Source organism: Struthio camelus, chromosome 3 (genome assembly GCF_040807025.1).
Source record: "Struthio camelus isolate bStrCam1 chromosome 3, bStrCam1.hap1, whole genome shotgun sequence".
Classification (NCBI taxonomy): Eukaryota; Metazoa; Chordata; class Aves; order Struthioniformes; family Struthionidae; genus Struthio; species Struthio camelus.
In genome coordinates, this window is record NC_090944.1 from 15,922,840 (window position 1) to 16,499,555 (window position 576,716).

Here is a 576,716-nt window from a genome sequence, read left to right on the forward strand (position 1 = left end):
CCACTGTGTTGTATTGCCTGTGGTCCTAGGCATGACATTAAGCAGACTACAGCTTAGCTGCAGTTGTCGTGATTGCTAGTTCTGTATTAATTTCATTGCTTGCAAGCTAGGTGCTGAAGTTGTCTGTCAAGCTATTAAAAAAGCTGAGTTACCAGCGCTGTTCTCTGGACAGGTTGTGAAAGAGCCTGATACCACTGCCAGTGTGAAACTTGCTGTAGGAGATCTGGGATGTGAACTCTGAAGGAAAAGAGAAGGCTGGTCAAAAGTAACAGCTGATGAAATTAAAAACAGCAGGCAGCCTTTCAAACCCTTATTTTATAGACTGCCACTAATAAAAAATTCAGAGCTTGATTTGACTTGATGACTACACTGGAGCTTCCTTCTCCTAGGTACTAACTAAGCCAAAACATTTAATTCTGTGTGTAAAGCTGGTACTGACTGAAATAGAATTTGCTTAGCTACAGAAAACTGGAATTTGTTACTCTTTAAGAAATCCACTAGGCAGGCATTACTAAAAGTAGCGTGTTATCAAAAGAAAAACAGCCGTGACTAGCTCAGTGCAAAGGGACAGTCATTTTCCAAGGTAGCCTACCACTTTCCATTTGTTTCGTATCTCAAGGAGTTGGTGGCTGTGTTGGTCTGCTTTTCATACTGGCAGAGAGACTGACTTTCCGTTGTTCAGCACAGCTCAGCAAAGAAATCTAGTTGAATGTTTCTTCTGGCCAGGATGGCAGCTCTTGCTTGCTTGAATTCTGACCTCAGCGAGTGTTTAATCATGCCTCAAGCAGATTGACTTTTCAGAGGAGAAATGGTGTTTCTGCTCTGGTATCGCTGTCCAGCTTAATGTAATGAGTGATGGAAACGCTGTGCCTGAGACACATCCATCTGCTTCCCTCAAGACCATTTTCTTTCTGGCTTTTCCTGCAGTCTGAAGTTTATCAACCCAAAACACTCACCGATGATCAAGACTTACTACCGCTTTTCCACGCATGCTGGCATCTCTGTACCAGCTGAAAGCGTGTTTTGGCTCATGTTTTTGAGCAAACTTTTGAAAGGGGAGGAAGGCATTAAGGTTAGCTTAAGGGTCTCATCCAATTTAAGAAGCCTGTAATAGCTGGAAAAGTTGTAAAAATGTTGAAGGGAATACAGAGTCGGTGTCTTTTTAGGGATTTGGCACAGGCTGCAATCTGCTGGCGCGTGACTGCATATGCTGTTTGTAAGTTTGTCCTAGAGTCTTAGGACAAATAGGTTTGTCCTATTTGTTACTAGAGTATTAAATCACCTTTTTCAGATTTTGGTGGGGAAGCGATGTGGTTCCATGAGAACTTTTTCCTTGCATTAGAGAAAGCTGAATAAAGCTTTGGGATCAGTTCCAATTTTGGGGGAAATTCTTCACTAGGGTCAGGGTGGGTAAGTACTTGAAGTAGTTAGAGCATTTGCTGCCATTACTGATTAGACGTACCGGTACCCGCGAAAGCAGGCAGAAGCTGCAGGCTCCAGCTCCTCTCCTAGCTAATCCTTCCAATTGCTGAGAGTGCGTGCTCCTGCTAGTGTTCGCTACATGAACAGCGTTTAATGAACGCTGCAGTTAGGTTGCTCCGATTGCATGGTGCTAAACTCAGCCTTAGCACCTAGATGCAATTAATTAAAAGACTGAGTTGCTGAAGTGTTTTTGGGACAGTCTGTGTGCCGACAGATGAAGCAAGGGGAGAAAGGGCAGGTGACTGTCATGTAAATTGGCCGGGGTAGGGGATTTCCTGAAAGCAGTGAACAGCCCCCTTTTAAAGATCACTCTCCTGGCCGAGTGAGCGAGGCTAAAGTCATGCTAGCGAATGCAAGAGTTATCAGTCTGTTGAGCCAGGCTATCCCTTGAAATTCTTAAAAGCTTTTAAGAAGAAAAATCTGAGCAGGTATGTGCACATGATTCATTTGGCCAAAGCTCTCAGCCAGCTTCCCAGAGGGGAGCTAAAATAATTTTCACATACAAGTAAAGCAAATAGCCTGTGTCTTGCTCATCCTACCAAGTATTTCTGACTAGTGCTGACTAAGAGATCCTTTGCATGCTGTTGATGAAAAGGCTGACAGCTCCCCGCCCTTGGTCAGGATTATTGCAGCATAGCTGTATAATACTGAATTGCAAGGCATTCAGTAATCTTCGCAGGCTGTTCAGTCTAAGCCACTCAGCTTAAACTAAAATGTTTAAAAAATGCAGTCAGCCTCTTAAATACTTGCACTCTGCAAGAAGCTGAGACAATTTCAATATGTCAGATTATTTCTGTTAATGCATATAACAGATATTGGCTCCGAAGATACTGATGAAATGTTCCACTGCAGTGGTATTTGAGACGAGTTATATTTGGCTCCTCTTTGTTCCACATCCAGTGTTACAGCTGCCAGATGACGTCCTAATGAAACATCAAAGAAACTGTGAACTGCTGTACTTAAGGGCTCTCTGAAAGAAGTGTCCTCTGAATTACGGAGCTCCCACTCTGAGATATGAAGGAATTTTGACCAGAGGACAAAAGTGACTTTCATCTTTTAGACATCACAGCAGAGGTGCAGTACAAATCCTAACTTTCATTAAAAACAACCCCCTCCTCCCCAAGCACTGTTGAGCAAGGTTTTAAGATAAAACTTCAAGATAGTTTTATGAATGTTAGCCCTTTGGCTCTTTACTTAGTAGTAAGTTTGGGAAAATGGAGAAATGAAGAAGAAAGTCCTGATAAGCAGAATCCAAAATCACTTCCAAGAAATTTTCTGAAATGAGAACGTGCAGGGTTTTTGGAAGCTACTAAGCATTTAAATATTGGCAATACATTTTTGGATTGGCAGGAAAAACTAATTGGAATGAAAACATTTTCCTCCGTGGCCAGGATGAAAACTGAAGTGATGTGGCATTGTCTCTTGTTCGTTCACTCGTGACAAAAGTAATCCAATCCGGATGCTGGATCTAGATCTATAAATATATTTATTATAATATAACAAGAACTTAACAGTAAACATAAACTATATACAATACCATTACAGATAACCCTGTTTTTAATATTATTCACAGAAATAGCCAGTTTTGTTCCAGTGTGAGAAATGAAGAAGTAAGCTAAATTGGAAATGTTGAATGTGTTTAGGTCTTGTTGACAGGTAGCACCTCCTTTGGAGGTAGACACACACCAACACTAAAATTAGTCCTGCCCCAGGCAGTTAGAAACTTGTGCTCCAATCTTTAGGTTCACACTTGCACCCTGTTTGACATAAATACTTTAAATGACATACTAGTATATAATTTTGTTGTGCTTATTTTTTTTTTCTTTAAAGAATAAATAAAACAACTGCGTAACAAAGGCTGGAACCTCACTGTCAAAATGAGAGACTTGAGTCAACCTATAGCTTGACTCAGCTGACTTGAGCACATTGTTTTAAATACTGCAAGATACAAATTTCATTTTTTCTTTTATTTTATAAATGATTTTTAATAAAATAAGATGATTAGCTAACCATCTGCATTGATTTCCCCAAAGCTGTAGGCAGACCTCCCTCAGTATAAAAAGGTTAACATATTTGGTATGAAATTCAACTAGATATTGACTGTAAGATCTCACCCACACCTTGCAAAAGACCTCCCTCTTGAATACCATCATGGCATTTGGAATTTGAGTCTGCAAAGGCAAGTATGGTTGGTAACTTTTTTCCTTCTACTTGGAAAGAAATCAGATGATCCTTAGCTTGGGGTTATTTTCTCTTCGATTTTAAGAATCTTTTCCCTGCCCCTCTATATTACCCAGACCATCTCCCATTTGATCTTTTGATGTATAAATTTATAAAGAATTTCCACATCACAATGCTTCTCTGGATAGACAATATTTTTAATATATATAAAAATATAACCCCTGTGCTGTGCATATACTTACAACTCTACATAGTAATCATTTTAAGTCTCTTATACTGGGCTTAATCTATGCATTTTTCTGTTACGGGATTTAAACTTGTGTGTTTAAAAATCTGTAAATAAGAGAAGTATAAGGTAAGATCCCCACACCTATAGGGAAATTTAAAAAAAAAAAAAAGGGGGGGGGGAGGGAGAAAAAAAAGAAAAAAAACCCCTCAAACTTACATAAGAGGAAAAGATAGTGGCATATATCCCAACAAAAGGAATTTTGGTTGAGAGCCAAAAGTGAGTGCGTAGCCGCAACGGGAGGCCTCTTCTCAACTTGTTGAAAACTTGGAAATCCCACGTTACAACGTATTTTTTTTTAATGCGAGTCCAATCAGAAGAACTAAAATGCAGTTTAATCAGAGAAGGCCTCTGGAGTCGAAACCAATTTCACTTTGCATTACGGGATTCAAGCACTGTCAAGTTTGCTCATCAGCAGAAAACGGGAGTAAAACGTAAGAACCCCCACTGCCAGCAAATGTGCGCGTGCCTGTGCATGCACACACCAGTACCACCGGGAGCAGGAATTCATACAACCAACAGACCTTTTTTCATCGTATTACATGAAACTGTTTTCCCAATGGCTATTCCTCTCCCTAGCCCCCACCTCACCCCCCTTTGGGCTCTGCTCTAGAGAGCTGAAATATCCATTTGATCCGATGGAAGACTGACATCAACGTAAGCCATCTGTCACACATCTCAGTCATTGGTATTGAAAAGCATGTATTTGTTAAAAACAAATGTAGGAATCAAAGTGGTAAGGACACTTTGACCTCTCAAGTAGCCTTGATGCCTAAAGTGTAGCAGTAAAACTAATCTGCATGGTTATTTTAAGAATCAAGCTTGAGCTCTAGAAGTAAAATGCAGATTTTTCTTCCTCTCTTCCCCAGCTTAAAAAATATGTGAAATTCTATTGCACCTGGGTTGACCAAAAGCCGACGTCCAGAACAAGTGCCACTATAACATCTAGTGACACACTTGTATTATTAAGTTACACTATCATACATAGCACGGAGCTCTTTGCTCCTTGTTCACCAAAAGGTGAGGATGATTTTTCTACATTCAATGTAGACACTATTCAAGAGTTTAGAGCAATAGGTTCACTGGTTGTCTCTTTGCTGCTGTTGTTTGTTTAGTAGTAGTATTCTTTTCGCCTGCTCACGACAGGTACAAGCAGTTCTCCACCCAACTTCTTGGTAACATCAGCCGCTCTGAATGTACTTCTTGATTACTACGCAGCCATGTCGAAAAACGGGACATGGCATGTTTGGGAGAAGTGTCCAAGTATTTGTCTTAGGGTCGTAGGCTTCCATGTTTCCCAGCGCAGGTCCTTCACTGCTAACAATCCCACCAGTGGCATAAATTTTTCCATCAAGGACCACAGCACTATATTAAAAAGAAAGTTTTAGTTAGTTGTCTTATCAAGCGCTTTCTACTTTATGCTTAAAAAGAACAAATCTCTAATAATAAGTGGGTAAACTGTGAAAATGCTTTTTGTTCTTATCTTTAGAAAGCTGTGTGGGCATTGCTCTTCCCTCTCCCTTTCTCTCTCCCCCAAATTAATCCTTTTCATGTTCCTGCCAGGTAGGTAAATGTTGCCTGGAATTTAAACAACAGAAATGAATCTGAAAAAGATGTAGTTTGTCCAACCCACATGTGGAATCTGCAGCAAAAGTACCAGTACACATGCCCATGGCACCACGAATATTTTTAAAAACAGATTTAAAAAAAAAAAAAAAAGCAATCAGAGCTCCTCTTCTGGGTCCCTCCCTCCCTGTGCAGTGTAAAATTAATCCCTCTCTTAAATTTACTTCTCCAGCAAACAATGAATGCTGTTGCGAGTTGAGGGGAGGGGGGTCAAAATGGCCAAGGCTTTCCCATTTTCAATTTTTCCTCCTACATTTCCCCAACTAAGCTAGGAAGTGAGGGGCAGAAGGAGCGTTGTCAAGTGGAAAACAAACATGGTGTCTGCAGAACTGATGGACGGCTGCGGATACGGAACTGAGGGATCGACAGTGGAGGTATCGGCTACTGCATAAAGAACATAAAAACCCTACTGCTTTCTTAAAAATGAGAATATTTGAATTCTGAAATCTCTCGCAAATCAAGGATAATGAGGTTGGGCTAATTCAGTGGTTCTTAAACTGCTGGTATTGGGGAAGGTGTGTAGATGTGAAATGTATTTGAGAGCATGGGCATTCAGCCTGATCTCTTCCTCCTCTCTCCTTCCTCCTAACCCATGAGCCTCTCCAGCAATCATGTGAAGAGCAAAACATATGCTTTAGGCTAATGAAGACAGACCATGAAGTAAATAGGGCTGGTACTGCGGATGTATGTATGTTTTTGGAAAGGGTAAAAGCATGACAGAGGCAGCAGACAGCTAGGCAGGAAAAAGAGTGTTAAGGAGCGTCTCATTCCCTCCCACTCCTGCCTTCCCGCCATGGAGTGGTGAACTGAAGCCGCGAGCACCTCTGCTTTGCATTTTCCAAGGAGCTGGAATTTGCTGGGCAACAGGAGAGAAGGGGAATTCCCATTTGGCCGGAGACACAGGGACTGGCATTCCCGAGAAAATGATCTTGGGCAGAACGGGGACGTAAAGAGCTTCTATGGGAAACTGCCTGTAAAATTTAAGGAAGTTGTTGAGCTGGATGGGGCTTATGCTGTTTTTGCTGGTGTTTGTGAGGCAAGTCTGTTGTCAAGAACAGGCAGTGTGGATGGTTGCATCTGGAAGGAAAAGAGTTTGATAGTATGTGTACATGAGAGGACAGCAGGACAGAAAGGGCGAGGGGAAGCTAGCAAAATTAATTGCAGAAAAGACAATGGCCTAGATCTAAGAAGTCAGAGAATGGTGTATTACCCCATTAGCTTGGTAGAAGCAAATTTATTTCTTCAAGCTAATTTTGGAGCAGTGGGAAGAACAACAACAGAAAGTGACAAATGTAAAAGACAGCCCTGGGTGACCCCCAATGAAGGGGGACTAAAATGGCATGCGGAAAAAAAGACGTGGTTTGGAAGAACGCAAAACTCTGATGTCCTTGTGAAGTCTTAGATTAAAAATAAACCTACAATAACAGCAGTGAGGACTTGAACAAGCCTAGTCCCAGGATACCACCAGGAAATAGGAAATAATGAGAATCTTGTCAAAATAACTGTTAATCTGAAAGGAGGAGGAGGGAGTGAGAGACTTGAAACACTTGATTAGAGCCTATCCACAAATCAGCAAGGCTGGATGATACATAGCCCAGGGTCTTAAGGGAGTTTGCTAATGAACTTACTGAACCGCTGGTAATTATTTTTGAAACGTCAGGGAGAAATTGGGGAGAAGGAGGATTTGAGTAAAGCAAGTGCCATCCTAAAAGACGGCTCTGAAAAGGGAACAAATCCACCTCCAAAGCAGCCGGAGCTGGAGCCAGAGCAGCAGTGGCCCGGCAGGGACTAGTGCCAGGGCTTGTACGGCGCAGAGGGAGGTGGAGGGGGAGGTCAGTGAGAGTCGCTGACCCAGTAAATCCGACAAACGAGTTCATTTAGCAGCACGCGCCTCCCTTGCCCTGCCAGCGTTGCCTACACACGCTTGCCACCGCTTTGCTTATGGGTAGAGCCTCGCACGTAGGTATAACTCACCGTGCTGCTAAGCCCACATCCTGCGGGGCACATAGTTTGCTCGCTGCCCGTGGCTGTGCAGCAAGCTCAATGCAGCCTTCAGTGTGTAAGGGCGTCTCTGCGTGCTGCTTATAAATAAAAATTGCACCAATAATAAAAATTGGAAACGGCACTCCTGGGTGGTAGCTGCTGGTTGTATTTCGCTTTGTTTTCTTAATAGCGAAGCTGAGTGACAGTGAAGGTTATTTTAACTGGGACGTGGTTTGGGAAGTGCCCAATGGAGCAGGGTCTGGTGTCAGAGATTGGGCTACGGTACAGAGCAGCCTTGCTGCCTTGGTTCACTAATGAAAGGCTGATTGGTCATTACAAAAATACCCTCATGACAAAACTTGAAAAAAAAAAATCAATCCACAAGGATTAAGTTGGCAATACAATATTGCTTTGTGCAATGGGGAAAACCAAACAGAAACTCCCAAACAAGAAAAGATCCTTAGGAAAGATCTGGCTGCAAAATTACAAATCAGGGGTAATTACAAGACGTGTTAGCTTGGCGCATGGGCCCAGGGCCTGCCCTGCTAGTGCTGATAACCAAACCCCAGCGCCCATTAATGGTCCCAGCTAAGTTTTACTTTACTGTCACGCTGGTATAGGCAACAGCACCTCACACTAACACAGAAAGGGACGTTTATGGCTGTACCAGTTTCCAACGCTATCCCTTACCCAAGGAGATTACTCTGGAAGGAGTGTTTGACCTGGAGGGAAGCAAGGGGATGGGCAGAGGGAGGATCCCGCATAGAGGCGCTTGCAGCTAGACTGTAAATGACCCTGGGAACAAGAGCCGAGCAACCACCAGCCCTTCATAGCTGGTAGCTAAGTCTGGCCTTCAGTGCCAGTGCTACCCTTATTCTCCAACAGCTAGGCTGTAGTACGGAAATAAACTCATGACCAACAGCTGAGAAATTCAATATTGTGGCCTATATGGTACTAATGCATTGGATGGAGGCTTGAATTCCACCTTCTGTTTCAAAGACCACGTACGAATTTTAAATGGTGATTAGAGTAGTTTCTGCCCTCTCCACATGCAATTTCCATGGATATGACTGGCGTTGCACTTTTAGCTTGCCTGAGGTTAAGAAAAACAGTGAGTTGCTCCTGCTATCAAGAAACTGGCAGTTCTAAATATGCAGCAGTGCCTGTGCAGGGGACTTTGGAGATATTCAGGCATCTCCAGGGCTGAAGTGGCAGGTACATACTTAAGATCCATTAGGAATATAATCCTAGACTGCTATTTCTTTACAATATTAGGATAATCGCTGTTAATTTCTGTGACCTTAGGGAAGAGGAAGCTCAAGTGGGCTCTAAAACCCTAAGGAAAGTGAGTGGAAAGTAATACGTTCATTGCTGTCTCTTCATTACTGTGACAATATTTCTTTTCTCTCCTCCCTGCCATCCCATCAGCTGTAAAAACATCATTACCATGGCTGACGTACAAACGAAGAAATAATTACAATAATTAGAATGCAAGTTTATTGCTCGGTGCCATTAATAGTGGGAGATAAAATGATTACAGCCTGCCAGAACCTGACAAGGAAAGAGCTGCGCACTGCATAACCTCGCTATGGAAGACAACCCAACGGCAGCTTTGAGGGCAGCAGCTAAAGAACAGCTGAACTTACACGTATCAAACAACATGCCCAGGGTGAAGATAATCTTCATCAAATGGAGGTCGTTTTCTCCACTCCTTACAGGAAAGCACGTTCCAGCATTTTGCAAATTCATTAGCCAACAGGCTAATGACTGTGCTTTCTGTTCCCCAGGCAATTGCTTCCTTTTATTAGAGAGGCTTGATCTACAGCCCTAGAGACAATTCACCTGATTTGTCTGGCTGTCCTTGATTGCCCAAACGATGAGCAATAATATCAGACTATCACACACTGTGACAATTCCCCTGCAACACTGCCCCATCCAGTCCACCTGCTGCCCCCCACAAAGCTTTGCATCACGCTCCAAAAGACAATCCCAATGAGACTGAGCATATTAGGGGTCGGTGCGCGTCTGTCTGTCTCTATTTTGGAGTGCTTGTATCATCTGAATACCCCTTCAACCCCTTCTTCTGCCTCCCCACCGTTAACTTCCTCCTTCCCCACCTTGAGCAAGTTGGGGACGGTGGAGATGATCCTCTTTGGCAGCTGGCCATTAAATGAGTTGACAGACAGAGTGGATTCATTGACTTTGCATTGCTTTCTAATTAGCAAAATCACACATGAATAGCAGCCTTGCAATCTGCTCAACAGCTTGGCATCTGCAAACCCTGCCAAACCACTCTCCACATCCAGCGCAGAGGTCTAGGGCTCCGCATGTGTGAGCCTGTGGGGCTTTCCAGCTGGGGGCCTGCTCAAGCAGCTCCACTTGGTGGTTGCCTTCCTGTGAAGAGCATCATGGACCTTCCACTCAGAATCATCTTGTAGCAGAAGTCTCCCAACGTGCAGAAATTTGGAAGCAACCCAAGGGGGGAATGCCAGCATCTCTTTTCTGCAGCATTTGAGAGCCATGTCCCTGGCAGCCCGTACTCAAGCACCCATCTCTCCCAGTCACAACAGCTAGGCATAGCACCAAGCAGTGCGAGTGCCAACCAAAACTTTCTTACTTTTGCTTATTGTTATTATTATTACTGATATTTTAAAATTTCCTGCTTAGGCCTAAAGATCTCATCTGTCTTATTAGAGAATGTTAAAAAAGAAAAAGAGAAAAAAGAAATCCTGTCTTGTAAAGTCTGAGGTTGTAAAAGAGATTTGAAACGGCTGAATTAGCGCGTTGTTTTGATTCACTGAAACTTAATATCTTTGGAGACTACAAACAAAGCTCCTCTACCTCCTCACTTGTGTCTTCTGTGCGTGCACACATACAGTAATTTTTTTGGAGCCACTCCAAAGCATGTTATTAAACATTATCAGTTAGATTTACAGCGAATCTGCTCAGAAGAAAATTCCCCATGTTTATTAGTGGATGAGTTTCTGTCTTGTCATAAGATTTCAGAAGGGTTTGATCAGAACACAAGTGTAAGTGGAAGATGCTCATAAACTGGGTGTAGCAAGTACGAAGATAAGCAAAGCCTTCAGGGCATGCCAGCCACTCTATGAAGTGGCTCCATGACAGCGCTAGTCCGAGTTGCGAGCATCCCATGAGCTTTCGCTTAAAACAGGGGGTCTTCTTGTGAAACCTGCATGGTGATTTGCAACGTGGATGTGAAATGCATTGCCGCCATCCCCGTGGGTAGTGGTGGTCTGGACGCCAGCGCGTCTTTCCGAGGTCAGTGGTGCTGACAGCCTCCGTGGTGCCTGCAGCCGGGCTGGCAGCCGGGCAGTTATGTGTTAGAGGGCTCGAGCTGGAGCGGCCGGGTTGTGCTGCCAGAGGTGTCATCTTTACAATGAGATGGATAAATGAGGGTCCAGATTAGTCATGGTCAATTACGAGGATATCATGGCACTTCTTGGAGCGGGGTTATTAGTGTGGGTGTTTTGGCCACCTTCCAGTTATATTCTCCTGTATTCTGTGAGCGCTTTCCCTTGCTAATGACCCAAAACCATCATGTAGCATTGTTACTTGTTGCTGAAAAACAGCGACGTTTTATTCCCGAGTCGGCTGCACATCAGTAATGGCCCAAGTGCTCTGTATGTATCAGTTACACTTTAATGCACACAGAAATCCTTCATGTCATAAACTGCTACAGAAATTATTGCTATTAGTCTGCTGCTGCCATTCTCATCAGCTGTCTGCTGAGCACAGTCCCAGCCCCACGTCTCCTTCCAGATATGCTGGAAGATTTAGGCTTTCCCCTCTGGACCGCAGGCACTTCTAGCTGCGAACACTGCATGCCGAAAGACCAGCCTTCCCATCTGCGGGCTTGAGGAGTGCGCAGCCATTAAGGAACCGTGCTCCATAATAGCTCCACTTGGGAATATCTGTCCAAACAAGCTGTGCTCTAACCCCTTCCAATGCCTGGAGTTACCGCTAACTTTGCAATGAGGAAACGAATCAGCCGGGAGAATCTGCGGCTGGTGCCGTACATTAGCAATGCCTAGTAGTTAAGTACAGAAGCCACCATGCTTCGCTGTTTGAGAACAAGGGCTTATTTAAAAAGGAGAGGGGGAAAAAAAAAAACCACAGACTGTCCTTGTTTTTGTTGTGCTGTTCAGCCCGCATCTAAGTTTTATTAAAGATTTCCATTTGGCAGCACCATCTAATAAATCTTACTGGTTAACAGTGAGAGGAGGAGGAAGAAAATGCTTTTCTGGTGCCTACTGGGAATTGCTGGTACTAAATTAGCTTCCCTGGAATTATTGCTGGCACCACCGTGCTGCTGCCGTTACCCTGTGGAGGATCTCTGTAGCACACTTGCATTTGCATGCTGCCTGTATCCTAAGCAAGCAGGATATGGAATTTTTAATCATACACAGAAACCCATTTTGTATTCTTTTTGCTCGTGCAAAAATAAACTCTTGAAGGGCATCGCGGGAAGGGAGAGTGCCTATCTGCAAAGAGAGGCCTTTCCAGCGGCGGAGGGGAGGGCTGTCTTTGCAAAAACCATCGCGCAGGCTGGAGGGAGGTGGCCAGCTGGGCAAAGTGAGGAGCACCCATCACGGCTCCTGGTCGCTGTCCGCTGCCGTTAGCCACCACCGCGCTCAGGGCCTCCAACCATCCTGCAGCGCGAACACAAGCTGCCAAACCAGGACTGTTTGTCTGACATTCAGGAAATGCAAAATGTTTGCTTGCCCTTGGACATTGCGTGGAAGATTTTCAACACCTACGTGTGAAGTCCCGAAATCTCAAAATACATCAGATGTATGACTGCTCTTTGCATGTTTGGCACTGTCCCTCAAAGGGTTAACTCTAGGTGAATGCAGATTTCTCATCGACGTCCATGAGACCAGATTAAATCTGAAAATGTGTGCTCAAATTTGCTCTTGTTGGGTTGTGAGCTGGAGACCTGAACCATTAATTTTTGTTTTTTTTTCATTAAACATAGTCTAACTTGATATTAAAACTATTTTAATGGGCCTTTAATTTTTCACGTATGCTACGCAGGGACTATCATCACATGCACCTCTTTCCCCCATACTCTAAGCGGTCACACCGACTAGGTACTAGCATGGTAAAAACAGTGCAAATAAAAACCAAAAGCCATGCGGCAAGATTTTCCCTGCAAATTTGGTATTGAATGACTCCTGTTGAGGGGAGATCAATAGCATACCGTTAATTTTTCAGTTGTTCATGTTGCTGCTTTTGAACCACGTTTTTTGTGATTCATGCTAATGAGCAGAACCAAGAATTTATAGATTAACGATGAAGGTCAGTAGGGATCTCTGTGCTTAGTTAATCTGAGTTTGTGTATATGCAGGTGGCAGACTTTTCCCCAGACAGCATCTCTCTTAGAAATGTATTTAATCTTATCTTAAAAACACCAAGTGTTCATGAGTTCACCCACTCCCGTGACAGCTGACTGTTTAATTATTCCTGCCGTTAGGAACCGGCCTCGTTTCAAGGCTGAGATGCGTTAACTTCGCTTTGTCGCCCCTGTAATCTGCTACGCCGTTGCCTGCAAGCCACAGAACTTTCCTGCCTGGCCCCAGTGATCGAGTCACCTCTCAACCTTTCTTTGATCAACTCCTTAAATTTCATGTCAACGATTTGATTTGCAACCCCAGGTCATTCAAGCAGCTCTCCTTTGAACCTCAGCCAGTACTTCCACATGTGGACGTGTGGATCCGAGACCTGTATTTGCCTTAGCACTGCTCTATGCAGCAACACTCTCTTCCCACTGTGTTTTCATCTCCCTGTTATTGCTCATAAGATACGTCCAATATTGCGTTGACCTTTCATGCACTGCATTGCAAGGCGAGCTTGTGTAGTGCCGTTGTGAATGGCATCCTTCGTGTCCTCGTCCTCAGAAAAGGGAACGGGGCTGCTGTGCAGGTGTAATTTGCAACTGCACTTCCTAAACATATGACTTTGCATTTAAAAATACCGGCTTGAGACCATCTAACCAGGACAAGCAGATAACTGGCTAGAATAACTTGTAACTCATAATATTTTTACTCCACCAAGTGCTGTGTCACCTGCAATCCTTACTAGGGCAGATTTGCTATTATTGAGATTGTTGGTAAAAATATTAAAAAGCGCTGAAGAAAGAATCAATGCCTGCTAGTGATGGCCTTGCTCAGTCATATCTTCTCATTAACAGCTACATTTTGAGATCTGTCAGCGAAACAGATTTAATCTCTCTAATGTGTGCTTTGTTAATTCCATATAATACCAGCCAATTGCCTTGGAGAAATCACAATATATTATAGCAACACAGTTGTCTTTAGCAGCCATACATGTCTTACTAAAAAAACAAAAAAACCCAAAAAAACAAAAACTTGCAAAACAAAACAAAAAAATCCCCCAACTCTTCCCCCCCCCAAAAAAAAACCAAAAAAAACAAAAAAAACCTAGAAGACAACAGGTTTGTTTGACAAGACTCGTTTTCCAGGAAACAACACTGATTCTCTTCATTATATGATCAGTATCTAGTTGGGTGTTGATGGAATACCAAATTAACTATTCTGATATTTTTGCAAAGGACCATCATGATGCCTAATGAGACCACTTAGCCTGATGTTGATCCTTTGCAAAATTAATTACCACTGTACTAAAATCCTGCCTTTCACCCTTTCAAAATACAGGAAACACCTTGGCAGTGCCCTGAGCTATCTGAATCCCCCTGAATTGTAAGAGTTATTAAAAATCAGCAACAGTGGATCAAACAGCTTCTCAGCTGGGTCTCTAAAGACTCCTGTTTCTAAGATAGCCAGTTTGCCTGATTTGAGAATTCAATTTCTAATCCTTTTTCACATCTTCCTTTGCTACAAAAGGTGACTGGTTTTGGTCCATGGTTTAATATGGAATCAAAACTCATTGCTTCCTTCCAAACACAGAAGAGAAATATCCATGAAATAGTTCTATATTGCACTTAACTACTTCATCAGCCCCAGCTAGCAATGGATTTATCACTGATTAAGGTTGCAAATTTGAACCTAACAGGTTTTAAATGACCTTTTTTTACTCCTATTGGCTATTAATACTTCACTGGTTCTCTCAGCTTCGTTTAGCAGCAGCCAGTTTTTAACCTATACTTCGTATTCATTACTGTTAACCTCCCCTTTTTCCTGTTTCCATACTTATTGATTTACTTAGTTTTTCCCTCTGCTTACATAGTTCCTTTTGGATGAAATATTTTTCCTTGAACATTTCCCAGCACATTTAAGGTTTTTTGAAATTGTGCCTTTTTTTTTTGGAATCCAACTGGGATGCACCAAACTACGTCTTTTTTTGGTTCCTCTTCCACTGTAAATGTAGGTTTCCAGTCCATTGGGTTGATCTTTGTTTTAAACTTTGAAAAAATATTTCCTTTAAAAGTTTGAAGGTTCCCTTTTATTGACTCATGTTGTATCCTATTTAAGCAAAGCAAATTTATTGGGAACATCATCACCAGTGCCTAAGCAACAGCTACTTTTTAGGTCACCAGTTAACTCTCCTTGTTCAGTCCAGGGTCTTCCTCCGGACCAGCTTTGGGGGGGGGGGGGGGGGGGGGGCTGAACAAAGCAGCTCTTCACATTAAAAGCCTCGGGAAGGTTTGCCATCAGCTGTGTGAGATACCTGGCTCATATCCCAGGTTGAAATCAGGCACAGCTACACACGTTCTCTTGTAGTACATTGCAAATAGATGCTTAATTGACAGATATGTGCTATATTGCAAAAGAAAAATATTTAAAGAGCAGTTCATCCTTCTCGCTGGTAAGATTTGGGAACTGTTACAAACGTGCAACAGTCCCTTATTTTTCATTTTGCTAGGTAGGACTACGATTCTGAAATATTCACGACATGACTGTGAATTGCCCGTGACAATTACATCAGCTGCATCAGACCCTTTGTTTCTGTTTTTCAGTCTTTGGAGAAAAATATCATTAACAGCTGCCTGAACGCTGCAATGTTCCCCTCTCTCCAATTTCCCTCTCATTAAAGCAGAGGGACAGTGATGGCTCATAATTAGCACGGGGCGAATATGGGCGCAGGGGCCCTGATGGAGCCAGACCCTCCCGAGCCCTTCACTTAAAAGAAAATTTGCTTCAGCAGCCAAGAGAGGGCGCTCCTTAAGTTAAAAAAGGAAAAAAAAAGCAGAAAATGGGAAAAAGAAAAAAACCAAGCAAAAGATGTCAACAACTAAACATGCTGTCTTAAGAAGGCATTTTCTATTCTCCACCAAAGTGTAAGATTAAATAAAAGAAAGCAAAGCAAGGAGGCGTTTTTCCGGCTGGGGACAGGTGTTAGAGACTTCCTGGGAAGGCTGCAACACCAGGTCTAGTTTCGGCACCCGACCGCCGCTGCTCCGGCATTGACCCTCTGTGGGGGCAACCACCAGACACTGCCATACCAGGAGGAAATCATAAGCCCTTTCGATGCACGTCGGGGCTGCCTAGCCAGCAAGGGAAAAAGGATCCGCTTGCCCCTACTCCGGGGGCTGCAGGCAGCCGTCGCGGGCCAGCGATGACTTTTTGGTGTAAAGCGGATAGGGGTAACTGCTGTCTCTGGGAGCTGGCACTAACCACTGCCTACAACAAGGCAGTCTTTTTACTCTCTGTAACACTAACGTAATCCTGTTTTGAAAGGCTTTTAAGTTCTGCCAGTACCTGCAACGGGTGCCAAGCTGTATTTCTGTTGTCCAGTTTGGGAAGTTTGTTAAACCTGCGCCCAGGATCAGGGAAGCGAGCCCAAAAAGCAATCAAAGACACAGCAGTAATAATTAACGTTAGTGCGTGGTGCTTATTCGGCACTTTTCTTTCAAGGCTCTTTTAACTAGTTAGCAAAAAACAATTCCATATTATGGCAGGCTCTCATGCAGCACGTACTTATCATCCTCCGGTTATGCATGACAAACTGAGGAAAACAGCATTAATGTAATTTGCTGGAAGCAGAAGCCCAATATATGTCCCTCCCTACAGTCCACAGTGCCTGAATATGAAGAGACAAGTGAACCACAGTAGGATCCTGGAAGTGCATTTTGGAAAATGCTGCATCCCTGAACATGTGCAAAAAGCGATGAGGAAGATGCCCATATGGTACATACCTCCCTTCCCCTGCCCCTCTCACTATTAGGTAGTATGATTTTATTTTTCAGCAGAAAAATATTAAGGCACTGGTAATTCAATCTGAATGGTTTTTCTCACCTGCAGAACTGCCTGGAGTGGTTCATGTTGGGACCTGCTTTAATATTGCCTTTCTCTGGGTCATAGATGGTGGTTGCTCTTGCATAAGCTCCTCCAAGAATAAAGATGAACCCATTGAGAGTGACTGCAGGAGCATATTTGTTATCTGTCAATGGAAAGCAACATTGAGATCAGGTTTAGGCTCAGGTTTGGAGACTGTTTTTTATTTATACATTCCCCTTATTTATAGATAAGTCACGTTTCTCCACACCTCCAAGGCTAGGGAAAGAAAAATGAGGAAATCTTCCTTGTTTCTGTTCTTCCCTCCCAAAGTTCTCAAAGGCACTTCTAAAGTTCGTCAGTCCTTCACTTCCCCAGTTCTCCCCCAGCATCTCCCTTTAAACTGGGAAAGTGCAATTATCCCCTCGCAAAGCCTAACAGAGTCATCCTGAAAGCTCTGCTCTCACATACCAAATTAACATGTCAAGTTGTTACAGAATTTTGAATTGCTGCAAATTTTCACGTGGAGCATGAGAACAGGCAAAACGTGCTATGGGTTAAAGCTGGGCTCCTATTATGCTGAGTATCTACAGGCATATGTCAAAAAACATGGATGTATTAGGAAAATGTCATTGATCCTTGGGAACAGATGGGAAGAAACTAATTCATCCAGAAAATAGAACAAGGAGTATTCAGTTTCTTCTTCGGTGCCACTAAGCCACTATAATTCATCAGAAAGCCTTATCTGTCCTAACAAACCGTCTCACATCCCTTTCCAAATCAGACTTGCATATGTGACATTTTTTTCCAGTTAAAGAACACACTAGAAGTTTTCCATATTTAATTATCACTCTTTCCTGGTTTTTTTCCTTTGACTAACGCTGTTTTACAAGAGAATGAAACTCTCCCATTAAAAAAAGAGCTCAGAATTCAACTCCCAAATCTCACAGGGAAATTATTTGGGGCCCCCTCAAGGCAGAAACAGCAACTTCTCAGGAGACTGATTCACTGACTTCACGTTCCTTTTTGTCAAAGACAGAGAGGGAAACCCCTTGGTTATTTTTACAGTGACTTTTTTTTTTCTTCTTTTCAGATAAGCAGACAGTCTGATTTTCTTTTTCTTTCTTTTTCTTTTCTAAAAGGCAATCATGTTTGAGTCTCATCAATTTTTCAATACATCACCTATCTGTTGTCTTTTGACTGCTTTTGGCTTTAGCTACAATTTCATAAATTGATACAAAGTAAGTCTGAGATAGGGAAACAGGGAAATCTCTGCTGCTTCTTTCAGGAAGGCAGAAGTTCACAGCAAACAGTCTCCTGATCCTGATGAAGATACAGCAGAAAGACACGAGGGAGACCCCTCCAGAGACAGGTAGGGAGAAAACCAGCATATTTTATTTTTGTTTGGTACAGTGGAGGCAGAAATTGTTCACAGATACCAGTGAGCATGGAAAACTCAAGCTAGCATTCCTGCTGCCTAAGCATGGACAGCCACAGTCAACCTTCAACCTTACTTTTTCCCTGGTACTACCCATACCTTTCCCTGGCTGTTGTCCTCTCTAAGGCTTAGCAGCCTCATATGCAAACACTCCATAGACTCCAACTTCTGAAGTTCTTCTGAACTTCTGAAGACCTTCACCACCGAAGGTCTTTAACATGCTAGTAGGGCAAGATGGTTGAGGAGCCTAATTTTGAAAAAGCATATTCTGGCTGGGTATTTTGGTCAATGCTATTGGTTGTGCATGTGAGCTCCTGCGGATCAGAGGATTACCACAGGATATAGCCAGGACACTGGTTATTTGAAATGCCTGCTGGAGGGGAGGGGAGCAAGACAGGTGAGAGGAAATACAGAAACTGAGAGAGGTCACAGTGAAGCATCCTTCTTCCCCAAAAAGAAATCCAAGTGTTGGGGCTGTCACATACTGAAATCCATTTCAGGTTGGAAAATCTTAGGTGGGATTTGTCCAGGACTGCAAGCACATATGAGATTAAAAGCAAGAGTAAAAGTAAAGGAAATAATAGATAAAAAGCTCTCTTATCTCCATGTGGATAGCATCATAACATCACTATCCTTTACTGTTGGCATAGGAAAATATACAAGTATTTCTATTCTTCCAGTGACAAGTCATTCCAGGAAGGGGTACGCACCTGAACACAATCCTTTAGCTGGAGGGGTACTTCATATGAGGTTGATAATTCAGCCGACCAGTGCACTCCTAACTTAGTAACAACAGCATGTTGCCTGTGTTGTGTTTTATGACTCTTATAAAACTCCATACATTATATAGCCACGTATCACAGTTCTGATTTCCCTCCCATGATTACTTAAAAATCTTATGTTGCCTTCCAGTACAGCACTTGGTCGACGCCTAAAGAGGCATTAAAATGAACAGCGGCAGCACTTCATGTTGGAGAAGGGTTATTAAAGCCAAACTAGTCAGAGCATTTTCATCAGGGGCATGCCACCAGGCATTGGCCCTTGAACCACTCTTCAGAGTCCCACAAATCTATTGTCTTCAGTTGCAAACGCTGCATTGTGTGTGTGTGGTGGGGGGGGGGGGGTGGGCTGGGGGGGACTCCCCTTTCCAATGGAGTGGGCTCCGCCTGCAGACATGGTTCAATTCTCAGCACCACATTTACCAGGGAAATGGGGATGAAACGAATGAGAGTTCAGCAGAGCGCGGTGACAGATAAAAGAGAGGCAGGAAGTGAAGGGGAGGATATCCGATAAGAAGCAAATACGAAAATACTGATTTTGCTAAGTAGAGGGCAGACTAAATATCTGCAGGGGGAACACATCAAGAACTGGGAAAAATCATTTTGAATGGAGAATATGGCGTATATGGAGGCGAAATGGAGACAAAGGAAAGAAAAATCCAAGCTTAACACTGGGAAAAACCCCGAGAACTAGTTATGGGAAGAAAAACATGTTGAAGGAAGAGATGCGCACTCACTGCTTTAACACCTCTAAGTGACAGCTGGCCAAATCCATGGCACAGGCGTGGAACTATCCGTCTTGCGGAGATGGACAAGCCAAGGCATACATCTGTCTTCTCTTGTACAGTCAAAAACTAAATTCATGGGAACCATTATGCTTTTTAACTAAAATAATCCACATAACAGAGAGCAATAGAAGCACAAAGACGCTGATAACACTGTTTTCCAGATACTTCTTTCATTCTCAGATCTTTGCTTCTCCAGCTGAGGTCGGACACGTTTCAGACATTTATATGAAATGACAAAAGCCTCGGAGACAGTCCTGAGATCTTTTGTTACAGACCTTGAGACTGAAGTCCGGCTCATCCTGCACTGTCTTATCATGTTCCTAAAAACACTGAAAACCATCCTGGAGGGCAAAGGTGCCAAACATGTCTTCAGCCAACATGCAGATGCCTCTCTTGGGCAGCTTGTCTGCTCTTTTTGAGGCCCAAATTTGAATGGCAACACCTTGTTTAACATCTGAATTCCTCTTGAGAAATGGAAAGAGAGGAAGGAGCAAACTTACGCTACGCTTGTGCTCTTTCAGGGCCCTCAGCACCCTCCCTTGCCAGTCCTAAACAGAATAAGGTTATCTTCATGGAAAGAAAGTTCTCCATATTGTCAAATTGGGCATCTTGGGGGTTTGCAAAGTCTTGGTATAGGCATTGCACTTGGGTATGGGCATTGAACTTTTATCCTCTAAAACAGAGTTTTATCTTCCAATAGAGTCAAAATGCACTCATCTCACTTCTTACAGCAAAAATAAGGTTCAATGGGGTATGTTCACTCCATCCATTGGAGGTGGGTGAGGGCTTACTGCATGCAGTCATCTCAGCACTGTGCTAATGAAGCCACACAACTCACTCTCTTGGCACAGCGCAGGGACAGCATGAGCTCATATCTGCACACCACAGATGTCCCCAGAGAGGCCCGTCGCTGGGAGGAAGGGCCAACGGTTGCAGAGAAAGAAAGGGGACACGTGCATGTAGGTGCATACATACAATGCCTCTCTGTGTGCAGAACTCCCTCCAAACACATATTAAGAAAAGAAAAGATGGATGGATGTAGGCAATGAATGATCTTATGGTGCTTCCCTAAAATCTTTGGGTCAAACCTGTACATGCAATGCAGCGCCAAGCCCATTACAGGAAGGGGAAGGGAGAAGAATATTTTTGGGCAGGCTCACCTGGAAACTTGAAGGCTGGCTCTACCTGTTAGCAGTGCCAGAGCGTCAGTTTTCTCCAAGGCAGGCCTGAGCTGGCTGTTGCAGGCACACAGCTGGGTCTCTGCACAGTGCTTTCAGGAGCACAGAAGAGGCAAGACTCTGAATATTTAGGTCCAAAGGCCCAGCTTGCCATTGCTCCCCATCCATTTCTCACTGCTGTCTGCCTGTCTCTTTCTCCTTCCTTTGTGGGAAGGGTGCAGTTCATCTGGTGGGGAAGGACTGGACTGCAGTTAAATGGACAGTGGACACGTGCTAGAAGGGAAGTCTTACTTGTCTGTCCTGGTGATCTTGCAAGGACTGAGTTGATATCTAGAGCAAACTCCACAGTTCCCTCCAGGGGTAAATGGCATGTTAAGGAACTAAATTTTTGGATTAGAAAACCAGAAATGCTCATAGATCTTTGACCTCTCTATTTCAATAGATCTCATTAGATTTTAAAATTTAATAATAGTGTTGAATAAACATTATTTATTTTTCTTACAAACCGGAAACACTAGATCAAAGCTTGTAATAATTCCACCAGTGCAAACACGGACTGTTCTGGGTAGCGGAAAAAGTATATTTTAGTGGCCTGGCATGAAGGCACAAAGTGAACTAAAACACAGTGACAAGATAATTAGGCTTACAGTCACTGACTTCAGCATGTCTATGGCTATCTTGTTAAATAAGACAAATCTTAGGAATCTGGGCATGGAATACATTTTTAGCAGAGCTATGTAGGACAACTCAACAAGAAATGGAAAGGCAGGCGCTGCAAGTATGTAGGCTAGGTTCATTTACTGAAGTCATAGGACTTCAACTCAAGCAACAAACTTCCTACAGCTAGGAACATGAGAAGGGGACATGCAAGATGGTTTGCCAACCACGAGCAATATGAAGGCCCTGGGAAGCTTCATTACCTCCTTAATATCAAGCTGTGGGCTGCACTGCTGCAGGAGTGTCTGCCAGCTCCCAAGACAGGGAATGCAGAAGTGGCAAAGGTTGGGAAAGTCAGAAAAAAAACCCCATCTCCTCTCCAAACGTGTGTAATCAAAACCTGCTCCTACCCAGAGGCTACTACAGCAACAACAGGCAATGTGCTGGGGACTCTAGTTTCAGGCCTACTGCACAGGAATCCACGTCCAAACACCTCATAGCAGGTTACGGCCAAGAATAAAGAAGAATATTAAATAGAGACTGAGGATGAGTTTGCTCTGTATTCTTAGAAGAAATCCAAGCAGAGCAGAGGCTGAGCTCCATGGAAGTGCCGTCAGTCCCCACCTCATCTCTGTTCTTCATGGACAGGATTTCAGCATCCAGCCGGTTTCACCTGTGTTCAGGTTGACCCAAAAATGCCCCTTCCCTTTCCCATGGTTGGTGCCAGTGCTGCCTGGGGTTAGGCTGGCACACAGTGCTTTGGAAGAGATGGATCTTCTGGGTTCAAACGCGTGTCATGCCACAGCCAACTCACCAACTACTTACTGTAAAATACCTCAGTGACTTGAAACAGGTACTACTGGTCTAAAAACCTCTAGGGGGCTTGGACACTTTCAATACCTGCATCAACGGCTGAGTATTTGAGCATGCTTGAGGTGTTTCTAACTAATCCACTATCTTTTTTGAGGTCAAACAGGTTTCACTGATCTCTGGAGTGACCTTAAACAACAGAACTAGCTGTCAAATGTCTCAGTTTGCTTAGCTCAGAGGGATAGCTGAAGAATTCACAAATACTCACAAAAAGGCCTTAAGGCTGTCAAAGCACCCCAGGAATGATCATATCACAGCTCATCTCATCTCCATTTTATAAAAAGCACTCCAAGACTGCCTTCTACTACCCTCTTTGTTTTAAATGAAGGTTGACTGTACTGCACTCAGAATATCATTCAGTTCTTGGAGGATATCTTACAAATACAGATGGTACTACGGTTCTTGTAAAGTTGCAGAAATACAAGTACGTTTCCAATATTCCCACAGCCTGTTAGTGAGGATCAAGGATCGCATCAGTTCAGTTTCCCAGACATTCTCCGCCGGGGTGCAGTTTTTCAGGCTTTGTGTAATTTTACTTTATTTGCAAACAAATTGGCATTATTTATTTCCCAGCAAATATACTTGGCAACTCAGCATTTCACCATATATTTTATGCCTTCTGCTTAACTAGTTAACTTTGTTTACACCAAAACCCCCACAAATACCATCTTTTAACTTCATCACTGTCTTTCATGTATTTTTGTTAGGAAATACTACAAGTCTATTTGAACAACAGATGATGAACCCATCTCTGGATGATTTGGATGATTTTTCCAAGCACGCATGATGTTGATGCCTGCTAGACAGTGTAATAAGCCCAGGGAATGAATTCTTAGCTCCTGTGGCACTTGCACTAGTTTGGTAAGGGAAAGGAATACCTCTTTGCATAATGCATTCATTTTTTGCAATATGCTCTGAGTGCAGGAAAACCTCATACTGTCAGTCAGCGGATTAAATGAACAGCAGCAGCTGGAGCCATGTGATGGAAAAAGCCAGGAAATAGGTTTGTTTGCCCTGCTGTATTACATAAACATGACTTTTGCTGGTTAACGCCCTCCCGCTGGGCACTTCATGCTGCATCATATGCATGTCATGTTATGTTAGGCTGGACAGAAACAGCAGCAAAGGACTAGGAAAGCAGCAACGCCGGCTTCGCATGGGAAGCTATAGCCACGCAGGCACCAGCTCCTCAGGACTGTTTCTACTAGGAAACCCTAAGAAGAGATTCATAATAATTGTAACAAGCTGGAACAAAAAGGGGCAGCTTATTTTAGTCCTTAAGATATGCTCAGGCCTCACCTGGAAACCTCGTAACTGTAGTTTTGTAATTTATATATTGCCCCTCATACTTGCCCTACCAGGATGAATACTGAGACCATATGTTTTTTAAACAAGCGACCTCGTGCTCCTTCTCCAGCCACTCGCACTGAGCATGGGGCCAGATCAGCCCTTCCCCGGCAGCAGCAACTCTGTGAGGCTGAACTCTTTGCCCGGTTTCCCAAACAGCCTGAACACCCTGGGAGCAAGAAAGCAGATATGCTGCAACCTGCTAAGCTCTACTGTAATTTTTGAAGGGACTCTGCACCTAAGTTGCTGCTACCTTGGAAAACTTGCACTCTTGTCTTGCTCTTTATTCTGTAAAACATAAAGAGAGCCCTGGGGTGTCATAAACGTGACTAATAAATACAGTTTTAATAATCCACCTGTCTCAGGGATTGCAGACTGTGAATGACACTGATAAATTCCAGTTACAAATGACCTCCACTTCCTACAGGACATAAGGCCTTTTAACAAAAATATGCATAACTATTCATTAACTGAACGGTGTTGTTTTAAGCATGAAGCAACACATGGTGTTAGAACGAAGTTTCACTGCATTTTGTGATTTTTTGGATCTAAAATTACTAGTTGTCCATATCTAATAACTGCTTTCCTTTCTCCTCTACTTTGAGCTCATCACTTCTGGCTGATAACTAGCTTTATTAATGAGTGACAATTGCCTTCAGTAAAAAATCCAGATAATTGCCTCTCTATGGTATATTATACCATGCATTCCTGCCAATCTGTTATGAACATCTCCCCCTCCCCAACTCCTTTGCTTTCCACAAAGGCATTAAAATACCTGTAGCGCAGAGATTTCTGTCACAATATGGGTTTTCTTTGACAACATGAATGCCTTACCGATCATTGGCGACTCTATAAAACTCCAAGAGTTAGTTTGAGGGATGTAGGACTGCAAGACCCCCGCAGCTCGGCCGGCTTCGTTCACCCCACCGAAGACGTAGATCTTGCCCCCGCAGACGGTAGCGGCGGCCGAGTGCACGGCCTTTGGCAGAGGAGCGATGGTCTCCCACTGGTTTGTTATTGTATCGTACCTGAGACGACAGCAATCAGAGTAAGCTGAGATGACACAGCCACAGGTAAACAGCAGATGCAGGACAGACAGGCAGAGAAAGCAGGCTGTGATATAACAGAGAGGTAGCTTGACAAGTGGGAAAAAGCAGAGGTGGAAATGTATCTTCTAACACCGTACAAATCCAACCACTTGGTAAACAGTGTAATTAATGCCTTTTCTGAGCCTTTAAAGCATTGATAAAAGCCCAGAGGAAGCTGGTTCTATTTTCTGTATATGCCTCTCAAATCCCATTATAGTCCGAGCTACAGAAACTCAGGACATCTTTGTTGAGATGTCTTCCACTAATTAATTTCTAGTAATGAGTATACAACGAGATTATTCTTGCAAATCAGTGCAGCGATATCCAATAGCAACCGCAGGCAGGCAACCGTTAACATACTTCAGTTGTTCAGCTTGCGGAACGCATCTCACCTGCCACATAATGCAACACGATAGCTCTTTTTGCTCTCGTTAACTGACCAGCGATGCACGCGTTGTGCTAGAATGAGTTGCTTCCATTTAATTTCCATTGTACAAACCAAACTACTGTACTCCACTGCAAGATGCTGCAAATGTTAATGCTGGCATAGGATTTCACCATTGCATCCATATTTGACATGAAACAAATAGAAAGGAGCATGCATTAAACTGCTAAATTAGTTTTAAGGTCATCAGTATCTGATTCAATTAAGCCATTGACCATAAGGGATGTGCAGTTAATAATCCATGGATGAAGATTCATTTTAGACAATGTCACAAGTACAGACGTCAATTTTTTTTTTTTAAAGATAATGTGGCAGGGATCCAAATAGCTGCTGTAAAATGAGTCTTGGAGACAGTGGAAGAGGATATGAGTTTTAGGCTTCAATATTTCCACGTAATGGCATAGTCAGTCAAATTGGAGTTTCCCAAGTAGCAATTATTCAGAATTGTTGACTGCAAGAACAGAAGCTCTCATCATCCATTCAGGGCTTTTGCTCTTGATATTAGTGATATGCAATATGCAAACATTAAATGAATCCATGGCCAAGAATCCATCCGTAAAAAATGATTTAGTGACTGGGGGAATTCTCCTTTTGTAGCCTCTCAAATTCTCACTGCCCAGACTTGGGGGAAATAAAAGGGATAAAAGATGTAAATGGTGGAGATAGAACAAAATAACATTTCATTAATGAAAATGCATTAATAACTGAAAATAATTAATATACCCATTAAACAAATGAAGAAAAAGCAAGAGGGAGGTAAATTTTAACTAACAAAATGAGGAAAAGTCCCTTATAATGAGCACAGAGAACAGCATTTTACAGTGCTCTAAATTAGCTACGGAGAAATTAAATTCATCCAGAACAAAGCGATCAAAGAGGTGAACTATAACAAGATTAAACAATGTGGTGCTGGGAACATACAAAGGTGCACACCTACACTGGGCTAATTTTTAAAGTTTGATACTAAAACGAAGACTGCAGATGCATGTTTGACTACATAAAGAGCTCTTAAATGTAAGGCACCATATGCTGGATCTCTTGTATTTGCCCACAACACTCAAGCAGTACTCACTCCCATCCCAGCAGCTATGCAAAAATGTCACATGGTATAAACAGTTTTAAATATTACTTTCGGGTTACACTTTGCTAACACACCTACTTCAGCTATTTTGGGCTTGGTAACTTATTTGGTAATGCCTGTTATTATTCAATGAGAAATGGTTAAGAAATTGGTTATAATTGGTTCAAAATCCACCAAAGAAATAGAGATTTTTGAAAAACACTAATCTAGTGTGCCTTTCTAATTCCTCAGCTTCTGGGATATAAATTGTATCTGTCACTGATACCTGTTTTCTCACACCATCCCCTGCGACTTAGCACCATGATTAGTCTGGAGTCCAGAGCTGTCTGTGGCCAGGTAAGGTGCTCTGCAATGGGAAGGTGAGTAGATGTGCTGCCTTCACCTCTGGCTGGCAGAAGTACCTGGTAGATCACAGTTTCTGAGACAGATATATTACTGCTAATGACTTTCTGATCCTTCTAATGTGTTTTCAGGAGAAGGAGGGGTTATAACCTCCAGATCTGTTGTGGGTTGGGTGCAGGTGAGGACAAGGTCTGCAGGAACGTCAGAGAAAGATTCAAATTATAAATAGTTCCTTTTCTGGGTGAATTTTACTGTTGGGATCCCAGGCCCCCTATACACACTTTCTTCACCCACTTTCACTGCTCTGTGTTTATGTTCTGCAATGACAGAATTAACCTTCCTATCTCCTGCTCTCCTGTGCCTGCCATGGGGAACCAAAAATGACCAAACAGGTTCACCTCATCCACTAAAAGACAAAGGCTGCAAATCTACTGGATATGGGTGCAAACGGGACAGCTTAAAGCAAAGCCTCTTGTTTTGAAAGCATCCTTTAGCTTCAAAAGTCTTCTCAGAACCACTAAGCAGATGGAAACGAGTTCTTGTCCACCTAACGCAGGCATCTAGCTTGGATTTCATGCAGGCCCAGTAAAGCAATCCTCTTAACCAAGTGTCTAAATTCCCCCTGGGGTTGAAGATAAGACATAGGTACCTTTAAGGCTGGATGTGATCCTGGGCAATATGCTCTAGGTGACCCTGCCTGAGCAGGGAGGTTGGACTAGATGATCTCCAGAGGTCCCTTCCAACCTAAACGATTCTGTGATTCTGTGATTCTGTGAAGGCCTCCTGATACCTAATTTCACTGCATCCATCAAGTCCTCCACTCCCCTGGGAATTTGTTCCTCTGGTTCATTACCTCCTTGTAAAACTGTAGACCTGACTTCTAGTCTCGGTTTGTTTTGCTTCATCTCCCACCCACTGGATAGCAAGTTTTTCTTCTGTTAGATGGTAAAGCTGTCTGCTATCAAATATCTCTCCTCCACGTATGGACTTGCAGAAAATAATAAAGTCGCCTCTTAACCTTCTACGGGATAAACTAAGTAGTCTAAGCTACTTAAGTCTCTCACTGCAAGGCAGGTTTCCATCATTTTGGTTTATCTCAAGTCAGCTCTTTATGTGTTCACGCAGGGATTTGCACCAGATTAACTAAATTGGTTCAAAAATGAATGAAGTTGAATCTTTGTAACCTTCCGGGGTAGGAAATAATGACAACTGCTTTACCTCTCCACACTCTGGCCTTTCCATTTTTTGTGTCATCGCTGGCATTGTCATCGCCACTAGTGCTAGGAGGATCTTCTGCCACCTTTAACACCCAGCTCTACCCTAGGGCCAGCAGGGAGGGAACTGATTTGAAAACTAATCATTTTGATCTCTTTCCATTAGTCAAGCTTTACATTTGATTCCCCTGTTTGAAGCCGCAGATGAAGACTTAATGGGAGCTGGCATCCATCCAAGCAAAGGTTTTTCTTCCCTCTCCTCCACTGCTCCTTCCAGCCCCGCTGTGTCCACCACAAGGGCTTTCATTTACTGAGCTTGTGACCTCGAGGACATCTCCCTTGGGCGTGACGGGCTAGTTCTGCAGGCCTTGCGTGCTAGGGACTCAAACCTACTTTCACGCAAGGCCCTCGCATAACTGCCTTTGCTCTGAGCTCAGTCCTCACAGCCCCTGGCCGTGGCCGGGCAAGGCCCCTGCTTTCACCATGTGCAAGACCCAGGCGTCCTGGCCTCTCCCGTCACATGTACCGAGCTGCGCCATCTCACCTGACCCTGTGCAGTCACTGTACTCTGGTTCATGTGTTATATATACACCCAAGGGCCAGCAAATGTTCTGAACAGAACGTTTTCTGGGCAGAAAACATAGCCTGGGGTTGAGGAGAGGACACTCAAAAGTAACCTTGCTAGTTCTCCAGATGCGCTACGATTTCATCTGTGGGCACGATCCTCCCCTTACTTCACTCATTTTGTTTAGTGCCTGCTTTCTTGTTCTTTCCATATGACCTCAAGATCTACAGCAGAAAAACCTTTCACTTCACGCTGCTTCATTTGCTTGTCTGCCTTGTTGACTTTTGATCTCTTTAAGTACCTGAAAACACTACTTCTTCCCCCAAAGCAGCCTCTTAATTTCTCTCCATGTTAAACAGCCTTACGAGTATCTTCGTTTATTCACATTTATAAAATCCTTACATCGTGGTCAGTACCTTAGAGACAAACACTCCTCAGTTTCTTATAGATTATTTAATTGTTTGTAGGAAAGCTACTATTTAAAATACAGCTGTACAGAGTCATATTGATCTGCTCTGCAGATGATTCACATGACGTTTAAAATCATATTATGGTTTCCTATCTTTTGCCTTTTTTATTTTCTTCTGACTCTTCTGAGGAGCTTAATAAACTACTCCTGGAGAAGGCTATACATTTAATTTTCTTAAGCCATCAATAAAACAGCGGGTTCTGAAGCAGTTTATAATGCCTATAAAGCTTACTTTTACATTTCATTTTTTCAGAACGTCTTCCAAGTACACACTGCCAGCTCAAGTAATCTCCCAATTTTAGACAACCCTATTGTAGAAGTGCTGTCAGGTCAAGGGGATTCATCTCCTTCTGTCCTTCAGACAGATAATAACCACAAAGCACCCACATTTCCACACTTTCAGTCACATACATTCTCTTGTCAGCATACGCAGTCTTTTAGGCTCTCAAATTGCATATATTACAAGGCCCATCCATTATCTAAAACCCTAGTTCGTTGATCCACTTCATTTCTCCGCCTCCTAACTCCTCTCATATCTCAGAAGGAGACAGAAAGTGTAATACGCTCTCGCCTGATACCTAATGACTCGCTTCTTGTCACACAGCAACTTGCCAGAGGGGCTTGATTGAGAGCTGCAGCCGCTCTGTTATTTCCCTAAATATTCATTCCAAAAACATAACTCTCCTCAAATGTATATCCATGTATATTCACAAGAATGGACTTATAATTCAGCCAGTCTGGCACTATATATTGTTTTAACGTGAGTAATGAATTACTCCTACCTGTCTGTTTATTATAGGCCCGTAATATTCTCTGCCAAAATAGAATTTTACTGTCTCTTTACCGACAAATGGCAGATAAAGGGTCAAAATCTCAGTTCCACTGAAGTTGATGGGAAAACACCCACTGATTCAAGTGGCACCAGAATTTCTTCTGGAGGCTGCACCCTTCAGCTGCAATGACACAACTGAAAGCACAGATGAAGGAGCACGGGAGCTAATCCCATAAATCATTAGGAATCCAAAGGTCCCTATCTGCTTTAATGCTTTGCAATAGTGCAGTAGATGTAGCAGGTGCAGTCAGGTAATGGCAGGTAGTTAAGATGGCCTGACGTTATCTGTTTAACGAAAGACAGAAACAAAAACATCTTTGTCAAATTTTAGGATTCCATTTAGGATGGAATATTCCAAAAATTCCAGCCAAAACAGGTGGAGAACAAGAATGAAACTGGGAGAAAAATGTTATTTCCTCTGTCTTCAGAGACCTGTTTTGGTGAGAGACTGCAGCCTCCGCACTCTGGGCCTGCACACTGGTGGGAAGTGGGTTTTTCCTCCCTCCTGTCGGACAGTATCTCAGTGTCCCATCCAAAACTATAGCACAGTATTCAAAGAGAAATGTGCACCCCAAATTAACTGGCTGCTCCAACTGGGAAATGCTTTGGCCTGAAAAAGCGTGAGTTTGCTCAGGTTATCTTTCTCTCACCTGCATTTCTAACAACAGACTCCTGAAACATCCTTTCCAAAAACATGCACAGCTTAAGCAATGACAAGTTTTGCTTCTGCAATTCCCCACTGTCATTTTAATACAAAGAACAGAAGAGAAAACATTTAAAAAAAACCTCTCACATTTCTTGGCATAACCCAAAAGAGGTCATGGTGCACTTTTTCCATTGCCGCTTCGCACAAGTCGCTTCATAGACAATAGCGGATTAATTATAACCATGGGTTTAACAAATCCCCACGACGAGACATCCTTATTGTGGTAGAGACAGCGTGCGCTGAAGCGATAGGGAGGATATCTACCACTCGCCCTCAAAAAAGTCTCTTGACGGGCTTGTTGAAACGAAAACTAGCACAGCTGCTCTCACCGAGATGGGCAGCGTATGCCCAGGGCCCGGCTGCCGCAGCGCCACTTGTGAGAAGGGCTTGATCTTGGGTGACAGACGATGGGGAAAGAGAGGGGGCAACTTTGCTTGACCTGGGACTTGTGCAGCTGGCCAACGCTTTGGATGCTTTGCTGAAGAGAGAACGCAAGAATCAGAGTGGAGAAAGAAATAGGGGCTCTGGGAAAAACAAAAAGAAATAATAAGAAATAGAAATACATAGAAATAATAAGAAATAATTTTGAAAGGAAAACACCGTCTATCAAGTCACCTATCTGGGATAGCATTAGCCATTCCTCCTCATCAAGGGGCAGGATGAAAGACTGCATCTCTTTTACGGGCCCCCTCTTTCCCACGTTCACAGAAAAAAAAGGCCTGACTTAAATTACAGGACAAACATCTTCGGAAATCAGAAAAAAAAAAAAATGCAAATCCACTAAACGGTGCAACTTTCTCCAAAGCAAAGTCCCGGGGTGGTGCCCACAGTCACCGCAGGGTAGAAAGGGGAACAACGCTCCCATGTTGCGTTCCCTGCTATTCCCTCTTGGCTGCCGGCATTCCCCGGCCTCGCTGAGAGCGCCACCAGAGCCAGGTCGGCATTTGGGCGGTGGGGAGGCTGCCTGCCGGCCTTGTCCCACAGCACGCATCCTTTCCAGGGTTCGTTTGTTATTAGGTGCCCATCTCCAAAGCAGATCAGTGCCAAATTTGAGGAGACAGAGGAACACACAACTAGGGATACGTGGCAAGGGTGAGCACCCAGCCCCGGGCGGGATCTTCCTGGCCCACTAAGGTACGAGCCGCTCTGCATCCTCCGCGCGCTTTCCAAATCTGCAACAAATGCAAAGCTCTGCAGACGTGCTTCCTTCCTCGTACAACCGTGACTAATTCCCACAACAGGAATATCCTACCCTATCCAAGATTGCACCAAAAAGTAAATATACAGAAGGACACTTCATTTTTTGGCATTTCCTAATTTCCCCAAGTGTTTAGCTTGGGCACATTAATGAAGTTCTTTTAATTTAGTTATTGCTCCTCTGTATTTGTGTGCATATACTTGAAAAATACTGCAGAAATGGAACATAAATGCTGCGAAGCCAAAATCCAGGAATAAAGAATGGAGGCATCTTTAATCCCACCTTTTTTACAAATACTCCTTTTTTTCTTTTTTTTTTTTTGCGGGCCTTTCATTCATAATTCTATGTCCCTTTTTGGATTCCCTGTTTAAGGTAACTTTTACTGGGAACTGCCTGCTTCACAATCTTGCTGAGGAAGCCAGCACTTAAAACTGACGAAAAGGGAAAAACCTCACATTTTTGGCTGCCGGATTCACTAAAAGGAAAAAATGTCACAAAAATGTATCACTAATCTATTGTCACAATACTTCTGTACGTGTTTGGATGAGGTTAGGGTTGTATTTATCTTTTTGGAATGGAATATTTTTATATTCCACTTCAAAGTGGTTTCTATTTTTTAACGAAAACATTGATAAGCACATAAAATATTACGGCCTTTACTAAATGTTATGGTTGACAGGAAATGAGTTGGTTTTGGAGTTCTCTTTTGCAAAAATGTTTCTTTTGTGTTTGCGTTCCTTCCTTTTCTTAAGTTCCATTTGAGAACAGGTTTGCTTTTTTTTTTTTTTTTTTTTTTAATATTGAGCTTCTTTTTTAAATGAAAAGTTTCCATTCTCTCCCGTCTCTATTCAGCCCCTCTCAGCCAGGAATTCAAAACTGTCTCCATGCCTTGGTTGCTTTACTGGGAGCTGGGCAGGTCCCAGCTCCAGGGCGAGAGCGCCGTGAGGAAGGACCGTCCAGCCAGCCACGGCAGGGCTGAGGCACTTTACCAGGAGAGTGCATGGGAGAAAAAATAAACAAGATTGTAGTCTGTAAAGACTTTCATCAGTCCTAAATTCAAAGGAAGTTTATTAGTTCAGTGTGTAATCTGTGTAACGGGTCCAAAGAAGCTTAATTTCGCTCTTCCCTCCCCCGAGCAAGCCACCGAACAAACTGACAGCTTTTTGCTTCGGTTTTGAAACAATGGTTTTCACTGAAGCTTTAAAAAAAAAAAAAAAACAACCAAAAAACCAAAAAACATCCCCCACCCCCACTGCATATTTTCCTCCTTTCTTAGCTGTTATAAAAGCTTATTTTAGCACATGCAGTACATTTGACCTGACATTTAAAAGCAAAAGTGTCCTTTAACGTGGCATAGCTTCAAAGCCACAGCAAACTGCACGATTTTTCCCCCTTTTACCTTTCCACGTGGTCAACGTTGCCAGCCACGCCAACCCCTCCAATGGTATAAATTTTCCCATCGTACACCAGGCTGTTGTGTCGACACCTGGGGACTGTCATCCGGGACACGAGGTTCCAGTTATCGAGCAAGGACATGTAACACCAGACATCGGCGAGCGTGACGCCCGACTCCATGCCACCTGGCGCCGGCCGCGGGGAGGAGGAAAGAGAAGGGGAGAATTACGTGAGATCTTGGAACGAGAGCAGCTTTGCGTGCAGCAATCAAAGCCAGTTACAAAGTAAAAACTCTTCAAATGACATTCGACTAATTAAAATAAATCACCCTCAATACCGAGCATCTGTTCCGATGATGCATAGCTGTGTCATTTATTCATGCGTCCCAAAGGCTTTTTTTTTTTTTTTTTTAAATGAGATGACATGAGGAAATCAAGATGTCACACTAAGAGGGACATGTACACAAGGGGATGTTTCCGATGTTCATAAATAACCTCCAGGCTATTAAATTACTGCAGCACGTGCTAGAAGGTGTCAGGAGGCAGAGCCCATCTTGGCTCGCGAGACATAGGCCAGTCTGAAATCTAGGAGGCTCAATGCAGGGATGGACTGAGGCAACACATACATGTTTAGAATAAAGCAAGCGCTTGCACTGCAGGTTCAACTCTTAATTTGCAGGTATGAATTTCTTATTTCTTTTGGTTTGCTGGTAAAGGGAAGAAGCAGCTGTACAGCTCCTGTAGAAGCATTTAAGATGCTCAAGTAAAACATTTATACTGGCCATTTTTATACTTCTGACTGAAGCTTCCAGTGTAGCTACTAAGTGGGTGTCTTACAACCCTCATTTTGAAGCCCAAAGAGATGAAATGATTTATCTGAGACCACACTAGGAGTCAGTGGTCGAGCCAGGAAAAGAAACTAGATTCTCGGTTCTGTGCTTTAATGACAAAACCAGGCTCCCTCCTCAGTATTTTGCAATGCAAGCCTCTGCCCTGCAGCGTGGGGTGCAGTAGCTTCAGTTCATTCCCATTTTCATTCACTCTCCCCCTTTTTTCCCTGTGTCTTGTAAGTCTGAGCAAAGCAAAACATCCACAGATACTCCGCTAGGTTTCTGGTGAAACCAGGCAGCACTTCCAACACCCATATTCTAGCATCCAGCACCAAAGCTTGCTCATCCAGAACCAGGGCAGAAAGCTAGAATAAGCCTTGGATTTGTGGTCTCCTTGGCTTTTGTTAGCAGGCAAGGCACAGTCCAAAATGGCTTTACATATTGGGAAGTGCCTCAGCTAAGAGTAACTAAAAGTCAGCATCTCACCAAAGCCTCCACAGAAGGCCTTTCCTCCAGGAGCAAAACAATCGTGGGCAAAAACGTCACAAAATATTTTCTAAGCAATCTGTAGGGCCTCTATGCTGTGTTAGTGGAATTTAACACCATGGGCAGCAATTCACCGCAGCAAACAGAGAGGGGGAACCAGGTAAGGGAAAAGCAAGAGCTGCGACCCCTTCCCAGCACTGCCGGGCGTCCCGTGGCCGTGCCAGCCTGTGTGTCCCCCGGCTACGTCCTCGGCCCAGATGTGTCCGTACGCCCCACGCTCACTCCTCTTCCATCACCAGTCCTGTCCTCAGCTGCCATGAGAGCATCTTTATGCTGCCTGCTGAAGACTTGCTTCTTCCCCTCCAGCCAAGAGGAGGGGTACCACAAGACTGCAAATGCACAGACACACTTTTATCCCACAGGCACAAGTCGTAGGCAGCTACTTTGGGAGTTAAAGCCTTTTTTAAGGACTGTGGTCTCAGTTTCATTGCAACTAAGAAGATTATAGGGCTAGCGACTACTGTCAAAAGAGATGCTTCAACAACAAGCACAAAACGTGAACGCTCTTGTAAGCAAATACTGTAAGTGTAGGTCACATATTCAACAGTTCAGCCTTTCTGTCTCAAATACCATAACCCACCATTTAGACTCAACTACAGCCAATATTTTAAATTGTGTTACTATGGCAGTGAAGCCTCTTTATAGGCCTGATGGTTGTCAGACCTATTTTCTCCACGTTGCGACTGCAAAACATTGCTGCTGGCTGCTTTTGCGAGAGCACTATGGCTGCAGAAAGATGGAGAAGGGTAAAAGCAGGGAAATCTCTCTGCCCTTCTCCAGCCCCTTCCTGCTCCTGTATTTTTTTGCTGTTTGTTACATGCTTTATCTTTTTTTTCCCCCAACAGCAACTGGGTAAAACTGCCCCGTGTCCTGCCTGCCTTGTGGTGTCTCCCTGGCAAGGTGGAAACCTTTCTCCCACCTGTGCGGTTTGCTACGTACCTGAGAGATAGATGTTGTCTCCCGCGCTAACCACACTGAAAAACTCCCGATCGTAGAAGGGCAGGCTGGCCAACGGGTACCACTTGTTGTTTTGAGGGTTTAAGCAGGTGACCGCTGTTAAGGCCCGCTGATTCATGCCGATCATCTGACGGCCCCCAACTAAGACGATCACCTCAGCCACACCTAGGATTCAATCAGGCAAAATAACAGCCAAAATAAGTGACACCGCTCAATCACAAAAAAAACACTCTGCAGGCAAAACACTTCTAATAAAAGGCATAAAAATCTGGTTTAGACTCTGCAATCCAACCAGGAAGGGTGGGAAAAAGGCAGAACGTGGGTAGAGGGTAAGCGGGGGTGAGGAGCTGCACTATGAACGTCCTGGGGATAACTCGGGAGGGAGGATGCCATCTGGGCAAAACTGAGCTGAGGGGAAACAAAATGAAAAGCTCTTTTCATGTAAAAATGTCTCTTGTCTTCAAGAGTCTTTGGGCGAGACCTCACTTGCCAAATTCTCGTTCCACTGAAGAAAACGGGAATTTTACTATGGACTGGGATAGCACTGGGGTTTGATAATTATCCAGGTAAAGCATGCCTGGACTTTAACCGGAAGAAGGTATTTTCACGTTAACAACTCACGTCTGGAGCAGATTTGGGCTACAGTTACATTTCTTCAGCCTTGTTTTTCCTCTCCCCTCCACTAAGAGATTGTTTTTCAGGGATTTTTCATGCTTTTTCCGAGAGGAACGAGGTTTCCCAGATGCAGATTACCCGTGTCCAAGGCATGGACCAGGCTTGTACTGTGCTAGGAGTCCCTGCCCTGGCTACCAACCGAGATGTCTCTGGGCACGAGCAAACCCACAGCATGCTGGGGTGCAGCGCTGGAGATATGTCACATTCAGCACTTAGCAGAAATGTTAAAATCTTTCTGCAGCAATTGTGAGGCCCGCTGCAATTTCTTGCCGGGGAGAGGTAGGGTGACAAGCCGGAGCGGGAGGCCACCAGCTTGAGCGAATCTCCGCAGTGGAAGTGATCCCAACGTAGAGATAAGTTTGCGATAGATGAGCGTGTCAGAGGGGTCCCAAGCCCGGTCACGAGATCGCTGGGCCAAGAAACTGGGAACTGCAGCACCGGGAAAGGCCTCTTCAAAACTATTCATTATTGTCATTCCTCATTTTTTTGTTTTAGTATTTCAGTGTCATTCAAACAAGGTTATTCTCTTACGAGTTATTAAAGGTCTGCGCAGTTTTACATAAATATTTTGCAGTAGCAAGAGATCATTATTTTTGCGACACACTGGAAAATCTAATCACCTGTGCAGGACATAACTTGATTATAATCAACGACCTCCAGAGGGCACGTGACAGGCAGCAGCGGGCCCACGAAGGGTGTTTTGTGCCCCGCTGATATGCAAAATAGCACGCTGCTACATAATTAGACTCTGACCTAAAAAACTATAATCACCCTCTCTTACCCTGAGAGAATCACTCTGCCCCCATCAACAAGCTTCGGCAAACGGTTTGTATCACACCTACAATTTTATACACATAAAATAAGCACTTTTCAAAAATCCCTTCAAACATCACACCATTAGCCACCTTCAATGAAAAGACTTTTTTAGGGTAGATTGCTATGGAAAGTCCTCGACACTTCATCGTCTGAAAGGTGCCTTGATGAGACTCCAGCAGCGGCGAACGCCGGAATTTGCTACGCCGTCTCCGTACCGCGTCCGCGTTACTGGCAGCCGAGGGCAGCAAGTATTTCATCCGACTCTTTCTTGGGCATTTGCTTTTTTTTTTGTTGTTTTTAATGTATTTTTTCCAAAAAGGAAAACGCGTACGTTCCTCTGACGCGCAACTCCTTGAAGTGATACTGTCCCCCCTAGCTGCTGGGGTTTTGAAAAGGGAATAGATACGCGCGAGCCGTTCGCTTGGGAGGCAGCACGCAGCCTGAACTGGTGCTCTAAGACTCACGGTATAAAAATAATACATTTACACAGGGCTGTGAAAGCGAAGATGTTTTATGAATATTCATCAGCTGCTGCCTGCAAGAGCCCGAGCGGCAAAAAAGCAAATATTGTTTATTCACCTACTTTGCAGCTGGAGAAACTGAGGCAAAGAGGGGATGTCCTCAGGCTCACGGGAGGATGTCTCAGCGACCCGCCAAAGCGAAATTCCTAAATTCCGCCACACTGGGCTCCTTCTAAATCTAGTTTCAGGAGCCTGTGCATGACCACCCCGGGCCGGGCAGGCCCCAGCGGCCACCGGCCGGGGCGTTTCAGCTTTACCTGCCGAGAGCCGGGGCCGGGTGCGCGGCGTCTGCATCTCCTGGCGGGCGTGCGGCAGCATGTGATAACGCTTGGCTTCGTTCACGAGGTCCCGGCAGGCCTCCGACGACTTTATCAACTCCTCGTTGTCGACGACGTTGAGCAGGTAGCTGGGATGGATGAAGGGCAGGCGCACCACCGCCAGCAGCTCTGCGGCGTACTGCGGCGGGGGGGAAAAAATAGTAACGCGTGAACTCTCGGCCGCTCGGCATCCCCGCCTCCGGCACTGCACCCCGTCCTCCCACCCGGCGGCTGCCCGCGGCGCCGAAATTTGGCAGCACGCAGGCTGGATTGGCACCGCCAGGCTCGATGGGCAGGACCGAGGCGCTGCGGCCCTTGCCACCCTCGCTTTGGCCCCGCGGGGAAATAAAATAATATTCAGGAGATGGCAGCTCTTGTTCGGGGGTTTTTGAAATAAGAGCTCATCCTGGACTCGTGCGTGAATAAGACGCCTTATGCACCGGAGACGTGCAGTAAGCTTTCCGGTTCCCTGAATTAACCTGGGAACGTGAGACTGGCTGTTCTACTGTAACAAAAAGAAAGAAAAAAAGAAACAAAAAAAGGGAATAAGAAAAAAGAAAAAAGTATTTTCTGGCATTTTAAATGTGAAACAAAAGCTGACAAGGAGAGCGGATTTCAACAACTGCTATGGCAGAGACTGAATAATACCAGCCGGTTTGCTAAAATCTTTTAATTAATAGGGTTTATTTGTTGCTGAAACAAATCATGCGCTTCTGGATTTGGGAGCAGTCGGACTCCAGAGGGTGCTATACAAATACTGACAGTAAAGTTTCATCTTCTAAATAAATACATTAAACCTTGGAGGGCAAAGGACATCTGAGCAAATGAAGCTGTCTGTCACTGAGCGTGGCTTAAAGGAGAACAAAACCCCCAGAGAGAAAGCGGCAATCGAGAAACCAAGAGTCCGTCCGCACGTTATTCGTTTTACATGTAATTGCTTAGCCCACAACCCAGCGCAGAACGCAGCGGAAAGCGGAGAGACGGGAAATTCACAGGGGCCTCGGGAAGAAACGCAAGAAGCGCCCGCAAACGGCCCGCGAGCGAAGGGCGCGCAGCAAGCAGAGCGCGTTTGGTGTTAACACATTTTTCAGAGAACGGTAGCGTTTCCCCCCCCCCCAAACTGGAAAACCGGCTCGTTCGGGAGGACAAGCCAGGGTTTCGCCCTCCGGCAGGAATGTGCGGGGCCTCCCCTGGCGGCGGGACGAGCTCGGTGACAGCCCGTGGGCTGGCCCCGCACCCCGGCGCCCCGTCCACCTCGGCTGCAGCTCTCCCAGCGCCGCTAAACGGCAGCGGCGGACGTACATACGGCAGTGGGTGGCAAAGCTCCGGCTGCAGGAAGCGCCTTTTTTCAGCAGGTCGGAGGCGTTCACCCCGAGGAGGGAGCCAAGACGAAATGGGCAACTGGGAGGTGGGAGCAAGGTCGCGGGGGATATCGGAGAGGAGCCGGACAACCCCCCGCCGGGGAGGTTAATCCCCGCGAAGGGCTGCTGGTGAAGCAGAAAGAGCGGCCAAAGGGCGGTTTAAACCAAGTTGTAAAATACACCCAGGCTGCCTTAATACGGCAAACTCCCTCTCTCGCCCACCTTTTTTGTAATTAGATACGTGCGAAAAGGCGATTCTGTCTCGCCCCCAGCCCCATCTCACCTCCTTTGTCTGAGCTCAGGGCTTGTTTTGAAGGGGAATAATAATTAGACCGCTTTCCTCCCCTCCAGCAGCTCAGGAGGTAATGTCACATCTCAAAACCGGTGTCACGTCTCGCTGCCGCTCTTCCCCCCGCGCAACCAGCGCGGAGCAGCGCGCTCGGCGTCGGGCTGATCGCTGCCGACGCTTAGGGTACGTGTAACCGCCCTGGGTTTTTTACCCAGGGACTTGAAGAGTATGTGTCACCCCGGTGGCTCCACAAGTCAGGAGGGGCGTTTGTAAACCAGCGGCTCCTGGCACCCGGGCTGGAGTCGAGGGCGAATTTCATTTAGCCTTACTGAGCTAAGACCATTCAAGTGATTTAGGCAATCAGCCGCCTTTTCCTTTGCGATTCTCCCGTATGATGGCTTCCTGGCTCTGTTAGCTACGATTGTATTAAATATCCTGTTACTATTATCCTTTTCGCTTAAGACCGGAATAAGTACTGCAAAGCATTTCAACCTTCTCACCATCTGTTATTTGTGCGCCCTTCTCCTTCCCTCGTTCCTCACGCGTCTAGCAAATGTCTACTGCAGCTATTCCTGCTTTTCGTTAAGACAGCCGAATACCTGCGCAGGGCGTTTTGCAAAAATTGTGCGGACAAAACCCTCCCGTTCTTGGAGTCGCAGTGTGCGCCTGCAACTCGGGGTGCGTTTTCTTCTCACTGCTCGGCTGCGTGCGCTGACCGGAGCAGGAGCAACACGTGGCGCATCTTTGCTGGGAATCACTTTCTGCCGTTCGGCAACCTGCACCACGCGCCCGGGTGATGCAGGGAATATTAATGTCCCTTTCAGGCCTCGGACCAGCAGCTACCTACTCACAGGAAAGGGAGGCCATGCCTCAGCTCCTCGAAGACATACGCCATTATGCAAAAATCTAACGGACTGATCGCTTAAAATGCTCGAGAAGTTTCTCGAACGCCTTCAGGAGCGACTCTGCAGCTGATTCAAACCTCAGCACAGCTGCTGGAGCTGCTCGGTTTTGCTCCAGCTGAGGATCCACAAACTCATGGCAGGCTGGTAACGCAGCCCGACGCCGCTGTGGTGCCTTGCACAGCTGGGGTGGCCTTACCCGTGCCAGCAACTGCTGGGAACAACTGCACGGGGACGGGATTTCTGGCAAGTCATGGGGGATAGCGGGGAGCAGTGATTTCTGAGAGCTGCTGCACGGCCTGGCTTCAAGGCACCTATTCCACTAGCACGGACGTTAGTGGCTGCGCTGGCCGGCGGTGTCTTCAGGGAGCCTGCATTCACAGGTGGGCTTCCTAAAAGCAGGGGGAAAACGTCTGACTTACCTTACCTTAACTGCCCAAACATTTGGGGTGAGATTCAGCTGTAGATTCAACTGCCTAAGTCGGTATATATATATATACACGCAAGTATCTACTTGCCAGGCAGCCATGTGTAAACTCACATTATACTTAACTGAGACCCAGTCGATGCACTTGACAGAGCCGCCTGAGCGATTCGGCTGCCCAAATTGCAGGTGTCCGCATTAAGATGTCCGCAACCCAAACTGGATGGGGATTATTTCTCCCACCTGGTGGAAATTTTTGCAAGCGTTTGCCCTGGGCGCTGTGCCTGGGAGGCCGCGCTCGCCGAAGCTGCTCGCCGCGAGGAAGGCTGAACGGTATCGTTGCGCCGCTATTGACTCGGAGAAATATGTGACCAACGCAATCTGCTATAGCTTGAAGTCGACCCATTTAGCCTTTCTCTGATAATCTCGTCACCTTCACACATAAATTATTCCCATCTTAGCAGGGAGGCCTGACCTTGAGCAAACTAGATCACAAAACCCTTGAACGCTGAGTTTGGTGGTTTGCGCGAGGACGTTTACTTTGCTACACTTTTTGTGACATTTCTTCTCCTACTAACTACACGGGCGTTAGGATCACTTGCTTCCAAGTGGGCTTTATTCTGAGACCTTGTAATTCTCAGTTACAAAAACCTCTTCAATATCACATTAAAAATGATCTTTCCTACTCTCAAATCTCTTCTCCAGTAAAATCCTCGCAGGTATTCTCTAAAAGGGCTCTCAGTGTGCTCCCGCACAGGCTTGCGCTACGCCAGTTAGTTTTAAAAGGAAATATGTTTACTGCTACGGAGTCAAACTTCCTGCTCCTTAAATATTATACTGGAAAGCTCTCAAGATTTTTAACATTTTTGAAGCAACGCCTGGAGAGGTTAAAAAAATGTTTCCCTTCTGCCTTATAACTCATCTGTCTCTCTAGTTCCCAGTTCTTTCCTACAAAAGACCCTTTGTGCTACGGGCCTAAAGACATATCTGAGCTCGAAATGCAAACACAGGAGCTACAAGCTCCACATGAAGGCAGGGTTTCGCTCCAACAAGCTGCCGCTTCGGCTCTTTGTGCCTAATTCCACGAGATTTTTTAAAGCAGTTTTAAGGGGGGATATACTGGCTCCATCGGGAGCGGCGAAGGAGCTTTGCGCCGTCTCCCGGAAGAGGGGCCGCAGCCCAGCCAAGGGTCCAGCGCGGCCGCGCCAGGTCCTCCTCGGCCCGCCGGTGCCGCTGGTGACGGGGCTGAAGCAGCAGCCGGCCCCGCTCCGTAAAACTCCTTCAGCTGAGAAAAAGGCACTCTAATCAGGAAAAAAAAAAAAAAAAAAAAGCAGATACCAGCCTTTGACACCCTTTGATTCCCGCCCTGCCTCGTCTTCCCCGGCACATCGCCCTGCCGGATGGGAAAAACGTTGCAAACTCCCAGTTTCCAAGCGTAACGCCAGTGGGGAACGGGCTGATTTGGGAAAACCGAAGCTGCTTGTCAGCAGTTTCTCCTCCCGGGGACGGAGCTGCCTCTTCTGAACCCCGCTTGATCAGTGCACTGCTTTGCTCCTCTCGGAAATATGCCCTTTTAGGCTATATTTTCACGGCGCTGCTGGGTAATTAGGGTACTTGCTGTGATGCATCCAAGCCCCGGGTATTACAAAGACTTGCTGCGTTCCCAGTCGCCTCTTGCACCTTCCTGCATCCAAGGTCACATCCAATCCCAACCTATTTCTTAATCACCCACATCGATTCCTTGCCCTTAGAGGAAACCAAAAGGTGTGGGGGGGGGAGCCTGTCAACTGAAAGCCTTATAATATCACGGGATAAACATGGGGAATAAAAGTGGGTTCCCCGGCGTGGGGCTCACATGGCGACTCCGCGGGAGGACGCTCCTTGCATAAATCTCATGCCTAGCACGACGAAAAGAGCAGTCCCTCCGTCTCCCTGAAATTAGGTTTCAACAAGACGTATTTACGGCAGCACAGCTGACTAAACACCGTAATGTCATCAGCGCCGCGCTGGGGGAACCGCTGCCCTGGTCACCAAACTGTTTGCGAGGCCGCACACGAGTAGGTATTTCCAGCAGTAATATGATGAGGGCTTTTTAAATAGACAGGAAGATAAATCATTAATACTTGGGGTTTATCTGATACTAAGGCTTAAGAAAGCCCTCGTTCTTGCCACGCACTTTATCTTGCTGGCTAGACGCTATCAAATAGACACCCTGAATTCCCCCAAAGGATGCTACAACGGTGACTGGCATTTCATTTCTGCTGATTACAGGCAGTCGCCTCCTCAAGCACCTGCAGACACACACAGATGCGCCGCAAAAGCACGCTGCCAGCAATTAAACGGCTGACGCTCGTACGGCGCTTCTTAAAACAAAGTGAACTCCTGATACCTGCATCCTTGCAACACCGAGACGCACAAATACCCCACAACAATCCTCTGTAATATTTCTTGCCTAGGGCACTAAATGAGTTTGCTCCTGGAGGGCTGTTTTGATCGCCGGCACTTGTGAGGAGCGGCTTGCATACCCGTGCCTTTGCGAGATCACGGCTTCACTCAGAAAAACATTTCGAAAAATTAGGGAAGCGTGTCAGAAAAGCCATAAAAACGGAGAGACCGCAAGGTCTAGGGCGAGGTAGCTCCCCAAACCAATTTAAACTTCTTAGAAACAACTCAGCAGATTGCCAGTCAAAGGAACCCCTAAGAAAGAAAGTTAATTGTTGAGTACAGGGGCGATACAAGGCTCTTCAGGCTTCACCTGTGCCTTCTCCGCCAGTCTCCTTTCTCTTCCTATTGTCTCCTTTCTCTTTTCTCCAGCGTATTCCTAAGGCCATGTTCCCGCACTGATTTTGCTCCCGCTGCTCCCTTTTTTTCTTCCTAAGCCCGTATGGGCTCTGAGCATGTTGGACGGCTTCTAGGAAAGGCGGCATTGAAATGCGAGCTCTTCGAGCAGGCTGTTCCTGCGCAATCAGAGCAGCTACTGCTCAGCCCTTGCATTTTTCATTTTTACAGAAATTGGAGCTTGTTGCACTTCCATTACAGCATCTTTTTGAATTTGTCTCTTCCCACAAATGGGTTTCAAAGCTTTAGAGCAGTCTGCGTTTTTTGAAAAAAGCCTAATTGAACATTAATAGAGTGTTTGTGCCTAATTCGCTTAGGCTCCATGGGAAGCCGTATGTTGCTTTTCATACTTCTTCCAGTATTGCTTTCCTGAAGCTTAATCCCCTCGTCTACATTAACTGAGCAATGAATTTCTTATTATGATGAACTTAAGTAACCTGTAAACGCTGGTATTAGGTATCAGCATTTGAATTTATCGTTGCATCCCTGTTGCCACAGAGCAGGACTAGGATGGTGTCTCGTTGCTATCAGAGTCTTCATTTTCGCAGAGCGAGTTGGTCTTCTGCATAACTTTGGAGACTCTTTAAGATCTGGCATGAGAAATACTGCTGCTATCATAACACCTTCACAGCAGTCCAGGGATTTTCTATTTTCTTTCTTACAGTTACCAACCTGCTTCTTCACTGTAGTTTCTTGCCTCCTCACCCAAAGAATATCACTGTGTTTCTTTTTAACTATTAAAATGCAGCTTGCTGGCAGTTTTAACACTTTTTGACCTAAATCCATTCACCCATCTCTCCATCACCTTTCCTTATCCTCACTACCAGATACAATACTTTGCAGTGGGCTTTGTGTTTCCTTGGATTTGCCTAGTCTCAAAGTCATCCTGGTGGTCGCACCATCAAGATAATGTTCAGATAAGTTCACCTCCGAGGACACAAGTTCATAAGAAGCTTGTTAATACACCTATGGTGGAGCTGTTTCCGTTTCCTGCTGGACTCTGTGATTTTAAGCAGAGTTTTAGAAAGGGCCTCCAGTGCTCTCTGTGGAGAACGCAACGGAAGGGGCCACTGCGCGGCTGAGCCTCTCATGCATAGTCCATCGCTGCAGTCCGGCCTCTCTCCAGGGCTATGCAGGGCAATGTGTCTGCACATCTCCTCACTCCTTCGTGCAACTGGGAGTCTAGTTTTCATGGGCTTCCTGGTATCGACAAGCATGTTGCTATGTTTTTATGTCAGAGAAAACAGACACAACTTTGGAGCCGGAGCAGAAGGTAGGAGTTTCCCATGAGGAACATCTAGCAGCTTCACATCTAGCAGCTTCCTGTCATCACATCCTGCACCAGTGTCGGGCTGGATTTCCGCTCTGTGCCGCTCCTTTAGTCATTAGTGGAGTAATATTGCTCATTATCCAGCAGATCCTCCCAACAGCCCATGCGGCAGGTATCATTTTCTTACAGCTCACGGCAGATGAAACTGAGGCGGAAAGGTGAAATAACCTCTGCAAGGCCACTCAAGAGAGCAGGAGACGAGTTCCGGTTAAGACTGTATGGGGCCTGGCTGTAATCTCTGCTTGTGTTTGGACCTATCAGATCATGCTGGTTTTCACACAGGAAAGCCTCCATTACACAATAAATTTTTTTGCATGAGTTCACCAGAGTCATAATAAGCTTATCAAGGCGATAGCTGTTAGGATAAGCCCTACAATCTTGTCCCTCAGTCAGGGAGGAGACAAATAGAAAAAAACCCCGGCTTTTCCAGATGTGTCAGTCAGCTGCTGGCCTTCCCTCTCATGACAAGTGATCAAGAGGATTTCCTACAACCAGCACTCCGTGTTTGTTGGTATGGGAAATTACCAAAGTGTTCAAGATCCTCACATCACAGGCTGTTTCTTTCGGTCAGACTGATCTCATGCGACTTTGCTACTGGCAGCACTAAAATTGTTCCAGAAGCATTGCCATATGCAGCTGGCATGCTGCTCCAATGGGCTAGATACAGATATTCACCAAATCTTAGCTTAACACATATGTCCTTATCCAAACTGCCTATTTGTCTTACGTAGGTGGATTAGTAACCTTTAAAGCACTGTTATTCTGTCTTTGTAACAAGTCTTGGGTGCCGTTTTTTGTAATGCAACTGAGTGCTTTTACAAGCACTGTGAGACTTCATGGGAGCACAATTTGCAGAATTTGCTGCCTTTCCACTTGCCTTGCAAGCAAATCCTGAGTCCTTTCTTGTCACTGCACCCCAGTCTGCTGGTGAAACACTGGATAGCAGACCATCAGCTACCCCAACAGAGCTTTCTGAAAGGCACAAAAAGCGTAGCGAGATACCTAACTCTAATGTCTTTCCATGAGAAGGGGAGACTCAGTTGAGGCTGCGCCCTGGCTTGCCCTGACTTCCAAAAGTGAAGCCGCTGCAGGGTATAACCCACACGGGGTGCTCACAGGGACAAGAAGTCACTGCGCCTAAGGGATGGCCCCATCCCAGCAGTCATTGGGGGAACCTCTTACCAAGCCATGGGCATCTCCTGCACATTTTGGCTTCCCTAGGTGAGATTATTCTGCTTTAGCAAAACCAGAGCTTTTTAGATGGGCTTGAAGGGAACCACTGATAGAAAAGGGAACTATGGCTTGGGCCATGGCCCTGCCTGGCTCCAGACCAGCAATGAGATTTACTCTCCGCAGGCATAAGCTTTCAAGCAAATGCACTCCAAAGCCACGAAAGCAGGCAGAACTTCGAAGGGCTGCCAAAGCTGCCTGCAGCTGCTCTGGAGGCAGAAGATGCTGATTTAGAGAGACGGCGGCTTCTCTGAGCCCCGCTGCAGGGATGTCTCTGCTGAGCAAGCCTCACTCAGCCTTTGCCAGGAGAGATGAACGTGAAGGTAAGACGAAGGGCATGCACCATTCACTGTCTGTGCTGGGTTGTACCTTTGGGAGAAGGACTAATGCTTTGCTTGGAAGAAGCTGCCACGGAGTCACTTTAATCACCTGAGATCTAGAGCAAAAACCCTCTAATGTGACAGCAGTGTTCGACCTCCTCAGGCAAAGGGAGAGGGGAGATACGAAACAATGGTCCTGGGAAATCCAGGCCCAGATTTATCTGCCTGGGATGCCTTTGGGAGAGCAACGTATTAGCCAGGTGGGTTTGCGGCCGTCGTAATTCACGGCTTTAAGTCTCTAGCCCCCCTGGCAGATGCCCTTAGCCAGGTGCAGAAGCAACAATCCTGTTGCTGCTTTGGTGTCCCTCATGTGCTGGCTCCCAACCAAAGAGTCGAAGGAGAAAGAGCTGAGTGAATCCATCTACTGAACTGTGAATAAAGTCAAAATATCCATGCACAACTCTTGGAAGAGCATGCATTCGCTGTTGCCATGGTCATCCAGCTCTGTAAAGCTCTGAGTAACCTGAGTGCCCCAGGCATTTTGCGGGAATCTGGGCAGTTCCTGGCATAGCGGGTCTTCTTTCACCCCAGGTACAAAATTTTTCACTCATCATCTTTATCAGACGTAAGATTATTTAGGCCTCCCTTTTCCTATCCACCATCAGACCTATTTGTTCCCAGGTTCTGAAAAATGCAGAAAGTCATTATCGTAAAGACGGTATTTTTCATGGTAACTATGAGTTCCTACTTTTAGAAAATAAGTAGCTATTTAACTAAGAGCTTTGTAATAGGTCAAGCAGTGAATAGAGAAAAGGAAAAGTGGGAGCTACCTGCTTTACTGGTAGGATTGGACATGAAAATAGTTCGCTGGTATCTTCAATGTTAATTTATTCAGGACCCTCATCGCTGGATAAATACAAATTAAAAATTAAACGCCCCTGTAAAGTAATGCATGAAACTAAAGCACCACAGAGAAACTTGGAGAAGCAAATAAAGCTGCCACCACAAACTACGTAGCACTTCAAAGGCAGGACAGAAGGGAAGGCTGCTTGGAAAAAAAGAAAAGAAAACCAAGCAGTAGGAAATGGAGAGAGGAGGAGATGGTGGTGGTGGCAGCAGCAAGGAGGAGGGAAGAAAAACCAATACCTAAACAGTGAATCACTGCAGTGGATTTTGGCCCTTCCAGGAATGATCAGCCAGCACCTCTGGCCTCTCTCCAGCACCTCAGGGAAGAGGGCGAAAATAACCTTCCCCTTCTGGGGGCTGTGGAGAAAATCGGCCCTCCAACAAGAAAAGTTTGGGGTCCCCATCACCACAATTCCCTAGCCATGTAAGCTGACTCCAGAAGCTGCCGCAAAGGCAAGCAGCAGGTTTTTAAATATCACTAGGGTAGCCTAGTGGTCCCAAGGACAACATTTTGTCATCATCGTCCTCAAAACAGTCGCTGCTCCTAGCAGTTATCTGCAGACAGTTCTCCCTAATCCAGCTCCGACCAAGTATACATTAAGTTTCCTGAGCTGAGGGCAGATGGTTGAGAAAAGCCTAATTCTATTCAATATACATACCCAAAGGGTTATCTAAGCAGCCAATTAAAAATACAGAATCTTTTTTTTATGTACTGAACTTACACTCTTTCAGTGAGCGGCCCCAAAAGAAATACTGATTTTCTGATAGATTTTTTTTTTCCTAGTGTTACTAAAAGGCATCCTCTTCCTAAAGTAACTACTCATGCCGCTCTAATCCTTCCCAGTTGATCTGTGACCAAGCCCGCAGCCAACAGTTCGAGGCTCCGGCTTTGTACAATCCATGTCGCAAACAAGATTTTGATTCTAAATGACGAAATACGAGGATAAGATTTTGAAAATACAAACATTTTACACACAGCCTGCATTCTCATTCTCCTCTTTATCTCAGCTGTCCATCCCATCTCCTACTCATCCTCTTGTTGAAAACTGCATGGGGATGGTTTCTGTTTTAAAGCAGCCTTTATGGGAATGGAGCAGAGTGAGGCCGCTGAGATTATTTTTACCTGAGCTCTGATGGCAGCATCCTTCTTAATCCACTTTATCACTGTTTCATACACCAGCTCCTCTGCTTTGGTGTTCAGGCTGTCATTGGACATGTAGGAAATGAAGTCGTCTTTCGAGATATTAAGGATCTCTTCTTGATTTGCCACCTCTGGGAAAATCTGCAGGGCGTACGCTTTGGCCATGTTGTATAGCTCAGTGCACTGCATGGCTTCAGCCATGGCTAATATTCCTAAGCAGTTGCTAGCAGTCAGCTGTTTTTCTAAAAGGAGCAAATAGAAAGCAAGTGAGAATTATTAAAAGCGAGATGCAATGTTTTTATTGCCCCCATGAAAAAAACAAGCGCCACGGATGAAACTCTAGCCCCAGTGAATTTCAAGTCGTTAATTAGACACAGCACCCTGGATTACTTTAGGACTGGGGCTTGAAATAGAAAATCCATGTTTGTCTAACGGCTGAGCTGGAGACAGGGAGAGAAATACACTTGCCACGTTTGCTTTGGGTGTAAGCCTTCCTAATGCACTGGGGAGAGCCAGAATAGCACCAGGGGCTTCCCGAGGGAGGGAACCCAGCCAAGAGACTGCCACCGCTTCCACCGCCCACAACGCTGCTTTAGGAAACAGCAGGGATGTAAACACCAGTGCAGACACTCAAGATTAAATGCAAACAGCACTAAGGACATTTTGGAGGATGCTGCAGTTGCTTTATGATAATTTTTGTCCTGTTCAGCGATTAAGACACTTGAAAAAAAAAAAATCCCCCGCCCTCCCTTTTTTTTTCAAAGGAACTTTGTTACCGCTGAATGTGATGACATCCCATATGCAAAACACAGATTATACTAACGGCTTCTGTTAAATGTTGTGTAGTGGGTTTCAAAGCAAATCATGCGCAGAGGAGACAGCATTATCTCCTCCCTGGCAAACAGAAGTAACAGCACAGTGTGTGGCTCTGCGTTAAGAGTGTGTGCTACACCACACGTTTGACGTTACTTTTCCCTTTTCAGCTACTCCGAAGAAAAACCCACCAATTTCAGACATTCCTAAGAGGAACTCTCAGATGCTTCTCAGCTTTTGTAAACCAAGCTGCTACTAATAGGCAGAAGGTATTTTTTAAGAAATAAGAGCAAGGAAAAAAGAGAGAAAGAACGAGACTGCAACAGATCACAGAGGTGGTGCTACCAGAGGAAAAATATATCCCATTTGGGCAGTGCTATACCCCACTGCATTGTTTCAGAGCACAGAAAAGAGAGAGAATCCAAAATGTCTTCAAGCCCAGCTCCCACCAGATTGTCTCTGCTGAAAACGCTCAGTGATTTTTCCCCGCACCCTGCTTCTGCCTTCATCAGATTCAAAACGCCACTGTGCAATATCTATATGTGTTTTTTTATTAAAATGGGATTATGACCTACTTTTTTTCACTTGGCAGTAGCTTAGGGGTTTTGCGGTTTTTTTGTTTTCTTTTTCTTTTCCTATTTCTTTATTTTTTTACAGATTCACCAGTCTAGAAACTTGGATATCTCATTTGGCTTCAGTTGATTGTAGTGACTCCAAGGAGCCCTGTCTCCTCGAGCAGACTGGAACAGCAGCACTGTTTTCTGTCACTACCTTTCACCACTCAAAGGCTGCCCAGAGACAGGCTGCAAACTGAAAGCTCTGAAGCACAAAGCTCCCCAAATTTCTGCTTCCCCCCCCCCCCCCCCAAAAAAAAAAAAAACCTAAAAAAGTCTTCCAGATTCCTTGGGTCTGTCAGTCTGCAGTGCAGCTTTTGAAAAGCACGGTTTCACGTATACATACAGCTGTGGATAAAATTATCACATAGCAGGGAACAAAATTCTCATCACTTGGCAAACTCTCAAGTCAAAGAAAATCTGACACTGTCCCACCATATCCACGTAAGGTTTATAATAAAGGTACTAAGCGTGTTTTACTCCATATGCAGGCCTTTACTAGTATATAAGGGAAAAAAACTTGGAAAATGAGGCTTCACCCCTGAGGGACTTGATTTGCTTTTATGAGGAGAGATTCCCGCATGTCCCCAGCCGACTGACAGGCTCCAGCGTGGGGCAGAAGAAGGACTGGTTCTGGCTGATTTCCTTGGGTTTGGACAGGCTTTTCTCACCCTAAAACTGCAACACCAACCCCTGCTACACCTGCAACCCTGGCACACAGGCTTGCCAGGCAGCTCTGGATGTGGATTTTCCTGTTGAGAATCACCAGTAGTTAGCGTCAGGCACTTGTTCCTCTTCCCGAGAAACCGCTCGGTGGCAGACCAGAATGTGGCTTTTCTGAGGGGCCTCAGATGCAGCCTGCGGTACGTTTGGAGGCTGGTGACCCACTTTTTTACACTTCAGCACTTTTGATGCAATGGGTACAATGGCGAGGTGGACTTTGTGATATCTTTTTAAGACGAGGGCTGGGATATGAACTAGCTGGATTTGTTCTAGCGGAGCAAGATGGCGGTTGGGGCAACAGCTATTGCAGAGAAAATCTCCATCCTGTGAACAGAAGAACCACCTGAGTGGTTCTCACCTGAGTGGTGACTATTTGTCTCCTCTGACTCCAAATTCAAGGGGCAGAGACTGGTCTCTCCTGACTCCAGCTGTCCATGGTGCAACTGGGCAATCATGTTAGAGTCCCCTTACACTCAGCAACAGATAATTCTAAGATGCAATTCATCTGATAATATTTTCGATATCTACTGCAGGACGAGCAGAATTGTGCCCTACCAATGCCTGTTATTTTTTACTGACTATAAAAGGAGTCCCAATGACTACTTAGATATAGACCTCCCTTATATGATATAGCCCACCTCAAGTTTGCAATCCTGTGGCCCTTCTGGAGGCCGATGTGGCAGAGGCAGCTAAGGACCAGTTCGGCTCCATCTGCTCCAGTGCCATTTTCCTTTGGATGCTGATGCGGTTACGATAATTGCTGTTTTTGTCACACTGATACTGGACTTGAAACAATACATGTTGGCGGTATTTCATCTCGAGCCCATTCAGAACACGGCTGCTGACTGCTAAGCTATTCACTACATTCAAGGACAGTTAATAACTGACTTAGGAGCAGGCTTTAAGGATATCAGATCTAATCTAGCAGATTCTCACTGGCTGGGAATACTGTTGGATATCGTATTGTTTCTATGCATGTCATAAAACTGTAGGCATTCTCCACTTGTGTTACATGATTTTAGAGTGGGATCCTGCATGGAGTCAGTGTGTGTTAATCAGCCAGACAAATTGCTAAGACTGCACTTCTGGGAGTGGGATGAGTGGAAGAGCTGAGATAAAGTCAGAGCTATACGATTTGTAGGAAGGATTACTTAGTGAGATTGCAGTAACAGTATCATGGAAGATCTGGGGCTGACATAAGCCCTCTCTGTGTGCATTAAATAATGTGTAAGATGGTTTGTAGATGATGACTTGGATATCACTAAAATTAGCATGAAACCTGCACTTCCCCACACGCTTTTTATCTGTTTAGATATAGCTCTTATTCCTTGGTTATTCACGCTACTGCCAAAAGCATGTGAAGACAGGCAGTAGGTGTAGGACTTCTGGATGCATTCACCTTCCAGAAGATGTCAGTTCCCCTGTGCGAGTGCTCTTCATTTCTCCTATCTCCAGATTTGGCTGGTCCTTTAATTTCTCTATTGCTGGGAAACGTGGTTCTCCAGCTGATTCAAAATTCTCCACCTTGGATGAACAAAAATGGTCTAAAACACTTTCTCAAGTTCTTAAGAATGTTACAAGTCTCTTCTTCTTCTCTCAAGGGCTCATGCCTACTCACGCAGATCTCACTGACGGTCCTTGGTTCAGCTTCTCCCATAGCTCCCTCTCATTCTCTTTGAAAACGTCCTTGTGCCCTTTCCCCAGGGGGCTAGAAAAAAAAAATCAGAGCTCCTGCTCTTTCCTGTTCTTCTCTATGAATCTACCAGGTTCCGTCAAATCCTTTACACTGGAGGAAGCATACTTTTATTATTTCAGCAGCAGGCTGAAGTATGAGCTCATGCTTTGTTAATTCCTGTGATAGCCCAAACCATGACACTGATGAATCTCCTCAATTCTCATTTGAGGCATGTCTGTGATTGTACTGCAGCTTCTTTGGAAAGCAAATATGAAAAAAAGGAAAAAAAAAAACAAAACCCCAGTGCTTAAGCCATAGGGATGGAGGAAATACCTATGAAAACCTGACCCTGTTGCAAACATTTGCCTGGTTATCATATGGCACCTACACTAACTTGTCAGCATCGCTGCATAAGCCAGCACAAAACTGTCGTCATTTGTCAGGCTCTAGACGAAAGCAGCACACAGACAGCATGTTGGGAAGAGAGACAACATGGCTACAGTTAGGCTAGTGAAGTTGGTTAGGAAATCTCCCATTGAAATGGAACAATTTTCCTAACACGTTTGCAGCAAGTCCCCACCAGAAAAAGTAGGCAGGATCTGGTGCCTCTGCCCGTAACAACCCCACTGGAGAGACCCCAGATAGAGATGCCCAAGCTGGCTAGACACCAGCCAGGTAGGACCCTGCTGCAGCTTCATGGCTAAAAAGGATGACTCGAATTATACCTGAGATGATCCTATACTGTGCTCAACAGACTTATTATTTTGGTCTTCCACTTGTTTGGGCCTCTCTTTGCTTCTCTCCACTTCTCTTATCGTTTGGACACGTCCATTGATGGGAGAGAACCACTGCTTATACTGGCGAATCCTCCAGAAACCCCAGGAAAAAGTATTTTTACCACATCCTTGGCTTTTGCTTTGCGGGGAGTGAAGGGGGCTGGGATGAAAAGGAAAAAACACAGCCAGAAAGAAGACAAAATGCCTTTCCCTGAACCTTTTAGACTGCAAAAGCTCTGCTATCTCTGTAGAGCAATCCAGTCACAGCTATAAATAAAAATAAGCAATTACACTCCATGAATTCTCCAAATGAGAATACAAAATTCCAGTGGCTCCCCATATATCACTGAAGTTATACAGCCAACTCTACTATTTCATACCATAGCATGGTTCACTGAATTCAAATATTAAATATCGGAAAAGGGAAATCTCACATTGATTTAGCGAAATAAATGTATTTTGTTTTTGTGGCTGACTTTTTAGAGATAGTGCAACTTAAATACATCTTCTGTTCCTGGAAAGGCCATAAGACCTAATCATTTTTAAAAGGTGGTGAAGGGAAGTCGGGGAAAAGCAATGCCAGAGCAAAAGCCCTCATTCAAGTTCCACAGCCAACATAGTGGGACCGCAAGGCATAGTTTTCGTTTTGCCGCTGCCCACACATTCGAGGAAAGATTTGTAAACAAGTGACACACAAAAAATTGGAAAGAAGTGGTGAATACAATACCACAGATTCTTTACTGAATTACTGCAGTTGTACAAGCCTAGTTACACTGCTAATCTTGCCAAAAGGCCAGCTTAGTAGTGGGAATTAACACAGTAGTAAACTGGACTCATTTGAGAGCAACATTTTCTAATCTCTCATCTTCCACTCTGCAATTTTAGATGTCATCTTAAAATAAGAAGTGACCAGGAGAAACCTACCATGTAGGCTGAACATAAATTTGGGTTCCAGAGGGGATGACATCTCCAACAACAAGCTAGGAGTTGAGGGAGACATTTTAAAGCCTGAGTAGAAATCTGGTGTCCAAAAGTATTTCAAACTTGACCATGGGAAGTAAAGTCATATAAGATCAAGACTGCACTTTCTGTATTGATAAGATTATGTTAATCAATAATTTACAGATGTTTACTATCTCATTAATAGACATCATAGCCATGCCAATGAAGGAGTGGCATGTGATACAGGCAGGAATTTGAACCAACACGTTTTCCAGTTGAGTTCCAGTTCTGGCTCCTGTTCTCCCATGACAAGAATGGGGCTGGTTGGTTCCAGTTCAGACCAGTAAAGCTTATTTAACTGAGCTGGTATCCATGGACTGTTTTGAAATAGTTCGTGCTGAAAACTGAATGCAAAATGCATGGAGCAGGACCACACAGTGCTCTGGGCTTCTCACGTGGCCATGAGGAGAAGGGCAGGGGCACCAGTGAGGCGTTCTACGCACCCTTGCTGGGGCAAATGCTGCCCGTGCACGCAGGGCACACCAGTTGCCATGAGCATCCTTTTGACCTCATGGGTTTGCCAACAAACCGTGTGTATTGATACCATATGTAGCAATCAGATCTTAGTTCTGTGTGAAGGAGCAAATCCCATGACCACTCAACCTGCAGTAGGTAAAACAGAGATTTTGTCTATGAGAACACGGTGAGTGGAAGGAATTTCTCAGGGATGGCAGAAAATGGCAGATCATGACTTCTCTGAGGGAGTCCAGCTCTACCTCCTTCAGTGCATGGCCAGCCTAGTCCGCCACAGTACCCAGCATTTGCTGTCACGTCAGAAGCTGCCTGTACCTTTCAGCCTGATCTGTGGCAAGACCAACCTCTGTGACATAAAATGTCACATTGATACCAAGTATAAAAATACAAAACAACAGAAATCTAGCGAAGATGTGAATGCAGTTGCTCTTAAACAGGCTTCACTTCTTTATATCATTTTCCACCAGCCACTGTGTCAGCATTTTAAATGCGACTCTCAACTCAAAGAAACCATGCTTTGCATTATATTTAATCTTCAGTTTCCTAATCCCCTTGTAAGAGCCATTAAAATAAAGTCTTAGAAACCTTGAAACGTGACCTTAAACTCTCACTAGATGGAATGGTTCTTACCTAGAAACGAAACGCACACTTTACAGAAAGTATGAAACTGGAACTTGCTGGCAGCTTCCAGTAGAGTTTTTGCATTGGCTGAATCGATGATCAAGGAACCTGTATAAACAAACTCCAGGAGTAACTCCAGGACATCTGCGGTGAGGTTTGACATGGCCAGTTCCAGCTTCTCCCCGCTTCGGCTACCATCTCGCGGTGACCTGGCAACAGCAGACAATGAAATTACGGACATTACGCCATCCCCATTTTGTTGGCGCTTATTGATTAGTGAGGACTAGGGAATCGTTTTGCACCTCATTACATTTCTCCTTTTTTTTTGTTTACGGAACTGAAGATATGAATTTTAAAATAACTGAACTTAAAGACTTTAACTGGATCTGAAAGAGAAGAGTCTTAAAGCAAGTCTTACGAAAAATCTGTTTATTGCTACTCTGCATTTTCATGCAAAAACAGTTGCAAAAGAAAAGGAAAGGAAAGAAAGAAAAAGAAAAAAGAATGAGCCAACATTAATGAAAATGAGGAACAGGATTAGCTTTCAAAGGGAAACAATACATTTTAACATCTCGGTTAACATCTCATCTTCTGTGCATAATATAACTGCTAAGGAAAAAAACCTCTTCAATTTCAAGAGAAAAGGTCATCTAGTTTTTCAGGAATCCAGTACTAGAATAATTTTAAATGTCATGTGCATTTAAGGATACATTTTAAGACCTTTTCATCAGAAATAACAATAATAAATATTAATTTCTGTTTGGCTTGGACTTCTCAGTGCATTAAAGTATATATATGATATATATGATACATACAGCCATATAAAAATATATATACTCATTCTAAAAATCTATTGTTCCCTTTTAGGCACTAAAAAAAGGAAGCCCCTCATGGCAATTGCTTTGAAAACTGAATACAAGACAAGATAGACAGACAAAATGGTTAGAGCAAAGAAGGGAAAGGGGGAAAACAACAATCAGCTCTGCCACAGGAAGCCAGCAGCCATCCTCTAGGAGTTTCATGACTGTGGCCTACGGTTTTTCCTGCATGAAGTGCTGAACAATTTGGGGATCAAAGTATCTCCTGCATTTGAAGTGTGGATTAGTGCTTGTGAAATTATTGGACAAAAAAAAAAATATCATACTGAATTAAAATAAGGGCCCAGTTCCTAATGCATGGTTGGCTGATGTGTCTGCAACACTAAAGGCAGGTTACACCTGAAAGACAAAAACGATAATAAATTTGGTAACATCAAGGAGGGGAGGGGAAATCTGTTGGAGTAAGAAAATAAACTCTTTTAACGGTTAGGACCACCCAGCACCTTCTCAAAGAAACATGAGCTTCTCCTACGCACTGGACAGTCAACGCCTGCTCGCTCCAGTTCTGCTTGAGCACGTGTAAAAGCCATAGAACGATTGACATGAAACCACCAGAGCATTCTGCAAGACTGCTATGGACTGGCCAACGTATCATTGTTCATTGGCTATGCCAGCTTTAAACATGAGCAAGAGCACTCCCAACCTCTTGGATTCACGGAGCTGCCTAGAAAGGTCAGACCTCTATTGCCGTAACGGAGCAAGAGAAAACAACATACAAGGCTCAATGTTGTTCCCTTATGAAAAAACATGAATGAATCACCCACCTCTCTAATAACCCCTAGAATAGTTTGGGGAAATACTTGAATTTTCCAGTGGATGCTTTGTCACTGATCTTCCATCTACTAGCCCTGTTCAAGTCAAGGGCTCTGTTTTCAGTTAACAGGAGTCTTTGGAGAATCAAGGCCTTAAAGACGTTTCATTCAGCTATTTAAAGTATTTATGTGTTCTCCATTACCATAATGAAGGAGCAGCTAGCAGGCCTTAATTTCATGTGTTTCTCTAAGGCACTGAACAACTGTTACGCCCATTCCCAAAAGCGAAACTGCAGCATACGGAGACCAAGAGACTTGCCCATGATCACAGAGGAAGTCAGTAGCAAAGCAAGGAACCGAACCCCATTTTTTTATTCTAAATATTGGCCTGTCCCCTTTACATGGGCGTGCCATTGGGTTAGACGCTGTTCCACAAGCAGAAAAAAGAGTAGGTATTGATTATGACACTAGTGGTGTCCCAACAGGCACATGTGTGTACACTGCCCCTGAATCCTTGTGCTTTATTGCACCCAATAGTCTTTCTGAACTTTCTTTTCTTGCATATGGATTTGATTTTGCACTTGAGGCAGAAAACCTCAGGTGTGGAAACAGAGGAGTCACCATTTCCTAAAGCCTCAAGAGGATGTCATAAAATGTTGTTTTCTCTCCCTCACCCTCACATACCAATAACATCCCCCATAGCTGATTTATCTGCAGTCGCGTGCACATCTGGTGCTGCACCCAGGGCTATCGAAAAGCCCGCCTGCTATGGATGCCATTATTGCTGGGTTGTCTCCAGTAAGCAGTTAGTACCTGACAGCGAGTTCACGTTCACAGAGGCCTGAGTGATAAGGGCTTTGCCTAATAATTTAAGTGAAATTTGGAGGTACCCAGCAAGTGACAGAATCAGGCTCTTCGCATGGTGTGAAGCCCCACCGTAAGCATTTATTTATGGCACTAATTCCTCTGTGCTGGCGATGGCCGTGGGAACAACTGCGTGTGATGGGGCAGCAGCGACCGCGGGAATTGCTCGCTTTTCCGTGGGGGGCTCTGGGCCCTGAGGAGCTGGCACAGAGCAGAAAATGATGTGACACCAGCAGCCCAGCAGACACATACCGATGTTAGCAACAACTTCAAGTTATTATTTTTTCAGAATAATTAAGCAATAATCTCTTTTACTTTGTAATACACCAAGCAATAAACTGCTGCTGCAATTGATTAAACGCCAAAGAAAAGCTAAGGTGTTTAATCAATCGCTAGAGCCACTTACGGTAAGTATAATACAAAGCTACTGAGATTATTGATATTACACAATGAGCCAGAAATGGGAGAGCAAATTGTGCCTGTTCCTTCCTCTGTGATGGTTTGAGAGGGCTGCGCTGTTTCGCTTGGGCTTTCTAAGCAGCAAATGCTTAGGGGCTGGAGACCTGGCTGCAGCAGGTCCTAACGGCTCAAAAGTGAATTTTTGACAGAATGGAGAAAAAAAAACTTTATGGAATGAGATTTATGTAACTGAAGTTGAAAATGTCAAAATTCCATGAATTTCTTCTCTTTAATGGTTTCAGTAAATCAGGTTGTGGAATTCCTTTCTCAGCCTGACTAAAACACAGATAGCACTCCTTATTTTAACATGCATTACAAAATCAATACCCTCTGCGCAGTTATACTTCATATATTTAGAACATATCTGTCTCTTAGTTACTCTAGAGCAACCACAGAGAATTAGCTAAAGCTGCGTTACAATAATGGAATTTATTTTATTTATAATTTTTTCTAAATTCCATATTGTTCTGTTTAGAATAGAATATTCTACAGTATTTAGAAAGGCATATGCAGTCGATTAGGAGAAAATATGTACGAATGCATACAACCGGGCCCCAGATGTCTGACCCTGTATAATTTACATCAGTAGGGGTTTCGTCTGCGGCGCTGGTAGGTGCAAACATTTAGAAAAGTCTGCTCTCAGAAATGCCAAACCCAAAATTTCTATCAACTTCTTATCAGCTGTGAAGGGATACAGCTCTACCTGGTCTATGCTCCCAGTCCCACACCCCTGGCAAAACACAGGGGAATTTTAGGGAGCCGACAGCCTGTCTGCTTGGTGTTTCAGTCTCACTTGAAACCAGGCAATGTATACTTATTGTCCACGGACATCATTAAATGTGGCACATTTTGTTATTTGCTGTGCGAGCTCTGAGGTTTAAACAGAATGATGTCATTTTATTGGCCTTCTAATCATTGCTCATATTATAAAGGTCACACGTTTCACTTGGTGGCAGAAAATCAATAACTCTCCCAACAGCCTCTGGGGGGGAAAGTTTGCTTCTGAAGAATAATATGTAATAAACAATTTTAGTCCTTACTTTATCATTGCTGTAATCTTTGAGAATTGCTAAAGTAAAAATCTGGCAAAGGCTGATATATAAACTCATTAAAATTAGGAAGTGATTTAGAGCAGGAGTTTTAAAAGATTTATCTTGGGCTAAACAGCAAAGAGGTTTGTTTAGGTCTACATTTGAACAAGCTACAAGAGCTCTTTAACAGCTTAATTTTATGGTAGCTGTTGGGGAATTCTTTCAGATTTACAAATCATGTCTTTCCCCAGCAAGGTGATAGACCTGGGCAATGTGCATGCAGAACTGAACTAACAGATAAGCCGGAAGCACATGTCCAATCTGAATGGATACGCCGGAGCTACTGAAAAAAAATTTTGCATTTTCTGGCATAATTAGGTCTAACAAAATAAAGGCAAGGCCTCTGCGCCTATTCTGGTTACGTATCCTTCAACTTAATTACCTAAACTGGAGAAGACAAAGGCACAGGGAGCCTTTCAAAGCAAAAGATAGCTCGAGTGACAAAACAAAATTAGCGTCTCTTTCTTTTAGTTAATATATACAAAACAGTTAAAATGTTTAAATCCTGACAGAAGACAAGAAAATCTCCCAAGCCTCGTCTGCAAGATTTTAGGAGCTGTATCTCACAAAAAAGAGTCGAGACCTTTATATTTGCGGTATTCATTTGTCCTTGAAAATCATTTCCATACATGCAACACGCAGAGACAAGAATCACCGCTCGTGGCTTCGTGCTTAAGCGAGATGCAACCGAGTTTTCTGCGCCTTGCGTTATAAATATAGATATGTATATCTATGCATTTGCACTGCATTATTCTTATCAACACGTTCACTGAACAGAACTTCTGTGTGATTCAGTTCCCAGCAGTTACTAGTGAGATGCTTAGAGCTGCAAAACAGCATTTAGAGCTGGACTAAAATAGCTGCGTAAGTGAAACACTGCTAGCATTTCAATTTGTCAATTTATGGACAAAGCTACCACCTCTAATTCAGACTTTCCCCTCGATTTGGATAGGCTGCCTTCATCTGGCTAGCCACATTATTTTGATTGACTAATGGTTTGGCTAAAGCCCCGTTCACTTCTAGCTCAAACGCAAGGAGCTACCTACACGCGGCCCAGATGCCAGGCCACCCTCTGTTTACAAGCTATAGTCTCCGAGTCAAAACAAATTCTGGATGTTCAAAATGGAGCCATCTGCATGGAATAAACATGAAAAATGTGAAACATTTGATGTAAATGTACATTAGTGACGGGGAACAGTTGGTTCAGCTTCCTCCCAGACTGCTTCGTTGGGAACAGGAGGACTAGCAGAGTTTGTGACACCTATTTACAGCCGAAGCCGTATGACTCACTGCGCCATAGGCTCAAAGGTATGATGAGCATTTCAGATTTGCACTACTTTGACTGTCTATTCCTCAGGCCCTGAGCCAAATCATGGCATTTTGTGACAATCTGAATATCCTCTGCTGAAACTACAGGCTTGAACTGCCGGGAGGCTATGGGGCTGCTGGCACCGCGCCGGGCTGTCCCTTTCAGTGCATCCTGACCCAGCATCCGAGACCTCTGTTTCGGGGCTGCTCCCTCCCTGCACGGAGCGAAGCCCCTTCAGAGGCTTCCGGTCAAATTAAATTGCTTTGTTTCCCGAATAGCGCGTTGGTCTACGGAAAATAGGAAAGCCAAGATTTTTATGTAAGATGAAGCACTTACTTAAATGAGGGGGAAGCTACTTCTTTTTATCTATGTCAAATTATTTTGATTACCAATGAAAGGACTTGACTGGAACAGGCAGCTTCTCATGAGGCTTAAGAGTTTGTTCGTTCCGTACTCACTAAAAACTCCTATTCAAGTCTACACAATTTAAACCAAATATCTTATTTACTGTGGGACATAATCCTCAAGGCACTAAAAATCCAGGCAAAGAACAGAGCGTATTAAATGGTTCAAAAACCACATGGATATTTATCTTGGGAGAAGCAAAAGAGAAACTTAGTTGCATTATAGCCAGCCTCCAGTTGAGATCAGAGCAGATACTGCACTCTACATGGAAAGTGCTTTTTCCTACCTAAGAGCTTGATTTATCGTCCTATATAATTACAGGCTCATGGTATAAATGCATAGATACACAAACATACCAACATGCGCTTCCACAACACACGCGCCAAGATGCATACCCAGATCGTGGTAACAGGTTATTTACTGAGTTATTCAAGTTTATGCAGCTGCAAGGTGATCAATCATGTAAACGATGACAGCAAGGGACATTTATAGAGCACCATCACTGTAATATGCATGTCATAAGGCACTGAATGTTCTATTAAATAGGATTTAAAAAAAAATAAATTATACTCTAGCATTGCTTCTCCTTTGAAATTATTTTATCAGCCCCGAACGTATTAACTTGCAAATCTCTGCCTTCGTTTTACTATCTTGTAGATAAATATTATCTTTGAGCCTCAGCCACTATCCATCTGTCTCATGAGAGAAGAAAACATGTAGTGTAATGATGCTATTGTATGACTATGGTAAAGGACTAGTAAAATCACAAGATTAAATAAATTACATTGTTTGAACACAGGCTTGCAAATTTGTCCTGAAAATTTACCTGACCAACAAATCCATTTGCTCACTTTTTTACCAGAATGCCGACGCAAATAACATTCCCTGTTCCAGGCAAAGCAAATTTGGCAAGACCAGTTTAACTTACTGGGGTCAAATGCTGTCAGCTGGCACCTGCTCTGTCAGAACAGAATCAGGAAAGTTAAGGGACGCGAACTTACGCCTGTCCCAGCAGTTTCGGCTAATTCGCCATCACCTAAGTGATCGTTACCAACCAAGGCAAACATGGGGATTAACAGCAAATGCTTTGGTTAACAAACAACGCGCCCAGAATAAAGCCAAACAAACAAAAGATATCTACTCTTTTATCTACTCTACAAAACATATCTACTCCTAATGCTCTTCAAAGCCAGAACATAATCTAATTGCCCTGCAAGGGTTGCGTCGACAGGAGCGGGATGGGCGGCAGGCTGTAGCGCTACGGGGGCCGAGATCGCGGCCGGAGGCACAAATCTGCCTCCCTGCTGGGAGTGAAGAAAGAAGATGCCAAGCTTCGAGACGCTGGCTTTAACAAGGAGTGAGTGAAGGAACGAGCTGAAGAGCAAGCGCCCTTGGAAGAATGGTGTTGCATGACCTAGGCTTTGCTTGGGACCGAGGATAAACCGAAGCTCACAAGATATGGGTGGAGAAATAAAAAACTGGGCCATCTTATTAACAGTGTAAGAGCTCACTTGGTTGCAAGTGTCGCTGGCAGCCTGTTTTAGCAAAAAAGTGGCAACATAGTCTGAGGTGAGAAGTGCGGTTTGTTAAAGGTAAATAAAAGATGCAAGCAGGCTTTGGTGGATTAGATGGGATGGAAGATTTAAACTAAAATGACAGAATAAAGCAAATTTTTCTCTTGTCAAACTTAAAGCGCATCCCCTTAGCCAACCGATACCTGATTCGTTTAATGATATTACTATATCCTCAAAAAATAGCGTAGCAGAGAGTCGGTATCATGCAGATAATAAATCTGTTTATTAGGAACGTGGTGAAATTTATACAAGTAATTATCTAGGTAAGTCTATCCAAGGCTGCTTCTCATCACTGCAATGTCTAGAGGGGAAACAATAACAAAATAATGATAACCACAATTATTATTTATTACTACTACTACTACAATTATGGTACTGCCCGAAGATGCCAATCAGCATTTCGGTAACTAGAATTAATTTTGTTAGGCACTGGTCCTTTGACGCTCTGCTACAGGGTGTTGCTAGACTATTTCTCTAATATATGTAGAACCAGCCTGGGCTTGGGACAGGAATAAAAAGTATTCTGCCACATAACCTACGGCCCCGGCGTATACGGGAAAGGGCAGGCAACTCTTCTCTTGACAGCGCTGCCTGGCTCAGCCCATCAATCCTGGACCACGCCAACCCGCAGGACTGCGCTGAGTGTTTAAAACACCAAAGCTCAGCTCTACCCAAGCAAAAAGACAGGATGGTGATCTGATATGATCCTAACCTGGCTGCATTAATTCAAATCCATGATCCCAATCCACCAGTGGCTAATCCTTGATGATTTAAATAAAAGGAAATGTACTGCTGATCCCTGGAGCTACCTGCTGGCATTTGGCAGCCTGAGATTTGATTACCCTCATTTTAGGGCAAGACTGGCTTTCGGAAGCAGCCCAAAATGACAGCTTTCAAGAACGCAGTGACGCTGAGCAAGTTATTTTGTTCCCCTCTCTTTGATCCACTTAGTTTTAACTGGACCTCGTTAGATAACCGTTCCCTTTTGCCCCAAAATTTCAACACAGTCAAACCCCGACAGGGCCGGGAGATATAAGTATAGGTAGGTCCCGCGAATCAGCACCTTATAAGCGGCTGCATGACAGCAGCGCGGCTCGCAGATAGCTCTAGCCAGAGCGAGTGCAGGCGAGCTGATTAGTCCGTCAGTCCTCAGGTAAGATTTGCGAGATCTGTAGTTCTGTCTAGAAATTACGCGCGGCAGAAGCCCCAACTACAGCAAACAGGGACGCTGCCAGCGCGGGAGAGGTTAAGGGATTCTGCATGGCCCCTCCGCAAGCTGCTGCCCTTACGAGGCTTGAGAAGGAGCCCTTTCAGTCCCCTGCGCCGGGCCAGGGAGCATTTATCCGTCCGTCAAGTCAGAGGTGACATCCAGCGCAAGCCCCGCTCGTCCCCCGCCGCCACCAGCCGGGCTGGGACGCCTGCTGCTGCTGCCGCTCTCGTCCTCAGCCTGGCAGCTCAGCGCGTGGCTAAAGAGTTGTAACCTGCAGCTTGTTTACGTAGAAGCCTGGACATTTTTGCTTGATGAAAACATGTTTTCCAGGGCCTGGCAGCTGCAAAATTTGAAAGTGAGTAGCCAGCGCTGCAACGCGGGGTGGGAGCGCTGCGCCCTCGCAGGCAAGGGGCCCCGGAAAGCTGTGAGCTGTTTCCCGTGCCAGAATTTTATGCCCGACCCACGGCAATTTGGAGTTCCTCGTTTAAGAGAAAATGTCACCCCTAGCATAATCTACACCTCCGCCCCGGCACTGAAGGGAAAAGAATATTTTATGCCCTCGTGCAGCCTCCTGTTCTCCTAGACTCCTTTAAATGGTTTAGCAGAAACCGCTGATGCTGCCTGTGTACAATACACCTCTACCGGCACCTGGAGCAAACATCATATTTTTAACTCCCAACTTCTCTGTTTTCAAAGAAATACAATAATTTGTTTCCAGATTTATTCTGTGTTACAACGGCGCTAAAGAATGCAGATGTAGAAATGCTGCCTACTTCTCCACTGGAGTTAAAAGCACGGTTCTTAATAAGCAGGAAAACACGAAGGGGTCACCAAGAGTAGATTTTTCTTTCATCTGCTATTTCTCATTTTGGGCTTTTTACAACGTAAACACAAACCAGACAGTCTGTTTTCCAGACACCTAAATGCTTTTGCAGTTTTGTCAGGCTGTTTCAGATGCATAGAGGCAGGTTTCTCTGTCTTGCATCCACACGCTCCCTTTCTTCACAGCGGTGTAAAATGCTGAATGACATCTCTGTCTTCGGTGCGGGTGTAAAGCAAAAGAAATTTGACCCTCTCACCCTAACTGCTTTACTTCTGCCTTCCTGCCCTGACTTCAAGTCCTAAAAGAGGATTGCATCGTCTTTTATATTTTACAGAAAAAAAACCCAAACCCTAAACACTTGCAAAAAGAGGCAAGGCATCCTGGAAAAGCAATTTGGCCAGGAACTCGCTGGCTCTGCTCCTTAGGAAAAGAAGGCTGAACATTGCATTGCCAGATTACACTGCATTAAAATTGCTTGCTTTGCGATTGAATCTCTGTGTGTGTGTGTGTCTCACGGTTAGGTGCTACTGGAATTAGCCAGCCATTGTGGCTTCAAAGTTAGAAAGCATCATTAAAAGCCAGTCTTGAAAAGATAAAGGTTACAGGATGGGATTTGAATGACTTTAGGAACTGGCCATGGAGGAAAAAAACTGAGGTCTGCTCACAAAAATCAGCACTTGAGCCAAGAAGAGACTCTTACGTCAAACATTTCCTATTATTAATGGCATATTTGGTACAGATTCCAGCGCTTTGGGTTGGAATAAGAAGGAGAACGCACCAAATTAAAATGTTCCGGTGAAACTCACTTTGTTACAGAAATATCTGACATTCCCTCTACCCAGCAGCTGTGCTCGTCTATCCCAAACGCAGTCTGGAAAAAATGATACCTCCTCACGGGATTTTCCATTGCTTCCTTCCTTACCGAACGCACACATGTTCCACCTAGCTCTTCTAGGGCAGATACGATCCCACCTAGCTCATTCCTCCCCTTCCCCAAACCAAGGAGCTTTAGCTGGACTGGCCTAAACAGGAAAATCTGAGTTCTCAGAGAGGGGCGCTTGGGACATGGGGTTTTAGACAGATCTTGACCTACTTCTAATCTCCATGGACACATTATCAGCATACGTACGTGCCATTCAGACAAACATTTGTTTTAGGAAGGAATACTTCCTGTACTTTTAGCCAGCCAGGACTGGCTCCAGTCCAGTGGAAGCCAGGTGACTAGCCTTTTGCTGCAGGCAAGGAAGGGTGAGCACTTCCAGAAGGCAATTCATACTCCTTATCCTAAGGTGGGATGTGCTACCCTCTAGACATTCCCATCGTCCTCCAAGCCTACAGCGGAAGCCTGGACAGCCAGCTGAGGCTGGACACCTGCAGTAAGCAACGCAACACCTGTCCTAAGCGAATAGCCTAGGAAAGGCACCTTGGCTTTCTCTGTATTCATAGAATGAATCCCACCTTCATCTCCTATCTTAAACACTTATTTTATGGTGAGCTGACTTGCCTCCTGGAGGGTGCCTGTCTCTCTGCTGACCATAGCAGGTGTCGAGATGACTAGTTCAGATTTAAACTGCCTTACACGGCAAACTTGGGCCCAAATGTTAGTTGACTAACAGAGTCAACAAGCACATGTGATCACTCCAGGGGGAATCTCCTGCCTGCCTGCACTTCAGTACCTGAATTAAGGATAACATCTCCTTCTGGAAGCCTTCAAGGTGTTCCTCATTTTTGCTTGTACCAGAAGCTAGGTCCTTGCTTTGGGAAGGCTGATTTATTAAGTACCTAAAACATAGGTGCAAATCAGAGGCCCAAGTCAGGCAGAACGGAAACAAGTCTGGTCGGCGGTAGCCAAAGCTGGGTGCAGTGTGCCCATTTTTGGTGTTGCTACACCCAGAAGGGGTAAAACTCCACAGCCTCCGATAGCCTGCCTAGCGCAGAGTTCAGCTGCACTTTCAAAGCTGGGAAGAGTTCAGGCCTGGGCTTCCAGCTAAAGCATGCACGCAAAATACACAGACAGTATTTAGGCGACAGATCCCCATCACTGCTGCTATTTTGCGTCCATTTTCTCCGACAGTCCCATACTGCAGCAACCTTGTATGGGTCGCGGTTCGAAGAAGCTGACTAACCATATGCTTTTTCCAAGCCCAGACTAAGTATATTAACTTCTCCACAGGCTCTGTGCCTGAAGAAATAAGCAGCAAGAGCAAGCGTTCAACCCCAGATCTGTCATAAAGCAGGCTTAAACATTCACCAGAAGAAGAATATACTTTCAAGAGAGGACTTAAGGAAACCTAGCACTCCTCAAATATGTTTGATGCTTCATATTGCATAAAATTGTTTCTGAGGTTGTTAGTAACATAATCCCTGGGGTTACTGCAATATGTCCAGCAATCTTTGGGCATCCTCCCCCATCCCTCCTCTCCACTCGTCTCCTCTCTTTTCATGAACACAGGGCACAGCAAAGTGGATCAGACTTCAGGAACATTTCCCAGTACACCTCATCCTTTCCAGATGACTTTGCACTGAAAAGGACTGGGAGTGTTTCACATGACCAGCTGCTGCTGGGAGGGCAATGACCACGGGGCTCAGCTCCCAATGGCGCCTGGTGAACCTGTCTCCGACATCTTCTCAGCATGGGAAGGTGATAGCTCAGGCTCGGGACTGAGCTAGCCCAACCTCAGAAGGGCCGTGCCCATGTATTTTAAGATAAAGCACATGGAACAAGAACTTTTCTGGATACGGACCGGCATACTGCAGCATTAACCTTTCTCTGAGAAACCAAGAGGTCTCAGAATGTGTTCTCCTCGCCTTTCCTAAATAATACATAATTTTAAAATTGTCTTGGTCAGTCAAACCCAATTATCTTTTCATTATGGTGCAATATAAACAACACATTTTTCCTACTAATCCAATGACTAGTTGTCTTCAAATAGCCTTACTCAGGATGGGCAACAACTCTATTTCTCTTATCCTTTTTGTCTATATTTTCTTCTTGGAGGAGGGGATATCTCACTTGTTTTTGAATATTTCGTTTTCATCCTTTTGAGACACCACTTGCTATTCTACCGTCAGGTACCAAGTGCAACACGCAAAGGAATGAATGGCAAAACATGAGGCTAACAATAATTAGCCTACGACAAAGAACCGATGAGGTAAATACACGGAAAATATATAATTCTTTTTCTGCATGTTTATATGGATGTGTATAGCATCGTTATAACTAGATCATCTTCCCACTGATGTCTCTGGCAAACAATTTCTGCCTTCAATTGGAATGGCATCAGAATTTAACCCTAGCATACACTGGTTAAAATGTCCTTTATATTACATTTAACATAGACAGATCTCCTTTCTTCTTCAGCTAAAAAAATGCCATTTCTTGTTTTGATTTCTATGCTAATACAAAGAGTGCAATGTAAATCACATTTAACTTTAAGTACCATCTCAAAAGGATCTGTTAACAAATACCAGGAGAGGATTCTAGACATGTTATATTTATAAACATACTTACTTTGCAAACTATAATGATTTCGTATTACTGCGGGCATGACCCTACAAAATACTGAGTGCCTTTTGCAAGTTAAGTGCCTTGACTTTCATTGGCTTGATGGGGTTTCTAAAAGGGCCAGGCTTTACAGTCTCAGTATCCTCTAAAAAGCAAGTCTTTAGAAATTCCACCCCATAGTCCCAGGTTTATCATCCTGCAAAGAGACTAGAACACATTTGCTTAGTTTATAAGAGAATATTTATTTTTCCCACCTGACAGCTTTGCAAACTCAACTAGACGTCAAGCTGGATTCTCCCCTATTCAAGCACCATCAGCAGCAATAAAGGTATTTTTGCCTTGGCTACACCTGTGCAACTCCATTAGCCTTCATCAAGGTTATATGCGTGCCACTGAGGCTATATATGGAAGACGAGTGGGATGACAAGTCCTGACTGCGGACATAAATTGACCTCTGGAATATTTATTGCTGCTAATGATGTGAGAGAAGGCAAAAAGTGGTGGAGTTGGCAAATGTGATAAACCTCTCCCTATTTTTTTCTTGCACTGTAGGTGAGTCTCATGTGAGCCACTGAAAGACAATAAATGCTGAAATAAAGGGTTTTGCTTTCACAGAGTCCCTTCACAGAGCATTTTAAAAGTTTTTATCTTTTGTTTTAAAACGGATGCGTACTAAGCAATGTTCAATCTAAAGCATATCTCCATTCGATAATCAAATAATAAAGCAGCAATAATCCTCTCAGTGTGCATCTAGAAATAGATGCTGCCTGGTGACTTCTGCACACCCAGACATCTCTGCAGCCAAATCCCAATGACGTTCTTTGGCCAGTCAGTTATCGGATTTCTATAAATTGACTCTTAAGAGTTCCTTTCCCTACAGACTCTTTACCTTATCATTCTAAAAAGCCTATACTGTAGCCTTAACTATTAAATAATAATGAGCAGATGGAAGAGAAGGGACAGGAGAGATCTGGCATAGCTACAGCTAGCAATCATTAGATTTACAGAGGGGAAAAGACATGCTTCCTAGGCCAACGTATTTTTTATGAATAATTGATAAGGCAGTCAGTACAGTTATATCATAGAAATGTAATATATATCCATAATTATAAAAACAGCTTTGTGCAAAAGGACATAATACACTGAAAGGAGATACCAGCCAATATGCCATCCTGAAATAAAATACAGTCACTATTGTGTTAGTTGGCAAAATTTAAATACAGGATTTGAAGCAAGCAAAATGTTCTTTAATCCCATTTTTTAGCACAGTCCAGGCTCAGTCTGCTCAGGAAAATACTGCAAGGCAAAATCAGCAGCTGCATTAATTTGCTGATGATTGAGAGAAAAATGAAAGTTATCCTCATGTTTTTTTTTCTCCCTACTTGCTACTCTAACTTACTAATAATACGAGAGTACCAATTTATTCCTATGCGAGTACATGAAGCATACAAATTGAAAAATCAATGTAATGGAAAAAAAAAAGATTATCATGCACTGTTTAGAATCAATCAGCTAGAAACAGAGGGGGCAAAATGTGAAGGCGGAGACATGACGTTTAGAAAATGTACATATTACAGCTACCCTAAGCTAAGGCAAAGTGTTTGTAGGAGAAAACTACTCTTAGTCTAGCACGCAGACTGAGCTATATATTTCCCCAAAATGGTCTTATTTCCAATTTTTCCTAGACAAATTCAACCATTGGCTTTTCTTGGTTTAGAAGTCCCCAAATAATAAAAATATCAATCCCTTTGCCCGTAAAAGCCACACATAGCATGTAACAAAGATTTCAGGGTGAAGGGATTAACATACTCAAAATATTTCATCAGCATGACGCCCCAGCATCATTCACCAGCATGCTGATGGCTTATTGTAGCCCAAAGGACAAAACTTTTGTAGTATGTGACAAGTCCCTTGAAAACACGGACAGCCATAATTCTCAGCTGTGGCCTGAATCACTTTTAGCAGTTTTGTTTTAATCTTGTAAATCTCTCAGTGGCGGAACACTTTCTTCGGCCAAAACAGGCCGCTACTGGTCAGAAATAATTACGTTGTACGAGTCAGATGTGTAACGAATGGATCTGAGGCTCGGTTTGGAAATACATTCAGAGGAGGTGGAAAGAATGGCTACTGGCTCTGTGACAGGAGATTCAATCTTCATAAACCTGCAAGAGAGGGGAGGAAAAAAAAGCGACACAAATGCGCCCTACAAAAGAACAGAGCAGATCACAGCTGGAAGGAAGGCAAACCTTTTAATCAGGTCCTTGAAATACAAGCTGCAGGAAGCTAGAACATTTTGGTGGACTTCAAACTCTTTGCCTTCAACAATAATTTTCAGGTCTGTAAACTCTTTCGCTCTGCGTTGCTGGTTCAACTCCTTCAACATTTCTGCAGAACAGAGAAGACAGACAGTGCCAGGGTTCCCATTAAGAGTTTTTTTCTTTTTACTTTTTACTTTTTTTTTGTAAAGAAGTAGAGAAACAGGAAACAACTGATATTTTTGTTGGTAAGATTGGCTCAACACAGACAGTCAGAAGTTACAAACATAACACTAAAAAAAAAAAAAAAGCGGGAACCAGTAGGTCTAAACAACTGAAATACATATACAGAAAAAAAGCAAAAAACAATCCTAAATTTGGAAGGTTATAAACAAAACCAAAATATTTCAGCATCAGCAAATCAGAAACACAGAAATGCATTATCACAGAAAAGTTGAAAATAATTTGTTATAAGAAAAATCAAGAGCTAATGAATTTCTATACAAATGCAAATAAGTTTTGAACATACTGGAATAATATTAGTGAAAATATGGCACTATGATGTAATATGAACTGGATATGGGTCAAAATAATAAAACCACAAGACCTGCAAAAATTACATATCCTTAACTTATACATAGTAAAAATGTGTTAAGCCTCTCCGTTAAAAGAATGCAAAAGTACTCTATACATAGCATATTAAATCATAGTGAATAAAAAAATTAACCAAATTATCAATGCATCTTGCGATACACCTCAGCTGTATAGACTACAATTGCATATGTTTCGGAATTAGCTTAAAAGCATCCTCATGATAAAAAATAATCTCATACAGAGAATAAATTACTGCCTTTTATAGCAGCTCCCATTTTTTGCCCTCTGAGGATTTTCACTATCACAGCATTTTTATTTTTCAGCCTTCAATGGCTTCATTTGCAGCAACAATCAAGTTTCACACATCATGAGAGAATCACAATGATTAAAATAACCTATGAAAGTGTTTCCATCCTGCATTAAAGCACCTACCTTGCGTGACGCCTCCTGTTATACAGCCTATTGGTACTAACCGAATGAAATAAGAGCGTGCCACGTCGTCATGTCTGGATGTGTACTGCTAAGCAACCTACATGTTTTATAACCTGACTGGACTTTTAAGGGTAAGACTTCTCTCTAAGTTTGCAGACCAAAGTGGCTATCAAGATGAATAATATACTTTTCACCTGGGCAATAGTCTGGCGGTTCAAAAGCCAGTAATCAAGATGATAAAAGAGCTGATTTTAAATACTAAAGGATGTTGGTGCTATTTTATGTTTGCAATAGGTCAAGGTTCTCATTTTCTTCGTGCAACACCCTGAACACATTCCTCTTCAGACAGATCTGTAAATCAACAGTATTTCTTTACATGGAGGCCCTCTTTACACAAAGTAAAAAAAGACTTGGAGAGTGTGTAACTATAGCTGCAGTTAAAGGCACTGTCGGGCTCCAGCACTGTATTGCCAAAGCAGTGCCAAAAGGCCTTCTGTAAAATCGAGTTAGACCCAAACAATCTCTTTTTACTCCCCATGCTCGCCCAATGAAACTCAGCAAGAACCATTTCTGCGAAGCATCAGTGTTTAAGTAACAAGAAAGCATGCAAATATACTACGCTGCATTAAAAGAAATTGAAGTTCACCCAAACCCCAACATCTGCGGTACACATTTTTCAGGCCTAAGTAAATAAACGTCACCTTGCACATTTATGTCTATTTAATGGAAACACAGTAGAGTCTGAAAGGCTAATTATTCTGTGCTGAAATGGGTCAGTGCTCTCCAGAGAGCAAGCTGATCATTAGAGAGGGCACGGAAATAACAGCGGGCTCGTGTCGGATCTATAATAGAGGAAAATAAACCACTCTGTCCTGTGGGTGCTGTAGCATGGACTATTTTTCAAGAATTTATCTGAGCCAAAATACAATGGTATACTTCAAGCAAATGCGAAACTTAACATGGGATCCTAATGTTCACTCCTCCTCAGAAAAGTGTCAGGTCTGTGCTAGAGTCTGGCTTTGCCATGAACATTTCAGGCCTCAGCTGAAACTTTGGACACAGCGGGTGTTTCATCTGGTTTAGCGTCAGAGTGCCCAGCATCTTTGGTTTCACAGGAGTAGCACTAGATCTATCTTCGTCGCATTTTTTTGGAGGGGACTGAGGAGGAAATATTTTTCTCTCCCTCTTCACATAAGCTCTGTTTTTTTTTTTTTTTTTTTCTGTCTTGGCCCATTTTTCCACTTTCACTTAGAATAACTACATTTTCCTCCAGACCAATTTTCTGTTTTTCATGTCTTAAAGACAGTTACTTTTTCCCTCTAAACTTTCGGATATTCTGTGTTATCCCCTATTTAAATTCACTTTTTTCATTGTTTTCTGTCATTCCTGAGTTGAAATTTGCCCATCTACTTTCCTCCATCCACTATACTTGCACTTTTCCTATGCTGCTATTCAATCTTCTTCCTCTTTTGTAGTCTCAGTGGCAGCCCTACACAATCTTCCTTTCATGACAAGGGCTCCAATCAAGACTAAGCCATACAAGTTCAAGATTACACTTATGCAAGAGGTCAGTCTCCATTTCACTCCATTCCATTTCCTCCTTTTAAAGCCCATGATCAATTATTCTTAATGGTCAAAGATAGCAAGTGCACGAACAGCAGCCACACAGAGGGTCTCCCGCCTGGCAGGAGAGCAGTGGAAAGAGAGTTAAATTGGGCTCTGAACAGGCTGCGGGACTTGGGAGCTGGGCTTGGGCTGAGCAGGATAGTAAAGACCATCCTTGAAACCATGACAGCGGCTGAGATTGCCAAATATTGAGGCACAAAATGCAGGCACTGCACTGATGGGCGCTGGGCTCTCTGCGTCCATCAGGAGAGCTGGTTAGAGCGCCCATGTTCCCAGACAGCTCCCCCTGTAATGGACTGATTATTTGGACTTTACGGAGCAACCTTTAATTGCATCCAGTCCTGCAGCTCCTGGGCACAATTTCTACCTCTGCTCTTTACACACCTCAGTGTGCTTTATGCTACATGCATTCATTAAGGGAGGCACACCACAAAATGCAAGTCTGGAGCACCAGTGCAATTTGGCTCATAAAAAGCAGAAGCCAGAACAAGCCCTAATGAGACACCGAAGCTTCTCCTTTTCCTACAGCCATCTGGAGGAGGCAATTTCCTCTTCATCCCCCAACTTGCCATACTGCCCTCCACAGAAACAGGACCATGAACAGTCCTGTTTTTTTTTTTTTTTTTAGCTCAGTTTCTGCATTATAAAGAGAAGAGGCAGGTGGAGAAGAGAAGGAAGTCAGGAAACCGCATTGATTCATCGATCTTCCTAGCTGAAGCCCCTCTGTATTACTAAATAACTAGCGGGCATTAGTATTGGACACAAGGTTATATCAGAATGGGCCCTCATTCTCTAAGTATTTGTAATGCTCACAATGTGCTTAGCCAGCCATTAATGATTTATGAGGATTCAGGATCAGTTGCAAAACAAATTTTTTTACCAGGTAATAATGCCTGCCGATGAGTTGTAAAAGGAGAGACAACACTGTGCGGTCCTGGCAGTGAAAAATGATCTCAGCTGTCTCCCACTAGTCCCTTTTTTGGCGTACTCCTAATTTTCAGCTTTTCCTCCAACAAATGGAGTTCCCCGAAAGACTCAGACAGGCATGTACTGAGTATTTCCTATTGTTTATTTATTCCCTTATTTTCTTTGCTCTTACAGAGGGTTTGTTTGATTTCTTTTTTAAAGAAGTCCAGTTAAAATGATGTGCAGAGTCAATTAAAGGTTTCAGGAGGGTGGGAGGGCACTCATGTTCCCTCTTCTTGGTAACTCAAAGGAAATGTACTCACCTCCACAGAGCAAAGCATTTTCCTTGCCCCTCCTAGATGTCCAGCTGCACTGGGATCTCAGAAACCAAGCCAGTCCTTTCTGCCTTTTCCATCATTATTTATGCTAAATCATTCTCAGTCAAAACCTGGTTGAATACTTTCTTCAAAAAGATGTAAATAATAGACACCAGCGTGTTCTTCCATAGTTACATGAGCTGCACAGCAGCAGACCCTAAAGGGGACTTGACCTGAAACCCACAACCGAATATCTCTACGGAGTTTGAGAAAGCAAGCTCTTTCCATTTCACCATTATCAGCCTTCCCACTATTGCTTGGGGGCATTTACGCATAATTATATTGACAGTCCCAGAGACAATGTGGGACAGAAGATGTAAGTGGCTTTCCTCGGTCGGTAACAGAGTCTGGAAGAACTCAGAAGCTTTGATTCCTGGCCCCCAGCTCTACCCACTACATGACATTTTTTTCCTCTTAATTAATGGACAAATTACAAATTAAATCAAAGAGCCTATAAGCCTCGGAACAAATATTGGACCAAGAGCAACTGTGCAATATTGTAGATCAAGTAAAGGCAACAGAAATGATGCAGTAAGTCTTTTTTTTTTTAAATTATTCATGATCTGGCTATAAAAATGAACAAGGAACTTACTCCCCAACGTCATTTATTTTGTATTTCAGTCACAGTGGAGATTGGATACCCAGTCAAAGATCCTTGCTAATGCAAGTTTCGGTGGCACAACAGAAATTCTCAAGTTTCCTTCCATTTTTAACAACAAACTCATTACTTCAGCTTAAATTCTGCCAGATGTGACTTTGAAAGGTGGCAGTAACTGCTAAAACATGAAAAGTCTTGAAATATGGAAAAATGGTTTCACAAAAAGTGTTTTCAAAAGTTTGTTTGGAATAACTACCCTGTTATAAAACTGCAAAGGGTAATTGGTGAAACATCACTAATTATTCCCGTGAAGAACATGCAAGAGACCAATGCTTGCCCCGATAGCCTCATTCTTTCATGATTGGGTCAGAAAATACGGGAAAGCCAAGAAAAGCGATGAGAAGGAAAACCTAATTACTTTTTTGCCTTAATAAGTAAGAAGATTAATTCCCAAGGTTATGTTCCGGTTACGCAAAACAATCATTTTAACCATTCAGTGACAGCATGCACATTTGCACGTTTTGATAGAGAGCAGGAGATTGTATGTAGCCACAAGAAGTTAAATTACAAAGCCAAAGACCTAGTCATCCACTAGGAAGTTAAAAGTGTCAGGAAAGTCTGTGCTATGGTGAACCTGTACGTCGTTTATGTGGTTCCAAAGAGAAGAAGAGTGCTTTCCTCTTACGTGCTCTAGTAGTTCCTAAGGACGCTGCCAGAACTACACAAAGCTATGTGACCTGGCAAGAAATTGCACAAGACCTCAGGATTTTTCTGGCAATTTTGACAAGCCTTTCTTTCTCTTCAGTGTAACACTCACAGACACACGAAGAACCCAAAAGTCTAGAGAATGCCATAATAAATCACCCTCTCTACCCTCGTGCTGTCAATACGTAGTTCGATGTAGCTGCCTAGAGAAGTAGCAACTCACCGCCTAGTCACATTACTTGGCCAGTCTACCTAGACACATTTGGCTTTGCAGCTGCTGAAACTGTTCTCTGTTCCACAGGGGCAATTTGACACTGCAGACCCAACTATCACTGAGCAATATCCCTCAGGGCCTCCCATGATTATCGGACAGGGGGTTAGTTATTTCCCAGTTAACAAATACACCACTGGCTATAGCAGCTTCCATGTGGTGTGAAGAAAGTTCATGTCTCTGGAGAACAGCTTCCTATTCATGATGGAGGAAAATAAACAGATCCCTTATTCTCTTGTCCTGAAATGAAATAGTAAAGACAGAGGGGAACGAGGGAGATTTGGTGGTAACCATTAACACTTGCAGCTGTCTCAGATACTGTCCTGTGACCTTGAGTTTCCCTCCTGGACTCTAAAAATTATATGTCCAGTTGTTTAGGCTGCCACTATAGTCAAAAGAGAGACACAAGACAGTCTCATGCACAACCTATGCATTTCTGCGTGATAAGCCAGGCAGGCTGAAGTGTCCTCTCGCACGGGTATCTCCCTTCATGGATTACCAAGGGAGGTTAGACAAATACTTGAGACCAGGTACATTTTTTGGGCAGTAGGTCTGACTAAATCTATTGCACGTAAATATTTATTTATTTATTTATTTATTTTGCTGTTGGAACTGACCCCAAGAAGTGTTTGACTTCCGGTGACAGAGTGTTACTCCAGAAGTTGGCAAAGTCTTGTCAAGTGCTGGAGGAGGAGGTGAAGGTGACATGACAGAACAGGGGCTCAGCTATATGTGATCCTTGATCAGTGAGACGGGAAAGGCAGAAGAAAGGGGAAGCCCTCTCCCCCAACTACTGTGATGAAGCGTAAAGATGGCTAACACCTTGCGAAAGAGGTGCAAGAGTTCCTGTATTATACGAGGGTGTACACCGCATCTCCCAGTCTGTATTATTAAGGGTATTGACTAAGGACTCTACACAGGAGGCCACCTGGCTCCAAAGGCACCTGAAAACACTTGACTGCTTATGGCTAGTTTCCTGAATGTTTTGCTCTCATAAGCCCTTAAGCCAAATAAAATGAACAACTGACAAAAGCTCAGTGATGGCTGCTGGAGCACTGCAGGCTCAACGAGGCTGCGCACTGCAGAGCCTCTGCTACTACAGCTACGCCCCACAGTGAAGACGGAGCATATGTTGGTGGAGAGGTATCACTGCTGGGGTAGCTGCACCAAGCTCTCTGAACAAAAGCCAATGGGAGTCATCTTCTGCTGGCATAGATATATGTTGGATTTTGTCAGCACAGCAATGTGAAACGCGAGGCGGTGTGAATTTTTCATACTCTGAGCTGATACAACCATGGCAGCAGGACTTTGTGGTGTAGACCAACCTGTCTAGATCTGCTTAGTCTTGCTGACACTGTTATACACCTGTGCCGCTAAAGAAAACAGTAACAGATGCTGAAGAGTGGGAAAATATTTTTACATCCCATACTAAACAACACAAATGTGACAGTATATGATAAATCTGCTCAAAGGATTGTTGGCAATGAGATGCACCATTGCGCTAAATAATTTTCATTGTTCACATAGACAAATCCTTCTCACCTTATGGTGAGAAAGGGTCAACAGAGTCAGCTGCACTGATTATTCACTTGAGGAAGACAAGTACAACTGTACGTGTAAATGGAGCCTTTCTCAGCATATAAAAACTTAGGGAAGCCACAGTAGCAGGTTTTGAAAACAGTTTTCAGGTTATTGCCATCACTAGAACTGACATTAGGAGGGACCCGAAGGACTTCTTCACACCTTACAGAGTTGATATTTCCCCATGTTATGCCACGGAACTAGTTCAACATCTTTCCTGTTTACATTCAGAGATGAGCTACACACCGAATTTCTAGAAAATCTACTTAAAATGTAACTTCGGAGGGATTTCAGTGCCACAATTTATGCACGAAAAGTTTTTTAAAAAGGGAGTTCAGGGAGTTCAGGGGCTAGAATGACTCGTGCTTTAAAAATGAACTGCAATTACATTATATATGAAGGACAGGAAGAATGAGAAAAAACTTGGAGACAATCTGATCTCTTCAGTTTTCCAACACAAACTGTGATCCATGGCCCAATGGATCAGCAAAACCAAATGCCTGCTGAGGTGTTCAGGTGAAGATGGATCTTCCCATGTAGGGGCGTGCCATTTTTTTTAGGATTCACCGCAGATCAAGCATAAAGTTGGCTGCGTTCTGTTCTATATTGGACAAGGCAAACAAACCCCAGGAGAGCCTGGAAAATTGCTAGTATGGCCCCCTGTTCCATACATAACATGCCACTATTTCAGTTAGCACTGTAACTTGGCTTCCAGACAGACAATGATTTTCTCTGGAGACACAGAGAGAGAGAGACAGAGACACAGAGAGAGAGAGAGAGAAAGAGAGAGAGAGAGAGAGAGAGAAGGGAGAAGAAGAAAAAAATCTCTTCTCATTGGAGACTGAGAACAGCCTAGATTCAAACAGAAATTTAGTTCTGATTGTTTTATTTACCAGCAGACAGCCCTGAATATCAATACATGCTTAAGGGATAGCTAAAATATTTATTACTATGTGATTTGGGATGGATTCAGTACTATCCTAATTGCTCGTAGTAGAAGACTCGCAGATAGCTTTTAGACCTTTTTGATCTCTTTATGTAGCGCAAGGCATTAGCTAAACGTTTTCTAGTTTTGAAAGCTTCGAACAAGAAGCACCCATCTGTGAAACAGATAGCATAATCAACAGGCTCCCTGACATGTCAGCAATACTCAGACGCTGACCAGTTTTGGTGGGATAAGAACAAAAGCTGTGAATCGTGTGTTAACGGCAATCAGTCACACAAACGTGCACGCATACAGCAGGCAAGTAAAATGCTTGTTTTCTCGAAATATGAAAATAATAAAAGACAGGTTTCTTTAGATAAATCAGTGATGCATCCAACACAAATTGCAGATATTAGTGGTGAGAAAAAAAAAGGTAATGTGTAACTGTATGGCATAACACCTGCCAATCAAGGATTTCAAAGTGCTTCACCTACATTAATGGGTGCGTGTGGGGGTGGCCTCTGCCCATTTTAAACAAAAGCACTCTCCCAGAAACATCCACCTTCAACAGGGACAGGCCTTAGTTTTTTTCTTAATCTGTAGATAAGTGTAAGTAAAGTAATTCTCTGAGATAAGCCCATCTTTACTGATCAATGGTAACACAACCATCTCCTAACATTTCACGCTACTGCAATCTGTGATGCTGATGAAGGCAAATAAAAACAATTTAAAGCTCTGGCCTTGAAATCTCACACTTTCAGAAGGTATTGTCCACCATCTAAAGCTATTAAAGTGGTAAATCTAAATATTTAGGCCTAATCCACTCAGTGGCTGGCTTACTACCCTGCATATGTTATGCACTGGCCTGAATGTATGCGACAGCATCTTTTGCTCCAGTGGGCATCTCATACGACAGCGACCTGGTCTTCTAGTACATGTTGTGCACCCACTAGGAGTCTCAGTGATTCATCACACTATCAGAACAGACAGGTGCAATCAAATAATGCAAAAGCAAAAAATGAAAGCACTGCCAAGCAACTCCAGGATCTCCCTCAGGGCATTCGGCAACTCAACAGCTCTTCCTCAACAGCTGGTTTGCTGCTGTACAACTTCAGCATGTGACAGTGACAGTACTCATATCCACCTATGGTTACGGAAGTAATAATAACAATTGCTAAACGCAAGGCTATTATCTTACTTTGTAATCATAAATGGCAATAGGTTTGGAAGAAATGATAAATAAATTGTTATTTTTTTGTGCCTCGGGAGTTGAGGCATAATTGCACAGACACCTGAAGGCAGAAAACTTGGGAATGGTAGCAGGAGAAAGTGGCAGGAGAGAGCAGGAACGAGCGGTTGGGGAGGGGAGCTTTCTCTCAAAGAAACACTCTTCCTTTATGTGTTTTTTTTTAACTTCAGGAACACAGTATCCCATGCTAAAAAAGCCACAGTTTGTGTTAGATTTTCTTTGAACACCTCCTTACTTACAACATTTTCTAACACTTAGGTTTGATCTATCTTAGAGATGTGAAGGACTTCATAATTGAAAAAAGTTATTTTACAAGCACTGTAAGGTTTTCAAGGTTTAGCAGTGTTGTAGCGGCTTAGAAATATTTTGTAAAATGTGTTCCTCTCTGTTGCATAACTCATGCTTCCCCTTAATAGGGTAAACTTCATTTTTTTAAACCTCGTTCTTTTAAAAAACTCTTTTGGAAGGCATTCTTGTACGTATTAAATGTTTTTATATAAAGCTTAGCAAAGTCACTTCCTGGTATCTGTTTAGCATGAATTGTAGTTTGTACTGTACGCTAAGATAATATGAGCTGTGACTGGCTGATAAAGTAAGAAACCATTTAACTGCAAATGTTGTTTATATTCGGGGAGGAACAAGTTATCAGGAGGTGTTTGAGTAACCACCTTACCCAATTCAGGATAAAAAAGGACACATTTAAGAAGTTCCTTAAGATTAACGGACAATGAGGTATTTAATGACTATTTAAATGTATAGACTCTCTAAGAATTAAGCAAGCTTATACAGACTACTTTGAGAGCTGAACGACTTTCACATAATGAAGAAGGTTGGTAAGACCTGTCTAAAACGTTTCAAGTACAAACAAAAATAAAAGGACATCTCAGAAAACAGGGTGAATAACAGAAAGCTACAATTTCAGTGGTGAAGGCAATATACAAGTTCCACTGCAATTTCATAATCTGAAAAATGTTCCTAAGACCAACCTACAGAGGTGCTGAACCCGTGAAAGGATGACAACAGGCAATTTTGAATCTAGACAAGCATGAAAGAAGCATGTTTTCCTCCTTCTGTGTAGTTATGGAAACAGAGAGCTATAAGCCCCCTCCTAGCAGAATGAGGGCTTTTTTCTTCTCTCTGCTCCCATCCTCAACTTTACAGCTGTCACCACAAGTCATCCCATTCACTCCTGCAAGCCAGCAGGCAGCAACCAGACATCTAAGGAGAGGAGAGAACAAAAGAAGCCGCAATACAGCTTCAGTTCAAATGGCAACATCACCAGGGCTCCAACTTGCACTGAGAAGACAAAGTTGTAAAGTTTTACAGAAGAATTGAAGTAAATTCCTCTACTAGCGGTCTTTGCAGGAAATCAAAGACCTATTTTAATCTAAGATACTAACAGCTTCTCTTGCTAATAACCAGAACATCTAGACCAGCGGCTCCTCAACTGCAGTTTGCAGAACGATGGTAGCCCACAAAGCCACTTGCAGTGCTCTGAAAAGACTTATTAAAAGAAAAATACTAACGGTTTCCAGCCGAAACTGAGCATTAAAGACCTGGCAAAACGTAAGAAACGTTGAGGGCTGACAGACCTCTTTGGAAGAACACTGTTGAACCCACACAGTTCAGGAGAGGAGACATGCTACAGCTTTAGGTCAACTGAAATAACGGGAATTTAATTTAGACTGAAGAGCCTTGCTGTGCATTGATTTGCCTATCTCACAACGAAAATCATATATGCCCTTATGTAGCTGGCATAAATACTTTTCCTTGGTACACTAGACCTAGGATGAATCATGTTAGCATTCCCACTGGTTAGTTTTTGCTGATTAAAGTAGGATATAATCTAGGATGCCAAACTTAAAGCAGAAATCAGTGTCCCTCTATAAGCTATTCTACTGACCTGAGACACACTACGACAGACTTTACTACTAATTTGGAGAATAAAGCTCCTTTGAGGTCCTCTCCAAGGGCAGATTCTTTCTCGCACTCTTAATCTCAGTGATGAGATATCCAAAGGGGAACGCACTGAACTTAAAATAAAATAAGCACTATTTATTTTCTATATATGTTTTTTTAATTTGTCTTTTATGTTTTTGGGGAATAAAATACTTGGTAATTATCTTCTTTGCCTTCAATGATATTTTGCCCTATGACATAGAGTAGAACCTGGTGTCGCTGAACAGTGGGAGTCCTACCTCTGAGCTGGTTTCAAGAGAGATAATTATTATAATTTAGTTTATTATTTCTTACTTCTCTAGACCATTAATTTTCACATTTTATATACATATTTATAAAAATTATTGTACCTTTAATCAACTATATGGTATTAGCAGTTTATATGTACAAATGAGCAACCCTGGGAACAGATGCATTAAAAATCCATGGCTAAACTTCAAAGGCTTCAGGATTTCACCTCTCACATCCTTCCCTCGCCCCTTTCTGGCAGTAGCAAACTAACATGTATTTAAAAGGAACAAATATGTACCTGAGCAAAAGCTGCTTCTCACATTTCACAAGAAATGTCCTTATTTCAAAATTTGGTTTTGTTTCCCTAAATATATGTGAACCTTCTTGTGGACTGAATATTCAATTTACAACGTTTTAACAATGAAAATTGTTCTTAATTTTATTTTTTCGTTTGTATGTATATTTTTACCATATTTAACAAAGTGCCAGTAAGAGCAACAATGTAGCACAATTGTCATGTCTCACTACACTGATGTCTTTAGGTTAGTTTGGAAACATTTTTCTAGGTCATTATTCTTAATTAATACAATGAATTACTTTATTTTTATTCAAAATCTCAAACTGTTTTAATCACAACACAAATATGAAATGCTGACCTAGAAAATAAGGTGTTACTCCGGTACTAAATAGGAAAAACACAATTAAAAGCCTGACATTGTAAAATGAAAATAGAGTATTTGTCCATTTTACATCTCAGCGATCTATCAGACCTATTGCTATTGAAATTTTATCACACAAGGATAATAAATATAAAATACATTTTGGAACAAAAACATCTCTTGTAACATAATTCTGAAAATAGGTTCCTCTTCATTTAAGTGATTAAATGTTTTTAAAACTAAAATCAGAGATTATATGTGTGCAGTAACAAGTACAATGAAACTGATGCAATGGCCTTTTAGTTAATCTGAAGTATTTATATGTTCAAACCAACCAGTTTAACTGAGAACAGAATTTGGCTCCCGCTACTGTATTGCAAAATAAATAGTTACATAGATATGCACTTACAATACTATCAAAGAAGCACTGTTTCTTGATTTCCTGACACTTTTTAAATGTTAATTTTCTAGTCAGCTTAACTTACGTCTTGGGTTTTGTTTAGCTTTCCTTTTTTCCCTTAAGTTTTACATCTTTATTCTTCAGCTCCCTCTGGTATACTTGGGAATTTTTCCTGGCAGTATTTTTTAAAGGTAGTAATATATCGTTGCAGAATGTGATTAAGATAATTTGGTGCATTCCTAAGGACATACAATTGCTAGACTGAAGTGCAATTTGGGCAGGCTGCAACTTTTTTAAAAAAAATACATCATGCTGCAAGTGCAAAATAAAACTGAGGATGAAGCAGCAGCTCTGGGGTCTTTATTTGCATGAACTCCAATGAACGAAAAACACAGAATTTTGCAAAATGCCCAAGTAACTTTTGAGCCTAGGATTTAGGAGCTCTTGAAAATGTAACCTACCTATACTTTGTCATTAAGAAAAAATAGTGGCTTCTCTAGAAATAAAAGGGTCAAACTGCATGTGACCAATTCCTTGCAATGTCAAAGGTTAAAAAGATAAAGATGGAAGGAAAGTTTCTGCTCCATAAAATAGCCACTCAGTATCTGACTGGAGCTTTAAATCCCTACTTGTACTTCAGAGAATAGCTTGCAACGACAACTCCATGTAAAAATGGGATGTCCCCTTTTGTAAGGGACTGCAGGATCCTTGTCTTCATCACACAAATTTTACATCCTTTTAACACCACGCTTTAATACTCATTTAAGTAAAAGAAGAATCAGAGTTCAGAACTGGAACTGTGAAGTCTTACTGTTCTTATGTTTTTTTCCCCTCTGCGGTCTGTGAACCCCAAAAGCAGGCAAATAAAGTTCTCCCATGGTCATTGGTATTTAATCTACAAATGGAAAAAAATTACAACCCCTTAGAAACAACAGAGGAGTACAAAGTACAGCTTCTGGAAAAGGGAAAGGAGATGCAATAATAGAGAAAATACTGGTGAGCACTGTGCGCAAAGAACGTGATGTTGTCACTAATGACTAGGCTGGACTTTACTTGAAAAACAACTCTTTTCAAGTTCTTTTTGAAACTGCAAAGAGAATATGATTGCTGTACACTCACACATCTGGTGAAGCACCAAAAAAAATGCCTTCCCTATGCCAAAGCTACAAAGCCACAAAGATTTCTGGTGGGTTGAATATGACAAAATAAACGTAACAACTGACAAGGAGCTAGGCTGAAGTAATAAGCCTGCTGACATTCAAGGGGTGTAGATTTGTATGGGGCCAGTGAAGAAACAAGGCTGTTGATTGCGTTCTTGAGTTATTTTCTTTTTTTTTTGCCTGGAAGGAGGGGGCCAAGAAGGCTTACATGCCAAATATAGAGGAGAGAGGCTAGGAGTGAACCTTGTGAAGAGACATCTTGCAGCAGGACAGTCACAAATAAGGTAAGATTGTAAAGCTGGAAAACCAAAGGAGGAAGGACCTTGAGTTGCAAGGGGTTGTGCCAAGCCATGGGAAACGGAAGGTGTGCTCTTACGTGTCAAACGTAGAAGTCAATCACATAAGGAAATGCTGACACTATTCACTGTGCAAAGGAGGATTGCTTCTGGACTGGGTCAATGGCAGAAAGTAGACTGCAAATGATCAAAGAGGCTGTTTTACAGTGAAAAAAATACTACCTGACATGCACGTACTAAAAGTGACAAAGGAACATTACTAGCAGTTATATTGGAGATGAATGCTCACACACTAGGCTAACTCTAAAATAATGGGAGTATATATATATATGTATGTATACATATATAAAAGCTACACAACTTCCTAAGTGACAGGTGTGAAGAGAGAAACCCTCTGTTACATTGGACCTTCCTCAAAGAGAGATTTTCTTCCCGTGAAATAAGAATTACAACTCTGCAACTGTGGCAGATGTTAGTATATGAATATTTATACATCCAGAGGATATTTTGGTCCATCTCACCAGGCATGTTAATATTTGAATAGATTAATCAAAGCACTGAGTTCCTGAAGCAGTGACAAACTGCCCCCTCGCCTCCTCGTAGGTGGATGAGGTTCATAGTCTGAATAATCTGCTTCTCTTGCTGCGTCCACTGCCAAAGCACATGCCTGCACCGTCTTGTCCCCACCACGAAATGGAGTGAGGAGTGGCGGTGCAGCAGTTGAAGGGACACTCAGACACAAGGGCACAAGAGGTGCGGTCGTAGGTAGGCATTCCTAGTGGAGGGCCAAAGGCAGCCCAGTTGGCTGAGCCTCACGGTGTTGTGCTTAAGCTTATAGACCTGCCCTCCGTGAAGCATTTCTTGTTGTCCCAGGGGGCCACTCGTGCATCCCGACCATGCTCAGATCGGTTGGCCAGTGAGTCCTCCTGGCATGGTGCCCCATGCGTTGCACCCATCATCTCATGCATTTAAAGCAAAGGACCAAACATGTCCCGAACCATGAGCCGTTACAGGTTGGTGGAAACTGCAGCAGTAAATCTTCAGAGTATTCTTTCATGGAGCTAGAGAAAATATAGAGTTTGCATGAATAGTAATACTACAAAACTTTTTTGTCGGAAATTAACTAAGTTTCTTTTTAGAAACGCAGACTTACATAGGCACTCGGACGGGCACATGTGCACAGGTGCTAACATTCCTGGGAAAGGATCTGACATTAAAGCAAGGCTACACTTCAAATTGATTTCATGGCTTAAAAGCTAGCAAAGGAGAGCAATGCACTGTGCATTTCTATTTATTTTTACTACACTGGAGAGTAACACAGCTCTTCCCCTTGTTACTAATTTCAACTAAAAGTATTTATTTTGTATGCATATTTTCAAGTTTATACCTTTACGTATGTAATACTGAAACAAACACATGCACATACTGAAAATATATATTGTTAATTCAGTCTTATTTTCCAGCGTTAATGGTATCACATGTGGATCAACTTTTTAATAAGTGGAATCACAGCTGTCCTTGACTGAATGAAAAAGAACCAAACTATCTTAATTAGGATCTTTATATTTTCAAACCAGAAGTGGGGCACTCTTGGAAAATCTGCAAAATATTTAAGGAAAACAACTGAGCAGGTTGACTTTTTTTCCCTAAAGCTGGGAAACGCCTGTGAAGATCTTTGATGTGTCAGTTTTGACAGTTGTTTCAGTCCACTTCTGTTAGCATTACAGTAGACAGCCGAGGCTGGGATTGTTTTTCTCGCACTCGCTGGTCCCTCAGAGAGGACAGCGGAAGACTGCTCAGAATACTGCTTATCAAAATAACATTGCAATAAGCACATGTGCATATTTTCATACAAGATACATATTTTTGGATGAGATTAATCAATTCAACGTTTAGCTGCGTAAAAAGGCATCAGGCCTGAACTTAGCTATCTAGGCTCTTTCCACGGTCTGTCAGGCACCTCCCGAGGGTCATTCTTCTCACTTCCTTAGACATCTGTTTCAACGTGGCTGGATTATCACCTGCTTTACCTGGGCTGGATTGCCCATTTCTCTCCATTAAGTACCAAGAAAGGCTAGCTGATTAGCTTTGATTAATCCCCTCATTTTTAGACTCCTTTGAGCCAAGTGGGTGGAATCTCACCCACTGGAAGGCAGAGATTGCTCAGGGCTGCTGGTTTCACTCTGTGTGCAGGGGGAGCACTTGGCAAACAGAGGTCTCCTGGCCTGGGGAAAATCAGCATGAGACTCTTGTCGCTAGGTGGGAAGTCACAGGGAGGAAGGAAGAGGCTTCTGAAGTTTTAAAAGCTCTGAAGGCTATGAGAAAAGGTGTGTGAACTGACTATAAAGAGGAAAAGTGAATGTGAATAGAAAGAGAAGGAAGTTTAGGGTTTAATTTTGACAATGGGGCTGTTGGTTTGGGCAAAACCGTGGTGCAAAACTTCCACAACTCAAATGCTGGAGCACTGCTTCTGAATAGTGGCTACATAAAAGCAAACCTCAGTTGGCACTGTTGCTATTCATACTTTTAAAATTGCACATAGACAGAACAGGCCTATTCTAGCACAACTTTCATTACAGCCTCATCATTCAGAGCCTGGGAATATTTGCTATCCAGAATCACACTGATGAAACACTGTAACAATTCATGTATCCCTAGGGACCACAGTAGCGGCACCAAAGAGAGGAGACGGAGAGTTAGATCTGCATAGGAGGTAATTTATTAATTTGAAAGTGTTCAGGAAAGTTTGTCTTTAACCTTCTTCTGCAAAAAATAGTAAAAGAAAGATGACTTAAAACTTTGATCGCTTTATGTGTTTGTGCCACCCTATTGCTTGTGGACTTCAGCGTCCCCTGCCACACACTGCTGGCTGATTTTTCCTAGGAGCGGTGGCTCACGCCCTGCAGTCTGCGTCCTAGGCTGCAGCTGGGCTGTGGTCCTCGACACGCTATTATAACAGCTCCCTGAAGCTGTGGGTGCAACGGCCCCTTCTGCAGTATTTCGGGGGCAGGCACATGGTAATCTCTGCTGCCCCATCTGATGGCAACGCTCCTGAAGCTGACGAGTGATGGTCTCGCTCTGCTGCTGGCACTCCAAACGTGCTCTGTCATTTTTATCATAGAGGCCTCGCATGTATCATTTTAAGCATTAACAGCCTCAGCCAGCCTGGGACTCAACACTGCAGCTTTGCCCTGAAACTTGAGTCTCCCGGCTGACAATGAAATGCTTTGGCGCTGCTCTGCCATGCCGTGATCTTCTTTCCACCCAGCAACAGGCACGAAGGCATTTGAAATCACGCTGTAACCCTGACAGGCGCTCCCAAGCTTTTCAAGGCCAGCAGAAAGGGAAGACAGGGAGAAGCGAATGAACGACAGAAAGACTGCGCAACTATGGGGAAGCTACGCTGAATTAGAGTTAATTAAACCGAAGCTTTGACAATGTTGAAATAAGAGGATTCTACACCTAGCCCCGGCCCGCGTGTAGGAGCTGTCATTTAAATTAAAAGAGCACAAAAGCGAAATGCCAGTCTCCAAGATTTTTTGCATCATACTGATATTGTATTAGAAAGTTATTATAAAGCAGAAGTTCAGAATTCTGTTGCGGTCTGATAATAGCTTGCTCCAACCTCTCCTTGGAAACGCTCGGTATGGCACTTGTTCTTGTGAAATCCGGAGCACAGATATGCCAGACAGCTCTGGAAAACCAAAATCAAAATCTTGAAGTTAAGCTCCTGAGTTAAGGTGTCAGTGTTCCAGTGGAAACACCAGCCTGATCTGAAAATGAACAAAGAGGAGCATTTTCCTAGCACAATAAATCATTTAACAGTAAAATGCCACAATAATAAAATCTGGTCATAAAAAAAAAGGGGAAAAAAAAAGAAAACAAAGCCACATTTGTAAAACACATGATCAAAATTTAGTTAGTGACTAATGAATTGCAATGTTTTAGAGAGCAGTGCTAATACTTGGCACTGCTAGGTACAGCTTTTCTTTTTCAACATGCTTTCCAATGGATCACGTTTATTCTCCTGTCTCCTATTAAGAGACAGCTGCAGATCTCTTTTCAATCGCAAGTTTTCAAAATGTTTTCTGAGCTTGAATTTACTTGAGCAGGTATTTCTAATAGAAATTAAAACAATCAGAAACGAAATAGCTTATTTTATGAAATATTTCTTTATCAGCATTTGTATTAAATTAACCTATTTGTTTGCATATTATGTCTTGAATGAAATCTGGCCAATAATATATTTTTTCACTTGTCCAATGTTTACAATTTTGCCATATTCAAATTTGTTTAAGGTATTTAATCTCCTGCTACTCAGAGGGCACTCAAAAGCAGGAACAAGCAAAAAGACCAAATCAGTGCACAACAGTCATAAGGAAGAAAAATAAAGCAAGCTAATATTCAACCTCTGAGTCATTATCTTGATTCTCGACAGTGCAATTAGGAATGCAAGTTGTCAGGGCTCCTGATGACGAACTTTGACACAAGCATTTGGGTATATTTTTGACAAAATCAACGACAATGATGTAAGGTCACCGAAGTAATCTGTCCTGGAGGTAGGATGGTGATTCAGAAGCTCCCCACTCTCAAACAGTCAGAAACAGTGCTTACTTTGCGCTAGTCAGCTAGAAATACCACACTAATGGGCGCTCCTCCACATATGAAAGTAGAGTAAGACCACAGAGCTTTAAGAGCTCTTGGTATAGTTAATGAGTTAAGCTAAATGAGCTATGAGTTTAGCCAAAAAGTAATCACCGAGGACAAGATTCAAGTCCCATGAAGGAAGACTCAGAGGACACAAGCTATAGGGTAACCTAGGAAGCCCCTGCATCATCACTGTCTGGCAGTGGAGCATCCACAGTCTCAGCAGGCATCTTCCCAGTGAGGCTGAAGCTCCCCAGTGCCAGCCCCCCAACTCCAGCTACCCCATCCCAGCCCGTGTCGAACTCCTCGGAGACCGGAGCGAGGGACCAACAGCGTCCAGGGGTCAGAGGAGCCTGACGCAGAGGATAGCTTCTCTAAGGACCGCAAATAATCCATTTCTGTCTGATAGCTGCAGCCCAAAAGCTACCTTCCAAAGACAGGGCAGCCTGAAATGAGTGCTTCTAGAGGGGTTGTTTTTGAAACAGTTTTAAAGTACGAGCAGAAATCAGCCAAATGAGATGTATGTTTAGATTGCCTGACAGTAATAAAGGCTGAATCTGACATGGATAACCCACCCTTCCTTTCCGAGGCTGTCAAATGTTAAATAAACGGTCGGCTGAAATACACAGCGCTCTTGGTGGAGGAACGCGCTGTCGGTCTCTTTTAGCAGTTCTCCCTCTGACGCGTACCTGCAAGAATTTCAGTGTCACGCTACAATATGATGGGGTCGCTGAGACACAACATTATCCACACTGTGAACTGTGGTGCAGAGCAAGAGGTGCCAGGAAATCAAATACCGTGATATAGGACAAATGACATTTCTAAAGAAAACAAATAACTCTTTATTTCAGTCCGGCAGAAGCAAAGGCAGAGAGGGACAACACACTGTGAAAAATACAGGAAATGAGAAAATGCTGGGCTATTAATAGTTTCAGCACAAATTAAAGAAGCATAGAGATATATATTCCTTCCTTTGTACCTCTGTTGGACTCTCTTGCCCTACTAAAAACATTCTCTCTTTAAGCAGTAACCTTCACAGACCCTAACATGGGTCTAGATTTGCTTGCGTGTCTCTCTCTTGCTGGGAGACCTGTCCTTCCTAATTACTTCTAGAGCAGTGACAAAAACCTTGTTGATCTGACCAGACAAATTCTGGCAAGTAAAACGTTCAGAACTGTTAACCATGAACATGACGACCGCTGAGAGACGCGGATGATAATAGTACTGTTGATAATAATAAAAGGGACAAAGGAAGGATGAGAACTTAATTTTTGGCCATGTTCCATTTAAAGCAGCTACAAAAGACATCTAAAAGAGATGTCAGAAGCAAAGACTCTGACAAGACATCTAAGAGATGTCAAAGAGGCAAAGGGCTGCTTACAGAGATTTTGATAGCTGGCTGAAGTGATACAATCTTCCTTCTGGATTGTCTCCCAAGAGACTGAATATAGGTATAATGATACCTTTTTTTTTTTTTTTTTTAATTGAGAAGGCAAGATGCTTAAAGGATTTTGATACAGAATATATTTTTGTTGCAGAAATCCATTTTTAGGAAGTACGTTGCCATTAGAAGCAACCACTTCTCTCTCTTTGCGGCATTTTTCTGATTTACAGTGGGAAGATACATTGGTAGAAATTTTTAGCTGCTTTATGATTAATGCTTTAAATCAAAAAGGTCAGTTTCTATCTTCTTCACATCTTTATATACTGTGGCCAGGCATGCTTGGTCTCTTCTCTGGGTGCACACGCAGTCTATTCAATCGCTGTATGATATATGGCCAAATACATGCAGGTCTTCAATAGCCCTGAGGAGTGAGTGAGTTCCTTTCTTATTCTTTCCTATTCAGAGACATCAGGGCCTTGAATATTGACAGCACTTTAGATGACTGACTCATCATTCTAATTAATCAATATCATGTCTCTTCTATTTGAAATCATATGCTTGATACCACCACGTCTGAGCGGGCTTGCTGTTCTTCCAGGCCACCGTATGCTGAGGATCTTGTTATCTGTTTCTGAATTTCTCTCCTGCCCTCTCTCTGTCTTGATCAGTTTGGGATAATTTTGAAAGAATTGTCATTTTTATTGATCAAGATAGGGAGGCCAGGGCATGGACATGTGGGAAAAGTGCTAGAGAGATCTTTTGTGAACCTCTCTGCGTTGCAAGAAGCCGTCATTATCATGAGACTCAGGAAGGGCTTGCCTGCGAAGGAGACCGAGTCACAGGACTATCAGTGATTTCTGGTTTTGCGCCTTACAGTTAAATACTTTACAATAACTTCTTCCTTTCTGCATATTTGACTAGTACTCATCTGAAAGATTTGGAATATTTCTTTCATCTGTTTTTTGAGGGGTTGGGTTTCCTCACTTTATCTGTTCCCTGGATGATGCCGATGCATTTAGCAGGCCTTTGAAAAGCCCCCATGAAGCACTTTGTGCACAAGAAGTGCTCGTATAACTGTGAAGACCTCGCATCAGCATTTGTGTGAAGCCTGAGGTGATAAGCATCAGTATCAGAAACAGTGCCAATGACAAGGGAAGCAAATGTACCTTCTGTAGGACGAGCAGTTAGTGATATAGAGCTACATCTTCCGTAAGGCTATATTTAATGGGGCTTCCTTTGAAATACAGCTCCGCTGTATGTCCTTGACACACCTAATGCAGGAATCCTCTATTCTTTCCCTATCTCTACAAGGGCCTTTTTGTATAATTTTTAATTTCAACTTGTCCTACGGAGTTTGTGCTGTCATGGTCCTTCATCAGGGTCCTTCCAGACAAAATGCTGATGTCTGTCGGACTCTTCCGCAACGACAGGTTTACCAAGAACGAGTTTCTTAGAACAAACAAGGACAATGCTCCTACTCTTCATTCTCTGCTGATAGAGGTCTGCCAGACAGGAAAATCTAGTTTCTGATTCCTACTCAACTTACCCTAACAGAGTTTTCCCTGTAGTATGCATATACTATGCACCACACCTGTTTTTTTCATCACAAAATTGCCTTTATTTTTAAATGCCTTCTATGACTTAGAGAGAGAATACCTGCTCACAGAGCAGAGATTCTGTTAATCTCCATACATATGTGCAGTAAATAGGTGACCACCACATGACAAAAAACATTTGTTTGTTTGCTTTCTTCTAAGTAGCTCTTCCGTTGCAACAAAGCAGTCTGTATTTCAGCAAATACAAATGCTCCTGAATTATGCTTGTGTGGTACTCAAATCCCTCTGAGCAGCGTAACTGTAAGAATCCCCCCCAGCATTCTCAGTAACAATGTGTTACAGTAAATGAGTGATAAAAGATGCACTGCTTGGATTCTTGTCTTTGCTAATAATTTCCAATATATATGAAGAGAATGAAACGTTTAAACTCAGGGATGGGGGATTAAAGGATATCCATGATGAATGAGCTGTAAAGCTGAAGAGAATTTGTTGTACATCCTAACCAATATAGCAGTGAAAGTAATCAATCCATTACCTCTCTACTGAGAGAAATGGCAGAGAGATAAGAGGATAATGAATGCCAGGCACAATACTGATAAGAAAGACATTTAAAATGACCAGCCAGAATATATTCCATAGTTAATAGTGCTGACAAAAACAGTGACAAAGTAATAATTTATTCATGGAATAAGGGCCATTCCTGTGAAAATCAAGGTAGCCTTTCAAATTAAGGCAACTATTGAAATCAGAATAGCCTTCTTAACCAGTAACCATTAATGAAGTATTGTAGAAAAGAATACTTTTAAGTGCTCATTTTGCCATTAACATATGGGCTAAATTACAAAATCCTGTTCCTTAAAAATGTGGATATGTTTTTTTTCTCTCCAAACCCTTCTGGCTTTTTCCTTAACCCTTTTCTTTCAATGCAACAAAAATCCATGTGAAGTTCTGCACATTCACATGCAGCCTGAACTGATAATGGTTTTGCCCAGTGATGACATGTCCTCTATCCTGCAGTTTTTTAAGAGGCTGACCTAGATTTTGACTCCAATAATAACATTAAGTACTGTTAAGACTGAAATTTAAATATAACAGAGGATTCAAAGTGCAACACTTAATTTGTATAACAAACCACACCTATCTAAAAGCTCTGCAGGTTATCAGAAAATGGTAGGCTTTTCTTCTCCATATCTGGAAGATTTAATGGACATACTGTGCAACCTGAAGTGCTGCAGATCTTTAACAAACAGCAGCTACTGTGTTGAGTGGGATAAAAGCTGCCTTTGCTCCAAATTGCTAAGGTTACGATTAAAAAACAGGCTGCTCCATCCTGATGTCCTTTTCAGATTTCATTATACTATTTCCTAAATGTTTATACTGCTTCTAAGAATGTTTGGGATTGTTAGCCCGTTGGAAACTGAACCTGTGGTCAAGCATACTAGTTTTCCTGGTACACAAACAAGCTAACTAACCACATAACCTTCTGACCCAATAGTCTATTATTAAAAACTGAAAACTTTTATTTTCAACAAACCTATCTTCCAATTATTCAAAGACTCTCACATTTCATAGCTGATGCTAGACAGAGATGGGTTTAGAGGTTTTATCACTTCCCCCATACAATAATTTTCTCCTTGTATGTCCACGACAGATATTGAGGTTTACTGTCAGATTTGTTGCTTCATCTTAAAACACAGACATTTTAGGGACTTAATGATATTTTGAAAATTCTTTTTCTTATACGAAAGTAATTTTATGCATCCACTATATTTAGGAAATTATCTATGCTAACAAATGTGCCTACCACAGTTTATTGGCAACGGGTAATTGCATCTTTCATCCCTTCTTCTAATAAGGATAGTGAACGATTTTCATTAAGTTTCAAAATGCTAGTTGCTTAGGTCCTTGACTAGAGTGTTTCTGAGGGAGAAAACGGTTACTATATTTGGTAAAGGTTTTTTTGGGGGTGGCAGGGGAGCACAGAAGTGCTTAGGGGACAGGAAAAAAAAAGTCTCTAATATACATATACAACGTCTTCTGTTGCAACTCAGCTTACGCAGCAGACGGCGGCAAGACGGAGGAAACTGGCTGCTGATCCCCCAGCTGCCTGTATTAACCCACAGTCACCGAAAGCAAAAAGAGGGCTTGCTCCGTACTTCTGAGCATGGAACGGACTTTTATTCAATTCCATCTGAACTCACGCAGAGATAGTGACAGTTTTCTCAAAAGAGAACACAACCTGCCTCCTCAGCTCAGGAGCTTCTGTAATGAGCCGTTCTAATCGCCTTAGAGTGACTCAAAATAACCGGGCAAAGGAAATGCTCCGCAAAAAGATTGCCGAAGTGACCCCTGTGTTTTACACTGAAACTCTGCTGTTTTGTCATTTGCCGTTCTGGGCTCTCCAGGTGCAATCCTGCAACACTCCCAAGGCGGGATGGAGCATTTGGAGATCTAATAATTTTCTTAAGCTCCCAATACCCTGACCAATTGCTGGTTGTTACGGCTACAGAGCTTTCAAAAACCTGAGTATTTGGTTCATGCACACCCTCAATATTTCGAAATCAGAAAGCAATAGAAAATCCCAGACGATATGTCCTTTCTTCCTTCCTCCTTTCCTCTCCCCCGTCTTTCCTTGCCCCCTGGCTGGCCTTCCTTGCCTTTTACTATTTTTTCAAGAAATCCTATTATCCTTTTTGGAGGTCCTACTCATTATTTCAATGACTGGAGCTGTCAATAGTGGATTCTGTGGATGCCTATGAGGAATTCTGTGAAGTTTTTGGAAGTTTTTGGAGTATTTCCTATAAATCATAAAGAAGGTGCAACCCAAGACCATGATGACCTCTGTAAGGAGGTTCTGTAAGGAGACAAAGGTGACTGGCCTCCTAATTTAGACACTTGGACTAAATTCTCTCAATAAGGACCTTTCCAATTCATGAGAAGTAGAATCAGTTGCCTAAGTGAATCTAGTCTTCGGAGGGGATAAAAGCTTACTTTGAACTTAAGGTTTGGGATGAAGGGGAGGAATGGTACGTAAAACACGCTCTGCCCGTCAACATCATTCCAACTGATAACAGTTTCTGGCTTACAAAGAAAGACAAGGAATTTAAGGAATAAATTAAATGGATAAAATTAAAACGTCACCAGAGAAAGTAACTAATCTCCATCAAGTGTCTTAGGTAATCCAGACCTTTTTGCCACGGTTATTATTCAAAACCTTTAGAGAACTAAGGATCTAGGTCATCTACAGGCTAAAGACTATACTATCCAGGAATCAATATTCACAGCAGTAAATTAAGTTATAGTCCTCTCCGCATAAAGACTTCTATTATTACAAAGAGTGTTGACAGCTTAGACTCCACAAGAAAAAATAAATCTAAGCTATCAGATAACTCTTTCTCCACGGCACCTCCTTTTATACCATGCTGTCACTTAAGCCATCAACAATTCTACAACTTTCTGGGAAATAAGATACTGCACTTTCCCAGTGAGCACATGACAACTGTATGACAGGCTTAGATAAGCCACTTAATCTGTTGGAAGGCCCATTTCAATTAATACTGGCAAGGTTATATTATCATTAAAACTAAAGAAACATCAGCACCACCGATAAGGCATTTCAGACATTGTACAACATGCAATTGCCATTTGCAGCATCATTTTGAACTAGAGCCGGGTGATAACAGAATTTCTAAAGCCTGCAATATATTGCAGAAGTGGGTTTACAGGAATGCTGGTAAACCAACCGTGCAGCTTAGGAGCGTTGCCACTAGCTGCAATGTCTGTAGAGTCTTCTACTGTTTTTTCCGTATGTTTTCACTGGTCAGATTGTATTTAGCTGTGACCAACACCCCAAATGAAGAGGCTGCCCAGATGCAGAAGTCACATCTTATGATAGTTTTCAACTTAATTAAAGTTGATAGCATATGATCAGAAACTGAAAGCCGTTTGTGACATTTATGTAAGCAGTCAAATTTCTGTTTTTAAACCTTTACAGAAAAGCTTCTCATTTCATGGTACATTATGATTCTCATCCATTGCATTAACTGATGAGGAAGGCAGATTGGTTTGATTGACTGCTTAAACGGGCAGAGCTTAACTCCTCTTAACTACTCTCCCTAGGGCATTAACATGCTTCGCTCTGTTATGTGCTGGGTGCTGGCACAACTGCTGCAGCCTACCTTGATCCAAAGCAAAGGGACGTGGCCAAAACAGAAGATACAGAGCGCTCACTTTCCATCTCTAACAATATACTGTTTCAATGCATAGCACTGGCCACATCTTTTTTGACTCAATTTCTCTTTGTAATCTGGGGAGAAAAATGATGAAACATGAAGGAGAAGTTCTGAAGAAATGCAGCACTATTCATGTACGAGAATCAGCTGACTCCTTTTTGCAGACACACATAATCCCCCACAAAAGAGGTATAAAATCACATAACAGTACTACTTTTCGAAAACTGTCCAGGAATCTGAAATTCAGAAAACTATACAAGTAATGCAATCAGATCCAAAGTAAGGAACGAGAAAAGGCATAACTCCATTTTTAGCTCAACAGTATTTCAAGGTTCAAACACATCCGAGCACTGAAGTCACAGTTTGCTGGTTTATTACAGAACACCCGAGGCTCAGCTTGCACAGAAAATTAGGAAAGTTTTCCCTAATTGTTTCCCGAGTGTACAGATGACAACACATACTGTACAATTAATATATTCTCCTGCTTAACTTGGGAGGTAGAAGGCAGTACTAAGAACCAGGGCTTCTCTTGCCAAATGAACTAGCAGATGCAGCGGGCCCAAGAGATGCTGAACCTCTGATCCCAAAGACAGGCAAGTTGTCATGATGCTTCAGCAGCATCAGATGCCTTTGAGGAACACGAAAGCACCAGACACGGCACACTACCACGCAAAACGGGTTTCAATGCTCCACTCCAGAATACTCCAGCTGAGAGCGTTTGGGAAGAAAAACACGCCTGTCCTTCCAAGTGCGAGTGTGTCATCTAAGGGAGGGAAAAGGACCTCCAGAGATTATAACCTCTCTGTTTCTGCAGTGCTCCTCCGCTGTTCACAGCAGGAGGAGTGCCGAAATCGAAGCATGAATTCCAAATCGAGGGACCCACCACGCCTGTCAGAACAAAGAGCTTCTGTCAGGTGCCTCTGCTTATCATAATTAAAATGACACACTAAAAAAAAAAAAAAAAGGGAAAACTGGGGAAAGAGGGGAGCAGATGGATGGAAGTAGAAGCTGGTGGCTCATTTCTGGCTGCTTCTCCTCTGTAGTCGGACTGCAGTAATAACAATGTGCTTTCTTTTCTGATCCTGCTGTAGCCAGATGATTAAATATCCCTTTTTGTCACTGCAGTCTCCCAGTGACGGAGATCTGCTCTGGTTATAGATGAACTATTCCTTAACCACAGTGAAAAAAAACACCAAAGCTGCTGTGTTCTATAGCACTCTGCATTCATCTATTTTCTGACAGCAACGCAAAAAATAGTGAAAAAAAAAAAAAAAAAGCTACTGCACATTAACCTACCTGGCCCAGAAAACACAAATTTAAATGACCGTTATAAAGGATTGCTATCCTGTTTTAGTAGGTAGCACAACATGTTGCCAGAAGACAACTGATGGACAAAGTAGAAGAGCATCCAGATCTGACCAGAATCCAAATCCTATGCCTGCTTTGTCCTTCTCTCCTTATCAAGCCCAAATCACACTCCCTCTAGTTCTTCTCCCTCCCTATCTCTGCACACACTAAGTTAACAAAAAATTTCTTGTAGCTGTTAATGAAAGCTTATAGCCCGCAATATACCGTTGAGCTGCCCTGATTCTATCTAATGCACATTTTATTATTTCAGGATTAATAACAAGAACAACGGACAACAGTATAATATGCTTACATGGCACCTTAATTTGAAGATTGCAAAGGATATTACAAAAGACTGAATAAATATTAATATATCTTTGTCCCTGTCTAGCAGAAAACACTGATGCACACAAACACAAAATTCATTTGGGACTGGAACAAAGAATCCTCAGCTCTGAGCAAGCGAGCAGGGTGTCCATAAGCCTACTTTATGCATAACTTTTTAATTTGCCATTTAAATACACTGCAGTACTACAACCTGTGTCAGTATGCCATGCAGAAGCTTAGGAAGCTAAAGTCAACCTTAGTTAGCTACAGTGGATTAACTGTCACACCGTAGCATGTCCAGCACATTCCTGTGCTGTACAGTACCATATGAACGGCAGTCAAGCACACTTGCTGCAGTCAGACTGGTTTACACTTCTTTTTGTATATTTTATGGATTATGCAGTCGAAAGCTATATTATGGCTTCACAGTTAAGAGTTAACTGCACGGCGTTCATTTATTCTTCTGTTCTTTAGATTTTATCACAAAGGCCTGATTACTTATCAGTGCTGATGACATATGAATTACATCAAGAGGAAGAATTTACATGAAAATAAGTCATCAGCACTATGTGCTAAGTTCCATAGGACTTCAGAGAAAATTATAACCTTTCTATATATTTTTAAATTCCTTTATATAATTCTTCTTTCTTTCTTTAAAATCCCTTTGCCGAATTCTATAGGAGCGATTAAAACCTTCTCCCTTTCTCTCCCCACTTCCCCACCCCAAAAATCAACAAAAGGATCCTATTAGATATTAGATATCTAGATTAGTTCACAAAATCACACATACTTTGAGAATAAGCTTTGAGAATTCTTTTAATCCAATAGCTCTAAAATCTTTTATAATTTTATAGGTTTTATCTATAACAGGTTATGCATAATTTTAAATGCACAAAAACTTGGTAGTTAAAATAACCATTTGGATCATACAGATTACAATATATTTGTATATGATCAGCTCATCAAACGGCTGAATTGCAGTTTCTTTTGGTGTGTATATAACACACCTACATCAAGATTAAAAGATTTACGTATCTTATGTTCAAATGCGAGTGCAATGTTGAAATGATCCAATACCAAATATGCACACATGCGTACCAATATATACAGCTTCACTATTTTTAGTTTTAATTTCCTCAGATCTAAAACCATCTATATGTTTCTGAGGTTTAAGTCCAGGTAATATCTAAATATTTGGAAACAGTGTCTTCCTATGTGTCCTAATAGGACGAGACTCAAACACAATATTTAACTTTGTGGACTGCAGCCCCACTTCAAGTGAGCCTTTTAGGTAAATAACAATAATTGTGGCTACACTTGCTAGGGAGATCAGTAGATCTCCCTTCAATTTCCAAAGGAAGTCAGTACTTTAAAAACCAGATTCCAGGCCCATTGGCTGCTCTTCAGGACACATTAAATATGTGCATAAATCATTGCAGGATTAAAGTCCAAGTCAGTTTGGAGTTATTGACTGAAACAGAATGCTTTACTTTATCCAATAAACCAAAATCAAATCAAAGTAAATGAACCCGAAAACAGACCAAAGCACATTTCAAAAAAAATTCAGCTGCTGAAAAGGTCGTACCACGGTATGGTAACACCAAAATGGCCATACAGCACACTGCCAGTTTTAAAATGCACCACCGTAAAGAGAGCAGGCACCCACTTTTCCAGTCCAAAGCCCTAAAGGGATGTGTTTTTTTTTTTTTTTTTCCTGAAACAATTAGAAATATCTAAGAAAAAAGGATTTGGTATGAAAATGCCTCCCACACAGCCATCTCCACAACACTGTTAATGTGTTGCTGTAATGCTTTCTGCAACCGATCACACATTTCAGCTCTTGCATACCCACTGAGTTTAGTCATTTACTTTGATTAATTTAAACTTACTTACAAATAACCATTTGAAAAATACAGGTAGAACGTGGTTTTTTTACTTCTTACATTTGTGCTTTAAGTTTTCATTTTTTTCTCTTCTTCCCCCTCTTTCCCCAGAGAGACACATCTTCGTCTCCTCAATTTTTAAAGACGAGACGTGTCGTTCTATTACTCTTACTCTGAACCTGAGAGATAATAGGGCAAATTTGACAAAACCTGTGCAGGAAATGAACACTCATTCATTTATTAGTGAGTCTCACTGGGCACTATTAAACTTGTAATAAAAAAGTTACCGAAAGGAAGAGAACAAACCTACTGAATTAGAAAACCAGACAGTGGTGATGTCTTCAGCCTTTTCAGTCGTTCCCAACAGATGGTTAATGGGCAGCATTGCTCCTGGCTCCGAGGAATTAAGGAGCTAACACTTAAGGCTGACAGGGAGAACAAATTATGATCCCACTGTACAACATTAGTCCCTCAGTTTTGCTGCCAAGGGGCAGCAAAGGTCAGGGACCAGTGCACTAGTCCTATTGCATAATTATAACATTACCTTTCAACGTATTTCTGGGAAATCTCGAAGCTCTGCACAAAGTGGAGGGGACTACCGCTATCCAGAGATATGCAATATCGACTTTGGGAGTCAGTCCCGAAGCCTAGAAGTGACTACACAGGATAATTGGAGATGTTTAGTGGAGGTATATTTATCTCTGGGAAAGTCTGGACATGGTACTTTGCATCCTGCATTTTCAATTTATGGGATAAGTACGTGAAGTATTGAGACTGGGTATCTTGGGAGGCTTTATGAATTTAAATAAACAAAATATACTTTGCAAACCCAGTTTGATAACAGTTTTCACATTCAATAATAAATTACTTTCCAAATGCTCACGCATGTTATGATTAATGCTATTAGTTGTTAATTAGCTAAATAAATATGATTAAAACTGTGTGAATTTTTCAACCTTCCTAACTGTTGTTTAGATAAACACAGTTGTATAGTGAATGCTTTATTACATACATAAAAATGTCTCACGTTATAATGCCTAAGTACATATTGATGTTACATTTCCTTGCTGTGATATACGCATTAAGTCCCAGGCCACTCTGAAAAGAAACTACAGATCTTAATAATTTATGTCCCAACTTTTACCCAGGATTATCAATGGTAGCTTTTGAGCTTTTTCTTTTAGTAACATAATATATCATAGTAAAAATGCACAGACAAGCGATGTGTCAGTTTGATTTTTTCCACCTGATTCAGCAACCCAAAATTCAGACACAGCAGTTTAAGCAGAGCTGCACACTGAAGAATTTAAGTCTAAGCATTTAATCTGTTCTTTCCATAAATTTCTGCTGCTTGTGCTATTATAATGATGTTACCAGAGGAAGTTTATTTATATCACAGATTTTCAGCATCAGCACATTCAGAATACAACAGCAATCATTCATTCAATAGCTATCAGCAATGTAATAATATCATCACTAACACTCTAAATATCAAAAGAACATTTAGATAAAGGACAACGTAGAATAAAGTCACTTTCAACAATCAGGAACTCAGTATTTACTAAAACCAAAATGTATCTTTTAAATAAGTTTACACACCAGCCACTACACAAATAAATACCAATTATGCACAGCTATTTTGCAGCAACAGGTTGCATATAATTAAGCAATAATAAATAAGGGGATCTTTATGGGCCCATTAATGGGAGCATGCACTCTAGAGAGCAGCATTTTAAGATCGTCAGCCTTCTGCATCCCAAAACACATAAAGAGATTTTTGTTCATAAGTGAACTACCGCGAGCGTGACTGTAAAGCAGTGGGGGCAAACCTGACGCTGCTCTGTCTAGACGATGCACCATAGGAACGCCACATGTAAACACAAAATGCCAGAACTGATTGCAACAGGTATGAATCCACTAGTTTTTTTTTTTTTTTACACAATGCACCATGATTTTTTTTTTTACAGGCTCCGCTCTTACCATGAAAGCTGTTCTCCCTGCTGCTACTAATGTATATTGTGGAGAGCTACTGAGAATAGCACTTTAAGGGCTCACTTGTCATTCTCTCTTGCCTCTCCTGCCTGCTTCCCCCGTATTTAGGTAATAATGGATCTGGTTAAAATCGTAAAGTCCAGGAACATACTGCAGAAGGTGAAAAAGGCTAGCCCTATAAAAGCACAGGTAAAGATTTCTATTGAAAATGATGTTAACAAAGCAATACTCCCTAAAGGCACGAAACTGTGAAGAAGTCATCAATCCTATGTTTTAAAAGAACAATTGATTTTTTTCCTTATTTTTCCTTGGTTTTGCAGTGTATGTATGAGGAATGACAGTCAGGAGGGAAGTGCAGCTTCTGAAAGGGAATGGGTGAGCACGGGGAATGGAAAAGCCAACACAACCTAGACAGCTCATCTGGGCAAGAGGAAACATGAACACCGAGACTGTCGTAGGTTCCTGAAATTGATTTTGTTTTATCCTATATCAGCCAAAATGGAAATGTAGACTATTGCCTATGACCAAAATGCAAGGCAGCACATGCAGGGAGATCACCACGGCATTCCTCTTGCACTGGGACAAGCAGCACAAGGGTGCCAAATTCTGCATTAGCCACGGCCACAGAGGTGTCTTAACGTTGAGGCAGCTTGCGGCCAAGTACTGGTCTCCTAGAGCTACTTGTGAGCCCTAGGAGAGAAAAGCAGTCCAGAGAGCAGAGGGCAGCTCACTTTTGAATCACAGCTTCCAGGCAGGTTATTTATGAGCGTCAGTGTCAGCGGACAGTCTGGCACTTGGTTGCCTCGCCACAGCTCATTACGTTAATGTTGGAGATACCCAAGCCAGACCCCTTCTGGTTTAAACCAGCACTGGGAACCAGCACTGGAGACCCATTTATGGAGCAGGACATTGGCATGTGAGCTGCTCTGTGGGCTGAGGAGACAGCCTCTGCCACAAAGCACTAATAATATAAAGGCAAGAAACAGAAGAAATAGGACGGTATCAGAAGACTATTAGTCAGTGCTGGTCAGCATGCTAAACAGGACGGAGAAGTTTTCCAGAGAGACTGGAAGAACTAGGAAATGATCTTGGAGACACTTACGGGCATTTCTTCCCCAGAATCAAGAGAAGCACTGGAGAAGAAAGCACTGGGCTGAAAAGGAAAGAGATGGACTACTTAGCAGATAAAATGTCTCAGGTATGATGTTTGAGCACAGAAGCTTCTTTAGTAGCAACAGTAATGTCTGAAAACTGGTAGACAGAAAGGGCAAGGGCTTTAAAGGACCTTTAATATGAATAAAGTTAACATAAGTTTGATGAAGCAGAAAAACTCAGGGCGGTAGACCGATTCACAAAGCTGAGCAACATGGAGATGGTTCCAGTAGCTTCTTCAAGGGCTTTGTGAAGAACAGGACTGCTTATGTCAACGCCAAAGAAAACAAAGCTGCAGTGATCAAGAGATGAGATGAGGAGAGACGGGAAAAGAGTTTTGGCTGTGAGAATGGCCTGGAAAATCTGTACCTTGGCAAGGCAGAAAAAACCTGCATACAACCTGGCTGTTAGGAGAGAGACGTCCATGTTGAACATGATACCTGGTCAGGGCAGGTCAGATGATAGTGCTACTCACAGCAAGTGAGTAAAGAAAGTAGTGAATCATCAGTTTTGAGTAAGAGGAGCTTGAGCTGATGGTAAGACATCTGTGAAAAGCAGTTAAAGGCTGTAATTTTAGTAGGAAATAAGGGCTGGGATTTGTCCGACTTTGTGTAGATATCTACAGCTAAGCCAGTTCAGGACTGTCTTTATAGACAGTGGATATCTTGTCAACAGAGTCAATGGAGTCAATGCACACAATTCATATTCTGAGGACCAGATAAACTCCCCCAGACTCCCTTGACTGTACTGTCTAGACCTCCACTGACTGGAAAGAGACCCCATGACAACTACCTGTGATGTTGACATCTATGCTGTTGACTGCCTACAGTAAGGTGAGGAGAATTTTAGCCCGGAAAACAGGTCTGGAGTCCAGGAGAGATCCAAGAGTCATAAGAATAGACATATCTCTCAACACAGTTTTTCAATCTTGGTGTAAAGAGCAATTCTCTTCTTGGGAATCCGGGGAGCAAGTGCATGATTACACATGGGTTCATTACTGTAGAGGGCAAAGATGATAATACAGTGTCAGACGTGATTCAATACATTACATGTTGTGCCTACTTAAATAATATGAATAAATCAGCCTTGCCTAGCGCACGTATTTAAAACTATAAAACAAAATAAATAAATATAACTGTGGACATAGAAAGCTAACTGCCTGGAAGGTACAGGCACAGTCACATTGAAAAATGCCACCTCATAAAGGCAGTAATCTCTCTCAGACAGATCTTCATTATAGCTAATCACTATTTTGCCAAAGGCACTTGTGGCAACATATTTCTAGGGGAAGGAACAGGAAGGCAGCACGGAAAAGGAAAAAATTTCTCAAGTCCTTGCCCTCTCACCCCAAAATTGCAGCCCAAAGTGAAAGTCAAATATTTCACTTCAGCTGGAAAATTCTAAGAAAGAGTTCAAATGGAATATTGTAGCAGGTGAAATTGAAAACGGGACAGATAAGTGGTTGCAAAGCATGTACTCCCCTCTGGCACTTTTTAATCAGGAATACAGGACTCTTAGGTGGATGCAATATCACATACTTACACCGGATTATATGGTCCAAGTAATAACCTTGCATTGGTAATAAATTAATTTTTTCCCTATAAAATTTGGTTTCATTTTAACACAGATATCTCCGCTGAGGGGTATGGTTAGATATTTCCACATCAGCACACATGCTTAATGCAAAAAGAACAGCTATGCTCCCCCCTCCTTCCTGATGCAGCAAAGATAGTCCAAGACAAAGCCTGGTTAATAAACCAATTGTAAACAATCAGAGAAGACAGTCAACGCACTGAGCTGTGAATTGTCTTTATACAAACCAGGGGATTGCAAGGTAGATACCGGTGTGAAAGCCATTTTAGAACCACGATAAAAGAGACAATAAAAAGATAGAAGACAGCAGACAGACAGAAGGAAGCAGGAATATAATTTCCGTTAGAAATAATTGCATTCACTTTATGCTCTTACCTTACACTCCAAGCACTAAGTAATCTAATCTGATGCATATGGTTTTACTCTCCAAAGTACACACGAAATATGCAATAAACACCCCCCCCCCCCAAAAAAAACATGACCTGTGGTGACTCATTGCTGATTTAAAAGAATATATCTGTTTTTGTTCTCCAATTGCTTCACTAAGCAAAGGTCTTCTGTAACCTCATGGTCTCCTTTTCCCCCCACCTCCCCCACGTAAATCTCCTGTGTTTTTAAAATGTATTTCTGCTCACTTGCTCCTGTCACCCTCTCTCTGGTTTAGGGGCACTGGAGGCCATTCTCTCTTTTCTAAGGCAAGAAGGTATATCTGGAGGACCTCTGCTCACTGCTCTGCAGCCCTCCTGAATCTTAATTATGCAAAGCTGCCTATGACTATTCATTGATGACACTGAAAATTCCCTTTGAATCTACTTTGATTCAGTCTTATTTCATGACCTGAGGACACACAAACATTCAGAACGGTCTAGCAATCTCTGTATAACTTTTTTTCCCCTGGCTTTGCCAATCTGAGCAGAAGAGCTTCTCAATAGCAACGATACAATTTAAAGTTAATGTTTCCCAGCACAAAAGCTAAACAGGTATTTGGTGCATACAGTTTAGAAACAGAGCTTAAAAGAAGCGAGGTGAGGACCAACAATTTGTGGAATAAAGAGAACAATACTGTGGATTTACTCATTTATTTAGACCGCATATTATTTGTCATTAACATATCCCGAGCCTTAAAAAAAGATTAAAACTACAAAAGAAGACTTCTGGTTATTTAACAGACAGTACGCAGGTCAGACTGTATTTCCCTAACTGATTTATATGTGTTCTCTGACTGCTGTGCAGTTGTCCGACAAGCGCTGTACCCCACCCACTTCAGCATCTAGGACGTGGGCTCAGCCCATGTCCCACCAGCCCATGACAGAGAGCATGTGATGTTTGCATCTCATGTCCCGCCGATATGTTCCAGAAGGCACTGGCTGAGGCAATCTCCAATTTGCTACCTCCTAAATCTTTGCCTAGAAGCGTTGCAGCTAATTTCAGTTGTTATGTCCACACATAAAAGAAAAGCCTTCTTTAGACACGCCGAACTCAAACCAGGCAGGGCGTTACAGAGCAATAGGAATGTGTTAACTTGCCCCCAGCAGCAAATGGAAAGCCAGGGCATTTTTCAGAGAACTAATAAAATCCAATTCTTCTAACTGCTAGTGCAGACAACTGCACCCTCCTCCTTGTGTTGCTTCTCAGTTCTCTTTATGAGTAGCCCCATGTGTTTGTTTTATCCATTAATTTGGGTTATTTATTAACTTATGCAAGACTCCAGGCATCCTAACATTATTAATTATATACACATATCTCACATTATATTAATTATACAATATATACAATTAAAGTAAATCTTGGCAGCCTCAAAACTGTCAGTCCTCCAGGATCTCAGCCAGTCACCCAGGAGCCAGTTTCATCTTCAAGATAGCCACAGACTTTACATCAAATCCTCCTTAAACATATGCTGAGAACATCACCGATCTAAGAAATTCAGCTACAAGAATTGGAGAGTGATTTCCAGACTCCTCATGGAGACTGCCAGTCACCTCTGTTTTCTGGCAAGGGCACCCAGGGAGACACGCACCCATGTGGCAGCCCAGCCGTGAAATGCCACCAAAGCCAAAGCAATGCACAGCAAATTACGATCCCTGGAAGTACACGCTTGCCATTACCTTTGCAAGCTTTCCCATTGCTTCTCCCATGAGGGATGTCCTAGTGTTCCGGCTTCCTTATAACACCTGCTTGCTATAAAACAGGTATTTATTGTCCAACAGCTCCAAAGCAGCATGGAAATTCAGACCCCCCCCTTCCATCCTCTCAGATGATTTACTAGGAGAGAACCGATCCTCTTGCTTGGTCTTCTACCTCCATGAATGCCATATTGAACAGTCTAGCTGGACGGTGTCCATAGCAAGGTTACTGGGGTTGGGTGCTCTCCTGAGAGTTGGGAGATATGAGTCTGAGCCCTTAACATGGAGGGAGGAACTGAATCTGGATTTCCTATTTGTTGGGCAAGATCTCTACCTAGGAGGCTCTTCTTCCTTGTCAACCCCTCCTCTGAAGAGCCATACACGAATAGAAGGCTTAAATGATGGAGTTTGAGGGTGTGAATTCAAGTTTCCAAAAGGAACCTTAGTCTCAAAGAAAGGTGGGATTTTAGACATATCAATTTCTTTGCTCTTTCCTATTATCTGTCTTACCGGGAGATGCCCCGCTGGGTTGGCTGCTCCTCTTGAGCCCCGTTCTGAAATGCTCAACTCCAGCCCTGGAGGTCAGCACCCGAGCTGGTGCTCTGCCATGCTGAGCACCACTCTGCCTACGTGCCTCTGGGGTCAGGCTGACAGAATATGGCCAGGGAAGGAGAAAATAAAAGCAAGCAACATGTGTTGCAGTGCCAGAGCTGGAGGGCAGCAAGGAGGCTGAGACAGACTGGGGTTGGTAGGGAGTTGGAGCAGCTCAGGGAGATGGCGGAAATGTCACGGTGAAAGAGGTGGGACTGCTTAAGGGCTCAGAAGAACAAAGGGATGGGCAGAGGGGGCTGCTTCAACATCTAGACCCCGCAGAGGAATTACAATCTGTTTCTTGCTGCTGCATATTCAGTGGCTTTGTCAGATTAGGTACTTCCATTGCAGGCTGCCTGATGAAGACCCTTTCAAAGGTGAGTATTTCTTTTTCTGTAGAAAAAAATGCAATTTTTTTAGAAAATTCGCATGCCCCTGTAGGAATTTGAATCCTTGTCTCTAATAGGAAACTGTGGAGGAAATACAGTGCAATATTATTACTGTTTTGTTATTATTTTCATTCGTAGTATTTTTAATTCAATACCAAGTGAACTATGTTTTAAAAATACAGAATTTTCAAGCTTTTCCTTCTGTGTTATTTTGCCCATACACATTACTGAACCCGATGCTTTCTAAACAACAGCAGCAGCAGAAGTGAGAGGAAGCAGAGAAAAGGGTTTTCACAATGAAAGTCTGGATACAACTTTGACTGTAGATTTGCTAGTGTGGCCATCATGATATTCAATTCCTGTGCTGTAAAATACAGCATGGCAAACCTCTCACTTCAAGTTCTACTCCGCCGGGTAAAAGAAAGGCGAATGCTGAAAAACGAACAGAGAGCTCTCTGCAAAGCACACTCTGGTAATGGGTCTGGAATTTCTGAGCAGTTCATAATTCAGTTCTTACGTTAAACAAAAGGAGACAGCCCGAGAGATAATGAAAGGGAAACCCCACAGGGACAGCAGACATGCCATGGACATGAGTGGCCACTTTGTACTGTCCTTGCCCTCCAGTAAGAGAAGGCTCAATGCATTGTTTTAAATTTCTGAGTAAATATTGGTACTTGTAGAGGTTAAACAACATACTGTACTGGAACCTGCCAAGCCTTTATTTATACTTAGCCAGGGGACAGGGTAGGCAGTTACAGGATGAGCATGCACTGACAACCTCTTTTAATCCAATCACAGAGAAACCACCACAGGAATGGAAAGTAATTTAGCAGGCAGGCTTGTTAGGCTTTTCCTTGTTCTCTACACTGCAGATATATATTTTTTTTTAATGTGGTTTTGGGATAAGAATATAAACACATGATAACCGCATAATACACTAGCGTCACATGCCAACAGAAATTGCTGTACCAAACCTTGGAAAAACAATCCAGAGTCAGGATAACAAGAACTCATTCCATATTCAAGACCACTCAAGCTAGTGCAACCTCCAGACAAATGCAGTAGGAGTCCCCATAGATAACTTGCAAGGTGACTTGCATCATTTGGCCAAGGAAAGAGCATTATACATGAAACGCCACCCACTTCAAGTCTCTAATCCTACACAAAAATATATCATCTGCAGAGCTCACATATCAAGCTGGCCGCATGTACAGCTACTCCGGGTGAGGTGTGGGGCTGTGCTGGCATGCCACTATCTTATAATCTAGAATACGGAGGGAAAAAAAAGGGCGTGTGTTGGTGGAATAATAGGCAGGAGAGACTGAAACCCTGTTAGTGCCATCTCCTTGGTAAATCAACATTTGGGAGTGGGATTTAAAAGAAGTCTAAATGAATACGCGTGTTAGCATGTGCTACTCATTTCAAAAGAGAGAAGCAGATTGCTGAAGCCAAGTGCTGGGATTCAAAGCTGTGTGACAGATATGCTCTGTGAATCTCAGCAAGTCACAGCAACTCTGTCTCTTGGCCTCCTCCTCTAAAGGGTGAGGGAATGAGTAGAAAGGGATCTGTTCCAGCCAGTGAGCATGTTGGGGCCATGCACAGTGTCAGCCATGTCAAACCATATGCCACCTAAGAACCTGACGGCCCACGCAAGGATAAAACATTTCCTCCACAGATACTTAGCTTTAAGTAACTGCATTGCTCTAAGCAGCTTCCTTAGCTGACATTTCTCTAAACTTTTTGATTAATTGTATTTTACACTTATTAAGCAATGAGCCAAACACCTCACTCAGTTATACCAGTAAAATCGACGGGGCAGCAACATTTGGCTAGTGGACGCTTGTCCCAAGAAAAACAAGTAAGTCTGCGAGCAGTCAAGGATGGTTTCTGAGGGAGAGAGTCTTGCATTTGCCGGTGTTCAGCAAGGGTGAGCTCTGGTAGGAATGGTGTGGCATGCCTAACGCTTTTGAGATGCTCCACATTTCTCCAGTGGAAGCAATGTAGGAGTCTGTCTCCTGTACTCACACAGACTACTGTCTCTGAGACCAGGAGTACTTTGCGAAATTTCGTTCACATGGGCCCATCAAATAAAAAATTAATGGAATGCTGGTGAGCCAAATTGATATTTGGAAAATATCAAAATATTATGATCATATAAGCTTTAGTTCCTTAGAGAAGTTTTGGAAATCTCTTTCAGTCTGCTAATGCTAGCTGAACGAGTTTTGGATGAAAGTGAATTCAGTGAAATGACAGTAACACAGAAAACCTTTGAAAAAAGCAATCAGACCCTCCCTACTCTCAAAGAAACCCTACTTACCTTTCCAGCTACCTTTTCAGCATAAAATCGAAAGAAACAAAGGGAAAATCCCGTTATTCCGATCTTCCTACTATGTGGATAGTATCCACTTTCTTCCTACACTGAAATTATGAAATATGAATAGCAGATTTCAGATGAAAATTTTGAGCTGCAGAAGCTCAGGACAGGTCCTGCAGAATTGCCTCTGTTTTCTTCTAAAAATCAGATTTAGCCACTGTGCAAGACATGATGGCAAGCCTGACAGCTCAGAGGACTGCTCCAGTATTGCTATATTGCTTTCCTTTACATTTTTATGTGTAAAACAGGTTGATATGACAGAATGCTTGCTTGAAGAGATGGGAGAAAAACCCTATAGTTTCCTGTAAGCATCTCAATTCCACGGGGGGTGGGGGGGGGGAGTTAATCAGGTCACATAATAGTATGAGAACCGGGTCGAAAGAATCCGTGGATAATTTTGCATATGCAAGCGACCCCTTAGGTCTTTAGTCTCTGCCACATGTATTACTATCAAGTTTATGTACATAATTGCTCTAAATCATGCATACATTTTTATGCACATCTGTTTCAGAAACTCATACCCATATACACCTTGCTTCCTTCAGCTAAAACCATAAATAAAATGGTTTTGTGGCTGTAGTTTCTCTCTCCCTCTCACAGTCATAAATGTGTTCACTTGCACAATTAGATAGGACTATAATAATACTAAGCCATTTAAAGTAATTTATCCATAGCAACTGATCCCTTTGTTTCAATAACCATAAATAATTTGGCAGAAAGACAGTATCTTTATTCACTTAGCTAAATGTCTAGTGTTACATGGCAAGTTTCTATCATTTCTTTGTGACCTGCTTATATCCTACCGGCATTCCTGAGTCTCTGGATGGTGAACCTAGGTCCCTCCAGAAACCTTTTCCCATTAATCCACTGTCACTGATTTTTCTTGCAACCTTTGATAAACAATAACATGGAAACCCTAGTCTGAGAGCTCTGGGCCTCTTCCAAATCTCTTTGTATGAAGTTGCATGATTGGTTTACTGAAGTAAGAGTGAGGGGAAAGAAAAGGAATGGTAAGGAAAGGAAGGAAACAGAAGGGAAGGGAAGGGAAGGGAAGGGAAGGGAAGGGAAGGAAAGGGAAGGGAAAGGGAGATCCATTGTCAGAACCCACCAGATTGATTCAGGGAAAATCTTGGTGCTCCTCTGCTCCTGTTCTTCAGGAACCTTCATCAGCTTAGGGGAAATTTTCTTTTCCCAAGCCCTCCATCAGTTATCGTGGACTGTATAATGATCGAGAAGTCTGTCTACAGTAGCAATAGGAACAGTGTATTCGGATTTCTAAGAATCAGATGGGCAAATATGTCTGGCAAATATACCACATTTCACCATTTACCTGTACTTTTTTACTCATGAAATTACTATAATGAACCTTAACGGATACCATTGCTGATGACCATTCATTTTCTCTTAAGATTCTAGCATGCTGCCCATCAGAGTAAATCTTTTGGTCTTTTAAATGCTTCTAGGTTTGCCTTCTCCTACTGGAGCCTCCTCAGATGGCTCAGCCCTCTCAAAAACTCTTTGCAATTTCTCCAGTCGGAAATGGCTGTTTATTTTAGACTAATGGCTCTGTTGAAAGCTTATTGGATGGAGCAAGCAAGCTGGCAGGACAGATGCACGGATTACAATTAGTTATTCACAGAGTATGCTTTGACTGTAGAATATATTATTTGAATGTACATTAAAGTAGAAGCTTTGCATACATTTTTCCCATGGACAAATGAGTAAGAAATAAAGTTATTCTGTAATAATCTCTAATTGCTATAGAAGTATCAAGGAATTGGCCTCTAAAACAGTAGTCCTCATTCACAGCCTCAAAATGTTCTTAACATTAACAGGGAAAAATTGTTCTTATGAAACCTTTCATTTGTTTGATATGAAGTAGAAGACTATCACACTGACACTAAAGAAAATTGAAGTTGTTCTTCAGGGAAATTTTTAGAATTAAGATAAGGCGATGGTAAGAATTATTTTTTTGGTTCAAGTGATGAAAAGTCAAGTTAACCATATGAAGGAGAATAGCGGGAGCTGTCAGAAACCGCTAATATTCTGAAGTTTAGGGATAATCCTCTAATGACCCTTGTAAGTACAAAAGTAGTAAAAAAAGAAACTTTAATACAAAACAAAAATGAGATTTAACCCCGAGATTCAAAGGAATATTCACTAAAGGGGTTCTCAATTTATACTGAAGAATTTCAAGAGATCCTGGATCGTCCTTTCAGATGTAGAAAGATCTGAAGGTCTTTAAGGCTGCGTGATAAAACCTCTTTGTGAAGATGAAAGAAGTATTCTTTATATTACTTTTTGGTTTGTACCTGTGTCGTCATGGGCCATGCTGTGAAGCTGAGAGCCCTCTGAAACCCCACCACACTTTCAAATGACTGTTTCGAGTTTTAATGAACTGGGTGGACTTTCAAAATTTGTTTATTATCCATTTGCCTCAAATAACTTGGGACTAACAAATCACAGCCCAAGCTTGCAGACTTTTTATCTATCACCAGCACTAGCCCAGGGGAAGCAAGAGAATGTCTTTGAACAAGGATTGATAAGATGTCTATTGACTGAGGATAAAGCCGAGCCATGCTGAGAAAGCAAAGCAGTTCATGGTGATTTCTTTCCGCTAATGCCTGATTGGCAAAAAAGACGCTTCTTAAACATTCTAAAATTAAATCTGCTCAGTGGCCTAGACAGATGCGAAGTGCCATTCAGCACCAGATCCAGGCATAGCAATGTACCCCTATAATGTTTTCTATAGAAGAAAGCAGAGAGTAAATGCATCAATGCTTGGCCTTAGGTCAAAAGTTTTCTGCCTCCAAGCACTGGATTTTGATGATAAGTAATGTAACAAGATTGGACTGGGATCATCAAGTCGTTTTCACGTAACGTTCTTTGCTCTTGACTACTAATGTACTCCCCTGCTACAAAGGTCTGGCAACTAGAGCGTTTACTTTATTGAACGTACAAGTTTCCAAACACATAGTGCTGCCATCTACATACTGTAAACAAACAATTTTATTTTCACTAGCGCTGGCAGACAGAAAGAGGCCAGGGTGTCTCTTTTGCTTTTCGAATACGACCAACAGCAGAAGACAGAAGACACACTGAAAGAACGCTGCATTCGGGAGATGCTCTATAGCAAGAATATATATGATTTCCTGACTTCAGGCTGTCAGTCACCCCTTAACTAAGAGAAAACTGAATCTGACACACACGTAAGACAGACTGCACTTCAGGGACTGTCACATTCAAAATTGTAACTGTAGCTTATTTAATTCCTGGAAACAAAGAAAGCCCAAAGGAACAAAGCCCTCAGTGTGGTCACCAACGTATTCATGCTGAAAATAGGTGTTGAAGACTCAAAGAGACACTTCAACATCTTTTCAAAGACAAAAAAACATATCAAAGACTTTTTAAAAAGTCTTGACAAAGCATGCCTTAAAAAAAAATGACTTCCTACGACGGTTCCAAACTTTCTTGTAAAAAATCCCCCCAACCTATTTTCTGTAATGACGTTGTCCCACTTTCCCCAAGGACGATGCCGCAGCGCCGTGAGCAGCCCCAACGCTGCTGAAGGAGGGGAAGGCTGAGCGCAGGCTGTGCCTGCTCCCCTCCTGATGTGGGCACGGGAGATCATGCTGGGAAACCGGCTCCCTCAGTCCCTGCGGTAAATATCCTGTGCACAAGACACCTCCTCACAGGTCTTGCTTGGGGTGCGGTGAAGGCGTGGGGAGAAAGAGAGTGAGAAACAGCCTCGGCCATTTGCCAATTTGAAAAATAAAAGAAATGAGAGAAATAAGGCAGGTAGCAAGCCAAGCAAGTCCACATTCTGGCCTTTTATAGCCGGGATTATTGCCTCGGTATTTCATGAAATGCTTTTGCAAGTAGTGTTCTTTAAAGTATAGCAAAATAAAAATGCTAATCAATAGGCTGTCTATAGCAGCAACTACCTTATGCCAATTAAATCGCCTTAGAGAAAAAAAGAGACTTCTAAAAACCAATTTTACATCTTGCAGCGGGTTTCGGGGTGGGAGAGGGACCAAAATCCAATTTCCCCTGAGGGCAGATTAGCCAAACACGATTTAACAGCAAGGTCTGCATGTAAAAGGATGCGGCTAATATGCCTGTCTAGCTGCCATGTTGTAAGCCAAGCTAACTGCATTATAGGATCTATTAGGGCGTCACACACCGATGTTACGGTTTGATCAATTCCCACTGCTGGCACTGGCTTTTCGATTTTGAAAGCAGAAAAAAAAAATCCTTACATGAAATAACATGCCATTGCAATGTTTAACTACCTGCTTCTGTTGCACTTAAAACTGCCACACAGAAACATTTGGAGAATGCTGGATACTAAAATGAACAACCAAATCCACTATTTTTAGACTATAAGAATAGTGCAATGTATTTTGCAAGCTCACTGACAGTTCACTAGATACCTCATAAAAAAAAGCAGTGAGACAGTGCTAGTGTTGAAGAGCCTGTAACCAATCCCTAAATAAGAATGCAACAAGTGAGAGTTGCATAAAAACTGGCTTGACTTTATGGAAAAGGGAAGGACTAGAAAAACTGCATGCACAAAGTATAGAAAATCGCGTAAAGTACAAAGGCTGTAAAAATAAGATGAGCCTGAGTCTGCCATGTCTCCCTCTAGCGGTTAATTCACTGAGACAATGGCAGTCAGTCCATTTATTTAAATTGGGAAAAAAGCCAGGACTTGAAGTTAAAGGTTCAACTTCTCCACTGGCAGATGATACTACAGAGGAAGTTGTCCATCTGATGTTGTCCGTATGCGGGCTGAAGAGACAGCATGCTGTTGTTGCTAGTGCTAATGAATCAGAAAGATTTGATGGGAGGCGTCATAGAGAGCTTATGAAGTGAGGGTAATAATCAGACTTTGCACTGAAACAAAAAATAAATCATTTGAAGAACATAGGAGAAAAAAACAAAAAAATATGCATTAAGATAAGACATTAAGATAAATAAATGCACACGACTGCGCATTTATTTGAAATTCATAAACAGGACTTCTGAGTGCCTGGGTTCCCTGAGGATATATCTGTACTAGTAATTTAACCACTGCCAGGAAACACTCTTGTGCACTGGGACTCAACTCTCTCTGCTATTAAACTGTCACCCATACAGTTTTGGCCTAGGCCAAAACTCAGCATCCTCCTGACAGGACAGAGACTGTTCCCCATACACTATTTAGACACAGCTATCTTCTCTTGGTGACTAGGTGGGTTTAACAAGAAGGATGCAGGTTGTTGCGTGCCAGCTGGACTCTCTACCTGGGAGCAGTCTCATCCACACTCAATTTATTAGCATAGACGTGGCCTGAGAGGCTTAATTCACCTACCATATACCCACCACAAGAGAGTCTCTATTAGATTTGTGTTCTGGACATAAGAGTCAAGAAAAATTATTTCCAACGTTTTTTTCCATCTCTCTATGAACCTGATTTGCCAATCGAGAGCAAATAGGTCCTGGAGGCTGAGCTGCACACAATTCAGATAGCAGCCAAAGGGAAATTTTCAAAGAAGAGATTTTAAGTAGCTCTGCTACTAGTTGAAAGCTATGCCTTTCCCCACCTAATTTTAATTTTAAGGAACTGTTCAAAAATTTAGAATCCTAAGATCACAAAATAATTTAGATTGGAAGAGAGCTCTAGACTGTTCAAATAACTTCTAACAGAAATATAGAAGCCCGGGCCTTGCATTTTAGAAGAAGAACTTGAAATCAGAAATAACCATAAACCACCTCTTCCCTTTAATTATGAATAAGATGTATGAGGAAACAGAGAGTCACAAGGCAATCTGCAAGAAGCACCAGGGTAATAACTCAGCATCCAAAAGTCAGACACGTATCCTAAGCCAGTTGCTAAAGTTTGAACGATAATCAACAGAAAAGACGGCCAACCCTCTAGAAATGCCTCTTTCTCCATTGATTATAGATGAAGACTGGGTGCCGAGCTCTTTAAGGGCTAACAGCATACGTGGCAAAGCTAGGACCAGCACTCAAAAAGATTCAAGAACCTAATCATGATTTTCCCTGTTGCAGCTGAAGTAGCTGAAGTCTCACATAACGGTGTGGGGCCTTGCTCTGCAAAAACTTTTGATCAGGCACGGCACTTTAGGAAAGATCTAGTCCCACTGATTTTAGTGAAAAGTGCTGTTCCTGGCTGCAAGAGCAGGAATGTACTCATAAATCACTGACTGCTCAGTGCAAGGGCCTTTTACGTTTCAGTTCGTTGTAACTGTCATTTGCAAAGTACCTGTATGTAAATAAAAACAATGCAACAGCAGTACGATGCAGCAATTGTACAAAATAAACCTATATAACGTGCAGGCGAAGTGTGAGAGTTGGTAGAGGCTGCAATTCTGATGGTCCTTCTAGGGATTATTATACTGAAGCTTGTCTGAGTGGCTTTACAAACAAGCTGCTAAAATACTAAGGTTCTCTGAAGTCCTCATGTTCCTTTCCTCATGCCTAGCTTGATAAGTAAAGCTACAATTTAACTCTTTCTGACGTCGTGCATGGGTTCTCTGAGTTGATTACGCTGGAGAAAATGGAAAACGTTACAAATATCAGAGTTAAAAGCCAGCTGTTTCACAGTCATACAGGCCTGCATCCAATATAGCGAAAGATTTAAAATACATATTTTTAAGAAGTCCTCCCTAGAGCAAACTTGGTATGAGATAACAAAAAGCCATTTTGACCGGCTAGCATGTATTTTACATACTCTGGAAATCAAGCTGATTAATCAAGCTTGCAAAAGCAAACAAGCCTGAGCTGGGTTTATTTAAACTTCCAAGCAGATACATGCAGACATATCCGACTTTGGAGAAACAGCAAACCAGAGATTACTACTATTTGCATAGGGCAGTGCCTTGAGTTTCAGTCAAGGATCAGATGCCCACTGCGGGAACTGCTGTCAGGACATGCATTAGGAAGGTGGGCCTTTCCTCCCAACATTTGTGATTTATTGGCCCACACTTGCAGCAGATGCTGAGGTTGTCAACTGAGAGCAAGACACCTGCTCAGCGCTGCCTGTTCCAGGGCCTAGGTTATGCACAACAGCAAGGTCAAGACACAGAGAATAAGGTAAAGTGAGATGGCTGCTGCTTATTAACCCAAGGTGTACACCACATCTGCCAGAGAGCACTATCCTTGAAATGGAAAGGAACAGCTGCATTTTGAGCAGGGGATGCTATCCTGACTGCCCGGTCAAGAGGCAGTTCGTGTCACCTGCCTAGACAGCCTGGAGACAGAAGGAACTGGCATGGCATTGAGCTGCTCTTGCCATCTGCCGCTCCCCTGTAGACTCGAATCCTAAGCCACCTTTAGGACCATCCCTGCTATTCCCTCTCCTCACATGCTGTTTTGCACCTTGTCTGTTTTTCTCTCTTTCCCCGCTTCCTTTTTTTGTCTCCTGTCTAATTGATTCCAAGCTTGACCAGCTTTGGAATTAATTTAACTGCATGATATCATCCCCATAACCAGCATGACAGGCTCAGACAGCATGAGCTACTGTGGCCCCGCGTGAAAGGGAAGGGGTGGGATGAGCTCTGAGCTCACTGGCCAGATGTCCTCCCCGAACAGGGAGGCAAGCCGAGCTCCCGAGGCTGTGGCACACCTACGTGGGACGAGCCCGGCTCCGGTCTGGACGCGTGCAGCATGCGAATGAAGAGACCAGCAGTGAAATAGGAGTTTCTTTCTTCCTCCCTACTCTTTCTCCTTGCCTTCTTTTGTTGTGTTTGTCTAACGAACAGGAATAATCTTAACATCTGTAGCTGAGCCTCCTTTGCATTATTCTCCTTCCCTACAAGGATGTCTGGCACCACCTGAAAGGTGGTTAAGCAGAGGTTTTTACTCTTTTGTTCCTTTTTAAGAGCCCTCCAGCTAAAGCAAAAGGAAGGCTCAGATCCTTCAATAAAGGGGCCGTGTAAATGCCTGGGTGAAATTAAAATACTGCAGATTATCAGAATGAAAAATACTATCTTTTAGCTTGTCCTTCCTTTTGCTTTACTTGCTGATCTCAATAGAAGACTAGAGAAGGTCGAATGTCCTTTTCAACTGAATCTGTGCTTCATTTTTAAACACCTCACAGCATTTTCATTATTAAAATGCTACAAAAATATCAAGCCAAACGAAGGGCCATACATCTCCAATTACACGTGACCTGCAGCGAGAGGCAGGGCCCTCAAAGAAGCAGACGCTCATTAATGCTGCCAGTACCAACCAAGTGGCCAGCAACAGCCAGGGCTGAGGCGTGTGACTGAAGGAGCAGTCATGGATAAGAGGGAAAACAAAGGGTGTAAAAGCCCTTTTCATCAAGAAGAATTTTCATTCCAGCTGAATTCCTATCCCCCGCTTACCATTTCCAGTTGCATGTGGCATTCTCAGTTTCCTAAATTTAGCCACTACTGCCCAACAGCTGCTGGGTTTTGCCCCAGCAGTTGGTCAGCTGAGCGAACGCTAAGAAAAGTATTTATGGCCCAACAGGTGCTGGATCTCTGACTTTCAGGCTTTCCCTAAAGCTCATAAATTTTAGAGAGCACTAGTAAGTATTCTGTGGCCCTGGTATGCAGTAGCATGTCAGGCAAGCAATCCTCGGATTCTTCTAAACTAGACATCTGGCACCCGGTTGCCTGCGATTGCAGAAGATTGGACACCATGACCCAGGAGGCCCTCCTAGTCCTGCCTTTCTGAAAACCACTGCAATCCAAACAAATAAGAACAGTAACTTGGTAATCTTACAGCTTCCTCCAAAAAAAAAAAATTTGGTTCTTGCACCCTCCCTCTCCCACTCCCCCTCTGTTTTAGTGTATCCTATTTACATACAGAAATATTTTAATATACATTAAGTCTTTTGACTTTGGAGACCTCTGTCCTTCAGCTGAACTCCAGTATTTGCAAGATATTTCTGACAGTGTCATCAGCTGCTTCCCCAACTGCTTTAAAGCACACATATTCAGGGCTACCATGGCTATGGTCTTTATGGCCATTTTCAGGATCCACCACAGGAAGGCAGTGTCTCTGAGTTCTTCTGGGTTCCTCAGACGCTACATCCCTGGAGGGGATGTAAAGAAGCCATGTTTGTACATATATATATAAGGGTCATTTGTATGAAGGTAAGTGAATCAGCATACGTGGATCAGAAGACAGTGAGGTCAGAAGAAGAGGTTGCACAAGGGATTCCTGGAAGCTAACCTGGGGAAAAAGAATTTCAAGTAAAACTAAATATTTGGTTGCTACTAAACAAGTTTATAATAAAGCATAGCCTTAGGAAAGCGTATGTTTGAACAATTTGGAGCAGGCAAGATTCTCAGTGCAAATCAGTGAAGGTTCATTGCTTTCATTACATCGCTGATGGTTTGCACCAACTGAAGAGCTGCCCACTGTGCATAATTCCTCTGGACCAGGGTGAAAAAGCCATTAGATTACATGCTCTTTTAATTGCTAATGAAACAGCAATCAAGACTACTTTCAACTAAATTTTAAAATGATCTAGTTCCTGTTTAACATCAGCAAGGAACTAGAATCTCTTATAACACCACTGAGGAAAGTTTTTATAGCACCAGTAAATGAGTCGCAAAGAGATACTACAATGCCAGCCACAGAGAAGATTTAATGTAGGAGGGATGCTAATAAGTCCATATTATTTTGAGGTAAAAGAATATCACTGTTTAATAGGAAGGCCATCGATGTTACTACACAAACTGACTGTGGCTCCTTCCACATTGCTATAGATAGCCACCGTACTTAAGGTGGACTTTAATGCTAATTCACAATGAAATGCTGGCTGAATTACATATCATATCCCCATGAGATTATAATGAACTACCCGTAATTAATGCTATTAATCATGGGCCTAGGGCAGGGGGCACATATCATGCATTTCATGTCAAAGGTTCTTATTAATAAACATTTCCATTTCCCCAGCTGATGGGAGCTAACAGCCTGCCAGAATCCTTTCCATCATTCAGACCTGTCCCAGCTTTATAACCCATAACAGAGCTTAGCTCTCTCTTCTCAGACTTGGGGTGGTCAGCACTTTGCAAGAGTCACTAAGCAACCTGCACGACACATCAAAGCTGTGTTTTCACTGATACAATTCTATAATAAATCTGCATGGGGTCAGTGGGGCCTGAGAAGCGACCCCTACAACCCCACATGGTGAAACATGAAAAAAAGAAGATCTGACTCAGACACTAAAAGAAGGAACTTCAAAACTGAGGCTCTACTTTGATTTTAACTCTTGCTGATGCTCGGGTATGTGCAGTAAGTCAGCAGCCCAAAACTATCACATGAACATGGCTTGAATCAAGAAGTTCTGGGAACCAGCGTTGCTCTGGCCAACAGATAACTTCACCGCTATTATCAAAGTCTTTCAACATCAAGGATTCAACAAACTCCTGATCCTTTTCTCCCAGTTGCCAATAGTTTCATTCAGGTGGGAACATCATTTTTAATGTAAATTTTTTTGCCCTTTATCTTCACTGACTTCTTCTTTTTACTTTTTAATGGTGGTGTGATATTAAATAATAAAGATGTCACCGAAATTCTGTGTTCTGCTATGGAAAATCATAGTAGTATCTGCCAAAGATAGCTCTAAACTGCATATTGTTGACAAGATAATGATTTCATTGCTGCGTGCTTTGGGACCCTTAACCAACGCGTCCGTGGCACAGCTGCTTCAGCGCTGTTATAGTCTGATGTGCTAATGCCTGCTTGGGGAGCCTGGAGTTTGCTGAATCCAGAATGACTCTGTGCATCAAGATCTTTCCTTATAGAAATATTTCAGTTCCAAGATTGATTTTTTTAAAAATCAAATTAATTATTCCAATACAATTCCTACTTTGGACATGATAATACAAACTTACAGGTGTAATTGTATTATCACACTTTATTTTACTTCTTTACTCCTTCCAGAGTAAGTTATTTGGCTATAAGCACCTTTATAAGTGTAATTATATCTGCACCGAGGAGCTGTACTCTTCTCACTACACAAACACAATTAATGCAACCGCTTCTGTGTGACAAGTCCTAACAGCCCTTCTAAGAACTAGAAAGCTGGTGATGGTGGGAGCGTGTTTTTGAGCGCAGATGATGGGAAAGATCGTCCAAGCTCCTGAGCTGCAGAAAAAAAATCACTAGATTTCAGTTCTGAGTCCGACGTCTTCCTTTTTTGTGTGTCTGCTACCCATCTTTAAGAGGCTACTTTTTCAGCAGCTGACCAAAGCTGTCTGGCTCTGCTTCCCAATCTTCAGTTTTAAGTGGAGAGAGGCTCGTAGCCCTGAAACAGGAGCCCTCTGATCTCATGCCTGCTCTGTCCAAGGAATCTGCCTGCTTCTCAGCTATGGCTGTTAACTACTGGGACTCCTGCGCTGGCACTGAAAATGATCTGGCAGGATAAAAAAAGCAGGGCTACAGCGCGGTCAGGAGCAAGGAAGTAGAGTCATTTAGGCTGAGACTTCATCTTAGCCATGCGTTCTCTCATGGTGTTCGACATGCCAGCAACCCAATGCGAGTTGGGCGAGTTGAATCGTCTCTGTAAAGACCTTTTGCTGACAACTGCTGTCACCCTCTTACAGTGCACACTTCACTGCCAGCGCTTGCTTGCCTGGTGTTGCTGACCAACACAGATTTCTTCGGAGTTTTTTGAGTCTTTGCAGCGTTTCAGAGGTTGTGGATGGCCAGGGATGGTCCTGGCCTTTCTGAGTCCCAGATAAGACAGGGGCAGCTCCTGTCTTACTCAAAACTTTGAGGAAAGAGCACTACCAAAGCTGAACACAGGCAAAAAGAGAGCTGGAAGGAGAAGGTGATGATGAAAGGAGAGTTTTTCATATTGCTTATGGGTCTAGAATCCCCGCCACGGTCACCCAAGCGTTTTAGAAAAACTACTCATTTCCTCTACTCTCTGCCACCCTTCCAAAAAAGCCAAAGTGGAAAACAACCCCAAATCTGCCAAAAATATACACAGAGGACTCTTATCTGTCCCACATCTCCCAAAACGCCTCACTGAACTGAAAATCTGTTTATAAGAAGAAGAAAAAAATCCAAATGTTGGCAAAGGAAAGTGTGAGAAAAGGGAGGGAGGAGAGGGAACTGCGTGAAGACAACTCGTCTTCTAAAAAGTACAACTGTTATTCCCTTTTCTTTCTGTACTTATCCTATCCTCTGGGCATGTGGGCTAATTAGCATGACTCATACATGCCTGCCATACTATTATACAGGATTTATTACACACAACTCTTTGTTGAAAATTCTGTCTGTGAGGGAAGGAACTGAATAAAAAAATTATGAAAGTTTCAAACTTCAAAGTTTAACTTTTCCTGCTTTATTAGGAGCTAACATCAGCTGTACAAGTCAATGAAAATTAACCTTTCCCCCCACCCCTTGGATATCCAGTAAACTCAGATTCGATCCGGATGTTCTGATTTCCACGCAGCTAAAATGCAATCAAATGCTTGATTTTGGGGATAGATTTGCTTAAATTGTATTAATTCACAAGGATAAACACAATTAGTAGAGCTCATTAGCTTGCAAAATGTAATTTATTTTCTTGAATATACCCATTTCCTTGGATGAAGAGCTCCATTAGCTTTATTATATTTGCAAAGCTTATATAAAAATCCAAACCATGGCAACAAAGAAAATTGTTACTACACAGTCACAGCAGTCACTTTTCCATGTTAAATAAGTTTGGCATTTATTTATATTTAAATGAGAATATCTACCACTATCGAGACCAGGATATGGGGCAAATACTTATACAGAATATAATTAAAACTAATTCAAGCAACAAATGTGGCCTGAAATTAAAATCCCCCTCAACTTCTTTAGCTGCAAAATGATTCTGTGTTCCCCCTCAAAAACCCTGTTTATAATCGCTTAATTATCATAACCAGCAATTGTAGAGGGACTCTAGCCATTTACAGCCTCAAAAGATGGGTCTGCATTCAGGCACGTTTGGTTGGCTTAGTGCTGTGCTTTAATTTCACTGTAACATAAAGGCTAGAGAGTGGAGAAAATGAATACATGGCAAAGTACCTGTCATTACTTGTATCATATCACTGAGGTATTCTATATTCACAATATGAAAGCGGCCGGTGCAATTTTCATACTGTTATCATTTTTGATATTATACTGTCTAAAAGCAGTGACATACAAAAGAAATGCTTTTATCATTTTCAATGTGAGGATGATACTAATTACATCATCTGTCATCATTATACAGCTAAACAAAACTTTTCTTTCATAGCAAACTGCCATTTAGCAAATTAACGGGTAATGACCCATAATATATAGAAGATTGAAATTTGGGAATGACATTCACATTAGTTTGTTTTCTGCTTTCTTCTCAATTTTATTCGCTGGTGCGTCAAGAAAAGGAAGCGAGTCAGAGAATGTCTCCAACTATCTAATTTGCCAATAGCCCCACTGTCCTTTTGGAAATTGGTGCAGGATCATCTCCATCCATATCAGTGCGATTTGGTTCTACTTAATGATAGAGACTGTCTGCCAAGCCAGCTGCAGCCAGATGTTAGCATACTGATGCCCCAAAAAACTGCCACTGGGACCAGACTTTCAAAATTAGACACAAAACTGAGCTAACATTTGCTTGCAAATAATGGACAGATGCTTGGAAATCAGGTACTAGATAGCGTGTGGTCTCCTAAAGCCTGTCCAGGTCACGTAAGGTTGTGTTCTGTTGTCTGGATGCTAATCTTTGCTCGGTATAACACTGCAATGAGCTATATCGCCGGAAATGTGCAAGTGCTGCTATCTGAATGAGAGGCTCAAATCATTGTGGGTCAGGGATTAACAGGATGAGCTCTTAGTTTGAAAACCACTCCTTCGGGCAAGAAGCATAAAAATACGCCTTTTTTTTTTTTTGGAAATGAACATGTTCTGCTTCCATGTTCCTGAACATGGAAGCAGAAATAAAATGTAGGATAGCATGCAGATTAAAGATTTCAGATGTGACGCACTGACTTCCAGGGCAATGCAGCAAACGTGTTTAAATCCAGACAGGTACATTTCAGTCAGACCTTTGCCCACTCTGAATCTTTGTGGCCCAGGTCAGCTAATTTTCCTTTCCTCTTACACGCATGACGATATACAGAAAATAAAGAATAAAAATAAGGGCAAAGACCAGGATAAATTAAGAATAACAATAACGGCAAAGACCAGTGAATTTGCTATTAACTACTCATGTCAGCAAATGTTTCAGTCACCAGTAGGTGCTTCAGTCACCCAGTCAGAGCCGCTGAACGTTTGGCCTTTAATTCCCGTTGTCTACATCGAGGTGCCAGGACTTTTTCTATTGCCAGTAAAATGATCTCCTGGCTTAGGTGAAATTCTGAACTGAATTTATCTGTAAAGTAAGGAAGAGTTCTCAGCTCCAATTTATCATTGCTAAAGTAGATTAAAGGATTTTTTATTAGTAACACTTACAGCTCACTTGTTCACGTACCTGGAGACGTCTACCAGAGGAAACCTTCCCCAGCAGACAGCCCGGACAAATCAAAAGCTGAAAATGAGCTTGTGATGAGCACATTACACAGGCTGATGAGGACCATGATGAGATGGGAATTAGTGAGGAAACCTCTGAGAAAAGACCAAGCACTGGTGGAAACAGTGCTTCAGTACGTGGCGCTCTTCTTTCTGAGTCACTGTTGAACCAAAGCTCAAGTATCCTGTGGGACAACATACTACCGCAAGTGATTTCTCTTGAACGAGGTATAGAAACCTCTCCCTTAATCTTAACCCTCTCAGTAGGCTTTAATATATTAAATAGTATAACGTAGCATTGGAAATTATATGAGATAACATATTAGTAGCAGTTTAACAAACCATGAGTCAAAACTGTCAAGCCAACTGTTGACTGCACCTTGTGATGTCGTATTTTTGACAGAGAATCTGTGTTCACCCGCAGGTGTCCATCTGATGAGTCTCTTGACCCTGCTTCTGAAACTTAAGATGGGATTCAGTTTGTGCTTAAGATATCTAAATTTAAATGTATTCAAGTGTGTTAGGTGTCTAAACTCCTGCAATGTCAATGGAAATCTAATTAATAGAGCCAATGGAGCCAAGTGTGATTCAACTTGGCAGTCATGGCAGCTTGATTCAGTCACCCACACACTGGTACTTCATGCCATTTGAGATTTTTGTGGGATATCTAAGACATCTGCATTTAGCCAGCACTTACAGGAGACCTATGCCCTGCCAGTAGCTGGGGGCCATAAAGGACAGATTATGATTCCAGGGTGAAAATGGCCCTAGCTGCCCATGTTTAGGTAGCTGAATGCCTCCCTCACTTTCTAAATTTAGCTAAATGGGTAAAAAAAATCTTACCTAACAGACTTGACCACCGGTTGGGGTTCTTTAAAATAAGTTTTCAGCTTTGAATATAAATGATTCTTTCTCATTTACAACCCACATAATAACATTCAAAGATATCATCATGTCTCTTCTTTATCATTATGTTCTTTCTTAATTATTCTATTGTGCATTTAAGATTTTAAATAAAACTCTTTTTATAGGTTTTTGGGAGGTAAGTTCCTTCAACTGTCTTGATTCTGAGTTCATGTCTGATAGACATCTATCAACCCAGCCGAACACTATCTCATTTTTCTTCCCTCCAAACTTAGAATATTAATCTTGGTATCTTGCCTAGTTCCAGACTACATAATTATAATCTATATCCAGACTGGGTAATTATAATTTATATCCTTAAAATTGCCTCTCTTATTTCATTTGGATGCAATATGGCTATACCTTTTCTATCATGAACACACCGTGTGCTCCTACTCTACTCCAGGGATGGTTACCTTCTACTGCAGCGTGAAGCAATCTTGAAAACTGAATATTACTCTCAGTGAGAAAAAGAGAAAAAACATCCCAGGTTATTAGGTCTTAATAAATGTAAAAAGACTTTGTATTTGTGAAATAGGCTCCCTCTCTTAAGAGTCCATCAAAATACAGTTTGATATTTATAATGCACCTTCTAAATATGTTCACACATTATTTCCAGCCATTTATGTATGTCTATAAGGCAACCTTGCGAGAAAGAAAAATAGTTAAATAATGATTGCTTATACAAAGGCCTAAATAGCGCTTCCAGGGAAGGACTGTGGAACTCATTTAAATTCTTACAGAAGGAAGTCTTGTTGGTGTAGGGCTTTAACACGGAGACTGTTCTCGTAATGTACTCCGTTTCTGCTCATGAGTAGATTTGACTGTCCTTGAATAGCTGATCCTTGGACAGGATGTCAAACTTGCTTTTACCCTACGCTAGCAAATAAGATCCATGTAGAACCCTGTTATTCTGGAGCTGAAGGAACATGAGCTCCTGTTCCTGCTACATTTACACATGAAATATTTCTGTACTTGTGATCACATACATAGCACGCGGAGTCTCCACCCACCGATGGCTCAAAATCTCAGTCTGTCTGAAACGGAAATCATTTGACTGATTCCTACTCAAGGTACCTGCTACCTACCTATCTAAAGTTTTTCTGAAATGCTCCTGCAAAGTGCTTTTGTATTTGGATGCTCCATGTGGCTTCCAAATCAGAGCTCTAACTATTCTACAGAAATATTAAAAAAAAAAAAAAAAGTTGACTGTTCCTAAAACAGCACAGTTTGGCTATGATAAGAGTATATCTAGCAGAAAAGCATCTAACTCCCAGCAAATTCAGTCATCTAGAAAATTCGCATCTGTAACAAAGTCCACATAGCATGTAGGAAAAGGCAAAGAGCAGAATCTCCTATTTCCTAGGTTACACGCAATAGGAGGCTTCTGGCACTGCTCCTCAGTTTGTTTGCCACAGGATGGTAGTGTTTTGTGCAAAATGCTCCTGGTTTTAAAGAGCATCTACAGCTTGGGAATACAAGGAACGTTTCCCTCTTCACTCACAAGGAAATGAACATGCAGAGGAGCTGAGCTTGAAATTGCATTTGGATCTTCTATGAATCAGTTGAACTGAATGAGAGTATCAGTCCACTATTCTTCTAAGATCCTATTTAGCCAATTCTATGGTTTTCATACCATCTTCCTCACCCTCACCCAAACATTCTAGTGTGCACGCTGATGGACAAAATACATTTTGTTTTCATCTAAAAAATCAGAGGAACCACAGATTAAAGCAAAATATTCTCTACATTCTTGTGTTTTAACGTTGCAATGCCAATAAGTGTATCTGTCTAAAATCTTTAGCTAAGCCCACAAATCTCACTTTTAGCTCCTTTGAAAGTATTATCCTGTCATACTGTGCAAACGTCACTAGGTATTTTGCACCTTGGGTAGTCAAATGCGTCACACTTAATTGTGTGTACACATGCATGTTACTGTCTCTACTCCTGGACAAATCTTGAATCTCCTGATTTTGTTGGCATTCCAAGGATTTTTCCAGTGCAGGAGGAGTAAAGATCTTGAAGAGTAAATACTCTTCATATGAAGCAATTTTATGAGCTATTTTGACAAAACGTTATGTTGCATTTGATTGCATATGTGAATCACAGAATTTTGTCTATGAGTAATCGTTCCTGCAAGCTTAGGTACTTCCTTGTTAGTGATGACTACATCTGATGATACTTTCCAGGATATCTAGTCTGGAAATCAAATGTCACGATTTGTAAATATTCAGATGGAGTTATATACAAGCACCTTGTTACCCTCACTTGGTACAACTAGAAAACTCAATATACATGTAACAGAAAACAGACAGAATACAAGAAGCTTCAACATCCTACTGTGTGGAGAGAACTTAGTAGCAAATCTTTGTGACTGTGTACAGAAATACATAAGTATGTCCACTGCTGGAAAAACTCTCTTGTGTTTGCCATTCAAATTGCTTTCCAAATCATTTCCTACTTAAAAAAAGGAAAGCAAAAAGAGAGAAAAGAAAGCATTATAACAAGTGCTTGTGAAAATACAAATATTTAATTTCCTCTTACTGTTTATCCTATGAACAAATAAGAAGAGAGCTGAAATAGCAGATTCGGTGGACGTTAACACCAAACCTAATTTTATGGTAGCCACTCTAGCTTTTGCTACAGCCAAAGTCCTTGTGTCTTCTGTCTTACAAATTATTTTTAAGATTTCAAGATAAACAGTTACTTTTTTTTTTTAATTTAGATCTGTAAAGCACTTTGAAGAGGTAAAGTATAATGTAAGTTCCATGTTGTCATTATTATTATTGACTGCGGCTCAGAGCCCAGCCTCGCTGTGGGACAACAGAGCTCATCATCTGCAATCTCAAAGCCCAGCAGGGTAAGAAAAGTTACTCTTTGGAAATGCTTATATTTCACAGATCTTTTTAGACTTTTTTTAACCTAACATGGGACAGAATCTTCTTGTTCTGAATTTAACAAGACAGAAATGATTCTTCTTCATTCATGGCTCAGCCACTGCTCGGTTTAGGACTGCTGACTACAGAAACCCCACATTTCCACTTGCTTGTCGGGAGACCAAAAAACATTTGCAATTTAATTAATCTACTTCTCCGGAGAGCTGGAATGCACAGAATAACCCACCTTCAGTACCTGTAAGTGTACACACAAATGCACAAGTCTGGCTCCTTATGGAGCTAGCACATCCAGTGTGGACCCAGCATAAAGCCCCCAACCTCTGCCTACTTTCTGCAGTAGCCATAGCTCAACTCTCCACTTTTTAAGTAATGATAGTAAAAGAAATTGAAGTATCCCACTGCAAGGAGGAGGAAGTGGGAAATTCAAGGGAAGGTCAAACTTGTGGAGAAAACTGAACCTTCAGGAAAGGTGGCCTGGGGCACATGAGGACAGCATGAAAGGAAACAGATATGTGAGCCTAGGAGAACAGACAAGGGTTGCATCCAAGTATGTGTCAGGAGATGAACAAGACAGAGGACCAAGGGAAGACAAGGTCAGAGAAAGCAGAAATCAAACATAAGGGACTGAAAGGAGAACAGAGACTCTGGAAGTGTTTTGGAAGGATATACAATGAACAATGTTCAGAACAGCCACATGCAGTTCCAGCTCTCCGCAAGTGATTTTTGGAACATGCTTTGCATGGATGGATAGGTAGCCCAATATGAAGCTGTCAGGAAAATGAGAGCGAAAGAAATTGCTTTAATTATATCACAGGTTATACCGGTTCAGCGACTGTTTGGTTCGTATTTATAAAGATTTCCTGCTTACGTATTCTGAGCCAAAGGGGAGCCTAGATTTAGGGCATCATCTGGCCCCTGAAAAATTTTGCTGTCTGTGAGTACAGTGCTGTGGGGAAGGGAGAGAAAATGGTAATTTAGCAGAACTCAGATATGCCTCCTCTGAGATTTATTTTGAATGTATTTAGCAGCCACTATCATGGACAAAACTAAATTTAAGAAACCACATTCTAAGCAAACTACGCCTTAGAGTTTGGGTGGGAAGAAACTGTATGTGATGTTTTAAGACATTTTAATTGTATCATTGTCTAACTACCTAAGAGGATCTGAGAATGATGACACCGTATCACCAGAATAAAACCAGAATTCTTTAGCTCTGTACTTTCAGGAATAGAAGAACTAAAGTTGCAAATCTGATGCTTATTTAAAAAACAGGTAACAAAATAAATAGCAGGGAGCAGATGAGTTTTAAGAGCAGGTTCAGAGAGTCTTAATGCATTTTAGTAAGGCCATAATTTTTCTACAATATCCCTCATAAAATACTGGTAGTGGTGAAAGGCTCCTGTTTCAGCTAAAACTAAGAAATCGTAAGTCATGGACATACTGAGAGCTGTCAATCAAAGGAGAATTCAGTGACCTTTTTGATGCTATACGTTCAGCGAGGTAATGTTCTAGGGCTATTACAAGTTCTCTTTGACTCTTCAATGCACTAAAACTCTTTTTGTCATGACCTGACCAACAGTGGCATTAAAAGACAGGGCGGGAATTCCTGAAAACATTCCAGCTGGAACAGAAAGACGAAATGTATTTCCATCTCACTCAACTGATGTCTTGGATAACCTCATCAACTTCGCAGGTCCCTTGAGTTTATTCTGATGAACAGAAAGCTGTAATTAATTTTGAAAAAGATTTGATTTTAGAAGACCTGTTCAGGCAGTTCATTTTAAGTTCAATATTGTGGGTGAGCATGCTAGAACCCTGAAATGTTATTACCACACCTGAGCCTACAAACGACCACTGGTTATTGGTATCTCAGTACCATTCAGCTTACCCAGAAGACCATCTTAAGGAAACATAGTAAGAAACATGTACTACGTTGACAGGTTTACATGCTAACTTAACTCTTCTACAAGAAATAAGAGCTGGCACGTATTATTATTTCTATTGTAGACCTCCTATCCCACAATCATATGCGAGTTCTATATACATATATACGTGCATACATACACACACACACACACACACACACACACACACACACAAATATATATTTAAAAATACACACATGAGGATACAAAAATAAGAGAGATTTTCCCAGGGTTACACAGGCACTTTGGTGCAAGGTAAAGAGCTGAACATGGGCCTCCTAAAGTCTTTATCACACAACATCCTTTCATTAATGTTATTAGAATTCCAAATGCCAGTTTGCACTTTGAATTTATCCCCTTCTCCTCCGAATTAATGTCTAATATTCTGTGCACACGCACAGAATTCAGGTCAAGTTGAAGTCCCTTTGAAAATTCAGCCTTAAATAAATAAGCATCATTTTGTGAAGAAAAAGTTGATGGTTATTGACAAAATGTTGTAGTCTACCTTGTTACTATTCATGATTAAGGAAAGTAAATATTGTCTGAGGTCTAATGAGAATTCCAATGCAATAAAGTCAAGTGTGAAAGGTACAATCAATAAATGATGATGCAACAGTACTCATTTGTAGTTTTCTTACTGTTTAGTTCATGGTATTTGGTGATGCTTGAAAATGGAGTGTTAAGAAATTAGTGTTACAAGGATTAACGTTCAGATTTTATTTCTGATACTGTTATGATGCCACAGTCATTACATTCTGAACACTAATTAGCATCTGATTTCTTTTCCCACTAGTTAAAGATTGCAAACCGAAAAATTATGGAACAAAAATACTAGGGAAACAAACATCAGTGTTACCCGTCAACATTCACAAATTAAAACCCTTAGCTTCCACAGCTAATATTATGTTCCAGGAGAAAGTACTGCAAAAAAGAACTGTATTTTCCTCATTCTTTCTTTAGGTTAGCATTCGTGCTTGAAGGTATACTGAATTTATGAAGAAAGTGTCTTTCTAAATGTGTAACAGACTTCAAAGTTCAAGATGGAATTTTTGTATCCTATCTATGGCAGGCCTATCCACTAACAGTTTGGTTCTGGATTTACTACAAGCCTTGGATATAGAGAAGCATATTGCCCTATGAAATAATCAAGGACTAAATCTCAGTTACTCAGTTATTTCTGCAAAGGAACCAATCTCTTCTAGTCCTTCATCACACAGACTAATTTTTCTCCATGTTGGCTCCACTGAATTGGCAGGTACATAGAGGTTGCTCTCTGCCCCTGTGCCATGACGTGGGATAGCGATACCCTGTGCAAGGAAAGGAAGGGACAATTTATGTCCCCTCTCTCCTCTCTGCCAGTGTGTTCTGCAAGTGGCAACTTGTGCAGGCACATCGTGCGGTCTGAAGATACTGAAGAGATGTTTGAGCATTCTTTGCAGCTCTCTGTATTTTCTACAGAAACCACATATTGGCTATGTGAGCTTCAGCAATCTTCAGTACATTGCTCTGAATATGCAGCTTTGTTGACTCCCATGGCGTTTATCCTTACACTGCAGAGCAAGGCTTAGGACATGGATAGAAAACAACAAGTGACTCTGTTCTAAAATATTAGTATGGCATTTTTGTGTTAAGGTGACGTGGCTTTTGATGAAAACTAGGAATATTTACTGTAAAACCTATCCAAAGGGCAATTACAGTTCAAACCAGAAGTACCTCAAAACTACTGCTGATCGTGTATGGTAAGAGATCCCATCCATTTCATAATGCAGCGGTACAGTTCTTCACACATTGCTAAAAGCAATAATTACTTTCAAATGTTATTTATGTCTCCCATAACGTGACTGCTTTATAAATTCACTAAGTAAATGGATCGTGAAGCTAAACTTAACACTCATATTTAATATATTATAGATACAATAAAAAATCCCTTCACAGAATATTACCCATCCAGACAAAGTAGACCTCTAATCCATGCAACAAATTATTTTCTTGCAAGAGGTTTCAATGGAATGAGGTGGGAATATTTATTGAGAACACTGAGGGAATGGGCTGTAACACTGTAAAGAGAATGGCAGATCTGTTTTCCATCAAGAGTCTTGTTATCAAAACGCAGTATTTGCAGAGCCACACAAATGACTTGACTCCCTCAGTCAAGTAGAGTGAGATCTCTTGACCTATTGCAAGTGAACCTGCATACCAGCAGCGTCTTTAACTTTTGGCAACTTACTTGTTTATTTTTGTTTGGAAGCAGCCAGGTAAGAAACCTAGTGCTGAATGAATACATTATAATATTGCCCCAGCGTATACACAGCCAAATGAAACATAATTATGGGAAATAAAACATGACATTTCAAATCAGCTCACTAATAAAGTCTAAAAATATATGAAAACCTATCATATTAACCAGCAAGAACTGCTCTTTCACTTAAGGGATAGCTGGGCAATTATTCAAACCTGTACAAGACTGGATTGTCAAGTGAAATAATAATACAGAGAATCTCAGGATAATGAGATAGATCTTAAGGCCATTAGCAGTGGCTCTTATTATAATACTGGCCAAGGTTCCCTGAGAGAGAGAAAGAGAGAGAGAGAGAGATTGAGAGAGAGAGAGAGAGAGAGAGAGAGAGAGAGAGAGAGAATATTTAAATAAAACTAGTAGGGAACTAGTTTCAAGTTGTATATTTGAAGAGCTCAGTACTTTCCTGCAGAGAAAGCTGTCTATCAGGTAGGACTGTGAAAGCAGTTGGGCTTTAGAGACTTAAATCCCTGAGGGCAGAAATTAAAACAAAAAATAATTTGAAAATTGAGCCACACTGAAATCCATACGGTTTATATTAAGAATTTTATCCTAGAAAGGTTTTAAGGCCTGGTTTCAAAACCCACTTGTTTTCTCATTCCTGATTCTTCCTCTCTCCTTCCGAAAGCAAATCAAACATAAGCAAACCCACCTGTTAATAATGCATATCTTGTCTGACATTAGCTTTTACAAGAAGACTTATAGCTTTGGAAGTAAGGGCTTTTAAGAGTGGAAATGGAGGAAGAGATGACTTTTTCCCTGTAAAACAAGTCCTGCTGATGAGACACTTGCATACACATGCTTCATTATCTCATATTTGTTTGCTTTTTAACCCTTACAGGAACAGGAAAAAATCAATAGCTGATGATCGTAGAGAAGCTAGCTAATCCCTGGCAAAACAGCGGTCGAGCTGTAATATATAAGGTACAGTACGGTTAATGTGTCAGCAGTTGTCGTGGATTAGAAATACTGCTCGTTTCAATATTCTCCTGATGAGTCTGTCCTAGATACAAAGGCCTCCAAGTGCCAAACTGGAGCCAGCTCTGACGTGCCTGGCATATTCAAGGAACTCTCTTCCTCACCTTAATGAATAACTCGCCACCGACCGCTGCCTCTTAAGCTTTCAAGCAAACCCGGATCTCCTGAATGCTCAGCAGAGCTCAGGCAATTAGACTAGGGTTCACAGCGGTTTAAGCCAGAACGCTGATTAAAACCTTGCAAATCAAACATTAAAAGGCTGATTTTACGCTGGTTTTGCTTAGGCTCCGATTTGAAGTTTACTTCACCCGGTAGCCAAAGATACGCTGAAGGTTAATTGACGGAGGAAGAGTAAATAACAGCTGATGCTACTGGCCCTAAGTGTGCGAGGCGTTGAGGAGTACTCCTAACCGCCAGTGTGCCGACGCTGACACGCTCATTTGTCTCACTAGCTTAGCGTCATTCGGGCTCAGATATGTGATCAAATTACCACAGCGAAAGTGGTTTAGGCTTATGTGTTTTTCCTTGTATTGTATACTTGCACATGGCTCCGATGGCACCAAGTAAGCCTTTAAATTGTGTTAACTTGATCATACATCTGAGTACCCAGCGCGGTAAATTGGGATAGGTGGCTACAAAGAACGGAGATGATGGCTTTAGAAGAGCAATAGCTTCCACGGAGAACAGAGACATCCAGCAGAACTGCTGCAACTCAGTCGACCAGGTTTAGAGCATAAATCTCTCCCCTTTCCCTTTCTACAGACTCGAGGGTTTGCAACCTGCACAGCCAGCCTGACAAAAGGCTTTCGGGGGTTCTGATTTTTTTTTTTTAACGGGAAAGAATAAACAAAAATCTTATAGAGCAGCTGTTTGTGATTTTTCAGCTACCTGCTGGGGTTCGTTTCACTTAAAGTCCACCTAGATTTTAAAGAAAAGAGACATTCAGAGGGTCACTATCCTGCAAGGGTTCGAAATCTGTATGGGGTTTGGACGTTAACATTTAAAAGCAGTCCAAATACCCAGCTTCAGAAAAGTGCTGCCGAGCTTGTGCCTTAACTCCTTTTCAAGAGAGATGTGGTGAGGGCTTGCACATACCAAGGTACAATTGATGTAAAAAGCAGGAAGAGTTATTGGACTAAACATTTTTAATAGAGATTCCTTGTCTTTATACAGAGCTACACAACAGAACTTAATGGCTTGTGGCAAGTAAATAATTTACACATGGACTGTGTCTGAATACAAACGTATACATAAAATATCCAGACTTAATGAAGCCTTCAGGGTGTTTTTTTTTAAATCGATGTAATTGATTTTGCTGATAGGCCGGCATTTATACTTTTGCAAGCTAGACTTTTATTTCACCCTCACACGTGGCACATTCGCGACGTTCGGGGGAGGTATGGCAAAGGCTGCAAACGAAATCGGAAACTAAGTAAACAGATCGTAGATATTTTTAAAGCGCCTAGGGCAGGACGCTCAAACGTGAGCGAACAACGTGAGCGAACAGCGTGGCTCGTTTAGAAGCTACTTATGAGACGAGGTCGGCCTTTAAGGAGCGCTAACTACGATTCACCGCGTCTTGTAGCGCTGGAGCCCGGTGACGGCGGTGGCAACGCCTCCGCCACTGAGCTTCTCGGCCTGTTCGACTTCAGCTGCTTGAGCTTGGTTTTGGCTCGAAGTAGCGGGGCAGGGGGGGAAAAAAATGTCAGGTGTTGTGACTAGCGGTGGAGGAGGCTGGGCCGACGCGAACAAAACCACGCGTTTCAGCAGGAGTCGCGCTGGGAGGCGCAGGGCGATCGCTGCCTAGTGCCCTCCGAGATGGGGGAGCGCGAGCTCGTCTGATGGACCCTGCAAGCCGCGGCGGGCTGCAAAGGACGTCCGTGGCTCACCTCCCCACCTCTGCAGCTGTGCTTTTTGCCACCATCAACTCGTAATTCACGCAGAGCAGAGCCGGATCCGCCGTCGCCGGTGGCCGGCGGCTTCTCGGGCCGCGGCGGCCCAAACCCCTTCCCGCGAGGGCCGCGAGGCAGCGCGGGCCCCACTTACCTTTGGGGTGCCAGGGGTCGGTGAACTCGTACTTCCCCACGCCGATCGTCCGCAGCATCTGCAGGCCGTTGGCGGCGTCCTGGCCGGCGGCGGCGGCGGGGGCGGGCGGCAGCGGCGGGGCGGCCTGGCCGTTGGTGGCGGGCCCGGCGCTGGGCAGCGCGGCCGAGGGCAGGGCCGGCGGCGGCGGCGGCGGCAGCAGCGGGCAGGCCATGTGGCCGTTACCGACGGCCCCGTGGCCCGGGTGGGTGCCGGGGCCGACGCCGGTCAGGGAGGACATGCTGAGCGGCTGGCTGTTGGTGTACAAGGGCTGGCTCTGGAGGTTGACCACCATGTTGCTGAGGGGCTGCGAGGGCTGCTGCGGGAGCTGGTAGTGCGCGGGCAGGAGCGGGAGCTGGGGGGCCGGCACGTGCGGAGGCAGCGAGGGCGTCACGCCGATGACGGGCGCCGGCACGCTGGCGGCCGGGCTGAAGGTGGGCGGCTGGGTCATGCCGTACGAGTGCGTGATCAGGGCCGGCTGGCTCCCCGCCGCCACCGTCGTCACCCACGGCGCCGCACCTGGGGCACGGAGGGAGGCTCCTAGTGACCAAACCGCCACGAAGCGAAAACCCCAAACGCCCCACGCCTCCCCTTCCCGTAGCCTCCACGGTTTCTTTTTCCGCACAACCTCTAAAAACGGTGCAGGCTCTGGGGCTATTCCCACCCGCTAAGCGCATAAAATTGCTACGGCGACGCAAGCGCAACTGTTAAAACCCTCATCAGGTGACATGTTTGCAATTTTATCTGGTTTTCTTCCCCCCCCCCTTTTTTTTTTTTTTTGGCCGCTTTATGTAGCTTAAGCGCGCGCGCTTCCAAGGAAAATTAACCTCTCTCCCCGCCGTGCTTTCGCGGCTCCTTGACAAACACTCTGTGTGTATAATGACGGTGCTCCCGCCACTACAAAGGGACTGTAATTAGGCGTCTGGCATAGCGGCACAATGTATGATATGTGTCTGGGAGCTGGCAATCATTTCAGGTGGTTCTGGACATAAAAGAGGTCTTAAAGTATTACCGAGCGCCTTTTTCCTTTAGTGAAGGTAGAGAAGGTGGGGAGAACAAAAAAAAAAAAAAAAAAAAAGAAAACCCTTTAATGAACTTGCAGGCATCTTAATACATTTATATTAGCCCCGGCACAGAAGCAACTTCAGGGGTCTTTACAATGTGAGGGGAAAAAAAAAAACTGCTAAAGAATAAGAACGGGCTCACAATGAAGTCTAATTTAGAGAGGTAAATGGAGATGGTGCATTGAATTTGCTCTGAACGGTTTTCCCCTGTAGAATTACGGATAGGATTAAAAACATACCTGGGGTTTCATTCTCCCTCATCTGTTTAGACGGAGGCTCATCAGTGTCCCAGGGCGTAGACTGATTGATGGGTGTCTGTCCCCACCTAACGCTAGTGGCAAGTCCTTGAGGCTGATTTTCAGTCTTGGAAATGCAAGGTGTCTACCAGAGAGAGAGGAAAAACACAGAATAAAAATGTTAAGAATGGGTGGAATAATTAACTCTTCCTCATAGCTAGTAACCTTTCTGTTTGATTGACTGTTTGTTTCGATCCAACAGGCTATCTTAAGATCTTTAAATATCATTTTCTTCCAGGCTTGCGTGAAATGTCTGCATGGAGAATACACTATATCTGGGAGAAAAAAAAAAAAAAGAAAACTCCTAGGAATTTAATAAAGCCACCATTAAAAAAACTCTAGCCTTTTCAGAAATAAGTTGCTTCTTTTGCCTTGAAAATAACAAACAACTGCAGTAATATCTGTTCAGACAGTCACAGCTTATATAAAAATGGGACAATCTTGTTTGCTCAGGCTCTTCCAAAAAGGGTGAGTTTTGTTTAGCATACGGCAGGAAGAGACAGACTTATTTACAACCATAGAACAAATTACTGTAGAACAGTAAAGAGAAGTCCAACTATTTACTGTCTGTCAGCCCTTAAAATTGAATGCCAATAAAAAGAGGCAGCATAACAGTCATTGGCTGCTAAAGTGGATATGTTGGCAGTTCTTCAGACACGTTAAAATAACTGCAAAGTAGGGGAAGGATCAGGGCTGCCTAATCACCAAGGGGCCATGCGAGCTGAAGGAGATTTCCAGAGAAATAAAGGGCTTCACTGTTAAGCCCTGCAGTTTCAGGGGTTCTTCCCAAACAGCCATGCCTTTGCTCAGAAAAGGCCCATCGGAAACGGGGGTGCTCTAGCTGGTCTCGTTTAGTTAACTCCGCGGCATACTTCATCTATTTCATCACTGGCAGATTAAAAGGGTTTTTTTTTTCTTTTTCTTTTCACTGCTGTCAGAACCTCTGCAACGAGAAAACGGAACCAGCTGCCTGTTACCGAGTGAGTATTACGGATTAAAGCCATAAAGAAGAGGAGGCCGGCCTCAGCGATCACTTGTTTGCCTTAATCTGGGGAGTAAGTTAGCTCTGAGGTGGAGGCACAGAGCCTAACTCCATAAATGCGTGGGGACACACTGTACCAATGACGTTTCTGTCAACATCACTGACTTTTTTCCCCATCTCGGGTACCACAATCCCCCACGAACTGTTCCCATCAAGACCTTGGTGAGCTCCTCTGTCCTGCCACGGATCTCACCACACCCGACTTCTCAAGTTCCTCCTTCATTTTCTCTCGCTTTCCTTCATCCAAGGGCCTCTCACATCTCTAAATGCTAATTCCCTTTTCCTCTTGAGATTTTTCCCTTGCAGGCTGCGGGAGTCAGCAGTCCTGAGTCCAAACCCTGGTGGAGGACAGGGTTTTCTCTGTGCTGCTCTCTTTGCCGGCCAGCTGTCAGAAACAGCACAGCAAGTATCTTCTCCGCTAGAAACGGCATACTTTGTTAAATACAGATGTGTGCCGTGAAAGCTAGTTCTTAATGACTTTCTTCTAGGGAATCTTGAAGTGCAAATTTTCAGTTTGTGTCCAAATGGATTTACCTTTCTTTTCCAAAATGCAGCTATTAACCCCTTCCATGTCATTTTTTGTTTTTTACTTTTACTTCTCTTTTCATTTTTTTTTTCCTACTGGTACCAAGGACACGGATATCCAGGTTTTAGATTCACCTTTCCTTCTCTCCTCACCTTTTCAATTCCACTTTTAGCTTTTCAAACCTGCTACAGCTTTTTCAACAAAAGCGAAAATGACACTCGGGAAAGGAAAGACGAGAGCACATGCTGACAAGCGATAGCTTTAAGATTCGTTCTGTTGCACCCAGTGGCAAAGAAAGGGCAGGAGCAGAAGAAATAAATCTCAATTTTCAAATGCTTTCTGTTTATAACTTGTCCTGTGAAAAGGCTCAATCTGAACACTTTTTGCTTTAACACTGCACAAAGTCTTTGACAGAGGAGGAAATAATGCTGCTGTAGGTTTACCAGTCTATGGTAGCAATATGACTTTGTATGTAGTTAAATTGTTCAACAGTGGCCAAAGCACCCTACATCCTCTTGGGCACGTTCACCCTTTTACATGGTCAAAAGTCAAGACAGAGAAGAAAGGAAAAAAAGCACCACCAGCACTCTCTGCCTATAAATCAACTGTGATACTTTCCTCAGAAAGCCTAGTATTTATCCCAGTGCAATACAGTGAATCCGGCATTTTTTTCAATCACCAAAGGACAAGACGATGCATAACTCAAATCATACCACGTGCCACACGTGTCATCTGCATGTTGCATTTCTTTGTTGTATGAATTGAACCTTATAAGCGGGTTTCGAATAGGAAAGAGGTTTGATGGTTTGCTATCAGTAAACAGATACTTCTAGCCTGCTTCCACAAACGCTAGTCTTTCCATGAGAACAAATACACTCACAAATCCTGTTTCTTAAAGGCTCACTGGAAGTAAATGCACAAGTCCAGCACCTTGCTTTCAAACTGCACTCCTATGCTCACATTTATTTGATCAGAAAGAGCTACACATATTAATAAAGTAGGGTTTAGACAATAATGATGGAAGAAACAGAAAATCAGCTTACTAAACTCCTTTTTAATATAATAGATATTTCTGGACTCTGATCTAATGTCTGCTTTATTTTTTCTTAACGTATAAAGGGTTACATTACAAGTGCTACATGCCTCTGATCTGATTGCAGCAATTACTGATTTGCATATTTGGAAAGCAAAATTATTTCCAATATTATCAAACAAACAGAGGAACTTTATGACCATGTGCCCTGGCACATGATAGCACTCTATTTGATGCTTTTAACGTACAACACAAATGACCAAAAAATGGCCTGTATTATGCTAGTTGTGTAAGGCAAAGAGATGTGCTCCATTAGTGATCGGCAGACTTCACAGAAACTAATTGTACTATGTTACACTTTTATCTTTAGCTTTCATGTCAGATGCTTGTTTGAATTAAACAAGAAACACATGAAAAAAGGAAATGCATTAAAAAATCTACTGGGTATACATTTTAAAATACTGCCAAATGTCTATTTACGTAAAAGACAAGAAGGTTTCCAAAAGGTCTTTTGAAGCCTACCTAGTCAATAGTAGCACTGGCTACTTCATTGCCTGAAATTCATAACAGACTCCAAAGATTACTGAATCAAACATCAGCATACTTTTAGCAACCCTAAAAGGTTTAATCTGTATTCTTAGTTACAGATAAAGTGCACAAAATCCTAATTTGAGGATATGATTTTTTCCTCTTGTATTTCAAATAACCATTAAGAGCAAATCTGAATTGCTGTCTAATAAGTTGAAGCTTAAATTTTACGGCATGCCTGTAACTTTGAATTGCAGCAATGAACGGTGACACGTTCTACAGAAGAGAGTTTCAGAGATTGTGCTAGCTTATGCTTTGAATTTCCTAATAATTTATCTGTTTGATATTCAACTAAAATAGCAACTAAAATTAGAATTTCTTAGAGTAGTGCTCGGTTCTCCCATTTCTAGTCCAAATGGCTTAAGAAAAGCAAAATCCCTTCGTTTTATTTTTGAAAATCGATAATTCACATTTTGACCTCACTCCTTCTTCTCACCCTCCCTAAAGCCAGTTCTCCCTCTCCACCATATCGCTCTCTCCAGCAAAGACCCTCTGACAAGTGGACAGTGAAGGTGACTAACAAAGGGGAGACCCAAACAGACATGATGCAACTAATTGGAGAATGAATATAAATAAAAATTACATTGTCTTACAAAAGTAGGTTTTTTCCTATCCACTTGAGAACGTAATTAATTTACCTGAGGTTAACACCTTGAAGTTACTAAGCAGCCACTAAACATTACGATAGCGATTCAAAATAATTCAAGAGCTCCTTCACTATTGGAGACAACATCTTGAATTAAAACAGTAATCAGTGCGATGCCATTTGGCATGGGGCAAAACACCCCATATTTAAAAATGACGACTGACACAGAAAAATAAATGGGGGCACAGATTTTATAAGTGTACCGAAACGGTCATCAGAGGGATTTTATCTGCATATTTATTGTTTTCCACAAATCAGCCAATTTAGGCTTCTGTGGTCAACACAGATACAAAAGGTGATGAGTAGCTTAGCGCTAAAACCAGCACATAAACCACACTTAAGAGCTCTTGCCCCAACTACATCTTACACCTTCCACTGTCAAAATAACTTGCAGAGTTGGAGAGCTTGTAAATGAACACCGGCGAGGCATATCTGCAGCACATGAAGGCTCTACGTCACTGGCGGTGAACCTCAGAAGAAGAAGGGGTTTGGTGGAGAGCCCCTTTCTCCTCACAGATTGTTTGCCCTAATGTTGAGCTAGTTGGCAACCTGTTCAGCCTTGGAGGACACAGACCATCTTTCTGCTTGGACCTCTCCACACCCTCAGCTCAGACACGACTGTTCTTCCTTTCCACCTTTCACAGGCACTAATGTTACTTCCCTAAAAGACATACAAAAAGCATATAAAGCTGAGATTAGCCCAATTCTCTAAAACAAAACCGGAAATTCTTTCCTCAAGCTTTTTTAAACAGCAGAAAGGAGACACTGGCAAAGGCAGTTTCCCAGTCCTAAGGAAATTAGCTGCAATACGGATGTATGGGCTGAACAGAGCAAGGTGGAATAATTTCAGAGTTATGCGAGGCTACCAGGGACAAGTTGCCTGGTTGCCAATCTTTTTTTCCTTCAGAGAGTCATGAATCATGGCCCATAAGCAACAGTAATTGCTGTACAGCTACTTGACTGAACCTTATTAAATCAAAACATTAAAAACTTTCAGGTTGATGGGCCTATGCAGAATATACTGAAGAAAGTTTGCGAGTTCAGAGCACTTAGCTGGTGCTAAAGACGGAATTAGTGATTCAGACTATCCTACAGAAGTTTATATGGCTACTACTGTTGTTCAAGAGGTATATTTGCAACTAGGTTTGTCTTTAAGTCCCAGCCTTTCTGAATCTTAGATGAAGTAAGACCTAATCTTTCAGTAAGACCTTTTACATGAATGGAAACATATAACCTGCCGTGCTACTACAAGCTATTACACAGTAATGTCAATGGAATTAAAAGAATGCCCCCCAACAACCACAATACAACAACAAAAATTCCAATAAAATTTTCTTCAGACTCAACAACACAAAACATTTCCTGGGAGGTCCTTATAAACACATTAAAGCAATTTCCCAAGAGGCTTGTAAAACTGCTGACATACATCCTCATACAGCTCAGAGTGCTAAAATCTCTTCAAACAGTTTCATGAGCAAAAAAGAACTAATCTGGATAGAGGGATCTTATTTGTGGTTCCCGGCAACCAAAATTATTTTACTAAGGCCTTCATTTAAAGTGATGGATGAGAAGTAGCGATTCTCTGTTCCAATTATCCGAAAAAGATTGGGAATGGCAGCTTAATACTAAGATAATGTATCCAATATGCAGCCCACTCTATTTTCTCTCCCCATTGAAAATAAAAGGACTAAGGCATATGCATGCACAGAGAAAAATGCGCCCTCCCACAGCTTCAGGTTTTACAGCCTGTCATGGGTAAAAGCAACTCCAATTTAATGAGGGAATTCCTTTAAAAGCTGTTAGGTATGTCTCGCTCTGACAGGTAATGGCTGATGGCTTTGGTGAGGATTTCAGCCTGAATGTGGCCAGTGCTCTAAAAAGCCCCGTGGTCTCTGCCCCAAAGCGTTCCCACTGCTAAAAATTATATGAGGCAGGCATTATGTGTGTGCATGAGACATGCAGATGAAATCTAAAGCGCACAGGGCTGGGTCCTCAAAACTAGAGTAAATTCCCACATTATATTAGATAGGATCCCAGGATCATTTCTGAATGTAGGTCAGCGGCCAAACAAGCTAGTGAGGATAGATGAACTGCTTTTTAAGATACAATGATGACAGCAATATATCCCTAGCACCGGCTGCTGGGCTGAGTACGGAAAGGAAATAAGTGTTGTTTTAAGGGACGAATGGAATATAATATATCAAAAACCTAACAGATATGTAGAGGACTATATGCAAGAGAAACAGAATGAGCTGTCCCACAGTAAAACCTCATTCAAGAACTTGCTCATGGGTGGAGAGAAGAACTCATCTACCTTACAGTTTCCATTACCAGGCAATTCTGCTTTAACACAGCATTGTTTTTCTCCGTCCAAAGCTAATGTAGGAGCAGCGAGAAAGAAATAATACGGTTAACTCATAGGAAAAATGCTGATACCCAGCACAGAAGACAAAAGAAGTCTTAGTTCCCTTTCAAGTTGAGAGAATAATTCAATACTGGCATCTTAAACTCCATCCAGCAATGAGCCAACCAGGCACCGCAGGCTCTGGAGCACCGAGGTATAGCCTCCAGGCGAGACACATCACTTAGCGATGGGGTGCTGTCTGCATCAATTCCAGTTTTCCAGACGATTTAAAGACACCCCTCACCTTGAATTTAATAGTGTAGCCTTGAAGGAACCGATAAGTGCAGCCAGGCCCACCTGCTCGAGAGGCACAACTGTCTGTACGCTGCCCTGGTCCCTGCCACTAGGCATAGTGGTGATTCTCGCCAGCTGGCCTGTGAACTGGCTGCCAGTGTCCTTCCCCCACCAGTGTCAACGCAGCCTTTCCTGGAGCAAGCCTCTGCCATCTCGTTCTCATGTATTAACCTCCTAACAAAATCAGTCGGCCAAATCCCCAAGCTCTGACAACGTAAGGGAAGATAACTTCCTATCGAGACCGCGTCAACTGCTACTGTCTCATTAACCTTTTGAAAGCTCCCTGTTTATACTGGGTTCAGCTTTTGGGAGTCAAGGGGAGACAGGAGAAATTATAGAATAGAAAAGAGAAAGACGGGATAGAGGAAGGCCATGAATTGACCTCAGGTGGCACCTCCTTCTGTCCACCGACTGCACAGTGGTCAGGACAATCACCGCTCTCCTCCGGCACACCATGAACATCAGTGCACAACACTGAGTTCGGAGCTCAGAAGCCCTGCTTTGGCCTGAGCAGAACCTGTTCTGCTAACACGGTCTCCACGTAGATCAACTTAATATCTGCAGAACTACCAGTGCAAAATCATCTCGCAACAGAAAAGAACAGGCAACCTTGTCAACCATTAGGCAACAGAGAACAGGTACTGCTCGGCGCATCAGGGCTGTTTGAGGTTCTGTGGGGATCCTACCGCAGAGGCACCTAAACGCAGTTCATCAAAAATCCTTTTTGCCCTATGGCAAAAGGAAAAATGGGTAATAATGGCGTAAGTGCTTGTCAGATCAGAATCTCAAGGGCAGGCAAAAGACGTAATCCTACTCTGTCAGCAAAGCTACTCAGGAATGACCCAGCAGCGGACGGTTCGAAAACAAAATAAAATTGTCCTGAATGCAAATGGTGATCACTGATGGGATATGGTTTAGAAGCCATATCCCATATGGAGACTTTGTCCCAAATTTCCCTGGATTTCATTTAGATATTTAAAGAGGACTTTACATTTCTTTCTGGATCAAGTGTTAGAAATAAAAAGAGGAATAATATAAAAACTAAAAGCTATGTCACTTTAAATTCCAATCCCTGCTTTAAATTACTTCTATAGAGTTCCCTTTTGTTGTACTGGATGCCGACATTTTACATTCAAACCCTCTGAATTCAGTGTTTCAATTGTAGTACACACTCCTTGGCAGGAGAGTGCATGTCCTCTGCCTACACAGCAGGCACATAAAAAAAATTAAAAAAAAGAAGAAAAGAGTGTCACTGTTGAATAGTGCTGCATGATATTGCTGATTTATTAACTTGGCTTGATCAATATGGCTATCATCAAGGGCACATTTAGTTTGCACATAAATTTCACTTCCTAACAAGCACTTTTGTGTGTTCACTTTAGTTTCCATAATCTGATCCAGGTCTCAGGAAGCTTTCTTTACGAGAGAACAGAGAAATCTTTTTTCTAAAAAAAGGATCAAAGTATACTCAGTCAACTCTCAAACAAAAGGACAGCCAGTACTGTAGAAACAGCATGCTTACCTTTCACAGTAGAAAGAAAAATAAGCTTACAGGTCCAAATTTATCACTGCCCTAAGTTCATCAACATCAATTGAGATATTAAATTGTGGCTGAATTTGGCTCATAGCAATTTAAAAGTTTCAACTTTCTTTGAGAGTCTTCCATCAGTAAGATACTAATTTAAGGCATAACTTAAATTCTACTGTCCTTTAACTCAGCATTTGTAAATAATTAAAAAAGAACTAAAAAACCTTTCACATTTATAAAGCTGCCCCCCTTTTCTACTGTAACACAACAAAGACTTTCCAATCAAGATTTTATTTATTCTTTAAAACTGAAAGTAAAAGCTGTATGAAAGATGAGGAGAAACTGATATACAAGATAAAATAATTAGCCTTGGGATATGTACATTAAGACTAATAAATTCCACATCATATTTTGAGGGAGTGGAGAAGGAATCCCAAATATATTAGACTTTATTCAAATTTTATTCAAGTGTTCAATTAAAAGCATCTTTTGAAGGTAAGCTATGCAGTCACTAAAATTAAGATGTGCAAAACAGGATTAGAGCGCTGCATCTCTCAAAGAGAATATACACTTTAACAATCCATCCCTTTTCTTACATGCAAGATAACATCTAAAATCTGCCTCTTCCTGCAATTGCTCCGGCCATGTTAAAAATTTGGACTATGCAGGAGAAACACCGGCAAGTATCACAGTAAAAACACTAGAACAGTATTACCCATTTCTTTTTAATCTGAAATCACATATCTCAATGGTTCTTATTAAAAATCTTTTTTTTTTCTGCACAGACAGATGAAAATGCATTTTAAGATTCAAACAAGTCTGTGCAAAAACAGCTCGAACCCGTCAGCTTCCCAGTCGGTTCTTAAAAGAAGCTGAGGCTTCGACAAGCTGTTCCGACCAGACGTGACTGGCAGGTCCTTTCTGAGAACAGGAGGTCTCCAGGCACAACCTTGCTTCCATTCAGATTCATGGCTTTAATAACACAAGAAGTCCAGTGCAGGATCAGGCAGTTGGATGGCCATTTAATTTGATTTACAATAGGGCGTTAATATATGCTTTTTGCTGAAAACACAATCATTGTTTTCTCCAGTTTTTCCGGTCTGTAGTTTTACATCCAAGCACTCCTGCTCATTTTTGCTTCTGTATCTCCAAGCAGCCCGGTTCTTCTGTTTTCCTTTGGCAGGCCTGATCCGTAGACTAGCACGAATGCTTCAGCTGCCTCAGTCATCGTCCTTCTAAGAGATTTATTGCAAACACACCACATACCAAGCTATAAACGTAGCAAAAGGCTATGAGACATACTTTGCTGTCCACAGCCACACAATTTAAACTAAAACAGATAATGGTCCAGCTGCGGCTAGCGTTACTGGTTGGACTGCCAAGACTGTGTTATACTGCCACCCACTTTTTCCTGGCACCTCACTCCTCTCACTTTTGGGGTGTAATTCAGATGAACCTTCAATACCACTCCGTTCATTATGGTAGCTTGGGATGCTGTATAGTCCTTGGTCGTGCAAAGATAAATCGGTAGCTTTAAGAACTGGCTCTACTTACAGTTCCTCCAACTACAAATGGTTTTATATTCCTTTATTTTTTATTCCTTTAGGATGACATTTTTTCTAGTGTCCGGTTTTGGCCATTGCACTCAGTAATAACAGGACAATCACTGAAGACGGGGAGTTTGCCCAAAGGCTTAGCACTTCTGAAAATCCTCTATCATGTATCTTTTTAATAAAATTTACCACACAAGTCAAAACATAAAGGCTTCTACTCTCTGCTCCAAGGAAGTTTACATAAAGAAAAAACACCTCTAAAAATACCTCCCGTTTGCTCAAGAAAACTCAGGATGACGGAGAGGAAGAGAGGGGTTATTGTGAGCCTGAAATAACAATGCTTGGTTCCATAAGCCACGGAGCGAAGGATAAGTTATAATTAAATGACCTTCAGTAGGGATACATCACCTCTAACAGCTAGTCATGATCTGATCTTCCTAATTCTCCTCCTCCGCTTCTGCAGGAGGTCTAGCAGGAGCTGCTACCTCTGCAGTGATGGGTGAGTAATCTCCAGTCGAGGTGCAGGGCAGGCAGTGCCCTCGCGACGTCCCCAGGATAAACTCGGAGAGCGTCAACCCGTGGTCAGGGCAGATAATACCACTTAAGAGGCAACGTGTCCCCCCCTGAACTCGTTGTGGCTTCCAGGAGATCTAAAGGTAGTTTTAGCTGTGCTTTGTTCAATCATCACCTCCAGAAGTCAAATAAAACCTTGATTTATTGTAATAAAGCCTTGATTAGAATACAGAACTGTAAATATCTAACACTGCATGTCAAAATGGCCATCTGTGGTCACAAGTACTGATCAGAATGAGAGAAGAGTCAAAACAGGAACAAATACCTACTTTTTTTTAATTAAAAGTCAAATAATTTCCTTTCCACACACCAGAGAGAGATCAAAATCATTTTTTATTGCAATCTGAAAGCTCCTGTCCCACCCACAGACACCAACACAGTTTATGGAGTAACTGCTAGCTTCAGACAAGTACTAACTGTACACCAGAATATCCAGATCTGATTAGAACAGAGCACAGAGTCTTATCTTGTTTTTATATTTATTGATGATTCTGTACCAAATCCAAATGGGGATCACATGCCGAACCCCTTAAAATCATTGAGTCATTAAGGCCAGCAAAAGAAAGCTTGGGTCTTTTCAGTTTACCCTACCAGCTCCAACACCCCTGCCTTAGAAGAGATCACAGAGTTTGTAAGACGAAGACACTTTAAACGGATAGATATATAAATATAAATACATACACATCTGCCTTCCATGCACACACAACTAAAGTGTGGATGCTATTAAAATGTTCATCTCTGCTTCTTTCCAAAGGAAGTCCAAACAGCACGTACTGAGGAAGAAAAAAGGGAGTAAAAGCTAACAGACTAGCTGAGGATCTGTTTTTCTAATGCTGCATTTGATTAATTATGATGTGATTTATTTTCAATGACTTATTCAATCGATCCTGATCAAATTAACAACGACAATGATCAGAAATACCAGGGAAAACACAATACAAATGATTTGGTTCCAGGGGATCCAATCAAATGAAACAGGATTAAATTAACCAGTGATCAGATTAAGCAGAAGTTGCTGTATAAAGTAAGAAACGTATCAGTACTTCGGGCGATTTGCCGTATCTGTAAGGTTACCATTTTCAGCTCTTCCTAGAGCGCTAAACAAACTTTAAACAAAATTGCTTTTCTTCTTTGAAAAATTCATAATAGAGGCTTCCTAGATATCATAAGGGTAACATGGAAATTAGTATTCTCAGTCACCTGTATTCCACAATACCACCATATCCAGGACTCTGCCACAGTAGGCACCCTGTAAAGACAAAATACACATACACACACACACGAGAGTCTGCCCTTAAGGAGTTTAGAGTATATGTACAGGACAGAGAGATCAAAGGTGACAGAGTAGCAGGATACAATTGAAAGGACTGAAAAATCCCATTTAATTCTACAATGTTAGCAAGGCTCAAAGATGAAAAAGCTCCTGTTCAACAAGAAGCATTAATGAAAGTTGCCAACGACACAGCTGCGAATGTAGTTCTTACCTATAAATCAAAGTAAATGCAAGTATCACATTGAAAGTACTTCCCTGTGCTGTGTACTGACCTACACCTTGACAAGTCAACGAAGTCCTAGAGCACTGAAGAAGAGAGGTGCCTTAAAACATCTGGAAGTTAGCTGTGATGCAGCTGAACCCATGAATGGACAGCTGCAAAGGGACTTCTTGTCCAAAACTCTAGGCAAAAGAAGAGCTGGGGACAACAGAAGCTAGCTCGTTTAGAACAAAATAGGAAAATGTAAATGCTAAGAGTTAGAAAGCAAAACCAAATAAACTAAATTCCTGCCCTTTTTTTCCCCACTAAGAGAATCCTTCAAAAGATAACCTTGAAGGATGCAGAGAGGCGTTTCATATGGCATTTGAAGAAAGCCACTTCAGAAGGATATTAACAGGTAGCCCGCCTTGCGAACCTTGGCACCACGTGCTACGGGCTGGGCGAGAACAGACACTGAGCTTATGGACTTGCCACCAGCACAGCCTCACTCTACAGTAACACAACACGGAGGAAAAGGCACAGCTGCCAACCACGCTACGCGCATTGTGGGGCTAAAGCGGAGGATTTCTCCCAGCTCTCTAAATCAAGCAGAGTGCATGTTATCTGAAAAAGGGCCTAAGCACATGTAAACAGGTTAGATCCAAATCAACACTCTCCAGCCTACCTGTGCGTCTTCTAGAAGCATTCACAAGTCACAACAGAAAACTCCTTCCCTGTGATCTGGCATGCTGTCACCTGAACGTACAGGTAACCCTGTTCAGCAACCATAACCAGACATGCATGTCTGTCCTGTGACTGGGTATCTGTCATCTGGCAGGGTCGAGTCCCTTGTGGTCACCCCGGGACTCGTCAGGCATGCAGGCCAAACTAAGTATTTTGGCAAGCGATACCTGTTCTACGGCTTGTAGATCTGTCCCAAATGAAACCACTGGACACAGATAGACTAACTTCACAGGGTTCAGCCTTGGGATCCGGTGCGTAGACCATGCCCGTGTGTCCTAACCTCGCAGCTCGCAGTTCGCCCTGCAGACATTAATAGCGAAGGACTACCCTTGTGGGATTTAACTTCTGACAAGCTCTTTTACTTACTGAGCTGGAAAAACTATTTTGAGAAATATTTCTCTCTCTCTTCTCCCACAACCGACGCCTAAATATTTTATCTTTGTTTTCTCCTACCACAGTGAGTACGTTTTAAAGCATCAGGTCTTTCTAGCCAAAAGAAAGACATTTGGCATTAAGAATAGGAACACATTATTTTTTTCTTTCTTCTGTCCTCTCCCCGCTTTCTGTCTCCAGGAGCATTCTTTCTGAATGTGCAGTAATTTTCTCATGCTCTCCCTTGCTATTTTTTTCAGTCTCACTGTATTTTTTTTGCATGAGTATTCTCACTTCCATTTCCTTACCTTATTTCCCCATGTCTCTATCTTTCTCTTCACCCTTTCTATCACACTTTCTCCTAAGAGGAATGAGAACCCAATTATACTCCTGTTAGAACTGAACTTTCAAATCCATCATGTGCTAGTGGGCTCAAAATTAGACAAATAAATTCCTTCAACCCTACAAATTAAATTGAGTCTTTGCATATGTTCCTTTAAGAGTACAAAGATGTCAAGTATTCACCCAGCTGTCACAAAATATGATGAGCAGGCACTTTGCATTCATGTAGATTCTCTAAATCATTTGTTAGGTTTAGCAGAAACGCTAATGGATCCCAAAGTAAATTCTAATCTAGCCTAAATATCCAGTTATTATTTGTATTAGAGTAGGACTTAGAATTGTCAGCTGAGGATCAGGTCACAATTTCAGTGCATCACACACTTTGCACACAAAAGACAAAGATCATTTGGATGATACGCAGGCATTATTTTGCTCTTTCTCAAATTTTATCTCATTATTTCAACCAACACCCTCCACATCAGCATACTCAATTACATTTTAAAATAAAAGCACCATCAGTTTGTGAGCATGATTTCCTGATGTATCTGCCATTGAAACCCTGGGTCTTGAATGTGGTAAGCCAGCACCTCTCTCCCAGCTCTAGATTTTAAATGAAAAGCCATCACGAAGGTTAGATTTTGCTCATGCTTTGTTTTAGTCAAACCTCATGATCTAAGGCCTGAGCAAGACTAGACTCAGCGTGAGGATGGGAAACTCCCATGAAAGACCTGGGAGAGCGCTGGTCACTCAGGACGTGGCCCTTGCACTTTGGACCAGTGAAGAGAGAACGGCTCATCAGGGTGCTAGCAGAAGCACTGCTCCTCCTTACAGCAAAACAGAGCAATCAAACTCACGGCACTTTCACAGAGCTGCCGACATTGGCAGGTTGGACGCTGGAGAGCTGCAGGCGCAACCAGTCTGCTCAAGTCTGGTGTGTCCCAAGCATTCCAGACTCGCTGCCCCGCTACTAATCATCTGCAAGGTCCTGCAAGCTCAGCGAGTTCGATACATTCAGGGGACCTCTGATGTGCTCAGCACACCCCAGAGAGTTGCTCTGTACCTACGTCGTGGCTGTTTGTCTAGACACCTAGCAGGTCACCGCTTAAAGCAGGAGGGCAGCAGATCCAGGCTGCCAGTGATAATCCACTGCCAAAATCAATAATGTTGGCACGGTTGCTTTATGGATATTTACGATCAAAGGACACATTTTGCGAGAATATATTGTCAGTCCCGTTTGCTTGGCCCGGTTTCAATTGCAGTAATTACATTTTTGCCTGCCGAATATTCCCCTGCTGCTTGGCGGAGACGCTGTAGCCCTCACGTCCAGTCCCACGCTGTTCAACAGCATTGCTATCCACCACGGGACAACTGCCACGCTTCAGCACAAATCCAGCTGCACTTCAGTAGGGGATACAACTTTCCCTGTATATATTTTACTTGGCAGTTAATACCTACAAAGCTTTGTGGTTCTTAGAGCTGAAAAGTGCAAGATATTGTTTTTAAAATATGATTTATCTGCCTCTGGAACTAGTCTTCTTGAGCCATCTTTTAATATCCTTTGCTTTCATGAGTAGGTGTGTCCATTTAAATTATTTACCAAAGGTTGATCTAGGTCAGGCTCAATTTATATTTTTCTATTTCATTAATAAAAGTAAAATATCTATAAAATAAGACCGACTATAGCCTTTCAACACACAGCTTCAGGGAGCTCAAGCAGCAATCCTGGCTGATGTCATTTTGGGAGAAATCTCTGAATGTACACACAGTGAGACAAAGCACCATTTTTTTTTTTTTGGTAGTCTGATGCTTTAATTTTATTTTTAAAGATGAAGCAACAGCTGGAAGCTGCTTGGAGATAGGATGTGTTAGATGGCTTGTGGGCAAAGAAAGATGTGCTAAATACAAGTCATTGTGGGACACCTTTGGTCGTACTCCCTGAATTCTTCTTAATTTCCAAAGGGACCGTTTTGCATGTTTAAACAACCCTGCCTTTTTAAACAGACACCATTAAGCACATCTTAAATCACAGTGCAAAAAGACTAACAAACAGAACAAGCCCGGCAAGAAACAGAGGCAGAAAAACATGCATGTAAGACAGACTTAATAAAATGCGAGTGCAGGGATGTACTCCAAAGCATTTGCATATGTCAGAGGGAGTGGAAGGGAGGTGAGAGTAAAATGAGAAAATAAGAGACGAGACAGAAAATGACAGCAAAAAGTACCAGTTCAGGAAGAAAGAAGCAGGCAGGGAAAAGACTGCCTTGCAGATAAGCAAAGAATCTGTGTGTAACATGGTGGGGGTGGGGGGAGATTTTTAAATGCTCAGCTTTTGCTTACTAACATCAATACATGGAAAGTAACCAGGTAAGATGTAGGGGCAGCAGTTAAATGGTGTAATGCAGATACCTAATTTAGGTGTCATGCCTACTTCTCTCCATCGACTGTGTTAGAAGCTGGAGTCTGGCAGCCCCGAATAACAAGTGGCCTAAATTACTCTTCGCTCTCCAAGAAGGTAGGAGCCACTGTCAACTCTCCGACTATGCCCCCGTGTACACTGCAGCAGAAGCAGAGTGAAAAAGGGGGGAAAAATGATGAAGAACATCATCCAGCTATATTAGCAGCAGAAGAAAGAAATTCAGTAACTCTGTGCACAGAATGATGACCAAAACCCAAGAAGACTGAATACCGGCAGTTAAATTATCTGTGCAGAAAACGTAATGTAAAAAGAGTTAAAAGAAAATAAAGTCTATGTAGCTGCACCCTCATGCATCTTATAGGACAAAAGCAAAAAATCCAAAACCCTTAAAAAAAAGAGAGGGCATAGGAAGGAGAGAGACTTTTTTGTTTTGTTTTGGAGTATGTAGTTCCTAATGTAATCTTAATCTGCTCTGACATTTATCCTCATGGATAATTCAGTATAAACATTTCATGCAGACAAAGAATCCATAAAAATAATAAAATAAGAGCTGCTCGCAAGGGCAGTATCAGTAAAAATTGCCCGCGGATAAAAGTAGTTCGTGCCATTTTGCATCCTGCTCAGCTTCAGGCGATGTATCAGGATCCCGGGAACTACTTTTTTTCCCCTTGTGCAATTCTTTGCTGCTCTCATCCAGTGGGCCCCGATTATGCTAATTGTATTTGATGGAACTGGTATGTACTCTCCTTCTCTCATCTCCTCTGAACATATGCAAAATGCATTTTTAATTTTTAACTCTTCAAAAATAAATAAATAAAGTGCCCTTCTCCCCAAGGTTGTGTAAAAGTCAGCCTTATTACTAGTTCTAAACAGCAAATATACAGCCTGTATGATTAGCTTTCTAGATTAATATGTCGCAACACAGCTTTCTGTTAGTGCGAGAGGAATGCCATTATATACGAGTTTCCATAACACAGTCAGATCGTATCACTTAGAGACAATTTCGTTTGCATTAAATTAAATCTACCATCACAGAAAGTGTGACTTTAATAAAAAGATATAGCCAAGTGAGCTACATCAAGAGCCTCCGTTATTTTGAGACAGATCCTCAAAATGAGGGAGACAATGAGCTGTTGTAAAAACATTCCCAAGGGGTAGTAATAAAAGCCAGGACTTAAACTCCTAAATAAATGAGGACAGTCTTCTCCTTTTGTTCCTTTAAAAAAAGATTTTGACCAAGTAACTTGACATCAATGACCACTTGATTTTGGTGAGACAAAAACTGATGACCTTAACAGGCCTCAATCCCGCTTCTCCAACTATCTTTCAGGTCCCCAAACTGCTGCGGTGACTGCCTTATTTCATATTTCACGGAGATCCCCCCCCCCCACCCCCCTCCGGAAACCTCTAAATTATTCTTTAATTCTACTAACTGGAAGCTAAAGAGAAATGCAATTGCCAGAGTGAAGGACTTGCTTCCCCTCCTAAATCAAGGCAAGCCTGGATTTTCATTCCTTATTTGTTTAGGTGAATTTTAGTGACAAATGCTGAACTGGCAGCCCTGCGCGCCGCAGCTCGGCTCGTCCGCGCAGGGGCTAGAGGGCGAAGCTCACCGAGCACCAAACCTAGCAATTCTGCAGAGCAAAAGGCCCCTAAATGCTTTTGAAAGTCTAAGTTTAGGGGCTTCAGTTATCTCCAAACAGTTTGGGAAAATCTGGACATGGTCCCTTCCCAGTGCAAAAACTGGCGGTGATGGAAATGATTTATTTGGAGGTTCAGTCTGAAAGTAATTGTTTTAAAAAAAGAAGAAAATAGATTCTTCAGAAATTTTGGCATTCCTGACATACTCTTCCGACACAAGACTACGGCAGTTGGAAAACATAAATCATCCGTAATAACAGAAGCACTTCTCTCTACCTCACCCCTGCTGCTACCTAAATTCTTTGTGATTCTTCTGGCACAGTTGTTATATACATGCAAATTTTAATTAAGAGAAAACTTGACTGAATACCAGATAAAATTGTTGTACAGTATATTTGAAAAGTGATGCATCATTCTAATAGATTATTCAGTGGATATTTGCAGCCATCTATAGAGCTGTTTGGCTAATGAAAAAAAAGATTAATTGAATAATTTATTTGATGGACAACAGTATTATTCATCAAATACATTACTCCACTAATAGTATTCTACTAGTACTAATTAAAAGCAGAGGAGCAATTGCTTTCAAGCACAGCTCACTCAGGTCCGAGTTTCAGCTCCTTTCAGAGAACAGCCTAAATAGGAGTGTTTTGCAGGGCCATGTCTCAATACAAGCGTAGATGATCCACATATTACATATTTTTTGTGTTAAAAGGGCCCTGTCCTGCTCCGCAATTTTCTCAACCACGTGCATCTATGTGATGGTGGTAGGATTTGCACCTTTTAATGAACTGCACTGTACTGCACTGTAGTACTGCCTGTCCTGGGGCTGTCCTGGGGCTGGCTGCAGCAGTAGGCATACTGGACATATTTGGTGCATGGAACAGTTAAATGAGTATTTCTCATTTATAACTTGCAGGGTGGATCCAACTTGCTACCTGCTCCCAGCGACGCTCTTGGGAGCGTGCAGATGCGAGAAGGATATAACCTGGGATCTGCTCTGCTACTCTGTCTCCCAAGTGCTTTGCAAATCTCCTTCCACCCCGTCACTAAAACCATCCTTCCTTGATAAAAGTACGAGTGTTTCCTCACCCGGACTGGTGGCACGCCATGCCTGCGTCCCCTCCCCAGGGCAGCGTCAAACAGCGGGGCGCAAGCCTCACGCATGCCCTCAGGCCATGCCATCAGACCGGCACCCAGCAGAGGCCAAGCAGCCCTTGCCTGCGAATGGGGCACCACTGGAACCACCAGGAGAAACAACCCGGGCTTCAGATAGAGCAGCTTCTGACATCTAATATGCTACTTTACCACAAAGATTTCCCCATTGTTTTTGCTTAGCAAGGAATTTATGAAGAACACCAGGCTTTAAGAGCAGGGGGGAGCTGATAATAGAAAAGTCCGATCCATCTGGGAAAAGATCATTTCTTAAGCAGCAAGTAATGACCATCTAGCAGCACACGGAGTGGAGAAACGCTCCTTATCAGGCTGTGTCACAGCCACTTTCTCCACCGCACGGGAAAACCACCACCTGAATAAAACCAGCCAGGCAGAAGGCACATTTAGCATAGCCTGCACACGACAAAGAATAAATATCATGCTAGTGCTTTATAGATATCATAAACACATGTTAAGTTACTGTCAAATACTGTGCAAACGGCAGCCAAAATGGTTAGCAGATAAAGACCCTCTTAAAGTTTAGTAAGCTTTTAAAAGTATTTTATTATTTAACCAAAATCTTCTCCCCTCTTTTGGGGCAGCTCTAGGATCATTTCCAAGCAATAAAGTTCAAAACAGTAAAAGAAGAGGTTGGACCACATTGACTAAGTATTAACTGAAACTATTTTGCTAGTTTAATATATGTTACTATTTTAAGCAGAGGGTTTTTTTTAATGATTCAAGACACACTTTCTACACTAATCCCCTATTCCCATTTGGAAGGAAAAAGATGAATGTGATGAAACGCAATGCAGATGATAAATTCATGCCACTCGAAAAGCAGCAAATGACATTTACTGGTCTCTCAGTTCCCATTTCATGATTGATATAGAACTATAAACAAGAAAATAAGAACTGTTAAAAATCTTTCTATACAGTGTGGCAAGTAGGGTTTTAATGGTGGTTTGCCTGTGCTTATTAACAAGCCATGTCAGCTGCTGCACACTGATCAGTAGCTGCGGAGGAAGGCGCTCAGCCTCCTGGAGAAGTCCTGCGTCTATGTACTTTCAATTTTAGAGCATAACCATCATACGCTCCACAAACCAATGAAATTTCTAATAATACAAACCAATGATGTGTTAAATTGAGACACTTCTAGCTTGAATGCCAAAAACTTCACTATGATTTAAAGGATCTGTGCTTACCTTTCTCTATCAATTTACTGTTAATTTGCTACCATTGGAGCAATTTATAAAAAGAAAAAAAAAGGTAATTTTTTTTAATTTTTAATACCAATCCCGGTCATTATAAATATATACTCAAATGCTGTTTCCTGAACAAAATGCAATACAGTAATTCAAGAGGGGTAAGAGCCTGCATGAGAAGTGCCTGGGGGGAGCAAACACAAAGAAAGCACTTTGCAAAATATTGGGATTTAGAAATAAGTGGTAATCCTCACTTATGGAGGCATTAACAACATTTTAGGTCACAAAATGCTTGCATATTTCAACTGTACTAAACATTACACATCTTATTTATTGCATGGTTTTGCTACTGCGCTCGTTATCATTATACGGTAGCTTTACATACAATCTTTATCAAAGCACACTTGAATGTCCTACAAGTGTGGTTTTTTTTCTTTCAAACGTGCCTTGCACCTTATTTTACCCCCATTACTCCTCAAAAAGGCATCTAGTCATTTATTCATTATTCCGTTCAACTGCATTTTATACCAAAATCAGACATTTAGCTTTTTTTTCCTCCAGCAGCCTGTTACCACTTGCTACTCAGATACAAGGATAAATTGTAATAACCTCGCACGAATCACACTGACGCTACACAGTCTAGTCTCTGGAAAAATTCTGAAAGTACTTTTTACTTTATATCTCAGGGGTTTCTCTGGCAGTCCCTTAAAATCTTTGCCACATCTTTCCTCTCTCCAGTCGGCTTCCAGGGCAAGTATAACGTCACAGCTTGAAGAGAACAGAAACTGGTCAGTGTGACTTCAGAGATCTAAGATAAAAACATTTAAAATTAGTTTTGTGCTTAAACTGCTACTTAGTCTGCTTAGAGGTGGCCCTCAGCAAATCAGAATACACTTTAAATCACAAATCACTACAATTCGTTTTGCAATAGTTAGAAATCTAAGCTATTCCAGAAATTTCAAGATCTGCTACTAGATGACGACGGAGCATAGCTCAGGTCAAACTCACCCCTGTAAACTTAGTAAAAAGCAGCAGCTCTGCCAAATATAGATCTGATCCTCAGAGTTTGGATACAAGGTTAAAAAATGGTAACCTTGGAGTTAATTGTCCAACAACAGGGCCTGCAGCAAAAGCAGCTGCAACAATTAAATGTAAGTTTATATATCAGGGGAAAGCAAGAAAGATACCTGTTCCATCAGTATCCTGCTACTATTCTTCAATTGGATGGATATCATCACACTGGGACTACTGGCTCATTTAGCATCTTCCTCTGTGCCAAATTCAGTGCAGAGTGGAGAGAATCACGAACAAAGTAAAGATCTTAGACCTCATTTGCAAATAGAAGGAGCTAATGACTCAATTAGCCTTATGGAAATGGCATTGAAGAAACTTTCCTGGGATACTATTTTCCCCTTCTACCCTACAGGCAATGATTAGCCATTGATCCTCCAAACTGCTAGAAACACCAGTAAACTGGCATAGTTTACTGCAAGATGGTATCTGCAGGCACGCTGGCCCACCAGACACAAAAAAAAAAGCACAGAAGATGCTTTATTTATAACTGTACTGTTCGAAAGACAGTGTTAGGTATTACATTGAAAGGATGATCTGGAGCTACTGCAGCCATTTTCAAATAATTGTCGTCCTGCAGCTATAAAATCACAGAATAATTTAGGTTGGAAGGAACATCTGGTTCTCAAAGCAGGGTCAACTTCAAAGTTAGATCAAGTTGCTGGGGAATTTCTTCAGTGGAGTCTGGAATACCTCCAAAGATGGAGACACTGCAGCCTCTCCAGGTAGCCTGCTCCAATGTCTGACCATCTCATGGTGAAATATTTTTTCTTAATATCTAATTAGAATTTCCTTCGATGCAACTTGTGTCTGTTGCCTCTTGTCCTTTCTCCAGGCACCTCTGAGAAGACTCTCCCTCTCTCTGCCCTTTACCCTCCATTCCTGTAAACAGCGGTAAGAGCTTTCTCTGCTTGAGGCGGAATGAACTTCGCGCTCTCAGTCTCTCCTCGTATGCCACGTGCTTCAGCCCCCTAACTAATTTAATTGCCCTTTGCTGGACTCACGCCAGTATTTTCATGTCTTTCTCACACCGGACAATCCTAAACTAATCCACATGAGTGATGAATAGAGTGGAAACATCACTTCCCTGGACCTGCTGGCTAATTAAAACAGCCGGTATGCAGTTTGCTTCATGTTCAATTGGTTGTCCACCAGGACCCCCAGGGCCTTCTCTGCAACCCCTGAGACCACCACCAGGAACCAGCTGGACTTCATGCAATGATCACAAACCCTCAAGACTGGTAGTCCATTCAATCTTCCACTCACCTTACAGTACACTTACCCAAACCATACCTTACATTTGGAGAAACGGCTCCAATCTGGCTACAAGGGTATTATGGGAGAGTGTCAAAAGCCTTGCTAAAGTAAATGACATCCACTGCTCTCTCTTTGTCTACGGAGGCTGCATCTCATCACAGAAAATAATCCTCAGTTTGATCAGGCATGATTCGCTCTTGGTAAATCCATGCTGGTTGTTCTCGGTCACCTTCTTTTCTTTCATATGCTTAGAAATGGCTTCTAGGAGGATTTGCTCCAGAACCTTCTCAAGGACTGCGGCAAAATTTACTGATCTGCTGCTCCCTAGATCCTCTTTCTTGCCCTTCCTGAAGAAGGCATGACATTTTAAAGATGATCAAAAGCAATCTCACAGTGACATCAGCTGGCTCCCTCAGGATCTTGCGTGCATCCCATCTGGTGCCATGGACTGGCATATACCCACTTTGCTAAATGTGACCCTAGGTCAATCTTCCTCTACCATGGGTAGTAGTTTAGTCCCCCAGACTCCGCCACTAGGCGAAGGGATGTGGAGGCGTGGGAGCAGACCTCTGACGGTAACGTGAGCTGCTCTGGTGGTACCCATGCTCCAAGAGCACTCCCTCGTGTGATTGTCTCTCGGGGAAAAAATTTAAGGCCAGGTTGGGCTTAGTGAGCTCCTTGACTTCTAAGAACATGGCTTCATATCACCTGTCTATAGAGACAGAAAAAATGGGTGTTTATATCTAAGAAAGTCTCTACCGTGTGCTGAAAAGAAATAGGCCCTTTGTGACCCATATCACCTCAGTTCTTTCACCTAATTACTTGATGGCCAAATTCTTGGTCACTTAGCTACGTCTACACTGCAGGAGAATGTGGGAAAAACACGCAAGTAAACCTGAGAAGGAAAAGATGTGTAATAGACCCTTAAACCTGAGATAACTTGTGGTTACGAATTTCACAGATGAATTACGTTTCAGGTGAACCTACCTGATCTTTCACGAGATTTAGCTGTTCCGCAATTTCACGGAAGGCTCCCCTGCTCCTTTTGAAAGGACACCCGATTTAGTTCTCTGTGCTATTTGTTATTGTGTTTATGCTCACACATCTATTTTTATACATGCAGATGAACCTTGATAAAACTGCTTCTATTCAGCACACATTCTGTCTTTCCCAATGATAAACTTGCAACTACTGAAGCATCCATTTCTTACCAATTTCTGCTCGTTCAACACAATGTTTGTGCTGACTGTACTGTACTTATCAACTGCCCAATCTTTCTTGGGAAATGTAAGAAACAGAGGAGAAGTCAAAATACAGTCAACTGCTGTACAGTCTTACTGTACTTAATACTTTTTGTCTTTCCTTTTCTGAATATGTCACCAACAAATAACTTCGACTTCTTACAGAAAGGAAGGCAATGCTGTTCGTTGTAGAAGCATGATGCACCAGGTGTAACTGCATGCTTTACCACCAGTTGAATACCAAAAATTTACGCAAGTAAAGCTTCAGCTTTTCAGATGTTAGCGTTTGTGTTTTAACACTCCATATTACAGACAAAAGTTTAGCTACAGATGCATAAACTCCTAAATGGTTTTTAGTTATGTCATAAACTATAACATTTGCCACTACAAAAGCTTCTCTATTTTAGAAGTAATAGAAATGAAAATGCTGAGAAATAAACTTGTGGTGGTAATGCTTTTCAGCATTTCTTTCACATTTTTAAAAACTTAAAATATCCCTTCATTCCCAAGAAACTTTTCATCCCTCATAAACCCCCCAAAATTTCAAAGTGACTTTGAAATAAGATCAGGCATACATACAAAGAAAAAGAAATCTTAACGGTCTTTGAAAGAGGAAAGAAAGGTCCTTATTTCCAATGTCTTTTTGTGTATTATCCTTTTTTTCTAAAGAAAGCTATCCAGACACATGGATGTCTTGCTCAGCAGTGATGTCTGTGATGTAGCAAGAGAGAGAAAGCATCCAGCACTTACACAGAAATACTCTGTGATAGGTCTTTGAATGCCTTTCACGCTACTTCCATGAAACACATCTCCCCCCATTGGAAGCGGTAAGTAGCCTTACGACAGATCTTGCTCATTGCACACAAACATGCAGTTGGCTCGACATCCCTCTGCTCTTTTCATCACACTGCTGAAATCCGGCTGGGAAAATGAGAGAGGGGGGATTTGAATGTGTGTGTGGAGGTCGTTTCATTGTTCTAATTTGTTTGAAAAGAAGTGTAGAAGCACATGTTCTCTGATTAAGCCATTTTGGGAGTCCTAACTCTACGCCAAATCGAGGCTATCGCTGTCAATACGAACTCAGAACCCTCCGGCCCAGCAGGGAAGCTCCGGTTCAAAGCAGGGAGCTAAAAGTAACCCATTTGCTGTGGCTTCTTCTGAGATGTGTATTTCCAAGCCGTACTGCCTCTGGTTCTCCTAGAGCTCATCATCCTTCCTCAGTCAACCTGACTGCGGGAACCACAGCAGAAAATGACCTGGAGCTGCATCTTCTCTTATTTTTTCCATGGAGGTGAGCAAACTTCAGATACAGCGCAAGCATTTGTTCGTGAATGACTCGAAGCTACCTTTGAAGAAATCAGTCTGGTCTAAAAGCTGATCACAGGGAGAGATACTCTGAACTAGTGAGGAAGAGGAATTGTTTTTGATCTCTCTGACTCTAAGCACAAACTACCTTCTGATCCATTCTTTCTCCTTCTTCACCACACTTACTCCTTCCCGTCACCATGGATACTCTTCCAATCTCTCTGGATACTCTTTTCTTGCTAAGCATCTCCTGAGTTCTGTTGGTTCCCTCCCTTAATGTTGGTCCCCATTGATTGCCGCATCTTGTCAATATATTTATGAAGAAATTCCGGAGAATATATGCTATTGTTTTTTCCCCCCCCTTGTATACTTCACTCACTATCGTACTTGTGTTTTGCCGCATATACATCAGTTGCCACTCTGCATAAATCAGGTTCAACAATGGCAGCGCAAACTTCTCTGTATTACAACAGCAACGTCACGGCATCTCTTGATGACTCCATGTCATGATGACGTCCCTTATCGGGATGCAGGAGAAGATGAACATCACTAGCCCACTTCATCTACTCCAAACAAGTCATAGATGGCAGGTATTATCCCTACACTCATTAGTATAGCAAAGCCATGCAGTCAAGCAAAATTTATACTAGTGACTTGAAGCTGCAAGACCGCACTTGGGTGACCACTGTCAAATGCATTTCCTTTGACCTCATGGAAGTTAAGGCTATATCTATAACAGTACACCAAGCAGTGCCTGGGCCCTGAGACCAACTGCCATCATCTTGCATGTCCATATTATTAACCTGTTACTGCCCAGAACGTGGTAGCTGCATTCAGATTGATACCTGGAATAGTCCTTGGCCCATGCCAACTTCTGCAATGTGACTGGGAACTGTTTGGGAGGCTGTTAGTTGGGTCAAAGCAAAATTGTGTCAAAACCCTTCCTCAGAACTGAGCATCAGAACCAAGAGCTAGTGCCCTAGCTTGTGCCCATTCAATGACACTGTTTAATTTAAGGGTATATACGCAGCCTGCACTTTATTAAAAAGAGTACCATTACAATGGGGCAGCTTTAGTCTCTATACACAGTTGTTACCGTAACACTGATTTTTGTGCCACAGATATTCAATTGCAGAATCACTGCCATTTTCCAAAATGTTAGCTCTCAAAATGTTAGCTGCTGTTAAATTCTAAAAAGTGCTTTAAATAATATCTCTGTTTACAGAAGTTCAGCTTCATTCCTGGGCTCTGAAAACATGAAGTGCAGGCTTATAGCTGTCTGAAATGACAAAAAATAAAATAAAATCCTGAAACAAACACATCCGTGGATTCTCATTAGAGCCCCAACAAGTGAAAAGACTGTAACGGAGGCACATCTTAGGTCAGGCAACGCACAAAGGAAATATCCAGCGAGCACAAGAGCCATTCAGGCTCTTCAGAACAACCACAGCGCTGAAGAAGCTAAAAGAGTTTTATTATAAGCAGCTAAAGACTTATTGAACGGAGCTTGACAATGTCTTCTCAAGCTGAAACGACAGAAGGGCATACAGTTTATGCAGTATGCAACTAAAGACTAATTCAATGGGCCGAATTCCTCCCTGTTGCCATTTCAATGACTTCAAGGGAGCTATTTTGCCAAAGGTATTATGAGAGCATTTTTATTCCGATAAAATGGCTACCTTGCTAGAATTAATTCCGACAGATGTTTTAGCAATTACAAAATCACTTAACTAATTATCGCAAACACCTTTTTGGCCATCTCCACTATGATAAACACCTCAAACTGAATTATACTGAGTAAACTGCAGTGGGATTGTACAAAACCTTGGCTTTGGGAGAGACAGGATGGAAGCTAGTGCTCGGCACTTAATGTCATCAGCATCATAATGATTCAGCTAGAGTATATATAATTTTGTTGCTGACCTTACATTATTATATAATTAAGGTAATTTAAGTAATTACTTGCTAAAAAGACTAATTTTGTTCATCAACATAAAGAGTCTCAAAGCACAGCAATATGAGGGAATTAGACTCCAATATAGCAATTCTGGGAGAATTAGAACCTCCAGTGAACAAAGTGAAATAGGAGTAAAACAGAAAAAAAAGGAGAGCAAGAGTTCATGAAGCCTGGATAGTACGCTCCGTTCTGTCACACACGTCCCGTGAAACTCCCCAGCACTCTGAGCATATTAAGAATTTTCTTGCTGCACGTAAAATATGCACGATGAGACTTTTAACTCTAACTTAGATTTAATAATTAAAGAAGCTAAAACTCTTTCCCAAGCTAAATAAACAAAAAGCTTTCCTTAGAGGAGTCGGTGATCACAGTGACTCTTCTGAAGACAAATTTTGCCTCTCCCCTTCAAAAAAAGATTCTCCTAAAGCACCCTGACAAATTAACTCCTCAACTCAAGGCACTGAGGATGCAGCATTCTCAGCTATTTCAAGCCATACGTCTATCCATACAAATAAACCACCTCATTACTGCACAATAAAGTCATTTTAAACCATACTGAAGTTTTTCCTCGAGATATGTCTTCTTATAAATGGTCATGTTAAACGCTGGTGTCTTATGCAAATATACAAAGAGTTAGAAGTAAAAATTTGATGTCAAGAGATTATTACGTTTGAGAAACTTCAAGAGAAGTTTTCTGGATAACTGTCAATTTATTATTTCCTTTAAAGGTGAAAATCTGCTTGTTTATCTGTGTTTAGATACTGTAAAACTTTTGCTTTCCTTTAAAGCTTGTAAAGAAGAAATGCTTACAACAGAAAACAATTTATTCAGCTCCAAGCCTTGCTTGCTGTTGTTCCTGATGCTATTTTGAACTGAACGATGACATGTACTTGCTTTTATGACAGAACAAAGATTCTGTTACAAGTAATCCATATTTTGTTTGTTTAATAACTAGGAAATTGCCTGAATATATAACTGAGAAGTTAATTATCTAGCAGGCCTATGAAACATGCTAATTAAAATTTTAAGTTGCAAGATGCCTACAGAAGTATCAGAAGTATTTAATGGAAGAAGCTACATTTGGAGAGACTATTTTGGTACTTCAAGCAAGTGTGCTCTATTCATAATATAAACTTTCAAAGTACTTTATCGATAAAGCCAGGAGACTTTGATACATACAATCTATATTTATAATCCAACTGCAAGAACTCTCAAGCACCCTTAAGAATGCGACGGCCTAAGAATTTACAGGGCTGCAACGACACTGCAAGCAGACCACATGCAAGGTTTCAAGGCAAAATTTCAAAGGCAATACAGAACATGATGGATTAAGAATATATTGCCCAACTCAAAAATATCATTGCAAGCCTAGAAGCTCATCACCCATCATAAACACGAGAGACAAAGCAGGAGGATCCGAAAGAGCCCCAAAGAAATCCTACAGCATTTTGAAAAGAAGCTGTCGTCAAGCCTCAGACATAAAGGGGGGGCAGAAATTATTTCGCAAGCGCTTGCAGAGGTTTACTTGTTATTGACATTGTTTTTATTTGAACATTGAAATGTTGTTGTAACTTGAGTTTTATTAAAAGCTCATCCCATTAAACCCCAAACAGCTAGACAACGTAAGCTGACTAAGGTAAGACACAGAATCCACGAGGGATTTAACTTGAATTTAAGATGCTTAATTTTCATTAAATTTTCTGTCTTAAATTATTCTTTAAACAAATTGGAAGTTAAATGACACTGTGAATACTAAGTGAATACTTTTACAGCTGCTCAATCAAGTAATTGAACTAAAGCTTTCCTTCAGTTATAAAGCTTTCTGGGATTTCCTGTGGTCTGCTTACAAACATTTCCAGTTTTGCTATGTAAAAAAAAAAAGATTCACCCTTTTAAACAGACTTGTCATTAGAAATAGCTAGATTACCTATGATAATCAGACATGCTCCATCTGATGACCTAATTCAACTTGCCTAAAAAAGGACATTCCGTAAAAACAACAGGAATGATTTACCTGGATAACACAGTTCGCAACAGAGTTGCTTCCCCAGGGAAAAACAGAACTAACACAGTTTTATTGCTTATTTCTGACATGATTTTCTTGCGCAATGGAAAAAAACCCAAAACAGATTTGTGACTAATGACTTCCATTTCCTTTGTTTGCTTATTTTTGTCAGGTTTTACTCCAAGGCATAGTAAAAATCTTTACAGTGCGGCCCCACTAGGACTGCCGTATCCCTGAAATGGTAGCACATAAACAGTTACGCATGATTCTGTCCATCTGATTATGGACCGAATTCAGTCCTTCGGCCTCCTCGGACTGTAACATTGCTGACTGCAAATAATGTAGCCTTTTTAAAATCATTTTCTCTTTCATTCCTGCCAACACGGAAAAGACGTGGGGTAAAAGGTGACTTCACCAAGGCCTATCGCTACTTTACAACGGGAGAAGATTTCTCACTCTTTAATGTAAAGGACAAAGAAATAAGGGATCCATTTGCCGGGAGGTGGAGCAGTATACATTCAGTTGGGAAATAAGGTGAAGTTTTTGATGTTAATTAATGGCTGGAACATACTTCCAAGGAGGAAGGAGGACTTCCCACTATGAATCGAGCTGAAGGTTGAAGTGGATACTTCAACTACGGTCTCGCTCAATCACAACGCGTGGGATCTCTTCCATGATTGCTGGGTGAGATTCCCTGGCCTTTGTTCTGCATCATTTCCCTGGCCTTAAGCTCTATGACCATATGGAGAAAAAAATCCCTTTTATGTTGGCCAAAGTGGTTATGAAGAAATAAAAGGAGATGTGTGAGGTAAAGAAAGAAAGGCTACAGAGGTATGAAATGATAAAAGGGAAGTACCAAACTAATTAAGAAAGAGCAATGACTGTCTTGAAGAGAATTCATCTCCAAGTGCTTTTAGTTGGAAAAATGGTGGATAAATTTGCTTTTGGGCTAATAAGGTACAGTTGAAGGTTTGTGATACATGTGAGGAGTAAAAAGCCTGGAAAGCTGTATTTGAGCAATGCATACTGAGGGTTGAATTTCTGCTACAAAAACTGGACCTTTTCCTTCCGCCCAAATGATTTTTAGTATTTTAAAACTATGTTGAATACAGTAGAGCTTATGACTACATTTACCCAGCGAAGCAATTGCGTATGTTTTTATCATCTGTTTGTGAATAATACCATTCATGTGTTTGCCCATGTAGCAGTGTCATAGTGTGAGGAACGTGCATACCTTCCAGAATCTTTTGCCAAAGGTCCTGCCCTTTTATGGGCCAATGAAGAATGCAACTAGTTCAAGAAGTACAGCCAGGTCTTGTGACTCTGAGTTTCACGTCAGCCCTCTCCAAATACTTTCATACAAGTAAGCAACTGAAAGTATTAAAGATATCAGTAAAAAAAATTACGTAAAACTACATGCAGTCTAGATTCGCATTGTGAGGGCAGTAATGTGCTTGTCATTCTTCAGAAACAAGCCACTTCTAGAGGAAGATAAAATACATTAAATCGTATGAAATTTTTTCAGTCCTGAAATATTTCCATTTCAACTCAGAACTTGGGAATCCATTGGATGAAAAATGTCATTTCTAGGAGTAAAATAAAATAATATGACAACATGAGAAAATGGTAGCTGTAAAATATTTACTACCACCCATGAGCACGTAAGCTCTTGCTGTCCCTGGTGGGGATAAACACGTTAGCAATTATAACAGGGAACGTGAACAAAAGGTGTGTCATATCTACCATATGGGAAGAAGTGATCTTCATGGCATGTACCTAGTACATCTGCTGATGCTGAGCTTTCCAACTAATTCTGCATTTTCCAATCTACCTGCAGCTTGCTTATTTTTGGAATTATTAGCATCCTCTCTATGGCTTCAATTCTATTTCCTTGAATTGTCCCTTTTACAAAGTTAGTCCAGTTAAGATTGGCAGCAAATAAAACCTTGACAAGCAACCAAAGAAGAAGTTGTTTTATACAGGAGTTTCTCTAGATAATAAGGTCAGAAGCCTACCTCTGGCCTTTAACGCTTGGAAGACATGAAAGCAAGCTTTGTTTTAGAAGCTTAGATGTCTAAACACAAAGTTGATAATTGTTTTCTTCTGTTTACTGCTTCTGAAGAAATTCAGTCCAAGACCTGAGATGCATCAAAGAAAGATGTGTATTTGGATGAGCTTTGTTTGATGGCAAGAGCTTTTCCTCATTAAGTCATCAAAACGGCTTGGAGTGAGAAGGTAGAAGCCTTCTGGAAAAGAGTACCAAGCATCACTAAGGACAACCACAGAGCACATAGACTCGATAGCTTTTATGTTCTCTCTTTTTATGCGCACAGAAATAGGGAGCTGGATGTCACATGTGTGAAGAGCGAAGGTGTCTGATCCAAAACGCATCAAGTCAATATAAACATGCCCTTTGACTTCAAATAAGCTGTATTTAAGTCCTCAAAGACTTGTAGTACTAATGAGTTAGAACTTTTGCAACACCACTGGGATAATCTTCCAGGTTGGAGTGCTGGAGGGAGGTTGTGAAAGCAGACCTGAGCTCTGCTTATTGACTGCGACCCATCAGAAAAGATATTTCCTTCAGTCAGACTGTCAGAGATGGTTTTTCCTATTTTCACTAACACAGTGCACAGTTGTTTGCAGGAATACTAGCATATTTTCACCTATCAAATGTCTTGCTGCTGCAAAAACCTAGGTCACTGATGATGCGCTTCTGCATCACAGTATGGTTTATGGCTTTTGTTTCGTTGCAGAAAAGGTGTTAGTTTGTATAGAGTGCTAGGCATTTTTACATCCTATGGATATTGCCTGTGGAGCAAACAGGGGCACGCTGCCTACTTCTTAGTCGCCAGTCTATGGGAGGACTGAGGTGGGCTGAGGTGCCTCCCTGTCTGCTCTGCTGCCATCCTTGCTCCCGGCTCCTCTTTGCTCGCAGAGCAGTCACTCCTGCTGCTCCCTAACAGTAAAGACTGCTGTAATAAGGATGCTAAAGTGCAGTCACAGACATGGAAAGGAGGAGGAAGGGCAGACCTGTAGAAGGTGACCATGGAAGGAGAGAGCAAGAACAACTCAGGGACCTCCCAAGTCACCCTGCTGTCACCTCCTTTCTCTGCCTTCCTTCCAGCTGTTTGCTTTCTTATTTCTAAACCAGATTCCTTTGCTACTGATTTTGATTCTGTAATGTCAGGAATTTATAAGGCCAGACACACCACCACATTATCTACTCTCATCTCCTGCGTAACACAGGTAAAAGGCCTTTCCTAAATCGTTTGTATAGTAACATTTCTTTTAATGGAAACCCTTCCCATTCCTTCCTATTCTTGATATCTAAATGCCATTAGTCTGCCACAACTCTCGGTAAGTTTTCCCCAAAATAATGAACTTCACTGCAAATGAAATGTACTTAATTTCCAGACAAGTTCACTCCAGATTCAGCTTCCAGTCTCCAATTTCTATGAAATCTTTGCCTGATGACTGCTGAACCCACCTTTCGTTAGCAAGGGTTTTAGAGCTAGATTTCAGTGCAGCTACCGGAGAGAAAAGGATGCAGGAGATTCAGGCTATATGCATGTCTTTTCTTTGAAGTCCTAGTAGGCATGGTGACACTGAGTTTTGCTGTTCATTGAAAGGTCTTTTTTATTTATTTTTTGCTTTTGAGAGATAATCTCCATTATCACATTCTTTCCTGTTCAATGTTTTTTAATGCATGTATTATTTATCTTAGGAAGGTCCTTTATGCTCTCGTGTGAATTCCAATTGTTATGGCTCATTTTAATTTCCTTCAAGGCCTTTGGCCATTTTTCTGTTGGAGGATAGCTGGTTCCACTTAATCAAAGTTTTGCTACGAGGATATATGAAACTTCTGTGCCTCACCTTCGAATTCTCTGAATAAACAAGACTATGCTATCTGATATATTTTATACAGTCAAATTCAAAAAAAAGATGATGGGGCCCAAAGCATGGGAAAAGGCAGGCTTAATTCTAGCGTGTACAACAAACAAACAAACACTGGACTGGTGTATACAGAAAACCCAGTCATTTAGCTTTCAATTTATTTCACTTTTTCCCTGTTAGAATGCTAATCTGTATCGGTGGTGAAGGATAAGTATCTATCATGTGGCCATACATTTGGCCTAGATAAATCCTGCTGCACCTGAAAACCTTCATCAGAGGCACAATTAGCAATAACAAAATTATGGAGCAAAGAAGGATGCTTCTCAAACTCATTTCAAGCTAACCCCAGAGGATTTCATCTCAACACTGCTTCTAAAGAATAGTGTTATCTGAACGCTAGATATTTTTCAAGCAAATTATACCAATGGTAATTTCAAATGTTGTTTCATGTGTAATTTATTTCTCTCCAGTTTATTATATAAAAACAGTTCAAACAAAGAAAATAGCCATGACTATTTTGTTCAACTAAAACCTTGCTTTCTCTCATTTACTTGCTGCCTGTAATCATGACACAAAATTTCAAGTATCTGAGACAAAGACTCTTCCCTTCATTGTATATAACATTATTAGGGACTGTGCAATTTGGATTGCCATGTCTGATTGAAATAATTAGAAAATACGATTCAAGTGTTTTCCACCTGGAAAAGATGGTGGGAAAAATTCTGCCCTTCTCTGCATTAGGTGAGGAAAATTAAATTGAATAAAGGGTTCAAAAGTGGTCTAGAAAGCTGTCCCCAAAATCATACAGGCACTTGGGTCAAGAAAATGTAAGCTTTTAGGGTATGGCAGAAGACAAGCAGAGAAAGGGGCCCTTTCTGATACAGAGGTATATACCCCATTGCTGCTGGATGCCACGGAAGGATAGGAGTAGGTATGTGCAAACAGTCACCAGCTCTTGAGGTGGTGCGAGTATGAGCTCTGCAACGTCCAACCCAGGTGAAACGTGGCACCCCATCCAGTTGGTGCCACCCAGTCGACTTGGAGCCAATCTGGGTTCATTTTGGAATGACCATGGATCCATTTGGCTTCCTTAGGTGTTGCAAGGCTCGGTGGTAGGTGGGAGGCAAGGGGACCACACCTAGGATTGTGTATCTGTAATGGTGAATGCACTTCCTATGGACATTCGTGCACTAGAATAAACATGGTCATGTTTGCTCAGTTCTTGAGGAAAAGGTTAGATGATTTGGGACCTCAGCTTTTTACAGCCATGGGCCTGCCTGTGCACAAGGAACCAGTCAGAACACAGATGTATTGCTGTGAAGCATCTATTCCTCATCTGACCATGTACAAATTTGGAGCCTGCTTCTATGCTTTCCAAATCTGCAGCTAAAATATTGTCACATGTCTCTCAAACCACGTAACTGAGCATGTACCTCTTTTCTCCCCAGTGACTTTATAGGGAATTTATGCACTTAATTCAAGCTCGCACCTTCACCAGGCACCTAAAATTTAGGTGCAAATTAGATGCCCACTCTCCTACATACTATGAGCTGGTGACTGGCTCAGAATAAAAAGATTGCAAGGTTTTGATTAGAATAGCCTGAAGAATGTACAAAGTATACGCATATAAAAATATACAGATAATGAATGTTACGGTTATATACACAGACTTCTACGGCAGAACTGGCTACAGCACAAATGCTTGCAGTAGCCAGAAATACAAACACTCAGATGCTGACTCAGGCTGGACGTATCTTTTTACAGCCTGGCACATGCGGACGGGTAAAACCCAAATCCTTCCCAATGCTATCTGATATTTGTTAAGTCCAGATAAAAGAGGATTTGAAGTTTAGGACTCCGTCCTGCTCTCTGATGCTCAATCCAAGTGCCGCTGATTTTACAAGATATCCAAAGATGGATACAGGAGTAGGAAGGGAGGAACACGCCTTAAGGCTTCTGAAATGTTCTCAGTAACAGGTTAAAAATGTAAAACGTGCAAAATGTCTGATATTCTCTCTGATATTCTCCAGGCAATTTCCTAAATCAGCTTCAAATTTTAGTCATCTTCAGCTTTAAAACAACAAGCACCACAAATGATTAAAAGAAACAACAACAACAAAAAATAAACACACACCCAGATGGTAACTATTATCTGAGCCAGAAAATAGAGACAAATACATCCACTTAGGGCAAACTAACATATTGTATTATATCACTATGATGTACTATAATGGGATATGATTTACATTAAAATTTGTTATGAATTAGAGATTTAACTTATGGCCTTTCTCCACAAATTACAACAACAAACAAGAGTACGAAAATAAGCTCTAATAACTGCGTGCATCCCATCATCATAGGCGGGATTATTTCTAGACGGAAGCCATGGTTAAAATATTCAAAAGAGCTGTTTTCTAACATGCTTCTAGAAACGTGATGCAAAGCTGAAGTCCTGATTCCCTACAGTCAGCAAAGATTCGATAGCACTCTTCCTGGGAAGAGGGGTGTTTTAGGTGAGATTTTTGACTACAAAACACTTAAGAGTAGTTAGGCAGATGTTGCGACCATTGTTATTCTGTTAAACGCAATGGTCTCAATCGCGCTCCCTCCATCCGTTTGCTCTATCCACCAGTTGTCTTCCACTATAACCTTATAAACGTCTAATTCAGGGACTATTTCTTAGTTGTCTGTGTTGACAGCATCTGGCACAAAAGGAGCCGGGGCTTCGGGCTTTCCTGTGTTCATGTAGCAGAGCCAAACAGCTAAACAACTTGTCAGGAAATCATTTGCCAAATTTATCCTCTGTATCAACAACTCACATTGCACTTGTGCTGGATAAGGGTCTCTTCGCCTGCCTTCTTGTCACCTGGTCGTAGTGTTGGGCACCTTGCAAGCGCTGCAGAGCCTCTTGCCAAGACAGCTGCATTTTATGGTGTGTAGTACACGATCACACAGGTGCACAGCACATTTTGGTTTCCTAATTTATGTAGCTATTTCCTATGAAGCCCCTAGGACTGCAAGCTCCTCTGAGAGGGAGGACAACATGGTACGTGGATTCCAAATATGTGAGTTTTTTTCCCCCCGAGTGACTTCCATAGCAGAGCTGATCTGCATGCACCAACACTCTCTTCTTTAAAAAAAAAAAGAAGAATGTTTCCTCTCCTGACAAAGGTACATTCAAATTCATCTACACAGTGCTTTGAGATTTCTGCAAGAGTATAAAAACGTCACCGAATATCCCGTTGAACTTTGTCTAGAAACAATCACTGAGATCATGGAAGGCAGCTTTTCCTTGTACGCTTGCCCGAAAGCCCAAGATTGGGAGGAGACTGGTTATTTCTTCCCGCTTCAAAAGTTAAAAATAACCCTGTTCCTTCTTGTTCCTTCTCTGTGGCACGGCAAAAAAAAAAAAAAAAAAAAAAAAAAAAAGGTGAAGCCAGAATTGCTACGCTTCCCCCAATGTTAAATGTAGCACCTCTTGTGGTACATGAGATTACATTAATGCAGCTGCTGTGGGCACGTGGGCTGGATTCTCACCGCTGTGCCTGGCCGCAGGTGACATTTATACTGCTGCACCTTCTCTGCTTATCTTGCAAGCCACCCAGATGAACGCTAGGATGGCAGGCTGGCTTGTACCGCAGTCACAGCACAGACTGACCTCTCCTTACGGCTGACAAAATATGAATGAGATATCCATAAATGTTAGCGTTAAAAAAAGGGGGAAAAAAAGGAGAATGCTATCATCTAAGCCTCAGCCACACAGAAGTAGGAGGGGAAAAAAGTGTAACGAAATGTAGCCGCTCATGTCTTGACCTGGGGAGAGATTCTCAAACGAATAAGGCATTTGCTGGAAAGGAGATGGTACGAGGAAGGTAATATGCAGAGATGGGAGAACAAAATCCCAGTGAGGACCCGTGTATCAGGTACCCAGGGCGGTGTGACTGCACTGCCTGGAGAAACAGCTGAGCTTGTTCCCAGTTTTTGAAACTTCTGGAATTTTTGCCCGCCGCCACAGAAAAACAAGGTAAAGTACTATGATAAAAGCATTAGGGGAACTATATCAGCAATGAAATGCCAGAGAAACCAGCAAGAGAAGGGAGAGAAAGGCAAGAAGGAGAGCTGCAACATGACATCACCAGGGTTGTTCGGTGACATAGAAGAGACCAGGCTTGGCACAGCTCAGGCTCAGGCTGTCCAATGAGGTAGGAAGCCAAGCAACAAAAGTGACTCACAGCCAAGGAGATAATACTCTCCTGAGAAAAACCCAACTTCTCAACAATTTCGTATGTTTACAGTAATTAGCCTACAGGCTCCTTTCTCCCTTGTTTGCAACTGCCTGATGTGTGTTTAGTAACTACAGATATCCCTGACTTAAAACAGTAAAATAAAGAAGAGAAAGATCTTTTCTTGTGACCACTTTTAGCATTTTGTCCCCCTGGATGAAATGAATCATATTGCTTGCTATGGTCTTCCGTCTTCCTGCTCTGTCTTATATTCCAGCTGGAAGTGAGCAGGGTAACCAGCACTGTACCCAGCCATCTCACAGCTGGTGTTAAGAGAGTACCTAACACCTGAAATGAGATGGAAAACGTATGCAGGAAGGCAGAAAGAAAAGCCATGGAAATTGCTCCTTTGCTTTCATGCTCTGAGGGATAAATTACCGCTCAGCAGAGCACTGCAGTCCCACCGGCTGCTCCAGCATGGGGCCGGCTAGCCCCAGGTCTCAGTGGAGACACTGGCGGCTGTCGAGTGGCAGCCAGCCTTACACATTCTCCTTGGTGAAATTAAAACGACAAAATACCCATGCAAGTAAGCTCTTGTATGGATTCAAATGTAAGTTCAGAGTTTCTCCCATAACCCGTGCAATGTGGTTGTGAAAAGTAAGGGTTGATGGGGCGTGACATAGCTTCTGCCCAGATGCACGTCCACTACTAAGTGTCGATGCCAAAGGACTAAAGACAAGCAAAGAGATCTAAAAAAGAAACAATAATAATAACAGCATACTGAAATAAAAATATCACATGTAACTGAGAAGAGCAAGTAAGATTTAATGCATGCAAGACTTGTTGACGCTGTATAAATGACTTGTTCTATCCCATTCTGGTGTTATTCCAGGGTCAAGCATATTCACTGTCCTTTATAATCAAGTTGTCAATACACAGTCTTGACACTATACATTGATTTTCTGCCACAATGAAAAAAAAAAAAAAAAAGGAAGTTATCCCTTCGTGTTCAGCAACTTGGCAGCAAGTTAATATTTTTCAGATCACAGTCTGCTGTACCACCACACAGACTTGGGCATCTTCCTGGCCTCATACATTTTATCTGCATTTTTTACACATCTAAGTTCTTTAGAAACACGCAGGCAATGTAAAGTAGCAATTTATTTATTAGTAACTGGAAATCTGTGAAGTTCCAGTTTGTACCAATAAACTAGTTTTACGAACTTTGCCTCTGAACTAAAGGGAAATCCTCCCTGAAATCCTCTTAACAGAGGACACAAAAATAGTAGGATTGTAATAAAAACCTGTTCACAGAAGAAATGCTTGTAACACTAATATTTGGCACTTAGATCATTCCTTCTATTTGAATTACTCCAAAACTTATTAGAAGAGAACAACCTGAGCCTCAAAGTGGCTAAAGGAAAGCGAAGAAAAGAGAGTTAAGTTGCCTAAAAGAGCCTATAGCGCAGTGTGCACTTTCATCCTTGTTTCTTAATATTAAACGTATTCCTGCCCTGTCAACCCCGCTTTGTCTTTTTAGCCATAAGCACAGAAGATACAAGGGTTCTCCTGCCTCAACTCCCGGCTACTAAAACTGAAAATGAAAGCCCATAATGTTTTTTGTAAGGGAATTTAAAGGTTAGAAAAAGTAGACATTGTCAGAGCAGTTCTACAAGCATAAAAATCCCATCATAATAATTGTCAGGTATATTTCTTTATTCTGTGTTCAGATAGCATTTGTTGAGAACGATGTTAAGAATCACAAGCAGACGTATCCAGCAGGAAATGAGGAGGAGGACGGAGCTTGCACAATGCCGCATCTCTTCCATTACAGGATATTGATTCGGTAAGATACGAGTGCGGATTGTAAAGCCTTATCAGAAAACCGAAAAAATACAAAGCTGGAAGGAACTTTACAAGTCACCCCAAAGGCAGTGCATATAATACAGCCCGTCCCTGCTATACGTATGTCTCATTAGTTTTTACAAGTCTCCTGAGAAGAAGGTTCAAAGTGCTGCCAAGGAGCCCAATCCAGTGCTTAACTGTATCTGTCACCAGAAAGATTTTCCTACCAGCTGACTTAAAGCTCCTCTTTCAAAATCATTTTCCAGCCAGCTAGCTCCCCTCTTATATTTGTGCATTTGGGTTTTTTCCTTCCTACTTCCACTTCTCTTTACAAAATTGCATTGCACCGATAAACAAAATCAACCAAAATCAATGTCAACTTGAAAATAGCCTCTGTTCTCCTAAATCCTGTCAACTCGTCCCCGCTCAGAGCCATCCATGCGTCTTCTCAGGACACAGCCGTTGTGCCTGCCATTAAGAGAAGCAGGGAACAGCCTTGGGCACAGGACAGTCCTGCTGAAGCAAGATGTCCTCTCGCCTTGGCATTTTAAAAATTGTAATTTCATCAACATCGTATTTCCCTGCTTTGCTTCAGATAATGTCGGGGATCAAAAATCATGTTCAGTTCAGGAGACTGTACCTTCGTTGTTTCCTTCTTACCTACCGGACTGTTTCTGTTCAGTGTACACTGCCACATGACAGAAAAAAATGTATCTTTTATTTTGTAAAGGACAGTAAAGTCAATGACAATATTAACACCAGTAGAATAAGTTTGAACTACTTCCAGTGCAAGGCTTCTTATCACACTAAATATTTGCTTTTTTCAACTTCATTTCCTAGCACACAAATTTATTATTTGCTAACATCACTTCCTTAGGGAACTGGATGGCTAATAGTCTTCCTAATAGGATCCTGTAAACCTCTGGATACATGTCATAGGTGGTTCACACCATCAAAATAGATAAGGAGACTGAATAAGATCCATGGAAGAGTCAGATCCATCTGTCTGAACAAGATCCAGCAGAGCTGTTTCAAGTGGTTAGAAGATATCTCAGGGACATTCAGCGGCCAATTTTATCTGGCTTGCAGCTCAACTTCTAGATCTACTTTTTAAACAGGAAGATTTAAGATCACCTATATTTTTAGAGTGTTGTTGAAGTCTAAGAAACGCTGGAGAGAAGAAAGGCTGGGAATACAGAATCTTTTCATAAAATAAGATCACACGTTGGTAGCATGGGGCAGGCGGCCTCTTGAACTAACAACTGCTAAAATTAAAAGACCCGCTCTTCCCCTGGGGTTGTTCTGTGCAGAACAGGATGAGGATTACCAGGGGGCAAGTCCCTGTGTCTCCCCTCAGCACATTCCTTGTGCAGTTTTCCAGCTTAAGCTGCTGTTTTGATCATATTTCCATTAGGAATCACCACTTGTGAGTACCCAGGCATGCTGAGTACACATTAAAACTACTTTTTAATGTCTCACTATAAAACTTGCTTTCAATATCAAACAAAACATTAAAGAGTCATTATTTCTCCATGCCAACTAAAGACTTTTTAATGAGATTAATTACAAGAAAAGAAGAATGTGTTTTCAGAGGATCAGTTGAATACCACAATGCCTAATGCTGAGTAACTTTAAATAGTCTCTATTAGATGGGATGTTACTTGATAAATGCCTGCTAATATTTATAGCATTTCAAGTTTGTTAAACTGGACAGATTCTAGAACTGTCAAAAAGAAAGAAACTCATTTTTTCTTACTTCCCTGGTAGAGCACACCATTCCTCTCAGAGCCCTACAGCGTTCATGTGCCTTTAAGAAACCCGTATGCACCTGGAATGGGAAATTATTCAGTTTTGCAGAAATGTATAAATATTCCACTGTGAGCTATACATAAAATCTGAGATAAAGCAGAAGTTAGCAGTATTAACCTCTTTTGTTCTGCTCATGGGAGTCAGTGGGGAAAAAAAAGAGTCTGTTACAATGGCTTTGTAAGACATGATGGTGACAATTTTCCTGAATAAAAGACCAAACAGCAGATGAGGGGCCATGAAGAAAGAAATTATTACATGATGAAATTTAAAAATGCAACACACAGGCAGCAAAGTAAGGCCTATTTATTAATTTATTTTTTAATCTTATTTCAGGCAGAGACAAAAAGAGAGGAAGCACAGGAGAGATCATGCTTCACTCGCTGGATTTCTTTGAGGATATTATAGCCTTGTTTGACAAGGAAAGAACAGTAAAGATTAGCTATCTGGATTTCCAAAACCCCTTGACCTTGTTTCTCACTAAAGGTTAATGTCTAGGAGAGGAAGAAAATTGACATGCTTCTATAAAAGCCTAAAGGTAAAAGACAAAGGGCAGTCTCAAGTGGATACTTATCTGGATAGGAAAAGCCGTTGCACAGCATCAGCAAAAGCACCAAGACTTACCATTGTTGCTATTTTTACTATTGCTACAAGCAATCTTTATTAGTATGAAGTGCTCTAATTTTGCCAGGGATGCTAAGTGAGAGGCATAGGAAATTATTAATGCTGAAGGACTGAGATAAGTCAAACACTTGGGCAAAGAGGGCTCCATGCAAATCAACAGGAGGGTCTTAATTATTTCCTAGGAAAAAGATTCAGGGAAAGTAACCTCCATCACATGTGGAAAACCAACCAGACGACATGACTGGCCTCATTGCCATACACAGCTGCAGCACTGAACTGAAATTTGTATACAAGCAAGACAAAGCATGTTGCTGAAATACAGTAGGTAGATAGGAAGCACTAATTTGGGCTCATCTATGGAATTAGACTTTATACCTGTCCTCAAATATGGAAGAAACAGCACAATTATTCAGAAGAATAAACTTCAGATCTTGTGATGCAGCCAGAGGTGAAGTGCCCGCCAGGCCACCTGATACAGATCATGAGCAAGGGAAAACTGGTCCCTAGCAAGTCCTAAGCGTTTCCCAAAAAGATTGCATTTGGGATACTTTTAATAGAGCTTTGGTTTTAGTCAAGAAACAAATAACACTCCCTCATAACTTCCCAGGTCCACAGCTGAGGTTTCGAAGCAAAGCAAAAAAGAACCTGTGACACAACAACAAGCATCGTTCCTCTTTGTGTTTCGAAATCCCACTGTATCACAAAACTTGCAATGAAACCAGAGGAATTGGCAGACCTGAAGATATTTACAACATCATGAATTACACTACGTCTCAGAAATGTAAATCCCTGGGAGAAGCGTGCATTGTACAGGCTAAGCGAGTCACAGTGACCATACTTTAAAGGAAAGGACAATGCCAAGGTTGACAGGCCCCCAAATTAAAATCCACTCTAGAAAATACATTTTTCAAATGTCCTCCCGATTCTGAAAAAATCTATCAGCCTGCCAAAGCAAGGGCTGCAAGATTATTAAAGTGCCAACTACAATTTATGCCCAAGATACCTAACTGACCATCTCTCATTTTCTATCCTGCCAAGGCATCCTGGTTGCCCGTGCCTCCTAGCCCTCGGTTTTATTCTGATTGAGGTCAGGTCTCCTCGCTTCAAGGTTTCCGACTGCAGAGCATCGTGCCTTACAACGCTTCCCGGCTTCTTGCTTCTTACTTTGTCAACCATTCAGTATAAGATCACGCCAGTCAGGCTATTCTTGACTATTTTAATTTTCCTTCTTCATTAATGTCCCTCTGCTCCATTCTAGTGAATTACAAGAACATCTGCCACAAGAACACACTTGTATTAATTTCTATTTACTGCTGTACAGCGGCATATAGACGTACAGCATATTCAAAGTATTTGGTGCATAGAGGGACTGGCATGAACCAGGACAGATTAAGAGAAACCAACTTGAATATAGCCCTCTTGAGAGGTAGGGAATGCAGAGTCAAACCATATTGTGGCCTGATCCAGGGGAAGCTGGATGCAAATCACAGCCCTGCACTTCTCAGGAGACCACCCTAACTCCAGGGTGGCCATAATTCGCCCAGTGTGACCTGCCACATCTGTTCCCCATTACACGAAATATTTAACTGCTCAACAGGAAAGAGGAGACACCTGCGCGAGTGATGAATATGCCGCTCCTGTGGGATCCTAGTCCAGGTCGTCCTGCTCAGAGCCACGCTAGGCAAACATGTGAATCGCTCAGTTATCGAACAAAAAGGAGCCATCTGCCATGGCGCCTTCTCTCTCCCCTTCCAGAAGTTTGCCTTTCTCTCCCTCACTTTTCTTACAAGAACTAATGCTTCATTTTGAGCGAAATGGGCTACCTCACTCACCATAAAAAAACTCATTCTCCCTCTTTTTTTCCCCCTCTGTTTTGCCATGGCTGTTTTGATCGGAGAGTTCAAGTCCATTCCTCTTTGGACTTCTATGAGCGTTTAAAATGACAATGATGATGATATTTGCAATTTGGCAGCCTAAGAGACTGCCAAAGAGGCTTTGCAATCAGCTCCTGTGTAAGAGGAGGATGTGGTGCTGGTGCTGGCTGGTCACCTCGCAGATGAGCTGCTGTTTTAACTATGCGATGTCCCTCGGAGGGACAAATTTTTTATGCATCTAAATATCCAGCTTGTTCAAGAAGAATCGGGCCGACAGGCAGGACAGCATGGCCAAATGTCCACAGAGGCATGCTGGGCAGCAAGTGAAGCCGGTGTGGCGGGTTTGTGGCAGCCCTACTGTGAATCCCCTGGCCCTCCCTCGCCTGCACACACCTCCTTCCCTCCTCCCCTGCAAATATGGACATTTCATTAAAATCATCGCAGGGCAAAATGAGGTCTCTCCACCTCATTCTAATTTTCTCCCGGGGGTGTAAACGCACGTGCACAGACCCATGGACCAAAAGGCTGGCTCTGCTGGGGCTTGTGCTCCCCTGACACCACTGCAGTGTTGCTTTGTCGTTTTTCGCAACAGCTCCCGTCTCATTGGAACAGCTATCCCAGCTACCTGAAGCCTGCCTTTTCCTTTCCTTTACCCACAACAGGCCTTGGTACTTTACACAGCAGAGGAGGGTGAAGGCAGGGAGGCAAGAACGAAGAGCGTGGGACAGAGGCACTGCCATGGCACCCAATGCCCTTCTGCAAGGAGGCTGGTGTGGCAGCAATGCGCACAGCACAGGATCTGCTCAGGAACAGCTACGTCCCTGTGCTCACCCTGCTCGACAGCTGGAAAGGACAGGTCCTTCCTTGCCCTGGGGTGATGGTGCAAGATTGCGCACGTCCACGGTGGCTCCAGCACAGAGAAGAGGCTCCTGAGCTCACTCCCCATCTCACCCAGGTTTCTCTTCTTTTTAGGCCCAGAGTGCAAGGAAGATGCTTGCATTAGAGACCATAACGACATCTCTGTCAGAAGAAATTCCACTTTTCCCAGGAAGATTCTCCACAGGAAATCTTTAGCTGATTTTAGCCCTGTTTTGCGCAAGGGGGAGCTTTCACAGACTGGAGAATGCAGCCACCAAAGCTTATTGGAAGCACAAGGAAAAACAATTTAAAATGCAGGGAAGATGGCTAGGAGAGAAAGTCCTCAACTGTGAAAAGTTTCGGTTTATTTTCTGATTTTACTATAGAATGCAGCAGATGAATTCAGCACTATTATTTATTGAGAAGTGTCCCATGTGCACGGTAGGGCTTTGCACACAAATGAGACAGTGTTTGCTCCAAGCCGAGGCACAAACAGTTTGACATCTGAATACACCAGAGACGAACTCTCCGTGAAGTGGTGTGGATATTTTGAGAGATCATTGCTGGAAGTCTTAAGGGAAACAGGGTCTTTGCAGGCAGAAGGCATTTCATAGAGAGAAGCATTTCTTCCTGAATACATAACGTAAAGGAGTTTCGACAACAAACAGGACCCACAATGGGCAGTCAAAAGGCAGGTTTGGGAAAAATGTAAAATGTGAATATGAATTATTAACAAAGGGAAACCAAGAAAGCAACTATAGAAGAAACTATCCACAGAGGGCAGATTTGAAGGGGAGATGGGGGAGGCTGGCATGACAAGACTTAAGAGCAGCCAGTGCTGACCATGGAGCTTGATTCAGATCTGTTGTCACCCACAAGCTAAGTGTGTGATATGCGAAAAGCACTCCAAGACCTCAAGACAACGGGCCTGCAAGCTTTGCTATTCATAAAGCTGTAACTGCCACGGAGTGGGTACCACATGGGGACGTGCGTTCAAGAGCCCCAGAACAGTCTAGGAACCCCTGGAGACAAGGTTTTCATCAAAATCATCTATATTTAAACAAAGAGTATGTGTAGGATGGCCTTCATCACCACTTGGCCCACAGTGAATTTGCCCACTGTGAATCAGTGAGCTACTGACCAGGAGATAGGGTCTGTGAAACTCTATGGTGTGACAGACCTTCTCCTGAGCTTGGGTTTGGCTTCTTGAAACTTCAGTTGAAGACAGATGAATGCAAAGGCATTCATGTCTTGACATTGGGCTCTGATGTCTCTCTGCATGCAAATGCTCTGTGCCAACTGCTGGCCACTCCATGTCCCAGGACTGATGTCGTCCCACCTGCCTGGGCTTGTCTCCAAGCCCAAAACTTCTGGTGAACCGTGGGTAAAGCAACCACAGTGGCAAGGACTCCAAGGACGCTATTTCGGCTTTCCCTTTCCTCTGGGAAAACAAGACGCAAGAGGACGAATATCAGTTTATGGGTGGTCTCCACAGCGCTGTTGCACTGTTCTGCAGTGTTAAGCCTATGCTGGTACCTCACAGGGCACCTTAGGCAAACCTGGAGTGGTGAGATGGGCCCCATATGCCACTTGGGACCTGCACAAGCAGGAACAGATAATTTTTTTTAGGAGTGACAGTGTGGTGGGTGCTGAGGGGTTATTACCACCTTTCTGAGACAGTGTGCTGCTCCCTAGAGGTCCTGCTGCTGCAAAAGCAGAAGTTAGTGGAAGAGCCATATCTCAGTAAGCTTCAAAATGTGTGTGCAAGGACAAATGCTGTGCTGGGCCAGAACACATGTGGTGCAAAACACCCTTCCCCAAACAATAATCTGCAAAAGTGAAGGCACCACTTCCCCGAGCTACTGACTGATTGCCTGCAGCAGATGCTAAAACAAGCACGGCCACCACGGACATCAACATTATGGGGAGACTGAGACCTTGATTCTTGATGGTCATGCCAGGATCAGGTCCATATGAAGAGAGCAGAAAACCTTCCATTTTGACAGTATGAGGCACTTGCAGAAGAAGTAAATGCTGTACAAGGTTAATCTATTTTGTCACGGTCACAGCAAGGGTCAGCAGTGCTACCCGCTAGCAAGTGCCAGAAATTGCTTGCTGACTCCTTAGCCTACAGTTAGACCACTCACTTCTTCCCAGAAGAAGTTACTTGCGCAATTACTTCTTTTCTGCAAATTGCTTGCCAGCCCTCTAAAAACCAACTCCCAGAATGACTTGGATGTCAGAGAGGCTCCAAGTTGGTGCCAATGGTGCCAGGGTTTCACCGCCACTCCAACTGGTGTCCTCGTTGTCAATTGTCAGTGGGTGGTACCTGCCACCCCTGCCTTCACCCCAGGGCCCTGTCCATGCCTGAAAGACTTTCAAGGACATGCAAGGACATGCAAGCAACAAACTAACCTTTTTAACCCCAGGAAACTGAAAAAGAGCTTTGAAAGTTCTCTTGGCAATGCATTTCTCCTCGGAAATGCAGACAGCCTTCTCTCCCACTTGAATTTCGCCTGTGTGTTTATCAGCCATAATGCATACAAATAAAAGGTTGAATAAATGCAGCATAAAGAAAGAGCTCATCAGGTTGTACTGGTATGGGTGATATTGTTAAGTAATTTCAATTAGCAATCCTACTCTGTCCGCGCTGCATGATTAGGCTCCTCCAACCTACCTAATCATCTCCGGGGCTCTAAAGATTTCAGCCCTGGGTAGGTGGCTTCAAGCTGACTAGCTGCTTCTTTGCTACTTTTAAACAAACCACGAAATCAAGGGCGAAAAACCTCATAAACAGACTTCCAGCCATCAATCCATCTCAATGATTTGTATACTACAGACTTTGCTAAAGGAACAGTTATTTAGGGTAAAAAAAGAAAGTGAATGTTCCTTCCTGTCTATGTTTCAACGGCTCAGGCTATACATCACCGAAGGACCTTTTGTTTATTTGGCTGGGCTTTTCCTTCCTGCATGAGAAAAGAAATCTTTGATTGATATGGGCAATTCCTAAATGTCAATACGCAATTTCAAATGCACGGCCCACTTGCAGGTCAATGTGGTGAATTGACAGGACATCCGATATTAATGAGCATCGATGTGTGCACATGTGCACACAGAGTGAGGGTGGAAACTTGACTGTGAGAAGCTTTGCATAAACGTGACGTGGGAAGGAATAAATCAATATTTAAGAGGGAGAGAAATTTTTAAGCGTCTCAGAACCTGCTACCTCAGGAAGACGTACGACGCCTTGCAACCTGGGAGAGATTCTCCCATCCTGCTGCAGGCAGGGCCGGATGGGTGGTGGGAGGAGGAAGAGGAGAGGAAGGGGAAGATGACTTTCGAATCCTTTGGGAGAGTGGGAAGCAAAGAAGAGCCCTAGATCTCTTTGCAGCTTCTTCAAGGGAAGTGCAAGTTGGTAGAACTGAGCTGTACAAATTACAACTCCTAGGCTAAAAATATCCATGAAGGAGAGGGGGAAAAAAAAAAGAAAGCGAGAACAAGAATGGTGTACAGAACACAAATGGATACAACCAGGATCTTACATTTCCTTTGACAAGTAGATCCAATTATATCATTCAATACATCCAACAGCAATAGGGTTTTCCACGAACTTAAAAAACAGACAAATAAAAAACTGAATCCTAAAACATGCACACATGCTAACATGAGAACGGCTCGGGCAAGTCATCTTTCTTATCTTTCTGAAGAGGTCAAGCAAGAGCCACTTGCATTTTTAATTTCACAAAAGAATTTGATTGATAGTCAGATGCATCCTTCCCTCTTCCCCGAGTACAATATTAATTTGAAAGAAATGGCAAAGACGTTGCGGGAAGCTCAGGTCACCTTGTAGGGGGGACGGCTGGAATAAGCAGCCTGCCCGAAATCCATATAACCTCCTCCCTTAATCAAAATGCAATCGCTGAATCCGAAGACTTGCACATCTGGTATAGCCGTGATAAAATTGGACTTCTACTGTCCTGCCAGCTTTATGTTTGCCAAAGAATGCTTTTTTTTTTTTTTAATACAGCACTTGTTCATACTCTCAAAAGATACGGTCCAAAAATTTGAAATCATTGCCATACTGCCAACTGAAATAATTTCATGTGTATCTCCAGTCTTGTGATCGTTCATGTTTTCCACTGAGCCCTAGCTCTTGGTGTATTCGGACTAAGAAAGAACGTGGCTTTTGTTAGAGATTTCTAACGGCTTTGGTTGCTGAGAAAAACTTGGTCACTGAAGGTTCAACACCCAGAAGGTAAACTACCTGAGCTTCAGATTCAGAGTGTGTTGGTAGTAGTAACAACAAACAGTATTTTTATTTCTAAACCTTTTTGTGTGTCAAAAGGATTTTTTTTTTCATCATTTTTAACAGTCTAAAATGTAGCAGACTTACTCTAGGAGGGAGGAGGTTTCCAGTTTTATCAGTAACACCAGGATAGCTCTGGAAAACAATATTTTCTGATTTGCGCTAAGAACTAATATATGGATCCTTCGTTAGTTTGATTACTTTTTATATTCTATTTCTCTTCAAGAGAGATTATTTTTGCTTTAGCTGAATATTTGGAACATGGAGGGAAAATGGCAATTTTAAGGTTTGTCATAACTCATGTAACTGGGCCATGGCCATCACTTTAGAGGAAAAAAATTAAAATCGAATGTCTTTTGTCAAGCGCTCGTAAATGACCCCCAGGGCTAAGCCCTCTCAGAACGTATAGTTAAAACAGAGCTTAAACACACATACTGAAATGCAAGGTAGGCTAGTTAGGTAAGAAAGTGCCAAAGCTGGCCTTAGGAAGCGTGAAACAAAAACCACATGTACGCTCAATCCTTACCAGCCCTACCGAAGCCAGAGCCAAAGCTCTCTGACTTCCAAATCAAATTCTGCCCCCACTTTTTATTTAGCAACAAGATTTCCGTATTTGCTGCAGACAGGAGGAAACTCAGGATGGAAGAGGAGCTCCCCTAACACACACACAGCATGGCTTATTCCTCATTTTATGGTTGTGCACACATTTCTCGGACGGAAACTGAAAGCAGAGAAAGATCGTTCAAGGCCCAACAAAAATCTTCCATTCCCTCTTATTTTGGGGCTTATTGGGGGCTTGGGGAAACACGGCCGAGGAGCTTGGCTGAACACATGCCTTCAAGCGTTTTCCAGTCCTGCCACGCTACTGCCTTTGCAGACCTCAAAAATCCCTCCGTGCATCATTTATAAACAATCCTACCTATTGTAAAAGTCGGCAGATATTGCCTCAGTTACAAGGCAGAAGCCCGCTGACCAGTTCCCGGTTTTCGACCTTGACCTGGTGTTATCTCTGAGCTCACGGTTGCCCGGAGCGCTTGCCCACATTTCCTGCAGCGAACCCAATGAGCTGAGAGCTCCAAATTCAGATTTACAAGGCAATTTAGCAGGAACGTAAAAGTCGGCGGTGAGGCTGAGGAGACCAGACAGGAGAGGACACGCCACCTGGCTCTCGGGCTGCCCTTTGGTGATTTCCCTACCTTCCTCGAGCCCCTAAGGTGGCCTGACAACTTCAAAGTGTGGCCACCACTGCTGGCACAAAGAATTAAGCACCTCAACAACACTAGCAATAAAAGTGTTTGACTGTATGTAACTTCTTGCTAGGGGACTGGAAATTTAAGCTGATGCTTTCTTGCGCGGCAGAGGTATGAAGCCAAGACAGCACGTTAGGTGGTGAAAGTTAGAATGGAAAAAGAACAGGCTTTTTTCAGACGCTTACTGCAGAGTGCTGACAATATTGTACGGTAATAAGCTGAAAATGCAGACTTTATTTCCCTTTGGAATTCAAACGCTTGTACATCAACAGGGCACCTCTAATATCTAAGTAATAAGCATAGCTGCTCTGTAAGGACACTATTGAAACTCAAATTCCCTCAATACAATTTCAGATTGAGAGTGTGAGCTCGGGGAAGGAGAACTTTATTACATTTCATAAGGTTCTCTTAAGCATTTTCTGAATTTAAAGCTAAAACCACAACCTCCAGTGGGAGAAGGTACTGTACTCTCCCGCTTTAAATCTGCATTAATTTATCTGAAACATTGCCACCGGACAAAGTTAAAATGCTTTTCTTATTTCTGCAGACCTTGAACGTTACATTGAAGGGTTCACAGAGGCCGAGAGCAGTGATGGTGCAATATATATTTATAATGCTACTGCTAAGGTGTTCCAATTTGTTTGCTCCACTCTGGTAGTTCTTGTGCACCTGCAAAACAGATATGAATCATAAGATTTCCCATTCTTCTTGGTAGCTGACTATACCAGGTATGCCTGGGCAAAAAACATTCGCTGAATTGCTTGAAGAATCCAGGTACGGAATAATTTGCTGGCCTTTATTTTATGAAATATGCTGGTGAGCTGCACCAGAGAAATGGGCGCTTGGAGCAGCAACGGAAGAGTTAATTTTCTTTTTAGCTGCCACTGAATGGTTGCAATATTTCTGTATCCTGGAAAAGTTTACGATTAAAGAAGTTAGAGTTCAAAATAAATAAACTGCCTAATCAAACAGCAGGTGCCCTGTGAAGACTCACTAAACAAATACTATTATATTTCATTCCTCCTGCTCCCATTGCTCCGAATCTCTTATTTGTTTATGGTATCCGTGGTTCAAATGGCAGAACCTCTGCATCCAGTTTAAAATGCTGGAGAGGTCGCCTAGAATTGGTGGCTGAACTTGGATCAAACTATAAAAAAAGACTTTGTAATGCACTAAATATTTACTAATCAGATTATCTACCCGGAGCAACAATCTGTATTGGGAGGCTGCCATTTACTCCACTTTCCATCAGCCCTGTGGCTTCTAATAAAGCTGCATTTTCATGTTTTTCTTAATATAGACCTGCCTGTCATTCGGTGCCATACAAGATGTCTTTGCCACATGCAAGCCAGGGGCCGTGGAGGAGCGAGGGGAAGGTGGCCGCGATGGCAGGGACCGGGCAGCTCGTTTGTGCAAGGATGCAAGCACAACTACACCCGTGTGGCAGGCTGCTAAATAGGGAAATAAATAAGAAAAAAAGCTTCACAAGGCAAAGGGGCAAAGCTAAGTGTAGGATATGTTAAGGGAAAAAAAGCCCTTGCCGAGTTTGAGGAGATAGATTACCAAAAACATAAGAGTTGGGTTGACAAAACGTACACATCCACATTACCGATATGATTAAGATGCTTGTGTTGATGAAGGAGGGAATGGCATAAATGACTGCTTAGCTGTGCCTCTCTCTGACTGCTGCTGTGAAAAAATACCCACGACTCAGTTAGGTACCACATCCCTGGTAAATGCAAGTGTCCACCATGCAGCTGCTCACTTGAGGTACAAGAGCCCAAACAGGCCACCTGAAAATGTCTAAAGTCACAGACTTGCTGGAAAAACATTCCCTACATGATAAAGAATTCACTACCAAGATGACTTACTGTATTATAAGTCCGTGAGCAGTAGTTTCATGGAAATGTCTCGGATGTATATGTCTTAAATCTGCAGATTTTAATACTGTCTAGTAAAACAACAGCCGTAGATTCAGAAACTCCGGCTGAAGGCTATAACTGTGTCCTTAACTCACCTCCGTGTGCATAAAAGATCCCACGAGATCATGAGTGGTTAATCTGTCCTATCAAAAATGCCACAGCACACCGACAAAATTAGAAATGCAAGTTTGTTATTTTAATGAGTCACGGACATCTGCTGCTTATTCTTAGTTTTCAGTCATCCTGCTCTGTTCTGACATCACAGTGCATGTGATTTGTGTTTTGTTATTGCTCTTAGAATTGGTTCACTCCTTTATATTACTTTGACAGCGTTTTTCCTTTTTTCCTCGCTCACTATTTAATAATAGCTTCTGCTTACCAAGCACATTTGAGCACAACTAAACCAAACTAAGGGCATGTTCGAGTCCTTAATGAAGTCAAAATGCTTCTCCGGGGAGGCAGGTAAGTATCATCATCATTTTCTGGATGGGAAAGCAGATATTAAGTAATTTACCAAGGTCACGCAACCCATCTGTGGCACAGCTAGGCACAAACCTGCTCCCAGGGGCCCTGCCTCTCACTCCCCTACCGTCAGTACAACCTCCGCTAGCTCCGGCCACCGGCACCCACAGTAAATCCGCACGGAGGGAGCGAGAACGCGCGAATGGGCATTGCAAATATCCCTGGGAGCAGAGCCCACCGGCAGATGCAGCAAAGAGAAACCAGGACACCCGCTCTGCCTCCCAGCCCAGCCCACGCTCAGGGCAAAGCCCTAAAGAAGAAGGTGCTGTATCGTGGTCAGCTTGTCACCGGCAGGCTGTCAGCCTCCTCAGTCGGCCCAACACAATTTTCATCGTCGGAAGAAATAATCAAACAACGCCTGGGTAGCGTCCTGACGGGGAACTTGAAGGTCTTTAGATATTAACAGCTGATGTTTTTCTTTTCGAAGTCCTGCATTTTTTACTCTCTTTTCAACTCCATGTTTTTAACAATGATGTTATTTAGCACATGCCAGTATGAATAAGTTTATTCTTTCTTCTGATCCGCTCCTACAAAAGGAGCTTGTGTTACACAGACTGCCTATAATTCATTAAGCCAAATCCCCTTCCATCTGGAGGCTTATGCAGTTGTTGAAAAGCTGTCAGTATAACCTATTGTCACTGCAACTTTTTATGAACCAACCTACATTTTTATGTCAAAATTTATCTCAACAATTTTGCAGTGCTTACTTTCAATTATTTCTATATCATCAGCCTTTAGATAATGCAGCAGTCAAGATAATACACTGGGATAAACTTCTCCCTCAGCCTGCGTTCACACTGAAAATAAATACAGTTTTGTTTTTTAACAAGAGCTGCACAGGACGAGACAGAGTTCTATGTAGACATCCCAGTGGACTCACAAACCAACGACATTTATTGATTCCAACCCCCCAAAATGAAACAATCATAAATAAACGCAATTGCCTACATTAGAAAAAAAAAAAAGTGCTTGTAAAAAAAGAATCCTTCTCAATGAGAAAAAATTAAGCCAGGTTTTCCATCATTTTGGTTTTAACAGAAGAAGGCATACGCCCGTGCAAATTCCACATAGTCCAAGTGACCGATACAGCAAAAGAAACAGCTAGCAAGGTCAAAGACTAACAGCAGCTGCTGTGCCATTTGTCTCAAGCCGTAATTTATAGATAGAAGTGCTTTCCCTCCAAAATCTCATCCTCTACCAGACCCACCTGATATGTAAAATGAGATTAAAGCTCATGCAACAAATCAAAACATCCTCAATTTGGACTAACTTAAAAAGGAGCAGGAGTGCCTTACCGCCTGAGATCCTGAGGACCAGGAGATGGCCCTACTCCTAAAAGTCTACGGAAGTCCTGCAGACCACCTTCTCCTGACCTTGCATAATGGCTTTACAGCAGATTATAGGCCTTGCCTATACTAGAGGGTTGTACTGGCATAAGCGATACTGATACGATCATGACTAATTCTGTAGTGAAGAAAGTGCCAGAATGCTAACACACAAAAATTAAAAACAGCAGAGAAACGGAGCTGATGGGTAGAAAACAGGTTTTTGCATGCCCTTCTACCACAGAATTAGCCAGGGGTGTTTGTATGGCTTTATACCAGCAAGAATATGGTGTTAAAAAAACAAAAATCACAACCAGAACTGGCATAGCTGGATTGGTAAGATTTCAGTCTTGGCTAAGCCCTTGAATTAAAGCACTATTTGAAACGGGAGAATAAAACATCAGCACTTTTAGAAAGCTCAGTGCTGTCCAACCGAAACAGTTTAAAGAGCAGGACTGGAAAAGGAAGTGTCAGTTTTGGAAGATACGAAGATCAGCTCGTCTCCAATATGGTGTATCTGGCAAACGGCGGTACAATAAAATACAGCATGACACATAACTGCTGAAGCAGTGCCGGGCCAAAACGCGCAATCCTTACTCATCGCTCACTAAAAGCAAAAACTCCATCTAATTGAAATTAAGGAGAGAAGCAGAGCTGAGTGGGAACAGTAGGGCTTGGCTCAGGCAGTAGATAGATGTTCTGTTGGTAGCTTGACTACAGACCATACAAGTAATTTAAGGTTTTATTTCTTCGGTAGAAGCATGCATGTTTGGGTGGGGAGCAGAGACAGATGGAATAAAAGCAATCACTGTCAGGTTTTATGTTCCTATGACTATCTTTCTGAATGCAGACACAGGCGTTCTCCCAACGTACCGCAGTTCTGTGTCGTAGCGCCGCCTTCTGAGCTATGGATCAAGGCCTGTGTGCAGCCCCACACAGATTAACCACCGAAAGATTGCCTCGTGTCCCTGCGCTTCAGCTGATAGGGAAAGGGAGGGCTCTTTAATGGCATTCCCTTTACAAGCAGCTCTGCAACAGCACAATAGTCTGTAAGGAAAAGGCAGAAGCCCAATGACTCGAATCTTATTAAAATCAGGCCGCGCCGACCTGAAGAGCCTCATTTAACCAAAACGGGCATGGACCTCCTCAAATCAGAGATATCAGCCTCCCGCTGCTTGCCATGGTGTTGGCTTCATGCTCAACGGCCTTGCGCCATAGGCTGACTTGGGCTTAATTGCCTTGTTTTTGGAACTACTTGAAATGCAGAACTTAAGAGTAACCATTTCAAGGATTGATTTCAGTACAGAAAAACAAAGTGGTAATTACACTTTTAGTCTTGCAGGTACTAGCAATGCGCACACACACCTTTTGGCCTCATAACAGATTTCCAGCTGGGCAGAATCTCCTTGCATATTTTAGATGTTGGCACCTGATGTGCCAGAGGTCTGCTGGGTTTTTGCACTGAAGGGAGAGGAAAAGGGAAAGGAAAAAAAAATCCAGTGATCCTGCAGGGAGTGCATCCTCCCTGTTCCTGTTGTTGCGACTGAACTGTTCTCAGTTCAATCCTAAAAACCAATTATGCTTCTTCTCCTTTTAGTCATATAGTAATTCAGAAGAAGAGGAAAGTGGCACAGGCAACTTCTTCTCCCTCTGTCTTACTCCAGAGGAATTTCTGTGGAGGATATTCTGAGCTGTTTTCTGACCTTCTTCTTGACACGCTGCATACTGTAGTTTCCTTTCGGGTCCTTTTTTAATAACTCACACCAACAACAAGTGTGAGAGGATGCCAATAGGAGGAAGAGAAACAAACAGATCCGATCATCTCTTTAATATCCTCCTGGTGAGCTCACCAGGTCTGAAATAGCAGTGTTTTGTAACAGGTATGATTCCAATTTAGAAGCTACAAATGGTGTTCTCAGTCGCAGCTAAGTTCATGGTTCAATTTGTCACCATGGAAGGTGGATCGTGGTGGGAGCACACGGACAGAAGGCAAGCACAAGAGAGGTAACAGCATGAGATGTATAATTGCTCTCTGCTAATACAGGGGGTAGACACAAAACAAGGTTCGCTCGATAACGAAGGGGTATGACTCCTTGCTGAACCCACTTAGAAGATTCTTAACCAGCAGAAAAAAATGGAATTGTAAGAGTCTCCTTAAAAAGTGATGAGGAACAAATGTCTGGCTGGGTTTTAGCGCTTCAGATATTTATGAATACACTCCAAATAACGTGACTACATGCAATGTCAAGAGTTCAGATTCAAGGAGCAAAAGGATCCTTTCCAGGTCTGTATCTTATGAGGGAAAAAGATCTTGTCTTTTAAAAGACTTTTAGACCAGTTTCTGTATAAACAAATGCAGGTCCATGAGCAAGGATGCAACTCCTTTCAGATGGCTCCCTGCCTTTAAATGTTGCAGGCACCTCCGTTTGGAAGCAACAGACCTACAGGTTGGTGCAACAGACATATTAGGATTATTTCCCCAGTCTTTTTTTGCTACAGCTCATCACTGAATTTTTGCATAATTTAAAATAAAAAGACATTGCAATAATCTTCTTTTAATTAGGGTAACTGATGTTCTGTGACCACAAAACCCACAGGTTTCTAAAGGATACGCAGACCTTTTTAGAAGGATAGAGAAAAAAAGCCCAGCAGAGGAGTTACATTTGCTCTCAATGTTAAGGTCTTTTCTGGCAAACTAAGTTAAAAAAAAAAAAAAATCAAGACCTCATAGGAGCATGAGGAAGCCATCACCCACAGCGGTCTCAGCAGAGCAATCTTATCTCCAAAAACACATGATTACATTGAATAACTGAAGGAGATCTTCAAAGGAAAGTAGAATAGAAAGATTTGAAAAAATAATTTCTGCTGCTTTAATAGTAGGAAGATCAGAAACAGTGAGCTTCTTCAGGAAGACCCCCCTGGAAGGCTGGGAGCTGTAGTGGGAGCGTCTGCTGCTACCAGCAATGAATCCTACTCCCCTGACAGTTCAGATGGTCTGTTAAAAATGGATGTTTGTCTTTGGCACTTGATTTGAGAAGCTCCTCTGTGAACTCTACAATTACAACTACAGCTCTAGCCCTCACAGGTATGGTGGATCTTGGGAGGAGATGTGACTTCTGAAATAAAGGGGATGAGTTAGAGTATGAATAGTACTGGTTTCTTGCTACATGTGGTGGCACACATCAGGTTCTGGATATTTTAAGAGAACATCAGTTACAGTTTTTTTTTTTCCCCCTTGGATTCCGGATTTAGTGGCAGCTGAAGGGTGGAGAAGTTCAGGGTCCTTTGCCAGTGGAGTTTGTCAAAATCTTTTTGGATCTTTGATAAGATCAGGGTAAGCCAGTCTTATAGGAGGCAGCAGTTCAGCCTTTGCTTCAATGAGCAGAATCTAATCTTTTTTTTTTTTTTGGATTTAGACTGCAGAATAGGATAAGATGAAATATTTTGGCTTGGCCAGCACCCCCTGTCCTTTGTTGCCGTAAGTTTCAACTTTGTTCCACCCAGTCCTTTGCAATACCCATTGCAATCAGGTAGCTAAAATCGATTGCCTCCAGTCAATTGGATCACGACACATTAACTGCAGAGAGAGTCCAGAAGGTAAACCTTCTGCTTGAAAATCTCTCATGATTAAGCATAACCCTACTTCATTCACATGCAAGGGAAAATGCTACAAGATTTAATTAGGAGACGGGAGCGGAGTGGTTTCAGGAGGTTGGCAACAGCTAGCTGCATATTTCATCTAGTTCAAAGGAGGCTTGAAAGACACTCAAAGTGAGATTCAGCCCTCTGTGAGATGGAGCAGTAGGACAGCAATAGTCAGATAGTAAATGTGGCTTAGGAGTCACAGATAGCTTAGGAAAGAGGACATTTACAAGCCGACACACACCTCTGGCACCTACAGAGCAAGGGCAGATTTCCTCTTTTACCACAAAAGGTAGAAGTACCTAGGTTTACCTCTTTTTCCATTTTCCTGCTCAAAATATTGCATTATATCAAGGAGGCTTGGTATAATTTGTACCTTCATCAACTCAATGGCAGAATACCAGAGCATCCCACACTGAAACCAAAGAACATCTGCAAGGTGGCCGTGCTATTGAATGTGGTGCTTCCCTTCAGAGGAGACACACCGTGATGTGTCTGCACTACCTGCTGCTGGAAGATTTGAGTTGGAGGAACTAGCACTTGCCCACAGAAATTCAAGTAGCACAGAATGAACACACCTGCAGGATGGGACAGGATTTCTCAAAGTGGTTTCCCATAGGAAAAGTTGCCCAGTAGAAACTTCCTTGAAATGGGGACATATTCTGCATTTTCAGAGGAAAGGTGCCTTCCTTTCTCCCCTCTCACAAGAAACTTCCCAGGAGACTCATGTAATAAATATGATTATCACTAATTTTTATTACTATAGAGGAGGTTACGAAAAAAATGCCTTCCACACAGGGCTACGAGCTAACCTACTTCTACTCCTTTTCCAGTTGTGTCTGAAACAGCTCACATGTATTCATCTTCAGGGCATACCATAAAGCCCATCAATTTTTCAGGTAGATTCCACAGGCATCTTAGCCATGTAGAAACTTTGTTAATTATTCCTCCTGTACAACTCTCCCCCCTTCACCCATTTGGATGGAATTTGTCATTGTTTTTTGCTTTATTGTTGTTTTCTCTGCTATAGATTTTGCTTGCAATGCCTGCTGGGTGCTTCAGACATTGAAGAGATTTTTTAAAATGCTGAAAGGAAACTAGTAATCATAAATAAATAATTCTTTAATTTCTCCAAGGAGTTGTCCAGCAAAAAGAGAGAAATTGCTGAAGTAGTTCAAATGTTCAAAATAAGACAGGAGGAAAAATGCTTTCCTAAATCTCCCTTCAGGCTTTCTTTCAATGACCCACTGCAAGAAAATCAGAGAAATAAAAGGGGCAGACAAATTTGATTTTTCATTTATACTGTGAAGGTGAAAGTCGAAATTTAGGCTTATTATATATAATGGAAAGGAAACTGAACCCTGAGCTCCCTTTCTGCTTATGCCTTTATGGACTACGTGTGCGGTCGAGGCACCCACAGGACAGCGTCCTCGGGGAACTGAGGGGAAGATAAGCCGACCAACAAATGGAGATGGTGCCTTCAAAAGCCCTCTGACATCGAGCTGATCTGAAATATTTATCACTGCTTCATCTGATAAAGAGTTATTCAACGCAGCTTTTTGTTTCCTAAATTCCATACCCAGAATTATCACTTCAAACTTACAGAAAAATCCACATCAGAAGTAAAACCAGCCTCTTGCTACCAGACTTCTACTGCATTTCATTCAGGGGAGGCTTGTTTACTTCCTTGCTTGTGGATGAGCAAGGATAGCAACACGGGTTAAACTGAAGAGGATTTAAAGAGTCAGTGACACGAAGTGAAAGCATACCTCTGTTTGATAGCTGTAGGCGGTTATATATATGTTTTTAATTGTGCATTAAGTTTTTGGTTAACATATCTTATATTGCATGTAATGTAGATTTTATGGCACTCAACTTCCAGTAATAAGGATTTTTTACCCTTATAACAATTTGAGTTTTGCTTGATATACATTAACCAGTGCTTGTCATTCCAGTGTAATTTTTCCACATCAGTCCTCTGGTTTCTTTTGCTACTGGCAACACAGCAGTAGAGTAAAATCTAAAGGGGAAGACCTTTTGAGTGAAACCAAATACAAGCTAACTAGAATCATAACCAGATCTACAAAGGCTGAGCAGAAATGACGAGTTTAAAGGAGTTGTTTGGAACTATATTAAATTCTTCTACATGGGAGTAAGGTTGCAAACAGATGACCACAAGCAATTGAGTCACTGCAAAATAAAAGGTAATAACTGAGCTGCTGTAACAGACCATGCATTTACTCTTAGTGCGCCCCTACGGAGAAGTAAAATGCGTGAGCTTCGCCACGTGTACGTTCTGGGACAGAAGCTAACATGTTTTCCTTCCTAAGTGGGGCAGGTTAGAGGAAAGCACTCAGTCTGCTCCGGCAGCTGCGCAGCTGGAAAATAACTCCACACGTCATGAAAATGCTGCTGTTTGTGGTCACGGGTCCAGGTAGCACTCAAGTGGCTTTAAATTCCAAAGAGAGTTAAACTGACCTGAACCAAAGGCCACTTTACTGCTGAATTAGGAGGCTTTGGTATTGCATAACTCATTCATTTTAAGAAGTTCATTTACCTGCAGTCTCCGTATTCGCAAGCTCTTCGTCTTACGGGAGCCGTGAATTTTTTTATTTTAACATGCACCCATGGCATGAAGAACAATGAAGAAGAGCGTCCCTGACAAAGGATCTTCTTGCCATTGAACTGAAAGGGACTGTTGTCTTTCCAGCTGGGAGAACAATGGCTAATACAAATCAATCTATCTCAAGTAAATAAAACATACAAGCCAAATATTTAAAATATATACTCCCTAATTTAGGAGCTACTTTCCCATTTGCTCAAGTAATCAGCTCCACATTGCTCTGATGACTTTCTTCCATCTGCTCGAAAGACCAGGTCCTCCCTCCTGAATCTAACCATGGGTAGCAAAGTCTCCTTAAAAGCTACTTGGAGAGCACATTTCATTTTAAAGGTCTGTCATTGAGATGCCTGTTTACAGTCAGCGTTGCACAATTTTTCATTTCTTTATCAGGCCATGAAATTTCACCCATAGCTGAAATGTTACATTCTGCTTAAGAACCCTAAAGTAGTTATGCTAAAATTTCCCCAGAAAGCTGACTCTGTTGTCTTAAAAATACACTCTTAAACATGCATGGAGCACTCTTCTCTCACTGCCACGAGCAATGAATTCTATAAAAATCTCAATTAATACTTTAAGCTTCCAGAAGCTTGTATGTCTTGTTTGTCAAGACATACAATGAAGCTGTTTACTATAAAGAGGTGGTAGATACAGCTTACATTATGTTTATACAATGTTCATAAAATAATATTAGTTAAAAAATGATTGCACTTAATTGCTACATGTTAAAAACACTCTAATCAAATTAACTTCAGTTTTATTCTTCCAGTGCCACTGAGATTTTTTAAGTATTCTAAGTAGGTATAATAAAACAAAGCGTGTATGAGGACTTCGATCAAGCTGTAGGATTATCTGGGTAAGAACAATAACAAATAAGGAAGAAAATAAGACAAGTGGAACAGACAATAGCTGCTGAGTTACTACTTTCTGCAGTTCCTGAAAACTGAATCATCTGAAGCTGATGGTATAAAAATGAGCATTTCTCCTATTGTTTGAAGTCATTTTGCTGCAGCTTACAGAATTCCTGTAAAAGAACTCTTTGTAGCCTAAAGTTGGAAGAAAAATGTTCACATTCAAAGAATTAAATGATTTGCTGAGTTACTGGTTTTTGCCCAACACAATCCCAACTTTCATTCACTACAGTGGATGATACAGCATTGTTATTGTAAAAATGCTCTTCAAGAACCCGTTTAAAGATCACGTAACTTCTGCATAAATGTACCTCTTGTAAGCCTCTAAACAGATCTGTTTTGTACAGTCGAGAAGCAGAGACATAACAGGAAGGCTGCTTCCTACTCAGGCATTCAGGGATCTCTGCTCACCCAAAGATGTGAGATCAAATTCTGACTTCTTCCAAGTCAAATAGGAATCCTGCCATTGACTTCAGCTGGAATTTTACTCCTATAGGTCTCTTTTTGTGTTAGCCTGAACAAAGCATGACCAAAATGACAAAATACAGCCTTGTACTTTGCAATCCATCTAAATACCATCCCAAATATTCACTAGCAAGTCTTACACTGTGCCTATCTGTACAACATCTGTGGACCTCCCAGCAGTGCATGAAGCAAAGTGACTTGTCATTTGTTACAGGTTGGTCGTTCCCATCTACTCTAATAAAAGATTTGTGTGCCCTGGCACACCGTCTTTCTACTGGGGTATGGGAGACTGTTCGAGGAGTTTACTGGATTTGGTATTTTTTTGTGTAGGGGGGATTATACTTGTTGCCATGTTAGAAAATATAAGCAAAAGAAACGCACCTTGCACTTCAAGTAGCAACAGTTAAGATCTGCACCTGATGCGTATTCCTAGGGAGGGGTCATTCCCCAGCTGTGGCCATCAAACTGATCCTCAAAGATGAATTAGAATAAATAGCCTTTAGGGCTACCTTAAACTTTTAACTCCATGCACGTAAGGGGGTCTTTAGAGTCTGATGAGACTCACAGATGGATGAGGACTGCAAATGCATATTCAAATCTCATTCCTGCCATGCTAAATCCACATACAATGACCTTTAACTTTTTAGTGGCACTGAAAGAAAGGCATAACACTGCTAAATATGTAAGGCAAAAGGTTTCTGTGCATTTGTGGTACAGTCTGCCCAATATGGCTCCTGTAAACACAGGATATCTTCTTTATCTTCTTGTTTGTTTTGCATTAGAGAAGATACAGCTAAACAAGCGTATACCCTTTACAGAGATTCACAAGATGCTGACTTTGCTATGCAAGAGCTTTTCCAGAAAGACCAGGCAAATTCCAGCACAGCTACACCAATCATTGAGATTTTGGCACAAACATAAAGCTTGTGAGGTATCTTTGTTTCTAACATTTATGTTCACACTGCATTTTGGCAAAATAAAAAACAGCAGAGAGTGTAAGCTTGTATTCCAGGACAGAAAGGTATTTGTCTAAACACTGCTCCTTCTGCGAGCAAAAAAGCTAAATATTCCCAGAGAAACAAAAAAATCCAAAGGGGTGGTGAACTTGCATTAGATTCCTTTGTCTCTGAGCTGGTGGAAATATGTGGTGTTCCAGCAAATATATTTGTTAACAAAATTGTTTTAATTTATTCTTATATTGCCAGGCAATTAGCACTGCGTTAGCACTTCCACAGAGTTTCTACTACAAATATATAATGTTCGGAGAGCATGGTGGCTTCCAGCCAGGCACATAGGTGGGCTCAGGCATGTTGGCTCTGTTTAACTGCGTTAACGTGTTTAAGCTATCTCCAAAATAGGGGTAAGGCTGTACGTGCCCAAGAGGATAAAATCTCCTTAGCCATAAAGCCAGGTTTCTTACCACAACATGTGATCACAGAGGATCCAAAATGCAATTTTAGAATTAACAGTTAACAGCCTATATCTTTCTACACCTGACCTTAAAACTCTCATATGCCTTTTCAGTCACCACAGTGCTTTATGTGGAGTACTTCACAGGAGGCATCTTTAATTACAAATCGCGCTCTGCAGCAGATTGTGAATCCAGAAGTCATTTGGTCAGTAGGCAAATGAACCTACAAGGGTGTCTTCGCAGGTGGAAGAATCCAGCCCTCTTGTGCAGCACACCAGCTTGACAGAGATAATCAGAAGACAACATACCTTGTAAGATGGCTATATCTCTGGAAAATGCCTGATGCAGGGAAAGAATCTTCTTTACTCAGAATTATTCCAAAATGGGGTAATGCACAGGATATATTCCTAGAGCTATAAACTATCTGGTCTTTTTGTCTCTTCTCTTTCAGAAAGAAAAAACTCTAACTTGAAATCTTGCAAAAAACTCTAAAATATCCACATATAAGCACTCTAAAGTGTTTCTACAAATATTAGGGAAAACATTTACTTCTGTAAAATACTTTTCAGATGATACTAACTACTTCTAAAGTGCCTGCAATGCTTAGGATTATACAAGTTCTTTCTGAGATGCATATTTGCAAATATTTTGTATTTAAATACAGACTTTTCATATGATAACCGTTTTGAGTAACTCCTTTAAAGAGTCTGGAAAATGTAAAAAAATGACTTTCAGGAATGAGTAAAAAACTGACTTTCAGAAATGAGTCCCTTCACTCTAGAAAACAGGAGTGGCTTTTGATTTTGGCTAGGCCTGATCGATAGAACTCAAACGACCCCTCAAAAAATTCAGACTTGAGAAGTTTTCCACTGTCATATCACAAGCCATTCCAGCCCCACTGCACATCCACTCTCCAAATTCAAAATTCACATTCAGGAGAAGAAGATGCTAACAAAACCGAACTGGAGAGGCACGACGCGCCACGATGGCGCCACTGGCAGGTATCTCAATCCAATAACCACCTTGAAAGATGATTTTACGGAAGCAGATTTTCTGTCAAACACTAAGTTGCATATTCCTCAGAAAGAAAGACCAGAACCTATTGGAGATGTAAGATTATTAGTGTTCATTTATTGACTGCCCCAAAGCCTTCTGTTAGCCCTTTGCTTGAAAAAATTTCTTCAGTTTCTTTAACTGAAATATCTATGTTTATAACTTGTTTTAAAAAAAAACCCTGATGAAACCAATCATCTAGATTAAACCAAACTCAATTTAGAAAATATTCTCCAAAAAGGAAAACAAAGTAAAATCATTCTTAAGACTCAATTAATAATACTCAGCATTCTGAGATGGTACTAAAAAACTTCTGATTTTGGAAATAAGATACTTTGATTTAAGATAACTTAGATAGTGTTTAAGATGTAATCTATGCTGGAGAATTTCTAAGACATTGTTGGAGACTTTCAAAGAAAGATGCATAGAGGAGTGACTGCAATGAACTTACTGTAATGAAGTAACCATCTGATCTTACTTTTAAAATTTATTTTCTTTCCTTTGTTAGTAATAAAGAGCCACAGTTTGAACTGTGATCAATTTGCTGTCCTTAAGTCGGTGAGACCCGGACAGGATAAACAGAAATGTGAGTGACAAATAGTGTGAAACACATCTCTTAATTGGCATTAATCGAGATGATTATTAACATTTAGCTGACTATGGCTTCTGTCTCTGCACTACATTTATAATTGGAGGGATACAATTACGTGGCACTCAACACCAGAGCAGCTCTTAATGCCTCACTCCACTTTCCTTTCAGAGGAAAAAGAGCAGGGGGGACATTAGCCAGAGTATCTTCTCCATCAGTAGAAAAAATACAGTTTCCAAGAGAAAATTCAGTTCACATGTCAGTTCCTCTGCCATCGCTCCTGATGAGAAATAACTCCCTCCCCCCAGCTTCCCCGCTGAGTTCGAGACCGACTAACTAATCCCCCTGATTAAAGGTGTCTCTGGTTGCAAGGGTTACCCCTTGGCGAACGCAACGGAGTTGATATGTCATGCTGAAAGAGTGTATTTCTAAAGAGGTAGAGCACCATGCTCTTGGGGTTGTGGAGACACGAACGGACTGAATAATAAATGAAAACGCGCTACGGCTAATGCTGAGGAACGGAGATTCTCCTGGCGACCTCAATTAAAGGAAAAGTGGATGCTATCAAGACTATCAAGGGTTAGGCAATGGAAACAGTTTTGCAGTTCAACCTCCTGACACGTCTAAACGGGTAACTTTTGATCTGACGCAAGTAGGTGGCTGAAGAGGACAACAAGCACCTCACCCGGAGTAAACGTGGAAAGGATTCTCCCAGAGTATCACTGAAAGCCTCTTTCCTGCTGTAAATGATTGCTTTAATTTACATGGATGAGCAGCAGTAAATCTTCATAAAATTAAAAACAATACTTTATTAATAAACACGGGCAAAAACGTAAAAGTTCAGTTGCTAGCAGCTATCCAGAATTACGTGAGTAGCACCAAAATAATTAAAGCTACTTGTGTTTCAAAAATAATAAATACATGTCATGACCCTAAGCAGCAAAACAACATTAAAATCCATTTCGTATGTAAATTCACTCAAATGATAACAAGCCACATATCTGAAGAAAGAAAAGAAAAAAGGAAAATAGAGAAAGAGGAAAATATTTACTACATAAATTATAAAAGGAAAATCAAAGAATATAAAAAAACTCAGTCGTATCTCTACTCATTATTTCGCTTTAATTTCATCTAACTTTGTGAAAAGCCCCATGGGCTAGGGACATTAATTTCTTGCTTGTGCTGTTTTACTAATTCCTAATGGAGAATTACAAAAGAATTTCAATCACGTAAATTGGAATCATGGGAAGGAATGGGAGAGAAAATTGAAGAAAACTGCTGGATATCCAGAAAACTAAAAATAAATTAGTATATTCTAAATGCATTTCTAAAAAGAGGAAAAATGCCCATGTCATAACCACAATCCTCACTGATTTCAGCACCAGTGAGACAGGAAGAAAATAATCTACAGAAACTTAAAAGTAACAAATCTCTAGGACCAGATGGAAGTTATCCCTGGGTATTAGAGAAGATCAAGAAAGAAACTTTCGGGCTACTGGCAGACATCATGGAAAGGCTGATAAGTTCCAGATGGAATACAGAAATCAGTAAATATGGCACCAGATTATGAAGTGATATGAAATAACATTTTAGTGTGAAATTAGCAATAAATACAGTTTGTAACATGGCAGCCTATCACAATTTTGACATAATTTGACAAGTCGCAATATAAGACACAGTGTCAGGAGCTATCAAAGCAAAACAAAACAAATCTCCCAGGTGGTTTGCTGGGAGAAAAGCTGCTATTTCTCTCAGAGTTTTCACACAGCAGTTCCTGATTTTTTTCCCCCCAAGGCTGGCAGCATATTAAAGTATTATTGCTTTTAATATGTCTAGGGGTCCGAATGGGAGTCCCGCCGTGCTGGGCACTGGTCCAGCACTATAGGAGGCAGCCCTGCTCCAGTAACCTTCTGTCCTACACGAAGGACAGATAAGATAGACGATCCCCAGGAGAAGCTGTCAGAACCCGGACGTGAAGCCCATTTCTCAAGGTCACAGAACTGGTTAGTGCAAAAGAACTCATACCTTCTCCATCCATGCCCTGGCTGTAAGACTACTATACCCAGGTGTCATTGTCTAGCAGTGCATTTAATGCCAGTCCTTAGATCCCTCCTTTTTCATAAACAGAACTGCATCTCACTTCTTCTGACAATCCTTCGGCCTGAGCAACTTCTGCCTCCGAACTGGATCGCTTAGAAGAAAGATGATACACTGAACATACTCCTAATCTTTTTCTTCTTGCAAAATAATCCATCCCAAGAAATCTGCTTACTTCCTTTCTTCCTGTTGGCTTTCTCTCTTTCTTCCCTGTGTTCATCTCCCTCCACTCACGACCTGTCACGGCATCTGGTACCACAAAGATATTATTACCTGCGCTCTTTCTCCCATCAAGAACAAACTCTTAAATAATCCAAAGCACCCATCCTTCTCAGTGGCAGGAAAGGTGCATTTGCTAAACCCATTGAAGCCAATAGCTACATTGGTGTGAAGTTAAGCTGAGGCACAGTAACATAAAAAGCCCTAGAGCTGCTCAGGTGGAGGATCAAGACCCTCACAGCAATTTCACATATTCTAGCATTTGCAAATGGCAAGCTTTGGCTTGGATTCATCTTTCAGGCCCTTAAATGAGGCATCTACCTCACTGTTGCCCCAGCTTCTTCTGCAGTTAAGGGAGAGAGAGATGCATCAGACCTTCAGGGCACCAAATCGCTCCCAGGAGCACCCTCCTCTCTTCTTCATGGACTATACGGGGACACCAGGGTGTCTCACTTAAGAGTCTAAAGTTGAATGGGGTGAACCTGGGCCTCTTTAAGCAAACTGTGAAATTCACATTACAGTATGATACGAGTCATAGATAACAGAGTAAAAAATAAAACAGAAGCAATTAATCATCACCACGATAACATGGGATGTAGGTGTTTCATCCTGACCGCGTACCTTAGTCTGTGATGGATCCCATATATATAAAAAAATTAACGTCTGTAGGGCTTGGCAGCAGAAAGAAGGACAATGAAGCAGATTCAGAAAGTTTTTGTGGGCTGATGGACTGAAATATGTGAAACGAAGTTTGACAGAAATGTAAAGCAATGCACTGTGGCCTCTGAAGTAGGAAACACATGTCAAAAATAAATGGAATTGAACTTGACCACAAAAAGGATTTTGAAAAAAACCCTGGAGTAATAGTGGAATTCGCTCTTAAAAACACCATGGCAATGGATGGAAACAGTCAAACAGCAGAGCGAACAGGAGGTAGAGAACTTGGGCAATAAAGTCAACAACAAAATAGAAGCCTAGAAACTAGCATACCACCAAAAAAAGGCACATTCCAAGTCATGTTGCAGGCTGGATTTAAAATGCAAGAAGTTCAGAGTTGTGACTGATAGCCTTGCTCTCAAATCAGCTCTCTGTCACACTTCTCAACTTAGTAGCTTTTGGACAGGGAAAGGTAAGATATATCGCCCAGGGAAGTGAGTTTCGTAGTGGGAATACTGATGGACACCTTATCTATATGACCTAATAGCTTCTTATCTGTGTGACCTAACAGATTTTCTTTTTTTTTTTTTTAAGAAGGGCATCTGTCTCCTGCATCATTACAATATCAAGACAAGACCTACTGCTCAAGTACTATCCTCTCCTCCGTCTACTAAATTCTAGCCTGGTTTTCCGCCTCCCAACAAATATCGTAACCAAAGTTAAGGTAGGACAGAGAACAAAGGTGCTTTCAGGATTAAAGCGCAGAATCTATGAAAATCACTCCAAGAAGCTTAACTTATGTAGCTGAGGAAATAAATGGGATAAAAACCTATTTAATTAAAAAGTCTTCAGTCACAAGCCTGAATTACCGGAGGACCCTCACAGATAACGCCACAAGGAACAATCAACCTAATGATAAACAGAACTGCAGCAAGCATTTTTTTTTTTTAGCCAGAGAAAAATAAAGAAACTGCGACTGACTGCAAGAAAAATGCAAAGTTCAGGTCACATCAACACCTCTTCTCTTCTTCCATAGGAAGGAAAAGTAGGGAAAGTTACAATTCAAATGTTCACCTGCAGCAAGAAATCTATGCTTGCTGGAAAAGGGGGAAAAAAATTGACAGCTATTAGTAAGTTCTGAGAAAGTAAAATGTCGATTTTGGGACTAAGAGGTACAATGCAGAAAGCTGCCACTCCTCCACTCCTATTTGTAAGGCTCCACAGCTGCAGCGGTAAAAAACCAGATGCAACCACCGCACAGTGAGCTGCTGAAATGCTTCAGGTTGTGGCTGCACTGGAAAGGCTGCAAGTACTGCCTAACCGCTCATGTACTACGCGCTGATACCGTGCGCGTTGCCTCATGTCACAGCATCGTAAATATTTACTTAGCTCTAACAGTTATTCGGAGCCCGCTTACGCTAGGTAATATAAACTCTGCCTATTTGCAAGGCAGTGTTTATGCTCGGGATGTATACATATTTTCCATGTGCTAAGCTTCAAGACTTTCTTCACACTTCTCAATTAATATATCTTATTAATTGCTGTTTTCTCAGGAGCCCGCAAATCCGATAGCGGAGCGTTTTTATTTATTTTCCTTCAGTGACCTCTGTGTAAGCCTGGCTTCGTTTCCCCTCCGTCAGGCACCCTGGGATCCACATTTCAAGTTGGATACTTTTTTTCTTCTTATCTCTAGTTATTATTATTTGTTTGTTTGTATTACAGCGGCATCTTGCAATCCCAGCTGGGGCTAGACACGGCAGGAATACATAAGAAAGAGCACCTGCCTCAGGAGAGAAGCTCGGTCTCAACAAAATTACAGACAGAAAATAAGAGGCAGAAAGGGGCCGGAGGAGCGGAAGAGATGCAGAGAGGCGCTGTGACTTGCCTAAAGTGATACATAGAGAAGAGCCGCCTGGTCCCCATCCTGGGTCATACACATCGCATGATGAACCGCCAGCACGGGTAATAAAAATAATTAATGACTGTTTTTTGAAGCACAAGAGAGAAAGCAACTCAGTTCGGCTGTTTTATTGCAGTATGTCCTGCAGAATCAACACCAGAGAGAAAGCCTGGTATTATCTGTCTGCGCTCATGAATGAACAGGAGTAACAACTTTATCTCTTTACTTTACTGGTGATAAACAGTCCTTAAACAGGCTTTAATATTACACAGCCTTATTACTACAGCAGGACTAGTGCTGGGTCCTTTGTCTTGTCTCCCGGTAACATGACTCATCTCATCAGCCCTGCCCTACATCACCCGCAGCTTTGAGGGACCGCTCCCGCGCCTTTTTCTGACGCATCACACCATTGTTTCTAGAAAATACTCATCTGAGAGAGCAGAAAAGCAAAGGGATAACTGGAGTGACGATTTAAAAAGGAATAACGCTGCATTGCCTAAGCTGTGAGCTTGCTTATGTGTGTTATACAGGCTACGTGGTTGCACAGAGGGAGGAACGGAAGAGCAGAACTTGAGATTAGCGCTCCAGCAGCCTAAACTCTGGAATAGACTTAAAAAAATAAGGTGGGAGCAGGGAGGATGCCGTCCTCTAACTGCCCCACGGACACGGCGCAGCGGTGGCACAGCAGCCCCACAGCACAAGGACCGCCGGCCTTCTCTTCTCTCTGCTTCCCGTTTTACTTTCCACTCATTCTACTTTTAATTACAAGTCTTGGCCTCTGTCTAACTGTTGCAGAGCTTTGGTCCCGGACATCGGAAAGCTTGTTTAAAGTGACGATCACGGCCAACAGCTCAATTCTTCTGCCATGGCTGGGCAGCGGCAGCGGCGTCCCGCCACCTCCCGGGGGCAGAGCTCAGCGTTGCTCACCCCCCTGGAAGGCAAATTTCATTGACCTTGTTGGAACCAACCAAGATGATACCAAAAATGCCAGAAGAAAACAAAACCCGCAGTACTGCACAGAATATGGTCCCCAATACCCTAGGCTGCTGTAGACACCCTGCACGGGCTCAGTGTAGTACTGGAGAGAAAAGAGCAATATATACACGGATTAAGTCACACTGGACTTAGACTCTTCGTTCTGAAACTCTTTTCTCAGAGATGTAGATGTGGGGGGACAAATTCTATCCACAAAAATATATTTGTCCTACTAGTATCAAATTTTATTTGCTTAACCTTTAAATGCAGCGTGTTCCAGTCTCCAGCCTAGCTGGATTTTCTTAACAGTGCTCCGAACAATCTGTCAATTTTTTTTTCAAACATGCTTTTGCAATCCATTTGCTATAACTATTATTTTATAACTGTGATTTTTGTACAATGTTCTTTTCTCATAGATAAGGCCAGAAGGGACCTTTTGAAATTACCCAGCTCAACCTCTTGAATAATAGAAGCCACAGAACTTCTCTGAATTGATTATTGTTTGATCTATAGTGTATCTTGTAAAGAAGCATCTAATCATCATACAAAAATCAACAGTGATGGAGACTTAGTGCGAGAATCTCTCGCTGAACTGACCTCCTGGTCAATTGCCCTCTTTGTTGAAAACCCCGGCTTAATTTCTGAATTTATCTGCATTTGTCAAGCTTCAATTTCGAGATGCTTTGTCTGGCAGACATATTACTTTTGTTTCACCAGGATAACACGTGCGTTGTTTATAATACACAAGACAGGCAGAAAATGCATCTTCTTTCCAAAAGGAAAAGCGGCAGCGATCCAAAATGAATATGTGCCGGCTCGCTGACTCATTCACCCGCTACAGTCTGAGCTAGTGCTAGCAACTAACTGCCTCCCTTATATTTACTGTCAAATGATCTGCTGTGTCAAACTAAAGACACGGCTCCACCGCAGTTATTGTGACTTTAAATCAGTTAACTTGGTTCTGGTAGCAGCCTAGCCATTATAAATCGAGATGATGGAGAAGGATCAGTTGTCCAAGTGAGGATTTGCTGCCCAGTGTGATTGCACAGCAAACGTGCATAACCTGGCCCCTTGGATGCTCTCTACGACCCAGTTCACTCTAGGCTACAAAACCCATCTGAGAAGCTGGCAAATACTCAAGAACTTGGCTGTGGTTCCAGCACAGACATAGTCCTGGTTGGAGGGGAAACCTCTCTCCCCACTGTTTGCACCTTCTGACTTTCTCCTCCAGCTACAGATGATGAATCTTAGGATACCAGATGTGACTCTTTCTCGCCGTAAGAAAGATTTTCCTGCACATGAATACAGCAGTACCTAATGGAATTGGTCATGCCACGCTTGCCCGGTGCATTTTCATTTTCCTGGGTGAAAATTCTTAATAGTTACCAAATTGGCACATAAACAGAAACATGTAATACAGTAATTAATGAGCTGCAGCTGAGAACAGACCTTTGATCTAGGCCAAATAAGTCTTTGGTTTGCTGACCGAAAAAGCGGCAAAATTAACTTCGCCTTTGCCCAGTGTTTATTTTCAAGCGGTAACTGCTCCGCTCTACCTAGTTCATATGAAATGCCCCTGCTCTTGCTTCCGTGCGCTGCTCTTTGTTTTCTCGTCAGTGGGCATTCTGATTTATTTTTTGGGATAAAAAGGCGAACTGGAAGGCTTTGTACCTGCCTGGCCTGGAGTCCAAGTTCCTTTACTTCCCCAGAAACCCCTGATGAAGCACCAACACCTGGAAACAAGGCCAGAACCGCCTCTTCCCCACCGCCCCAGGCCTCAGCGATGCAGCGGCAACCGCAGAGGCAAGACGCAGCTCTGAAGTCGGTACTTTACCAACGCAGAAGATGATGGTTAAAAATATTTCGCTTTAAAACGAATTTGCAAAGTTCAAGGCTGCTCAAATATTCTGCTAACAGTCTGGAACCGTCACTTATTATTAAAAAAAGAAAAAGAAAAGAAAAGAAAAGACAAAAAGGCCCTTTGCTGCCGTGCTTGCAGTGGGCTGTTAAGGCGCCGGGCGGCCGCTCGCGGCGAAGCTGTTTCTCCTTGCGGGGGTGCCGCTTCACGGCTCGCTCGCACGCTGCCAAGGCTGCAGGCTACCGGAGGAGTCCTGTTGAAGCTCCTGGTAAACCATTTGCTGGGTTTACTCAATTTTCCAGTCACGCGCCCATGCAAAAAATCCAAATCCTCCCGTCTGGCCTCTATTTGCCTTCGCCCGGTTCTCCCCCCACCCCCCAGCCCCTTTTCAGCAACGCGAACCCCGCAGAAACCAGCCGGAGGGAGGCAGCGCCCCGTTTCACCTTCGCCCCTGCCCCGCGCCGCTGCCCCCTCCTTCGGCGGACCCCCGCCGAGGGCGCGGGCCTACGGCTCCAAAGCTCGCCGCGACGCAACCGCCGGCAGCCCCAACTGTTGCTGCTTACGTTTTCCCCCTCAGGTTGCACGCTTCGGTGTTGGCAGTTTAACTTGCGTTTGAAACAGCCCTCGGCGGCAGAGCTGTCAGGCAGGGACGCCTCCGAGCCGCACGGCCCCTTTCCAGCGCTTCCTCGGCCTGCAGGGACGTCAGGCAGCCAGCAAAGACCCTCACCTCTGCCTTAGGGGCTGCAGGGATACGCTTGAGCATGATCTTCCCCCCACCCCGCCCCCAGCGTTACCACCTAGAAACACCTAAAAAGCAAGGAAAACGGCTCACGGCGTCCAAAGGGAAGAGCTTTGACCGTGGCCCTGGGGAAAGGGGAGTCCTGCAGGACAGCTCGGAGCTGAGCCACCAGCTGAGGCTTCGGGCAGGTGCTGATGCCGCGGAGGAAGAGGTTTGTGGATGGTGCACGGAGCATCTGGGGGGGGTCTTCGGTGGGTCTTATTTTACTGAAAAGGGGCACTTTCATCCTGTCAAACGCAGTTAAGCCACGCAGCTACCTTTCAAGCTGGGTTCACACACCAAGCCCAACAGTAAGACACTCAAAAAAAGAGACCTATTTTGAGAACACAGCTAAGAAACTGAATAAAAAGGACTGGAAAACTGTGTGCTGGAAAACACATCCGCAGCACCTACTATCTATCACACTGGCCACATTAATAATTAAATATAGACTTTCCCCCCTCCAATTTTACCTAGCTGTTGTGAAAACTGTTTGATAAAATAACTCTTTATGAATAATCCACAGCAACAATGTTAAGCCAGCAAGCTATAAATAAAAGAATGAAATGAAGAATATAGGGCTCTCTCTCATGCACACGCACACACAAGCCACTTGGGAAAGAAAAACTAAGACAAACTCGGAATCTATCTATCTATCTATCTACCCATTTATATTCTCTCTCTCTCTCTCTGTACACACACACACACACACACACACACACACATCCCTATGTATAAATAAAAATATAACCACATTAGAAGATCGAGAATAAAATCTAGGAAAATAACAGGAATACCTCTAGCCATCTGGCATGCCAAATCTTATCTTGTCTGTATACAACAGGTGGCCTCACGCACATCATCGAAAGTCCCGTAACCTCCTCTGACGTCCCATCCCAGCCACGTCAGCCAGTGGTTTAATATAAAACAGTACTGACAGATACTGTAGGCATTTGCCGAGTGCAATGAGAGGCTTTTTGGAATGTCTGGTCTACTTAGATCAGCATTCTGCACTCCGGTTATTACTTCGCGTTGTCTCGTCTGCACTTTATGAAGATTAAGGAGAAAAAACAAACACCCTTGCACCCTCAGGAGAACAGATTCTTGCGCTATTGCAAAGCCAAAAGAGGAAAAACTCGCAGAGCAAATTGTTGCGGGTGCTTTCTTGTTTGGTTTTGAACATTCTTTTCTTCAGCAAAAGGCAGGATGGTAATAACTCGCTCGGATTTTTAATGTTTCCCACTCTTTGATTTGTTTTGGCTGCTTATTTGATATCTCACTGTAGGGCTGACCTATTCTAATATCAAACCCTACTTGATGCCCTGCGAACCTCATCTAACTGAAAACAATCCCCTCGGGTTTCCCTGTCAATGCTGCGTTAACTTGCCAAGCGAATTGCTGAGAATAATACAAAATTCCAAATACGAAACACCATTTTTCTCCCTGTTCACCAACTACATTCTGGAGCACTGTGGCTACATACAGTGTGGACTCTATAGCTCAATGGAAGCTCTGCCAGTAAACTAAAATATTCCTGCAACGTAGAGTTGGGCTAGACGATGAACATTACTTGCCTCTCATTTCCCACTCTGTTGGAGTGTACCGATAGCACTGTCATCGGTTCCAGATGAGACTCTTCCATTTTAACGGACGTTTCCTCCTCTTGGTACATACAGGCCCTCAGCAACTGCTCACCTTAAATAGCATCACCCAGAAGAACAACCAATTCCCTATTTATACACCAACAAAGGCAATTAAAGATAGGAAAAAAAACCTGATGACATAGTATCGGCTCTTTGAAGTCGGCAGCGGCACAAACAAATACATCAGCAGGAAATGTTGGTGGAAAAGCAAGTGTCTATAAAAGCCGTGTTCTGCTGGAAAAGTAATGGAGGAAAAATAAAACAACTGAACTACTGGCTTTCCCAGTTGGCAGGTATTTTACAATCTAAATGGCCCTGAAAACTTACTACAGTATAAAATTACTGTAATTTAAAAGACTTCTAATTAAAAAGCTATAACATTAACTTTTGGTCCTCTCCCAACCCCCCACTTCTTTTCCTTAAATATTTGCCTCAACTGTACAATAAAAATGAAAGAAAAAATAAGTGCATCTAATCACAACAGGCTTCAGATTAAGAGCAAGCAAAAAACACTGGGAAATACATACAGGTTTAGATTTACTCAACACTCAGGCCATATACAGCAACTCGATGCCTTTATTTTCCATGAAATCCACTGTGTAATTTCTTTTTTGCTCATTCCAGCTAGATTGCCACTCTGATTTGATCACAGGCACCGCATAGGAAAAACAGCCATTCGCTTATCCAGTTCATGCTGATAGTGCAGGATTGCTCCCTAATATGGTTTCTCTGGCTATATCCCATCCAATTATGCAGCCAAGAGTAATAGGACTTCCTCCACCTCACTTAGCAAGACAGTAAACCTCATTGCTAGCAGCTTTCCCCGGTCTGATGCTTGCCTCTTCTCAATCTGTGCTTTGCTTTTGAGCGGTCTTGAGTCGTTCAAATCCCATTGCCCCTGGGGGAGTGTCGAGTGTCTCCTGCTCCCCAGGGAAGGCCGTTTTTGGGTTGGATACTCATCACAGCTGTACATGGTTTCCTTTCAAATGCTGCACAAGTCTCTCTGCTCGGGACAAGGTGTGACTGCCTTTTGCACTGGTGACCCAACAAAGAGCGCAGCAAGATGCTAATTTATTTTCCTCACTGCTTTGTCAACCTCGGTCCTGCGTCAAACCTGTGTAGTCTCTGCCCTTTGTGGTATGAGACAGCCATAGCAAGTCGCATAGGATAATATTAGTGGGATTATGCACAAACCACTAAATGTTTTCATTTAATGCTGCATTTAGATGGCAACTTTAGGAAGGCAGATACTAATACCCAGATACAGAAAGAATATGAAACCAGATTCTATTACTTAAATAAAACAGCACTCCCTCATCTCCGTCTCATAATATATAGGGTATCATCTAGAGTGCGATGCATCAAATGAAGCTTTATGTTTCTACACTGCAGACTCTGCATCTCAGCAAGTCACCCCGGGCTCCCTTTGAGCTTTGCCCATCCCCTCACTATGCGTGCCTTTACTTCAGTTATAGCAACATCCTTTGGTTAGCTACACACTCTAGACACCTTGCTTGGAGAATTTTCCATTTATGAAATTCTGCCCACGTCTCTAAACCATTTCAGCTGCCATATGTGCTCCAGACAGGAATACTGTTAAGATGTTTGTGACTCCGTTACAAGTTTGTTTGTTTGTTTTCTCCTGCTGCACCTGAATTTTATTACCTGACAGGGTGCTGTATACAGGTTGCTTTGCCAATATGTGTGTTCATCTCCTGTTAGAAAAGTACTGCCGGTTGCCTCAGTTAGGAGAGATGGAAGTACTAAAAATTGCAAGAATGCATTAAAAAAAACAGTCAGGACCTCACTTTTATGCTATCCTTTATAACACAAATAGAAAGTTAGGGGGAAATTAGAGAGCGGTGATTTTCTAACAATCAAAAGGTAATTAACTGACCTCGATTAATCAATTCATATCGTAGAAGTGGCCACAACAGAAGGAAAGAGGGCTGAATAATTCAGCTGGACTTAAGATAACTTTTAAACAGCCATGTTTTTGGCCTTTTAAACAAGGCTTAAGTAGTTTTTCCTGTGCTTAGAAACATGGATCAAGAAACGGATCTTCTTAACCTAACATGCAATTAAAAATATGCCAAAAAATATGCCAAATCCAAAAAAAAAAAAAAGCCTCCAAAACAAACAACAAACACTAAAAGAAAACAAAGTAAAAAATGGCTCAGAAAGTCACACCCCGTATCTCTCCACCCCAAAGAGGTAAAAATTAAAAAACAAAAGTAAACCTGTGGTTTCACAGCAACAGCGGCATTAATCCTCATTGATTCGCCCTTTCCTCATGCAGTCCGGAGCGGCACATCCTCACCTGCCCGGGTACCACCGTACGCTACCCTGCAGTGGCGTACACTGCACCCGTCAACAGCGTTGCGTCGGGAACCAGATCGTGGAACTGACAGCCCTCCCTTAAAACATATTTGGAATTTTCCTTTTCAGTCCCCTTAAGGCATGACTGATTTGACACTTGAAACTAGAGCTTTAAAATTTTAAATGCTAAAAATGGGCAAGACCAGGAACTGGAGGAGAATGTATTTCTATGGCTTCATCTTATAGGAGGCGAGCAAGATTTTAGGACCATTTTAAGTGTCCTCCATGCTTCTCTGGTCTGAGAAGAACCCAGAACCCAGTCATCTGGACCTGATGTGCCATGTGCACCTACACATCTCAGGAAAGCCAGTAAATTCAGCAGAAAGATCCTGAAAAGTAAGAACCTCAGTATGTATCTGCTTTGTGCTACACAAGAGGGAAAACTGAGGAAGGAGCAAGTCTCAAATCTTCCTGCATTTCTCTCAAGGTGGCTTTACTGTGCAGGCCCATGGTGGGATAGGGACGCAAGAGGCAGGTGCTTATCCCTGCTCTTTTAGAATAATTTCTGAATATCATTCAGAAATGTTAAATGCAAAGAGTTATAAAATAGTCCTGGACACTTGGGAAATGTAAGTACAAATCTCAAAATAAGGAGGCAATTGAACTTGGACTTCTATTCCACAGGCGAGTTGTCCGATATTCCATAAAACTAAAGGATTTCTTTGTAACTGTCTCTTCAGATATATGTGACAATCTGGGCCTTGCACACCACAATAAACTTCTCTGTCACCTGCAAGAGCAGCCTGGCTTACATCTACAGGGAAGAGCTTCTCTCCAGAGCCTGCATCTTGTGATGCCAGCTCTCATACAAACCCTCGTTATTCAGATGGACATAAACCCACCTCCCAGGTTTGAAGGTTCCCTGACGCATGCCACTGGAGTTGGATTTTTTCCCGCCAACAGACAAGTGCATCCTGGATTTGCAAGCTTCAGACAGACATTATTAGTATGAGTGAAAACATCAGAAGCATGTTCTTGCAAAACCAAGAGTTATTCTTTTTTTTTTGCAAAGTTAGAATCATGTTTGCAAAGAAAATCATCCCACTAAAATTAAATGAATAATTATAGCAAGAATCTTTCTTAACTATAACATTATGAAATTATGTGTTGCGTCTCTCTGAGTGACTGAGAAACAACTCAGGCTCCAACATTCATTCGCTCATGGAGTTGTCCATAGGATCTGAACCCCTTCCAAAGGCCCTGCAGCCCTGTGGCCTTACCTTAGGACAGTATCTTCAGAGACTACCTTTTTAACTTCTGCTGTTTTAATGAAAAAACTCTTTTTTTGTTCTTTTCATCAGGATTGCAACTGCTGGGCTTGCATTTCTTCTGACAAATAAAGGACATATCTCTTCCTTGCAACTGGGCTTTTTCCTTTCTCTCTGAGATACGAGCAGAGCATCCACTGCGTGGTCTTGAAGGAAAATGAAGTATTCTGGGCTTTTAGGAGGACTGGGCAGTCAACATCAAATCATTCTCAATCGTTATAACGCTTCCTAAATGACCTGTCACAACCAGCGTTCCCCGCGTGCACACCTTGTCAAGCCCACGGCACCTGCTCTGCCCGTGCCCTGCTCAGGAGCGCGTGCGTGACCTCACAGCAGAGATGCTGGACCTGGCACTTGGAACGCCCTATCCAAAGCTCCTCTTTTTCCATGTTTTTTGACAGTTTTAAGATCTTCTGGCATGGTACTACGTTTTTTAAAAGAAAGCTTACATTTTGGATTGAGATTTCTTTAAATTCTCTTGTTTGTTAGGCATGCTCTGAGAAACGTCCCTTGGTGGAGCTAGCTAAAGGAACAGCTGGTTTCCGTAGCCCTGCCAGGTTTAGCTGTAAGCCAGAGATGGTTCTGGCACACACAGAGACACAGCTCAAGGTGCCTGGGGTATTCTCAATGGTCAAAACGCCAGGCCCTTAAGGAGCTTTTAGGTGCCCCCCGGGTTCGACATCAGGAATTTTTTAGGTTTACAACTCTGGATGTAGATGCTTGAATTTTGCTTACCTCCTTCTGCCCTTGGGAGCACCCTGTTTTATGTCTGACTCAAAGTGACCTGGCTCCACCTACAAGACACGAATGATTCACACAGGCCAGCTTTGGGAAACGATGCAAAATGCAACCTGATCATACTCCAAAAGTTCAGACGAAGAAACCAAAGCAATCCCAAATTTATTGTGTAATAAAAATCTCATGATTTTGGGGACTGAGTCATGACAGCTGAATATCTGGGGATGGCAACACTAGAAGTTTGTAATTTTAACCAGATGAAAAATGTGACAAAACAGACGAGCAACTTGTACTATAACAAGACAGGTGCTTGAGTGTTTTAGAACTATATAAAGATTTCATTGTCATGAGACTAATTGGAATTTGTCATGGCTTTAATGTACATATTTTTAATACCATCAGGACATACCTACCTAGCAGGCTCTCAGAAGTTTGGGCCTGAGAAATGTTAGGCCAATAGCAGAGAGGTAATGAGGCAAAGACCAAAAGCTGAATCAAGTGTCATAAGCACCAAGGCAGACTATTCTGTACCAGTTCCTATGCCCTGCTCACCAGCAGCTCAGCAACAGCACTGAATGCCTTCCACCACAGCCCTAGGTGATGTGACAGGTGAATAACATCTGTCATGCACAGTTTGTTTTCTCATCCCTCTGTCTCTCTGCCCAAGTCTTACAGAGACACCTACATGGCTTTACATATTGCTAGACACAACGAATGGTCTTCCCAAAGCCCCATTATTGAATGATCGAAAAATATTTGGTGCAAACTAATTAATTGCTACATTATGTTGACAGCCCAGCATAATCCAAGTTATCATGTCATTGCTGTGATATAATTGAAGGAGATATTTAAGAGCTATGAAGGCAAAAAAATCTTGTACTGGGTAGAAAGCAATGTCATTAAAATAAAAATGGTGGAACAGAGGAAAGAAAACAAACGTGGACATTAAGGACAAAACCCATACGAGGACCTGACATTTGCAGTAGACTCAGTAAAATCTGAGGTGATGTCATAAGTAGGATTGACACAGCAAGCACCTGCTGTAAGCAATTTTTTTTGGATCCCAAACAGTACTGCAACTGCAGGAGTTTCTTTTTCAGTCATTTTCCCCACTAAGACTTTTATGTAGTACATCATCGAATTATTTTGCATCAGAAGGACAGGTAAGGCATGCAGTGAAATCACTAGAAGTAACAGTAAGAAGTTTAAAGTCAAGAATCCTCATTAAAAAAAAAAACAACCTATTGCCTGGTTTTCCTCCATTTCTGCAGTTAAGAGAAGGTTCTCCAAATGAATCAGCTAAACACTTACGGCAATTGCAAAATAAAATTGAGAGTGAAGACCTTTCAGCCTTTCAAGATGGTATCAGAAGACAACACAATGCCTAACTGGAAGATGAGGGTCCTTTGTTTTTATCAAGTGTTCTGGTTCTTTTCAATTCAGAAAACCTAAGGCAGGAAGAAACTCATAGGATCCTTTGGGATGGCTTTCTTTATTGATGTCCTGATATCACCTGCCACTCAGCACTGTTATACTTTTGTTTGTAAGATTTAAATGTTCTCCACGTCAGCTATTTTTCCATGTGTCAGCACCTAAGCAATCATCTTCCAACTTCTTCAACAAATTGAATAGACTAAACTACATTTTATGGCTTATTCTCCAGGCTGGGTGATTTTTATGGTCCTTCTTAAGATCCTCTTTGGTTTTTGTCCATATTCTTGAACCACAGACATTAGAATCAGGTACAGTATTCTAGCAACAGACCTACTAACAGAATACACAAAATCGAAATACCTCCTCTACTTCTACTTGACATTTCTCCTTTTATACAACCAAGGAATTTATTGGCCCTTTTAATTATCCTATTATACTGTGAGTATACTATATTCCATTAAGCTTGAGGTGACTAGCTAGGATATTCTGATGCCCTTTCCTGAGGTCTTAAGAGGTAAGTCCTGGTGGTTTCAGCTCTGAGACCAAAGACATTGTTGGCTCCAGAAGTCTATCCCATGGGACAGTAGAACAGAAGGTGCATCCAAGCTTCAACTGCAGCAGTTGAGCAGGTCGGCTTTATGCGGAAAGCTAGGTTTCTATTAATAAACCAAACCAATACTTTGGGCAAGCGAGGTGCAGATACATATCCTCATCCTGTTGTCCTTGATACAAACAAATCTCTGGCAAAAGGGTAGGCAGCTGACGCAGTAATGTTTTAAAGCAACGCTATTCAGTCTTCTAGAGTTTTAGACACTCTTTCCATAGTCTTTAAAGCCAGGAGCCATGGCTTCCCAAAAGAGAATCCATCCTCTGTATTCTCGCTGTCTGATTTTGTATTTTGCTGGACTATGGCTAGTTTTCCAGATTACCGTTATTAATCCCAACCCCCAACCCCTTCAGCTAGCTGTAAATTTTACTCTCAGTGATGGTACACTATCGTTTGATAACATTTGGGTAGAATTTAAAGCAATTTACCTTCATGCTGCCCAGTGCAATTTGCTCTTAGATCACTCTAGGAATTTTAAAATATGGCTTACTATGGCTATTTGGAAATACAGCTCCACTGAATCTATAAAACAGTTTTAAGTCTAAAGTCTTGGCCATAAAAGATTTCTTAGACTTTGCCTTCCAGGTGATAGCTTGTGGAAGTGAGATGGTTTCAACAGAACTGCAAAGAACCCTTTTCAAACACATAAGTTTGGGTTTCTACCCATCCAGAAGTTTGGGAAAATACCTGAGCTTGCAATTAAATTTATCAGAAAAATACTGCATTCAGTTGGATAAACAAATTACATTCCTTATCCATGTATGTACAAGAGGCACAACACATCCACAGAAGCCTTAGTCATGTTAGGTACTCCTCATTAAATCGCCTTAAAAGTCATGAAAGAACATGCAAAAAATATTCTGGTCATTTTCGCTTGAATATATACTTATAGAGACTATTAAATTCCTTCTTCTATTCCTTTCTTTTTCTTTTAGTACTTACAAGCTTTAACCCTCCAGTACTATAGTATTTGAGAGCATGTTTACACTAATACACGCAACCGTTCAGGGCAGTTTTCTGGCTCATTTGATGGCGGGCATATAACAGCTTCCATTCACCCCCTCCCTGCCCACACCACGGCAGGGTGCCCACCTCCAAAAGGTCTACAGGGAATGATCCCTTCCTTACCCACGCTGACCCTGGAGCCAGACCTGGGCATCATCTGGGAGAGCTGGCCAGAGACAAAACTACTCTAGTGAATTTTGATAGCACAGATGACCGGATGCCAGTGCCCTGGCTGCTAGTTCCTTAGCCACTGCACTGCCCACCTCTCAGCATCCCCCATCATCAGTTAATGGAGACTGAAAATGTTTACTTGCCTTCAGCCACACAGGGATTAGACATCCACAACATGCCCAACACCCCTTACAAATGTTACTCAACACGGCAGGCCTACAGAGTACAGATACTCTGGGAAAAAGTACAACTGGGGCTTCTTGCGGCAGAATTCATCCTCTTCTTGCTTGAAAGCTGATGAGGCAAATGAAGAGCCTTTCTTTTTTTGTACTTTCTTGGGCTGACACAATACCCCACCTCCTCAGTAAACTCAAAACGTCATTGCTCTTCTATTCATTTTCCAGTTCTCTATGGCATCTACAAATACTCCATCACATTCCTTTATACTCTTCCCACATAATTGAAAATGAGCAATTTGATTGGAGAGGGTAAACTGCTTTATTTCTGTGGGTTTACTTGAAAATCTAAAGGTTGAGTACTGTAATTTTCACTAACAGTAAACTCCAGTGAGATCATATCGCTGACAATCCAGAATAAAATTTTCTGACACTTTTCTGTTCATGAGAAACGGAAAATACCTTGCTTATGACTAAGCTATGTCTAATGGGCCAAGCACTTCCTACTAGTGTCACAAATGAGAAAAATCTGCATTAATGAAGAGCAGAAAAATGAAAAGCAAGATAAAAAGGGGAAATAAATATATGCAGTGAAACACTGGGCAAAGTGTCTGCCACTAGAACCACACAGTACAAGCAAGATGTGACTTTTCCCCTCAGCAGGTGGATAATAACAATAATAGTAATACTTAATATCAATAACCGTTTGCAGAACATATTTTTTTTTCACATTTAGATCTTTAAGCACTTGCCTAGCTTTTGCTGATGCAGATGGAACAAATGATACAGAGTGTGAGGACAGGATTTCTTTCAATAGCCAACATCCAAAAGTGATCTGCTCAGGATCCCTCAACAGCCAATGGGAACAGACAAGCACGCCAAAGGAGTGCTTCAACCCACTGATTTTAGGATGAGATGAGTCATCTTTTCGAGAGCGCTACTACTTCTGTCTGTTGAATGAAAAGGGAGGCTACAAGCTAGCTTTAAATAGATGCCTAACATTTGGATGGCTAAAGAATTAATTCCAGCTTCAATGAATCATTAGAAGTTGCCAAGAGAAATAGTAATAGAACCTAGGTTTCCTTGCACCTTTTGCTATGTCACATCTGCTAGACCTAGCCTGCGTCCAGGGGTGCAACAGAGAGCCTCCAGGTACCCAGCAACATTTAAGGTAAAACTAAATGGAAAGGCGTTAAAATGGATGAGAAATAGATGAATCTGTAGAGAAATGATCAATCTGTATAGAAGACACAAGAAATAAAGCCATCTAAGAGCAGTCCAGAATCAAAAGATGAGCAGGCTCATTTATGTTTCATCTATTTCATTTTTAGTGCATAAGTAATAAAACAAAACAAAACAAAATCAATGAGATAATTTTCATAAAAGAGATTTCATTAAAAAGATACTCAGCTTTTCTTTTGTTTTCATTAGGAAGAGAACAAATAAAGTTGAAAGCCTTGATGAGTCAGGAGAAAACTCAGCAGAGTGAAGGAATGTTTTATCTGAAGCGGGAGAGAGGACACCGACCTGCAGAGTGGCCCACCGAGCAGTAGAAAGATCACTGTCTTCAGCTAGATCACCTTTTCAAGGACAGCATTTGTCAGGTCTGATCTCTGGTTCCGACCACTAGCTACAGTTCACGAGATGGACTTTCAGGAGACTGCCGTGGCCTCTTGGCCAGGCCTTCGGGGCCTGTTCTTGATGACATTGTCAACTTCTCAGTTTGGTTGAGGGCTGACAAGTTCAACTTTGATAGCAATGAACAGCACACAGCACTGCTTCTTTGCCACTGGCCTGACATCATCGTATTCCTCTGTGAAAGGACAAATCAAAGACTTGCTACAAACTTGCACTTTCACAGTAACTCTCCTTGAAGCATCGCCATTTAATTTTGGATAAGGCTTTTTCAAAGGTCAGCTCCAAAGTCCATAACAATACTTAAATACTTAGACAGCTAAATATCTAAAATTATGTGACCGTGGTCCTGCCCTACGTCAAGCTGAAGGTTGCTTCTTCCTCAGGTCTATTTTTCAAAACACTCATGCTTGTGCTAACTCACTCCTCTCTAGAGTCAGGTTCTTTTAAAGGATCATCCAGGGAGGAAACACCCCAAACTTGTCTAAATATCAGCAAGAAATGGGCCTCTGCCTAGGCAGGAATTTCAAAGGTGTCTGTGTTCAAGTAGTTCATAAAAGCTGTTCAAGGAATCCATATAACAGACCCAGAATAAAGAGAAGTAAATAATATCAGTCCCCTATTTGCAGGAGGCGGGAGACAAAAAAATTAGTGTGAGGTCCTGAAGCTAAGAATAGCCCAGGAGTCCTCAAGGCAAGTTCCCAGCTAGTTTCCCAGTATCCTGCTGCTTCAGTATTGTGCTGTGTTGCAAATATCAGTGATTTTTCATTTTCTTCATCTGAGAATTCAAACCTATATTATTAAATAAGATTGAGGGAATTTTATTTTGCATTCAGAATACACTAAGCAGACAGCAACCCACTATTGTCTGTCCCAGCCCATTAACTTTATTAAAAAATGAGATGGAGCTGATGTCTGAAAAAGCAATTTATCAACCTGCAGTACAACTATGGCAGCAGTTTCAAGTTATTTCACTTGAATTTAGGTGTTTTTTGGCCAGGATGTACCATTGTACTTTCAAAGCTTGTCAAAAATGATAAAAACACAGGTCAGAAGTATATGATACGTATAATTGCCTGACTATCCCTTATCTCCACTTTCAACCAAAAGTATAAGCTCATACTCCATTTCTTCGCAGAAGGACATAATTATTACTGTCACTGTCACATTCATTTATTGGTTGTGATAACAAATGAATTAAACCTGGCACCTGACCAAAGATCCTACCGTTACCCTGTCAACGCTAATTCATGCTACAATACATTTTGCATAGATTGGGGTAGGGAAGGAAGGAGGGATCTATACCGTATAAAGTTCAGAATTTGTTTACCACGATAGACTTTGGTCCCTAAAGACGTTGGTCCAAAACAGATTGTGAATCAGTGATATACGTTTATGTTTTCAGAGGGAGGGGGTAAAAATTCAATGAGAAGATTCCCCGGAGATTAATGGACAGCATATCACTGAATCCTGAAATCCAGTTGACAAAATTTGCCATGGCACTGAAAAATTGAAAGTCCAACAACTAGGTTATAGATTTACATATGTAGCCAGATCTAAAGAGCAGCTGAACAGTTTTATGACTTACTGTGGTTACAACAGATAAAATAGACTAAGGCAGAAATAATCAAATCTCTTGCCTGAGAGTATAAAGCGAGTTGAAAGAAATTGTGCCTTTACTCAGTTTGCTGCACATTTGCTGAAAACCTTGTGGGTTTTTCCCCCAAAAGGTGCAGCCTCACATACAAGCTCCCAAGACAAGATACCACATGTAATGTATCAATAGTTCTGCCCAGGATATGATAAGTCCTCCTTTATTGAACAATTATATCTAAGCTTTTGGCAGTGGTAAGCGTTGTAGGCAGCTGTAAACTTTATTGACAATATAGAGACAAATAAAGGTTTGTCTAAGAACTCCAATTCACAGCTCGATTTCAAATTAGCATAAATGAAATATGAGTATTTAATATAATAAAGCATGAACTGCAAGCATCTAGTCCATTCCAGGAAAAATGTGAAACCAGAAGGTATTTTAATGAAAAACTGGAAGCAAATATCACAATCTAATGTTTAAAAGCCATAGGAGTTAATTTTAGTTTGAAAGGAAATCATTTTTCAAAGTTCTGTACTCTGTTTAAAAACAGATTGAGTAAGTTTATTAAATTAGCAGACCACTGCATTTATGAAATCCATAAGTCAGATCAATGGTGCACAGTCAGCTCTAGAAAGTAATTGCTGGCTTCTCTCAAAATGGACAATCCAAAAACTTCAAGGACTAGTTTTTCCCTCCATTATTTATATGGAGCAAAACATGCTGCAATAGATTCTAATTCATAATGCCTTTTTAATGCTTTTATAGCACAACATTTGGACTCATTTCTAACCTCAGTGGATGACAGGTTGTCATTATTGAATTTCCATTAATATGAATTATGAGTACAATATATTTTGCCCAATATTTTCTACCCCGGGACTAACGTGGCCCTACCATAAGAAATCACATGGTCAGCAATTTCCTTATAAACAGAAAGCTCTAAGAGTCATCGGAAATTAGCCTTGACACAATACCAAGCATCTGACCTTGACCTTATGTCCATCTGACTTCACAGAACCGCCAGCAACAATTTACACACACATTTACAGTCATTAAAATGACAGTATTTAGGTAAGTGTCTAAGTACGGCTTCTGAGGAGCCAGTGGAGGCTTGCTCAGGCTGCGCGTGCACTGCAGCCTTTCCTCCCTCTGCCTGGCTGTGAACTGCTCGGTGATCCGGGCCGGGAGCGCGAGATGGACGGAGAAGAGGCGAGTCCTGTCACTCCTGTGTGTGCCCCTGGGGGCCGACAGGCTTCTGAGGAGCTCATGCGCCTGAACTACAGTCGCTCTGAAGGACCAGGTAGACTCAAGCAGACTTTAGCTCTTTTTGCTACAAAAAGTGGTTACTCGCCCCAGATCCTGCCCCACAATAAAGTCTCAATCCGTCCACGTGATTAAAAACATACTAAGCAGCAAGCATAAAAATAGTCCTCCTGAGGTCAATGGGGCTACTTGCATGCCTGGAGCTAAACATACACTTTATGTGTATTTTTACAAGACTGTCTATTAAAAGACAAAGGTGCAACCTGTGGCTGAAGAAATTACCAAGCCATAGGCTGCTGGAAGTGTATGCTGGGGAAGTGTCCATACAGTGTGCTTGCTATGTAAATCTCCCAGGGGAGGCAGAAATATTGAGCTGTACAAATGCATAGTCTTGCCCACTACGACTGTTCTTAATGTTTTATGGACTGAGCGAGGATTAGCAGCATTAAACACGGTTATATTATCACTAATAGCAGTAGCGCAGCAGCTGCTTTGGAAAATGTTTATTTTTCATGGTCCCCAACGAACTCTGCGCAGACCTTGGGGCACCAGGCAAGAAAGCCGATATGACATTTCTCTTTGATTGTCTAACTATATGTAGTGAAAAGATTTCCTAAATGGAAGAAGAACTTCCCAAATGTCAGCAATGACATGGCCCCTGCCCTGAAGAGCTCACATTTAAAAAATGACAAGAAAACAACATGTGAAGAAAATAACATAAGAAGCGAGTAAGGAAGGCGATGACAGGTAACCACATTAAGTATTAACACACGTAGTCATTTTACACACACGGTCAGAATGGGTATTTGGCCACCTGTGCCTTGAGAAACACTCACCCCCCCAGCCATCCTCAGAGGATTACTTTTTGCCAGCATCACAGCGGTAACGGTTAGCTCTTCATGAGAAATCCATGCGCAAAGAGGGCGAGGGGCTCGCAAACAGTCGCAGGAAGCACACGCCAGGCCCAGAGGATAAACAACACATTTATCAGAAAAGTAAACAAAACAGCAGTCCAAACCAGAGTCCTTGGGATAATAGATGGCAGGACTGGGGACACAAAAAGATACATGGGTGGAAGCCAAGCCGGGGTTTGTTTGAACACTTCTGACATTTCTTTAAATGTCAGTTCGTAACTATGACATCTTCACCGCTGCCTAGTGGGCAGGTGCCCAGCCACTTCTAGCAGAGGGCTCGCAGCTCACACATACCTGCACTTTTAACATTTTGAATTATTCGTCATGTTCTCACCTTTTATGCTGGTGAGAACGAACAAGCAAATGCCAAACTCCCATCGAACACCTCCTACTTGGGTTCTAATTTCAAGGTTTCCTTGCCGTGCAGTTGAATCCTTACACAGATCTATGCAGCGTGCCACCCACTGAGAAGTACTGCAAGATATGTGGGAGAAAGGGCAATATTTAAAGAATTTTGGAGAACTCTGCCTATCCAGTGCACTCGATAAACACTTTAGCAGAGAAGAAAGAGGACAGTATAATCTTTCGCATAAGTTTACACGTGTAAGACCTATTTTAATAGAGATCAGTCCTCGTTCACTATTTGAACACAAATCCCATTAATAATTCCATTAAGCTACCACTTCAGTTCATTATTTTACCCGTTTGCACTGCACTACATTCACTGTCAACATCTGCCGCTTTCCCTGAGAAAGAGGGTGAATGAGGCCACGCGATCACATTTACGCTCATCGCTACACCCTGGGCTCACTGGCAAGCAGGGATGCTCTACAAGGCTTTTCCACCTCTCCTACACCGAGACGGCACACATTGCCTTCCAGCACCACCAGCCTCCATCCTACAACTTAATGTCTACCATCCATCCCCGAATTCAAATTACCTCATTATCAGAGCTCCTCAGCATGCTTGTTCAATACTAACTAGGCAGAAATTTTAAAGAGGAAAGAAAAAAAAAAGGAGGACTGACACATGCAGAGATATAGAAATCAAGCAATATAAGCTTATATTTTGAAAATAAATGCGTGCGAATGAGAGAATAAAAAAGACCTAGCCCCTCCCCCCCAAAACACCCAACTGCACAACACAACACTTGGATCATGTTAAACATTCAGAGAGGCAACAGATAACATAATCACAATGCACAGCAGGGTCCTCAGTGAAGAATGGGTACAGGATTCTTAAAAGGTTATTACAGCAAATTTAAGCGAACCAATTGCTCAGAGACCAGAGAGCAGCTAAACAGAGGTTTTCAGGACTTCTATTCTGATCGCCAAGTCTCATTCCAACTGGCTCAATTTGATCGAACAATCAAAAAGTCAAATGAGATGAAGAAAGATATTTCCTCCCATAAATTGAAAAAGGTGGAGTGGGAGCTCATTTCGATTCCCTATCTGCAAAGGCACTTCTTTATTTATTTCTCCAAACAGCCGAGCTCTTGCAAAAAGGTTTCTGCAAAAAGCACGTTCACGCTGAGTACAGAGAGCTGGGGCCACAGGGCTATGGACACTTTCACACTACCCTGCCTCTGGCCTTTATTCTGTCCAGGAACAGTCGCCTCATCAGCAAAAGAGAACAGTCAGGGCACAATAAATGCTGAAGCAGAAACACAGGGCTATTAAGCCCTGAGTTGTTCATCAAATAGACTTGTACACTGGTCTTTAACACATCTATGGTAAATCTGGCAGATTTTTAGGGTTAATCGGTGGAGGAAAGTGAGGCACCAGTGCTCCTCAAGAAATAACGTCACAAGTAGGTAAAGCAAAGTGTTGCTTCCGCATCCCCTTTGGAGGGGAGGAAGTCTACCAAGTATAACATATGCTCATGCATTTCTGTCCAGGTGCTGTCACAAACGCACCATTGGACATAGCCGGCGATAAATACTTCAGATACAGTATCTGGCACTGCAAAGTTTCCTAGCCATTCAACAGTTTATCAGCTCTGACCAGCAATTGAGGCCAAATCCACTGCACACGGAGATGCACACAGTAACTGCACTACTTCAATTTTGTTTGCACAGGCTGCTCCATGTGCAAGGGGGTGTGTGCATGCCGCAAGAGCCCTTTGTGGGAACGCTTTCTGCGATGACCTGAAGCGCTGAAGGAAAAGCTGAACCTTGGATCTTTTATCTTGCGGCACTATACCGAGGCACTTTGTAGCTCTTTGCTCATGGAATCGGGCAATTTCTGTTAATAAAAGGCATTTGTAAGCTATTTCCAAAAAACCAAGATGTATAGATAAGTGTACCTCAGAGGGCTGGAAATGGAAGTGTGCAGATGAAAATGGGGCAGGACAAAAGGATATAACCATACTCTTGGACTTCTCCCAGTCCTGGCAACTGTCACAGGTTTATTGGGCCTTCATTGGCAGAAAGCAGTATTATTTTCTATTCAATGTTGCAGTGAAAGAGAAAGAGAATAGACAGCCTACTAAGTGAAAAATCAATTGTGCAGGTAGCGAGAGGCGTTTCTACTTCAACACTTAATGGGTAACATGATCTTTCATACTAGCCGTATGCCAACATCCATCCATTATCTAACACAATCTCTTATTTCCAGATCCAAAAAAAAGATAAAAATTCTCTGCCATTAGGAACATCTACAGAACATACCTTTCATTCTGATACAGGAACTAAATTTACTAGCAATAGGTGGGTTCTATGCAACAGCTTCTTAAAATATATATTTCTAGACTCCCTTAGCATATATATTGCTATTTATAATGGGAGAGCGAGTTCACCAACCATCCTATGGCAATTGCCACAGTGTGCACCACACCATCTCAGTGCACAGGTACACAGGCAACAAGAACAGATAAAATGGAGATGTGATTGTGATCCTTATTGTTCAGCTACAATTCAGAGAAGTAGAAAACCATGGGGTCAAACAAGCACAATTAGACTTGCCTCAAAGCCAAAGGCTTCCTAGTAACTAGAAAACTAAACTAGGCCAGGACCTGCTCTATGGCTCTGAGGCCAAACGATATGACCTGGCCACATTCACGGATTGTACCTTTTTATCCTCCAAAATAGGGTGGCTATATCCAAATGGTCAATCGGGAACGGCTCCTGGCCATTGCTAATCCCCAAACCATGCGCAAGAATTGTTTATGACAGTGCTAGCTAGCCTAGGCCAAAACCAAGGCAGAGTCTGTGCTAACAATTTAATGGTATAGATGGTCACATTCCAGCACTTGGGCCCCTGCCCTGGCACTGCTTACGCTACTAGCACAGACTCAGCCAAACGCAGTTGTATTGTGAGCAGAGCTGGCCGGAAAACAGACACACAAAAAAAATAAGAGTATCTGACCAAAATTACAATTAAATTCTGTATGCATTTTCACGATTGCCTTCCTTATTCCTTTTTTTTTTCTTTTTCTTAAATTTTATTTTACAATTAACCTTATTTCCATAGATGTGTTGTATTGGTTGAAACAACGGGAGGTCAGAACTCTGTGGTGAGCGCCAACTGTATTTCAGTTTTCACCCATGCATCAATGGCAGTTGCCAACAAGCTATGGTGCTTCCAGTAAAGTCAGATAAGCTTTGGGAAATGTCAGAAGAATTTAAATCAAGTGTCTGATGGAACATGGGCGAGAAGGACAAAGAAGTCAAGAGAGAGGTAGAAAGGCAAAAAGTAAAATGAATGAAAGAAACTGGTCCACAAGGTTTGCAGCACTGCTTAATTTCTGTGTTTCATCTCCTAGCTCAAAGAGCTGGATGCAGAATTGCACACAGCTCAACAACGGCTGCAACTGCCATATCTTGCTCAGCTTTGGAAACGCCTTCTCCGTTTCCTATGAAAAGAACGACCCAAACGGTCATTAGCGCAGAGCGAATCTGCCTCCTTGCCAATGCCTCCTGAGGCTACTTAAGGAAGACTGGTTTTGCAGACGTCTGGCCGGAGACATGGTAACTTCCATGACCACCTCTGTATGGCAGAAGTCACCTTTCTGTTTTCTAAAGGAAAGCTTTTAAAGGAGTCTAGACCAGCTTTTGTCCAAAATTCCTCTCCATAGCCATTTGCAGGCTTCCACTGCCAGGGAATACAGAATCAGCCTTGTGTAGTTGGAAGAGGCTCTTGGAGGCCACCAGGCACAGCCCCTGCTGAAAGCAGGACTAACGCTGTGCTAGGTTGTTTAGGACCTTTGCCCACTCGAGTTTGGAATGTTATTAAAGATAAATTAAAGATAATTAATTTTTAAATAATTAAATTTATTTAAAGATGATTAAATTTGTAGCAGTCTTTGGTAATTTTGAAAGGGTCCCCCTCACTCCACTCAGTTCATTTCATAATAGAGCACGCTCCAGTTTTTCAATGACTCGCACTTAACTTCTGCTAACCTGTCCCTTTAGCAATGATGCAACCAACGGTAATTTATAGGAAAAGTCAGGAACTATCTACATAACAAGAAGACAGAAATGAAGACAAAACTACTGAAACACTGGACCACTTTTTTCTTGAAACTGTGGTAACAGGTGGGAACAGAAAATTTTCTGCGGCTTTGGCTACAAAATCCAGAACTTAGATGAATTCTAAAATATCTTGAAAGAACATTTTCGCCCTAGAGCTAAATGCTGTTGTAAAGCACTTCATATTTCTGAGAAGGCTGGAAAAACAAGGTGAATGACAGTGTTGTATATGGCTAGCATTGTGTACGTGACCCATATCTCCAAAAATTGTACTGGTACGTCTGTCTTCCTTAATCAAAGTGGCTGCATTTTTGAGAGGATTATGAATGTACATGATGGCCTTAAAAGCCTTCAGTTTTACGCACTAGGGACTTTGGTCAGAGAAAACCTACCAAAAGAATTATCACAAACAGTGGAAAAAAATTTAAGAGGTAGAATTTAAAACTTCATGAGCAAGAATGGGATTAAATACACTCAATTTTTCGTGTATCATCTAGCTTGAAGAGCCTTGCAAAAATAACTGCTAGACCTTTAAAAGTAGGGTGGATAATGATAATTAACGGAAGCTTAGAAACAGAGTAACAGCCTCCAATCTATGTGGGGTATCACTACTGCTCAGCTTTTGAGGAAAAGGAAGATAAATTATTCAGTCTTACTCCATCCCAGCATGAGGTAGGAATTCTAAAGGAAACAAGCTGTTCAAAAACAAAACTGTGATGATTATGCCAAGACAGAAGCTAGGCTCAGAAGATGCAAAATAAATCAAAAGTTTTAGTATTTACCAGCTGATGAGGATTCTGGGTATTATTTTACAGCAAACTCACAATACTTCTGATAGTCCCATTCTAGTGTAATGTCAGGATCGTATCAAAGTATGATTTCGGTTAGAAGGGACCTCTGCAGATCACCTGGTCCAACCCTGCTCAAAACAGAGCTGATTCGGATGTTAGATCCGTGTGATCACAGTCACGTCCAGCTGTTTGGAGTGTTTCCAAGGATGGAGATCCCACAGCTGCTCTGGGCCCTTGCTCCAGTTTTAGATCCCTAGATAGTGATTTTTTTTTTCCTTATATCTAATCAAATTTTTCCTTGCTACAACTTGCGCTCATTGCCTCTTCTTTCACCAGGTGCTTCTGAGAAGAGTCTGGCTCTCTCTTCTCTATACTGTCCTACTAGGTAGTCATAGACAGGAATCAATCCCCCTCAAATCTTCTTGTCTCCAGGCTCAGCAGACTCAGTGACCAGCCTCTCCTCATACATTCTGTGCTCCGGGCCCCGAATCATCTTGGTGGCTCTCTGCTGCACTCGCTCCAGTGGCTCAGTGTCTGTCTTGCACTAGGGAGCCCCAAACTGGACAAGCTGCTTGAGATGCAGTCACACAAGTGACAAATAGTTCACTTCCCTTGAACTGCTGGCTACTCTCTTGCTAATACATCCCAGCATCTGGTGGGCCTTCATTGCCACAGCAGCATACTGCTAACTTATTTTCAGCTTGCTGTCTGCCAGAACCTCCAAGTCCTTTTCTGTAAAACTGCTTTCTGTCCATTTGCTGTCCATTCTGTACTGCTCCATGGGGCTTGCATTTGCCTTCGTTGAACTTCATGAGGCTCCTATTAGACCATTTCTCTAGCCCATCAAGGCCCTTTTGAACAGTAGCCCTACCCTCTAGCATACTGACTGCTCCCCTCAATTTGTGCATCCGTCCCACTCCCTAGGGTCATTTATAAAGGTATTAAGTGGTATCAGCTCCAGTACTCATCACTAGTAACTGGCTGCCAGTTGGACTGTTGCCCACTACTCTTCCTGAGCCAGTTTTCCACCCATCTTGTAGCTGACCTATTAAGTACATATCCCTCCAACTTACTTAAAAGGGTGCTATGGGACTGTGTCAAAGTTCAAGTTAAAGTAAATAAAAGCCCCTCGCCTGCCAAGCCAGTCATCTCATCACAGAAGGCAATCAGGTCAGTCAGGTGTGATTTGCCTGTGGCTGCTCCCAGTCACCTTCTGGTCCTTCGTGTGCCTGGACATATCTTCTAGCAAGATTTGCTCTACAATCTTCCTAGACACTGAGGCTAGGCTGACCAGCTCTTAGCTTCCTGGATTCTTCTTGCCTTTCTGGAAGATAGGCACGACATGTGACTTTTTCTTGTCATGAGCACCCTCCCCTGACCACCATCGCCTTTCAAGGATGATAGAGAGTGGCTTCCCCATATTATTTTCAAGAAGGGTCAATCTTTGCACAGGGAGCTGTATTATACCCAACGGTGCTCCCCGAGGGGCAGAAGGGTCCGGTAACTTAGTCGTTGATGACAACATCCTCAAGGCAGGGGAACACATGGTCAAATTATGCCCAGCGTTGCTCTTTGGTAGCTTTCCACTTGCTAGCGGATGAATGCATCTCAGAGCATTACTTCAGTGGTTTTGAATGCACATACTTTGGATAACACATTGAGTTCCTCTGAGATGAAAGAATAACTTTAATTATATATAATATTATCATATAAACAGTATATAGTCTTAAACATTCAAATTATACAACCAGAAAAGCTTCTCTTTCTTGACATGTTTGTGCAACAACTTAGCCGTAGTAAATGTTATTCACATACTTCTCTGTGCTTTGTTTCAGGATTACCATAAAAGACCTGGGATCACAAACACTAAGAAATAACCCCACGATATGAAGAATTTATTACTAGTTATTATTCATTATTTATACAGTGGGTGCATATCACTCTGCACACAAACACCACTTTATAGACAGCCTATATTTCTCAGCAGAACTTCTATAAGCTTTGTTTTCCAAAGTGAACTGGTTTGGAGACGCTAAATTTTAGCGGGGAACAACCACTTATATTTCAGCTTGACAGCAGCAGAGCACAACTGCAACAAAAGAGGCAGGAGGACTTGTGGGAGAATTCAGAGCAGACAGCTCATCCAAACCAAAGTAAAATGTGCATTTTATTTGCTGAAAAGTGCCTGTCTTGTCCAAGAACACAGTGTTACAGCCTTTAACCCAATCCTTGGATGTTTAGCAAGGCATAAAGTTCTACAAGCAGAGAAAACTCAACAAAATAACTCAGATACCATCAAGTTTCTCCCTATTCTGGATTCCACTTTGAAAACCAGTGGCTGATTATAAATCCACTTCAGAGTTGCTTCTGGGGAGTGAAATTGGTGTTGGGAACAAGGGTGAGGAATTACTTCCGTTGCCTCCCTTACAATAAGCCTGTGTTTCACCACAGTCCCAAGATAGTGAGTCATCGTGTTTCCATTTATGCAGAAGATATTTGCACCTTCTGTGAGTTGTGTGCATGGGACTGAGAATCACCGAGGTGATGTGACCCCTGGCATCGCTGTTGCGGCATTGACGGAAAGATCCTCCGCTGAAACAGCACAGGCTCCCCACATCTCAGGCCATCAAGTCACAAGATCCTTGCAGCGCTCTTAAAGGTCTGGGCACTTTTTCAAGAGGATTGTCGGGACTGTGGAGAAGGAGGTGGTGCTACTTTAATGCCAATGGGGAGCGTCATCTCTGACTGAGCCGAGCCTCCTGGTATGCCTGTGGCGCATCTGCCCAGAGCCAGCATTTGCAGGTGCAACATTCAGCAGGACAAGGAGCCAGGGAGCAGAGTTTAATATTCTGTTTATCGCTCTCTGAGCCAAATTTATTTTTATGTCTGTCAGCTTCATCGACTATTGCGGTATCAAGCAGGTACTTGAGTTCCTTAGAAATAACAGGGCGAAGTGAAGCTTGGTGTACTTCTCTCTCTCTCTTTTTTTTCATTTGGCTCATTTGTTTTGCAACAATTTCTAAGCTGAAGACTGCAAATCAATCAGCAATTTCAGGAAATCAATGCCATCAAGAAAATATCACCTGTTCAGCAAACAGTTTATTTTCTTTCTGATATGCATTAAACTTGTATTTTAAAAAATGACCAGTCTTTTGCTCTTACCTCTAACAGAGATTAGAGTACGTAGACATCTCCCATCCAACTGCTTCTGCAGCCTTGCACAAACTGTTTGCATCAGGCCCCTTTGTACCCCAAATGTACCTTAATCCACTCGTCTCTTCCTTCAGTGATTTCTCTGACATTACCCACTTTATGCAATGCCAAAATCAGAAATTACCTTGTTGAGAAAGGATCAGCTTGTTTGAAAATAATTTCTACCCGGCAAAGTAGGCACTGACAACCAAAATCATAAGAAACGGACAAGTCATTAGTCGCAAAATTATTTTCTGTAGATATGTGTACGGTCACAAACTCTCTAATGAAATGCATATGCCTCCTGAGTGGCAGACATGTATTCTGTTGCATTTTAATGGATAACCTACAACTAATACATATATGAAAACACAGTAATGGTGAGAGAAAAAAAGAAAATAAAAAGAACTCCGAATCATTTCAAGAAATCGAGCACTTGACTCCCGGCCAACACAAATTTTGCTTAGGTTATTGGATATTACTGATACTTATTCCTTTTAGAACTCAAGATACTTTTTGATCAAAGTGGCAAAGCCTAGAATTGGTCCTTTTTCTTTATCCAAAGCTGTCATGTTTGTGACCTTGTAAGTACTTGGCTATGTCAATTAGTGCTTCAAACACGCCACCTTTCATCTTCAAATGGAGCTGGGACTAGAAACTGGCCAGACCTCTTAGCTCTTTCAACATATGATAAACACATTGCAAGTCAAAAAAATCCAAGCAGTTTTTTATGACTTGGCAGCTTAATTAGGATGCCAAGGCTTTCAGACCCATTCCAGGCCAATCAACTCTTGGTTGACAAACTAAAAACGCATTTTGTAAGTTTTGATTTCTATGTTATCAAGTATACGTAAAAATATATATGAGACGAAGTATTAACACAAGATGATAAGGTGAAGTGATACATCAGCAGCACAATTTAAGCCCTCTCTAGGCTTGCAGGTCATTAAAACCAGTCTTCTGCAGAGGAGCTTGAAAATTGCCCAAGATGTCTCTCCAGTTTGTCCAAACCAGAAAATTGGTTTCTCTACTCTAAGGCGTTCAACATGGGAGTCTGGAAACCTGCTGTTTACTTCCATTTGCTGTCTTGTCCCTGAGTGATACAATTACCTCTCCGCTGCGAAGAACGTCTCAAAAATATCTGGGGACAGCAGGAGAACGGTGGTATACGATGGTGGTATTTCTTTTTTTGCGGTGCATTTGGCTGGTTTCACTCCCAGCAGGGCTGGTGTGGTGGCACACAGCTATTGCCAACATCGTGAATTTTGGGTGTCCTTCCTCGCGTGCGGACTCCCTATAGGCGGCCCAGTCTGGACTCTGCAATTCAGTTACACGTTGGGTTACCCCAAAAAGTAAATTGTGCAAGACCTAAGGAGCCAGGAGAACGTGATCTGGGGCCAGGGAGACCCTGCCCTTATCTTCTGTTACAAACCACTGGATATTATATATTCTAGGACATTGCTATTTCTATACAATCAATTTAATATTCTGCCATAATTAGAGCTTCATGTACAACAGAAGTCTCCGCATAGCTGGGAAAGGCATTATATCTCACAGACTACGAAAACTGGACACGGCTCCATTTTAAACGGTTATCCACAGGTAAAAACATTTTCCTGGAACAATCAGTTACACTTTTCGACATCCAGCCTCTGAAGTCTGACTTATAATCACAGTAATTTGCCAAAATAAATCGGGAGGATCTGTAACAGCGTTTTTGCCGTGATTGCACTTGGTTTGTACTGTTGCACGGTGTCCAGATCAAAGAACTGACAGGCTACTATCTGAAGTGGTGATAAAAATATGTCAACTCTCAATAGAAGCCATCGGGGAACTGGAGGAGTAGCTGTGCACAGAGGGGCTGGAACAGCAAATCCTATATACTTCATCACTGCATGTTTTGACTGTTTTCGAGCAACTGTGTATTCCAATATTTATAATCTCTCTTTTTCTGCAAGTCTCTTGTGTTTTCTAATAACAAGAGTACAAAAATTTCAGCTACTGTTGCAGTGCAAATTGTTGCATACAATTAGTCATGTACAGCATAAGGTGTAACTTGAAGAAACAATTCGTGTTTATTTTTCCTCTGCTTAATCAATATTTTAAATATTTGTGGAAGCCGTACACCAGCTTAGCAAATCCACACCTCAGAAGGGAAAAGGAAGAGAGCGGACAACGCGAGTTCTGCAACACACAGCAAACTGTCAGCATGCGACAGGCTGCTGCGGAGGGAACTAAACTGTTTTGGACCTTAAAGGAAAAAATAACACGTAACACTTTACTTCCGTGCAGTTCCATTTTATCTCTTTGTACTACGTATGCCTCAGCCATACTGACTTATTCTGCCTTTAAAAAAAGAATTTTTTCCCTTCCCACGTGATTTTTTTTTTAATGGGACTTGGAGCACGGGGATGACCGCAGTGGGTGCTGGTTTTCCCCTGCAGTCCTTGCCTGGCTTTCCAGAGCACCGAACAGATGCTTCCCCACCTTCGTCTTCTCTCCCACATCTTCACTGTGGCTAACCACAGTGGGATCAACACCACGGTAGCAACAACACTCCCATGTGAAATGTGGCGGGAGTGCTGTAAGCACAGGAGGCCAGGAGCACATCTCAGTTATGCTATTTAAAGACTGAAGACTATATAGTTATCCCTGAGCTCGGCTGGAGAAAATCCTATCAAAACTGAAGGCTGGCTTTTTTTATAAGATTTGTCATAGGTTTAACCTTGAGAATAACAAATCATTAAGTGTGTGGGGGCTTAAGAATCAATTTATGTTCCAAGCAAAGGGTTTTTAAAATTAAGGCTAAAAAAAAATTAGATCTTGCCTGGTGTTGCACAGATTCTGTTGATGTATCAATCTTTTCAGGCATTTAAAAATAATATAGAGATGATAAAAGTAAATGTTCTATAACCAAAAAATCTCTTGGTAATAAAATTTCAAATTACAGCCCATGACAACACTTCTAAATTGAAGCTGTGATACAGGAGCTTTGATGGAGAAAATTGTACAAGTAACTTACAAAGTAATTCAGAAAAGCAACAAAGAATGAAGGTGCTGCTGAGATGAACAGAAAACATAGCTGGAATGTTGTGCCGCATCCTTAAATGAATTTTAGAGTGTTTTGTTGCCAATATCTTAAGTAGTGCTGCAGTCTTATATGGATCTCTTTGATAGCTTCCTTCTACCAAGAGATAATCTCGTTGCAGAAAAAAACAAAAATCCACCACACACACACAAAACCAAAGCTGAGCTCAACCATTATACGTGGTTGGACTCCGAGAACGACAAATTGAACTGAAACACGGCAGTTTAATGGCAGGAATTGCTGTCTCTGTCTCTCCTGTTGACTACCATGGGCATTCAGGTGCTTCAGGAACTATCTACAGCGAAGGACTCTGACCTTTTCGTTCTAAGATACTAAGATACCTGTGGGAACTGCTCTGTGGTCCCAAAGGGGTAGAGGATCAAGGAAGAAAAGCCAACTTGAGTAAAAGACCTGGGGTCTCTGCTCACAGCAGCGCTGTGTGAGCAGAAAACCCAAAAATCACCAGCTCCTGCTGCCTCAGTTTCCTTGTTGGTATCCTGGGAGTGCAACATTAAGCTGTTTTTCATTGGTTTTGGAGGTTTAAATAATGTTTCTGGTGTGTTCTGACAGCCTCAGATGCGATAGATTCCAGCACTGCAAAGTACCGTAGTTATTTTGTTTAGTAAAAAACACAGCTAAGGAAAATACAGCTTTTTTGCTTAAGTAACCCAGACAAAACATCTTTAAGTACTTAAATGTGCCAGATCCACTAAGTGTGATTTGTACAAAAGCATCTGCAGTAAGAAGGTTACAGGTATGCTTTGAGAATAAATTTCAAAGATCTGCAAAGCATAATTAGTTCTAGAGTTCTCCTCCACATTAATAATTAGTAATAAAATCCTTCTAAAGCCCTTCATAGAAAGGTGTAAAACCTCCTCCAAAAACATAAAAGCACAGACCAAGCCCAAAGCCCTCATAGGTGGCATTATCTATGTTAAGCTTCCCTCTGATGAGTGTTTCACCTCTCTCCCACAGTTCATTAGATCATCATTTTTTCTCTCCTTTCCCGTGTTTTTTTCTGTTCATATTATATATTACAACTTGAGGTAGAGCCTTGTATAATCTTGTTTGGTAAAGACCGAATGGGTCAGCCAGATGAGCTAGTCTGGTTGTGCTTAAATCTATTTATCTGTAAATTCCTTAACCAATTCCATCACTAAAATAACAAGTTTCACAGTCCCATTATATGTCATAAGGAATTTTTTTCTCCATTTTGCATTTGTCACATTGGCATTCAGTTACTCAAGAGCTGAAGGACAGAAATATGATCAATGACAGTCAATATGGATAGCCAGAAGGCAGATCTTGTCCAACAGACTTGATTTCAGTCTTTGACAAGATTGTAACTTTGTCTGATAATACGTAACGGTGGACGACGGGAGGTAATTTTACAAATCATTGACTTAGCACTGCACAATGTTTTGGATTAAGAACTTTACAATAGTGGTGTTCAGCAGATTAAGAGCTAGTCAACTGACAATTTTTTCTAAAAATAGCAGGAAGTGATTAAACGCATGAGACAGTAACTGATACTAGGCAAATGTTAGACAACTTTTCAATCAAGATTTGGAATTAAATACTAAAAACACTGCAACATTTGTGGATACTAGAAATGTCAGAAGGAGCACTAAGCAAGGAGAACGGAGCTTTTGTCCAAAATGATGAGTTTTCACGTAACGAACAGCAACGTTATGCATCTAGGAAAAGGAAAAAAGGCCGTCGCTAAAGCACCGGTGACTGTATCCAGGAAAGCAATTACTCTGGAAGCAACGTAAGGATCTGAGTGAGAAATGCCATGCATACCTCTAGCACTTTGGCAAAAACTTTGAAGCAATTGTTAGACAAGGGAATAGAGGAAAGAAGCAGTTTTATCTCTGCATATATAAATGGTGAGGCTGATGCTGAAAGACTGCGTATGGTTTTAGCATTTTTTAAAAAGGCAGATGAAGACCTGGAGAACTGCAAAAGATACACAGTTATTGGGAGGCTACTAAAACTGGCAGGCAGCAGAGAACCACAGCAACCAAGGACCGGAAGTCTGAAGCCAGGCTAAATGATTTAGAAAAAAATGATAACATATTTGTAACTGGGAGGACAATTAATTGGTGAGAACACACAATCAACAATCAAGGGAAAAGGATGGCTGTCCTCCATGTCTGGAGCCATGTCAGATCTGTTTAAGAAGATATGCTGAAGTCAAAAATGATAACTGGATGAGGCTAATAGATCTGCTTAGATAAGAACTTTGGTTACATGATCTAATGGGGGACCTTGCTATCTTCAGTTTGCAGGAACATCACTGAATGCACCCTTAACCTGGGACTACTGGACAAGGAGAACGGGGTTCTCAAACTTTTCTCCAAAACACCAGGATTACTTTATTTGTACACCATGTCACCGCTTATTTGGCGCACTCCCTTGACACTTAGATTAATGACATCTGCCATAATGTTGGGGAAGGTCTGTGTTGTGGAAGAGGGACTAATGAACCAAATCTTGCTCTCAACCACAAAACAGTACTGAGAAATTCAGCTTAAGGTGATACTTGCCCCCACAAGCTGGTACCCCATAATTATGGTCACAAAAAGGCTGCAGAAGGTAGTCTGTGAACTCTCCACAGCTCAAGGCAACTTAGCATATTCCTGTTTCTAAAATAAACCAAGTAATTGCATATTCTTCTGACCTGAGATTTCCCCATTATATGGATTTAATTTTTTATGGTTAACCATTAGCTACATTCTACAAGGGAAAGTCACTGGCGGGGAAATTGCAAACCATCTGAATTAAACCACAAGTGTAAATCTGCTGTGTGCAAGGGAGAGAGACAAGAGTCAGGCAGGGTGAACATGAGCATGTATGAGTACCTGATATTTTTTCTGACACTGTTCCACATCATTAGTTGGGAGCTTGCTAGGCACCACCACACCTTTACATCTCTGTTTATCCTACCTCACTTCTCTTTCGAAGTTTTTGCTTCTTTAGCATACACAATTTTGAATTTTTAGAGCTGCTCAGCTGAATCTCAGCAGTAGGCAAAGACTGTATGCATTTCTGCATATGAACTTTATGGGAGATTACACAGCTGATTAACAGTTCTCTGAATAAAAAGTGTCCCATGCTACCTCTATTCGTGCCTATTTATTGCTTTTGATCTATCCATGCCAAAACATTGTTACTAATGAAAGCCATCAGAAAATTGCCTAATAAGGTAATTTAGAAAACAATTCACATTGAACATATGATCAAAAGGCATTTAACTCGCTGTTCCTCCCTCCTTTCCCCAATAAACACATGGTTTAATGGCACTGCTCTGCTTCGAAAAGGTTTTGAACATCTGGGAGAAGGGCTGATCAACTCCATACAATAGTTGGTCCCTGAGGAGTAGACCCAGGAACAAAGGTCATGATAAATGAAACGATGGAGTTGGCTCCAAATTTGCCTCAATCTTCTCCAGACAAAGCATGACTGAAATGCATCTGTCTGTGGCTAACATCTGGAGAACGCTAAATATGTTTTGATCAGGATCCGACTGGCTTCTTTCAAATGAAAATAATTTGAAGGCACCATGGAAAATTTTTAAAACCAATCACACTGCAAACTTCAGCCTAATGCTTCTTTCTGCAGCATTGACCTTGTTTTTCTACAGTGTGAAAAAAAAAATCAATATAATAATGGTACTGCAGTAAAATTTCAGCTTGCTCTTGGCTTACTTTAAATAACTTTATTGTCTCCTTTCCCCCTGTCTGCGTCTGCTGTATTTGGCGCTTGCAGTTATTAAAATGAAACCAAGTTGAAAGAAAATGTTAAATATCATAAAAAGAAAACCAGCAGTGCTTCTGGCTCAGTTTGCTAATGCTGTGGTCACCTTTACAATTTGCCAGGGTTTGCTGTTCCCCAGCTGTTCTACCTGCATTCGTATGCAGTACAAAAACCCCAACTTTCTGCTGGAATAACAACCTGCGCTTTGCAGACTTAAAAAAATGCACCTCCCCTCCCCGATTATACCATAGAACAAAAAACCCCAGTGGTCTACTAGTGATTTCAGCTCTTTGCTGCTTAACATTTTCTTCCTCCTTAGTACGCATTTCTGTACAAGCCAGACAGCCTAGTTTTAACAGTCCCGCCGTTACACTCGAAACTGCACTAAGAATAACGCTTTGAAAACCTGAGAGGAAAGTACCAACTAAAGAGAAGAAAAGCTGCCATTCAGCCCAAATCATACCCTTTGCTCATTTTCTACTCCCTCTGGATGAAAACCACTGCCACCCGTTGTGAACCTGTTGTGAACTTGGTCAACGGGCGAGAAGAGCAGAAGGACACCACAGGCTTCACGGAAAACAACTGAAAGCCCAAACGTAGGCAGGGCTAACGGGGGAAAAGTGTTTGCTCTGCTCAGCCTTGGGCTGCTCAGCCTTGGACTGCTCAGGTACAAGGGCAACTCCAGTCTCAGAGGAAGAACTAGCTACTTGGGTACGCGCACGCCTGAAAGAGCAGAAAATCGATGACTGTCCATGGACATTTGCTTTTCATATATTGTGAACACGGCTTTCCCAAAGGGATCGATGCCTTTCTCTCCCCTTGGCATGTCATCACCGAAAAAAAAGGTAAATTCTTACTTTGGTAGTGGCCGCCGCGGATGAGTTGACCACCAGGCTTGTGATGGCCTCGCTGTTGACGGTGGTGCACGGCGCGGTGGCTGGGGTGGGCATCCGAGAAGGGACGATGGGGAGGGGCAGCAGCCCAGGCCGGGTGCTGCTGGTGCTGCTAACGGCACTGCTGCAGCTACCGCTGCTGACGTGATTGCCGTTGGCACTCCATTCCCGGCGGTCCCAGCCGGCGCGATAATCTCTTTCAAAGCGGCTGTGGTGCCGTGACATCTCGCTGGAGGGCGGCTGCTTCTCAAAGGGAACTCGAGAGCTTGCCTGTAAGATTGAAAGCAAAGAGATGAATGCTGTAAATGTTAGAAATGAGGCCCCGATACAACGATCTTGTTCCCTAACCATCGGGGCAAGTCCCTGCCAAGACCATTCTGCATTAAGAGGCAGTGTTTTTTTATTGCCTTGCCAAAGTAAACTTCTGGAGGAAGAAAGCAGAGCGGTAGCAAGTCTCCCTTAAGAATTCAGTCATCAAGAGCGTTTGGACAACCACAAGCACGTGGTGGAGTGACCGTCCCTCAGATCTTAGCAAACACCATCTGCCCAAACTCTCCTGCAGAATAACAATCAACAGCACCACCCAAATAAAGAAAAATCAAGCTAGAAACAATCACCAGTCGAATCCTCTGAGGGCAGGAAAATATTTCCGACAGCTTGCTTTTGTAGGTTTCTCAGTAGTCCTTAGACCATTTCTGCGGCTCCTGTTATGTCAACAAATATTAATCCTAAAGCTCAGGCAGAAAAAGCTCTACCTGCTAAATCTGTTCATTACTTTTCTATTTTCAAGGTCAAATACCACTTTACCTTCTCCCCCACCCCTCCTTTTTGCTAGACCTCCTCTCCAGAAACTCCTACTGGAATATTTTTATGACTCCACAAAACTGTATGACTCCAGGGCTTTTCCCAGAGTCACTGCTTTCCAGGGCAGGTCAGCATTTTCTGCCTCCTTCTGTGCTTTTGGCTATATTTAAAACATTCCATGTACCCAAGATGATCAAAAGACCAAATCACTTTGTGTGATCATCCTGTCCTTAACCACTACGTACCTCCTATTGGTCTTGGTATTATCTTTTATCAGCCACGAGCAAGACATCTGAACATCACACTGGGAGTCAAGAGTCCCAACTTCTAACCCTAGTTTCAATAACGACAGGTTACATAGCCTAAAGCAGTTACGTGGCTCCTTCTGCCAAAGTTTTCTAATCTGCAAAATGGTGGGAATAATGCGATTTTCCCGCTTCTGAGTAACTGAGAGTTTGCAGCATTTAGAATTGAAGAAATGTATTTATTCACATGAATAAATAATGAATATCTAGGTCACTGCAGCATCTCATTTATTTTATTTATTTGCATCACACGATCTAATAAATTATTTGTAATAATAACACCATATCAGTTGAAGCAGTTTTGTTTCACAGATTCTTAAAACACAAAAATGGATAATAAAAGTACCTGTTTATAATGGCTGAGGAGAGAAGCTGGAACCAAACTCGCCCAGAAACTTAAAGATAACAAACTGCTTCAGAGAAGTATTACTTAGTAGTAGTATAAAACAGTGGGCCTATCCACAACATTAGTATTTATTCACCTGGTTAAAAAAAAAAAAACAAGGTGAACAAAAACCACTATTGTGACTAAATATATCCTATCAAAGGTTCCTGTGCTTCCCACAAGCATTATCTTCAACAAAAGACTGAACCAAAGAAAGTTCTCCCCAAAATCTGCACCTGCAATGGACCATGCTCTGCTCCTCCTGCAGGAGCCCACGTCAGGGCTCAGGAAGATGTCGACAAGACAACTAACAAAACTAACGTTCCTCTTAACGCAAAATAACCTTTTAGTGGTTTTTTTTTTGGTTTGTTTTTTTCCTCCTGTGGGTTCTGATACAAGATTTGACTTGACGACTTCAAGGATCAGGGTTCACTGCTGTTCAATTGGATTCTTTTTTCTTGTATTTTTTGTGGCCTTCTGTTGCTTAAATTCAGAAAACCCTGCCCACATTTTCTGGAGGAGCGTAACATAAGGAAACGCCACAGATATACACGGAGCACGGCAAAAACTAGACACAGTGGTGTCGATGCCATAGTGGTAACAGAAACTTGGGTTTCAGTAGAGGCGAAAAAAAAAGCAGAGCAAGTTTTTCTTCTACCACCATCTCAGAATAAAATCAGTATCTAAAGGCAGCGCCTTCAAAGGTTAAAAAGTCCACGGGTATAAACCCCCTTCCTTCAGGTTTAGAAACCTTTTGCAAACCCAGGCAAAAAGGGGGACTGCAAATCACAAGCAGCACTTTAAAGACGCACTATATTTTTCCTTGCCTTTGGAAAAGTTTCGTCTCTAAACCTACGCGAGCTCCACCGAGGTATGAAGCTCTCCTTTTCGGCTGTTCAGGAGGCAGCTGTCAATCGAGTGCCCTTCTCCTCCCGCGCCGGAGGATCTCCATTAGCTGGATTAGTACACTCCTCGACAAGGCAACCTGAGAGAACCGAATCGCATATCCCCCCTCCAACCCACACACTCGAGCGTATCTGACATTTAATTCAGCAGAGAGCAGAGGCACACATGCACTGAAGTCAATAGCTAGCAGGTTTTGCCACACGATCCAAGACACCGTGCCCCCAGCAATTCTACTATCAGATGAGTCTGGCAGGCAATTACGTCAATAACAAGCAGGAAAAAAGCCTGTGACTAAGCTGTGCATTAAGAAGTTTACTTAAAAAACACCACCCTCGCCACCAGAAAATTCACTTCTTTGTCCGGCTACCCTGTTTTATGATATTCCCAATAGAAATTAAAAGCGACGGCTCAGAATCACATTCTCTCTATGCATCCCATTAAATACACGCTGCTTGCTTTAACGTGTCATTTTTGGCTGGGTACAAAGATATTTGACAGCAACAAGATGTGCAGAAAAACCTGAGGGGATAACTATCTAATAAATGAGTATTCAATTGCTAGTGCTTGTTATTAATTGTTTAAAATTAGAAACAATACAAAATGTTCTCATAAATAGCTGCCGGGTGAGGTAAGAAATGGTTTGTGAGCAGGCTAGCTAATTTTTAAGTATAATTTTGGATCCAGAGTTTATGCTTTGTCTAGGCTATTTTTGTCAGGGGTCAGAATAATAACAACGCCGAAAATGTATTTTGTACTCATAAGACAAGCTTATCCAACAAACCGTGTCCTCAGCCAAGCATAATCATCATATTCCTGCACAGAATTTGACACAGGACAGCACAAAACATCCCAAGAAATGGTACTGACGGAGGCCCATAAAAACACTCGCAGCAATAGCAAGGAGGACAGCGTTCACGCAGCAAGAACGTACAAGCATTTTCATCCTAACTCAGTTTTCAGCGGTTCCAAAATAATCAATTTTAGGCTACAATTTTCCAGACATGGATTCGTTTAGAAGATTTTTTTTTAAAGAATAAACAACAAATCAACCCTTCTGTTGGGGAGAAAGGGAGAAGGAGAAAGACCAATATCTACAAATCTCTCCTCTGCTTTCCCCTTTTTAAAGCATGTTTATCTCAACGCTCCAACTGTGCATGCATGTTTTTCTCTTCTAGGCCCTTAAAATAGCTTTAGGTCCCTAAATACCACTGAGGAAGAGAAGTTTGTTACCTTGTTTTTCAGATTTGGAGAACTACCACTGCAGTCGCTGCCTCAGGTCAGCCTTAGCTGACCATAAATCCATTGACCCCAGTTTTGGGGCTGATTTTCCAGCTAACACTAAGCTCCACGCTACCACGTCTGGAAGTCAGCTCTCTGGCAGATCAGCTTAAAGCTGTCTCAGATAGGTCTATGCTACCTCAGAGCCATAAAATCGTAATGGAGACATAGCCAGCAATAAAAAGAACATCTGATTTGTGTATCTGAGAACAGAAGTCCATGGGAGGGGATGCTACACGAGGTTACCACTGAAAATTGCTCTGTACAGCTAATTCAGCTGACATACTATCCAGGGAAGGTGATAAAGTCAATGAGACGGGCCTTCCCCATTCTCTACTCAAGATGTAATCACTCGAGTAGCCGCGCATCTTTAATCTTGACTAGAAAGGAAACGTGTGTTCCTGTTTGTCACATAGGATCAAAGGATTTTAGTGTGCAACCAAAAGGAACAAAAATTCTCTTAGGGGGGGAAAAGAAACACTTACTGGAGAAGGAGAGAACAGAGAGAGAAACCTACAGCTGTTATTGGATGAACTGATAAATTCAAAGGAAAAAAGGAGATCAAATTGGTATTATGAGAGAGCTATGAAAAAGGCTATAAGCTAAAGAACAGTCATCTAGCAACCGGAGGAAAATAAAAATCCCATGAAAAACTTGAAACTAGATTTAAGCATATGGCAAAGCAACCAAATACCTATCTCAGCCCCCAGAGAACACATCGCTCTATATGCTTTGCAAAGATCATGCCAAGCCAAGAGAGCCCTCACCTTTTCAGAGAAAGGTTATGCAAAGATCTCGGGAGCCCGGTACAACGATTATACCAGACCGTGACCCTTTCCTTCATAATTTAATTTCACAGCAGGATGGGCTTCTGAGGGTGGACTAGGGAAGAGAGTAACGGGGTAATGAAGCATTACTGAGAGCCCTTCTGAGGGATCAGACAGGCATCTTTTCTGGCCCTCTAAGGCCACAACATGCAATGTAGTAGGTGAGAAAGACCATAACCATCGCTCTTGAGGGAAAGTGAAACATGAGAGGTCTCCTGCTAGCGAACATAACTTTTTCTACAACAAAGCATTTTAGAAATTTCTCATATAAATAACTCTTCAACGATGAAATCTGAGAAGACGTTTCTGCAGAACGTAAGCATCTTGGGGACTAAATTAAGGGACACCTATAGATGTGACTAAATCCAATCTCCAAATTTACCCAAAACACTTTGGCAATATTTAAAATTTCCTCCCTCCCTTGTTGTTTAAGACCACCTTTCCCCAGCACTTTGTTTTCTGCCACCTCTCCTCTGCAAGACCATTTGCTCCTTGTTTCCACAGCTTCCACACACACACACACAGAGATGCAAGAAAAAGTCTAGAGGCATTCGAGATAGCAGTGTGCTAACTACAGGCCTCTTACCAGGTGCAAACAGATCACTGCTGCAGATTTATTAAACTTAAGTGATTAACATTTCATTTTATGCTCAATACATTTAACATAGCCCTTCTGCCCCCAAGCCCAAAGCACTCACTGTTCTGCAGAAAAAACGTTTCCTATTCATGTTCCTCTAAATGAGAGTCCGGCTTGAGCCTCAGAGCAGCGTTTTCCCTGCTCTCCATGCTTATCTAGTCAAGGTCTCCTTAAAATGCCTGTCCTCACAGATATAAATACAAGGAAAAACAGGCTTTCAGCCAGTCTGAGAGCTAGAGAATCAGATTTCTTTAGACTATAGTCAACTTCATTAAGTGACTTCAAAAATAAAGGTCAAACTTTTAATTTGAATTTTTCCTGGGTAAGCATTTGTTTCTAAATTTACCTTTTTAAATAATAACATTAGAGAAATATGATAGGCAAGAGAAGTTGGGAGACATAGCTACGGAAGTAGATATACAGTCATTAGGGAAATGGAAGAAAATAAGAGAGAAAGAGTCTGAAACATTAAAATAAGCAGCTAAATAGCCTGATGCATTTTCAGACTGGATGAACGAAAGCCCAGATAAAACAGCTTATTAGAAAGCTTCACAATCAGTTAAGTGCATGCAGAGCATAAGTATTTTACGAGATCCACACAAAACAGGGATGAAGAAGAGAGAGATTTGCTGTAATCAGATCTAGCATGAAGAACTGTAACTGATAAAGAAGACGTCTAAGTACCTAAGCTTGAATGATTTCAGATATATGCTGCAGGGGAAATGTTCCTGGATGCAGTTTTATCAGAGCATACCAACACAACAACCTCTTCCTGAGGCACACGACTGGAGACACTCATTTACGTATAAGGCACCAAAATGTATCAATGTTACAATGAATTCTGGATAAAATTTCATAGTAAGGTGGTATATGCACAGAATTACACACATGTAAATATGACTTTAAATTCTTACAAATAATACAGTGTGCCAATAGACCTGGCAGCTTTAGGAGCTAGTTTTCACTTCAGAAGTGTGACAAAAATGTTCTATTGGAGCTCAACATTGTTTTTAACATATGAAGACTTTCTTAGAAACATGTAGCATCATTGTTATAAGCCTACATGGATCTCACTAGTCTATTTTCACAATTTTTACTAAACTACTTTTTTTTTTTCCATTTGGGTAACTTCAGTGAAAGACTTCTTTGTTAGACTAAGGCAGTAGGAATCCAATCAAGAGAGTCTGTAAAGCCGAACTTACAAGCAGCTGTGTAGAAAGATAAGGCCCAGAAATATTTGAGGGGCAAGGAAACAACTTTATTATCCAACAGGGTCTACTTTTGTAAACCCCTGATTTAGTCTTGTAAACAGCTGTAAAGCTCTTGTAAAATCCAAGACAAGGCAGAGAGACTTGAGCTGCTTTGCTACAATCAGATCTTAAAAAAAAAAAAGGGGGGGGGAATGCCCAAATCCCAACCCTGTAAGTGATAACGGAGCACAAGATTTAAGAGATTACATAGGATTCAATTTTCCAAATATATGCTGGAGGAGGCAGTGCTCTGGGACATATTTGGAATCAGAGCAGCAACACAACAGCGTCTTCTCAGGATAGAGTTAACTATGTAAGAACCACAAATTAGATCTTCTTTCCACAAGTATTGTAGAAAAGTGCATACACCTTTGGATATGGAAATCCTCCCTTTAGATAAGTAAAAACATATAAAAACTAGACTCTCTAACTGAGCAAAACCAGCCACATTGAGAGTGAAACCTTACCTTACCCCTTTGAGTTTCTCCTCCCCCAAATTAGGAGAGTGTGAGCTTCCTAACTATTATTTGAAATGTACGATTAAATTAACTTATTAAGTTACTAAAATGCATGTATGTATATAGGCACATGTTTTATTACCATGCTGCTTGGAAATTCCAAGTGGAAATTTATCTTTAATATGATCATTTCCTATAGTTCATCATTTGCTGTCAGACGCCAACTCCTTTACGAATGAGCAGGGGAGATAACACAGCTAAATCCTGCAATTTACTGATCCGGAGCATCGACAGGGTGAGAAAAATTCACAGGAGTCTGGAGCCATCTGCACCTTTCCTGCTCACACTGTTGGAACAGAGGATGGAGACAACTCCCCTCTCAAGCTGTGCAATGACGTGCCAAAATGTGGTAAACACAAACTAATGGGATTATTGATATAAAATATCAAGCCAAGGGGTTTCCTTTTGGGGAAACCTCACCTCAGTCAAATGTCTGGGAGTGTTTAGAGAAGTCTTAACCCACATACTCAGACGTAGTTACTGTCAATTGCAAACTGAAATGGAGTACATCCAAATATCCGGGTTTCGGACATCTGTCTTGAGACAAACTCCTAACGCCACTCTTCTCTCTTCAGGTGGTTGTTTCTCACTGGATCTGGTTGTCCCCACTTTCCCCATGGCATGTTGCAAACGTCCTCCCAAAAAGCTCCGAGTAGTCCTCAACCCTCTTTACCCTCCGTTCCCAGAACCCATTTCAGCTGCTATTTGTTGCAGATTTTTGGGCTTTGCAAGGTCCTTCTGGAGTGCTGTGACTGGAATTTTGCACAGTAATTTTTGAAATGGAAATCCCCCAGAAGTTTACACAAAACCATACTAACTTTCAGCGATGTCTGGAGAGGATCTTGGGCAGCTAGCACCGCCCGACACCCAGCCTTATTAAAGACGAGGAGAGAAAAATATCCCTGGCACAACCTCCATAACAACTTTCACTTGGGAAACACTGACCAAAACATTGAATTCCCTGCTTCCGTTCTCTAATGGTTAGCACAAAGAGCAAACCAAAGCCAAACCGAAGCTGCTATCCTAGCCCCGGGACCACCGCGGGAGGGAGAGTGGGTCCCCAACAGCACCGCAGGGCCGGGCGCCTGCCGCAGCAGAGCACCCACAAGCTTTTGTGCGTATTATGTCTCACGACTGACACCCAGCCGCAGACGTAGGTTGTTTTCCCGGTGCAACTAGGCCATGTTGAGATTTCCAAGCAATTCACCACCCCGTTATTTTATTCTCGGCCTCTTACAGACGGCTGCAAGCACTCGCTTCACAGTCGGGTGCTTGCAGTCCGTGCTCCTCCTCGCCACCGCTTCCCTTCCCCGCCTCTGCCTTTCTCATGCAGCAGCTGCTGCCGTTGTCTTCCCTTCCTCGGGGGACTTCACACTTGTCTAGTGTCACCTCTTCAGGAATGGTGAACAAAAAGGCCTCTTGCTTGCCGAAAGCCAGGTGCAACACAGCCCGCGGGCCGGTATGGAGCACGCCTGGCGCTGCAGGACGAAGGCGTGCAGGATGAAGGTGCTGAAGTAGGAGGGGGAAGCGAAAGGGAGGGATGCAGGGAACCGCGCGGAGGATGGAAACTGCCCTCTTTCCTCCCACACGGCCGTTTCCAATCTCTTCGATCTTGCTCGGGAGCGCCAGCAGAGGAGGACGGCGCGTGGGTTCGGGACTGGTAGAGGAAGGAAGACAGGGACATGGCTACGTTTCTTCTGGGCAAACGGGCCACGTTTGCAGAGCGCATTAAGTGGCTGCCAGCACCTGACTGACATAATCTTGCCTCAGACTTCATAGCTAATAAAGCAGAAATGTAGAATAAGCTACTGTCAGTGTTGCCAAATGTCACAAATTAAATTTCGCAAAATTTAATTAACAAGATCTTGGCTCTTTTGGAGCCAGTTGCTTGGGGAGGAGGAGGGGACTACGTCTTCAGATTACATTTGGACAAGCCAGGAGAAATTCCCTTTGATTTACTGCCATCCTCAATTTTCCAGCCCTTGGGGATGGCTGATCAGTCAGTACTACTGTAAGAGCTGAAAGGCTAGCCAAGGAAAGGGTTAAATATAGCATATTTTACAGCAAAAGCTAGCTGGATTACCCAGGATAATATTGCTGCAAAATTGTATAATAGAGTTCGCATTTAAAAAGCATCAGCTAGCACCAGAATAAGTAGTAAATTTTCTCTTTCAGGCCTGATGCCCTCTGACCACACACAGTTTTCTGACACATGTTGTTAAAAAGAGATATATATCACTCCACAAAACGAAGACCACACGTACACTACAGCATGAAAGAGTCACTAAGCATCTGGCATATAAAAAGAGCTTAGGAGATGCAAAATGCTTCCGAAACAATCAGGAAACATTAAATCTACTGAACGTGGACTAGCACAGTCCCTCTCATCATATCTCTAAGCTCCTCAGAGGTTTTCAGCATGATTCTCTTCATGCTCTTGTCCGAAACAGGGAAGCGCAGTTACCCGGACCCTGCAAACAGGGAACCGAACTGCAGGACTATGCACGGCGGGGCTAACTACAGGTTGCCCTAGTTTTGGTGCCCTCAATGCCGGACTGTCACTATGCTCCAGGTAGATATCCTGAAAAGCTACTTCTCTCTTCATTTAAGGCATTCTTGTACAACCTTTTTAGAGGTCCTGGGGGGGCGCGGAGGTGGCACTTTCTCTGCGTATTCCCATGAGACATTTGCTTTTGGATGCCTGGTTACACATTAGTATTGGGTGGCCCTTTCCCTGGGGGACGGGGCCCAGCAGGGACTTTTCCCTCAGCTTGCCCAGCAGACACTTGGGGCCTTCAAGTCTAAATGTTGTGAGTTCCCCTCCTGGTGCACGCCACATCAAATTTTAAAAGTTGGACTTAAAGTCAGACTTTATCTGCCCGTATGCAGTCATAGCTCATCACCTCTTTGGGGCCTAAATAGGTATAATTAAAGGGATCCATTTTATTTTCAGTTGGTTCAGCAGAAGAAGCACTTCTTGTTTTTTGTTTGCAAGATGATGCGTCAAGAACAAGAAGGACAGCGCCTGCTGTCCTCATGAGTTAATACCGCACCCAGTATCAAAGTTAACTGCTTCTCAGCTTGCTCCTGTGCCTCCTGAAAGCTATCACTAGCATCACTCCTTCCACCATCCTTTCTCACTTCTTCTCGCTTAAAACTGCCTCTAGTGACTCATGTTTTATCTTTTCAGCTGTTGGATGAAGACTGTTGGCTGAATGAAGTAAATCAGCCACCGACCTTTTCTAAGCCAGAGGTCTGACGCCTTTAATCAGCTATTTCAGAGGTAATGTAATTAAATAAGAAAGAGTTAATTTCTCAGAAGCATGGGCCACTCGAAAAATCCCCCTGGAGATATGCTAGGTGACTGAGAACCTTTAAAAATCAGGGAGAGAAAGCAAATCATGTTTGGTAAGCACCTGCTTAAATATGCATTTAAGAATACCAAGAATTTAGATAAGAATATAACTTTAAGATGTCCAGATTGGCAAGCACTGGTCAGAATGTTTGCATTTTAGCCTGTATAGCAATCGTTTATTTCCTTTCAATCAAAGCTGTCAAAAAGTCTATATGCAATCTTGTAGCTAGACTCCTATATACACGCCAAATGCCTCTATAGCAAACATCTGGCCTCACTTCTGCTTCGTGGATTTGCCAAGGAGCAAGTCCGACAGGTTTTTTTGTTGCTGCTTTTGCTATTTTTTTTTCCTGTGCTGTGCCTTCAGGTTGTTTTTCTTAAAATGAAATCATTAAAACAGGGAGACGGCGCGGAGGAAGGAGGAGCAACAGGAAGAGATGGAGCTTCTGAGTAATTTTCCAATGGGACTAATTTTACGAAGAATTTGTGCTACTGCTACCAGTCAATCATTACAAGTATTACTGAAAAACTAAAAAAAAAAAAAATACATTTAGCAAAGCACATTGGCATGGATTGAAGGAAAAACACATATGCTGTTCTATAAACTAGAGGCTCCGTTTACTGAAATGTCTTCAATATCAACATAAAATGTATTAACATAAAAAAAAAAAACTTTCTGTTCCCTTATTCTGCGTTCATTTTAGATCCGAGGCAGAGCAGGGATGGTGTGTTAACTTCCCCTCGGGCCGAGCGCAATAAACAGCGAGGCGTAATATAAGGCTGTGGTGTCTCCGCTCTCCTCCCGAACGATTGATCTTCCAGGCCTCCAGTGTAATTCAGTCGTGGCAGCTCACTTCACCTGTCTCGTTCCTGATCGGTCAATTATTTCAAATCAAGCAGAATTAAAGTGCTGTTTTGGTGAGGGCATATTTGATATTCACCAGTGACCAAAGTGAAACTAATAAACTAATTTCACTTTACTGCCCTGGGCAAAAGCAGAGACATCCAAGGCTCAGGAAAAGAAAGACGGCAGCTGTTTCATCAGTCTGTTGCCCAAACCCGCTTGCAATTTACTATCTTTAAATTCAATTTTTGTTCACAGGACAATTTTGGAAACAAAACAAAAGGATGGCAACAAGAAAGGAAACAGCGAGGGTCTGTAATTCTGCAAGACGGAGCCGTGCAGAGTGCTGGCTTCCCGAGCGCAGGGGAAGAGCCTCTCTGTATTCATCCTGCCAGTAGCAAATTTATCCAGTAGATGTCAACACCAGCAAAAAATATGTGTAAAGCCAACCTTAACAGCAACAGTAGTCCCTTCAATTTATAGGAGTGCGTCAGAGGAGAGTTTAATATCTGGAAGCATCACGTACTTATTTTCTGCTGTCCCATCCCTGCTTCTTCCAACGCAGATCTGCCTTGACTCATCTGTCTATTAATAAACATATACCTTATTTTTTGCTTTTAGACTTATTTTGTGTGGTTTGCTGGAAAATGGAAACATTCCTAATGAGCACGTGATCGCTTTCAGGGTAGATGAGAGCAAATTTTTCAGAGGAGGAGCAGGGCGAGGGTGGGGAAAACATTACTTGTTGCAAAGCGCCTACTCTGAGCAAGATCTTCATAGTTACAGAATATAATCTGAAGAGGTCTGCTCTCTTTTGACCTCTCCCTGCATGGTTAAGCAATGCAGTGATTTCATGGATTTTGCTCTTTCCTCAAGAAGCTCCTCAGCCTACAGCGGTGACCTGAGAGTCCCACGCCGACCTCAGGTCAACAGATACTTCTTGTTCCTGTAAGGCTTTTTCTTTTCTGTAATACACCAAGGACAGTCGGTTGTGAGCCTTTTAGTGTTATTATCACCCAGATGACTGAATTTGCTGACAAGTTTTAACCATGCAAAAAACCAAGGCCATTGCTGTTGACACTTTTACATCCACTATTAAGATCTGACTGTTTGAACAGCTTGCGTGTAGGATCTAAAGTACAGATTTCTGTTTCCCTTTTGTTTATTTTTAGATAAACCTTGTGTTTCTACTCTGCAATGTTTGCATTTGGCTGCTGAGCGCGCAGTAATCACACACATTATATGCACTGCTTAGAGGCACTTTACATCAGAGCGCATCAGGTTTTTTTTTTTTTTTTGGATAGATCATTTGCCTGATTGATTAATCTTTCCTCACATTGCCATTTTCTCTTCCTTCCCCCATAAACATTAGGATGAAAACCAAAAGTATGTTGTGACATCTAACAGTGACACACCGAAGCAAACTATTTTATTATTGCTACAGAACTTATTAAGCAGTTCGTTTTCACAGACATCTAAAAAATTTGAAGGAGATCGAAATAAATACATGTATTTCAAAGACTTCGCACTTGGAGCACAGAAACAGAACTCCTAAGAATTATTCCTCATATATAAGCCTTACTGCTCTTAATAGAAACAAATAACTATAACAGCAATAGCGTAGTTAGGGCTTATCTAATCAGTCTGGCCTGAAATTCTGGATCTCTGGGGACACCAAAACAGAGGTCAAGGGCTAACGCTGTGAATTAGCAAAATCTAAGCAACTCTTGGGCATCAACACAAGTAGACATGGGATGATCAGACGAAAGCACTGCATTTCCAGTGAAAAATCAGAATAGACGATGGCACGTGAGAGAATAAAGTCACAGCTCTAAGGACCGGGAGAAGGAACCAACTGCAAAGTCTAACCTCACGCTACCGCGGAAACAGCAGCACGCCAAAGTTTCTGGCACACGAATCTTGTGTTGCAGTTCTGTACGCATACACACACTACAAAAGCCCGAGACTATAAATAGTTTAGAGATAACATGCATATCTTATTAGGCATGCCAGAATTTCACAGCCTTGTATGAGCAATTCTTCTAATTATTGTCAACATTTCCTTTGAATGCGGGTCTCAAAGAAACAGTGAAAACTTTTGATTTGCTGTGACACCTTGATTGCTGTGCGGATGACTCACTGCACCGTTTCTGTTAGTCTTATAAATTCATGGATTTTTAAGGCCAGAATGCACAGGAGACCATTATGATCACTCTGTGCCGACTCTGCGAATAACACGGCCCCCACAGCCTCATCCAGAAATCTGCAAATCTGACACAAGACCCTGGATAGGAACGAGATGAGTTGCACATGAAATTATCACACATATATCTAAGCTTGCCTAAGGAGGAGGGACAGAAAGGACAGACTGTTCACGTATCTGCAATATTTTAGTTCATTTATGATAGACACCATAGGGAAAAACCTTCTAAATTATTACAGGCACTGGTTTTTTTTATCACAAAGGCTACTTTTTTTTTAATTACTCACTTTAAAGACACTTTATTCCCAGTCTATTACCAGATTTTGCTCCATGGTCTTTACTATTGTATTTTTGTCTATTCAATTTCTAAGCTGAAGTATAAGCTGCGTGGTGAATAGCCTTCATGCAGATGGAGTGCTATATCTATTCTCTTCCTGAATAAAGGATACATGCATTCAATATTCCGATGCTTGTGGATAAATAATAATATCCACTTCATTAGACGTACAGTTAGAAATAATGCCTGTCTATAACTAGATGTCTCATTTGCCAGCATTCACAAGAACGCCCCAGTATACGCTTGATTACCATGGCCAGGGCAAATAGATTAATTGATTTAGAAGTTTCCCTGTTTTCCTTTGATAATCTTTCAGTGGAAGGCCCTTACTTTGTCTTTTTACTGAATCCTATCATTTTCTGAAGGTTAATTTCAGCAGTCCCAAAGATTGCCCCTACTAATATTTGAGAGAGGCACTCTCAAGTGCAAAGCTGCATTCAAAACTCTCTATACACACAACTTGGCCAGATGCCGTTTCTTCTGCCGCTGGGGTCTTCATTCCTACAGTCACAGCTTCTAGCAAAATTTTCCTAGACAAGCTTATCTAGTTCCTCCTATGTTAATATAATGATAAGCATTTATGTAGCACTCTTTGTCTTCGAAGCACTTTACACACATTGAATATTGAATGCTCATAGTATCCCTCTTACTCTCAACCCGAATTTACAGGTAGGGAAACAGATGTACAGGTTAAGTGGTTTTGTTTCAAGTCACATCACAAATTACTGACAGATGCAAGACCTAAAAATACGAACTCTGGATTTTCATTTCTGCTCTCCAAACTAAACTAGCCTTGTTCTCTCACTTAAATAATAATAACAGTAATAATAGTGAAAATCCATACTCTTGTTCAGGGAAAATTCCTCTGTCTCTTTGAAGGTTCTGAAGCTAAGGAAAAAACAGAGTTCCAGAAACAGCTCAAAAGAAAAAAAAAACCATGGGAAAAGCACCCCGAGATGGTCCAGAAGGACACCTAACGGGCTTTATAATCCATATTTTTACTTTACAGCGTCATATAGGAAAAAATACAAATGTATAATATTGTCAACAAACTGCTCACCTTCTCAGAAAATGGGACAGGAAGTATTTTTCCACAGCATTTGTATATGTGTGCATAAAAAAAAATATATACACACATATGTATACGTGCATAGGTATATATACATGCACACACATATATGTGTACACACACGCACACACACACATATTCTCAGCCCCCATCTAAGCTGAAAACAGAGACCTTCCAGCCAGAGAAGAATTTGCAATTTAAAAACTGAATTTCAAAATGGCATTGCTAAAGAGCTTTAGTATTTGATAAGAAGATTACAATATATTCAATTGCACACAGCAAAAGCCTTTTAAAATAGAGTACAGGAATAGGGAAGCTAGGCATTTGCAACAAGATAACAAGAAGCTAATCGGCCAGGAGAAAAGGTGTGCCCTGCTGCAGAGCGCGCGCAGGAGCCAGCCAGACTGCGTAACTCCAGTAATGAGTGTGGTTTTTTTAGCTTTAACATTTTTCATAATCCAAGCAGGAGGTCTAAGCGCAGGCTGTATGCAACATTAACTGCATTTCCCTTTAACAGGCTTCTGTGGGAACAAATGCTCAGTGTCAGGCTGGTACCAGACGTCCGTTTAATTGAGCTGAGGGAAGTCTCCTGCCCCAGAAGAAAGCTCATCGCTTCTCCCCATGCATGTGACCATACAACTAGAGGACAGTATCTGGCCCTTGCTCATTATGTATACAATCACCTAATTACTCCCCAGAGACTCCCCATGCTGTAGAAGTCTCTTTCTGGAAATGTCACCTGTTGGCTGAATAGGAAGCCAAATCCAGCCCTAGATAAAGCGAGTGTCGTGTTCCCTGACAGCCGGCACAAGGGTACCCCTGCAATGATGCAACCAAAGCGGTGCAGGAAACCTGCACAACTGCACACATCGGAGACTTGCTCCTGTGTTACGGCTGGGTCAGGTTTAAAAAGATTTCTCTTGGGATATGCACAAGTCTAAGATCAACGCAATGGCAATCCATCTGGAGTTTAAGGATAAACATAAAACATACCTGCGTACTGTACAGGTTCCTTCTTTCTGCCAGTGGCTCCAGGACCACCATATCCAAACACCTCAGATATTTGTTTAACCTGGGCAAAAGCTTCTGAGGTCAAGAACTGTGACTGTCCCTGCTTTGCAGCTGATGAACTGAGGATGGAGAGAAGACCGACCAAAGCTACAAGAAGCCCTCTGGTAGGAAGAGTTGAACTCAGGCACTAAATCCAACTCAGAAACGTACCAACTCCCCCAAGGCTTACATCCCTAGGAGTCTGTAGGACATGACACTTTGGCTAGTGAAGTTATTTAGGTGCTTAAATTTCTGCTTTATATATCAGCCAAAGGGGACATCATTTTAGTGTCCAGGTCCACTGGAAATTCCCAGAGCTCCTGCTCAGTGCCCAAATCCCATGGAAGTCACGTCATGAGCCCCTCCAGCACATGCTGACCCACGCAGCTGACCCAAAGAGGAGGCAATAGCATCCGATTTGGCTGGGCTCTCACCTCATTGCTCAATATTGCTGAAACAGGAGGCATTAAAAAAAGGTGCTGGGGCCAGATGCTTCCACAGCAGGAGCTGGGCATGCTATCTTCAGCATGGCATTGGGGCTAGAGCTCTGCTTTAGGTGGCACTGACTTTTTAACTCCAGCCTTAGACTAAAGGCAAGGGGTAGGCTGAATCCTCCGCTCTCCCACAGATGTTTTGTGTGACTTTGGGCAAATCCCTTTGGCTCAGCTCAAGAGCTTGCAGCGTGCTGGAGCTCACTGAGGAGAGCCAAGAAAAGCAGCCACAGATATGTGCCCAACGAGGACTTGGCCATCACCACCCTGCCAAAAGAGCTTAGGGGTGGATGTCGCCAAAACCCAGTGCTGCCTCGCCACCCTCGCAGCCAAACCCCGCAAGGGACGGTCTGGGTATTTCCACCACCCCTGCTCTTCGATAACGAAGCCACCGGAGATGCCAAGTTCACTCAGCAGTGTAATTTAGCAAAACATACTATTACCTTCCTTAGCCACTCATGTGCTCAGCTACGGCACTAAGTACCCGCTTTTGCCATACCGGTCAGATGGAGCCTTTTTTTTTTTTTTTTTTTGCCATTTCAGTTTCAAAGATTATAGGATTTACACAGACGCTGGTAAAATATTTTGTAGCACTGCCGTAAAACAGCAGAGTGGAGGCAACAAGTATTATGAAAGCTGCGTCATTATAATATATAGCTTTTCTGCTATAAATTACATTGACCAGCTAAAGTACAGGTTACAGTAAAGTCTACACAACTCATGGTGTGTCAGTAATGCACATATGGTAGGAGGAAAAAAAAAGCAATTTCCCTGTGGATTTTCATACGCTTAGCAAAATGGCTAAAATTAAATTCCTTTGGTTGGGGGGGGGCATACCTTATTTATGAAGTTCTTTTTTTTTTAAAGGAGAAATATGACTATTCAGGTGTGTCACAGCTACAGAAATACCAAACAGCACTGATTTAAAGTGCTTTTCAGGAACGAATGAAGCACAGCTTGCTGTTACTACCTGTTTTTTCCTCTCGATGCACTCGTTCTCTGAAACATCTGATAAAATTCGACCACCTTACTCATTTGCGACGTGGATCATTTAAAAAGTGACCTGCCCACCCATCCGCCTTGCTAATACCGTGGCCCAGAGGCGGCTCGGGGCTTGCCGGCAGCGGCGGCAGAACTGGTTTTAGTTTGCAAAACTGTTTTTTTTTTTTTCATTCAGCTACTCATTTTTGCTACCTTTCTTTTTCCATCTTAAATCCTCTACGCAACAGCCACTAACAAAAGCATTTGGTGAACAAGGTGGATCTGCTGTACTGATATTTCGGCAAGCCACAGCATTAAAGAGAAACAAAAGACTCCTACACTGTTTTCTGAGGTGCAGAGGAGAAAACAGAGGTGAGGAAGCAGGTGCGAATTTAGTGCTGATGAAATGGAAGTGACAAACTTATAATTTATTAATCTTGTAAGCATAGTTTTAACCTACAGCCTGGAAAAGCAAAAAAAGATGTTTCCTTCTAAAGAAGGTATTTGGCAGAAACCTCAAAAACAACCACCAACAACCTTCTCTCCTGGCTCTGCTAACGACTTGCAGGGGATTTTAATTTTGTACAGTTTATTTTATTGGCTTAGTAGATAACATGTCAGTAACCAGCAGCTAACCAACAAACCATTACTATTTGCTATGGAGTTCGTGGCGTTAAATCTCCACAGTGCAATTCCTGCCACAGCTGAGCGCTTGGGTGCAAAAGTTGGGCCAAAACCACTGATCACCATTTTGCAAGTAACAACGAAGCATTGGTTCTCCATAGAATATTTTTAAGGATGACAAACATTAACGTCTTCTTTTCTAAACTGCGCTTGCACACCCGCTGCTGCAACTCGACAACATATAAGCACTGAATTTCCTGCTTAGTAGCTGAAGAGCTACGAGACAGATTTTCATTTCACTCGTTCTTCCTGGGTCACAATGTGTTTTAGCAGAAAAAAAATAAAAACTTTCCTCCATCAAAAACAAACACCTTCCCCCCTCCAAGTTTTCTTCCCATTTGGAGAAGACATGGAGTGACCCCAGGTGCAGAGGAGGCTACACAGAGCGAACTGCATCCTCGGGAGGTTTTTATTCCGGACAGTGAGGCTCTCCTGGAGACAGCTTTTTGCCAGCTCATGGAGAGTTTGGAAAAGGAAGGCAAAAGCCTCCCATTTGCCTGAATTCAATGGGAAGGCAGCGCGGCGAGCGGAGCACCAGGGCAATTTGCTTTTGGCAGCCTATTTTACTAAGTAGGTGGGCTGCATTCAGAGCCAATTAGGGGTTGACGTTTGCTGCCGTAGGTACAATGAGCCGCGATGACTATTCTTCCCTCGCTGTGTCTGTGTTTACTGCGGCTGTTCATTTTTACTGTTGGCAAGGGGGATGTTTAATAAAGCAGGCCATTCCCTAGCTACAAACATGGTATATCATCGCTTGGCGTATAGACACATATGGTATGAAATATAATACTGTTAAAAGTCAAATCGAATCCCGCCAGAAATTTTTGCTGGCGGTGTCGTAGGGAAGCGCTGAGGGGGACAACGCCGTTCTTGGTTTTCTGACACTGGCGGGAAAAAGGGGAGAGAAACGTGGTGGATTTAGGTCTGAAGTTAAAAGAAGATTTTAGGCCTAAAAAAAAAAAAAAAAAACCACCAATATCCAGATCTCAAAATTCCCCATCCCCGTTTCAAGGTGTAAGCTTTGTTTTGGCTTGGACTGCTCTACAAACAGAGCCAAAAAGAGTTCTTGGTCCAGATTTTAATTTCATGCAGTGCTGAGCTACAGGAATGTTCAGATCTAGGGTCTGCTCTAGTCCCGTCTCTAATTAAGGTAATTTATTTTTTCAAACATGCTACCTGAGACCTGCTGATGTTGCTTCAGGTCATGCAGCCATGCTTCAAACTGCTTTCTAACACACTTCATAGTGCCACATTGATATGTTCAGCTTATTATTGTTACGGAAGCAGGAGGGTCATGGTATTCTCTCTGCAAAATACTTCTGTAATGGAGCGGATTAATTTAATGAATGCCATTTACTGCAGTGGCTGTGACAATGATTTGATGTTTTGTTACAATTAAGACTCATTAGCCAGTGACTTTTTTCTTAGTTGTCTGACACCATAATAGATATAACACATATCAAAGACAAAAGTTTTGAACTTTTTCCTAGTCATTTTTTATGAATGTGAAGGAAGTGAGAAGGAAAATTTTTGTCTCAGGATTCAGCTGCTTAAGACCATTAACTTCTAGCAGAAACCAATTTGAAATAAAAAACTTTAAGCTAAGCTAATATATCCCATCATCTGACTAAGATAGAAAAAGGCTTTTGAGAAAGCAGCTCCAGCAAGGTCTGAGGTGTTTCATTTTCCCAAGTTCCCGGAGATCCACCCAGACGGGAACACAGCCTAAAAGCTCGCAAGCACCCTGCGGCCAAGCACGTGCTTGCGGTGACGAATGGGCCCTGCCACCAGGCTGAAGGAAATGGCAGAGTTTTAGTAACAATTCCTTCTTTCTCAATAAGCATTTGAACTTGTTGAGAAATGACCCCCACACTAATGCAAATCTTTCTCTAATGCAAAATCTTTTGTTCCTTGGGAAAACTCCAGCTCATTCACTTTACGCAAGCGATGAATAGCAGCACACTGAACATTCAAAACCCAAGACAAAATCCCGTACTAAATAAAAAACATACTGTCAAGTAAAAACGATATCGGTCAAACCTCGTTGTCAGGAAGGAGGAATATTACCAGAATCCAGTTGAAGCTTTCAGAATACTACAGCTTAAAAGCCAAAGTCATATTTTTGCGAATGCAACATTCCCCAGCAACGTTGGGGACACAAGGCCATGATTAGGAGCTGTGCAACTCGCAAACATACCTTACTCAGCAAAGAAATGAAGCTACCGAAACTAATGTAGTCGTCCAAGCTGGTAGCATTTAAAATCTGAGTAGCACAGATGGTTTAGAAAAGTTCCACAAATCACTCCACAAAAACTGCCAAAAGTCCCACAAATTTAAAGGATTTCATTTTTTAAAAATAAATGTAGGTATTAATGCAAGAAAGAAATTTCTTGAACATACAAATGATAAACAACAATTCCCTTAATATTCAGCTTTGATACCTTTTTTTCATGTTTACATGCTTTTTCATGTTTTCTGTCATCTCTACTTTTTCTCTAATCGAAATAGCAAACCTCTAATTTTCAGCTTTCAGTTAAAAATAATTCAAGATCTGATAGTGCAAGGTGCTGTATGGAAAACTATTACAGAATACACAGCTCTGAGTGAAACTAACTTATTAACAGCAAAACCCACCAAAACAACCCTCCACCCAAACAACTAGTGCAAAAGAAACATGAAAACTTTCTTGTATGACTTTAACACTTGAAAGAAAAAAATATGAAAACAAGGAAATCAAGAAAAAAACCAACACTACATCTTACTGCTCTTGCGCAAACTCAGCACCACTGTGTTGCCTTCTGCCTGGGATGGATGCGCATACACTTGCCAAGAAAGACAAAATCACACTGAACTATCCAAATTTCCAGCTGATGCTGCCTCTGGCTCCTTTGGACCAACCGTTGAAGTCATGCAGGTCTTGAGATGTGAGAGGAGAGCAAAAAGTAGGAAAAAGGGAGGAGGGGACGCGGCAGGCAGGTCTGGGAGCCCCCGACCCAGATATCTGACAGTAAAAGCATCCTGGGGAAGTCTTGGAAGTTCCCTGGACCCACAGGCGCCTCAAACTCATCGCAGTCCACCTTTGGTAGGACCAACTCTTCCGAAAACTACCTGCAGAACCAGATGTTTTGACACAAGTGGTCAAACCAGAGAAAACTAGGTAAGTTATGTGGTAATGAATGGAATACAACATTTCTTCTGGTTTTCCCTAGATTGGAGAGTTGGGGGGGGGGAGGGGAACCAGCTCCCTTACCCCTCGCGAGAAGAGTTATAGCCCTATGAAAATCACTCGAGTTAAAGATAACCTGAGAGCTTCAACTTTATATTCATTTTTATCAAATCCTTGAAAACTGCTTCATGAGGTTTATTTTCTGCTAACAATATTAAATCCCTTTATCTGCTCAGAAGAAGAAAAAAAAAGCAGATTGCATCATAAATCTTAGTCATACATCTTATCTCGCAATTACCTAGGATACGCCATACAATGTACTTTTATATATGTTTAAAGCAATTTTATTCCAAGAGATGCACAGCTGATTTCAGTGGAGGATATGTTTTCCATGATGCATTAAGCTAAAACTGATTTTTTTTTTAAAGAAGAAGAAGAAGTGTAACTTATTACAACAGTGCAAACTATTATTGTCATAACAATGTAAAGTACCCATGGATTTAATACTACAAATGCTGTATTCATCACAATCTCATTTGGCAATAGTGTCATTTCACAGTACTTTATTATACAAACATTTCTCCAAGAGCGATGCCATCTCACAGAAGACGTACAAAAACCAGGGCCCTTTCGCTCCTAACTACTGGTATTGCAGTCCTTTATCCAGTTCTTTGCAAATAAATACAGGCACTCCACTCCCATTTCATGCTTCTTCCAAATATAGTAAGAAGGCAAAACTTTCAGCTCTAGAGCTGGAAAGATTACACAAAAGCAGAGTAAATTATAACCTTGCTCGGACGGAGAAATCAAGGCAGGAAGTGACCTAGCCAAGGTCGCTAAGTCAGAGAGCGAAAGAAAAAGTAAGAGATGCCAACGCAGGTCCGTGCTCTCGCCACTGGACGACGTTGCTCCTCCAGCTCTTAGATAGGAGGGTACCCGCTTTATTTACGTTAACTATTTCTAAATAATCCATTAGTAGGACGGAGTCATGTCAAATTCTTACCTGCAACAGGGTGACATTGTATATGCAGGTTAAAAGGTGATCTGTGACGTTAGCAGTATTTTTCCTGTCAACACTTCTGCTATTTTGCTGGTTATCTGTGAATATACTTTCTTTCGTGCCACAGGGTGAGAGACTCGGGCTGCGGAGCAGAGATTATCAACGGCGCCCATTCCCTTGGGACACCCTTGGGAATTACCGCAGCTGCTCAGCTTCTGCTACACGTTAGCTGAAAGTCACCCCAGCCCATAAAAGCGTCTCAAAACCAAGTGAACGGTTCGGGAGCAATTCCTCAGAGTACGCAGGCAGGCAATAACTTTCCATCTCCTATCTAACTTTCAGATGTAACCGAGAAATCCAATGCAGCTCGGCTGTGAATCACGCGGTACACGGTAAGCCACACGACTTACGACTCTCCAACGATTCGAAACCCAACGTTTCCCACCAGCAGCGAGAAAAATTGAATCGAGACGCGTTTACAGCGAGCGCGAGTACGCGAGTAATGTTCCGATAAAAACCCGGTTTGCGAGCAAAAACTCCTGGGCTCACTCCAAACGCATCTTTTTAAAAACTCGGGGTTTTAACGGTTTCAGCGTGGGTATGGAGGTTCCTTCAAGAGGGTCTCACAAACACCACCGTGACATACGTGTCACGTTACCTATAGTCACTCCCCGCATCTATAGCACACTTCAGAGCACAGAAAACACGCAGGTCGCAGAGATTAGAGTAAGCCAAGAGCAAACGCTTTCGATTTTATCTTTCTGGCAATCGCTTCGCTGTTAGGTATCGAACGCAGCTGCCCCCGGCTCCCAATCCCGCTTTCAAGCTGAGGGCGGAAGGAGGGAGATGCCCCCTTCCCCCAATTTCGCCCACGTCCGGGGAGGTCTCAGGGCCCAGCTCCCCGCCTTAACAAAACGAAATCGCCCCGGATTTCCCATCTTTCTGTGTTTCACCCCGGAGGAGGGGAGCAGGCACAGGGGATCGCGCCGCCCGGGCCACGGCGCTCCCTTCGGGAGGCTGTAGCTGCCCGCTGGCACCCCGCTCCGCGCCCTCGCCTCAATCCCCACGGATGTCCCCTCGCCGCCTGCCGTCGCCCGCCGCCGCTTTCCTGCACGGTCCTCCTCCGCGCTCCCCATCGCTCTGCCATCACGAAGCCTCGCAGCGCTCCTCTGCCCCTCCTTCATCGCCTTTCAGACCAAGATGCACCCGCCCGGGGTCGTTGCGACTCTCCCTTCTGGCCTCGCGGCGCTTTGCTTCCGGCCTGTTGTTTTTTATTATTATTATTAGCCTATCTGGAAGCTGATCTCTCGGGAGGCAGAGCCCTTCCCGTTCGTTCGGGCGCTTGACAAACCGCGTGTCCTCCCGGCAGCGGGTAACGCGGCCGCCCACGGGTGCGTTTTAAGCAGCGGACACTCACGCACTGCAAATGAAAGCGTTGCAGGAGCGCCGAAGGCTTTTATAAACAAGCACGGTTTTCTCTCCACGCGAGACACGGAAGGCAAGACGTCGGGCGGCGGCACCAGACCGTTCCACGCTTGCGGCGCCGCGCTGTTTCCACAGGGCCTTCAGAGCCGCCGCGTGTCTGCCAGCCCCCTTTTGACATCTCCAGCTAGAGGCCACAAACCAGGACACATCTCAAAGTCAGGGTCGTCACTCCTCTCTCTCGATTTTCCCCTCCACGTTATAAAGCTAATACTCCTTTCCATTGGCCAGCCGCTGTTTAATGAAACGTTTGGGAGAGGACAAGCGCTACAGCCTCGCCGAGCGCTGTGACCGCATCTCCCGGCGTGCCCTGGCGCCGGCGAGGGTGACAGCGGTAGCTACCTGCGGGTTCAACAGAAGTCCCCCTTAGGTACAGTAATTCAGCTTTGCTCTCTTCTCTGTATCCTTCAGACGTCACACTGCGTGTCACGTCACAGCCTCAGGAACTATTTTTACTTTCCCACTATCTTATCCGCCATCCGAGCTGGTCAATATTTCTAGGCTAAAATCTCACAACACCGGAGAGACTTCACAGAGAAGATCAAGCGCTTCTTGCTTTAATGCCTGCCGAGCGAGAGAATTACGGCTCTGTCGGGAGGTTTCTGAGGCGCCACTAACGGTAACTTCCCCAAAAACTTGTGAAAAGAGTTCGCTGACTGGTCGGTGCGAGAGAAATTCCAGCTGAACTTTCTTCCCACCCAACCTGACCCAGCAGCTAAAGTAGCTGGCAAATTTTTAAGCTACTTTCATCTCAAAAACAAAAGCACTCCCCTCCACCCCAAAGAAACCTCAAAACCCAGTGTACTGAAGTAAATGACATATGTCAGTCTGGAGCTTTAACTTGAGTCACCTGGTTACTTTTTCAAAGCACCATCCATATGGATGGTTATGGCTAAATACTGCTATGAGTTACGATACAGGCCAAATAACATCATTTTCAGAAACTTCAGGAGGTTCACAGAGAGCAGAGGATGCTTTCTACTTCTAAGGGGGGAAAAAAATCAAACCAGTCGTGTCATGAAGTGTTACGAAGTTCTTGACATTACCAACTGCAGGCATAAACCTTCCTGCATGGAAGCTGTGGGAAAAGAGCTGCAGCGTCTGGAAATAAGAGATGCCAGCAAAAATGCAGAGTCAGCAGATACATTTATTGGCTGGTAATCATATTTCTGCTAAACAAAAGCTTGAGACTTGATCAAAATCGGAAGAGTGCCTTGCACTCAAGTCAACTTCCTTTTAATTTTTAGTAACTTTTCTTGCCCCTGCTTTTTTCCTTTTTTATTGTGACAAGCTGAGGAAAATTAATACCATGGGAAAATGACTACGAGGCCCAAGGATGTTTCTCATGCATTTCTAACAATTTACCTGAGGGAGTGAAACTGCAAATCTTTGAGACAGCTTTTTTTCAGTTAATACATTAGAACTAGTCTGGAAACAGACTTGTTTGAAAATAAATAATAAAAAAGGCTCTTCCCTTATTAGTTCATATTCGATGCTCAGATCGAAATCAAATTGCTCACATTTCTTTGCTCGGACAACAGATTCTTGCTACCTCAATATAAGCTATATTTATTCTGGAATTAATACTGTCTACACACAAACTTGCCAGACAATAATTAAACTCATTTTTTGAATTCCAGTTTAATTACTTTGGTGCCAATACATCCACATCAGCTTTTAGTTTTATAACTAATAAAAATGTAAAATCTAAGCTTCTAAAAAGCTCTTTCCCTGAAGTAGCTTGTGTCTACAACAGGCCTCTGTCAGTTTTTCCAGTCTGGGCTAGCTCTCAGTTTCTGCTATCAAAAGACTGAAAAAACACCCGCTTTAAACAAAAATATAACTTCCTCCCAAATCATTCTTATATGCCCCTACGTCTTTCCACAGGACTGTGAAATTATCCAGTTTTACTTTATATCTATGACATTCCCATATATTACAATATACATTGAGAGCACTCAGACCTTTTGGATGGCAGCTCTGGTATGATACCTGCATGAGACTGAAAGCTAAATAATAAAGCAAATGAAGATGCACAAATATAACACAGATCCCATTCTATCCTTCTGGCAGCTCTCACTTGATAACTAGTGCATAAAAATCAATTTGATTAATTTTCTTGGAAATCCGAGGAAAAGTTCCAGCATTTTTTCAAAGGCAGCCTAGTACTTTTCAGAATAATCAATTTTTCTTAGTAAAAATTCTGGGACGCGGTGGAGGGAGAGGATTAGATTTGGTCTGCGGAACCTGGATGCAGCTTTAGTTACAACAAGTCTACTTATCTCTCCATAATATACCAGTGTATCTCACGGTTCTTTCCGTAAGTGCATTAAAAATGAGTCCTCATGCCACCACTGCACCGTGCCAATTATATGCATTTTGGCCTAATGTTGTAAAAGTGATGCTGTTATTTCTGAGCTGTTGAAAGTGTTTTTTAGTTTCTTCTCCTCAAAGTAATTTTACACTCATTTCTCAGTTAGTACTTGTGAAACCTAGGGTAGGAGAAAGGCTGGGGAACAGGTCTAATGTATGCACATCAATTTTTAAATAGCTTTTTTCTGTTCGCTCAGATTAAAACGCGTGCCACTTGGCTCATTTAAGAAAGTAACAACTTCCCGCAACGTCTCCCTCCCCGTTGCCAGACACACTTGTGTCACTGGGGCTGCACCACTGCCCATCTCAAATCTCATCAAGGTCAAGTGCTGCAAGGAGGGAGCCTGGCGACCTGTTCAAACAGCTGCTGCTCCAGGGATTACGTCCCCTGTCCCCATCCCTTCTCTGTTGCAGCGCTCCGTGCATCTCCCTTTCCCCCTGCCCGATCCCACTGTCCCTCTCCGAGCAGCAATGCCAGCGCGCTGCCGCTCGGCGCAACGCTGTAACGCCACGTGGCTGCAGCTGATGCTCCTGGTGAGGATCCGCAAAGCCCTTCCTCCTTTCAAAATACTGGGGAAGATGCACAGAAGATGTGGCCATTTGACAGTGGTATGTTCTGACACTTGCTTATTCCTCTGAATAACTGTCTTGCCTCCTCTTATCGCACACTCCATCCTTTGCCACGCTATACCCTTTCTTTTCTGCATTACACTTCCCAGGCAGGAGACCTGGGGGCAGCGCGACTGCTGGTTTTCCTCTGTGCGCATACACTGCCTCACTTAATGAGGTCCCAGTGCATGACTGGCTTGGGGGATTTGCTGTAGGATTAAAAAATACATATACTAGATCATTCATTTACCATGAAAAAAAAAATGTGAAATGGGAACACATGACATCTTTTTCCTAACCCTTAAGCAAAACACTGTTACCTTTTTCTCCAGATTCAGCATTCATTTGGGCTGTCAAAGTTTAGGCGATTGCAACTCCCTCAGCGGCCGAATGAACGCTGCGGTTTTTGTTGCTTGCCTCAACTTAACTTCATGTTGCTCTACGTGGTTCAGTAGCTGTCCTAGTCTACCTCAGGAGTCCCTGCGTGTCTGCTGTGGAGGGAGAGACTCGCCTACACAGTTTCGGAAACGTGCCGGGCTCTCCCTCGGCGAGAGACAATGCAGGGGTGCCCGGGAGCCCCACACTTGGCAGACCACAGCACCTCCGTGGGCAACTCCCTCCTTTAAATTACAAGGGAAGCGAAGTCATTTGGGATGTGACCGCACAGCACCCAAAGAGGTAAGCTTAGCTTTGGGTGAAAAGACGTGGCAAAGAGTTGGTGTGATATCGTGTACTGGCTACGTGAGAAGTCACCTTCAGTGCCAGCAGCTCTTCTTATCAGCACTCAAACGTGAAGTGAACTATGCACTGCTGGCTTCAACAAAAGCTGCGTTTTATCCTGCTGCAAATAAATAAATAAATAAATAAATAAATAAATAAATATTCATCTTCACACTGCCAAGCAATGGCAGCAAATCCACCTACCCAGCTTTATCCTAACAACACGGAGGTCCTAACTTTTCAAAGGTACCTAACCATCTCATAATGAAGAACACCTGCCAGCCAACCTATCCCACATCAGCAGTACAGTGCAGTCACTATTCCAGCTTTATCCCACTTCCAGCATGCCAGGCTAGAGCAAAGGAGAATAAGAATTAAGCCTATAAAAAAAAAAAAATCAAGTACATCGGCTATCTCCCATGTGCTAAATTCACTTCTGTCACATCAGGGTTTGTGCTGCAGCAGAGGCACCTCTCACCAACAGGCTACGAAGAAGAACGTGACCTGACCTTCCGTCATTTCTGAAGTTTCCTGCAGCGTATGTGGTCCCGCTTCAAGGAGAAAATTTGCAAATCAGAAGTCATTTCTTGCACTTGTGATGGAAGTATCTAGGTGTTGCATGCTTCCTTTCTAAGCAAAGACGGTATAGCTTCTGTCATCAAAATAAAGTTAAAGATTAAAAAAAATTGGGCCAGAAACTCACATGAAGCAAGGGGAAGGCTGTCTGTTTCAGTAATATACTGTGGCATTTCAAACAAACTCTCAGATTTAATCATCTAAATATATGTAATATTAAGTTCCTTGCTGTAAAATTCTCCGAGATGTGTATATGTGCACAGAGATACTAAAAATAAGCACAATTTTAAGATAACTACTGATTAGATGTTTCATTTCTGCATTTCATTCTGCTTGGAAAGTAAACTAGACTACTTCAGTTCTATTCATAAGAGGTTTCCGTTTCTGTCTTCCATGCCATGGCACAGCTATATAGTCATAAAATTTTTAAATATTTAATGTAACTGAAGTGCCATAATATGGAAGAGGTTTCCAAAGTGAAACAACAATTGTAAATATTTTCCTAAAGGAAAATGGAGGAACTGGCCCTTAATTAGAGAAGACATTTCTTCAACATGTGGAAAACAATGTTTAAGTCCAAACAAAACACCTTCCATTGGGATTTTTTTTCCATTTTTAAAAAAATTCCATTCTTTAAAGCATGGGTGTGAGGACAAAACTCGCAGTGACTAAACCTAAATTTGGAGGCTAAAATACTGAACAAGACTCCTTTAGCACTGCAGCATAGGCATTTGTTTGCCTCAAATATTGCCCCGCTACCTCAAACCAAAGGAAACCTCCGAAGTGTTACATGCTAGGGAATAACTCCAGAACCTGAGACCAGGAATCTCTCATGAGCAGCTTGCAGAGCTTGGGAGGACCATCGCAGTCCCTGATGCACACAGCAGATGCTGTGAGAGAACTACACCAAAGATCGCAGCATCGCTGGCAGGAACCCAGCTCCATACATCTGGATGTGGAAAAGACCGAGTTGCTGCCACGTCACTAAACCAAACGATGTCACACAGCAGGGGCCCTACCGCTCCAAGTTCTTCATTTGTTTGAGGCCTTAGAGTCATCGAACGGTTGGGGATGGAAGGGGCCTTCGGAGATCATCTAGTCTGACCCCTGCTCAAGCAGGGCCAGCTAGAGCAGGTTGCTTAGGACTGTGTCCAGATGGCTTTTGAATATCTCCAAGGAAGGAGACGCTGCAACCTCTGTGGGCAACCTGTTCCAGCGTTAAGTCACCTTCACAGTAAAGAAGTTTTTCCTTATGTTTAAATGCAATTTCCTACATTTCAGTTTGTGCCCATTTCCTCTTGTCCCTTCACTAGGCACCACTGAGAAGAGTCTGGCTCCATCTTCTTTACACCCTCCCATCAGGTATTTATACTCATGGGTAAGATCTCATGGAGCCTTCTCTTCCCCAGGCTGAACAGTCCTAGGTCTCTCAGCCTTTCCTCCTATGACAGTTGCTCCAGGCTCTTCATCATCTTTGTCCTTCTGGAAGTAACATTTGCTTTCTTGCTTTGCCTTGGTGGGACACAGAAAACTGCAGCACAAATATGGGTCACCCCAGCCCTTGGTACACATCTTTGGGAAGGAAATGTGATGAATGGAATAGGACTTTGGTCTAAAATATAAAACACCAGGTTCCCTCCCCTAACTCTGCTAGAGTCCCATCCATCTCATCTTCCCGTAACGGCAAATGGGAGTTTCTTCCCTCGGTAACAAGCCAGCAGTGAGACCGTGAAGATGCTTTGTACGAAGACTCGTTCTCTTCTTCAAAAACTTTGTCCAGGGGTACGGACCAAAATCACAAGAAATTCACAAGCACGGGTAACAATTCAGGGCATATTCTGCAAAATCTATGTGCTCCTACTCCAGTCTCCTGGTCTCACTGCGACAAGTAGATGAAGAGAATAGTGCTCTTAGTCTTTCTTTCTGCATTTCTTATTCTTAGCTAACAGAGGCCAGGCTTGTTCACTGGTCCTGAGGCAAGTGGCACAGACTAGCTCCTGTGCATGCAGCCAAACTGCCTTTCCATCCAAAGTAAGGTGGCCCTGTCCCTGCTGCCTGCTGGGAACAGCCCTCGGTCTGTGCTGTTCCAAGCTACACAGGTGTGTCCGGAAAAGTGACACTGGCACGAGCCAAAACCATGAGCAGAACCATGCCAATATGTAAACAACATGGATGATTGCAGGACAGGCACTTAAGCCTGGGTCCTGGCATTGTTCAGTTTTTTCGTACAGATGCAGCCACTGACACGGCTCTGCTGTACCTCCCAGTGGAAATCCTCCAAAATTAAGAACATTTCACTGGGAAAAAAATCAAGCTGCTAGTAACATGGATGCAAGATTAGAATTAGAAAGTTTATTTCACGCTTGGTTTCTAAGAACAGCTGAGGTTGGCTGCACTACTGTCCAATACGAGGGCCTGATTCAGTTGCCTAAACACAGGCATTTACCATCATTTGAGACGACCTAGGATATACGAGACATCTCCATGGAGCTGGCAGACATGTCAAAGATCTACAGGAGACCCCTATCCATCCATCATGGCAAGCTGAAGACACTTAAGATACCTTGAGGTGTCTTAAATGGCACTAGATGCCTATGTTTAGATGACTGCATTGAGAACTAAGCATTCAGATTCAGATACTTTATATTCTTATATTTATTTCAAACGTCCCCTTAATTTAAATACTTTAGTGGTTACATTTTTAAGCTCCACTCCACAACCATGTGGGCTATAAACCAACAGTCTCAGCTTTCATGAATATATTTTTAGCACCAGGTCCCAGCAATCTAGGAGAATGAACAACAGCAACAACAATAAATACACCAAACATTGAGAGTCACTTAAGAAGCCTGAGCTGGGTCCTCGGATACATTCTACTTTAATACAATTGTTGACTAAAGTTTATTGCTGCTGTATTTCCCTTTAATTTGCTTTCTGCAGATTGCCTTTTGAGCAAGCGCCACGGGCTGCCAGCGTGTCCAGCAGCCCGTGCTGCGAGAGCCTGTGGCTTGTGATTTTTTCACCCATTCCTTTCAGGAGCAAATTTCATGGAACCCTGTAATATGATGAGCTGCTACATGCTAAGTAATATTTATAAGCATCATGATCTCACCTTCAAGCTAATTCATGCCTCTACATTCAGAAAGCAGTTGGTTAGGCTTAGTTAGAGATAGTCTCCATCTGAGTTTCATTTAGCATTCCGCCTTCCTGCAAACGGGCTATGCTTTCTTCTGTAAACACAGCACATGAACGTCGGAGCTCAATGCACATAAAAAAGGCTTTGCTCCCAAATTTTAGTATTTGCTTCTCAGTTGGATGAAAAGACTTCTTTTTACTACACTCTTGCCTGGAGATATTTTTCCCTCCCGCTTTGTGCTTTCTTTTTAATGTAAACATTAGTCAAAATTATTGCAGTACAGATGAGCTGCTATTAATTAAAAGTGAGGCAGATTTATTGCCTCGGACTGTAGTGTGGTAACAGATCAAATATCAAGAAGGATATAGAGTACAGTGGGCTGTAATTAGCCGCCTAATGCCTCTTAAATCACAGCCCTATGTATTTCATAGGCGTTATGGTGTTTTTGCGCCACACAATTATTTGGTCACTTGCCTGCATTTCAGCTCTGCCTGTAACATAAGATTAGACTTGTAAAGAGGGAGTCAGGTACAAGCACAGACTTACAAGGAGGTTGCAAAGAACTATCCCAGCTGACACGGAGCTTTTTTTGTCCTTGTGCTAACTCTTACACATTGAGTTAGAAGGTAGTAGCCAAGGGGCCCTGCAACTTCATTATCTGGGGTTTCTCAGCAGGGTTATCCACCTTGCGCTGCTGAGAGCTAAGATGTGTTCTTAGCTCAAGTGACAGATGCTCCTAGTCCAAAAGCAGAGGGCTCTGGAGCTGTAGCCCTGCCGCTGCTGTAAATTTGCGAACAGTTCTGTGCCCACCTAATGAGAAGGCTGATGTCCTAGGCTGGCGAGATTTTTTTTACAATGCTGTTTCTGCAAAACTGTTGCAAGATCTATCAAACAGGTTTTAAGCAGCTCCAATGCCTACAAACGTGGAGGAGTGCTGGCACGTGCAAACAGCCCGCAGTCGGCAAAAGGCAGGAAGTACCTCACCCCCCAAAAACCAGAAATACTCATCAAAACCATCTACACAGAAGACACAAGAACAAAATTCTCCAAGCGAGGGTATTAACTAATCAGCCAAACAGGAATTCAAACGACGCAAGATTTCTGATTGCATTTCATGTACAGAAGCAATAAGCCATATGGAAAAAGCGGATTTCTGAGATTAATAAAATGATCAATTCAGGTCATTAGCAACAGTTATTTCTTTAAGACAGACATTAGGAACTCAACTGAGACCAAACTCATTATCCAAACGGTTGCCTATCAACCATGAAATGGCAACAGCCTATTGTTGATCCCATTCAGATTTGGGGCTAATGACTCGGGAGTGAAGAGTTATCAATCTCACGATGAGTTAATTGAGCCACTCTCTGACAGGCATGTGTTGGCAAAAAAATCCTCTCTTTTCGAACAAAACACAGCGGAAGACATTTTCTAGAGTTGATTTGATCTCAGCCCCTTTCCACCCTGCCTAACGCCAAGTGCCAGGAAGCCAAGACCTGTTGCCAGCCAGCGTTCACATACTTACTGCAGTCACCACACAACTCCGAAGTTGCTTTTGGTAGCGTAAAAAGGAAAAAAAAAAAAGCAGCACATATGTGAGGCAAAGAGTTATTAATTCTTCACAGCTTCAGCTTCGCTATTTTAAAGCTCACACCAGCTTCAAGCTCGGGCATGCTGATGGCAAATGAGAGTTACATTTCTAATTATCTTCTTCCTTACCAAAATAAATAAAATTTATAGATCTGGGGCTATGTATGCACAAAAAAGATACTGCTATTAAGAGACAGGAAGGCTGTGCTAGAAGGCCCCTAGGCAAAGCAGTGATTCCTTTCTTATCCTCCCTCTCCTCCTTCCAAAGACCTTCCCATTTATAGCCTGTCACTTACAGACACACTTCCAGCATTTAAAAATACTCCCCGTGTTTGTGGAACTATTTTCCAGAACAAAACGTTATCATTCATCAGGAGCAGAGCTGTTTGCAGTGTGAACAATTCGCTTTCGTTAAGTACCATATGGCCACCCATAGGAAAATGCCAACATGTTTCAACTCTACAGCTGGGCCGTGGTGCCTTTATTCAGCGTGCAGATGGTTGTAATTGATATCACTACTAAAACAGGTCTCAAGCACTTCTGTAGGATCATTAGAGTAATTAGTTATTAAATACAGTTACCATTTTTAGAAAGAAGGTTTTAAGGCTTGGCACGTAAAATGCAATATTTTGCTATAATGAAATAGACAGGCTAAATGTTACGGGGGGTGGGGCAAAGCGGATGTGATCCTTTTTAGTATTTCAGCTCGGAGGCTATGGAAATTGCTAGAGCAGAGCAAAGTACACAAAATTATTGGCTAAGGAAATCAGCTGAAATCAGGAGTATTCTTAAAAAGTCTTCTAGTGCAATTGCGTAATGAAACTTCTGGGATAGAGCTAACCAGTGAAGAACAAATCCAAAATTCTGGAAAAAACCAAAACAAAATAAAAATGTAAAACTCACACCTAGCACCAATTTTCAAGGCTGAATCCAGTCCTAACTGGGGCATGTTAGCATTTGCGTTAATTACAAGAGACAAGTATCTATCCCATATTTGTGATACTTTGATGCATATACTTTCAGGGTTAAATATCTGAACACCTGGTTTATTTTACTGCAAAGATACTGCTGCATTTGCAATGTCCAATCAGTACATATCAACACAGAGGTCTTGCTCAGCACTGTAAGAAGTGTCGAGGTTTTAACCTGGGCTGTGTAGCAACACAAGATCGGCTAAGCAGCTTTCACCTCCAGAAGAGCAAAGGAAACACCGTATCATAAGACAGGGTTAGCCTTTGAATCAAATGTTTAGGTAAAGCCTGATGATAAAGCTCAGTGTGAAACGGACATCTGCCTCCCTTAGAGTCACAAAGTGACGTTAAAATCCAAGAACTCTAGCAAGGAGATAGTCTTAAAGAGCAGAATTACAGCTTGCTCCAGAGTGCTAGTCTTCAGTGATTTGAGCAGTCAGAACAAGCACGATGAGATACCAAAACCACAAAGACTGTAGGAGCTTCCACTCCAATGACAACTCAAGTTTTTCATTATAAAACAGCATTAGGTATTCCAGGTTCTATTTTAAGTATCCATTGCAGGCGTGAATCTGGCAAGAGTTACCCTACATAATATTTTCTTTCATGACTGATGAAAACAATCTAGAATTGAGACACCCAGCAGTAATTTACAAGAAACAGGGAAAAAATAACATTGACAAATATTAGCATAAACCTGCCTCAGATAGAGTTTGGTTAGAAATCAAGGAATGGTTTCTCACTACTAGACAAGGGAAGAGGGGAACAGCTTTCCAGTGAAAGCTTTAAGGCAGAGTAAGCTCCCGACGCGGCTCTCTGCCCTAGCAGGGACTTGGACGCCACGGCTCAGGAGCTCTCCTTTGGTTGCCAGTTCCTTTCTCAAATGAGATTTGGTGAAAGTACATTACATACAAGTTCAATAATGAATAACAAAAAAGCCTGGGTATAGCACAACAGACCTTAAAAGACATTTACAAAGAAAAATAGATGCTGTTAAAGCAAAGTTATTTATCTCAGGTGATTACCGTGCTGTGCTTACAGCCCAGTCTGCTTTTATGACCGTTTTCAGACGAGCAGTAAAGCAGAGATCCTGAACGCTATGGTCAGGCTGATGGCACTTATCCCAGGAGCAACAGTACTAACCCTAGGAATCTTGGCCAAATTTCAGTCTGGATAATAACATGCTGCCCACCTTCATTCCCCACAGAGTCTGAGTTAGACAAGGTGTTTCTGTAGTGCCTGTCCTATGGACTCACACTGGCTTGTTGGGTGCCGTTCCGGAGACTGCCACGTCGGTCCTAAAGAGACCTTTGGGTTGCCTCCGTTGTACTGTTAAGCAGAAGGATTACTGCATATAAAATTTACACAGTTGGTGCTACTTTTTTTTTAGTTAGAATTATACATCTACTTATTAAGAATCGCTAATCTTTTGTGTCTTAGCAAAAAAAAAAAAAAAAAAGGCTTTTAAATGTAGATTTTCAGCTTTGCATACTAAACTTTGTTAGCAAGTCTCAATTCCCCAAGCAGAATATTATGGGAGGATTTTTAGTATAAACACATATTTCTCAAATGCAGGAGCTGAATTGTTCTCGGTATTCTACTATTTACTTGGAAGCTATTATGTGGTTTTCAAAGTTTCCAACAACTTTTTGTCAGACAGATCTTAAGAGCTTATATGGTGATGCTAATCAATATTAAAACAGAGCTATCATGGTAGGAGATTTCTAATATTTAAGCTACTCTTTTTTTTTTTCTTCCCTCTCCCTTAGAACAGGGTAGGGAAATCAATACACCATTGCTAAGAAGGGGGTTATCATAAATTACCAACCAAGCATTAGATTTCTGTGCAATGTTGTAGTTATGAGGTTGAATATAATCCTCTAGTATATAGGAAAAGCACAGAGAATTAATAAAGCCAGTACTGGTGTCTCTGCTTTAAAGCAGGAAATTGAATCGAAAAGTATTCAGAAAACAAAATCGACAAATGTCCAGAAAACGTGCTTTATAAATGAGAGACTTAAGAAACTCAATCTATCTTATCCAAAAGAAGGTTAATAGGGGAGTTGATCACCGTCTATAAAGATAGCCCTTTAATCTATCTGAAGAAGATTCAACAGGAAGACAAAATTAAAGTTAAAACAGAGATACATTAACCATTAGTTGGTTTCCAGGAGTAATTAACCACTGAAAAAAAAAAAAAAAACCCTTAAGGATTGCGTGGACTTTTGATCACTCCAAATTTGTAAATCAAATCAAATTAACGTTCTAAGATATCTGCTGCAGCTCAGAGAGAAATTAAGGGTTTGAGGCAGAGATTACCGGGCAAGTACATTAGACTTTCTAATCATTAGGAAGTTGATTAGGTTTGTGCTTTGGGATTTGGATCAGGCCCTCAAAGGTAGATTGTGAGGGTTTTTGTTGTGCTTGTTTGTTTGTTTTTGGTCTTTTCTATTCCTATTGGGAAGTTCATGCAGAAACCTGTTACGTGCTGGGTTAGACCCCTACTTCACATTCCCTATTTGAAATTTATAAAACACACGCCCATTTGTGTACTGCTAACACACTCTTAATTTACATGGCACACAAATTGCTGAGCATGAAAAGCAAACTAAGCTGTAGAAACAGAATATGAACAGTTTATTACAGGAGTGAGACCCACCAGCAGCGATTGGGTTTGGTGACCCAAGAGCCCTACTCAGCCCTCCGTTCCTGGGCGCTAACCGTCAAACCGGGAGGATTTCACGGAGTATTTTAACATCTCCGTCCTCTCCTTAACTTACGTCTATCTCCATTAGACACAAAGCAGAGAGGTGTAGTCACCTCTGCTTCTTCAGGTTGTCGAGATACAATTGTCAGTTAGACTAACTGTAACGTGGTTCCTGCCGAAGAGCAAATAGGACATGAAGGAGGAGATTGGGGGGGCGCGGGGGAATCATATAGCGAGCAAGAAAGTTAGTACAGGGAAAAACAGGGAAGGAGCTCAAATTTAGATCCTGGTTACCTCAATATTAGAGCTTAGTATTCGGACATTATTAATTTTGGTTTCAAGGTCTAATCGACTCCCAGGCAGTGCAACCTTCTTGTTGATTGATGGTGCGAATTAAGCTTGAAATCAACAGGGAAATGAAAGAGTTAACACAAAAAAATTAACTTAAAAAAAAAAAGTATAGTACCGTTACAGCCCCTCTATAATGTCACAAGGAAGTTGTTAGGCTGTCATTCCACAGATGTTCATCCGCACATATACAAGAACACAAACAAATCCCATGGGACCCCTAACTTCACGTGTGGCATACAGAAACGCTAAAATTCTTCAATCATCACACATTTCCTCTTCCTCCTGCTGTGATAACAACACAGGGACTAAAAAGCACACCACTTTCCAAAAACGGATTAATCGAGCACAAGAAACAAGGGCCTAGCTTATGAAAAAGCACTGCAGCCCTAGAAACGTACAACCAAAACTATGCTGAAATTACAGGGGGGTTGGGGGGGGAAGAAAAAAAAAATCCTAGCTTGTACTGGGTACAGCAATTATTCTTAAATACTACAGGTCTGCAAATTCACATCTGTTCTGCTGGATTTTTCTTTGTCTTTAAAAGAAGAGAATAGCAACAATTTTACTACGTAATTATCTTCTTTCCTTTCAATAAGTGTTGATTTTTTTTTTTTAAATTGCAGGTAAAAAGACAAAGCTCAGCCATTTAGGCAAAATAGCTTGGAATTAATTTCCTGTTTTAAAACAACATCAGCGAATAGTAATAAGCATCTCTGCTAAAGTTTCAGGAGCCTACCATCTCTTTGTCCTCTCTGCAACACCACCAAAATCATCCTGGGAAGAAAATTATTTTCACTGTACTTAGGACATAAGCGGTAGAATTACGGATAATTTCTCATCAGGCAAATTTTGCAAGCAGTCTTTATATTCTTTAATGTATGCAACTAAGGAGGACGGCTGTAAGTTAAGTCTCTAAATTCAGCAGTTTCATCACGCTGCGTGGTTGCTCACGAGAGCAGACTCCAAGAGCAAGTTCAACCACTGCTGATACCCTGCTGCAAAAACGCTATTTCCAGCTAGCAAAACACGTGCGCTTTGGTGAACGAAAAGCTGTGGCTGGAAAAATTTCCCTGTAGGAAGGTGCAGAGAAAAAAAAAAAAAACTGTAGCAATGGCTGACTGGAAAACAAGAAATGTATTTTGGTGAGGAAAACTCTCCATTGCCAGGGTTCGAGAAGGGGCTGAACCCCGATCTGAGAGGATGGTCCCACTGGCTCCAATGGCTCGGCAGCAGAGTCTTCGAGCCGACAAACGTCAAAACACTTTGCAGAAAGCGGAATGGCTTTTCAAGGAGGGATCGACAGAGACTGGTGTTTTCAGTGGTCTTCCGAGAGGTGTGAGTAACTCCTCAAATCCCTTTACCAAGACACATGGAGCGACCACCTCCATTTAGCTGCTCCTCTCCCCTCCACCTCCCCTTTTTTTTAAATGATTAGCTCCGAAACTGCCTTTTTGTCAGTGATTTTGCTCAACCCGGTGGTACTTGCATTATCAAAAATCAACTTCTGGAGGCGTAAGGCTAGGCAAGCCATGGAGGCTCTCTCAAGTGAGAAGGCAACGTTTGTCACCTTCACGCCTGCAGCAAGAGCTTGGAGATCTGAGCTGCATGGGCCCTAATGGCGGGTAAAAAAAACCCTGAACATTAAACCACGCACAAATCTCTTAATAAAAGCTAACCAGGCCTAAAGAAACCCTGAAGGATGTGGGGGTGGCAATATGGTACAAATTTGGGTCTAAGGGGGAGGTAATAATTCTGTAGATCGAGCTGCTCCACGTCACGGAGCGCCTGGGAGAATTTTACTTGGCGATAGGTAGGAATACAGAGGGTCAAATCCTCTCACAGCAGCTTGTAATGCTAAACTAGTATGGGAAATAAATATCATTGTTGCTCATGCCTCGTGGTTAAAAAAAAAAAAAAAGAAAACTTATTGGTCCATATCAAACCTCCAAAATTAGTGAGAAATGAAAAAAAAAGGGGGAGGAGAATAGAAACTGGAGTCCTTCTGCAATACCACCTAAAGCTATTTAGAAGTTCCAACTGTAACTAATTAACGATGACAAACAACTGTTTCCTTAAATAGAAGGATGAACTGATGAGAGCTAGAAATAATGATCATATATTTTTAAATCTGAATTTTTCACTTTACAAGGCTATTGTTAAAAAGCCAGCACCACACAAACAGGAAAGTCTTCATATGGTCCAACAACCTGGTGAGTCTTAACAAGTGACCAAGCCTACTGCTCACTAGAAATTCTATTTTCCTCTTAAAGTTTGGCTGTACTTAAAGCTATGGAGGCAAAACAGTGAAAATAAAAAAAAAGAAAGGAAGAATAAAAACATATCTGAGAAACATGAGTAAGAGAAAAACTACTGGAGAGTTCACTGCTTTTAATTCACAGTAAAGTATTTATAGATGTTAAGGGTCACTGCTAGTCTCACTAGTAAACAGCAGCAGCTGGTTGAAATTGTAGCTCTAGAATTTCATTCATTTTACTGCTGACAAATAAATTCAGTGAATCAATGTCAGTGTAATGTAGTGTCTGCACAGAAACATAAAAAATAGCTTAAAAAAATGCCCAACTCTCAGAAATTACCAAGGGAAAAATGACATTAAGAGCAGCTCTGACCCCATCCACGTCACCTGGATTTGATTCCCTCAAGGTTATATTTGAAGGCTTTTCCACCTTGTAGTTATTATTATTTTTTAAGCCATCACAAAAATGTACATTTCTGCCTGTACATTTTGCTCAAACCCAACCCACCAAGGTTGCAGAAAGCTGCCTCCCTGCTTATTCACTGGCATCTCCTTATAATCCACACTCATGATCTCGCTGTCTTGCTTGCACCAGAATTAGCAGCACGAGGTTATCTGATAGGGAATCTCGCATTTCATTATTTAACAGTTTTGTGTTCATCATCCTCTGCAGTGGCCCCAACAGCAGTGATACTGTCAGTCTCTGCCAAGTGGAAGGAAAAAAAAAAAAAACAAAAAACCCCCAAAAACCTGAACTTTGAAGCACAAATATGTGAGAAAACAAGCACTGAGACCAGTGGCTGCAATCACTGCAGTGCCCACAGCTAAAGCATGCGAAGACAGTGACTTAATAGAGATGGGATGCCTTAATCAGCACTTGATGTTCACAGGGTTGTCTAAAAAGGGCCAGCAGCTTTAAAGCATTTGTTGTAAGATGCAGAAACAAAATAACCATTGCAGAGCCCCTTTGCAATGTAATTTTTAGGCAGAAGTTATTTTCCTATACATGTGCAAATGTGTGTGTGTATGTATGACATGAGTAAAACTAAAAATAATAAAAATAGTTATCCATACAGTCTGAATCACTTATTAAAAAGCATAAATTTACTTTGTGGGGGTAATATTAACACCTTCATGTGCACGGCCACTGCTTAGGGCAACAGGGTCCTGCCAGAGGGCATCACCTGGGACCCTTGCAGGAGAGTTGTCGCTGGAAACAGCTTCCCCACATCAAATCAGCGCTGCTGTGTGATGACAGTATCAGATGCAGAGCAAACGGAGACTTTTCTTTTTGGGGGGGGGGAGGAGGGAGAATGACGCCGTGTATGTGAATAAACACGAACGTCAGCTTACAGATACGATCTGCAGTCGTCTAGCTCCGGAGCCCGGCTGACCCGCCAGCTGCCGAGTAACGAGAAGGTCTCCCGGGATGCTCAAACCAGCGCGTCACACGCTCGCAGCGTGGCGGGTCCTGGGCTGCCAGGCGATTTGGCACTTTCCAGCCTAGCTAGAAACATTTGGCACGGAAGAAAAGCCTAAGGGAAACCGGCCCGGCGGCACGGCAACGCCGGGCGCGCCGGTAGCTCTACCTTCTCCGCACGCCTGCGCGCGCCGCAAGCGGCGACCCTTTCCCGACCCGTGGGCTTACGGACATCAGCTGCTGCGAAAGGCGGGCACCGTCTCTCCCAACCGCCCCATCACGCGAGCCGCTTTCGGAGCCGGTTTTGCACGGCACGGGCCGTCGCTGGGGATCTCCGCCGCTGCGCGCCCGGCGGAGCCACGCGCGAGCCGAGCCGACGGGGAGCAACGGCCTCGGCACGGCCTCGTTCTTCCCTCTCTCCCTCTCCCCTGTAGCGAGGGATACGCCAGCCAGCGCTGCCCACGCAGCAGCCTAAAGCACAGGGCGGTGGGCTGCGGACTGAAAATGCAGGACGTACGTATTTTTTAAGCAAACGTGCCATTTTTTAGCCACATACACGTGCTGAAGATACAGATTTGCCGCAAAGTGAGGCAGATACAGGCTTTCAGGCATCTCCGCGCACGCAGCAGGGTTTCACTGCTTGTGCTCTCCCCTCAGGAGACCTTAACAGTCTGATGAGGTGCAAGGAAGAAGAAAACCTGGGACCCTCTTTACACCTTTTTTGCCTGCGATGCCAGACAACCAAAGTTAGCAGGTTTAGTATTATGCCTTAACCCTCCTTATACATAGCTGACTTCGGTGCAACAATCTTCCTCCTAGCGATGGTTCTGCCTTGGCTCTGACACAGCTCTACGGGTCAGACATGCTTGCTGGACTGGGTAGCATATACCTGCAAGATTAGCTCCGACTAACGTTTGCCAAGAGTAAGAAATTCTCAATGGCAAGTCTTTCCGTCCTCTTTCCTATCTTCTTACTAGGGAAGGAAAGTTTCAATGTAAACCTTCGTGATCACGCCTTCCAAATGCATCATCAGTTGCATCACGTTCAACAGTAGCGTCCGGCAGTTCCCAGCCTACAGCTGCATCTGGACCACGGGGCAGGAGCCCCATGCCGATGTCAGTCCCTAATGGGCCTGGACTGTCAGGGTCCCTGTTCCTTATCATGCAAAATATGGCATGAGGGATGGTAAACACAGGGTCAAGATGCATCCAGGACAGGCACTGTACATGAGAGCTGGGAAAGACTACTAAATCCTACAAAATAGACAGTACCCAAGACAACTGACTGCTAAGGTAAGCTGTGTTTCTGCTATCACTAGACAATTCTCAGGGGAGCAACCTCTAACACTGGTCCTGTTTACCTAGAATAAGCTTCCTTTGATGAAAAGCAGCGTTTTAATTTGATTTCCGCTTGTACCACACTTTGATGTGTGGAAAAGTAGAGTTGCACAATTCCAGTTCTGCAATTTTCCATTGTACAACTCTATTATATGCATATTACTTATTTTTTTACAAGTTAAAGCATTTGCTGGAAGCTCTCTGACCTGCCTTCTCTCTCTGCACTCTGGAGAAACACCTCTCAGTCTCCCATGTGCTTTGCCTGACTACTGCTGAAAGGCTGTAATTCATCCATACTTTTCTTGACCTTTCTGCTACTTTAACACACTGATATTTTGCTCTTGCTTGTCTTGCTTCCCTTCCTACAGCTGCTCTTTCAGTATGTCCTCAAACAGAGGAGGTGAATAGATGAGGCTATTCAGAGTCAGAGTCCAGGGGGACAGGAGCGGACAAAGAGCAGATCGTGGACAGTGACAGCAGCTTGCGAGCAGCCCTGCGTGCAGCAGGCTGGCTCCCAGCTTCCAAATCACTACAGAGGGGATGTGTGTAGCAGGCCATCCTGCAGCCTCAGGGATGGGGGATGCAATGGTCCACGTGGCTCTTCAGGAATACCTCGGCCCTCCAGCCTTTTCAGGGAAGACCAAAGGAGATGTTGGTGAGGAAAGCTCTGGTGGAGTGCGAGCGTCAACCTGCACGACCCCAAAGGCAAACCTTAAGCGACAAAGTTCATTTGGCTCTTGCTGGCTGAGGACTTCTCACATTTCAAAGGGGAAAGAAACAGAGGTAGAAATGGACAAGTGTGGGATGCTGCAAAGCCACCAGACTGCATTTACATATGGAAAATACAGAAAGAAGATAGGGGTTCAAAGATGGCAATATGTGGAAGCTAGCAAATTAAGGAGCAGAAAAGAGAAGGGCAAAGGTTCGGAGAAGATGGTAGAGAGCATGAAATACCACTGAGTAAAATCCTCTCTGAATCTGTCGGTGAAGTGGGCAACACCTTGAATTTGAGAGAGGTTACCAGAGATCACTGAAAGCTCTCAACTACGCAAGAATAAAAAGTTGATTTTTGAGGGACCAGCCAGTAGCTTCAAAGAACATGAAGAGCAAGAACCCAGTGGGGGGACCTGAGGTTTGTGTTTTGTGGCTTCAGCAATAGGGTAGAGGGAAAGGAAAAAGGTGTAAACCAGGTTACAGATGACTGGGAAGGGGTAGGTATGTCAAGCAAAAAGGAGAAAAATGGAACAGAAGATCCAAGGGAAGTTTAAATAACAAAATATGCAGGAAAGGAACGTACAATATCGAGTAAAACAGTGATCAGAGAATGAGTTATGAAAGAAAGGTCAGAGAAGAAGCAGTGCTAAAACAACTAAGTCCAAGAAGTGGCTATTTTCAAAGGAGAGAAAACTCCTTCTGGCTTGAAGGTCAGGTCAAGGCCAAAGAATAAAAACAGAAGACATAAGGGGACAAATGACATAGTGAAAATCAGAAAGCCAGAAAGGAAAGCACTGCTAACAGACATCGTTACGAGAAAATGAGAGGGAAGAGGAACCAAGCATAGCACTGAGGAGGAGGAAAAATGGAATGCAGAAACAAAACAGTGGTAAGACTTTCCATACAGAGCAAGACCTAAAGAGAGACAGATGCTCACTGACATCTGCATGCAGCACAAACCTCAGCCTGTGCTGGAGAAATATTTCATTGTTCCGGAAGAGAGGATTTATTCTAGTACCTGATATTATTTCTTTCCCTACTGAATATAGAATAGAAACACTTTTAAATAGGATTTAAACCTAGTAATAGAAAGTGTTAATATTTATATAGCTAAGTGGCCTTAAGCCAATGGGAAAGCTATGCACCGAAAAAATGTGTGATTATCTGATATTTGATAAAGATATTAGAGGTTACCAAGTTTTTAAAAGAACATCAAGTCGTTAAGTAATGATCCTTCAAAATCAATGAGGAGCAGACACTAGCTGAGGGCTTTAATTAGCATTGCCTTCTTTGAAGTACAAAAAAAGCCCCAACCTGGTCCACCTTAAAGAAGTGGCAGGTAGGTCCTTGCACACTAACCCGCACACACGCAGTGACTCCAGTGGCAATTGGCAAGCGCACACCAAAACCCAGCCAGGCTAGTTTGGAAATCGGACAAGCAGGAAGACTAGACTGCGTTTCCCAAAACGTATCATCCACAAACATGAGAAGGCACCAGGAACTAGAGCAAACTGCTACAGCAGCAACATGAAAAAGATAGGCAACTGTGACTGCAAGTCTATAAGAGGAAGAGCAAAAAAGTCTATCTTCTTTAGCTTTTGGGAAAATAAAAATGCTAAATACAGCTAAGGGAAAGAAAGGATGAGGATGCACTTAAAAGGAGAACAGGTCAGAAACGTCTTAACATGAAAACTTTTCTGTAATACGAACTTTTCCTTAATAATATATATGATTTGGATGAAAAGTCTCTCTACCTGCCCCTGGATATCCCTCTTCACCTGCTTAGCAAACTCAAGCCTCGAGCCTCTCTGTGCAAACGCTCACCAAAAGGTTACGCAGAGAGAGAAGCACGAAGTGCTTTGCCCAGAGGGACGGGGGCTAAAGCTACGCGTCAGAAGCCCCGGCTCCCGCTTTGTGTTGCCTTGTCACACGGCTCTGCTCTGCTAGCAGCCGAGTATAATGCACTAAAATCCTAATCTCTAAAGCACTGTGTGCCAGTGCTTCGGAGATCAGCATTTCAGTCGATTTCCCTTTGCCGCTGCCACTGCGCGCAGGAGAGCGGCGCAGCAGGGGAAAACCAACACAATGCGCAGAGATGGAGAGACGCACAAGTTGTGGGAGGGGGGCAAGAGCACGGCAGCACAATATAAAGGGAAAGGGGAAAAAGAAGAAGAATTAAAAAAAAGACTGCGCACGAATAGCAACCTTGGGCTTTCGCCTCCTCAGCAACCCTAACAGCAGGATGTCTACAGCCACAATAAATCCGCTGTTTTCTGAGCAAGGATTTGAGTGACCTGCAGAATTTTTCTATTTCTTTGCTTAAAAAGGGAACGATAAGGCAATCTCTGCTACAATCCGACACAATCCGACTGTGGATCTAAGTATCGGTGAATATTTTAAGATGAGTTCCTCCTGCCTCTCTCATGTGCTTTAAAATTAAAAATAAAATGATACTGCAGAGGCTGGAAGAGCTGAAATTGGACCTACTACGATTTGACTGCATGCTATACCATCCCCTACAAATGAATCTGGCACAACACAAAAAAAGCCACAAGCAGACAGGCTCTAATCAGCACATTTTCAAGTTCAAGGCACGCTGGTCACTGCTAAACCACCACCCAAAGTGAAAACCAAACACTCAAAAGGGTCAACAGGTTCAAAAATAACTGGGCAGTAATTTCAATATTAGAGTTCACTGCATGTTGACCACTGACACCCGCCTAGAGCAAAGACACATTTCTGTGAATCAGAAGAGCAGTACGGTTGTTAACAAGTATGATTTAAGAAAGTATTCTGGCCTATCAACTTGAACGGCATCTTACTGGCTTTGCTAAACTGGTAAGGGTAACCTGCGTCACCAAAATCTCCTTCGCGGGACCTGTGTCAGGCTACAGTACCGTTACAGAGGATTAGTATTATATACTGATAAGGCTCTTTGGAGTGAAAGCTGATTGAACTTTGCCCGTTAAGTGTTTAGACAGTCCAGTGGTCTGCTAACCCCGAACACTTGGTTTGCCCACAGTTCTCCACTATAGGCAGCTGGAGAGCATCTCGCTCTCACAAGCCTCTTCTGCAAACTCATCTTTTCTGTCATGTAGCACTTCCTCATCCTCCCCATCCCTACCCCCCGAACCCTCTCAGTCATTGGCTTGAAAGGCACTGCGTAAATTCGGTATTACCTGATGTGCCGTTTGACTAACAGTCCAGAAGGGGAAACTCTATTGCCTGTTATATTTGGGTGTTTTGACAGATGGGCTCTTGCAGATTTAGTGGCTGTGGTTTAGTACGTTACTGCTCTGCCCTTCTGCGAAGGTTACGACTCTCAGATCAGCGGTGGCAGAATGGGACGCGCGTCTGAGCCTCGGCAACCACAGATCACAGGCAAACTGCTAGCAAAGACGGGCTTGCATTAACATATCAGCTATGGATGGCAGGCACTGAGATACCAAGACGATCGCTGCTACAGGAGCTGAAATCACCACACAAACGTATGGTGAAAACATCTAAAAACCTTTGCAGCAAGATGCATCAGGCCCCACCTGGTAGGCTGGAGGACATCATTTCTGGGGCAAAGTCAGTTTATGGAGTTCCTGCCCTCCCAAACTCTACTCCCATCCTTGCCTGTCAGCATGCTGTCCTTGGGACTGAGCTGCTGTAACCCTCTGTGGGGCCAACCTGCAAAGTGGTGAACAGAGGCACTTGGAAAAATAACCCACCACTCCTCCCTCCTCCATTTGTGGCAGGATTATTTTTAGTGCAGACCAGTGGATAATCTGGTTCATGGCATGTTCCTCAAACTACAGCCTCAGCACAACTGAAAACTGCCTTTTGCTCCAGCTGCAGGGAGAACGAATGCACGAAGACAGGGTCGGGGGGGGGGGGGGGGGGGAAGAGTCTTTAAACCACTGCTGCTGCCAAAGCCTTTGGACTGCAAAACTTTGGCTTGATTGGTATCCTTGAATGGCCAAGTAATATATTTTGCCACATTTCACAAATTTCTGCAACTCCTAGTGCTCTTCTTCCTGTTTAAAAGTTTTTGGGATCAAGAATATAACCAGTGGTGAAGACAGCAAGCACAAAACATCAAGACTTTGTAAGGAAAGAATTAATCAGAAATCTAACTCTGAATAAGATGGATTTCCATATGAAGGAGCTTCAGACATGGTAAAAATGTCACTGTTTGTTTGTTCTTTTCCCTCCCTACCCACCCTCCCAAAATCACTGGAAAACGAAACAAAACAAAAAACCTTAAAGAAGAGAGAAAGCTAAAAGTGGAACCAAACCAAACCAAAAGTAAATAAAAATGTTTTACCTGACTCCCTTGGGCACTGAACAGCAGACCTCACAATAATGAGAGTGAGAAATGAAATTTTACAATGAATGCAAGTGGGAGAAACTGCAGAGAAAATTGAGATAGAGTTGCACTGTTATTCATCTCAGACAAACTACACATACTCAGCTCAGAGCAATACATGGCATGGGAATGCCACCAGGATGGAGCTCTGACACAACTAATCTTCCTTTTCTATTCCCTCCTGTGCTTTTGAGGAGGAAAGGGAAGAGAAAGCAATTTAGTGTAGTGATGCAACTTGTTTACTTCTCTGTACCACTCAGATCTCAGAGCTGAAATGGATTTTGGGAAGTGCAGGGGAGAAGGAAAGACAGAGGGTATTACTGGAGTAGCAAGAAGACAAAACTGTAAGACAGATCTCCAAATTTTACCACTGCCCAGTGGTTCATGCAAGCAGCATCCATATGGCTGACAGCACGCCAGCAAAACTACACGGGTTACCCAAGACTTACTGTGCTTGAACTGTTTAAGCTGACTGGCTCATTTTAATGAAATGGCAATGCTCGAACGAGCAGCTTAGATGGCAGATCTAATGGGGCAGTGCGTGCCTGGCCTAATTTACCGCTGCAAAAAGCCAGCCCACTCCACTGCAGGAGTCCTTCTGCTGAGATGAGATGCTCTCAGGTGCTTGGGTAATTCAAATTGGGGCATGGCAGTGCACATGGGCATCCTCCCCATTTGAGGCTGGGAAAGCAAAGGTCTTCTGGGTCACCCCACACTCCCAGTTCAGATGCCTTTGACTAAGGAGGGAGGAAGGCAATTAAGGAGATGAACGTTTATTAACAAATACTGGCTGATTACCCCTCTGTCATTCTCAAAGGCTTTTCCTTGTTCCTGATGAAACTACAGTCTAAATGGTATTGCAAAAGTAGAGACAATCTCTTAGGTTAAGAAAACAACTAAACAGACAGAAGTCAGTGACTTCTTACTCCTCATTAGAGCTGATACATCCACATTTACATGACAGAGCCCTTTTATTAGGGGCAAACTGTTCTTAAAATGCATTAACTGTCACCTACATACTCAGTGGCTCTTTGTAGTTGGCCTAACACTTCAGAACACGTTAAAATCACACATAAAAGTTATAGTACCCTAACACTCAGGAAATAAGAGTCTTTTAAAGGCTTAATTCAACCACTAATGGACTTTCTCCCAAGTTAGGAATTATTTATATATTCCTGATTTACTCTAGGTATAGTAACTGAATTTGGACTTACACATAGCAGCTGCTAGCAAGTCGAGGAAAAGGCTTCATAAATCAGTTCAAGGCACAGTAGGCTTGATGGTGCTTGGACTGAGACAGAATTTCCCCATACAGGCACACAAAACAAATGGGAGTTTATAATTTTCTCTGTCACAGCTCATAACTTTTAAAGGTTAGAAATCAAAGCACCACTAGAGTGGAATTTCATACATTTGAATGGGACGGACATAAAGGCACCTTTGAAAATGGTTTATATCATCCCCATTTCGTACAATGAAAGAATGAAGAATGCAAAGGCAATGACTAATTCTGTCATTTGGTAGGTACCTCCCCCCGAAATGTCTCTGGAGAGATCAAGATTTTTTGCTTTCTCTCTCTCTCTCTTTTTTTTTTTTTTAAATAGAGACCGTTCTCCAACAATTATTCTGTCTTTTTAAATGCGTCTCCAATGCAGATTGTTTTTTTTGTCAGTATTTTCAACAAGCTGCACTGATTTCGAACCAGATATTGTAGACAAGAAGCCACAGCCACTTTCTCCAAGAAATATGAGATGGCAGAGATCCAGTACGGCTAGCACTCAAGGTGAAAGAACAGCATGGAAAAGGATTCACAAATTAATTGTCAATTATGGAAGACTGCTGGAGTGAATACTAGATGCATGCACGGGATAAATTACCAAGGCGCCTGCACGATTGAGTTGTGGACAGTGCTGAAGCAATTACTATACGTTTAACAGGAATGAGATATCATCATTGGAAGAGATCATAAAAGAGGAAGAGATGAGCAAGTTTATGCATCTCCACGCACACTTTAAGAGAGTCAAGCACAGAAGACACAAACAGACAGCCGTCCTATAGAAGAAGGTACTAGTCCATACCTGACTGAAAGAATCTGCCTATGAGGAAGGCACTGTAAATAAACTGCTCATACTGTTTGCGTGAAGATAACCAAAAGGGTGCTGTCATAGCCATACTTACAATACGAGCATCTTGTACGGTAGAAGGTAGGACGTACTAACAAATCATTTCCTGTACCATGTCACAGAAAAGTCACCAGCTAGCAAAGACTGCCATCTTCTCTGCCGCGGGTGGTTTTGACAAATAGCCTAGGCGTGCTCGATACCCAATTACCATCAATTCGCAGGACACGCTGTACAAATTCTGTATTCTTTCTCAATAAACACCAGTGAGCCACTTCTTGGCTCGCAGGGCTCAAGAATGACACAGCAAAGTTGCTTTTTAGAATGCGTTCTCCACGTGTCTGCTTGGTCCTCGCTCCCATTGGCATGCCACAGGAGTGTGGGAAGAACGAGAGATTAGTGTCAGTGCAGCAGCTGCTCCTCCTGGCTCCCGGAGCACAGGGAGAATAGCTTTTGCCCAATGCATGGTGAGTGATATCATCAAGATAGCAAGCCAAGAACAGAAGGGATACATCAGAAAGGAAAGAGGAACAAGAACTTCCCCTTACAAAGCAAACAGTTACGCTCTTGTAGAGCAAAACCTTTGCCTAAAAAGCTCTCACAAAGTACCTCAGGGGAGATTCAGACCATTTTCAAGTGCTGGAAGAAAACCAGTCCTGGGGTTAGAGCGGTAACCTGGATCTGGGGAGACCCAGTTCAGTTCTTTGCTCTGCCAAGTATTCTCGCATGACCTCAGGCAAAAACACTTCAGCTGCAGTCACCGGACACCTTGCCTTCAGGAGCAAAGCCAGCTTGGGAAGTTCTTGCCTCCCCCCTGGCTGTCATTTGCTGTCTCCACACTTGTGTTACCCTAACAGCCCATAGCCATTGTGCTGTAAGCCAAACTATTGAACGGAAAGGGGTTAAAAGCAAGTTGTGTATGTGAGGGGGGCTTTTTGCCTTGGATCACTTAAAGGACCCACAACCCCACAATCAGCTCCAGCAGCAAAACCAACAGAGAGGGGGAGAGGACCAGGGAGGCTGTGGGGGCACAGGGGCTCGCTCAGAAGCTAGGTGCAAGGTGGCAAAGCCAACGTCGCTGTCAAAACCACGTGGAAGAAGAGCTTCAGTCACAACAGCTGAGCTCTGACAGAGTTAGCCACCACTATTTAAGATGCTACTTCCCCTCCCAGCTCCCTCTCCCCTCTCTAGCCCCCTTTGCAGGGATTACAGCCCTCATAGCAGAAGCAGCAGAAGGAAACATATGTCAGCATTTCACCTGCTGCTGATCGGGGCAACTAACGGCCAGGAATTCACTTAAGCCAGCGTTGCTGCTGACTCCAACATGCTGTGTAACCACTTCCCTGAAGTCCACACCTCCAGCTGTTATCTCGCAGGCAGGGATGGCAGCCCCACTCATGGGGTGCTGCACGGATAGAGTTGAGGCACTAAGACACCCCAAGTAAATGAGGGCCACAGGGAGATCACAACCAAAAACAAGTAGCCAGGCTCATTCTGGTGAGCTCCAATTGCAAAAGCTGACATACAAATCCCTGCTTACCCTCCATCATATGAACATTCCCAGGCAAATCCCAGCTCCTGATTAACTCAGTACATCACTTGCCAGCACTCTCTGAATGAGCCTGTGAGCCCAATTAGCAGCAGATGCAGCACTAACACTCCTCACCTGCTGTGCTCACCCGTCTTCAGATCAGGAAGGGAAGGGAATATATCAAAGACTTGTGGAGGGAAGGAAGCTTAGAAAAGGGCTCAGAAAGGATGAGGGAAATAGATGTCTACGACTGTTCCTCAGGCAAGGAAGCGGAGACCTGTACGAAAGGGAAAACACATGGGTCTAGGGAAAACATTGCTTCAGATCGTGAAAAACATTCAAAGGGGCTGTTCTGGCAGCCTGCAACGGGAGCATGGGGCAAGATGCAGCCGGGAGCGTCGTGGAGGCTCTGGGGGACACCCTGGCCTTGCCTGAACTTCAGAGGAGCTCCACTACCAGCTTTGCCACACGCAGAACTTCTCTCTACCTGCCTGGAGCAGATCAGCGGAGGCCCCTAGGCCAGCACGTCTGTCCCAGGCCAGCCATGAGTTCTCCGTGACTCTTGGTACGTGTTTAGTGCCAGCCACAGAGGGTATGGAGGTTCTCAAGTCTACAGCTGCAATGCTAGTAAAGCCCCGACAGGTGTCATGTAACTAAAGTTTTCTGAACTGCTAAACTCCACAGCTGCCTCCAATTTTTTTTTTTACCTTTGAACCTCTATTCACGTGAACTGACTGCTCTCACGCATCAAACCATCTGTCAGCTTCTTCGCTTCAACTGTTGGCATTGTTTTTAACAATTGAAAAAAAAAAAATCATGCCCCAGTTCAGATTTTCAGTCAAACGAGCACAGAAACCTAAGAGGAAGACGACCTAGAATAAGGTTTAAATAGAGGTGGGTGCCTGAAGCTTTGAGCTGAGCTGTTGGGAGGACAGGATGAGCAGACTTAATGCTACGTTCAGACTTTCCTATCAACTAGCGAAAGGAAGCTGCTTACCCTGTACACTGACTTCCTCTGCTCGATATGCTGGCTGCTTGGATCTCATTCCATGAAACCTAAATCTCTCCAGGCCTTAGGCAAGGAGTCTAGGCATACCACATAATCCGGTGGCCCATTCGCCACAGCTTTTACATGCCTGCCTTTTCTAAACTTCAGCTGCCCTAGCAGTAAAAGGACAATGAATCCTTTCTTTTAAAGTACACATATCTTGAACGTAAATAGCAACCATATGCACTGGATGACCCCCCCCCCCCAAAAAAAAAAAAAAACCCTTCGGTGGCTGTAGGATACAGAAATAATGGAAATGCCTCAGAAAAATGTTGACAAACAGGCCATGTAGGATCCCAGGAATATTTACATTTTTACTGGTGCCTAGATTTTAGACTTGGGGTCTCTGGCAATTGCTAACCAGCCAGCAAGTGCAGCCCACACATCATGGACTAGCAGACAGACCTTACCCAGCCTCAACCAACTGGATTGTGCAACGCAGAACAGCGTTCTGGAGTTGCTGATAGCCATCTGTGTAACAAGTACTTCTCTGGTCTCCAAAATACGTCACAAATGGCCAAAATTTCCAAACAGTGCTCCCAATAGCAAGGCAATTAAATAGATGGTTATGCTTTCTACGGACAGTGAGCATCTGTTCTCCCTTTACCTGTGAAGTGGGAATGATGATGCATTTTCAGAAAGACGAAATTAGTGTCTCTTTCACAGGGCTTTACTACTCTCTTTGCTTTTCAGTCATTTACTGCTTGCCTATAGCATGAGAAATTACCGCTACAGGTTTCACACAAGAAACTGTCAGTGGTAACCATCCTGGCGCAGTGAGACACTCAAAACTCTGCCTGAATTCCACCCTTGCAGGCCAATTACACAGATCAGAGGTAGAAACCCAGAAGCAGACGTCCTGGAGCAAAAAAATGGTGGAAGATCTTTTTTAGGCAATGTGACTTAGGAGAATTTTTTAAATGACTTTTCTAATCTAGCCTTTCATAGTGGAAAGCAGACATCTCCTTAAGTCCTAAGAAATTATGCAAGGCTTCTAATTTAAACTGAGAAGTGAAAGAATACCTGTCCTTAATACTTAAGGAAAGGAGAATAGCAGAGGTGGCAGCCTGCTCTTCAGTTCACCAGAAAACGAAAAATAAAGCAGCTTACAGCAGCCCAGGTGTCTCCTGGGGGACCTCTAGTCAGCTCCCTGCTATTATAGGAACCTCAAGACCCAGCAATAACCATTAATCCTCCTTGTCCTTCCCTAGAGCATACTGTAAATTAGCTTTTAGTCTTCATGTTCTCATAGAGTGCATGGATGTACTGAGTAGCTTGTGGTATGGAGAGAGGAACACAGTGGATGTTTGTGAGCTTCTCTGGACCACAACTGCAAGGCACTGGATGTATGTGGTTCCTTGCGATCTTACATTTCTTGGCTTCCCTGTAACGTCCTTTAGAGAAGTCCGTCATTTTTTAAATCCTGTCCACCAAACACCGTCTCACTTTTACGGCACGACAAGCTGTATAAGTAATTTGTGAACTTGCTCCTTTTGCCCTTGCACATCCCAGTACATTTTGTCTGATCCAGCAAAGTCGTTCCATTTATTCAATATAACCTGTGTTACTACAAGAAAAGTGCAAATCTGAAGAATGACTATTGGAAAAACCATTTTACAGATCCAGCATATCTGATATAAGTTGAGTGAATGCTACTTCTACATATACATCTATAAAATAGTAAACAATCAGATAAAGTTCTGTAAAAATCTGTCCTTTTAAGAGAAGCAGTGACAATGGCCCAAAGCTCATACTACAACGAAGATTCTGAGTCAAAAATGAATTTGGGTCATGCAAGTATGAAGAGGAAAATTCTTGACTCGTGGAAACATCTCCCCTACAGATATGGCTTTAACATATGAAAATCACAAATCAAAGTCTCTTCTGGTGAGTAACCACCGAGCAACTGCTACCTGGCTCCTGGTATTACAGGAATTGCAGCATGGAGGGGGTTACTGATAACTAAAACCATTTCCACCAGCCAACATCAGGAAACTCTCATTTCTGAGTTTCACCTTAAATTACCCTGGTTTCACTTCACTGGGCCTAGACAGTACAAACATGCCTGAGGCAGACAACGGAAGTGCTGCTGTCTCCCCATTTCAGCCAGCATCACCATGATACAAAATCAGAACGGGGCAGCAGCGGGGTTCAGTTAATGTCAGATTAAAGCATATTTGTGGTGGATCATACATGCCTACTCTTAACTTTCAGGATTGCCAGGGGGATTGTGCTGTAGAGTGCTTTGAAAGTACTAATGTGATACTATTTGCCACATCAAAAGGTGTAAATAATATATATTTAATATATTAAATATATGTTTTTATACATTAATATAATACCCCCTTCTCTAACTCCAGAGAAAAAGTGAATTATAAAGTGTAAATAAAAAATAAAGACATAAAGCCAAGAGCACTCAAAATATACACAGAAATATATCTGCTGCAACCTTTGCAGCTGCAGTTTGGGATTCTATACAAAATCTGAGGTTTTCTGTTCTTCATTACAGATGTGGAAAGAATGGAATGGCCTCTAAAGAGTGACAGGAATGGGGAAAATGAAGTGTAAGAAAGATCCTTATAGAGTTGGCTTGTTGGGTTTTTAATAAGAGGGGGAAAAAGACCCAATTACTGTACTGAAATGAAAAAAGTCACTCCAGATAGTCATTGACACTTGTCAGACTGTGCTTTATAGCTTTCCTTCGTGATCGCCAGTACAGTAAGCACCCAATAACTTTCAACATATACATTTTAAAACATCTGGTACACTAGAACAGTCTGTCTGCACAAAGACTACCTTTGTGACAGTCCCTAAATGCCCTCCAACACTACTCAGAGAAAGAGAAAAATATTTGTACCAAGACATGTAAAAAAGGAGAAAATTTGATGTGATGCTACTTCAGATTAAAATCAACCAATTTTATTTTATGCTTTATATGCTCTCCAGTCCCACTAAGTGTAATTACAGGTGCCTGACTACTTGCATATTTCTCTGTACAATGGAAAAAGGAATACAATTTTTGGCTGTCCAAATCATAAGAGACTGAAATACACAAAAGCAATAAACATAGGTTTTGCCAGCAATCAGGTAACACTTACTGTAAACAATAGCTTTTGTGATTTATTTGAAACAGGTTCAGCTGCTACAACTTAAAGATTTGGTTATTCTCAGGTTTTTTTGTAGGATTTCCAGCAAATGGCTAAGACACGATGGAAGTGTTTAACCAGAGGAGATTTAGAAAAGGGGCCAATGTTGCATTGCATACGAAATATGACTAAAAGGTATTTTGCAAAATCATTTTTCCATCTCCCAGGTAGCAGCTGCTTTGAATAGTTTCTCTTCCTTGGCTCTCAGCTGTCATAGCATCGTGCACAGCTTGACGCCGCACAAAAGATGACCAACGTTCAGAACCAACTCCAAACCTCATCCCCGCTTCAGGTCTGTTTGCGGGTTTTGATACAAGTGGGAAATTGTACACCTCAGCGAAGCAAATACTACTTCCAGGCATATGCCCAGAAAAGAGGGGCTACATTTCCTGCAACGGTATTCAGAGTGGTTTGATTTACTGTAGCTCTGGGAACCACGGAAGGAGCCCACCGAAGTGTTCACATCCTACTTTGAGCGAATACCACACTGGTGAAAACGTGGCACATCACAGATAGCTATTCCAGTATATGTTTAGTTAACGAGACGCGAGTATATCTGCAGTGCAGATGCAGACCAAAAGCACCTTGGCCTCCCGAGTGGGAAGGGGCAGACACTGCATGGATCCCACAGACCCATCTTCTCCGTCCATCCAGGTTCTCCCAGGCTCCAGGCCCCCCAAGGGCTGAGCTCACGTGTCTTGGCAACCTCTTCCCAGACTCTCCAGCTGAGTCACAGCTGCAAAAAGCCCCCCTTTCCCACCTCAGGGAGACCAGATCCAACAGGTTCATTGCTGGTTTCCACCAAGCAAGGACTGGTTTCACATTAACATCAGAAGCTGAGAATTTGGTACCAATAAAGCCACAAAAAATTTGATGCACTCTAATGCTCTCTCTTCTCCTTCCAGGTATATGTCACTTTGAGTTGCAAGATACTTTGGGTGTCTATTTTGTTTGTTTTCCAAATGCAGATTAGCAACAAAATGGAAGGTTAACAGAACATTAAGGCTAAGAATTTAAATGAACTAGCAGGAAAGACAAGACTGTAATTCTCACAACCACTCTAAGCCAACCATCTTGCACATATGCAGAATTCGATATTGTTGTAGAGGCTGAGAAATTTATGTTGCAGTATACCTGTAACAGGACAGAACTGCATTTATTGCAGGAACTTTTAATTTCCTAACTTGTACATTCCATTCACAATATAATTTTGCACTAACTGTTTTCTATTGGTGGTGGGGGGTTTTAAACACTCATTTCCCATGCTTTAAAAATAAATGAATGAAACGGCGTTTGGATACTGAAATAAATGCAGATGACTTTCGCCAATTTCTACATACAATTTACAGACTAAATATATCTATCCATCTCACACCTATACCTTTAGAATCAATTACTGAAATAAGCATATTTAGTGTGCAGAACTCAACAGCACATATAATTGGAGCCTAGCACATTAAAAGTTTAGAGAAACCTGATGTACGTGTGACTAGAATTTCAACTACATACAGCATTATTTCATATAGCTCAAAAAGATAAAACGTAGTTAATGCTTGGCGGCGGAGGGGTGGGAGGGCGATGCATTTGGAAGACTTAAATACTCCTCCCATAAAGAATTGGTTTAGGCTATGTTAGTCTTCTCCCTTCCCCTACAAAAACCCCTCCACAAACCGGCGACTCATAAAGCTCAGTTTGACACGTCTAACGTGTTCGCAGTCACTGAGTCTCTTTCCATCACTCTCTTCCTCAAGTTAATAAATGCCTGTGGGCCAAGAACGGAGAAGCAGTCCCCTCCAAGAAGTCCCCTATGCATGTTTGTAGTGAGCAGCACAGCTTTAACTTGAGCTTCCCCTGACGAGTTCAAGAACAGAGTCCCTTTCTACATGACGCACCTAGAAAAGCATTTCTACCCTGATTTAAGCTTCTAGAACCTCGTGCAAACGACTGGCCAAATTCAATTTAAAATACTCTTTTCTCCAGCAACTCATTAAAGGGGCTTTCTTCAGCGATGCAATAAATGCACTTCATTAGCGCAGATCATTTTCACCCTGGTTTCTGTGGGCAAGGGAAGAGACAGCGCAGCGTGTTCCCGCTTTCAGACGGTTCCCGGGGCCGCCGCAGCCCCCGGCGTAGCAGCACGAGGCAGGACGCACAGAGCAGCCTCGGCAGCAGGCAGCAGTCCTGCACATGCATTTCTGAAGCTCCCATTTGCTTGAGGAAGAGAGAGGTGCACTGAAAGAGGGATCCAGGACAAACACAATGCCTCACAGCTGACGTAATGCAGCAGTTGCTTTCAAAGCTTTCTCCTCCCAAAATTACAGTAATTGGACAGAGGAACAGACCTATTTAGAAATATTCTTTTCCGGCCCATAACTTATAAGCCAGTCCAAGCAGCAGGAGCAAGAAGACGGACTCACCTCTTACGCTGTAAGTTTCAGAAACGGAAGTTAGCAAACGACAAAGATATTTTTATTTTTCCAGCGCGGAGATGTAGAGCAGATCTCAAATGCCATTAACATTGCCACACTTGTTGACAGCCCAGCCCGTTTTCAACAGAGGCTGAACCTGCCAAAAGGCTGCGGCAGGTCAGCCCAGCAGCCGTCCTGCACTTCCCCAGACCAAACCTCAAAAATCAGGAGACAGCTGCAGGGAATCTGCTCGGTGTGCAAGCCGCACAGGGGCAATGTGGGTCTTCTCACAAAACTATGCTGAAATCTTGCCCGATTTCAGGAGTACACATGCCACTGCAGATGGCTGCATGCACATGAGCTGTAGGAACAATAAAAGACTCACTTCTGATCAAGTGTAATACCAACACGTGTGGTGAGGTGAATTTGACCTTTTTTTTTTTTTCCTTTTTGTAACCTATCTAAAGGTTGTCATCAGATGCTTAGATTTCCCCCCTCCTGCCTCTGTTTAGTTGTATGTTACCTCAGGCCAAAAATATTTTTACCCGTTTGCTATATTACAGCCCAGCGCACCGCAGAGCAGACAGAAAGCTTCCTCCGTACTGCGTGAACCAAACCCACGTGCTCAGTAAGACAGCAACCCGATGCAACACGTGTCCATCCACAATCACTCAGCTACAGGTACCACTCCCACATTTGCCACAAGAAAAGATGAAGATTCCCTCAAAGCAACTGGACCTCAATCCCACTCCTGCTTTCAAACATATGCATTAAGGAAACACTTCAACCACCAGTGTCTGCTCTCCTAAGGCACACTTCTGTTTTGTAATTAGTTTCCATTGGTCAAGTGGTTTTGCTTCTATATACCAGGCTACAGTAGTGTTTTAAGAGATGCTCTATGATTCATCCTACACAGTCTAATATGATTTTTTTTTTCTTTAACGCAGAACAGGAAGGAATGAGAGAAAGAGGAGAGAAGGGGGAGAAATTGCCTGCAATCATATTGTTACACTGTGCACAGTTTACGGCTGGCACACATCCAGTCTGCAGTTGCGATAAGAAATGTGTAATCCTATTATACAGAGAGGAGTCAGAATGTACAAATAGGTCTTGGAAATAGGAACTTCTCCTGTAAGATTATTCTTTTCACCATAATAGTTCTGCAAGTAGGTCTAGACGGTAGCTCTTCACTAGTCTCCCCACTGTTAATGGAAAGTCAACTGTCAAAACAACTTACCACACATAAATTGGTATTTTTGCACAAGACAAAAGAAGTTGCATTGTATATTTACTTATAAGGGTAACATTAATTAAAACTAACTACAAGTCCTTGTGATCTGACATGCGAAGAGTGTATTGTGCTGTATAAACAGAGATCCCGGTTTGCGCTAATACTACAGCATACTGTGAGGTTGTCAAATCCTCCACACAAAGCATTTTTTTAAACATACTGACTGCTTACTGGCTACAGGAGCCACTGCTCATGGCATTTTGTGTCACAGTTTCCTTAACCAGAAAATACAGAAACCATTTCCTGAGCACGCCGTTATGGGGCTGCTGAAAGCACATTCTCTTGCTGCACATGTAAAACCAAATATCACCTACAAGATAAGTTAGCATTTCCGTGTAGTTAAATTCCTGGATAATTCCAGCCTGACTACCTATTTCCTTCACGTGACAACAATGTGTTGCTGTGGTTATGACTCAAAAAAGTGGCTATGCATTCCCTGACCTCAGATACGTACCTAAGGCCTTTTGGTTTAAGAAGAATAAATAGAAATAAGGGACACTGCTCTCTTGAAAGACAATCATCTTCTCCATGAGAATCTTGGCACCAGCGGGGTGATGAGATCCATGCCCAAGTGGCTGCACTGAAGAGTGGAAAAAGGTCACCGTTTCAGCTTATTGCTCTGCTATCTGACCAAAGAGTAAGTTCCTTGGAGAGAAGGGCTTTAGAAGTGCAAAGAATTAAGAAAAATGGGCTTTTTTCCAAGGCCAAAAAAAAAAAAAACCCTACAAGCATGTCAGGCAGGAGTAAAGGACAATGGTCCTTTGATTGCAATGCAGATACAAGCACCATAAATTAGCTCAAGAAGCACGAGGGTAAACTAGCTTATTATGAACCCCATTAGACTGTGGCTGGAGTATAATTAGCATGTGAACTAGCTGTTTAAGAAGCTAGATTGGGTATATCCGCATTATACTGCAATTATTTCTGTGACTACAATGTAGACATTCTCAATAAGCATCAACAAATGCATTTAGCATTCTGTCTCCCAACTTCCAGCAGCCCCAGAGTTCACAGGTAGGAAATGTAATTCTCTTCAGAGCAGAAAAGAGAATCAGCAATGAGAAAGAGATAAAGGCAACATAAATAGTTCTATTAAAATCAAGACACACTCTACATTTATAGATGTACCAAGACGGTGACTAAATGGTGTCCTAGGTCAGAGGAATACACACACACTTCCATTAAGCTCAGCAGGAAGACTTGTGTATATAAACCAGAATTTAAACGTACCAAGTAGCTAAGGTGTTTTGTTTTGTTTTCTTAACCTTAAGTAACATTCTCCCATTAAGAACACTGAATTTTGGATTTTTGTAACTGCTTCACAACCAGAGTATCAGATAAAGCAGAGACTGAGGGAAGTTTCCTCTAGGTGACCCTTTCCTGAGCAGGGGGGTTGGACTAGGCAATCTCTGGAGGTCCCTTCCAACCTCAGCCATTCTGTGGTTCTGTGATAATTAAATAATATTTATTTCTTACAAAAAGGTTAAATGTCTCAAATTCTAAGTATAAAATACCAGCGAGGAAATCAGATTTAAAAGATTCTGTCAGGTTAGACTGGGCAGCAACACACGTACTGCAATCCAATTAACGAACAAGCTTTTCCACATGTTGCTGAAGTGCCTTGTGTGCCAAACTACCTTTCCCTGACCTGACAAGCAGCGAATTATCTGTTGTAGTTTGACTCTGTTGCAGATTAATTAAAAGAAAATGGCACAATAAAGAGATGGAAGGGAACTCTACAAAAACTGCAGAATGTTCACACATCATGATATGCACCTAGTAGTCTGCAAAATCCTACGACGGGAAAGAGGTAAGTAATTCAAGTTAGCAAAAGAAAAGAAAAAAAATCCAAGTGCCACTGCAGAGCTCGTTCAGAAAGAGCCAGGGGATGACCGGCAGATGGGGAACGATGGGCCAAGCTGGCTGTCCCCCAGAGCCGAGCTGCAGTGTCATGGCTGTGGCAACCAGGGCACTCATTGTATGGGAGACGCTGGTGTCACCTGGTACGGGAGCGGGGGCCAGCACTGCTGTCCTCTGCGGATCTGCGTGACATGCCACTGTCCCCAGTGCACAACCTCGGCGCTGCCACGCAGGCAGCACTAAAATAAAGACGTGTGCTTTCCAGCTAAGATGTATCCCCTATAGTTCCACCATACCTTCTCATTTTCATGATCTACTGGGGATTATTAGGTAGCTTCAAGAGACGCTGTCATACGGAAAGAAACACAGGGGAGAAGAATTTCTGGACAGAAGCCACATATTTTCTACAAAATACTTCCATCCTTGCTAAGGCTATGCAACCGTGGTTACGAGCTACTGCCTACCTTCTGCCGGTTTCTGCGCTGAACTTACATTGCTGCTTCTTTTTTGTATCCAGCCGATGTGCAAGTCACTGATGCCATTAGCAACTCATAGTTACCGAGAAAATGGAGTTTGCTCTTTTGGAAAATCCTTCAGCTAAGATAAATTGTACTGCCTCGGTGGTCTATGCAGTATCTGCTCACCCGCACACCAGCATAAAATGCACATAGACAAAAATAAACCAGCAAATGGGGCTTCAGCGTAGTCTACTCACGAGGGAAGATCATCCCACATCTTCTCTATCATCTCCTGACAACGAAGACGGTGGTTTACTGGGAAACTACCTCTGTAAATGCCTTGCCAACCCAGAGGGGGTTCTTGGTAGCTGCAATAGTGCTTAAGCTCTGCAGGAATAAATATTCCCTTTATACAGCGTCACGGAAGACCTTCCCAGCACATCTGCCATAGCTGGCGGTGGAAGAGGCTTGGGCTCTCCCTTGCCCCAGCTTTGTCACCCAGCTGGCTCCCAGCAGTGCGAGCGTGGGAACATGCTCCCTTCTGCGGTGGCCACTGCTGCCAAGGACCTTTCAACATATTTTACACCCCAAAGACTATTTACTTAACTTTAGTCCATGAAGAATGCTAGAAAAAGAAAGTTGTTTTTGTAACCGCAGGTGATTTAATGAGTCACGTTATGCTAGGAGAGCCTAAAGAAAAGCAAAAAAGGATCTCACACACTGACTCTACTTATGACCTTTTCCTCTTTTATGCTTTCTTCTGTGTGTTATCTCGTATTCTGTAAACATGTACTTTGATCTTTATTTTAAATGTGAGGTATACAGTAAGCAAAGGGTGCTGTAATAAATACTAGGATGGACAGGTAATTACTGGCAAAGGGGAAAAAATAAAAACTGTACGTATCACTGCAGAAAGAAAATATGTGAGCTAAGAAAAACTTTAAAGATCAAAAAAGAAGTCAGTGATTAACAGAAGATTTCCCACTGACCAGTTATGTCCTGACCAATTATGGTAATAACAAGCAATTTTATTCATTCCTTTTACATATATAGGGAGAAAAAGAAGATAAAACAAAGGCAGAGAAATACAGGAAAAATTGTTCAGATGAAAGCACTTTTTCAAGCTATATTTCCTTCCAGAAACAGTAAAAACAGAGGTAGTTAATTAAAAAGCCTAATCCTGTTCAAATTGCCAATTTGAAGTCTTTAGTCAAAAAACCCTAAGTATGAAGAAATCTCTCCTCACTCCCCAGCCCCAACAATTCCCCCTTCCCCATTGGCCTCCAAACCAAACACAGTACAACAAAAGTCTACCCCCAAAAATGCATCAGTTGTATTAGTCCCAATGCGGTTTTCATAAGGTTTATTGTTTGGGCTAATTTAATTAAAAGAAGGTCCAGATGATTATTACTGCAGCAAAAGGATGCATGTATAGACAGCTATAAAGGCAGACAGACAGTTCTCCCGTGAGATCATTGTATCTTATCTCTTAACTGAAAACATAGTTAAAGGAAGAGGATAATGCAATCACACTATGCTAACTATCACAAAAGTTGACGTCTTCCAACCATTTCTGCCGGCTGGTTATGAGACGCTCAGTGGCTGCCTGGTCTACAAACTTCTGGCAATCAATTCAGTTCTATGAACATGACCACAGTCCGTCTGAGCAGGAAAATTTACCATCACAGTGTGCTACAGGGACAGCTTAGTCACTCCCTAGCTAATAAAGGAGGAATTATTTTATGGTCCAAACACTGGGCTGGGGCTCAGGAAGCCTGAACTCCAACCCCAACACCATCATAAAACTTCCTGGAGAAATGTAGTGCCTGCCTCCATCTGTAAGGACACTGTCATACCAAGCTGATAGGGGCTGTATAAATATCTAGGTAGAATAAAATGATACAGTTTTAAGGACTATACAGTACAGCCAGTTCAGAGCTTGAAGTTCAGCTCTCTGTGGAGCTTCAGTCTCAAATCAGAAGTAGGAAACCTGTCTGAAAGCCACTCTTGGAATAGGAATATTTCTTAAAACTGTGTCGGAACATAAATCAGCGCTGCTGATATGCACATTCTTATGCTATGAACTCTAGTAAGAGTAATTTAATTTCACTCGTTAAGAGGAAATATTTCCATGAGCAGATGTTTCTAAATTAGGATGCTTTTTTTTTTTTAAATGATTGAAAGGTATTTTCTCATGCAATTTTAGTTCTGATCCTACATAGTCATGAAAGTTTTGCTATTAGTACTGTGGAAGAATATAGAAAGAAAATGAATAAACAAACAAATTCAGTTTCTGCTCCATAGATAAATGTTTTGAATAGAAAAAATAAAAGAAGAGGTCAAATGATTTGACCAAGGGCAAAAAAGCAAGCCAGTGGCAAAGCCAGGAGTAAAGTCAAGCACATAATTTCACCCATGGATCCCAGAGCTGGAGGCCAATGACTCATCCATTAGATATCTGGTTGTCTCTCGGGTACTTACATTTCCGAATACACACTCCATCCTTAAAGACAAACAAATCTTTCTAAACTAGAATGAAGTCTAATATGATTGTTTTGTAGGACAGCTACACCCTAAATCCTGATAGAGGTTAAAATTAGTACTGCACCGATGTGGTCGTATAAGGTACAACGAATGAATGCATTTTAAAGCTAAAATGGAAATACAATCGTTTTAGATTAGAAGCACCATCCACAGATGGACACGCTCATACTCTGTTCACTTCCAGTTTAGAAGAACATGACAACTGAAAAAGAGACTATCAAGCAAAAGAAGTCACCAGCAGTCTTCCTCACCTCCAGCTCTGTCCCCCCGACCCCCAATAAATTTTGAGTGCTTTTTGCACTGATGCACACACACACACTGCGGACAGCTCTGGTATCTGCTACGACACTGTGAAGTGCTCATGGATGACAGGAGGGGAGCTTCCTGCAGAAATGCTCTTCCCTGACTGCACCCATCAAACTGCAGAAGTTCAAGAGTTTCCCACTCCGGACAATTCTTAGACAGGTCGTAACAAAACCCATCCACATAGCCAAAGACCCGCAAGGAGCCAAGAGTAATTAAAATTAATCATTTACATTTATTTTCATGGGCATGTTCAAAAAGGAACAGTGACAGCTTGCTCAATCCTCAAAGCTGACAGACCTTGAAATAGACTGCGATCCGGTACAATGTGTTCCTGGGTTTCAAGTGTTAAAACGTGGCTTGCAGATCTATTCACGGTCCTGCGGGCAGGCCCTACAATGCTGCCGTTCAGCAGGCAACTCATTCCCGCAGTCAGACAAATACCCGAACTGTCATCAACAAATCGCATACAGAATTGGTAAGGAAATCCATTTCTAAGTTTAAAATTGCTGATGTCTGTAATGACTGAAAATTATTGCTATCTGGCTAGGATTCAGGGCTGTATCAGTGTTAAAATTTTTTTATTCTTCAACATCAGTATCTTTTGAACTTGAGATTCTTTCCCTGTTTCCCACACATATATATTAGGTTTTTAATCAGAAGCTTCGCTTTCAGCTTCACTGGTCACTACTGATGCTATTTTGAGGGACGTGAAGAGGTTTCTAAGGTACAGAGTAGCCTGAAGGTTAGCTCTTTCCAGGCTTCAAAACTACTGAAGAAATTACATTTACAGAGGTACAAGAATGAATAGAAGTCTAAAATGAACAGAGGAAATGACGGGATTACGAGTGTCACTTTCTGGAACGCTATTTACTTATACAAGCAATTTTTATGGGAGTGAACATCTACTATTCATGATATCAGCCTTGATCAATCCTGTCCCTTGGAAACTTATCATAAAAAGCAAGACTGGCATGTCTTTTGTCTATAAAACCAAAACTTGTAGGCAGTCTATACAACCAAGAGTGCAACCATCGCAGATATAAAGCAATCTCACACCTAACAGATAGCAGATCGCTAGGAATCAAACCTGCGTATTGCTTCTTCCTTCCCAGCCACTGGAATAGTGATTTCTACAGCACGCACCACGAAAAAATTTTCAACAGGTGTCCTAAAGAAGGAGCATGGTAATGGGAACATCTGCCACCCACTAGGCATGTTCTGTAGTCAGAGCTCGAAGCTGGAGCTAAAAGGAAGAGGTGGTGGAAGATCCGACTTCTTTTGTATTAATCAACTCTCAGCATGGTTTTCAGATGTAAGACTTCAAAGGAACAGGTACTCCCACTTTGCTCAAGTAGAGAAATGCCTGATAAATATGTTTTCCTTTTTATCTTTATCATCTAGAGTGATTTTCTATACCGTATGCAGGTATGATGCTGTGCAAGAAACAGCTGCATGGTACAACGAAAGGAAATGGTTATGAAGCATTACAGAGATCTCAGGCAGAGCTCGGGAAATACCTGTCTTCAGGAAATTCAGCAAGAGAAGGGGAGGCAACCAGTTTAAAACAACCAAAGCACTCCAGTACAAAAGTCTCCCGGACAGACAGTGACACTGAGTTGAAAATGTCATGCCAGAGGTTTTTATGTTTTATCCAGGGTACCAGCTTTTTTCTCAGTTGCATATTTACCTGCGCCACATGCCTCTTGCATGGTGGTGTTGTATATAACTGCAATCATACCCTTTCACCCCAAACCTGCCTACTTTCAAGGTTTAAAGGCAGAAAACCGATACACTTCCACATCGATTTTCAGTCATAATCCTCCCCTAATTTGCATTATATCCCATTTAAGCCAGTTTTCCACTGAGGATGGCAGTAAAGGCATTAGGACCTTGCAAATCAGCGCCTCCTCCCCGAACAGCTCCGCTTCCAGCCCCATCTTTCCGCGCCCCCTCTGCGCCCGGCACACGCAGCCACCAGACGGCTTCTCCAGATGTAACTTTAGACCCAGGATCAGCGTTGCCAGCTCCCAGATCAGCCCTCGCTTCGTCCCTTGCTCGCACAGCTGTGAGCTTCTGCTGCTCAGAAGAGCAGTGGGGAGCGGCGTCTCCCGCCGAGCCTCCGCGGAGAGCCCAACAAGCGTGCAGCCTTCCTCCACGGGATGCTCACGGCAAAGGCTAATTTTGAGTCTCACAGTCTCTACAGGTTTTTTTTTTTTCCCCCTCTCCCCAAGAGTTTTAAAGTTATCTGGAGGACAGATCCAGCAGGGAAATAACTAAAAAAGTGCAGCAGTCTCATTTCATCCAATTTTATGGCCCCTTCTTCCCGCTTTGGAAAGCTGTGTCTGAATTATCACAGCTCACGTTTGCGAAAACATTTTACAAGCTTGTACCAGCTCGTCAGGGACCTTGGCTGAACTCTGACAAACAGGAAAAAATTAGAGAAATAGGTTATGGGAAGGGAGGAAGGAGCTATGAGAAGTGGCCCAGGGAGCAGCTGGGTCACAGTGGAGATGAAAGTGCAGTTTCCTGCTCCAGCCACCCAACAGCCCATCTTGCTAGTAATGAGTTAAAGGGGGTTTGTGTTGAAGTACCTACACATTTAATAAGGTCAGAAGGCCAATGACATTGTTAAATTTTGACCATTTTAACTACATAAAGCTTTGCATTTTTTCCCCCATTTTAAACAGGAAAAGAGCATTTTTGCTATAGTTGACCTGATCTAAGAATATAAGCAAGGCAAGGAGCACTATTATGTTTTATTAGTCCAACTGACAGAACAAATAGACAAGCTTTCAGATACACGTCTGTAGACAAGAACTCTTCACAAGGTCTTTAAGCATATATATATATATACACACACCCCCTCATATATATGCATAAAAACAAACACTTCCAACCTTACTTTAAAATCTGAAAGATTTTCCCAAGCTTGCACTGTGAGCAACAAATATGGCTTTTTTTTTTTTTTTGGTTGGGGGAAGAAAATCACAGCTGGGAAAAATAGAACGTGGAAAGACAAGAGTAGCAGAAGACACAGTAGCTATTATCTGCTGTGATTACATAGAAGTGCTATTTCTTATTCCGTGCCTAACTCCTCTTTGACATTCTTTTCATGCACCTTAAAAACAATTTTAGGTAAACAGGGTCATTTGGGGGGACTGTACACTTCTGGCCAAAGTCTTCCCTGTCCTTCTTGGGGGGGGGGGAGGGAGGGAAGGGGAATCAAGCAGCAACAACAAAAGAGAAATAAGTTTGCAATTGTTCAGTGTTCCCTTTCTGCCTTTCCAAATGCAAATTCAGAGCAGTTCCTGCAGAGGATGTACACACCCACACAAATTTCCAGGTGGAAAAAAAATAAAAATAGTAAATATATAACAGCAATTTCTTTACCCTTGCTTTGCTAAGTGACGGGATACAAAATCTACTGCGGCTTTACAGGCAAACACACACAGTGCTTTTGGTAGAGAAGTAAGATTTTTGGGGGGACACTGCAAGGATTTGATCATTGTCTTATCTTTCTTTGTACGCCCAATGGAGTCTGCATCATCTAATAGCATTAGCTTACTAACAGATGGATTAATAGGTGTGGGGGGAGGGAAAGGGAAGAAAAAGCCAAGAAAACACATTCCACCTACACATCTCGCTACTAATCATAAACTCAGGTAGAAAGCAAATTACTTCTCCTGGACGAAGAAAAAAAAAAGAAAGAGAGAAAGAGAGGGGGAGAGGGAAAGAGAAGGAGAAAAAGCACCTATTATTTTCATCTTTTTCCAGAAATCATCATATAAAAAATAACCTTATACTAATCGCTGCACTTATCAATCTATGACAAGAAAAGAGAAAGTGAAAAAAACAACTTAAGAACTGCCACAACATGTTAGAGTTGGCAATTTCAGAGTGATAAGTATAATGCTGGTCTCAGACTCCTGGAAGGATTAGATTTAGCAGTAAAACAAGAAGTACAGTTAACAGTTGGTGTTGGGTCTGGTGTTAGGATTAGAAAGCACTGCTAATCACAAGAAATGTAAAAGATTAGGAAGTGATGGCTGCCAGTAAGGTTTTTAAGAGCATTTAAGGCTGAAATTCATTTTGGGATTAAAATTCCACAAGTCCAAAAAAAAAAAGGAGGAAAAAAAAGAAAAAAGGAAAAAAGGTAGAACATAAAAACAGCAGCCAGTTTCACTTGCACTGTCCACAACCGATTCCCAAGGATTAGAGACTTACGAAGACTGCAAAAATAAAATGTATGTCATTGAAGGCTCCTAAGAGAGTTGTAGTGAAAAGAAGTAAGCATTTGCATTATGGCACCTAGGAATTAACTACTGTAACCTAACAAAAACTATGAAAACAGTTAGGGAAAGCGATTCTAGTTAACGCCTGCCTAATACAGTGTGCACAGGTGGAGTCACAGCTTTGAAAAGGTCATTTCACATGAATCATGGTGGCATCTAGTGTCTGCATCCTTTGTGACAGCAAGAATCAGGTGACGCCATCATTTCCTTTGTGGTAGGATGAATGAGATGACACTAGGCCGTCGGATTCCCCGGCTTGCTTTGGTTATGCCAGGGAGGTCTCCGTCAGCGAGGATGGAGACGTGGGCAGCGGCGTCCGCAGCGTGGCAGGAGAACATCTCACAGAGAACAAAGACCCTGGCACAGCATGACAATTCCCCTTGACCTGATGGATGGTCAGTGATTGTTCAGTGATGATACCACCCAAAAGCTGCCTCTCTCCTACAGTGACCACCCTAAATTTTCCCTAAGGATTCAGAGTAAGATGGGGGGACTGATTCAAGTGCTATGGCATGATTTATCCTATATTTCCTCCTGTGCCTGCAAGAAGCCCAAATGTTGACTCAATCCCATCTCTTTTCATGTATTAATTTACCTCCTGTAAATTAATCTGGGCATTGTTATTCAAGGGGTTAGGGAATGGTTTGGAATAAGACCGTTTCATCGTTTTGTAGCACCTTCAGTCAAGTGCTCCTGGTGCCTCTGCCTGGATTTTTAGAATCTGTAAGATTTCGCTTTCCTTTTGTTCCTCAAAATGAACACTTTCTCCAGACGCTTGTAGCAGAAGCAGAAATCACCATCTTCCAAGAGTTATAAAACAGTCGTATTAAATAATAGAGGTGAAAGCACTGTGTATGATTTCTGCAGAAGTCTTTTCAGAAGAACAGATAAATTTATTCACTGCATTATGGAACAGTTTGAGAAAACAAGATCATACAATGTACAGTGCCTCTATTTAAATTGTTTCATTTCTATTCATGAGTGCTCTGATTAGATACACCAAAAATATCATCAGTAAGAAATAAATAATTCTGCCAAATTAATAGTTGTTGATTTCTTTTACCTGAAAACGTAAGTAGCATCTCATTCACACTAGATAAAAGTGGCTGTAATTTGGATGCATCGATCTTGCTGGTTCTGGCCTACGCAGCACACTGAGATGGGTATTCATCTATGTTTTCTTAATATTAAACATTTTCTCCCAAAATGATACAAAAGTTATTTAGTGAGTTAAGTGTGACTAATCTGTGCTTTGCTTTGAAAGGCTTAGCAACCAAGTAGGTTTTTTTGTTGTTGTTGTTTTCCCCAAATAGTAGGTTGAGAGAAATAAATGGCTCTGAATGTAGAGCTTGGATTAGAAATGGTATTTTAGGGAATAGAGGAAAGCCTTCTGTACTGGACAAAATTCATCTCAAACTCATCAACTACCCTTTAATTAATAACGTGGTTCTGCCTCAGAAAGGAACCAGCCAGAAGGAATTACCATTAACATCATTAGATGAGGGGAGGTACTAACCAGCCCCAATCTGAGGGGGCTCCTGTGCCTCACTCCTGTAAAGTATTTTGCTGGCGAAATGTGGAAAAGGATAGATTTGTGCAAATGCAAGAGAAGAAGATATTATTTAGCAGAAAAATCCAGCTAGTATTTTATTTGTAAAATAACCACACTCTAAAAACACGGAGCTAATGTTTTAGATAGATACTGCAGAATGATGAATGCAGTATGTCTGCTCAGCTTACAAACATATGAGAAAAAGCCCTCTACCCTTGTGAAAAATTCATCCAGTTTGAATCAACAATGAATTATTCTCCTAAAAATCAAATCTAATTGCCATAACATTTCAAAAAACCTAAATGCACAGCTGAATATCTTAAGAGCACCCTGTTTGCAGAGCAGCCAAGTGATACACCTCAGAGAGTCACTGTTAGCTACTGCGGGCAAGATAAATCAAGAAAATGCTGAGTGGAGGTGCAATTTGACAGTTATTAGCAAAATAGGAGTAATTTGATGATGAAAAAAATCTGACAAAATCTCAGTTCACAGCAACAGATTTTGGAAGCCTATTTGCACATAAATTGGAAAAAAAACAATTCTGGCATTACAAACTGATGGAGAAACAAAATACCCTAAATCTTAACACATTTGAAATTATTTTCTTTGATTCAAAGCTGATAATCCTGTAACAGGCAGTAACTAAATAGCGGCTTGCCAGACTTGCTCTGCATGTTGAGGAGCCTGCACAGTTATATACGGATCTAAGGCCATTCCAACATTGGAGTAACTGGATTTACTGCGATGCACACCTTTGTTTTTGCCATTTGAAATGTCTACAGCACATAGCACATTCGGTTGTGTTTTAAACATTAGCAGCATAAATATCCCCTGGTGCACAGTATACTTCACCAGTTCTGGCTTCCCCTAAATCAAGCACACAACCAATCATCTTTTTATGCTAGACATTAACGGCAACGCCATTATTCAAATCCAGGCTGCGCAGATTTGCCTTTCACGGGGATGCAAAGCAGCACGTGAGTAGGCTTATGACTAAGCAATGGGAGATTCTCATCTTGCCCTGATCCTCCTACTGCAACTTTACTGCAATCAGAGATGAGGTATTCGGCATTTTTCAATTTATCTGATCTGTGCAAAAGGCTTTTTTAAAAAGTCCTACAAACTTTACAAGAACATCAGAAGGCCTTTTGCATTCTTGAAGGACTAGATCTTCTGGTCATCGTAATTGCTTAGGGTAAATGTTTTTGTCCACATATTCGTAAGGTGACGTCCCGTTCTTTACCGCAATACAGTTAAACATATAAATTAAGAGATATTTTTCATGGCATTACACCAAACTTCTACACGCATACAAGAGGATTTTATAGACTGTCTTCTTTTCTGCTTATCTTCGAATTTTCACACTCAGTTAAGAGCGAAAGATACCTTCCCCATGTTTACAGAACCCACCAAACACTATTTCAAAAACAAATAAAACAACTTAGCTATGATTTAAGCAGCACAATCTGTTCTCCCATGGGGTTTCTTCTCTCTCTCCCCTTCCCCCAGTCTTTTGGTTCATGAGGATAGGAACATGAAAACTAAATGGATTTACGCTTAAATAATTCATCTTTTCACTCACATCAAACTAAGTACTAAAGTTCATCCACAGGGCTAGCCAGATTCAGCTGATTCAAGTGGTATTTTAAACAGCAGTCTGGAGAGCTAGTCACAAAAGGTTGAGAGGAAATGCCGAACAGCTGTGTCGACGGAGTCGTTTTGAAACGACGTGCATTGCAACTCTACCTAGTCTTAGACAAGAGAAGGGGACGTGCTACCAGCCCGACCTACCTCTGTTCATCGTTTGAATGCTCCCTCCTGCCCAAGAGATGCTCTGTGAGTAGGGCAAGCTCTGGCACATGGAGGGAAGGCTCAGACAATTATAAAGGCTGAGCATCTTTTTCCTGCCAAGTGGTAGGAAAATAGGCAGTGACATAACGTATCTTTAGAAGAGCAACTCGCCCATGGTAGACATCTAAACAGACATCCAGATCCTACAAGCCAAGTCACCTTAAACGATGATCTCACGGGGATTCTGGAACACAGCGATGGTAGGGACCCTCCTTCTCCGAAAGCAACGAAGAAGGATCCTTAAGCTGAAATTTCCTATATAATAATACTAACAACAGCTAACTACTATTCCCTTTCAGTTTAACCTCCAGCTCTCTAGAATCTCCAGGTCTCTACGAAGCACTGAAATTCGCGATAGAGTAATTGTGTTTTTGGAGTAATCCAGTTTAAATCAACTAAGGGCTAAGGGTTTGGGTTGATGTTTTTTGTTTGTTGCTTTTTCTTATTTTTTTTTAACATTCTGAGAAGTAGAGAAGATGGAAGACTTCTTGCAGGAAGTCTAGCAATATTCCTGCATAACCTTTGCTACACTTGCATTTTATTTAGCGCAATAAACATGCAGTGTAACAAATTCTTGCAGTTGAAGAGAAAAAAAAAAACCCTATGCACTTGGAAATTATTTTGACTTCTTTAAAAGTCGGAATCTAAAACTTTTAATTTGTAATGTTGACTTCTCACTTTAGGAACAAAAGTGGTCTCTCTCCTGCAGGTGGCTATCAACGTGCTAGAGGAATAGCCTGCAAAGCAGCAAGGGAAACAGGTCTTTCACGCAATTTAGATCTGTTCTCCGATTTACTTTTTTAATATCTAAAAGCAAAAACCACCAACAACTTTCCTTAAATTAGACAAAGCAGCAAAGAAGTAACAATTCAATTTGAGGAGAAAATGACAATTGGCAACAATTTTAGCTGTTTTGTCTGTGTAGGAAATGGTCTGCTGAAGTGAAGAAAACATTCTGCAATGTGGAAACCTTGAGTGGGTTAGTAACTCACTACTGTACCAGACATGAATTTTTACAGTCAGGTTTATATCTTCGGATTCACTGAAGTGGAGATTTATTGCAACAAAGACAGAGAAAACCACTGGAGGAATGTGTTGGAAGTGGAGCGGGACAAAAGAAAAACAAACACAGAAAATATCATTTTCTTGGATTTGCAGTGCAGCCCTTGCTGGCTTATTCAAAATGAGTCTATATTTTCAGTCTAAGTTAACATGGCTCCTAACGCTATTATTTAAATCATACAAACAACAGAGCTAGGGAAGATTTCAGTTTTCTAGAATGTATTTTGGGAGAGTTTCATTAGGTACAGGTTGAAATACCTTTATCATATTAATGACATGCTTATTCTTAAGGACAAACTTGGAGCCTTTCCACGAAAAGCAGTCTCCTGCAAGCAGAAAGTTGCCATTGCTTATGCAGCAGGAGATCTCTTTAAATCAAACATGTTTAAAAACGTCTTTGTTCCGAAGTTGCATGTACTGGGCATTCCATCACAAATTTATGTCCTTGCACTTTGTAGAATAATGATGCTCATATACTCAAATAAGCTTTCTGAGAGCAACATAGACTCTTCCACTTGGATAACCTTCCTACATTAAAGTTAAGTGCCTTAGTCCTCATGTGCGCAGGCCATTCTAACCCAAAATGCACAAAATTTTCCATCTATAATGCATGCGTATAAAGGTATGTATGATGAGAAAATGTGAGACCAAGCACCATTAAAAACAACAAAACAAAACTAACAACACACAAATGAGAACCGCAATAGAGTCCACCATCGTAACACCGTGCTTATAGTAATGCCTGTCGAATTGCACGATCTGACCTTTGCTGATGTGGAAGATAGCAATCGTTTCCCTCCTTCATGAAACAAAGACTTTTTGTAATCTCTTTCAAAGTTTAAAACCAAAATTGGTCTTATCACAGCCTGGCTGACAGTGCCAGTTGTGGAGAAGTTCGCTTCCAGGGGAAATGGAATGTAAAAATGCAGATGCTACGACCTTAACAATAATCCAGTTTGCATATTACAATATATTTTCCTATCATAACAAGGCAAAGTCCCTTGTGTTCCGGTCAGAAAAAGTCATCTTCCAGTAAAAGCATACTGTGATCAATAACATTTTCTTAATATATTATATTATCTCTCACTGAAACGCTTTTTCACTTGGCATTTCAGACTGCCTAGTAGGGGAAATTCATGACAAAACTCAAGATGGCAAATGAGATACTGCAAATTAATTCCATCCAAGAGTGATCTTTCCTTTCGTGAACAATTTGACAAGCTTGCGGCGTCTGACTTCAGCAGAAGCTTTCTCAGCTTTCAAATATACATGAAATAGAAAAATCTGCTCCAGTGGCATACCCGTATTCACTTTAGCCTCTATAATTTTGTGTTGAAATACATTATAGTTTAAACAAATAACGTTGAGACCAGAATTGGTGAGGTATGCTTTAAATATCGGTTTAGAAAAAGTAAGCCTCCAGGACCAATTTTGAAATATATATTTGAAAGTCATAGTCCAGAGCATAGCCGAGTTCAGGAATCCTGCACTTCTGAAGCTGTTTTGCCACCGACTTGCCTGCAAGCTGACGCTGAAAACGGTGGCGTGACGACAACACCAGCTGAAGGGTCTCAATTTGGTACCCACAAAGTTCAGAGAGAGCTTTGTCACAATGGGCATTATAGTAAAGTACTTCTCTGTCCACGTGCCTGAAATTACTTTTGTGGAGATGAGCAGCAGCTTTATCCCCGCCTCGGTGTTCATGTCATTCTCTGGGCTGAAACAGTGACCCGGTGGCACAGTGAGGAGCGGAGCCCATCCTTCCTGCCTTCAGCTCGGTAGCCCATCATCGTTTTAGCAGTAGCAGCTGTAGATCCAACTGCATTACTGAAATAAATTGGTATTCAGCATTGTCCAGAAGGGCATGATCCTGCAAAAAGACCTGGATGCGCGCAGGATGTTGTCAGTAGGCTTACTCACACACATCTGATCTCTTCAGGATTAGGTGTAGAATCACTGCCTGTATTAATATTTCAGCTTAAAGAATAACGGACATGCGGTTGTTGAATATTCATGCCGTAGCAATGCTCTCTGTATGAATTCTTTAGCAGACACATGCAAAGCCTGTACCCATACCCTCAACAGTTTATTTGCCAAAGCCCCAATTAAAGAGGTACTTAAGTATGTACCCTGTTTTGAGCACATGGGGCAGTCTCGTTGATTAACTGTATTCCTACAGTGAAGAATGTGCTCAGTTTCTTTACTTAATCAGGACTCGTGTTCAAAACAATATAAAAGAAATGAGAGAAAAAAAGATGAAAATTTAATGTACATCTGCAATTCCCAATACCTCATTAGGTCAGAAACACGTAAAGTAAAAGGCCAAACAGCACCTCTACCTAAGAAGTCATTCATAGGAGACAGACAATCTGCTTAATTGTGGAAGAAAGGCATGCAATGGAGAGATACAGAGTAGTATCAGCTGATGGAATAAACCCAAGAACGAGAAGCTATGTTCGTGAGAGAGATGGAGCAAAAATGAGACCGGTCCCATTGACAGGTAGGAGCATATATGACATTACAGCAAACCGGATGGGAAGGTCAGAATAATCAAGGGCTTTGAAGGAGAGGACAAAGTTGTTATTTTTACGTTTTGTTTTTTTTTTTAAACAAAATGAATTAGGCAGCAAGTCTCCATGTAAATGAGCACTTACAAAATAGCCTTTCTAGGTGAATAATTTCTTCTACGATTAATAAAATCTGCAATCTGGGTAACAATGTTCAGAAGACTTTTTGCCATTTGCAATTATCGCTCATCCCAGCACCGAAAACTCATTATTATTAGAGTTGACAAAAAATATTTAACTGCTTCCGTGAAAGGACTTAATTTTTTAAAGAATCAGATGTTCCTAAGCTTTATTTCTACTTCCAAGCCTTGAATGTGAAAAATAAGGGCATCCTAGCAACCTTTGTGTGCATCTCCTTCGATTTCCAACAAGTAATTTGGATAAAAGCATCTAATTTGTACAGTAACACAAAACATTAGAAAGTATACTTCCCCGGTTTAAAAGCAACCTAGTAAGAGTATGGAGTTAACATATCGCTGTACAACTGTAAGCATGTATTTTACACTATAAACATACATATTTTGCCTTTTTTATAGCCGTTTTCTCCCAAGGAACTAAAAGCATTTAACGGTTACCATAGGTCTCACAGCACTCTGGTGAATAAGAGTATATAATCTCCAGTTTAATGGCATGGGAGCTGAGGCACAGGTACTACAAAGAAGGCTGGGGCAGTGTTAAGAACAGCCTCCATGTGCAACTCCAAGCTCTGGGACTAAATCCCAGCTTACCTGACACGCATTATCCATAGAGAGAAAGCAACACAGGTAGTTTTGCACCAGCGCCTATGGAGGTGCTAGTGTTAACATCGTTTATGTCTCACTCCATCCTACTCCCTGATCTACCAGTAATATTATATCCACATTAGAAAGAATTCACCAATGCAGACGCTGTTGAAAGGACTCAAACACAAAGGATTTGATGGCCTTAAGTACAGGTGCTTAATGAACATTGATCTAAGCTCTTTAAAAACATCGAACTGCAACCTTGAATGATGTAATGGATGGTTAGAGGTCTGGAGCGTGTGACGAGCTGGACTCCTCTCCGGGGTAGGCAGCAAAATGAGAAGGGGCAACAGGCATGAGTTGCAACATGGGAAACTCCAACTAGATGTAAGGAAAAACAGTTTTCACAGGGAGTGCTTAAGCACTGCAGTGGTCCACCCAGAGAGGCTATGGAGTCTCCATCCACGAAGATATTTAAACCTCGCCTGCGCACGGCCACAACCTGCTCTAACTCTGAAGTCGCCCCTGCTTCAAGCTTGAGGCTGGACTAGGTGACGTCCCGAGGTCTTTCCCAAGCTAAATCAGTCTAGGAATACCAAACCAAATACAAGCAAGGTTATCCCTTGGTTTCTCTGATGCATCTCGAAGCTTACCACAAATTCAAAGAAACAATATGACCCCAGACTTCTGTGACTAACTTTTTCTATTTCATTTTACTTGCTCTTTCTCCTCAGAAGAATGAAATGGAACAAACCTAAATCTTTGCTTTAACCCATGTAAAAGTAGCAAAATGAAAAGCAAAACCCAATCATTCTATTCAGGCACCTCAATGTGTGTGGTCACTTGAGGTCTCGCTTGGAGTTTACATACCCTCCTGACCCTTTCTCCTCGTAAGAAACGCTCTGAAAAGCAATCAGTCTGCTGGGCCGAGAGATCCACTGTTATTAAAATAACTGCATCACAGTAACAGCTCTCAACTTACTTCTCTCATTTCTGAGTCTTCCCCCCTGCACTTTTGCACGAGGTGCTGCATACAGCAAAAACTGATTCAGGCTACACCAGAAGAAATGGAGGTTAAGTCCCTGCCTAGTTAGGATACAAAAACTGCAATGGCACGTGATTGCTGATACATAGGGCCAGGGACAACATGCATAAGTGCCTTCTACATCCCTCACCAAAATAAGCAAGCTAAAAGGACTTTTAAGGGGAATAACTGAGCGAGGAACATCCAAAGATGGGCAAGGCAGAGAGGCATATAAAGCACACACGCAGCCCATTTCCAGAAGCAAAGTCCATCCTAGAATTCAAGCCCTTTCTGAACAACTTCTCACTCTTACCAGAAGCATTAATGAGGTAGCTCAGGTTTCTCATCTCAAAACACACACAAATCTCTACATGGCAAGCATTCGGTACACTCCGCTCCAACAAACATGCTTTCTCACAACCACGTAACAGGTGTGGCGCGTTGTTCCAGAAACACTCACAGGCCATAATCCAGCGGAATAACTTCACGATAATTTGATATTCAGCCTAAGACTACCCTCGGCATTACGCACTGGTCTGGACTGTGTGATGCTGCAATGTATCACAAGCTGATTTTGCTAGACGTTTCCCACCACAGCAAGTGAATTAAACTGTCACTCAGCACTGTACGAGTTGCTCTAGTACAGCTGCTTCTTCACGAGCTGTACAACAACATTTCTCTGAATTAATAACAAAACGCTATGCTGCAAGTTCAAATCTTCATCCTCTTCTCTGTGTGTTTTCTCTTCCTCTCTCCACTTCTCTGTTACCTATTTTCCCCTCCACTATTTTTCCCCTGACTCACTTTGTTTAACTCTCTCTGCTCCACCTGCCTGCTCAATGCTTTCTTCTCCTGCCCTCAGTAGACACCACAACAAGGAGCTTGCTCATGAGCTCCAGCCATCCTGGCCAAACCACTAATTATGGTCTGAGCATTGAAATGCTGACGACCTTGATCCTTTCTCTACATCCACTCACAAACGAACTAGTCAGCAAAATGTGCAGGAGCACAGGAGGATGTCTCCTCTCCCCAAGGACCACCCCATCAGCTTGGGAAGCTAAGGCTAAGAGAGTTTTCCCGAGTGCCCATTCTGTGGAATGTCTCCCAACATATATATCCTACTCAACCATAGGTAAAACAGACGTGTTATTCACTGTGAGAGCTACTTAAAAAAAAAAAAAAAAAAAAAACTTAGTGAACATTTAATTTCACTACAACTACAATACAATTACAGTTGTCGGTATCTGCAATTTACATTATATACACATGCAGGGACAAGCATAAAAAAAGAAATATAAAATAAAAGCCTTATTCAAAATTTAGGCTCCATTTCCAGCAACAATTTCATACCCGTATTATTATATATATGCTATTTATGATTTTTATACTGGCAGAACAGAGAAAAAGATTACATACACTTTCCTATCTACACTTGTGCACACACACAATTTCCTGTTTTATCATGAACATTCTAATGATAGGAATTGAAAAACATTTTTAAATTACCAAAGCTACACTGAAAGCTGTAAGCAACTGCTGAGCAACTGCTCAGGGGAATACCCCCATGGAGACTGTTTCCAAAGCACAGTATTTTTACTTACACTTGCGAATATGGCACAAACACACTTATGGGAGAGGCTGCCAGGACGATTATGATAAAAATTTGCTGGGGATCCTGAGGTGTCCAGTAAGGAATCTTGGGAGGGAACAGAAAGCTCAGGAAGTCCATCTGAGCATGGGAATAGACTGCACAACAGTGCAGAGAAAGAGTAAATAGACCCCCCCCCCCAAAAAAAAAAAAAAAAAAAAAAAGAAGAAGAAGAAGTAGGACTTGCTGATCTTGGTAGACTGCAAGTCGAACATGAGCCAGTATTGCACCCTTGCAAAGAAGGCCAACCGTATCCACCCTGGGCTGATCAGCAAGAGTATAGCCAGCCAGCAGCCTGTTCAGGGAAGCAATCCTTCCCCTCCCTTCAGCACTTATGAGCTCTCCAGGACAAGATATGGACATACCAGTGTGAGTCCAGTGGAGGCCACTGGGGGCCAGAGCACAGGACATATGAGAAGAGGCTGAGGGAGGTGGGTCTGCTCAGCCTGGAGAAAAGAGAAGGCTCAGGGGAGACCTTACTGTGGTTTCCAGTTACCTAAGGGCAGTAAGCCTATTCTTCGACGTGCACAGTGACACAGGCCGCACCAATGGAAATTCAGATTAGAGAAGAGAAAAAGGCTTCTCACGAGGGTGGTCAGACACGGAACAGGGACCCAGAGAAACTGAGGAGTCTCCATCCTTGGAGATGTTCAAAATCTGACTGGACACGGCCCTGAGCAACCTAATTTAGTTGGCCCTGCTTTGAGCAGGAGGTTGGACTAGCCGATCTCCAGAGGTCCTTCCTAACCTGAATTAACCTATGATTCTGAATAACTGGTTGGGATAAGCAAGAAAACTGGTCAAAGGAAGAAAAGAATGGAACAAGAAAGCTGTAAAATGGCGTCAAAGGCTGGGATTAGCTACATGATGGAAAAAACAAAGTGGACTAGGCTAACAAGCTAGGGATGGGGTAAAAGAAGTAAAATAACAACTGGTTGAAAGAAAAGAAGGCAGCAGAGATGAAGGTTGTGAAGAAAAGGCAAAAATAAAACGAAACAAAATAAAAACAGACCAAAAAAATCAAATCTGTGTCCACTAAATTACACTTTCCCCCCACACCTGGAAGGTGAAAATCCACGATTCCTTCACTGATGACATCAAGTATTTACATCAAGTTTCCACTCTGATACTACATAAAAGAAATGAGGGGGGTTCATTTTCCTCCCTTTCTTAGAAAACAAGTAACCTTAAATCTGTTTTTTTCTGAATTTGCATGCTTGATCTTACAAACTTAACAGATATTATTATTACATATTTATTATAGAGACTATTCTCATGTTTAATACAAATATATACATACATTTGTAAGTTAAAAACTCAAAATAATGACTACACCTGAACAACCAGCTTACAGCTTTTTACAGTTTTACAAAATATAGGCCCCACGAGCCTGCAGTGAGGCTGCAGAGATACAAACTTGGCTCCGACTTGGAGCTGAAACCATCAAACACAGAGATTACTGCTGATCAGCTTTATAGCACTATTGTTGACCTTACTACCTTATTCTTCTACTGTAACTGTGAAGCGCAGTTGCATATGCTCTGATATGGATTTACCGCAGTCACTGAAAGGGAAATCATAACCCAAATTCTGTTTGCATAATTGGATAAGATGTCATGAAAGGAAAATGAAAACACAAACAGAACAGGTATTTGCACACTTACTTACCTTATGATGTCCAGAATCTGTATTAAAACCAGCCTCAGGTGTAACAGTCAGTAAACAGGACAGCAAACCCTTGCATTTAGCAGGAGGTTTCTGGGAAGCCAGATTACCTACAGGGAGTTGAAGAGAATTATTTCAGCAGGTGAAGATGAAGTCACCTATACTTAATAAAAATAGCCTTCCAATGAGCCACAGCACAAGGGAAAAATAGCTCCACAATGGGAGATGTTGTACGCCACCATGATCGGCATGAAGAATTTAATCCATGGAAGGTGACAAAAATTTGCTATGAAGCATGCAGAGACAGACGCTGGTAGATTCTTAGGGTTTAGCAAAGAACATCTAATACCCAAGATAACATGGTGTTAACCCTCTAACCAAGGATGCGGAGGAGACCAGAAAGAGCATGATATTTTGCTTAATTAGCTGCTATCAAAGAGAGGACTAGTTCAAGTGTTTGCACAAAAAGAGGGAATCCAAGATTATTCAAAAGTTTAATAGTGTTATAGAAGCCTTTGGTAGCACAGCATTTTCCCATGAAGTAAAAATAATCCCTGGAGATAAACTTAAGGAAATATATCTCATTTTAATGCCCAGAGTAAAATTACTATTCATTAAAGCAAAGCAGTTTTATACCTATGTTCTCCATCTCTGATTTAATACATATAAAAGTAATCTTTATGACAGGAAGTGGCATGTAATCCTGCAAGAATGAACTGCTGTCATTAGCTGAGAATCAATATCATTTTTTTTTGAAGTGGCTGTAACAGTACCTATTGATCTCACATTTTCCACATTGGAGTTTCAGGCTCTACAAAGAAGATTCTTACAACAACAAGAGAGCTTCAGATGAGTAAATGAGTTGATATACGTTAATTTGAAATTTATAGCGCACTTCCCTCGAACAATGCAATCAGAGCTTCTCTGCCATTGCCTCAACTTAGGCTTTTTTCATTTTATATACGTTATGTGTAATCATAATATTTTGAGCTCACAGAGTAATACTTCACTAGTCCTACCTACAAGGTATAGAAACGTTCAAAAACGAAACATCTTCATAGAAGATATCTCTGTGCCCCCCAAGCATAGCGTTGCAGATTATTTGTAGGGTATTTGCTACATTTAAGTAGCCAGACCAAATGCAGAAACTCCTTCCGCTGTGAAAGCACAAAAACTGACTCTGCGCGGAAGAGCTCACAGTCCCGATGGGCACGGTTCCATGGGACCGTGGTTAGGATAGCAACAGAAAGGAACAGAAATAGCAGCCCCCAGAAGGACTAAATAATGCATCCAAGGTCACTCAGTAGGTCCACTGAGCCATGCTATATTCCTTTAAGAGATTTTAATAAAACTGATAAATTCTTACTATTATTTTGTAAATGAAGCATATAGCAACTTTGGCTTGATGAGCTGATCAAACGGTTCATGCTGCAATGAATGACCTGTAAGAAGAGCTGACTGCAAGGCAAGAGGTACCATTACGCATAGAGAAAAAAAAGATACCAGTAAAAATGCAGTTTGAAGGGATGGGATTAGGGACAGGAGACATCCCAAAAGGAATATCATTAAGAAAACAGACAAACATTTAAAATTGCTAGTCCTCATTTCATGCAGAAAATCAGATCCACCTCCAAGCACCAGCCAGCTGCAGGTTAGTTTCTTGAAAATTTAAGGAAAGATAATACAAGTAACGAGCAAACGAAATTCCTGGGGAATGGTGCATGTATGTAAATAAACTTCTCCTCTATGCCCCATCACTCCTGTCTTCTCTGTCATTTAGAGCTGCGTTCTCCGCCTTAGCTTGCTTTGCTTACAGGGTGAGGCTCATTTTGGAGTTAAACATTTTCAAATAGATGGGCTATTTATCCATCTAATGCTTCTCGAATGCCTTATTGAGACATTTCAACTGAGCATTTCTGACTTTTGCGACATGCCTAAAGAATTTAGCGTGGAGTGTATGAAAAGGCTCAAACAAAAATAGAATGCTTTTTTTGTTCTTTTCAGAAAGCGCTCTGTTATCATGGAGAAGTTTATGGAAAAAAAAAAAAAAACCTCAAGGGAGCCATTTCTCCTTTGCATACTGAATCATCACATCATAGTTACCCCATCATCTCCAAGGGCAACACTAGGCCAAAGTTGTACTGGAAGACCTCCCTAGGGACACATCCATTTTTCAAAATCATCTCAGGACTCTTGTTCTAGGGCAAGCAGAGACCTTGCAGACTAGAAAAAGAGTCGTTGACAGCAATAACAATAATAAAAAAAAACAGTGACACTTTTACATGAAGGAAATCTTTTTCTTCCCTACCTCAAACAAGAAAAACATGAAGCATATTTACAAAGTATTATTTCAGGCTCTAGATGGCAGCGCCATAGGGAAAGGCAAAATAGACATCACAGCTGGATACAGGACATTTGAAAAAAGGGGGATAAGAAGGGGAAAAGGAGTGAGAAAAGCAATAATCCTTCACCATGAAAATGGCACACAAAGAAAAGCTTAAGTTCAAGGTCAGTTTGCTTCCTCCTTCCACCGTATGGCGTCCCAACGAAGAGTCAAAATTATTATGTGGGGCAACACAAAGACAGGATTAATGGCCTTTACTGTTTAACTTGCTGCTAATTACTTTATTTTCAAGGGAGGAGGGGTTCTTTTGCTTAAAAAAGCCCCCAAAATAAACAACCCCCTCCCTAAGATTTAACTACAGTTTGTGTTATGGGGGAAGGAGAAATGCAACACCTGCCAGACAGTTCTGAACCACCAGAATAAAATACTTATCCTGAAAAAAGCCAAAAGAACAGCAAGGAGCTTTAAGCCAACGCATATAACACCCAAAGCAAAAGTCGCTGTCTCTCAGGGATTACTATCTTTAAAGGTACGTTCCTCTTGCTAGAGATGGATAGGGCACCAACTAGACTGGCAACTCAGATCTGTTCAGGAGATGATCTTTGGGCACTGCACCTCAGTGTCGTCCCAGTGACTGTTGTGCCAAGGGATATCACAGCCTGCAGGGAAATATCCTGTACGGAAACATCAGCAAGTTTGCGGACGATACTAAACTGGGGGGAGTGGCTGACACACCAGAGGGCTGTGCTGCCGTTCAGAGGGACCTGGACGGGCTGGAGAGCTGGGCGGAGAGGAACCTCATGAAGTTCAACGAAGGCAAGTGCAAGGTCCTGCACCTGGGGAGGAATAACCCCATGCAGCAGGACAGGCTGGGGGCTGAAATACTTCTGCCTCTGGAAGTGTCCCATGGCAATCCCAAAATGTAGTGTTTCATGCCAGTGCTCCCAGTGACTGTGTTCCTTTCCTTTAAAAATGTCAAATCAGAAGAAATTCGCTTATCGCTTCCTACTGACAAGCTTTAGGCAGCTCCTCCACGAGGATATGGAAGCACTGTGTTGCCTAAAAAAACCCTCAGCTCCTCACATTGGTCCTGCTTTATGAAGCTGGAGATAACTTAGGCCAACAGCAGCAGCCAGCTCTCTCCTCTAAGAGCCTCGCTACAGATGGGTCATATATCCTATATAGCATCTAAGCTTCTAACTTAAATGACCGAAAGCAAACTGTTAAAAACCAAACATCTGCTTCAGATAGTGCATCATGTCAGTGAGTTTCATGAAGGAAGTGGTTTGTTCCTTGAGGTGAAACTGCAAGGAGGCCATGTGCAGACAAAACACAGTTGGTGTTGGCTCCCCCACCTCATAAAGATGGGCATCTTCACGAACAGATGGAATAATCAGCAGGTGCCTTTGGCTAAAAAGACCTGGGTAGTGAGAATGGGGTCAAGATCTTTTGCAGAAAGGGAATACATCAGTTAGGTTCCCTTGAACGTCAGCATTTCTGTCTGGGTTGGCAAAAATAGAGCGATCCTGTACCAGCAAACTGAGCTATGGTGGCAGCTCAAACAGATAGCTCACCATGCTTCAGTGCCAAGAGGTAAATTAGAAGAGAGGTCTCTAAGAGGCAGGGAAGGACAAGGGAAGGAATCATTTCACATGACGTCAAGTCAAAAACACCACTCTCCACTTATGCAGCAAGACTGTCTTTCAGAGCTTGTCTGTTATAGACGAAGCATCCAGTAGCAATAAGTAGACCAGCTCCTCTACCAAGAGCTACACAGGATGTGAAGAGATACAGATTTAAACAGATCATCCTCCTGAAGCACGTTGAGGAGCAGCAACTCGGTGCTGAAATGCTAAGAAGCCTAGAAAACCAGCGCTTCCCCAGTTGTGCTGGGGCAGGCAGGATCAGCCGTCAGCAGATCTTGCCTTGCTTTGCACAGCATTCAAAAAGCTAGAAAAATAAGAAAGAAAGCATGATAGTATTAAGAACTGACTTGTCTACTGTGATATGGACCAACCCTGCCAGCAGCAAGTTAAAGAGACTCTAAAGGGTAGGGAAAGCTAGAGCAGAAGGCACTCATCTCTTGAGCAAAGCCAAAGGATTTGAGCAATGATTGGAAAATCAAGGAGTCAAGAATATGTGTCTTGCAGCACTAATGGTGATTCTTGGGGAAGGAAGAAAAGGCGGAAAGAAAATACATGAAAGCTGTTATGTTGGACACTGGATAGGGAATGGCTGCTGTTTGTTCTTCTGTGTTGTGCAAACTCCTGGAAAACGAGAAGCAGCCCATCTTTCGTGGCCTGTTTCACAGCTTTATGGTTCTGCCCTCCTGCAGCGGAGTCCGAGCGAGTCTGCAGGAGAGTCAGCAACAATGCAATGCACCACACAGCACCTGCCCAGCATGTCTCGCTTGTGTTTTTAAAAGTATTCAGAAAGGAAAAACGATAAAGCCAAGGACATGGAGACAGTTGTTTTAGATTAATTAATTGGAAAAAAGTTTAATGCAAAAATATTCTGCAAAAGCCTCCCCATGCAGACAAGCTATAAATCAACTGTGAAACAGAGAGTGCTTTAAAATGCCCTTTATAAGCTGCTATGCACTGCAAACGTAAACCCCCCCCCCCCCACACACACACACATCATATAGCATAGTTTGGGGCAGGGGGCAAAGAAAGAGGAAGAAAGAATGGGCCAAGACACAGCTGGAGCACACTCTCTTTGCAAATAAACAAGGCAAAGGAAAGCAAATCAGGAAAAAGACTCATATAAGGTATATCACTTACTAGACAGGCTAAGCAGTTGCTTCAAAAGCTGTAAAAGAAGGGTTCTTATAGGCAATATATGTGGCAAATCAAAACCAGTCACCCTTCAAAGCACTGAGCTTAGCAAGGGTGCAATCAGGAAATGCTACAGACATGGGAGTTAAGGACAGGCCAACATACTGAAAGCTCTCAGTACTGCTCAGATTGGGAACCATCTGCTGTGCAGTCCCACAGCCTTACTGGATGTAGACTGGTGCTACTCCAGCCCTCCTAAGGAAAATCTCCATACTGTCTGGCACAGCATAGTGTCATACTGCTGCCACGAACAGAGAAGGTGATCCGGGAACTATGGATCCCATGAGAAGCTATGCAGGCAGTGAAGTTACATGCAGCTACAGCCAACTGTTGCAGGTTGGGACAGAAAAAAGAAAAAATTGAAATTAAAAAATTAATAAAATAAAGGGCCCAAATTGTTTTCACATCCCTACTTGACCTCACTGTCCTATGGGAAAGAGTGACTGCTCCGTACAGTAACAGCCAGATAATGCTATTTCATATGTTGACCCCAACCTCTATTATTTAACGTAGCATTTACAGATCTCTGTATTCCCCAACTCATAACCAGCCTGCTACAGGCTAAAATGCTACTAGGTCTGCGGACCCTAGCATGTTTGGTTGCCAAAAGGATTCTGAAATGCCTAGAAAAAGCCCGACAATGCTGCCATTCTTGTCAAGGTTTCGAAGAATTTAGGCAAGAGCCACCAAGACTGAGAAGTCACCTGAGAAAGATGACCAGCAAGGAGCAGGTCTGTGTTTGCTTAAAGTGCAAGTTATTTATATAAATATTTTAACAGCAACAAATGAGAATATCACTACATTCAGTGCCCAAAACCTCTGAGTTTGAAATATAATTGCCAAATTCCTAAGACTACTTGGTATGTTTTGCTCTATTTATAAGGTTTTTTGCAATCATGCTCATCTCTCTGAAAGCAGGCTGGGAACTGTTAACATCTCTTCATCAAAGATTTAGATAGACGGACAGCAACCCTGCGGTAAGTCTGTGCAATACTTTCTCCAAGGTCCCCAAATCAGAACGCTGCTGGCCTGTGCTTCAGCAGAGTTAAGCTGAGAGGAAAAGGGAAGGGGAATATAATTTTAGCTCAGCATCCCTCTTTTCCATTACACAGAGGAATTAAACTCCTCCTATGGCAATACGTAGCTTTTGAGAAAATATTTGCAGTTTAGAATCGACTGTTCAGTGTGTATTCCTACATGGATAATCACTTCTTTAAAAGGAAGTATACATCAATAGTATTCATGGCGAGTTTATAAGAGCTTGGCAAACATTTCTGACAAAACAAAAACTCAAACAGAAGGATTACTCATAAAACGCTACATCAACAACTCTTTTGACAGGCATCTGGATTATGCTGCTCTTTAAAAGGGAAAAACAAAGATGTCACTTCTAAGTTTAAATGGAAACTGAGAGATTTTTTTTAAGCTATTAAAAATATCAGATCATAAATAAAGCTATTTTTGCAAACCCAAATGCAATGAGCAACAATGGCAAAGTTTGCCAAGATCCTCTACCCTTTTTTTTTCAAAAAATATTTTTCAAAATGCCACAAGATGTACAGAGATTACAGGTAAGTAATGGGAACATGCATTTATAGACATAAAAGATCTGCTGTAGAATTACTAGAACAGTACTAGTAGTCCATCAAATCTCATCTTTTTCTTCAAATGTCCTTCAGCTGATGCTTTAAGTGAAGTCAAAACACATACACTTGCTCAACTGAAGAAAGCTGCAGTTTAGACAGACACTTTAGAAGCCCATCCTCAAAGAATACATCCAATTATCCTTCTCCTGAACCACGATAAACATAGAATTACATTACCCAGACAACGTTAATTTATGTGATATTCTGGAGCAAGAAGCATAACCAGATGATTGTGATGATGCAAATAGGAATTTCTTACTCATTCTAAGTTTATTTAATTCTTATTCCCCAGGAAAAGCTGAAAGCAAGCTGAGATGTGCGGAGTTCAAAAGGGATATGCAGACTACTCACATGTATAAGACTGCGTAAGACAAGACTGCTTATTCAAAAGAAAGCAGAGTCTGAATGAATCCACAATGTTCAGTTCAAAATTGTTCACCTGAACTGTGAGGTTTCTTTGAAGGCAAGCACATGCAGTCTAGTAGAAGTCGTTCATGCCCTTAAAGTAGAGTCAGCTTTTCATGGTTAACTGAAGTCCCCTGCCTTTGCTAGAGGATTTCATGAAGACAATAGACAAGTACTTGCATTGAAAGGTCTTTTGTTTCTCTACTCGAGGAAAGACTAGCAAAGGTACTTTTTTCTGAGATGATTTTAAGGCTGTAGATTTAAAACACTGGAACGTTTTCGGACAAACAAATATGTCCCAATTCCATTGCTTCACTCATGTAATTGGAGAAAGCAGCGTTTGAAGTACTGAAGCATCTGAGGCTGAGGAAACCTCAATTTCTTTGGAAAACATCATGAACAGACTTTCTGTGCTGTAACATCTTTTCTACACTTTTGTCAAAAATCTAATAAAAAACACTAGAAAGAGAAAAAAAATCCACTGGTTTTCCACTTGTAGATGATTTTTTAAACAGAAAGCACTACTCTCTGAATGACTGTCAGGTACTATCAAGGAGTCAGGCAACATAATCAGCTCCAGGTGATGTGAAGACAGCCACACTGTGCCTTTTGTAACATGGCAAGAATGCTATGAAACAGCTGGGAGACCTGCAGGATAGGAACAGGGTGCTGCGAAGGAGCCAGCACCCTGGCAAAATACCTGCTCCCCACAAGGAGGGCTGCAGAAAACCTTGCTCTTACCTGAAACCTCGCACCAAGCAAAGGCAGACTGAGCAGACACCATAAACCACACTTGGTTCACAATGCACCAGTGACAGCAGGGACGAAGGAAAAAACCTAAAAGCTCATTCTGTTGAGTTTAATGCTGCAAAATGGAAAGGAAGTACACAATTTAATCAGTTTGGGAAGAACAACCTGTGAAGGGGTGAAAGCAACCATTTCTCTTACAATTCGAGCAAACACCACCATACCCCAGGAGAAGGTAACATCCTTATGTGATATCTAACTGTAAAACAGTATGAAAGGGAAAAATACAGCCAGGGTGATAGCACTGCTATAGCACGTTACAGCTTGCACTAGACTGCATCCTGAGAAGGTGTTCAAAGCTACGAGTGTCTACCTGGAGGAGCTATCCTGTAGGGGTAAGTGGGCTGACAGAGGTCACCCCCCAAACACAGTCTCTATGTTCCTTCTGACAGACACACTTTGGGCTGACAAGTTGATAACAGAGGGAAAAACTGGTTTTTTTTCACCCCACAAGAACCAGCGCACTACTTATTGTCTAGATAACCCAAACAGCCCTTCCTGCCCTTACAGTCTGATTCTCTTGTATATCAAAATCCATAGGACCCAATTTCTTGACTCTCTGAGGGGGAAAAAAAACCATGTCATGATTACCAAATTTCTAGTGATGCCTTGGAGGTGCTGGTGAAAGGTTTTAGTGATTAATTATTCCTGCTGTCAGAAACTATTTGTTTTTTCTGTTATGAATTTTCTTGGCTTTCATTTCCAGGCAATGAATCTTGTTATACTTTTGCCCAACAGACTGAAGAACCTTCCTTTATTAAAGTTTTATTTCCTGTGTAAAAAGCCTAATCGAGTTTTTCCTTCTCTCAGATTAGGGTAGCAAATGATAGGAAAAAGCTCCTGTAGCTCAAAGACATGTCCTTCCACCCTTTAGTCGTTCTCATCACTCCCATCTAATCCATCTCTCCCTATCTAGTCAACCTCCTTCTTGGAGACAGACCGGAGCAGAATATTCTGGGAGAGGCTGCAGTACGGCCAGACCCAGATTTAGCACAGCCCCGCTGAAGCTCTCCTGTGGGTGTACGCAGAGACCGCCGACACAGGCCAGGCAAAAGCTCTGTCCTACCAGCACATGTTCCCCGCACGTCAGCTTAGGAGTGCAGGCATTGCCCCTTCTTCTCACTACTGACTTCGGAGGGAGCTGAGGATGGCTAGTTTGGACCAGATCACCAGCTCATAAATGGCTAAAGTCGGGCAAGCTCAGTTCTGTCCTTCACATATGCTGCATCAATTTGTTTTGCTCTAGTTTTTAATCAGAATGGTGTTACCAATTCAAATGCCTCGCAGAGCCCACAAATATCAAACCTCTTATCTTTACTATCTAAACTTGCAGTTGCATTAAAAACACTTCATAGATGCCAGGTTAGCTTGACAGGATCTATTTTCTATAAGCTCATGTTGATTGGCATTAATTATATTTCTCTTACTCAATCCTTTATCAGCTGTCCCATTTATTATACCACAAATCAATATTAGAATGACAAGACTCAAAAACCTCACACCTTTGAGGCATAGATCTTGGCTAGTTTTCCAAAGCAATGACCAAATTTCCAAAGCTGACTGCCTCTAGCATACTGGCACATTAATGGAGCTCTTAATCTCCTCTCTCCACCTCCCATTTAAAATACTAAAAAAAGATCTGTAGCTTAATTTGTCATCCCCAAAGAAACAGCCGAATAAACAGATCCGTTACAAAAGATCCCCCTCAGTGAAAGGGGAAAAAAAGCAAGCGGAGACAGAAGAGGAAGTGTGGGAGGTGAGCAGGTTAGAGTCAATCAAACTTTTGATTCCATGAGAATAATTAGAAACAGAAGTAATTTCTTCACAGCAGGAATTTCTTCTCCTGATGTAAATTGTTGATTTTAGCATGTATGACTATTGCGGGATTGGTTCAATTGAGCTGAGGAGATCGTGCTGTTAAAATTGAGCTGCTAGATTTAATTTAAGAATTAGGTTATATAAAAACATAGGTTACAGGTCCTTTTCATATGGTGCAGAGAAACTTTCCGCAGTGGGTGGTCTGAGAGCTAGCCGTCCCCAGAAAGTCAGTGCCACTTGGCAATAGCCTAGATGTCACGCATGTGAAACGAGTGCAGGGAGAGCATTTTCCTAGAGAATTCATATTCTCCTGAATATGAGGATTTTCAGTTGCAGGCTTGGTGGTGTCGCACCGATGCTGCCTCCGGCTCTCTGCCATTAGCAAGCTTTCTCATTAAGCTTGGTGGATAGTCTTCACACAACTCCTCCGAACAAGGCTTTAAAGCAGACCATTCCATGTCGTTGTACGTTACCACCCTCATGCTGCTCCGACCTTATCTGGAGAGATGCTAATACTCGTGAGGAACGACAGGGCTTCCCCTGACACGCTTGTTCATAGCTCTGACTAAAACATGCCTGAGTTCAGCAGCCACACTGATGGCAGAGAGCTCTCGGGTCTAACAAACCAGCACTGGCGTCGTCATGAAGGTATTCATTTTTTTAAAAAAGGCTGACAGCACCCATGGAGAAGACTACTGTTATTTGTCTTATAGCCCCAGGCAGCGACCTGCATCCTGTCATCAAAAGCTTTTAATAAACGCGTCACGCGCTCATTTCTTGACACTGAAGATATGTTGTAAATAGAATGAACGTGCTCAAACGATGAACATGCTCCAGCTAAAAGGATGCTGCTGTTTATGTCCTTTGTTTTCTTCTCATACCCTAACAGTGCTGGCTAGTATAAAGGTAAAAGCCTTCTCCACAGCTCCAGCTCTCTGCGAACATACTTTCCAGGGCCAAGCACTCCATCTTGGTTAAAGCCTCCATTCAGGTTCTCCTCATTCAATGTCTCTGCTCCTCTTTTGCCACGTGTAAAATCCAGAGGCTCTCAAAGCACTGTCTGCATTCATGTGACTGTCTGGACAACTGTTTGGTCCCAGGCCACTTACTTTCTTTTCTCTGAGGAGCTACGCAACCTGCGCTCCATGCCACCAGCACGCAATGTTGAGGCAAATGCCTTTTAAAACTCTTTCACTGTAGTACACAGTGTTTGCAACAGCTCACATTCAGAGACATAAGACCTGTGCAAATTTTACAGGCATCCAGGACCAATCAGCTGCAGAGATTCATGCTCCGAAGAGCTTCCAATGCATTTGTCTCTGATGGCCCATCAAATGAGAAAAATCACATTTTCAGTGTAGAAGAAAATGCCCATTGTCACGTGTTAACCACTTCTTCCCTCCTCTGTACCAAATCCCACTGCGTGCGCCATCAAGTTAGTCACTACCTTCTGAGCAGGTTATTGCACTTCACACGGAAACGTGTGCATGAGGTAATGCCCAGTGGGAAAAAGTAACTTATTTTTAACTCCTGCAGCCTGGAGGTCTGGGTCTGGCATTGGGCCCCCACCAAGCTGTACCTACCTTGTGTGAGCACACATTCCAGAAAGTTCATTTTCTACAAAGCTGGCAGTCTTTAATAAAAAACATCCCACCAAAACAAAAAGCAACATGCTCCCTGAGCTTCAGAGAAAAGCAGTCTTGTCCCCATTTTAAGAATGCTGCAAAGACTGATGTGATTTTAATCCAAATGGCAGTGACAGCACAGGATCTCAGGCTGGATCTCAGTCTACCTGAATCTCTGCTCAGCATCTTCAGACAAGACTCATCTGTTTCTTTGGACTCTTTCTCCCAAACTACAAGAGACAGCTCTAGAATTAATCTTTATGATTGCAAGGGTAATTTCACACCATGAGAATCGTGTGGCCATGGGTTATTAATAAGGGTCCTGATCAAGTGCACATTCAGCCTAAATCATTTGCTAAAAAGTTATCCTCCTATAGGCTATATAAATACATAATACATCTACATTAACCTGTGTGACACTGAAGCAGCCTTTCCAGCAATCTGGCCTCCTTTATCTCCAAAGTAGACTCTTATACCTCATTTGAGTGAGTGAGCACACATTTTAAATAATGATGAGAGACTCCAATTTTCACATCTTCATGGATGCAGTGTCAAATTTATTTGTAATAGGATCATCTATTATCTGTCAGTACTGAGCAAACTAGGTGAGAAAATAATGGTTAGTAGTACATTAAGGAATCTATCCAGAATCCCGAAGAAAATTAACATGAGGTAAATGGAGTTGTTGAAAACAAAAGTGTTACTTGTTGATTGCTTAATGCAGCCTGCCTTAATAGTTAGTTCCGGTGCAGCATCAGAATTCACTGCAATTTTTTTGTTGGTTGTTTAAAAAGAAAAATATTATCTCCCTCCACCCGTTCCATTTTAAACATGGAATATTTAAACCACTGAGGCACTGCTGTTACAGTAGATCTGCTTCTGGCAAAATTCAGACCAACATCAGAAAGAAAGCAGTGGAAATGGTGTGGGTTGCAAGCTCACAAGAGAGGCACAGAAGCTGGGGGCTCCTCTCATTTGATCCTCGCTTTGTGGCTTTCATGGCGACATTGAGGCTACCACAGGGTATCGAAAGAGTGAAAAGGCTGGCATATCTCCATGTGCACTTTCTAGTCTCTGGGCTACAAGCTGAGATGAACAAAATTCAGAGAGACATCATACCCTAAGGTTTTCCTTTACCTTAAGAGCTCCAGGAAAGTGTTTACTATTCCGGAAATGGCCAGGCAAAGCTTCCGTCCCTCCTTAAAAATGCTCCAGGATCAGCGTATGTTGGAGTGCAAAACTAGGAACTAGCAACGTGACCAGATTATGGACCCCTTCAGTGCTCTAAGGTCCACCCTGCATAATAAAACAGAACTTGGAATTCGCAGTCCTTTACCCATGGTGACTTCAGTGCTTCTGAACACAGCAGTAGCTTCTTCTGAAACTGGACAGAAAAAATTCCTGGTGGTAAGGCTGTCAGCTCTCCATAATTCATCTGAACTTTCATCCCTTTTCCTTTTGCCAGAACTGCATTCAGTTGCGAATTCACTTCCTAAAAGCAATTCGGATCACGTCCACTTCTGTAGCAAAAGGCCACATTACTAACCATATTGTCCTTTGGCCAAGCGTGGGATTTTGATACCACAGAGCAGGCTTTGGTAGTAGGTGCCTTCAGCACCGCTCCCGAAAGAAGTGGTCCTGCCCTTCGGGAAAAGCTGCTGCAGGCAGATAAGGGTCGAGGAACGGACTGGCTTCACTGGATCCATTTAATAGCTTATGTTGGCCAAAAGAAACGAATGGAAGGAGGTTGAGAAGTCAAGTTTAGGGGGTGATGGGATTTCTGTGGAAGTGACAAACGATGGTAGTGTGTACACAGTACCTGAGCTACCTCCTTATTATCTTTTCTTTGGTTTGTTCACAGCTCTCACATAACTGTTCACAGTTATTCAAGGCAAAAAAAACCAAAAAACAAAAAACAAAAAAGAACTAGATAGCAAACAGAAACTTCGCAAAGATGATATGAAATCCTCATGGAATTTTGTTTGCTAATGTTGGCCCATTAAAATGACTCTTTGATTTATGGAAGAAATTCTTCTGCTTTTAGTGGTTATAAGTGAAATAGTTCTAGATACCTATTAAAAGGAAAAACACTCTTGCAAGAGACAAAAGTACTTGTTTTCCATTTCCTTAAGAAATATTCCAGCCAAAGTATTTTACGAAAAAGCAAGCATAACAAAATTCATATCAAGTTGTATTAAAATAAATATTTTTCAGCTATGTGAGATTTTTTAATATTGATTTCAAATTTAATTTTGAACTTATATTAAAACTTAGGCTTAATCTCATTAAATGTTATCAATTAATTTTCTTCCAGGTGATGGGTAATCCTTTGAAATTCTACACAAAATCCCATGGAGGATATATCCTTGCCATCTGATGTCAATTCAAGCATGTCTGTGCTTCCACACTGTAAAACTTAAGTACCTATCTACACTATTGCCAGTCTTTATAACTGCATAAATGCTTACTTTTCCTTCTGTAACCTTTCCCAAGAAGTCAGATCTTTCCGTTTTGGAACTACTCTGACATTATTTTCTCAGTTTCAATATAGTCAGCAGTTGCTCAGAGATTATTTTCTTTACTGGGACTAGTTCACTGAAAATAATACCAAGAAAACTTAATTTCTTAGTCACACACCAGGAAAAGAGAACTAAGTGGGAGAGAAAGATATATAAGCTATATATAGGCTTAAAGGCATGGGGCCATTTTATAACCAGTTTAGGACCCTAAGTACATATAAGTGTTTTTGGAAAATCTCATTACAGCACCTAAGTGCATGGCCACTAAAAGTTTAAGCGTACATAATTATCTTCAAAACCAATAAAAATGAAGAAGCCAACTCCTTCAGAGACACACAGGTGACAGGGTACATACAGGCTGTGGCCAAAGGAGGACACAGTACCTGAAGCAGAGCTTCAGCAAGCTTTATGAGCTGACATCCATGGTATTAGTATGACTTAACAGCCGTTTCTCTCTGGGTTCTTTGTACTTGGCCTGAAAGCTTTGAAGACGTTTGTGCTTCTATACGTACCAAAACCATGCTAGTCAGAGCCTCTAGGATCCCGCGCTCTGCAATCCAGAAACTAAACGAAGAAACACCCCAATTCTGCAAATTCAACTCACTTTGCTCTGAGTAAAACATGAAAAAGAGATGGTATAAGCTACTGCCCATTGGTAGGACATACAGCAGAAAAAAGGGATCGCCCCAGGTTCTCATCACTCCCATGCAGCATCTCGGAAGCAGGGACCAGACCCCAGAATTGCAGCCTGATGCCATAACCGCTAGGTTTTGCTAGTGGTAACCACTAGTTCTGCTTCCTTTCATATGTACACACTCAATCCAAGTAACTTCATTGATTGTAGGTATTCAGAAAAATTATGCAAGCATAGCTTGCCATGAATCACAAGTAATCTATTTTTAAAAACTAATAAAGTTACAATATTTATTACTTAACAAAGAATATAAAGCTCTAAAGCTTAATAGTGTGCAGAGATGAAGTATGTTATTATGATTAGCAAAAATTGGTATAAAGTATTTAGTTGTAAGTCATAATGTTTGAATTACTAGTAACCACAGAGTATTATGGAAATAAGTAAAAAAAAAAGAGACAATATAGGACAAGAATGAATCAATTACCTAAATGATTTAAAGCAAAATGACCTAAATCATTAGGCTTTAGAACATTTCACCCTGACATACACTCAGAATAAGAACACAAGCTTGCAGTAAATCACCCTTGAAGATAACTAGATATAATAGGACAGATTGAGAATGGAACCACACTGAAATGAGGAACACTTCATGAAACAATCAGGGCAAAGAAGAAACTACTGGAGAGGATGTTAAGGACAGGAAGCTTCACGTTAAAAGATATGGGAGCATCTTAACCCGTGGACCAAGGGCAGGAAGGAAAGCGACAGAGAGAGAGATGCTCCTGGACGAGATGGCACTGGAGCAAACGTGGCCTGTGTCAAGTTCTTGGGGCTGATCATCCTCCCAATGACACGTGCAAGAACAAAATGTGCTTTTGCTCAGTGCACACGATGCCTGACTGATGAAAGGCAGTTATGCAGCTTTATTTTGAAGGTTTACATAAACACTTAATGGGCTGGAAAAAAAGCCATTCATGGAGTTTTGCATTATTCAGTAATTTCACTACTTCTAAAGTGACTTTGAACACCACTATTGTTCAAGATAGTCCTTTCCTAACAGGATCCATTGTTTAAGAAGCCACATATGAGCAATGAGAACTCCAGCATGCGAAAGTGAGGTTCTCCTAAGTGTCACTTCTACCAAAGCATTTTTCCTCTAGTAGGTAATATGCGCATTATCTATGCTGACCTCTCCTTAATTTATAATACCTCTATGTCATAAACCAATTATCAGCATTTGACACGAGCAGCACTTGCTAGTTTGAAAAGCAATTAAAATTTCAGAGCTGTGTCTTGCAACACAAAAAGCATTCACCGAAGTAGCATTACAGAAGAGTTGCTTCACGCAACCCATCATTCTAATTCTGCCTCTATCAATCAAGCCGGGCCTCGCAGAATAGCAAAGCTCAGGCAAGCAAACAGCAATGTTTATGAGGTGCAGCTGGTGGTACTTACATTAACAGCAAAAGCAGCATCAGTTAAATTAACATTCTTCATTCTTTCATTGCTCATTATGGTTTGACAGACGTAGCCGTAGTCCACAGCAATGACTTCGAGCAAGAGCGCTGTCTAGCATCCTGCCATGAAACAAGACCACCTAATGGGAGCAGCCGCTGTAATTAAAACTCTGGAAACCCAGATTTATACCACTTTAAGGATGCAGTGGTGGGGATTATGACCTACTTTACGTGTATCAAAGGAATCATGAAGGCTCAGACCATTACTCAAGCCAAAAATAAGAGTCTACCTTTTCGCAATATTTGTCAATAAAAAGGACTTGAGCGTTCTTTTGATGTAAGAACCGTTTGTGTTTTTTCAGGTCTGGAGATGCACAAGGAGAGGAAGGAGAAAGATATTACATAAGTATTAACTAATCAGTTTCCCCAGGAGAACGCTTTCTTTAAATCTTATTCGTTCAAGTTCACAAGATTTTCTTTGATGGGGAATTGCAGCAACTGGTTCTACTTAAAAATTTACAGCCACGTTTAATCTCTTGGATCAAGAAAAGTTAATTTAGTCAATCCAAAGCTGTATTTCTTGGAACTGTAAGTTTCAGAGATGGACCGAGTACCCCAAAAAGGCGAGAAAACCCACAACGATTTTCGAAAAGCGCCTCTAAACCTCCTGCATTAGACCTGACCAAGTAAGTGTCAGAATCCGTTCAGCCTCAAATTCACATGTGTTAAGGAGGGATTAATGCAAGCGTCAGAAAGAGTATGTCAAAACATCACATGGACCGACAGTTACATTACATCTTTAAAACACTGTCGGCGTGAGTGAGTTTTAATATTCTTGGTTGTTAAACCAAGATCAGATGGTGGCAAATGACCCAGCCCTTGTGAAACGTGCTGCAACCCACCTTCCACCCCCGGGACACTGGTATAATCAGCAGGCTATGGAGGCCATCATCGGGGTGGGGGGGACCCTTTCCAGCCATCCTGTGTCACTCCCGTAGCACAAGAGGAAAGGCAAGCCTGTACCCGACGCTGCGCTCGCAGCTACTGCGTTCCCTGACGGGAGTGGAGAGATGAGCTACAGTTCCCTGGCAAGCCAGCATGCCGCTACGTCGTACCAAAGTGCTCGGGTGTCGCACGCATCCAAAACAAACAAGAAAAACAAAGAAATTTATGACACCAGCAAACAGAATTAGTAAATTGGATCAGGTTAGTGCCCATTTCTCTGGCATAGGAGGAAAATATGCGGCTCCCATCTGTATGCTCACCTCCACCCTAGATGGATTTTGGTCTATACTGCACAGCAGAAACATTTCCCAGTCCGTGCTATGGCAGCCCATACTGGGACAAGGTCCAGGGAAAGCTGCTGGCCAAAACCACGTCCAGGAGCATGCTAAGATCACGCTAACACACAGCCACGCTCAAGCCCATGCCCTGGTCCTACTTAGTTTCTTGTTGCAGGTGTAGCCATACAAGATTGAGCTGTCTATATTTAAAATTTAAGTCTTTGAAGACACCTTTATAGCATTTAAAACAACCTCAGTTATGCAGAGACTAAAAAGGACTTCAATAAGCAGCAAGCACTGCAATGGCCTCATCCACAGTGATGACTTCAGCCTGTATTGCTTTAAACCACAACATAATGCAGCAGGTGGGGGGGGAGGGCAGAAAAAGACCCCCAGCAAACTGCATTTGTCCTGATCAACTGCTCTATTACCTGTGAAACATTTCTACTTCTTGTGACCTGTACTGGGGAAGTGAATTAACTACCAAAGGACATTTCTACAAGGAAGTTCAAGAGCTCTTGTGTGAGGAGCTCTCAGCTCCTGGAGACCTCGGGGCTTGCTGCTCCTGCCCCCTAGAAGACACCATTTCACAACAGCCACCACCCTGACACAGGGGATCGCGCAAAGCTCCCTGGGGAACTAGTTAGCACTGATCTTGTTTTCTTCTTAGCATGGTCACCACGCTGCGAAAGGGCTCCTGCGGCCCCAGGGGAGCACAGCGTGGCGTCGCCCCAACGCTCTTGTCTGGGACCGTGCTCCAAGCTCCGCTCTCGGGGGCTGTCTGTGCCCACACAAGGCTCCCAGCTGGATTGTGCATGAAAACAAACATGCAAGTTAATTCACAAATTGAAGTTTTCAGGAAGTCGAGGAGGTACTAGGAAGTCTTTTGCAATATTGTTTGGAGGGCTGCGAACTAAAGCTCTGATTCAGGGCGCTTCACTCCCACTCATTTTGCTGAAATTCAAACAATGTCAAGTGCTTGGCTGAGCAGGGGTATAGTTTTGTTTGTCCCATGATAAAATCAGAGGAATATCTACAGAGGAATGCAATTTGAGATACACAATGCTGGGAAAAAAATGAGTGGAAAATACAAAAGCCTGTTGTGCTCATTTTGCTGTATAGTTCATCCATAATTTAATACCGGTAATTCTATTAAAAGATGTTGCCTATCACATCAAGTCTATTGACTCTTCATATCTTTATCTGTTTTACTATTGAGATGTGTTCTTCAAAGAGTAGGTAAAAACAGCCTAATGTGAACAACTGACGTAGTACAACTACATCTGCATATTCTTCTTCTGCCAGAACTGATACACTCGGCTTCCTAAAAATGCATTTACTTGGAACCGTGTCAGTACATGTAGATGCAATTTATTGTCCATGGGAGAACTAAGCACAGAGGCAAGAGTGTAAACACTGGACATCTAAGTTTTCTGCCCATGACCTTTTGCAATTTCAGGGATCGTGTGCCAGAAAGTAATTCTGTTTTCTCCTCACTATATCGGTTAGCAACATGAGAGGGTCCCCGAGAGTCACCCTAAAATTCACTTGCATCCTTAGAGCATCACGGAGATACCATCACAGATATGTTTTGTTATTAATCCATGGCTGCCCATAAAGACAATAGTTTCTATTAATAAAGTGAAGACAGCCCAAACCGAGTAGTGGGGCGGGTGCTGGGGAAGAAACAGTACCCATGCCAAGTTGTTAAGTCACTTCACTCTTTCTGGTGTTGTAGGACTTGATCCAAAGTTCAGAAACATAAAATACCCTTTGCGTTGATTGGAAGGAACCTTGCATTCAGTTTAAATAGTCCTTTTCTTTGTCTGCAGAAAAGCTGCTGGGAAGGACCTCAGTAACTGCTTTACGGATATTCACATAGTTGATTTAATAATTCAGATTCTAATCAAGTAATTAACTGATTAAGGCTAAAAAGATCCTCCATCAAGTAAGCCTTATTTCTTAAGAAAAAAATCCTCAGTTCATACCTGCAATGGAAACTGAACTTCTGCCTTCCATTTGTTTCTTATGGCTGTAAATGATTACCGGCTTCAGCAGAGATGAAAATTTCTGCGTTTAAAACTTGTGCAGACTACTTAATATTGCTAAGTGCAAGGCCAAAAAAAACCACAGTGCAGCTTCTCACAGAGTAGAGACTGTCGATATCTAAGCACATAACCCCAATCAGCTGTAGCCTAAGAGACAAAGCTAATGTGCAAAGCAGCGCACAAACGCCTTTTTTTTCTTTTTTTAAACAGGTGCAAGCATGGAGTTACTTTGCAGCTAACAGCCATCACCAACCCAGATTTGATAAAAGGACAACTAGGTTTAGCCTACTTCAGAGGGACTCATTAAAAAATAGGACAAGAAAAGAAAAAGCACTCAATGTAACAAACAACAAGAGATTATCCCTGGCAGCACAGTTTCCACCTGTGATTACATACTTTAGCAGTAATGTGTAAAACTGCCCAAAATCCCGGGAAAAGCTGGAGATGCATGCCTGTACGTTTCTTCACTGTAATAACCAAGCCACATAAATGAAGAGGAGAGTCAAACAGTACTCATGCTGCACTCAGAACACATCCTAAAGGAAAAAAAAAAATTTTTTTAACATTACAGATACTCAATGATAGGAGGGAATCAGACTATGAGAAAGCCAAGAAACCTACATGTGGTACTGGACTGAAAATTACAGATCAATATGCCACACTATATGACAGCAAGTCAGTATTATTTAGGACTTCCTATACAGAAGCAGTTCAGCACTTCGATGGGAAGGGATATTTCCCTGCCATGCACAGAAAGCTGCATTTAAGATGGAGCAAAAACAACACAAAAGGAACTAGAACAATTTATCATTGCAACTCTCGCAAGAAAAAGTAGATATTGTGTACTAGAACTGGGCACAGCTAGGAATTGGAAGACATCCAATTCAGTGGCATTAAGTAGAGGGAGATATTATTTAACGTTTAAGGTAGTATGGGCCAGCGGTATCTTCCTTAGGCTCTGAATCTTGAAATAGTTGAAGTGGCTTGGGAACACCATGGGAACCTTGTGGGCTACACCAAGAGTGGCAACTTGCAGTTAACGCTAACCCAGGACAGGTAGGCCAAAAAGAGTCACGTCAAAAGCAATCTATTTGCTATGCTACATGTTTACTGTTTCTCATTTATCCTCAGTGGTGGGTTGCAGACTTAGAGCGACAAGCAAACAGAGGTCCCCAAGTAAGGTGGGTTTAGTCAATATGCCAGACAATGTTGCCCTTCCAAAAAACTGTAGGAAGGTCTCAAATGTGAGTGTTTGGAGAAATTATCCAGATACCTAGGCTCAGAGAAGGCACCCGTGGCCACGGATGTATCTGGAGCAGCTGAAGATGCTGCTACCCTCTGCTACTTGTCATTATCTGCTGAGTAGTGGTTACATCTCTATAGTCACATGGCACCACTGGAGCTTCTCCCTCATCCCCCTCAGACAATGCGGCTGTGTTACTCAATCCACTGTCGGTGACTTCTCAGGCCAGGCTGGCTGCCTGGGGGCTGGGTACGGGAGTGCTCCTGGCTCCCCTTCCAGGGGCCTTGCACCGGCTGAGCAGCTGGGGACGGCTGGAGGAGTGGCAGGGATATACTCCAAATGTAACAGCAATTTCCAAAATGAGCGCTTCTCTACTGCCTACAATTATAGCTCTCTGGCATATAAGAAAACAGCAAGGTCAAAAGCTCTGCAAGCAACAAAGAAAACAGATGAGTATGTTCTCAAAAATCTATAGCTTGTGCTGAGGTTGAGGAGTGAGTTAAAATTCACAACCAAATATAAAAATTCATCATAGGCATGCTGAACCAAGAAGGGAAACTGGTCCTCCCTCCCTGCAGAAAGAGCATTAAATTAGGATACCTAATGTTGAAAAATCGCTGAAGGACTGGGAGCCAATTAACAGTCAATTTCTCCAAGCTGCATTTCAAATGAGAAATAGGAAAATGACAATTATAGGATAGCGCACACCAACAGACAACTGCGCTGATGAACTCGACGCTTGCTACAAACTGTGACAGTGTCCTCAGCCATGACATCTGCTTACAGCGGAGAGCCTGGACGCAGAGATGGCCAATGACAACTGCTACAGAGAAGGATGCAACTGGCAAGCACGGTGCGAAAAAAGAAAATTAAAAAATCAGGACAGCAAAAAATTGACAGAATTGCTCTGGGTCTCCTAGTTGGTGGAATATTCATTCCCCTAGAAGGATATCTATCCATCGATCAGATTACAAACCCGTCCACTGTAATGAAAATTTAGCTCAGCTTACCCAGGATATTAAAGCATGTAGCATGGCTGACATCTGATCTGATCGCTTCCCACGTATGGCAGGAATAAAAAGCAAACTTAAAAAAAAAAAAAAAGCAAAACAAAAGGTACTGAGAAAAATCCATGTTGGAAGACTAAACACAACTGCGGTGGCAATTTCAGATCAATATCAGTAATAGATTTCATGAACTCCGAGATGCCTATCCAGCAACTCAAAATTGACATGTTATAGGCTAGCTGACTGTCCAGCAACCACTTCCCACAGCAGAAGTTACCTAGAGGAGCAGAAATCAGACGTATGGGAACTCGCTGTAGGGAAAAAAAGCAAAACAAAAAAAAACCCCCAAAAACTTCCCATACACACCTTCAGAGAGATAAGCAGCTGACATTAGAAATAAAACATAAAGGAAAAAGTGGTGTGAAAACAAGAACTAAGTAGTTAATGTTATGAAATAGGTAGCTTTTGAAAAAAGCTAAAGTAAAATACCTTCCAAGTTCATAGGCCCTGCCCAGAAAGCTGCTATCAGCTATAATGAGGAAGGAAAAACCTGCACAGGAAGAGAGATATGGGAACATATCAACAAACTTTTGAGAGGTGCTAAACAGATAAACGCTATTTAAAAACATTGGCTTTAACAGAGAAATTAAACAGTCCTAGCTAAGCTCCTTAACATCTCCAAGCACAGACAATAGCACAAAAGATGCAATAACGACAGCTTTAGGGAACATCGCCAGTGAAAACCAACTCAGAAAACGTTGAAACTTGGGAATGAAGAGATGACTGATAAAAATCCCCAAATTCTTCCAGGCCAGGAAAAGCATACAGAACAAAAGGAAAATTAGCTTATGCTAAAAATAACAGATAAAGATGATTTAAGAAGACATTATGCTTCTTTCAACGGTAAACAAAAAGTCTCTTCCAGCATCAGCTTTACCATGGAAAAAGGAAGCAGCAAACCTAGAGTTAACCCACAGTTTTCCAGGTCAACATCCAACAGTAGCAAAATCTAACAGATCTAATGGAAAACATTCTCAGTTTCTCTTCCTTAACAATAGGAATAGGACAACCTCCAGTACTGCTCTCCCTGGAGCCTTCTAAAGTGTTATACCATGAACCAAAATAAAACACCACCATCAAGGTGTATCCTGTAAAGCTAAACTAAACGCGGATTTGGTAAAACTTAAAACAGGTACTACTGCCCAACAAGGAGGCGCTTTCTTGCCTCAGAAGGCACTACCATAGACCTCTCTGCGAGATGTGTGAAGAATAATCCACTACTGCTACTCAATTTAATAGCATATCAGAAGACTGCAGTTTGCTGACAAACCTATCTTCTCTGAGTGTCAACTCAACCAATATACAAGCAAAGATTAAAGCATGTGTGAGACTGAAAACCTAAAAAAAAAAAATCCTGTCCAGCATTTCCAGTTAATAACTGGCTATAAAATCCAAGGCACAACAGTCTCAAGTCACACATTTCATAAGAAGGGAGAAGAATACAAAGATATGAAAAATTCACCCAATTTTTCAGTAAAAAACAAACCAATGGGCGCAAAAGGGACCCATGCTGGCAAGATTTGGCCATCAAAGTAGGGGGGTATGGGAGATGACTTGAGAATTATTTCTAGCATTTGGCAATGAAAACTGAAAATCTGAATCCACTGATAGGCATTTGAATGCCTTCAAAACAAATTCTCTGTGAAGGATCAAGTATTTAGAATAAGGGAATTCATTGAATAAACACCAAGAGTAATCAAAATTGAAGAATTTATTCTTTTTAAGGTTTTCCAGAAAAAGATGAAAATATATGAAATCCATCATACTGACGAGGCCAAAATATCTGCCAACATCTATTCTGGCAGTTAAGCCGCTGGAGAAATATGCAGAAAAGGCTGACAAAAAAAAAAAATCCTGTGATACTTGAGAAGTGAGCACATTCGGCAATTAAGCGAGAAGTCACGCAAAGAGTAGACTACTCCAGATACAGACAGGACAACCTAGATGACACCAAAGATTGTTGCCCTTGATGGCATAGGAAAGGAGGCAGCTTAGATAACCCAGTAAGCATGGCATTAGCCTCGGAGTGAAAAGACGTTATCTGGAAATTCAGGCATGTGGTACTTCTCTTTGTTTCCTTTTCCACGCATTTAATTTGGTCATTTAGGGGGATTGTCTTCAGGAGCTCGAATAATGTCTAGCACAATTGCAAAATATTGCTTGCTTCCGAATTGGTCTTGCAATACATATTAGAATATTTTCTAATATTCTCTTTTCTGCCAAAAAGCTGAAGACTCCAGTGACCTGTAGCTCACGTTCATACCCGAGAAAGAAAAATCAAGGGCATACACGTTTTAGACTAACGTATTTTAGGCTCTTAACAACAGGGGAAAATTACAGAGCACTCTTTTCCTTCCCATCATTTCAGCTCAAAATTAGTAAGCAGATAACAGATCAAACCGAACAACTTTCTAAGACTTGATGCAACTCAAACAGTTGTTCTACTTCTTACCAGGATCTCTTTGCCAAAACGTAATTTTGTCCCCACATCAGTGCAACAAAGCCTTTCTTTTTAAGCACATCCCAATTCATTTCCTCACTAAATGGAAGACGCTGCGACTGGATCACGTCTCTCACCACCGAGCTATAGGAAGCAGTGAACGAGGATGGCAGATTGCTCACTGCAATTACAGAGCGCTACACTGCAACAAGGCCAGCTCACACTCCTTTACCTTTCCGCTACGGATTAAGTATCTTTTTACGATACTAGGCCAAGAGCAAAACGTCTTTTCTCTTCTTCTTTAATTTCCTCCCCCTATATTTCCCTTCTTCAAGGGCCAGAATTACAACTGGGAAGTCTGGAGCTCCGACTCCAGGGAGCCGGATCCTGCATCCTTCCGCCTCGCGCAGCTTGATGCCAATCAGCGGCTATTCAGTAGCATCGGTGACAGAACTCCATTTCCATCCAATGATTATACGTTACCGTGCAAAATTATTTTCAAAAGGGCAGGTAAAGAGCAGGCCCAGGTGTCGTCTGATAAAATGATTACTTACCAAATGGATCACAAGTTGAAAAATAGGCATCCGTGACAATACAGTGGCTCATTTCTACAATGTATATAAGCCGGCCGAAACATTTCCCTCTGAGCATCTCATTAAATCTAAGCTCAAAAGCTAGAATTGAGTGCGTTTATATATTTCAGCTGGTGAAAGCTGTCAGGATTCGAAGACAAACCACTTCTTCCAGACAATTTAGATTTTATAATATTTGTTGGTTTCCCCAGAGATGAAAGACTGTTGTTGTTTCAAATCATGGCTGTGTACAATCTGCTTTGCATACGTTTAGCGGACAGACACTTACAACCTCATCGGCACTGGGAGGGTGCAAACACAAAGGTGAGCCCTGTCTGTGCACTTACACTGCGACACAAGTGCTCGACTTTTCGCACGGTCTTGCTTCGCCTGCATTGCTTTCCCGCATTTTCCATTATTTCACACGCTTTTATGGTATCTCACCTTGGTTTAAATACAGAAACTACCTATTAATTTTACCTATTTCTGTCAAGTCATTCCACAGGCTTCTAAGGAAACAACTGTTTTCTTCAGCTACAGGAAAAAAATACTACATTTAGAAAGGTTTTCACGGCCGTGGATCTTGAATTTTTACCTGTTGTTGCTATTTCACTGTATTGTGAAGTGGGTATGGCCAGGTTGCATATATAGCACTTCTTCCCAGCTCCCATGCCCCTGCTTACCCCAGAGTTTTTATTTGGCCATCCAAGTGCTATAGAGACTCTTCTGAGGAGTTTTCCTCTTCAGATTAAAGCTTGAATATTTTTAAATGCAATAATCTTCGCATATTTTCTTTTTGTGGCTACTCACTTCCGTTTCCTCAACATAGCAAAGGGGGAAAAAGGCCAAATTACCACCAGCTTTTTTCTGACTCATTAAAGGATCCCAGGAATTTTTTTTTTTTTTTTTTTAAAAACAAAGAGTTTGGCAGAACATCTGTTCACACAGCCTAACATGGCACTGCATGACATTTCATATAGTTTTAATTACTAGCTTAGCTGAGCCACTTCATACTTAATACTGCAAGAGGGGACTGTTTTCCCTCTTCTGTAACTGTTGCTATGATATTTACAGTATATTTGAAGTAAGCCTCCAACAGCCTACTTCAAGTGACCTAAATATTATCCTTTCTGTATAAAATTCTAGGAACTAGCTCACTGAAAATAGCTGGAGGAAAGAATAGTTTCACAATTAAAAAAAAAAAATCCAGACATTAAATTAACAAGACTGTCTGTGAAAGTGTGACTTGCAAATCTTTTAAGAATGAAATTAACCTGTGATTCTCTTCAGTGGAACACAATCATTTCAATTTGGGGTTCTGGTGAGAAGTTACTATCTCTCCACTGTATTTCCTTATATTATATATATATTTTTATATATTATATATATTTATGTAACCTATTTATTATTTATTTTAAATTAGCACTACTTGTATCAGAAAGAGAACAGCAGGAGTTTCCCACCTCTAAAATACTGCTTGTCAAAAACACTGCCAACGAATGACAGACCTTAAGAGCTCCGGTGATTTTGCTGCAATACACTTGTGCATAAACACCAACGACAAACAACCCTGGGGGAAAAAAAAAGTACACAGCCACCAACTAGAATTACCGCGCGTTTACTGCCTATGTTTCTATTCAGACTCTATTTGAGAAAAACGCGGCGCTCAAGGACCCAGCAGGATGACTCTCAACGGCAGCAGCAACAATAACAAAAAAATACAGCCAAAACACAAAACCAAAAGCATCTGGATAGTTAAAATATCAAATTAAACCCAAGATTTGCAGGACCTCCCTCATGAACTTGCGGGTGATCAGGAGAGGTTGAAAACCCTAAAGGATCAGCTCTGCTTTTTGAAAAAAGGGGATGGATTTTTAATCCTCGGTGAGTACTGAGATTTTAGTTAGCATCCTGCACTTATTATTTTTATGTTAATCATCCGGGACCAACCACTGTCACAGCTCTATACACAAAGCACAATGGGCACTTCCTTCTCTAAAAAGCCAGGCAAAATAACCAAGATATACTGGGGTGGGGAAAAGAGACCGTGCAAAACGAAATGGCAACAAGCCCCATGTCGTTGACATATTGTTTGTTTATTCCCCCCGTTTAATTTTGTTTTGCTTTTTCTGAGGCTGGTCAAAAGAAGGGAAAAAAATGACCCAGCAGGAGGGACGAGGGCAGGTCTGAAACCCATGGTAACACGCGGGCGACGGATATTGTGCAAGGAGAAGAGGAGAAGAAAGGGCTCCAAAAGTCCTTTTTGCAGGAGCAGCGGCAAGTGTCCCTCTCTCCCCGCGCGGAGCCCTGGTGTCCGCCTACGTCCCACACGTGCCGGTCTGCTCCATCAGCTCCAGCTGGGATATTCTTCCCCGAGATATTTCTCTTTCCACAATTTACAGCCTTCTGAAGTGGAGTGTCAGCCTTTCAGAGCTGTCGGTCCTCTTTCTCCCCAAAGCAGCAGTAATTCCCAGTGCTTAGGGAAAGAAAAAGGAGAACCCCCGTATCATCCCCTCAACAAGTGGTTCAGTTACCCGTGACCTTAACAGGGGTAAGACTGAATAACGTGCAACCCTTCTCAGAATTTCCTTGGGAAGGGATTATGAGTTTACCCATTTCACCGCTTCCGAGGCAGAGAGACAGACAGACTGAACAGCTAAATGAATTATCAAAGGCGGGAGTGGATTAAGGCTCATGAGCTAATGTCTCAGCCACATGCTCATGCCATTAAAATGCAGCGTTTTGTTTAATATTAAAACAGCCTCAGCCAGAGATTTACGGTCAACATCACTGTCAGTGGATTATGGAGCAGAATCCAAGTGTTTATTCCCCGGCCCATTTAGGATCCTCCCCCCAGACATTACGTTTTTGAGGTAAGAGTCTTTAATACCTTTAGGGTAGAGTTTTCTGTTTGTTTCTGGAAATAACGTCACAAGACCATAGGAAGAACGCTACACATCACTATTTTAAGTCCGTCGGGTCAAACATACCAAAACGTTGCTCCACGCAGCAGCTTCTCCACATCTTCAGCAGCACTTTCCTACAGAGAACAACTGTGGGGACTAGTTCTTCCACTTCTAAAATTATTGCAAGTCCCAAGACGCAGGGATAATCAACAGTACTAAAAATCCTTTAACAAAAGCAGTAGATGGTTAGAAATCCCACGTTCCCGACAAGGCAACCACTCTCCCTCGCCTGAATCCCTGATTAGAAACAGCCCCCGTCACGTATTCCAGGTGCCTGGAGGACATCATTCACGCAGGCCAAAATGAAAAAAGGAAAACTCATCACAACTGCCACAACTCAATCTTGATAATTTTATGGAACTGTATAGGAAAGGTAAATGATGGAATCTAGTAAAGTAGTTAGCATTTTTGTACAGCCCTCCCCCTCTAATTATTGAAAACAAAATCCAACCTATTGCTTTAATATTTGTGTACAATTTAGAGCATTAGTTGTCAAAACATCGTAAAAACCTATCACCTGCCACAGCTTGAGAAGATGCTTTCTTTTCCGCTTGAAATGCAGGCTCTCAAAGCCTCTGTTTATGCTTCCGTTTTGACAAGTTCTGTGGGGTTACTTTATTTCCCCAGTTACCCAAGTAGTGAAATCATTCAAGGTTTTAAAAAAAAAAAAAAAAAGTTTCTGATGTTTGGGCTGAAGAGCATATCCTTCCACGTTCCCCTGACATTTTAACAGAAAAACCACCTTGCTGAATAACAAACTTAAAATGGGTTGCTACAACCTGAACCCCTTAAACTGAGTGGGAGAGGGAAGGGGCCCTGAGACCAGAGGTCAGTGCAACAATTACACACCTATTTCAGGCTGCGGCCCCTTTGCTAGCCTTGCATGCAGACCCTTCAAATTGCCACCTAAGGGCTCAACTTATTTTGTGAGCTTGAGAAAAATCTCAGCTCAGCTTGATGACATTCTTTTCTTGTCCTCAAATTGTGCCCTATTTAAAAAGCTACTTTGTTTTGCCCCAGAGACTGCTGTATTTCAGTTTTCTGGATAATGACCACGGGGATTGGATTGTGTGATATGACCTCTATTTGTAGCTTACAAAGTGCTTTGGGCTTCCTTAAAAGAAGCAAAAAAAATGAAAGGAGGAGGGGGCTCTATTTAATTGCTGTTCCTAAGTTTTCAAAATTCCAATATTTAATTGGATGGCTGAGATTTATTTATTTATTTTTTTTGGCTTCTGGAGGGAGATGCCTTTAAGACACAAACCGGCCTGAATTCACAGGGAACTTATTTCGCAACCTTATCATTTTACAGTAATTTTCACAAAGTGAAATATCCCATATGGAAGAGAATAGATCTTTCGCTTTCCTCTTAATTTTTCTTTCCCGTACTCTCCGCAAGCAGCTCTCTTCTAGGAGAACGTAAAACCAGATTGACTCAGAGCGGACATGGAGGGGAGAAGGCTTCGTTTAGGAGGTGCTGTGATTTATCGTGGCTCCGTGCTTCCACCTCGAGCCTTCTCAGTTCACAAATAAAAGATGCGCTCCCGTGCCGCCTGCCTGCCCACCCCGCAATGCCATCCCGGCCGCTCTCCTCAGCGTCCATCACGACCGTAATGATAGGATTGGGGGCCAAGCTCCCCGCGCGCGGCGGCACCTGCGCGCTCCCACTGCCCTGGCCGGGGTTGCACAGCTGCCGGTGATGAAGAATTTGGCAACGGGGTGCGTAATTCTGGGGGCTGCGCTCTGCCAGGGCAGCGTCCAGCCCCTTCTGTCAGCACCGGGCTGCCTCTGCAGCGCCACAAAGAGCAAAAGCATTCATCTGTGGCGGGGAAGAAGGGAAGGAAAAAAAAAGAAAAAGAGGGGGCAAAATAGATCCTGAGACACATACAGACTAGAAACAGAGCCCCCGAGCAAGATGTCATCTTTTTGCAGTCCCTTTTCCGATGGTACACTTAGGGTAATACTTATTTTCCACTCTCTAGAAACCAAATTTTAGCTTATAAACAACCTAAAGATCTGATGACCAATTTGAAAGCTAGGTAATTTAACTAAGACCTTTTAGTTTTTATTTGGTGAATCAAGCATAAGCTTACGTTACATTTTTTGCACATCGCTTGCACTTCACAACCTACAGATGTATTTTGTTTAGACTTATCTGTGTTTAGTGACATTTCAGGTACAGCGAAAACAAGTTTATCTTAAAGAGACATTCAGAGGTCAGCAGGTAAAATTCTGCTTCCACAGAAGGATACGAGAGTACGCCTAAAGCTCGTGCTCCATTTGAGGCAGTAACAGATTTATGCATCAGAATAGAGACTTATCATAACTACAGACCAAGAATATATATTTCAATATCACTAAATAAATACCATTCATTTTATACAACCATTCAAACACAGGTCCTCAAAAAGGAATAAAAAACCCACAACCACCACCAGCTTTACAACACTTGTGAAAAAAAATGTATTATTAGCCTCACAGTATGAATGCCATAATTTCTCCGAACACTCAGATTCACGAGCATGTTATGACCGCAGACCAAGTCACCATGTGTCAGCAGGACCAAGTACACAGGTGTATACTCCTAGCTTGCAGGAAAGAAGGGAATTCTTTAAACTGCTTTCATCCAAGCTTAATTCCCTTGCATTTGCTGCAAGCAAACGAATTGCACGCTGCGTTGCTGGGTTCACATTCCCACAGTGTCTCAAATTCATACCCTTTTGCATGCTCGCGAAATTGTGTGTCGTATTTCCAAACAAAGAGCTTGCTAGGGAACAGGGCTGGATGCAGCAGGGCTGGGTTCTCACTGCTTGTTCAGCCAAGTTTTGGGGGATTTGGGGCCAACCCCAAACAACCTCGCCGCAGGCCCCAAACTGAAACGGGGACAGAAATCCTTCCTCAACACCTGCAGTTATCAAAGTCTGAGCTACTACGCTCATATACTTGGTCATGTCAACCTATAAATAAAAGCACAATAAAAGTCCCTATCACCTAAACATTTTTGAGGCTTCCCTTCCCCGCAAACGTAAATCGGGAAGGCAAAGTAGATCAAGTATTTCTCCAGACGTTACGTCGCACGCTTGCGCTTTAAAGGATGTTGCTCTTTAGACTCTGTTGTAAAGATGGGAAATGGAAATAACTAGTGTGTCATCTCCTTAAACTAAAGGAGCAGGAGAGACAGGCCATTTTAGAGACGCCAGTCTGCCAGAATAAGACTACTCGCGAGTTCCTGTGTTCGCTTTCCTCATTAGTTAAATTGATAGCATTTCCTGCAACGAGCAGAGAGAGGGATGGAGCTGGATGCAGCGGCCCCATTAGGCTGTCGTGCTGGCACGTAACAACATAATGTGGCGATGTTTTTTTTGAAGACAAACACTGATGTTAATTCACGCCGCGCACAGAGGCACAAGCTGGAGAAGGGATTTGCGTACAAAGTCTCTTCTGCTGCATTCAGGAGAGAAGTGCTGGAAACGGCTGTTTTGCCTTAAAATGAAGTGGCAAGCGCAGAGGGTGCTTCTCTCAGTGCACTGGAGAAGCTTGCTAGAAACCAGGAGCACATCGGCAGTCGAGGGGCACAACTTCAGGCCTTCCACAAGCTGAATTTGCAATTAATTCAGCAGCAGCCCCACGTTGGGCTCAAATTCACACCAAAGGGGTTGTCTCTGGGCCTGTTTAACTGCTGTACGTGAAGGTTAAGGCTCAAGAACCACCACTACCAGCACAAGCTTTGACCCTAAGGCTTGGCACTGAGGGTGGGATCCATCTCACCAAACTTCTGTGTCTGGTAGCACATCCTAAGTGTAAACTGGCCAAGAGGAAAGTTAACCTCAGCCCAAGCTCGACACCTGCAATACTCGAAATTGGCCCTTGCAGAGGGCAATCTATTTCTTCCTCCTGACTATGCAGGCACCCTGGGGCAAGGAGCTTAAACTCAGATGTTTGAAGTAAGGAGAGATGAATCCCACCCTCACTGCCTCGAATGCAAACAGCTCTGACTTTAAGAAAGGCGACAGATGCGTGCATGTGCTTGAGTCACCCCTCCTCATCTGCCCTGGTCTCCTTGCAAGCTCTCTGTCAGCAGAAGCAATACCTCGCGGCCAGACCTCCTAAGCTGCAGAAGGCTCCACGGGCTCCCCCAGAGCGCACAACCTACCCGGAAAAGTTACGCCATGCCCTGTGTGCTAGTACCGTCTTACCACAACAAACCACCTGCAGACCACCTGGTGCTGAATGCCAGAAAATGATTTTTCTTTTTAGAATTTTTTTTTCTTTTATTAGAAGCATGCACCATATCAGCTGCAGAGCGTAAGCAGCATTCATGTTCAACGTAACGTCCACCTGAGGCATCAGAGCAACAGAGCGGGGCAGGCCCTCGCTGATACGCAATTTTGAAGCGTGCTAGTGATGCTTTCACAGTTTCATTTCTACTACGGTTTTCATTTCTTTGCCAATTACTGAGATACATGCTTCCCCCGGGCAGGTCCCTATATCTAAGCTGCGCTCGGTCCAATCAGCAATACAAAAGATAAAAGACCAGAATCATATTAGTGAGACCAATCAGGATGACTAAGGGTATCTGCAAGACTTCATTCATGGAGAAACCACCTACTACTGAGGAACATGTTTTACATGCCTTTATTTCTCCAGATACAGTGCCAGACTGCTTTGCTCTAAAAATCCAAGGACACCACAGAGGCTTACTGCTACTTCTTGGCAGATTTTGGTCAGTGTAAGCCAAACAGGAGCTCAGTGTGACACTTACTGGGGAACAGGTGTTGAATTTTGACCTAAGAACTGAGAAAGAGATTAGAAAAAAAGAAAAAACACACAGAAGTAGGAACTCTCCTTGAGAACTAGCACAGGGCTAGCCTGCAATAAACGGCTAAAAGGTACCACCTAGTCAGAGCGGCCTGGGAAGCCAAGGTGAAGCAGCCTGAAGAAATCTGTACGCAGTAGCTGCAAAGGACCCATCACGGGAGCAGCAAGGCCCGCTCGTATTTATATACTCTACTTAACGCACAACCGAAACACAAATAAATCTGTCCCGCTCTTTTCACCAGTGCGCTTCACCACGCCAGCCAAGAGTTTGTTGTCGTAATCCTAAATCCTCACAGGCATTTTCCGAGCATTTCTTTCAGCTTCGCACTCCTGGTGGGAGGGAGACGAGGGAATAAACCTGCAACCTAAACTCCGACTGGGCGAAGAGGGCACTCCAGTCGGGATTGCTGCCGCCACTTAGGAAGCTCCAGGGCAGGTGGGGCTGTCATTAATCACGCGCAGCGACAAGCTGCTCCTCTCAATCACACTTTCTGATCAAATTCAGCACTAATCAGGAGCTTCAAACAGCAGACTGACTGCTCAGCGAGGTTAAAAACGCAGATGATGTTTGTCTTGAGCTTCGCAGTCAGTCAGTAACGGCAGCACCAAGACAAACACACACAAAAAAAAAACCCAAATAAAAGCCGCGACCACACTGATAAATGCAGACACTAGGTATGAAAAGGAGTAGAGACGCTGCACAGCTTCGGCTGGACAGCTTTCTGTATATATATCACGTACTCACATAAACTTTCAGTATACATACACTTTCTTAAATGGAACAAAATCTGTCTTGCAGTTTTAAGGTCATATAATCAACCGCCTTCAAGGTTGTATTACAAACCATACAGCTACCTTCATGCAGTGTGTTTGCTCAAAAAAAAAAAAAAATCCTCAGAAATGCCACATTCTTACAGATTAAAATTACAACAAAATATTTTTGTCCGAGTCAGTGTAAGAGAGGTTCATCCACTATTTCCTGGTAATTCACTAGATCAGGAATCATGTTTAACACAACACACAAATGCACTGGTAACAAGTTAACTGTTAAAAAGACGTTTGTGTGACTCTTGGGGAAAGAGCATGCCAGCCTTGGCTACTCTCAGTAGAGGGCCACAATTTAGTTGACAAGAGGTATATACCAGTAAGAGCAGCCCTGTTCAACTTCCCTATCAAAGGTAGTTTATAGAAAAGCAGAGGTTAGAGCATATAGGTCTTGAGAGATCAATACCTAAAGTTTCAAAGAACAGCTACAGCAAAAAGAAAAAGAAAAAAACAAAAACACAAACAAGATATCTTCACCTTCTCAAAGCCGATGAAACACGCGCGTTCTTTGCTACCTTTAGCCATCAATAGCTTTCAATGAGATTGTCCAGATGTTCCAAAAAACTAGGCCGAGCTGAGGTTTCCAAACAAGCGCACAGAGAACACCCTAGTTCATCAACCAAGCAAACTAAGTAAGGGAATCAGAAAGACAACATGGACATGAATTACACACCAAAATCCACCCAAAATCACCTCTCTGGTAAGGACATCACTTTAAGTGTACCTTCAGTGACTCGTACTTCAAATACTCTCTTCCAAGTTTTCCTCTTCCTGTTACTGATCTTGGCTCCATCACTGATACAATCCATAAGGAGCTCGACATCTAGGAAACACAGCGTTCCATCTGTCCATCAAAAGGACTATCACGCCACCATTTAGCCTTTGAGCCTTAAACAAGAAGAACAGAAAATCTGCACCCTAAATAATTTTTCTGTGGATTTATTCCCCAAGATAGCACAGTTCAGGCAGAGACGAATTTTAGAACAGGCATTGCCAAGGTTTAGGCTATTTACTATCTCTAATTTAACTGAAAAGACTGACTGACTTAAGATTCATTAACAACTTCCTTATAAAATTTAATTTTGGCTACTTACTTCTGTATAGGGAACATAAAGTAACATAATTAAAGCAGATGATTGCACTGATTGTAAAATGCAGTCTGCTTGGTTTTCACTGATCACTCTGTCTCATGCCACGATAACGAGTTGTGGGTTAAAACCCACTGCAGGATCTGAAGTGATCACTCTCAGGCAACTCTTTCCAAGAAATTAAGTTAAAGCCCTCCTCCCGTGCATTGTTTCTTGAGGGAAAAAAAGCAAGAAAAAACACCACATAGTAATGACAGAGCGCAGAATCCGAGGTCTTTTGCCTGATGGTCTACTTACTGTCAGCTAACACAGCAGACAAGAAAGATTGATGGGCAAAAAATACAGACATATTGAAACTATCATCATTTTAAAGCTGAGACAAAAAGAGAATAACTTTCTCTAACACAGCAATCCTCCCTTTGATTTGCAAAGCACTCGTTGGTCACATACAGCTGCTTTTGCTCCTTCTTTCAAGCTACCAAATTGCATTTAGACATTTACTTGCCAGGCTTTCTGTTTAAGCAGCTCTAATAACTACAGATACATATTCATGGATGAAAGGCAAACAGAACAAAACGACAGCAAAAGCGAATAGAGCTAAGTGGGCTTAGTCTACAATATGCAGTAGCTTGGAAAAAAATGAACTATAGAAACATAAGGAAGGAAGGAAGGAAGATCCTGAAGGGAAGAAGTGAGCCTACAGCAACCCATGAAACCAGAAAGTGAGAGAGATGCAAGCAAGGAAGTCATCAGCTCTGAAATTCTGGGTTTGTTTTCTGTTTGTTTTTTTAAAGCAGAGGATCCCCTCCTCTGAGCACATGAACAGAGACAAGTTAACTCCTGAGATCCAGTGACAAGACTTGGTATGACTGCGTAGTGCACGCCAGGGGAACTTCAGAGACCTGCTAGAGGAAGGAGAAACCTCAGGTGAGTGGCCGAGAGAGAGGAGTCAGCCTGGTGATCACCCGCGTCAGGGCTAGGGAGGTCGAGCGTGGGAAGAGCAGATCCAGGAGACCAGGCAGTGTACCATGCACACAGCCAATGCAGCTCCTCCTCGAGGGATTCAGACACTACCTTAGAAGCGCTGACCGTTAACTTACCTGCCAGTTCTTCCCACCCCCCCCCCCAAAAAAAAAAAAAATCAATTCCACCTAAGCCACTTGGCTTCTCCTTCCCTTTTTGAAGAAAGTTGCTACAGATCATTTCTGAAGACACGGAAAAGGGACTTCTGACAACTGTCAACAAAATCCAGGGTACTACAGGGACGATGGCATCACTGATGTTGCCCAAACGCGTGAGGGAGCTCCTGAGTCAACAGGATACCAAGGGATGCTGAAACAGATAGAGGACCAAACTGTTGGAACTTGTTTCTGAGACAAATTTTCTTTAGGCTTCCTATAAGCTGCCCGTGGGATCATCTGCAACACAATACTAACGCAGGTTTATTCCTGAAGGCTCTCAAATATGTACGGGCTCCTTTCCAGTTTGCACAACTCCAATTAGCATCTAATCGATAAGTTTATTTGTCTGCCTAAAAGTATGTACCAACTTCTATTTTATGTGGGAAGCATTCCTAAGCAGGCAGGCTGAAGCAGGTACTCTCTTGGAAAGGTATAATTGCTCTTGGAAGCTTTCCATCAGAGACAGCAGAAACTCCACCACTAACTCTTAATTAAGTGTTCTATTGCTTTTTTTTTTATTATTATTTTTCTTTGTAGATAAGTCATTCATAATTGAGTATGTGCTTGTCTAAGTCATGACACCGTAAACGCACTATGAAGAACATGTGAAAAAACAGTGTCAGCCATCCATCCGATTATCAGTCACCAGAGCTATTGCAGCTGGCCTACAAGATACTGGTTCCTCCAAACTGCAGTTTTACCATTTTTTGGTGGAGCAAGGGGATAAGGTATGTGCAACATAGATGCTTGTGCTTTGAAAATCAACACACTCGGTCTAACAATGCACACTGCCACAACTGAATATTCGTTCCTGCATCTGAACAAAAACAGCCGCTCACAGCCTTCAGAGACACCAGGCATACTCTGAACATCGGCAACTTCTGAAGTGACAACCCAGCATCAGCCCTCTAGGAAAGATATCTCTCCAGGAGCAGGTCCCCACTGCTACCTGAATAGGCAGTGCATCTCCCTCTCACATTGTACCACCTTCTTTCCTGGTTTTATTAAAACAAAACAAAACCACTCATTAGGACCTAAGTATGCATGCAAGAAAATCAGTGCTTCTGTTTAATAACCTGATTGCACATTTTAGACTAAGGCAGGGCTAGAGCTGCTGTGCAACGACAGTGGAGTGCTCCCTTTGTAAAAGGCAAAGTGAATTTTGGGTATGGCTGCTTTGAAAATGAGTACTGTTCTGTAAGTGAATCAGACCTCCCTCTCCAATGCAGAGAAAACATATTTCCAGATCAGCTTTTCTGGTCAGCCCTGCTGAGCTGTTGATCCTAGTAAGTTCAAACCTCGGCCCCTGGAGACAGGCCCACTGGTGTGGGTAAGGTAGAGAGGAAAGAGAGAGGGAGACGCTTTTTTCAGGCTGTTTTTTTTGTTTCTTCTTTTTTTTCCCCTTTTGTTTTTTTAAACTGGCTGTATCATCTGACACTTTGGTACTCAAACGCTATCTATTCAACACAGTATGCAGCTAATCTAATCTAAAGCAGCACTGTGAGCACCGCTGTGCTATGGAAGTGTTTAACAATGCAAACATGATTAGCCACATAGGTGAAGCTTTACACGCTATTGTTTTGGGAGAGAGCTTTAACAGCGCAACAATGACAACATGGCCTCCCCTCTTCAAATCTATCTTATCAACGCTCACTTCAGACGAGGCTTTAATCTCACTGCCTGCAACTCCCCCCTCTCCCCCCCCCCAGCTTGTTAACATGTAGGCTCATCTTGCACTAATTATGGCAATTTAATGACGAGAAGAAAAAGAGAAGGATTAATAAAAGCCTACGCTGTTTGTTATGTTTTTGGCAAGTCAAGTCACACCAAAGCACGCTTGCACAATATTATTAAAAAATTATAAAACACACGCGTGCTAAGCGCAAAAATATATTTTTGCCCTGTATCATATAGCAATAGACATCAACTAAAAGAACAAATAGTAACCCGTAATCAAATTCCTCAATCTGACCTAGCAATTAACTATATGTATGTTTAACAAAACACTCGAGACTAATTCAGGAACCTCTCAGAAATATGAGAGAAGAGAAAGAATCTCTTAAAAAAGCATAACCATAATGAAGCAAAAAATAAGAGCCTGCAAAAGTCAGAAATGCGAAGAATTACACCGTCAGTCTGCGACTGCAATCGCCTGCCACCATTTCGAGATGCGCCCACCGCCTGTTAGCTCTCTATAACGTTTTCTCAAGTTACTTTTGTAAATAGTGCCTGAAGGGCTGGGCGGCATTTAGCGTAGTCCAGTTCAGACCAGCTAAGGCAATAACATTAGTCGACCTCGTACTACGTAACGCCGGCATTAAGCCTTTCGGCATAACGAAAGAGGTATTTCCAGAAGTACGAGCAGGCTTTGGCCAAGGTGAAGGCATGTGTATTTAAGGGCTGTCCCTAAGGTCCGGCCAACCTCTGCCCTGAGGGCTTACTAAATCCGCCAGCGTCCAGATCTCAGTCATCATGAAACAGGCTGCGGTTGCCTCCTCAAAACGCAAGCGGCTCAGCAGCTACCAACCGCGATGGGCTGCAAGCGGACTTCGACGTTTAAATATTAAAAAAAAAAAAAAAGAAGAAGAAGAAGAAGAAAAGTTCTCAAAGAGGATTGAAATACAGGCAGCGCGTCAGCACTTCAGTTCCTACAATCCCTTCCGAGAGAGGGAGATTAGGGCACAAGGGCTCAATATCTTGAAAGTTAAAAAAAAAAAAAGCTACAGCGAATGTTGATTTTCTCTCTTCGAACAATGGTCACAGCAGATAAGAGGCACAAGTACTTATGTTTTAAAACTGAATAATGGAAGTAGTTAGGAGATACTGTCCATGCAAGTACTGAAGAGATACTGTCAACCTTACCTTAGAGGAAGTCTGAAAACCTTTGAGCTGAGGAGTTTTTGTTTTTGTTTTTTTTTAATTTTGTGGAGCTTAAGTATATAAATACATACACCCACACAAGTTAATTGCACTGATATTTGCAATGTGAAACCAAGTCCTAAAGCAAATTGACATTACTGGGGTCTGATCTGCAACTTGAACTCAAGTCAGTCCTTCCTGCACTTCCATAAAAACAATATCAAAATGAATGCATTATGAATATCCAGAAAGACAGAGTTCATGGATTCGTACCGCTTTATAAAACTGGGCATCTAATAAAATGTAGTCTAGCCTATGACAGCTTAAAAACGACGTCTGTCTAAAACAGGAGGTAACAGTAGTCCTGCAATGTCCAATACAAAATATTTAAAAATACTGGCAGAGTTCTGCCAGTCGAGCACTCCTGTCGAAGTGGCGCGTGCCAGCGGTGCCTACTTTTATTGCTCCAAATCCACACTTGAGACCTTTGCCACTCAAACGGCCACATCCACCACCCTTTTACTCATCCAGACGCACGGGCGAGCAGATTCATCACCCTAACATACCCCTCCCGTTTCCTCCATCCCCGCTTCCGCAGAGCCCCGGCCTCCGCTCCGGCTTCCCCCGTCCCGCAAAAAGCGGCGGCGAAGCGCTGACTGCTTCCCCCGGTCTCACCGTAGATGACATAAACAACTAAAAAGGGGAATCACGCGTCCCCTCTGCCACCAGAGCTAAGCCCGCGGCAAAGAAGTTCTAAGATACCTTAATCCTCCCGGCTGCCTCCCGTCATGCTGTGCCTCCGCGATGCTCAGCCTTCTCCCCCGCTACTCCGCAATAACGCCAGCTGGCCTTTCTTCGCCAGGACTTATTTTTCTCCCTTTTACTTTTTTAAACACAATTTTTTAAAAAAGCAGCAAGACAATCCCCCCCCCCCCCCCAGATATTCCATTCTAGTGCTGTTTCTTACCAAATCGCGACTTATATAATTAATCATAATTCAAGCAGGCAGAGCATATGAACAATTATTTAAACATTTTAAAACAAAGTGGGCTGCTGGCTCTTTACAACGCTGACATATTTAGCATCCAAAACAAATCCTTTTAGTGCTGTCTTTAAAACAAAAGGCGCACATTTTCTACAAGCGGGATCTCATATTGCAGCACTCTCTTTTCCACCCTTCTGCAGGAAAAGGCTATTTTCAGTAGTAGAAAGTGCTGGGACAGACAATTATAAAAGCACGTTTGCTGGGTGGAAAAAAAAAAAAACACTTTTAGCTGTATACCTTGTTGGTGAAAATCCCCATATCCCTTCCAATATGAATTTTAAGTTCAAAGAAAGGAAAAGAATCTAAGTGGAAAATGATAAATATTTCCCTTCTACCACCATGCAACATTAATAAGGGACAGGCTTATTTTTAGCCCATTTTCTTTGAATACAAATAGCTCTTGGAATACATTTTCTAGTGGCTAAACTACTATTACTGTAACTTCTTTGCTCACACTGGTAACTATCCATTTAGGCATTCTGGCCCCACAGGGAGGGCAGATCTCTGTTTTTCTTTGCAGGGTCTTCTGGAGCAAGTACGTTTATTTTCTATTCAACAGGGCACAATCATCTGGAAATAAAATGTTGTGGGAGGGGGGCAGAGGGTAGAAAGGGAAGAACATGCCACACGCACACAGCAACCTCCCCATCATTGTGGAGAGTTTCCCAACTTCGTAATCCTCGTAGAGAGATTGAAAGGATAATCTCAGAAGACCAGCAATCTGCTTGGTTCTATGGGGTTAAACCACTTCCACAGACCGGTTTGGTTTCTGTTGTGTTTTACAGTTACATAGAATAAATATAGCTCCTTAAAAAAAAAATTCTAGAGGCTAGATCACGATATGAACGGAGACGCCTTAGTGAATAGGTTTTAGGAATTCAGACATCAATGATAATCACAAAAAATCCCAACATAATTTTCTCCTGACAGTGTCCCTCTATGCTATTTAAGTCTTCAATGACAGGCATGAAAATAAAAGCGCATCTGGGTCCAGATGTTGCCAAGGGCTAATCTAACAGCTCATACCCTATGAGATTCACGCTATTCTTCCGCTTATGCATCGGACCAAAAATGGGAGCTGCCTTTCCATTTAGTGCTTTCACAGCGCAACATGAGAAACTCCATGTTTAATTCTTCCTCTGACTGATTTAGCTCAAGAACCTGAGCTCAGGCTTCCTTACAAACTTTATGCAATACGAAGGTATCCAAATTAGATCTTTGTATTTTAATGGTTGGCAGTTCACCTGACAGCTCAGCAGTGAAACATGCAGCACTGCATAAGCAAAGATGCCTTGCAAGCCTAGCTTAGCTGACCTGGCAGTTCAGCACACAGTTAAACGCTGACCATCACAGCAAAATAAAGCAAAAATGTGCACATGGCAATAATGTGGAAAAACCTTCTCTTTCGCAGCAACGTTAACCTTAACGTAGCCCTTGGCTTTCCTGAGAAACCTTGCTAAATGAACTATTTTTCCAGCATGCCTGAAGAATTCTCAGCCAGAGACCAAGAGGGCAGAGCAAGTCCCACTCTGGAGTCAGTCCAGATGTCTCCCCTCGATAACAAGGGGAACATCCATCTCCGTAGCCTTCAGCGACTGCAATGTGGCTTGAGAGGTATTGCATCCTTTGGGGCTCAGCTAGACACAGATGACTCTTCCAGAGAGTTATGACACCCCAGTGCTCTCTGTGCTCGAGCTATCCCAAGTTACTAATCAATCTGTTTTACCACAGGTTCTAAAATTAACTTGTGCTTCTCCTAAAAATACTGGAAGGACTTCAGCATTTTAGAGTGAGGTTGTAATACCCTGCAAATAAGAAGTTCAGCATGAAAGAGAGCTATTTGTAAGCCTTATAATTTGCCAGCAATATGTAGTGAATGGAACACTACAGACCAAGCATAACCAACTCATTCAATCTGGCTTTGCTTACTGTATTTCTCAGGATAAATAAACTTATAAAAAAAAAATTAAGACTGCTAAATGCACATGCCAACGGTATTCCTAACAGAACCAAAAGAGTTTGGGGACAAAATTCAGAATAAACTTATCAGAAGCACGTGCCAGCCAAGATGTGGACCAGAGCAATTAACAGGATGAAGGAAAGCACCGATTCCATGCCAAGCTTGCCAGGTCAACGCAAAGGAACATAGCTCTGAACAGGGGTTTTGCAAACACCTGCACTAAGCACAGAAGAGGCTGATTGATAGAGGGCCACGCTCTCAATTTGCAGGTTAGATGCAGCTATTAGACTTATTAGCAAGGTCGAGGAGTAACATTCAGGTACCTGAAAGCGTGACTTATTCCTTGGCATCCTGAGGGCTAGAAACACTAGGAGCGTCTACTGCTACTTCACGTCATCGGGCCGTCCTTCCCATTGCCACTCCTGTGGCACTCCCTTTCCCTGCTAAAAACCGCTGAGGCTGTTTGGTTCTGCATCACCACAGCTAACTTCCTCGTAAGGTAAGAGCGATACAACTCGTGTTTTACCGCATCCAGAAAACTTGCCAAGACAGCTAGCAGCACACAGATGTGGGAGCATAAAGCGCTGAAGGTCAATTAAAAAGCTGGCCAAGGAATCATGTAGTTTCTGTCCTACGCTTCTTAGTTTCATACATATGTAAAAAATTCATCAGTCAAGAAAGAAACCTCCTTTGGTATGAAGGGGGTGGGATTCCTCCCTAATCATTCCCTAACAACTAATGCATTTGCTAAAATGATCTGCTCTGCCTCCCTGACGCGCACATTGTAACCCCTTCTGCCGCAGAGATTCAGCGTGCATCCGTGACACAAATCAGCGCGTCCTTCCCGGACACGCTGCAGACGCAGCCGTTCGCTTTCCAAACGGCAACCCGAGAATTTCTTCTATGGTCAGTTTTCACTAACGCTATTCACAGCCTCGTGGACAGCAGAGGAGCTGGCAGGAGTTGCACCAATTTCAGCTCGTACCTTCTGGGAAAGCCATGAGTAACAGCAGAGGCAGCTGCTCATGGGTGGAAAAGAGCAGAGCAGCACGGCTCCCCTCCCAGCGCCGCGGGGGGGAAAGCAAAGGGCAGTTCACGGCCTGGGCTCGGCAGCACAAGGGGCTCGGCAACACCTCTGACATTTTCCAAAAATTAAGCCTGAATTCCAGTGCAACTGAGCTAGGACTGAAGACGCAACGGCACATACGCTGCTGTCCTAGCCGGTGGCAGCCAGCTGCTTCTCCCCAGTCAGGAGAACTTAAATTATGCCTTTACACTTAGATCCAGCCAACCAGCGTGTTGTCGGTTCTGGTCTGAACAACTCTTCCTTTTCTTTCCCTGTTCTCAAACTGGCCAATCAGTATCCCAGCAGAATCTAATTAATACTCACTAATGAGGGGGAGACCACTTGCTAATCCAAAAAACTTGGTAATCTGCAAGTCAGCAAACAAGGTAATGCATCATAAACTGTGTTTTGTTCATTTATTTTGACAACTGTAGTTTGCTTTTAATTATGATGCTTCCTAGCAGACTAGTTTGCCTGCCTGTTTTGCAGTACTGAACTCTTCCTAAATGCTTTTTTTTTTAAAAAAAGTAAACAAAAAAAAAAAGAAAAACTGATGTAGCAGACACTGCCTGCCCTCTGTCACTAGAAATGATGGAAAAGCAGTAAAGAGAGCTCAAGAGACTTGTGTGATAGACAATCCGTGTTTTCTGCTCCTAAACCTTCTTGTGGGGTAGGAGTCACCAGATGTGCCCGACACTGCTGGAAGAGGTCCCTGTGCTTCAGGGACCTCCTCTGCGGGACAGACAACTCTCCGGCGTAATAGATTTGGATTTGATCCTCGTTGCAGGTTTGCTTTTCAAGCTAAAGACATCGAGTTGAATTCGAAAGAACATCTCTTTCTACATCACATCTGTAAACTAAGGCATTTTAGCATTTTATTCTGATATATTGTTTTATTCATTCTCAGAAATTAAGTTAGGTGCTTATGTCTTCCTACTTACCCTGGATTTGACCAGTTTAAGTGGTCAAATCATTCCAGCAAGCTCTCCACACGTGGGAGTTTTGCTGTTATTGCTCCACATTATTGCTTTTATGGGAGGAGCTAAACCCTGACTCTTCTGATTTTCAAAGCACCAACCTTTGTCTTTAGGCAAGATGTAAATTAAAGCTTGCGTGGACCAACTGCTAGCAAGAGATGCATGGACTTTGCTAGCATTACTGTGACTTTTAGGGGGAAATACTCCAGCTCCTGGGCTTGGTTCCCACTCTGAGGTGGGATTGTCAGCAAGCACAGGATTTCGCACACGAAGCTGTGCTGAGTGGATGGGATGTGGGCTGCCAGATGAAGGAAGGAGATCACGAAAAGCTGCCCCAGAACCCCATGCAGCCTCTCAGTTTATTTCTCGAGTGGCAGTCAGATACCAAAAACAGCAGACACTCCCCAGTCCTAAAATACAAACGCTATGAAGAGCCAAAAACTGAAATAGGAACTCATGGTCTCCTGATCTTCAGGTCAGAGCAGGTCCCACGAGACCACAGCAGGGCTGGTTTGGTTTTAGAAAGGGGAAAGCTTTTGCCCAACCACTTTGTCAGGGAGTAGCACGTTTCCCCAAAGGGCTGAAGGCTTTTAACTGTTTTCTGCCACAACCTCCATTCGAAGCTTAAGGATTTGTCCTATCATCTGCATTGGTATGTTAATAACTGATGGGAAGAAATCCCACGGAGACAACAATTAAGAGAAAAGGCAATTAAAGAAATTAAATATAATTTTGAAAAAGAAAAGGGAGGTATCTGGCAGCACGTTCTCAGGCTGGAAACATGGCCAATCTCCATGTGAACACAACTGAAAGAGAGATTAGATAAATAATTTCATCCTCAAATAGTTTTCAAACACGGAAACACTAGGTAAAATTTGAGTAATCCAGAGACTTGAGCATCTAACAGCTTTCAGCAATGACATTACAACTTTGTCAGCTTGTCAAAAAAGCAAAAATGACCAGAAAGTTTCCAGAATTGTATAAGCAGTAGTGCAGCTTATCCCCCTCACTTCATCCTACATAGTCGCTTTAACTGGAAGTCATCTACTCCATGGAGAAAGGAAGTGTTTTGCTCTCTCTGTCCCCGTAAGCCAACTTCTTCCTTCACATTGCATGGAGGGAAGGTCCCCACGTAGCCCGTCAATGGTTGCGTTCCTCTATCAGCAGCCAGCAGCCACTGGTGCTGAGAGAGGACTCTTGTATTGCTGACACAGCAGCGCAGAAGCTACCTGCCAGCTGTCACAGCAGATTATCCTCCTTCTAATTCTCCTTTAAGCTTAAATAAGAAAAGCTCTCATCTCCCGCCTGCACATCCCACTTTTCTTCCACGGACGTCTCCCTTCTGGAGGGTGCTTCGGATTTCTGACACCCTTTGTGCTCTGATACCTGCTGCTTACGCCACTTGTCGTCACCGCTGCTGCTCTGATCCTGGCTCTGCGCTCTAAGGACATCCTCCTGCTGAAGAGTTTCTCTCCTAGCTCACTTCTCAAGCTCTGCAGCCCACTGCTCTGGCTTCCCTCCGCTATGGAAAAAGAGGTAACGCGTAGCCACTCCCAGTCACTGGGCTCCATATGCCCAGAAAGGGGGAAAGGCTCTTCCTACCGCATTACTCAGCATTTTTGCGAGCAATGGAAAGCACCTGCAGACAGTACGCTGTAGAGGGAGCCTCACAGCATCCTGCAGCTCTAGGATACAGACTATCTGCCGAGATCACAGCCCTACAGACAAGCCTACCAGCTCCGTTTGTTGCTGTGCCAACATAAAGGCTCGCTGCACAACACCTACATGGAGAGGTACCACTTTGGACGGTATTACAGGTTACAGTTACCCATATCCTCCTGGGTAACCCAAAAACTGCTGCCCCCCGCTTCCCACACTTACAAGAGGCACCTCATCTCAGGAAGCAAGCAGTTATGATGATCTGCCTCAATTCGACCAAGTCCCCACAGCAGAAGGCAGCACAGACAACCTAACTGCTTAAGATGCTGTAAGGCTAATCTACGCTGGCATCCCATAATCACCAACCAAAAAGTGCATGTATTTCCCTTTGCGGGGGATGGCTTTTTGGCATTGCCTGAGCACCTCACACCATCCTACAGACCATGAACCTCCAAAGGAAGCTGTCACAAGTCACCGCCAGCTGGTTTTTCACCCCAGCTTTGCTGCTTTTCTGCTGTCCACAGGCTGCTCCAAGGCATCCCTCCGTTGCAGCTGCTGCTGGCTGCCTCTGCCAGGCTCAAAAAGCTGCACCTCAGCCTTCCCAACTCCAAAACGGCATCTTTCTGCCTGCTGCACCTCCCACTTGGCATTTGCCAGCTACGCTTCCGCTCACGCATGATCCCCATCTCCCTGCTGAGGTCTCTGGACTGTCAGCCGCTGCGGAGCTGATGCACTCTGGGGGTCTGCCAAGGAAGCCACACAACGTGCCCCAGTCTCGCTGTACTACCATGTCCATCTGAAATGGAGAACAGGTATTTCACGAAATAAAAGAGAAAAATTAGAGCTCTGATTTTTCTATTTTAGCAGGCATTGCTGTGGCAGCGTGTGACACAGAAGATTTCTCAATCTTTTGGAGGTGAAGGACCACTTAACCTTCAGGGAAAGAAAAAAGAATCGCTAAATATCTTGTCTCCATCTACTGTATGAGGCCTGGGAGGGACTGCGATAGCAGAACTAAAATTTTACCTTTATAAGGCCAGCGGAGCCCTTAGCAGTGGGCAGATGTGGTTTTATTATCACAAGCCACCTTGCTGCAGCCACCAGCCTACCTCCGAAGGCAGGTCACCTTCGAGACCACCTAGGCATAAGCAAACAGCGCTGGCCTGTGGGACGGGAGATTACGTGAGCTTTTGAGAAAAATGTGCTGCTCGCAATCTTGCCACCAGACCTGGGAATACGTTTGATTTGATAGCCTCAGGCAAATTTCCCATCTCGTCTCTGCCTCTCACCTTCCCCGTCCGCTGAAGTCTGCAAAGTCCCTGACACGTGCAAGCGAAAGGTGCCGCAGGAACGCGGGAAGTCACTGAGCAGAAGGGAAAGGCTGCGGCTCAACAGCTACGACCGCCTCAGATTTTCTCAAGAAAACAAGACAGTTATTATTTATTCTCACGTTGTTTCAGGAGCACTGAGAAGCCCTAACCGCAATAAAGGGCCAACAGTTGCCAACTCGGTGTTTTCTTTAATCACATTTGATGTTTTTCTTAAAGCGGTTTGCCAGCTTCTGGAGTCACTTGATTACGTACAAGTATTACTTCCAAGCAAACAAACAAGTGATACATTTTTATTTGTTTCCATATTTATAAATGATATTTTCTGAGAATTTGCAGCGTGAAGGAAATTTTCCGGTACTTACGCTTGCATCTAATTTTCATGAAAGTTGAATAAAAACAGAACAACGCCAACTATCCAAATCCTTCCTACTCCCTTGTAATTAAGTTTCCTCAAACTGAAAACCTTCCTAGTCAGCCAACTTTGTTCAGGACGTATTTCATAAATCACTGCTGTTCAGTCTAAATCAGCACAATGGAAGAGAAAAGCAGAAGACACCTGAGAAGTGACAAATAGGTGTCAAGGCTACATTTGTTGGGGGAGGTTGTGCAGCTTTGTTTATTTCTGTTTTTTAATCAAATTTTTGAAAGAGATTCAACTTGAGTTGAAATCACAAAAGGCAGCAGGTGAAGAGGAGCAGGGTGGGGATGGGCACCATGCAGGCAGAGCAGTGCGCTCAATCACTTCTCCTGGCTTGGTCACTGGGGGGAATCGGACACACATTGATGCATTGCAGCACAGACCTGCGTGCAGCCTGGGCACAGCCAGCGAGGATCTGGGCACGATTCTCAGCACTAAAGACAGAAAAATTACGGTCTAACCCCGAGAATATAAAAAGAACAGCTAAACTTTAGCAAATCACTATCTTCTACTGATGTAACACTTGGAAAAGAATCAAAACCTATGTAACCGCAGGACTGGACCCTTGATTAATACATGATACTCACGAGAAATGAGCATCTTTGCACAAATTTCTTTAGGTTAGCATAGTTTCAAGGACACAACAAGATCAGATTCACAGATTTCCAAAAAACGTCTTAATCTGCAGGATCTCTCAGGCAAGTCATTGATCTAAGCAAAAGGGAAACTCCCATCTTTAAAAATATCTACCAACATCTGCATTGGAATATGCAGAACAGATCAATCCAGTTCCTATGAGGGAGAGAAATCCAGATATCTTAGCTTAAATTAATATGGGCATCATCCTGGAGAGGTCATAGAAAATCCTGAAACAACTGCTAGAGGATTGCAACTGAGCCTCCACTGAGACAGGGAAAATAAACCCCCCCAAACCCTCACTGTGTTAGCTTGAATAGTAAATGCAGTTCTGAAGTGCCATTATCAAATCAATAGTATTACTTCCTTGCTCCTCGTACTAGACACCCAAATTCAAGGGCGATACTGCAGACTCAGAGAGGGCTCAGAGGACCATAAGAACAATATTTTGGATGTGAAGACTCTTATTTGAAGGCAGGCTGAAGACAGAATAGCTGACTTTAGAGACAAAATAAAAATGTAAAATCGTGACTAGCACAGAAAAGTCATAACTTGAGTTTCTCTCCTCTTGGTCTCATAACAAGGGGGAATTCAATAAAAGCTGCAAGTTATGGAACAGATAAAAATAAGGGAGTCTCAAAATGCCTAACTAGAAGGCAGAACTTGAAGCCAAAAGAAACTGTCAAGGCCAAAAAAGCAAGAATTCCCCCAAAGCAATTAGATATGTTTAGATGGTTAAGAACATCTAGAGTTTCAAAAGTTCATGATGCTCTTGGAACGAGGTATTTAACTTCCAAAGTAATCTCTGAAAGGCAGTGAGAGACAGAGCAAAGCAAAATGTCATTTCTCCTTTTATGAGCCATCTGGCCATGGGAACTGCTGGGAGTAGGTGCTTCATCAGCTCCTTGGTCAGCTTGACTGTTTTCAAGCTTCATTTAGCTACGTTACTATAAGGATTTGGCCCATGAAAACGGTGGTTTTTCAGAAAAATATTTTCATCAAATTCAGTGAACGCTCATTTTAAAAAAGGAACGAGTTAATCCTGCACATGTAACTCAATTTAAGACAACCAAGAAAAAAAAACCCGTATACCCTGTCTTCTTTCCGAATAGAAAGAGTTAAGTGAGCATGATCTTCTCTCTTCAATGTTTATCCACTAACTACCTGAGCTGTTCAAGAGGGCATCAAAGAGTTGGAATATTAAAACCTGTTTGATTTTCCAGAAGTATGAACTACTTGCTGTCTCAACAGCTGTTTTATTTTAGCAGAGACTTTTTCTACTATTTTAAAACCCCTAAAATTCCTACAGTAAGCAAAACAACACTCCATACAGTCGGCATCACATAAAGTTAAGTTACTTTTTTAACTTGCAGTCCAGACAGAGAAGCTACAGGCTGTTTTATATACAAACTGTGTATACAAAGTTGTTAGGTTTTGTTTTTTAGATTTGGGAATTTTTTTTTGATACGGCATATGCTTTAATTAATCAAATATCCAACCATCCAGTCTATATTTGCAATTGATTAATCAAATGCTCATAGTTATTTTACGTGTAATTACTACCAGAAGTGCCATGAGAACTACGCCTTGGCAGAGCTGCAGAACACACGCGCTTTAAGCAATGCTTCTTGCTAAAGGTTGTTGTTAAGTACTAATGACAGATTCAAACTGGCGGGACACGGTTACTGAATTAGAGAACAATATTAACACTGAAAACATGGAACACATTTCAGTTATGCAAAAAATCACGAAATATGCAATTCCTCTCTTTCCCTGTGCATACGGGAGGCGGGAGGACGCCGGGCACACAGCGAGCCCCCGAGTCACCGGTCTCGGCAGCAACGCCGAGGGGTTATGCTGTCTGCCCTTCCCGCTAGGAAAAAGGTAATTCCCCCAAATCCAAACACTCCTCGGGCGAGCGATTGCGGAAATGGAGGTGTTTGCAGGCTGTGGACTCAATTCAGCTGCTTCTGCCTCGCTTCGGTTAAACGCGACCTGGCCCAGACAAGGGGCCGTTCTCCAGCGGCACGCTGGAGGCGGCCACGCTGCTGCGAGCGAGAGCGTAACCGCGCCAGGCTCTGCCAGCTGCTCCAGGGGGCCGAAGAGGTCCTGACATTGCTTAGGATATATTTATTTATATTCATAACAATTTAAGAGCCATCCTGTCGTCACCCCATCGGGCAGCTTTAAGAGCGCGGAAGCGAATGCAGATCCTCTCACTCCCAGCCTCGTGCCCTGCCCTCATGCCCAGACCGGTGAGGTATCCACCACATCTCCCCCTCTGCGGCAATATAAAATACTAGTTATCTTTTCAACAACAGATTTACAACCCAAAATTGAGGGGGAAGGCGACATTATTTGCAGAGGACGCACTGCGGTTCAGGTCCTGGCTACGATAACCCCAGCTAATTCAGTTGGTCTCTGCAAGCCCTCATTACTGTAAAACGCTTCAGCTTCATAAATCAGCCTTAATTCCTAGCTAGGAGCGTTTGTTACCTCCTTTCTGCTTCTTGTGGTTTCGTGCCACCTACTAAGTCTCCTTTCTGATATACCGCACACTACTGGGGAAGCTGATTTTCTAGGATGCCTTTAGTGGGCTTTCCTACTAGCTAACGAGAGCATGGGTAGGACAAGAAGCTGGAAACAGCTCTGTGCCTGCAGGCTTTGTGGTTATATCAGAATTAAACCACGTAGGTGTTCTCCTGTCCCATTCCATTCAAAATTGGACCTTTACACCCGCCATTAAGGTATCCAGGTTGCTCCCCATCCCTCAGGGGCATGCTGCTAGTTCCTCTGAATAGCAGTGGGCAATCTGCCTCAGAAAGCAGGAAAATAACAAAACAAAGACTTTTTTTTGTTTTACTTTAGAGCTAGCAGAATGGAAACACAGGCCCTTTCTATTCAAGAAATATTTTACAAGCAAGTCTGTCACCTGGCTCCAACACAACTGTAGCGGGTTTTTTTTTTTTCTTGTCTCCAGAGGAATGTTCGAAATACTCCTCAAAACATTCAGTGTTTGATACCAGCCTGGAGCGAAGCAAGGAAGTTAGCAAAAAGTGATAAGTAGTTGTTTTTAATACAAAAAAGCTTCTGCTCGAGCAAACCAAAATACAGATTCAGACACTGGATAATCAGCAGGTTCGTGAGAAGATTTCTGTCGGGTCTGGAAAGGCTCTCAGCTACTTTTGCCATAAACTTCCAGAACTTGGCTGTAGTTATACTCCAAAATAAAAATATACTGAAATTAGGTATGTTTCTTCTTCCACGCATTTTGGAAGCCAAGGAATTACTTCTGATACGCTAGCAAATCCTGCTAATAAGTTAGAACCAAGATGCAAAGAGCAGCCAGGTCAAATCCTTAAGTCACTCGGTAGGAAACCCAGATATGTGCTTGTTTTAGCTCAGAATTACACGGAGACCTCATACGGTCCTTGCTAATGAAATGAGAGGAAGCAGTAGTGTCTATTCCCAGTGTAACAGCAGGGAAACCAGATTGCAAGGTTCTTCTACTAATATGAGTTACTATAATGTTTCAGGAGCTTTGCACTGTTGCAATAATTGCAGATTTAACGGGCTTTTTCATCCTTCTCACCTTCAAATCCTCTCTCCCTCACAACAGCTTAGTGCTGCCATCTACTTTTTTTTTTATCCTAACAAAGTTCCTAGCAGACTTACTCACCCACTGGCACAGCAGTGGCTCATCTGAGTCTCTACGCTTTGGGCTCAAAATTTGTAATTAGTTGCCACAGGTATAGTTAAAAGGAGAGACAGTGACATACAGGATTGGATCCAAAGACATGTAAGTACCTGCTTTTTTATTGTAGATTTACATTTGAGCCCTCAAAGATGAGCAAAGATGGAAAAAAAAAAAAAAACACTTTACTCCCAGCTCTTAACCGTAAGATCTCTTTTACAGCCCTCACTGGTATTGAGGTAGTAAACCCAGAGATGACAAGGTGACAAAGACATAGGACTTATCAAATCTTTAGTACAGTTCTGGAAAGCAAATCTCTAGCTAAAATATTTTATTCAAAGTTTCAGTCCCACAGGGTTAATAAAATTCTTTTACAAGTCGTTTATTTGCACAGACACTAATACAGCTGGAAAAATATTTCCTGGCCAAAGTATCTATCATCCGAATAAAGAGGTTGAAAAACATTCAGACATTTTACTAGGAGACTGCCTGCTGCTGATCAGGCAGGAGCTAGCCTTGATTAATTCTCCACCTCGCTTTCTCACTGCGCACATTTATTTTTAGGGTGTGAGCACTTGTTTCCACGCAGTTCCCCAACAACCATTTGCGGAGGGTCTGAGCTCCGTTTTGGAGAGAGTGAAGAGCTCCCCAGAGCCCAGCACTGCCCCCACCTTCCCCAGTGGGGGAAACAGTCACGCATGGAGAGGGACCACAACACCTTCTGTCCTCCACCACCAACTCTGCACAGAGCATCTATCCACAGTGAGGAACCCTCCTCCAAGCGGTGCGCTCCAGACAACTATGCTGCTGGCATGTACTTTGGCTTCCCCTCCTTCCTACCAAGACCTCCCCCAACTTCTGTGGGTTAGAACTAGATCCTTAAAGAAGTCAAAGCCTCTATATGCATCTCATTGGAGGCATTCGTAGGTCTGTACGTGCTCCAGTGAGGTGCAGGGTGTAGGTCAGAACACCTTGGAGAACAGAAGTCAACTACGCTTCCTTGTAATCCACCCTCATGACATCAGCCCCTTCCACAACGGAAGCTCCGAGTTATTCCCATCTCTTTCCAAAGGGTCCCCTGCACAGCACAGCGCCCGCACCGCCAGTCCCCAACTGCGCTCAGGACGGGTGTCCAGGGAGTAACTCACATTCCGTGCGCTGCCCGAGGTCACAAATCTGAACCAGGGCGGCCTGACCTTCAGCACAGACACAATGCCAGGCACCCGGAGAAGGGATGAGATGAGACATTTCCAGCAGCAGATTTTCTCCTTTCTACGCAAGCTTTCTTTCATAAAGGCAAACGGATGGCAGAGAAACAAAAAATGCAAACAAAGTACAGTTCTTAAAAATAAAAATTCTCTTCCTAGCTGTCATTCTTGGGTTGTGCGTGATATCGTGCCTTAGCATTAACTGCTGCCAAATGCAAGACGTCAGGTCCATCTGGCAGATGTACACTTCCCTGGCTGCCAAATGTTTCCTTAAGATGCAGGGGCTTTACTCTCGGGTGTATTTGCAAATTTCAGCCTGCTAAGCGAGTAGTGCTCCCGACCAGAAGCCTTTCCTTCTGCGAGCCCGCAAGGAGGGGAGCAGAGCTGCGAGGCAGCTATCTGCCGCACTTGCTTGCTATGGAGTCCAATTTCTTGGTTACCAATGGCTATACCAGCTGCCAGAGATCCTTAAAGGATTCCTTTTTCTCCAGACTATCCTCAAGTCCAATCTAAAACGATTTCGGAAACAAACAGAGGGGAAACCCAACTAGTCAAGCTGACATCAGTGCTTATTTACATATAAATGTAGCCAGCAAATAAGCATATGTATTTATATATAAACAAAAAAGCTTTATGCACAACGTTTCAGACGCTGCTTTTTCTCCCAATATTTATTACTTTAAAGCGTCACTTCAGAAAAACTTTCTCCCCAAGAAATTGGTGATAAAATGCCCTCTGGTGGGCGTGACTGTGGACCTCTACAGCAACAAACACCTCCTAAATAGTTCAGGGACCTCAGCATATTCCTGGGATTACTATTTTTAATGGAGTGAGACAAAGCACAGACTCGCTTTCCGGAAAAACAGATACACTGGTGACTAGCGAGCCCGGTTTTTTACTGCTAAATACCTAGCTCATACGCACTCTAGGTTCCTAACCCAGAGAAGTAAAAAAATAATAATAATAATTAAAAAAAGATATTCATGATTCCTAAAATTAGTATTTAATGTTCACTTTGCCTGTGGAGGATACTTTTTCCCAACACTAAAATAAGTAATTAAAGAAAGTGAAAAGGAAAGTTAAGGTATGCTGAGGCAAAAGAAAAATTTAAAAGAATATCTGCAGAGTAGACTGGAGAAAGGAAGAGGGAAAAGAATAGCATTTTTACAGCTTATGTATCGTGCTTGTCCTGTCAGAGTACAGGGCTCAGCTAGGAAGGAGGAATTGTACAGACAAAAATATAACAGCCTTTGCCCCAGAAGAATTTACTGTCTAAACAGAAAGGACAAGGAAGGAAAACCCTTGAACAATAAATTGAACCTAACAACATGCATTGCATCATTAAAATGCTCAATAGTTTTGGGTGGTACTTCCAGATAGCCTGGGACAAAATAAATTGAAAGAAAGGAACTGGAGACTTAGGATATACTGACTGAAGAGGGAACAGTGACAATTTGGGGACAGAGTGCCTGCATAGCTACACTGAAGACATTAAAAAAAAAAAATAAATAAAGGAAGACTGCTGGGACAAAATGCCTAATCTGGAGCTGCAGAGCCACCAGGCAGATGCAACTAAAAAGCCTGACTGCTCTAAAATGGCCAGCACAAATTGCAGTTAGAAACAGAACCGTAACAGTTGACCCCATATAGTTTCCTGAGATTTTTTTTTTTTTTGGGGGGGGGGGGGGGGGTTCGGAGGGGGCAGGGGGGCAACAGGAAAGCTCCAGAGCTGCTGCTGCAAAAAAAAAAAAAAAAAAAAAAAAAAAAAAGGACAAGCAACATAAAACATTTGTGCCACACAACAGAAAATGGAAGAACTCTACTGCTTTCCAGAGCTCCTCGGGGAGCATCCGTGCTGCTGGATGCGCTCTGGATATGATACTTCCTCTATTCACCCTGACGGTTAGACATTTGTTTCGAGATTCCACCATACAATGTGCAGTTAATTGTCGTTTCATGGTGGCAATATTTACGAGTGTGATACATATGCAGGAAGTGAAGCATTTCTGTCCTTTTAAACATGTTTCTGGTCAACAAAACTTCTCTTGTGAAGATGTTCTTAGGTACAAATAAGTAGCAAGATTCATCTTTCACCTTTTTCTTTTCTACCTTCAAAAAAGAGAGCAAAACAGCCAAAAAAAGTAAGCATGATTTATTTGAAAACTGTCCTTTCTATAAGTAATACACCCCTGCTCTGTATAGAGCTCCGTCCCTCTCTAGTGGCAGCCAGGTCACATACCAATTGATAAGCGGGCTTGGCTAACAGATGGTTTTTAGCTCAGACATAAGAGATTTTTACTTGAAAATTCAAAAGACCCCACATTTTTTCCTTCTTTGCCAACAGCCCACCCAGAGGTCTACATTTACATTTAAGATTTTCTCTGCGAAGAGAGAGGCTTTTTGTTGCACCGTATAAGCTCGGTGACCATCACTCTTGCAGACTTCTCTCCACATTTTGTGCCGATTGCAACGGCAGTCCAACATATTCCACTTATTAGATACAACAAGTCAAGATTAAATACTGCATTTGTGCATGTAATGGTTATACATGTGCAATGGCCACACTCCTAAATTTTGCCTAAAATTAAAAATAACAAGATTATCTAGGTATGATAAGTACTGACATTTCTTGGATCTTAATGAGCTCCTGATGGTTAGTCGTTTCCTCAGAAAAGCTTTGCTTTAGAGTAGCAATTACAAGGGTAAGCTTTGCTATTTTCCCTTTCCCTCCCCAACCCTTAAAACAGTTACATATCTTAGATATACATGCTACCATGCCTAACAAGCACAGGGGAAGAAAAAACAAAAACACAACCGCCCCACCTTTTTTTTTTTTTTTTTGGCATATGTTAATTCTCTAATCAACAAGAGAGCCCAAAGCTACACATTTGTGATTGCTGTTAAATTCACAGGCAATCTTTACATATAAAATATATATTTTATCCTAAAAAGACTATGAAAACCATCCTCTTAAGCAAACTTAGGACTGGCTATAGTCAAATCCAGGTCACAGACCTACTCAAAAACTGGTACGTTCTTAATTTTATAATGTAATGTTTAGAAAGTGGGACGGTTTTTAAATCTACTGTCATATGCAATGTCATTTTGATAAGTACCTTGAGGAAATCTGAGCCCGTTCATGGTTTGATAGAGATGAGTAACTGCACGATAAACAGTGGGGCCTGAAAATAAGAGGAAGGAGAGAGTTAACCAGAAATGCTATTTAAATTACATACAGCAAAAGTCTAATCAATTCGCCCAGCCTACTAGCTTTATAAGATCAAAAGTACAAAGGTACCTAATGCTCTGATTAAACCTCTACCTCAATGGCTCTGACTGTCACAGTAAAGCAGAGGACACCTATGAACATGTTGCCACTCAATTGACCAATCTCCCCTCCCTTCTGGCATTAAGATATACAAGAACCTGCTGCAAAATGATGCTGTGAAGCTGAAAGCAAGTTCAACTGTGAATCCCAGTCCTTGAGAAATGGACATTATGAAGAAGAAGTAGATGCCTGCAGTTAAGGCTGCATCCGCACTTCAATCACAAGTTTGAGTTTAAGCTTCTCACGCTGATCCGACTGGGTGTCACTCTTGATCTCCAACCAAGACCACCCTAATTGGGCCACTGGAGAATCACAGCCACAAAGTTCTCCAAATAAAGGAGGAAGTAGTACACGCAGTGGTTTTCCCCCCCGCTATTATTCTTGAAATATAATACTTCAGTAACTTAGCTATTGCAACCGCAAGATTTGTCCAAGAACAGTTTTTAGAAGGCTTGAAGGATGCTGCTCTGAACTGTTTAAGTGTGATACTGAAGCAGTGAGTTTAAGGAAAACTTGCTGCCATTTCTCTTTTAGTAAGAGCACTCCTTCCCCTTCCCAAATGCACTTTCAAAATTTCCATCTCTCCAAGAGGAAAAACAATCCAAAATAAAGAGTATTATGGCGAACCACAATCTTTGGCTAAATTCCTGTTTCTGTGTCTACCACTTTTAAAGTAAGTCCCATATTTTTGCAGATTTCAGGCAGGCCTTTGTGTCTCCTTGCTTGCTGTACCATTCCCATACCCTGTTTTTTCTCCTATAAATAACTCAAATATCAGCTACAACTTCCCTTTGCCATTTAATTCATAGAGAGATAAGGTTGTGATGTTGCAGAGTCAAAACAGCCCAGAAGTTTAATCACAAAATTACAAATTTTTTCCCTCCAGAGAAACGTACTAGAAAATAAGCTTTGCTTTGGGAATTTGATAATCTAAAAGAATAGGCTGAACAATCAGCTAAGACTTTCTCGGTACCAAATGTAACTTCATTTAATTCACTAGATTTGGGCCAATGACAACTTTTGTCCACTATGTAATACAGAACTGGTGGGAGGGAGAACGTGTTGAAGCACCTGGAGCACATCAGCCAAAGAAGGCAGAAAGCATGCCTTGCCTTCAAGCGGGCATCCCCCCCTTTTACAGTGGCTAGAGTCTGCAGAGATTTGCTAACTGTTACTTTGACTTGAAGATCTTCCCAGCCGAGCTTCCCAAGCTATTTGCTCCTCAGGGTACAGCAGCACTGGGCAACACCAAAAGCACATGAGAACATGGCAGCTCCGCACATGTCAACCAGGTTAGGGTTTGGACCACAGTTCAGTGGCTGGCTCTTCTGACAACTCAACTATCAAAGTCAACTGAGAGGTTCTCCTGAAGGTCCCACAGAGCCATGTTCTACTCTTCTGTGTGCTACATGCAGTTTTAAAAATCAAACTTTATTACACTGTTTGTAATCTCAGCGCTTAGACTTCAGAAAGCAAGAGGGTGTTCTCCACTCTCGGGCTCATACAGAGCCAATGAAAAGAGAAACATGGCTCAGAGGGCAAAAAAGTCTCACAGTTTCTGACTTTTTGAGATTGGGCATTCCAATCCAGCCTACAGAAAATCCAGACTAGCTTTAGTGCAAATGAGATAGGAGTTAACTCACAAAGCCTCAAATCCAACTCTCATGTCTATGCAACATTGACTTCTGTGAACTGCGCATGTGTAACCAAGAGCAACATTTGATCTGAAACCTAATACCTTGATGCCCAACTATTGAAAAACAGAAACAAAGAAGTGGCTACAAACATTTGAGTGATCAGTCATCGCCGCCTACAATGCAAAGCAAAGCAAAGCAGGGCCTTCAAGAAGGCTGCACCGGCAACTCATATTGACAGAACTGAGGTGGGACATGACAAACCTGGCTATTAGATGCAATTGTCCAAATATTTATTTATTTCTTAAACAGATGACATGGGGCAAGGGGCACAGAAATACACAAACCAAGAAATAAACTACTACATGCAAATACATGCAAGTTTCTCCCAAGCTAATTCTCCTCTTAATGGAATATTGATTGGTATGCTCAATGTTTAGAAATGTGAAATAATCGGAGGGAGAAGAGGAGGGAGAGACACTCGGAGCAGTTTTTTTTTCTTGGTTTAAATACTTTCCTCTTAACCAGCCAAAAACAGCATAAGAAAGAGGGTGGTGCAGTTAACATTTTGCCTTGCATTGTATTAGAAAATCTGCCAGAGATGAGCTGGAAAATTTAACCACACACTTTTTTCACCCTTCTCCTAAAGGGGGGGAAAGAGCAGCATTTTTCATAATTCCTCAATACAGAATATGTATTGGTGTTCTGGTATTTCTCTGCTCCCAAGAGGACAGATTACAAAGGGCCCTGGTAGTAGCCACGCTTTACAGACACAATATATCAAGCTGTTTATGAAACTGGGAGGGGGGAAAAAACAGTGCTTCGGGGGGAAGAGATATCCCCAAGTTAGGCAAATCACTTTAAAAAAAGCGAGAACATATACCAAGTTTTGTTTTCCTAGGAAAACACATCAACTATGTTGGAGGGCTTTGCACATCTCTACTCCAAAGGGCACGTTGGAGACAGAGCTGGGCATCACCTCCCATTCATACCTCCATCCAAAGAGCAATAAACCTTAAAACTGCTCTCCTGAGATTTAAGGAAGTGGTATGAACTTCGGCACAACGTTTCCTACAACAAGGGAGTGGCCTGGAGTGAAGAAAGTAGTCCACAGCGCTGATGGAGAACATCAGGATAGGCTTCACTGCTCTACTTCTGTCCCCATGTAAGGCATGAGGATGGAAGAAAAGACGAAGTAGTTGCCTTTTTGTAGCAGTTATGATTTATATCAATCTTCCATTTCTTAAACAAAACTCTTAAAACAAAATCAGTGCCATATAGTCAAAAACCGACATTTACAGTCAAATCCCTTGTTTTTATGCTGAAGGCTTATGTATACGACACAAGCCACTTATCCCCACCTTCCAGAAATCTCTGATCTATCCAAGTGGCAACTAGTGCCTGCATAATTTTAAGGCAAATAGTTTCTTCTATACTTTTCCTTCCATCATTCACAGCATCCTTCTGAGACAGCCCTTATAGCCTCCAGTATATTTTACTAACACAAGCCATTCATGGAAAGCAAAGAAAAAACCCCAAAGAACCAACCTACATTACCATCAGATCTCCTAGTCTTGATACTCCAAGCAGCAACCTAACTAACCTATCCCTCCACCTGTATATTAAGAATATAGATAAGAACACATTTAATATTAAATAATATTAAATATCTGCTTCATAGCAGATATACTTGAGTTAACTGTCTCAACCTATATATTATACACACACACACAATTACGTTCTGCCATTTGCTGCAAACCCATAAAAAGTTTCATCTCCAGTTAGCAGCTTCTTTCCCCTCCCGCCCAAACCTTATCAAGGGGTAAAGAGTAAGCCTGATAGGGTAATGCTCAAATTCAAGGTTATTCTGCAGCATTTCATATAGTTTCTGAAGCATTTTCCAGTCACTTATAAACCCAAGCAACATCGTGGTGCAAAGTGTTCCAACTTGGCATTTTTCACTCTTGGCAAGGAAGAGTGAAGAGAGTTGACAGAAAGTTAAAAATGAAGTTTTTGAAGTGTGCAATATGTTAGGAATTATGTAAGAAAATCAGGTGTTAACAAGTCACAAGTCAATAGAAATTTGCAATACATATATATTTCAAAGCACAGAAAAAACACACCTGCATCCACTTTAAAGTTACTTCATGTTAGTTACTTTACTATAACATTTCTGAAGATTTTGCCCTCCCTTCTTCTGATCTGCAGTTTACCTGTGGCTGGAAAAACTAATGGCAGTTAAATTCCCTTCTCTCTAATTAAGGAAACCAGTATCTTGAAGGCTCAGACTGAGAAGAGAAACTTTTCTTTGAGTAGTAAGAGCATGCTATGATCTGCAGATCCACTGGCATAGTGTTCACAGGCCAAAAACAAAAATCAAAACCCGCTAATAAGGTCTGACAAAGCACATCTCAGAGCAGAATTATCTGATTTAAATATTAATTACTCATCAGCATGGACTTTAAGAAGTGTCTGAACCAAAAGCTCTTAAATCACACTAAGTCCAGGATTTCTACTGTCTGCATTGTGATGCAAGCTATGCTTTTTTCCCCTCTTTCTCCACCTTTTTAAAAAAAGTGAATACAGATAATGAGTCTCTCTCAAGGTTCAAAAATATCAATAGAGGTATGATTAAAGTCTAGCTCGACAAATTAGGAACATCTTGAATGTAAGAGACCTACTACAGGAGAGCAGCATTGCCTCAGATATTTGTTCATGAACTTGATTCTTTTGTTTTTTTTAAAAAAAAAAAAAAGTGTTTCTCAACTATGCACGCAGTTCACAAAACACTCCCATCATACGCCTGTTTGACAGCTCCCTGTTAACAGTACTCTTCTGGGCAAGAAAATCTCCCCACTAAAGCTCCAAAACATGCCCCTGGAAACAGTCAGATTTTTCTAAATTACACTGAGTTTCATCCATATTTATGCAGAGTTTAGTCTTCCATCTTCCAGTAAGCAAAACCAAACGAAACAAAATCTGAACAAAAGCCCTAGTATTAAGTCACCTATAATATAGCATGTTGTATCGGAGGGCAAGGAACTTATTCTAAAACATACAGCACCACTGCAAGAGCAATGTTGAATTCATCGTTAAGACAAAGTCTGTCTTTGTCTGTAATTCAAACAGACTGCTTCAGTGAATCGATATCACTATTGCAAGCCAGCGTTATAAGTTACCTGAAGTTTAAAGCTACCAGAGAACTGTGGTTTATTTGATGTTAATGCCAAATATGGCAAAAATCCAGATTTAGACTGCTTGAAAACCTAGACCTAAGCACCCCAGAAAAGAAAAAGCAGCACCAAGAAATTAGAGAAAACAGTCCCATGCTCCAGGTATTCTAACCCAAAACATAAAATTATTTATGGAAGAGTGTGACTTGGAATTTAGTGACTGTCATTTATCAGATGGTCAAGACAGCACAGAGGTAACCGGCTGCATAATAACAGCACTGCAAAGGCGTCTCGAGCTACCTCCGGTATTACTTTTAACCATATCCGTTTTAACCATAACAGGAAAACGGTGCATATTCGACGGGCTGCAAAGGGTGTTGTTGACTCTCAAAAAAAAAAATCTTAGAGGAAGGTGTTCCTCCAAGAGATTTCCACTTTCTTTTCTTTTAATCTCTTTCCTTAGAGCGTGGGAAGGATTCTTTGTACTCCTAGTAACAAAGGGAAGAGAAGTGACAGCAGCACGTCAAGGCTGTTTACGTCTTATACAGCCTTGTATGCAGAGCGGCTGGTGGCAGGCTACTTGGAGAAGACCGTGTCCACCCTCCGCACAGCGGCGAGGAGCTGTATCCGCCTGTAAGGGGCCATAAGAGAAGCTCGCCAGAAGGAGGGACGCCGACCTCCTCTCCCCCCAGCCAGGGCGAGCTACCGCAAAACCAGAAAGGGAATCAAACACACACGACACCAGGTTAATATAACAGTTTCAAGTACCCGCAGGTTTATTTAAGGCAAATTGCATTATCTGCCAAGGCCAGTGGTTTGTCTGCTTATGGGCTTTAGGAAATGGGTAAGTGGGAAATGTACTGATACAGTGTTGCTTCCACGGAGAGGTGAGTAGGTTAGATTTTATGATCTATTCATACAGCTAATCACCTAGCGATACTATGTCATATTTAGGGTTATCAAAACAAGCACACTGTGCAAATGGAAGAACCGAAGAATGAAATACATAAAAATAAAAACAAAAAACCCCAAACCGGAAGGACCAAGTAATTTGCTAACCCACGCTGAACTATCAGCGAGCCTTGATTACAGCATAAAGAAGTAATTATCAGAAAACTATGTAGAGCTCTGCGGCGTGCCATGAAGCTGATGAGTCCGCAAACAGAAGCTCCAGGATCAGGCCTCCGGATTTCTCGATTCCCTGCTCCTGTGCCGTACGACGATAAACCCAAGTGGATGAGCGTCGTTAGCGGGCGAGTCCTGCAAGAACTTCGAGAACGCTGTACTTATGAACCAAAGCGTAGAAATGGGATGCTAAATAATTTAAACTACTAAGTCTTTGCTGTTCTCTTAATGCTGAAAACAGCCAAAAAGTCCTCCATACCTATTTTGATTTAGTAAAGAAAAAAAATAATGACAAAAATAAAACCCACTACAATACAGTTACAACGGCAGGGATGGGAGTTAAACAAGGCAGGAGAGACGGGAATTTCTCTCTCCATTTACCTACCTAGGGGAATCGGTACCCCTAAAACAGGGTATGAACTTCCATAATAGGACCCAGAGACTCTGCATGCACAAGGAGGGGAGGGGGGGAAAAAAAAAAGTTTAATTCCTCCCCCTTTCCTATGCTTTAAAAGAATTGGGCACATTGGTTTTCGGAACTAAATTAAAAGGTCAGGAAAATAAGCAACCATGGACAAGACTGAATTGCAGACGAGCACACAGTAGAGAAGGGAAACGGCATCGGGACTAACGCCGACAACTGACAATGGTTAGGGTCCCGGTTCTGCGCGCAGGTAGAGCGGCGCCGAGCTGGAGCGACGGACTGAAACCTGTGAGAGGAGCAACGCGTGCGAGCAAAACAACACAACCAGCAAGATGAGCACGGCAAACTTGAGGATGGAGGGAAGACTGCAGCGGATAATGAACTCGCCACGTAAACGGGCGTCAAGGGTGATAGCGACAGATACAGTTCACGGTAAACCCAAAAACCACGTCTTATTTCTAGGCACGCTCTTAGTGGAGCATGTGTGCCTCTCCTCCTCTCGAGCAGGCTTCCAGTCAACACACACCCTATAGACTTTATATTACTGTTTGAAGAATAAGAGCAGTAACACTCACAGAATGCTAATCTGCAAGAATAAGGAAATAGAGGTGGGTAATTTCTTCTCTCACTAGATTTCTGCTTCTTAAAAAAGCCAATCGAACAAGAAAGGGCTTTCTCCGGCACGCTACTACTTTGTTTCAGCAAGACTTCTACCAATCTCATTCGCTACTCTGGGTATCTAATATACAGGGTGCTTGAAGTATGACTATCGCTCATTAGAAATGTAATTAAAAAAGTGACAAAACTAGACTTCCCCCTCCCCAGCATGCAGATGAAAACCAGTAACCCGGCCTCTATTTGTAACCATGACAACTATAGAATATTTTATTTCAGTAATATAATTCACGCTGAACATTTGCTCAGAGGTTTTGTTGTTAAGGGAAGAGGTTGACACACTCTGCACACATTTCATAAGCTACCGGAGACAACAAATACAGAAAACTCGGGCAGTTTTTAAGATCGAGAGCCGAGTACGTATTTCATAGTGCATTTAAGACCCTCTACAGGAAGGTAAATGAACATGAACAATTGCTCATCAAAATTAAGTGTTAATGGTCATTACTTGCGAGACAGCTACTCCGTATAACTGGATTTTTTCTGACTTTTAAATAAACTGCAGTGATACTTGCGTATCTCATAAGAGGCAGTAACTTCAACCCTATACTTCAATTTTCAATTAAAACGTCACATGCATTATTCAGTTTCTCTTAAGACATATCAAAACAGATGTTATAGGAAGAGATATCTATACGAAAAGAGGCAATGAAAGATGTAGTTTACATACGCTGGCTAAGTATTATCCTGGATGGGTCACTAAATTATTTGCATAGCTCCCATATTTCATCTTCAATTGAAGGCAACTTCCATAAATACACACAGCGAGGACAGGTTAGAAGAACAAAAACCCTCTGTGCTATTCCTCGAAGATTAAACAGCCTACTGAGCATAACTAAAGTTTGACACAGATAAATGTCAGTGAAAAATATGGCTGCACTTTATTTTTTTCCATAGGAAAAAAAGCCATTAGCAGTTTAATCTAGAATATAACAATAATAGAAGAAAGACACACTGTTGCTTTGTTTCAGAGGGAGGAAAAAAAAAACGCTACACTTGCTGGACTGCTATTCCTTCTCTCACACAGATCATAACATCTATCAAGGGGGATTTAAAGTTTCAGCAGATTGCTAATTATAAGAGACAGTAATACTGTTATCTGCAGTCACCTTAAAGCGACAGGAGTTTGATTTTTAAGTACCTCAAAATTGACCTCAAAAGGACAGCCCAATAAATGTGTTTAAATCATTGGTAACGGACTCACACGTGCCTGCACGTACACACACTCGCTCTGTTGTTTTAAAGAAATACAGTAAGAGAAAAATAAAAGTTTCTTCGTTTATCAGAAAAATGCTCTATATCCCTCTGTTAAAGCAAATACTAAGCCTAGAGCAAAGATGCACATTCATTTTCTACATTGATGGAAAAGTGATTAAAACACCCTTAATCTAGTTACCAGAACGCTGCATTTTTCTAAGCGGTTTTCACGTACAATAAACAAACGCAGGCAGCCAGCTACATAACCAGGGCTCCATAATTTCTGATGGGGAAAAAGGGAAGTCTCTAGCTTACATATTTCTAAATATTCTAGGAATATTTCTAAGCTTAATAAAACGAAGCCAGGGGCAGGGGAACCCCCATGAATTATAAACATGAAGGATTTACGAAGTGTCTGAAAAACACCTCCATCCATCACCACAACTCCCCTCCTCCAGACCTTTCCCTACCTTTGTGGGAGGAAGGGGAACCTGAACCAAAAATCCCAGGGACCACAGACCCGCACCTTCGCACGACAAGGACAGCCAGGCACAGCCAGTCAATGTCAAGAAAGTAGCTTGTGCCTCCCCATCCTGAACCAGCCCTTCTGAAAAGGGGGGGAAAAAAGAGGGGGAAAAAAAAAAAAAAAAGGGGTACCGAGAGGGATGCGTCTCTGTGCTCCTCAGGGCACCAGCCTGCACTGGGGCTCAAAGATGAGTTAAAAGAAAACAAGGGGGATTAAAAAAAAAAAAAAAACCCAGCAGCAGCCAAACAAAACCTCACACGGGCGAGGAATGTCATATGGCACGGAGTGGGAAATGCTTTGGAAGTGGTTTTTTTTTTAAAATATATTAGACATAGTATTTCACCTAGAAGTTCTCCGTACAAAACACGGCGGGGGGGGTGGGGGGGTGGGGGGGTGGAAATACATTCCGGGCAGAGGGAGGCGGCAGCGGCGGCCGGGCCGGGCCGGGCCGGGCAGGGCAGGGCGGCTGCCTGGCGGGGGGCTCAGCGGTGCCTCCCGGGCACTTTGGGGCCGGGGAACCGCCACCTCCGGGGCGGGGGGGGGGGGCGGACAGGTGCCTCCGGTGGGGGGGGGGGGGGAGACACGGCAGCCCCCGGGGCCGCGCTGCTGCTCCGGTCCCCGCGGCGCGGCGAGCGCCAGAAGTTGCGCGTGTGCGGGGGGCACCCCCTGCACCATCCTTAACCAAAAAAAAAAAAAAAAAAGAAAGGTAAAAATAATAAAAAGCAGCCACCTCCGCCCCGCGTTTTGCTGCCCGCACGGCACCCTCCTCCCCGCAGACGGCGAGAGACACGCAGGAAGTTTTTAATGCGGGCAGCGGGCGCAGGCGCAGGGCAGCCGCCAGCCCGGCGATGCCCGCTGCCGGAGGGGCGCTACGCGGGGCGCGCAGCCGCCGCCGCTTACCTCGCTCCGCTGGGGCGCGGGTGCGCGGCCGCTTCCTCAGGCGGCGGGAGGATGCGCGGCGGCGGGCGGCGGCGGCGGTTTGTGCATTGCAGCCTCGCCGCCTAGGGCAGAGCCGCCCGGCGCGGCTGGAGGGGCCCGGCGCGGCGTTGTGAAGCGGCCGAGTAAGGGAGGCGGCGCGGAAGGTGCTGCGGAGCCGCGACCATGCTCCCCGTCTGGCCGCCGTCCCCTCACCTACTGCCCGCTTTAGACGGCGAGCGCGGGAGGCGGCGGCGGCGGCGCCGGGGCCGGGGCCGGGGGCGGGCGGAGCCAATCGCGGCGGCGGCGGGGGGCGGGCAAGCGCCGGGGCCCGGCCCGGCCCGGCCCGCTCCGCTCCGCCCCCGCGGGGGCCGCCTCCCGCGCCGCGCCGTGGGGCCGCGCCGTGGGGCCGCGCCGTGGGGCCGCCGCCCGCCCCAGCGCGTCGGCCCCGGCCGCGCCGCTCCGCGAGGGTCACCGCCCTGCCCGCCACCCCCCGCTCCGCGCCCCGCGCAGCGCGCACTCGAGCAGACATGCCTCCCGCTGTATGAAGTGACACCTCTCCTGCGGGGGCGCGAGCCAGCGGCGGCAGTCCTGGAAGGGGTCGGTGCGGCTCTCTCCACACAGCGCTCTTTTCTTTATCTATAATATATATAACTACACACACACACACATATATATGTATATATATTATTTTTTTTCCCCACCGTGCTTGTGCTCGCTACAGATTTTCCGCGTGGAAACCTGCATCTGCCTCTCCGTGATGTATAAGCTGCTGGCGGCGCGTGCTGCTTTCGGGGGGAGCGCGCACACGCAGCCTGCATATGCTGTAGTTTCAAACGTGGAACACTTTGTCTTTTGTGCTTCCTGCAAGCATAAAAATCGGCTTAATCAAACTCTTTTTTTTTTTTTTTTTTTAATTTCCTTTCCTCCTTCCTTAGTTTTTAAGTTGAAAATGCGGAGTGGGGAAATCTGTGCTGCGGCGTGCTGAAAGCGAGACGGTTGTGCCACATGACAGCTGAGCAGAGCGGAGGGAAGGGAGGTAGAGCGCACAAGCCACAGAAATGGGCAACTGTGCGGTTTTTTGGAAAAACGGAGGCACGCTTCTCGGTGCCTGGGAGGAGACAGGGTGCGGCGCTAAAAGGGCAATTTTATTTTCCCTCTTCCCAACCTCACAAACAAATGAAAATACGGTACGGCAAGGGACTAAAACATTCCTAAAAACAGCCATCGTCATCATTACTATTAGAAGGCTTTTAGCAGAATATGGCCTCGCTTTCAAACAGGAAGGCTCCCATACATTTTTGTTGTTAATATATCATGTATTAACGTTGAACCCTCCACTCTTTTACATTGCAGTGTAATGTCAGGGTCAGAAGTTCAGCCCAGCTTAAATCTGAATTATTTAGCAAGTGCACAGACGACATGCTCTTTTGATTTCCATGCGATTTCTTTCTTTTTCTTTCTCTCTCTCTCTCTTTTTTTTTTTTTTAAGTTTTCTTCTTCTCAAACACAAGAGCCCCGTTCGGTGTTATTTGCCCTGGTGTGCTGTTATTTGCCCGGCATATATAGTTGACCTGAATCTGATGAAACCGATGAGAAAAAGTCTCAATGGGACTGTTGACCTAACAAGTAGCATGTCAGTCTCCCGGTGGCATTTGAATGTTCTCGCAGCGAATGCTTCGAGACAGGGGAGAGCATAAAGCGGAGATTCGCTGGAATCCTTAATTAGACACAGTGATTTTGGAGGACTGGTTGCTGCTGCTATCCTCCGGTGCCTACTACTTTGTTTTGTGACCTTGAGGTTAAGGATACCAACCAGCCCCGTTTATTTTTAATAAAATCTTACAGTTATATGAGACAGTTCTGGGTTTTATTTATTTTTAGCATAAGTGCTTCCATCTTATCTGCCTCACAGGTTTATAGTAAGGATTTAGCTAATATTTGGACAGCACTTTTAAGCTATAAAGCTCTATAGGTGTATTATACTGACCATTTTTCTGAGTTCCTCATTTTAGGGATGTACTTTCACTTCAGGGAGACGGAGTTTAAATCTTTCGCTCAAATTTTTTTAAATACCTGGTTTACAAATGCTGGCATAGGGTCAGATTTTATTTATAGCTGTAAATTTCAAAGAATTTATTGATCCTCCAGGAACTTTATTCTAGCTCTAAACCAGTTTAACTCAGAGTTTGAGCCACAGTTTTCATGAAGAGAAAACAGATGATTTACATTACAGGTAATATTGTAAAATTAATTTTCATGCTTGCATTTTCTTATTTTAGTAAATTCAGTAATGTCAGTAGGCAGTGCTTCGTTTTATTCATTTAGTACTCGATATTCCTTTTTTTCTGCTGTTTCTGAAAGAAGAGCATTACATCTGGGCTTTAAAGATGGGGGCAGGTGGATGAAAAATGATTTTGGGCATCCTACTCATGGTTCAGTGGAGTCACAATGCAAAAGTTGTTTAAAAATTAAGGTTAATATCTGAGTCTGGAGACATTCCTCTGAGCTTGGCACGCTATTCTTGACACTGGGAATGATGCACGGCCAGTGACATCCTTTCTCAGTATTCAGGAAATACTGTCCTCCCATTTAGCATCTGTTTTAAGGGAGGCTAACCAAAGTCTATGAGATAGCAGTGAAAATTAGGATATTCAAGATGTTAACAAATGATATATTTACAGAGGAACAAATGTTCTGTGGGGGTTTCTCTTTGGTTGGTTGGAGGGTTTTTTTTTTTAATAGAATGAGTTACAGTCTTGTACTTGATAGATGGAGAATTGTTTGTGAGAGTCCTGATTTTGGATTAGGCGGCTGATAGCCTGCAAAACTTTGGTAGCTGGTAAAGCTTACACCATTGAAAGAAGAGATTTCCTTTTAGTAATAGATTATTATGTTACAAGGCAGGTATTAGAATGGGAATAATGCAACTCCCCCTGTCTTTGCCGATCGTATCAAAACTAAGTGGCATCTTGAATTGTCAAAGCATCAAGTCCATCTTCTGATAAAATATGAGAAGACACCTATGCCTATGCATCTAATTGGAGATTTCACGCTAGTCTTCAAAATATTTGACGGCAGTGTCGTTTCATTAGCTACTGGCACATGGAAGGCACCTGGGTGGTAATCACGTATCAAGATTTTATAAAGGATTTCCCACAAACATTTCCTATTTACTTTGTGAAAGACCTTATCTGCCTGGGTCAGACGTGCTTCACAGAGGGAGATTTTTGTTTATTTTAAGGGATTTAAAAATACAGTTCTTTAGTCTGCTACTGAAAATTCCTGCCTTCTAATGCAGATCAAGCCATTTCCAAGGTAATGAACTTTCATCTCCAGAAACTGTTATATGAGATCTTTTTGAGCTATAGCCAAAGAGGAATGTTTGCTCTCCAAGCTTTGGCTGTAAGGTTTGACTCCTGCTTTCAGCTAGTGAAAATCTTCTTAATTACATGTTTACATCTTTGATACTAACGTCAATTGTTGAGTTTGCTACTGCCTGAAATCCTGGTAATAGATTTTTAGTGTTTAAGAGTTCTGGAAGTAAGTGGAAGTCAGGAAAATGTCTGTCCCTGACTTGTCAAGGGAATAAGAAGAGTCTGATCCTGTACAAGTATACAAGTAGTATATTGAGCTGATTTCTCTTAGGTATGACAGAACCATTTGCTGAAACTTGCCCCAAAAGGCAGAATTGGTTTCTGCTAGAGTCATGATTTTAGTTTCTGATGGGCAGTGGTACAAATAAAATCTATTTTACTGTATTGGCAGAGTCCAGAGTTCTGTCCTGAGTTATGGGAAAATCTCTAATGGTTGGAGGTAGTAGAAAAGTCAGGCGTCTACTGGGACTTTTTTCAAAAGTTTATGAAGAGTGTATTTAACAACTTTATTTTCAACTCACCTCTAGTCCCACTCGACCACATGGAGAGGCATTTTCACTGCCGCTGAAATAATTGCATCGATTTCTTGAGTTTTGGTGAATTGACTCCACTATGCCGTTTTTTGGAGGGGGAGTGGGAGGAATTGGACTTTCAGGGTTATTTTGGAGGGAGTTATGTTGTTTGATTTGTTTGTCTAAAACAGTAACAATATGTTGTCACCTATTTCTCATAATTATATGGGGAAAACTAAAATACATGCCACTGTGAACTGACTATATTAAATTAGTTTGACTCCTATTTTCTGCCATCTGTGGCATAACTAGAAGAGAGAGCGAGAACACAAAATATAAATGACTCAGTCACAGTTACTTTAGGAGACACATCATGCACCCCATTCTTGTCAAACAATTCATTTCAGCTCGGAGTGAAGCAGCGTTGTGACACCTTGGGCATGAAGAGGAGATGAAGCCATTCTGTCATTGAAGAGAGATCCCCATTTATGCTGTAATATTTTGGCTAAGCAGCTACACATCATTTTTCTATATATTTAGATGGCCTCCAAAGGAAATCTCAGCCAATACTGGAATCTAGTTCAGTTTAATTAATTCAAGATCAGCATAATTTTCGTGTAAATATTGAGTACTTAGGCTGCTGGATAAAACAGAAGTAGGCTCGCGCAAAGGAAATGGAGGCAAGTTGGTGCCCCCAAGGCTCCCGAAGAGAGTTGGTCCACCTAAGTCAGTGGTGCTGTGAGGAACTTAGCCTGAGCTGAGGCTTCAGAGCGAGATGCATACTGCGTGACATCCCTCAACCCCTGCTATCCAGAGTGGTGCAAGCATCCCTGCAGGCAACTATCTTAGAAGGGCTGGTTTACTCGAAAGTTTGTGTGTGAGACAGATGCTTGAGGCAGACAAACTGCCCCGCCGGTGTTTGACCAGTGGTGGAGAGTTTGTCATCACAACACCTTGGGACGGGGGTAGTATTGTTTCTCCTACTCTACAGAGAGAGAAAGGAGAGGTTAAGTTACTTGCTCAGGAGAGGTTAAGTTACTTGCTCAATGTCCTCTTTGAACTCCGTAGCAGAGCCAGCCCCAAACCTTCTGAATTCCAGAGCAATGTATAAATTTCTCCTTCTGTTTACCTGATGCCTGGTGAAAGGTTGAAAATGGTGGCGGTGCTCCTGGTTTTGATTTGGCTAATGCTTTGCACATATCCTGAATGTTACGTAAAACTCTCTTTTTATTGGATTCCTCTAGGAATCCATTTTTGGCTAAAGGCCAGATAGTTTTATCACTGATCTAAGAAATGCTGCAGCATCTTTGCTGGTGAGGTTTACAGATGGCACGGGTTAACAGTGAAGAAGTGGAAGAGTAAGTGAGGAGAGGCAAATTATTATTGCTGAGTGACCCAAATTGCTTAATTAAGAGGTCAAAATAATAATAATAATAAATTTGTTTAAATAATAAGTTTCAATATAGCTAGGTGCAAGGCAATATAAGAAAGAATAAAAGCTGCATAGAGCAGGAGGAGGGTCTCTTGGAAAGCAGGGACTTGGAGAAAGATTTAGCATTCTTTTCGGATAAACACCTCAAAATGAAATCTCACTGTAGCTGTGTGTCTAAAAGGCCAATGCAGTCCTGAGATGTTAAAAAAAGAGTAATATCTAGCAGATAAGAGGATTTGATGTTGCCTGCGTGCACAACGGTGGTAAGACCGCTGTTAGGCACTGTGTCCGGTTTTGGTGTTCACAGTTCAAAAGCGATGTGGAAATACCAAGGTCAGTTCAAAGGAAAGGTGTGAAAAAGGATTCAGAAAACAAGCATGACAACACGAGGCATAAGCAGCTCAGCTTACTTAGCCCATCAAGGAAGAAGCTGAGAAGTGACTTGGTCACCGCGTGTAGGTACTGACCCATGGAAAAGATAATCAAGACTGAGGAGCAAGTTTATTTTCCCGACAAAGGCAGTACAGGATCCAGCAGCTGCAAGCTTGAGTTAGGCAAATCCACCGTTAAAAGAAGACACAATTCCCCATCACGTAGAGCCCTGGATAATAAAGCTGTTTACTCTGGGAAGGCTGGCACAGGTAGGGGTCTTTAAGAGCAAGTTAAATATGTATTTGGAAGTATGTGCTTTCTTTCGCTTTGTGGAGAAATCTGTATGTCTTTCTGCAGATGTGTGAGTGGGAGGAGATTCGTGGCAGCTCCTCATCTCACACGCGAGAAGCTGATTCCTCCTGCTCGATCCCTCACGAGGCTCCGGGCACCAGCGCAGCCTGCGTTGCTCCCGGTGTCCTCATGACGCTTGCAGTTTTGAACCAGAAGAATAATTATTATCAAATAATCATTCTGCTGTTTCGTGGCTTCATTTGGGTCCTGCAGACTGTCAGGAAGGATTTATTTTTTCTCCTGGATGAAAGTGGCCACATATATCTTGGTTACGTGGGTGTTGCTTCCTTTTTCTGCATTCCCCTGGAGCATCAGAGAGGGAGGGACGGCTGGAGACGAGGCCTTGGATGGCTTTTGGCCAGCGTTTGGAAGTAGTGCAAAACCTCCCTGATCGTACGTGCCTGGACGCTGCATTTTGCTTTCATATTTATGGCCAAGCTGATTACAGTAGTTGAACAGGTTAGGACTTCCAGCTCGGGTCAGATTGGTAGAGGTCTTGAAGATTATGCAGCTTCCCCAGGAGATATGATGTGGTTTGTATACTGGGATTGTCTAAATGTTTCTCGTTCGGTCCGTTCATTCTTCTGTAGAGGTCCTGGACGTTGCGGACAGGCTCCTTGCCGCTTACACACAAGTCTACTCTCCTGTGGACTAAAATGTTGCAGTTTAATTTTCGGGTTTACAGTAGGGATAAAACATGTTGCTTTGTGATAAAAAGGAGATCAGACTCTCTGCTATCTTTTCAGACTTCTGTGAAACTTTCTATAATTTCTTTATATAATTGATGAAGATCTGATTAACAAGGCCGTGACAAATATTCTGAACAAAATGGTGGTTTGAGGAAATTTAGAAGCTTTTATATCCAAAAGGGGTGCTATGACAATCTGTCTGACTTCTTTCCTTGAACAGTCCATAGGATTTCATCCGGTAAGTCTTGCAAGAAACGTATATCTTATGGGTGAGGTAACAAGAACATTTACACAGAAACAAGTGCAAACCCTCAAATCTTGATTTACTTATAATACTTACTGAAGAATGTTTTGCCTTCCTTTTTTGGTTATTTGAATTAATAATTATCCAGATTGATATTCATTATGTGTCCTAAGACTAATCAAAGTACTGTGAGCATAGACTAATATCCTAGCACTGGCCAAGCTGCATAAAGGTCGGGTGTGAATGACCCTATTCAGTTATATCCTTCGTGCCGGGCGCAGGGGTCAGGAAGCTTTGGTGTGGGTGCAGTTGAACTCGCACAAATAGTGAGAACTCTTCCAGGGAAGCAGAGTTCCTCCGTATTTAAGACAGAAAAACATTAGTGAAAGGCATTTTTTTTTCCTGCCCATCCTCTTTGAAGCTTTATTTCATGGTAGCCAGAGGGGAAAAAAAAAAAAACACATTAGATGAGCAAATTGGCTGCAGAAGGTAACCAGGGCCCCGGTAAACACTAGGAATGAAAACCCACACGAATGTGTATTCAAACAAGTACGCGGAGAGATGGTGTTTTCTGAAGCATTCCTGTGAAGGAGAATACTGTTCTGGGACTGTTAGCTGCAAATAAACGGGAAGGGGTAGGGGCATGGCTGGACTGCCACGTGTGCAGATTTTCACTGAGGTTCCCTGATTTTCTCCCCTTTCATTCCCCTTGCCCTCCACCCCAGCATAATTTGCGTGGTTGTGCTAGCTATTGTTCCCCGAATAATTCAGCTGAAATCCCTCGTGGCCAACACCAATTTCCAAACGATCGGACCCAGGCTGCATGATTTTGGGAGGCTGGAGCTGGGATATTTTAAATTCTCTTCTGTCGAGGAACGGTCAGGACATTAATTTGGGTTGTATTAGTACATCTCCCTCAGGCAGATCGGAGGCTAGACCCCCTTTCATGTTCGATCTGAGGCGGGATGCATGACTGACGAGGTTGTCTCGCGTTGCGAAGTCTGCCCCTGAAATAAATGAGGAGCTCAGGGAGTGAAAATGTTTAGGTTGCGCTCTCTAAATGCGGATGCCTTCTGTGCCCAAGGCAAGGAAAGCCCTTAGGTGGTGACTGTATAGATTTTGCTCACCGTGGGGAAAAAAAAATGAGGTGTTTTTTTGTTTATTATTATTGTTTGTTAGCCCAAGGCTTCTTTCTTGAAGTCGATCCCAGTTGTTGCTGTCGATTTGACGTTTCATAAACAGCCAAGTCGTGCTCAAGAAGCTGAAGGCTGACCTCGGAGACGACAGACCCACTGGAGGCGGAGGAGAGCGGCGGGATCGCCTCTGTTTGATGCGGGAGGAAAAGGGCACCTTCCCTCGGAGTTCGCCGGCAACTTCCGCTTGACGTGTGAGCTTCGTGCTTCTGTGTCAGAAAAAGAATAAAGTGCCTTTGCCTGAGAACACACTAGAAAACGTGCTTTTTTTTGGTTCAAATACCTTTAAACCATCGCTGCAAAATTCCCCCTGCCTGTAACAAGTAACGTAATTTTAAAAGGCAAATAAGAACTCATTAGCTGGTGCACTGTTGCAGAGCGAGCAGTTTGCATAGTTGTCATCAAACTTTTTCAATGATTTTGAAAGGAAACAAGGCAACGCAAGAAATCCCGTAGCCTTTTCGGAGAGGAAGAGGAGAATATCTTTCCTCCACTGCTTGAAGGGCTAGGCATTTTGTTTGGAGGTTTTTATGGCATTTTCTTCATCATAAAACCCTTTGTATCTAACTGTGAGGGAAGCTGATGTGGTCCAGAGGGCCCGATCACACGCACATAGGTTAAGCACGTGCGTGTTCACCAAGCCGAGTCATCTCTGCTGTGTTTTCCACTACATTCACTGTATGTTGTGGCAGGACAGGAGCTCCGTATTGGCGAATTCTCCGTCACACGTTTTAAAAGGAGAGGCTGTTATATTTCTGCAGAGTGTATTTCTTTATATCTTGCACTGTGCCTGCGTATTTTGGGAGATGCCAAGTTTCCCTCTGCAGCAATTTCTCTAAAAGATGGTTTGTTACCAGTTTAACTGTTTCAGAGAGTGTTTAATATAGAACCGTCTTTTCACCTCTCAAAGAGTATGTCATCTTCTATGAGGACTTTGCCTTTTATTTTACTTAACTTAATGATTTTCAGAAATCACTTACTTGTGAGCACCCACCTTAATTTCAGGCAGCGAGTGCATGTAGATGTAAAGCCCAGGCAGAGAAACCTCAACATCAGCTGGTAACCACAGTCCAGGCTTTTTTTAGTATCTGATAGCATCAGGCTGTATTATTATTTATTATGGCTAAAAATCTTCATTGTTCAGAGGATAGATCTGGAAAGTATTCAGACACCAAGAAATCACACCAGTATCTTTTAAAAGTTGCCTTTAATTTAAGCTTTGATTTAGGAGCACATAAGATATTCAAAGTACTATGAGTTATCACTCATTGGCGGTGGCTGAAATTCTTGCAATTTCTATCTTCAGCCGTTGTTTTATGGTTTCTCTACGACGACATGAGCAAAATAGATTTACGACTTGTGAAACAAACACTAACCCTGGGCACATCAGTCACTCAGCACGTTCGGGAACGTGTTTTATCCCCGTTATGAAAATCGGCGTGTGTGATCACAGGGGTGACTCTGCCGACGGGTGTTGTCCCCTGGACTTCAGTGGGGAGTTTTGGTTGTGGGCGGGTGTTTGCTGGCTGCGACCCAAGGGGCAACCTCTGGGAACCCTTTATTTCATGTCAGACCGGGGTTCACGGCTTGCAGACCCTCACTCAGCTTTGTGAAATAAAAATAATAAGCAGCGGGAGTGCAGTGCTACTAAAACTTAGGGTATTTGATTGCTCCAACAAGCGTCAGGAGTTTTCCGGTGTGAGACAGAGTTGCCTCTGTACCTCGGGCCACCAAACGAAAATAGCAGATGCCAGCCTCGAAATGGCTGCATGGAGCTGCCACTTGTCCTGCCCGACATCTTGCTGCAGAACATTCAAAAAATCGAGCTCCCTGAATGCTAAAAGTTTATGTGGCTTCAGAAAGGGCTTAGATGGATTCCCGGGGGTCAAGATGCACGGAGGGCTGGTAAACACAAAGGCATCAGTGCGGGCTTAAGAAATCCCTTTGCCGTAATTAGTTGGAGCCAGGGACAGCAGGCTAGCGAGGTGTCACCCTGTAATCTCTCCATTTACATCCTTCCCTAGATATCCACTATTGACCCCTGCCCGGCACGGTGCGGGGCTAAACAGACTTGTGGCTTTCCCTACTGATGGCACGCTGCCTCATAGCAAGGAGAGGAGCTTTTGCAGGTAGCATGGTGCCAGGGAATACACTGCCCATTCTTCATGTGGACACCTGCAAAGGCGGCCCGGACCGTCTAGGGGGACAGCAGGGGCAGTGAGCAGCACTGCCGGGTGCTGATGGTGTGGTGCTTGACAGCTCTGGAAAAAAAGTCTCACAGCGGAAACTCATTTTTCTGGGCAAGGACCGCCACTACCTTGAAACACATATCATTTTTTCCGCACAGAAGAAGTAACCCTAGAAAAAGAGGCCTTGAAATGCTCTTCCAGATCTCCTCTCGCACTGGGTCTATGGAGTAACTCTTCTAGAGGTTTTGGAGGGTAAGGAAGTGAGGTGCAACTCCTCCTATATAAGGCTGCCAAACTTTGCTGTAGAAAAAACAAAGGCACCGATGTTAATTCTTATCCTTGCTTTAAGGTCAATCCTTTACTATATTTTGTTTTAACTATGAAAAATTTTCCTTCAGTTTATTTCCCTTTCTGTAAGAAACTCAGCATATGAATAACGTACCTAAACTGCTGCATACGTGCAGCTAGGGACACACTAGAATAACTTCTCCAAATGTGGTTTGAGGGTGGTACATAGTGATTGCAATTTAAAGGGATAGCTTTAGCACAGTTAACTAAGAAAAAAAAAAATCCTCTACTTTGATATTTATTCTTTGTCAAAATCTTATTTTCATTATTTTCCATCTCTCTTAGTTTCTTTTCCCTTGCACTTTGCATCACACAATTCTTAAAGAATCTGCTTTCAAAAATTGGATAAAAACTGGAATGCCCAACTTGCTATTGAATTGTGGACTCACAATTTGAGGCTGAACCTGCAGGCCTTAACAGAGATAGAATTCATATTGACCCTAGGCTCTTTGAAGGCATGTGGCAAATGTCACCTGAGTTATTAACAGCAAAACAGAATAATGGGCCCCGTTTAGTATTTGAGTAAGCCTTTACCTATGGATTGGAGGAGATTTCTTCCTAATCCTAGATGCCGATTAGTTTATATTCCGATCCACGCAGTTTGCTAACCTGTATGATTTTTATTCTAGCTGGAATGACTGCAGAAGCTGCTATTCATCCTGTCAATGGCTAATCATTTTAGAAATTTAAGATTAGAAATGTACATTAAGAATGTTGAATTTAAACGTAATCTTCTGCTCGCTCACCATTGCAGACTGTTTCAGGGTATTTGTTATTACACTGAAAACATTTTCATCTCTCCTGGAAATGGCATTTATATTTCCTGTTCCAGTGCACCAATGACTGTTTTCAAGAGCAATATCTTGTTAGGCGCTGGGGATAAAAGCTAATCCTTGCATCCCGGGGAACTGGGGCGCCTTAGTTTCAGAAACCCTCAGCCAGAAACACACCTGCACTTAATGTTACTGCTTGAGTAATCCCTTTGTCCTCAGGTGCTTGTGTAAAGTCAGGCACGTGGGTTAGTGTGTCCTGGGCTGAAATCTCAAAACGCATTGGTTCCAGCCAGGGCATTTCTCCAGGTAGCAGCCATTAATGAAGGCAAGGCATCATGCAGGGCACAAGGGCAAGGTGATGGTGGCAGCACCTTCTTGAAAGTGGATAAGAGGGAACAGGAAACATGATGGCTTTAGGGTCAATGAAAATTACTGCTATCTCATCCTTGTGATTCACATTCACTCTTTATTGCAATTTAAAATGCAACGGGTCTCATCACTTTCCTTTGGATGCAGCACTTCGGTCCCTGCCTGGTGTCAGTGGCTGCTAGCTGGCGAAGCGTGAGAGCTGGGACCCCGAGCCGTTCAGCACCTGAAAGCCTCTCATCCAAAGTTTCAGCTGAGTATCTGAACTGGGTGCATTTCCGGATAATGCGGGGCTCCTCACTGACAGAAAACGGCTGCTCATTCATTATATCAAACCCTGAAAGTCCGGCATATTTTCTGCCAGGTCACAGTAGTATTTGATAGATACCAGAAACAATGTTTTCCAAACCAGTGCATTTTTGTGCACGGTACCTGCAGAATATGTACACAGTGATTTCCCTCCAGGCCCTGTGCCCACACAAGGAGGAGAGTGCGAAGGTGTGGATAGGTGCCCGTGCAACGTGCTCTAGGTGACCCTGCTTGAGCGGAGGGGTTGGACCAGATGGTCTCCAGATGTCCCTTCCAACCTCAACCATTCTGTGATTCTCTGATTCTGTGATTCTGTATCACGTCACTTAGCTCTAAGTGGTCTTCTCACCTGTGGGGCTGAGACGATAGTTGCAAGGAGGAACATTTATTTGCAGTAATTTCTTTGTGTACACCTGCACGGTCACTCTTCTACCAGTGCTCCTACCCACCACAGCTGTCTACATGGAGAAAGGAGAAGGCGTCAGGAAGCAAAAACACAAATATCCTCTTCATGCATGCTTGCAACATAGCTCACTGGTTTATGAACGAGCCTGTCCACCCCTGTAATGCTCTAATTACTCCTCAATAACTAGATCTATTTCTGCTCTTGTATTTGTGAAAGCAGTCTGTGCCCTGCAACACCAGGGATGGTGCAGCGATACGGATGGCAAAACATCTGCCTGGCAGCGTAACGCAGTGTGCATAAGCTGCCGGGAAGCGCATGCTGCTTTGTTTTTTGCTAATTTGAATGACCTTTACTTTTATTTAAGGGCCGAGTCGTTTCTGTTAACGGCACGTTAGGATTTACAGCACAGGCTCCCAGGGATCATGTCTGGGTCCCTGGGAAGGGTATGGTTTAGTCTGTATGTGCTAGGTATGGGATGAGTCAAACGGAGAGGACAGACTGGGCTCTCGGGCTGCGATGTTCATGTGCAGAACCGCTAACGCAGAGCTGCTGGGAAGTCAATGGGAATTCCTTGCACGGAGCCGCTCCACGAATGGGCCAGCAAGGATCCGTTGTGTAAATTACCTATTTTGAGTCAATTATACATATTGTATAATTGCATACAGTGTGCAGGGTACTTTTCCTATCCTTCCTTGAACACACCACATGCTTGACCCTGCCGCACAAGGTAAAAACGCACTTCTTCTTACTGTAAACAGCAGGATGTGAACTGCTTGTGTGATCTTCTTTTGCATAAAGAACAAATGCTTTGCGTAGAGTGTCTGCAGCTTGTGATTCCTTCAAAGTAGTCTACTGGGGGGAAAAACCTGCTGGAAATACTGATTTATAAAATGTTTGAAAACCAGAGAATTAATTAAAATTGTTGTTTGAAAAAATTAGAGACATCTGGATGCTTTCAAGATTGGTTCTGCTGGGTTCCAGGGAATCCAAAAGGAGTACTTTGGTAGCAAATGGTATTCATCAGACAGTAACCAAATCTTAGGTTAGTACATTCAGAGGAACATACATAAACCAAAATGTGCCCTGGTCCAAACTACCTGAACAGCCTGGCCTACCTGAAGTAGTTCTCCTGATTTCAATACGAGTTCTGTCTGCTGGGCATTTCTCCGAATGTTTTCTTGAAAAGGGATAAGAGTGGAAGGGTTTCAAAGTTATACAGGTATTGAAATTTCTAATTAAATAATTCATATCTAAGTCAAAGATGAAAAATCCAATAACTCTAATGGTATATAAAGCTGCTGAAAGGTGTTTTAAATACGTGCATCTATAAAGCTGCATGGCCGAGTTTCTAGCCCAGCCTTCTTCTCTCTACTCGAATAAATCCTTCTCTTTCTTATCTGCGTTATCCCATCTTCTGTCTGTCACAGAGCACTGGGCTGAGAGGCAGGCACTGGGGTCCTTCCTACGAACACAGACAATAAAAGCGCTAATACCCGGCGACTTTTTTCGGGGCTCCAATGTCACAGAAATGCAGAGCTGGAAGTCTGGTGACTGACAAGTAAAAGGGCAGAAAGATTGTGTATGCCTTACAGGGTTATATAAGTTAAAATACTTTTTGGTCTGTGTTGGTAGTTTAGAATTTAAACTAATCACATATTTGCTGTAGAAAACACTTTTTGACAGGAAAAAAACACATTTTGACTTAAATGGGAAAGTGTCTGTTTTTCTCAAAAACTTTCATTTTTTTGCAGCTTTCAGCATTGACTTATCTGATTTTTGAATGCTTTTCCAGTCCTTTCCCTTGGAACATTGTTCTGACGAAGACTGTAGGAAACTCTGAAGTGTAGACTAGGAAACGGAGATTTTCTTTCCCTTTGGTATTTTTTTCGCCTACTGCAGTATATGGCATATCTTGATTCCTTTGAAGTCAATGGGAGCCTTTTCATCGATTTTAATGGCAGCTGGATCAGACCTTTAGTGAAAAGCAGCGTACAAAGGCACCTTGCTAACTTCAGACTAGAAACAAATCCTTTTAGGCGGGCAATGCCTAATGGAAGCCTGAGCTTTGTCGAGGGACGCCGCCGCCTAGCGTGTCACTATTTGTTTCCTGGCTCGGCGCTGGGCTATACGAAGCCAACCTTTTGCGGCCTAGACCGTGCTTATTTGGAACAGAAGATAGAAGAGGCTGTTTTTTGTTTGTTTGTTTGTTTTTTAAAGAGCCTTGAGGATGTGTCCTGAAATAAAGTAGATGCAGCAGACTAGACGGGTGACGGTAAGGGCTGCTGTATAGGGACAGGCTGCCTATAATTGAGAGAGCTTTGCCACATTTGATTCTGGGGAGGATGTTCTTTCAATGTGGTATGTTTAGATAAGCGGTATGAGAATTTTTAAAGTCAATAACTTGGTTTATAAACTTCAGCTCAGCTGGACTTAATCCTGCAGCTAGCAAATCCACGGACCAAGTAGCCCAGCTGTGTCCTCATTTGTTAAGATCTTAAACCCAAGAAGACGTCTGGGAAGTTGATTTTTTTTTTTCCTTTACACCTTTATAAGAAACTTAATAAAGGCAGATAGGAATAAGATGTGCAGCAAACCCAGCTCTTTCTGCAGAGAAAGCAGGGAGAGGGAAGAGATACATTTAAATGATTTTTGGGCTGGCCAAATTTGGGACCTGGGCCCTGCAAACCTTATCTCTGTCTCAGGGAGAATACTTAAAGCAATCAGGCTGGCTCAAGGAAGCCCATAAGCACTAAGGCTTCTTGTCTTAGGTATATTTTCCTAAAGAGGGATACTTTACTGACTTGAAGGCTGTGCTGCACCGGCAAATTCTGTGGAATGGGGCTCTCACCTTGTCGCTCCTGAGCACAGTCTTTGGGGATACACAAATCCGGGGCTCGTGCGGCTCTCTGCTGAACCGAACAGCGCAAGTCGGAGCACGTACGCACGCAGCGTGTGACAGGACTGGGATTATCACGAAGAAGTCTTTCTCCTTGCCGGAGTGAACAGCAATCAATAATTTAGAATATTCTATATTGCTCTCTATTCTGTTAATGAGTGCTATAGATTATTTTCTGTGTTATATTAGTAAATGAAATAAGTGCTGAACACGAGAAAGGTCCTCAAAATGGGCACGTTTAAGGGAATCACATACAGTGCAGTTGTAACTTTTTTTTTTTTTGGAAGTCATCCGTTACTTATAACACCTTTTCAAACTGTTTATTGCTTCATACTTAGCAATTGCTGGTATTTCCTCCTCTCCTTCTGTTTCCAACTGAGCTTGATTTTAATATGGCTTTTTTTGTTTACTTCAGCACAGATGGTGAGATGTATAGGGAGGGCGTGTATATAGAGCCTCCTCTTGTTCCGTGTGAAATCCGTATGAATTTTGGCCAGTGACTACAAGGAGTACAGAAGTGGGCTGGGCAGAGGAGATTGCAGTGTTGAATTGTTTTGCCGGTAAGAGGGAGACTGAATGCAGATATTTATGACTACAGAGAACATAAATAAAACCAGAGCAGCCATTTCTTTTTTTTTCCCCCTTGTTTTCCCAAAGGAAAGAGGAAATAAGAGTGCTTCACAGAAGTAGGCTGCGCATAAATTTTAAGTCAATAGAAGAAAATATTTCCTCACTCGTCCTATAGACAGTCTGCTAAGATCACTGCTGCAGTGGGTCGTAGCCCTAAACGAGTTTCAAATGGACTCAGGAATTTTGTGGCTTATGATAACAAATAGTCAGGTCTCCAACTGTGTAGCACTGACTCATTCCTGTGGCGGAAGTGCAGTGTTTCTTCCCCTTCGGGAAGGACAGTGTACATTTTTCCTCTGGGGACCTAAGGTGAAACCTGCTCCCACGCCAGTCAGACCTTCCCTCCCTCTCCGTGCTTTCACACCCAGAAGCTGCTGGTGTGGGTCGGAGAGCACCACTATCACAACTAGCACCAGCTGCCCCGAAAGAAGCGACAAAACACCATAAAATAGGCAGCTGTGGACCCACCACTGCAGTGATTTAGGCAACCTGGCTATGGATGATTTAGGATTTCCGTTTGAAGCTGTGAAGATGACCTCACGAACGGCCCCGGTGCATAGGCAATTAGCTATTTGCTGACTGAAGACGCCTTCACCAGGCTAGGGACAATAATCGTTAAAAATTAATGACTGCTAGGCAGGTGCAGACGGGATTTTGGAGAGCTGAAAATCTGCAAAGGCAGAACAAAGAAACTACAGTACTGGCTTAGCTGGTGTGGGTCAACAAGAGACACACAGAGCCCTGACGGAAAGGCTGGCTTAGCCTGAAGAGGGGGCGTTGCTCAAATGGCTCGTGCAGGTTGCTGTGGGCTAGGGCTTACTCACATGAGGAATGAGGCAGAGTCGAGTTGTGCAGTCCCTGGCGAGGCTGATGGACAGTGATGAAGATGCAGCAAGCTGGAGACAATAAGCTCTTCAGCAAGAACTGCTGCAACTGGAAGAGGATGTTTGAAATGTGCCCGACAGATCTGAGGCTGCTACCCAAGCCCATATACGTTACTTGCTGCCCCATGCTCTGCAAACACCGCGCTTTGAACCCAGCCTGTTGGCATGACTGGGATTTGTTAGAAGTTGTCCTCCAGAGCGGTGCACCCCTGCCGCTGGCTGCCAGCCTCCCTCATCCCTGTTTTCCCCCCGACTGGGCACTGTGCTTAATTTGAAATCATGTCAAGGCTTCTTCCAACTATTCAGCAGAATTGACAATAAAGTTACAGTGGTCGTGACTGTTCCCTGGTATTTATTTGGTTTGCTGGTATGGATACAGCCTGCTGGTTCCTTAGTTTTCCCAGCAAATCCGCATTGTCAGAGACATCCATTACTGGATGTTTTTTTCTAAAGCTCTCAACTACAAACTCGAGGCATAGACTAGTCCTGGAAGCAATGACTATAATAAACGTAATGGAGCACTTTTCTGATCCGGAAAAATCTGATAATCTACGTGTGCAGAATTGATAACATCAAAATATTTGGGGTGAGGGTTAAGGACAGCAGTCTTGATTCATTTGTGCAGAAAGAAAGGGAGATGGCAAAGATGGGCACCTAAGTGAGTATTTGTCAGTACCGTTAGCCATTTTACATATCCTAGCAAAAACCCAGGGAATTTTTATAGATATGCATATATATATAAAAGAAAGAGATGAAGACTGCAGCACAAAGTTGGTCAGATTATGGTTATTTTATCCAAGTAGGTCAAATTTTATGACTTACCTACTTGTCAGTGTCTCTTAAAAAATCAAGCATAGCTTTAAAAGTTACGGTATGATAATTTATGATAATGTAAAAGTCATTAGAAGATCACTGGCTTTTATTCCACTAACTCACGGAAATGATAATCTTCACGAAACGCTGCTGTCTCAACAAGTCTCTCCGGTATCTTGTTACCCCAGTCTCAACGCTGCCGCGGCTGTTACTCAGGTCGCTCTCAGGGGAGGCCCCGCTGAGACTCCTGTTGGCACAGGAGTCCACGCACAGGGAGCTCATTCTCGGGCCAGGATCTGAAGACTCATTATATTTAAAAAATCCAAGGTGTTACACTATCAAATATCATCCGAATGAGCCGCAGCTATGTTTCCCCGGGATAAATGAGCACGTTTGCTTTATAGTGTGGTGTTCGCATTTAGATTTTCTTTCTGCAGCATATTCACTTATTTTCTAATTCAGAAAATGCACTAATTTGCAGGTCTGCCCGTTACTAATATGAATTAGGGTGCTCTTACTGTATAGTAAAATTAAAAACCACAGACTAGCAATAATATCTGTGCGGCAAAACACCCTCCTTAATTAAGCAATAGCCCATGAAAGGCTGTGTATTTCTGAGTGATTATAGCACACCTCATGTTGTTTTATAAGGCATGAAATCTAATGCAGAGTGACCACCCGAGAATTGCAGTAATTGCCCTAAAAACACGGCCTGGAGTGCCTGGTTGCTATTGTGAAATGCAATCAAGATGTAAAAATAAGGAATGGCAATAGACCTATGGATAAAAAAACCCTCTCAGGTATGATGCTGCCCTCAGTGACACCCTCTCGTTCCAGACGAGTCTTGGGCAAAGTTTTGCAGGACGTAGCTGAACAGTGAAAATACAATAAAGATTTGTAAACTCATTGTAAATATCATATTCTTGACATAAAATTGTGTAGGGGAATTAAAGCAAATTCTAAATAGAGTCTCCCATTCGCTCCTGAATTCTTTAGGTTTATGTTTACCTTTTGCAGATCCCTCTTGTTTTCGAGTTTTTAACTAGGATTTTTTGGCATTTCATTAAGCGGTTCTACATAAACAATGATTAAATGGCCATCACCTTGGAAACTGGCTGCAACGTAAATCTATAACTCAAATATATGGTCTGTTATAGCCAGCAAAATGATTAACTCAATTTGTTCAGACCGTTCAAACCAAATATAAAACACGGAAAAAAAAAAAATCCAGACCTTGATAGGTGCAAACACAAACCATGATTTTTATGTTCATGTGCATAAAGTGATGGGTAAGGAGACCGTTCTGCTGGGCTATTCACTTTAGGGAAGGGTATAGGAAATCCCCACATGCCTGTGGTGGGTACCACAGGGTGTTTTAACCAGATTAGGAGTAAGGAAAAATAGTGGATTACAGTCTGTTACAGACTGAATAACAGCTTTTGATATGTTCTAGTAGCATGCTGCAGTGAGACAGCGAAGGGTGAATACAAGTAAATGTCATTTGCCCCCTTCGAACTTGGCATTAATGAGTTTATACTAAACGAGTAAGTATATATCTTTTTTATTTATTACTGTCCCACTGGAACAATGCCATTTGTGTTCCTTCTAAGGCCTCTGCAAAACACGTGTCTGTTTAAATGGACACTTTTTAATACTTTTTGGGAAAGAAGAGGAGAAAGAGAGCGTGACAGCCAGCCATAAACACCTTTGCTGGGAACTTTCAACCCAATTCTTTCTTTTTTTTTCATTTTCGTTTCAAGTTTTCTTTAACTGAAAACTTAGTGGCAATTCTGGCCATTGTCGAGCGCTGCAGTGCCGATAGAGCTGCTCGCTAATGGAGGGCTCGACAGCAGGGCTGCACACTAATATCCTGGTGCAGTACAGCAGTAGGTAGCTGGAGGATGCAATCGATTTCCAAAAGCAAAAGAGTGACCCTCTTTCAGAGACACGCACCTCTCTGAAACTCTGCCAAATGAAGCGTCGATCAGTTGTGGTTCGCTTCCTCCCTTAAGAGGAGGAAGATTAATTTTATCGAGAGCCAGTAGGAAGCGTTTTCCCTCTTTTTCTTTAAATAGCGTGTGCATCTTTGTTACGCTGTCACCTTTATTTACCAGTCACTCTTTACCCATGTGCCTTTATTAGGAGGATACATTTATGTAAAGTTGCAAATGTCAGTAGTGGTATTATTCCTCTGTGCTCTTAAAGAGGACAGTGATTGCTTTCTAACACCGGATGCCATTGGTTGAAAGGGGGGAGAATGGGGCCAGTGCTGACAAGGGGAAAGATTCAATTTAAGAGAATTCAAGACTTCCAGTGGAGACACGCTGTATTTCTGCACAGAGGAGTTTGATAGGGAAAGCTGTACTTCCATTAGAGAAGCTCCTTAATTGTGCATTAACATGCAACCTTTCGTGTATGTACTAGCTACGAAATGGTTATGCCTGTTGTTTTCTGTGCCTTTGAGTTTTTAAGAACTTCTCTTCTTTCCTTAGGAGATGCTGTTGCTGCAGGAGACACACAGGAGTATTTAGAGTCCTGAAATGAAAATTTTCCTGTATGCGTGTATGCACGTACAGGATCAAAACATAAGTAAAGTTAAGTTAAGGAACTACACTTTTGCTGCTTTTTGATTTCTCAATCTCTCCACATCCTGTAAAGGTCTTCTAAGGGGTATCACAAAATTAGTCTGATGTTCATAAAAATATGACAGACCTTATGATGTATTCTGAAATATTTCCTATTTGAATTGTAGGAAGGAATGCAAAAATAGTCCACATTCCAGTCTGGTAACGGTTCATTACTTTATTGCAGGTAAAGTACAGTCTCTCTAAAAGAGAGACTTCTTTATAAAATGATGTTTCTGATTTAGTAAAGATTTTATACTCACCTTTCGGGTTCATAAACATCATCTTTAGGTTTTGAAAGTTTCTCGCCATAGGCAGAAGCCTTATCAGTTCCTTTTTATAAACAATTAAATGTATTTGCGTTTTAGGATGAAACAACCCTCGCTCTTTCCAAATGCTGCTCTTGAGAGCCTTCTTTTGCTGCTTGCCTGTGTTGAAGACAGTGTCCACCGCTTCCCTCTTCTTTTCATTTTCCTGGTTTCATGCCACGGTCACATCGTCAGCCTCTTAGCTCTGCTGGCTTTGCCTCTGGTACGTTCCCTGATATTTAAATCGTGTAATACCATACTTGTTCTTTTTAAGACGCAATCCAGTCAAGGACTTGTTGTCAAGACGCAATCCAGTCAAGAAATGTTGAAATATTCATTAGTATCAAATCATCGGTTTTTTTTTTTTTTTTTTTTTGCATGCTTAAATTTGAATTTGCCAGCAGGTCAGAAGGTCAACGCTCCTAGTTTTTAATTCAGAGTTTTGGCCACCAGAGGGAGATGCACTTTATTCTCTACGTAATCGCAGTCCTGCAACTTCTTTCAAATGCACATCAGACCCATATTGTACACAGCGCATTTATAGCTGTGGAAAAAGAGTTGGGTCGCCTGTAGATGTGATGAGACACTGTTTTCAATTTATCCATTTTCAGGTTCGATACTAGAAGTGTGATGCATTTCCCCAAATCATTTTAATTGGGAAGGAAACACATAGGAAAACCCAGAGCCTCTTTCTTCTTTACCCTGCTATTAATATGGTGATAATGAGTTGATGATGTATTTTCCTCATACTAAATAGACAAGCGCGGGAACTAAGCACCTGCACAAACCTTATCACCTCCCACTTTAGTGAAAGCCTGCCTCTTTCATCTACCTTCTCTAAAATAAGGAACCAACAGTTATATTCATCGCCTCTTTTTCCCCCCTGAAAATCCCAAGTCTTTCTAAAACAAAATGTGGCACACACAGTTCACTTTAATAAAAGAAGGAGAAAATGAGTGATACCTGGGAGGTGTTTATCATGTCACTGAGAGCACCGCTGCTGAGCAAGAGGGACTGAAAAACGGCACTCACTGGAAAAGAATTAAAATATCCAGATTTGCCCACATTTAGAGGACCGCATCCTGGGCGAGGGAGATGCTGGGGAAAGTTGGGTAGCGTTTTAAGAATCCAGGTGCAAATACTTGTTAGGGTCACAGGTACAAACTTAGTAGCTTTAATTGACTTTTTGAATCTCGCAGGTTTCATGGGCCAGTTAATGCTTTTATTTTCAGAACGAAACCCAAGGTTTTACCACTGCTGTGTTGAAAGAAAGCTTCCAGTCCTGAACCTGTCTCCTTGTAGACTGGCATCCAGGGCAACCCAGAGCTCGGTGGATGTTCCTGTACAGCTCTTTGCCAATGACCCTCGTTTTATAGGAAGAAACAGGGTTTCAGTTCCAAATTGTGGTACTGTCAGAATCTTCCTTTCTTTCTGCAGGATGCCGACACTGTGTTTTCTGTCTTCTCTATCCAGAGATGGTCTTGTGGGTATAAAGCCTATGAAACGTTTTGGAAATGAAAGCCATTATGCAAATTGTTACTAGAGAGAGATCTGCATATTGTAGCTTCTTCTTGAACTCTCACCGAGTTCAACGCTAACGTTTGTCTGCATAACAGCTAATAACATAACTATTTGCAGAATCAGCAAGCGTGCTGCATTTATTTGTGCCAGTGTTTGGAGACGAAAAGGTAAAATTTTGACAGAAAAAATTGTCAGCATATTCTGCCTATCACAACAGGTCTTGCTTTGTTTGTATGATATCTTTTTAGCATGCTCCCTTTCCTCCTCAGCCTGCTGGAGTCCCCGTTTTAGCTGAATGCTAGGATGAAAAAGCACATCTCCAGGCAAGAGGATCTTCAGCCTCGTTGGGCTGAAAGGACGCAGAGAGCGCTTGAGAGTGTTAAACTAAGCAGCCTTAGTAATAAGGTTGTAACAAAGTAGACAAAGGAATATCATTTTGAAACCAAATAAGGTTAATAAAAGAAATGATTGAGAAGGTGCGCAGGGGAGAGTACCAGCTACACTAGTTAGAAGTGCCTGTAATCTCAGTGCACCCGGGGCGAAGTGTTTGTACTTTTGAAATGTACAAATATGAGATACGAAAGTATGGGCTTTCATATTTCTTCAGCTGAAGTGACCAAAAAGCAAAGCATCAGTCAGCTTTGTATCCATGCGGCCCCCACTTGCGGCTAGAGGAGATGCTCGCCTTGCTTGTGTTCGGGGTGCCATGCAGCAGCTTCATGTGCAATGTTGCAATCATGTTTGTTTCAAGCAGTAAAAGGCACAATATTATTTGGCAAATAAATCTAGAATATTGCGCGTCTGGCCCATGCACTTAAACCTTTTCAAGAATATACCCCCTTCCCTGAGTCACAATCTTTATTAACAGCCCAGATGGCAATTTTATTGGAACGGAAATAGGACTCCTGGAATACAGCAACTATTCAGGGTGCAGAATACATAATAATAAAGACCAGTGCTATTTTGGCCAGAGAGTGTTTGGAGAGGGGATAGGCACTGGGCTAGAATTTTCCAAAGTCATTAGTGATTGTATGCCCAGCCTTAAAACAGGTTTACAAAGGGCTACTCCTGAATATTACCTGGAAGAGGCGGCTCAACACAAATATTCCAGTCAGTTTTAGAATATCGTAGCCTGCGTGTAGGATATTTCACGTGAAACTGGAGTAGGTTTGCTTTGAGAGAACTTGGTGGATATATTGCCATTTACAGTAGTTGATACAGCTGATTACCATGGTTACCACACAGAAGTGTTATGCACCTTGTTTGTAATTTTGGTTGCATGCTTAGAGAAAGAGAGAGGGAGAGGAAAGAAAGTGTGTTTGAGAGTTGTAGCCTGTACTTAACTGATAGGGGTCTTGCAAGGTTGAATTAGCTAATATTAGTGCCTAGCTTTGAGGATGTAAAAAACTGCTTATGTTTTATTACTGTTATTTTGTTACTTGGGCAAATCTTATCAGGCTGAACAAGTCAAATTTCTGAACTATCTTAACCTTTGAGGCCTATAAGAAGAATTTAATGTTGTGGGAAAATCTTTACTTCTGAGAAAAGGTGAAGAAAAATGATCCAGTAATGAAGGTGCTGAGCTGGACCTTGCAAGATCTTATTAAGTTCCTGGCTCTAAAAAATCCTTCCTGTTCTTGTTAGTACGTTGCCTCATCTAGCTAGGACTCAATGCCCCCTTCGTTGAACAGGACCTTGATCTACTTAGATTGGAAATGCAAGGAAGAGAGATTGCCTCTTTGCATCTAGCTCAGCTGAAGCCAGTCCTAACTGTGGCTTGTCTTTCCTTGAAAAACCACGCCAACCATGAACAGTTTAAGGATGTGATAACTGTTTTGCTTGAGTTGTTTAGATGTCTTCAGTGGACAGTCAGAAAGGCAAATGAGACGTCACCATAAATTAGTTTCTTCTTCTGACATTATCTGTAAAACGTTGTTAGTCAATGGACTGCAATTTTATTACAGAGTCTTGGGAGCTATTTACTTTGGTATCTTTAAATTAACGAAGATGTTAACTAGGGTAGTAAAGATAATGGTTCCTTTAGGCTTACGGAAGCTCTCTGCAGACGAGGGGGCAGATCCTCAGCTTGCAAATGTTGGTCTAGCCACCCTGATGCCGGTGACATCATATTACATCCGGCTCAATGTCCTGATATTAAACGGTAGATTCCCACTTTAAAACCTTAACCCTGGTGAGAAGAGGAGAAGGGATGTGTCTCAATTGCTCTGATTCGTCTTGATATTGAGGAATCAGGAGATTAATGAAAGCCTTCCTAGATGTGAATGGGAAGATAGGTGGAGAAATATGTTTTAACTCAATCCCTTTTGTGACAAGGTTGTGTTAGAGGCCATAACCCATTTTCCTATTTTGGAGCTGCCCAGCAGGACTGCTATTAAATATCAGGAATATACTCCCACTGGATTCCAGATGGCTTGCTTATGCTGAGGTTTCCCCCCCCCCCCCCCAAAAAAAAAGATGCCTTTAGCTTTTAGGCAGAGGCAGAACATGAGCCAAATGGCATGTGAACTCTCTCTGACATTCACAATGGCTAAAAGTGTTGTAGAAATCCAAGCCGAATGCTGGAGGCCTTCTCCTCTTTTTACTCACCGGTAGTTCTCTGGTAAAAATAATTTCTGTGCCACCAGAGAGCTTCTGCAAGAATGTACTGCGAAGGCTGATGGGATGGGCTAGCTGAATATATTCTTGGAATATTTTATCTAAATATGTTTTCTTTTTTTTAAATTTTGTTTTATTAAAGTAATATGAAATAAGTGCTTTGTGTCCCTTTGGTATGTAACCTTGCCTCTGCACTTTACTGACCAGCTCTCCAAAAACGAATACTTCTATTTGAGCCCTGTAAAAACTGCAAACGTGTTATCCCTGACGCAAGTTGTTCTGAGGAAAAAAATTGTTTTTTCTAGTGCTGGTAGGTTTAGCATTATATATGGCACTCCTAGTAACAGTTTCTAAAATAGCCACACTAGATAAAAAGGTGAGAGGGATGAATAATGAGGTCTAGGCAAAGAAGAAATATCTCAAAACATTTATCTTAGAGCTACATCACAAGAGAAATGTCATCCTAGATTTAATTGTCAGTAGACTGGACAACTGGATAAAAAAGGGTCAATCTCACAGCCTACAGATAGTCTGGCCACCTTTCCTTAGGCAGATGCGTTGAAATTTCTTTTTTTCTCTCTCCAGTATTGATGCATCTGATTCTGGAAGAACAAGTCTTTGTTTCAGTTATGTTATTTATAATTAATTGCATTTATGATGTTTCGTGGACAGGAGACAGGGGATACCCTGAAAGCCCCCAGCATGGAGACACCAAGAAGGTCGTACCCTGGGAAAGGGGTGACAGAACATGCTGTAGTTTGCTCGCAGAGGGAGGCATCTTCTGGTCCCAACTGCAGTTTTAATTGGAGACTGGTTGTTATCATCTGCCATTCAACACGAACTGGAGTTCTATAATAAGCGTGGGCTCCATTTACCATTCTCCCCAGCCCATGGGTCCCCAGAGCAATGCCAAGGCCAGCTGTCTCAGCTGCTTCGGGGAAGTGAGTCCCGTGGTGGTCCTTTCGACTAGGCTGACTCATCTTGGGCATGGGCTCTTTCACCAGCTGTGCAGGGCCTCGGGCAGCTGGAGTGCAGAGATAATTCCAGATAACCCTGGATGGCTGCTATAGATCGCCTGTGTTTTAGTCCAAACTGTTTCACACTAAGGGTTCTCTTATAAACAGTGAATTAGACGGACTCTTTCAAAACTTCATGGGTGATAGCCCTGGAAGCAGAAAGTCTTCATGACTCACTGAGTATTGTCTATGAGGAACGATTGAAGCCATCTACTTGCAATCCCGCTAATCCCCTGCCGTATCTCTGAGACGGGACACCAGGATTGCTCCGGCGACTGTATCGAACACCATACTGAAGTCCTGCACGAGGAGTTATTTTTCAGAGTTCCGATAAAAGGAAATGTAGGTTATTATGAGAAATGGATATAAATTTAATAACAAGGTCTGATATAAGCAGAAAGGCTTTTTACATTGTCTGTTCTACTAAGATTACGAGCAGCCTCTATAATGTGATGTGCCAGCAAAGCAGAAAAATGCTTTATGCTATTACAGCCTGGTGCTGGGAGTATGGATCTTCCCTTTTCAGTGATTCGAGTGCAGTGGAAAGAGATTTGTGTGCAAATAGCAGAAATGAACACAAACACAAATTCAATAGCTGAGAAAATCTTTGGAGTACTCTGACTGTTTTCCCAGAAAAGCTAGTAAGGTGTGCCAAAGTGAATGCTCCAAAAATCTAACTAAGTCCTATTAGACTTAATTCAGGAATGTCATTGAATAATCTATGTAAGTAGGACATGGCGTCTTAATATAGGACTTTTGCAGTTTGCTACCTGATGTTTTGCGAGCATTTGCAACTTTGAGTGAGTTATTCACAGCAAGAGAAACAACTACTCCTAGAAGGTTTATACAAGTTGGGGTTTTGAGGAAGAACTACTGTAAGAGTAAGAGCATTCACAGCATTCCTTCTGTGAAAAAGCTGATTTACATTTAAGTCAGTAACCATTGCACTGATGATTGCAACAGAACGTAGTTAGATGTAGCAGTTATGCTGAATATAAAATTAATTGGCAAAAACTTTCAAGGTTAGGAGGCATCAGTCCAGTGTGAATTCAATGGATTCTACAGCAGAACACAGCTGGATTAAACGCAGGAATGAATCAATCACAAAAAGTGATGACTAGATTTCAGGCAAAGAGATTGGCTGGGAGACGCTTGATAAATGCGTAGGGAGCGTTCCCTTGCTGCTGTTGTACTGTGAATTGTTTTGTATTACTATCCAAATGAAACAATGCCAAAGCATTATGCAATTTCACACCAAAGGAACATCCCAGGCTATCTAAAAGGTGCATTAAGGCAGCAATGTGAAGTACCTACAGCTCAGTGCTGGGAGTGCTATTTCATCAATTTACTGTCTTTTGATTATGTCACGCTGTCTTTCAGCAGCCCCCATTTTTGGAGTGTACAAGAATGGACGCAACTCACTGAACCACAGTCTGCTCCAAACATTTATCCTCAGGGCTCAGGATAAGGTCCACGTCTCTTTTACTGAACACTAGTCAAATCTTGTTTTGAACAGAATGTTTTCTCTTTCTCTGTAGTGGGGTGCTTATCACTATGGTATCTGCGTGCCTGATGTACGCTGACAGATTTATTCTTTCCATGTCCTGGTGTGCTCAGGATGTGGTATTAAGTCTATTTCATACATGAAGGACAGAGATATAGAGAAATGAAGTGATTTATGCAAATCCATACAGGATGTTTGCAGCAAAGCTGTAAAAAATGACACCATGGCTGTGCTTGCATTAGCAGATAGTGTGGCACTATCTGCTAGGAGGGGAGCTGCAGATCAATGCAGGTGGTGCTGAAGACCTGTCACCTACACTAGAGCTATCCTGAGGTCTTTACTTTGGACTGGTTCTAGCTTTGTCCAGTAAACTAGGCACCTCTTAGCAGCTGGAGTGCATTACGGGTGATCCTGGCACACATCCTCGGGTGTAAATTAACTCGAAAGAGTCCAGTTTTTATACCCTGAGACCACTTGCGGTATGAACCTCAGTACAGTTACAGGTAGCAATCAGATTTGCTTCCAAAGCACAGTCCTGCCTGGAACTATAAAGGACTAATGGAGACACCCACTATCTCCTTCCATGCTTGACTCCTGTACCATATTTAAGGTGAATCTTAGAAACCACTTCCTGCAGTCTCTGACATCCCATGCAGAACCAGGCCATTACTTGCAGATTATTGATACTGTCCTTGGCTCGCTTTTCTCATTTTAAACCTTCTTAGTGAGCGTGTTGCCTCACATGGCTTCAGCTATCTGCTTTGCATCAATGACTTACAAATCTACCTGTTCACTTCTGACCTCTTTGTCTCCATCAAGTCCAGCAGCTTGTCTTGTTTCTCTCTGAAATTTCCTTCTGAATGTCTTGCCCTCTATTTAAACTTCACACGGCCAAAACATCATAGCTCAGTAAGCTGCTTGAAGTCATTACACCAGGAGCCCAGACAGCCATTAAACATAATAAAATTTTACATGTGTCTTAGGTTAATGGTAGAAAGAAAAATGTTTCAGCTAATTGAGCTAATTTTTTATTAGGTATTTTATTTCAGTATTGTATTAAATAACTGTACTTCAGTAACTGTGTTTTTTTTTTGTAAATGATAGAACAAAGTTTATTTGCTATAATGTTTAGCTGAGCTTCTGAAATAAATTTCTCAGCTATCACAGAAGGCAAACAACCCTTCTCATACTCCAGGATTCCTCTGTCATATTTGACATTGCTGGCTGCAAGCTGTTTATTTGTCTCAGGAATGTAGTGAGCTCCAAGGTAATGAGCTTAAATGGTGTGAGATCTGTTTCAAAGCTAAGTTGCAGCAGGCAGTGATAGGAAGCAGCACTGTTGTCAGGAGACCTCTCACCAATATGATCCCGCACAGATCCCCTATATGTACAGTTCTGCTCAAAACCTGTAAGTTAGTAGGACTTAGACATCTCCTTAACTTAGCTAAGACATGTGGCCCTTCCCCTAAGACAAATGGCCCTTTCCTTCAAGATGTGAGGAGAAGCACCTGGGATGGCTGTCCTCATCGTGTGTAGTTCAGCTTCCTTTTACCCTGAATCTGGAGGCAAGGCATCCCATGGCCTGCTGTGTGCTCTCATGCTCAACTTCGTGCAGCATTACCCCTCTAGTTCCACATCCTCTTTTCTCTGCTTCTATACAAGCTGCAGTAGTTGGTTATGAATGACCAAGCTCTCTTTTCAAGAAGACCTTGAACCCATAGCAAGTGTCTCCGTTTCTGCTGATCTTTGTGTAACATGGCACACTGAGAACGAAAAGGTCACTGAGTACAAAAAGTGGCCCCTATCAGGCTGTTGTAAACACAAAAATAAGACAGTATTTATATTATTTTCTGCTATGCTGATCAAGGTTGTTTTGCCAGAATGAGGCTGTTGGTACCTTTATACCAGAGAGCAGGACGTTGCGTGACTTAAAGGGGGAGTTATGTATCCTGATGCTGCCAGTGGTATGAGGCATGTCTAGATTAATGGGAGTTGTTCTGTGACTCAAGGTGAGCTTCAGAAGTAAATCATGAAGGAGGAAAGGGTCCAGAAAAAGTAGTTCCTATGCCCTGGGCTGGCCGCTACACACAACTACCCAAATCTCCTGCTTCCTTGGGCAACCCTGCCAGCATCTCCCTGAACCACTCCCCTAACCATCCCAGTGACCTGCATCTTGTAGTGGTGGGTCATACTCTGGCTTTATTCCATCATTTCCTAGCCTCAGGCCATCACAGCTATAGCAAGAAGTAGGCAGCAATCTGCCTTACCCAGCAGCCAGATCACCACAGATGAAGATCTGGCCATGGAAAAGTGAGCTTTCACCTGCTGGAAAGCAGCCCTGTGGAGAAGGACCTGGGAGTCCTGGTGAACAACAAGTTGACCCGGAGCCAGCAATGTGCCCTTGTGGTTAAGATGGCCAACGGTATCCTGAGGTGCATTAGGAAGAGTGTTGCTAGTAGGTCGAGGGAGGTGATCCTCCCACCCTGCTGGAGTGCTGAGTTCAGTGCTGGGCTCCCCAGTACAAGAGAGACATGGAGCTCCTGGAGTGAGTGCAGTGAAGGACTACCAAGACGTACTGGAGCATCTCTCCTCTGAAGAAAGGCTGTGAGAGCTGGGACTGTTCAGCCTGGAGAAGAGAAGACCGAGACGCGATCTCATCAATGTCTACAAGTATCTGAAGGGGGGGGGGTGTCAAGAGGATGTGGCCAGACTCTTCTCTGTGGTGCCCAGTGAGAGGATGAGAGGCAGCGAGCACAACCTGAACCACAGGAAGTTCCATCTGAACATGAGGAAAAAATTCTTTCCAGTGAGGGTGCCTGAGGCCTGAAACAGATTGCCCAGAGAGGTTGTGGAGTCTCCTTCCCTAGAGATAGTCAAAAGCCACCTGGACGCAATCCTAGGCAATGTGCTCTAGGTGACCCTTCTTGAGCAGGGAGGTTGGACTAGATGATCTCCAGACGTTCTTTCCAACCGCAGCCATTCTGTCACTCTGTCATATGTCACACCCTGGTAGAGCTGTTAGCTTTGGATGATTTCTGCAATGAAAAATCTCAGGCAAAAATCCTCCATTTCTGGATAAAACTTCCTTAGACCCTCATAATGTGGCACTGAAGTTGAAGCTCCACCTCACCCAATGAGGACGCACATGTAGCTCTCCACCAGTCACTGGGGGACTTACCTTGCCCAGCCATCCTGGACAACGTATATAGATATATCTCTGTGTACTTCTGTTTGCCAATCACACAACTTACAGGCCTTTACCTCAGTAAGGGATTGTCTGCTCCAATTAGCAGGGAGAAAAGCGGAGAAATCTCCCTGATTTGGCAGAAGTCTCCCTTGATTGATTTCCTGATCACAAAAGATAACCAGCTGCCAAGTCTCGGGAATGCTCCAAGTAAGAATTCACATACGCAGACACCACACATTTGACAGATGTTAGTCACATTGCTTAATGCTCTACTGGATGCTACAGATGTGAGCATGGTATGAGAACCTACAGAGGAAAGAAGGGGACAGAAAAAACACCAAATGACAGTTTCCCTTAAGAGATCGTTTCCGCAGTTACTTGTCTAGATTCGCAATACAGGTTTTGTTGCATAATTAATAACGTATCACCTTTATTCCCATACCGATCTTAAGCCTTACAGGCTGTCATGAAAAAAAAAAAAACAGGCATAGACTGTGCTGTGCCAGATTTCAGCTAGCAAAAGCTTATGGGAAAATGTAATAGCAGAGTTGGTTATAAAACTTTTACTTCCAGACTATTCACCTACGTGTATAGGCACAGATTAAATTGGCCCATAGCCCTCCGTAAGCTTTTCCTGCCTGCTAAAAACAGCCAAAGTGCAGTGCACCTTTCTCTTTCCCTAAGCTACAGGTAAGAAGGTGGAGGAAGGCAGGAGCAGCATATATCTACTTTGCTTGATTAGCAGTTATACGGCAAAAAGTCTCAATTTCAGGGAGTGGATCTCTACTGAGCACTTGAGAAAGCTGGGATCACGTTCTGGGATTTCTCTGAAGCTCCTCACCGCAATTTATATTCCTGGATACTACAGTCACAAGAAATAAAATCTTTCCGCTCTTTCCTTTCACCAGTTGTACTTGCCATACTTCAAAACGTGCACTAGCTGTGAACCCTATTATGCAGGAATAGAGCTTTCAGCTGTTTATATCCTGCTGTTTCCTGTATCCTTTAACTTACAAGCTCAGAACAAGGGCTGTAACAACCTAGCCTGAAAAAATGTCTGGGAGAAAGGATGGCTGATGTTGCACGCTCAGAAGATTAACAGGTTTGGGAATGTTCATACCCATTAAGTTCCAGTTGTAAAGGGTATTACTCGGGGCACAGTGTATCCTAAATGTTTTTACCTCGTGCCATCATTACAAGGCATTGTGAAATCTCACTTTTAAATATTTCGTTCTGTTATCTATGTTACATAAGGCTCTGGAATAAAATCTCAAACAATTTAGCTTGCTTGATATACAGAACAGTAAACATACAGATTCAAAAGGAAAAGGAAGAAAAAAAAAATACCCCGGAGAAAAGTATGAATGAGCTTGAAAAGGACAAATAAAACAGCAGAGACATTTATATTGGTCTCTCCTACTGCTCTGAACAAAACAATTATGAGATAAGAGAGGCAAGAATGGGAGGAAATTCTTTCATTTTTCACGTTGGAAGTTCGAAAGATCCAATAGCCTGTTTATGAGGAACAATAAAGAAGATACATGAACTCGGTAAAGAGGTTGTTACAAATATATCGGCCCATTTTGAAAGGCCAGAAGTTTTTGGCTTTTTTGGTTTTGGTAATGTTGCTTTTCATATAGAGCTATCAGCTAAGTTACTGAGGCTTTTTTTCCAAGACAGCAATAACTGACATGGATCGTTTGTTACAAATAGCAGAGAGGACTAATGCTTTTATTTAGGATTTGGAAATGTTATGAAAGAGGGGCAGATGGAAACCTGAATTAAATGAAGCTTAAATAAGCAAATATAATATTGGCCAGCTTTTAAACAAAGTAAAAAGCGACTGTTCCTTGTTGCTAATTTGAAGTTATAAAAAATAGAATGCATTTGCCTGATACAACGATACTAAAAAATGGTGACTGATGTTAGAAAGGGAGATTTATTAGTTTTTTTACAATCCAGTCTGAAATGTGCGCTCTTTTGAAATGGTGCAGGGAAGCCCATCTTTCTGCCAATTTAGGGATGATGCTCCTAGCATTATGGCACTTAAAACACAGTAACATTGATATATTTCTTTTCTGAATTTTCTCTTTCTTATATAAAGGACACAAAAAAACATTCTTTTCTGGGAATGTGAATTTGTTACCAACCTAGTACTAACTGTATTATGTCGTGGAATAAAACCCTAGCTTAGGAACAACTAAAGTCTCTTCAACCCTTCTGTTGTCCCCTCACAACAAGAAATTTTTTCTATTAGCAAAGTCTAGCAGTCTGAGTGGTGTGTGTGCTACAATGACTTTTACTAGAGCTGTATTCCCCTATCATAATTAGACATCAAAAAACTGTTTAGGTCAGAGATCTCTCCAAGTCAAGCAATCAAAAATTAGGCAATTCCATAATCTTTTAAAATTACTATTGGTGTAATCACCCACTTTGGGGATCAGCTACAGTAGCAAAGCCTGTGATTAAGGTTGTCAGCCCTTATCATTGTCAAATTCTGTTTTCAGTGGTTTATAACTTTGCTAGACTGTAAGAATTTGGATTAAAACTTTCCAAAAACATGAACATGGTTTGCATTTAGTTGAAAATTTTAGGAAGCTTTCAGGAGAAATGAGTCAGCACTTTTCAAAACTGGGTCAGGGAAAATATGTTTTTCTGCCAATATTAAAAAAAAATCTTACAATTGTTTTATTAACAAGTTTTTTGTTTTTAAATGTTATTTCAGGCAAGGACTTGAAATTTGGCAGATAGATTGTCTCTGTATCCTTGCAAACAGCTACTGCCATTTGGCCAAATTGTTAGTCTCTGAAACATCTTTCCATGCGTTTTTGTCGTTGGAGACTTATTCCAGCTTCTAAGGGTTTCATATCCAGTGAGCATGCTCCCTCCTAGGCTGAGGAGGAGAAAAGAGTTGGGACCACTGTAGGGCGAATCACTGCGACTGACAGTGGGGACCTTCTCTCCTCTGCTCCTGCTATTCCCCATGAATGAGACCAAAGTGGATGGGATGAGGGACTCCGAGATGGGCGTGTAGTTTGGAAACAGAGGAGAAAAGTGAAAAAAATCCCACTCAAGAGCTGGGAGGAAGAGGTGTGCGAACAGCACCTGAAATCACACAAGGACTAGGACTGACATTTGTATGAGCACAGACTCAGGCTACATCTATGTTAGTAAGACAGTGTTAGGGCACATGTCCAAACACCAGCGCATGATAGTTTATACTGTTAAAATGTTAGCACAGGTTCTGGTGCAGTTTAGGCCTGAATCAATCATCACAGCCCTGGGTGAGGCTCAGGCATGGTCCCCGGGTCAACGTGTTTCAGAGACCATTTGTAATAGTCAGCTCGGGTGCAGGCTCCTTGTTTTGGGGGCTAGAGAAGGCTAGCTGTTTTGAAGGGAGCTATCTCATTCCAGCTGGCTTTATCTGTAAATCACATAGGAAAAATACACATTTATCTCCCCATCCGCACCCAGAGGATGAGAAGCTGTGTCGGTTAGTCTCATACCTCTACCAGTACGGTTTTGTAAAGCAGAGCTAGAGATTTCTGTCAGGCTGGTAGAGAAGGTAGGAGGCGATGTGACAATATGTTACACAGTTCTTTCAAAGACTCACTTTTGTAAATGCTTAGGGCATTACACATGAAAATCCCGCTGTGAAAGACGGTTGGCTGCAAAAGGGCAGCAACGCGGCAGGGCAGAATGGAAGAGGCTGTGCAGTGCCAGGTGGTTCAGCAGGACCTGGGCTGTCTTCCCTCTGAAGTTCATGTCAGGGTTGCCCCAATACAGCGGAGTTCGGCCAATGCTTGCTTTTTCACAAGTTGCTGGCCTGGGGAGATAGGCGGGTAGGAAGGATCAGGCGCTAGATCCCAGTTCAGCACCTACTTCATGAAGTGAAGGCCTGAGAGCAGACCTGGGCCCAGGTGGCCCCCCAGACTGAAGCGGGGGAACACTTTTGTGGAGATTGCTGGCTTGGACTCAAAGCCTCCTGGCTGGGCTTAGGTCAGACTGTGAGTGGATGGATTGAAAAACGGGTGGCCTAACTTGTGCCCAGTAAATAAGACAGTGGGCTTGTACATGGATGCTAAATGACATGACTTCTTTTTCTGCAAAGCTTTTCCCCCTCCACGCTTGACTTAAATCCACAACTGCGCAAGTACCTTTAAATGTATGGGCTGGGAAGCAAGGCTGAGCTCAAAACCACTCATAACTAAAAGCATACACATATCCTAGGAGTCTCTTGGGGTATACAATTGAAATGCAAACTCTGAGGAGGGTTGTTACACTTAAAATTCTCAGAGCAGTCCAAATGGATTTAGATTAAAGATTAAAGAGAATTAGCTCTGAGTCCCAAATAGGTGGTTCCTCAGGGTGGATGAAGTCCTATGAATCAGTATTTTGCAAACCTTGGTAACTACAAGGTGTTTGCCTGTAGAAGCTTGTGAAGCTAGACATGGAATTTGGCTCTGGTTAAGGGCAAGTTAGTTGTTGTTTCCTTTGAAAAACAGCAAATATTCCAGTCAAGTCCTGGGATAATCTATTTTTGGTAAGCCCAAAGACAGAGCCTTTTTCACTTTGCTGCGTAAGTCTATCTTGTAGATGGTTTGTGACAAAATTTGCTGTACTCCCCAAGAACATCGTACGATGAAATGAGAGCTGACACAGAGCTGAAACAACAAAGGCAGGAGCAGAGAGAGTCTTGACCTTGTTGCTTGCAGTGACGGGGGGAACTGAAAGGCTTTGGACAGCCGATCGGCTCTCCAGGAGGAAAGACCTCACATTTTCCACTCGTTCATCAGGTGACTGTGAACTCAGCTAACCCTGTTGTGGATAAGGCCAACACAGATATAAAGATAAGAAAATGCTTTTATTTCCTATGATGATTCTATAAAGGATACTAATTTCTGACAAGGTGGAAGAACATCAAAAGAGATAAAGAAAGGATGGTGTATTCATAATACAGATGTGCTTGAATTGCCTTAAACTGATTTACACCTCTAGATGGGGATTTACCCACAAATCGGGGACAACAATGTAATTCCCATTTTTTTTTTAAAATCTCTTTGGATTTTTAATCATAGATGATTAACTCATGTATTGGCTGCTTGATGTGCGCGTGTGCATGCACATGCATGTGTGAGCGCATCTGACCACCTTTTGCATCAAATTAGAAATGCAACTTCTGCATTATTTATGATTAAACTAGAGTAGCAATGTTTTTGAAAGTGTAGTTGTGCAGAGAGGACTACAGTGCCAAAAGTGACAGCAGGAGAAGTGACGCTTTCTCCAGGCCCTTTTTCTCCTAGAAATGATTGACAAAGTAATTTTCTTCTTGTACTTTAATAAAAAGTGTATACATTATACACACCAATAAATCCTCACTGGGCCAATTACACATCGTGTGACTTATCCTGTCACAGCACCTAATATGCAAACAATAAGTTAAAAAGTATTCTTTACATGTAGATTTGCATGGGAGGATGTTTTCCAGTCCCCAGACTAAATTTTCTTATGAACACCACAACATACAAGACAGAGAAACGAGCTGGCTAGGATTTGTGAATAATAAATCCTGCCTTGTAGAACAAACTACATCGGTATGACTTACAAGAATATGCTATATCAGTAATGTCTGTTTCACTTATTGAAATTATATTGTGAGATAAAATACTGAACAAATATTGAAGTGCTTCCTTTTATACAAGATACTCTGCACACGTGCAAAGACATATTACCTATGTATATGCAACACGATATATTTAATTTCTATTCACACCACTCTACAGTGTAAAGGGACCTTGCTATGAATGAGCATCTTGCTTATTTTCCTTTTCTAAGTGAGGAATTTAAGGGGAGGCAGAAATTCCCAAACTTGCTTGCATCCTGATGGTGCCTACTGGGCTTTTGAAAAGCTATGATTAGATCTGAACGTGTGGTTTCTAAGAACATTTCTAGTCTAAAGGCATAGGTGTGGCTGTGGATTTTCCTCAATGAGGGCTATCATCCCAGTTTGTCCTAAATCAGTCTGGTTAATAGAATGGAGTCTGCTTTCTAGTATACCCTGCTCCTAGGCAATGTATCAGGCAAGGACCATGCTGTCCCTTACTCTGAGCTCCTGGTAAAACCCTTTCTGCGTCTAGGAATTGAATTACCCACTTTGTTGCACTCTTGTTGGTCAGGATAGGTATTCTAGGAATCAATAGAATGAACAGCCAGGTTTTCAGCATATATGGGAAAGTGTGAATGCATTTGGTATTGGAGAGTGTCTAGACTTTGCTGAGGGGACTGAAACTCTATAGCACTTAGAAGCCCAGACAGCAAAAGAAGTCTGACAAAACCTTACATATCAATAATCACCCTAGAAGGGAGACCAGAGCAGATTAGGCTTGTTATTCTTGCCCCTTTACTTGATGCAATCTGCTAGATTAGACTCAACATGTATTTAAATGATTGTGCCTTTAAATTGTTTTAGACTGGTAAAGTGTGGTCTTATTAAAACTACTGCTTTCACAGAAATAATGTCAAATCTTAAACATTTCAATGCAAAAGGACTGAGAAATAATTAAGACCAGTTGCTCTAGTCTAAACTGTTAACTACCCAACTTTCTCTTGTTTCATCAAAATTGCTCTAACAAATAATGGCTTCACCTGTGAGTAATGCATCTGAGACCTCACCTTTTATGGTGCGTGGACCAATATTGCTTCAGTTTCATTTTCCCAGAGCCAGAAAAGGGAATCTTGGCCAACTAATATCCCTGCTCTCTTGACTAAAATAAGAGAATATGTAATGCCAGTGACCAAAGAAGAAAATAAACAAATGAGGATTTTTTTGCTTTATGTATCATTAAAAAGAGGAAGAAATGGAAAGTAAAAATGTTAATGGAAAATAATCTTTTTGCAAGAATTTTAAGGGGCGGAGGCACTATGTTTCTGTGTAAATTTAGGCACCAATCTTTTGAGCTTGTTAGGAGACAAATACCAGAAGGTTCTTTCTCTGATCAATAGAGAGTTAGAAACTCCTTCAGGGAATGAAGCAGCACAGCAGATGATCTGAGATTCTTTTCAGAAGAGCCCGTCTTTCTCCAGCATCTCTAGCAAGTGGCTAGGAAGACCAGCCTTCTAGCCTGGAGATCTCCTGCGAGGTGCCTAGTGTCACACCACGTGAATATCATTGAGGACTTCAGTTGTTTAAAGTCCAGCTCAGAGAAGAGCTACAAACCCACATGCTCCATTTGTAACGTTAGACACTGGAATCACAAGACAATAATTCCCATCAGACTGCATACATATTAATTTATGACATGCTATCCTACAACATCTAATTGGAAGTAATGAATAAAGTTGTGTGTTGCTAATACCGCAGTCCGTCATTTTCTTGTTGCACCATTGACTTCAACAAGCAGTCAGCACTTCACAGGCTACTATGTGGTCGTGAACTATCATTCCATTGTACTTGGCAAGGATAATGTATTTTTGTTTATCATGGGAGTACTGTAGAATTTATGATGTCTTTTATTCTTCATCTTCTTGTTTTTAAGGTTAGGTATTTTTAGCCAGGTTTCCTAAGGAAACAACGCTTACGCAGGCATGCTGTCCATCAGCTCCCTCCTTATAACTTCTGAACCTGGGGGCCAATTTCAGCCCTATTTGGCAGAGGAGTAAAGGTTTCAAAGATATTACATTCCCACAAGTTTTGTGAAAATCAACAGCTTGGAAGAGGAGAGAATGTATCATTGCTCCAGTTGAAGTCAAGTCAAGGACAGTTCAACCCTTATTTACTCCGTTTGGCAATGATCAGCTGGCCATTCAGCATGCGTATGCCAGCCGGTCAGTTAGCACTAAGCAGTCCTGAATCAACCGCAGCACAAGTCATCCGGAGAATGAGGGTCTGGAGGTGGCTTTGAGAACTTGGGAGGGATTTTATGCCACAGGGAACACTCTGGGGAATTGCAATGACAGTAATGGTATGATTCAGACCACAGGGAGGAATTGCAAATATTTTGATGGGAGGGGTTTGGAAACAAAACATAATGGAATTCTTTATTCACAGAAGAAACTTCCTCTCCTTCATCTATATTTTGTCTTCTGTAGTTAACTGAAGATGTAATAAATCTCTTGAGGCAAAAAACTAACACCTCCGTGTTTGTAAAAAAAAAAGGGCACTAAGAGTGCATTGTGAATGAAGAAATATGGTGATCTATTGGTCTATTGTCTTTGCATTAGCCATAGATGGAATTATTTAGCAAATGATCTATATGGAAAATATTTTCCGTTAGATTTTGCTTAGTCTTTAGCCTCCGGTAATAATCTTCCAGGTTTTCTAACAGTGACTTTTTAGGATCAGAGGAATTGCAGCACAGAACGGGGCAAATTATGAGCCTGTTCCAGGATCCTGTATCCAGTATCTGATAGTCAGCATATGGAGATACACCTAGGGACTAAGCAACCAATCTCCTAATGGATAACTATAACAACCAGACCTTTGGGGGATTTCTTCTTAATCTCAAACACTCAGTGGCATGCTTGTGCCATGCGGCAAGAAGGCTTGCATCCCTAATAAATCTGTATTCCAGTCATTTAACTGTGGACAGTCTAATTAATAATATAAATGCAATAACTCAATGTTGGGGTTAAAAAAAAGAAAAAGAGAAGAAAGTGTAGCAGAGAAACTGTTACTGCTCAGTGAGCACAAAGATGGAAAAATCAGAGTTTGCAGATATGACAAAAACACCATCGTCTAATAAAAATTGCTTTTATTAGCTTAATTTGCCACATATAGAGCAAATATTTAACTTGAATGAGGCATGAATTAGTAAAAAAAAATGCACTCTACCATTTAAAGTGCTATACTTGAATAAAATAATGTATATCTTTTCATATGCAGTCCTTGAAGTCACACTACATACATCTTTAATTTCTTCAATTAAGAAAAAAAAGAACAAATGGAGTTAGATTTTAATTATTCATAGTTCATTTGAGAAAAATCTTTGTAAATGAGAGGAAGGAGAGTTGTGCTATCTATCACAATGGGAAAAAATAGATAGAAAATCCACTCTATGAACTATTTGACAGTAAGTAAACCGCTGCCTTCATTAGGTACTGCAGCCGCATATGTAAAGAAAGATGCATATAAGAAGAGCTATTTGGGAGGCCAGTTCATGGAAGCTGCCCCAAAATGAACGCAGTTGCTGCTATTGCTAATGCACTGGGCAGATATGCTGCCTTAGGTAGCAATCAAAGTTTACCCTGATACAACCCTATTGGGGGCTGTATGTAGATATGACTTTGAAGCTTATATATAAAAAGATAGGACTATAAGGACCCGCCGTATTGGATCAGACCTGTGGTCCATTCAGGCCTGTATCTTTGTCTGTGGTAAGGGCCAGGGGCAGATGAGCCAGAGAATGTGCAGGAACCCTCTGGGAGACTGACGTGGGATAAGGGGCCCAAAGAAATCCGGAATCACTGGAGTTAGTCTTCAACCTTAGCATATTTATTCCTTTCAGCACACTTTTTTACATTATTGTTAAAAGGTAGGATATTTTGGCTGTTAATAAAAAAGTAAGTCCCTCTTTGGATTTTACTAAACTATTGATCTCAAGACAGCTTTGCTGCAGTGAGTTCCACAGTCTTATCATGTACTGGATGAAAAATGATTACTTTCTATCAGCTTTGAATTGATTATCTTTCATTTTCATTGGATGTCTCCTTGGTACAGGAGAACAGAGCCAGCAATCTGCCTTTTTGAACAATTCATTATTTCATACACTTTTATGTATACTTTCTGGGTCTTCTAATTTGCAAAGTCAACAATCCCAGTCTTTTATTCTGATTTTACCTAAGTGACCTCTGTACTCTTAATGATTTTCAACTGATCTCTGAACATGTAATTTTTAATAACTTTTTGAGATGACGGGATCTGATTTGGATACAGTATTATAATGGCACATCATTATTTCATGTACTGGCATTATGAGATTTTTTTTTGTATTTTTCTTGTTCTTAAAAATGTATCTGCTTGTTTACTTGCAACTGTAGTCTTTGTTACATGGTCACAGTTGTACCTAGTCTCTTTCCTGAGGTAGTTTAAAGCACTGTGAGTTGTATGTTTAACTTTTTCAGTCTGATGTATATTGCTTTCCATTTTTCAGCATTGAACTTTTATTTGCCATTGGGCTCATTAAGCTAGGATCTGTATGGGCTACGTTTCTTTGACATTCCCAGCGACGGTTCCTGGTTCTTAGTAATGTAAACAATATCTTGTCGTTTGAAGACTGAGATGCTTCACTGTTCGTCTTCCTTTTCCAAGTTTTAACAGGTATGTTAAACAATGCCAGACACAATGCAAAGATCTCAAGGTGTTCTGCTGTTAAATCTTTAACTTGACCATTAATTCTTACTTTGTTTTCTGTCTTTTAGCCATTTCTTAATACTTTACCTCTGTGTGACTTTTAAATTTCTCTAGTAAGCTGTTGTTAGCAACCTTATCAAAAACTTTGGGCAATCAAAGGACTCTATTTTCCTTTACCTGCTAATTTATTGACATATTCAAAGAATATTAATAGCGTAGTGAGGCATGGTTTCTCTTTGCAGAAGCTATACTAATTAGACACTATCCTATAATGATTTAACAGGTAGCCTAGTATTCTATAGGTAATGAGTATTTCAAACCATTTATCAAGTAAAGATTTAACATTTTCCAGTGTGTAAGTCTCTAGCCTTTTTAAAAGTGCAGGGGAAGTGTCTGCAATCCTCCAAAACTGTAATAGACTAGCTGCCTTGAAAGAGAGATTGTATATTTTGCTATCAGCTCAGCTACTTTATTCTTAAAACCCTTTGGAAGACTTGAACTATAACCTCCTTTGTCCAGGAAGTCAATCAGTACAAAGAGAGAATCAGTACAAAAACGAGTTTACAACACTAGTTCCCCAAAAGCACAGTGCACCTACAGTAAAGTCGAATCCTTGTACAGAGCCCACGATATTAAAGTCTACTCCTGATGAGATCAATGTGATCAGTTCTCTGATGTGTCCTATGCCTTAGTCACCTAAAGAATGGGCTATTGTAACATCTCCCGTGGGAGTGTCGAGGAACGAGAGCTTGCGCGGGATGCAGCTGTCCACTTATTAAGCAACACCTTGAGCTGAAAGCACGTAACACTGCTGCCCTGCAATCTGCTGAGGCTACCTACTAACTGCCGAGGCAAATTCAGAAAGCCAGTTGTAACAGCAGAGCTCTAATCTATTTCCTTGGGAGAATATTCTCCCCTCATCTGCCCCTAATCAGGGCAATGGAGGTTAGTGGTGATATTCCTCCTGGACGTCACCATTTGATATCTGATGGAGTGTCCTGCAGGAATGGTTCTTGTTAAAGGAGCTCTGATCTCCTCTTCAGTTTCGATTTCTTAAACTGTTTGGCCTGCTACTTTGCTTTTTGTTCTGGAGAGGCTGAAGACCTAAATCTGTGTTTGTTATGAATGGAGTTTTTAACAAATGTTTAATGATGACCTACTGGACACAGATAGCTGGCCTTATAAGAGAAAAAATCGTTGAACGACTCTTTAGTCTTTTTTTCTGTATTTTAATTAATGCATATGGTGCCTAGAGCTAAGGAAGCCAGGCCCTTCCAATTACATTGAAATTAATAGTAATAAAAAAATGATAGAAGACAGGAAAGAAATCAGAAGCATAAGGATCGAAATCTATCACGTTCTTCCTAGCTTTCTCCTACCATATGTAAGAGCGCTTAGTCCATGCCCAACCTAAAATACATTTTGGAACTCCGATAATCTTAAACTTATTCAAAATTACACAATACCCCAACTTTGTGGTGGTCCCATGGCCAAATTAAACTATTATGACTTTCTCCAGCTGAGTTAGCCACTAGAAAGAAGATACAGCTGCGTTTTAAATATGTGACATGACGTTTTTTTTCTTGGAGTTTTGTTTTGTTCTCCTAATTACTTTTTTTTCTGCACAAATAATGCTGTTTTCAGTCCAAAGGCCACCCTTATGTTTCTTAGAAGAGTCACTTTCACTTGAGTGGATCATCTTGTATGAATAACAACATCTATTGCAAACACTTATTTGTCATGTTGGATCCTAAATGATATCGAAGCAAACAGTTGTTCCTATCTTGGAGAGCGTGGTCTTGAAATAAAACAGTGGAACAAAAGATTGTACAAAAATAGAAAACCTTCTGTGTGAAGTGTGTGTGCTAGGGGATTGCTGCTCCCTTTTACACAGACCTTGACCTGCACAGACACGTAAACACACAAATGATCACTCACAGTGTCATAGGCTATCAGCAATGGGGTGCTGAAAAAGACACTAACAAAAATTAGTAACACCACAAACAACAACATAAGGTTTGCCGCACATATCGTGAAAACTGTTCTGCAACAACATCAATTGTGAATCTTCACACCCCAAGTTAAGGGAAGTGTTCATTTTAAAGTCAGAAGAATAGAAGTTTTGAACATCTAAAGTAAAAGGCAGTGGTCATAGCAGTTACTAAGCAATAACTTATTTTAAAATGCTCGTATCTTAGTGCCTAGAATGATCACATAAATCTATTTTTAGAAAAGTAAATAATAACTTGTTTTTTGGATTCGTTGAAAATGTAACACGCTCCTTGAGGTGTATGTGTTCCTGAAAAGGTATAGCAGAGCCTTCTGTGTCCTAGAAAACCACATTCTGTGGTCAGAAATGTAAATCTCAAATTACGGCCTCTTGAAGTAATGTTCTTCCAGATTATTACACTGAGCTCTGCACATACTAGAATCTGAGAGGCTAAAATTTGGGGAGTGCACAAACTAGATGCAGATGGAGAAGGAACTGTTTGCAGGTTCTCTATATCCCAACTGATATTACAGTTACTGCTGTTAGATTTCTGTAACTCCATCACAGACTGGGAAAATATCATACTAAGATAATAACAAAAATTTAGTCTCTCATGTATTGCCTATGCATAAGCCTCTGGTTTTTGTTTTTTCTTCTGCCTTTCTTATGTCCTCTTTCTGCACAGACTTCGCAAACTCCTTTCATGCTGTCTTGGCAGCGCAAACACGAGATTTTCTGTCTCTGTAGCTCTTGTCATTTAGAGCAACCTTCCTATTTCTCTTTGTCTTGTTGTCGCTTCATCTAATTGGAAAAACATGTATTTTCTCCAAGCTCAGAAAAGCCTATTGTTCAGCCACCCAGGACAACTTAACAACCAGCCTGGACAAATGTAATTTAATTACTTCTTCCTCAATGGCTAAGGTGCTGACCTGCATTTAAAGTTCTTGGGTGTTCTCCAACCTCATGCTGAAAAGAAAACTAACTTCCACTGCAGTTTCTTTTAAGTACTGCCTAACAGCAGAAAAAGAAAGGATGCTTTTGTTCAACTAACCAGCTATTTTCTTAGCTTCAGCCTGTCTTGCTCACCAAGTGCCTCTCCTTAGCAAAATAATGACAGTGATGACATATGTCCCAAAAGAACCAGAAAAACTCTGGTTCTTTGCCAGCAACTAAATTTGTGATGTTGTTTTTCTTTGCAAAAACTGCCTGAAAACAAAATACCTAGCTCTCAATTGATCTTTAATTCTCTTTCAAAATGCAGATTATTTTTGCATCTTTAACTCCAAAACAGATTTTAAAACATCAGTTGTTTCTTGCCCTCTCCACCAGTGGTGGCTGCTCAGAAACCTTGCGCAGAATTTCAAGATCCAGTGGTAAGAAATGATCAGTGACCATATTTCCTTGTCCCTGTCAAATACACTACCCAGAGGTAGCCTCCTTCCAATTCCTGGCCTCCATACAACTGAGGCAAGACTTAAAGGATAATTATTCCCAAGCTATAAACTCAGTTCAACAGAGCTGAGTAAGACCCATACCTGACTTGAGTAACAACTTAATCTGTGGTAACCACTTCATTTCCAGGGGCTGCAAGATGATCTATGTGGTCAATTATCTTCAAGGTGGAAAGTGGATATTTTGAAAGCTAAATCCTGCACATCCCCGGAGAGAAATTAAATCAGAAAGGAGAGGTGGCGTAGAGGTTGCAGTGGCTGCCTTGGACTTTGTAGAGGAGAAAAGGGCTTTCCTGTCAATAATATGCTCTGTAGCCTTGGTCAAGTCCTTTAGGCTTTGTCTACCCCGCAACTCATGCAGACCATTTTACTTAAACTTGCACAATTTGTAGCTATCTATCTCGAGCATATCTACCTTATATTACAACAGATCTGACTGTAACTGCAGGTCCCAGATGTGTCTGTAGGCCTGGATTCATAGGTGCATTTAAAATCAGCCTGATTGAAATCAGTGAGATTTAGATTTCCAAATAATGTAGCCCTTTGGCTAGTTCAAACCAGGGGGAAAACGTGCTGTGCAGCGCGCCCTGCAATCCTGATCCTCCAAAAATCCACATTTGTCGTCTGGGTAGGGTATGCCCTAGTCCCTTCTAGCCTCCAGGCTGGGATTTCCTTTACGAATGTGGAGAGGAAAGGGCAGTGGCAAAGGGGCCATGCATTTCCCATGTGGCGCGCTTTGGCTGCTCTCAGGCTCCCCAGTTCAGACACCAGGCTCACTGGCTGCTGCGAAAGGGGGCAGCTAACTCTTCCTTCTCCGTCTCACAGCTGTATGGGGAGGACAAATCCACTGAAGTTCGTAAAATGCTGATATACTACAGTTCCGGGAGCCACAGAAGTATCTAAGATAGACAGCTAATTGTTACAATTTTGGCAGTACTTCCCATGATGAGGTACGCTGTGAGCTCGGTGAAAACTCTTTTTTTTTTTAAATAGGTGATTTGCTAAAGCTATTTCAAATATACAGCTTTATTGCGTGGTATATTCCAGAAGCCTAGAGGCCCAAATAAAGAGCGAGGCCCCGTTGAGCTTCATGCTGTCCAAAATGATATTAAGAGATGTTCACACACTGCCCTGATGAGCTTACTATATAAGCGAAGAAATAAGGATGTTTTGCCATTGCAGTTTTATTGATGAGCTGAGGCTCAGAAGTATGAAGTCTACCTCCCAAAGCTGCACAGCAAAGCTCTGCATAGCTGGAGCTTGGCTCCGTTTTGCTGCCGTGCCAGGTCAGGCACAAGACTCTTCACCCAATACTGTTTCATTTTATTAAGATGCAAATACATAAATGCTGAATTCCAGTTGCTTCCAGCTGTTGTGAAGAGGATGCATAACCGATCGTTGTTTTTCACTGCATATTACTGGGCCTTTTGCTTTGAGTATCCGTAGTCCATGATGTGTTAAAAAGCACTAGAAGAACACGTAGTCATGCCGTGGTGACTGAAGTGGCTATATCTGCGCAGCAAATCAAACAGTGCTAAGGCCTCTGGCTCTCGATGTGGCCAGGTCGTACCAGTTCTCTAAAACAGGATAGTTGCATCCAGCGTGCCTATTGGGAAGGGATCCTAGCCCACGCTAACTCCGAAATTGTGTCTGCAAATTTTTTGGGGAGAATACTAGCTAGCTTTGGGCAAAACCGTGCCACGCATTGTTCTAACCATTTAACAGGGCATACAATCAAGTTCCAGGGTCTGTGCCGTGGGATTGTTTAATTTATAAGTACAGAAGTAGCCAGTAGAGTAAGTTTAAATATCTCAAATATTCTTTTTTTCCTATGCATACACCATCCTCAGGCGGTGTTTCTTTATTTTAGATCAAGATAATGGCTGAAGGAGTCAATGTTGAAATTCATTCATATTCCCTAGGTGGCTTTGAAAAATTCAACCCAATTCTTAGGACAGAAAAAAACAATCTAAAGAGGAAGAATATGAAATAATTTTGGATCTTAGGCACTATGATTGCTTCAAGCAGTGCAAAACTGTAATGAAAAACTACGTTCTCTTGTGCTCACACACAGGCATAGATTCATGCAGAGAAGATATGTAACAGATATAACAAGAATCCTAGTGCTAGCTAGTGAAAAATGTCACATTTCATAGCTTTCACATAATAGCCATCTTTTTTGAAACTGAAATACAACATCCAAATGTCAGCCTACTATGGGTATCTTCAAATCCCTTTCTGACTTTTTATGTGTTACTGTTCACTATATTGTATTTTTCATTTCCACTTGCTGTGATATCATGGCATTTGATTTTGTTCTGGACAAGAAGCCAAGAAGCTCAATTCAGTGTCAGCTGTCTCATTGGTCTGTGGATTTGCCACCGAGACACTGTGGATGATTGATGCAGCCAGTGTCTTACCTTGCATGCAATAGGAGCCTGTAACCCCCACTAGGAACTCATTCTCCACTTGGTTTGGGGCTAGGAGTACAAATCTGTTCTCATGCTGATATCTTCTGGCTCTGTGACCCACAGGCTTAGTACATCTTTGTTTTAGGGATTCTTTTTTTTTTGCTTGAAGTTTTAATGTCTGGGGACCTTCTTTAATATATTTCTTTCACAGCTGAGAGAAATGAGTTCCATAGTTATTCTTATGACAATGTATGTAGCTTTTTCACCCTGAGTGTTTTAGCTGTGGCTAGTAGCTTTATATATAAAGCAGCAAGGCATTTCCCTCCTTCCACCCTTCTTAATGGAAAAGTAAATGCTTATTCTTTCCTTCTACCTGATGCGTGCCTTCCAAATACTATAAAGACATGAACCTGATGGAGTTTCTAAATTATGAAGCAGGAGTTCTTTTATATTACCGTGAATAACAACTGGGAATCTAGTTCTTTGTAATAAGTTATTTATTCTCCATTTTGAGGTTTTATCCACACCCCAGGAGGTGGCCATGTATATTTCAACAGGTGCTGCATCAAGATTGCTATGATACTCTCAAACCATATTAGATTGTATCCAGTGGAAAGAAATGAATTTGAGAGCAAGACTTACAGGCTGATGAAAAATGAAAATCTTTTCTCTTGTTGAATGCAAAATTTTCTATTAGTTTCATAGCTGTTATCAGCATCAGCTTCATGTAAATACATATTTATGATTTAATACGCAGTACTGACAGTGTGTCTGGGAGAACAAGTATCTTTGTAGTGTATGCAGGCCAGAAAATTTACAGAAGCTTTCTAAATCTTCTGAAAAATGTAACAATGGACTTCAAAAGGACTGAGGTGGTGGACAGGAGGAGGTGTTGCAGTGGCATGACCACATCCTGTGGGTATTTGCTTGCTTATTAAGGAAAAGTAAGCATAACTGTTTCTGATTTATGGCAAGAAGTTAGGAGGGATGAGGGTAGGGAGAAGAAACGGTATGTGAACTTAAGGGGAGAGAGGACAAGGTGAAGCTGGAGGAAAAAAATGTTTCTAGACTGCGTGGTTCCTTATTTCCAGCAAATGCAGCCCCTCAAAACAGTAACGTTATTTTATGACAGAAAGGAAGTATGTTAGTTTGAAAATGTTTCTCATGAGATGTGTATTAAAGTATCTGCTTATGGCTTATATAGCCCACATTACTGACAGGAGCACGTCATAATCTTCAATTTTCTTTTCCTTTAAAAGCAGGGAAATGTTCTTGTTCTTGTCCTCATTCATGCAGACGCAGAATGGAGGCGTGGAGACAGAAAGGCCTATTTCCACAAGTGACTTCCGATGGGGTGTCTGATGCTTCTGACCATGTATCCCTCACCTATGCTCCTCTTGAGGTCTTAGTGTTCCTCTTAGTCTATTGTCCCTTTCTTACGTAGCCATAACAGGATTTGCAGAAAAGAATAGCCTCTTAGAAGAAGACAAATCTTTTTTTTTTTCAAATAAAGCTTTAGCCTGGCACCTTTAAACTTCGGTCCAGAAAGGACACAGCAAAGTCTACTTCTGAGCCTGTTGGGGCTGCACATATGAACAGAAGAATTTGTTGCAGTAGAAATCTGGAAAGGATTATTGTGAGATGAGATGGGAGTTGCAGGAACAGCGGCTTTCAGTCCTCCCAGCAATACAGTAAAGATTTTCTACTCCTTTTGCTTTTATAATTAACTGCTTTTTATATATATACGCATATACACACGTATTTAAAATATGAAATATAAAATTTAATTTTGATTTTAATTTGATCAGTGCAGATGGCTCTGTTTCACAACAGCCAGGATCACAAGAATGATAATAGCAAAAGCCTTATGTCTCTATTTGACAGAGTACAGGAACCACTGCTGCTAAAGACCATTTTCTCCAATTACCTGCCTCTCTCCTAACAAATCCCTCAAACTGTATGGAACATTTTGGGGCAGACTTCAATTCTACACTAAGAATCTAAATTTGTGCCTCTGTAGGCAGATGTCTACAGATACGAAGCCATCCCTTATGATCAATGGAGATCTAATCAAAACAGTTAGTGCAGCCTGGAGAGCTATTCAGCCAGCCAGCAGCTGAAAGAGTGATTCAGTTGTCCTCCCCAGTCATCCAGTGACATCTGAAACGCCCAAGGGTATTACGTCTGTGTAAGAAGGCCATGACACTGCTTTGGGTCCTTTGCCAGCTCTCTGAGGACCTCTCATGTGATATTAGATGCCTTGTACATGTACATTCAACTGTGTAAGCATAGCTGTTTAGTGTCATCTCAGATGTTGTGGAGTATCCCAGACTCCTGTTTCTTATCATCAGTCTTACGGTGTGAATGTCCTGAGTGCATGCCTTCTTCCCCCAGGGTTTTGGCTGGCTGGTCTCAGGAAAAACCTAGTCTAGCATTGCAGGGAACTGCCTGAGAAACTCTGTCAAGATGCCCCAGTGGTGGCTCCCCACCCTTCTCCTGGGAGTTGTGTTTACATATCTCTGCCGGACCTACGTTGCAGCCATGCCCATGCCCAGCCATGTAACCTGTTGGTTTAGATCCTGCCCCTGTCCCAGGCCTGCTGCAATCACTACAGTCTTCTCTGGCAATCTGAACTCTCGGTTAAATCTGATTAACCTCCCTGGACCCGCTCTGCTCACCTTGCTGGGGTATGTTGGGACTATGCCCTTGCTGGTGAGGTGTCTGTGCTGCCTCGCTCCTGGTTGCCATTTGCTTGTGGAGCAGCACCAGCCATTACTGCTCCCTGGAGTATGGTGATGCATTGGATCCGCGGGCATCTCACATGGCGTTTTGTTTAGACAACTGAGTTGTTGGACCTCTGTCTACTTTAGGGTGTGCTGAATCACTGTCGAGGTGCCACTGCCCGTATTGATTAAGGTGGAATGTGGGTGTCTAAAGAAATGTGCTAATTGCTGATTGGGATTTCTAAGAATATCTAAGTGACTGCGTAAGATATAGTACAGGACTTGCAAGACACCCGCATCCTTCTGGAGCTGGTGCCCATGATAGTGCCGACATTACTCCAGATGATTATGTTCAGGAAACAAATGCTGTCATAGCTCTCTATTGACTGTAATAGCATCATAGATGGTGAGCACTCAATTCAGTTGCCTAAATATATGTGCCTCATGCTCTACTATTGAGTATCTGAAACATCCAAATGGCATTAGCAGGTAAGAGCACTGAGAGGAGATCATGTCGTCTTGAGCTGCAGCTGGAGGTATTAAACCTGCAGTGGGACTGGATCTCCGGTGGGACTGGATACTTATTTTTGGACAACTGAAAGGAGCCTACAATGCTCAATGACCAGGAAGGGCTGAAGTCATTTCAGTTTGTTTCTAGAGGTGGGCAGGCAAGACCAGATTTTGGGAATAACTGAAAGGTCACAAAGAGCAGAAGCTTAGAAGCTCACTCCGTAAGAGATAAACTGAGTGAACGTTTTTGAGAGGCCTTTAAAATCAATTAAAATCTTTTCTTCTCTTGAAATGTATCTAGGAGATATGTCAAAACTTTACATAAATTATAGGAAAAATTATTTTTTCTTTGGGTCAAAGAATCTTTTCTACTACTCATCTGAAATAGGCAAGGTAATAAAATATAGGATTAAAGTGTCTTAATGAAACTTCAGGCATACATATTTATGCGTAAGTTTTAGCATAATGATATACAAAAGAAAAATTCCAGTGAAATAATAATGTAATCAGCTAATCTTTGCATTGTTTTTCTTTCCTCTCTCTCTTTTCTTTTCTCTTTCTTTTCTTCTGTAACTTGGGGCACTTATCCAGCAATTATTTAAGCCTCATGCCTATTAATGTCATTGCGGATACTCATATGAATAAAATTGAGTACCTAAGCACTCTTCAAGACTGAGACTTCCATAACACAAACTTAATATACATGAATGTTTGTTTGGATACTTAGCATCTGCTCTGCTTGGCTGCAGTATCACTCATTATTTGTGGGAAGGGGATTTTACTTGCTAAAACACTTGGAAGTGAAATACTTTTTTTAAGGGCCGAGAATCCATTTTATTTTTGATAACTGAACAGGTTTCCCAAACAGTTTTTGAATAACCATACACTTGGAGCATGCCTACTTAAGAACAGAGGCCTCGGTGCAGCTGAAAGATGAGCTTGTCTGGGGCAGTAACGTAGATCTGTCTTATCATGCATTATATGTTCTCCAAACATTACCCCAAAAGAGATAGGAGGGAAACCATAAAAAGTCCTGAGGGTTTCTGAATACGAATCCTATAGGAAAATGGCAAGATGGTAATACGGAAATCACAGCATCCATTGTATGGTCTGGAATGCATCACCGCTCCCTTTCTCTGTTCTACTGGGAATTGTGGAGGCCTCCAAAATGGCACTGGCTTATAGGTCCCTATCCCTTACAGATACCCCCTTTATCTCAACAGAGCCCTGCTGGGGGCTCTGTGAACCCTTTTGTGCCTTTCTGGATGCTAAAAAGGTCTGAAGGTAGGGAAGCCACAAAAGGGACTCACTGTGCAATCTGCAAAAAGCCACTGAAACCAAGAGGGAGCACTGGAGAGTATTATGCAGACCCAATTTCTAGGTAGGTCTATCTGATAAAGCAGCAAATGGAAGGGGAATAAAGCAGAGGATATGCAGTGGAGGTGGGGACTTGTTACAAACAGTGCAAAGGATAGGTTAAAGTCAAGGCCCGTTCAACCTGGGCCTGGCAGGTCCCCATTTCCTTTTTGTGTAAACACTGGGATCCACACGCAAAGAAAGATAATAACATAGAAAGATATCTGCTAGTCACCCGTGGTTGTGTTTTGTCGACCTAATTAAATTTTTAAAAAATTCAAGACATCCTGTCGGGAAATAGTGTCAAGTGACATAAGTGCCATTCAAATCCTGTGAGGAAAGAATTGCAATGAAAGAGCTAAATCAGCTTTCTCATCTTGGAGAATTTTGTTCATAGAGATGACTAAGTGAATATTTGCCAGTAATGGATAAGTTTGCAGGAATCCAGGCTCATTAGCTATGTTAGGAAGGATGCTTGTGAAGCACAGCAGTCACTGAATAGTAAAGATACTGCTCTCAGTTTGTGGACAAAGTTGTGTCCAGCACACTATGCAAGGTCATAAGACTGCAAAGGACCGTTAGTGTCTAGTCTGACCTCCATAACACACACCGCAGAATTTTATTTATCAATTTCTGCTCTTAGTCCATAACTTCAGAAATAAGTGGGATATAGCAGCTTCTTGTTAGTGTTAGGCTGACCAGAGAGATCAATAAACTGCCTTAGGGCTAGGGGAGATCTGTCAGAGAAGAATTAGGTAGAGGTAAGGATTAAATGTTCTTGATCTCCTTCACAGTAAGGGAATGGTTAGACTGAGTTCTATTCTGGCTGTTGGTTTCTTTAATATAGAGCCATGGTTACAATTTAATTTAGAGTCATATAGATCACCAAATCTTAACACTTATTTCAAGACCAAGAGCAGGACCAAGTCTTTGCTTGGACTGCATTTATTTTAATGATGAATTGAGGTCCAGAGTAGCAAATCTACCTGAGCTATTTCTAACATGACGTGGAAGAGATAACATCAGACAATAAGAGAAGAGGGGCAAAAGTGAGTAATAGGTATCTAGAGTTTATCTGAAATAGGACATGTCTATAAGAGTGAGTGCACTCTGTCTGTGCTTTAATTGGATGGACACAAGCCCACCCACGCTTCCAGGTGTACCTGAACACCGCAGGCCTGGTGCTGTGCCTGAACTGGCATATTATTGGACCTTTAGGGCCAGCTGTCTGCTACACCAGCATGACTACACACATGGCTTTCACACTGGGGGTGGCTTGCAGGTGGCTTGGTGGAAGGGAGGCCAGGCTGGTCTTTATCCTCTCCCATAGTCTTCACTTGCCTTGTGCACAGACCACAGCTGGTCAGCTCCCACGTCTCTTGAGATACGTTCCCCTTTCTTGGTTATATTCAGCGTATTTGTTGCAGCAGGATAGGTTTAGCATTGAACAGTGACTGACACAGGCCTGGATGTGGAAGACTAAGGGAAGGAGGATGTTGCATTGGCTATTGAACTTAATACCCTTTTGAATTGCAGAATTCCCAAAGTTTAACTGTGTGTGGATATGATTAGGTGATCACTGAAAGTGATTGTTAGCTGGATACCTAGGGCCAAATTTTGTTCTGTAAAACTTCTTCAGCTCGGTTTATTTAACTGATGTTATTGCTTCAGATTTAGTGTTATATTTTAGAATTTAAATTGAATATCTGACCAAAAGTCTGTATTTACAGAATGAAAATGCTGATGCTGGCATATCTAACATGGAGTTTGTCTTTAAGGCTGGACCAGTCTATTTAACTGTGCAAAGTTTTGTGCAGGCACGTTCGCAATTATGCATGAATTTCAGCTACTAGCACTGCGGGTTTAGGAAAAGTCTTAAAGAAACAAGTATAAGGCTTTTTTCTGCTTGCTCACCACAGTTACTAGGCATCTCCTGACACATAAGCAAATGCACCCCGAAGTTAATAATGATGATAGGATCGTGACCTGAATCCCTAGACTTCTCAGGGTGAATGATTTACCAAATGAGTCCAAGAGATAATTCTGGAAAGGCAGTGAAAGGTTTTCCAGGAGCGTTCCTTTGCATCTTAGCCAAAGTTCTTTTCATAAGGCAGGGAAGTGCAGTGATAGACTCAGCTGTGCTGTTAGACTAAGGCTGTCATGGTTTAAGCATCAGTATAATGTATCATGAGGAACGCTGTACCACTTGCATTGGAAATGTGTCAAAGCTCGCTCTTTCTCTCTCTCTCTCTCTCTCTCTCTCTCTCTCTCTCTCTCCCTCTCCCTCTCTTTTTTTTCTCTTGAGCAGCAGAAGACAAGAGTGCACAAGGCACAAGCACAAAAGGCAAAACAAAAGCATTTTATTACTATAATCGAGAGTTTGGAAGAGGGGAGTTAAGTGCTTGTACCTAATTGTTCAGCGATTACCCTGTTTAATCCAGCAAGTGGCTTCTTTCACGCCTAATCACTGCATCCTGTGTAGAAAAATCTCATTTCACCACTTACGAAAGACTTGTCACTTTGGATATTAAGCACAATAAATATTCTCATTTCCTGTACCTCAATTTTCCATACATCTGGGATCATCAGAAAGATACAGACAAACAATGCAAGATGTGGCCTCATTAATGAGATTGCACCAAGAATGAACAGGACTCAAAAGTCTACAGTATTTACAAACAAGTAAGACAGATGAGTAATTAGGGTCTGATAGCTTACCTTACCTTAGCTGCTTTTATATTCCTTGCTACTGTTGCAAGCAAGCTTTTCACTGTCTTTACTATATTTATCCCCTCAAAAAAAAGACAGAGTGAAGCAGTTATCCCTGTTTTATAGAGGGAGAAATGAAATTCAGAAAGACAACAGCTGGTCTTTTAAAGGTACTCACTTCCTAATTATATTAGCAGGAATGAGGTGCCCATGTTCCTCTGAGGATCTAAATCATGGCCCAAGGTCATGTACAAGCCAAGCAGGATGATAAACTCCAACCTCAGTCCCAAGTGAGCCCTGAAATGACTGGCCTGATCCTCCTAGGGGTTACTTAATACGTGCTCTGGTTTTGTTTTCACTTTCTGCCTTAATCATAAAGCCATCCTTACTCCTTTTTGTGCTGTGTTTATTTAAGAATACATGGTATGATCCATGCCTTTCTTCACTTTGCTTCTGCTTGTTAAAAATATAGGAATTTCCACGTTGCAAGAGTCTCCTGATGCCCCAGCGCTGTGCTAGCACTGTCGTGTGCTGTGCTGTGTGAGGTCCTCGCTGACCCTGCTGACAGCTGCTATGAAGGAGGCTGGAATACTTTGCCATTCTTATCATGCTGCACTCTGCCGTCTCTCTCCTCTTATTCCTAATGGTTTAAATTGTTCTGGCCTCTTAAGATCATGGAGCAACTTGAGGTGCACACAGGGTTTTCTGCTACTCCACCTGAGTGGTTTAAATCTTTCCTCTCTGCCTACGCTCAGTGTCTCTTGCTAGGTAATGCTCTGTTTGAGCCTGATGAGATAAGCTGGTGCTCCTCTGCACTCCACACTGGCTCCTACCCTCTTTAGCATTTATGTGCTGAGATCCCACTTCTCTCTGTTATAAAAATTTGCTACAACCTAAGTGATTCTCCCAGCTCTGAAGGCAGTTAGGTCCTTTATATTTTTGCTATGCTAGCGGATCCAGGCAGTGGCATCTGTACCCTTCAGTGATGTATGCGGGACATTTGAGGCTGTACGTTAAAAAACTGGCCCAAGCTCAGCTTCCATAAAATGGGAATTCTGCCAATCTGCAAACAAACATGCAATCTCCCAGCCACTGATTATTTCAGCGTGTTAATGATAACTCAATTAGTTAACCACTTTAAGGATAATACAGTACCTTACATTTTTACAATTTCTTGTTTCCCAAAGGATACTAGAGCACTTTACAAACTCAGGCTAATCTAATCTACCTCTTTGGCCAGTGCTAAACTACACATCCCTTTGGAGGGGCAAGGAGTGGCTGTCTAAGAACATGGATTGATGCTGCTCTGGAATTTGGGCTAGAAACTCTAGACCAGGAGAAAGAACTGCCATACACTTGTTGCTATGTTTTGATGGGAAGTGGAGTGCAAAGCCACTTTGGGAAACAGCTAATATTTGGTAACTATCAATGCTGACAGATAGGTGCTGCTGTAGGAGTAGGGAAGAGGCCAGAGCAGCCCTGGAGCAGGAGAAGAGACAGGGAGGCAAAGCTGATCTCCTGAAGCAATGGGAGGTAGGAGCTGAATCCTATGAGGTACCAAATATTTCTAGTTTTCTGAAGTGGTGCTTGGTTATGGGAATATCCACTGGACTAGAGTAGTTGTGAGTAATTTGAGGTATTTATTCTCCAGGTTGAGAAATAAAGTCCATTTTTGTTCAAATTGACTCCAGCCCAGTAATTTCCCTCTTTCCTTGGGGAAATGTAAATTGCCGTCATTTTATCTTCTTGTCTGCCAGATATTAACCATACACAGGCTGCTTGTGCGTACATTCACAGTGCCAATATGCTGTGTCTTTACAAAAAAAAACCCTTGTATCAGAATTGAGGTGAACAAATGCTCCTGTGCTCATGGAAAAGTGATAAAGCTACCATATGGTTAAACTGAATTTCACTCTATAGTTTGTAAACAGTTTACTTCCCACCACTGGTCCTTTGAGCTCCAGTAAGTTGATTACTGTACATTAGCTCTCCATATCTGCAGTTTATGCCTGCCCCATAAAAGGGGTTGATGTGCCAGTGAATGGTGATCTAAATATACATTTAAGTTGTTGTTTAATGTAGCTGTAGTTATCTGACCAAGAAAATATCAACAAACAAGACAGGTAACCACCAGTCATCTTAATTATTGTAATAACACACCTGATATGCAGGAGTAGTCTGGCTGCACTATCCTGTATTCATTTCACTACTAACAGTGACATAAATCTTTAAAGTTGTGTGATTAATTAATGTTTTTACCAATAACTTCAGTACGTCTGCTGCTGGGATGGTAAATTATGACTCTGAGTTTTCAGTCACTGTTAGCTATGGGGATTTTCTCCTTTTCCTTTTTTAATATGAAGAGATAGGAACTTCCTGAAGCTCAGCAAAGGCGAGTGCAGGGTCCTGCCCCTGGGGAGGAATAACCCCGTGCAGCAGGACAGGCTGGGGGCTGACCTGCTGGAAAGCAGCGCTGCAGAGAAGGACCTGGGAGTGCAACAAGTTAAGCGTGAGGCAGCAGTGTGCCCTGGTGGCCAAGAAGGCCAATGGTCTCCTGGGCTGCATTAGGCAGAGCGTTGCCAGTGGGTCGAGGGAGGTGATCCCTTTATTCAGCCCTGGTGAAGCCACACCTGGAGCACTGAGTCCAGTGCTGAGCTTCTCCATACAAGAGAGATATGGACATATAGAGTGAGTCCAGTGAAGATCTGCAAAGATGGTTAAGATGTTGTCCACCTGGAGAAGAAAAAAGGTCAGGGGGATCTTATCAATGTGTAAATATCTGAAGGGAGAGCCTAAAGAGTCAGGATAAGAGGAAGTTTTGTCTGAATCTAAGAAAACAGCTTTTTACCATGAGGGTAACTGAACAGGTTGCCCAGAGTCTCCATCTTTGGAAATATTCAAAAGCTGTCTTGACATGATCCAGGGCAACCAGCTCTAGTGGATCCTGCATGAGCAGGGGTTTGGACCAGATGTTCTCCAGATGTTCCGTCTAAGCTCAACCATTCTGTGACTCTGAGAACACAGAAAAACTTTCTGATTCTTTTTAAAAACTGGCTTCTCCACATAGGCTTTAAGGAAGAGACCCCTTGGCGTCTTTCAGCAAGCCACAAAAAGTCCAATGAGAAATTCTTCTTGTGTCAGAGCAGGAGGTGCTTATTCTTCTCATCCTCTCAAGGCTGACTATAAAGCCAGGTGCCCATGAAGATCTGGGGCTGCAAAGCAGGTTACAAGGAGCACTGGACAGCCCGGATAGTCTCGGAACCATTTTGAATTGCACTTGAGATCGTTCATATCCCCATTACGTCCCTATCTACAGGTAGTATAAATGGAGTAAGATGTCATCTTTCGTCTTTCTCTTTCACTGCGCATCACAGCATAGTTTCTAACCCTATTTCTGTTACATGGTTAGTGAGAAATATCTAATTCTGCCCTTCTAGAGATGTGGCCAGTTCCTCCTTTGATGGGCTTTATTGGCTATGCCTACACTATGTACCTAGCACAATTTTCTGGCCTGGGAACCAGCTAGCACAGACCAGACCACAGTTGTGCTGTTAAACTCTCTTAACCACCCAAAATAAGGTGATTTTTGTCCAAATAACCTACTAGGAGTGGTTCTTGGACCACACTAATGCTTCAGCTGTGCCTACAAGTTTGAGCTAGTTGGCCCAAACCAAACCTTGTCATGGACTATTGTAACAACTTAATAATAGATGATAAAATTTCAACACCTGGAAATGATCCACTGCCCCGTTCATTTAATTAATTATTGTAGACATAGTCATTTAAGTACATAGAGACAATGATCCAGGTTTATTAGTATAAATTATAGATAACTCCATTGCCTTGAACACAGTTTATAACAGGGAACTTGGATCAGAATCATCTTCTCTGTATTGCTAAGGTGCTGAAATGTGCAGGAACCAAACTGAGCTGCTTAAGCAGTTGCACCCTGGTCCGCACTGTGATATTAGCCAATCAGAAAAAAGTATAGGAGGCTATGGGAATTGTTAAGTGACATGTCATTCACTACAGCCTACAGCTTTCCAAGTAAAAGTATGGGAAAAATTAATTTCCAGCACAAACTGAGCCAAACTGGAGGGACTATCACTGAACTTAGCTTTTGGAAAGAGGGAGCGTTTTATATTAAATTCTTCAGCTAAAGACTTGTTTTCTCTGAAAAGCTGAGCTTCATCAGATGAGATGGATAAATGCTTTCCATCTGGACATGTCCTTCAACACTGGTTGATAGCCCCACAGGAGGAGAAAGTAAAGTATCAATGCAGAACAGAAAATGGCACTCATTAGTTTGCAATTAATGACAAGTGAGATAGAATAGCAAACGGAAGTGTGGGAGTGCTCGTGGGAATTCTTATACAGCTCTTCTAAACACATCATTTAAGTCGTTATATTTTTGAATTATAGTGGAGCAAATGTATTGGCTAAATCACCAAATCTACCACGACGTTGATGATGCATCTTTAGCTATAGTAAAAGAATGACCAGAAACCCCAATTAAATTTGCTTCCAGTGTGCTCGGCCTTGTGTGCAGCAAAAGGCAAGGTCAGCAAAGGGAGAAGAGAAAGTGTATATTTCCCCATTTTACAGAGGCACAGAGGGACTAATGCTTTTCCAAGGTCAGGGTGTAAGTCTGTGGCAGTGTTCGAAATAGACTCTTTCTCTCTGGGGACCAATTCAGCCCCTTACCTGTAAGACCATCCTTCTTTCCTACACTAATGGTGCAACACCGTAACTTGTGTTTTCCTTGGCACACTGAGAAACACCGACCCAGTGAAAAAAAAAAAGGTGCCTTGGAATGATTGAAACTAAGCATTATCTTTGTCTCGATCAAGGACAAAATGTAAATCTTTACTGAAGGTGTGAATTCATAGCAACAAACACTGACGGTGAGAAAAGCATTCAGGAGATAAATGGAATTTATCTGACAGTGTAAGTTCAAACTAAAATCTAAAGTAATGCAGTGAACAATGTTTAACAAGATTTCGGTGACTCCTGGTGTCTTTTTAATCTGCCTAGTCTTTTGAAAATGTTTCCTATATAAATGTTTATCCCAGCTGTCTAGCGAGATTAAGAGCTTTTCTCCTCGAGTGCCATGCTCGCCAGCAATCTGGGATTTATTTGCAGTGGCAGGTTCTGTAGCATTGAGGGTGTGGTCATTGCTCCAAGCTGTCATCGTCACAGGGCCACCCAGCTGCTTGCTATGGGAACAGCCACTTCTCTTCATTTTGGGGAGGGCTAAATTTTAACATCCATGAAAGCGATGTACTTGTTCAGTGGCCAGTCAGACCTGTTGCCCTTTGCGGTTTTTTCACGTGTTGTACTTGAGTCTTGAGCTATGGAGCAGGGTTCAGTTGCCTTAAAAGAGGCATCTGATGCCATCAGAGATGCCCTAGAGCCTCTGAGACAGCGGCACAGGCTGGCAGATGTGACGCAACCTACGGGAGACCTGTGTCCTTCTGCAGCAGCAGCTGGGCCCTGGGGAGGACACTTGACAGTGCCTAAAAAAGCTCAAGATGTTTTTATTTGGGCAATGAATTGTGCCCCAGGGACTGGGCTTTTAACTGTCTTTTTAGGCTCCACCAACTGAACCTAGTGGCAGTGTGGTTCAGTTGCCTAAACAGGCAACTAAACGTCTAACAACGTTTTGAGAGACCATTTTTGTCCTGCCTGGCTTCCAGTTGCTCCTCCTGAAGTATGGGGCTTTTGCGGGTCACGTGGAAAGCAGCATCGAGCTTGTAGTTTCCTTTTTACAAACTACTGAGAAGAGAGTCAAAAGTGGGATTATCCAAGGAATTTCAGTGTCTGCACAGGACACTGGAACTGAAGAAACACCTCCAAAATTTGGCCTCAGTTCATTCTCTATTGTCCTCCCCTACTGCGACTGGAGAGCTGTTAATAGAGAATGAAATACTGCACACCAGAGTTGTGTATAATCATTGGAAGAGGATATTGTTCAGGATGAGAAGCTTTCTTGCACTTGAAATCTGTAAATTAGGACTGACTTTTTACTGAATCTCTTTCTGAAATATACGCCTTGGCTCAGCCACAAGTTACTGGCCTGGGAGCTGGACTTGCAGGTTAAAATCCTGTACATTATCTTAAGTGGAATTTCAGACTAGATTATTGCAATTGTGTGCTATAGCTTTAATAGTTCTTCAAGGATAGGACTGATGCTAATATAGGGCTTTTTAACACTGCAGGTTGAAAGCTGCCATGTAAATGCAAAATGAAATCATCAGCATTTTAATCATGTGCGTATGTCAAGAGAGACAAGGTTAAATATTAAGGAATGATGTTACCAAGAAGGGTAGGGAGACTACCATGAGTATAATAGCAAAAATTGTACATTGACTCCTAAAAATAACAGTTAAAAATTTTTTTGCCAATACCACATTTTGGTGCTCTGAAGCATAAATCAACCTACAATCTGCACAAGAAGGGACTTCGCTGGGGCAGGTTATTGCATCACAACTATTACAAGCTTTCTTACCCTTCCTTCTAAGCAGGTGATATTGTTTACTGTCAGTGGAGATCCAGGATTGGATGGAGCACTGACTAAATCAGGAAAGCAATCAATTATTCAAGAAGGAGAAATTTTTCCTTAGGCTTTATTCAGAATTCACTCTTGCTTCTGAGTGATGATTAAGTTGAAACTGTACTTTTTCTTTGTTTTGAGGTACAAACTGACTGATAGTCTCAGAAATAGGTCCCTATTGCATTAATCAATAGTAAATTGCAGGGTACTATTAGTACCTTTACAGGCTACCTAATAGTACCTTTATAGGATTAATGTTTCTTGAATACTCCACCTGCTAAATTATGGCTTCTATACTCAGTTAAAACTCAATTTCATTTCTTCAAGGTTTCAGTAATCGTACAGCTAGGCAATAACTGAGTTGAAGTTTCCTTTGAATCTGAAATTGTATGATTGAACTTTTGAACTTAAGTCTGTCCATCACTTTCTAGCCACAGTCCTGGTGACAAAGATATTTTTTGTTTAGTTTGATTATAGCTGATTACTAAATTCTTGTTTTTTTCTTTATTGTTAATGCACTACACTATGTATTCATTTGTGTCTTTCCCTCAGTCACAAAAATCTGTTATCATTGGTACTAGTACTTTGCACCTTTCACTGCAGCCTTTCTAAGCACTTCAGAAATATTAAACTCCATAAGAGGCCTATAATGAAGAGAAACAATTTTAAGCTCTGGGACAGAGACTGTAATTTTCCATACCTTACCAAAGCACAATGGGATGCTTAGCTGATTGTCCTCTAGGCACTATTGCTATATAAGAAACAAAAACATGCTAATAGTTTACAGAGGAGGAAACCAAGGTACCTCTTGGGTACCAGGGGAAATTTAAAAAATTTTTCTGGGTCTTCAGAAATCCTAACCTTTAAATGCAACACATACAAGGAGAAGAAGCAGTATTTGACATCTATAGGTACAATTTTTCTACCTCAGTAGTAGTGTATATTAAAAAAGGACTCTGTTAGCGTGGGCCATTTTACTACTTTCAAGCATCTACGTAACTTTTTCATATCAGTTATCTTGTTTTTAGTTTAATTCATCAGTGTCCCTTGCTCTCCATCAGGAAGATCAGAGCCTTGGGAACAGAAAAATCAATTTTTAATATGTACATTATATTAAACCAAGCAGCATTAATCTCTTTTGGTTTCTAGTTATATTTGGCTAGATGCATAAGAAAAGATACCCTTGTGTTTTACCATCTAGACTAAGATCAAGAGGTGTTTGGATTTAGTTCCCCATGCTGGGAGCAGAGGGAAAGTTGCATGATTCCCAGTCCAGAGCCCAGCCTGGTCTGCGCAATTACTCAGATAGACCAATATCTGATTGAGAAGCTTCCTTGTGCTGCTTTACAAATGAACTTTTTCCTCGAGGTAGAATAAACACACAGGTCACTGGGATTTTGGGGACGGGATCCAGCTCTAGTCTCTGGCTGAGGGGATTAGTGCTAATAAATAACATACTTTTTTGTAGGTTACAAAAATATTTTGAACTTATTTGTTTCAAAGACTTTTCAGAAGAAACCTTCAGCTATCACATGGTTTTCCTGTTTTTTCTCCTGGGTTATACCTAATGTAGCACACTGATCTCAGAAGTCAGTTGAAAAATGCTGATGCTTTCAGTTGCTGCTGCAAGTGCTTTTCAACATTGTCTGAGTACCATACACCCAGAAATGATTCTTTACAAAAGAGAATAATCAAAAGGCCTCAGCAGCAAGGAATTTTTATATACGTAAGGGACCATGATCAGACTGACCAGGTCACTTGTGATGTTAAAGAAGCTATTACAGTTACAGGACAGGCAGATGACTATAGAAGTAACACCGTTACATTTGTGATTGTATTCACTGAGCTCTTAGCTACAAATAAGCAGTAATCAGGGTGAAGGAAGCACAGGTCACTTTAAAGGGAGATAGTATATCCTAAAGTGGGAAATGCATTCAAATCCAACTGCAAAAGCATTAGCTCATCAGCTTGATCCTGCCCACTGTTCTAGTCATGCGTCACTCTGGTTTGTTATTTCACTGTGACGGTGGTTGAACACTGAAACAAATTACCCAGAGAGGTTGTAAAGTTTCCATCCTTGGAGAGATTCAAAACTCAACTGGACATGGTCTTGGGCAACCTGTTCTAGCTGACCCTGCTTGAGCTGGGATGTTGGCCTAGGAGATCTCCAGAGGTTTCTTCCAACCTCAGCTGTTCTGTGACTCACCATATTTAGATGATACTATCATTCTAGACTATGTGGGGCGCCAAGGGCAAAGCCTTGTGCAAGGGTGAGCCAACCTTCTCTGAATTAACTATTAGACATGATGATGATTGCTCATAGATGGAGGTTTTCTTTTGCTTCTTCAAATTTATCATTGAGCTGGATGGAGGTCATAATTAGTCTATATACAGAGGGACTCATCTAATTTCCCAGTGGTGCTAGCCTTGAATTTTTCCAATGGCACCTAAAATCATTACTTGGCCTCCTACTGGCTTTGGAGGAACAGCAGTTGACAGGATTAAAAAATAATAAAGAACCCCTACATAATGAATGCAGCAGGAAAGATTTCATTAGACTTTTTAGGCCTCCGACTAACTTTCAGATGCTATTTTCAAACATCTCTTAAAATATCATGTTGGCCAAAGAAGGTCAAAAGCATCCTGGGCTACATTAGGAAGAGCATTGCCAGCAGTTCAAGGCAGGTGATCCTTCCGCTCAGCCCTGGTGAGGCCCTACCTGGAGTGCTGGATCCAGTGCTGGGCTTCCCACTGCAAGAAAGACATGAACATAGAGGATCAAGTCTAGCAAAAGGCCGTGAAGATGATAAAGGGTCTGGAGCACCTCTCATATGAGGAAAGGCTGAGAGAGCTGGAGAAGAGAAGGCTCATGGGGGATCTTAACAGTGTATATAAAAATCTCAGGGAGGGCAGTAAAGAAAACTGAGCCAGACTCTTCTCATTGGTATCCAATTAATGGACAAGAGGCAATGGGCACAAATTGAAATACAGGAAATTCTATTTAAACATTGGAAAAAACTTTTTTACAGTCTGAAGGGTCGAGCACTGAAGAAGTTGTTCAGAGATGTTTTGCAGTCTCCATCTTTGGAGATCTTCAAAATCTGGCTGGGTAGGACCCCGAGCAACATGCTCTAGTTAATACTGCTTTAAAGAGTGGGGTTAATGGCATGATCGCCAGAAGTCCCTTCAAACTCAACTGTTCTGTGATTCTGCAATAGGATCCCTGTAGGAGCCGAATTTTAAGGACGTAATCTGACTGCTAAAGTCATTCAACAAGTCTCCCAGGGCTTTCTCTATAGTCAATGGAGAGAAACAGACTCTAGACGGTCACCAAACATACTCTCAGTCTCTCTTGGGAGGAGGGCCTTTAAGAGCTTTTTGTCTTTGTAGTACAATAAAAAAAAAAGAGCCTCATTCCATCCGAGGTCCTTACATACCTCTGTAGGAGAAGGAATAGCTAATACCAATGATCCAATGCAAACTATTTATGCACTCATATTTAAATATTTGGGAGTGCAAATAAAGTGGGATGTCTTATTAAGGTTTTGGAAATGGGCTTAGCTGTCTGTACAGAGCCCGGGTTTTGGAAAAGGTATTGCTCTACTGGAGTACCATTCTGATGATACACCAGCTCAAAAAAAAAAATCCTCCTTCCCATTTTCATTACTATTAAATAGCACACTTTGCTCTCTTGATCGGGGAATAGCCTTCTACATTTGATTCCATCACCTTTCTGACTTCTGCACTATTGAAGGGCAGAATGGCAAGTTAACCATCTGTACTGGGAATTTTTCTTGCAATTCATTGTGTCCGTATTCTGTTCTTTTTTGAATATAAATGCCACAGAATATCTGGGTCAATGATGTCTAAATTCTTTTACTCGCATCTTTAATTGACTAAAGTTAAAACAGGCCCTTTTGTGAACTTCTTTGGGCTATACTGGCAGCACTTTCTTTAAAAGAAAATGTCAGGGATTCTTGCTTTGAGGAGTAAAATCATCATATGTCTTGTAATTTCCTCAAACTCTTTTACTGGGCTGGGGTTTCAAATTCACTCACTCTGCCCAATGTTTGAATGTTTGGATCTGTACTCCACTTGCTCCTCCTTGTCTATATTTTTTAACTTTCATAAGAAGATTAATTTTATGCCCTCTCTCTCTGGTGCCATTTATAGGCTACTGGGCTCTCACAGAGATTTACCATACTAATTAATTAAAAGTCTCACATTTCCCCTGGGTTGTAAGTAAGGATTATTATCCCCATCTTACAGGGGTCACCAATGCTATCCTCTTATTCAACCTATGTAAATCAGCAGTACCTCCATCAAAATCAGTAGTGTTATCCTGTAGCAGAATCGGTATGAGTCTGAGGAATACGGTCCTGGAAATGTACAGCTTTAGTGTAACTGTGCTTAGATGTGCAGTTCCCTCCATGGGATTTTGACAGAAGAATAGATGAGAATTTCATAGGGGATTGCTTGGAGGGGGGATCTGCTGGAGTCTGAAGGAGCCTGCGTGATTGGGGCTGGAGCTATAGCTGGTTGTGTGGGGCATCCCAGGTGAGATGAGGCATGCTTAGTCACATGTATCAGAACTAGCCTTACGCCAGCTCTCTGCATACAGGCTGGGTACTTGCAGTCCTCCGGAAGGAAGAAGGAGCCGGGGTGGGAGACCCACAGCTGAGCACAGAGGGATAGAAGTGACCCAGGCAGAGGGATTTAGTGGAAGCCTGATCTTCTTCCAGGCTTTCAGTGCTGGACGTGCAGGTGAGATGTGAGTGTGGTCAGCCGGTGCGTACCGACACTGGTGGTGTGATTCACAGCAAATACAGCTTTGAGAACGGATGTTGTCCTTACAAATCATAATGGGGTACTTTGGCAGGGCAGCCCAGGGCAGCCTGGGTGAGGAGCTTGCGAGAAACTATAGGGTTAGCAAGGCATGTGTCTGAAGGTTTTTTTAGTTCAGGAGAAGAATGGTCTGCACTTTTCATGACAGAATCCGAAATGACTTGTCCAAGGTCAGACTGAGCAGACAGCAGAACGAGAAATAAATACTAGCTCCCATATGTCTGCTCGTACTTCTGGATTTCTTTCCCAAGTAGGTCTTTCATTTAATGCACTTGCTCTTGAACTGTGCATGGAGGCTGTTTGTTTCTGACCTATCCATAACAGCTGTATTTACGATGACTCCACAGGCCCCTTGTGATTTCTCCGTCCCAGTGGAATTGTCTTTCAGCACTTTTTATGAACTTCTTGATTTAGAATATGTATTATGGACTTTGGGAGCACTTTCTGGACAATGACTTGTTTATGATGCTCACGTCATTCTTAGTTCAGAGTGTTTATTAGCCTGACTCTCCCTATCACTATATTACTTTGGAATAATATAGATCTTTATCTTCCATGTCCTTTGATTTTTCTAACCATGCAGGAGATATACCATGTCTCTGAGTTTTAACAATTGTCTCATTAAGATATTTCACACTTTCCTCCACTAAATCTGGCAAGTACAATGAAGCAATTCCTTTAATTTACATGCTGGACATGCATCTGGACACTTTATCTACTCCTTCCATTAAATTACTGTTGCTTTTTCCGGATTATATTGGTGCTATCTCAGACTGGTTGAAAGATAAGACTGTCAAATAACATTAAAAATAAACACAACTATTTTTAAAAGGCTTTTGTGCATGCATGGCTTTTTGAAATCTTAGTGCAATTAAACCCTCTTTTTCCTCAAAGAATTTCATCTAGGGCATATTATCTTCATTGTTTGAACTTTGCCAAGGGCCCTTCTTGCAATTGGTAGTCCCATGATCCTAGGTGCTGCAGAACGAAAGGAGGGCAGAAAAGACATGCCTTGAACAGACAAAAGATGTGTTTTTATCCCTATTTTATACATAGGAAATTGAGGGAGGGATGTGCCCCAGATTGCTGGGAAACCTGAGACCAGATAGGAATTGATTGTATTCTACTGAATCCCAGTCTAGTACTGAACCATTAGATTAGGCTTCCTCTGAAAAACAGTGTTTCTAAAATCCCATCCTACAGACTGCATCTCACCAGCCAGTCTAGCAATCTCAGACCACTGTCGGCAGTGGCGAATGGGATAAAAGGGCTTTTACGGGCTTTGTGCATGCCACATCCATGCAGTTGGTATGGCAGATGCTACCATTTGTTTGTAAATAATTTGAAGAAACAGGTAACCTGGGAAAATTGTCCCCGTGAAGGAGAAAAAGGAAACTAAAACTAGTGAAAACGGGAGAAGACTCGGGAACATTTTCCACTACTTTCTCGTGATCACTGTGGTGTCCTTATTGTCTTCTGTTTAACCTCTGCCATCCAGTCCCACCGGAGTCATCCCTGCTGCCATGCCACCTGCAGCCCCTGTTGGTTTTCTCCATACCAATGGACTGGAGCAGCCTGAGCAATGACTGACTGTGCAGGGCAGCTGCCTCCTGCCGAGCTCGCCACGCAGGCAGACATCCCCATCCCGTAGCAAAGGTGCCAAAAGGCACTCCTGTATCAGCTTGAATGTGATAGTTCACGGCCCCAGCAGGGCTGAAGGCTGTTTTGCTCCAAGGTGCAGCCGCAGAGTGTGGCGGTGGGACATATTCAGACACGTGTCCTGTTTTCCAGTGCTGCTAATGCAGGGCTCTGTCAGGAAACCGCACCGATAAAAACATCACATTCCTATCTGATATATGTCTGCTTGTACAAACGCTAGGTGGTACCCAGGCCCACTGGGTTCATTAGCAGTGAGTACTAGCCCGACACTAGCCTGGGCAATTCCTTTTCACCTACCTGTGTGTCAATCACAGTTCAAATTGTAGAAGGTTTCTTTCTATTCTGTTCTTTTCTACTCTACAACAGCTGTGCTCCAGCCCAGAGAAAGCTGCTATGCTATGATGAGCAAAGTCCATGTAATATTAAGCTAACATTAGATTAGTTGTGTGAAATTTCCTTTTCTTTTTTATTATGTATTATTGGCCTCCCTGGTTGCTTCCTAGTTCATTAATTCTCCAGATGTTTTTCTCATTGCTTGTCCGCACACTCTGGGACCTCCTTGTGTTCCTTCCGTCTCCTTTCCTTCCTTGTAGGGTGCTACTTCTATGGTCCTTACCCCACTGCTGCTTTGTGGCCTTGTACTTCTGCACTCCTATAAATATCTGTGAAAGAAATCTCCCTTCTCTATGATTATTTTCTAAACAGCAGTCCTAGTCTCTTTGCTTATCACTTAGGTTTTGATCTCTTTTTCAGAAGGCTCCTATATCTGTTGCCTTAATTTCTCATTGCTTGCTCTTCTGTTCTTAGCATTTGCACTTATAGCTCAATCTATCCTAAGATAAACAAAATTAAGGAAATACTAGGCACTGCCTTGAAGCCTGAGGCATGAATTGCAGCAGGGATGCAGGAGGAATCATGCTGAAAAACACCATTCCAAGGGGAAAACATTGTTCTCAAGGTTGAAGGAGCAGTGCAGGTGTGCCTCTTCAGGGGCAATGGATCTAGTCTTCTGGTGAGCCAACCTGTATCTCCAGGACATACTGAGTACCCCATTGCCTTTCAGGTTGCTTAAAAGCAAGGTTGTTTCTCATTATATCTCTCCTCATTGTATCTCTCCTCGCCCCAGGCTGCTCTTTTGTTGATTAATTCTCCAGTGTCTTTGTGTTCCTTTCTGCCCCCACTTATGCATGCCAGCAAAGCTGCTTTCCTGTAAGATGAAAACCTCAGCTAAGCCTGGCAGGAAGGTAGGAGTGATGTTATTCTCCAAAATTCAGAGGTTTAAACAATGACTCTTCTAAGCTGGCCAAAATATTTTTGGATGGTACCATGGGATCCTGCTCTGCTATTGTGGCTCCTGAGCTGTAGGCTTGTGGCTCATTTCACCTAACTTTAAATATCTAAAAAACGGACAGTGAAGTATGAACACCATCCTAGGCTCTTGTCATAGCCCAAGCATGTGCAGAGGGCAAGTGCTCTCATCTGCCTTAGAAATTTCTCTCTCCTTGGGATAAAGTATTATCTGGGTGTTCCTGATTTTTTTTTCTATTGATGGATCACTTCATCTACTTGGGTAACTACCTCAGATTTACACTTTCAGAAGCTAGAACATATAAGGTGAATCCTGCTCTAGAACAACAACAATAATTCAAAAATGATGCTATTATGTTATGGATTGGGATAAATCTTTTGAAACTAGAAAGAATAACTGACCACCCTCAAGACACATAACAGAATCACTTCCCCCCCCCCAAAAAAAAAAGAAAAAAGAAAAAAAATCCTGTGCAGAATCAGTGGGGAAAAGCTCACATATTACAAAAGTGTATCGCTGTAAACTCTCATGTAGCGTAAGTGGTTTGACAGCGCTCAGTTCACAAAGACCCTTCCTAAATGGTAAACATTCTTGTTTTGGAAAAATTATTCTGCTGATGAGTCTTCTGAGTACATTGTTAATTTTTTGTGGCTCTCAAAATGCTAGGTTTGTATTCTGGTCTGGGAGATTAACAGAAGTGTTATATAATTGAAAACTTTTATGATATTTACAAAATACCACAAAATCAAGAGAAGGTTTTACAGTGCATATTAAGCTGTCAGGAAAAAGAATAGCACAGCTAAAGCTGTAGTTAAATTTGCTTTTATGTTGAAAACACCAAGAAAGAACCAGAAGACTGGAGGAATTCAGCTTCCTAACAGGGCACTTTTAATATCCCCCCTCCCCCCCCCATCCCCCATCCCCCAGCCCAAAACTGAAAGCTTCACTCAGTGGAAGGAAAGAAAGACCCATTTCCAATAGGAAGGTGGTGGCCATATCTGTTAGAAAGGTATGTAAATCTTTGAAGATGCATTCTGATTAGATAGATAGCAATAAAGGAGCCTGTCTGGAAGACAACAGCAAAAGGAAGAGAGATGCTGGAACAAATCTTGCATAAAGAGGAAAATTGAAGAAAAAAATGAACAAGGACACAGGGACGGCTTAGAAGAAGTCTCGGCTTATATTTATGCTTCATTTTATTTTATAACCTGGTTTCCAGCTTTGCTAAGAGCTTTATAGTTTGCTTTCCTAGAATAAATACACAAGCTACATCTCTACTAGTTATCCAGAAAGTGCCAGAGTCCTGAGGCCAGCTGTCCCCTGTGGCCTACTGGCAAAGTCTGGCCACATCCATATTGTGCTTAAACTCTCCAAACTCTTCCCCTAAAAGAGGGTGGCTGTGTGCACAGAGCCTGTGAGAAAAGGTCTGTGGCCTGGGCTAATTCCTGAGCAGCGCCTCTGAATTGCTTGGAGATCTGGGACCTCGCTAACAACTTAACAACCCAGACTATCCAACTGTCGTTCCCGTGCACAGTCTTGCACAGTTTATTTGCAAGGTGCAGATACAGTTTCTGCACCCAAATGCTTACTTCGTGCTGGAGTAAACCCAGGAAGATGCGGGCTTCTTTCTTGAGGTTGTAAATTCAAATCTGTAGTGGTATTTGAGCAACTTCTGTGCCATCTGAAGCCCGACATGACTTTAAGGGACATGGGAACGCCTCCTGCAAGCTGTAAGGGTCAGTGAGGCCAGTTCTGCCAAGAGCTGCCTCGGAATGGATTTCTCATTATCAGACTCAAACCAGGGACCACCTTGGAGGAAACCAGCAGAGCTTTCCAGTAATCACAAGTTGTCTTACAGTTCTAGGCAAAAATCAAAACTTGCTTGTGTGAAGGGGCAAAGCAGAACCCAGAAAGGATAATGAGGAAGAGCCAGAGTTACTGTGCAAAGTATTTGCAACAAGGACTTGAAATAATAAAAAAAAAAGTGATGTTGTGGGCAGAATTTGGAAGAGCATTTGGAAATGTGAGCGGCAGAATCGTTCAGGGAAACAGGATGTTGTGTGCAAGCCTTGGAAAAAACCAACACAAAATACGAGTGCATAAACAATACGTGATTCACCATCATTTTTCTTCTCAAGGAATCAGCCCATATGCCCTGAAACGTGAACTGCTTGGATGCAAAATAATGCTCCCCACTCCCTTGCTGCAAAGCTTTGACAGAATCTGGTCCCTTCTGTTCCTGGCAGGCTGAAAAGCAGAACTGAACCAAACAATGTGGCAGCAGATAATTAATGATATCCTGGATCGTAGCTATTTTTTTGCCAGACTTGCAGAACTTACCACCTAAAATTCACCTCTTGCATTATCCTCACAAAAAAATATGATCACTGCACTCACTGAACACTCCCCTGAGTTTTATATGGTGTGATCACATCCCATTCTCAACGAAACTGTCTGAGTTTTACCAAGCAGTGGATGCTGGACATGCACTGTAGAAGGAAATATTGTTATCTTCGCAGCAAACATCCCCACTGGTTCCAGAGCTTAGTGTTTTGTAGATTTTGTCAGTGGAGGAATAGACCGGAGGAGAAGAGACAAGCTGTACGATTGTGTGTTTGACACGTGACAAAGGAGCACGTATCTGGCAGGTTGGGGCTGTTTATGTTTAACTAAGTCCTTTTAATTTTGCTTCATCCAATAAATCTGCACCTGTTTGTAAACCCAGCAGGCGGGCCACAGGCAGAGCCGTTGGCCTGGTGAGACGAGCATGCAGAAACCTCAGGGACTGCTACCAACTCTATCACCCGACAATCTTGTTAGTCTGCTCTGAATATTGCTCGTCTACCAGCTTCCCAACCTACGAGAACTGAAATCTCAATTCATTACCTTATGGTGTCATTTACACTGCTGCATAGTGGGTTCAGTATGGGTGAAAACTGCTATGTTTACTCATTTTAAACTCATTTTCGCAGATGTAAATGAGCACACATGAGAGAAACCTGGACGGTGGAAAATTGAGCCTCTGTGCTGTATGTCGTAAAGCAGATTTAGTAATAATAATAAAAGAAGAATTGATCCACTTGTGTTGCAAAATTTGGTAGCTTATGTATGTGCAGAGATTTAGGGACATAAATGTTGAACATTATTGTTATTTAACAATGAGTTCCAACAAGTTTAATAAAACATTTGCTTGTCAGTTTATGACAAAATTGCTTTTAATAATGTGCTGTGAAAAGCATAGCATTTCAGGGATATTTCATACTTTAGTGTTGTTATATTTGGAAGACTTGATACAAACCTGTCTTTAAAGCCACTGCATTTGCAGGCTGGCCTCTGTTGTCAGGGAGGACAAGTGTCTCTGTTATGTTTGAAGAAATTTGTCTCATGAAGAGAAGCAGCTCCTAACAGTTGCGTAAGATGAATTAGCTAGGCACGTTGCTTTGCCTTTGCTTTCTATGAGCACAGGCGTATAAGGAAATACGTTCACTTTTAGCTAAATTCAGTACATAATAAAAAATAACTTTGCTTTTGAGGTACCTGAATGAAAAATGCATCTTTTACTGTTAAAGGACAAACATATTTTCCTACTGAAGTGTAACTCACGTGTAACTCATCTACCTGCCTCTCCTGCAGTATTTCACCTCTGTGCTTAGGCAAAACGATGGGAAAATGGAGGCATATAGGAACATTTTTTAGAAAGTTCTAAAGGACAAAATTAGATGTTTACAGAAGATTAGCTTCGTGGTTAAGGCCAAGTGAGAAGTAGGAATTTTTTTCTTCACTTCCAAGCTCCACCACTTTGGGTGAGTGAATTAGTTTCCCTTTGTCTCTGTTCTCCATCCTCAGAATCTCTTTCAGGTTGGGGTTAGTGTTTTTTTTTACTTTACTTTGCTATACTCAGGAGTTATGGCTGTCCTCTGGATGCTACTTTAATATACCTAATAATTTTAATAATTGTGATAATAGTAATAAACAAGGAATTACATTCCAAGCATTCATTCACACTACTGACTTGACAGAACCACCCCCTGAAGATAGCTGGGAATTTGTAATAGCCTCCTGTTTTGTTAACGTATCAGGGAAGTGTACTGCAAGCTTCTGAAATACACGGCTTAACACTATTTAAACCAGGTGCATCCAATTTTTGTAGACTTGCACTTTTGCAGTCCTTGCAAACCTCTGGCTCTTTACAGACTGCAATGCAATCAAATGGATTCTCTAAAGAGCTCCACATCTGCTTAAAAGGACTAAGAAACTGCAAGATCTACCCAACACTTTTATTCTGGGAAGAAGTCCAAGAATGGATAGCGTGTAGTTATGGGATATATTTTTCCTTTGACTCCTAAAGAATATTAAGGAACAAAGATGAGCAAGGAGAAAAGCTATACTCTCTGCAAAATTCATGACAACTTCCATAAGGGCCACGGTTTTAATCTCAGGAGTTCAATACTTCCAAACTATTTGATATTACAATGGAAATAGTGTTTTTGTCAAAACTTTCTTAACTTTTTCATGTCTCATTGTCCTCTGTAAAAATCGAGTTAATAAAAATTTGAGTAATTTTTCTGAGGAAAAAGTGATTCAAATGTGCTTTAATAAAGCATAACTGTAGTTCTGGAATAAATGGAAAGGATTCCCTTGACTTCAGGGAAGCACTAGACATAATTATAACAGAATTTATCAAGCGTTTAAAAAGTGTATATATCCATTTTCTTGCCCAGCTATAGAAAGGAAGTTGTAGGAAGATCGTATATGAGACCCAACTTTGCTACCTGTAAAAACTGAATGTTCACTTCTAAATTAACATATAAAAAGTATGCTATATTTTAAAATACTTCCACTAGAACCCCTTTGTCAAAACAACCACAAACTATCTGTCATTATTGCTCATGCTCATCCTTATCCCAACTGTGGTCTTTCTGTTAGCATAGCTACGTCAAAAACCGTTCTTAATTGGCCCTTCGTGCTAGTCTTCATCCTCTACTTGATGAGTTTTCAAGTATACTCATGCTTTCCCGTTACCTCACTTGCAGTAACAGAAGCCTCCCCAAAACACCTCAAAAAATATTGAATTGTCTTCTTTCAAATCCCTCTTTAAAAAAATTTCTGTCGTGCTCCCCCGCAAAAAGGCATGGTGGTCCAGCTGCTTTTTTTTCCCTCTTTTAAACTATCCAGCACAATGTTGTTCTTGTCTGTGACTAAAACCCAAATATTGTGGAAATTAAGAAAAAAGATCCCGATTATTAAGCTTTTTTTTAATTTATATCATTATCTTGTAGTTAGGTAACTATCTATTTTGAGTACGTTTCAACTTCAGCTTAGAATCAAACAGATTTACACACGAAGTTAGAGTGCGAATATGAAAAAAGTCTCAAAAACCCTCTTATTTAGAAGACCCTTGCTCTGACAGAATTTTCTGGATAATTATAGTGGCCTTGCAGGTCTTGCACTGAGGCACATAAAACGATTGCTCATAAAATGAGCTCATAAAATGATTGATATTACCTCAATATTTTCTCTCCAATATCTCTCTAACTTTACTGAGTTCTTATTTGGAGAGCTTTTATTCTAGTTTTTTCTACCAGTTGCTTTGCCCACGGAGAAGGAATTGCCTAAATATAAACATCTAGTACCATCTGAGATGCCCAAGGTATCTATCCTCACCTTCAGCTGATGGTCTGGAAGAGTGCAAGTGTCCTGTAGGTCCTGGGGATGCCTTGAACAGCCTCAAGCGGCACTAGGTGTCTAGGCAACTGAAACTTGCCTTCAGTGGCTCTGTTAATGATTTGTGGTTGCAGTCACATTGATGAAGTCTTACGAAACATTAGAGATTCTGCTCCTCTGGCAGGGGCTTCTCTCCGCATTAAAAGGTGAAGGGTTCCTTGCATAATTAATTTTTCACTAGCTGAGAGATCTGCTCCCACCATTTCTGTTCCCTAAGGAGAAAACATGTCAGGCATGCAGGTCCCACTTGGTTATTCCTTCTCTCGTACTCTCTTGGTGCTGGCATTGAACATGCTATACGTTATCATCTCTGCAAATGTTTTACATCTTCTGCATTCCCCTGTGGCTTGAATTTTGAAAACATTATATCTTCCCAACCATGCTGTGTGAGAAGCTTCATCCTGAGCAGGTGTGATGGGGCCTTCAGCTGCCTGTGATAAGCCAGTTGTTTTCAACCACTTGGGGGAATTGCCATCAGAGTTCTTAAGAAATTTTTCTCATTTTCCATATGAAAATTCTGTCTCCCACCTCCAAAACAGGTGTGTGTTGTCCCTTCACATCTTCAAAAGCAGATGTTTTATTTTCTTTGAAATGTTTGGTCAAGGGACGATGTTTCCTAAACACAAGAACTTCAGCGCTTTTCTACTCTCTTCTTTTCTGTGTAGACTGGCAGCATCTGCTTTTGCCAGCAGACGTCTGTGTACTGCGAGCTGTTTCCCGGCCAGCATATCTCATTTCTTCCTGAGTGGCGTTCACAATATCAGAAGTGCATATCAGGAAAAGGGCAGTAATTTTATTAACTGAGCTGGATGGTTTATTTCCACTGATTCTGAATTTCAGTAAATGGTGGAAGTCAAACAGAACCCAAGTTTCTTGAGAAGTTGGTTTTCCGCTCATTCTCCATGTTCCTCCTGATAATGGCTGGCATTCCTACAACATTTATGACTGATTGAACTACTAACTATTTTATGAACACTAAGCCTCTCAGAAATCAGATGGGATTAAGTGCTATTTTGTTTATGAGAAACCTGTGGTAGAAGTATAAGCAACTGAACAAAGACCATACAGAAAATATGAGGCAGAACTAAGACTATTGTCGAAATCCCGTTGTTATTACTAGATAAAGGTTCATTCAAGATCTTTTTGTTTTTCCTTTCTTAATAGCTGTTTGTTGGTGTGCAGTGCCTCAATATTTGGTCGTGATAGGTGGAGTTTGACAGGGTACGTAAAACTTAACCTTCAATCATTTGCTTGTTTTCAATTTGCAACGCATTTAATTCGCGGAAGGTTCTTACTGTACGAACAGACAAGTAGACTTGTATTTAAAGAGAGAAGGACACTAGAAGTACATAGCCTGCAGAAACCGCATGTAGCCTATGTTTTGTACTTATACATTAAAAAAAGAAAGGTGTCTTTTGTTTCAGGCTTGGGATTTTATGCTCCTTAGCATGGAGTGCGTGATCTAAGCAACTGTCTCGTGGTGTCCCTCTGAGGAAACTAGAAAAGTTCAGCTATTTATAGTCTTAAAAAAACACACCTTTACTAACTCTCATTTACAAAAAATGGACTTTCGTAAGCATGGGTATATGAAAGGAGAGAAGATCCATTTTGACACACTTTTACTTATTATTTTCAGCATACTAGATCTCCTTTTAGAGATACATGTGCATTTCATTTGCATTTTTTGCTGGTGCAACAGCTATGGCAGAGGTTACTCTGTTGGTACGAACAGCAGCAAAAACTACCCTCTAACTTCTCACTACGTTTTTTGCAGTAATTGATGTGAACTACAAAAACAAAATAAAATATCCCATGGATGACTCGAAAAAAACTTGAATTCCTTTTGTGAATTTCTCTAATTCTCCTTTGCAAAATAGAAACTGGCTTGGACACTTGAGAAATCTAAACAATGGATCTTTAACTGTCAAATCTCAACTGGTGGGTCCTAATTTATGTTCCTTCAAAAAGAAGGAAGAGTAGATGTGAAACACTAACATTTGATTTAATCATCTTTTTGATCCAATTTGGCTGCATGTTTTTTCTAGCTGTGAATGCACAGACAAGGTACAAGGCAAAAGAGGATCGGAACCAACCCCCCTTTTTTTTACTTACCTAGTCACAGGATTGTCACATTCAAAACAATTTAGTCTGAGTTTTACATACACATACCTTTAATGATCATGGACAATAATACTCAGAATCATAACAGAGCAATGAAGAGCTGACTGAATTTGAAGGAAGTATCACAAAGTGTATAACGTTATGTCAAACCCTTAATGTAGAATATTTATTGTTCTTTACCTTTTTATTTTTATGTTGGATAAAATGACCACAGATTAAACTAAGTCAAATGTGTGTGAAATTTTACCTGTACGAGTTTTGCTGTAACAAGGAACAGCTGGTTGTTTGAACTGCATAGCCTTTCCTTTCAGTATTTTCCTTGTCATAATCAATGATTTCTGTATTTCCTGAGAATGAAAGAGGGATACTCATGGACAGAAAAGGTCATCATTATATGCTCACGTTAGAGTGATGAAGTTGGGAAGTTCAGTGAGGAAGGATTCAGCCAGTTTTCAGCAGACGAGTATGTTGGGATTTTGTATCATGATGATGCAAAGAAAGACCATCCAAAGTAGAGCAAAAGACATAGATTACATCCGAATCTAAGGGTCTTCTGCATGTAGGATGTGAGACATAAGATGGGTCTGTGAATCTCACGCATAACTGTCTTCAGCAGTACCCTGAATTCTGTAACACCGTGGCAGAAAAATGGTGGATCATTGACTTGAGTGTTGGCTTGAAAGAAGACGCAGAAACTGAACTGCATTAGAGCAATGCAATTGAGTGCTTACCAGAGGGGAGATATGGCTGAGAGCGGTTTGGCTGTGGCTGGGTCAATACTGCAAGTTCTGGACAGTGTGACCTTCTGCCACGGGTCTGCTTGACAACGTACAGTACTGATGGAGTGGAGGAAGAGTGAGAAAACTTACTCTTAAGATATTAGGACAAAGAAAATGCTGCAGGAGGACTATTATGATGGCACAAAATTCTCTGGACTCAAACTGGAGTTGCTGGCAGGTACAGGAGTTTGTGTATGTATGTGTGTGCAGTTGCGAGCCCAGTTTTGAGGTATTACCATTTTGAGACAAGGGCCTACATTTTAGTAGACTTTGGTCCTTCTAATGCTTAACTTAATCTGGAATTGCCTTTTAGACACACTTTTTGCCTGAGAGTTGGAATTTCCAATTTGTCATGTTTAGTTTATGTAAATTATGAACATTACTTTTAAGACATATACATTGATGGTTATGAGAGAGCCAAGATTTTTCTCTCATAAACCAGCCAAAAATGTCTTATACAATTCTGTGCAGTAGATTGGCTATTACAATAGCAAGATCAAAATTATTCTTGGAGGTGATAGCTAATACAGCAGCCAAAGACATTTTTCCTGTTCTGTTTTTTTTTCTTAGCAATTACAATACTTAATAGAGGAAGTCAGCATGTTCCTACCACTGCAGAAAATGGATTACTGCAAAAATTCACAGCTTTGGTATGTTTAGGGAGCTGAGCTTAGAAGCATGCGTTCTTGTATTTTTTCTCTGAGCTTTTTTTTTGAATTTAAATAAAACTCTTCAAACTCCTACAATACCATGTAATCGTAGAATAGAGTCTGATCCTGCAGAATATTTCAGATGGAATTCATTTAATCTGATTTTAGCTGTCCAAGTGAGTCATCTATAGGCAAGAGAAATACAGGTGGGTGATTCAGCCAATAAGATAAGTGTCTGGGGTAAATGAGATGGATTAGATTCTGGAGGGGCCCTAAGGTGTGTCTAACCTGCAGCACGAGTTTCTGTCCGGTGGAAATCAGAAGCCAGAGGGGGAAATTCCCAGATTTCATTGATGATGCAGCTGCGGCTTGTGCCCAGCTCTGAAGCTGTGAAGAACTTCTGGGTCACTACAGCTTCTATCTCTTCATTATCTGCAGAGGTACTAGAGAGCCTAAATGTCCAGATGGTGAAGAAGCTGTGATGGCCACTTTTTGCTAACCTGCAGTAGCAGTGGTGGTGTAGATGCTAGTTCCCCAGTCTGGTGGCTCCTTCCTTGCAATCTGCTTTATGTTTCTGTTCTAACAGAGAGTAGCTCCAAGCGAAGTGGTGCAGACTCTTCTCTCCGTGAATGATCATGTGTTTTCAGACCCACCTTATCTGACAAATGTATGTGTGTGTGTTTAGTTCTGCCTAATGTATGAGCTGCATGTGTGTGCAGCGGGGGGCAAATAAACATACCCTTGGCAAACAAAGAGGATGAAGATATTTGGCAATGCTTTAGTTGGCTCCAAACATATCTGCAGGGAAATAGTAACACGAAGGATTTACAAGTCTTCCTACGAATTTGAGGCATTTCTAGGTTTAAGCATGGGAAAGCTAATAGGATTTTCCAAAACATATCTATTTAGAGAGGGGAAAAAGATCTACGACTTTGACAGAATGCTCACAACGGTCTAAATACTGGAAACAGAATGACCGACAGCTTTGGGTAAGCCTGTAAGGAAATACAAGCTCTGTGGCTGAAACTAGCCTTTTTAAAAAAAATATTCTCCCCTCCCTTGTAACAGCACTTCCCTTCATAGCTGCTGTGTTGTATCCCGATAACTTTAGAGCATCTGGGGATTAGTCCAGTTGTTGGACTGTGGAGTAAACTGCCAGAGCTCTGGTAATAAAAGCGCATTAAACTCCTACCTGTATGTTGTGCCTGGATTTACTACTACAAGTCAATGCACCTATCTGGATATTAAGGCCTTCTTTGGTCCTACCTTCACGGCAGTACAGACAAAATAAGATTTACCTGTACCTCAGCGTACTCCATTCTCGTTGTTTCTGCTGATTAAAGTAAAAAGCCTTCAACTTTCTCTTTGCAAAAGAGAAGGTCTCAGCACGCCTCTAGCTGTAGTTCTGAGAGTTTCTTCAAACTGCTGTGAGGCCTTTCAGGACATATGTTTGGAAAAAAAAAAAAAAACCAGGAGATGTTATTTCTTTCTCTTTCAAGTAGGCATGGCGCTATGCCTGCTTTGTGTCAGTGACATTGCAAAGTGGTTTGTGCTTCATAAAACTAATAGTTAATGCAGATGCTAGTAGTAGGAGAATGCTTTTGCAAACACGACTTTCAAACAATGCATCCTGCTGAACACAGGCTTTAATAATAGAGTGCTTGGATGGCCCGCTGTCTGTCAAATCTCTCTGTGCTGTAGTAAACTCCTTCTCCCTGGTGACAAGCCAGGGAAAGCTGGGGTTGTGCTCCGCATCTGTACCTGGCCCGAGTTGCTGTGGGACTGTTTCCTAAAAGACGTGCTTTTTTAAAAGTCCTGAGCTGTGTTAGAAGGAGAGAAGGGTTTGTAAAATCCTTATGAAGTTGAAAAAGGTGCCATCCCTTCTGCTGGAAGGATTAGAGCTGTAGCTATACAGAATCTTCTTGCAATTATTTTATTTTTAGCTTTGGTCACAGCCTGCTGGTCTGATTTCACTTGAATAGCCCAGTCAGTAAACAGGATGCTTGCAAAATTTGGCGTAAGAGTGCAAGTAGGAAATTTTTTTCCAGGAGTTCTTACTTTCAACAGCTTGCCTGGACTACGGTCACATGGACTCTCCCTCTTATTCAGCTCTAGGGGAAAAAAAAAAATCAAGAACGTCTGCTTTTATTTCAGAGTGCAGGATCATTTCGTATGGATTTAGCAGCAATGCAAGGCAGCTGCTCCACAGAGTGCACAAATAAAACCCAGATACCTTTTTTCTTGAGCTTTGTTACAGGCTGCTTTAGAAACATATTAGAAGGTATTTTTAAATACAAGCCTATAATTATTGAAAAGCACCCATAATCATCATCCCAACTGGTCGAAGAGTATGGAGAGACAGTAAGAAGTCTAGGGAAACCCAGCATGAATTTACCTAGCTACATACCTGGTTTCAGCCTCACAGTTGCTTTCTGTTCTTACCCGGGCAAGTAGGGATCAGAAGCAGGTAGTAACCCCAGGCTGGTAGCTCTCAGTTTATTGCCACCTGGGAATTTGTCGCGCCACGCTCTCCAGTAAGCTGGCATTAAGTCTATTTCGTGCTAGTGGAGTTGCACAAAGCAGATTTATGAGCCTGGTCCATCAAACTTGCCATCTGTAATGCTGGGGCAGCACACGGTGAATTCAGTACACGCAGAGCACTGCTCTGGTGATCTCCTCTTCCCGGGAAAGGGAAAGCCTGGGAGGAGGCTGTGGCACATCGGCTGCTTGAATATCAGCTTCGACTGTGTTTGGGAGAGGCTGTCTGCATCTGGCAAGGTGCCCCATGGTGTATTTTATGATCAGCACTGTAATGATACACAGTCATTGCATCAATCATACATTTTATACCAGTGACCTTAATGAACAACTGCTGTACGTTTTGCATCTCCCATAAATACATTTCTATAATATTACTGGGGACCTTCACACTTAAATGATATAACATTTTTTACAGTTCATCAGTAAATATAAACAACCAATGCAGTAGCGTGTACGTGTAATGAATACAAAGCTCAATCTCATGTGAAAGAAAATCCTCCCCCTGAAATTTAGTAATTTAAAATTCTCCAGATATAATAATCAAAATGCCAGTTCTATACCTACCTGCTACATCCTCAAGTGCTTCCCTTGCTACATTTCCTCAGTATATTGCATGGACATGACAGAAAATTGATCTAGGCAACCATTTATCGATTTACCTTCTGGTATGAAAAATTATGTATTAACCCGAACTGAACTGGTTCTTCATTTCCTTCCTTCTCTCTCTGACATTCTGCAGGGAGGAGTGGCCTCTTCTGGCCTAAATTACCTAAAATCCCTAAATTACCATGATACGTCATTTCTTTGTCCTGATTTTCTGTTGTATTTGTGTGAGTGTCTGTCTGTGAGAGTCCTCCACAATTTCTGAACAAGCTGACCAGTGTCGAGCACGTTTTACAGATTGGTGGGAACTTCAAAAAAGACAAGACTTGATCAGTATCTGAATGATGGAAAGGCGCTAGAGTGAGTACAGCTGCTGTGATGGACACTGAAGAAGCCACATGGAAGAGTGATATCTTCTATGCTCCAAAACAGAAGAAAGATCTCAACTGAAACATGAGATTTATTACACATTAGGAGCTCCAGCCACAAGATATGATTCCTTAAGAAATTAGACTTTATTAGTTCTAGTACTCACAATATTAATAACTAACATTGAAGACAATTGCTAATCATTAAATTAGATTATTAAATAAAAAATAATGTCTTGAAATGGTGTTTCTCGGAGGTGATAGCTAATGGAAGCTTGGAAGATATAGATCCTGTAGCCTGAGGGAAGTATTTGTCAAAGTCACACATTTGGATAAAAATGGAGAAAAGTAGAATGAAATTAGTTTTTATGATTTTTTTCAGATGACCCTTTAATTGAAAATAACTTTTTGAGCAATTAACCTTAGAAGCATGGATGATTTCATTAGTTTGAAATCCACATAAGTCAAATCTTCTTGGTACGTTTTTGGCTCCTATTTATGCTCCTGACTATGATCAACTTACATTAATGCTCTCTCTGACAGCCTTTAATAGTTCTGAAACTAGTTCTGAAACTCAGTCCTTGGCCATCCCGAGATGACCCAAAGCAGCCAGGAAGGCGTACTGAGAGAGATGAGGAAGGTGCTCACTGACATAGGACACTGCTTGGGTGGTGCAGGTGGTGTCACCAACTCCAGGCCACCTTGTATCCTCAGTGGAGAGGCAGGTGCTGCAGGAGGACGTGCAGCACGCAAGTGCAATGCTTTGCTGCTTCAGGCAGTACAATCAAAAACTTGCCTGAGGTTGCTTTAAATATACATCCAGAGCCACTTCAGTCTCAGTAGACCTTGGGTTTGTGGGCAGGAAAAATAGATAAGAGGCATCTTTCTTTACGGTTCTCCTTAGCTGTGTGGAACGTGGGCAATTGCACCCTACATCATGCTCAAACCCACCTCACCCTTTGCTGGGTATCGTGCTGGCAGATATCCAAGACAGACGTTCCTCTCAGTGGTTTCTCCCAATGAATAACAGGTTTCACAGCTGTAAAGCCATAATGGATGAGTCCTTCTGTTTTATCTCTAAAGATACTTAAAATAAATCAATCTGTAAAAGGTAGAGGAAAACAGATTGAAAAGAGAAAAAGCTCGATCCTCACCTGAGGTAAATTGATGCAACCCAATGGAAATAAATGCAGTTCTGCAAAGTTCTACCAAAAGACGATATTATCTAAACTCCATGCATGTTCCAACCTGCTTGCAAAGGTACAAAGAGAGAGAAAAAGAACACTTAGGTCCTTTAAAAGAAGTGCTATTTAAAAATGCTAAAGGAACCTCATGAAACTGGAGGGAGAGTAAAACTAGATCTGTTTAGAATCACAAAATGTTAATTTCCTTAAAGTGTTGGGGATTTCTTACTATAGCTCTTATTCTCTATGTGGTACATAACATAATTATATATATTACAGTAATTATGATTAGCTATTATGCTGCACATAGTATTATAATAACTCCCCAGAAGAAAAGACTTGCAAGCAATGGGTCTGGAAACAGAGACGCGAGAGCTGGCATAACCAGCCCAAGAATACAGAGTAGGTCACTGACAGAGCTGGGAGTAGGAAGATGTCCCCTGACCGCAGGGCTAGCTATATTTCTTACAGAAGTGTTGCTATAATAATAATAAATAGCTAAATGAGGTGGGATATGCGCCTTTGGCTCTGGAAGAGGATAATTTTTCTTTGGAAAGGTGAGCATCATCTTTCATATAGTAAGTTTTTGAGGAGGCGAATGTATCTAATTAAGTTAAGTGATTGTCAAGTGTATTTTAAGTTTAACAAAGCTCACATCATATTTTATTTCCTTCTTACATTCTGTACAGTAATTGTGTAAAGTGCATGATTTACTTTGGCAGCATTATTCAAACTTAATTATAGTGTTAAGAAGCAACCATAACTTGAAAGAAAATAGCTACATTGCTGTAGGGATCCACATGGCAGCTCTGTTTCTAAAAAACATTTTTCTTTTGTGAAGAAAATAAATCGTGTAGAAAACTTTTTGGTTCTTGAAATCACATTTCAGATAAACTTTCAGTAGGCTTCTGAAAGGATTGAAGCAGCTACTTTGTCAAGGGATTTAAGATCTTTCTTTCTTTATATCCATCTTATGATTCATCCCTAAATACACCAGATGTTGTCCGGTCCTTAGAGGTATGTTCTCTTATATGTTGGGCTGAATCCTAAGAAGGAAACAAAGGGATTTAAAATATTATTACACTGCAATAGCAAGATGTGTCTGATGGATCAATATGTCTGCTATCTAGAATACACAGTAGACACCATTCATTCATTGTGCCTCTTTTATTCCAAGACGTGGGATAGCCAAAGAGTTTTTACCTGTTTTTTTTCTCTTAATAAATGAATTAACTATTCTTTTGTAGCATTTCAGGAGTCTGACTCCTAAAGTCCTCTGACTTCTAAATCCTGTACTCCACAGGAAATGATAAATCCCAGACTCTTATTCCTATATTAAACAGTTTAGACATTAAAGGGAAGACATTAGGCGTTTAAGCAGTTTAGACATTAAAGGGAAGACTAAGATGTCATTCTTTCTCCAGATACAGAACTGAATTTTCAATCATCAGTCTCTTTGATACTGAAAATCAAGGCAGCATCAGCAAATTTTGAGTTTTGCAGAAATGAGAGGTTCCTCATGATTTCAAAAGACCATTTATTTACCATGTGTACTGAAGAATGCGGTGGCATACTCATGGTTGAGGTAAAGTGTAGATTGCAGAGCCATCTACAGTTTACAGGCACTGATCCTACAAAACTTAACAATTATGTTGCACCTTTTAGAATGCCATCTGCAGGTATCATATTTAATAAATATTTAATGATATAAAGGTGTAGGTGACTTCCTTAATGAGGCCTATGTTGATAATTAGTGCCAAAGATATGCTGGTAGCAGGGTATAGTTATTAATGGTTCCTCTTCATTCCCTTTTGTTTGGATCTGGTGTACCGGATAAGTATTCTGGGGTGACTATCCTTCTTGCTCCTTAAGAAATTAGATGGTAATAGGGAATGTGTTCAGGTGGACCTAAACTCAGCCCAGAGTGCTTTAGATTGAATTGCTACATTTAAGAAAACGTGAAATATTATTTCTTAAATGGACAGATCTAATATGAAGGCTTAAGTGCATTCATATGATTTCTCATTCTGGGATGAAGTTTCACTTTTGAGCTGTCCCCATTCCATCTGATATGGGATACCTCTCTGCTTTGAGCTCTGCTTGTAGGTTATAGTTACTCTCATTTTCTATGGAGAAAGCTGACAATATGGAAATTGATCAAACTCCAGTTTATGTCAGCATCGTATATCTGCAAAAGGGTGTAAAACTCACTTTTTTGAGCAGGGCTGTGCTCATCTCTCATAATTTTCCACCTTCCTGTTTCTGTGAACAGACAAAAAATCTATAGTAGTGCATATACAGTGCATTACACGTACTTTCTTGATATAATTAGTTGAGTCTCTTTTGGCTTGAGAGAACTTTTTTCCTTGAACAAAATTGATTTTTTAAAGTTATCTGATTTGTATTTACTAGTGTATTCAAATCTCTTCCTCTAGAATCCGTAGACCATCTTGCCTGACCTACATCAACAATGAATTTCTCAGAATACATTAATCAAATACAGTTTCCTTGAATTCTGTGCATTTTTCTCCTTCATTTGAAAAAGGAATGATATTTAGTATATTTTTTCATTCAGCTGAAAGTCAGGTTCTCAATTTCTCTGTTAGCTTAAAAGCTGGAAGTGCAACATAATACCATTATATCGGAAGCAGGTTAATACGTGTACACACTGATGTGTACCTTTCTTGTGTGTGTGCATCATCACACCCGTAGTCTAATTATGGTAGCAAGCCAAACATTAAAGTGAAACCCATAGGTGTTTTCTTACAGAATTGAAGGTCATTAGAATACTTGGCAAAGAGACGCAGATTCCAAAATCCACAAGGGAGTCTCCACTGCCAGCATTCAGCAACCACAGGCTCCTGCTGACGCTTCAAAATATTTCATTTAAAAGAAAGGTTAATGCTTTTTCTCCAAAAATAATACTTTTTTTTTTCACCAGTGCTCATGTAAAATACATAGGCCTCATATCCTTGGCTGCTGCTGCCTGGAAAAGTGCCACTGAATTCTGAGGAGCTGGATGTGTATACATCCTTTGAAAATTGGTCTCCTCAGTGGAGAAAGAGATGACAATTGCCATAATGAGAGTTGCAGAATGACTTCCACACTAGACCTCTGCTTTCAGTGACTGCTTCCTATGATGTTCCCTGAATGTGGTTAGGATTCCAGTCACCTACCTTCAGCTGTCCAAGAGCCAGGAGTTTTGCCTAAGCTGGTTGTCTAGCTTACCCGTGGAGTCACTGGAGAGAGACAGAGACCTTCAGAGGGAGGGGGACAAGTAGGCGTTTGATAGAAGTGAGATGAACCGCCTTCTGGCAGTGCTGGTCTCTGTCCATTGGCCAAAGGGGAACCTAGAGGAGTTTTCATGTAGACAGATGTCAATTAGGATTAAAAATCCATTTGTTGGCCTCACTCACAAAATAAAGACCTTTCACCTAGTAATTTTTGCCTCTATTCTCAAAAAGAAAGACCTTTCACCTAGTAATTTTTGCCTATATTCTCAAGACCCTATTTCTCTAATCCCCTGAGGTTCTTTGGTCCAGCAACAAACCATCTTCTTCTTTCTTGTGTTTTCTCAATGAACGAAGAGATTCTAGATGTAGAGTATTACAGTGTTCCAAAAATAAGCAGCTGAAAGCATGAGAAACCGTTAGCCACTCTACACACGTTCATATAAACCTTTCCTGAATTTCAGGAGCACTAAGTAAATAGTACTCTCATTGACAGGATGTGGTGTGGCTGGGTAAGGTAAATTGGCTTAATGCTGCCACATACCAGCTCATCTACAGCAGAGGAGATGTGGAGCTGTGTGAAAGTACTGTTGGCAGTACCATCCCACGAGAAGTTGAAGATTGCTTCCCATTAGCTACTGGCAAGTTCTTCAGAGTGGCTTAGAAGAAAGCAACCTATTAACTGACTGAGAGGCACAGAGAGGGAACACTGTAAGTGCCTTCAAACATAGGGGTTGCAGTGGCCCCACTCTTTATCCCTGAAGTATGGAGAAAGCTCCAGACTCCCTGCATAGGTTCACATTGTGCTTTTGTAAAAAGGGTATAGGGCTTTCTATAGGGTATAGAAAACTCCCTAAATTATCTGCAGGAGAAAGCTAAAGGAAAACAAAATTGACAACTTTATTCACTTAATATGCAAGGTAATTCAGCGGGGGCTGAATTCATTTGAATATATACAGCACAGTGTAGACACCTGCTGCAACTGCACCTTGCATCCTTGTTACGTGAGTGATTACTCCCAGTGAGAGCCAGGAACACGCTTCAAAACTCTCTGCTTTGAAGTAGCGCTGATATGAGGCTCCAATACGCAAGTATTACTTGTTGAGGATATATCTTAACATATTTAAAATACTTTGATGAGTAAAAGAGAAGCTTAGAGTGTTGCCATTGTCACCTGCAGGGCTGACATTTTCATCTAGAGGTAATGGGTTTCCATTCCTTGTCATGAGGTGCATGTGCAGGATTCAGGATTAACTCATTTTATATTTGACATCTTTGTGTCAGAGCAGATTATCAAGCTGGTTTCTCTTTCTTCTTGCTTTTTGCCTGTATTTACTATTTGGTGCCACTGAGGAGGGCAGATAACTTAGAGATGCTATATGTATTACTTTTTTGTGATTCCTCCTTTTTTAGGTGTAGTTATGCCACCGCTATTTTGTGTGTGAAAAGGAGGTTCAGAGAAGACAACCTGGCAAACTCAGAACATCTGTTATCCATTAGATTAGACAGTGCATCACTCAGTAGTGAAGACTATAATGTGGCACATACATTCATAAAGCAGGAGAGAAGAATATCTTCTCTTGATGAATCCTCAAAAGAGGAGTGAGCTGTAAAGCTGAGGATGAGCCAAACATGCCAGTAGTGTGATAGTAATTCAGACGTAATTGGTTCAGTTTTCTTGAAAATGGTACTGCAGAAAACACTCTTCCATTTTTAGAGGTGAAGTTAAGGGCAGAGTATCTCAAAAATTTCATCATCAGTGTAGGCCTTCTCTCAAAAATGAAAATTTCACCTACTTTGTAGCATCTAACCAGTTTTGCCGGCACAATAAAGTCCATATACTTAGAGTCTTGAAGAAATTTTTTTCAAAAGATTTTAAGTGAAGTTTTTCAAAAACTCTAATACAGAGTTGTAATACAGGGTATCTAAGGTAATTACAGTAAAGGCACCTATTTCTCATCACTGACTATAAAGGAAAGTTGGAAAATGAGCTTACACAAGCTGCCTAACTTCAGATATTTACACGATTCTCACTTTTAAATTTGTTTGAAAATTTTATCCCCATTCAAAATCAAATTAAAATATGATAACTGTGAACTGTAGAAATCACTTTTTTACATGAAGATTTTCAACAGTGAGAGAATACTAGAGTGGTTCAGATATGCTTTATTCCTGTTATTGCTAGTAAATTCACTTAGCATTAGGTAGAATACTTTTCTTACCAGTCTTTATAGAAGAGGCTGTGGCTTTATATATATTTGAGACATATACTGCATCGAAATATTCCAGAATTATCAAAGCATTACTCTCTATTGTTTCCCTTACAATTCACCTGGAAGATATTTTGAAAGTTGTGGAGGAGGGAAGAAAAAGTTATCCACGAATCTGTGGCTGTCAGATTTATGTGAGAAGGATGTCTTTTGCAGTCCCTATTGCAAATAAGTAATAACGCAAAAAAATTAGGGAGGGATTCAGTTTGAGTTCTTGATCCTAATACAGGAAACTTTTCTGCCAAAATAGGAGTGTCAGCTAACGGAGAAGTGGGAAGATGAGAAACAAAATAGTAAAGGGCAGTTGAGGATAACGAGAAAAACACTTCTCTCTAGCTGACTTCCACCTCCCTTTCCTTCTCAGGTTGGCATGAAATAATGAGAAACCCATGCTTTGAAATCTGGCTCCTCTGCTGCGTAAAAAATGCGTCATGGAAGGAAATGTGGATAACAAAGCCACAGAAAGATATTTTTTTACTTTGGGTCACCTGATCCTTGATACTCTGAAATATGTTTTTTTTTTTCTTAAGGGCTGGTGGTTCATAGGTTTGCTGTGTTTGGCACAGTATGACTAAGTCAACCAATGGGACTGTGGAAAGTCAAATGGTTTTGTATATTCATCCAAGTTTGCACACCCTGCCTCGTTATAACTGAAGTGAGAAGCAGCATAGTCTGATGGATAAAGACTGCAGCAGAGCTATTGGCTTCCAGTTGGAACTGGGAGCAGACTGCAATTGGGAAACTTTTTTTTTCCTGTATGAGAATTTTCCATTATTGCACCATTTCTTATTTATAATATGAATGCATTAAAAGTTGTGGTCAGAACTGGAATCTCACTATGCCTCGTGCTGATGAGGGGGGTGTGTGTGTGTGTGTGTGTGTGTGTGTGCGTGCGTGCAAGCAAGTGTGTATATGGAAATAGATTCTGGATGGCTGAGCCGTGGTCTAAAAGATGCAAGAACAACCAGGCAGTAGGAGAGCAGAGAAATGACGTGGGCATTAATCTTCAGGCACTGATTAACACACTTAGTTGTATCATGTTTGGTTGTTTGTATTGATATATCTACAACCAGATGGTGATGCTTAAACATTTGTTTGGTATTTAAAAATGTTCCACAATGTTTTGCAAAGACAAATGTTGATATCACTCACTCCGGGCGCGTTCAGTAAACAGGGAGTCTATGGTGAGAGACTTGGACGTAGAAGACAAACTTTTGGTACCTAAGTCCAGTGAAGTGGGCTCTAACCCCAATGGGTGTCCAGGGCACCTCTGCAAGAGCTCCACGGAGATCAGACTCCCACCCAAACCGTTCTGCTGCTACCAACAGTGAACATTTTAGAGAGCTGTAACTACTGAGTTAGATATCTAAGGTAGGTTGGAGCTCATCCTATGAGACTTACAAAGGTTGCTAAAGAAAGGCTATGAAATATCAAGAATTTAAACACCCTCAGTTGAAAAGCATTCAAGTCTCTGGCTAGCACTCTAAGGACTAGTTCTACACACTGCGCACGCGGTAGGTATGGCCCTGTTACCTGTTACAGACTAAATCAGTGCATTGTCCTACACTAAATGCTGCTGTCTTGGTAGCATCTATACTTTGAGGGGCAGTGCTAACTCCTGCTTACCTCAGGGAAGAAAAAGCCAAAAAGTGGGAAGGGAGGAGGTGAATGCATAGCATTTCCTGCTTTTCGTCTTGGCCTGACCTGAGTCACATTGGCAAGTGAAAGGTCAATGCAGGTTGTTCTTAGAGCCCTAGAAGGGATGATATCTGCTGAGGCATGCTTTAGTGCCAATCTGCATTGTCTTGTGTGGACACCAAAGCAAGATAAGTCATTGAAGATGAGTCTAGCGTATCATACAGGAGTAAGGGATTAAAAGAGTATGAACGTGCCAGCAAGAGTGCATGTGAACTTGCTGAGTATGGAAACTGGGGGCTTAAAATGAAGGCTTAAAATAAATCAATAGGTGAAGTGTTTTACCTCTATATACAGCAATGCAGATATGGAAAAATGTATTGCAGAGACACTAAAGTGTTATTAAATGAGATGTTTTTACGGGAATAACAACATCTTCTCTCCCTCATTAGACTGTCAAGTCTGAGTCCAGCTTCCCAGGGCAGAGGACCACTGGGTCAGCCTGGGATGTCCCAGAGGATTATTTTACACTATCATTTTCAGCCATTTCTCATTGCTATTCTTCACTGAATTGTCACATGGAGAGTTGAATCTGAGTTCATTTATCATAGATTGGGGTCAGTTTCGCCTTTGGAGATTTATAGAGTTTTCTTTGAATTTATTGCAAACTTTTTTTTTGAAATGCTACTGCACTAACATTGTATCATATGGGTGCAGTGATCTTTCATCTGTATGAACACTTGCAAAGCTGAATATCCAATTTCACTCTACTTTTCAGCTCTGTTTAGTGCAAGCGGATAACATTAGCTCCTGTTCATGTACTTCAAGCCATTTTCAAATACTGTTGCCCTCCACATTGACCACAATATGTTATACGGCACATCCTCACCCTTTAATAATATTGAGATCGTGCTCGACCTGTGGTCAGTAATCATGCTACAGGTTATGTAGGTGCAGGTGGCTTTGCAGTGAACTTTTGCTGCACCTGTCTGCTGATGCTATATTGCTGATTATTTTGATGCATGGTGGCTACAGAAAGTTGCTGGTGGCATTATGTGCTTATGGAAGCTGCACCTGAAAGTCACTGACTTACTGTAAAGCTTGGAGATTGCGATCAAGATAATGTATAGGAACAACCACCATGGGCCAGTGCCACATTGTGCTGGATGCTGTACACACAAAGAGTAAAGCTATGATTGCTACTCTGAAACGGCATTCAAAAAAGAAAAAAAAAAGAATAAAATTATCCTTCTGTCTCAAATGGGTTGGAAACATGTTAGGAACAAATGCCAGAAAGTGAATCTGGGTTAACATTTGTAAACTGCATACATGGCTGGAGGACAGTTTAAGCAGTTCTACTTTTGTTTTGAAAAGGTGTAGGAGCGCTCACACAGTCCACTCTCATCTGATGGGATCATAACTCCTGGGAGGGGTAAGGAATCCTATGGCTTCGTAGCTTTTTAAACTGCTCTAGTTATGTCACTAGCACTTGTTTAAATATGGCAGAAAGCCAAACTGAAGTCATTTAGATACTTTTGGAAACTTTACCTGGCAAACTCGGTTTTTGTGGAATCAGGTTTTACTGTAGTCTTTCCCGGGATGATTTAACTCTCAGAGAAGAAAGACGCATTTCAGATAGTCACTAATTTAGTGGTGTGCATACGCAGTTTACCATAGGTAGGCTGCTATCGCCTCACCTTATGAGGGGTGCTTGGTATAAATTGGGGAGTTTGCTAGTAATTGGATATCAGACGTGGATTTCAGTAGCATTAGATCTCAGGTAACAGTTCTTTGTGCCCAAGCAGCTTCTGCAGAATCTATAAAATGGTGTTTTCAGCTAACAGTGTCAGTAGAACTTCATCTTATATTTGGGTGTGCTCTGTACTATTTAGGTTGACTTTCATAAAATCCAGGCATGAAAATTGTGTTTATACTACAGAGACTGCTGGGTATTCCAGGTGGGCAGAAAATAAAGTTGTTTTGCTCCCTTTGGGTGAATTTCAAAACTAGTGGCTCAGTAGTGGGTGTGAACAGGGCCAAGCAAATCCAGCAGCTCGCTAGTGAAAGACATTCATTCCTTATTTAATTGCACCCAGTGATTCTTCTACTTGCAAGCTAATGGCTTTGAAGTCATTTAAGTAAATATCTTTGAACATAGTAATCCTGGTGGTAACGCAGCTGGTGGATTTTTATCACGGTTTTACAACAGGCATATAACTTCTGTAATCTTAGCTCATGGTCAGTACATGTCATGTGGTTGGATGTCTAGATATAATAAACAGTCCAACTATTCTTGACTTTTTGGGAGCTATCTCATGTGTAGCAACTGAAGCACTAGAAAGCAAGAGGTTTATATACTTTTTGTTGTGAATAGTTATCCAAAATAGGGTGAAGAGTGTCTTCCCAGTGAATTTTCTTTTGCATTTCTACTAGATATAAGATGTTGACTCTATTCCTTCTCAGCTATAAAGGTAAGATACTTGCTTGGCTCTGTGAAATCTATTTTTAATCTATGAGCACAAAGCACCCGATTTAGTTCTTGCTGACATTGGTTTAAATTAGAAGGATCTCTGTTAAAGTCATTAAAACCTATGAAGATTCAAGTTAAAACCTAAAATATAATGAAACTAGGCTAAAGTCAAAGTAGAACAGACTTATGCAATTGCAGACATAATTGTTCCACTGACTTTCCTAAGTCATGAAATATGTTACTGTCTGAAATTTTTCTATAGAAAGGTACCAACACTATATATTATCTGCAACACATTTATTTTTAGAAGGCCATAGCCTTTTCCATTTTTTCTGACATAGTGGAAAATCTTGAGGTCTAGATCAATCTGTCTTAAAATCAGGGCACTGAGCCCAGTTCTAAACTCTGTCTCTTTTATTAGGCCAAATAATACTCCTTCTTCTCTAAGTAGGAATTTACTTATCTAATTTTACATTCATTCATCCATCCATGCACTAATAAAGCCCTCATCAGTGTAGAATTTCAGGGCTCTATTGAGCATTTCTAATAGCCTTTAAAAGACAAGAACTTCAGTAACCCTATTTACTCTGTTTTCAATGCTGCAATTGAATCACCTTCAGCTCTGTTTTTTCTGGGGTACCCGGATCATATCTGGGTGAGGGTAATTTAATAGGTACTTTCTCGCCACCTTCCTCCTACTTACCTGATACTGTTAAATACTCAGTTTTGATCTCCCTGCTAATACTATGTGACTTTGTGACTGTAATGACATATTGCATTATTATGCTCCTTCTGCTTTGGTGTAGCTTTCTGAAGGTTTTCATTGTTCAGAACTTCTTGTTTTGATCTTTCGTTACGCCACGTGACTGAAAGGCAAAATGATAAACCAAAAGCTTCTCTTTAAACTATCCCACTGGTGAATTTTTGCCCATCTGCTTTGAAATACACCATTGTGATGAATGCCACTTTACCTAGAACTACACTACCTAGGTTTTCTTTACTAATGTGTTTTCATCTATAGTAAGATAATGTTGATATAAAGATGGAGAAATGGATGCAGAGAAAGCATTAATTATTAATTATTTTTATTGTTATGTAAAACCACAGAAAGGCAACAGAGCTTTCTCAACAAACAAAAGACAGACCCCCACCTTCTTTGCAAGAGGTTGCAGAATAAGAACCATATTTTTGGAGCGATATAGGCATCTAATGGTGCAGACGAGGACCAGGGAGCGGGATTTTCGGTAACATCCCTCTGTGTTTTTGAAAATGCTGTTTGATTCTTGCCTGTATTTTTAATTTATGAAATACATCACAAAATAAAGCCCCAGGCACCTAATTTAGTTCTCACTGAAAAAATTACTGCAAAGATTGACTGAGTGGGATTCAATCACCTAAATGCATATGTGCATGTGTGTTTTTAGATGTTCTAGGACATCCTACTTGGCCTCCAGCTGCTGCTGTACAAGGTCCTGAAAACTCCTTCCTTTCGTCCTGTTCCTCTCAGAGTCCCTCAGACACCCTAGAGCCTCTGTGATTAGGCGCCTCAACTGCTTATGGAGTTGGCTGTGAATTGCTTTTTGGCAGTTTCTGGATCAGATTCTAGGGAATTTGAGGAATTTTTACCATTAATTTTGATCCATGAAAAGATCCACAATTAAGGTGAAAAACACAGTCCTTAATCCTTCAGAATGACAACACAAGTTAAGTATGTAGCTGTTTTTGTGGTCACAGTGACTATATACTTCTCTAGGTGAAAATTTTATGTAAGGATTTGCTGAAGGTTGGTCATAAATACGAGCTGATAATTCTCCCCTTGGACTGAAGTAAATACCAGGCTGCATGTATGTAGATCTGAGGGCAGAAATTGGCTCTGATATGAGTTCCCCTGCTGCTGAGTAGAAAGCGAAAACCGCCATATGACTCATAATTTCAAGACTCATCTGCTACTAACCAGATTTCCACTCTAACATCACAGTGCAGAACGGCCTCTTCAAACGGAAGGGAAATCCCCCCTCTGGCACGAATGGCCTCTTCAATTTAGTCCCTTTATTTCAAAACCTTTCCCTGTGGGTTGCTCTATACACAGGGCATAAAAGGTCTTTATAAAAGATGCCTACAATCTGAGGAGCCGTTTAGGGTTTAGTCCCAGGGGCCCGCAGGCTTTTCCAGCCTGCAGTATCTCATAGCCTTGCCCCTGTTGTATGAACGGAGGTGAACCACTGCTAGCACGCTCTGCCCCAGTGGCAGTGAGTGTGGCTGAAAGGGCAAAAATGAAGGTCACGTCCAGGCATCTGTCCCTTCCCCTGGCTGCGGGGACGCTCTGAATTTGGAGCCAGAAATACACACTTGCGAGGGTGAAGTACGCACTGCTACCCAGTGCCATGGGGGTGTTTCATTTTGCATGCATGGTATCTCCAGATACGGTTCTTGGGTGCTGATGATGCTCAACAACTGTAATTAAGTCCTTGAAATGCAACCATTCTAGGAAAATGACTCTTTAGAAATATCCCACGGCTCAAAGTTTATCTTGCCTTCTTTTTCCCCGCTGTGTACCAGCACTGCAAATTCTGCTCGAGTTCTCAGAATGAAGCTGATTTCTTTGTTTCTGAAGAATCATCAAAAGCAATAACAACGCTGGAGGACACATTATATAATAGCAGGATGCACTCACCACTGCTTTAAATGTTACACAGTCATTTATAGCCATGTGAAAAGTGGCTGCAAACGGACTGGAAAACTCTCCTCTGACCTATGCATGTGAATGAAGAATACTGACTTGGGAGTTTTTTGTACACAGTTTTCCTGGAACAGAGGAGAAAAGAGCAATGTTATTGAGTATCTGACTTCTTCTCCCCAGTGCTACATCTGCATTCAGTCATGCAACCGCATTGTCTTGAAAGCATTAGCAACTTTGTAAACAAATGTATTGATGATGCACAAGCACTAATAGATTCATTCCCTTTACTATTCCCTTTACTATGTAGGCTCTGCAAAGCTAAGAGGAGTGAAAGAGCAATAACTTATTTTTGCCAACAAGTAAGTGGATAATCTCTGAATGCACTCAGAAAGATATCTAATGAGGAAGAAAGCATCACGTTTGCAAATCCCCTTTCTACACTTCAATTTGTTCTTTGTTGCAGGCCACACCCAATTATCAGGTGATTTGTTAAACCTGTCACTGCATGCAAACGTGCTTCTATCCTCCCTAAACCCAACCTAGGACTTTTGAAATAGTTGCCTGTAGACTTTGTTCCATCTGAATGGCTGGAGATAGGTGCACTTTTTACTTAAAGTATGTCAAAAGCCAAAATACAGGGAAGGTAAATTGTGGGAGAAAAGAGTGTTGAGACTCCATCTCTTTGCTTTCCGAAATCATTTTCTAGCTCATTTTTTGTAGCATGTCTCTGCTATTGATTAAAGTAGACAGTAATATACAGACTTTTCCCTCAGAAGAAAATGCAGATCACTCATCCTTTCTCCTATTAATTCATGATGCTGCTGGAATTTAGACTACAATGCCATACACAAAAAAAGATACATATACATATATGCACATATATATATATACACGTGTGTGTACATATTATTATGTTGTTCAGCATCAGTGATATCCTAATATGGATAGGGAATCATTTATATACACGCTCCACACTCCTTTCCATCCAAAGACCTTAACACACTCTGTAAACACTTACAAATTAATCTGCTCAGCATCCTGGTGAGCGAGGGAAAGATTATTACCCTGATCTCGCATGTGAGATAACTGAGGCACATAGATGATGGAAGGAAGCTTGCTAAGTCCACAAAGAAAGTCTTGGGGAAACAGAATAGCAATGCAGATGCTCTGACTCCCAGTTCTCTTCATTAAACATAAAACAGTACTTCTGCCCAGAGGCATGACTGTTAATACGTACTCTGAGGTTGAAATGGAAGTGAATATGAAAAATAGTTTATACTATGAAGAAGGTAGATACAGCTAAAACATTGGTTGACATTTGTTTCATTTCTCAATAGCAAAAAAAAAAAAGTGACAACGCATTCAGGATTTGTGGCCACTCTGTGTAGTTATGTGACATGACTTTTACGGTCGTTGTCTTTAGGATTTTTCTAAGTGCCCTTGGCAGCACAGGTTGTGCTCGCCTCTCGTTTGTGCTGACGTGAAAAATCTGAGGAGGATTTCCGGCTGCTCTAAGTAAGAACAGCTCCAGTCACAGCAGCTTGAATCAAGGGATGTCAATGCACACAATATCCATACAGTATTTGCAGTGTGTTTTCTAATCCCACTTTTTGTTTCCAGATATCATCAAGTGATGTTAGATTTCTAAGTATTTTTATAAAGTAGTTTTATTGCTGTATTTTCTATGGGACTTTTTTTTTTTTTTAAAGAGGGTTGGAGGCTTGAATGGAAATTCATTAAAGAAAGAAAAAAAAAAAGGAAAAAGGAAAAAGGAAAGATGTTCTTTTAACGAGTTAGATGGCTAAAAGTCTCCAGAATAATACGCAACTTATTGGTTTCTTTGATTTAATTCACTGGACCACCTGCTGCCCGAGGACATCTGCTAAACTATAGGGTTGAACTAACTTCCATCACGCAAAGGAGAGATTGGACTGTGCACTTTCCTCCAGTGACTGGAAAATGGTTACCACATGCGGGGGGAATTGGCATATGTGATCTATTTCTGCTGTGCTGCTTGACTAGGTACTGATAATTCAGCAATCTGACAGGCTATGGCTTGGGAGAACAGTGCAGTCATCTTAGATTATCTCTTCTAGGCTAAAATGCAACAAGAGGAAATATAGGAAGTTGTGACTGAAGTGAAAATAAAATAAATAAATAAGGTGTAAATGATAACACTCTCTTCCCAAAATGAAAGGCTCTCATCTTCTCATTGTATTTAATTTGTGAAGCACAAGATGAGGAATCTAGAGCTGCCAACTTAGTTCAGGAAAGGAGTGGAAAAATGAATTGAAAATTTCAGAAACTTTTTTTTTCAGTGTGGAATTACCTTTAAAGAATAACAACAACCAAAACTTCATTTTATGTAATGTGCTGCCACTGCATGGATTGGAACTGGGATCTGAATGATTTTGATTCATTGCTCTCAGTGTACTGTGGAGCCCTATAGGAACAATGAGGAGGACAGCGTAAAAGCTAAGGTTGTATTATTCTATCTAGCAAATGAAATTTTGAAAAGACAAACTATTCTTTATAGCACAAGAGTCATTCTTTTGTACTGAGTGATCATTGCAGAGGCAGGAGACAGCTGGTGGCAACGAGAAAAAATCAGTCAATTCCTTTAACAATTGGCTACTGTGCATTTAATTTGGCATGTGTATATATATACATATGTATATATACATATATATATATGTAAGTATATATTGCAATATTTTAAAATGTATGCGTGTCTCCGTGTGTCGGTGCTTATTACCATGATCTCGTGAAATTAGTCCTTTCATGAAATAATTAAAGGTTTCAGGCATTTTTGCCAACTGACTGGCATTACAGGTGTTCTGGATGATATGCCTCCTTCACTTGCTTGTATAGACTGACAGAAGGTGAATCCTGGCATTACCCATGTGCTAGTACACTGTGGTTATGTGGGAAAGAATGTCTCTAGCCCCGTCTTACTATTCAGAGAATTAATAAACAGCAGCAGTGTTACAAAGCAAAAGATCAGTCATGCATTCTTCAGTCCTCATGAATTTCCTTCACCCTGGGACAACATGCTCTTTTGCTGACCCTCCTTCTGGGAGTGTTCTTGCACTCAAGATTTCTCCAAGTAGGTTATCTCCTTTTTAACATTTGTATTCCTATTTGGTTATTTTACTTAACTCGTTCACTGGAGTGTGAAGGAGAAACTGTTGTTTTTTGGATGGGAGTCTCTTCTCTTTGGGTCCCACACAGTACCTAAATCATGTTTATATCCAGAGATATTTCAGGAAACTAGTAGGTTCATTTTCAGATTCAAATAATCAGAACACATTCAAAAATTCCTGAGAGTGCTGATATTTAAGGGACCCAGGGCTTCTGATGTTCTGGTGATGAAGCAGGATGCTAGATATTACTTCAAAGTTAGCAGTTTGGGAAAGGGAAAGATTAACCTAGAAAAAACCAGTTCACTCTTCGCCTTCCAGGCATTCTGCAGGGTCTCGGGGCACGTCTGAAATCTGAAGTTTGTCCTATGACTCTATCTCCTAGTCAAGCATAATCACTTCCAAAAAAAAAGTAATCATAAGGCTGGAAAGCCTCAGCAATCTTCTGCTCTGCTTCTGCTTTGCTATTGGTGGAACTGACACTGGATCTACATCTGCTTTACTTTCTCTCCTGTCACAACTATACTTTTCCTTAGCTCCCATTCAGCAGGCAGTGGGGTACTCTTTCATAAGAGCCAGCATACATCAGAGTTTTTGTTTAGGATTATTCCCCTGCAATCACAATCTCCATCTAATGGCACATGTTGATGGCCTCTGCCACACCATCAGCTGCTGCTGTGCTTCATTCGTTTGTGTGCTTCTGATGCTGAGCCTTTCCTTAGAAGGTAAGTTTGGGTCCAAAGTCCTAGCGCTAGCAAGGAACTTCTGAGACAGTTACACTGTCAGATTATCTGCGGAGGGGGAATTCCTGCATGAATTGCTGCAGACTTCTATGGCAATAACGAGGGCAGACGCTGACTGAAATGAGCAACACAAGAGAACTAGGAGGATTTCACCCTCGCTCCAGGGGAACTTACCTACCGTGCGTAGCACATGTCTGTAAATGCCTGATGCACATAGGCAGAGCTTCAGTTTCTACCCATGACTATAAGGGTCCCATCAGTCATTGTCAGAAAAGCTTGTGAAGGCAGAAATTTGGTAGAAAGGTTCAAGCAAATGGAGAGAGTGCTGAATCCTGAAGGTACGTATGGACAGAAATTCAAACAATAGGAAAAGTTTACTGTCTCTTTGATACTGGCTAGCCATGAACACGTTCAGTTCCCACCCTCCTTCCCCTCCTGTTAGAGTCCCTATAATTTATGTTAGGATTTTTTTTGGAACCAGCCATTTTGTGAAAGGATAAAAATTTCATTTACTTTCTAAAATAGTCTCAATCTTGAAAAGAAATGTCAGTTTTTTGATGAGATGTGTATTGTTATGTAGTTTTAGATATAAATATGAGCATATAGTTTTAAAAATAAATGTGATAGGAACATTTTTTCACTTGTTGTGTGATCCACGATAAACCAAGTTTGGTCATTTCCCATAACACCTACCTATGATATCTGGTCATTTTCTGAAATAACTGAACATTTTAGTTATATCCATGATTGAAGCAGTCATTTCATAAAATGACTGTTTTACCCGTTTTGTAGAATGACTAGTTTACCGTGTAGCCACAACATACACCCATATTAATATTTACCCACAGATGCAGATTTATCAATGAAAGAAGGAAGATCCATGGTTTCAGTCCTACGACCAGCCCCTTCACTTCTCCCTATCCTCCCCAGCCTGCTATGGCATTGGCAGCCATGACTGCTCTACAGGCTTTGGGTCCTAGAAAGACAGAAAAGCTACCCCAGATGGCAAATCTGGGGATGAGTGTCTGATTGCATCTCTCCTGCTACTGGGACTGCTTGCAGCTTGTTGGGGGCAGGGGGGGGAATGGTATATCACCTCATGCTCCTCGCTTCTATTTCCTGTTAATGTCAGACCTGCCTCTGTGCCTTCTATTTGTAGCTACTTTAGCAAAAAGTGCTACCTAGGTTATTGGTGAGTAAAAGCGTAAGGATTATTATACTGAAACAACTGGAAAGATGGTGGAATTTGGATCTGGCTCAGTATGCATTGTTCCAAAAGGTAACATGTCTGTAGAGAATTGTAAGTCTTGACAACTTGGCCATCTTCCACAGTGAGACTAATCCATGATGACCTGGGAGAGAGATATAAGATCACTCAGGTCTAAGTTTTTATTTTATAGATTTTAAAATTGAAGTCCAGTGAAATGCATATTTTGACATATCCATGTGTGAAAGTTCTGCCTGGATTTTAGTTCACATGTTTTTTTCATGGATCCAGGATTGTAGAGGAAATTCAGAAAATTTGCCAAGAGTTATTATCCAGAATGGAAATCTTTTGCCTTAGTCTCGTTCTAGTGCTGGCTGTTTCTCTATCGCAAACTACAACTAAATTATGATAAGTTTGAAATAAGGACTCAGATAGTCCTTTGGTTATATTGATTTCTGCATGAATTTGGAATGCAAACTCAACGTCTTTCTAGTCCAAATGACAGAAGTCATGATTCTACTTAATGTACTGCAGAAAGGAAGAGGGAACCACAGTTGGCAGCATCTAGAAAAGATAATGTAGTCCAGGTAATCAATTCATGCTTCATTGGCTCTTTCCAGCCAGCTAATGAGTAAAGGTGCCCATTTGCAAACTTTTCCCTGAAGCTGATTAATTATCTCTACAAAATTTGCTTTATGCATGTAGTGATCATGTGACGCTAAACAAATCCCTAAGTATTCAGTGCAATTGTAGGCCATTAAAAAGAGATCTAATATCCATCCGTCCAGATATTTCTTAAAGGATCTAGTATTAATATTAGCAATATTTGGGACCAGCAATAATTAATGTAGTATTCCAAGTTGATTTTAAGTTGAGAAAAGACTTGAAAATTTAGTTAAAATGGGGTAAGATCAGTTAGATAGCAATTCATAGTCTCTAAACAGTGTTATGTTGCATTTGACTCCTGACAGAGCATCATAAATACCTGAGACCAGCTCTACAAAGGCATTTAGGTTTGTAACTCCTAATCATTTCAGCAGAGGTGGGAGAATCTAAACAACTTTCTGGATACAAACTTTAGACTTTAAATTATTTTGAGGAGGGACAATCTTTCCTGTGTTTGGTAGTAAAACGGAGCTGAGATCCAACAACTCAACGTAAGCTGCCTGTATTTAACTGACTTGATAGTCAACCCTCCTCATCGCTCTTTTCAGGAGAATGGGGGCTGTAATATCTTAAGTATCTTTGAAAGAAGATTAGCAGAAAAGACTGTAATCAAACCAAAACATGTTTCCCAAATCAAAGAAACTAAAAAGCTTGGTGCATTTAGCCCAAACAAATATCTTTCTGGCATCCATTGATAAAAAAGAGATTACTGCTCATTGTGGCCAGAGGAGTGTATGGATATTACTAGCTAAGTTCTATCTGTCATTTATCCTCTTTAGTCTTGATGCAAGGAGGAAATTTAAAGGACAAACTTTGGAAAGGGAATTGAGGTCCTAAAAAGCCTTAGGCATTTTTGAGGGTTTCCACCATTTGTTAATTTGGCTGCCAACGTTTTTGCTATGGGTTTCATGTCTGTATTGGCCTTATTACATTCAGCTCTTTTAGAGATGTCTTGTGTTGTGCATTAACATAACAAAAATTATCAGTTAAAGTTTTGGCACCTTTTAAAGTCTGAAAAAAAATCCTGCAGGTGATAGAAAGAGTGAACTTAAATGGATGCACTTAGTAAAACTCCAGAGGAGAAACCCCTGGGTCTTGGTTTTATTTGATTCCAGTTGATGGTGGTATTAAAAGAATGCACCCTTTAGCTGGTTCTGCAAAGATGCTCGGAATGAACATACAAATTTCACTGCAATTTCAGGAAAATACATCTAAAATCCTATATTAGTTCCTTCATCTTTTAGGATATGTCCCAGTATGAGGACCCATTTACTTGGTAAGAAGGGTTGCAGGAAGAAGACTGTAGCCTCAGCAAGGAGGAGTAGAAGGCTATTTTAGATGGTGTCCCTATATAGGCCATAAAGAGAGGCAGGGAGCAGACTGGTCCATTAAACCACCTGGTGCAAATGCTTGTATTCTTCTATTGGCAGCAGAGGGAGGCTGTGACACTGCTGTGCTAACACAGACACCTAACCTTAAATCAGGCAAGACGAATACGGGCTGCTGTCAGAGCCATCCAGTGTACAGATTCACCCTATCTAACCTTTGATAGCTACTTAGGAACCTTAGGAGTTACCTCAGTTTTTGGTTATAGTCAATAGAAAGAACAATACTGTATGGCCGATCCAGCCCATCAGACTGCTCTTTTGAGTTGCCGCGGACTACAGAGGGACCCTCAGGGGAATGCCTGAGCTGCGTGCCAGAAGTCTGAATCTGGCTTGCATTATGATTTGCATGATCAGCTAGTGGCTAAAACATTTCTGTAAGGAGGTAGTCAAATTATCTCCTTAGGTGAAGAGAGTGTAAGTTTATATGATTACCTTCCCAGAAGAAGGTGATAGTTATAACATTATAATGTTTTTTGACAATTATTTCTATACTAATATATCTTAGAATGGTGGCTCACATATGCATGATAGAAAGATAGAGCGGCTGAGAATGATTTTCTTTGCAGTGGTAAACGGTACATAGGATGTCACCTCAGCTTGCACATGCATATTACTATTAAAAATCACAATCCACACAGTTGTGATGGTGATTTTCCAGGCAGTTCAGGGAACGGAACTGGCTGTAAAATGCACATGCTCAACCTTATGCAGCAATACAAAAAGACAATGAATAATCATAATTTTAAATGTTCTAGCTTTTGGAATGTATCTTCTAGACTCTAATACGTTAAGAGAAACTGCTTCTGAGTACCCACTTCTCCTGGTAAAATCCAAAAATGATATTCAGGCCTTATTCAAGTTAACAATAGTATTCTCAGGGACTTGGATTGTCTAAGATTTTATACTACGGGATTTTCACATGCCCAGCATCACTCAGTTTATGGCCTTCAGCCTTTACATTAAGCTGTCACCGTACTAGACTAGCGCACACTCTCCCAAGCACATTGTGTCCTTTAAGTGAGAGGACTTTTTAATTTAAAGCAAAATATTTCCCTTTGAACTTCAAATAAGGGCCATTGATTTTTCTTCTGTTAGGCTTTGACAAAGAAATATCGGTAGACAAAGGTTGTGTACCATTAACTACAAGTGAAGGGCTAGTTGACCTCAGCTAAGCCGTTGATGAGGGTGAGGCTAATGGGAAAAAAATTGATCTCTTCATAATTTGTCAAGTGAAATGTGGTTAGCTAAAAAATCTCATTATCAACCCTGTTCTTTGGAATAATAAAAAAATTCTGTTAAAGTCAATTTTATTAAGTTCTTTCTAGGTATAGCAGGAGTCTCAGTTGTCAGTCGCTACATAACCTGAAGTCACTTGTGTATAGGTGTCACACCAAGTGATTGGTGATGACATACTCAGGTTTCTTGCAATGGAATAAGTAAATCCATTTTCTCAAAATAAAGAGATGTAATTTAATAGAAGACATTAAGAACTGCTCTTCAAGGGAGGCCTACGAATTAATTTGGGAACTCATGTACTTTAGCCTCAGTGGAAAGTACAATGGGCTTTTATTTTCTTTTTTGGCCATAAAACATTTATCATAGGACTCATTAAAAAACCCTGCTAAATTATGCTTCTGAGAGTAGTGTCCCTCATGCACTTGGGAAAACAATGAAATATCTTTTCAATTGAAGGCATTTTTGGTTTACATTCTTGTCTGGGGAAACAAATGATATCTCCATAGGGTACCAAACCCAGTATGGAAGCATGATCTTTGTGTAACCTCGTTATCTAGGTCATCACCAGAGATTGTGCCTAGGATGTCAAACGCAAAAGACAGAACTTCTGTTGCTTGAGTTAAAGGACTAAGCCTCCTGGAGGCAGCTATAGCAAAAATATTTTCTGTGGATCAAATAGAAACAAATAACATCTCCTAGGCGGAGGGTTACATACAGAAAAAAAGGGCAGAACAGAATTGGGGGGAGGCTAAGTTATAGGCTGGAGCTCACGGAGATGTATGCTAGCTCTATTGATTATTTATTTACTAGCTAATTAGGCACTGTTAAGCACAAGCCTGAGCACTAAAACTTGGTTTCCATGCTGTTAAATGGCCCCTGGATCACTTGTGCTCTGAACAGGCTTTTGCAAACAGTTATTTGGTCACAGTTCGGCTTTGAAAACAGGACAAGCGATAAATCCCTAAATGACGCAGATTTGCTGTGGTATTTCGGAAAGCAAGAGAGTTGCATGGTATAGAGATGGCCGCCGGACTTTACCAGCTGGTCTCTGGGACCTGTTTTAATTTACTATACTAGTAATATATATAGCCATTGAAATCAGTAGAAATATTGCTGTAGATTTCATTCAGGGCTGGGAGTTCTGAATTCAGGTCTGAATTCTCATTCTAACCAAACGTTTTGTCACTATTTGGCTTTGGCCAGATCACTTTAACTCTCTTTATAAGTTGACCTCTTTTGCAAATTTTTGATAACTGAGACTAATGTATATCACAAGTGTAAATGAAACATATGCCTAAAGGTACAACACTTGGAATATGTTGTCACTGTACATACGAGTGCAGAGTAATTATTATTTTCTCCAACATTTATTTCAAGAAGTACCTCTTTTCCTTACACAGAGATGCCAATGGAGCAGAACCAAACGCCATTCACACTTACCTGGGATGAGTAATTCTCAGGAATAATTAATTCAAATGCTTTACTCTTTTATTTCTATTTTTTGTTTATCCTTGAAGAGGTCAAGATAAGTTTCTTATTAATTGAAAATTAATTTCTGGAGGTCATCACGAAGCATATAGAGGACAAGAAGGTGATCAGGAGTAGTCAGCATGGATTCACCAAAGGGAAATCATGCTTGACCAATCTGATAGCCTTCTATGACGGAATGACTGGCTGGCTAGATGAGGGCAGAGCAGTGGGTGTTGTCTCCCTGGACTTCAGCAAGGCTTTGGACACTGTCTGCCATCACATCCTCCTAGGTAAGCTCAGGAAGTGTGGGTTAGATGAGTGGACAGTGAGGTGGCTTGAGAACTGGCTGGATGGCCGAGCTCAGAGGGTTGTGGTGGATGGTGCAGAGTCAAGTTGGAGGCCTGTGGCTAGCGGTGTCCCCCAGGGGTCAGTCCTGGGTCCAGTCTTGTTCAAGGTATTCATCGATGATCTGGATCATTGGCACACTGGCACAGAGTGCACCCTCAGCAAGTTTGCTGATGATACTAAACTGGGGGGAGTAGCTAACACACCAGAGGGCTGTGCTGCCATTCAGAGGGACCTGGACAGGCTGGGGAGGTGGGTGGAGAGGAACCTCATGAAGTTCAACCAAGGCAAGTGCAGGGTCCTGCGCCTGGGGAGGAAGAACCCCAGGCACCAGTACAGGCTGGGGGCTGACCTGCTGGAAAGCAGCTCTGCAGAGAAGGACGTGGGAGTGCTGGTGGACAACAAGTGAAGCATGAGGCAGCAGTGTGCCCTGGTGGCCAAGAAGGCCAATGGTCTCCTGGGGTGCATTAGGCAGCAGGTGGAGGGAGGTGATCCTGCCCCTCTGCTCAGCCCTGGGGAGGCCTCACCTGGAGTACTGTGTCCAGTTCTGGACTCCCCAGTGCAAGAGAGACATGGCACTACCGGAAAGAGTTCAGTGGAAGGCTACAAAGAGGATGAGGGGACTGGAGCATCTCTCCTATGAGAGCTGGGCCTGTTGAGCCTGGAGAAGAGAAGACAGAGAGGCAATCTCATCAACGTGTATAAGTATCTGAAGGGAGGGTGTCGAGAGGATGGGGCCAGACTCTTCTCCGTGGTGCCCAGTGACAGGACAAGAGGCAATGGGCACAAACTGAAACACAGGAAGCTCCATCTGAACATAAGGACAAACTTCTTTGCTATGAGGGTGACAGAGCACTGGCACAGGTTGCCCAGAGAGGTAGTGGAGTCTCCTTCTCCTGGAAATGATCCTGTGCAATGTGCTCTAGAGGACGCTGCTTGAGCAGGGAGGTTGTACTAGATGATCTCCAGAGGTCCCTTCCAACCTCAGCCATTCTGTGATTCTGTACGATTCTGTGAAAATGTGGCCAAACATGAGCATCTTTTTTTTTTTTTTTTTTTTTTTACTTCTAAAGTGTTCAAATCAGAGCAAGCTTTAGCTATTTGACTTCTTCAGTTTGGATAGTCTTATCACTTGTGTTGCATGGCTTTATTTCTGCTTCATATTTGTTTGAATTAAGTGGAAAGTGGAACGTGTTATTTGTGGCACAGGGAGCTTTGGCTGTACTTCCAGTGTGATGAACTGTGTTATATATACTTCACAAGTATTCATTTTATTCTCACAATGCCAATATTATTTTAAATAAGCTCTTGTTTCTCAGCAGAAAGCAAATGCAATCTTGTTAAGCTAATTCAGTGATTACTCAAAAGAACTTTCACAAATACCTCTTTCACTGCTCTAATGAGTCAGTGTATGCATGTAATCCTCCACCCAGGAGATGTCATGAGAATTCCTGCAGAAAAAGTGCTATCACTTTTTGTTCTGTTCACAGTGTCCTCCAATATTCCCTAAGGGGAATGGTAAGGTTGCTTAATCTCTCTCTAATGTCAATAAAGGGGATCACACTTTTAAAACATAGCCTAGGGAAATACAACAGCACATAAATTCCTTTGGAAATTACTTGTCAGGTTCATTTGGAATGGTAAAAGCCAGAATGTGCTTCCAGCTAATAATTATTTCTGAGTGGGAGGGATGTCTGAGCTCTGGGGAAAACAAAAGATTCGAGTGCAAGTAGTGAAATTTGTTCTAGAATACTCTGTAAAACAGACAATTTGTGATTCCCTCCCCGCCCCCAACTTTTAAAGTATGCTGCAGTACCCGCAGAAATCACAGGGGATTTTACTGTTGAGTTTGCAGGGTACTGGATCAGGCCCAGAGTCCCCTCACAGTTAGTAGTGGAAAATATTTGATCTTCAGACCAATAGCAAAGATGTATAATTTCTTACTACTCACTATTTAAGTATTATATCTATGCAAATCCTGTTAAGAAGTAATGCTATGTAATTATCAATATACAAGACCTAGTGACCTAGAACTAAAAGCAAAATAAAATAAATACACTGGTGATTTGGGAGCGACAAAAACAGCTATATACTTTCCCAATGTGAACTGATTTTCTTTCGAGGGGTACCGAGTCCAGTGGACTTTCACTGTGATTTCACTGAGCTTAGGGATCAGTGTTGGGGATGGGACTCATAACTCCTAGTGCAGATGTTTGCATCTGAGCTATAGCTTATCCTAGTTTCTTTTTGTAGTCATTGGGGACAAGCAGCTTGTTTTAGGATGCTGTTCTTCTCATCCTAATGTAGATATTTGAAAGAGATCAGGTGAATTGTGTCCTAAAAATGACCATTTGTCTCCACTGAGTATAAATGGAGCCAGAGTGACCAGCTGAGATGGAGATGAATCTCCCTCTTGCTAAGTGAAAAAGTCAGCCTCTGCTGTTTATATAAACTGCTCTTTGCTTGAGTTATGGTATAATCCCACCAGCCTGAGACTCTTCTCTTTTCTTGGTGCTTGTACAAAGTGGCTCTTAGTGCCCCTGGAGTGTATACAATGCAAACTAATGCAAATGGACAATTTTCTTCCGTCAAAATTGTGCCATTCTGTAGTAAATGATGCTTGGATTACCCAGAAGTATTTGCAAACTTAAGTCCAGCTGAAAAAGAAAAGCACTTTCTGAAAGAGCAAAAATATTGTATACTTTTAAAAAGTTTTGACTTTTTATTTCAAAGTGACTTTTCCGTTTCAAAAGTAGCAAAATTTTATCATTTAAATTCACTTAAAATCAAAAAGTAAAGTACCACTCCAAACCAAAGGGTGTATGTTATTTGAAACAAAGATTGTTTTTCAATTTTGATGACAAAATCAGACATTTTGTATTTCATGAGGCTTTTTATTCATTTGAATCCTGAAATGAAAAATCAGATCTTCTGGTTCCTCAGTGCACAATGATGTCTGTTAGACTCCTAATAGGTTGCTATTTCTAAGGTTCATATAATTGTAAAGCTTCTGATGTGTTTTCTGTATCTCTCTCTTTGAACATTCCTATAGTCTTTGCCTAGGGGCAGTTCATCAAAATTTCTTGAACTGCTGTATCAAATGATTACAGCCACAAACAGCATTTAACATTACTGTCCTCAGTAGGCTTGTGCAGAGCTGGGGCAAACCAACTGACGTCATTGAGTTACCTGGATTTGAACTAGTGTAGCAATTTGGGACACAAAGCATGGAAATTTGAAAATACCCACTTGGTTCAAGTGGATACATTAAATAGCAGCATATCGACTGCATTTAACAGAGACTTAGGCTGGTAACATTTTTTACTTTTCACTTAGTGATGGAACAATTTAGCCTTTTCAGCTACTTATGCCAAAGCCTCTCCCCAACTACGTTATTGGCAGTCAGGGGACGCACTTTATTCTGGGGAGAGGACGAGATCTCTCGTCTTCTTGCCTTATGTTTAGCAGTGCTCTGTGGTGCGTGCAGCGACTCTAATGTATTCACTTAAGCAAACTTCCTAGGGAAGTCTATACATCCTTGCAGTCTTGTTTTTTTTCTAGAAATAGATTCATTCTCTGGTGGACTGCGAACAGCCATTGACTGCATTTCTGTGCTGCTGAAAAATTACTGTCAGAAGTGTTTACTGACATCTAATCAAGGCGGAGATGAGGGATTTCTTAAAAATAGTACTTTTGATGCATGTCAGGTTGCTTTGCTTGGTCAGTTGTTGTCACCTCAGCTCTTAAGAATTTTAATTACTGTAGCTGTTACGAACACGGTCCCTTAGGGAAATATGATTTTCTTTTATTTGAATTAATTTGAATGAGTGCAATTTACCTTCTCGTTAGAGCTGATTGTCTCAGTTTGAAATCAGAACTACTCAAACTTTCTGAACTTATGAGGAGGTGTTACCTGTGGGACTCCCCTGTGTGCCAGTCATTTTTCTCTCCAGAATGATGTGTGCACAAATGCAGGCTGTGGGTCTGTGTTCCTGGACACGAGAAGGTACCCTGAATCATCCTGGGGCTGGATCCAGCCCGAGTAGTGGCAACTGGGCGTCTGCAGCTCAACCAGAAGGAGAGAACCTCTCATTGAGTTATCATCATCGCTGTTAGGCAAACCCCAGCAACCCTGGAGCTTCTGTTTCATGGCAGAAATTTTGGAGTGGAAGTTTCACTGAAAATGTGTGAAATACAATCTCCCGTTTGCCTGAATCCCTACTGAAAACTGAAATTTAATCTTAAAGTTCTCTTTGGCACTTTTAAACATTTTTTGAAAGTTACTCCCATTCCTGTTACATTTGAAGTAAATCAAAATTCTGTCCCTAGGGGAGGTACGTCAAGTTGTATTGGTGGAAAGCTAATGTAAGGGTGCCTCCCCCCCCCAGGGAATTAAGTGTTTGTATATTATCCTAATACTTCAAGCCATTTGGCAAAAATGTTTACTTGGATGCGGAAAGAATGAAAACTTGTCTGATATGATGTGATTTTTCATTCTAAGCACCTCCCTTTCTCTGCTACAGCTATCTCGGATCTGAGTTGCAGATAGCTACCGTCAAAGGATATTTTGCCAGCAACTTCATCTGAGGAAATTGTAGTGATTCTTTGGTTCTTAAGACAATGACAATAATGGACTGATTAATTTACCTTCTGTCATCCTCTGTGTTATGCCTTCTATGATGATCCCCTTAAAGTGATCAGTATTTTCAACTCAAGAGATAGATGGATTTCTAATATTTATGACAGTTTACTCTCCATGGCTATTTTTCAGAGCACAAAGAGCCGCATTTCCGCTCTAGCCATCTTCTCATGCCTTCAAAGCTGTAAGCCATGTTCTATCAACCATAAATGTGCTTATTCCTTGGTGTACATGCTCTGAATTTACAATAGCTTGGTAGAGAAATGTCTTTTGAGATATTAATTTTGTAATTCAGTTTATTCTACTGGAATTATGATCCAAGTAATAAATCTCTATCATTTATCTGCAGTGGTGATTCCCAGCCAGTTGTATATGTTGTTCTTCCAGGAAGCTATCTTTACTGTGTTCCTACCGAAAGAGATGCCGAAGTTCTTTCTCTCCCTATTTGCAGGATTTATGTCATTTAAGAGGTTTTGTTCAGCCTTTCAAACTTGCATATTCCTGTAATTTCTTCAAAGTTCTCTAACTTACTTTTCTATATGCAGACAATATGTAACTTCTCAAGGTGGATAGAAATCTCATCTGAGATTTGAGTTTTCAAGACTTCTGCAGAGTTGAAGACAATAAGATTTAGTTTATCAGGGGATGGGTGGACACATATGACAATAGATCTTACTAAAAAGACTTTGGTACTTTGTGAATTTTTTGCATCAGTCTCCATTAAGAAGATTTAGTGTGATTAGCCACAAATTAACATAGTGGCTAAAGGGGAGAGCCCAGGCTGTAATGGAAAAGGACTGTTTAGAGATCACCTAAGTCAGACGTTTCCAAACCGGCTGTTCTTGATGAAAGCCTCTCCATAAGGCCTAAGGAAGTGGCTGCGACAATGTGTGACCTTTGAGAGCTACGGAAGGGTGGGTGAAGTTCTGAAAGGCAGAAAAGGGACAAAATGGTGCCTGTCCTTAGAACTGGGGAGAAAAGGGCTCCAGGGATATATAAGCCAGTCAGACTGTATTCCATTACCAGAAAGATGCTGGTGCAAATAATAAAGCTAGGCACCTAACATATAACAAGGTGATAAGCTTAAATTATGTCTGAGCAGCCCAGTTTAGTGCTATAACTAGGAAAGAAGCCGTGACCAGGGAAAGAGGAGAAGATATCATGTATCTTGATTCATGTAAAATACTGACCTTATCTCATAAGAATTTCTTATCAGCAAACTGGGAAAGCAGAGCTGATACAAAACTATCATAAGGTGAGTGTAAAACTACTGGGAAAAAAATCAACAAAGGGGACTAATGTCTCATTCTCAAAGTGAAAGGAGGAGTGCTTGCTGCAGGGGTTATTCTGGCATGGATTGCATGGCACATTTTCATTAATGACCTTGGAAGATGGCATAGGGAGTACAGGTGTAATATTTGCAGACAGTAACAACCTGGAAGGGGATTGCAAGCTCTTGAGATGAAAAACCTTGAAGTCTGAAAAAAATTCAAAAAGATTAAAAAAGATTCACAATTATCTTGACAAGTTGAAGAAAAGACCTTGGGGAAAATGGGAGGCAACTCAGTAAAGAGAGGTGCAGAACACTACCCTGAGGAATAATTAATTGCATACATATAAGAGAGAGCGCACTCTTGGCAAAGCAGAAGTTAAACAGACGCCACTGAATCACTAACTGAAGAATCCCATGCTGTGAAAAGTAAACCACATACTAGGGTATCTAGCAAAAGTGCTGTAAGTTGTCCTCCTCCTGTTTTACTCAGCACTCATAAGACCTTGTCCTCTTCCCAGTCTTGGGCAGGGCATGGTAACAGATGGGCCAACTGGAGGGAGTCCAGCAGAGACCGTGCAGATGATCCAGAGATGTAGCAAACATGACCTTTAAGGTGAGACAGGAGGAATTTGTTTTGCTTAGCCTTAAGATGAGAAGGCTGAGGTGGACATGGGAACCGTGTTAAAAAGGTTGCCAGAGGAAATAAGTGAATAATCTGTTCTCTGTGCCTATAGCCATGACAAGAAATAGCAGTTTAAAATGCAGCTTGTGCAGTTTGAGTTAGACGTTAGAGAAAAACATCTAACTGTAATGATAGCACAAGCATCTGTCTGTAATGATTTAGATACAGCCGATCTTGACTTTGGACTAGTGTTGCACAAGAGGGAATTTTCAGCCAGAGATACGGTCCTTTTTGGTGAAAGTGTTACAATAACAAATGAGGCAGGAAGCACCTTGCTGTCCCAGTAGTCTCATACTTGAAATCAGGCACAAAATAAAATGTAAGCTAAAGAAGTTGAAAGGCACTGTACCAAATGAACGTGATGTTCCCTTCCAAGCCCTCTTTCTCTGACATTAAAACTTGCTTTTAAATAATTTATTTGACTGTTCTCAGAAAGTGCCACCTAAAATAAATTCAGGAACAGCCACAGTCACAGACTACGCAGAGTTATTTTGTTCTGTTTGACTCTATCTTATCTTTGTTGAGAAAAAGGGGCTAAACTAGGATATTTGTTAATTCACTCACCTTTAAACCATGTTAATTGAACTATAAATTCTAGTAACTTTAATTTGGCTGACCAAATTCAAGCCCCAATGATTAGACTCTGAGAGTTTTGATATTTTTCTTTTCAGAACATAATGATAGGTACACTGTTTCTTAGACTTGTGCATTTCAGATATAGTAAGGTGGCTCCTGTTCAAAACCCTCCTACTTTGTGCCCAGCTAAATCCTGCCTGTTTGAGCCCAAGGATGAGAAATGTAATCCCCAAAACTGTTTTTGTGAGACAGGCTAATCTGAAAGAAAAGTTCAGAGAGTGTCAGTTAGTGTCAACAAATATAATGTTATTGATAGGTTATAGCTATTATGATGATATAAAACTTCTGTGCTTAATGGAAATTTTGGAAATTTTCTTAGCTTTTGATTAAAGAAAATTAATTTAATTAGTCTTCTAAACATATTGATTTCTGTGGAGTTGTGTTGGAGGAGTACGTAAAGTATAGCAAATACTTTAACGTTGCTTAAAATGAAGAAACAACAAATTATTTTTTTCTGTTCGCTAAAGCAATGATTTATACCAAGCAGCATAGGTGAGCATAGTGGGCAGTGGTGAGCACAGTGACTGATGGATGTTTTTCTCTTATGAAAATCTAACATATAACATACACATATATAATATGTTATATAAAATATAACATATTTTCACAGAATATCTTTTCATAAATATATCTGCAGAGGGGAAAAATGGTACACAGAAAGCCAAGTGTAATAAAAGAGCTACTGGAAGTGCACAGAAATCCAATGCTAGTTCTGATAATTAGCAAGCATCTGGCCTAAGAAGAGAACAGGTAACAAAGTGATTCATTAGCGAGTCGATGATTTTCTCTAAGACCACGTTTTCTTCTGTTTGCATGTGTCTCTCCACCTCTGACCCTACTCTACCCCAAGACATAGCCTGGGTGATACAAAGCTGATGTATAAGGAAGAGCTTGATTCTATGCTGTCATAAATCAAACAAAATAGATGTGCTGGTGCTTAGATTGAATCATTGATGATCTGTTTATAGTCACTCACATTGGTCTAACATGAGCTTGTAGCTGTATAGCTTGTTCCTACATCTATTTCAGCAATTTAGGGAAAATATCTTCTTGCACTGTATGTGAAAGTCATTTCCTATACACAGAATGAGCCTTGAGGTCTCTATCAAGTGGCATAACGTGTGAAGAAGGAAAGAGAGAAGACGTAATGCCTGTGAGGTTTTTTCGTGGAGTATTGATGAAGAATCTCTCATTTCCAAAGTCATAACTCAGGCAAGTCTTGAAACCATCTGGGAAGACTCACTTAGCTTATGCTCACTAAATTGCTCACTTTCTGCCATTAAAAATCAGACCTCTTCCTCCCACTGCCTCAAATAGCAGTACGTGTAGAGTTAAGAGCAGATTTATCAGAAAATGCCACTGGTCCATATTTTAGCTTCCCAGAGGGTCCTCCAAAACATGAGGTTCCATATTCTCTCTGAAACCTGTAAGCTGTAACTCCATTATGCACTCACTCACTGCTTAGAAATTGAATTTTTGAGACTGTTCCCACTGTGGTGTACCCATTACTTTCATTAAACTAGCAGCCTGAATGAGCACGTAAAATGGGCTTGCACTAATGTGGGCAGTATGGAACTAGCATTAATTGGAAAAGCTATTACAATCAGAACATTTTAGATTACATTTTTCTATGGAAAAAGACCTCTTTTTCATTTTCTCTTTCTCTACTCCCATGCAGCACAGGCATGAAGAAACATCTATCTAACAGGCAAGTGATTATTAACTCCTCCTAAAGAACATCCCCAATAAATAATGTATGTAGAGCCGGCAAATCTAAAGTCCTAAATCTCTTTTATTTTATATCTTCTTTCTAGTGCTGCAAGGGGAGGGGATAGCACAAATGAGGATGTGGACCAAAGAGTCCACCTTCTGGCTGCTTCTGCGCTCTGTGTTACTACTAGTACAAACATAGTGCATCAATTGCAAAATGGTAGAATTAGTTGTTCCCAAAATTAGTTGCTGCTGTAAATCCTGGGGATGCAAATTGTACCCAGAGCAAGGGGAGGTAGCTACTAACAGTGCTGGCATCAGATCGACTTTTTTATGTACTCTCTGACCAACTGTAGCAATATACTTGGATATTGCTGTACTGGTAAAAACTTTGTGATACTTAACAGGAATTATGTTTAAGATCAGGTTGCAATAATTTAAGTAAGAAGACAAATACCCACAGGCACATTTCTGAATAACTCTCCTCTTCTTTCTCGAAGAAGTCTGTTTATTTTATACTCAGCCCATTTCCTGTTTTTCTTAAGCCAAGGACATAATGTAACACTCTAATACCTTGATGGTCTTGTCTTAACAGCAATGTCAGGACAGAGCTGATTTTGAGCATCTCTGGAATTTTAGCACGTGAGTTAGTTGGATTTGCTAAAAGATTCAGCATAGCTAACAATGCCATCCTTGACATGGTGGTAGTTAAGTTTCAGATTTAACATCCTTTTGGAAAGTAAGGGAAAAGCCATACCCTCAGAGCTGTAATTTCACCTGTATATCTTTGCAATGGTCCCACATTTCACTCGTTCATGTTTTCACAACCACGACAATTCCTAGTTTCACTATAACACAAAAGTAAGTCCAAACTCTTGTATAGCAATATATAGCAGAGCATGGCTAATTTTGCGGATGTGGCTTTGCAGAATTTTGGGCCCTGCCTCAGAGAATAACTCAGGCTGAGAACAGATGTGCTTTTCTCAGCCCATCTCTGCTTAGGAGGAGATTACTGTGCATCATTGCTGACTTACTCATATTTTCCAGCAGAACTGATCGTGTGAGTGCTTCTTCACCCATTTCAGTTACACTAAGTCAGATTAGCTTAAGTAGTGGGAATGGGTCTTGGCTAACTCAGTTTGTTTTGACTGAAATGGGTTAAGGAGTCACAGGCACTGACTTGTGGAAACTATAACTTTTGTAAAGAAAGCAGCTAAGGAGGAGAGGTGGAAGGTAGCCGGTGGACAAGCCTATTTCCAGGGTGTGCATCTGCATTTATCATTTGAAAAATTTCACCTAGGAGAGCATAGGAGAGCATCCTATCTGCCTCTCCTGGATGAGTGACACTCCACCTGTAGCATGAACAAGCAGCAAAGTTGTGATAAAATGTAGCCTGTAGTTGAAGCCTCAGGAAAGGGGAAATTTGTGCATTTATTTTCTCAGTCATATATATTTTGTAGATGGGCATAGTGTGGAGGAGATGTGAATCACTTCATTTTAAGATTGAAACATTTCAAGACAGTTATCAAGGACACTGAAATCCTCTAATTCATAGAATGGAGATATTGAAACATGTAAATGAGAAGAAAAATTAAGAAAAAAAAGGTAAGTAAGGAAAAAAGTTGAGTAATGCAGCAAGTACACTAGCTGTAAACAAAATGGAGGGTTACTCAAGCCAGAAAGCACATGCAATATTAACACATACTCTATCTTTACAGGGCTTTTCTAGTGTCAGAATCCTCATAGCACTGGTAGAGTCAGAGTGCTCTCAATAGCTCCCTGTAGTACAAATTGCAGGAAGCAGTGTGGTTATATGCTGTAGATGGGTTTTTAGTAAGCCTCGGGCAGTGAAATGAGGTGGTTAGAGAAAGAGTCCACACCATAAATTCTTGAACCAGTGATAACAGAGGAACACTTTATTTAAAGCACTGTATTGCCTCACACTTTGCAAACTTAGACCAACAGTACATGATCTACTTCTCAGGCAGTTTTGGATGATAAGACAAAGCAAAGTCATTCCAGGTAGAACTGGGCAATTTAGTAAATTTGCTGAAAAATGATATTTGAGGGAGACTGATATATTCAGGTAAATCAGGTAGAATTAGTTGACTACCTTCACATGAAAAGAATGGAGAAAATCAAAGCTGGTGAAAAGTTTCACCCTGGTATTTTTTAAATGGACTATCTCTTTGTGGAAAGAATGCAGATCTTTTTTCAACATTTTTAAAAAGCATCGTGTGGTAGAAGCTATGGAATTTGAGTTAAAATCAAGCTCATGCTACTGTTATAATTGCGATGTAGCTGGGCATCAGGGCTGCATCTCATAGGCACACTCGTGCACTTTGGGCAGGAATTCCCTGGATGTGCCAGGATTCTCATCCAGCTGTATAAATGAGAATAGCCTGATTTGAAACAGCAGAGGGACTTGAGACAAGGTCAGCTGAACTCCAAGCCACCTTCACAACAAACCATTTGATTAACTGGTGCAGGAGCTCTCTGAGCGGGGATTTCAACCTGTCCTGAAGATCCCCCTCCCCGCCCCAGGCAGCTCTTGCTGTACCTAGAGAAGTTGCTATGCTGAAATGTGTTAATTCACAACATGGGGAGAGAATCTGGCCATCCCAGAGATTTCCTGAGGTGTTGCTGCTGCAGAATTGACCAAAATGTATGTAGATAAGACTGTTTCTGCGGCTAAAGAAATGGTCATCTAGGGCAGTGTTTTGTACGAGTTAAGATAGTTAGAAGATGCGTTCTATGTAGTTTAAGATAAGCAATGGATCAAATGTGCTAGTCAGGTAGGATTGCAGGTCAGCAGAGTTTTACTCATTTAGTATATTATATTTAATAAGATATATATAAAATATATATTTATATATAAAAATATTATATTATGCAATATAATCTAGCCAACTATTTATTACATTACATTTTGTTATATTGAGGACTGGTGAGAAAGAGTCCATTGCGAGGGATGCAGCAGAAGAAACTGTGAGAAAGAGGAACAGTTGAGGCGCATATATACCTACCGAAAGTGGACAGGCTGAAACTAACTTCTCTGAGCTCTACCATTATGACTTCCTACTGGTACAGTCTCCAGGCAAGGAGACTTGGGCTGTACTGTCATGATTCCTGTTGACCAGTGTGTCTTCTCACTGCTCAGCAACAGTCAGTCTGGCTACTGACTGCAAAGATGGGTCTGTCCTGTCCTGCTAGACTTTAGCCATGAGCCCATATTGCCAGTCTCACCTACGTATGGAGACGCAGAAATGACAGCAGGACACTGGAGCTTTAGTCTAACCTAGTTGAGTTACTCCTGGGAGTTCAGTCGTTACTAAGAGACAAAGTAAGCTGTCAAATACAGCAGACCTATTCTGTCCCACAGAGTCAGCCCACAGATTGCAGTCTTGTAGCCATTTCAGTTCAGGGTAATCTGGAAAGAGCTCAGGGATTTTAATATGTAAAAACCTGTTTATTGGCCCAGTTTAGAATACTCTAAAGCCAAGTAAGCAAGATTTATGCTGACTGTACTGGGAGCAGAAGACTTCAGGAAGACAGGGAATATAAAGAGAAGCTTCTTCAGATCTTAAAATAAGCTTCCACATTAAGAATAACCTGAGGCATCAAGAGAACCCCAATTTTTAGGCCATTATTGACTCTGCTTTAGCTGGTCAGGGCTCCCATTCAGACTGAAGGAGCTTATCTTGAAGGAACTGCTGAGGACACTCTTGCAGAGCAAGTGTAGTTACTTTGCTTCATGTGACCATCTCCCCCTCCCCAAGGAGATAAGGGAAAGACAAGCTCTAACCTTAAGAGCAAAAAAGAAGTCAAGTCTCCTTCCAAATGTTTCCATTTATCCCTTGCTTGATTTTTACTCAGGTGTTACTCAGAGTGCTGCTGAGTAGAAAGTGAGAAAGCAGCTCATGGTTTACACTGAGTTATTAATGATGTAGCACCATTTTTATCTGTGCACTGTATTCCTCCTGCCATGTGTCATGTCATGCTCTGGGGAAGAACTGATGTCCTGTCTGGATTTCTTACCCCAGTACTAGCCTCATACCAGTGACTGAAGTTATCTATGCAGTTTTCTGTCTACATTTATGCCTACTAAAACCAATGAGAAGCTTGCACAACACTGGTTGTAGACCATAATCAGCATGTAAAGTTCGTCATGTGTCCTGGGATCTCTGGATGAAAGGCTCTCTGTACGCCTCATCTTTATTAGTTTTTGCTGCATGATTTGTCAAGATAAATACATGGTTGTTGTTTAGCACAATGTACTGGAAACTTCTGACTTGCAAATTAATCTGAAACATAGAATCATATAAGAACATTTTTATGCATCTAGCATTGATGATTTAATTTCTGCTCTTGAGAAACAGTCAAAAAGGAAAGTTAGTAATACATGCACACAAGTTAAAAGAACACATGTAATGAATTAAAAATCATTGCCTTCAGTTAGACAACAATTGCCACTATGGAGCAGTGACTATGATGAAGAATTAAATTAGAGTAACACAGCCAACACAAAAAGCTTCTATTATACTGATAAAAATGAAAGCACAGAACCTTTCAGAATGCAAGAGCAGATTCAGCAATAAAAAATATTGTAGAAATCTAATTTTAGTAGTTTTCATGGAGCTGAGCATGTAATGTCTGCTCACATGCAAAGATACCCATGAGGAGGAAAAGCAGGAGGAGGTGCTTTATGTTTATGCATTGGGTTATCTCTATGGAAGAAAACTGAGGAAGTTATGAGGTTGATTAAACTTAAGTTGTGGTTGGGAATTATCCACAGATCAGAAATGATCGTTGATGATTCAGAGTCCTTCTGGTAGCAGAGATGATATTTTATAAGGTTTTAATATATTCCACTGCTTTTGGATGTGTCACATTATAATATGTTACACTCTGTCGTGCCATGTTATACCATTTTCAGGAGGTCTACATGATATTATGTAGAAGGAAATGTAAAGATCTGAAACACATTGCTGTGAGAGATGAGACTTAGGGGTGGGTGAAATAAAGAAGTTTTGCTTTCTGGGAATTTGTCAACTCCTTGCTGTATTTTTCACTTTGATTCCTTGTGAACAAAGTTTGAATAAGCTGGGAAACAACCCTTCTTCCCTCAAGCCCTGCCCCTCTTCTCCACCACAGAGCCTCCCTGCTTTGGTGAGCCTTTGCTCCTGATAGCACAAGGTGCGCGGCTCAGCTCTGGGGAGTCAAGGCTGCAAGAAGAGGCTGCTGCAGCAGCTGTCTGCCCTGGGCTCAGTGTCCTTTCCAGGGCTCTGCCTTTCTCTACCTGTGCTGGTGGGAAAAGCCTCAAGCGGTAGCTACAGGTGTTAGAAAAAAGAAGAGTGAAAGGCATCTTTTCACAACACTGACCAGTACCTCGGTGGCTGCTCTCTTCATTGCCAGCTCTCGGCACTAGATTAGGGGCGTATGTGCTGTTCCTTTGCAGAGAGGTATTTGTTCTTCCTTTTTGGGGTGAATACAGCTCCTAACATGAAGCAGAAGCAGGTCCTTAGTAAAACCTTCAGAGCTATGCCCATCAGTGTCAGCTGGAGATTTGCCTCTTCTCGCTTGGTTAGCGCTTACTGGTCAAGCTATTTGGGAAGAATGTACCGAACTTCTGTTAAGTCTTTCCTACACTGTATAAGTCTGGAAAAACTTACTGTAATTCCTCATGGCCAAACACTAGACTTATCACACCCGCTCCACAGAAATACTGTGGGCCTGACTTTACAGCTCACAGTTTAATTCCTGCCATCCCCTCTCTTGGCTCATTGGTTCTAATTTTTCATAAATATCCTCACCGCCGGGGTCAGTAGATAGTTTCATAATTATGCCGACTCCGCTACTGTTTTTAAACAAATGTTGGCTCTTAACTCTAAGTAGTGCCCTTGAGGAGCCATATTTGTTAATATAAATCTTTAGGACTTGGTGGAGCTGGAAGTTCAGAAAACAGAGTACCTTTTGTGTGTGTGTGCTTGTAAAAGAAGGATGTTTACTTGCAAAGTTAAGCAAATAAGAGAACATGAAATAGATGCAAAACAAGCACGTGTGCTGTTTGTAAACTTCCTCTAAGGAGCCTCACAGGAAAGCTGTAAAGCCCCATTCCCTAAGATAGAGGGTCACCAGATAACCTTGTCAGGGTACCCTGGGACCTCAATCTCACCGACTCATGCATCAGTGTCTTTCCTCTGCTACTCCTGGGCCCCATATGCTCCACCAAAGGCATCAAGACACGGAGAAGGAGAGGCTATGGTGAATTGCCTTTTGGAGGTGCAAAGTTGGAGCCATGTATGTGGTCCTTGCATACAAGAGAGTTTCAATATCTAGAGTGTTTCTCCTCTAAAACTAGGACCTTCACGTTACCTAACTTGATAGATACATCCCTGGCTCATGAGAGGGGTCTCGTCTTGTAAAAGTAGCTATTTGACAGGTATCTCCAAAGCGGCATTGACTAGTCTGATTGGGTCTTATGGTGCACTATACAATGCAGTTTTCAGAAGCATTAGCCTGAATCTCTCACTGAGGCTAATATTTCCTTGAGTTAGGAGTGTTGAGCAAGAGCCCCACCTAGCACCTGCAGTCCCTGTACAGTGAGTGTGCTACTGCCAGGAATTTCCATGCCTGTTCTTCCGTTCAACGTGTAATAGATTAGGTTTGCCAAAAGGATGGTTTTGCTTTGGGTGTGCCTGGAAAGAAAGCTAAAATGTTGCTTGCATTTTTGCTAGTTCATTTTGTTAATTTATTTTGTGCGTGAATTTAATATCCTTGGCAGATATAAATACAGTTGTACGGCAGCTCAGCCACCTGAAACTGGCTGAAAACCAGGGAATGATCTGCCAGACCCATTTAAAACAGTTTCAATACTCCCATAAGCTTCAGTGGTGTCAGGATTTAATTATTGTTACGTGATTCTCTTTAGATCCATGGAATGGGCGGTGCGTTTTGTGTGGGACCACTCTGAATTAACTTTAACTGTTTAAAACTGAAGTGTCTATTGTAACTTCAGTAACTTGGGTGTTTAGGCCTTTGCTTAGTCAATAGGGAGGATTGCCTCTGTAAGACAATTCATTTTGTCTTAAAAAAGGTGCCTTGAATGGGTGAAGATGACCATAGAGCTGCAAGTCTGCCTTCAGTGACTATAAAAAGAACTTAGGTAAGTAGTTCTTACGTAGACGCCTAACTTTTAGGTAACTAAAATTAAGAGATTGATTCTACACAGCAATAGCTTCCTATGATTGTCCATTTAACCAACATTTAATTTCCTAAGATTGTCCATTCTTTGACATGGAGGCAGCCCCAGATGGTGAGAAGCATGTTTATACCTCCATCCTTTACTTTTTCATGGAAAGTGTTAACGAGGTAGGTGTACTATGAACCAATGGCAGTGGCAGAATTTTTATATATTAATTACTGGCGTGAGATCAGTAAACTCACTTTTCATAGCCAGGCAAAGATACATTGGTAGGAACAGAAACAATTTATATTCCTTAGGTAAAAAGTATTCTGTTAGAAACAGTTCTGAAAGGTATTTATATGAAACTTCTCACCGACAGAATTCTAGTCAAAAGTCTATTCATCTTTTCCTAAGAGAGGTATCTGAGGTAGGGTGGATGAATCACCTTCTGGAGCTGCCCATCTCTGAAGACTTTTATTCAGATATTCTTCTTTTTCTGTCTTGGGTGAGGTAAAGCTCTGCCAACTGCTGCTTTTTACCTAAATAATGAAAGTAGCTGGTGACAAAGTGAAAAGAGGAAGAAGTGAAAAAGACGTTTTATTGCAGGTGATCTGCCAGAATAAACCTAGAAATAATTAAAAATAAATGCTACCACTTTGGAAAATATGAAGAATATGTTGGTGTCTGGTATGTTCAATATGACCTCAAGAAGAGGTGATAAGTTTTCAGCTTCCTGAAGAGAAGTTCTCTATTCTGGGAAATCTAACATTAGTGAGCGATGTAAATCCCAAAAGAAAGGTGTCCTTGAAGAGCTCCAGAAAAAAGTCTAGAAATTGAACACTTCAGGTCTGATTCTCATTTACACTAAATATATTTTATATCACATTTGTAGTGTGAAGTAGCCTTACAGTAGATGTAATTCCAGTCAAATTTCCATTAATTACCAAGATGATGTCAATTAGCCTTTTTGAGATTGGATTTTTCTACTTCGCAGATAGTATGGCTTGAAACTGTGAATGAACAAGTAGCTGTGAACAGAATATCAAGACTCACAAGTTCCCAAATATGTTCAGTAAATTACAGTTGTCTTTTGTTATTATGTGCAAACAAATCATTTATCAAACTAAAAATGTCGTGTCTTCTGTTCAACCAAACCTTTCAACCTTTAAGTGCTCCACATACACAAACGAATGCTTGCAGGTTCCAAACATTTTCATGATTACCTATAAATAATATAATATTGAACAGCATCCAGGATAACTCTTCCATTCTGTGCAGCACTGACTGATTTTTTAGCCCATGCAGTCTCAAAGAAAATAAAGAAATAATAGGACTTAGTATAAGAAATGAACACAATTCAGCACTGATTTATTACCTCCTATTTTTAACCCAGTTTCCTAAGAAATCAATGCTTACGCAATCATGCTGTGTGTGTGTGTAGGTATTAAACTGAGCTCACTGGCCAATTTCAGCCACATTTGAGTGGAAAGAAATCTCAAAGAGAATAAGAATGGGAATTATCTCATGTAACTTTGGACAGCTGAAAATGTGGATTTGTCCATTTGAACTCAATACCCCAGACTCCTTTCACAGACAATAAGGAGAAATACTCGTTGCACAATGTGATTTATGTACTCTATTTTAGGTATTTATTTTAGGATGAGACACATCATGCAGTAGAAGTGTCTGTTTTTCTCCATTGTCTGTATAGAGAAATGAGCTAGATGGCTAGCTCAGATGTGGGTATCTAGACTGCTTTTCACCTCAACGTCCTGAAAATTTTATGTGAATAAAAAGGTCATCTCCCTTCTGAGAAAAGGCCTGTAACATGCCCTCAGCTCTTATTAGACAGGAGGAAACACATATAGGTGGGAACCGCTATAAATGCACAGCTTGCAGAAAAGCTTCAATCAGAGTTCATAATTTGTTAGAGATTAAAGAATCCACATGGGGGTGATGCATTGACTGAAAAGTGAGCTTATGCATACAGCCAGTGCATATATCCAGTGGGGATGGTCTAGATGGGGTAAAATACAAACGTTGAAGCTTTCACTATGGGTATTTTAATGTTTGTTTTCTTGTGTGGAGTCTATGATGTGCAACAAGAGCTGAGCTCGTGCTGCTTCCCTTCGCTCAATATTGTTTTACAGTTTAAGACCAAATGACCGTGCGGAAATGGAGTAGATTCAGATACTAAAATGCTTTAATCACAGACTTATTCAATGTTATGAATTACATGACTTCCCCGTTTTGCGGGTGAGATGATGCAGTCCCAGAGAAAAGTCGGGCGGGTTAGTGTAGTATACTGTTTCAGCTGTGCTATGCATAGCCCCAGGTCGGGGTCACAGGGTCCCATGGGAATCTGCAGTTCCCTCCATTCTCTGGACTTTGGAGAGATGGCCCCAAATCCTGATGCAGGGTTTTGGGGTCACCTGGAGACTCTCCAGGTCCCTGAGTCCTCCCCAGCATTCTTTAGTTTAGTTAGTTACAGGATTGGGTAAAGAATACCTTGCTGGTGTCTGGTACGTTCAAATTTCACTGCTTGATCTGGACACGTTTGCACTTCTTGATAATCAGCAGGATGTGTGCATGGTTTGGCTATCTGTTTCCTTCAGCACATAAAACTATTCAAGGTTCATTCTGTTGTTTGGGATAAGAGGTTGGTCATATTTCATCTAGTACTTATACAAAAGGTTGGTTAAAGTCATCTACTTCTACTAAAACAAGAAGCTGGTTAAAGCTCATAGGCTTACGCTAACTAGGGCTAACTCATGCTAACTACTACATGGTGTCATGTAGAGGTTTCCTCCTACTCCTGTACCTATCACAGCACCTTGCTTTCTGGAAGCCCTGCTTGCTTCTCGTTCCTGGCTATTGAATGTCAGGCCTCATTTGTGCTGTTAAGCAGTGGACTATCTGACTATGTTTTAAGTAGAGCAGTAGTAGTTAAGATAAAGCAAATATTTCTTTTATAACATCCTCTTTTACGTCACTCTTCAAATGATCGCATCTCAGTTTTACATCTTCCCAACCTGGGCTTCTTGGGAAACCCAAAAAAAGGAAAATCTAAATATTTTTCAGTGAGAGATTGGAGGGAAGACAAATTGAACCTCCTCCTTTATAAACATTTCTTGCAGGCATTTAAACAAATGTTTTGGCAATGTGGCTCTGCAGAAAGATACAGAAATAGTCTTGGCAATGCTTTTAAATATTCTTCAATTATATCTCAAATATCTCTTCTCTAAAGCATTTGAATAAACCTCATGACGTTTTGATTCAAAAATTTACAGCAAGTTTTGCAAGGGCATGTATGCCCTTACAAAATAAGGGTATATATAAGGTTATATATAAGCTCAATTAAAGTCTCATTGGTGAAATCTAAAAATCTCATATAGAGATATTTATGAGAAGAGTTGTCTTTGCTGGGACGGCTCCAAAATACATCTTTTGCTAAAAGTATTTTTAATTTTTTTATTCATTATCTAGACTATGATATGAAATATATGCTAGAGAAATTTGCAGCTGATATGGATTGGTAGAGTAACAAAATAACAGGGAGGAATTCTTAGGAGTTTCTAAGGCAAAACTGAATGGCTTTCTAAAAAAATAGATTCGGTTCCGGCTATCTGAAGAAGTTCTTTGGCTTGGGTGAGTGACAGTGGAGAGAAAGACCTGCATTCCCTGATCGTGCTTTTTTTGTAGGTCTGTGTAGAACGATATTAAGCCAATGATTACAATCAAAGCTAATGGCTTTTGGACTTTATGTGATTATCTATAAAAGCCAAGGAGGAAATTTTACTCTGCTGCCAAGTTTTTAGGGTCTTTTTCTTTTTTTCCTCAGAAGTATGAGAAATAAGCAGCAGCTGGATATTGGATAGGTCACTGATTTGGTATGGAGAATTCTCACAGGTGTCTGAGTGGTTTATTTTCTCACATACTTAGAGTCATATTTGTTTTGAGATATGTAGTTGAGTAGGAATTTTCTCCTAGATTACATTGAAAGGGTCTTTCACTTTCTACTTTCTTCTGCAGCTGCAGATCTCTAGCTGTCATATAATCAGCTTTCTTCCTTCATGTGGACCTTGAACACCTTGATCTCTACACTGTCATACCTTTTAGATTTTTGAGGATGGAAACGTGTTATGTTTAAATATGTAGGCTATCAAGATGAAATATCATTTTCTCTGATAGACCTGAAGTCAGATTTGATGACCTAACGGTTCCCTTTGGCTTTATTTTCTATGAAACTCTAGACTATTCAGAATGTCTGCTCATTGGAAGTGATAAATTTCATCAGTGTTCAGATTTAGTGTGGTACGATGGTTAATTAGATCCGGCGATCTGCAGGAAAACAATCCAAACACTTCAAAATTTTGCTTAAACCAGACAGGGACTGAACTAATACCAGGTGCTGTAAATGAAAAAACTTTTTTTGACTGCAGTTATATTTGCAGGGCTTAAAACCACACAGTGCTATTGTATTATTTCCGATCTCCAAACAGGTAAAGTTGCTTCATGATACCATTTTTGTTTCATATTCTAGTTTCAACAAGAGAACTTGCCTGGAAGAGACAACCAAATAGAAAAACTTCTTCCTCTATGTCGTCTCAGGGCATTGGTGTTCATTTCTAGTGTGTTTTACTGTTTCTAAATTAGTTGACAAAGTCAAGAAGCTAATAATAATGTATATTCCCTGTAGTATGGTAGCATCTTGCCTTTGGTGCTCCGTTTCATTTGAGAGATGCTAAATTGTTCAGTCACTCAAAAAAAAAAAAAAAAAGAAAAGAAAAGGTCTATATTTTAACTACATATATTCAAAACATTACTGGACTCATATTCCAAATAAATAAATTGTCTTCTCTTCCTCATTGAACCTCAAATTTGAATTTATCTATTTGTGCAGTTACCTGTTCTTTGTTTCTGTGAGCCCCTTTCACCTGTGATACTCACTATAATTATTTGACTTCTCTGCCGGTGAGAACTCATCTTCTTTTTCTCAATCACAATTATTTCATTGAGCATTAAAGTGAAAAGGCCACTTTCCTCTTCTTGTTCATCTCTTCCAGATGTCAAGTTATTTACAAAACCTTTGAATTAGTAATGTTGTGATGAGAATTTTGGTAAATTACATGTGAAAGAATTAGGCCCATTATAATCTTGAATTCTCATTTGCCCTGAAACTTTTTTCCTTCTCAGTTTCCTAAGGACTGCAGTAGTGGTTTATTAGTGTTTTAAAGTGTTCTGCCTATGACATTCTGTTTAATGAGCAGGATATGTGACCCAACCAATGGTATGTTTTTTTGAAAAGCTACTAGAATTTCAAGTGTTTTGAACATTTTTTTAAAGGCGTGAAACTAAATAAATGTGAATGTAGCTGTAAATTCTATCATTCTTAACCGGAATTAAATCCTTGATCCTTTCCAGTGATAAACAAACAAAAAAAGTGTTCTTTGAAGATACTTCTCCAAGAAATATCTGAAAGTTTTTCACATGAATCAGATTTATAAATTTACCCTTACTCAGTAAAATAAAGGCCTGAATGTTGGTTTCATGTCTATTAATTCTGGATACCTACTGCTGTCAGTCACAAAGCTGGAAATCTATTGAAAGATTCGAATTAGATGTTTTTAGACACTGTTGATCTACATTCATCCCACTTAACTTTAGGCATGTACTAGACGTGCCTGTCTTATCTTTCTGACTGTTAGGAAAGAGAAGCTGACACCTCAGCTATGAATCAGATCTCGGCCAAATTATTCTCTGGAGAAGTATCTGTGTATTGACCTTAGAGGGAGCCTAGAGCAAGGAGTATCCCACCTCCCCATCTCTGCCACGTGCTTTAATGTTGATGGGGTGAATCTGAGCCTATGAGTACAGTGAAGCAATTGCCCTTACCTAGGGGCTTTATGATCTCTGTAAGTGACTGGTTGCAAGACTGCTTTCTGGAAAGATTCCCTTCTTTTTCTTTCTCCTCTAAATTATCTCGTTATGTCTCACACAACCAAGTAGTGATAGCACCTGACATGGTCACTGTGAAAATGGTTCTTCCGACTTCCTTCTTCCCAGCTGAATGGACCCAGTGGTCCCATCCTTTACACCATGTTTTTTGTGCTTGAGGAGATACAGATTTACAACTGTGTAAATTTATTTCTTATTTATTCTTTATCTAGAATTATGAGAAAAATCCTAGGAATTTTCCTTGGAAAACTTAATCTTCTCTTACGCGTAGTCATGTCCAGAGCATTGAAGAAGACTAAAAATTTATATAATTTGCATTTATTTCCTCCTTTTTTATATTTAGCTTTTTTCTACATAACTCTAACCGGTTAGAACCAGTTAAGTAAGCATTGCATACGTTTCCAGTAATTTCAATTACTGACCCAGTGCCATGAGAGGTTTTTAACAGAGACTTTACGTATAAGTTGAGCCTTTAATTATGGACCATATACTTAAAATGCTAATACCTGGAATACCTTAAGGAATAAGTATGTTCATGGAATTTTATGGAACCAAGCACAGTAACAAACGTAAGTTGTGCTTGTGCAGAAGATGTGACATATCTGCTCTTGCAATGGTGACCAAAGAAGTGCTCGTCACCATAAGAAACCTGGAGGTGGATGACCGCTAGTACAACTCCGGAAAATCTGAATAATTAGTGTGATGGCTGCTGTTTTCTTTTGAAATAAAATCATGGAATACTTTGGATAGAAACATAAGGAGCAGCTTTAAATAATTCTGGCCAGAGATCTTGGCAATCTAGAAACAGTGCAGTAACTTGCAGACCTTGGAAGTGTCCTTCAGAACTTCCTATCTCAGTTCCGTACTTCCACAAGAATGGAGCTGCACAGTTAGCAGTTAATAAGGGGACATTTTTATTTTCTGTAATGATATTATATTATATATTCATTTTGTTCTATAATGAACTTCATTTGGCATTTTTGATCAGCAGGATTCGACTGGTTAGGATGAGCAAAGAGAATGGTTCTGAAGGCTGTAAATAAATCTCTACAGTGTGTGTGAACATCAAGCAGGAAATCTATTCACAGGAAAGTCTTTACCAAACAGCACTGGAATTAGCATTTCTCTAGGTCTGAGTTCTCATACTGCATCTCTTGGTGGAAGGTCAGACTAACACAGAGCACCCCACCACCACACATTATATGAATTTTAACGCAATAACTGTCCCATTGTGTTTTGATCTCTGGGGGTATGGGCTAAGCCATTGTCACTTCTTAAAATTTCTGCAATTTTACTTCCATATGTCCCCCTGCTGTTTTTTCACTGCAGCATTCGCTCGGTGACGCTCCTCGGAGCAATGTTCCTCTGATGGTCCAGCGTTCCATCTCAGTCACCACTGCACATTAGGATGTGTCGAACCAGCAAAAAAAATCAGGCAGCACAGATGCTGAATTTTCCTGATGCGCCTGGAATGTTACGCGGCGATGAGAGACTTGGATAGTTGTTTCCGTAAATCAGCTTTTGTAACTAAGGCATATGGCTTTGGTTTTTTTTTTGAACTTATTTTTTTCTTAGCAGCTAGCCATGTTATGCAATCACTTTTTCCAAGAAAATCAATTAGTGCAATCAGTCTAGTTTTTCATTGTTCTGAGGAGGGTGAATGTTTTTTTGAGACAAAAGGTTTAAACATATGGAAAGGACTCCCTGTTTTATATAAAAACTGGTGATTCAAATCACAGCATGTCTTTTCTCTTCAATTTAAACCTAGAATTTCCATAATTTAACACTAAGCAAAATATCTTCATAAACTTTTTATCATAATCTTTTTCTTCTTTAAACAAAAAGTACCCAACAATGGTGATTTGGTAAAAAGACTGATACTATAGATATTTCATTGCAAGTGTCTATAATATTTTCAAGTTCACAAAGAAAGATTATATAATTTTTCCTGACTGAGACAATCCAGGTTCCCAAAAATGTTCTTACAGCTTCATTAATGCAGGAAAGGGTCATACTATCATGCTGAACAGAATACAAAGTTCCACACAGGCATTTTTCCATCTAAACTACTCTACTACTTAATAATATGCCTCAAATACAGTATTTGAAAATCCAGTCCTAAATTATTAAAAAAATTATTAGAATATATTGCTGCATTTCTGAGGCTAACTTTTTGTGTTAAATTAGCATAATTTAATCTTGGAGGGGTCTGTAGTCAAGTGAAAAGAGTTAACCTCTGCACGGTGCTGCTTTCATACCTTGAAATAAAAGTTTAAGAGGAAATAGTAAGCTTTTATGCCAGAAATAGAAAGTTGGCAGGTCTATGGAACTGACTTGCAGATGGCACTTAACATTTTTAATCTACAGCTCACGCCTTGTTCAGTTTATATATTAGTACAGTGTTTAACTGCCTTGCCACCAAGAGTCAGTAACATTATACCTATATTCGCAAATGGAAAGAAGAACATTCTCACATTTGCCGACTGATTGCTTTCATTAGGTTTAATTAGTTTCCTCAGCACTTGTAAAGAGACTTTTAGCTGGAGTTCAGCTGGTAGGCTGCCTGACACCACTAGTGAGATAGGACTGTAAACAGAGAAGGTGCTGCAGCTGCTTAAAATGGAAATATTTAATTCTCTTGTGACACCAAAATAAAGCTCAACATGTTATCAATTTATTGGGAAAAAAGAAGTATCCTCTTCTGGAATACTTCTGCCATCTGCTTGGGAGTCTCTGTGACGCTTTTAGGATATATTGTGAAGAACAGATTAAAAAGATTAAGTGGTCAGATGTTAGCAGGGGGAGTTATGGTACGAAAAGAATTTAGAAAACTTAACTTTTGAACACGCATGCTTCTATGACATATATCAATGTCTGTTTACATAGTTACAGGACCTGTTCATATTCTCTTGAAACACTAGAAGCTGAAGCCTATATTATATATACAAAAGACATATGGTGAGTGTGTACACGGACATACATATACGCAGTCACAGAGAGAGACATATAAGTGTTGAAGCTAATAAAATGTTAAAATCACATAATGTACAATTCCAAATTTCACAGATTTGTATTTCTTTAAATAATTAGGAGTGAAAACTCCTCTTCCTTTTCTCATTTCCCCAACGGTAACAGTGAAAATAATTTTGAGTAGTCAGTCAGAAGAGTTAGTTGTGCCACACATTTGAGATGCTTTTGGTCTGTCTCTTTGGCTGAATCTGGGCTACAAAACATAGTGGGGCATTTAGACTTGGACACAGCCAGTTGGCATGTCCTTAATATAGCTTCCCTTGTTGGTGCAAAGTCTTATTTTAGATGAGATGAGTTAGACTGGCGCTGAAACTTTGGAAATATAAGTCGTTATCCTCAGCTAGACATGGCCTCAATTGCAGCCATTAATTCTGTTCAGAGCAGAAGTAATCTAAACTTGTTATGATCTGATATTTTGTGAAATGCTTGAAATTCGCCTGATGATTAGCAGAAAGGCCTCGTAAAAGAAAAAAAAATGTAGTTGCATCTGGTCTGGATAATGTATTAGATCCCCATCCTTGTAAATTGTTCCTTTATGTCAAGATTATAGCATTTTGGTGGAGACCTCTGCGGAATCTTTCACTGCTGCTGCCTATGGTTTACTTTTTCTACATGTATGGAAACAGTGTTGTTCAAGGACAGTCAATTTGGCATCATTTTATAAACAAGCATTATAAACACAGAGAAAAGGGATAGGTCATTTTATACCAATTTTAGCTGCTCATTTAGGGAGATAGATAGAAAAAATGAAATAAGTGCTATATCCATTAAAATCCTAGTCTGTTGTCTCAGTCACTTGGGAAAAAAGTACAAGAAAGCTATTGACTTTGCTGTTTCCTTTGGGAGAAGCACAGATGTGGAAGAACAATTTTTAACACCTAAGTGAGGCAGCTTATGAACTGTGTCTAAGTTCAAAGCCTTCCAAAATATGGAGTACATTTCCATCCAAATCACATAATAACTCAGGCTTTGATTCAACATAGCTCTTAAAAATGTGAGCATTTCCTCACCTGTTTAAAATTATAGTGCTATGCACTATATTTGTGTGCGGTCTTATTCCAGGCCTTACTTTCCTTGTACATATATATATGTGTATATATATATTTATATATATATATATATATATATATATTTATATTTATATTTATATTTATATTTATATTTATATTTATATTTGTATTTATATGAACTGCCAGTTTTATTTCTGCCCATTACAATTTTCTATGTAAACATTTTGTTTTTAAAAGATGTGCTGGCAAAAGGCAATGACAGCATAACATTTCTCATACCTTGCTCTACCATTCTGACTTATCCCTGTCTTAGAGGAACTATCGCTCATTGAGAGAGACTAATGTGGTCTCTTAGCATGTTGAATTTTGTCCTCTTTACTGAAATTGTGAAAAATGTTAGCAAACAATGACATTTTTCTTGATGATTTTGTGAGCGGCATGTTTCCACCAGGAACAGAACACTGAAATGCAGTAATCAAAAAAGGCTAGTGTGTGCATATCCTTGTGTGTGGATTCAACTTTGGAGTCTCCAGTTGTCTCAAAGATGACAAATGTATGCACCAAATGTTTAGCCTGCTTTCTATGTCTGCTTTAGAAATTGTGAATAATATAAATTACTATGGGGAAAGATTGTAAATCGGAAAAATTCTCAAACTGTTGATACAAGCCCTGAACGGGCTTGACTTCATTGAAATATAACAAAAACTGATTCTGTAGAAAAGCAGGTCCCCTGCAATTGTTAGAATAAAATAGAGGTAGTCACCCCAGCCACTGCCAGGTGCAGAAGGGGCAGTTGTCACATTTTTTCTGAGCTATGTCCTTCCCAGAGATCTGAGTGCCAGAGACAATGCAAAGCACACTGCTCATGTACAAAGTAAGTCAAGCACAGAGCAATCATCAGCCCTCCGTTACTAACACAAGAGAAATTCAGATTTCAAACTCATCTATCCATAAAGCCAAACTACTGGCACCTCATCCTACCTAGTAAGAAGACATCAGCAAGGTAGCAGATCTCTGTACTGTACATTTCCTGCAGACAGGGCTGGGGAAGGGCATTTCACAAGGCTGACACTATGGAAATCATCAGAGCCCACTGGAACCTCTACTGAGGTAAAACTCTCTGACATTTGCACAAACCCCACCAGTCAGGCAACACTGAGCTATTTTTGTGGAAAAAGACTATTATCCGTTTATGAATTCCAGATGGGAAGGGACAGCTGTCATGCTGATGACATCATTCCCCCTGACATTGGAGGATGGAAGGGAAAAACTGAGAGTCACATGTAAAGCATGTCAACAGTGATGACAGCACTGGGCAAAAAAATGTAGGCTTGTTGAGCAAAACAGTCTACATAATGACTAAGACAAAAAAGGTCAAGTACACACTGAAATGAAGGGGTAGCCACAGGAAAGTAGTTTAGAAGGCAGACCGCAAAATATTCTCTGTCAGACTTGATGCCCTAAATACAGAGACGAAGCATCAGGAATCATTTGGTTACTGGAATAACAAGAAAATTATTTATGATGTCCAAGATTTTTCAAAAAGCCAAAGTCAACTTTCTTCTAATTTTATGAATATCAAGAACTTCATCAGGCCGTTTTTTGAGATGAATTTCTAATTCCTCAACATGAGGCTAATTTTTCTCTGTTCTCTCTCTCTCTCTCTCTTTTTGGTAGATCTGTGGAAGAAAAATCATAAAACTGATGAAAAGGAGAGTTTTTAAAGGCACAAAGGGATCATGGAAAACTTGTTTTTAATGTTAGGAAGAAAGAAGATTTAGACAAAGGGTACTGTACTGGGATGATCTTCTACACTACAAATGAAGTGAGACTTTTTGTGTCATCCTTGACCAAACTTTAAGCATTCTGAGCATCATAAGCAGTGTAAGAATGCTTAATATTTTTGCAGTTCAATTATGAGAACCTTAACAATGTTCTAATTACCTGGGAAATTCTCTGAATAGCAAAGGACTCTTGGATAACATGTCATTTATAGTTGTATCTCAAAGTCCAATTCCCAAAGACAAGGCAGGCACAAATGATGATTCAAAGGAAACTGCACTTCTGTTGAATAAAAATTGAGAGAAAGATACAGAGAAGAAAAAAATTGGAGAAGATTGCAGTTTGTGGATAACCGTCTGGAGCTGGAACCTTAGAAGACCGGCTTTATGCTTTGCTGAATAAATTTTGACTTTGTCATTAAACTTATCTGCTGTTAGATGTGAGTGACAGACCTTTAGAGATAAAACAGTATATGAAGGCACCATCTGCAAGAACCGAGAGGCTGGTGGATGCCTCTTGTTTAGCTACAAGCATTAGGAGTGAAGCTGACAGCTCTACTTACTGAACTTTAAGGAAGAGTTCCCTCCAGCAGGCACAGACAAATGGTCTCTTGGAGATGGTAGGTAGCAGGGGGGTATCTCAGAATTTCAGGCAAACACCTGAAATTCTTCCTTTTCTGCCTTCTCAAATCTCATAGATCATATACTGCTGCTCTTTAAGGCTGGAACTGGCTGTGATTTCTTATGTTATGCATAAGCACTTTCATCTTCAGTTTATGGCTTCTGTAAAGTCAGCGAGGATGCTGTTTTGTCAAGCACTCAGTGAGTAAATTCCCTCAGCTGGAGTACCTCCAGCCTGCAGGTCCTACAGTTTCTTTCAAAGGCCCTAGTCTTAGCCATTCATCAATCCCCATCTCACAAGCTCTGTGATACTCTGGATAAATCTATTTGGTCAGTCACCTTGCCAATGACCTCTCTGCACCATTCATAACACTGTGATCTGCTGTAGACTGAGGTTCTCACGCACAAATTCTTTTTGTTTTTCTCTTCAGCCTGTGAATGACATAGCACCAGGTCGACGAAGGATAGCTCCAGGCATAAGTATGGCAAACGGTTCTTTAATACACTGGTAAGATGGTAGTTCTGTTGGCAGGTATTGCTATCAAATGCTGGCACTGTTCTTGCGTATATTGCTAACAAGCATGGAACAAGATGGTCAACAGTGGCTCAACATTATTTGGATATGGGAGTCCCTGCACTAGGAGCTGATCCTGGCACTAGAATGGCAGCATATTCACTTCTGTGGCCCCAGCTTAGCTCAGCATCTAGGCATTACCCTTTAGGAGTTAATTGTGTTATCCTCCTATTGACCCATAGCACGGGAAATGTGCTGACAGATCACTGTAATGTCACAAGTCACTGATAACAAATCTTTTTAATCATGCCTGATCCATAAATACAGTGGCTGGTATATCTGTGCTTTTGCCACATGAGATATCCAGGACAGTACTAGAACATTCAAGAGGTAAGATGGTCATTATAACCAGAAAAGATGTGATTCCTTCCTCCTTTAGGAATGACTCATAACGTGCCAAATTCATGATGGTGAAACATTCTTAATTCAAATTTCTGATATCTGACTCCTGAGATAGGTTGCCACTCTGCTTCAGCCATCTGCCGCTTTGTTCGTGCCATGCATGATTAATGTGGACGGCATGAATGGTACCTTCTACTATTACTGGTGCTGGCCCCTGATTATCTTCTGTTGCCTTGATGCTGTGGCCCTGCTTTGACAACCATGTTTCTTCTGCATGGGCCTTTAGATGTCTCAAGACCTCCTGACGTTGTTTATTTGCCTGGTTTGACTTTGGAATGGAGAGCACGATAGAGTATTACCTGTTTGGCGCTTCACAATTCATTTGCAGGAGGACTAGGGACACAGAGATCCAGAACAACATTTCTATAACTGATGCACCTGCCAAATAAGAAGGTATTTGTATGATGTCTTTTGCTTGTGCATCAGTGCGCTGCTTCTCTCCTCTGATCACGTACGGTTATGACTTTTCTTGACCTTAAAACTCTTAAGATGGGCATCTCTTTATGATCTTCCTCTTTACTACCAGGCTATGAAGAACAAAGAGTCACTGTCATTGAGAGGTAGCTACTTCTCTTCCCCCCCCCCCCCCCCTAAAAAAACCTTTCTACAAAATACTATCTAAGTACCGACCACTTAGTCATACTGTGGGCCATTGATGGGAAGGAGACATACCTTGCAAGATCAAGTCTCCATCATATGTAAATGCCAACATCTTCATTCCACTCTTCCCTAGCTTGGCAGCGATCATGTTTCGGCTGCAACTCTTGTCCCAGCAAAGGGAGTGGGAGAACAGACTTCAGTGTTACTTCGTTCAGACTCTAAGGTGAAGGGGGACTGTTCACAGTTAATTCGCACTTCCCCTTCCTCATAGCTCCCTACTTCCCAGAGCCAGGTCCCAGCACTCCTGCCTGTATTCTCCTTGCAATCTCTCCCAGTTATATCAATTTTTCCTTTGAGAAGCTGTCTTTCCCAGCATGTAAAAGATATAATGGCTCGATACTTATACCCTGCCAGGGCTAAGGATGAAGGAGAGAAAGGACTGCTAAAGCTATGGTGCCTCCTAATATATTCAGTCCAAAGAACATGCACAGAAATTTTTTTTTTCTTGTTGAGTGTGAAAACTGTTCACTGATAGCAATTGCAAGCCAACTATATTGTACTTTGTGTATTAAGACAGGTCATGCAGCTTATAAGTAAGCCCTGAAACCTAGACTATATCTAACAGCACCCCAGGGACTGCCTGCCATGCTAGCAGGCTAACAACAAAGAACTTGTGCAGGAAGAGCAGCTGTTCTTAGAGGACCCAGACCACATTACTTGGAAATCAGAGTTAAAAAAATATTTCCACACAGGACCTTCTTGTTTCCTGGGGCCATCTGGAATCCCTCAGAATCCACTGAGATTAAACACATCCCCTTTAGACAATGGCTTGTGTTAGGTTTCCTGGAGTAATTGATAGAACATAAACACAGAGCACGTCCTTGCTTGGCTGTTAAAAGCATCTAGGTTAAAGCACTCCTGTGAAGATGGGACTGCTGATCTGCCTTTTCAGGGATTTGCCTTGCTTAGCCATATGTAGGCACACTGGGAAAAGACTTTAGTTAATGATGTTCTTGTTGGGCTGGTAGTAGGATCATGGTGACCTGGAGTGTGTTAACTGCTGTGGTTGTCCTCTGCTGTGGTGTCCTCAGAAACAAAGCCAAGATACTTTTCCTTTCTTCTATCTTTTTCCTTTTTTCCATCTTCTGAAAAAAAAAAGGAGTTGGAGACCTGTTGCAGAAATTGTAACTGCAAGTGACTTCTATCTACACAAAGACGAAGTTATAGGCATTGGGAGTTGGTCTGGTCTGCTAGACTGCTGCCATCAAATTGTAAACATGAAAGGCTATCAGTGTATAAAGGTAAAAGCTTTTTGTTCTGTTTGTCCAAAGGAAATTCTGAAGAGGGGCGCTGTAAATGAGGGAACTTGACTCATGCTGTGTGGCTGATGTACAGCTCTTCAGATAGGGATGCTTTCAGGTGGCATCTAGACTGAATGAGGGACTGCTCTGCAGGGCACTGTAAGAGCTGGATGCCTCTGAGGCTGTTGCTTCTTTAGAGAGAGTTCTCTGTCTCCTGCTACCTTGGTAGATGTTCCAGGTAAATGATAGCATGGACAAACAAACTAAAACAAAAAGTGTGGCTTATATCAGCTGGTGGTACTCACAGAAAGCTTTATCTCTATGAGTGTTTTGTGGCTACTATCCTGGCTGGCAGTGCTAGTTTCCTTGACAGCTACAGGTCTGAAAGCAGAACCAGCTCCAGGTTGGCAGAAGCCTGATAGGGATTTACATGATGCAAGTAAAAAATCCTACCAACTAGATAAGCCTCTGCCTTGATTCTTGATCTTGATTTTCTTGTTCTTGGTTCCAGACTGCTACTTATTTAATCCTAGAAGACTTTTGATCATTTTCTTGGACTGGTACACGTATTTACTTCTTTGGTGCTGACGTCGTATCTCACACAGACCACAACTGCGTTGTTTCCCTTTAGGTCCATAAACCATGTCATGACTGAACAAACACTATATAGTGAAGATCTTCTTATACTTCAGGAAATAAAGCTGAGAAACATTTTCCTATAGCAAAAGTAGTTTGGCTACTGCAGTCCAATTTTATCAGAAGCCAATGCGCCTACAAAGCCCATGATTCTGCCATTGATTCCCACTCCCACCAGTTCCCGTTTCCCAGGATTCTCACACCAACCTCCCACACTCCACTTCAGATGACTCTATTAATTAAAATTTCCTATATAACTTCAATTAAAAAAAGGAAAACCTACTGAGCCCATCAAATAATTTCTGCACCCTATAGCTAGGCCATTATAATAGAGCTGCAGTGCACTCTGCAGATGTATATGGGCAGAGTGCTATTTAAAAAATATAGGATTTCCTCCCAGTGGATAGCTTCCTTTTTTAACCGAACCAAAGTCTAATGCACATCAGTATAGAGCTGGGGGTTCCACAAAGGCAAACCCCAGTGGGATTCATGCGAAAAGTTAAATATAAAGTGGAAAACAAGAATACAAGGGCTCTCACATTAATTTTTTGAAAGACTCTTAATAATTTGAAGTAGCTCTTTTTATGCAGTTGATTTACTGAAGTTTGATTGTGGAAAGCAGTGAAAATAGAATCTTACTGCTCTAGTCATTCTTCATATTTTGTTATGAAGGCATATCTCACACTAATATAATTTCCATCTATATCTTTTTGTGCATAACTTGCTTACTAAAACAATGAATTCTCTTTCAGTACAAGATTTGCGTAGAGCTTGCACGGTCAATTGCTTTCAGTATTAATAAAACAAAGAAGTCTTAGTGGCACAGGATGGTAGAAGTCACCTCTTATGTAGATTCTATGAAAAATGCACTGCTTTTCCGCGTCATCATGCTTTTCCTAGTCATGCTGTCTAGAGCTAGAGAAAAAAAAAGCAGTGAAATTACATTCCAGTTCATTCCCTCAGTTTCTTCTCTCTTTGAGAAGGTGTAAGATAAGGGAACAAATAACTAGGGAAAGGAACCGATAAAAGGGGATGGGGAAGTGTTGACAGGAGGTATTGGTAACACAGGGCCCAGAGGGCTGTAGAAAATTGATCCTTTGAAATACTGAGTGTACCTCAGAGACCCTGGATACACTCAGCTGGGAATCAAGGTTGGCACTAGGTATGGAAGCAGGTGAAGGAAGGCTGCCTGCCCTCTCATATCTGTCTGCAGAAGTACTTTATTCTCCTGCCTGGAGTCTTTCTAATATGCCCCAAAAAGCTATTTTCCATCAGATCTAGATCAAATCACTATGGAGAGGCTATGCATGGGCATCACACTGCCTGCAGAGGTAATGCTTCTGTGATGAATGCTATGTGGAATACTATAAAAGTCAAAAGCTTTTAAAAATGTATATTGCATAACATGGGCAATGAGTGAGGTGGCTGGGGCTACAATACAAAGACTTTCTGCCAGAAAGATGTGATGCAAAGAGGAGGAGTGTGAAACTCAGAAAGTCTTTAGTCTTTTAATAACAAAGGAGGCAGCCACCTCCAACTTGCTGTTGATACTTCATTTGTTTTGCACTACAGTAGGACTACATCAGGAGTACATTAACTAGTATATTAACAGAACAAAATAGTTGTTTAGCTACAATCTCAGGCAGGGTTATTTCAGAAAATCTCTATCCTGAGCCCTCCTAACTAGTGAACTTGAAAAAAAGACCTCCAATGAGATACACTAGAATTTGTTTATACATATTTATATATAAAATACACACACACACACACACACACACACACACAAACAAACACATACACACACATACACTTTTATATATATGTATAAATATATATTTTTTGCACTTGCAATCTCTTGTTTCTAAGTTCTGCTCTTACCTTGAGATATTTACCCTAAACTTGAATACATGTGTATTTAATTTTTTTCACTGCGAAGCCTGCCCAGCTTCACATGAACCAGAGTGAAGGTGCTTTGCCTCCCTCTGCAAAGGCTTTGAGTCACCATAGGATGGATGCACACCAAAAGGACATGCTTAAAGCATGGCAGTCAGAAGCAAGGGGACACGGAAAGGTGGCCTCAGCCGAGGTGTCAAATAAGACTTAAGGCTGGGAGGTAGCAGGTATAGGTCTACGAACTGGTGGTAAGATGTTACTGGGGTGGAGTGCAGATGTCTAGAAAGCCAAGTTCAGTGACTGAAAGCTGCTGTACTCCTTGTGCCTTTTGCTGTTTTTACATACTCCGTCACACGGTAGTCCTTTAGTTATCATCCTTTTATCATGTATCTATCCTGCATCCTGTGATTAATTACTTCATTTAAATGCTGAGCATGCACTCAGAGCTGATCATCATTTAATTCCTGTATTCAGTTCATACACTAGGCCATGTAACTTTAAATTTTGTATTTATTTGGATGGTTCTCAGCTAATACTTTCTTCTCTGTGTGATGCATTTTCTTTAGCTGATATGAGTCAGATCTCAGTATTCTTTGTGAAGTAGCCTGCTTAGTCATATATGCAATTAAGATTTTTTTCAAACTGTGTGAGTGCATCTTACCTAGTTCTTAGTTATAGCACATTTAGATCATAGTGGAGACAGCTAGGCTTCTTGCTCTTCAAACGTGCACAGCATTACCCTCTCTGCACACAGGATTTAGGCACCCAAATCTTTTGAAATATGATGAGATCAAGAAGCATGACTTCTTTAGACTCTTGAAAATGCAGGCCATAACTGAGTCATAAGCTGTGTATGACTGGGGACATCACTTTCAAGTGTAGCAACCTGAAGTTGTTTTTCTATGCGCTGATATAAAAGTGGGCTTGTCTTTCAAAGACACTGAGCTGATTGATTAGCTAGACATAGACGTTAATGAAAATCTTGACCTACTATTACGAATATGACTATTATTCTAGGGCTCTGATTCCTCACCACATTGTTCTGACCAGCATAAAAATAGATATAAAAAGATAGGTCGCTCCCCGGGCAGCTTATATCCTAAGTAGCAGTGCCTGTGAAAATCTGAAAACATTACCTATACATGAAGTTTACAAATGTAATTTTATATATTGAAATGATTAACAATTTTTGCAGAGCTACTGAGAAAGTGCTTTAAAACAATACCGAGATTTCCTTATGAAAGAAACCCAAACCAAAACAGGTTTGTATTCAGAGTATTGACAGGCTCATTGTTATAAATAATGCAAACTTCTTCAATATGAATACACTGTACAAAGAAAGCTCATTTTCCTTGTGCTCTATTCAGGCCAGTTATCACAAATGCATAAAATGTAAACATGAGGTGTTATAATTTGGTTAGGATGAACAGTGAGGATTTTATGTCCTATTATTTTTTTAATGCAATACTTCTATTGAAGTTGATTTCGCCAGGCTCCTATGATCCTTGTTAGGTGACAGCAAGATTGACAACGAGTGGATATCTAGAGTAACAGTGCAAGCATTTGTATTATGCCGATACCATGCTGTGTTTGAGCCACAGATGGAATTGAATGATTAGTTACACCACAGAAACACCTCAGGCATCAAATTATTAGGCTGGACTGGCCTGATCCATATTACTTATACCTGGAGCTAGCTTTCAAAAGATCTCAATGTTTAGAGTAGTTTCAATGTGGGCTTTACATTCATATTCATTTCTTAACTCTTAGCTTTTGCCATTGGCCAAAACACATGCCCAAAGCTCTGGTTTTGTGCAGGCTTCTTTCCACACTGCTGGAACATGGTCGTCTTTTTGCCATCCGCTAAAGTAGTGCCCTCTTCTGTCCCTGAATTTCAAGTCAGCCAAAGAGAGAAGCTGAGAGAAGTACGGCTACACTAAGTACACCTAATGTGCAGTTAGGAGAAGAGAAATGGATGCTTCTCCTAATTTTTGCTCAGTTAAGGAAAGAATTTTGCCTCCTGGAGCTCCCCTAAGCATAGAGCAGCTTTGCACTATCCCAAAAGCTCATGCTGGCTTTACAGACTCATTTAAACCCTATACTTACTTCTGGAATGGCTTTCACATCCCAAAATTGAAATACCAGATACTGTCCTTTACTTGCAGCCCAATCATTTTATAACTTCAGTTGAGTGGGAGACAGATTTAGAGATTTAAAGGGCCAAATACTACTTGCAGATGATGGCTTTTCCTGAAGATTGTAGAACTGCAAACATGAGCGAGTGTATTTTTGTCTTGAGTGATGTAAGAAAAGCAGCAGTGTAGGATGCTTTAAATGACATAATTTAGCGCATGCTCTAGAGGGCAAGGGAGTATTTTCTTTTTGGACACTAGGTCCAGCTATGTCTTCAGCTTTGTTTTCAGTTTTCCAACTGCAAAATATAAATTAATACTTCTATAGTTCAAAGGGGTACTCTAAGGAAAAGCACTTTAAGGTACTCAATAACTTGCTAGAGCAGTCACACAGTTGCAGCTGCAGATTAGAGTGGGAGTGGGACATCCCATATTACTGATGTAGGAAGGGGTGATAACAGGTTTGCATGAGATGGAGAAGAATTTGTGTCTAACATGAAGGAAAGATGCAAAAATTGCAATAGCTTTAAGATGATGCTACAGCTGGGCTTCTGTGATGTGATATGGACAATGTAGCAGTTGATAGATGCGAAGACACAGGATGTTCCTGCTTGCTCTGTAGCATCTTCCTCGGTAAGTTCTTTGATGCTAAGTAGGGCAAGAGTTTCTCGTTAGGACCTTCTATATGGTAAAAGCAAAAACATCACTGGAAACCTGCACTTCCTTCCCTGTGCTCACCAGTAGCAAGATTTTGCCCTGTAACTGGCTCACAGGTGGTCTAACTTATCATACGTTGTCTGGACAGCATCTGCTGTCCAACAAAATGGCAAAAATTCCTAAGCATTATGATATCGCTTAGAGCTCTTCTATGTATTCTCACTTTCTACGTCTCAGCTATCAGGGAAACTGAGGGACAAAATTCTCTGATATTGTCAGTCATGCTAAGTACCATGTCCATATTCATCTGATGCCACAGCAGTCCTATTTAAATGAGTATAAATACCTAGAGAAAAAGATATTTCTTGATATGAGAAAGCTGGCAGGAATCTAGTTTGTTAAGGAAAAAGATATTAAAATAATCATGGATGGCGTCTTAATGGATGGGCAGTATATGTATACGTTTTTGTGTAGCTCTACCTTTATGTATTCATGAGAAGATTAACTGCTGTTAACAGAAGAGCAGAATTTAATTGGTCTAATTGTGTAACACAGAATACCAAATCCTCTGTGTGCTCTCTGCAGGAGTTGAGACTAAAGCTGCCTTTGACTTGAACTGGGCCAGGATTTCAACCGTTATTCTTAATACTTTTTTTTAATGGCTATAAATTGGTCACTTCTGACATCAGTTGGCACAGAGGGTCTTTTTTGGTTAAAATGTAAATTTTAGTGAGTGGAATAATAATAGAAATGAGACCTTTGTCTCTTGAAATTAAAGTGCTTGTAAAGCCGAAGCTGCGAGCTTTGTATATTACAGCCTGAGGAGATAACATACTGAATCATTCATTTCCTTTTCCTATTCTTTTTGCTTTCTTCAAAAGCACGTTCTGTTTCAAGTAATTTCAGTCCAATAATGAATATAACACTGACTGACTCACCGTCATACAAGATCTGCTTTGGGATATACTTTATCAGGCTTTGTTTCTATGCAGTCAGAATACTGAGAAAAAATGGGACAAGTAGCATATCATGTGGTGAGCTTATGCTTCTTCTTGATTCTTTAAATTATTGGGCCTTTGCTTGATCAGAAGCCCACCTGTGTATGCCCAGATTACTGTAATTTTGTCTTTTATCCCTCACTAGCTGAAAGCAGCTACTGCTTTTTAATGCTGAGGCTGCACAAGAAGAATTAGGTAGATTTTTTTCAAATTTTTTTTTGCAGTGATAGGGGTCTGTCTTGGCTCCAGTACTATATTTTCATTAAAAACATGCATGATGCTTGTTCAGATATGCTTGTTAAATTTTCAGACGGCAGAATGCTGTTGGTATGTTATGGGACAAGCTTGCAAATGAAAATGGTACTAGCAAGTTGTGACAGTCCTCAAAAATGGGATCCTGCTGAATAAATGCAATGTGCTGCACACAGGAATAATTAGTTACACAAAACCAGATGTAAAGTGTCTAGGTAGACAGCAGTTCTTAGCAGCAGATCTGCATAAAAGGATTGAGGGGTTAAGGTGCATTTTCAGCTTATTTCATGTCGTTATGAAAAAGATGTGTAAGCCAGAATACATCCTAGAAAAAGTATGAAATAATCCCTCCACTCTACTCGAGCTTGTTAAAGCTTCAGATGAAACACTGTGCCCAGTCTGAACACTGAAGTTCAAAAAAAGAGTGGCGCCAACTGGACACCTTCCAGGAGAGATCAGAGGCCTCCGGACAAGACCGAGGAAGAAAGGGAGCGAATACAGTGTGATTTATCTGAAGATGAGCAGACAGAGGGAAGACCCTGATATCAGTCTTCAAATACACAAAGAGATGTTGAAGAGAGTAGTCTGCAGAGAGACTAGGGAAATAAAATGGACTTACATTTCAGGAATGGCAATTCAACTAAGAAAATACGACTTCACTGTAGTAAAGAAAAGCACTGAACAGATTACTGGGGAATGGTGGCATTTCCAGCACTATCTCTAGAACAACTTACATATGTATGTGATAGTCGTGGCATGGAACTAATTGATCTTGTCTTGGAAAAGAAGCAGGATTACATGATCTACTCAGATTCCTTCCAGCCCCATTAGTCTAAGATTTCAAGTTCAAGCTCTAGATGATAACCTGTGAATTTCTTCTTTCATTAAATGCAGCTTTCAAATATTATGTTTACAATACAAATATGCCCAGACAGCTATGACACTATGAATGACTTTAACTTGAAAATATTTTTATTAGATTTTTCCATTTAAGATATATGGTTTTGGAAACTGGAAAATGCCTAATAATGTTAAATGAAGGTGATCTCATATCATCTCAAATCTGCGTGAAAAATCAATGCTCCAAAACTTTACCTTTGAATCTGACCTATTGCTGTTGAAAGGTTTGATAAGCTCTGCAAACTTTTTAAAGTAACTATGACCTGCTTCTCTAATGGGCCCAGTGCTTGAGAGAAAATGGGCTTTAAACTAAATAGTACATGGGTTTTTTTGAGGCTTAACAGTCATTTGTTGAAACTGCCAGTAAAAGAAGGTAGTTGATAAGGAATTATATGCAATGACATAAAGAAGGGCTTTCTGAGAAATTCTTGCAAACTGAAAATAGTTGTAGCTGACCATAAATTGAATTTCAGCTTATTGGGAACACAAATAGTACATCTTGACCTTGCAAGGGAGATTAAATCAGTCTATTAAGAGGAGTAGTTGCAGGATTATAGAGAAAAGTATGTAAATTTGGTTAATAAATCTGGGTAACTTTCCCATAGAAGCATGTTGGAAAAAAAAAAGGAAGGATTTTACCAAACAGATCCCATGAATGTTGAGGTCATCTGAATTAACTATGGAGCTTGTATGACACAAAATGATAACTCTGATTTTAAGCAAATGCACCATCAGAATGAAATGATTTCTTTCTGAATTAAAAAAACACAAGCGTTTACAATGGAATTTATTTTATCTTAGTAATCTAGCAGCTTCCTTTGCACATTATGCATAAACCTTTGCTTGGGGGAGGACACAGTATATATGTGTGCCTATGTAGGACACTTATCAGTCACAGGAGAACTGTAAAAAGTAATAATGTGATGCATACTGTAATACTCACTTGGCTTTTTAATTTCAACTTTATTTTGTAGAAGAATCAATGGAATTCTTGACTTTTATTGGATCTCTAGGAGATTTCTACGTTATTAAATGTCTAGGAGGAATTCATACGATTATGGGAGTCACAGCAGTACTGAACTCAGCATAAAGGAAAGCTGGATTGTGCATAAAGGGGAATACTGGCCAGAGGTAGAGAGTTTACATTAGAGCTGGCCGTCTGGGTTAGGCATAGTGTAGGCCTGTCTGCACAGGAAGGTCAAACTCTGGTAGAATAAACTGAGCCCACAATGGTTTATATCTTTAAATAACACCAGGTGAGAGCTAATGCAGGTTATTAAAACTGACTCCGTGGTAAAGACAATGTGTCTGGGAATTTTCCTTACAAATGAATGATGTCTGCTTTATTGTATACTCTGCTGATGTACATCATGTAATACAGGATGATGGCCACTCTGCGCTTGGCAGAGATAATGGAAGAACAATATTGGAAGTCAAGATTAATTTTCATATGTATACCTGATTACAGTTTTCCAGTCTTACAGCTATGTTTGGAAAACAGCGGTTGTGCTTTACTAACATGATCACTGAATGCACTTGCATTGTTCTTAGAAGCTGGGAGGGAATGAGAAGGAATATGGAAGGAACAAAATAATGCCTTTATAATTAAATTATTTCCTAATTACCCATATATGATTACTTTTACAATTTTTCTTTTACCCAGTGCATTTAAAACTCTAGCATAGATTGATTAGGATTTGACAGTGTATGCACACTTTGTGTCACTGGATCTGTACACAGCAGATAACTCTGCTTTTTAGAGTAAAAGAAAGATATAGCCGCAGTATATAGTTCATTTATCACAGGTATGAACATAAAACGGGCATGATACCTGCACAGATTTGGAAGAAAGCTTGACAGGTTGTACCTTAAAATGTTCCCTTGAATTAAAAAAAAAAAAAGTTACACGCCAACGAGGAGAGGTGCAATGCTAGACCTTGTACTAACGAACAAAGAAGGTCTAGTTGGAGAGGTGAAGGTTGGGGGCAGCCTTGGCTGCAGTGACCATGAGATGGTGGAGTTCAGGATCCTGCGAGGAGGGAGCAGGGCAATGAGTAGGATTGCAACGCTGGACTTCAGGAGAGCTGACTTTGGCCTCTTGAGGGACCTACTTAGGGGAATCTCATGGGGTAGGGCCCTGGAAGGAAGAGGGGTCCAAGAAAACTGGTTAATATTCAAGCATCACTTCCTCCAGGCTCAAGAGTGGTGCATCCCTCTGAGGAAGAAGTCCAGCAAAGTGGGCAGGAGACCTGCATGGATGAGCAAGGAACTCCTGGCAAAACTCCAGCAGAAGAAGGAAGTGTACAGAATGTGGAAAAGGGGACAGGCCACTTGGGAGGAATACAGGGACGCTGTCAGAGTGTGCAGGGATGCGACAAGGAAGGCTAAGGCCCAGTTGGAATGAAATCTGGCAAGGGATGTCAAGGACAACAAGAAGGCCTTCTTCAAATACATCAATAGCAAAAGGAAGACTAGGGAAAACGTGGGCCCGCTGCTGAATGGGGCGGGTGCCCTGGTGACAAAGGATACAGAGAAGGCAGAGTTATTGAATGCTGCCTTTGTTTCAGTCTTCACTGCTAAGGCCAGTCCTGAGGAATTCCAGACCTTGGAGACAAGAGAGGAAGGCTGGAGAAAGGAAGACTCTCCCTTGGTGGAGGAGGATCAGGTTAGAGATCTTTTGTCCAAACTTGACATCCACAAATCCATGGAGCCTGATGGGATGCACCCACGAGTGCTGAGGGAGCTGGCGGATGTTATCGCTAGGCCACTCTCCATCATCTTGGAAAGGTCCTGGAGATCAGGAGAGGTGCCTGAGGACTGGAAGAAAGCCAATGTCACGCCAGTCTTCCAAAAGGGCAAGAAGGAGGAGCCAGGAAACTACAGGCCTGTCAGCCTCACCTCCATCCCTGGAAAGGGGATGGAACAGCTCCTCCTGGAGGTCCTCACTAAGCATCTGGAGGACAAGAAGGTGATCAGGAGTAGTCAGCATGGGTTCACCAAAGGGAAATCATGCTTGACCAATCTGATAGCCTTCTATGACGGAATGACTGGCTGGCTAGATGAGGGCAGAGCAGTGGGTGTTGTCTCCCTGGACTTCAGCAAGGCTTTGGACACTGTCTCCCATCACATCCTCCTAGGTAAGCTCAGGAAGTGTGGGTTAGACGAGTGGACAGTGAGGTGGCTTGAGAACTGGCTGGATGGCTGAGCTCAGAGGGTTGTGGTGAATGGCACAGAGTCAAGTTGGAGGCCTGTGGCTAGTGGTGTCCCCCAGGGGTCAGTCCTGGGTCCAGTCTTGTTCAATATATTCATCAATGACCTGGAGGAAGGGACAGAGTGCACCCTCAGCAAGTTTGCTGATGATACTAAACTGGGGGGAGAGGCTGACACACCAGAAGACTGTGCTGTCATTCAGAGGGACCTGGACAGGCTGGAGAGGTGGGCGGAGAGGAACCTCCTGAAGTTCAACAAAGGCAAGTGCAAGGTCCTGCACCTAGGCAGGAATAATCCCATGCACCAGTACAGGCTGGGGATTGACCTGTTGGAAAGTAACTCTGCAGAGAAGGACCTGGGAGTGCTGGTGGACAGCAAGTGGAGCATGAGGCAGCAGTGTGCCCTGGTGGCCAAGAAGGCCAATGGGATCCTGGGCTGCATTAGGCAGAGTGTTGCCAGTAGGTCAAGGGAGGTGATCCTGCCCCTCTCCTCAGCCCTGGTGAGGCCTCCCCTGGAGTACTGTGTCCAGTTCTGGACTCCCCAGTGCAAGAGAGACATGGCACTCCTGGAGAGAGTCCAGCGGAGGGCTACCAAGATGATTAGAGGGCTGGAGCACCTCTCCTATGAAGAAAGACTGCAAGAGCTGGGCCTGTTGAGCCTGGAGAAGAGAAGATTGAGAGGGGATCTCATGAATGTGTACAAGTATCTGAAGGGGGAGTGTCAAGAGGATGAGGCCAGCCTCTTCTCCGTGGTGCCCAGCAACAGGACAAGAGGCAATGGGCAGAAACTGAACCACAGGAAGCTCCACCTGAACCTGAGAAAAAACTTCTTGACTGTGAGGGTGACAGAGCATTGGAACAGGTTGCCCAGAGAGGTGGTGGAGTCTCCTTCGCTGGAGATATTCAAAACCCGTCTGGATGTGATCCTGGGCAATATGCTCTAGGTGACCCTGCTTGAGCAGGGAGGTTGGACTAGATGATCTCCAGAGGTCCCTTCCAACCTAAACGATTCTGTGATTCTGTGATTCTGTGATTCTGTGATTTTTTGACTTGTGAGCATTCTTTGCTTATTTTAGAGCATGACTGCATGCACAAATGTGTCCCCCACTTTGATTCATACTTGTCACATGATTTGTTCTCATAAAACCTTTTCCAATTTACATGCACAGCTGTATGTGGAATAGCAACTAAGAGCAAATTTAGAAAGCAATCTCTGAAAATTCAGCCAACTAGATTTGCCCTAGAGTGTTATTCAGAGTAATATGAGAACCCCATGAAGAGTTACAGCCTTATAAAATATAGTGGACTTTGCCTCATTCCATATTTATGAGCTGTAGTGTCAATATAGCACTGTTGTGAAGTTGAAATGCTATGAACATTCTTAGGGTTTGACCCTGCCAACATTGACTCAATATTGTACCAGTAATTTTAATTGTGTACTTGTATTTGTGCTGGACTGGATCTTTAATTCTTATTTTCTGGTTAGTCAGTAGGTAAAAGCAAAGAAGCATGTGAAGGGGAGAAATTTAACAGGCATAGTGTTAGTCCAAAGGTGTACTGCACTGGAAAGTTTGAAGAAAATTGGTTCAGCTATTTTTGAGTTAGCCTAGTGTTTTTCAGCTGTTAAGAAAATTGTTTCAGCTATTTCATGCTTGGGTAGCTCGGTCTTGTTTAAAAACATCAAACCCAGTGTGCATGTAGTCTTGAAGTAGGAACGTGTAGTCTGCTTTGTGAGAAGGAAGTTACACTTGAAATAGCGGAGGTAATAATGATAAAGCATTCAGAAAGAGGCCTCTTACATATGATTCTTATTCCCTGCTGTCTTTCTCTGGAAGGGGACTGCAACATCATCTGATTCCTCCAGGATTTGCCTACCTAAAGGTTGCCTACAGCTTCAGAGGAGTCTACAGACATTTCTTGTGAGTAACCAGAGACTAGTGGAGTGAGAATTTCAAAATACAGTCTGAAAAAGAGAGTAACTGTATTCTTGAAAGGTGGGACTGGTCTTATTTTCCTGACCTGATTTAATATACTTTGAAAGGTAAGCGTTGCTGGATCTGATCAATATATGGATTTAAGAGCTGCATTGATAAAGGGGTATATATGGAACTACATTGCTTTTGGATATTACTCCATTTCTTGAAGGCCTCAAGCAGGCCTCAAAACTTTAATACTAACTGAAGAACCACAGTGCTCTGCAGTTCAGTAGAGAAACCCTTTTATTTATTTTTTTTTACAGGATCAGTTTCTTGCTGGAAGGGATTTCTCTTAATCAAAGATAATTTTTCAATTTATCTGTGGTTAGATAATTCTTCTGGGATGTAGTGTGTCCACATAATAAATTAAATTTTTTCCTTACCAAACACATATATATATATTAAGTATTTTTTATTGATCCTGTATCTGAGAGGATATGTTTTATTTTATGCATTTCGTTTTGGCAGCTGCTACCTTGTAAAACAGTTATATTACTTGCTAAAAATGTTCATGCTGTGCTAAGCCAAAGGTAACTTTGCTTAGAACATATGTAGAAGGTTCGATAGTATTTCTTTGCTTCTCTTGATTATGAATGCAAATGAATTCAGGTATTTTAATGGTGGTACTATTTACTGAAATGCTTCTCTTAGAAGGAAGTTAGAGAGAAGCAATACACTTATGTACAAGAAGGTCAGCTTTAATCCTCAATACTCAAGAAATACATTCAGGTTTATCATAGAATGCCAACTACATTTTATCATCAGCCCTTTCATTTGTAATCAGATTTTACTTGGAAATATGCCTTAAGAACATAAGAGCGATCACATAGGTTCAGAGCAAGGGTCCATCTCGTCTATCTTCTATCTTTGCTAAGGGAGACAAATGTCCTATCCTGTGTCCACGCATACAAGAAAGGCAAAAAAACCCAAATGTATTTGGCATTTTCCCTAATACTTACCAAGTCTGCAGCTATTTAAGTTCATGGGATTTCTTGAGCCTGTTATGATTTGCCTATTTAGAAGCTCTTAGCAGAGCCTTCCCTTGAACCCGTATATATGTGTGTGTGTGTGTGTATATATACACACACATATAATGCATTTTGGCATGGAATTTCACCTGCTACAGGAGTAACTGTTTCTGTTGGCTTTGAACCAGTTTCCAACTGGTTGCATTTGATGACTCTAAATTCTTCATCTAAGAAATTTCTTACTGGTAGATAAGTAGTCAATTCCGATCCACTGTCACAGGGCCAATCATGATTTTGTAAATATAAATAGAAATGACCTTTTTTCTTTTCAAAAATTCACTAAAAGTTAAAAATTGGGAAGTCAGTGGTCTTTCTAAAGGGAACTTTTTGTAACTTTAGATGCACACACTTAATAGATTGTATTTTGTGCATATGGTGGGTGCTACTGTAAAGTGATACTCCACTAAACGTGTCTGAGCAAAGAGGAAGTGCTACAGTAGCTATTGGAGGTGCAACTTTAATTTTTCATTTTTGTGCACATAAGCCCTTATTTAGGGCCAAGCTGTACAAATTATATTCAAATTAAGAAATATTTTCTTGCACCATTTATAACTTTAGTAAGACTACTTACGTGAATAAGTGCATACTAACTTGAGTCTGTTTCTGCCATATTGCACTGCCCACACTGTTGCTTTAATACAATTATTTTCCAGCATCCCACACTTCCCAGTAGGATATGGAACAAAGTCAAGGTAGGTCTTGGAGACTTTGGCTACGTATTTGTACAGTCTTTTGTAGCATTGCACATCATCTGATCTCGCACCCCTAATCTAACTGCCCGGTCCTCTGTGTAAGGGACAGGTATTTACTCCTTTTCCAGGGGGTATGTTGGATGGATGGCCAAAGAATGTGCTCTAGAATCGCTACACAGAGAAGCTTTCTCTGTTGACTATTTTGAGAGGTAAGAGTGACTCTCCTTCTAAAATAAGTGGTCTGAAAGCCTTCTGTTAGTTAATGAAAACCTTCATTAAATCCTGAGGACCACAGGAGGTCTATCTTGAACAAGAGGCAGGATCAACACCAGGAGGGACATGCCCATAGCTTCATGGATTAGTACATACTGATTCCTCACACTTGAAGGAGCTCAAGGGACCAGCCTTTTGTGCACCCAGAAAAAATGAGACTTTTCATGTGGGCTGTCCAAGGGAGGACAAATCTGGCCCCACCCTAGAGAGGAAGAATGAAGAATGACAGAAGTAAGTATATACTCAAACAGATCATTCTCTTTATGCTGCCCAGGAAGACATTTGCTTTTCTCCTTTCACTTCTGAATATCTCTCAGAAAAACGGTGCTACTTTATTCATTCTGGAGAACATCTGAGTCCTTGAGCAGCCTTATGATTTAAATGGGAGTAATCATGAAGGAAGATATAAATCAATGGGTTTTAAAGGTATCAGACTGGCCTTAATCAGTGTGGTGAGAGCTGGGAAAAGAAAAATAACAACACAAACATTCAGTCTAAGATTAAACAGCGTATAGCTTGTTACAGCATTTTGAGATCAGTCGTGTGCACTGTCTAGTCAGAAACCTATCAAAATGCACTCACTCTTGTCTTTGTTTTTGTATTTCTTTTCTCAGCATAGTCCATACATGGCCAATCTGTGTGGTTAAGGACAGCTGAGAAGATTTAGTACAATTTCAGCTTCAATGCTCAGGTTGCTTTTCTATAGGTCAAATAGTTTAAAACAGGTTTACTTTTGGTCCCAGGTGCTGCTGAGGCAGCAAAGTTGCTATGAGTCCCCACAAATCAGCAGGGAAAACTGCTGAAGCAAGAAAAATCTTTAATTGTGTGCAACCAAAAATACTAACAAAAAAATCAAGCAAGCAGCATTTTTTCCCCAATTAAATGTGTCTGTGTTCCCATCAAGGGACACATGTCTGGTTTTGAGATTTTTCAGTGGTACAAGGCCTTTGGGATGTCAGGGGTTAACTTGAACCTGTGTCGAGGTGAATCATGACCTATTTATTGGAAATAACATTGTGGGGAACATGGGACTGAGCATGAAATTCCCTGTGCAAGAGGTTTTTAATGAAAATTAAATAGTTCAAATGTGTGTGACCATTGAACAGGGCAACAAACTAAGACTATTTTCTGGCAGACGGGTGTCCAGTTCACAGCCTGTTATCACAGGTTGTAATTGGTATTGGTGAGGAGGGCTGAAACAAATAAGAAAACTGAATGATGGTCACGGTTCAATAAGTGGTCCATACAAGCTGGAGGCCAGAAACAAAGCTGAGACAGTGAGGAGGTGTTACGAATGCTGCTTCTTGATTACCGATTTTAGAACGAATGAGGAAACTCCAGTTTCTGTGAGTTTCAATCTAGCAGTTTATGTGAGTAATGAATTCAATTCTTCGACCTCCAAGAAATTTTTATACAAAAATCAAACCAAAGTTTCCTTTTCTTATCACATCCCACAGTCTCTCACCGAAATATCTGATACTGTGGTGATGTTAAAGCAGGATGACAGTGTTGGCTCTAGGCAACAGCAAATTAGGTAGCTTGGAAGGACAGTGGACCTTTGGAGGACAGCAGAGTAGCTACGGTTCCCCTACCTCTTCTAGGTGCCCTGGAAAGCCAGGGTACCTCTGATTGATTGCCACTGAAGTGAAGGGTTCAGCCACATGATGTAGCAGCTATAGAAATAGAAAGCGTCTGCTTTCCTCTTTTCTAATTCTTGCAAAGCAGCCAGTTTCGCTGGCACTGTCACGGCTTTCCGTCACAGCACCGCATCTACTATCTACCTCCACTTTTCCCAGAGTAGTAACAGTCAAGCCCAATCTGGCAAAGAAATGGGGGAGATTTCTGTTTTGGCCAGCACTGCTGACAAAGTTCTACAAGATGGTGCTTTAGACATTGATATTCAATTCGGATAACCATCAGCAGGATACCACCTTGGACACGGCTGCCTATGCCAGAGACTCTACAGCTCAGGACTGGGAATAGGAACTGGCTAGAAATCCATTCCCTGGTCCTGAAAACATACACACCTCTTAAACACACCTCAGGACAAACCTGTACTTCTCATATACATAAGGACTGCTTAATGTGCCACACTGCTGAAAGTAATGCTATGAGTATGTTTATGAAAGGCGAGGCATGTGCAACACTTCTTGGAGTAAAATTAGGCTGTGCACTGTCCTCTGGGAATCCCTTGTGCTTTGAGTGTGCACAGCACTTATTGGGCCCTGAGCAGTGAGATGGCATGAGATGGGAGGGAACAACAATAACTAACAGCAGTAACAAGAACAAAATCACAATCTTTGATCCTTCCCTTCTCACCCCACCCCACCCTTCAATCTTTCTACCCAAAGAGTCACATAAAAAAAATTGTGTAATAGCTTTTATCTCTCTCGGTTTTCTTGGGATCATTCTTATAATAGAGATGGTGGTAATATATTGGTTTGAAGGCCTTAATAGGGATTCTGGCAGTGATCAGATCTGGAAAAAGATGTAATACTGGTGTAGAAATGTTCCCTACTAATCTGAAACAAGATAAATATATATATGTATATATTATTATATAGTAATATAATAAGCAGGAAGGTGAACAAAACTAACTAACTGTAGAGAGGTCATTTAGATGAATTAGTGTACTCCCTAATGGTATAGGAACTCCTGAAAGTCTAATACAAGAAAATTAATTAATAGAATATTTAATTTATTGAAAGTGTTTTTGAATAAGAACGAGAATATGTTTTTGAAGGTGGCAAAAGTTTAAAATGCATTGATTCATTGAATAGTAGAGTTAATCTGTCACCTGCACATTGTTATTTAATATTACTGGCTGTATCGGTTAATGTGTTTCCTGAATATGAATACTTAATGGTCTTGGGTAGCAACAATTATGTTATTTTAAGCTTAATAAACTGTTAAGACCTCTCAAGCCTTTGGTAGGGGTGTTTCTGTTGTGGAAACGTAACAAAATCAAATGACTGTCTAGCTGCTACTCAACCTGGGTATCTTTGTAAGTATACTCCATGTAGGCATTTCAGAAGGAATGAGTCTTGAGCATTGTTTTTTAGGGAGGAAGAGAGCTGCTGGGCAGCCAGAAAGGGCAGTCCATCTGGAATAACGTGGACAGAAAGAAAGGAACTTATTGGTGACAGGATGATACCAAATCTGAGCTGTTCCAAGGGGATTTTGTAGTGAAATCCGCTGATTTAATTTCTGCATATTAGAGTGAGGGAGGTTTTTTAAGGTTAAAGTGAAGTGTTGGAATATAGTCAAATAGATATAATTGGTCCATGAATACATTTGGGTTGGAAATTAGAAGAGGGTTTCTTACCATCTGGAGAGTGAATGAAATGTTTGGAGGGGTTTTAAAACAAAGCTGACTCAGTTTGTGTGAGGGATTATGATATGCTTGCTTAGGATTGGACCTGAAGATCCTGGCTGACCTTTCAGTACCGTGTTGTGTTTGTAAAATTCATAATGTCTGAAGTGTTTGAATATGGTTTCATGCAAACAAGAAATAGAGTTATTAAAAAATATTAATAGCAGGAGATAGCAGGAGATCTACAAAGAGATCTAATTTTAACTTATTTACTTAAACAAAGCAGAGAGGATGGGATTAATCTCCCTTAACCTTAGGTGTCGTGTGTTTAGCTGTCCGCATCTAGCTAGTCTCCCAGTGACCCTTGAACAGTCGCTAGTGAGAAATAGGTGATTTCAGGGTATCATTCATCTAAACTGTTTTAGATAACCACTTTAGAAAGAGATGAATCATGTCATAGAAATGCCTATTGTTCTCCATTAACTAGAAAGGAAGCCTTGAATAGTCTTGTAGATTTTTGTTTTGTAGAAGTGATCTATTGTTATCAGATATAACTTATCCAGAAGCATTTTACAAGATTTAATTCCATATTCTAGTGGTATAATGGATTTTTCTTATTTAAATTCATTAAACAAGTATTGATATATATTAAATTAAGAATTTAATATTGTTGGACAAAAAATAGTGTTTAAAAGGTGGATTATACTTATTCAAACTAAAGCTATGGCTTAGATTTCTTACCAAAATAGATCCTTGCTTTTGCAGATTTTTTATCTCATTGCGAAGGATAAGCTTTTGGTTATATATTAAAAAATATCACATATATCAACAAAGGAGTGAATGCTTAATAAAGTTCATAGAACAGTCTGCTGCGAAGCGGTAAACACTCTGCAACATTGAACAAAACACATCAGCCCACGTCTTCTTCCCAAGGGTTCATCTTTGTAAGCCAGGCTCATGGCTGAACAGGTGGTGACGTGATAATGGGTCAGATGGGTCAATGAGACAAAGATTTGCATGAAAAGTGAATGTATGAAGAACTGGAAGTCAGAATCTGGTCGAAAATCACTTGAGCGATGATCATTCATCTATCAAGCATTTAGCAGCCGCTCAGCTCAATAGAAAAATCCAAACTGATTTTTTTACCAGGTGGAAAGGGTATAAAAGAAGCCAGAACGGAAATATCATGCATATTTCAAGATCCTCGATAGGAATCTCTGCTTAAAAAGAAAAAAAAAAATTAAAGACTTAGAAAACACCTTTAGTTGCCTAGAAATTCTTTCAGCATGTTGAGGTCTGCAGTATATTACAGGGACACATAGAATAGTTGCTTAAATTCCAAATTTATGAAGAGATTCACGATGAGCCTGGAACTTTCTTGTCCCACACTGAACTAAAAGATCAATTCTTCTATTTCCAAATGAGATCCTTTTATGGAATCTTCCTTATTTGTCTTGGAATCTGCATTGATTATATTTTCTGTTCCATACGTGCTCGATACACTACACACTGCTGTAAGAGGCAGAACTCACCCTTTGTGATTTCCTTAGTATTTGCTGTCGTTCTGTTATTACAGCACGATACTGTAAGATTTCTGCATTCCTCAGGGGACCTGCTGAATTCTCCTGGTTCTCAGGAAGCACTGGAAATGGATTATTCAGATTTCAGAAACGTTTTCCTCAGGGGAACATTGATACTGTCTGCTTTTCAACAGCCTTTCTGTCAAACTGAAGGGGACCAGTATGTCCCCAAAGATATATTCATACTTGAAATGCAGCAGCAGTAGCTTATGTGAGTGGCTTCCTATTGTAACCACTCATTTTGGAAAGACTCTTGGCCTCCAGGCACAGTAGTGGCTATCTGTTAAACATTAATTGGTATGGCATTTTATTTCTAATTTAGATAGTCATCTTCAAACTCACCAGCACTGTTCTCTTTCTTTGGAGTCCCAGCGAGAAAAGCAGCATTTGGAGTTTTAATCTTGTCCATTTTCCCATCAGCACTGCTCGTACCATACTTCTGTTCTGACCCACAGCATTTAGCTTACCCTTCCCCACTCCATGGTACATTTTCCCTGCCCTTTTAATCATCCTTCTACACCTGCTACTCATTGATCTGCTTTGTTTATGGCATGTCCCCTGTTTCCATTAACACGAGCACAGATTTCACATCCACTTTCTTTTTTGGCTACTCACCTCAAGGATGTCTGCCCACTCGAGCTCCTCTGTCTCGTTCACTCCACCTCTGTTCCTACCTGTATCAGCACCTCTGCGTCTCTGCTAACCTCACACCTATCTCCCCTACTTCCTTCGAGAATATTTGCTCCATCTCAACTAAAATCACAGTCTGTCACAACCACACCCCAGTTTCCTCCCTCTGACGTTTGAATCTCATGCAAATCCAGATCCTTTCAAATAAAGTACTGCAAAACCTGCTCTTCTACCAGTGCTTTTAACTTCTCTCAGGCTTGCTATCCTGATAGACTGTATAGGAGCTTGGGACTTACAGGTACACAGAACTGGAAGTGACCCCCTAAAATGGTGAGCTCTATACCCTGCTATCATGGGAAGTCATAGCAAATGATCTCTTTACAAACTAATTGATTTGACAAGTCATTCAATTATCCTGAAAAAAATATTAGCAGAAATTAGCAGAGGAGAGTATGGTAAGGCTCTGAGCGCAAAACTGTATGGTCTCACAGTTTTTAGGTCTGATATTTGCATTTAGCATAAGTAGCTGAAATGAAGCTGCATATAGTAATGCTGTTCAATAAATTAATTTTATTCCTAACAACTGCGTTAGGAATATTCATAACGATCAGAGAACTGGTAAGGAAGTAGATTTCTTTTATTGAAAGTAGAAGCTGCTTTTTGTGCTTCCTTACACTTCAGAAACATTGAAAGAAACCATGAAAATCTGTAAGGTATATGGGGTAAACACTTTCTTTTTGTGATTTTACAGCACTTTGCCCAGTTATGTCCTGATGTGTGACAGCAACACTCATAATAAACATTAATAATAATTAGCGGCTATTTTTTGTGGAGGATGAACTCACCTTTTGCGATCTGTTTTTAACGATGATTTAAAATTGTAGCACTTGATACTGTTACTAGCTTCGGGGGAAAAAATCATTTAACTCATATTAAGAAATCAGTTGATTAAAATTTTTTGGAAAAGTGCTTGTCAATTGCATTCAAGGCATAGACCCTTTGAAAGACAAGTGGCTTCTTAGGAGGAACTTCCGTTGCTAGGAGACGATAACCATAAAGTTTCAGGATAAAGTATTTTTTATTTTAAATAAGAAGTGTTGATTAATGAACATGCTTAACAGGCAAAGAACAAAGCTATCACAGCTATCTCTATTATATCAAAGACCAGTTGAAGCATTCAATAGATATTTTAAGAAGACGGTATAAAGCAGAGGTCTTCAAAGGAAGTCTAGCCAAAGTTAGAGAACCAAGGAGTCCAGAGCACACTGGGATAACAAAGGTGTCCAAAGTTTTAATAGCGGTTACTGCTAAAAACATCTGTAGGTGATATTTGACTTCACATTTGAAGTTTTAAGTTTATCTCTGACAGAGATGAGAATGGGGACTTGGGAGGGAGACTATCTCCTCTCTGTCTCTTCTGAATACTTAAGTTGGAATGAAACCATCTCTCGAGATTTCTTCTGCTTCTCCCTGTCTGTGGTTTTGAAACTTCTGGTGCTGCTCACTGGTGAAGGGTAAATACTGCCTGGACGGACTTAAGCTTCAGTTCGCTTGAAAATTCCTAAGCGTGTCAGCAATAGCTGTCTATGTACAAGCGTTGCTTAGGTATACACATAAATAATTCCAGTCTCATAAACTATTAGCTGATGGTAACTGAGAGTCCAGTATTGATTATCTTAGTTTCACTGAGTAGCGCCTCAACCCACAAAGAGACTGACTGAATTCTAAGGAGGTTTCTTTTGGAATAACACGATATTTAGCTCAACTGTAGACATTAAAATCTGGCCCCACTGACTCAATATTTATCTAGCTGTTTAATCCCACTGGTCTTGGTCCGTTTTGTGACTGCTGAAGATTGATTCAAGAGTAGACTAATTAAAAAGTTCATAATGTATCAAAGAGCAAGAAATCTTTAAAATGGCTGTTCCTGCAAAGGAAGCAAACTTCTTTTAGAGAACTAGCAACATGAAACAAAGTGCAGATCTGCAGACCTTCAAAGGGGGTTACATCGCTTTCAGCAATAAAGCTTTATGACTGTGTTTCTTGTAGATGTCCACACAGGAGAGCTTTAGAAGACGATATTCTCAGCAGGTATCCTTTCTTTGCTTAAACTACTTCAATCTCCTTGTTAGGTAGAGGATGTCCCAGAACGTAGATGGATGCAGGGAAGATAGGTATTATTAGGAATACTATAGATACAGTCACCTGTGCAAAGAGCAGGACATAGCAACTCAACTAGGAACATCCTGAAACACCAGAAAGATAATATTGCAATTATTATGCCTACTCAATAGCTTTTATTGATACGGTTTTCTTGGGAGGCATCTTCCTGGCAGTTCCCATCAGGTCATTCCCTGTTAGCTGAGTCAGTCAAATTGTGGTGCAAACTTGCAAACCTAAAAGTGAAGGACAACTACGGGACCTGAGCAGCTCCTTGAGCCAGGCTGAGATGTGTCTGCTGAGGTGGGCAGTGCTTGGATATCCAAAGGCTGAATACAAGCTATAGACAAGAGTTTCACTGAAAGCTGAGAGCTGGTCCCCTGTTGACCACGGATTTGTGGAGACTGCCTGACTGCTTGTTTGCACTTAGGATAGGAAAGACCTGGAAACTGTTTCTCAAGTAAGTCTTCTCAAGACACGTGCTGCACATTATGGTCACCTTTGCAGGTGGCTCAGGAGGGATTGTGTGTATATTTCTTCTAAAGTGTAGAAGTGTGGATGTGGTTTGGAAGGTTTGTATCTGAATATATATTAAATCAGAAAGATGTGGAAGTCTCCAGGAGAGAGCAGGTTTACTGTTTGATCGCTTGTGTTTAATGTATAGATACTGCTTACTATGTTTCAGACTAGTTACATGTTTTTATGGATGCCTTAAGTATTTGTTTTGCTAAAGCTTAGTAAGTTCTTTTCTCAGAATTATTAACATGTCCTTATCAGAAATTTGCATAAACTAATCCTTTATAATACTTTGAAAATTCCTGAATATATGGAAGTCTGGCTTGTGCTACTACAAAGAGTTAATCTCAGATGCCAGCCTACAGAGAGTAAAAGAGAATTTATATCTCTGTGGGTATCTACGTGTCTACATTATGCTTGTACTTCAAATTTGTTGGACTCTCTGTTTCTGGAAACGGATGAGAATAGTATGCTGCTCACCAAGTGAAAACAAAAAAGACGTGGGTTTTATCTTTGCACTGTGAGAAAAATGATGCAAGAAATATAATTCTAGCTCTGACTGAGAGGTCTTGGCACTTAACGCAAGACCAGGATCATGTTAGTCCACAGCAGATTTTTCAAAGAGGAGAACTAGACATACAAACCCTTATTAGCCCTGCATAAAAGAAGCTTAACAACTTCAACCAGTTGTTTCCCACAAGGTGAAAAACACCCAAACAAGTTGGGAATGAGAGCTAAATCAGATTGCTGACTGATAAGGATCCCTCCCAAGGCTAATAACAAAGGCTTACCACAGACAAGCAGGGGATTAAGCATTTTAAGCCTCTATTGGCTAGCAGTAAGGTATCTGGCGTGGTAATTCTGCAATCTGTAACTGGGTAGCTATCAAAAACAGTGATGAAGAAAGCACAAGGAACTGAAAGGTATTTTCTTCCGCATTGTGAGTGAGTGAGGATTGCTCTCTACAGAAGAGGTTGCTCAGGATGGAGAGGAGAATCTACTAGATAAAAATAGTTGAGAAAGAAAAAAGACTCTTGAGGGGCATGACCTGAGGAGGAGGAGAAATAGCCAGACACCATTTCTTTGCCCAAACGAGAATGTGGAGAGCTGTTTCCCTTCACCAGTGCTTGGCTGTACTATGTGTTTAAATCCAGTTTTGGGGGTTAATGAGCCCTTACATAAACTACCTTTGAAAATGATCTGCAGTCTGTGTTTGAAAGCTAATCATTTGCTTTACAGCTGCATGTCACCTACTTCACACTGGCTGCGTTGTGCGGAGCTCTATCAGGCAGCTGTTTGTATAGTAAAGCTGAATGTGTACTATAAAACATTGTTTTCTGCAAAACATTTGAAGCAAATGGAGTTTTCAATGAACTAGTGTGATACATTCTCATTTTGACTTCATTATTTAAGAGACATTTTGCATGACTTGTAGCTTCTATGCAATAGTACCTTTCAAATGCAGTTACACTGGGTAGGAATAATCTACAATGAAGGCGATATAAAAATGATTGATTGTGACTCGCTTCTCTTTTAAGAGAACAAAGTATTTTGATAGCCAATGAAAGACAAAAAAGGTGGTTACTGGCCCTGCACTTTTCTGCACGACCTCTGTCTGAAGACCATCACCTTCACTCTAATAGTCTGATTTGTGTTTCAAATAAATTATTCAATAATTTCAAGCAGAGAAAGCTCTCTGTCTCTTTTGGAGTGTGACTTCTTTTTCCACACAACTGAGTTGCAACTAAATGCTTCACTGTGCTCAGAACCGACTTTGCAATTTACTTCTGAATCTGTAATGCTTTCACCGCCCATAACGACTTTCCGTGGCAACGGAGGTGGTCCTGCAACTCACACAGCCTTATGCTTCCTTTTTTAAGGCAGTGACAGATAAAAAGAAAGGGAGTTAACAGTTATTCAGAGGTGAGAGAAGGGCACTGTAGATTAAGAAATAAAATGCTCACGAAGCAAATCCTACAGCCACAGTTAATTGAATAGTTAAAATATCTCAGCTTCCATTTGTAAGTTCCAAAATATATCCTTTTGTGAAGACTCTATTTTTCACTTCCACTGACTTGTGCTAAGCCTGCAAGTCTGGCAAACTGCTAGAAAGCTCCAAAAATAAGTGAGCTCTGTTCACCCTGTGGATTTTTCCAAGATCCCTTCAACTTGCAATTTTATTCTGCAAAGAAACCTTAAGTGCAATAGGGCTGCTGAAGCTCTTGTCTAAGACCTTTCAGATTTTCCTGTGTTGCGGAATACAATAAAGAAGACACCTGTCTGTGATGGTAGCCGATTTGTCTCCTGCCTGTCACCTTTGAAGTAGCAATGGTGGAATAGTGCCTTTCTCTTGAGAAATTCTGTGGGCTCCTTCCCTGTGGGAAAGAGCACAGTATTGTGATGCAGATTTTCTGCTAAATCTCACAAATCCCTCACTGTGGGGATTTCTCTTTTCAGTCGTCTATCCTCCTGTCTATAGAGCATTCGCATTCAATACAGAAGGCTTATCACTTCCTTTTTAGAAATATAAGAACCAACATCATAGCCTGCAAAAAACCCACCTGGTGAGCAAGATCTCATTTATTCAATTTTTAAATCTTACTGAGGACTGCTCTAGAGAGGAAGACCCTCTGATAAGTTGTTTGCTGTTCCTTTAAAATATGCTTGCCTCAACACAGTTTCGAGAAAGTCCTGCTTCTGTTCACCAGCAGAAAAAGTGTAATTTTTTTTGTTATTAAATGGATAACCAGGATGCCTGACACTTGCTGCCAATCTAACTGGATATGTATATGACCACAAGCACAGATTATGTGAGTGCTATTCAGCCAAAAAGAAGGAGAAGAATGGCACAGCTCTTAGGGAGATAGAGGCGTCGGCTGACTCCAGACTGAAGGGCAAGTCCACACGGATTGTCCAAATTAACTAGAGCACAAGAACACTTTACAAGAAGTCCTGCCCCACTCTGCTGGTATACGTGGGCCCAGGCATGTTCAGGATCAATCTCAGCATACGCCGATGCGTCTTCACGAAGGACGTTTTGTTTATAGCAGCTCAGAAGTGTGAGTTAGGCCCCTGAGTCTGCTGCTGTTGTGTCTTTTTATCTTTTCTTTCTCGTATTTGTCAGTCTAGTTATTGCAGAGTTACAAGAGTAAGCTTATAAAGTTACAAAAATAAAACTGCAAGTGCCTGAGTGTTGTGAGGCACTGGGATAAATAATATAACAGTGAACAATGCAAGCACTTAAGAAAAATATAGCTAAAAATACACAGATAAATGGGTGCATTTCCAGGGAATATACTCCAGGGAATAAACCAATATATTTCCAGGGAATAAACCAATAATTTGATTAGGATAAGCCCTATGTTTGATTAAGAGAAAAAGCATGGAAGCAATTACCAAACTGAACACAAAATGGCTGATTGTTAACCGGCACAGAAATGTTTAGTGGTAGCCAAAAACAAGTTAACTTCAGAGTGGAATTATCCTAATCGCAGTTTGACCTAGATGCTAAAGATAGAGAGAAAAATGCCTATGACTTCTTTGCAGATCCACAATGACCAGGATTTAGATTGTATAATTCATGACAGAGCCTTGATTCAACAGAGACTTTGGATATTTCCTGATAAATTACCATCATTTGCTAATATCTGTGCAACACCCAGGCAGACACTCCTGTAGGGATGCTTCAGCTCCACTTGATACAAGCTGCAATTTAAAAAAAAAAAAAAGCCATCTGCCAACTGTAATAACACCGTCATGAATCTGGCAGTCCTAAGCATGGTTTTATCTCTTCTGGCTTCTTAACTTTGCAAAATCATTACATTTAACACTTATAACAGTACTGATGTACTATTGTATCATAGATGGGTCTCTATTTAAATAGACTTAGATAATACAAGAGTAGCATTTTAATTTTGTTTAGGGCCTGAATTCATTTTATAGGGACTTCAGGCACTAAAGCAACGTCCCTTATTTCAGAAACTTTTCTTTTTGGCTAAACTTCCTTCTCTTTCCAACCATCTATTTTTAATACTTTTTTTTTTTTCAATTTTGAATTTTTCTACTGTCTCTACAACTGGGTTAAAAACATTTTCAAAAGAGTTATAGCTAAATTTTGCATGTGAGGACTGAGAGACAACTGCCGTGGGAGACTGTTGTTTTAATCATGGTCAAGCGTCACTTATTTTACTTAGAAAACTCCCTTTGACAGTTTATACTATCTGCTGCGGTCAAGCCTTTTCTAAAGGTGAGGGAAGATAACTATTTAGCTACTTGACCTTCCTGGCAATGGTCTGGTACTAGATTATAATAATCTTTCAACTTCCAACAGTGATAAGCTAGTATCCAGGTGGTGTGTTCCACTGTAATATTTATGAATGACTCAAATTTAGCCAGGAGAGAAGCTAAAATATTTCTAGGCTAAAACATTTGCTTAGCTGGGATGAATATGTCATAGTTACTTGTCTCAAAACTAAAGGATTCTTTTCTGTCAGCTATGGTAGAATCACAGAATAATTCAGGCTAGAAGGGGTGACTGGAGGTCACCTCGCCGACCCTTCTGCTCAAAGAAGGGTCAACATCAAAGCTAGATGAGGTTGCTTGGGGTCTTGCCCAGTTCAGTTTTCAACATCTCCAAGAATGGATGTGCTACAATATCTCTGGACAGCTGTGCCAGTGCTTAAATAATTTGTAATAGATGTACTACAATGGAGTTAGATGAAAAAAAAAAATGGTGGCAAACAAGTAGGACAGTGATATAGTGCCTACTAGGGGATAGCTGTATTTTTTTCAAACAAATCTGTCACCCGCATCAACTATAATTTTTAACAAAGGTCAAGACTGTGTTCCTTCACCTTATATGATATTTTTATTTTAAACATGGACGCTGAAGGTAGAAAAGAGGGCAGCCAGGAAACTTGCACGGTGGCAATAGGTTTTTCCTGAATTTGACTTCCAATCTGAGACATGGTTGTGGATGAGGCAGGTTAATCAAGTTTCTCTATTCCAGTGTAGAAGTAAAGCAATTCAGCTCCAAACATAATATAATTACCCATTACTTATATGTACCAAATATCTTTGTACTCCTTTCTTCATTTGCTACTTCACAGCTGCTTGCAACACCAAAAAATTGATTATTTTTTGATTTTTGTATGATGGGGGATTAAGTACATCCACGCAATGCAACTCTGTGATAGAGTGAATATTATTTTTGGAGGGAATAAAAAGCTACTTCCACTTAAAAATATCTTCATTTATTCTTGAATCCTTCTTAGTTGTAATTCCTTTGTAGTTTGCCAACTGGTGCCCCTCTGCTGAAATGTTAATTATGAATATATTCCTTAAAAATAAGAACCCCAGACTAAGAAAATTCGGATGAATTTGAATATATGCAAGACTCCATCATGAATAGAGCAGCCTTGTGAATAAGATTTTCTCCATGAATGACGTGCTGAAATACTTGGCTTGAATTTGTTTCAGTTAAAATATAATTAAGGCAGTGCACAAAATTACGATATCTCTCTTCCTTTTATGAACTTAAACTTTGACGGAATTAATTTTTCTGATTTTAAATAAACATTGATATAGACAGACGAGGGGAATCTTGGAAACCCTGGAAAAAGCTAAAGCTTAGAATACTGGAGATATAAGACTGGAAATGTTTTCTTGATCTTCAAAGCCACCCCCCTGATATTACAAGCACCATCTCATATATTTCCTTTCATAAATGCTTCAACCAGTATAGTAATAGTAGTTAGACTTTTTTTTATTCCCAATACTTTACCTGGACGGCTATTTCAGAATTCCCCTTTTTTTACGTCTGGACTTACTGCATTAACAGCCAGTTTATGACCATTTATTACTATAGCAGTATTGTGCTTGAGTTTAAATAACTCTTTTTCTCTCTTATGTCTGTACCCTGGTTGATGTATTGGCACCAGCCTCATCCCTTTTGGTTACAAGGTGAGTTCTTCTCTTTTCTGATAATCTTTCCATTACCCTCATTATCCCAGTGATCCTTCTCTATGCCTGTTCTAATTTTATATCTTTCTTGAATATAAATGGCCAGAACAGTACACACTATTACAAATTAAGTCTCATCAGGGCCTAGTATAATGGAATTAATGCTTTTCAGTCTCAGCTGGAAACACCTTGACTGATGCATTGCAGGACTGCGTTTGAGTTTTTCCAGGATTGCCATTCCCTACCAGCTTGTAGTCATTCTATGATCAGCTTGTACACCTGTGTCCCTCTCTGCACAGTCATGTCTAACTCATGCGTTCCTAATCAGCAGCAGAAATTCTTCTTCATAGTCCCAAATGACCTTCCTCTTTTTATTATAAACTTAATTTAATTTAATTACGCTTACTCACATCCTCAGGGCCAAACAGTTCTTTTTGTGAAGTACCCTAATCCTTTTCAGTATTAACAATGCCTTTTAGCTTTCCACCATAAACATACTTTTTTTTAAAACCAAGGTTATTTATGTGAAAAATAATTAACAAGATCAGTCCAAGGTCAGCCCTTGAAGAATTTCGTTTGTTACCTTGCATCAGACTGAATTTTTCCCTTTCAGTACTTCCCCCCCTAGCCAACTCTTTACTCAGCTCAAAGTTCCTGTACTAATTCCCATTTTCCTCACTTTCATTAATACCTTTTCATAGGACGTTGTATCAGGTGTTTTACTGAACTCCAGATGAATGAAATCTAATGCATCTTCTTTGTCTAGGTGGCCTGATATCTCTTTCAGCAAAGTAACTGGTTGGCTCGGCAGGATCTCTGGTGAACATATGTGGCATATTATCATATTTTTTATAACTTTAATTATGCTAGCCTTCAAATGTGTGTTACACACTTGCATGGGATTGAGATCAAGATGTATATTCTGTTCTCTAAACTTGGTAGTAGTACATTGGACATGGTATATGCATTCAATCTATTCATTACGGAGCTGACATGTCATGTGCCAGTTCTTTCAGTCCTTTTGTGGGTCCTAAGTAACTCAGCCATTTATAACACACAAAAAACCCAATTAGTCCAACCCCTCTCTTGAGATTCTGAAGTAAAAACAAGAGCTTGAAAAGAAGTATTACTGTAAGACCTTAAGCAGTTTCCGAGTGAAGGACGACAGTAACACTTCCCAAAAGTTTTCTAGACTGCAACAGCAATAATTAATTGCTCAGAGCATTGGTAGTGACACTTGTGCATAAAGGTTTACTCTTTGGCAGCAATCTATCTGTGCATTTTGGGAAGAACTGGGCATCCAGTATCACCCAACATTGGACAAGATTGGACCAATAGTGAATAAAGTATAATTTGGCTAAAGATATTGTTTCCATCAGGCTCCTTAACCATTGCTTAAAGTCAACATTTTCCTTGCACGGAAATTGTTTTCAGAATGGGAAATGCCTAGACAGATTGATATTATGAAGGAAAACAGTGAACACTGAATCACTTCAGCATGATAAAACTAGGTCAGAATTCTGTCTTTAATGCGTTTAATTTCAGACAGCTTCCCAAATTAGAGATGATCCAAGAATGTTATTACTCCTGACTGTCTTGGAATATGCATCTTGTTCACAGTTGTTCAGCTGAAATTCATTGTTATTAGTTCTATTTTTTAATTTGCAAATGCAGTTCTAAAACCCTTGAAAAATGATACAGCACATTTCAATACCTGAAGAAACAATAGGATACGGAATGGCAAATACTTTGCAATAAATCAGACTGCTTAGACACATGAAAAAGGAGTCTCACTGGCATTAATTCTTCTTTCTCTTTTCTTTCTTTCTTCTTCCTTTACTTTATTTTTCCTTTTCAGAAAAGCCCTCAATTACAATATAAACTGAGCAGTGAAGTAGAAGGTTGGGTCAGAAGCTGGGTTATCAATACAATACAGAAAGCAATAGTAAAAGCTAATAGATGACGTGTCTATGACCTTCACATCGGATTAGTGACCAGTGTAGTGTATTAGTAAAATACTGTGCATTGTACTCACTAACATAATAAGATATTTTTGCTATTATAATACAAAAGACATTAACGTAATACAAATGTTCATTCTAGCCTGCCTTATCAGGGATTTCCATGTTGTATTTCTAGCCTGGTCTCCTGCTTATTGCTCTGGTTTACATAATAGTATAAGTATAAAATGGAGTACTCTTTTTGAAATGAGATGAACTGAGGTAATGAAGGAGGAATCAGGGAATGAAAACAAAACACAGAGGAAAGAGAAATGGGGGAAAATAAGAGAGAAAGAGAGGAGAATGTGAGAGAGGTTATGTCCAAGTAGAAAAGGAAATAGGAACATGTTCAAAATGTAAGAGACAAAGAAGGAGCATTATTAATGAGAAAAGGTAAGCTTGTCAGTTCTTGTGTCCAAATCTGACGTAAAGACCAGGTTTTCAGTTCTGACTGAGCTGACTTCAGCTCAGACGTTCGTATGTTAAATGTGCATAAAGGTAGCCACCTTTTCATCATAATTTCAGCAATTTGATTCTTGGAAACATACTCCCAGAAGGAAATTAAAACTGGTATCTCATTAAGTATCAGAGTTTAGAGTCAAGTGCTGACAACTAAGATTTTGGTAAGATGAAATTTAAGACTTAATGAAAAGTATGTGATGTTTTGCTTATCCTTTCGTCTCTTTGGATGAGATGGCATTTATACATTTCTATTAAATTTATATGAATGCAGCCTGACTCTTTCAGTGATCATTTGGGATGTGTGTATTTGCATTGAGTAGCACTTTCAACTATTTAGAGGCCTTCTGAAACCAGCCGAATATTTACAGGATATGGCACTACTTCTTCTGAAGATACCACTAGGTTGCTCTTAGTTTACATTTGCTGTCTAAAACAGAGAAACAAAATCTTCCTACATTTTTCATCTACATTTAGATGGAATGAAAACCACTTTGACTAGTTTTACTGCTGCATTAAGTCCTTATCCTCCTGATAATTGTGGACATGGACTCAGTAGACTTTAGCTCTTTAATTCCTCCTGAGGATTGGGTCTTTATGTCTGTATTTAAGTCATAGCATTATTCATAATATTTTAGCATACATCAGAGCAACTGAATGGCTGCATATAGAAATGCTCAAGTGGGGTAAATAAATGAGCCACCAGCACTACGATAATCAGTCAATACGTGCACAAGCAAGTGTTTTGTCACACGCATGTATTTGGCAAGATCAACATCGGCAGCATATCTGGAGGCTTTAGCATTTATGCTCTTTCAAAATTTCTGCTGTGTGCAAGACCGGGATAGATTGGGGCATAGAAGTACTTGTGGTATGGGAAAACATTAACGCTAGCTAATCAAAAAGAAAAAAAAAAAGATTCCCGTTGAAATGCTAAAACTCAGCCATTTATTTCTCTTTTCATCTGATCCTTGCTATCTTGCCTGCAGGTTCACTCCCTTTTAAAAATGCCCAAAATAACCAAGCACAGATCATTAGTGGGGTTTGGAACTCAAGACCTACTGGATCTCATCTCACAGTAAGCTCATTGAGCCTTGCCAATTGTTTTCACAAAAAATACCTGTTACCTAAGCGCTCAAGAAGGAGCTCTCTTAGTTAGTAGCAATAGCAGTGTATCACCTGTGGCAATCGCAGGAAAGGGTGTTACACAGAACCAGTCTTTTATGCAACTAGTTATGTTAAACTTGTTACCAGAGTTGGTATCAGTTTGCAGTTTGAACATCCCTATTTACATAATAAGTTTCCCTCATTCCACAGTAGTCCTAGAACAAGGCAGCTACCGCTCTGGCTGATTTTTAGAAGATTTTGCTGGCTAGAACTTTCAAAAGCATCTCAATCCCATTTGAACGTCAATAACAAATAGATACCTAAGTCTTTTACAAATACTTTGCAATTTTATCCAGAATCTAATTTATTCAGAGGTTGGTAACATTTCAATAAATGAGGTACTTTCAGTTGTGGGGGGGAAGAAAATCTATTACTTACAAACCGACCTTTAGACCTATCTTTATTTCCTGAACTGTAACTCTTTCATTACCCGGAGATTTTATACTGTCTTTCATTGTTATAATATCTTGGCATCCTTCATTAAAACCTACAGGAATAATGAATACTGTGGTGGAGTTGACAGATTCTCTGATACTCCTCCACAAAAATCTACTTGGATATTGACAGTTTCCTTTCTTTCTATTTTTAAATATTAGTTTTCTTCCAGATGTTTTACTTTAATTTTGGTTAATTATCAGTTCTGTATTTAGCAAATAGTGTCAATGTTATGAGCCTACCTCTTCTGCAGGAAAGCACCTCTGAGTGGAGATGAAGCATGGTGTTTTCTGAGTGAAACACTGTCAACTCTGTGCATTGCCACCTTTGTGTTTCATCCAGATGCATGGACAAACACAGTCACAACAAACTGAACTGTTTTTTCCCTGAAGTTTTGGGGATTTTCAATTTTTAAAGTGAAAAAAAAAAGAAAAAGAAGAGGGGGAAATGGCTATTTTAAAGTTAATTATGGTATGTGTGTCCTTTACAGCAATGGCATTTTTTTCCTGTGGTGTTTGTTTGACAAAGGATCTGCCAATGCCTACTGAGGGTTGCAGAAATCATCTCCTGCTGCCTGAAGCAGGCTGTGCTTCTGGTGAGGTGAAGGCACTGCTCAGAGTCATCTGTTACACGAATGAGAAGACGCGTACACTTCAGGAGAAAAGCATATGAAGAGGGTTTTCTTTCCACTCCAGTAACTCACAGCAGGTATTATAGATTTATTTCCTCTTCTCATGTTGCTTTCATTTTGTTGGATCGTATCAAGGCTTTGCAGATGCTACAAATAGGGGTGTACTGTCTAACTATAGGAATAGGAAAAACACCAACAGTAGTTACTTCGTTCAGACCAACAATTTCCATTTTTGTATTTGCTTTGCAGTTGCAGGTAAATGTTGAGATACTACATCACTGGGTAGCAAATAAAAAATTTAGATGTAACCTCTTGGGACTGCAAAGTCTGTTGGCAGATCTCAGGAAAACCTGCAAGGCTCCGTATAAATCATCCCTGCTGAACTTCACATATAAAATTTCCACCCCTTTTGTCCCTATTCACTCAATTATCTCCCTGTTCTTTGTCTCTGTGTATAAGATAGAGCGTCCTGAGCTCATCTGCAAAATTCCTTCACTGTTCACTTTCAAGTACCCATTTAAAATGAAGACTAGTCAAAAGAAGGGTTTCCTTTACCTTCGCCTTTGCCTTCATCTTTCCTTTTCCCTTCCCCTTTCCCTTTCTCTCTCTTTCTCTCTCTCTTTTTCCCTTTCTTTTCCTTTCTCTCTTTTTTTCCTTCCCTTATAAATTCCTGTTTCCCTCCATTGAGCATAAAGAGACACTTGGATGAGTATCTGCGATTCATGTGCTTACCTTATGGAAAAGCACATAATTTACTTGTCGATACTTTAGCGATAAGTAAACAAATATATATGATCCATATAAGTGCACTTTCAGTGTGCTATTTTTCTGGAAGGGATTCTGGGGAGATGTGGCTGTTCTCAGGATGTTCCTATGCAAGGGTAAGAATTTAGCCTTATGTTACGAACAAACTGATTCGGAAAATTGAATTCCTACCTCCATGCAAGAGTGTTAGCAAGTAAAGAGACGTTACACTGTGCCTCACTTTATGCTTATTGTGCTTTACATGCTGCCTCTGCCCTGAAGAAGCAGAGTCTATAAAGAAGCCTACTACAACCCTCAAGGAAATGGGGACGTGGTTATTGCCTCTTACACTAATCTTTACGGTGCGTCTCTCTATGATTACTTTTCAGCCTCTGTTTTCCTCCTTCTAGTCCATCCTTCTGCTTTCTGACTTTTGCTAGGCTACCAAGAGAAGAAGGCTGTTTTATCTTTCATGTTTCTTCTCTCTACCAGTCAGCATCTTATCTCTTTCCTTCTCTACCTCTTCCTCTTGTCATACCCCAGCATCACTGTATCTTCTACCTCCTCTAGGCAGAGGTTTGGAGGGAGTCGAGGAAACAGAAGGAAAGTCCAGCTGTAAAAAGAGTTTGGAAGCTAAGAAAGAGAAAAAATTGGGAAGAGAGGAGAAGCTTGAGGGCAAAAGATGCACAGGAAATTTGTGATAAACGTTTGCTGAATCAGACAAAATTTTCCCAGGCAATGGGCAAACTCTTTAGCTCTTCATTGTTTTTTATTTATGATTTTTGTGCTATGGTTGCTCACTAAACTGGCAAAGAGATTCTTCTGCTCCTTAACTGGCTGCTCCATATTTTTTTAAACAAGGATATAACAAATAACAAGTTTTGTATGTCATCCTATGCGCTGGCAGTTTTCAAGTTGCCTCCTGCTTTAGTAGCTAGAATACCAGGAAACTCTAGCCAAAGCTACATCTACTCCAGCAATGTATGTCGGTCTATTCTCTCATCGGAAGTCCAGCTGGCACGCTTTGGCAACATTCATGTTATTACATTCTCTTAGCCTCCGAAACAGGGTGGTGACATCCACCCTATATGTTGGAACTGTCTGCTGGACTCAGCTAACTGCTGGCCCACATCTGGGAACTGATTAGGATCTGGCTAGCTGGCCAAAGCCAACTCTGTCGTAGGGACTGTTCAAGCAATCTGGGTGATTGAATTGCAGTGGAGGGTCCATACCACTGTTCAGTTTACTAGTGTAGATTTAGTTTAATGTTATTTTGCCTCCAGAACAAACAATGAAATTCTTTGATGCAGTATTAAAGGCCTTTTCCTTCTCAAATTCCAGCATTCTCTGCAAATTAAAAAAGATAGATAGAGGAAGTATTTAAGCATTATATAAACAGCATGAGCTACGCATAACTGGAGCAGCAAAGTCCATTGAGTCTGCAGAGAGCTGGAGCAGTGTGAGCTGCATAGGAAGCCTCCGCATGCCTGAGCTTTCAGTGACTGACCTGGGCATTGGCTGTGGTGTTACCACACGGCCCTGCTGGGGACAGTCAGCCCTGCGGAGAACTGGGATGCGTTAGCTTGGGTGAAGCTAACACGTCCAGACCGCTTCCTGAGCCAACCTGACTGTTCAAACCCTACTGCAGGTGCTTCTGGAAGACACTTGCATCCTAAGCAGAACAGATATCTCTTATTTTGGGACAGAGTGTGGCAGAACTGCACTCGTCAAAAATTGTCAAATAGAGGATTTTTGGTGGTAGGATGTATGGAGTTTAAGCAAAAAGATTTACCTGTCCCATTTTACTCTGTCCTATAGTCAACAATTTTCTCATTTCAGGGTGGAGTCCCCCATTTCTTGAAATGTGGCATCCTAAATTGTTTTACCTTGAAAATGTAACTGATAGCTATGACACCTTTAGGTATGCAGATACAATTTCATTATGAATCATCTACCTATGGCTGGGTCAGCATTATAGCTGCTTCAGTTCTCATTAGTGCATGACGGCAGATGTGAAGTGCTGACACTAGAAAGACAGAACAGTTCTAACCAAAAATACTCTGTCTGACTTTGCTACCTTCCTTGCTCCTTGCCAGGTCTTTTTTTTTCTATTTTATTATTTCTACTCTGTTTTTGCGTGCTTAAATTTCCCTTCTGTGCACTTTTAATCTTTCGTGTATTATCTTGTTTTCCATTTGGCATATGTGTACTCTGCTTATTTCTCCCACATTGTTTGTATACCTCTGGGGAAATTACAATACTATAATTAATTAAAATAATTGTGTTTTAAGTACCTGAGGAACAAACCGTATGATTCTGCTCATTCTTGCCATATATTTTGGATCAACTTACAGTCACATGTTAGTAACCAGGCTCCTATAAAAATTCCACACAGAAATATACACAGTAGTCTTTTGAACATTTTTTCCTATGCTTCTGCATGGCTTTCAGTAAGTTTATATAAGCCTGCATGGATAAGTCGATATGGATGGCCTGCTTGGTGTCTTGTTCCTTCAACTCTGGGCACAATGCACAGTGCCCTCTGCAATATAACTGTATTTAAATCAAATTAAGCCTCTTTTCATTAAGGAAGCCAGTCCAGTGTAGTGTTAGACTACCAAGACTAGAGCAAGCTGTCAGGAGAAGCCTTAGATGTTCAAGGAGGCAACTGTTGTTCTGTATCAACGGAAGCATAATCTAATTTATCTGAGGGCTGCGGAACAAGGAGGAAGACAAGGAATGACCAATGTCTAGGAATTCAAAATAACATCGGTAAAGACTGTTGGGAGACCATTTAAAAGCTGGGTGACTGAGATTTTAATGGTGTGTCCACATAAAGAAGACAGTCAGCGGGAGGAAAAGTTGCATTTTGTGGGTAGTTTGGGACTGATTCAAAGGTCCCACATTTAAGTAGTTCTACTCATGAGAATGTGCTATGAAGAAAATGCTCATTATTCCAGACCTTTGTATTTACCTCTTTGGAGACTTCCACATCTCCCTATGGAAAATATTTTGAAAACATAGGCAATTTGACAGTCATATCACTTACCATAGGAATATCAGGATCTGTCATGTCTTTCAGTGATTTCCCCGCTGATCACCATCAGGACTTTTCCCAAAGCTTCAGATAATTCTTAACATCTGACTCATCAATTTCATAAGGTCAGGAATAGGTTAAACGATTTCTGGTTGATAATAGGTGGCTGGTTCTAATAGGATGAGTAGTTTACTTTTCTATTTCCTATTTATCTTTTGGTCTCTCAACCTGCTAACAGTTTCTTTCACCTTTACTTCTTTTTATCTTCTGGCCCTCTTCTGTTTTCTATGTCTTCTTCCATTACCTCCGTTTCTATCCTTTAGTACCTCTCACTCCTTTGAACTCTCTTCATCTTGAAGCACCCCAGCAAGCTGCAGGCTGAGGTACTTCCAATTAAAATGTTACCAGACCACATTTGTTCTCCTTTCCACTGTTGCCTTCAACAAAGGAGCTTGCAGAGGTGAAGAATGTCTGATGCCTCAAAGGTTGCGAAGTTCACCTTTTCCTAAAGAAAAAAAGCAAGGCGTTTAGCGACTCTCATTTAGCATGGCTAGCAGTATCCCTCTGCCATTTGGCACTGATGTTCCTGGAAGCATGCTGAGTGCCAGATCAAAACCTGGAGACAGGAGTCTTTAACTTGTAGACATGTTTTATGCAAAGGAAATGGTATTGATGGAGTACTTAACCTACCCAGATATCAGTCAATACATGACCATAAAAGGAGAAAGGCTTTTCCAAATTTATTGATGACAACAATTGATACTAAAAGAGAAAACAGAAGGAGGAAGACTCTTGTAGACTGGATTCTGATCAATGGGAAAGAACTAGATGGGAACATGAAGGTGGAAGGCAACTTGGGTGACCAAAACCACTAAATGCTATAATTCTAGATTCTTAGGAGTAGAATAGGAAAAAGTCAAAATGAAAGTTTTCAAGAAAGCAGTCTTCAAGTAATCAGAAGTTCAAAAAGGTCTTCTGGAAAGCAAGTACAATAAAAAAGTGATCTGGGAGTATTATAATGAAATAATATTTCTGTCACAAACAAACAGCCTCACTGAAGAGGAGGGGTAGGAACTTAGCAAAATCATGATGCCTTTCAAAACATGAACATTTAGCAAAATCATACAGAAAAGAAAACTAGCCCTAGTTATTAAGCATGAAGATAAGAGAATAACATGTTGCGGGTAGGAACAAAATCAGAAAATAACTAAGAGCATTCTCAAAGAACATTGGTAATAAAATGACCGTGTGAAATATTCAGTGGGGAGATAGAGCAAGCAAATATTAAACAGATTTGTAAGCTGGAACATTGCATCCAAGCTGTATCTCCTCTGCTCAGGGCTGATAGGCTTTACACAGGACAAGACACTTCAAGAAAGATGAGTAAAGAATGTATAGAAGAAAGAAATGAAAATGATGAAAAATTAAAAAAAATATGGCTTGTGAGGCTGGAAAAGTGGGTTTACTTTATCTAGAAAAAAATGATAAGGCCAAAAAAGATGATCTGGGAACAGCCCTCTAACACATAAAAGCCTGCTGCAAAGATGAGACAAATTAAACTGTACTGTGTGTTGACTATAGGTAGGGCAAGAAGTAGTGGACTTTCGCAGCAAGAGATTTTTAGATCTTGAGGAGAAGTACTCCACCTTCAAGGACGGCTGTATGCTGGAAGACTTTACTAAGGAAGATGGTGGACGCTCCACCATTGGAGGTGCTAGGAAGATACGTTCCTGTTTTCAGACTAATTGTTGCAAGTCTTTTTCTTGACAGCTGAAGAACTGAGGAATTAAGGAGCTTTTAAGGCAGATAATTGCAGATGTTTAGCTCCTTTCCAGTGTAAGACAATCATATTCACGGAAATTTATTCATAGAAATGTTAGAACAAATTTGAAGCAGATGACTTTGTTCTAACCACCATGAGAATGCCAGAATATGTGAAAATCTTTATTGAAATTTAAGGGTATTGTTTAGTGCTTCAGCATTTGTGTGCATTTGTAAGTATTCATGCAGTTTGTGTTTCTTCCTTTAGAGTTAGACTGTTCCACAGAATTTTTTATTGGTCTTAATGGCTGAGACTATACTACTAAACAAAAGATGTGGGAAATATTCTGTGGTCCTCAGACCTACGAGCATGGTTTGGCTCATGTTCACACTGAAAAAAAATCTCTTCTTGTCACAAAATAATATTTTAGCTATGCCTAAACTGTTGGAAATCATTCCTGGTCTGTGCTGTTCCCCAAACTGCGCCCAGACATTGTGTGGTAGAGCATTAGGTGTCACGAGCCTACACCATGCCAAGGTGCATGCTAGCAGTTAAGCAGCATGGAAAGAAGGATGGTGCAGGATACTGCTTGAATTCAACTTCTGGACCTGTTTTGTTTGCTTCTATAGACATAGCCAGAAGGACTATTTCTGTAAGTGGTATATAAGTAGTATATAAGTAGTATATTTATTTTGAGTAAGGGCTTATCTGTGTGAAATAACTTCAAATACTGAATATTCAAGCAGTGAATCTCCCAAGGAATGTCTGGGAAAAATCTGGGAGATAGCACAGGCCAGGTCTGGTTCTGACAGGCCTAGTTTGAACACGATGACTTCTCTTTTTAGGGAAGAAGAGAGCCCTTCCTGATTTTCATAATGTTTTTCATTTAGTCAGTTTAATCAGACTGAGAGAGACTCGATTGGATTTCAAAATAGAGTGTGTTTATAACCCTGCTCCTTGCAAAGGAACCTGTGGGGGAAGGAAGGGAACTATGTTTGCTAAGTTACAAAAAACCAAAGAACGTAATTTTAAAGTCAATCTCATGGTTTTCGTGGCTTGACTCATGATATTAGTGAGCTTATGGTTGGAAACATTTCAAGATTTGTGAAATCTTTTCAGCTAAATATTATTAACTCTTCAATAGATAGAGCCAAACTCTTACCAAGGAAAAGAACGCGTTTCATACTGAATCTAACAGAAGCTTCTGGCTGCAATTCCTTTGAGAATTTGGCTCACGGCTTCTCATAGAAAATATGGGGCTTATCAAAATTCAAAAATTTAAAAAAGCAAATCTTTACTAGGGTGCCTAACTAACATCCAACCACCTTACTTATCTGCAGGGAATCTCATGCAATCTCATGTAATACACCTCATGTACCACCTCTTATTATTACTTCTACGGAAGTTAGTTAGACATAAAACTCTCTTGCACCTCTTTCAAGTACTGTATGAAATGCACAAACCAACCATGTCTAGAGAAGCACAAAGTGCAGAATTGTAACAATGTGCAGCTGTTTGATTTAGCAGGAATTGGGGCCTGTTGCAGGGGCTGAATGAGATGTGTGTATTAAAGCTATATTAACATTTCCCTGAGGAGGTCTCCTGGACAAAGAGTGAAAATAACAAGATCACCTACCTTTTTTTAACCTTCTCTTTTAGACTGTTAACAGAACAGGGGCTGTGCTAGTTCAGCATCCATTATTCAGTGCACAGCACACTGCAGCCCAGTTGTCACTGGCCTTTTGGCACTACCATAGTAAAGATGATGCTGAATATCATGACTATTAACATTAGTATAGTACCTTGTAATTATACGAATTATTAGTTTCAACAGTCACAAGATTCCAGTACCATTCATGCCAATAAGTGAAACAGGACTGTTCAAGTAATACTAAAATGTTAAAATAATTATGCTTTTGGAAAAAATGTAAGCCAAGCGAAAAACCAAAATGGTGTTGGATGGGTGTTGTAAAGTCACATTCTGAATTGAAATCCCTGTTTTTATTAGCATAACCTATTGCTCTAAAGATATGACTCATCTGGTGCCTCAAAGTTTAGTACAGTGTCACCTTTGTAACTACAACCATGGGTAAGGTTTGAAAAGCAGTCAGAGTTGGCACTTCTACCACATCGCTGCAAACATCACTAAAGTTAATACAGCCTCCGCTAGTTATTTTTTTCCCACTAAACTGCCTCCCTATCTTCTGCATTTTAAAGGTACAGTATATAATCAGCTAGCTTGTTAAGTGGCTTAACAAGGTGAAAAATATTCAGTCACTTTCCTTGTTTACAATGCCTTCACCATCCTATAAAACAGCAACACAGTGCCTGTCATCGTCTCCTGCACTGATTAGATCTAATAGAGTTTAGCCGAGTCAAATTCTGCTAATAAAATGCTATTCTGAATCCATTTTTCTGCCCACAAATTTCTCTTAAGCAGAGGAGTTTGTGTTTCCACAATGGATCCTTCCTGCCTGTGTTTTCTCTTTAGCTGAGTATGATATATAATCACCTTCTCCAATTGGATTAGGAGCTGCCTTGTTCATGCTAATTTACTTAATTTATTCATCCTCCTTACTCATTCTAATGATTTTTCACATGCTTCCTCTTCCGCACTGACAAATGATCAAATGATAAAACAGCATAGTGAGCCCTAGTTAAACACATCACCAAAACCCTGTGTCCTTTTTGTCTTTAAAAGCCTGATACAATTTTGGTTGTTGCGCAGCCCTGACACTAAGTAATGTTTTGAAGGAAGTAGATTCAGGCAACTCTGACAACCATCATCTTCTGCGACAAGAGCTGAGCAGGACACTACCAGGCAATGTTTATACTAATAAATTAAACATGCCTGGGACCATTCGACGGTGCAGAGGCCAAATGGATGGAACTGCTATTAAACTCTCCCTCCAAAACAGGAGGTTTTGCATCCAAATTGTGTGTCGGGAATGTTTCCTGATGTTTCTACTGTTTGGGAGACTGTTCGTCATGGACCCAAAACATGGGAGCCAAAACCATGCCAGGGACCAAGCTAACAACTTAACTGTATGGGCAACTGAGTTTCTGTGTCCCGGGAGGCTCCCTCACACTTTCAGTTTATCAGGTCACAGAAAGCCTTGGGGCACTGATCTCAGAGAACTACTGTAAACATTATGTGCTTTCTTGTGACTCAGGATAGTTTTTCATGTGATTCAGTGCAGCAGTTCTTTTTAAAAAGCATAAATATTCACAAATATTTGCCGACAAGGCCTCTGTAGCCATGAGTTTTAATTAGCTTGCATCTCCATTGCGTGGGTATTACGCAATTATTCATTCAGCGATGCTGAACCATTAAGTTAACTTGAAGAAAGAAGGGGTTCTGTTTATGCTGAAACAAGAACACCATTTTCCTGAGTATTTTGTGCCTGGAAGTTTTTTTTGGTTGTTTATGTTGAAATCCCCACACTGTTTAGGTAGTATATTATTAGATTAGCAGACGAGAGAGAAGACTTAATAAGAACACATTATTGTGACGTGTACTAGAAAATAGTAATAGTGACATAGCTTTAATGACAGTACAATAAATAAGATAGAAAATTGAGTACGTACAGGGTGTTCATGCATAATAGAGTAGGAATGCATTGTCTGCTCTACTTTTTCTGTACCAGTAAATTGCCTTTGGATAAAAATACCATGCTTAGCTCCTGCAGAGAAATACTGATGAAGAACTAATGCTAGTGGAATGATGCTTGTATGCAAACACTATCAGCTAGGCTTTCCCAAAACCTTTGCTGATTTCTTTGCTCGTTATTATCAAAAGTAGCTGAGAAGCAAATGGTTGGGAAACGGAGGAGAAAGGCAACCAGCTACCTTCTCCACAACGCCCGTCAGCCTAAGAATGAGCTTGCATCGTTTCAGGTTTAGAGCAAATTTGGAAACATTGGTTTTGAAATGCTTCTGTCATGATTTAAAGCTGTTCTTTAATAGAGAAGAACTGGAACATGAATGTATCAGATCTGTTTGTTGGGCTGCATCCACCTCTCTAGTACAAAGATTGAGGCTGCCACAGTAAAGCTGGTTCCAGGTATGATACAAACTGGACGCCACCTCAGTGGTGCTCTGTGTTGGTGAATGCTGACACAACGCACAGAGAACATGCCACTAGGATTTGTGGACAGTGTGCCTAATACCCTCTGAGAGTGGCAATCTGGCTAAATACTAACCAGTAACATGCCTGTTTCTAGTGAAGGTAGTGCTGAAGCAACTTGTTTTACTATCAACATCTATTTAAAACATTGAGAAAGTTTCTTTTGAATGTGAACCTTGCTATTGTCTTCTACTTACCTTAAAACCTGACTGGAGGATGAAGCTCCCCAGGAATAGAATACTGATGAATCTCAAAATTTAAATAAAGGCAAAATACATTAATCTTTTCCAGTTCATGTTCCTTAGATTATACAGCACCTAGTTTCCTTATATACGCTGACAACTGGCTGGTTGTGGAGTGGAGTGCAAGTTGCACAAATTGGAAAATGACAGTAAATTGTTCATGAATAAATTTAAGCTGCAAGTTAACACAGCATTTGTAACCATGAGGCGATGACAATTCTGTGTAGGAGTGGTGGATTCCAAGAACTGTAACCTGATGTCAAGTAAAACTTGTTGAAGGGGATTCATCAGTAGAGTTACTTGGGACACCGAGGTACCAGATTTCGTGGACTTAGCAGGAGTGCCTTATGTTCCCAAGCTTTGATTTTGACCTGCGCAACCTTTCATAGGACTTTCATTGATGTACTCAGACCTGAGAATCTGCTTCTTTCCCATCGCCGTACTACCACAGCTTCAATCTGTGTAACTTTTCAAGTAGATTACTTTTCTATTGGAGAGGAACCATTTCTAGAAGAGAATAAGTTGTTCTAGGATGCACTTCCCTCTCTTGGTCCTGGTCGAGCTGTGAAGAAGAGGAGGGGTGTTTCTCTGATTAGGATTCCCCACAGCTAGGGTAAAATACATCCAATTTCCTGCTTGACCATAATTTTCTTGGCAAATCATAAGCATTCTGTAAAATGGAAATAATAGCACTTTCTTACCCCCATGGGGCACTATGTGAGATAAATACACTCTAGTCTTTAAATCACTCAGATAAGATGGATGGGTAATTCTTTGACTTCTGGGTGTTTTGGCTACTACTGGGGAAAGACTGGAGCGACTGAAGAGGGAGTCTCAGTCAATGACAACGGCTAAGCAGATGCTCATTTTTATTTTTGAAATTCATCTGTGGGACAATGCTTCAGGAAGTTGCCACTTTTTATTTCTGATTTTTCCCTGAGGACTGTCTTATATTAGGTGGCTTACCTTCCCCTCCCTCTCTGGCTACCCCTGGCATTTCCTCCACAGCATCCGAACATCATCTGTATGCACTTAACGAGCAGATGTTCTCTGTTGCACTGTTCCTTCAAAACTAGGCTGGAGCAAAAAAAAAAAAAAAGGACTCAAAACTAAATCATCCAGGGATTACACTAACAGAAAATGATGCTCTTGGTATGGAAACTATTAAAGAAAACCTGATTTTGTCTTTATATACTAGGGTTCATTAACTTTCTCTCTGGTACAGCTAATGACCTGAACAGAAGCTGTGGTTCATTAGTGATCTTTCTCTCTCTGACTGGCAATTGAACAGAAAAAAAAAAGAGTTGGAAGGAGAGGCAGAAACTATAAGTGAAATAGAACATGTTTCCAGGCTAGCGAAAGCAAATTTTCTTCTGTTCCTGTCCTTGTAATAGGAATGATATGATATTTACAGCTAAACTGATCCTTATGCCAGAGTAGGTTTAGTCACTGAAGGAGAAGCAAAAGTGGTTTGTATACCCTCTCTTTACTGACTTCTTATTCTGGAGCTGCCAGGAGCTGCTTTGATCTCCGGAGCTTACAGCATCTTAAGGGCCCTATGCGTGATTGCTTACAGCTCCAGAGGGTCATTTTGGCAGCAGGAAACATCTGAGGATCAGTACTCCCTGATCTGCTTTTCAGGGAGCCCACTCCTGCAGGTCATTCCTTGCCTACTTGCATTCACGCAACCAGCTTCAAACTGCCTACAGGCAATTGTGAATCAGGCAACAGGAGCCTTTCAGCAGGAGAAGAAAAGGGTCGGCAGTGTGGTCCCCCAAGTGTCTGGCTCAGGGGTGGTGTTGATGCAATCCGAAACATACTTAGGGGACTTCTAAAAGGTGTTTCTATTTCTATTTCCCCATTTGGAAAAATTTTCATTTTTGCTGTGTTACTTGTAATGGCTTCCTTTGTGGAGCTGCGATTGTTAAGGAAATCTGTTCCTCTTCAGCATGCCATTCTTACAGCACAAGAAAAGGTCTTCAAATTCTATTGAATTGTTATTCCACTTGGGGAGCGGGGAGAAGAAAAGAAAGAAGCGCTGTGCAACGTTAAAATGTTGCATAACTTATGAAATAATAAACTAAAATATTCAGCCACTCAAATTTTCAAGGCTGTTTATTTTTTCTAAACTTCATTGTACATATTTTTTAATGTCATAATAAAACTAAATACCTCTCATTGCCTCTCATATTTAAACGCAGCTTTCCTAAGAATAAATTTGCAGTTTACTGTGACTTTAAAATGAACATTACCAAATGTAGCATGTGAATTTCAGGCAAGTAGCCAGTGAATCACCTGTCACTGAAGGTTGTTCTTTTCCTACCTATTTTTTTGATATAGAAGGCAACATTAAAATATATATCTTAAATGCTTTTAAAGGAATTATTCTTACATAAAGTCAAACGGAGACAAGTGGTATGTGAAATAACTAATATTTTCAGGTGGTTGTTGAAATGTCAAACCTATAAATGTAAGCTGAATGTTTTGGTTGGGAGCTAATGCTTTCAGAAAGCTTCAGGTGAACAAGAGAATGAATGAATGAATGAGTGGACAGAGAATCACTGACGGACATTTCTCAACTTGAAAAGGAATCCCAAGTCAAACATAATGTTATCCTGTAACCACAGAAATTAGACCTGGAAAAGACATGTCAGATAAAGCGGACTGTTCCTTTTCCTCGTGCAGGACTGTTCCCTGAGTTGTACTGCTCTGTCCAATCCAGTTTTGAGTGTTGAAAGCAATAGATGATCCCCAGAGGAGGCCTTTCTACATGCTAATTGTTCTCACTATTGAATTTTCCCTGATATTCAACTGAATTTGCCTGTTTGTTTAATTTCTTCCTGTTGCTCCTAGTTATATCTTTATGCTCAAGCCTTCTTTTTTTCCCGAGTGTGTATAATACTGCCTTTGATATTTTTTGTCCTACGTGCCAGACACTTTGGGTGGGATTCAGAGTGCCTGTGAGGTTTCCCACGGCAGTGCCTGAGGATGAGGTGAATAACTCCAGCTGGCTTGGTGAGTTATGCTGCTGGTTCCCTATTACTTAAGATAGAGAGTTGCTTCTGAAGGGCCATGCAGAAGTGTGGGGGAAAAGTTACCCTGTACAGCTGACCAAAAGCAGACACTGGCCTGTAGGTGATGTTTAAGCTTATCCATCTTCTGTTTCACCTTTGTTCAACACTCAGATGATGATGCTGTCATCTACTGTTTGTAATTTAGAGTTTAGGAAACCCCTGCACAAAATGCATTAAAAATGTTTCACCACAGGGCCTTACTATAATTTAACTAATTTGGCTATTTCAGTTTATTTTTCCTTAATGTTTTATCTAGATCTTATCTTATGGCAGAGGGCTGCCCCTCTTTTGGGCCACAAATTACAGTAATATCTCAGACATGCGCGAAAAGCTGACATGTTCACTGCATTGGACTTCTTATCACCACTGATGTTAATCTGGATAACAGTACCTGGAGCTGCTGAACAGGGATCTTCCTAGGAGTCAAAGATGTTAGGCACTTTCTGTAGCTGTACCCCTGCACCTGATCTTTCTGTAAGAAAGAGCTCAAAGTGGTGGCTCAGAGGGGTGCAGCAAAAAAAAAAAAAATCAATGGTGAGCTTTTTATCAGCTAATTTTTAGAATCGCAAGATAATTTAGGTTGGAAAAGACCACTGTAGGTCATGCGGTCTTACCCACCTGCTCAAAGCAGGGCCAACTTCGATTACGTTGCTCAGGGCCTTACACAGTTGAATTTTGACTGTCTGAAGATGGTGATTTTGCAGCCTCTGTGGGTACCTGTTCCAGTATTTGACTGCTGCTGTGGTGAAAAAAATGAATACATAAACAGAATTTCCCTTGAGGCAGCTTGTGTCCTTGCACAGCTTTGCTGTACTTCTAAGGCTGTTTAACCTTTTTATCCAGGCCTTTTAAAGCCCGTTTATGGTATTAGTTTGGAGGGGTTTTGTGTTTACTGTATTGCTTCCTGAAGGAAAGTGTTGTTTTAGGCCAACAATAATATCATTATCACCTGCAGTCAAAATGGAGATTTGGGAGTCCTAGTATTGAAGTTATAAAGTCCTAATATACCCTTATCCTCTTTCCGCTTGGTAAAAAGCGTCAGTGCACTCACGGGAACTGCTGATTTGGCGTAGCCATGTACACACTCCAGCTCTGAGCTCTGACTGCATTACTGCAGAAATGCTTCAGGCATTGGGGCTTCTCTGGGTATACATTAAAAGCAGCGGTCTTGTTTGTCACTCAGTAAGGAGCCAGGAAAGCACAAGGGAGAAGCAATCAGTGTGGAAAAGGTCCAGAAATGCCCTCATTTTGAAGGTAATCCTTTACCTGCAACGTAACAGCAGCATGGAGAGCCTTGCTGTTATCCGCTGCTCCTTGCAGGCCCATCAGTCTGCGAGAGAGAAGCCTTACTCTATTTGACCTTTCTTGCATATCTTGTGACCTGCACACATTGTGTATGCCTGAGTTGTTTCAAAGAGATGTTAGACTGCGGGTCTCCTTCTGGTGCCTTATAATGATAAGTTCATTATAAGCCTGAGTGGCAATTCCTGTTTCCAGAAGCTAGTTACACAAATGCCTTTCTTATTGGCAAAAGTGACACACATTCATAATTGAAAAGCAGGAAGAGTTTGAATATTGTCCTGTGTCTCTGCTGCTGCAGTACAAATCATAAATAATAATAATAGGAATGGGGCTGGAGGAATGAAGGTGAGAGGTAGTCTTTTGAAAAAAGCTCTAATAAGAAGGATAAAATGCGCTGCTGTATGATGTTATAATTGGCTGGTGCAATTACATTTTGTTTACCTTATTGGCAATGCAATTTATTTTCACAGGTATGCTTTGAGAATCTTAAGTGTTAGATGTACTGAAGAAGAGATCCTGACTACACTGATATATTTCCCTTGGACCTTTGTGGGCTTGGGAAGAACTGGATTACATGCAAATGACTCTTGACGGGTTACGTGGCATTGAATTGTAAAAGGGGCTGCTCTTTGATTTTCTGAGTATAATTACAGAATCTCACTGTTTTCTTTCTCTGTTACTGATGGCTGAAGGGCTTTCATAGCAGCAAATTTCATCTCAGGAGAACCGTGATCTCTACCTTTCTAAATTGTGGTGACATGTTGCCATTGTCATTTCTTCTAATGGCTGATATAGGTGCCAAGGAATCACCGCATGAATAAGAAAAGAAATGCATCTTTGTTTTATTAATGAAAGCTGAAAAGCAGCTCTGCTGGTTCTAGATTTATCACTCTGGAGACTGAAGAACTTAGGGCAGTTTAACTCAAATGGTGGAAATTAAGGCTACCTTATAGTGCCCTACCAAACATATCCCCTGGAGGAAGGCTGATGTTAGTCTGTCAGTGATCAGAGCCAATTAGTATTAACATAATGTGGACAATTATCTCTAGCCTTTAGAGACATATTTGGTCTAGAAAGCCTGAATCCAAACTTGGAGGAAGTTAAGAATTCAGCTGGGAATGTGAACTTCTATTATATGATCTCTGCTGTTTGAATTTTTTTTTTTTTTTTTTTTTTGTGATGAGACTGAACATATTTTTAGCCTGGGATTTGCAAAGTCTTTCAAGCAGGTGCTTTATTTTCTCGCCAGAAGCGTCTGAACATCGATAACTCGTATTCCTGCTTTACTTTGTAAGCGCTGTAATGGATAAGTTGCATAAACGGGGTGAGGCAACTCAGGTCCTTAGAAGTGAGCAGACTAATACTGGTTTACAAAGGATACTTAGCTCTTTCCATCTGTCTTAAATTTCATCATTGCCTCAGTCCAGAGACCTCCTAGACTTGGGGAGTCTGAATGGATTAGTGCCTGAACACTTTTCTTGTGCATCCCTGAAGTCAGGACTACCCTTGGTTACAATTCGGGAAGTGCCCAAGTTAATCCTGTCCTGACTGACACAAATTTTGCAACCCCATTTGCAGCTCTTCCCGTCTAATCCCCGGTGTGATGGGCTAGTGGCTTCCAGCCAGGCTTCAGAGTGAACCAAAAACCTAGCGATATGTTTTCAAGAGCTCTTAAAGAGTTTTATTTTTTTTGCATTTCTTGAAGGCTACTGCTGTGCTTATTTGCCTGTCAATTCATTTTCTCTTTGCTGGTGACTTTAATCTGTATTTAGCACATTTTAAAAGAGGACAACTAGATTGTGCAGACACAAAATCACACAGTAGGGCCTTATTTACTATACTGAATAACTGCGTTCATAAATCTAACCTCTCTCTGGCTGCCTCATATACCTGTCTTTTCTTTCTCCCCTTTTATTCCTGTACTGGTCTCTCTGTCTCCTTATAGCTTTCAGTAGGAATTGTGATTGTTCAGTACCTCCGAGCATTATGCCCCATTTACTTAAATGTGAATGCTGACATTAAACTTAAGGCATCCGAGTTTGACTGTTTTGTCTTACTTTCATTATTGTTCTGGTCTGTTGTTTATACATTTATAGTGAAAGATATTTCTGGGATATGAAGATTTATACTACGCAGGAAAGGAGAGAGTGGATGTTGAGTGCTTCCTTGGTTATCTAAATTTAGAAGGGGTCTTTAAATGTTAAAATACATTTAGACTAGCAGGTGCTCATGTTTTGAAAGCCTGTGCTGAACACCAACAACATTTTAAGATCATATATTTAATTTTAACTTTTGTCATTTATATTTCTGCACCTTTATAGTAACTGTATACCATATATATACAATTAATTATTACATGTTATTATATAATAGCATGCAATTTATTGAAATATTTACCAGATGTCTTTTTTTAAAGAAAAAAAACCCCACCAAACCTCCAGAAATAAAACAAAATTAACAAATATGGAAAGAAAAAATTGTTCTTGGACTCAGCCTTGTTCCAGGTAATACAAATGGCAGGGCAGAGGGAGCTCAAGCCAGGGCTAATTAAAACAAATTTCCTAGTACAGTGCTGTCACTGGTCTTGAACAGTGACTCCTATACTGGTGCTGGACCATACTGGTAGGCTGTAAAGCTCTAAGCCCATGACTGCTCCAAAATATTCTATCATTTCTTCCATATTTTCAGTAAAAAGCTTGAGCATGGAGAGTTATAGTTACTTGTGATATATGCTGAACACGAGTTCATATTTCAAGAAGTTTGGGAAAACTGTTCCTATAAATGTGACATGAAACTGGTTAGGGTCAGGCTCTGTTTTCTGTGTGAGTAGCTTGGTCTCAGTTATCTCATTCATAAAATGAAGAGAAATATTTGTGGTATGTCAGCATGGTGATGTGGGGAGAAGCTACTGTAGGTAGTGGAAATCGCTCTGGATTGCTCTCTGAGAAAGCTCGAACACTTGCATTTACCCCATGCCGCACACAGCTTGTACTTTGTTTTGTGTAACTCTTAGGCTTTAGATGCATAGCTTTTCCTGAAACTCAAGAGGGATAAGGAACCTAGACCCAATTAAGCCAATCGGAAAATACCAGTCTTAAAGATTGCATACTACATTGCTATCTACAAAGATATTCTGTATCTCTGTACAGATAATCTGTAGAGAGATAATTCTCTTAAGGTCTTGCATTCCTGGAAAGAGCATTGCTTTTAGGTAACTATTGATGTTTCCTGTTGGTACTTGGATTTTTGCATGCTGCAGGGAGGGAAAAACACGTTTTCTTAATAATGTTCTGTGTGTGTAAATATACTCATAGCCGTGCAAACATAATGATCATTTTAGCCAGGCAATAAATACATAGAAAGGGGTGAAGAATTAATTTTGTAGTTTTGTTCTACCAGCTCTTAAGATAATCTCTTCCATAGGGGTATATGTGAAAATATATACATAACTTTCACCATGTTTCGAGTCTATCACACATTACTTCCCTTCCGTGGTCTCACTACACTTAGGGAGACAGATGACTATATCGGAAAATTATCCACATATAATTTGTCATATTTGGGCACTAGTGACAGTAGTCTCTCTGTCCCGAAAGGGCCCAGAGGTGTTATGGTGAGGAAACGAAATAACTTTTCACCCTGAGGGTTTAGTTCTTTCAACTCAGCGCAGAGGGCAGCTGGAAGCTTGCATGGGGAAGCTAAACTACTGAAGCATTGCGTGTTTAACATGGCATGAGAATACGAATGAGCAGACTTTCTGTTCACAACTGCCAACCCTTGGAAACAAACTTGAAAGAAATATTGACAAGATGATCACAAAAAGTCCCCCTGAAAAAAAGAGGAGGGATTTCAGAAATAAAATCTGTTATTTACCATGCCATCATTAACAAACTGGGAGAAGTGGCAGAAGAATTGTTAGCCTAAACTTCAGACTTCTAAAAGTAGATAAGAAAAATATACTGGGGAAATATTGCTCAGAAAGAGTCCTGTGCTGGTGGGGGGATGGATTGAATGATTTCACTGGCCTTTTTCCTCTCTCATTGCTCGGATTTTATTATGTTATTTTGCAGAATGAAGAGTGGTTAAGATGATTAATGGACCGTGTGGTTTGATGTATGATGAGAAAAGCAAACAACTGAATATGTGCAGCGTGTGCTCTGATATTCCATCACTAAGCGAGGAATATCAGAGAGCTTGTGGGGTAAGAGGCAGGGGGTTTGTATACTGTAAATTGAGGAAGTATAATTAGCAGAAATGAAGTGACAATTAGCCTGAAAGTCTCTTAACATGGCATTTTATTGTGCCCAGCTATAACCTCTCCCATCGATGACAACATCCCGTCCAAGCCAAAGCCCCTCTCTCAGCGTGAGGCTGGTGCCTTTGGCTCTCCGTCCATCTGCTCAGCTGCAGCGCTGGCATCTGCAGTATCCTCCCCTCAGTCCCCTGTGTGCCAAGGAAAGCTGTGTTCAAGGCAAATCTCTGCTCCTCACAACCTGGCTCTGCCGCCCCTGCCTGGAGTGTGACCCCCCCTGGAAAGAGGAGAGGTATGTTTTGTCACACGCTGGGTTCAAACAAAAAGGGACAACAGGCTAAAGGGAAAAATCCCATTGTGAGTGAGGACAGTAGGCCGGATTAGCTGGAGAACACTTCAGTTTAAAGAAGGGTCACATAATACTAGTTTCAAAATGACCTCTGCAGTGTGAGGGCTCTGCTGACACCAGCTCTGGAGAAACCTGCTGGGGTAGGAGAACCACTCCTTTGCAACCATCGGGTCTATCCACTACGCTGGAGCAGAGGCCAGTTCTCCTGCAGACTTGGAGCAGAAAATGGAGAACAGCCGATGTTGCAGCTTGCCAAAAGATCTCGGGCTAGCCGAACGTTTGAACTCCTAGAAAAAAGCTTGGGGGGAGAAGGCCACTAACTGACTTCAGAATTGCAGCGGACCATACTTTTTGAAGCACTTTACCGTGAAATCTCTTTAGGGAGAAGAAAGCTCTGTGTACCAAGATCTTCTTGCCACTCTGGGCAACCTTGTGACAGGAGTTCATGCTGCCACGCTTGCTGGATTCTTATGCTGAATATTGTCTGCAGTGTCCTTGTCCTGCAGTGTTGTGGAAAAGTGATGGGACTTTTTCTCTCCACACTGAGGAGATCTGAGGTTTTCTGCTCCGTCAGGGGAAAGCAAGAGGAGATGATAACTATACCTATCTCTACATATGGTAGTATTAAAAAAAATTTTTTTTTAATCTACTGAAGAGCGAGAAAAGAATGTTATTCATTTTTTTCATGCAGTTTTCCATCATTGCACAATCATGCCCCATAAGCCTTTAGATATGAAATAAAACGTGTCAGTTTACTTTTGCTTTAAGCCCATGTTCTGTCCAAATAAATCTCACAGAACATAAAAGTACATAAACTGCTCTACTGTGTCAGGCCAGAGGCTCACCAGCCCCACTGCTGTCCTAACAATGTCCAGCTACGGTTGCTCCTGGCAAGGTTTCTTATGCACACGGTGAATTTCTGCAGTGGCGTAATGTTGTTTGCCATTTCATTCTCTGCCTTATGCTGCTAATTTTTAATGTTCTGTTTATCATTCTGACCGCTGTTGAACATGGAGCTGAAGTTTTCAGAAAACTATCCACTGTGACTCACTGCTGTTATTGTATAATTGTTTCTCGCTGTGTTCATTGCTTGCCATTTGTTACTCTTAATTCTGTCTGTGCTTCCCATTGTCGGCTTTGGTTGATTGTAAGTTCTGTGAAACAGGGACCAAGTGGGGTGCTGGACTTGCCTCGGGCACTGCATGATGGCAAAAACTAAATTATTCTTTTTTTGGTCTTTTTGCTGATGAGAGTAATTAACTGCATACAAAACATGATAAAATAATACCTTTTTTTTTTAATGTCATTGCAAACCTGTGCTATTGTGCTTCGAATAAAGCTGTGGTGTTTATCTCCTAGGTGAATAAATGTGGCATCTGGCTGTTTTACTTGGCATAGCAATGGTTGTGATGGAGATTGCCAGTGTTACGTAATATTAATATAAATGGGGTCAGCTGCGCATAGTCTGTCTGATGCTCCTATTTTTCTTTCCTATCTTTTTTATTTTCCCTCCTTAGACCTTGTTGTTACCCAGTGATTTTTTTATTAAATTATTTATTGTAGTTGGATGATTGATGTTGTTTCACTTTGGTTCTTTGTAACTTCACAATTCTTTAGTTGTCAGAATGACAAGCACTTGGTGATTAATTAAAGCCTTTATTTTCCTCTGTTATTGTTCATCTTCAGTCAAAAAAAACCCCTCATGTTTTTCAGAAAATAATAAATATTCCCAAATTCAGGTTTCTAAGATATAGATCAAAGATTATCTTCATTTATTTTTCATTATTATTATTTTGATTATATTTATGTATGTATATGAATTTTTATATTTTTATATATATGGATTTAAATACACACACACATAAATACATATAGAGTAAATTTACTTTCTTGCGAAAGATGTGAAATTGAAAACCATACAAGGAACCTGCAAGTATGGCCAGGAATGTGATTCTGGGTGGTCGGCATTGTAAACTTCTACACAGTACTCCTTCTTTCTTCTACATAAGGAGAGAGTAATTAAAAATAGCTCCTTGTCAGGACTGTCAAAAAATCCTCTCGCTGTCATTGATTGCATTGATGGCTTTGGTGTGGTGGACACATAGGATGGATTCATCTCTTCTAATTTTAAGCGTGTGGTGGTGGCATGCACATCTGAATTATTTATTATAAGATATTCTTATAGCCAGTAGAAGGAGATAAGCAGTCTCAGGGTGCAAATCACCTCATCTTAAAATAGACATCTAAAATAGGTCAGCTGAACTGCATCCTATTTCTTTTCACTGGTGAGAAAGGAACTAGCCTAGAGATTTGGTCAGATAAATCTCACTCAGGGACACTAGGACTTGAGTTGAGACAACTGATTTATTTTACCTAGCCATCACTAGGAGTCTTCAGTATTTTGTTACCAATTTCTTGAGCCATCACGTCCTCAGTTGGATAAGTGATTTGGACACCTCCTTTATATGCAAAAGCTTAACTGCAGTGACGGCCGTTGTGGGTGGAAGAATGCTTTCACTTATTTTTATGTGCAATTGCGTCTGCAGAAATATGCTAACCCAAGGTGGTCCAGTCTTGGCAGTCATTGCGCTGTGCCTCTGCATTGAGGTGCAGAGAGACGCCTTTTGAGGCATTGCAGGGAGGGTCCCCCAGTGCTGCAGCAATGACAGCAGCAGGCTATGGATATGTGGAAAATTGGGATATGGGAAACTGGGATACTGGGATATGTGAAGGGGGAGGCACTGGGCTATCTGCCCAGCTTGCCAGCCACCCTTTGCTACTGGGACAGCCATTCCTATCCCTTTTGGGAAAATGGGCTGGTTGGAAATGTTTTACAGTGCGTTTGCCTTTTTGGAATTGATTTCCACAGACCAATTCCTTTC

The 576,716-nt window shown here is 41.7% G+C and overlaps 1 protein-coding gene across 4 annotated transcripts; it reads right to left on the bottom strand.

The window, feature by feature from the left end:
* Positions 1–2,972: 2,972 nt before the first annotated feature.
* KLHL29 (kelch like family member 29) lies at positions 2,973–385,390 on the bottom strand. Of its 4 annotated transcripts, XM_068937065.1 has the most exons (15): positions 385,157–385,390; positions 375,291–375,356; positions 319,702–319,808; positions 239,884–240,189; positions 136,848–136,989; positions 135,509–136,063; positions 70,382–70,520; positions 55,275–55,474; positions 48,550–48,809; positions 37,767–37,965; positions 35,480–35,662; positions 33,170–33,350; positions 24,665–24,858; positions 16,795–16,939; positions 2,973–5,314 (listed from the first exon to the last, which is right to left on the bottom strand). In XM_068937065.1, exons 2-15 carry the CDS (start codon positions 375,313–375,315, stop codon positions 5,131–5,133), a joined length of 2,820 nt encoding a protein of 939 aa, XP_068793166.1. In that variant the 5' UTR covers positions 375,316–375,356; positions 385,157–385,390; the 3' UTR covers positions 2,973–5,130. The 4 variants fall into 4 exon arrangements, with proteins under 4 accessions (XP_068793166.1, XP_068793167.1, XP_068793165.1 ...); XM_068937066.1 differs by lacking the exon at positions 375,291–375,356 and having other exon boundaries at positions 385,157–385,388; XM_068937064.1 differs by lacking the exons at positions 375,291–375,356; positions 385,157–385,390 and adding an exon at positions 327,672–327,769.
* Positions 385,391–576,716: the final 191,326 nt, after the last annotated feature.

Coding starts and splice junctions, on each gene's coding strand:
- KLHL29 (XM_068937064.1), bottom strand. CDS start 327,714: ATGGTGTCTGCTCAGTCTGCCTTTGCTTGGTGCGAGGTTTCAG. Junction 55,475..70,381: donor TTCAAGGACCTGATTAAAAG/GTTTGCCTTCCT, acceptor TGCTGTTGCCAG/GTCACCGCGAGATGGTAGCC. Junction 24,859..33,169: donor AACGTTGACCACGTGGAAAG/GTAAAAGGGGGA, acceptor CTGTCGTCTCAG/GTACGATACAATAACAAACC.